The following is a 513,769-nucleotide window of genomic DNA, read 5'->3' as shown; positions in this document are numbered from 1 at the left end:
CACCCAATGCAGGAGCACCCACATACCTAAGAAAACTCCTGGAAGATATCAGGGGAGAGATCGACAACAATACAATCATAGTAGGGGACTTTAATACACCACTGACATCACTGGACAAATCCGCTAGACAAACACTCAGCAAAGAAACAGCAATCCTAAATGACTCACTAGATCAGATGGACTTAATTGACGTCTTCAGAACACTTCACCCCAAAGCCACAAAATATACGTTCTTCTCAAGTGCTCATGGGACATCTTCAAAAATAGACCACATATTGGGTCACAAACAAAGTCTCCCCAAATTCAAGAAGATTGAAATCATACCAAGCATCTTCTCAGACCACAAGGCCTTAATATTAGAAATAAACTACAACAAAAGCAACTCAAAATACTCAAACACTTGGAAGCTGAATAGCACCTTATTAAATATTGATTGGGTTACCAATGAGATCAAAGAAGAAATTAAAAACATCCTGGAAACTAATGACAATGAAAACACAACAATCCGAAACCTTTGGGACACAATGAAAGCAGTCCTGAGAGGGAAGTTTATAGCTCTACAGGCCTATCTCAACAAACAAGAAAAAATGGTAGTAAATCATCTAAATCTACAGCTCAAAGAATTAGAAAGAGAGCAACAAGAAAAGCCCAGAGTGAGCAGAAGGAAGGAGATAATAAAGATTAGAGCAGAAATAAATGACATAGAGACCAAAAAACCAATACAGAAAATCAATGAAACCAAGAGCTGGTTCTTTGAAAGGATAAACAAGATTGATAAGCCTCTAGCCAGGCTCACCAAGAAGCAAAGAGATAGGACCCAAATCAACAAAATCAGAAATGATAGAGGCGAAATAACAACAGATCCCACAGAAATACAAATGATTGTTAATAAATACTATGGACAGCTCTACTCCAACAAACTAGACAACCTGGAGGAAATGGACATATTCCTAGAAAAATACAACATTCCAACACTCAATCAGGAAGAATCTAAAAATCTCAATAGGCCAATAACGATGGAAGAAATTGAAGCAGTCATCAAAAAGCTTCCATTAAACAAAAGCCCAGGACCAGACAGCTTCACAGGGGAGTTTTACCAAACATTCAAGGAAGAACTAAAACCTATCCTCCTCAGACTATTACAAAAAATCCAAGAGGAAGGAACACTTCCAAGCTCATTCTATGAAGCCAGCATCACCCTAATACCAAAACCAGGTAAAGACAACACAATGAAAGAGAATTACAGGCCAATATCCCTCATGAACATAGATGCCAAAATCTTCAACAAAATCTTAGCAAATCGGATCCAGCAATACATCAGAAAGATCATACACCACGACCAAGTAGGATTTATCCCAGGGATGCAAGGATGGTACAATATCCGCAAATCAATAAACGTGATACATCACATAAACAAATTGAAAGAAAAAAGCCACATAATCATATCAATTGATGCAGAAAAAGCATTTGACAAAATTCAACACCCATTTTTGATAAAAACTCTCAGCAAGGTGGGAATTGAAGGATCATACCTCAACATAATAAAAGCCATATATGACAAACCCACAGCCAACATCATACTCAATGGACAAAAACTAACACCATTTCCCCTAAGAACAGGAACAAGACAGGGATGCCCCCTCTCACCACTCCTGTTCAACATAGTACTGGAAGTGTTAGCCATTGCAATTTGGCAAGAAGAAGAAATAAAAGGCATCCAAATTGGAAAAGAAGAAGTAAAACTGTCATTATTTGCAGATGACATGATATTATACTTAAAAAACCCTAAAGACTCCATCAATAAACTATTAGACTTAATAAAAGAATTCGGCAATGTAGCAGGATACAAAATTAACGCCAAGAAATCTATGGCGTTTCTATACACCAATAGTGAATGTGCAGAAAGAGAGACTAAAAAAGCAATCCCATTTACCATCACACCAAAAAAATTAAGCTACCTAGGAATAAACTTAACTAAAGAGGTAAAAGACCTCTTCTCAGAAAACTACAGGACGTTGAAAAAAGAGATAGAGGAAGACATAAAGAGATGGAAGAACATACCATGTTCTTGGATTGGTAGAATCAACATCATTAAAATGTCCATACTGCCCAAAGCAATCTATAAATTCAACGCACTTCCCATTAAAATACCAATGGCATATTTCACAGACCTAGAACATACTCTCCAAAAATTCATCTGGAATAAAAAACGACCCCGAATAGCTGCAGCGATCCTGAGAAAGAACAAAGTAGGTGGGATCTCAATACCAGATATCAAGCTGTATTACAAAACCACTGTTCTCAAAACTGCCTGGTACTGGCACAAGAACAGACATATAGATCAATGGAATAAAATAGAGAGCCCAGAAATCAGCCCCAACCAATACGCTCAATTAATATTTGACAAAGGAGGCAAGAGCATACAATGGAGTCAAGATAGTCTCTTCAATAAATGGTGTTGGGAAAATTGGACAGATACATGCAAGAAAATGAAACTAGACCACCAACTTACACCATACACAAAAATAAACTCAAAATGGATAAAGGACTTAAATATACGACGGGAAACCATACAAATACTAGAAAAATCCAAAGGCAACAAAATCTCAGACATATGCCGAAGCAATTTCTTCACCGATACAGCTCCTAGGGCATTGGAAACTAAAGAGAAAATAAACAAATGGGACTACATCAAAATAAAAAGCTTCTGCACAGCTAAAGAAACCATCAACAAAACAACAAGAAAACCCACTGTGTGGGAAAACATATTTGCCAATGTCATATCTGATAAGGGCCTAATCTCCAAAATTTATAGGGAACTCATACAACTTAACAAAAGGAAGATAAACAATCCAATCAAAAATTGGGCAAAGGATCTAAATAGACACCTTTCAAAAGAGGACATTCAGAAAGCCAAGAGACATATGAAAACATGCTCAAAGTCACTAATCATCCGAGAGATGCAAATCAAAACAACAATGAGGTACCATCTCACACCTGTCAGACTGGCTATCATCAACAAATCAACAAACGACAAGTGCTGGAGAGGATGTGGAGAAAAAGGAACACTTGTGCACTGCTGGTGGGAATGCAGACTGGTGCAGCCACTATGGAAGACAGTATGGAGTGTCCTCAAAAAACTACAAATGGAACTCCCATTTGACCCTGTGATCCCACTCCTAGGAATATATCCCAGGAAACCAGAAACACCAATCAGAAAGGATATATGCACCCCTATGTTCATAGCAGCACAATTCACCATAGCTAAGATCTGGAAACAGCCTAAGTGCCCATCAGTAGATGAATGGATTAGAAAACTGTGGTACATCTACATGATGGAATACTATGCTGCTATAAAAAAGAAGGAACTCTTACCATTTGCAACAGCATGGATGGAACTGGAGAGCATTATGCTAAGTGAAATAAGCCAGTCAATGAAGGAAAAATACCACATGATGTCACTCATTTCTGGATAATAAAGACCATTATAAACTTATGAACAAAAATAGATACAGAGGCAGAGCTGCCTCGAACAGACTGTCAAACTACAGCAGGAAGGCCGGGGAGGGTGGGAGGGCAGGAGGGGGGTGGGTAAGAGAACAAGCAAAGGACTTGTATGCATGCATATAAGCATAACCAATGGACATAAGACACTGGGGGGGTAGGGGAGGCCAGGGGATTGTCAAGGGCGGGGGGGGGGGGGAAGGAGACATATGTAATACTTTTTGTAATACTTTAAGAATAAAAAAAAAATTGAAAAAAATAATAAGAATAATAATAAAAAAATAAAATAAAAAGGACTTGGTAATAAATTCAGAACAAAAAAAATAAAGTTAAAAATTTAAAAAAAAATAAAAGTTGAGTTAATTAAGCTTATTTATATCTTGCTCTGTTCTAAAAGATATTTGAGGTGGCTTCTAAAACAATAGTACAAAAGGATGAAGACATAAAGAGGACAAAACAAAGAATGTAATAGTAACATTAAACTGGGTAAAGTAATACGGAACATCATAGTGGTTAAAACTGGTTGTAAATTTGACTCATTAAAGACTTGGCTTAGAAATGGTAATTGGACAGGAATCATGGATTTTTTTCTGTGGCACAGGTCACGGACATTTGAGTCTTGCATAGGAACCCAGAAAACCTATTTGGTTTAACGATAAAATTGTGAAATGGCTCTTCTAGAAAAACTTGCTTTGTATTAGGAAATTCCCTGTTGGTGTAAGATGCACACAGAGATGACAGTCATGGCTACCAGCCTCTGCTTTATTATATCCAGGTCATTTCCAAGGTGATTCAAACTTGGATATTTTTGAAAGTCTGCTGACAAAGATACCAACTAGCACATTAATTACTCCAGTTTCTCTGACTTTAATCATGAGGTAGTATGAGATTCCAATTGCCGTAGCTTCCTTCCTTTTGAGGCAGATGATTGATGACTTAGAAATGGGTTTTTCATTTTGCAATATATACATCTATCAAATCATAATGTTCTAAACCTTAAACTAATACGAGGTTATATGTCAATTGTATTTCAATAAAACTGATTTTAATACAATCAACAACTGAATTGGGGTGGAGAGCTGGGTGTAAAGCCGGTGGATCTTTCACCAATATAGCAGCCAAAATCAGAGCTACAGTGTGTGTATGTGAAGTTAAGTGGGGCATTATATGGTATGTGAGTCTATGTCTTTCTCTTTATGGAATATATACTTTTCTCATTCCATTTTGTCTTTTTTCTTTCTTTCTTTCCTTTTTTCCATTTAAACTGAGTCTGAGAAACGTGGAGACACCTGCAGGCCAGACATAAACAGGGCATGGCTGCAGAGCTTTCAGGAACCTGCAGTACTTCATTAAACAACCGGGAATTTTGAGTGACAAGATAAGCATATTTAGCTAAATGGTATTCTGCTGGCAAAATGTGCTCTTATTTGACTTTCTCTTTTCTTTCTTTCTCTTTTTAACCTTCTCCTTTCTATCTTTGACCTAAAGAGAAACATTACTTTTTGAAACCAAATCTTCTGTCCTGCCCCATTTTTCAAGGTTGAAAAGGGGGAACTAAGCCAACATTAGACTTTTAGAGAAATAATGGAAATATGTGTTTTTTTAAAATCATTTATGTTCTATACATTTAAAAGAAAAAATGTGAGGAGACATAATAAGAACACCACAGAACCATTAAAATGGACAATTCTCATAAAAGGCAAGGCAAGTAATTTTACCAAAAGCATTATGAATACCATGTTGCTGATAAAATGAACATATTGGGTATGTTTAATCTATAAATATACATTCTTCTAAATAATTTAAAATGTGTTAGTTGAATGTACTTTACATATTTACTGGAACTTTATGTTCATTTTTAGAAAAATCAAGCATCTCGTCAGTGTGGTGTTTGATGAGTACTAGTGGAAAACCTGAGAACAGACAGAACTATCAGTGTAAAAATAATGCAAACATCATCATATCTTTTAGCATAAGTGGTGCAGAAGCAGAAAGATCTTCTTTTCAGAAAAAGTGGTGAAGAGGCAGAAAGAAAATATCTCCCAGCGTCTTTGCTGACACAAATTTTGCTACAGTGAGGACAAAAAAATATGCCCAGGATTTTAACTCACTGTTTCCCAACTGTGTTAGTCAGAATGCTAACAACAGCTAAAAAAGACTCTTAAACCAAAAGCGTTCTGAATTAAGTTTGGAAAATGTTGCATTCTTTTTTGGAAATTTATAATGCACTTTTCAAACTTAAGTGTTGCCAGAACACTTTTGCTCATAAAATCTTAGTAGCCCTTGGAATAGGATATCAGAAAATGTTCTAGATTTAAAAATATATTTTAAGACATATACATACATATATATGTGTATAATAATATATTCTACAATAGTATTTGATATACTCTGAAACTAAGTAAGTAAGTCCTAATTATCAATAAAATTTTCATCCAAAGTAGAATATAGATATTAAAATATTAAATGAATATAGTTATTAAAATATTAAAATTATTCTAAAACTAGAGGCTGGGTGCACAAATTCATGCACCAGGAGGATCTCTCGGCCTGGGCTGCAGGATCAGGCAGAAACCAGATCTCCAACATCCCCTGAGGGGTCTCAGATTGCAAGAGGGTGCAGGCCAGGCCAAGGGACCCCACTGGTGCACAATTGGGGCCGGGGAGGGACATGGGAGGTTGGCCAACCAGGGAGGGACTGCGGGAGGGCTCCAGGGTGTGTCCGGCCCGTCCTACTCAGTCCCAACCGGCCAGAACCCAGCAGCAAGCTAACCTACGGGTTGGAGCATCTCCCCCCTGGTGGTCAGTGCAGGTCATAGCAACTGGTCAACCAATCAACTGTCTGCCCCCTGGTAGTCAGTGCACATCATAGCAAGTGGTTGAGTGGCCTTAACATATCACTAGTATATTACGCTTTGATTGGTTGAAAAGATGATGGATGACTGGGTACTTAGCATATTACTCTTTTATTATATGGGACTAGAGGCCCAATGGACAAAATTTGTGCAAGAGTAGGCCTTCCTTCCCCCAGCTACTGGCACAGGCTTCCCTCTGGCACCCGGGACCCAAGCTTCCCTCCAGCTGCCGGCAGGCACCCGGGGCCTGGGCTTCCCTCATAGCCCTGGCTTCGTCCAGAAAGATGTCCAGTCTAATTAGTATATTATGCTTTTATTATTATAGGTTGGTACATATGTACTAAATGGATTGTGTGGTCATTAAATAATTTATGCAATGTTGGTATAGATAATTACTATCTTTTCCTGGAAGCACTTCCTTTACTTAGCCTCCAGTACATGACACCCTTTGGGCTTACCTCCTACTTCTCTGACTATTCCTTCTACCTAGACTCATTTCTCTTGAAGATCTCATCTGGTCTCAAGGATTTAATACCATCTTTACTTGAAAATTTTTATCTCCAGCTTGAGCTCTCCTCTGCACTTCAAAACTGCCAATTTAACGTTTCCATTTGTATGCTTAATATTCATCTCAAACTTAACATGTTAAAATTGAACTTTAATATTCCCTCTCATCAAATTTTTTTTTTTAGTTTTTTCCTCAGTAACAGACAATTCCATCCATCCTGTTTCTCAACCCTGGAGTTAGCCTTGACTGCTTTCTTTCTCTCATATCTGCAATCATATCCTTTAGAAAGTCCTATTGTCTCTGCCCTAAAAATATAACCAGGACCCAATCACCTCTACTAGTACCCCTTACACTTGCCTCCTAATTTATCTTCTTGCTTTTACCCTTTCCCCTTTCAATCTATTAACATAGTAGCCACAGTGACCCAGTTAAAACAGAAGGCACATCGCATCACTCTGCTTAAAACTGCGAAAGCTTCCTACCTCAAGAATGAAAACCCTTTACCTCTCCTACTTCTCTTCCCCAGATGCTCTTGCTTCAAGTCTCTGTGTGTAGGAACTTTGCTGGTGCTGTTCCCTGTGCTTGGAATGCTCTAGGTACCATGTGGCACTTTCCTTCGCCTCTTTCAGGACTTGACTCAGAGGTCACCTCCTCAGTGAGGTCTAACTGCCAACCCCCTACTCCCTTTCATCACACACACTTCTTAATCTCTTTTTCTTGCTTTCTTTTTCTCTTTAACACTTCTTAGTAAGTAACATTCTCCATATTTCCCTTATTTATCTTATTTCTCTCTTGCAATACTAGAATGTAAGCTGCATGAGAGCAGGGTGAATTGTTTCATCTTTTTTTGTTTGGTTGTTCTCTGTTATAACCCTAGTGTCTAGAACAGGGGTGGGCAAACTTTTTGACTCGAGGGCCACAATGGGTTCTTAAACTGGACCGGAGGGCCAGAACAAAAGCATGGATGGAGTGTTTGTGTGAACTAATATAAATTCAAAATAAACATCATTACATAAAAGGGTACGGTCTTCTTTTTTTTAAGTTTTATTCATTTAAAATGGGCCAGATCCGGCCCACAGGCCGTAGTTTGCCCACAGCTGGTCTAGAACAAGGCCTGGTTCATAGAAGGTACTAAATAAATATTTGTGGAATGAACTAATGAATCAATCATTTGTGGAATTGCCTAATAGTTTTAATTCAGTGACTATAATATTGTTTAGTTTCCTTAACGTGACTGAATATAAAATAAAGGTTGCATCTATACATAAATCAAAGCAGTTTTGAGATAATGGGGAAAATCCCATTTAAATTGATAATTTCTCAGAATGTCAGTATACATTTACACTCATTCAAATACCATTTATTCAACACTTGCTGTTTTCAGATATGCTTTCAATATGCAATTAGAAATAATACTTTCAACAAGTTAGAATTCAGTAAATTGCTCCTAACTGAATAGGTAAACATAGTATAGTGGTAGTATCTTTTTCTGAACTTGCCATAGTATGTAAAAATTGATGTGCAGAATATGGCACCCAATTTAACTGGAGTAAATAAAAGAGTACATATAAATAGAAAAAAACAACAACAAAAGAAGGCACAAGAGAATACTGACTTCCAATCCTATCTAATAAAAGACAAAAAGGGTAATTAACCATACCTCCGCTATGCTTCCCATTGGCTAATCAGTGAGATATGGAAATTAACTGCCAACAAAGATGGCGGCCAGCAGCCACGCAGCTGAAGCGAGCAGGAGGTTTGCTTGCTCCAGTGATGCAGGAAGCCAAGGTTCCCCGCCTGCCGTGGCCCGGCTCTGAGCTCCGAAATGGACAGCTCCAAAAGCAACAAAGTTTCAATTATAGAAGCCAAACAATATACCTGCTTTCAGCCAGCTGTGGCCTCAGAGCTGGAGCAAGCAGGATGGCAACAAAGTTTCAATTATAGAAGGTAAATAAATCCCAGAATAAAATAGAAAAAAGAAAAATAGGAGAGGCTGGGAGCTTCAGTTGCTGGCCAGCCTGAAAATGGCCCTCAACCCCTCACCCAGACTGGCCAGGCACCCCAGTGGGGACCTCCACCCTGAAGGGGGTGTGGCCAGCCTGAAAACAGCCATCAGCCCCTCATCCAGGCTGGCCAGGCACCCAAGCGGAACCCCCACCCTGATCTGGGACACCCTTCAGGGCAAACCAGCCGGCCCCCACCTGTGCACCAGGCCTCTATCCTATATAGTAAAAGGGTAATATGCAAACTGACCCTAACAGCAGAACAACTGGGAATGACTGGTCACTATGGCACACACTGACCACCAGGGGGCAGATGCTCAATGCAGGAGCTGCCCCCTGGTGGTTAGTACGCTCCCACAGGGGGAGCTCTGCTCAGCCACAAGCCAGGCTGATGGCTGCCAGTACAGCGGTGGTGGTGGGAGCCTCTCCTGTCTCCTTAGCAGCACTAAGGATGTCCAACTGCAGCTTAGGTCTGCTCCCTGCTGGCAAGTGGACATCCCCCGAGGGCTGCCGGGCTGCCAGAGGGATGTCTAATTGCCAGCTTAGGCCCAATCCCCCAGGGAGCAGGCCTAAGGCCAGCAGGTGGTCATCCCCTGAGGGGTCCCAGACTGCGAGAGGGCACAGGCTGGGCTGAGGGACCCCCCCCCCCCGAGTGCACAAATTTTTGCACACCGGGCCTCTAGTCTATAATAATAAAAGCATAATATGCTAATTAGACCAGACGTCCTCCCAGACAAGGGCCGGAGGGAAGCCAGGATCTGGCGCTGGCTGCGGGTGTGAGTGGCACCAGCAGTGGGTGTGAACGGCGTCTCCAGTAGCAGGTGCAAGTGGGGCTGTCGCCAGCAGTGGGTACGAGAGGCGGCTGCTGGCCCCAATTGCCCCTCAGGAGCAGGGGGAAGTGGAGAAGCCCTGAGGGGCAATCGGGGCCAGCAGCCACCACTCATACGCACTGACAGCACTGAGCGATCAGGGCCAGCGCCAGATGCCGGCAGCAGGTGTGAGCAGCGGCTCTGGCACCAGCAGCGGGTGCGAGCAGGGCCGGTGCAAGCACCTGGTAGGACTGTGGCATGCAGGAGCAAAGAATTTTCAGTAACCACCAGAGGCTCACCCCGATGACAGCGACCAGTGCCCCGCTGTGGTCTGGCACCCCCGCTCACCTGCTCCACCATACTGCCGCAGCTGATGCCTGCCATGTTCCGTGCTCTGCCACCTGTTGCCGAAGCCCATCATGTTCCCCTGCGCCCCCTGGTGGTCATCGCACATCATAGGTGGTCAGTGCACATCATAACGACCGGTTGTTCGGTTATTCAGTTGTTCCGCTGTTTGGTCTATTTGCATATTAGGGTTTTATGTATATAAATAGTATATATATTGCAGATTCATATATAGATTGAAGATAAAAATGGAAACAAATACCAAGATAAAGGAGATTTATGAAATCATACAAGATTTTAATGATAAGCATGGAATATTAAAAGGTGGTAACATTTTTTAGATACAAACTTGTGCCAAAATTAAAAGCATTAATAAACAGCAAATAAATGAAACAATGTGATTTCTAGATGTGGTTTTAGATTTAAAAACATTTGTAGTTACATGTGAAAATTAAATAAACTCTCAAATCTAAAAAACTTCACATTAAATTTTGGGGAGGGAATTTTGCTTCTGTTAAGGATGTTGAAAGTTGCAAGAGAATATTTCTCCTACCCTAACACTGAGAAAAAGCCTGATAATTCACAAAGCCAACTTTTATTGAGTCCATTAGAGTTGAGATCACAAGGCAACCAAATGAACTAAAATTCCAAAGAGAAACAAGCCCTTCTGAGGAGGGATGGGACACAGGAACTGTTTTTACCTTTGGCAGAACATGGGAGGAAGAGGCAGCCACCATAAAAATGGATAAGAAGAGAGCAGCTAAAATTTTAATGAACTCTTGAAGTCTGGGTATGGGCGAGAGTAACTGTTTAAAATAACCAGGAGCCCAAGACATGAGGGGAGTCTGCATTCATATTAAGCTCTTTTCTATGGGATCCTTGTATTAGTTCCTTAGGGCTGCCATAACCTAAGTACTACAAAATGAGAATGACTTAAAATATCAGAAATTTATTCTATCACAGCTCTGGATGCTAGAAGTCCAAAATTAAAGAGTCAGGCCCTAGCCAGTTTGGCTCAGTGGATAGAGTGTTGGCCTGCAGACTGAAGGGTCCTGGGTTCCATTCCAGTCAAGGGCATGTTCTTTGGTTGCAGACTTATTCCTCTGCCCTGGTCAGGGCGCATGTGGGAGGCAACCAATCAATGTGTCTCTCTCACGCAGATGTTTCTCTGTGTGTGTGTGTCACTCTCTCCTTTCCACTCTCTAAAAATCAATGGGAAGATATCCTTGGATAAGGAGTAACAAAAAGAAAAAAAGAAGAGTTGGTAGGCCATGCTGTCTTCTCCAAAGGATCGAGGGAAGAATCTGCTTCATGCCTTTCTCTTAGCTTCTGGTGTTGACAGGCAATCCTTGGCATTCCTTGCTTTGTGACAGCATAATTCTAACCTCCGTTTTTATAATGAAAGAGTCTTAAATTTTGTCAAATGCTTTTTCTTCATCATATGGTTTTTGTTGTTTATTCTGTTAATGTGGTGTATTACATTGATTGATTTTTGTGTGTTGAACTCTCCGTGCATTCCATAAATAAGTCCCTCTTGGTTATGGTGTAACTGTATAATCCTTTTAATGTATTGTTGAATATGGTTTCCCAAATTTTGTTGAGGATTTTTACATCAACATTCATCAAAGATATTGGTATGTAGTTTACTTATAGTATTTTTGTAGTCTCATTTTAGGATCAGGGAAATGCTGGCCTCATAAAATAACTTAACTTTGGAAGTGTCCCCTCCTCTTTGTTGTTTTGGAATAGTTTGAGAAGTTGTGGTGTTAATACTTCTGTAAATGTTTGAATTCTTTAATGAAGCCATCTGGTCCTGGACTTTCCTCTGTGGGAAGTTTATGAGTACTGATTCACTGTTCTTGCCAGATAAAAGTTTCTTCAGATTTTCTATTTCTTTATGGTTTACCCTTGGTTGCCGGGAGCCAGTCCATCCTTGCTGTTTCAAGGGACCTGGCATATATGGCATATTGTTCTTAATATGTTTGCTCACCTTCTTGGCACTATGTGTTTTAACCAAGGTCTCTGAGAAAGGTTGTTTCCCCAGGTAGGGATTTTTCCCCTGAAGTTAGGGAGGGAATAAAACCTCTTAACTAAGTGCCAGGTGGGTAATTAATCACTTTAACTATGAACAATCATGCTTAAGCTACATAATCTTATCTCCCTGGAATGGACATAAGAAACGCCCTAACCTTTGGAATAGAGATTGATAGGATTGGAATCAACTGGTATAAATACAGATGTAAGAAGACAGTACTCAGAAGACAGGACTAAGAACACAGAACCTACTCAGAACCTAGAGACAGAAGAACTTCGCTGGAGAGAACATGGCAAAAGATCCTGGACTGAACCTGACTACAGAAATTGGCAAGAGAACCTGACTAGAACCTGGTGACTGAACCTGGCTGGAGAACCTGGACAGAACCTGGCTGGAGAACCTAGCGAGGGAACATGGCTACAGAACCTGGCTGGAGAACCTAGCAAGAGAACATGGACACAGAACCTGGCTGGAGATCCAGACCAGAACTTGGCTGGAGATCCTGGCTAGAGATCCTGGCTAGGCTGCTGATCAACTGAACGCTGTCCCTGTGTCATTCCTTCTTCGCCGACTCCGTCCACACCTTTGGGGACCCCTGGACCTGCTGGGGTTGGACCCCGGCACTTGGTAGTTTGTATGTTTCTAGAAATTTATCAGTTTCTTCTAGATTATCCAATTTGTTGGAATATAATTGCTTATAGTAGATGCTTCTGATCCTTTTATTTTTGTGGTATCAGTTATAATGTCTCCTCTTTCATTTCAGATGTTTGTCATTTGAGTCTTCTGTAGTCTAGCTAAGAATGGTCATTTTTGTTGATCTTTTTAAAAAACCAGCTCTTAGTTTCATTGATTTTTTTTCTGTTCTCTATTTTGTTTATTATTACACTAATCTTTATTATTTCCTTTTTTTTGCTAATTGGGTTTAGTTTTTTTCTTTTCTAGTTCTTTGAGATAGAAAGTTAGGTTGTTGATTTGACATATTTCTTCTTTTTTAATGTAGGCTTTACCACTACAAACTCCTCTCTTCATACTGCTTTTGCTGGATCCCATAAGCTTTAGTATGGTGTGTTTTCATTTTCATTTGTCTCAAGGTAATTTTCTAATTTCCCATGTGATTTCTCCTTTGACTCACGGTTTGCAAGGGTGTGTTTTTTAATTTCCATATATTTGTGAATTTTTACCATTTGTATTTTTCAGCTTCAGAATTGGTTGTTCTTTTTATACTTTCTTTGTTGATATTCTCATTTTATTGATGCATCATTTTTCTGCTTTTCTCTAGTTGTCTATTTGTGTTCTCTTATAGCACATTGAGCATCTTTAAGAAATTTTTTGCATTCTTTGTCAATTCATAGACCTTTCTTTCTCTCTTTTTTTCTTTCTTTCTTTCCTATTAATCCTCACCAGAAAATATTTTTCCCATTGATTATTTTAGACAGAGTGGAAGAGAGGCAGGGAGGGGAAGAGCGAGAGAGAAACATCAATAAGTTGCCTCCTACAAGCACCCCTGGGGATTGAACCTGCAGCCCAGATATGTGCCCTTGACCGGGAATCAAACCTGGCACCTTTCAGTTTGTGGGCTGACACTCTAACCACTGAGAAACACCAGCCAGGACCTGGACCTCCATTTCTTTAGGGTCAGTTTGAGAGATTCATTTTGTTTATTTGATTGGGTCATGTTTTCCTGTCTCCTCAGATGCTTCACTATTTTTTGCTGGGATTTATACCTTTGAAAAAAACAGTCACCTATCCCAGTTCTATGGGCTGGTTTCATATGGGGGAATACCTTCATCGTCAGCCCTACTATAGGTTCTGGGCGCCTCCCAAATCTTACGTGGAGATGCGTCTTCCCTGGGCTTGCTACGTGCCTCCCAATGAGAGAGGTTCACCAGTTTATTTTTCAGGAGTTTGTAGTCTCTTGCTCCCTCTGGTGTCGGTCTGTGGTACTGCAGGTTGTCTGGCGCAGCAGCTAGCCTCCGTGCTCTCCCCTGCTCTGGAGATCCAGAGTGTGCCAATTAGCTCAGGTGAGACTGCCGGGAGCCGGTCCATGCTTGCTGTTTCAAGGGACCTGGCATATATGGCATACTGTTCTTAATATGTTTGCTCACCTTCTTGGCACTATGTGTTTTAACCAAGGTCTCTGAGAAAGGTTGTTTCCCCAGGTAGGGATTTTCCCCTGAAGTTAGGGAGGGAATAAAACCTCTTAACTAAGTGCCAGGCGGGTAATTAATCACTTTAACTACGAACAATCATGCTTAAGCTACATAATCTTTACTCCCTGGAATGGACATAAGAAACGCCCTAACCTTTGGAATAGAGATTGATAGGATTGGAATCAACTGGTATAAATACAGATGTAAGAAGACAGAACGAAGAGAGACAGAACCTAGGCACAGACCCTACACAGAACGTTCTCTAGAGACAGAAGAACTTCGCTGGAGAGAACATGGCAAAAGTTCCTGGACAGAAACTGGCCTCAGAACCTAGAGACAGAACCTAGCGAGAGAACATGGCAAAAGATCCTGGACTGAACCTGACTACAGAAATTGGCAAGAGAACCTGACTAGAACCTGGTAACTGAACCTGGCTGGAGAACCTGGACAGAACCTGGCTGGAGAACCTAGCGAGGGAACTTGGCTACAGAACCTGGCTGGAGAACCTGGAGAACCTGGCTGGAGAACCTAGCAAGACAACATGGATACAGAACCTGGCTGGAGATCCTAGCAAGACAACATGGATACAGAACCTGGCTGGAGATCCTAAGCAGAACTTCGCTGGAGATCCAGACCAGAACTTGGCTGGAGATCCTGGCTAGAGATCCTGGCTAGGCTGCTGATCAACTGAACGCTGTCTCTGTGTCATTCCTTCTTCGCCGACTCCATCCACACCTTTGGGGACCCCTGGACCTGCTGGGGTTGGACCCCGGCATGAGACAGAAACCAGTCTGTCTCTGAGGCAGTCACCCAAAAAGCTGGAACTTTACACATGCGTTCTACTCTTCTCTTTCCCTCCTGACGGGGAAGTTGTGAGTTGGGTGTTTGTTTACTCTGATCAGGATGAACTTTGCCAGCTTGGGGGAAGGGCTATAACTGGTGAAATGAAATGTTTTTCTTACCCATGTCAATGTGGCTCTTCTTGGCTTGAAGCTTTCCTGGGATACTATGACTTCTTAACTGGTTTCTGGAGACCACATAAAGGCTTTTTAGATCATATATTGTTAAGTTACTGTATCTGCGGGGGCTAGATCTGGGACTTCCTATTCTGCCGTCTTGCTGACCCTCTGTTGGGCAGTGAGGTTTGGGGGCTCCTACACCACCCTGTTTTCTCTATTTACTAGGACTCCAGCCATGTTGGGTTAGGGCCTACCCTATTCCAGTATGACCTCATTTCAACTTGGTTACACCTGCAAAGAGCCTGCTTTCAAATCAAATCACACTCGCAGATACCAGGGGTTAGGGCTTCAACTTACCTTTTGAGGGGACACAATTACACTTACAGCAGCTTTTATGGTGCTCATAAAAGATTGAGGGCAAAACAGAAGATTGGAGAAAGCAACGTTTTAGGACACAGTTACAAAACTCTGCCACTTTACCAATCATTCTCTTACATGAAGCAAAAATCTTAATGCACTGGGGAAGGGACAGGAAACCTTTCTGTTTTCAGAGTACAGGCAAAAGTTCACAGGAGGTAGGTTAAAATCAAAGGCTTTCTGCCCTATGGATGTGCAGGAACTTCTCCACCAGTAGCTGCTGCTGCCTTGTGGTTAATGTGGTGCTAGAGAGTTTTTTGCAGTGTTCCCTCACAGATTAAAGTAGCGTTTCACTGCCATAGGGTTGGGGATGCAGAAAGTCTCATTGCCAAGACCTGCTTAACATTGAGGTTGGACCAAGAGAACCAGGTATGATGATGGAACTATCAAATAGGGACTTTAATTATGACAGAAATGTTAAAGAATCTAGTAGGAAAGGTGGAGCATATGCATGAAGACATGAGGAATTTTAGCAGAGAAATATAAACTAAAGAGTCAGATTGACATCCTATATAATAAAAGGCTAATATGCAAATCGACCAAACAGCTGAATGACCAGCCGCTATGACATGCACTGACCACCACGGGCTAGACGCTCAATACAGGAGCTGCCCCCTGGTGGTGAGTGCACTCCCACAGGGGAGCACCGTTCAGCCAGAAGCCGGGCTCACGGCTGGTGAGCACAGTGGGGGTGGCAGAAGCCTCTCCCATCTCCGCGGCAGCACTAAGGAAGTCTTACTGCTGGCTTAGTCCCGCTCCTCATGGTAGTGGGCCTAAGCCATCAGTCGGACATCCCCCAACGGCTCCTGGACTGTGAAAGGGCTCAGGTCAGCTGAGGGACACACACCCCCTTCCCCAACTGCACAAATTTTGTGCACCAGGCCTCTAGTATTTTTTTTTAATATATTTTTTATTGATTAAGATATTACATATGTGTCCTTGTCCCCACGTTACCCTCTACCCCCACCCACCCCACCCCCGCTCATGCCCTCACCCCCCCGTTGTCCATGTCCATTGGTTAGGCCTATATGCTTGCATATAAGTCCTTTGGTTGATCTTTCCCCCTTACCCCCACCCTCCCCTACCTTCCCTCCAAGTCCCGACAGTCCAATCAATGCCTCTCCGTCTCTGGATCAGTCCTTGTTCATCAGCTTATGTTGTTCATTATATTCCACAAATGAGTGAGATCCTGTGGTATTTATCCGCTCTCAAGTTCCATCCATGCTGTGGCAAATGGTAAGAGTTCCTTTTTCTTCTTCCTCTTCTTAAAGAATACCTTTCAGCATTTCATATAATGCTGGTTTGGTGGTGATGAACTCCTTTAGCTTTTTCTTATCCGTGAAGCTCTTTATCTGACCTTCTATTCTGAATGATAGCTTTGCTGGATAAAGTAATCTTGGTTGCAGGTTCTTGCTATTCATCACTTTGAATATTTCTTGCCAGTCTCTTCTGGCCTGCATGGTTTCTGTTGAGAAATCAGCTGACAGTCGTATGGGTACTCCCTTGTAGGTAACTGACTGTCTTTCTCTTGCTGCTTTTAAGATTCTCTCTTTATCTTTTGCTCTTGGTATTTTAATTATGATGTGTCTTGGTGTGGTCCTCCTTGGATTCCTTTTGTTTGGGGTTCTCTGCGCTTCCTGGACTTGTAAGTCCATTTCTTTCACCAGGTAGGGGAAGTTTTCTGTCATTATTTCTTCAAAAAGGTTTTCAATATCTTGCCCTCTCTCTCCTTCTGGTACCCCTATAATTCTGATGTTGGTACGCTTGAAGTTGTCCCAGAGGTTCCTTACACTATCTTCATATTTTTGGAATCTCTTTTCTTTTTTCTTTTTCGGTTGGGTATTTTTTGTTTCTTTGTATTTCAAATCTTTGACTTGATTCTTGGGATCCTCTTTTCTGCTGCTGGATCTCTGTAAATTATTCTTTATTTCAGTCAGTGTATGCTTAATTTCTAGTTGGTCCTTTTTCATGTCCTCCATGGTCTCCCTATACTTATTGAGGGATTCATTAAATTTATCGGCGGTTTCCATAAAATTCTTGAAAAACCTTATAACCGTGGCCTTAAACTCTATATCCAATCGTTTGCTTTCCTCCATTTCTGCCATTTGTGACCTGTTTCTTTGTCTCCGCATTTTGGCAGCTTCCCTGTGTTGATAGAGTGGCCCTGTGCGCCAGGTGTCCTGTAGGGCCCAGTAGCTCAGCCTCCCCAGTTACCTGGGGTGGACACTCTTGGTGCACTCTTGGTGCCTTGGTTGTTGTAGAATCACTGGGAGGAATTGACCTCCAGGCCAATTGGCTGTGAGAATCAGCTGTGTCTAAAGTGGGAGAACTTCTGTGCTGAAGACACCCTTCTGGGGCAAGACTTGCTTCAGTGGGGCTTTGGTGCTCACTGAGTCTGCTCCCTGAGTGCGTCCCTTATGGATCTGAGGAGTTGAAGTCTGGATGGACCCCCTCTGACCACTGGGTACAGTGGCTCCTGGATCTAAGGAGGTGCTAATTCAGCCTCTGCCTGAGGCCACACAGCAGGAGCCACGAAGAGGCTCAGCTGTGAAGCAATGCAAGCCGCTGCGGGGCCTTGGGCCTTCTCTTGGAAGTTCCAGGTCTGCCTGGTTCGGCTGCAGTTAGGTACATTCACATGCAAAAGCCTCTGCCGCAGCCTGGGTGGGGCGGGGTCTCAGGGAGTCAGAGGGCGGAGAAAGCGGCCATGGCCGATTCTCCGCCCGGAGTTGCGTGTCTCAGTGTCCCGGTAACGGCTGCAAGCACCTCTGAGGGAAAGCCGCCCTCAAGTTCGCTCGCTGCCGGACAGACCAGCTTCTCCCCGTGTGAGACCTGGGTCCCCAGAGACTTCCCGGAACCGGAGTTCAGAGCCGTCGGGAGTTTGTGATTCAAAAAGACAGCCGCGTCCTCAGGCGCCACCCCCTTTCCTCGCGCACTTCACCTCCGCAGCGCCTCTGGCTCTCAGCGTGCTTTTCTTTCCTTCTAGGTGTGGACTTTACACTCAGCCAGCCTTCCTGTTGTTCTGGATGATGTTTGCTCAGTCCTTTGGGGTAATTTTCAATTGTTGTGTGAGGCAATAATTTCCCGGTGTTTACCTATGCCGCCATCTTAGTTGCTCGATAGTTTTTTCATTCCAGGCCTCTAGTATTAAAATAAAAAATATGATATCCAAAGTGAAGAATGTGTCTGGCAGGCTATCATCAGACTGGACCCTGCTGAGGGATGAATACGTGAGCTTGAAAATAGGTCAATAGAAATTGTTCAAACTGAAGCACAGAAGGAAAGAAAGAGTCATGTGAAAAGAAAAAGAAATGAAAATAATATGGTATAACTTTTTAAGTATCTAGTTATTCCTATTGATGGACAGAGGAAGGCAGCACCTGCCACTATGCTACCATTGCCATTTCTCTTCCTTCATTTTTGTGTTTCTCAATGCTTCTCTGTTCTAGCTGCTTTCTGCTTCTGACATTTATGGTGGTAAGTGAAAGCCACACCGAACTTCCCAGAAGAAAGCCGGGCTCTTTTGTGGAACTTAAAGACAACCTCCTAGTTCAGACAGAAGGCACTTTGAAGTAACCAGTGTCTCCAAATTATGTGTCTCTAAAGAGCTCCAACCAGTGGTACCTTGATACAACTGGCACCTTATTTTTCTTCTATTTTAGAATGAGTTTCCTAGGAATGTCCCTACTCCAAATAGCAGTACCCCTTGCTTCCTTCCTCTTTTGATAATGTCGGTCTTGCTGTCATCCCCAGAGACTTCTTTACTCATTTTCTCGGCAGCCCAGGAAGGTCTGATGTTCCACAGAAAATTCCAGCCAGTTATAAAACAGTGTAGAGATATTCCAGGAAACATATTTAAAAAGTGTCCTCCCTCTACTTTTTCTCCATTCACTCATCTCAATTTCTGAAACACAAGTACATTCTGTAGAAGCTCAGATTGTGAATTGATTAATTTTTGTCTGTCCTGAAACAGCTTTTGAGAGCAAGATGGATGACTAGGCTAAAATTCTAGGGCAACACTTACTATGCTTTCATCTTCTGAAAATGAGAGAGAGAAATGCCAAGAGTGAAACTAGAGGTGTGGCCTAGATTGGGGAAATATTTGGTTTCTATTCTAAATCATCCCGACTGTTGCTTATGACTGTATTGATTTTCAGCGGTTTAGGGTTAGCTTCACAACCAACTCCCACTGGAAAAGACCGGTTTTCCGTAAGTCTTTTCACAGTAAGTCCAAAATAGCTTATTCTGGATGAAAATGGCTATTTTAGAAATACCAAAATAAAGTAAAACCAAAAAAATGCATTATATCATCTAGATTTTACGGTAGTTTTAGAAATATAATGGATTAATTATGGACCCAGATTCCCACTTCAGCATGTTTAGTGTTTGACATGCTTAAAAATTATCCTGCCTTTGTTAGCTTAAAGCTGTATCAAGGGTAAATTTCTTGAATTGGGTAAATAAGTGAAATTTTTCTGTGTATAATTGATCCTATGAATACATAATATTATACATATTTAAATGTGATCCTTTCTTAAATGGCCTAAGGGGGAAAAGCCTTTCATTTTGTATAAAGTTTATTGATTCATCTGTGATATCCAGGTTCAAGGTACAGACTGCTATCACTTGGCATACCATTCTAATGTATCATGTGAGAGTCGTTTCTGTTTGAAACTTCCAAACAGATACTCCAGAACTGCGGGGAATTCCAGCAAGGTCACTCACCCATTGAAACTTGAAAGGAAAAAAAAAAAAGAGGGGAAAATAACCTCTGTGTAAACATTAACTATGCTTTTTAGTGGCTTTTTAATATTAAAGGGAGCACTCCAGCTGGATTCCTTTTATATTTTACATCAAAAATAGTAAATTTAAGTAATTTGGAGGGTAAGTTTACATATCTCTTCTGGATTGGCAGAATATCTAATGCTTAGAAAAATGGCTTTCCATAGTTTAGTCCTTAAACCACAAGGAGACAGAGTATACTAGGCATGAATTCCTAAAAAGGATTTCATTGTTTTTCTTGGTAGTTATGTCAGTTGAGACAGACCCAGTTCTTGCTCTTGAAGCTTTATAAGCCTGTCCTTAACTGACAGTGAAAAACAGGCATTGGACGAGGCAAATGCCTCGTGGATGTATGCGATGAACTGAAGTATTGTCGTTCTGTAAATGTCTGTTGTATGATCTAAATACACCATGAAATGTTGACTGTTTAGACAACAGCAAGAGGAGTCACTCATCCATAGGCTGGCAGTCTATTCAGTCCTGGTTCTTTAAGTCCATATTTTATTTCATGTTAAAATCTGCATCTATGGTACTTCATAAAATGACAGCATATTGAATTTAGTTTTAATTTTCATTATTGTATAACTTTCAAGTCTTTTGTTGGTGCAGCTGCTTCTGAGTTGGTAGGGCCTTTGCGAAAGGCTCAGTGTCTGACCTGCAGGGGCCGTATAAGTTGGTGCTCTCTGTCCCTCCTGCTCCATGTACCTCCCAGTGTTGCAGTAGTGGCAGATGCAGTCACTGTCTACCTGTGGACAAAGCAGGGCTTTTATAAGAGAAGTTTATTAAATATTGAGTAGATACAAAATATTTATAAAGTATCCGTAAGGCTTATTGGAATAACTATATAGGGAACATATGTGTACCTCCAGCTCAGTGTAAAAAGAGTAGTATTACCATTGTCTCTAGAATCTCCTTTGTACTTCTCTCTGATCCCAAGCTTTTCTTGCTCCCTCAGAGGAAACCAAAGTTTTGAATTTTGTGTTAATAATTTGTTGCTTCTTTCAATGCTTTTATCACATCTGTGTATTCCTAAACAGTTTGTTGATTAATTTTACATGTTTTTGAACTTTACAAAAATGGAATCATATTATATATATTTTTCTGGAACTTACTGGGTCTTTGCTCAACAGTATAGCCTTAGATTTGTTCATGTCAATGCATATGGCTATTGCTCATTAGTCTTCACCGCTGTACAGTATTACATTGTGTGAGTATTTCAGAACTTATTAGCAGATGAATTGATTGATGGACATTTGGAATATTCCAGTTTTTAGTTATTACAAACATTGCTCCTATATATACATATATCTTTGTGTATATACTTGCCATACATTTGCAAGGACTTGACTAGAGGGCGGAGGAGATCCATGTGGGCACACCTAGAGCCAGTCACTGCGTGCTCAGGGGTCATGGCACAGCTGTTGGGGAGCTCTGCGAGGGGGTGTGCCTGGGAGTTGAATTGCTGGTTTTATGAACATGCTTCTTCAACTTCTCTTGGTAATATCAAATTGCAGAATTCTACCAGTCTCATGATTATAGAGATCAAGTAGGAAAAATATAATTTTTTATGCTCTAGGATATCAACTGAGATTTGCTTTCTCAAAACACAGTAATATCTAAATTCCTTTAAAATGTGACAGCAGAGATGAACAAGGCATTAGACGATGTTAAGAAGTGACAACATGCCCCATAGTTGTTATTCATTGTGAAAGCCGACACCCTAGGCTGGATGCAATGCTTGCAAGAGCTGTAATTCTGTCTTCCAGGTTTAGTGTTGCATTAATGTTTTGTTTTTTAGCCCCCGGGTGGTACTTTCAGACAGTGTATACAAGACGGAGTAAAGAGAGCTAGTGGTGTAAAACTTTTAGTTTAGAAACCTAAGCATTTAGAAAAGGAGCTGGTTTGTTTTAACCATCTGTAAAATTGGTTTTCTTTAAACAGTAAAAATCTTTATCAGAATTAACACCGGGGTCATAAATGATGATGATATTACTGTCCCGACTCAGATGACATCAGACTAGACAATTGATTTTTTTAAATGTACTAACCCTACATATTTTTCCCAAGACATTTTCAAGAGGCTCCTGTGTATTACTTACGGTTACTTGGCTCCACACAAAAGATATAAAATAAATCTTTACTTGGTGGAAGCATTGCTCTGTGGCTTGTAGACCAAGGCTGTTTAAAATTAGATGGAAAATATCAGAGCAGAGCTTTCAGATTTATGTTTAGCCTGGTTTATGAAGACCTAATGCCAAAGTAGTATTTTATTTTATTTTTTCTAACAATATGGAATGCTTCACAAAGTTGTGTTTTATCCTTGCACAGGGGCCATATTAATCTTCTCTGTATCATTCCAATTTTAGTATATGTGCTGCCAAAGCAAGTCCAAAACTAGTATTTTAATTGAGTTGGCAGAAAATTACATATAAAAACTGTACTCCCATTTTACTGGTCTATGGTGCCCTACACATCAGTCAAGGTTTCAGTTGTTTCTATATAATTAAAATTTGAAGCACAGTCACCAGTTTTTGTATTAACACTTACATTTACAGTCTGTGTGCCCATATGCATACATATACAGTAGTCTCCCCCATCTTTGGATGTTTGAAATTGCAGGTGGTACTGAACCCTGTATACAGCAAGTCCTCACTTAATGTCATTGATAGGTTCTGCAACTTTAAGCAAAACGATGTATAATAAAATTAATTTTACCATAGGCTAACTGATATGAACAAGAGTTAAGTTCCTATGGCTTCTCATCAAAATTATAATGAAACAATATCGAACAAAACGATGTTATTCAAGCACCTGCTAAATTCTATTTTTCCTATACATGCATACCTATGATAAAGTTTAACTTACAAATTAGGCCCAGTAGGAGGTTAACAACATAACTAATAATAAAATAGAACAATTATAACAATATACTGTTATAAAAGTTATGTGAATGTAGTCTCTCAAAATATCTTATTGTGCTGTACTCAGCTTTTCACTTAAAGGAAACACTTTATGACTTCTCTTTGTCGTATGCCAATTGCCAGCATCACTGCTCTTGCGCTTTGGGGCCATTATTAAGTAAAATAAGTGTTACTTGAACACAAGCACTGCGATACTGAGATAGTTGATCTGATAACCCGAATGGCTTCTAATCAACTAACAGGCAGGTAGCTGTACAGGGTGGATATACTGGACGAAGGGGTGATCCATGGCCTGGGCAGGACAGAGTGGGATGGTGCAGTACTTAAAACTTTTAAATTGTTTATTTGTGGAATTTTCCATGTAACATTTTTGGATCACAGTTGACTGAAACTGAAAAAAACAAAATTACAGATATAAGCAGACACACCATACATATATGTATATATATTATATATGTGTGTATATGTATGTATGTATGTATATAGTATTGGTAGTACTTAGTATATATATGCATCATTCTCAAATATCATTGATTAAGCATCTGAGTATATGACACTGACTTCCCTCTACATGTGTAGCTAAGCTCTAGCTACAGGCATAAAGGATAAATAATAATATATGGTTACTATAAATAGCAATAGAAAATACTGGTAAATATAAATTCAAGATTTTGTCCATTATTTTTCTTGTTTGAATATGGAATGCTTGTTGTAATTTTCCATATGAGGCCATAGTTCATAAAGTTATTTTTAAATTTTAGGCATCCTGAGTTTTAATAGCAAGCACACATTTCAACATAGCTGGCCATTATGATTTGTACCCAAGTGCCCCTTATAAAAGTGGAGAGTGAATTTGTAGCCCTAGAAATAGGAAGGTGACCTCCTATAAAGACATTCTATGCTTGCATTTCAGAATTCATTGTAAATTCTGCATTCTTCTCTCTGTTTCAATACATTTATCCCCAAATAAAGCTGATGCTGCATAAAGACATCCCGTGGCTTCCAATACTCCAGTTTGAGAAGCATGATAATAAATGGAATCCCATTTCCCAAAGGCCTTTAAGTCTGAAATGCTTTCTTTCTTTTTTTTTTTAATAATATATTTTATTGATTTTTTACAGAGAGGAAGGGAGAGAGATAGAGAGTTAGAAACATCGATGAGAGAGAAACATCGATCAGCTGCCTCCTGCACATCTCCCACTGGGGATATGCCCGCAACCCAGGTACATGCCCTTGACCGGAATCGAACCTGGGACCTTTCAGTCCGCAGGCTGACGCTCTATCCACTGAGCCAAACCGGTTTCGGCTGAAATGCTTTCTTATAAGGAAGTTTCGACTTCATAGTCTGGGTTCCATGTAGGCCTTACTGAAAGTGTAACGGGTTCTCCTGAGTCGCCTTCTCTGTATCAGGGGTCTCTCTCCATCTTTTGAACCGCCTGTCTTGTTGTCTTTGTGTGTCATTTCTTGGACAGTGCTTTTGATGAAACCCTTCTTCTTTGATCTTTGTTTTATCTTGGTTTCCCTATCCTGTTTCTTTTCAAAGCTCTTAGGCCATTTCTTCCTGTCTTTGTTATTCCTCTCTCCCCCTAATTGTGATTCTGTTCCCAGTTAAGTTTTAGCTTCTCCTTCCTCACTTGATATCACTTTTCTCAGCTATTTCAGTTCTGTCCTCTCACTTAGAATATCCAGGTGCCTTTTGGACAATCCAACTAGGAAATTTTAAGGTCACTTCATATTTGACATTTATAAACTCACTCTCACATCCCCAGTGCCTTGCATAGAGCCTGGCACAGTAGGTACCAACAAATACTGAATGAATGAATGAATTAAATGAATCTCATTTCCCTTCAGACCAGATTCCTCCTCTAATTTTCACCTTTTGTCATGGTATCACTGTTCTTACCTCTGCTCTCTGCTATTGCAAGTATTTCGTTGATTTTTTTCTTTTGAAATATATCATATATGTATTAGTTATTTTCATGACTTTAACCCTATGGAGGTCCTTGGCAACTCATGCCAACATTACTCCTACGGTTTCCCATCTGGCCTATTCGGTTCTAATCTCTTTTCTCTCCAAGCTATTTCCACCACAGCTACTCTAATAACTTTTTAAATGTTTACTTCTTTCTTGTTTTAATATGCTGTTTATTTTTGGAATAATTTTAGGTTTATATAGAAATTGCAAAAATAGTACCTTTGCCCAGTTTCTTCTGATGTTAAATTAACATTTTACGTAAGCATGGCTCATTTGCCAAAATTAAGAAATTAGCATTGGGCCCTGGCTGGTGTGGCTCACAGTTGGTTAGAGCATTGTCCTGTACACCGAAAGGCAGCAAGTTTGATTTCCAGTCAGGGCACATACCCAGGTTTTGAGTTCGATCCCTGGTTAAGGTACGTGCCAGAGGCAACCGATTCGTGTTTCTCTCGCACATGATATCTGGATAATCTCCCCGTCTCAAAATCCTTAACCTCAAAGAAATTCTCTCTCTCTCTCTCTCTCTCTCTCTCTCTCTCTCTCTCGCCCCATCTCCCTCCCTTCCTCGCTCTAAAAAATTGTTTTAAAAAATTAACATTGCACATAACTATTAACTAAAACCCAGACTTTATTCAGTTTTCACTAGATTTTCCACTGCTGTACTTTTGCCACATTACATTTAGCATATCATCAGACCTCATTTGGAGTATTCTATTCAGTTCTAGGTATTATATTTCAAAGGGGCATTTTTGAAATTAAAGTACCTGCATTATTTTTCTGTTGCTTCCAAAAACAATTTATCACAAATTTAGTGGCATAAAACAATGTAAATTTATTATCTTACAATCTGTAGGTCCAAAATCCAGCATGAATCTCACTGGGCTAAAACCAAGCTACCTCAAGGCTGATTCCTGGCCTTTTCCAACTTCAAGTAGCTCCCTTCCCCCATCTTCAGAGCCAGCAAGAGCAAGTCCAGTCCTCACTTTGCCTCTCTCTGACCTCAGCTGGGAAAGGTTCACCACTTCCAGAGGACTCCTGTGATTACTTTGGACCCATCTGGATAATCTCCCCGTCTCAAAATCCTTAACCTCAAAGAAATTGTGTTTTAAAAAATTAACATTGGCTCATAACTATTAACTAAAATGCAGACTTTATTCAGTTTTCACTAGGTTTTCCACTGCTGTATTTTCTCGATGCAAGGTGACATATTCACAGGTTCTAGTGATTAGGGCATGCACATCCCCGGTGGGGGGCAGGGGGGGGGGAACGGGCCATTATTCTGCCTACTCAGTGCTTGTTACAGAGGACCACCAGGAAGAGTGAAGGAGTTAAATTGGATACAGAGGATCAGGCAAAGAAGAATTGGATCCTAAAATTTCATGCCTAGGAAAGAAGAGATAATGTTTATAAAATGATTAGTGTAGTAAATACATAATATATGGTTTTTGCTTTGAAGACTAACTCAGAAATTTCAGGCATATAGTAGTTCAGAAGGGAAAGAAGCTTAGGGATGGGAAAGGGGATGAAACAGAATTTGGGATCCAAGTTATCACTTTACATTGGATCAGCAGGTGGTTTCAATGTCCAAAAGCACTAAATTTAACAAGAACTGTATTATTTTCCTACCTAGTGAGAGTTGAGGAAAATGGGGGAGATGGGAGATTGCAGTAGAGAAGCAACTTTCCATGTGCGTGTGTGTTGCCATGATTAAACAGTGGATAGGTCCTAAGGAGTTGGGGAAACTTTTATCAAAGGAAGAAAGCAAGATTTTTAAAGCTCATAGGACTATTGTGTGTCTCTCCCCCCCTCCCCCCACCAGAAACATATGGAAACAAAGTCCCCTATGAACCCAAAGCCCAGCCATCAGAGACTATTGAGAGTTCTCAGACTTTCCCTATAATCTTCCTTACATTTTTCTCTTTAAACACATTGAAATCAACCTTTAAGAAGTTGCTGATAAGTGGTTATCAAGCAGGAGTTAAATTCACAAGCTCTCCCCCCTCCCCCCTGGGGTGGCAGCTTCCAAGGCTGCAGTGAAAGTGTATCAGTGTGAACCTGATCCAGAACCTGATCCCAGCCAGCGAGGGAGCAAAGTGTAGTCTGTGAACAAATAGGTGGCTGACTGGCAGTCTCGTGCTGTCTGTCCAGACGTCAGCTTGCTGTGGTGTAAGTAGTTTTGATTTTAAAAATTATGATATTGGAATATAAAAAGGATTGTAGGAATAATTTCCATCTAAGATTACATTAAGGTTCTGCTTGGCCCTCAAGCTTGTGTGCTAGACCTACCTGAAAGAAAGGTTTGGCATTTCACAAGTAGTTTTATGTTAAACAACGAAAAGGAAAAAGCAATGAAGCTTTTCAGCAAGTGATCTACTAACACAGGCCCTGCTCGCATATGGTTTTTAATGTCTTGTCTTTGGATGAGTGAGGTTGTTTACAGTCAGAAAATGAAAGTGAGTGAATAGATGCTGGTGCCCAGAGATGGATTATTTCTAAGAAGAGCTTAAATTTCTCCCTGATCTTTCCAGTTGCTCTTCCTTTAGTTTAGGTCCATGTTACAAGTTTACGTCAGCAGATATTTAGTGATCTCTCAGGTAATGAAACTGAAGGTGTTGATGTTCAAATAAGTTAAATGATAATAAAGTAGAACTTTAATACTATATAATCGGATGTTGGGGTCCTAGATTTAAGAGCGGCAGAATTTATTTTCAAAGAGGAGGAATTTTGTGAAATGGATGCAAATGGCAAGCAGCCTTAGAAATTTCATGCAACTTTGGAGAAATATGGTTTTAAGATTTTGACATATGTACTAATTTTCCAGTACTATAGTGTGTAAAATGAATTTCATATATGGAATTAGAATTGCTTTATTTCAGCTGTTGTATTTGTATGTTGAGGTTAGGATTCCAGGAACTACACACTATTATAAGCATTGACTTTATGGAGTGCTGCTCTGAGAATGTTAAGGTTGCATTTAGTGTTGGAGAGGTTGATATTTTCTATTTCCCTTTTGCTACAATGTATTGAAAAAAAAAAACCCACAAAAAACAACTGCTGGTAGTTCACAATTTTATGACTTTGAATATAGAAAAAAAGTTTGATGTGGTTAATATATAAAAGTTATAAAGGCCAGTAGCCTTTCAAATCAATGCAGGAAGTGCTAAGAAGACCGATTGTAGAAATGCACTGGATTTCCCCTTTCCTCTGTCTTCATCTCAGACCTCAGGAACATTCAGTCTGCTTCTCGAGCCTCTATCTCTTATTCCTGCTGGACTGAGCAGGAGCCCAGACAATGGCATGGGACCCCAACAGACCCTTGGAAGCTCAAGACACACTGTCCTCAGCAGGCTCTAGGACTGTAATGACGTGAAACCTTTACTCATCCTTTAGATCAGGGGTCCTCAAACTTTTTAAACAGGGGGCCAGTTCACTGTCCCTCAGACCGTTGGAGGGCCAGACTATAGTTTAAAAAAAAAAAACTATGAACAAATTCCTATGCACACTGCACATATCTTATTTTGAAGTAAAAAAACAAAACGGGAACAAATACAATATTTGTATTTGCATGTGGCCCGCGGGCCGTAGTTTGAAGATCCCTGCTTTAGATTGATGAATTTCAATGGTTTTAGGTTCCTGAGCTGGTTAAATTCCCCAACTCAATAGCCTCTGCTGGGCTAGGTTACTTATTTAGCTGCTGGTTCGTGGGCGGGACATTGGGGGTTGGGGGTTCCTGGGGAAGGAGCCAGCATGGCAGGTGCGACTGCTGCTATGGAAGCAATTTCCTAAGGATTCGAAATATTTCATTGTTTTAACAACCTGGATGGACATACAGGTGTGTATTGGTTGAATCTTTTTTTTAATATTTTTTTTATTACTGGATGAATCTTAACCAAGACCCTTTCAGATGTTTTTTCTTAAATCTCCAATAGTTTTGCTCGTGCCCTACAAAGCCCACGTGGTCTACCTTCTGACCATACGCTTACCATCATTGCCTAGCATTGTTCTCCTCACGCAGGTTGCTGCAAGTACACAGGTGTTTTTGCTGTTTCTAGAAGACATCAAGCTTGTTTCTGCCTCAAGTCCTTGGCTGCTTGGAAAGCTCTTTGTTTCTTCCTTCCTTTCATTTAAATCGCCACTCAAATGCCTCTTCCTGGGAGACACCACTACCCCACTTCTACAGTATTTCTCCTTTCGTTATTTACCCTGATACACCTTTTTTTTTTTTTTTTTTTAAGAAAAATAGCTACCTGGTATTATTTATTTTATAGTTTTTCTCACTAGAACATAAGTTCTATGACGGCAAGAATTTCTTTGACCAAAATAAAAAGTACAATGTATACACCATGATCATGGATTATTAAACTCCAAATTGTTAAGATTCCAATTCTCCCTAAATTAATCTACGTATCCAATGCAATCCTATCAAAATTCATACGGGACTTTTGAAGAAACTGTCAAGTGATCCTAGAACTTATCTGGAAATGCAACTGACATAGAATAACTAAAACAATCTTGAAAAGGAACAACAAAGGGGTGATTTATAAAATGTGATTTCAAGACTTGTCTGTAAAGCTACAATTATCAAATGTTGCCCTAAGGATAGACAAACATCAACGGAAGAGAATAGTTCATTCAGAAATCAACTCACACATACAAAGGTTGATTGATTCCTTTTTTAAAAAATATATTTTTATTGATTTTAGAGAGGGAGGGAGAGGAAGAGAGAGATAGAAACATCAGTGATGAGAGAGAATCATTGATAGGCCAATTCACTGGGCATCTAGCCCGCATCCCAGGCATGTGCCCTGACTAGGAATCAAACCTTGACCTCCTGGTTCATAGGTCGATGCTCAACCACTGAACCATGCCTGCCAGGCAGGTTGATGGATTCTTGATCAAGGTGCTGAGTCAATTCAATGGGAAAAGAATAGTCTTTTTAAACATATTGCTGGAAAAAATGGATTTTCTTATGGAAAAAATATACATCTTTCTCACTTAGTTCACAACATGAAGTAGACAGTTTTAGATCTAAATATAAAACAGGACCAGAAAGTTAAAAAAAAAAAAAAAAACTACCACAAAAACACGAAGGAAAACATCTTTGTAATCTTGAGGTATGTAAAGATTTCTTGAGCAGGACACTAAAGCACTAACCATAAAAGTAAATCAAATCAAATCAAATGAGCTCATGTACTTACTGTAAGACGTCTCGGGACTTTTGATATGTTACTGTTTCTAACAGGAGGGTCAGGCAGCATTTCCCAGAGTGTGTGGCACCGAGTCCCGTTTCAGCTCAATGTGGAGTGGGCATTCCATACTTGGAGAAGGGCTGCTTTGGTTCGCTCCTCAAAACAGACTATGCTTAAGAGCTGTAATACGCTAATGATCAGTTTCTCCCTTTTGGCGTGAATTGATGTTATTGCATCCATTTCAACAGCCAGAGTAAACAAAACCAACCCTTCTTCCAAAATAACTGTGGTCACTCCCCAGGCCATCTTGAGCGGTCAGCCAGACAACTGTTGCAGGTACTTCTACTGGTAGGATCACATTAGATTGGAATTCGCCATCGTGAGAGGAATAAAGAGGGACTAAAGGGAAAGCACTTTGCATTTTCCCCGCTGCTGGTGCTGGTTCCAGAAACTCCTTGTTAGGCCTGCTCTGTCCTGCTCCTTCCCTGCCTGTCAAACTCTGAATTGTTAACCTTTTGCTCTCAGATTGCTCATCTCGCAGTTCTTCCAGTTCCTAATTGCTCAAAGGCATTTTTTTCTGTGGCATTCCTCGTCTCTGATTCATAGTTCACTGTCCAGATCTGATTGCTCTACCTGCTGTTGCTGCCCATGAACTGACTGACTTTTATGGAACACAAGTTGTCACATCATAATAATAAAAGGCCAAGAGGCGCCACAACCAAATGACCTGTCACCAGGAGGTGCATGGAGCACCTCTCGTGGGGCGCCTCCTCGCAGCTGTGGGAGGCGGGAGGTGGGGCACCTCCTCATGCAATTTCACACTCTGGGCCCCTAGTAAGAAATAGTAGAGGGACCAGAAAAGAAAGTGGAAGGAAGCCAAAGCCAAACTTAACCTAAACCAGAATTTGGCCCACGGCTTTTCCTGTTCCCAGAAAGAGGTCTTGGGAAGAAGTCAAAATGGTATAATGACAGTAGAAATTTATAAAGGAAAGAAAGCTTAAGGAAGTGTCCCTATATTATCTCTGAATTTTATTTTTAAAAATGGAACTACTATAATACACATTAGTTTGTCATGAATGTGAAAAGCTAATAACCAGATATGGAAATGTCATCTGTGCCATCTGAATAGAACTTACTAAAAAGACCATACATGACTAGAAGTCAAAAAGCTTTAATTTTAGATCTTTCACTAATTTGCTTTGTAATCATAAGTAAATATATTCTTTTAAAGAGAAAAAATTACTGCTCTGCCCCTCATGGCAAAGAAAAATTACATGTGCATGTACATGTATGTCTTCGTAGGTGTATAGGTACACATACACATACATGCACACCAGGCCGTCACAGGTACTTTCTCATGTGCTATCTCATTTAATCATTTCTGTCCATGTCTCACTTTCCTCATCTGGAAAATGAGATAATGTCTCACTCTGCCTTCCTCACAGACAATAATTGTAATCATAACCAGATAATATTCAACATTACTCTAAAATTTAAGGAATAAATCATGAATGCCATGTTGAGAGATCCATCCTAGTGTTTCCATAGCAAAATGGTGTGATGGATCCTGGTAAAATTTATTTCAAAATACATTTGCAATACAAACTTATCAGAAACAATTTACACAGGATGTTGTACAGACATCAAAGACAATTACTGAGCACCTGGGCAGAATAGAACAACCTTTTTTCTACTCTTCAATAAATGTAACAAAGTAAACACACACTTACAGTACTTTATGACACACCTCATCAAAGAAAAATAGACAAGAGAGATACAAATAAAAGGGGCAGCATAACGACATAGATGACAAAAATAATTTTACATTAGAAATTGAAAGCCAGTTTTTAGCCTGTGTTAAGATAGGATAAACAAGGATGAGAAGTTCCACAGAAGGCACTTGGATGCTCTAGGAATGTCCCTTGTGTGGGTTATGTAGACCCTCCTGTTGTAATTGGGTCTGGATTGCTCTTGGCCCGTTCCTGGGTGGGATCGACCCTCAGGTTGGCTGGCTGTGAGCTCAACCCTGACCACAGTGTGCAAGCTGCTATACAGGTTCTGGTATTACAAATGAAACAGAAGAGTAAGAATAAGAAAAGAAAAAAGAATAAAAAAGAGAAATTAAGAAAAGAAAAAGAAAAAAACAGAATAAAAAAAGAATAAACGGGAAAAAACAATATGAAACTAAAAAAAAAAAGAATAAGAAAAGAAAAATGGGAAAAATAGAATAAGGAAAGGAGAAAGGAAAAAAGAACATAATAGAAAAAAGAAAGAAAAGAAATAGAAAATAATAAAAAATAAAAAAGCTGAGTTTGTCTCAGCAGAGTTTAGTGCCTGCTGTGACCTCCCTTTGGATATACTGTCAGTCAAGCTTGTTGGATCCTTCTCTGATGTCTGGAGCTGGCCACTTGGTGTGTTGGTTCTGGGCCTCTTGGGAGGGACTCTGGTGCAAGCCAATGTCAAACAGTATCTATGCCTGGCCCTTGGCAAAGTGTTTGAAGCTACAGGTGATCCACAATTCATGGCTACCTCTGCTGGGCTTGGCTGTGCATGGGAAGGACCAAGCTGCACTCCAAGGCCAGCTTTTACCAGCACCAGGCCCAGGGGTAGGTCAGCAAAAGTCCCAAGTCACCCCGGGATCCACCCATACCTGCAGCTGCCTGTCAGGCATAGTCACTGAAAAGGCTCAGTCACTGAAATAAATAGCCTCTGGCAGAATCAGGAGGATGGGGCTATTGGATCTCTTGTGAGGGAAGGTGCCGTTCAGACTTCAGGGAAGATGATGGGTATGAACCCTCACCCCAGAGCCATGTGTCTGACTCTGTCCCGGACTTTTCCCTGACCTTGGCAGGGCAGAGCCTCTAGTAGTCAGGCTGGGGCCTCTTGAGTCCAGAGGTTGGGTCTGCTGGAAGCCGGAGTTAAGAGAGTATTTCTATCAGATCTCCCATGAGAGGAAGCACCACTCAGGTTCACAGGAAAGTGGGGGAATGGCCCCTCCCCAAAGCCATTCACAGACACCCCCTGAGTCTGTCTAGCTTTCTATACCCAGCCTATGCCACTTACTCCTCAGCAGGTCTTAAGATCCTCAGGGTGGGGCAAGAAGGATTCCTGAGGGTGGGATAACTGCTTTTCCCCAGGCTGATTGCTGGGAGGGGATTGCCTGCCCAAGAAAGATGGTCCTGTGTTATCAGAGGATGCTCAGTACAGGGATCCTGGTGGCTGTTCCCTCATGTTCTCCCCAAAGCCACAGACCACAGACTCTCCTCAGGCCATTCCAGTCTGCACTGCCCTCCTTCCGCTAGAGCCCAGGGTGAGTGGCTGTGAATGAAATTTTGCCCATTGGCCCTTTAAGAGTTTGCCTTTGTCTCCAGGCTCAGCCTTTCTTTGATGGAGAGAAACCCCACTGCTTTTCACAGCCAGATGCTTTGTGGGCACTTCTTCCCAGCTCTGGAGCTCTGGACTGGGGAGCTAGCCTGGGGTTTAGGCTTCACACCTCTCCAGGGGAACCTCCACAGCTGATATCCCTCCGTAACCTTGGCAGCCACCTGTGGCAGCCCCTTTTGCATCCTTGCCCTTCCTACCAGTCTTAAGGTGGCTTCTTCTGCCAATCTTTGGTTATAGGACTTCTCTTCAGATAGTCTTTAGTTGGTAATTCAAGGGGATTGTTCTCTAAATTAGTTGTATTTACAGTTTGGTTCTAGGAGGAGGTGAGCGCAAGATCTGCCTTCTCTGTTGCCATCTTGAAAAGAAAAAGTGTATCACATCTTTATTCACCCATTGATGAACACTTCACTTGTTTCTATGTCATGTCTATTGTAAATAATGTTGTGGTGAACATGGAGCTACATATATCTTTTTGAGTTAGTATTTTAGTTTTCTCTAGATAAATACCCAGAAGTGGAATTGCTGGATCATATGGTTGTTCAATTTTTAATTTTTTGAAGAACCTTCATACTGTTTTCTATAGTGGCTGCACAGATTTACATTCCCACCAATAGTGTACAAGGATTCTCTTTCTCCACATCCTTTCAACACTTGTTATGTATTGTCTTTTTTATAATAGCGATTCTAACAGGTATGAGGTGATAGTTCATTGTGGTGTGGTTTGCATTTGCCTGGTAATTAGTGATGTTGAGCATCTTTTCATGTACCTGTTGGCCTTTTGTATGTCTTCTTTGGAAAAATGTTTATTCAAATAATGTGCCCATTTTTAAAATCAAATTGTTTGGGTTTTTTTGCTATTGAGTTGTATGAGAGATTTTTATTATGAATTTGATTCATTGTGAATTATTTACCAGTCATGAAGACACTTTTTTCTAATTCTTTTTAAGTCATTTGTATTTTTCAAGATCTGTCCATATTATCTAAGTTGTTGCACATATTTGCGTAGCATTCATAATATCTCTGTTTTATTCTTAGTGTCTTCAATATCTGATGTGGTATCTTCTTTCATTCCTAATAATGGCAATTTTTTAGAATAATAGACCTTATTAATTTTGAAAGCAGTTTTAAATTTATATAAAAATGAGTAGAGTGTACAATGGGCCCTAACCGGTTTGGCTCAGTGGATAGAGCATCAGCCTGCGGACTCAAGGGTCCCAGGTTCGATTCCAGTCAAGGGCATGTACCTTGGTTGCAGGTACATACCCAGTAGGGGGTGTGCAGGAGGCAGCTGATCAATGGTTCTTGCTCATCGATGTTTCTAACTCTCTATCCCTCTCCCCTCCTCTCTGTAAAAAATCAGTAAAATATATTTTTTTAAAAAGAAAGTACAATGGGTTCCCATATTTCTGCTTGCCCCACCCAGTTTTCTCTATTTTAATATCTTGCAGTAGTGTGGAACATTTTTCAGGATTGATGAGCAAATATTGAAAACATTATTATTAACTAAGATTCATAGTTTACTTCCATTCTGGAATTCTTAGTTTGTAAGTATTCTGCAGTTAAGTGCAGTGTTCTAAGAGTGTTAATTAGGTCAAGATGATTGATAAGCATTGTTTACGTCTATCTAATTACTGATTTTATTTTGTCTAGCTCTACTTATTACTAAGGAAGGGGTTTTAAAATCTCTATGAGTATGCTTTATCCTAAGGATTACAAGGAACATCCCTCACACATTTCAGGGCTTAAGAGTATATTCTCTCCTCTTCTTACAAGGACAATAATCATTGGATTTAGGGCCCACCATATTCAGTATGACCTCATATTCACTTAATTACATATACAAAGACCCTACTTAACAAATAAGATCACCTTCTGAGGTTACAGTCAAATATGAATTTTGAGGGGAACATAATTATATGTTGTGGTGGGTGTTCCCCACAAAATTCACTGCAATGGGCTTAACACATAGAAAGCAGAACGGTTTTAAGATAGGTCTACAAATTCTTTTATTCTTCACTTCAAGAGGTAGAGACTAATTCCTCTCCCCTTGAGTGTAGGCTGGACCTAATGACGTACTTCTGATGAATAGACTTTGGAGACCAGGTCAGGGGTTGGCAAACTACTGTCTGCGGGATAGCTGCCTAGTTTCATAAATAAAGTTGTATTGGAGCATACCATGCCCATTTGTTTACACATTGTATGTGGCTGTTTTCACACTAAAACAATGAGGTGAGTACACACAAGCCTATATTGATATGCAGAGCCAATATTTGCTATCTAGCCCTTTAAGTTTGCCGATCCCCGAACTAGGTCATAAAAAGCACTGCAGCTTTTTGCTTGCTCTTAACTTGCTCTGGAGAAACCCAGCTGCCTTGTGACGAGGACACTCACATGGCCCTGATGAAAGGCCACATGGCAAGGAACTGAGGCCTCTTGCAAACAGCTATGTAAGTGAACACTCTTAGAAGTAGTGCCTCAAGCCCCAGTTAAGCTTTCCCTGGTCAACTGCTTAACTGCAACTTCACAAGAGACCCTGAGCCAGAACCATCCACCTAGCTGCTCCAGATTCCTGACCTGCAGAAACTGTGTGAGATAATAAATGTGTGTTGTTTTAAGCTGATAATCTGGGGGCAATCTGTTTTGCCACAATACATAACTAATACCCACATCCTCCCTTCTGCAGTTTTCACTGCAGCCTGCAAGCTGCTCTGTGTGTCTTTTCTATGCCACAGGCTTTTGCTATTTTAGAAACATACTGGGAAATTAGACCTTTATATAATGAAGCTCCTAGATAACAGAAACAAGACTCTTAGGAAACAAAGGATATTGGAAAACAAGGACTGTATCTTCTATATTTTTCATAATTCTCCTTACTATATATGATCATTGCTATTGATTTTTACTATCACTAACAAAATAATTAGGTTTGTAAACCATGCTTACTTGAGTCATCAGGCAGAATGTTCACTCTTACTATCTATGTATATAAAAGGCTAATATGCTAAGTGTCTGACCATCCGACCAGTCACTATGACATGCACTGACCACTAGGGGGCAGATGCTCAATACAGGAACTGCCAAACTGCAGTGACTTGGCAGCGGTGGTTCTCAGTGATGCACCCCAAAACCAGAGAGGAGGGAGCCCGATTCTTCACGGGGCTGCACGATCCACCTTTGGCCGTGGGTTATGTTGTTGCTGGAGCACTGTCGGCCCTGAATCTGGTTTATTGCACACTTGCGTTTGTGTTCCCCACCACGTACAACAGCAACTTTGCAGAGTGCCCTCTTGCACTCCAGGACCCCTTCGTGGGATGTTGGAGAGATGGTTTTGGCCTGATCCTTGCAGGCCAGGCTAAGGGACCCCACCTGCCGAAGGGACCCTGCTCACTCCTCAGACATCACGGAGGTTCCACGGGAGGTTGGCTCCGGGGCATGTTCGGTCCCTCTTGCCCAGTCCCGCCCAGCCAGCCACCTTCTAATTAATTTCCTTTCAATGTGCACGAATCTGTGCACCAGGTCACTAGTTATTTATATAAAAGGAGTATTAGAGTATGCCATTCTAATCTTTACTCAGTGTGCCTTCAGGATTTTAGTTGCTTTCTATAAATGTAAATCAAATTGTCTCTGGCTGGGATGGTGTTAAGTTCTGTGCTTGTTCTATTGCTGCATAACAATAATATCACAAACTTAGTAGCTTAAGACAACACATTTATTAACTCAGTTTCTGAGGGTCAGGAATCTGAACATGAGCTAGCTGAGCCTTCTATTTAGGGTCTCTCAAGGCACCAACCAAGGTACTGGCCAGAGCTAGATTCTCATCTGGAAGCTCCACTGAGGAGCTCAAGTGGTTGTTGACAGCATCTAGTTCCTTGTGGTTGTAGGACTGAGAGCCTCCGTTTATTGTTGTTGTTTTGTTGTTATTGCCTGTTGACCAGAGGCTGCCCTCAGCTCATAGAGGCAACCCAAGATTCCTTGCCATGTGGGATTCCTCAACATGGCCACTTGCTTCCCCAGAGCTAGCAAGGGAGAAACTCCAGCAAGACAGGCACTAGGGTTTTATACAGCATCATCATATAATTATATGCATGTAATCACATGCATCCCAGCCCCTTTACTGTATTCTGTTGTTTAGAAGCAAGCCTCACTCACACTCAAGGGGAGGAACACACAACATTAGGAGGTGGGGTTCATGAGAGCCACCCTAAGAGTGCATCTGGCCCTGGCTGGTGTGGCTCAATTGGTTGAGCGTTGTCATCGTGTGCTCCCAAAGGTTGCTGGTTGGTTTCCTGGTCAGGGCATATGCCCAAGTTGCAGGCTTGATCCTTGGTAAGGGCCATGCAGGAGGCAGCCAATTGATGTTGCCCTCTCAATTCAATGTTCCTCTCTCTCTTCCTCTCCCTTCTTCTCTCTCTAAAAATCAATAAACTATTCTTAAAAAAAAAAAAGAGTGTGTCTGCCATAGTAGACTTGGAGATCATGCGACTCCTCTGTGCAAGATAGAATTAGTACTTTACCAAAGGTTTCTGTACCTAAAGAGGGAGTGTGCTGTGTTGTTTTGGGTTTTTGTATGTGTGTTTTTCCCTCCTCCGTGTTGCAAATGGACAACCCCCAGGGGAGAGTTGAATAGAAGGTAAGTGTTTAGAAATAGGATAATAAAAACAGGTAAGGCAAACAATATACCTAATCCCCAAACATACCTCCAGGCTGGAAAATATTGTAGTTGGAAACAGTTGGCATGCAAGTAGCTAGATTGGCCCTAAGCAAAGGTTTCCTGCATATGAGGAACCTAAGGTGCTGTTGCCAGTAGCATAAAGGGAGCCTGTTTCTACAAGGTTACAGATATAGGGTAAAAGGTTCTATCATTTGGTGCCTTTTGATCATCCTACATACATTGTATTCAGGTTTTAGTAAGACCTTAGGATAAGAAAGGCAACAGTAGATGTGATGAGTCCCACATCTATCTTGATATGTGAATGTATGCATTCATTTATTTAGCAAGTTGCTATTGAATGCTTACCATGTACAAGGCCCTTTGCTAGACAATATTCAGTTTCACATATGTTTATGGGTGTGTCAGTGGGAAAGAGCACCATAATATATTGGCTATACCTGCAATTGGCTATACCTGTGGGATTTTGTGCCAGCCCTGTTGTATAACAGTGTTCTTTCAAGAAGTTTAGTGGTAATGAAGAGGAAACTGAGTAGAAAAGTCTAAGGGAAATTTTATAAAGGAGAGACAAAGGAGAAGCCCCGCCAATAAGAAAAGGCAGAAGATGATGTATTTATCTGTGCCAAATGAATGCTACATAGTAGGTGCTCAGTGATATTTGTTGTCTTATCCTTCTCCTTACAGTCTCTCCTCACTTTTTCCCCTTAAAAATATATTACACTGCTCTACTGTGTGTCATACATGGCAGTAGATACTATAGTAACCAAAGTGGATATATCCCTGACCCCTTTTCCTTTGTGTCCCATCCAGCTTGGAAATATCATTAGCCATTGCAACAATCACTTTCTCCAAGTCTTACTTTCTCCACCCTAGACAACCTCAGGCCCTTCCTCCTTTGATTGTCCCCAACCCACAGTACCTCCCTGATCATTTTTTCTGCCACCCTATTGATAGTTTTTCCTCCTCAGTTGGGTCCTCGCTGCTGATTAGTGGCATTTGATTCATATTTATTTGCATTTCCGACAATAGCTATCCAAACCTTTTCTGTTCCTTATGATCCCAACTCTATTGTCTTTTCACCAGTTGACTGTTCCTCCTATAATGTGGTTTCTCAACTTCCTTTGTACTCATCTCATAATCTTTTATTGCCATCCTCACTTTTATATTTTCTTGCAAAACTAAGTAAATGCACATACACACACAAACACACACATACACAGAGAGAGAGAGAGAGAGAGAGAGAGAGAGAGAGACCTACCATCTAGTCAAGACTTAGTCCTAAACCCTCCCACCTCCCCAAAGCTTATCCCAGCCATGAGCATCCCTCACTCCAGTGAAAAGATAAATTAACCACTACAGCATAGTATATTATTGAATCATTTCCACACCACCTCTGCCTCAAAATTTGATATATCCCTTAACATTAGGGAGAAAAAAACTATAACAAGTTTTCTTAAGTTAAAATAGTTTAAATAAGCTAAAATAACAATTAGTATTTATTAAATAAATTATCAACTTAAAAAAATATTTTTCCCAGAAGTAAGTACCACATTTGTACTTCATAAATAATTTAGAAATTTAGATGAAAATTCAAAGAGAAGAAAATAAAATTACCATTATCTCTGTATCCAGAGATAACTATAGTTAATATTATATATATATTCTTCCATATGTGTGTATGTATTAGATCATGTTACCTAGTATCATGTTACTTGCCATTTTTCATACTTTGTCATGAATATTTTACCTGTTCTTATGTATTTTGGTACATAATTTATAAAGGCTATAAATAGTCTATTGTGCAGTTTTACCATAATTTATTTAACAAATACTCCCTTTATGAGTAGTATAATGTTCCCATTTATTCTTTAAAATAAATATGTGATGAAATCTTTATAGCTAGATCCTTTTTTCAAATTTCTGATTATTTGTTTACAATAATTCCCTGAAGTTGAATTTTGGATCAAAGTTTGTTTACATTAAGCCTACTGATACCCTTTGCCAAATAATTGTACTTCAAAAAAGTTGCAATCATTATTTAACCATCAGCAGTATATAAGAGTGTCTGTTTTCCCAAATCCTTTCCAAATATTACTATGTAAAAAAGCAATCTTAGCCACTTTTACAAGGAGAAACTGGTATCTCGTTGTGTTTATTTGTTTTGTTTATTTGTTTACATGAAAGTTCTTTATAAATATGGAACATTCGTCAAATGAAAGGAAATGTGATAATCATTGGTTTAGAGATTGATTTCATTGTGTTTTAATTTGAATTTCTTTGATACTGAAGTTAAACATTTTTCATATTGGCCTTTTTTTATTTTACTTATTTGTTTGATTGTTTGTTTCAGAGAGGAAGGGAGAGGGAGAGAGAGAGAGAAACATCAATGGTGAGAGAGACTCATTGATCAGCTGCCTCCTGCACACCCCACACTAGGGATGGAGCCTGCAACCTGGGCATGTGCCCTGACCAGGAATTGAACCTGAACTGTGACCTCCTGGTACATAGGTCAACGCTCAGCCACTGAGCCACACCGGCTGGGCCTTTACATCTCTTTTTATGTGAATTGATTTTTCTCAAATCTTTTCTTCTCTCCCCCCAATTCCCTTCCCCCTGATATTTGTATGTTTATCTCCCTTGATATTTTCTGAATTCATAGTTGTTCAAATTAGTAAAATTGTATTTTGTACTTCATTTTTCTGGTAGTTCTGCATTAGGTTTTTCTCAACACAAAGAATAGGCTGGTTTTTGCCTATGAGATAGACTAGAGAAAAATGACATGTTATATGATATATATGATATGATGATATGATGCATGAAATGATTAGTGATATATGATTATAATGATGTCAAGCTGTAGCTAGGCAAAGCCATTTCGAACTGTCCTGTGTAGCTTATTTACTCTCTTTATGCAACATTACCTTATTGGTCATCATTAAAGGTTCTGAAATAATTGGTAGCTTGATTAAAAGTACAGACCATGGACATCGATCTGTCTACTTCTCTGACATAAATTATTCTTCAGTTAGAGTATTATATTACATTTTCTCTTTTACGTTTTAAGCATACTTTTCAAGTTTTCAGTAGGTGGCAGCAGCAGAAAGCATTCTTTCATTTGGTTCAGATATAATCAGGCATTTATGGGGCAGCATAAAGCAACATGCCCTAAATGTGAAGAGCTTTATGATGGAGGCTCCTCCAGAAATGTAAATTCAGCAAGAAGTTTGTGCGTATGGTTTAGCCCAGCTAAGATGTAAGCTCCAACATATACTCTTTGTGGGAAAAATGCATTTTATTTTTCAAATGTTGCATTATTTACTAATTATAGTATGTCTTACTACTTTTCTGGAATCTTACTCGCCCCCCTCCCCTTACCTCTTTTTATATTTATAGTGAAAACTACTTCAGGACGCCAGCCTCTTTTCCAGAGAAGTGGCCTTTGGAATGATGACCATTTAACACAGAGCCTTTAGTAACAGACTAAAAATACAAGTGAAGAAAATATAGCCTTTTGAGGCCACAGTTTCCATTATGGGTGGTCTTCAATAGGACTTTATTTTGCTAATTTTCTTTTCTTTTTAATTTTAGTTTAGTTTAGTTTTGTGTTGTGTTTTTTTTGTTGTTGTTTTTTTTTTTGAGGGAGGGAGGGAGGGAGGGAGGGAAGAAGAGAGAGAGGGAGGGAGAGAGAGATGAGAGATACCTATCGGTTGCCTCCTGAAGGCACCTGACCAGGGATCAAACTTGTAACCTAGGTCTGTGCCCTGACCTGGAATCAAACCTGTGATCCTCAGGTGCACGGGGTGATGCTCCAACCAACTGACCCACACCAGCCAGGGGATCATTTTGCTAATTTTAAAATTCAGGGCCAATACATGCCTCAGGAGTATTTGCAATAATTGTCTTTAGATCATAATATTCCCCCTAAAGTTGGATAAGCATGGTCTGTAGTCCATTCTCAGCAGGGTCAAGCCACACCACCACAGGGGATCTGGGAGCACACCTACTTTTGTTTGCAAACTATAATGACTGGTGGATGGTATGTAACATAGGCCAGAGGAGTCTATAAGATAGGCCAAGGGGTTGTGGGTTTTGAGGAGAAAGAGGAACACTTGGTACTCAGACCAATTGAAAGCTAATGGTGGTTTTGATGGCAGAAAGCCCAGATTGTTCTGAACTAAGAGCAACCAGAGGCTGTAGGGAAACGCGGAATTGCTTCTTAGAATGACCTCAGAATGAAAAAGAGCAGATTAGGATTCAGGAACAAAGTGAAGGTGGTCTGGAGTGATTTTTCCTAGTCCAAAGATTAAGGTTTTGGCGGGCGGGAGGAAGTTAAAACATTCTTTCACCCTTAATTCCATCCCAGCTAAACTCTATGTGTGAACATGTATTCAGAAAGGAAAGTTTCCAGTTCTAGACTATATGGTTCTTCAAGGCAGGGTCCATGTATTTATTCCCAGATCTCAGCTCACGTCCAGCACACACTGAGTGCCCAGCAAGTTTTTATTGATGAACAAATGAAGTGACCCTCTCCTCTCATTCCTTCCTTTCATATCGCCCCCAAGCTGCCCCTTTCTTCACATACCCTATAGCAGGCTGTGCGCTTACAATGAGGTATGCATTACCTCTTCCTCTCAGCAAGAGTACAGCTTAGAAGAGAGGCTTCTGCTAAAGAACGGCTATTGTGGACTAGCCAGTACGGAAGAGATCTCAAGGCTTTTTGGGGTGTTTTTATTTGTTTGTTTTGTTTTGTTTTGTCTTGTTTTTTAAAGATAAAAGCATTCGCATTTTCCAGGCTAAAGAAAAAGAAGGAACTTTGTGAGAATTGAATATATATTCTCAGGCTCCGGCACGTTGAAGTAGGTTTTAAGAGAACCCTGAAAAATGGATTCAAGCATTCTCGAACCATACTTTCTGCGTCTCCAAAGCACTTTTTATCAGGAAGCGAATGGCCCCTGTAATACTTTTATGACCATTTCCACTTAAGGGCTATTGGACCTCTAATTGCTTGGGGCAGTTCTTGTTTGGTTGTCCTCAGTTTAATAGCACCACATAGTTGTGCTAGTATCTTCTCTGTGGTAGATTGCAGATACCTTTGAGACAAAACACGAGCTTTTAAAAATTCTTGTTGGCTTTCATTTAGAACTCAGGCCAATATCCTATGCCCCGGGAGTACCAATCAAGTCTTGCCTGTGTCAGGAAAAGAAAGGGCAGCACCAGTGCTCACTGTTATCCCACAGATAGACAGGATGATGGCATCCAAAACACTGAGGAGGCCTGGGATCAGTTCCTGGTTCCAGCACAAGTTCCAAGACTATGGACAAGTCTCTGAACCCCAGTTTCTTCATATGTCAACAATGGAGACAGAGTAGATTTGAATTTTAAGGTTTCTCCCAGTTCGTTGATTCTGAGTTAGTATTTCTTCTCAGGATGTCAGGAACAATATTGCTCATTTAGGAAACAACCATATACCACCCACTAGCAGGACATATTAGTTGGGATACAGACTAAGCAGCAGGAACAGAGTGTCAAAAAATGTGGTGGCTCAAAAAAGGAAGAATGTTATTACAGCCTTCAGCAACAAGCCTAAAGTAGGCAGGTACTCCAGGACAGATGGACAACTCTGGTTTACTAAAATAGTCAAAGCCCAAGGCTCGTGTTTTGTTTCTCTGCCATTGTGTGGGGTAGGCCATCACCTGCATGGTAGAAGCTGCCTCAGTGTGGGGGAGTGGGGGAAGAAAGAGAATCCAGGACAAGCAACTTCCTTTCCCAGAAGACCTGGGAGTTCCAGGCATCGCTCCATTCACATCCCATTGTCTACAACTTAGTCACGTGTCCCATCTACAGCCAGGAGAATAGAAAAGTCTTTAGCAGCATGGCATGTACCCCAAAACTTTAAGAGTGGTGTGGGGGTAAGGATTCTATAACTAAAAGGAAAGAGAGGAGATTGGATACTGGGGCACAGTCTTCACCACTATGCCTTCTGTTATGATTTTAAGTCACTGTAACAGTTTTTATTTTATTGTGTATTGTGTTTATCTTATCTAATGAAATTGACTGAGATCAGGATCTGTGATTTATGCCTATATGTGTACCCCACAGAACATGTCAAGGTATTTTGAACATAGATGTCATTCAATAAAATATGTATGTTTAATTTATATATTGATTTTTCAGGGCATCTAAGTTAGTACTACATCCAGCACACTCCCTCTTATACCCTGCTCTGTCTACATATTACTTACTCTGTGATTGTTAGATGTAAAACTTTTATTCTCAACCAAGTTGAGGAGACTAGATCAGAAACTATGCGGTAGTAAAATTATATATATATATATATACTAGAGGCCCAGTGCACAAAAATTTATTCACTGGCGGGGGGGGGGGGGTGTCCCTCAGCCCCACTTGTGCCCTCTCACAGTCTGGGACCCCTCGGGAGATAATGACCAGCTGGCTTAGGCCCACTCCCGGGTGGCAGAGGGCAAGCCCAATCCCTAGGTGCAGCCCCTGGTCGGGCTCAGAGCAGGGCCGATTGGGGAGTTGGGGCATTGCCCCCTGTCATGCACAGAGCAGGGCGGATCAGGAGGTTGCGATGCCACTCTCAGTCACGCTCAGGGTAGGGCCGATTGGGGGGTTGGGGCGCTGCCCCCTGTCACGCACAGAGCAGGGCCCATCAGGGGGGTTGGGGCTCCGCACCCTGTCACGCACAGAGCAGGGCCGATCAGGGGGTTGGGGAGCTCCCCCCTATCATGCACAGAGCAGGGCCCATCAGGAGGTTGTGATGCCACCCTCAGTCACACTCAGTGTAGGGCCAATTGGGGGGTTGGGGCACCGCCCCCTGTCACACTCAAGGCATGGTTGATGGGGAGGTTGGGGCGCTGCCCCGTCACCCACAGAGCAGGGCCGATCAGGAGGTTGGGGCACTCCCCCCTGTCACACTCAGGGCAGGGCCGATGGGGAGGTTTCTGCTCCACCCTGTCACACACAGAGCAGGGCTGATCAGGGGGTTGGGGCGCCGCACCCTGTCACACACAGAGCCGCAGGGTGATCAGGGGGTTGGGGAGCTCCCCCCTATCAGGCACAGAGCAGGGCCGATCAGGGGGTTGGGGCGCCTTCCCCTGTCACAAACAGAGCAGGGCGGATAGGGAGGTTGTGCACCCACCCCCTGTCACACACAGAGCCGCAGGGCGATCAGGGGGTTTGGGTGCTGCCCCCTGTCACGCTGATCCCGGTGCCGGGAGGCCTCGAGGCTCCGCTGATCCCGGTGTCGGGAGGCCTCGCGGCTCCACTGATCCCGGTGCTGGGAGGCATATTACCCTTTTACTATATAGGATAGAGGCCTGGTGCAAGGGTGGGGCTGGCTGGTTTGCCATGAAGGGTGTCCTGGATCAGGGTGGGGGTCCCGCTTGGCTGCCTGGCCAGCCTGGATGAGACGATGATGGCTGTTTGCATCTGGTCACACCCCCTTCAGGGTGGGGGTCCCCACTGGGGTGCCTGGCCAGTCTGGGTGAGGGGCTGAGGGCCGTTTTCAGGCTGGTGGGTGACTGAAGCTCCCAATCGCTCCTTTTTTCCTTTTTTTTTTTTTTTTATTCTTGGATTTATGGTTGTCACTGGAACTGAGAGCCGGCTTTAGCTGTGAGACCTTGCTACTGAAAGCAGGTTTCTGGCTTTGTTTACTTTCTGTATTTGAAACTCTGTTTCGACTCCAGCTCTGAGATCCCGGCTGACTGAAAACAGGTTTCTGAGGTTTTGTTTAGCTTCTATATTTGTAACAATGTTTCTTAGCAGCTCAGAGCCCAGCAGTGGCAGGCGGGGAATGTTGGAGTCCTCCATCATTGAAGCAAGCAAGCCTCCTGTTCGTGTCAGTAGCCTGGCTGCCGGCCGCCATCTTGGCTGGCAGTTAATTTGCATATCGCCCTGATTAGCCAATGGGAAGGGTAGTGGATGTACGACTAATTACCATGTTTCTCTTTTATTTGATAGGATATATATATTAAACCAATTGATTAATTTGGAGCAGGTTGCTACTAATAGCAACTACTGACTTTTACTACCAGTAGTAAAAGTCTTTAGCAGAAGGGCATGTACCCTAAAACTTTAAGAGTGGTGTGGGGGTAAGGATTCTATAATTAAAAGGAAAGAAAAGAGATTGGATACCGGGGCACAGTCTTCACCACTATGCCTTCTGTTATGATTTTGGGGCAGCATGACTACATGTAATGGAAAACCAAGCACTTTCCAGTGTGGTGTTGTCATTTGGTCTTAAGTGTACTCCCTAGACTTATAATTAATTATATTTATGAGTAAACTTTGAAACATACTCTCCTGAGAGATTTTTGGTTTCTGTCTCTCTGTTTCCTTTTTGGCGTTAATAGAGAGTCGATGTAGTGCCAAGTGTGAGTTTATATAGCATGAGCCTATTTATGAATAGTCGTGGGGCTCATTTTGAAAACAGGCCACAGTTTACTGACTCGGTTTTAACATCTTATCCATTCTGGATTGCAGGTCTTTATCTGCCACACATGTGCACTATAATCCTGTACTGGAAGGGAAAGTACTGTATGTGCCTTACAGTTTCACATCTGCTATAGATGACCTCAGAGAATTGTCCTTGTTCTCTCATATCCAGTCCCCTTCAAGGCCCAGTTCAGTTTACCTCTATTTATTTATTTATTTATTTATTTATTTATTTATTTATTATTTGTTAATCCTCACCTGAGGATATTTTTTTCTATTGCTTTTCAGAGAGAGTGAAAAGGAGAGAAGGAGAAGGAGAGAGAGAAACATTGATGTGAGAGAGACACATTGATTGGTCACCTCCTGCACACATCTCAACCCAGGGTGGGGATCGAACCTGTAATCCAGGTACGTGCCTTTGACCAGGAATCAAACCCTCCAACTTCAGGTGTGCAGGCCGACACTCTATACACTGAGCCAGGCCGGCCAAGACCAGTTCATCGCCTTTTATAACTGATTATAATCACTTAGCCCCAAATGATCATTCTATCAGAAAAAGACTTAACTCAAGCCCTGGAAAGAACCAAAGCATAAAAGCAGGGTGTGTTTGCATAAGGAGAAGCCTTTATTCCCTTTACAAATATGCCAACTTGCCAAAGACAAGCAAACAGCAAGTACTGGCCATTTATAGTCTGAACCAGGAAGAGTGGCTTCCAGTCTGTATTCAGCCTTACCCCACATCCCCAGAGCTCTTGCTTAGCCTCAATGCCAGGCATCTTTGTTCTTGGTACATTTTTCTCCAAGAAACATATTTTTCCCTAAGGGACAAGACACGTTTTTCTATTAAGGGCTTGATCTTACCTCTCTATATCAATAGAGGGCAGCAGAGAGCACCACTCTATAGCGTAACCTCAAACTACAGCCTGCGGCCCGCTGAAAACATTTATCCAGTCCACCGGGTGTTTTTGCCCGCTGCTGCCTGTTGCTTAGCAGCCAGCTCATCCCGGGCAGCAGTGCGCATGTGTGGAATGTGCGCTGCACTCTCCGACTCCCCTCCTTCTCTCTGTCTCTGGACTCCTCCTCTCAGTCTTGGGTGTGATCGGACGAGTCACGAGCTTGCCTGTGCAGATCCTGCTGCTGCCTGAGGACCGAGGTAAGAACAAGTTAGGATTTTTTTTTTTTTTTTGAAGTTGGGAGGTCTATTTTTTTTTTTTTTTTTTTTTTTTGCAGTTAGTAGGGCCTTTTTTTTTTTTTTTTAAGTTAGGAGAGTCTTTTTCCAGAATGAAACATCTGAAATCTCTAACCAGATCTAGACTAACTGATGCACACTTGCATCACTTGTTACAACTAGCAGTGACAAATATGGACCGGACATTGATCATCTCATTAGCCAAAAGCAGGCCCATAGTTCCCATTGAAATACTGGTAAGTTTGTTGATTTAACTTTACTTGTTCTTCATTTTAAATATTGTATTTGTTTCCGTTTTGTTTTTTTACTTCAAAATAAGATATGTGCAATGTGCATAGGAATTTGTTCATAGTTTTTTTTTTAAACTATAGTCCGGCCCTCCAACGGTCTGAGGGACAGTGAACTGGCCCCCTGTTTAAAAAGTTTGAGAACCCCTGGCATAACCTCTAGGTCTCAAACTGGGGCAGTCCCAATCCCCTAGTGCAGGGGTGGGCAACCTTTTTGTGAGTGCATGACAAAACCAGCAAAATCTCTGACTCAAAATTCTTCTGCGTGCCAACCCTAATTTTTTGAGAACATGTTACGCCTACTTGATATCTCTTAAGGTGTACGTATGTGAAGAACTTTGAAGAAATAATAAAATTCATTAGAGCGACAAAAACACAGTATATGATGATGAAAATACATTTATTTTTTCATGTATACATGTACACTGATAGTCGGACAGAAAACTCTATGACTCCATTTGATATTATCAGTGGGGCTTTTGATGCTGCATCACTGATGACAGAGATTTTCCATCAGGTTTATATTTCGTGACCTTCAGAGATATGCACGAGCTACTACTTTCATCCATCAGGCTACTCCTATTATGAGACTTATCAAAATTCATCACTGAGAACAAAGATTCACAATTGTAAATGGAAGATTATAAGAGAGGGTTTCGCATGCCAGCAAAAGTTACTGGTGCGCCATGTTTGGCACGCATGCCAGGGGTTGCCCACCCCTGCCCTAGTGCCTAAGACAAATGCCTGGGAGACTGTTATTTTATTTTTTTATTTTATTTTATTTTTTATTTTATTTTATTTTATTTTATTTTATTTTGCAGGCATGAGGAGTACTAAATGTTTTGCATTATGTAGAAAAGTCCAATGCAAGGAAGCATATTCTCACCCCAGATGTTAATTAACTTCCTTCTAGTATTGCTCTCCAATCTCAAGTAGGACATTCCTGGCTACAACACTAATTTAGCACTTTCACCACTTTGTGTAGTAACTCATCTCACCAAAGCTCCTTGTTACCAAAAACTTGCTTTTTATCTTTGCATTGTCACTTTTGAAATTCACTTTTAATTATAGTCATTGGATGATCGAAGACAGGTCTTTCTTTAACTGGGGGAGGGTCATGGAGTAATGGATAGAATTTAAAAGGACAGTAGTCGCCCTTTATCCACAGTTTCCCTTTCTGTGGTTTCAATTACCCGCAGTTAACTGTGTTCTGAAAATATTAAATGGAAAATTTCAGAAGTAAACAATTTATACGTTTTAAATTGTGCACCATTCTGAGTAGTGTGATGAGATCTCCTGCTGTCCAGCTCTGTCCTGCCCTGGGCACGAACCATCCCTTTGTCTAGCGTCTTCACCATGGATATGCTTCCTGCCCATCAGTCACTTAGCAGGGGTCTGGGTTAACAGATTGGTTGTCACGGTATTGCAGTACTTGTGATCAAGTAACCATTACTTTACTTAATAATGGCCCTAACGTGCAGGAGTGTGATGCTGGCAATTCAGATATGCCAAAGAAAAGCCATAAAGTGCTTCCTTTAAGTGAAAATGTACGTATGTTTAGGGAAAAAAACATGGTATATATGTCTCCCTGAGCATAAATTACATATAAAATACTGCTAACATCTATGCTTCTTTAAACTACTTTGTAAATTGTGAAGTAAGTACAAAATTGTTTACGAAGTATTCTAGGACCAGATTTGTTCCCAATTATTATTTCTGGAACTTAAATAGCTAAAACTCCAAAGAGCACAATTATATAAAGAAGATATTTTAGCACAACAGGCATGGGTTATAATGTGGGACATAAAAAATAACAAGAAACAGCCCTAGCCCATTGGCTCAGTGAATAGAGTGTTGGCCTCAGACTGAAGAGTACCAGATTCAATTCCAGGCAAGGGTACTTTGGTTGCAGGTTCGATCCCCGGTTGGGGTGTGAGCAGGAGGCAACCAATCGATGTGATTACATCGATGTTTTTCTGTGTGTCTCTTCCCCTCCCTTCTATTCGCTCTAAAAAAAAAAAAAGATTCAATGGAAAAATATCCTTGGGTGAGGATTAACAATAACAAAAAAATAACAAGAAACAGATATGTGTTAAATGTATTTATTGTAGAAGTTTTAAACTTTTGTACCACAACCCACAGTAAGAAATACAATTTTCATAGTGTCTCATTATATACCCACATATAGCAAGTTTCCTGAAACAATATATTTAAGTTCACCACATGGGACATACTGTTTTCTATTCTGTTCTATTTTATCTCATTTATTAAATCATGGTCATGACCCACTAAATCAATTTCACGGTCCATTAATGGGTTGCAACTGCAATTTGAAAAATATTTTCTTAAAAACCCTTTTATGTCATTAGAGTCTATTAAAGACTGCATTTTCTATCATCCTTTTGAATCTATCAAATGTTTGTTTACCTTAAAATGGAAAAAGCATATTACACAATATAGGAATGGGAACACATTTGTTTTGCTTCTTAGTTCACACACTGAATGCCATTATTTTTAATGCTTACTCTTTATCTTAAAAATATCAGAAAGCATCATGCAATAATTTTAAAAGTACATAATTTTTTTTGGCTGTGTTTGTGTCTTCTTTAAATAATTTTCTTAACAGCTTTATTGGGGGTAAAATTGACATACCATTTTAAATTGCATGTATTTAAAGTATACAATTGGGTATGTTTTGACATAAGTGTACCCCCATAAACTCATCACAGAAATCAAGATAATGAACATATGGAGCACCCCAAAAGCTTCTTCGGGTCCTTTGTTTTTCCTCTCTGCCTCCATCCCCTTTACCTGGCAACCATTGTATGTTTTCTGTCACAGTGCATTAGTTTTTATTTCCTAGTATTTTATATATATGGAGTCATAGAACATACACTCTTTTATCCAGCTTTTTTTCGCTCAATGTAATTACTTTGAGATTCATCAATGATGCAGCGCGTATCAACAGTACATTCCTTCTTATTGCTGAGGAGTATTCCCAGTGTACGGATTTACCACTGTTTATCCATTCACTTGTTGAGGGACATGTGTGTGTGTTTCATTTTGGGGCTATGACAAATCAAGCTGCTATGAGCATGTGTGTACAAGTCTTCGTTTGGATGTATGCTTTCATTCCCTCTGGGTAAATGACCTAGGAGTGAAATGCCTATATCACCTGGTAGGTGTGTGTTTAACATCTTAAGAATCGCTGGCTATGTTTAATAGCTCCTGTTGAAGGAGATGCTACAACAAGAGTTCTTTTGAAAAGACTTACCAAGGTAGTCGTCTTCTCAGTGCCATACTTCTAGTTCCGCTTGCTCCATCAGATGGTGCATCTGGAGTACCCCCTGCTTAGGAGACAATGACCTTTGTTCTGAAAATGTATGACATTATTATGTATTAAAACCCAAAGACTGACTTAAGAACTCTATGGCCCCAAACACTGAAAAAAATTCTCTCACCCAAATAGTCAAAATTATTAAAACAATGCTGATTTTATAATATATAATGATGTTTGTTAAATTATTTTCCCCACAATAACAACTTCAATTTTTTAAAACAAATCTCTAGCTTTATCAACAATAAATATTCCAGGTGTTTCTTTTTTCTTGGAGCTCTAAGCACCTGGGTAGTTCTGAATAATTCACTTTATAAAATAGGTTCTAACAGGTTGTTTTTTCATTTGACTATTACTATTTTTACCACTATCTTAGGTCACCCTGCCAGGCCTGTGGAATATTCAGAGCATGAATCGTACCTTTAAATGGACTTCTTTAATACTTACCGTAGTGTAACTTTTTAAACAATGACTATACATATCTCTCTAAAAATCAATATGATTGTTTTAATGTTTTTTGTGTAAGACTCCCAGTTAAATTGTCTTTTTTTCTTACAAACAGACCAGCATAATAAGAGCATAGGTTCTAGAGACTGCTGCCTGTTTTTTTAATTGGTTTTGTAACTTCTAATCATTTAAGCCTTTTTGTACTTCACATTCCTCATCTTAAAATGGGGCTTAAAAATACCTACCTCAGATCATTGTGTGAGTTAAATGAGATATATAGAGAGAGAGCTCTTGGCCCAATGCTTGCCATATAGTAGAAACAGGGAAACATCACTGACTCTAAAATATCAAAGCTGCCTTAACCGGTTTGACTCAGTGGATAGAGCGTCAGCCTGCCGACTCAAGGGTCCCAGGTTCAATTCCGGTCAAGGGCATGTACCTTGGTTGCGGGCACATACCCAGTAGGGAGTGTGCAAGAGGCAGCTGATCGATGTTTCTCTCTCATCGATGTTTCTAACTCTCTATCTCTCTCCCTTCATCTCTGTAAAAAATCAATAAAATATATATATTTTAAAATAAATAAATAAATAAATAAATAAAATATCAAAGCTAGAGCTTGCTATTGAAAGATACTGGTCTTAAGAATATTTGAAGATGACAAAGACAATAATGAAATACAAACACTATCTGAGAGTTAGAAAACAGATTTTGAAAGTTAAATCTACCAATGTATTGAAATTATTAATGTCAGAAAAGGAGCTCTCATAGTAAAAACATTGGATAGTAATTGAGGTGTCTTGAGTATGACAGAAGAGAATCAGTTAATGACATTGTGCTAATAATAGGACTCTTGACTGAATGTTAATATGATTCTATATCAATCTGGCTTAAGCCCCAAAAATGAGAGTCACAGGGAAAGGATTGATTGGTTTATGTAGTTGGGAGCTCCAGCGGAATAAGTAGCTTCAGACATCAGTGAAATTAGGTTCTCAGTTGCTGTTGTCAGAAATCCGTCTTCTTTTCTTTATCTCTTGGGTCTGTTTTCCTATATCCTATGTCCTACCTATGGACAAAGTTGTCAGCTCTCTGCTTACATTATGCAGAGTATCCTGATTAAACAAATGTACTCCCCCACCCCCACCTCCAATAGGTGTAGCAAACATCCTGGGGATGACTTGGCTAACTCTCATTGATTGGCTTGGGTGTCTGTCATTTCACTAATCATATGACCGAGGAGGTGAATTGGCCAGCCTGGTGCCATAGTCACTCTTGCAGCCCAAGATTCAACTGGGACTGCACCATCTTAACTGCTTGGACTGAAAATTGGGGAGAGACAATTTCCCAAATGGAAAAGATACAGGGGCAGGCTAAAAAAAAAAAGGTAGATGTCCACTATTCCCATGTTTTGATCTTCCAATTATGTTGCCTGCACTCTGAGGCTAAAGTGGAAATGCCAAGTTATATCTAGCTAAAAAGAAGGGAAATTAAAACAGGATCAGAAGAATAGAAGTTAGATGGCTAAGTTTTCATTTTCTATGACCTTTCAGAAAGTAGGACAAATTCTATGTGAATGAGTAAAATAATGTATAAAGTTTCCTTTTATTCTTTCAATATGTAAGGGCCTTTATAAACTCAAGATTTTCATTTTAGTCTCCCAAAGGTTTGGTTTATGGTATCTTGACAGAATTTGTATATTATGGAATGGTGTGTGTCAGGGATGTTAAATATTTTATTAATTGAGAAATCCATTTGCTTTTGATTTGTTTCAGTGCATTTTCATTATCGATCAGAGAAGAATTCTTGTGGCACTCATTTTTAGTCATCCTTTTGACAGGGATAATACATTAAAATGTCATTAAGTTATTAAGATTTATTCTGAAAAAGCATATAAAATCTCAAAGCAATTGCTTTTCTCCAGCTGACTGTCTGTTTTATTATCCTTTGATAAAAATATTGAAGACTTCAAATCCACTTAACTCATGATATCCTTCAAAGTTTGCCATAATTGTGCTACCTTTAGAGTTTTATTTTATCATGAAGATAAATGTAGTATTTATCAACATAAGACTTGTATCTTTTTAAAAGCTAATGGATATATATTTAGCATACATTTTTATTTATAGTCTACCTTTTCAAAAAGGATTTGAAGTGCTTACCATGAAGTATATATGCAATAAGGTTAACAAAAAGTAAATCAAACCCAAAGCAAGAATAAAAAGCAAAAATACTAAATACACCACAAAAGCTAAAATATAGTATGTATAGATATAATTAGATAGACTGACTTGAGCATAATGCTCTAAGTTTCCCAGAAGCAGGGACAAAACAGTGGCAAATCAGTTGATTACACTATTGTCATTTAAAAGGTGGATGCCTAATAATCCTTCAAGAACAAAAGTCTTTTCTAAAGTGAATTCTTCCTATGATTTCCATATATATGAGACATCATGCAGAATAATGGACAACACAGAAGCAATATGACTGCTCCTTACAATTATTCTTGGTAAAAGCAAACTATAACATTAAAATGTAACTCAATGATAGTGATTCTGCTAAGGGGGTCTCTAGGCTAATGATATTTAGGTAGCATGTAGCTTTCTGATGATATATCTTTCTGATACAAGGATAGATTTTAGTGATGCTTATAAGAATGTTTTTCCTTAGATGTTTCTTAAAAATCACTTTCTCAGATAGGCATTTGGGAGCTGGGCAGCAACAACAACAGAAGATTGAATTAATAGTCTGCTGAGGTCTTTGAGTGTTGAAATTTGAAGATTGAAATCATTGACTAAAGGTATGCTTTGAAAACAAGGAAAGTTGGGGTTAATATTCTCATATGGAAGTAGAAAATTCTCTGACTAGCGTTCCCACCTTGTAGACAGATTGTTTTCCATATTAGTTAATATCATTATATACATACTACATCTTTACATAAAAAATTATCTTTCTTTTTATTTATTTTGTTTTTATAAAGAGAGTTTTTAGTCATATAGTTTAACTTCCTGAGGATTTTTCCTCTCCTCTGCTTTAGAGCCTCATAGAGTATTCCCCAAACTCCCAAAGGAAAATGATTTGAATAAGCTTTTGGGGGAAAGATGTGTCACTAATATATATTTTAAAAATTTCCTGCAAAGATATGGTCAGGCTATATTACAAGCAAAATAAAGATTTGTATTCTTTTCTGTGTTTTTTATTCTTGGATCTGTACAGTTGAAATATCTCTTGTTGAGAGAGTAGAAAGACCCATGGTATTTGAATAATAGCAATAAAATAAAAACTGCTACCAGTATCATTTACTGAGCATCTTCTATATGCAAGTATTGTACTAGACTCTTTACATGTGTTATTTTATTTAACTTCCACACAGTAGGCAGAGCCTATTATTATCCTCATTTTAATAATGAAAACATGAAACCCAGGTTTCTCTGACTTACATAACTAACTGATAAGTGGTAGCATCAGGATTTGAACCCAAATCTTTACTGGCTTTTCACTACTACACAGTGTTGCTTGTGAAGGAAATCTGAATCTTTATGCATTGGCATTTGAGGTCATTATATTATTTCTTTATCCTGGTATTTCTGACAAAATTTGTCACAGGGTCATAATACTTTGGACTTCTCTTAGACTCTGACTTAAATGTTATTATTCTTAAAAAAAAAAAAAAAAAACTAAATTTTCTAAAATAAAAATCTAACCTAGACTAGCTCATATTTTTATAGCAGAAAAATTGTACTTTGACTTCTATTCTTAGGGTCTTTTTTGAATAATGAGTCTTTAATATCCTGTTGGGAATGAGACCAGAATCATCTTCCAGTCATTATTAAAAGTTGAACCAAATCCTTTGGATCTTAAAAGAACTACTCACCTTGATAGTGACTTTATAGTCTTCACACTTAGCCTGCCCAATGCTGAAATACAAAATTACTTGTGATGATGGGACTTGGCTTCATATCTCTCGAATTGCTGTGTCCCCAGTAGCCACCAGCCACATGGACTATTTTTAAATTTAACTTAATTCAAATTAAATATAATTTAAAACTCAGTTCCTAAACACATTTCAAATGCTAAGTAGCCACATGTGGCTACTGTGTTTGACAGTGCAAATTATAGAACATTTACATCATCGCACGAAGTTTCCCAGCAGTGTTGCTCTCCAATGTACATTTCTCATGGCCCCCTCTCCCTGCCTTCCTTCTGTCCCTAAAACAACAATGGCTTCCTCCAACAATCTCTACAGATTTTGTCATTTGGAGAGACAACTTATCTTCTCAATGATTTCCCATGATATTTGACACGGAGAAAGTTTTGTTGGCCCAGTTGATATGTCTGTGGTACAGGGAAGCGTGCTAACCAGACTGAGTTCAGCTTATTAAAATGGCAAGTCCATAGAGCCAGCTAGTTTTTATTTGCCAGGTTACATAGTGAGCCAACATCTTAGGTGGCAGGTATTAGAAGCATTTATAGACTGTTTTGTTGAGTTGCTTCAGAGACTACCCTGACTCCTGGTGGACTTATTCCTAATGATGTTGCCATCAAACCTTACAGCAACTGTAAGTCTCTATAACAGACTGGCCATTTTATTAACATGTTCCACAAAGTGGCTGCTGCCTTCTATGAGTTAGTCTGTATTATTTTGAAAGAAAACATTTTTTTGTAAATCTGATTCTTTTAGCGTATTCTGGTTGGTTTTGGTTTCTGTTAAAAAAAAAAAAAAAAGGAGAGATGTATTTTCTTATCTTTTCATTTGTGTGTTCTAAAATAATCTGGGGACATGGACATGTTGACATAGTCCAATGTGGTGCACTCAGCCTATGAAGAATATATCAGTACTGTATTGGTCTTGAGCACTCCCACATTACCTGGGTAAATTTCTTTGGTCTATTTTTTCCCTAGTGATATTTCACAATAAGCTCCTGTGGAAATTTGGTGAATATGTTACTTACTGATAATATTCTGTTGCTTTAGTATATAGAACAGTAAACTGAACATCTTTGTGTGCAAAAGAATCCTGGAAGTTTTCTTTTTCCAAATGAGCTAAGCAGTGCAGTATTTACTTGTGTCAGGTTTGAACTCACCATAAGAAAAAGGCAAATGCTTTTCTTCTCTCAGCTGTTCAAATAATCTGACTGGGAGAACAGATCTCTGTTCAGAACGTTCCTGATCACTGGACACTTCATAACTGAGACCTTATATTAACCACTATGGTTCCAGATTCAAGGACTTAAGGCCATTTCCCAAGTTCAAAGAAGTTGGGATCAATATTAGTAAAGTATTGGCAGTTGTGAAGCAAAGTGATGGGATACAGGGGCAGTAAATTATATTAATCTCCACTTTGTGTAACTTTGAACCTTTTTAAAGAGTAGAGAAATGCCACAAGTTATTTGTGTTTGTACTGTTGAGTTGTATGAGCTCCTTATATATTTCGGAAATTAACCCCTTATCAGATACATGGTTTGAAAATATTTTATCCCATTTTGTATTGCTCTTTTCATTCTGTTGATTATTTACTTTGCTGTGCAGAAGCTCTTTACTTTGACGTAGTCCCACTTGTATATTTTTGTTTTTGTTGATGTGCTTTTGGTGTCATATCCAGGCAATCATTGCTAAGTCCAGTGTGAAAGGTGGGCAAAGAACTTAAATTGATGTTTCTCCAAAGAAGACATACAGATGGCCAACACGTATATGAGAAAATGCCCAACATCATTAATTATCAGGAAAATACAAATCAAAACTATGAGATATCACCGCATACTTCTTAGGTTGGCTATTATTAAAAGATAAAATATAAGTAAGTGTCAGCAAAGTTGTGGAGAAATTGGAACCCTTGTACACCCTTGCTGGCAAGGTTGGTGGGAATACAAATGGTGCAGCAGCTATGGAAAACAGTATAGAGGTTCCTCATAAAATTGAGAATAGAACTGCCATATGACCCAGCTATCTCACTTCTGGGAATATGTTCAAAAGAATTGAATTCAGTATCTTGAAGAGATCTCTATACTCCTATGTTCATTGCAGCATTATACAATAAGTAAGACATGGAAATAACCCAAATGTAAATGACAGATGAATGGAAAAAGAAAATGTGGGATATACATACAAAGGAGTATTATTCAGCCTTAAAAAAGAAGGAAATCCTGCCATTTATGACAACATGGATGAACCTAGAAGATATTATGTTAAGTGAAATAAGCCAGTCACAAAAAAGACAAATACTGCATGATTCCACTTATATGAGCAATCCTGCAGCCAAACTAATAGAAACCGAGAATACAATAGTGGTTGCCAGGGGCTGAGGGAAGAGGAAATAGGGAGTTGTTATTTAATGGGTGTTGAGTTTCAGTTATGCTAGATGAATAAGTTCTAGAGATATGCTGTAAACATAGTGCCTGTAGTTAAGAATGCAATATTATATTGTGTACTTCAAAATTTGCTAAGAGGGCAGAGCTCATGTTAACTGTTCTTATCACAAACACCAAAACCAAAAACAACCAAAAAACCCACGGAACACACGGAAACTCTTAGAGATATTGGACATGTGTACTACGCTGACTATGGTAATAGTATCACAGATGTTTGTATATCTCCAAACTCATCAAATTGTACACATTAAATATGTACAGTTCTTTGTATATCAATTATACTTTAATAAAAGTGTTAAAGTTTATTTTAATTTTTTAAAATGTTGTGAGCTCTTTGTGTAAATTTAATACAGTTGTTTTTGCTGTTCATAATAAGGCATCTTACTAAAATTAACATTTGCTCTAAGATTCATTAGGAGCTCTTTGGGAGGAATGTCAGAAGTTTAACAAACCAATGAGGAAATTTTCTACTTTATTTAAAGGTAGTTACTCTTTCACACCCACTTTTGATGCATCGCAAGGTCAGCAAGATGATACTGTTCTACAAAACAATTACATTTATGTAATATCATCTTACATATTTTTATTTCCTTAATCACTAGGTTATTTCCCTATTATTTTGCTTTGGCAAGTCTTGGTGTGTGGGGCAAGCATGTCCCTTGGTTATCAGTTTTAGAAACTATTTCCTTGACTTTTATTATTATTTTTAAAATCACATCACATCATACACATTGCTGAACAGCAAGAAAAGCGTTAAAGAAAATTGCTCTAATAAAAGACTGTCTTTCTCTAGATGCTTTTTTGGTAGCATTGATTCCACTGAAATTCTATTTTGATCCCCTCATTCAATAGCAATAATAATGTTTTCTTGAAACACACACCTAACACACATATACACACACACACCACACACACACACACACACCACACACCACACACACACACCACACACACACACACCACACACCACACACACACACACCACACACACACACACCACACACACACAACCACACACCACACACACACACCACACACACACACCACACACCACACACACACCACACACCACACACACACACACCACACACACACACACACCACACACCACACACACACACACACACCCCACACACACCCCACACACACCACACACACACACCACACACACACCACACACCACACATACACCACACACCACACACACCACACACCACACACACACCACACACACACACACCACACACCACACACACACACCACACACACACACCACACACCACACACACACACCACACACACATACACCATACACACACCACACACCACACACCACACACACACACATACCACACACACACCACACACACACCACACACATACACCATACACACACCACACACACACACCACACACACACACACACCACACACACACCACACACACACCACACACACACACACCACACACACACCACACACACACACCACACACACACACACACCACACACACCACACACACACCACACACACACACACACACACACACACACCACACACACACCACACCACACACACACCACACACACACACACACACCACACACACACACACACACCACACACACACACACCACACACACACACACCACACACACACACACACACCCACACACACACACACCACACACACACACCACACACACACACCACACACCACACACACACACACCACACACACACACACACACCACACACCACACACCACACACACACCACACACACACACCACACACACACACACACACACACACACACACACCACACACACACACACACACACCACACACACACACCACACACACACCACACACACACACCACACACCACACCACACACACCACACACACACACACACACACCACACACACACACCACACACACACCACACACACACACACACACCACACACACACACACACACACACACACACACCACACACACCACACACACCACACACACACACACACACACACACACACCACACACACACCACACACACACACACCACACACACACCACACACACACCACACACACACACACCACACACACACACACACCACACACACACACCACACCACACACACCACACACACACACACCACACACACACACACACACACACACACACACACACACACACACACCACACACACACACACACCACACACACCACACACACACACACACCACACACACACACACCACACCACACACCACACACACACACACACACACACACACACACCACACACACACACCACACACACACACACCACACACACACCACACACACCACACACCACACACACACACACACCACACACAACCACCACACACACCACACACACCACACCACACACACACACACACACACACACACACCACACACACAACAACACACACACACACACACACCACACACACACACACAAACCACACACACACCACACACACAACCCACACACACACACACCACACACACACCACACAACCACACACACCACACACACACACACACCACACACACACACACACCACACACACACCACACCACACACCCACACACACACACACACACACCACACACACACACACACACAACACACACCACACACCACACAACACCACACACACACACACACCACACACACACACACACACACACACCACACACACACACACACCACACCACACACACACACACCCACACACACACACACACACACCACACACACACACACACACACCACACCACACCACACACAACACACACACCCACACCACACACCACACACACACACCACACACACACACACACACACCACACACACCACAACACACACACAATACCACACCACACACACACACACACACACACACACACACACACACACACACACACACACACACCACACACCACAAGGCACACACACAGGCACCCACACAAGGCACACTCACACGCGCACGCACACACACTCACACACACTCACGCGCGCGCACTCACACAACACACACACCACACACACACCACACACACACACCACACACACACCACACACACCCACACACACACACCACCACACACCACACACACACACATATACCACACACACCACCACACACACACACACACACACCACACACACACACACACGCCACACACACACACACACACACACACACCACACACACACACATATACCACACAACACCACACACACACACACACACACACACACCACACACACACACACACACACACACACACACACACACACACACACACACACACACACACACACTCCTCCTTAAGCTGCCAGTCTGTCTGGAGGCCGTGGCAGACGCCTGATTGGCGGGCTCTGTTTATTCTGTGACCAGATTCCTTCTAAGAGGAGGCACGCCATGCCCGCCCGAAGCCCATTGGCCGGCACTGCTCTGGACCCGCCCTCTCTTTTTCAAGGCACACACCACAGCGGAGTCCGTGCGGAATCCTAAACCAGCCCAATTTACATCCATTCATGAATCTGTGACGTCAGCAAGCCTGCGGGCTCCTGTGCGGTGGGCTGCTGGATTGTGTGGGCGGAATTCCCCTCCCCCTCATTGCTCTAATCCTGCAAGGCTTTTTAAATTAACCTTTCATCTTTTCGATGCAAGAAAATGGAACGACATGTGTAGGAATTCTTCATTGTTGTGAGTATCGCCCTCTCTTTTTCTGTTTCCTCGGCATATATTATTCAAGGACAGATGGAGACTGTATTTGTGATTTGAGGTGATTAGGAAGCTGATATTATTGAGGGAGACAAGGTGAGAGAGACAGACCGACGGAGACAGAGAGAAACCCGAAACCCCGTTACAGCCAGCGGCGTCTGAAACTGACAGCTGGCTCTCCTGGGCTTGTCTGCCTGCGAGACGTGGACATTTTTCATTTACGGTTCTGCACGTTACCTCTGGATGCTGGCCTGGCTTTCCTTTAAGAGAGATTCATGTCTCGGAGAGATGATGTGGATTGTTTTGGAGGAAAAGCCCGGAACCGATACCAGAAAGGTGCTGGGGAAAGCCTGGCCAGCTAGAAGGAGCAGGATCCAGCCTGCTGAGCACTTGTCTTCCTTCCTGCTGTCCTCTCTGTTGTTTCTCACCCTTCACCTTGCCTTTGTTTCATAATTCTGTGACAACCAATATCCTGGGATTGCAATTTGGGGAAGATGAATACTTGTCCAACCATTTTTTCTTAAAAGCTTTTATTAAGGGAGCTGGAGTGGTGTATTTATACGTATTTGTAGCTCTTCCTGTCACTCTGTACATTTTATTTATATTTTCAAAAACCTAAAAGCCTGCACCAGAGGCAAAAGGGGAATTACCCTTAAATTCTGACTTTTTACTATCCTTTCGTGAAAACTAAGAAATCTTTTCTTAATATGTTCCATAATTATATTGTGTAGAAATGCACGTGACTATTTTTCCAAGATACTGAAAATAGTTTGTTCCATGGTGTTTGGGAAACATGGACAAGTTCTGATGTGTTCAGTGCATGAAGTTGGTTTGATAGTTTGCTCAGAGTGTTAACAAAAAGTTAGTGTTTGTGATTGAATTTGTTTTCCAAAGCTCTGGTTTATTCTGGTGAAAATTGTGATAGTAAAGAAGAGAGAGGTGACATTGTGACATGTTCTGCCTTTGGGCATCTCCTCAGCCCGATTAATCTAATAGCCTTTTCCAACTGCCTCACTTTGAGCAATTTATGTTCTAGTCTGTGGCAGGGATCTCACTGTCCTTTCCAGTGAGAGAGGAAGCAGAATGTCTTATCATTGAGCCTCGTCATATTTACCTTGTATAATCAATATTTAGTTTTGAGAATTTCATATTCCAATCTTTTCTCATGAAACAAGGCTTCTAAATTATGGCTCTAATGATATCTTTTGAATTTTCTTATTGGGGAATCTCCCAACTGTAAACTCATTTCATTTCAAAATTACCTGAGGATTTAGAATTCTCTTTTGCTTCCCATCTTGGCATTGCCCTCACTCATTTTGTTTTTCTGAGTGCAATTAAATTCACTAGAGTTATAGAAGGGAGAACTTCTGCCTGATTCTGAACCAGATCTTTGTCCTATATTCAGACAAGTATGGTTTCCTATTTTGCTATTTTTTATGGGCTGGGTTAAACAAATGACATTGTTTCCTATACTTGTAAACATCTAGATTTATTTCAATTTTTTATGTGTACCTCCAGAGACTTTGTTGAAAGAAGCAATTTTAAAGTTATTTTAAATTATTGAAATCTATTAGCTCACTGCCAAATCAAAAGACTGAATTCTTAGAATTTAAAAATAATGTGTTTAATAATCAAACTCATCTTAAGAAATGTTATCAGACTCTGTTTCTTATATACATTTTGCCAAGAGAGAGTTTTATTTTGTGCAAGAAATGCAGTCTGCACTATGGATTTGGTAAAGTAAAACTATCTCTTTAAGATTGAGAGTGGCTATAGAATCTCCCTCTCTTCCACTCCTAGTGTCTGTATTCTAGTTTATATTTATTTTCATGTATAGTGTACTTGTAGGGGAAAAAACAATAACTCTTAATTGTTTAATATCAAACAATAAAATCCTGTGTATCAGTGACTATCAATAGATGGCTTTCTGTTTAAAAATTGAAGCTGCTCCAGAAGTAGGAATTAATTTATTTAGTAAACAAAGTCAGTCAAACCAGAGCCATGTCCTGGGGAACTGTCAAAAGAATGGTTCCTAAGGGCTGGAGGCCACATCCACTGGTATATGAAGCAACCAATCTCTGGGTGGCAGAACCGGTCAGTTGGGTTTACACTGTCTGCCTACCCTCCTCTATGGGCTGCAGCTGAATTAATTACTTGGGGGGTTGAAATGAATCGAGATAGCCAACATGACCAATTCTGCCAGGTGACAGCTTGACTCTAGCAATTTTAATTAAAATCAACAACATTCTCCCAAGAACACTCTTTTACTTAAAAAAATTTAAAGATATCACATTTTTGCTCTGTGTTGGGTATTATTCCTTAAGGACATTGGGGAAAGATTTAGAAGATGCCATCTTTACCCCTAAGGACTCTAGAAGGTAAGTTACTACACGAGATGTAGTGTTAAAGTGTTGCAGTTCAGAAACTGGCCTCTGCAAACAGACTTTACCTGGGAGAGATGCTCACTTGCTCTCTTCCCTCCTCTCTCCTCTCCTCTCCTCTCCTCTCCTCTCCTCTCCTCTCCTCTCCTCTCCTCTCCTCTCCTCTCCTCTCCTCTCCTCTCCTCTCCTCTCCTCTCCCTCCCTCCCCTCCCCTCCCCTCCCCTCCCTCCCCTCCCCTCCCCTCCCCTCCCCTCCCCTCCCTCCCCTCCCCTCCCCTCCCCTCCCCCTCCCCTCCCCTCCCCCTCCCCTCCCCTCCCCTCCCCTCCCCCTCCCCTCCCCTCCCCCCCTCCCCCTCCCCTCCCCTCCCCTCCCCTCCCTCCCCCTCCCTCCTCCCCTCCTCCTCCTCTCCTCCTCTCCTCCTCCTCCTCCTCTCTCCTCTTCTTCTTCTCTCCTTCCTCCTCTCTTCTTCTTCTTCTTCTTCTTCTCTCTCTCTCTCTCTCTCTCTCTCTCTCTCTCTCTCTCTCTCTCTCTCTCTCTCTCTCTCTCTCTCGCCCCTCGCCCTCTCTTCTCTTAAGTTGTTTTTAGTATGTTCAGAGAGTTGTTCAACACTTACCACAATCATTTTAGAACATTTTCATCATTGCAGAAGGAAGCCCATACACATTAGCAGTCACTCCTCATTTCCCCTCAGCACCCCAGCACTAGGCAACCACTAATCTGCTTTCTCTATACATAGATTTGCCTATTCTAATCATTTCATATAAACAAAATTATACAAGATATGTGTTTTTATGACTGGCTTCTTTTGCTTAGTATGAGGTTTTAAAAGTTCCATCTTATAGAATATATCAGTGCTTCATTCCTTTCTATTACTGAATAATATTCATTTACAAATATACCACATTTTTATTTATCCGTTCAATTGATGGACATTTGACTTGTTTCCACTTTTTGCCTGTTATGAATAATGCTGCTGTGTAAATTTGTGAACAAGTTTTTGTGTGAAGGTACATTTTTACTTCTCTTGGTTATATACCTAGAAGTAGAATTGCTGGGTCATATAAATATACATTTTCAGGAAATGTGCTTATTGGCCATCTGTATTTCTTCTTTGGAGAAATGTTGATTTACATCTTTTACCCATTTACAAAATTAGTTTATTAATCTTATTATTAAGTTTAAGTATTCTTTCTATATGCTAGGTACAAGTTCTTTATCAAATATATAGCTTGCAAATATCTTATTTTAGTCTGTGATTTGTCTTTTTACTTTCTTGATATTGTTTGTAGCACAGAAATTTAAATTTATCTATTTTTTCTTTGTTGCTTGTGCTTTTGATGTCGTATCTAAGAAAGCTTTGCCTAACCCAAAGTTATGAAGATTTACTCTTATGTTTTTTTCTTTTTTTTCTTTTTTTTCCACTAATGTTAATCTTTTTTTTTTAAATTAAATCTTTATTGTTCAGATTATTACATTTGTTCCTCTTTTTTCCCCCCCATAACTCCCCTCCTCCCAGTTCCCGCCCTACCCTCCGCCCTCACTCCCCACCCACTGTCCTCATCCACAAGTGCACGATTTTTGTCCAGTCTCTTCCCGCATCTCCCACACCCCTTTCCCCCCCAAGAATAGTCAGTCCATTCCCTTTCTATGTCCCTGATTCTATTATAATCACCAGTTCATTCTGTTCATCAGATTATTTATTCACTCGATTCTTAGATTCACTTGTTGAAAGATGCATATTTGTTGTTCATAATTTGTATCTTTACCTTTTTCTTCCTCTTCCTCTTCTTAAAGGATACCTTTCAGCATTTCATATAATCCTGGTTTGGTGGTGATGAACTCCTTTAGCTTTTCCTTATCTGTGAAGCTCTTTATCTGACCTTCAATTCTGAATGATAGCTTTGCTGGATAAAGTAATCTTGGTTGTAGGTTCTTGGTATTCATCACTTTGAATATTTCTTGCCACTCCCTTCTGGCCTGCAAAGTTTCTGTTGAGAAATCAGCTGACAGTCGTATGGGTATTCCCTTGTAGGTAACTGAGTTTCTTTCTCTTGCTGTTTTTCAGATTCTCTCTTTATCTTTTGCTCTTGGCATTTTAATTATGATGTGTCTTGGTGTGGTCCTCTTTGGATTCCTTTTGTTTGGGGTTCTCCGCGCTTCTTGGACCTGTAAGTCCATTTCTTTTACCAGGTGGGGGAAGTTTTCTGTCATTATTTCTTCAAATAGGTTTTCAATATCTTGCTCTCTCTCATCTTCTGGCACCCCTATAATTCTGATGTTGGTACGCTTGAAGCTGTCCCAGAGGCTCCTTACACTATCCTCACATTTTTGGATTCTTTTTTCATTCTGCCCCTCCGGTTGGGTGTTTTTTGCTTCCTCGCATTTCAAATCATTGACTTAATTCTTGCGCTCCTCTGGTCTGCTGTCGGGAGTCTGTATAATATTCGTTATTTCGGTCCGTGTATGCTTAATTTCTAGTTGGTTCCCCATCATAACATCGAGGGTCTCATTAGTTATCTTGTAGATCTCATTAAGTTTATCGGCGGCTTCTAAACAGTTCTTGAGAGACCTTAAAAGTGTGGTTCTGAACTCTATATCTTCCATTGACAATTTTGTCCTGTTTCTTTGTCTCCGCATTTTGTTATGCTTCCTTGGTGCACCCCCTAGTGGTCTTTGTTCGCAGTCTTATAGTTAAATCTTGATTGTTGTAGCTAATTCCAGGGAGGGTTTGACCTCCAGACCAAGTGGCTTCTTATGTTTTTTTTCTAAGAGTTTTAGCTTTTACATTTAAGTCTATGATCCATTTTGAGTTCACTTTTATGCATGGATTCAATTTCATTCTTTTGAAGGAGGATATCCATCCATTTCCAGCAATAATTATTTTTAAAAAAACTGTTCTTCCCCCACCTCCACCCCCAACCCCTATTGAATTGTCTTGTCACCCTACCAGGGAACTTAAAAAAAATACCAATGCCAAGCTCCCACCTCCAGAGATTCATGTTAATTGGTCTGTGATGGACCCAGACACCTGCAGTTTTAAAAAGCTCCCCAGATGATTCTGATGTGCAGCCATGGTTGAAAACTATTGGCATGGACAAAGGGCTAGTCTTAGAAAAGAATAGGAGAAAGGATATCTGAAGACATAGAATTCTGATATGGAAATGAGAGGAGAGAGGAAAATTAAGAAGGTTCATACTAGAAAGCATGGATTTTCTTGCTAAGTAGGAATTAGTCATTTTCAAAGAGTGAGGGCATCACTGAAGGTTAGTAAAATATGTTAAATTGAAGGAAGAGTAGCAGCTAACATTTATTAAGCACCTTCTACATGCTATAAATCTGCTAAGAGCTTTCACATACATTATTTCATTTAAAATATAACACTCATGAATATGAAGTAGGTACTATTACCCCCATTTCACAGAGAAGAAAATAGGTTCAGAATGGGTCTGACTCAGCCAAAGATACCAGGTAGTGCACATCATGCCCCATTTTCAAATTCAGCTCTAATTTTTAATCCCATTCCTTTTCTTCTGTGTATCATGGATTTTGAGCATTATTGAGTCCTAACCAAGAATTGTTATTGCTCCAGTCATTAGCATGAATCTTAGATTTTCTCTAGAAATGCTCTGGACTGAACAAAGAGCAAGATAAGTTTCATTGTGGGGATAATATAGGGATAAGTGTTGCCACAGTAGGTATAGTGGGAGATAAGAGAGTGGGGGCAAAAGAAGTATATCATGTGATACTTCATCATGGATCCTAGGCTGGCTATACTCTGCCTAGGTGCAGCTGGCAGGAAGAATTCTAAGAGGATGGAAGGCCAATATACTAGGCATGTAAGAATGACTGAAGGGGCCCTAGCTGGTTTGGCTCAGTGGATAGAGCGTCGGACTGTGGACCGAAGGGTCCCGGGTTCGATTCCAGTCAAGGGCACATGCCTGGGTTGTGGGCTCGATCCCCAGTTGGGGGTGTGCAGGAGGCAGCCAATCAATGATTCTCTTTCATCATTGATGTTTCTTTCTCTCTCTCCCTCTCCCTTCCTCTCTGAAATCAATAAAAATATATAGTAAAACAAAAAAGAATGACTGATGGGAATGGCTTGGAGACCATGATGGAAAAGAGGATAGATCAAATAGAATTTGCAGGTGTGGAGGTGTTGGCATTCATTTAATCAACACATATTTATTGAGCAATTACTATGTGTTCTAAGTACCGGGTACACAGCAGTGGAAAAAACAGACAAAAATTATTGCCCTCTTAAGCTTTTTTTTTATTGACAAAGACAAACAATGAATAAATAAATTATGTTTAGACAGTGATAAATGTTAAGGAGAAAAATAAAAGTGGGAGGGAATAAAGAGTGCTGGAGATGCAGTAAAGTAAAAAGGGGACTTTTTTCCTTGTATAGTCTTTGTATAGTCAAAGAAATTAAGGAACCGACTAACCCTGGGGCTGGTGGCTGACCAAGTCAGGCATTTTGGATATATAGTGTCTTTTAAGTACTGAAACTCAAGGTTAATATTTAGTATTAACTTTTTGTTCACCACTTTATACCCCAAGTCCGGCAGGGTAGACACTCTGAAACATTGGTTTATTGTGTGACGCCATTTTGGGGGATTAGTGCATTTTCCATTGGTGGAGGCCAGGGCTAGGGTGGTATTTGGGAGACGTTTTGAAACTCTGCTTGCTGCCCTATTAGTAGATCCTTCTCAGTATGTCTGTGGATGTGTGTGTGTCTGTGGGGGTGTCCTTCATAATGTCACCACTGAGAATCACTGCATCGTGAGTGATAGTCAATGAGGGGCATGTGTCTAGTTCCCACATGAATTGGGCAGAGAACCACCAGAGTAGACAATATAGAAGACACTTAAATTTCTTTTGCTTTTTACACTTTAGCAGGAGATTCACATGCGCCATCTTTAACAAAGAGTAAATTGCATAATAAAGTTTTAAATAATGAAGTTCCATTATGCAACCACTTACCTGCCTTTTTTCTTTATCTAGAGGATGACTTATGTTAATAATAGATAAATTCAGCATGAAGTCTATTTACTTTCTGTAAGGCACATGATGCAATGAGGAAAGAATTGGACTAAGACTATAAGGGCCCATGGAGTAGTCTCAGGACACCCTTGGCAGGACAATTCTCTTTCCTCAGCTTTGGTTTTAATATATGAGATAAAGTAATTGTTTTTGCTGATCTCCAATGTCCTTTCTAACTCTAACATGGTAGGGTTGTTGGAATCTGGTTATTACCAAGGTCAGTAGGCAAGTGACAATTTCTAAAAGAATTTGGTTAAAATCTATCTTTACTCCAATTTTTTCATAGTATCCTTGTAGTTCCACCCCCACGGATGCTGCTATAGTTGAAGAGGCGGAGAAAGTGCCAGAAGGTCAGGTGATATCTGGATGAGATATAAAAAGCTTAAATCACTTTCAGAAGTGCCTAGGGACTTCCTCATAAGCAGGAAATAGAGTCCTGATGAGATCTGACCTTGTCGTCTTAGACATGCCCATTATAAATGTCATCTGTCTTTGCCGTTGTTCTTTGTAGTCAAGAGAGAGCTTTCATTCGATGAGTGATTTGGGAGTCTGGACTACTATGGGATGTGGCAACAGAAAATCTATCTAATAACCTCAGTTTGGTTATCTGTTGTAGACTTTTCCTTGACCTGACTTTTATTAGTGCTACTAAAAAACAAAATTCACCATATTGGCTCTTTCTATTTATCTCTCACTTCTTCCTACCATTCTCTAATTCAGGCTGGAGTGTGATGAAGGAGGGAAGACTGCAGTAAATAAGAAAATGAAGACCCATTAAATCCATAAATGTGTATAACCAGTCTTTGAAAAATTAAGATTTTGTTATTTTGCATGAGAGTTACTAGCTTTCAAAAAAATTATTCTTTTCAGAATTCTCCAAATAACAAGTTGGTTGATGGATTGGTGTTTTGAGTTTGCAGATTTTGTCCAAGAAAAAAGATAAGTTATATTTACTAGTATATGTGTGGCAGTATGATGAAAACATCTTGCAAAAAGCTGTATATATTACAGGGCAATCTAAGAGAATGTGTAGTAACTGTGCAATTTTAATTGTTTAAAAATTTTAAGGAAAAACAATGTAGGACTTCCCACTGGCAGATGGCAGTTTTCCATGTGCTTATTTGTACTCTGAATTCCTGGGCTGAGGGTAATAGTAGGATTGAACAGTACTAGGAGGATATGTTAGTGGAATTCTAGATTCCAAGGGTAAAAGGCTTAGGAAATAGCCAAAGACAAAGCACTGGAGAAAGGTGATGGATAAAAGGGAGGCAGAGCTCAGGGAGACTGTGGCTGAGCTGATGGCTCATGGGTTCAGGCAGGTGGCAGCCAGGACAGCAGTTTCCACCTTCAATCAAAGAAAGTGGATCTGGCACCCAGACTGAAAAAGACTCTGTTAGAGTCCTGAGGAGGGTTGTCACAGCTGCTATTACAAAAAAAGGCTCAATTTGCAAAATAAGCCCACTGAGGCTTCTTATTACCCCCGAGGCACTGTGCCTGCATTTCTAGTTGTGAGCAGGCCTGCCTTCAATGGGACACATTAGGCTGTCTACAGGCGTGGATAATTGAGACTCGTGAGATCAAGCGCACCGAAATACAAAGCCATGATTGCTTTTTTTCAGGGAAAATAATATTTTGATGAAACTGAGATTAAGCATTTTACTCATTACTACCAATTATTTCCTCTCATAATAAATACACCAAGAACAAACAGATACAACATACCTTTGTATATTTCTAGTCACTACTTCTAGATCTAAATTACAGACTAATTTAAAACCTTTGCTAAGCACAGAAACTCCTGGGAAATACCCACCTGATATTGCAGCTGCTAGGGTCAAAAGCCAATTTGAAAAGAAATTGTACTGCTTTGCTAGGTTCTCCCTCCCCTTTCCTTAACCCCCCCATTTCTGGCCATTTTATAACAGAATTCCTTCCATCTGTTTATCTAATAAAAAATAACTGAACATTTGCTTCATTCTGCTTGTGTCAATTATTAAAGCGAGGCCCTAATCTCTTCCTTTAATATTCTCAGAGACCTGAAGACCTGTGTAGATTTTTTTGAGAAAGTAAAACAATCACATGATCCTTTATGTTTTGTGTAATGATCTTGTCTCCAATCAGGGCTCCTGCCATAACACAGTGAAACAGCACCTGCTCTCCTTTGATCAAAGGTTATCTACATTGATAAGGATTTCCTTTAACTGAAATTTATGCCTTTGATACTGGCATTTGTAAGAGCCAAACTTCCTTTGCCGCAAATTGCTTTATAAATAGCCTTTCTCTTTTTCCTGCTAACTATTTGAGAAGCCATGGAGTAGTTTTAAAAACAAAGAACAGCTAGCCAACCAGCTTCTAAAAGCTTTGGACCAAGTCTGGAAAAGAAGGCGAAATGACCAAGAGAACCTCATTATTAATGCAAAGCCAAAGGACCTCTAGGGTAAGGAAAGGGGGGAGGGAGGTGTCACTCCAAAGGAGTACCTATTCAGGTAAAAAAGAAAATAATGCCTTATTATTATGAAAATAGTTTGCCAAACTCATGACCGGTATGAACTGTAATTGTGGTTTACCTGAAATGCATGTGACTTGTACTCAGAAATGTCTTTACTCTGGAGGATAGCCAGGCATTGGAAGTGACTGTGTACTGGACATGAAGGTTTGGGGTAAGGAAATTGAGTCTCGAGGCTTCCATCTTCTAAGCGAAATCTCCTCCAGCTTATTCCTGGGTGATCGCAGCCAAGGAGTTGCCAAAAACCAGGAAACTAAGCTTTGAGGCCTTGTTTTGAGACCTATTCTTTCATTGCTGCATCTTATCACAGGAAACTGAAAAACAACAAAAAAAAATGTTTCTTTGCCATTTTTACCAAGCAGATTCTTAACATTATCTTATTTTTGTATGTAATTCATAAAATATAACATGTTTATGAAAAACTACTCAATAATAATTTTTTCAGATACTATAATGATATTTAATAGAGTATTCCTAAATAACAAGGGGAGGAAACAATTTTTTTTACTATATTTTTATTTCTCAGTTGGCCCATCCATATTGGTCTCTCTCCACCAGCCATGACTTAGATCTAACCATTCTGGCTAGCTCACCCATCTCCACAAAATCTGGCCCTTTTCAGTGAAGATTTCTTTGGATGAGCTATAAATTGATTTTTTTCCTCCCTTTTACCAAGAAAAAGATGCATTAGCAGTTTAAAAACATTAATCCTGTGAGGGACTTACCCACAGACCAGCTTATTCAGTGGTCCCCAGACCAGGAACATCAGCATCAGCGGGAGACTTTCAGAAATGCAGAGTCTCAGGCCACTCCACAGGAATTCAGGGGGTGGGGCCCAGGCATCTGTTTTAACAAACTGACGAGGTGATGCTGATGTGTAGTAAAGTTTGAGAATGCTTGATTGATAGAAGAGCTCCTCAGACTTTTAATGTGCATAGGAATCACTTGAGGATTTTGTTAAAAACCAGACTGTGATTCAGTTAGTCTGGGGTAATTTTGTCAGCATCTAATTCGCTCCTAGGTGACTCTGATGCTACTGGTCCTCGGACCACACTTTGCAAGTAGCAAGAATCTGAAGGATTGACACAAGACACTCCAAGAACTACTGCAGTATGTAGGCTGTATCAAAATTACAGCTATCCCAGTAGTTCATAAGGAAATACTCCTAAAGGAGGAAGATGTTTTGTGCATAAAAATATTAACCATGGCATTATTTTAATAGAAAGAAAAAGAAATAAACTAACTCTTCAATATTAGGGAAATACAGTTGATATCCATTACGTACAGACTTAGTATTTGTGAACTCACCTACTCACTAAAATTTCTTTTTAACCCCCAAATCAATACTTGCAGCACTTTTATAGTCATTCATAGACATGCACAGATATTGTGGAGAAAAAGGAACCCTCGTTCACTGACGATGGGAATGTAAACTGGTACAGCCAGTAGGGAAAACAGTCACACTGTGAATATCCAAGAGGAATCCAGATTACAAACATCTGGCAAAGGTAAACTAGGTACTTACTTGGTAGATACTACTGGAACCATGCTTGTAATTAATTTGTCTTGCCTAATCATAGCTTCTCTCATTTCTACATTTTCCCAACCTTTTGACATGGTTAACAACTTGGCTTCTAAAATCAGGCAGATGGCAGCTGAATCCTGGCATTTCCATTTACTAACTGTGCCTTGTGTAAGTTATTTAATGTCTCTAAGTTTCCCACTTATATATCATAGGGATAATTCTAGAACCTAGTGAGGTTTAAATGAAAGGCTAGCATAGTACATAACATATACTAGTCCCTGAATAAATGGTAGTTGCTACTATATTTTACTTCAATCCCTTTTTTGATTGTCCACCAGGTGAAAAAGGCTATCAGTTGATGACTGAGAAATTAAAAAAAGAAAAATAGTATTTCTGTCCACAAACATTCCCAGTCAACTTAGAGGGATTGGTACATATACTATATTGCAATAAAACTGTGGTTCTCAAACTTTCTGGGCTCAGGACCAAAAAATTATGTGTATTCCAAAGGACTTTTGTTTATGTGAGTTGTATCTTCTATATTTACTATAGTTGGAATTAAAACTGAGAAAAAAATTAAATTTTCTTTACTGAAAACATTTCTTTGTCTTTTTTTTCCCTTCAAGATGATTTTTTAATTACATTTATTAGGGTGTCATTGGTTAATAAGATTATATAGGTTTCAAGTATACATCTCCATGATACATAACTTGTATATTGCATTGTGTGCCCACCACCCAAAGTCAAATCATCTTTCTTCACCATATATTTGGCCCCTTTTATCAGGGGGTGGGGCCAAGGCATCTGTTTTAACAAGCTGACGAGGTGATGCTGATGTGTAGTAAAGTTTGAGAATGCTTGATTGATAGAAGTGCTCCTCAGACTTTTAATGTGCATAGGAATCACTTGAGGAATTTGTTAAAAACCAAAATTCCTCAATTTACCTTTACTATCCCCCTTCCCTCTGGTAACCACCATACTGTTTTCTGTGTTTATGAGTTTCAGTATTATATCCCACATATGAGTGAAATCATATGGTTCTTTGTTTTTTCTGATTTACTTCACTTAGCATGATATTTTCAGGGTCCACCCATGTTGTTACAAATGGTGGTACTTCATCTTTTCATGTGGCTGTGTAGTATTCCATTGTATATACTAGTATATTCCACATCTCCTTCATCCAATCATCTAGTGAAGGACACTTCGGTTGTTTCCATGTCTTGGCCACTGTGAATAGTGCTGCAATGAATAGAGGTGTGCATGTATCTTTGTAAATAAGTGTTTTTAAATTTTTCAGGTAATACCCAGAATAGAGGTTGCTTGGTCATATGATAACGCTAATCTTAATTTCTTGAGGAACCTCCAAACTGTTTTCCTTAGTGGCTGTACCAGTTTACATTCCCATCATCAGTGAATGAGGGTTCCTTTTTCTCCATAACATCTTATTATGAAAATAGTTCTGACATCACAGACCCCCTGAAAGGTCTCCAGGAACCCCAGGAGAGCCAGAGCACATGATGAGCACCACTGCATTGGTTGTGAGTGTGAAGAAGAAACGAGAATTATAGCTAACATCTGTGCTTATAGATAACATCTGTTACTATGCCAGACACTGTCCGTAGTGATTTACATACTTAAACCTCCCAAAAACCCTATGAGGAAGGTGCTATTATTATTTTTCCTAATTTCCAGATGACACCAAAGCACAAAAAGGTAAATTCCATCAAGTGGAGCCAGCATTTAGTTTCAGATCATCTGGTTCCAGGGTCCAGACTCTTTTCTATGCCACTGTCCTGCTCCCCTACATGGGAATTGAGTAATATTTCATAGAGAAGACACCATTTTTCTTAAGGGATATGCAAGAATAGGGGTTCTCACAGACAATCTTGGGAGAACACTTCATTGTCACTAAATTCAGAGCTCGATCTTATTCTTGGGTATGTTTTCAGCCCTCAGCTTTAACTAATAAGTTTCTTCTGAATCACTTTACATTCAGATTTTCCCCCTTTCTCCCAATTGTATCAACAGCACTGTCCTGCATACTTCAGTCTGTCCAGTATTCCAAACAGCAGCTGCCAGTTAATACAGTTTCAAGGCTAATAAATAGAATTTTCTCCAATTTTACATAACATAAAATATACATAAAATTTACAATTTTAACCATTTTTAAGTGTACACTTCAGTGGCATTACATACATTGTTTATATTGTTGCTTAATCATCACCATCATCCATCTCCAGAACTTTTTCATTTTCCCAAACTGAACTGCTGTACGCATTAAAGATTGACTCCCCAACCCCTCCCCTCCCCCTCGTCACTGTCAACATTCTACTTTCTGTCTCTATGAACTTGAATACTCTAGGCACCTCATGTTAGTGAACTCTTTCAATATTTGTCCTTTGTGACTGGCTTATTTCACTGAGCATGATGTCCTCCAGGTTCATCCATGTCATGTATCAGAATCTCCTTCCTGTTTAAGGCTGAATACCAAAGTTAGGGCTTTGCTCGTTAAGAATAATTCATAAACATAGGACCCAAAGAAATACCAGTTAATAAAAAAGAAAAAGAATGTAAAATGCTACAGAATTTAAAGAAAGTAACATAAACCTATAATGTACTGCGTCTATGCCTTAATACAAAGCTACTATTTTCAACATTTATCCTAAATGTCAGAATGTTCTTTGGATAGGAAGAATTCAAGTAGGAGATAGATAGAAGGGAAGGAAGGAAGGAAGGAAGGAAGGAAGGAAGGAAGGAAGGAAGGAAGGAAGGAAGGAAGGAAGGAAGGAAGGAAGGAAAGGGAAGGGGAGAAGAAAAGGAAAAGAAAAGAAGAGAAAGAGGAGAGGAGAGGAGAGGAGAGGAGAGGAGAGGAGAGGAGAGGAGAGGAGAGGAGAGGAGAGGAGAGGAGAGGAAGAGAAAAGAAGAAAGAAAAGAAAAGAAGAGAAAAGAGGAAAGAAAAAAGCCCTAACTGGTTTGGCTCAGTGGATAGAGTGTCGGCCTACGGACTGAAAAGTCTCAGGTTCTATTCCGGTCAAGGGCATGTACCTGGGTTGCAGGCACATCCCCAGTAGGAGGTATGCAGGAGGCTGCTGATCGATGTTTCTCTCCCATTGATGTTTCTAACTATCCCTCTCCCTTCCTCTCTGTAAAAAAATCAATAAAATCTATTTTTGAAAAGAAAAGAGAGGAAGGGAGGAAGAAAGGAAAGAAGAAAGAGAGCCTGGGCAGTAGCTAGAATCCATTGTGTATGCTGTAGCCATTTCTCATGATTCTGGCCTTCTTTTCCCTTTCTTGTGCTTTTTTCTGCTCCCATTCCCTTTTCCCCATCACAGAAAACGTAAAAAACAAAGCCCTCTTTCTAAGAATAGCCATTTTATGGAACTGTTCACAATTTGAAAAGCAGATGAGTTGAATATTTTACTCTGACTCTATAAAATAAAAGCCTAAAGAAACTGAAGTACATTCGATTTGAGCATTTCTATAGACAAAAATCAGTTGCATTACTAGTGTGCTACATTTTCAGAGTTTTAAATATCTCAAAAACAAAGAAAGCCTCATGTAAACTGGGAATGGTGCAGTAGGCAAGGATACTCAGCAATCTTTTTGCCTATTTTAGTCATTGGCAATTTTCCCTGACAATAAAATATCCACAGGATCTTGTTGATTCGATGGATGTGGTGATGGTGAGCAGGGGAGAAAAGGGAGAGAAAAGTCAACTGTGACCATTTGTTCAAGGAGGTTGAGGGGAGCATTCAGTCAAGATTTTGAAGAAACAGAAAGGTACAATGAGAGAGTTTTGGAGGGGAGGACAATGAGGTCGGGGAAGAGGATGCACAGAGAAGTACAGGGTCAAGACTATAAACGGGTGCTTACATCGTGGGTAGAGGAGAACAGGCATGTGATGCAAGGTGGGATTAGCTGACTACAAAGTTTGAAGAATTATTCCCAGTAGCCTTCTGATCTATGGTGTCAGTGTTAGAACTCCTCATTTGTCCTGTCCTGCTGTGCACTTGTCCCTAACACCTGCTTGCTTGGAGCAAAAAACCTAAAGAAGGATGTTAAGATGTGCAGGAGGCAGCTAGATGAATGATTCTCTCTCATCATTGATGTTTTTCTCTCTCTCCCTCTCCCTTCCTCTCTGAAATCAATAAAAATAATGTATTTTAAACAAGAATGTAGAAGGTGATTTTGATTTAACTAAATTGATTTAATGAAAATACACTCTGAGGATGGAGACTCATGTCTTGTGTATCTTTCTATCCCTTGGATACCTAGCATGACATCCAGTAATTATATTTCATAATGAAAGACTAACATATTGGATTATGGCCTAAAAGAGTTCATGGGCTTACCCGAGATCATATGCTGCTTAAGTAAGGGTTCTAGGATTCATACTCAGTTCTTTTGATGCTAAAGCTCATGTCACTAGGATGAGTGAGTTACATTACAACATCTCATGGAATTTTCAGCCTAGCAATTATTAGGAAAGATGAAAGGTATCTTTTTAATTTCTCATGTTTCCAATAACTAAATATAACTGCAAATTTTAGATATCCTTTTTCTAAGGAGAGGTAACTTGCTAAATAAAAGTACCTACTTTTAAATCAGATGGACCTGACAAGCCATCTATTAACTATGTGAACTTGGACAAGTGTTTTAACCTCTCTGACCCTCAGTTTTCTCATCTATAAAATGATGATAATATTGATCTCTCTGAAAGTATGATGATTAATTGAGATAAAGTATATTAAAAGTATAAGCATAATTGATGCTTTAACAGCTACTGGCTTTTTTTTTTGTTCTAAGGCTTAAAGCTTTTGCATACTTACTGTATACCAACATCTGCCTTTATTTGAACATGGCTGCATTTAGCACTTAGCTCCTCTGCTTAATTCTTCATCAATCTAAATTTAGTTCTTTCGATGTAAATTCTGTAGAAAGATCTTTATTTCTTGATATGTTTATCACTTGTTTCAAGTATGTTGCTCCCTTCCTAGTGCACTGACTTTGTCTTTCCAGTATGCTGAGCTTTACCATTACATACTTCCAGAATCACATTGCTGGATTGCCACTTAAATTGGTTTTGGTTTGTCCTAGATTTTCAGGTTCCATTGTTTATTATTTCTCAGATGCAGCAGGCATTTCTAATTCAGCATCACTTTCTAATCCAGCTTTTCAAAATGCCATTATAATTCAAGATTTCTATTATTGATTTTCTTTTTAAAGGGTATTTTCTAAAAGTCTATAACTATATCGTATACCTCTTACATTTCCTGAATATATGCAAATATACTGAAATCATAAATGGACAGATACAACCTGTTAGACAAACCTCTTGTGAAGAAAGCATTAAAAGAGTTCAAAGTGATATAATAAGGATTTGATCAATTAAAGGGAATGTTACTCAGCCATAGTAAACCTAAATTTTCCTCCGAGAAGGGTCAATAATACCTGCTCAGCCAACCTCACGTGGCTATTATGAGGTTCAAATGAGGTTTAAATATATGGAATTAGAGAGAAACCAAGATGGCAGCATAGGTAAACACCAGAAATTGCTGCCTCGCACAACCACTTCAAAAATACAACTAAAAGACAAAACGGACATCGTCCAAAACCACAGGAATGCTGGCTGAGTGGAAATTCTACAACCAGAAGGAAAGAGAAAAACATACTGAGACTCAAAGGAGGTGCGGAAGTAAAGTGCAGAGGTATGGAGGCGCACGTGGAAAGGGCTGGCAACTGAGGACGCAGTTGTTTTTTTCAATCGGGAAGGAGACACAAGCTCCAGACTGCCCTGAACTCCAGTTCCGGGCGAGTCTCTGGGGACCCAGACTCATACAGGGAGAAACTGGACTGTCTGGCATCGGTCAGAACTCAAGGGTGGCTTTCTCTCAGAGGTGCTTGCAGCAATTACCATGGGACACTGAGACGCGGGGCCTCTTACGGCAGGGCTGAGGATCAGCCATAGCTCTTTGCTCTGCCCTGTTGATTCCCTGAGACCCCACCCCACCCAAGCTGTGCAAAGAGCCTTTTGCATATGAATGGCCTGGCCCTTTGCAATCTGAAATTACCTAACAAACTGCAGCTGGGTCAGAGAGACCCAGAACATCCAAAAGAAGGTCCAAGGCCCCATAGCAGCTTGCATTGCTTCACAGCTGGGCCTCATCTGGGCACCTCCAAACCCCAAACAAAGAAGAGGAATCTTCAGATCTCTCCATAGCTCCTGCTGGGTAGCCTCAGGCAGAGGCTAAATTAGCACCTCCTTAGAGATTCAAGAGCCAGTATACCCAGTGGTCAGAGGGGGACCATCCAGATTACAACTCCTCAGATCCATAAGGGACACACTCAGGGGGCAGAGTCAATGAGCACCAAAGCCCCACTGAAGCAAGTCTTGCCCCATAAGGGTGCCTCCAGCACAGAAGTTCTCCCACCATAACCACAGCTGATTCTCACAGCCAATTGGCCTGGAGGTCAATTCCTCCCAGTGATACCTACAACAATCAAGGTTTAACTACAACAAGACTGTGCACAAAGCACACAAAGGGGTGCACCAAGAGTGTCCACCTCAGGTAATTGGGGAGGCTGAGCCACTGGGACCTATAGGACACCTAGCACACAAAGCCACTCTACCAACACAGGGAAGCATAAAAAATGCGGAGACAAAGAAACAGGTCACAAATGACAGAAATGGAGGAAAGCAAACTACTGGATACAGAGTTCAAAACTACGGTTATGCTCTGACTGGTTTGGCTCAGTGGATAGAGCATTGGCCTGCAGACTCAAGGGTCCTGGGTTTGATTCTGGTCAAGGGCATGTACTTTGGTTGCGGGCACATCCCCAGTGGGGAGTGTGCAGGAGGCAGCTGATCAATGTTTCTCTCTCATCGATGTTTCTGGCTCTCTATCCCTCTCCCTTCCTCTCTGTGCAATAAAATATATTTAAAGAAAAAAAAACTACGCTTATAAGGTTTTTCTAGAAACCACTGATAAATTTAGTGAGGCTCTCAATAAATGTAGTGAGACCCTTGAGGTTATGAAAAAGGACCAACTAGAAATTAAGCATACACTGACTGAAATAAAGAATATTATACAGAGTTCCAACAGCAGACTAGAGGATCGCAAGAATCAAGTCAAAGATTTGAAATATGAAGAAGCAAAAACACTCAACCGGAAAAACAAAAAGAAAAAAGAATCCCAAAATATGAAGATAGTGTAAGGAGCCTCTGGGACAACTTCAAGCGAACCAACATCCGAATTATAGGGGTGCCAGAAGAAGAGAGAGAGCAAGATATGGAAAACCTATTTGAAGAAATAATGACAGAAAACTTCCCCTACCTGGTGAAAGAAATAGACTTACAAGTCCAGGAAGCCCAGAGAACCCCAAGCAAAAGGAATCCAAAGAGGACCACACCAAGACACATCATAATTAAAATGCCAAGAGCAAAAGACAAAGAGAGAATCTTAAAAGCAGCAAGAGAAAAAAATTCAGTTACCTACAAGGGAGTACCCATACGACTGTCAGCTGATTTCTCAACAGAAACTATGCAGGCCAGAAGGGAGTGGCAAGAAATATTCAAAGTGATGAATAGCAAGAACCTACAACCAAGATTACTTTACCCAGCAAAGCTATCATTCAGAATTGAAGGTCAGATAAAGACCTTCACAGATAAGAAAAAGCTAAAGGAGTTCATCACCACTAAACCAGTATTATATGAAATGCTGAAAGGTATCCTTTAAGAAGAGGAAGAAGAAGAAAAAGGTGAAGATACAAATTATGAACAACAAATACACATCTATCAACAAGTGAATCTAAAAATCAAGTGAATAATAAAAAAGTAAGAAAATGGGAGAAACTAAGATGGCGGCATAGGTAAACACCGGGAAATTGCCGCCTCTCACAACAATTGAAAATTACCGCAAAGGACAGAGCAAACATCATCCAGAACAACAGGAAGGCTGGCTGAGCGTAAATTCTACAACTAGAAGGAAAGAAAAGCACGCTGAGAGCCAGAGGAGCTGCAGAGGTGAAGTACAGAGGTACAAGTGCAGAGGTACGGCCGGCTCGCGCGCGCGCTCGAGTAAAGGGGGTGGCACCTGAGGACGCGGCTGTCTTTTTAAATCACAAGCTCCCGACTGCTCTGAACTCCGGTTCGGGGAAGTCTCTGGGGACCCAGGACTCATACGGGGAGAAGCTGGTCTGTCCGGCAGCGGGCGAACTTGAAGGCGGCTTTCCCTCAGAGGTGCTTGCAGCAATTAGCGGGTCACTGAGACCCGCGACTCCGGGCGGAGAATCAGCCATAGCTCCTTGATCCGCCCTTTGATTCCCTGAGACCCCGCCCCACCCAGGCTGCGGCAGAGGCTTTTGCATGTGAATGTACCTAACTGTAGCCGAGCCAGGAAGACCCAGAACTTCCAAGAGAAGGCCCAAGGCCCCGCAGCGGCTTGCATTGCTTCACAGCTGAGCCTCTTCGTGGCTCCTGCTGTGTGGCCTCAGGCAGAGGCTGAATTAGCACCTTCTTAGATCCAGGAGCCACTGTACCCAGTGGTCAGAGGGGGACCATCCAGATTGCAACTCCTCAGATCCATAAGGGACACACTCAGGGGGCAGACTCAGTGAGCACCAAAGCCCCACTGAAGCAAGTCTTGCCCCAGAAGGGTGTCTTCAGCACAGAAGTTCTCCCACTTTAGACACAGCTGATTCTCACAGCCAATTGGCCTGGAGGTCAATTCCTCCCAGTGATCCTACACCAACCAAGGCACCAAGAGTGCACCAAGAGTGTCCACCCCAGGTAACTGGGGAGGCTGAGCTACTGGGCCCTACAGGACACCTGGCGCGCAGGGCCACTCTATCAACACAGGGAAGCTGCCAAAATGCGGAGACAAAGAAACAGGTCACAAATGGCAGAAATGGAGGAAAGCAAACGATTGGATATAGAGTTCAAGGCCACGTTTATAAGGTTTTTCAAGAATTTTATGGAAACCGCCGATAAATTTAATGAATCCCTCAATAAGTATAGTGAGACCATGGAGGACATGAAAAAGGACCAACTAGAAATTAAGCATGCACTGACTGAAATAAAGAATAATTTACAGAGATCCAGCAGCAGACAAGAGGATCCCAAGAATCAAGTCAAAGATTTGAAATACAAAGAAACAAAAAATACCCAACCGAAAAAGAAAAAAGAAAAGAGATTCCAAAAATATGAAGATAGTGTAAGGAACCTCTGAGACAACTTCAAGCGTACCAACATCAGAATTATAGGGGTACCAGAAGGAGAGAGAGGGCAAGATATTGAAAACCTTTTTGAAGAAATAATGACAGAAAACTTCCCCTACCTGGTGAAAGAAATGGACTTACAAGTCCAGGAAGCGCAGAGAACCCCAAACAAAAGGAATCCAAAGAGGACCACACCAAGACACATCATAATTAAAATGCCAAGAGCAAAAGATAAAGAGAGAATCTTAAAAGCAGCAAGAGAAAGACAGTCAGTTACCTACAAGGGAGTACCCATACGACTGTCAGCTGATTTCTCAACAGAAACCATGCAGGCCAGAAGAGACTGGCAAGAAATATTCAAAGTGATGAATAGCAAGAACCTGCAACCAAGATTACTTTATCCAGCAAAGCTATCATTCAGAATAGAAGGTCAGATAAAGAGCTTCACGGATAAGAAAAAACTAAAGGAGTTCATCACCACCAAACCAGCATTATATGAAATGCTGAAAGGTATTCTTTAAGAAGAGGAAGAAGAAAAAGGAACTCTTACCATTTGCCACAGCATGGATGGAACCGGAGAGCGGATAAATACCACATGATCTCACTCATTTGTGGAATATAATGAACAACATAAACTGATGAACAAGGACTGATCCAGAGACGGAGAGGCATTGATTGGACTGTCGGGACTTGGAGGGAAGGTAGGGGAGGGTGGGGGTAAGGGGGAAAGATCAACCAAAGGACTTATATGCAAGCATATAGGCCTAATCAATGGACATGGACAACGGGGGGGGGGGGGGGTGAGGGCATGAGCGGGGGGGGTGGGGGGTAGAGGGTAACGTGGGGACAAGGACACATATGTAATATCTTAATCAATAAAAAATATATTAAAAAAAATTAAAAAAAAAAAGTAAGAAAATGTCTGTGAGCCATGGTAGTCTCTAAAGGTGTCCCTAAGGTGGGCAAAACTCATGGTCATAGACCAGCCGTGAGCAAACTATGGCCCGCGGGCCGGATCTGGCCCGTTTGAAATGAATACAACTATTGGAAAAAAATAAAATAAAATAAAAATCAAGTGAATAAAAAATCTGATGAACAGAGTAAACTGGTGAGTATAATAGAATCAGGGGCATAGAAAGGGAGTGGACTGACTATTCTCGGGAGGAGAAAGGGATGTGGGGGGTGCGGAAAGAGACTGGACAAAAATCGTGCACCTATGGATGAGGACAGTGGGGGGTGGGGGGCGGTAAGGGCAGAGGGTGGGGTGGGAACCAGGTGGACGGGAGCTAGGGGGGGGGAAAAAGAGGAACAACTGTAATAATCTGAACAATAAAGATTTAATTTTAAAAAAATAAATATATGGACTTACTTTGGAAACCCAATATGTAAATGTAAGATAACACAGTGATTACTGTTATTCTTTGCACTCTCTTCTGATACGTCCCTAAGAGCACAGGACAGTGGAGCACACCACTATAGGAAGTGTGTGTATGCCCCCAAACCCAGGAGAGCCCATTGTGCTAGTCTTCCCTCCTCTTACTTTCCAACTGGCAATCAGAAGACTTTATGTGATGAAACCCTATGTGCTCACTTTGGAGTGACTGAAGGCATGTAGACCTTTTCATTGCTGGGTGTTGTGTTTGCACAGTTATTTACACCACCTAGCAACGTGGCCCAAGACAAACAGTCCGTATTAGCTACACAGTGACTTGCCATACCTGTGATTGCTCTGTTAATGTAACAGCAAACATTTACTATATGTAGAAGATGGCATACACCTCTCTCCCCCTTTTACTGTTTAATTAATTTCTTTCTCTACTTGCTTTATGGTCTCTAGAACTAATCTGTAAAACGAGAGAATCTTACAATTGAAAGACATAGAAGAGGTCATTTGGTTCAATCATCTTTACCAAAGCAGGAGTCTTATCATTTCTCTGATAGATTGGGCATTTCCAGCAGTGGGAGAGCTAATCAGTTTTGAGAGATCCTTTTCCTTTGTTAGATGGTTCTGATTCCTTATATTCACATAATTTTTTTTAACCATTAAAAGGGATATTAGAGACCATTCGTCCAGTTCCTTCCATTTTCAGATGAGGAAATTGAGGCCCACAGAGGTTAGGTGACTTGCCCAAGGCCAAACAACTAATTTATGGCACAGCTGGGATTCCTGACTCTCGGTAGCTTATTTCCAAATCATTAAGCTGCAAAATTACTAAAGTCAGAAAAATTGAATGGTATTAAATGCTATTATGCAGTTATGTAAAGGCTTTAGTGTGCGGCATACTTTAGCATAGCAAATATTTATGTTGTGTTATAGATAAACTTATTTTTACTTTGATGGAGAAAATTCAAATCTTTCCTTTTAATATGTACAAGCATTTCCTTAAAGCTTCATGAGAAATACCCTCCTTTCAAAAGGCTTTTTTCCTTTACTTTCCTTTTTTGAGGGGGAGGGGAAGAAGAATTCATCAATCTGATTCCTTCTTTTTTAATTTAAATTCTTTATTGTTGGAAGTATTACATATGTCTGCTTTTTCCCCCATTGACCTCTCCCTGGCCACACCCACCCCCCAGCACATGCCGCCGCCCCTCTGGTGTCTGTGTCCATTGGTTATGCTTATCTGCACGCATATAAGTCCTTTGGTTGATCACTTACTGCCCCCACTCCCACCCTCCCCTGCGTCAGTTTGATTCTTATATCTAAGAAGTCATATGACCAAAACAGACACAAAAACACATTTTTCTGCCAGACATGAGTGCCATGGAGTGGACTGGAGCCAGAGGCTTTTTAATATTCCTGTCAGGCTTTGGTCCCAGGCCTGTCAGTGGCAATGTGGATGAGATAGGGGTAGAGCCTGTCCATATGCCATGGGGAATTTGAAAGGTCGCCTGGCTTCTGCCTTCCTTCTGGAAGGACTGCGCTTAAAGGGAATCCGTAACCTTTTGTCTTGTGAAATCGCTGGCTGGAAGCTGTGGGGTCACCCCTTACTCTGTGTATGTGTGTGTGGGGGCGGGGGCGGGGGCGGGGACAGGGGACAGTGAAGAGGAGGACAGAACACTGGCTATGATGGGAGAATCTGAGAGGGATTTGAGGTATGTGGAAAGACGGGTGGGGGGGGGGCGGCGGCGAGGGGAGGGCAGGCATTGGAACTGGTGTGATAGAGAGAGCTGACAAGCAATGCTGTCTCTTCTGAGAAACAAACAAGAGCTTTAGAAAGAGGGCCAGGCAGCAGCTTTGAGTCCGTGATCCAATGGGCTACCCTTAATACCTTTTCAGCTAGAGACATAAAAATATTTATCTCAGGCTTAGCAGATACACCAGCAAGAAAGACATTTTCTCTCTAAATTTCAGACTTTTAGCCTCATATCCTTGTAAAGACAGATGACCAGACTTGTTCCCCAAAAGCAGGAAGCTTCATCAATTGTTATAATCTATTTATTAATCTGTGCGCCTCCATTATACGCACACGCCATGGCCTGTCTTCATTTGTGTTTGTGGCTATCTCCCCCTTAGACTTGTGTTCTAAGCAACAGGGACTTTTTAAAAAAAAAAAAATTATCAAATATGTAAGGTATATCAAAAGATAAAGAGGATACCATCCTTACACCTTCATATTCAGTGTGGCTTCTAAGAAGCACTGTACAGCACCTAGCGTGCAGCAGGCAGCAGGAAAGGTTGTTGAGTTGCAGCACTAACTCCTTCTTACACTTGTGCAATCATCCTTTCTATCCCTTGCTGATTACGTGGAATCAGAATCATTTTCTCTGGGGGCTAAGTATATGCCAATATACTCTGATAATCATGGAAATAGTAACTGTTCTGCAAGGCCTTTGGGGACAGTGATGCCCACAGTAGACAGTTCTCATTGTTGATGGTGTTAGAGCTCTGAAGTAGTGAAGTGTTCTATTCAGCAGACTTAAATTTTAAATAAAGGAATGAAATAAAACAGAGGTCTACTAGTAAATAGCTAATGGGAATATGGATATGGCTTTAAATGGTAGAATTAGTTTGCTATCTGTGTTCTCTGTTGCATCCTTTAGCCATTACTGATTTTTTTTTAGGAGAATCAAAACTTAGTTCATGGAAGACAGAGGGTTTTGAAGAAAAAGGAACACTGTTGGGTTGAAGAAAGGGTAGGAGGAGATTATTCATGTGTGTATGGGTGTGGTGCCAGGGAGGGTAAGGAGCTTGGTGGTAGATTCAGGAGGGTTGTGAACGAGACAAAAATGAGAAAATAACCCTTAAGAAAAGAATAATACTCATCACCAACCTAAGAATAAAGTGAGTCCATAAAATGTATAACTCTCCTGATGTGAATATAATAATTATGTGAAACTTCCCCCTTATATTCGTCTCCTCAACAATAAGTAGTCCTTTTCCCAGTTTCAGTTTAGCTACTTCCTTATTCAGTTTCAAACAGCCTTGCCTCATGAAGGGTATGCGAAACTATACGCCCTAACTGGCTACCTCTTCTCTGCAGTCCCCTAGCCGGTGCCTCTTCTGCTTTGATTAGTGGCAGCATCTCGTCATCCCCTCTGGAAAATCCTCCCTCACCATCATGTCCAGTCTATCAGTTCTGTCTTCTAAACATCTCTCAGATTCTTTCCATTCTCTCTGTAGCAGCTTTTTCCCACCCTCCATCCATCTATCGTCTACGGAATCATCTTTCAAATCTAACATGTCACTTCCCTTCACCTCTCCACACTTCCCTGCCCATAGGGGAAAAGAAAGCCCTAATCTACCCTTCTAGCCCCATCTTGTACCTCCCTTATCACCTCCTACCAGCGCTGCTGACATGTTTCCCTCTTCCCAGGCAACCACGTGATTTCTCTCACACCCGTTTGCATTTGTGCAGGGCCTTCCTCTTCCTTATCCCCTTTCCTGTTCATCCCAGACAGCGTTTTCCCCTTTTGTGGACTTCAAAAACGTATGCCCATCTATCTCCCCTAGAGAGCTTCTGGTTCTGCATGGTAGTTTTTTATGTGTGTGTTTCTCCTCTTACAGGCTGTGAGCTCCTCCAGAGCAGGGGTCCATTGTCTTGTTCATCTCTGCATTGTCCTTATTGCTTAACACAGAGCCAGCACCCCAGGAGAGGAGCGAAGCAGTAGTTGAATCAGTGGATGAGCTGAATAGAAAATATCTGAGAAGCGACCACCTTCCTCACTAAAATGGGAGTTTGTAGGTGTAGTTTTGTAATTTCGGTGGCACATCTGATAGGTGCCTTTTTCAGATGGCTGTGATGAGAACTGACATGAGAATGTTTATAAAAGTATTTGAATATCTAAGACGATCTGTCAGGCCTAAGGTTTAGGTATTTAGGCAGCATACCAAATCAATCAATCAAACAGTTGTTTAAGCTTTTCTAATTTGTATTTCCTAAGAATAATCCCGGGTACCCATTGAGGCTTAATGTAAGACCTCAAAAAGTATCCTAACTAAATTTTTCTTTCAACTTGTAATTTTCTGATTATTTTTATACACGTGATTTTCTGCACTGTTTTCCTTCTTATTAGGATCATTCTTTTTTTTTTCTTTTTTTTAATTAAATCTTTATTGTTCAGATTATTACATTTGTTCCTCTTTTTTTCCCCCTTAACTCCCCTCCTCCCAGTTCCCACCCCACCCTCCGCCCTCACTCCCCACCCACTGTCCTCATCCATAGGTGCACGATTTTTGTCCAGTCTCTTCCTGCATCTCCCACACCCCTTTCCCCGCCAAGAATAGTCAGTCCATTCCCTTTCTATGTCCCTGATTCTATTATAATCACCAGTTCATTCTGTTCATCAGATTATTTATTCACTTGATTCTTAGATTGACTTGTTGATAGATGCATATTTGTTGTTCATAATTTGTATCTTTACCTTTTTCTTCCTCTTCCTCTTCTTAAAGGATACCTTTCAGCATTTCATATAATCCTGGTTTGGTGGTGATGAACTCCTTTAGCTTTTCCTTATCTGTGAAGCTCTTTATCTGACCTTCAATTCTGAATGATAGCTTTGCTGGATAAAGTAATCTTGGTTGTAGGTTCTTGGTATTCATCACTTTGAATATTTCTTGCCACTCCCTTCTGGCCTGCAAAGTTTCTGTTGAGAAATCAGCTGACAGTCGTATGGGTATTCCCTTGTAGGTAACTGAGTTTCTTTCTCTTGCTGTTTTTCAGATTCTCTCTTTATCTTTTGCTTTTGGCATTTTAATTATGATGTGTCTTGGTGTGGTCCTCTTTGGATTCCTTTTGCTTGGGGTTCTCCGCGCTTCTTGGACCTGTAAGTCCATTTCTTTCACCAGGTGGGGGAAGTTTTCTGTCATTATTTCTTCAAATAGGTTTTCAATATCTTGCTCTCTCTCATCTTCTGGCACCCCTATAATTCTGATGTTGGTACGCTTGAAGCTGTCCCAGAGGCTCCTTACACTATCCTCGCATTTTTGGATTCTTTTTTCATTCTGCCCCTCCGGTTGGGTGTTTTTTGCTTCCTCGCATTTCAAATCATTGACTTAATTCTTGCGCTCCTCTGGTCTGCTGTTGGGAGTCTGTATAGTATTCTTTATTTCAGTCGGTGTATGCTTAATTTCTAGTTGGTTCCCCAATATAACATCGAGGGTCTCATTAGTTTTCTTGTAGATCTCATTAAGTTTATCGGCAGCTTCTAAACAGTTCTTGAGAGACCTTAAAAGTGTGGTTCTGAACTCTATATCTTCCATTGACAATTTTGTCCTGTTTCTTTGTCTCCGCATTTTGTTATGCTTTCTTGGTGCACCCCCTAGTGGTCTTTGTGCGCAGTCTTGTAGTTAAGCCTTGATTGTTGTAGCTAATACCAGGGAGGGTTTGACCTCCAGGCCAAGTGGCTGTGAGAATCAGCTGTGTCTGCAGTGAGAGAACTTCTGTCCTCTAGGGAGGTGCTAATCTAGCCTTTGCCTGAGGCTATCCGGCAAATGCCTCAATGCAGGGCTTGGGCGGGGCGGGTCACACAGGATCAACAGGGTGGGCCGGAGAGAGCAGTTATGGCGGCTCTCAGTCCTGTCCCCAGGGGCTCTGCCTCTCTGAGTCCCATCGACCGCTGCAAACCTCGGAGAGAAAGCTGCACTCGCTCTGACCGAAGCCAGACAGTCCCGCTTCTCCCGTTTGAGTCTGGGTCCCTAAAGACTCGCCCGTATCTGGAGCTCAGAGTCTGCGACTCCCTCCCGATTGAAAACGCCAACCGCGCCCTCCGCCGCCAGCCGGCTCCGCGCACTCCGCACCTCAGAATTTGACTTCAGCACTGCGCCTCCTCTGAGTGTCCGTATGCGTTTCTCTTTCCTCCTTGTTGTAGGACTTCCACTCAGCCAGCATTCCTGTGGTTCTGGGTGATGTCCGTTCCGTCTTTTAGTTTCACTTTTGAAGTAGTTGTTCAAGGCAGCAAACTCCGGCGTTAACCTATGCCGCCATCTTGGTTCTCCCCCCATCCTTATTAGGATCATTCTTGTCTCCTGTCTTCTTTCTACCTGGCTGTGCCATCTTTGCAATGATCATATTTGGAGGAAGTAGTCCAAAGCAGCTAAGCCCTTAGCTGGCAGTGAGAGGCGGAGGAGAGTCATCGGCCTCCGGGGCACTGTTTGGGTCTGTGCAATTTCATACAAGCACATGCACACCCAATCACATAGCTTCCTGCTAAGTCACCTTCTCTTCTCAGTTTTCATGCTATGGTAAATAATGTCACCTTTCACCACTTTTCAAAACATTAAAAATAGATGAACCAGCTTTGAATCTATAGTTTTTTTATTTTTTTTGTGTTATTTTTGCCCAGAGCTTCCCAAATCATAAAGTCCCCTCCAATTGCCAATATTTAAAGTGTGAGAATTTTCCCTAAAACTTCCTGAATTCAGAAATTCAGCAAGGTTTTTAGACGGGGGTGGAGTTAGGAGGTTGCCTGAGAGCTCCCTTTGAAAATCTGGCAGCAGAGTCCTTGTCTGGGCTCGGAGCTGCCCTGCTCTGCAGTCCCCTCTATGGCCGGCTGCACTGATAGATGGGTTCTCCTAGGGGAGCTTCATGGATCGGCCCTCCACCCATTACCAGGCAGCAGGATTCTAATTTACAGCCCAGATGGTGACTAACTACCCCACCACTCCCTATTTACTTTAGTCAAGTGGCGGAGGTATTAACTATTAAATTGCTTCTTTCTTTTTAAAATAATTGATGCTATTTGCAAAGGGCTTTGTATAAAAACACTTTCACTGAAAAAAAAGTTGTTTCATCAGAATGTGAAGAACATGATGCACTATAATAAAAAATAAACAACCACAAAGTCAGGCTTATTTTTCTTGGCCTGCCTTTGTGTGGAAATGAGGTTTTGAGGTACAAATTCTGGAAAGATTACTGAATTTTCAAAGGAGAATTTTCACAGGAGGGTGTCAGCTCTTTCTTCTTCTTGGTTGATTGCTAAAGCTTATGGATCGACCTCTTACATGAAAACCCACAATATTTGTACACCAGGTTCCTGCCAATAGAACTTATCATTCTTAGCTACTCAATTTTTTTTTTTTGAAAGCTTGAATGTGATAAATAATGGTCAAGGAAGATTTCCCAAAGGCGATGTAGTCCATGCCCTTCTGGACAAATCATACTTGCGAAGAACTATATTTTACTTAGAACCTCTTACTATAAGTGTTGCTTTTCTGGAATATTTGGGAATCTGACCCTGTGTGGAGAGGTACTCTAAAAACTCTCCTGGGAAAGACGCTACTGTATTTGCTATGAGGGTATTGTTGAGCTATTTTACCATTCTGTACGAATCAGTGGAAGGCTTGGGCCTCTCAGGCTTCAGTACAAACTGCTTCTTCTGGACAATCGGCATGTTTTCATATATTGTGAATAATTAATTGGGTTTTTATCGACACAAAGTTCTGGTCCAAATTTGCAGACCATCTTTAATAGTCATTAGCATACAATAGGATTGCCTTTGTCTGCTGGTTTTTACCTTGGGTTTTTCTGTTTCGTTTTTGGCATTTTATTCTTATTTTCCCTTCTCCTATTTACCTATTATACTGTGTGCATTTTTTGTCAACAGCCTTGAGTCATTTTTAGGACAAAGTCCAGGTGTCTGTCTCCTAATATGTATTTGTTTATCGAAATACATTTAAGACATTGAGTTTAATGATAGTCAGTCTCAAATAAAACCATGATATTACTTTTGAATTTTAGTAGGTAGCTGTGTTTCTGAACTCGTAAGGTCTTTAACAGTTCCCCAATGTGAACCCTGGACAGCATTCATTAGACAGGATGTGGAGGCCAGATGACGCCGAGAGTCTTACTGTGTAATTTAATCCTGGGTGCTGTGTTGTTTGGCTTCACTGGACACTGAGTGTGCATATATAATTATGTGCGCATGTGTAAAAAGCCCAACCCTGATAGGAGAGAGAGGGAGAAACATCATTAGCAGAGATTAGCTGTGTCTCTCCAGCTGGGCAGCGTGCCTCTGAATTCCAAGGGCTTTCCCCAGTGTAAATTATGAGACTGACTCAGCTGCTGTTCAGTTCCCCTCTGGCTGAACTGCGTTTGCTAATGCGGTTAAGCTGTGGCTCGAGAGGCACAGTGTCTTGAGGTTCTAGAGATGTCTTCCTGTAAAAAGAAAAACTTCCCTCCTTCTCACATTCCCAGGACAGTGGCACATAGTCTTCTCTAAAAAGGCAAAAGGGGGAAAAACACAAACCGTGTGCCAAACTTCAGCTACATGTGCAGTACTTTGAAAATTGTTAGCAGTCTGGATTGATTCCTGTTCAGCTAAGGGGGTGGTTCTCAACCTTGGCTGCACATTAGAATCACCTGGGAATCTTTTTAAGCTCTCTTTAAAATCATCGGAGGATGAGGCCCAGAAATCAGGATTTTAAAAATATTCCCAGGTGATCCTAAAGTGCAGCTCAGCTGAGAGTCTGACTGGATCTGCTGCTGCTGCTCTGAAATTGGTGACGTCTGAGCAAATTAACCCCACTTTGCACTTTGAACCCAATCCTAGTTCAAGGCCACAAGAAGGTCTTGTCTGAAGTTCTTTATCAACGACAGCTGATATGAAAACGTACATCTTTGTAATACAGCATGAAGCGCGAGGCTTAGCATACTACACATATCAATCGGTTGAGTAGAGTTCACAGCTTTCCATTTTTTAATTATGTATGTTGTTGTACTAATCATCCATTCAAAAGGCATGGTGTCTTCTCTCTATGATTTTATTGACTAAGATAGCCAACTTATTGATATAGATGAGCCCAACAGTCAATTTATCGATAGAAGGTCAGGGGAGATGAATTAAATACATAGATAAGATAGGAACTGTGATTAAGTGATTGCTTTAAATCTTTTTTTTAAAAAGTCATTACCAGTTTTTTCTTACCAATCCTATTAACAAGTAATAAAATTGTCCGACCCAAGTGGGATTTTATCCCCCCTCCTTCGTTTGCTATTCCTTTGGGGAAAATGTAAATAGGTTAAGGAACAGGGCTAAAATATACAGAACAAGGAAATCAGATAGTAATGGGTCATCCACTGACCAATTTTCAGGACTGTAAAATGCCCAGCACAGTACCTGGGCACTCAGTCACCATCAATATTAGCAGCAGCCATAGTAGCTATACTTACACTCAGCATAAATAGCAGCCCAAATAATGCATCAATTTAAGATTAAATACTGGATGTGGATGAGAAAATATTACCTTACCTCCTAACGTGAAGCCTTTATGAAGAGGGAAGATTTTAAATACAAAAGATTAAGGAGAGGGAGGCTGAACTTTCAGTGGCAGAACAGCATTGTATGAACAGGTGAAGGATTTAGCACTTCCCTAAACAGCAGTTCTTAACCTGTGGGTCGGGACCCCTTTGGGGATCGCCTAAGACCATTGGAAAACACATATATAATTACATATTGTTTTTGTGATTAATCACTATGCTTTAATTATGTTCGATTTGTAACAATGAAATTGTGGGGGGTCACCACAACATGAGGAGCTGTATTAAAGGGCCATGGCATCAGGAAGGTTGAGAACCACTGCCTACGAAGGACTCTCTTCTAGTTACCATTGCTAGCAAGGCCGAGAGGAAGCACACCGGTGGGATGGGATAAATTCTGGGGGTAGATTGGTGCCAAAATTCACACTTGCATGTGAGAACTGATTTATACGTATCAGGCTGTAGAAACCGGGGGACTTGCCATTAAAAGTTAGAGCTGGGCCCTAGCCGGTCTGGTTCAGTGAATAGAGCGTTGTCCCGAAGATTGAAGGATCCTGGGTTCAATTCTGGTCAAGGGCACATACCTCAGTTGCAGGTTCCCCGGCCCTGGTTGGGGTGTATGCAGGAGGCAACCAATCGATGTGTCTCTCTCACATCGATGTTTCTCTCTGTCTCTCCCTCTCCTTCCCACTCTCTCTAAAAATCAATGGAAGAATATCTTCAGGTGAGGATTAACAACAATAACAAAAAGTCAGAGCTGGCAATCAAGCCAGTTTAGAGGGTGTAACCTGTGCCACTGCAAGGGTCCTGTGCTCGGTTTAATGCTCTGCTGTCTCTACCTTAAAATTCTTAATTGCTCTTGAACATGGGGTCTTGCGTTTTTATTTTGTGCCAGCTTTGCAAATTTTGGAGCCAGTCCTATTGACAATATACAAATTGTCATAAGCCCTTAGACCAGCGGTTCTCAACCTGTGGGTCGCGACCCCTTTGGGGGTCGAACGACCCTTTCACAGGGGTCGCCTAAGACCATCGGAAAGCACATATATAATTACGTATTGTTTTTGTGATTAATCACTATGCTTTAATTTGTTCAATTTGTAACAATGAAATTGGGGGTCACCACAACATGAGGAACTGTATTAAAGGGCCGCGGCATTAGGAAGGTTGAGAACCACTGCCTTAGACGGTGTTCTCACTGGCACGTAGCTCAGTATGTTGACTGTTTCCTGGGGCATGCACCCTTTTGGTAAAGGCCAGCATGTTTATTCCTTCCTGGATACTGTTAGGCTTCTAGAATTGTTATTGAAGAATGTGATTGTGCTGGTTAATGGCTTAAGGGAAACTCTGCCTCAATTTTATGTCCCAGACAATGCTATTTTGCTAATAAGGTCTATATGCATTATTTAATGTAACATCATGATTTCAGAAACTGCATATTCTGCTCATTCCAATTACTGTGGTCTTGAATAAGTTTCCTGATCATTGCATAAGTAATGAGTAATAGTTTTTATGAAGTCAGATCCTTCTGCTCAAAGAAGAGACTTGTTAGCCCAGCATTCAAAACCTTTCATGATGTGACACCGCCCTATACTTAGAGCTGTGCTTATCACTGCCCTCCACGCACCTGATGTTCCAACTATTCCAGGCTGCTTACTATTTCCGGAAAACGCCATCTTTGTCTCGCTCTCCGTTCTTTTCTTTTAACTTCTTTTTTATAAAAATGAATGCCCTCTTCTAAATACCATGCTTGTCACCCCCGTCTTCCACCCTTTCTCGACTGCTGTGACTTTCGCTCTTCCTTCAAGTCCCACTTTGTTGCTCGAATGTCTCTTCCTCTATGAAGTTTTCTCCTGATAGTCTCCATTATAGTTAGTTACTGCCCTCTCTGCTGTGCCATGGCTCGTGACACTCTTAAAGGCTTACTTAATTCTACATTTCATTATAGTCACTGTTTTGTTGACTATCTGTTGTGTGCTCCTTGAGCTTAGGACTGTCTATTTCTCTATTCCATCATCCACGGCATCATTACGCGATGTGTGGCACATGCTCAGTGCATGTTTACTGAGGGAGTGTCTTTGTCCATTCGGGCTGCAATAACAAAATACCACAGACAGGGTAGCTTATAAACAACAGAAATTTATTGCTCACAGTTCTGGAAGCTGGAAGTCTGAGATGAGGGTGCCAGGTGATTGGATGAGGCCCTCTTCTAGGTCACAGGCTTCTCATTGTACACAGTGGAAGGGCAAGGGCTCTCTCCAGAGCCTCTTTTATAGGGCACTAATCCCATTTATGGGGGCTCCATCCTCATGACCCAAGTACCTCTCATAGGCCCCACATACTAATAACTTTGGGCGTTAGGATTTCAACCTATGATTTTGGAGGAGACACAAACATTTAGACCATAACAGTAAGGGAATTGGAAGGACTACTCTAGTTATCTGGTACATTTAAACCATTTGGTTGTAATTCTCTAAAATGAAATAACCAGTTACCATCAGTTGATCTTACTGGAAATCGTTTTGACTTTGAGAATTATTTGTGGAAGAGAGAGGTAATAAAAGCAAAGTTGTTCCTAGGAATGAGGCCCCCTAGAGTTGTATAATGTTTGATCCTGGGTGAAAGAGCAGTGGAAAAGTTAAAAAAGACTGGAGGGCCCCAGATTAGTCAGGGAGCAATACCCAGAACATTTTGAAGTCAGAAAAACAGGAAGCTTAGGATACCACTTGACTCTCAATTTAGCCATCCCTAGCCAGCAATTTAGTTCTCAACTTTTCTTTTTTGTAGCACCTTCCCTTAATTAAAGTATAATGCCATGTCAAGAAAAGGTTTGAAATAAAGCCAGTAACATGGTAGGAGTATGCTAAATACATTTTTTATTCTAACATTTTGACTCTGAAACTAAATGCCAGCTATTGAGAAATTTTAGTCTTTTCTTTTTATTCTGCCTAGGCTGTGTGAGTAAGGAGACAGTGAAAAAAGAGAATAAACCAGAATCTGAATCTACTGGGGTCAAGAAGCAGACTTTTCTTGAGCTTCTCTGTGACCATAGCCAATCATGCCTTTAATTTTGTCCCATGGGATTAGCTGTATTAGGCCAAAGGAAAAAGCCACTAATTCCAAAACCTGGATTGTCAAAGGTTAATTTCTAAGTCACTGGTACAATTGGTGGACCATCCTAGTCCTATTGCCACTTCAGTGAGTATGAGAAGAAGACCATTTAGTAGACTAGGTAGGACTCTGTGATTCCTCATAGGTATGTAATGATTTATTTTCATATTTTAAATTTTAGTGCTCAACTCATGTCAGATTAGTGAGGTTGGATGGATGCCCCATTTCAAAACCCATTCTCACTAGTGAATCTACTTGTTTTTATGGGGGGCAAGTAAAAAAGGGGCTCTGTGGAAAAATCTATCATGTGAATTTTGGAAATTATAGAGTGTGGTGGATCATCCCAAAAGAGATGTGTTCCCACAAATTTGTACCCAGTAAAATAAAGGTAAAAAATTAATATTGAAAGCATGCCTGAAAAGGAAAAGAAAATCATAAAAGGATAATAGAAACACTACAGAGTTTATGAGAAGGACACTCTGATTTGCGTCAATAAGCGTGGGAAAGAATTCATGAGCCAATTATGTGTTTATTTGTGAATCCTCGGGATATAACTAATGTCTCTTTCCTTAACCATTTTCCACCAGCAGACCCTGGATCTCTATCTCAGCCTTTAACTCAACACTTGGTTCTGGGGTGGGAAACTCTAGGGATAGCATTTAGATTCTCAGGCACATGTAATCTTGATTGTCATAAACTCTTACCCATTTTATTCTCTAGACTTGTGTTTATTATCCTCCATTTAAACATACCCAGAGGTAGCTCTGATTCAAAAGGTGTTAAGGTTCTAAATACAAAGCTAATTCTAATATATACATAAATGAAAAGTTTTAACTGTATAGTAGTTTTAACAATGCTTGCCACAACTTACCCAACTAAGTGAGCTTCGTCTTTATCAAGGACATCCTGGTAAAAGTGTCAGGAAAAGTATCAGTGTCCTGGGAACCCTGTTAGCATTGAAGGAGCCTGTTCTGGCCATTCTACCGTTGCTTGGGGACTTTACCTTCCAAATGTCAATTTGCAGACCTCAGTATTGGACATGGGGGTGGGGAGAGAAAAGCTGTCAGTTCCCTCTCCCCCCACTTGCCCCTGTCAACTATTGTACTATTTCCTGTCCTCGTGGTTTTGTTGTTTCTATAAATGGATTTCATGTATTTGGCTTTTTTCTCTTAGCATTGTGCTTTTGAGATTCATTCATATTGCTATACAGTGGGGCCTTGACTTAGGAGTTTAATTCCTTCTGAGACCAAGCTCGTTAAGGAGCTTGTTAAGGAACTCGTTAACTCAAATTACTCTGTCAACGCAATGCAAAAAATCGGCCGAGAGACAGTTGGTATCTCAAAAAACTCATTAGTCGGGACACTTGTAAGTCAAGGACCCACTGTATCTTTTTTTCTCATTTGCTTGCTTTCATCTTAGTGGAATTTGGTTGGGGGGAGAGGGGAAACAGAGATAAAATGTCTATGTTCAATCTACCATGTTTAACTAGAAATCTTATTTAACAGTTTTAGAAAATAAATCAGAAAATGCGAGTATAGAGTGAAATTTCCAATTTTGCAGTTGAAATCAAACTTATTTCAGATGTCAAGGAAACCAAGAGAAACCATTTGAAGATTTCCGGTCTTATTTATAGTAAACACTCAATAAAATGCCTGTTTGATTTGAATCTACAACAACCCCCAAAAGGGAGTTTTATTATATTATCTCCAGTGTACAAATGTATTTATGTAACTTGTTGAAGACTTCACAGCTGGTAAGTTGCAGAGCCAGGATTCAATGAGGTCTTTCTGACTTGAAACCCCAGATTCTTTCCTGTTACAACACATCATAAGCATAATGTAATCAACATGGGGAAACAACTGTTTACACTATCTTGGCCTTCATTACGGTCTGGTTCATTACGATTCTGGGAGGAAATTTGACATAATGGTGGGTTATTCACTGATGACATTTGCTCAGTGTGCTGTGTGTGGCCAACTCACTGTATTGGGCATCATCAGAAGGGGTCTAGCACTGAAATAGGAAAGTTTCCTCTCTTTAATCCACCACCAGGGAACAGTGACATTCAGAGCAAAATTCTGGGAAAGGTGAAGTGAAGTTGGAGATGGATCAGCAAGAACAATTGAAATTATTCAAGGGATGTGTGCTCTGCCTTAGGAATGCAGCCTGGAGCTTTGAAGACCCATCAGTGTTAAAGAAAAAAGTTGATATTTATAAAATCATTGTGTACAAACTCTGGAATTCTAGACTTCAAGAACATCAGATACTTTTAAATTTTGAAAAGGCATTTTTTTTACCTCAGTTTATTAATTCATAGGACCTTTATTAATGTCAGGTTCCACGCTAGGTATTAAGAAAAACAGTACTAAGATAGTTCCTACCTTCAGCAAGCTTCTCTTCTAGTGAGAGAAACACATGTGTTGTAGAGATCATCTACAATATTAAATGTTAGTGATAACATACAGGCATTAAGGTTTAATATAAAAATAAGTTCAGCACATGAATTAGATTCTTTAATGGATTGTGAAGAGAAGCAAGTGATGTTTATGGTGTATCCATTCCTTTTGGAAGCAGAAGTTACAAAAGAACAATGACATCCCCTCCAAGGCTATTGTCAGAGGCAGCGAGCCAGGCTAAATGGACCACTGTCATTTCATAGGTTCTTCAGGTAGAGTTGTCTCTTCTTAGCCTCACTTTACAGAGTGTTGTGACTATAACTCATGCTATGCTTTTAAAAACAGCTAGACATACTTTATGTAAATTTATAGTTATTTAGAACCAGACTATGAGGGGAAGAAATATTCTCACACTGTCGTAGACCATGTACCAACCCTCACAGTTCACTCATAGGAGGAGTCTTCAAGCCTTTGTACAAAACCTTTGAACAAGCTTGGTTATCTGGTTTCCGGGTCCAGAACAAATTATAAGGACACATTAATTACTCAAGCAGATTTACTAACAGCTATGAGAAGTGATGGCTAGTGAGTTGACTAGTGGCTTTATATTGAGACAGAAGAAAATTCAAATTAAAGTACAATAATAAAAACTCATTAGCATTTACAAGGATTTTGCAAACAGATTTGTCAGTGTTACTTCAAATAGTAACTTCTACTGGAAATTTTAAAATGTTGACTTTTTAAAAAAATAGGATTTATATGCAAATTTTTAGGAACATATGTACTAAAAATATGTGTGCATATAGTGAGTTAAAATTGTAATTTCTGGCACAGCTAGTGTTACTCAGTGGTTGAGCATTGATCCATGAACCTGGAGGTCATGGTTTGATTCCAGGTCAGGGCACATACTTGGGTTGAGGGCTTGATCCCCAGTAGGGGGTGTGCAGGAGGCAGCTGATCAATGATACTCTCTCATAATTGTGGTTTCTCTCTCTCTCCCTCTCCTTTCTCTCTCTGAAATAAATTAAAATAAATATAATTTCTGAAGGGAGGCAGCTAAATATGTCTTTAAATTCCATCCTCTGTAATATTAATCTTTTTATTGAGGCACTACATACTGTTTTCTATCACAAACAGTTTGTTATACTACATTTATTTTTTCCATTAGAATTGTCTTGTATATTTATAATTTTTTAACACTTAGAATAAATATTTAATATTAATTGATGTTCTTCCTAGTCATCCTCATCTTAGACAGATGGGACTTATCAAGGTTCCTTTAGTAGTCTGCAAATTTCAGCTATATATTGAGAGTATAAATGGAAAATATACCAATGAATAATTAAATAATGGGTTTGGATTACTCTCTAGCACAAAGTCAAATTCACATTCCAAAACAGTGACAAGAGACAGGTGAAAAATGTTGGTCTTTGCCAATTTCCTTTTGGTAAAGCTCAAAATGTTCATCACACATTTTTAAGGATATCATCTTGTTTGAATCATTACCTTAAAAAAATTAAAACTGAGGACTGCTTCTGTGAGCAAAAACAATGTTAAGGAGAAATGTAAAAGTCTAAAGCAATGGGCTCTTTCACTAATATGGTTTTAATTACTTCACTATTAAAACTGGGCATTGAATCCAGAGTCTATAGATCCTTGTTCCTCCTGGATTTTTTATCCTGGTTATCTGTAATACAGTCTTCTCTGGGAAGTAATAAGAGCTATTGCTGATTTGATAGATATTTCTGTTTATTTATTCTTCCCTCCATTAGCCTTCCCTAGTTTTTTGCCTTTCATCTACACTAGTACTGTGATTAGGAACTTCAAGGAAGGGTAATTATGAGAATAGCAATAATCCAATTGCAATTTTAAAATTTTCCACAGATGACTGTTGAAACTACTTAGGTATTTGAAAATAATTCCTTGGCTCTTCTGATGGTTTTAGATACCTGGCTATGGCCCCTTGAAAATCCTATTTTAAAAATCTCTGCTTTGCCCAGCTGGTGTTGCTCAGTGGTTGAGCATCAAGCTATGAACCAGGATGTCACAGTTCGATTCCCAGTCAGGGCACATACCTGGGTTTCGGGCTTGGTTCCCAGTAGGAGGTGTGCAGGAGGCAGCCAATCAATAATTCTCTCTCATCATTGATGTTTTATCTTTCTCTTCCTCTCCCTTCCTCTCTGAAATCAATAAAATATATATATTTTAAAATCTCTGCTTTAATTTGGTTCTGACAAACCATGTTTAGAATAAGCTATACTTTAGTCATTTCATCTGCAGATATTCCTAAAATTTGGTAACAGACCTGTTATTTTAAAGGAAGTAATAGAGTTCTATACATTTAGCAAATCCCCATATACAAAGGGAAGCCACAGTTTTTATGAATCCTCACAACAACAAAAATCTGTTAATATGAATAAAGTATGCAGAGCACCATTGTCCTATAGAACTCTCTGTACTGATAGAAAGGTTGTATTTTTGCACTGTCCAATATGGTTGCCACTAGCCACACAGGGCTACTGAGCACTTGAAACAGACTAGTGCAACTGAGGACCTGACTTTTTTACTTAATTTAACTTTAAGTTAAATAGCCACCTATGGCTAGAAGCTACCATATTGGACAGTGCAGATATAGGGGCTTAATGTTAAAACAGAACAAAGTAAACCCCACAGAAAGTGGCATATTTTAGAATTCTCCGCTTATTTTTATTTGTTGCTAGGAATTTTTACTTTTCATCCTAAATATAGAACCAAAGTTCAAGGTAAGATGTGAGTCTAGTCCATATTTTTCTGCCTTAGGCCTTTCTTAATTAAGTGGAAGCCCTTTATAATATTGACACTGGGGTCTTGTGACTAAGGGTGCTGGCTCGGACTTGTGCTCAGGCTTAGGCTCTGGAACTGAAGTGGAGCTGGGTCCGACCCCTGCCTTTACCACTTAGTAGTTGTAGATCAGTTATTTAAACTTTGTGCCCCAATTTCTTTATCAATCATTATCAGGATTGATATGATTAGAGAAGTTAATACAAGAAAAGTGTTTAGAGCAGTGAGTGGCAATAATCCCAGTAAATGTTAGCTATTGTTATTAATATATTACTTATTCCATTGCTCTGTGTGTGTGTGGGTGGGTGGGTGGGTGCATGCATGCCTGTAAAGTTCTCCCATCTAAAAAGTACATTGCATCATATTATATCAGGTCCTGTACTAGGTGCTGAGGCCAGATAGTAAGAAAAAGAAGAGGAACAAGATACAGAGATACGAAATACTTGGATTCTACTTCCAGTAAATTTATAAACTAATGAAAATTAGTTTAATTCTCTTGAAAAATAGAAGGTATGAAGCTAACAAGTACTAAGGAGTCACTGTGTATTGTATAAGTATGTTATATATGCTTTATCTCATGTAATTATCAAATCTATTCTATGAGGTGGATTCTGTTATTATTGCCCAATTACAGATAATGAAATTGAGACTTAGAGAGAGAGTAAGGTCAAGTTAATGACTAATATTTGAATCCAGGTCTATCTTCCTCCAGTGCTTCGCCTCTCAGACCCTCACAATATTGTTCTCTATATGATGAAGTGTATAGAAATTTCTGAATTGACGGACTGGGAAACAATATTAAAGTTTGTGTTATAGCCCAGATTTTTAAACATAGTTTTAATTTTAAATAATTTCAATTGTCATTTTAATCGTTCTCCTGAACTGTATGTCTTAAGGAGAGTCATAGATTTCCAAAAAGAGAGGGAAAAGGCACAAAGTAACAGGAAAGGAAAAGAAGAAAGGGACTAGCATTTTCAGAGTGCTCACTATATACTTGATACTTGTATTAGGGGCCCACTCAAGTTCCTAGTTCTATATAGTTTATAATCCTCCCTTTACAAAAAAAAAAAAATTAGGGTATGTCTCTATCTTCTCCTTTTTTTTATGAATAGATGGCACAATTCCTAAAGATAATTCTTTACCAAAGGTTGTTTTTTGTGATTCTAAATGCAAGTTTTTTAGTGTCTTAGCATGTACTACATCTGGACCTTAGAACTTGGAAATAATCAAAACACTTAGCTATGCCCTGTCTCTTCATCTGTCTTGAGTTTGTTCTCTTAGTCACAATTATTCTACCTTTTCCCACTTGAATACAAATTTTACTAGTAGAAAAGGTAAAAACAAAACAGGAGTTGTCAACTTTTGTTTCCTCATTGTCATCTGTTTTTTATTCATGTTCTTTTCACCTTGAATTTATAATTATTATTCAATCTGTTTGCAAGCTGCAGCACATACTGACAAGTAGGTTTCCTAACAATGCCCTTAACATCTCATATCATTTGTCATATATGCAAATGTAGGTAAATTGGCTCATTAGTCTATGTGTTTAAAGCAATAAAGATTTGGTTTGAAAATTTCTGATTAAACAAGTAATGCATGCTATTAATAAAAATTTAGGAAAATGGAGACAATTTAAAAGAACAACAGTAATAACCACTGTTGACCATTGAAACCAATTTTTCTGTTTTCTTGTAATGCTTAAATAATTATTTTTACACTCATTAATATTTGTATGTTTAAAGGCAATAGGTCTGTATCTTATTTTTAAGACACTTTAAGTGAATTTAGTTACTGATTTTCTTCTTCATATGGCAAGTCAAAGATAGGTCAGGAAATGTTGATTCTATTCTGGAATATTAACACTAAAAATAGTGTACAAGATGGGGCAAAAGTAGGTTTACAGTTGTTTGTATGGAAAATAATATAATACTTAACAAATAATAATGCAAACATAAAATCTGTTTTGTATATTTACAGTTTAAACCTACTTTTTCCCCATGCTGTTTATTATTTATTGTAGATTTATAGAGGTTATAGAGAAATCATTTCTTTGGTCAAGAAATACGTTTAGCCTTTGACTTAAGTTATATATGAAATCTCACAAATTTCTACTTCTTGATAAGTTTATTATTATGACTATGAAAATGAAGTATCTTCATTCATTTTAAAGCCTACATTTTAAACATATCTTAACTTCAATCATGGTTGTATTTATAAGTATTAGTATGCAGAAGGTGATCCATCAACATGGAGGATTTGCCTTTTGGTAATTTTTATTTTTTGCTGGCTCCAGCATACTTCAGTATTAATAAACATTCAGAATCTTAACCAAAAATATAGGTATATGGTAAGTACTGAATCAGTATTTTTTGAGTGCATGGTTTTTGAGTGAAATGTTATAAAGATGAGATGAGGTAGGTGAGTGGGTTTTGTTGATGGGAGGTTATAATTATCCTCTCAAATAGAACTTTTAGTAGATGGTTCATAGTTATAAGAGCAGGTGAGAGATAAAAGCATGATCGTTGGCCACTCTTTTGATCTGATTTTAAATAACTTAGAATTTTAATTCCATTAAAAAGCTATCTAATGTTTTTCAAAATTCCAAGCAAGATCTTGGTGATAGACCTCTATCCTGGGAAGATCACTTTATGTTATTACTGCGAACAAGTAACTTAATCCCAATTTTAAGATGGAAATGATGCCCTAATAGCAGAAGTCTCTCATGCTTGAAATACTACTATGTGTATTTTAAAGAAATGACCAAGAGGTTAGGGTAGCAGGACTGTGTTTAATTTAAGGCAAGAAAATCCCAAATAAAGAGAAGACAGCTTGGGAAATTTTCACCATCAATCAAGAAATCTCAGCAATAATGCTTAAATTAAAATGTTATTCAATTTTAGTCACACTGAAAATTTTATCTAAGGGGAAAATTTTTCTAAATTCTTTGATTTACTCATGTTTATAATATAAAACTCAGAATATGATCTATTATAAAATTATCCTCTATTAGCAACATGGGAAAATTTGTGTTATATAATAAACACAAGAATTTGAAGGCCATATGGTCACGTTGCCTCTTCCATTCCTCGTTTTCTCTGTGCTGGATGCGTCTTGGCACAAAGCCAAGGTAATTTCCAGAATTTGGCAGGGCCCTGGCAAATGCACAGCTGCTGCTGTCTCCAGCTCTTGCCTACTCATTTTGCACAAACCGCTCCCCCCTCTCGGTGCTGAGAAACTCACCGAGTAAGGAGTGTGCCTGGAGGGCAGACGCAGAAGGCCCTCTTGTGCTCCTGGCAGGTTCAGGAGCCCTTGTGAGGTGGCAGCCATATCACCATGCCTGCAGCCCTGCCCACCTCGCCCCTTCACTCTTCTGCTCTTCCTTATCTTTTTCCATCTGACTCTCAATGCTTAAAAATATCATCTCCTTTCCTTTCTATCCCCTTCTAATAAAAACTAACTTTGACTTCTCACGAATTAAAATAACCAGTCATGCCCAGCCAGTGTGACTCACCAGTTGAGCACCAACCTATGAACCAGGAAGTCATGGTTGGATTCCTGGTTGGGGGCACATGCCTGGGTGGGTTACAGGCTTGATCCCCAGTAGGGGGTGTGCAGGAACAGTTGACTGATAAGTCTCATCATTGATGTTTCTAGCTCTTCCTCTCCCTCTCTGAAATCAATTAAAAAAAAAACTTTTTAAAGAAGATCCAGTCAATTCCCATGAAGATACCTGAGCAAAATCTGGTCAGGGAGAGTGGGATTGAGAGGACAAAGACAGAGGCAGAGATAGTGGGCTGCTTGCATTCCCTCCGTTTCCACTTACCAGCTTCTGAACTGTGCAGTGGCCGTTTGTAGGTGTGCACACAAACACAGGTAAAATTTAGATATTTTTATCCTACACTCTCCTTAAATGTAGAGTCAGCTCTGATCATATTGGAATATAGTCATGGCAATGGTTTCCTTCCCTTTGTTCTATGTCTCTCCATTTCTCTGCCTTTGTTTGCTGACACTGGACTTGGTACAAGCTTCTTTGACCACACTTCTTGGGATGAGGAAGAGGTCACATCCTAGCTCTGCCACCAATTGGTTGTGTCGAGCAAGTCAGCAGTTTCTCTGAGATTTGCTTCTTATATGTAAAACCAGTGTGTTGGACTATATTCCTTGAAGGTCCTGTTATTCCTTGATCTCTTAAATATCAAATTGCAGGTGATGCCCATGCTGAAGTTCTCTTCTGTACTCATTCCCAGTGCCAGTGGCAACAGGTCTGCTTCATGTGCACCCTTAACCTCTTGGAAAAGGGAAGAGATTACAAAACAAACACATGTTTTTCTAACTTTTTGTGTGTGAGCTCATTCCAATATGATGTCATCAGGGAGAAACTCAGGATAAAAATCAACAGAATAGAAATTTACTAAGAATTAATATAAAGTCCCATAGTTTGATTCAAAGAACAAATTGCACAAATAGGTGTTTGGCTGAAAATCGCATATACAGTATGCAATGTCCTCAAGTCTAATGGGAGCCGATAGCATAACGGACACCCTGTGCTGTGTAGGATAACCACAAGTCCCAGCGGCAAAGGCAGACTGGAAGGAACGGCTGAGGCAGCGGCCAGGTCAGAGAATCTGAAGTCAGCAGTCTTCAAAGAGATCAGGCAGAACAAGGTTGGAGAGACCAAAGGCAAGAGACAGCCAAGGTTGTAGCAGGAGATTAGCAAGAACGCAAAATGAGGGAATCGGTAATGTCAAAACATAGAGATGAGCACAAAGGGAACAAAGTAGGGAGGATGGGGTGAGGGCAATGGGGGTCCATTCAGCCAGCAGCTATTGCTATAACACATAAATCCAGCTTTTCTTTGTCTTTCTCTTTTTCCCCCAACCTTATATTACCAGGCAGTTGCCCAGCCCTAAAATTTCTATATGCCCTAAAATTTAAGTTATCAACCCCTTCCATACCCTGGTCTTTTCTTCCTCCCTGCCTTCCTTTCTTCTGTCTGTTCTAAACACATCTTCCTTTCAAAGGTTCATCTCAAGTCCTACCTCTCTCCTGCAGCCCAACTTCACTACTCCTACCCCCATTATTGTTTTTCTTCTCACAGCTCATTTATCATGGGTGGGGAACAGTCAGGAGGTGATTCCCTTGATGTAATTATTAACTCCTTGACTAGTTTGTTAGCTCTGAAAGGAAGGAACTGTGTCTTACATCTTACAGAGACTGTATGGTACAGGAGGGAGTTTGGGGATAAGGAAAATTAACCTGGTATTCAATCCTGCTCTCTAACCTTTAGCACACACCTGTCTCTAAGCCTTCGTGTCCTTCTTTGAAAAACAGGGACAATGATCCCATGTTTTCTCTTCCTTACACAGGGGACAAACGTTTAGATCAAGATCAGAGGCAACAGTATTTTTTAACCATGAAGCACTCTTAAGAAAGTAAGGGCCATCGTGTTATTAAAAAGGCAAGGGGATTTAGGAATCTGAATTTTGAGTTAGATTTTAATTCCTGCTCTACCTCTTACTCCACATATGACCTTAGGAAAGTTTCTTACTTCTCTGTAAAATGACAAGACATGCTTACCAGGGCTATTAGTGCTGGAGATGGCTTATACATCAATTTGTAAGAGCCAGTTGTCCAATATTGAGTAACTTTGCAAGCAGGTTGTTAACGTGTTATTAGATTAAAATCTGCCATGATGGAAGTATTTATCCCAGGGAAATTACACACCCTACAAATTGGATTATTGGGTTTTTTTCCCCCCTGGAGAACTGGTTTACCAGCACATGGCTAAATTATGTAAACAGGGCTCTATCAACTATAAAGCTCTTTGTCTTAATCAGCATTAAAAGTAGTAATGGCAATAAGTAATGTTCTGTATCCGCAGAACCTAGCCCATTGCAACACAGCTCTTAGCACATATTTAATAAATACACCTTTAACTTAACTTTGGTTCACCCTTGTATTATTTTGATACTTCTGCCCCTGAGCTAAAGGAGCACCCATCGTTACCTCTCTTCAAATCCTTTCCTACAAAGTGTCTTTTTAAAATCAGATAACAAAAATAAAAGCCTGGTTCAGTACATGACAATACACAGTAGGCCTTAAAACCTCTATGTCTGTAACTGAGCTAATTATTTTCTTTCTAAATCTCCTTTTTTTGGTGTTTCCTAACTCAGTTAATGACATGCCCATCTATCCATTATCCCATATAAGTTATCTGAAAGTTATTCCTCTCCCTTTTCCTTACCCACCCCTATGTTTAATCCGTCGCTTGATCTTACTAACTCTGCCTCTTAACCCTTTGAGTGCCAACCAATATCCTAGGAACTATGCTAAAATTGCCAAGGCATTTTTGCTGATTTTACAGCAGTTTAGGGGAAAAAAATTATGAATCGCAAGTAAATGAAGTTACATATTCAAAAACTTAAGGAAATCTTTACTACATTGACATATTTAGCAATATCATCATCACTAATAAAAGCAGACTTAGAACTGGACGCCATTTCGAAGCTTTGATAGTGCTCCTGGCACTTTTGGCGAAAGACAGGAGGAGCGCTATCGCGCTCCCTGGCACTCTAGGGGTTAAATCTACCCCCTCATCTTCATTGCCTGTTTCCTGGTTCATAGCCAGCCATCTCCTCACTGTGTCCTCACAGGGCAGAAAAGACAGGGGATACTCTTCCGGGTCTCTTTTATAAGGTCACTAATCCCATTCCTGAGGACTTCACCCTCATGACCCCACCACCAAACATCAACACAATGGGGATTGGGTTTCAATATATGAATTTGGGAGGGACACAAACATTGGATCTATAGCAACATACTGTATTAATGCAGAATGCTTGGAATATCTCAAAAAACAAGACAATATAACCACCACCACCCCCTCAATCTAACTACCTGGAATTAACTATTGTTAATTCTTTGGATTTATCCTTTCAGTCTTTTTTCTTGTATAAGTATTTATGTATCCTTTTAAATACATTTAAAAACAGTTTATGTAGAATATATTGTTCTAATGTGTTTTTATATTAATATGTCATGAATTTTCTCATGTGAGTAAATGCTCTTCTTCAGCATGATTTTTAATTGCTGCACAATATTCCATCATGTGGATATGCACCACTGTTTAACTAACCTCATTGTTTCAGTGTTTTTATTATTATAAACAGAAGTGTAGTGCGGATGACTGAGGAAAGGGTGATCTCATGTCCTCCTCCTGTTCCCCCAGGTTTTGGAGCCCTCTCTTACATCAGAACTCTATTCAGATAATCCTCTGAGTGTCATCTCAGGGCCTCGGGCACACTCATGGCACGATGGCCGACCCTCAGGAGCACCTGAGCTGCTCCTCCTCCCCACACTTACCCTTGAGTGAAAACAAAACCTTCAATGGACTGCAAGATGAACTCCCGCCCATGGGGAGCCACCCTTCACCCAAGCTCCTTCAGGACCAGCAGGACAAGGGGGTGGTGCAAACCGAGCTAACGGAGGGCATGCACAGCCCCATCACCACAACAGTGTTGACAAGTGTGAGCGAGGATTCCAGGGACCAGTTTGAGAACAGCGTTCTTCAGCTAAGGGAACAAGATGAATCGGAAATGGCCGTGTCTCAGGGGAACAGCAACACTGTAGATGGAGAGAGCATGAGCGGAACAGAAGACATCAAGATTCAGTTCAGCAGGTCAGGCGGCAGCAGTGGTGGGTTTCTTGAAGGACTGTTTGGATGCTTAAGGCCTGTATGGAATATCATTGGGAAGGCGTATTCCACTGATTACAAATTACAGCAGCAAGGTAAGCTATCATATAGACCTGGGAGGTATTTCTTGTGTAAAGACACCATCATCATTACTGCATAACCTTTGGCCTGTGGGTAAATTAAAGAACTAGTGCCTAGTGAATACCCATATCAGTTTCCCATAGACCTTCTGAATGGGACAGATTCACATTCGGGTGGATTTTTTTGGTCGAAGCCCATCTTTTGTGGTTGTCCAATCCAATGGTGTCCAAAGTAGATTACAGATAAGACAATCATGGTGTTATAAGGAAGAAAATGTTAGAGTTTCTGTTCCTTTCATCTCATCATTTTAACTTTCTATTTTCACATGTGTTTTTATATAGTTTTGGTATTTTAATAAAGTGCAGATATCTAATTTATAAATAAATCACATAATATTTGCATATTTAAAAATTTTTTATTGAAAATTTATACAATCAAAAAGTCTGATGGCCACTGGACTGATCCCAAACCAGATGGAAGCCACATGATACTACCCCTGATGATTGCAAGCCTGCCTGAGGGTGTCATAAAAGGAATTTATTTCTTTCAGTCAAGATACAGGAAGCCCACAGTTTGAGAAAAGATAAAATATCTAACTATTCTTGAGATGCATCATTATTTCTAGATCCCCCTGCTTTTTTTTTTTTAACTGCCATCACTGTGTAGCACGTATATTCATGTATTCTAATTCCAGCATGATGGTTCTGAGGTAAAGAGAACACATGGCCCTAGTGTTCTTTATAACTTCACTTACGTCCTTTAAAAGAACATTTTATTTCTAATAGCAAAATATATGTAGAAAATTTGGGACATACAGTTTCCCCCACACACTCCCCTCCCCCCAAAAAAGTTAAAATAATCTGTGATCCCAGTATCCTAAGAATAACCACCATTAATGTTTTTGGTATATATTACATTAGTCCTTTTGTGTGTGTATGTGTGCCTTAAAAGCAAATAGAGTCATACTGTTTTTCACTTCATACGGTGAACTTTTTCCATATCATCAAATATACTTTGTCAATGTCATTTTTAGTGGCTGCATAATATTAAATCATGTGAACATGCCAATATTTATTTAAGCAACCCTCTATTACTTGGCAATTCGTTTGCTATTTTTGGTGATTATAAGTCACACTGCAATGAACATTTGTCTATTTCTTAATTTTTGCACATATCTTTGATTACTCCTTAGGATAAATTCCTAGAAGAGGAATGGTTGGGTTCAAAGGGTTTGTTGCTTTTAAGGCCTTTGATACACATCATTGTAGCCTTCTGAAAAAGATTCAGTTGTTATGAGATCTCTCATTTAAAATTTTAGAAGGGAAAAAATATGGAGCAGAAATAAGATTCTGTTTTATTTCTTTTATAATGAATATTGGACTCTGTGGCCCTCCCTTAAAGATATATTCTTCTCTTTTGTCAGGACTGTTGACAGCTTTTCCACAACAGCCAGTCAACATTAATCGCCATTAACCACTTTTCTCACGCATTCTGTTTCTCCTATTTGTGAAATACTCTTCCTAAACCATACCAACCTCTCCCTCTATACTTCTTCCCTATAAGTATATTGGAATCTACTGGTAGATCTGTCAATTCCCGGGGTACTTTTCAGGATTTGTCAGCCTCCATTCGAGCTCCATGGAGAAATTCTTTGTCAGTACCTGGATTTTGTCTGTTTGTCTTTGTGTCTGTCTGTATCTCTCTCTTTTTCATACATATTCCCATACTCTGCACATTCCACTACCCCCCCCCCCCATGGTCTTAAGTTTTCAAGGAAATGAAAAAAGCATTCCTTGTCACACAAAAGCTGGGAACTCCTATGTTAAACAGTCTTTTTTTTTTTTTTAATTGGTAATAAAGATAAGCACAAAGAGGAAAATAAAAATGACCTGTCATCCCAAAATCTAGAGATAACAACCCTTAAGTTATTATTTTTTTTAAAGTTCCCTCTTTGAATAGACACGAAACCTACAAATATCTGCTTATGCTATAAACTATATTTGGTTTTTAGGGTCTTAACTTGCCCAGTCTCATAATTATTTTGGTGGTAAGTTGAAGGTCTTAGGGCCCAAATGCAGTATTGAGGTTTAGACATATAAAAGGTATAAAAGACACATTTTGTGTTTGTGAAAAGGAGTCCAATTGATTATGTGACTTTCAGAAAGGATTATTGCAGGAATAAATAAGAAACAGGCCTGGTCAGTTTAAGCTCACAAGGACACAGCAGCTGCCTAACTTTTCAGCAGATGATAAGATATCCTATTGTGGGCTGGTGTTGCCGTGGGTTGAGAGAGAGATTTGCTAGCCAGAAACTAAGTGTTTCTTCCTTGTCAGCCTGGGATCAGGGAGATTATCTTTAATCCTGGATTACAGTCAACCAAGGGACAGCTCGTGTAACAGATGTGTCCCTGCGGTTGGTACTTATGAGGAAATTTCACTAGATTTTAAAAAAATTTTAATGATGTCCTCATCTGCCATTTAGCTTGTTGGTGGTGAAGTCCAAGTAAGGTAGCACTATGTGTAATTGAAATCTTTTATTTCCAAATAATTCCCATTCTCAAAGCAAGTATTGTCATAGGCATGTCTGAATAAACAAAGGAGAATTTATGCATTAAAGTGGGTGGGCATGTGGCTTTTTCTCAGTCTTAAGAATCCTGGTGGATATTGGAACTAAGATAGTAGTCATAGTGATGAATCAGAGAGAAGATGAAAGCTGGGAAGAGTACCAGGGACAGATGTAAAAGCAGCAGAAAGTCTGGGGCTAACCCTGGAGGAAACACAACCAATTTCCATTATTATGAGGATAGTGATCTCATTCATCAATGATCTAGGCCCCCAATTTTTCACATTCTTATTGCTGTTTGTTTTTTTCCTGCCATTCTTCTGTCCTTTGCCTCCTTACTAGATATTGAAGGGACTTTGGGACAGGACAAGAAGGCTAAATCACATCCATCATTTTACTTTTGGTAATCAGTTCTAGTAAAAAGATTGATACGAAGGTAGTTAAAATACTATTTTATTTTACACTCTGTGTTCTTGAATACCAATGCTATCTCCTTTATTTTTTTCATATTAATTGATACTTGGCTGAATAACATAGGCATGAGCTATTGTTGGTAGAGGAATACTTTAGTCCTTATTATAATATCCTCAACTTTTGGTATTTGAATGCCAATTTATTTATTTCTCATTTTATAAAAATACTTAATAATACACCCTGGCCAAGTGGCTCAGTTGACTGAGTTGCACCATTCAATTCCTGGTCAGGACACATACCTAGTTGTGAGTTTGATCTTCAGTTGGGGCACATATGGGAGGCAACTGATAGATGTTTCTCACATCGATGTTTCTCTCTCTCTCTCTCTCTCTCTCTCTCTCTCTCTCTCTCTCTCCATCCTTCTCTCCCCCCCCCCTTCCTCTGTCTCTAAAATCAATAAAAACATCCTTGTGTGAGGATTTTTTTAAAAAGAAAAGAAAAAATAATTAATAATAGGCATTATTTCTTTAAAATATAATAAATTACAATGTAAACATTATAAAATGATATAAAAAGAAAGAGTTACTTAAGATATTGTTTTAGAATTCCTAAATAACAATATGGAAAAAATTTAATTTAAACCAGTCCTCCCATCATACACCTAAATAAATTCCAGATGGATGTAAAGGTTAAAGTTTTTAAAGATCAACTCTTAGAGGATAGAATAGCCAGTAGAAGACATTACAAGGAAAATTTCAGGCAACCACAAAAATATGTTGTTCAAAAAATAATAAAATTAAAAGGAAAAGGCTTTTGTAAATATATATATATATATATATATATATATATATATATATATATATATATTCTCTTCATGTTTTCAAAGAAATAGAGAGGAAGTTCTTTCAAATTTATGAGAACTACAAGACCCTACTAGATAAATAGACAAAGGATAAATTTGATAATTCCTACAAAATAGATATGCATAGTAAGCAAATGTAAAGGAAATATTCCACATTGCTGACAATTAAAGCAATACAAACATAAAATAGTATTTTATACCTAATTAAGTTAGCACCAAAAAATAATTGGCAATATTCGTTGCTGGCAAAGTTGTTATAAAAGGAACATACATTGCTGCTGTCAGCAAAAATGAGCTAAATCCTTTTGGGTAGCAATTTGGAATGTATACCAAGAGCCAAGAAACTGTGCTCTTTAATCTAAGAATTGAGTTTGAGGAAGGAAATATGAAGAAAGAAAAAAGTGTTTTAATTTCAAATTTAAATTAGCAAACAAAAAGATTGAAATATTTAAGTACCAAATAAAAAGATGAGTATACAGTAAACAACTATTAAAGCTTAAAATAAAAATTATATAAGTACATGGGGAATACATAATACATGAAAAAAAATTATACATATATACAACTTTTACATAGCTGTATACATGGGAACAAAGACTAAAAGAGAAGATGAAAACTGAGTATGGGGTGGGATATCAGATAAAATAGGGGTTTTTCTGGTATTTTCTAATGTTTCTAGTATTTAACAGTAAATAAGGATTGAGTAGATAGGGGAAAAAGACACCCCAAAGATTGTCCAATTTTAATAGCTATTGTATTAAAAATTAGGGTAACTTGGGCTTTTATAAAGTTATTCAGAGAAATATTATCCAATTATGCTCTTGCCCCATATCCTATAATCATACCTTATTCCACCCTCAGGATGGTCACAATGACACTGTGTTTAGTTCTTCACTGACCCTAATAGTAAAACTGTCTTAGAGTATGCATCAATATCTGCGCCTGTGTGTGCTGCACGAACAAGCCCATGGGGATGAAAGTGAGACTGCTCGAGCCACTTAATACTTATCAGTCATTAGAAACCATAAAGATATTGAAAGCAGTCAAGTCTATAACTTATTGCTTTCTCCCTAATCACATTTGATATTATTTGTTCCTTAGGTGATTTCTTATTTCTGAGTTATTTGTATTTTAGAAATTTGCTTTGATATAGCATATAGTTCCTTTCAATAGCATAGAATCATTTAATACTGCTGATATAAACCACCCTCACTGTAATATTTTCTGCTCTACGTAGTTACATTTTGAAGGTCATGTTTTAACCATTGTGATGAGAAGCCACGTTTTATTAAGAGCCTACAGAATTTCTTTTCTCCTAAAGTGGAGAAATTAGAGACGAGGGGAATGTAGTTCCCTTCTGGATACTGATGAACTCTTTCTGCTCTTGCTTCACATGGCAAATGGTAAGTTGATTTGCTTTCAAGACCAGAATATCTTCAAAGCCACCTCAACTCTACCTTGTTCAGTGTTCTCTAAATAGCAGCCTTTTAGTGATCAGTGATCCAACAAGAATTTCTCATAACCTTTAACGTTGTCATCATCCTCCCCTCACTCCTAGGGCTCCTGGCTCTTTGATGTTCATTTCTTACCAGTGCAGTGATGACGCACTGGCAAAAGGGGGACGAGGAGAAGGATCAATGGATTACATTCTTCCTTTTAAGTTTCACAAGATTAAAGCACATATTGATTGGGTTTTTGAAGTGCTTTATCTCAAATAGCATTTAATTCATTATAAAAGTAATATACACTTACAGTTAAGCATGTTTAACGCAGAAAAGGATAAAGAACCATATGAATCACTAATAATACCACCACTTAGAAATAACCCCTGGTACAATTTTTGGTACCAAAAATAAAAATAAAACTCTAAAAAAGAGAGAAACATGAAAATATGAGAACTACAAGAATAAATATCTATATGAGGAAATACTAGAGGCCTGGTGCATGGATTTGTGCACTGGTGGGGTCCCTCAGCGTAGCCTGCAAGGATCTGGCAGAAACTGGCAGTCCAACATCACCTGCTGCTCCCGCTCATCCCAGCCCTGCTGCACCCAGTCAGTTCCGATCAGGAGAGGCTCGCGCTGCTGCAGCAGCGCCAACCAACCACGGGCCCTGCCTCTGGTCAGCTGAGTGGCGCTCCTGCTGTGGGAGTGCACTGACCACCAGGGGGCAGCTCCTGCATTGAACATCTGCCCCCTGGTGGTCAGTGCACACCATAGCGACTGGTCAACTGGTCATTTGGTTGTTTGGTCTCTTAGGCTTTTATATAGAGAGATATCATGACTAATGACACTCTTAGTTACTGCATGAGAGGCAATGGGGTATAGTAGAGAAGCACTGTCCCTGGAATCAGCCAATTCTAGAGTTCTAGGCCCAGTTCTGCCACTTACCATCCCTACCCCTAACGAGTTTTCTCATCTTTAAATAACCATAATAAGGCTGAACTTGTAGGATTGTTGTAAGGATTAAACACATGAGACATGTAAAACAGTATGCTAGTGTCTGGCATATAGTAACTACTAAATAAAAGGTAAATACTAATACAGGTATTATGCATAATTATATTCTTAGGTGAGATTCATTGAAAATTCATTCAGCAAGGATTAATTGAGCACCTGACTAGAAATTCGAAGAGGAATAAAACAACACTTATAATGGGTGATGGGGTAGGGATAGTGGTGTAGAGACAGGGGAATCGACTGAACATGCAAGCTTGAAGCGCAGAGAAGGCAGTGTCAGTATGCAGGGTGTGCCCAAAAATTGTATACACACTTTAACAGCTGATAGCTCAGTTTTGAAAATGAAATGTATTTTAATAAACACTGCCTTTATAATTATTCAAAGTGTGTGTATACATTTTTTGGGACACCCTGTATGTTTTGTTTGGAGGAGAATATATTGGAGATCTCTGATCTGCTTGATTTCACTGGTTAAAAACTGATACAGACTAACTCATGGGAATATCTAACCTATAGTCTCAAGGCACACAGAAAGGTTCTAACTTTTGGTGAGTTACCAGGTGGGGGACAAAGTGTAGAGTCATTTTGGGGCATGGTAAAGTTGGTACCTTTGGAGTGGCCTTGTAGAATAGTCCCTAAGCAAATTCCAAGATCTTTTTAAGCCTGTTCCTCTTTTGTGTGCCTAGATACTTGGGAAGTGCCATTTGAGGAGATCTCAGAGCTGCAGTGGCTGGGTAGCGGAGCCCAAGGAGCTGTTTTTCTGGGCAAGTTCCGAGCGGAGGAGGTGGCCATCAAGAAAGTGAGAGAACAGAATGAGACGGATATCAAGCATTTGAGGAAGTTGAAGCATCCTAACATCATCGCTTTCAAGTAGGTCAAGGCTTTTTTTTTTTTTTTTTTTAAGAAATAGATTTTCTTTCCCCCAATATATACATATAAATTCCTGCTTTGAAAGACATGTTAAGACCATGCTATAGACTGAGCACTGTGCTAGGTGCTTGGTAGGGTATCAAAGAACTATTAAATTAGAGTCATGTCTTTAAGGAGTTTATAATATAGAAGTTCTTTTTGCCAAAGGATGCCCTGCTTGGATGGGATGCAGATGGGGCAGAGAGAAAGAAAGTGGATTCTTGCCAAGCAGTCAGATCTGCTCATCAACCTCATTTATCAATAGGATGACAGATAGCCTGGACATCCTAAAATTCGGTTAAGAAAACAAAGCTAACATCTAAGTAACCAGAGAACAATTAGTACCTGTGTAATAGATATGCTTTTTATTAGTTTCTATTAGCATCTCTTATTAAATATTAACTTGTAATAACAGATACCTTCAGGGTATTTCTCCCTGCCTCATTGCTTGCTAGGTGGCTTTTTAAGGAATGCCAAATACTCAGCTTTCTAAATGTAATGATACAGAGTTATTGGTGATAGCAAGGATGTGCTATTTTCATTTCACAAAGTAGTTGTTTTCAAGATCTTTATAGTTTAGACCATTATTTTCAGAATATTGGCAGGAATCCCTAGCAAGAGGGGGAGACCCAAAGGCAAATTTGTGGAAATCACCAAATTTAGCAGTGCTGAGTTCTAAATATGTGCAATTCCTTCTGCCTTGAGTTCCATCTCTTACCAGCCTTTAAAGTTTGCCTTAGGTTTGAACAAATGAATGGCGAGTGGCTTCAGAGTAGGCAAGGTAAAGAATAGGAAAGGTAGCTTTTAGGTGGGCTGAAAGTATAGAAAGTAGAACTTCTTTATATGTATATATGAAAATTATATGACCAATGAGGCTACAGTTACAAGTGGAATAACTTACAAATCCCCCTTCCCTAAACTAGAAGGAACTCCTCCCAGCCCCCAAGAGGGAGCCTCTCTTGACAAAATTCTCATTATAAAGCTGAACATGTGATGTGGTAATTTTTTGTTGGAACCACATCCCCAAAGTAAGAAATAGAAATCTTAGGTATAGGTTTTATACAATGAGTTTAAATGAGTATTAAGGCTGTTTTGATTCAAGACCCCTTATGGAACGGGAAATGGATGTAAAAAGAAGAGAAGCATTGCCTTGGCCAACATTTCTCAGTGGTTAGAGCATTGGCCTGCACACCAAAGGGTCACAGGTTCGATTCCCAGTCATGGGCGTGTACCTGGGTTGGGGTTCAATCCCCAACCCAGTCAGGACAAGTGCGGGTTGGGGCACATGCAGGTGGCAACCAATCCATGTGTCTTATCTCTCCCACATCGATGTTTCTCTCTCCCCCTTCTCTCTCCCTTCCACTCTCTCTAGTGATTCTATTACTGGTAGCCCTAGTTGCATGTGAGACTAAAACAAAATGTTCTAGAGACCAATTCTAATCTTTCCAAAGATGATCATTTCAAAAGACAATAAGAGGATTTTATTTTTTTAATCCTCACCCGAGGATATTTTTTTCATTGATCTTTAGAGAGAGAATGGAAGGGCGAGAAGGGAGGGAGGGAGGGAGGGAGAGGGAGAGGGAGAGAGAGAGAGAGAGAGAAAGAGAGAGAGAGAGAGAGAAACATCAATGTGAGAGAGACACATTGACTGGTTGCCTCTGCATGAGCCCAGGGCCAGGGATAGAACCTGCAATTGAGGTGCATGCCCCTCACTGGGAAATGAACCCTCAACCCTTCGGTCTGCAGGCCGATGCTCTAACCACTGAGAAAACTGGCCAGGGCAAGAGAATTATTTTTAAGCAGCTACCAGAAACTCACTTCTTTCTTTCATTTTACTTCACTGAGAGGATCTTCACTCCCACTATGCTACATCATTCTAAATGGAAGGTAGAAGGGGAGGCCGGGGGAAGGTCAATGGGGAAAAAAAAAAAAAAAACAGAAGAAGACATGTGCACTGCTATTTGTAATACTTTAAACAATAAAATAAAATTTAAATAAATAAATAAATAAATGGAAGGTAGAGCTTCCATTTAACTAAACCTTGAAGCTTAGGTTTGAGACAGAGATCAGCAAGCCTTTTGGCCTCCTAAAATGAAACAGGCTGTATCTTCCAGGTAAGAGGGCTTTCCATGTAGAATTTGTCCTAAGAGGATGGGTATGAGAAGCTTTATTCCTTTTTCTTCTCAGTCTTTCCTCCCACCTCACTCTCTGACCCGCCCAAATACTTTTCAGCATTTGGGACAAATATTGCCATGCTGGTGCCCAACTCTTTAGGCTGAAGATGCCTGAATAGTCTTTACCTCTACATGGAAACAATAGCAAGACTGTGTCCCTGGCCCATTACACCATGCTCTTGAGGCATTGTGCAGTGTTATGTTTGCAGCTCTCTGTGCCATGTGTTGCTTGGCCAATGAATCATTCAGGACCATCTGGAAGACATGAAGGCAAGATTAGATTTTAGTACGTCTCTCCGGATACTGATTTCTGTGCTTACAGCTTCTTTTGAAATAAGAACCATGTTCAGAAGGGAAAGAGCAAGGAAAAAATACTATATTCTTTTTCCTTCCAATTTCTTAAAGCGGTCTTTTAAGAAAACCCAGTCTGACTGTTCCTAATGGAATTGAGTGCCAAGGGGAAGAAAAGGTAGCAATTAGAAGTGATTATAGAGCTGTTATTTATAGCTAGTAAGGGCCTTGTCATAGTATAGGGCTGATGGAATGATTGCTTCTCATTCGTCAGTCGGGAAAGATGAAAAACGCATACATATCACTGTTAGGCCCTTTCTGTCTACATTTGTGACAAGTTAAAACATAGTTGAACAGGATACTGACTAGATTCAAACAAATATGTATTTTGATATCCTCAAGCATATTACATTATTCCTGCCTTACTTATTATTTCTCTGTGATGAAAATTAAAGTCTGTTTGTAGTTGCCGTACATTCCTGCTCCACTGAGGTTTCCGTACAAGTCAAGTAACAAAAACTTGAAAAAAATGTTTCCACTGAAAATCAAGATGAAAATTTTGGGTAGCTTAGAAAATGCTGGGGAGCAATAGAAATAGCTTTGTGGCATTTGACAGGCACAGCAAAGCAGGGACAATGAAGACTAATTCTTTAATTTCTTTATAACCTGTTATTGTTGTAAGACTTTCACATGATTACAAGCCATCATGGCCTCTATTTTTAATATATATTTTTATTGATTTCAGAGAGGAAGGAAGAGGGACCGAGATAGAAACATCAATGCAATCATTGATTGGCTACTTCTTGCACACCCCACACTGGGAATCAAGCCCTCAACCCAGGCCTGAGCCCTGACCTGGAAGTGACCGTGACCTCCTGGTTCATATGTTGACACTCAACCACTGAGCCATGCCAGTCGGGCCCATCATAGCCTCTAAAGTCCTTCATAACTTATAGCAGCCTAAGAAATAGGACATGAATTGAGAGCTGGCTAAGGACTTTAGCTGGGTGCCTTGTAGGTAGACTGCTCTCAATAACTACTCTGGAAAGGTTTAAAGGAAGGCATACATACATACCATTAAGGATGGGGCGCAGAGAATTGCAGCGGTGATATTTTTTTTCTCTTTTCTCATCCTCAGAACCAAACTGTGAATTAGAATTAATCTGACTATTCCAACTTCTATAAGTTAACAATATTAATATAGGAATCCCCAATATGTTTGTCTATCCTGCAGTGAAGGAGGATAACAGAGGCAGTGTGGTGTACGAGTGGAAAGAGCATGGCATTGAAGTTAAACAGGCAGATTTGAATCCCACTGTCACTTGTTAGTTGTCTGATCTAAGACAAGTTACTGTCCCTCTCTGAACATTACTTATAAAAAAATGGAAAAGGTAATACCTATCTTACAGTGGTTTGGAGCAGACTAAATAAAACAATTAAATAAACATGTAAACACACCTGACAAATAGAAGATGTTCTTTCATGTTAGTGCCCCTCCTCCTATCCCAGGCCTCTGCATGTGTTCATGTGAAGGTTTGATCATCAAAGAAAGTTAAGGTAAAGTGAAGAACTATCTATCAAGGGCTTGCTGTGAATGTCTAGGCCTTGTGGTAGACAGATGAGAACTTGAAAACCTTTCCCTTCAATGAGCCTGTAATCTATATCAGATCGCATCTGAAAACTAATGGCTGCTATGTAGCATTGGAATTGAGAGAAGAGAAAGATCTTTGGGCTGGAATGATCAGGAAAGGCTTCATGGGAGATGTAAGAATTGATGGAAATACAGGCTGCATGGATATATAATACTTGAGTTGTGTAATGCTATTTTTATTCTAAACAGAAATGTTTTTCAAAGGCTATATAATACAGAAATTTTTAAAAGTTTTCTAACTTCTTTTTAAATTTATTTAAATAACTCTTTATATTTTAATTATCGTTGACATACAATATTATATTAGTTTCAGGTATACACATCACTAGAGACATATAAAATAGAAAATTGAGCCCAGCTATGTTGCTCAGTGGTTGAGTGTCAACCCATGAACCAGGAGGTCACAGTTCAATTCCCAGGCAGGGTATGTGCCCAGGTTTCTGGCTTGATCCCCAGTAGGGGGTGTGCAGGAGGCAGCCAACCAATGATTCTCTCTCATCAATGTTTCTATCCCTTTCTCCCTCTCCCTTACTCTCTCTGAAATCAATAAAAACATATTTTTAAAAGAAAATTGATTCTTTTTTTTCTCATCCTCAATCTAGCTAGTCTTAAATTTGAGTGACTTAAAATTCAACAAAATAATAGCAAAAATAGCAATATTTTATTCGAATTATATTTCTGCACACTATGTATGAAACCCTCTATGTAATTCTAAAAGGAAGCTATTTAAATTATTCTTAATCAGAACAACACAATATCTAGCCCACACAAAGCCTCAGGAAAGGGTGCTCTTTGACCCAGAATAGAATGTCCCCACAGAAAAAGCACCAGATATAGCATAGCATGTAGATACCCAGAGTGAACAAAACAAAACTAAAATTGTCGCTATGCATAGTAGAGAAAATCTGTAGACTAAAGGGTTTTAATGTTAATTTAAGAATCAGGAATGATTATCTATATGCATGTAAAAAATAACTTGGATAGAGAATTGGCCTTAGTGATTAAATTTATGAAATGCTCCTAAGATATAAATAAGTATGCATGTATGTTTGTTTCTATGTGTGTATTATATCCATGCTTGTGTTTTCTTGAAAGGGGTGTTTGTACTCAGGCCCCATGTTATTGTATCATCATGGAATACTGTGCCCATGGACAACTCTACGAGGTTTTGCGAGCGGGCAGGAAGATTACGCCTCGATTGCTAGTAGACTGGTCCACAGGAATCGCAAGTGGAATGAATTATTTGCATCTTCACAAAATTATTCATCGTGATCTCAAATCACCTAAGTGAGTACTGGAGCTAATTTTTCAGCCATTTTGTTTTATTGCTTTGAAATAAGGAATTCCATCAACCTTAATGGAAGTTTTCAGACATGACACTTTTGGTTCAGCTAGGTCAGCACAGTGGGCAATGCTATTTGTGTATCTTTTGGATTATTATTGACCTACTTACCTATGTAGATGGCAGATATGTTCAGGCACCTAACACTAGTCTTCCCTTTTTGTTGCGGTGTAATTGTACAATTATGAAACAATTGATTATCTGAGTAATTAATCATTTTGAATAATTAATGCCAAACTTCCTCACTTGGAGGCTTGACTTGTTGTTTCTCTGTGTGTTTCCAGAAAAACACTTTTTAAAAGTGAATTTCAGAAATGCACTTAATACAGTCAGGTGAAAGTGAATGAATAAGAAACAGAGGCAAAGAGTAAATAAAAATGTTAGAACTAAAGCTTGTTCACAAAATGTATACCATAGGGTTCTCTACCGCTGTGGTATAGAGGTGGACTCCATATTTGGTGCTGAGTTTCCTAAAGTCTAAGCAAAGAAAGAAAGAAATAGTTATAAGATTCACAGTGTCCATAAGAAAAATACAAACTGATTATTTAAGAGAAGCAAAGCTGTTTCTAGTAACCTCTGTTTTCAAAACGATTCCTTGGCTACTAATAACCACTTTAAGAGGAGTGTTTATCAGTTCCTCAAATTGCATAAAAGAATTGATAAAATGGTATATTTCAGTGTTGCTCCTATTTTTTAAACATTTTTATCACTTCTCATCACATTTTGGTTTGGAGAAGAAGAAAAGGATTAATCTTTTTTGCATGTGCTTTTATGGTTTACAACATATTTTTATATCCATGATCGCATCTGCTTTGATCTTGGCAAAAACTGTGTGGGATAGATGTGACAAGTATCATTATTTTTATTTTATATAAGAGAAACTAGGGCTCAGAGCCCGAAGTCATGGAGCTAGGACTTGAACCCAGAACTTTTCGACCAAAGACCACTGCTTCCTAAGTCATCGTGTGAAGGTGAGGGATTCACAAGGAATCCTGCCTCTTCTCCATGGAAGATATAAATCAGTCTTGATTATAAACTTCAAAGACCAGCCACATTTATCACCATAGTTCTCAATAATGTTTATTACCATTGTTAGCTCACTGAACAACCTTCTTCTTGATTTACTTGCAAATAACTTTATTATATAGTGTTCATTCCTTCTGTCTATATGGATGCTTTTGTCACCCACTACATACACATAAAATACTTGCCAAAGGCCTCTTTGAATGGTCTGCTTTTGAATCACCTTGTTCTCCTTGAGAATTAATTGTAGAAAAGGAAGCAGGAATATGTAGAATACATAACAATCACACACTGCTCTCTTTAACTGCTATCACTTAAAGATTAGAGTAAGTTGGTTACCCAGTAAGCATTCCCTCTGTTATCAGTACCACCCTGAACCCCTGCAGCCTTGGCCTCTTTGGGTTCCAAGGCAATTTTGAAAAAACAAAGATCAGTCTGGCTTGCTGTAAAGAGAGATTTTGTTACCCACATTAAGTCTTTAGTCTGTATGACCTTTGTCTCAGAGATTTCACAAAAGTTTCAAAATCATATCTTCTCTTGTCCCCTCCCATGTCCATTCCCTCTCATCATCTATCTATATAAAACCTTAATATGCAAATCGACCAACAACCAGTCGCTATGACATACACTGACCACCAGGGGGCAGACGCTCAATGCAGGAGCTGCCCCAGCCCGCAGGCCCCAACTGGCGGGGCAGTTACTCAGCTGGTCACCCTACAGGTCGGCCCTCATTGCCAGCCAGGCCTAGGGACCCTACCTGTGCAGGAATTTCATGCACCAGACCTCTAGTGTCCTATAATGAGCAACACATAAGAGGCAGAAAGGGAAGTTTCTGGTGTTTTTTCCTCTAGGGGTTTATTGCCTTTTCTGACTCTCATGGTTTATGATACCATCAATTCTCCAATTATCGCAAATAGCCCATGATACTTTCACCTTTATGCATTTCCACCAACACTAGCACCATTAAATCAAAATTCCTAAATTATGTGAATTTTACATAGCAGGTGAAAAACCAGGGCATGGATGTGGATGAAGGTATTCTAAAGCAATTGTAAGCACTGAGCTATTTGGTAAATAGCTATTTCACATTGGCAGGGACGGGGCAAATGTGAAGTCCTGGTTCAAGCAAAGAAGGGAGGAGATAGACTAAGAAGTTTCCTATTTTCTCACCTCCTTGATTCTGATACTGCTGGAGTATTAAGCCTTTTTATTGTTAAAAATAGGTCTCTAGATCATTAAGCCTCTGAAACCCTAACTCATTGACATTCTTAAGTTCTAAACAGGCTGTTTCAAGTGAACTCCGTCTAGTGCGTGAGGATGTTACTATGTTGTATTAGTCCCAGGTTATATTCATCTTTAAAGCTGGCAAAAGCAGTTTGCCCAGGTCACATTTCAGATAACTATTATGAAAACTAAAACATGAGTTGTCTGAATCTACTTAAGCTTAGATTTATTCCTGCTTTTCCTCATTGTTAGTGGAATCCCAGGATACGACTTCCTAGTACCATGGTCCCAGGCATGATTTTAGTTGGCCATCATTTCAACAGTGTTTTGAAAGAAGTGTTTTCTTAGTGGGTTGTCTGAGACTGGCAGAGTAGAAACCAATATTTATTGAGCATGTGTGCTTTACTTATCTCATTTAATTCAAACAAAATTTCATGAGGCATTATTACAGGCCCATATTCCTTATCCAAAACTCTGGGAGTCAGGTGATTTCAGGAACAGTGCATTCATTACCTTACATCCCCAGCAAAGACTGGGTCAGCACCCTATAATCAGCCACATTCATATATCTGTAGCGAAACATATGGTAGGCACACAAAGTGGGGTAAACAAAGTGTGTTTGCTTTATGCATATGAAAAAAATATTTATACACTGTTTTTAGATCTTTTTGCATTTTTAAATTGTGGATAAGATATTGTGAACTGGATTGTCTCCATCTCATAGATGAGAAAAATGGCATGGAAGAATTACATAAATTGGCAAAGCTCACACAATGGTGAAGGCAGGATAAAACCAGATGTAAAAGCCCACTATGGCCCTGGCCAGTGATGCTCAATTGGTTGAGCATATCCCCTTGCACCAGAAGGTCACTGGTTCGATTTCAGTCAGGGCATAGGCCTGGGTTGTAGGTTCGGTCCCCAGGTGGGGTGTATAAAGGAGGCAACCAATCAATGTTTCTCTCTCACATCGATGTTTCTCTTTCTCTTCCTTTTCCTTCCACTCTTTCTAAAAAACATCAATATAAATATATATATTTAAAGCCCTCTATGCTATGCTGCCTCACAAGTATGAATGGTGCTGTTTCTAGTGTATCGCTAATGTCCTAGTAATATTGAAGCTGGTAAGCTGAATTCTGCAATGTAGGGGGCAGCGAAGTCTTCAGTTGCCAATTTGAGTCATGTTTTTTATTAGTACTAATGATCTGGATGTTCTCTTATTTCTTTTCAAAGTGTTTTAGTGACTCACACAGATGCAGTAAAAATTTCAGATTTTGGGACCTCTAAGGAACTCAGCGATAAAAGTACCAAGATGTCCTTTGCTGGCACAGTCGCATGGATGGCGCCAGAAGTGATACGAAATGAGCCTGTCTCTGAAAAAGTCGATATATGGTGAGCAGCACCGTCTGTACCAACTGGAAAACCTTTCCCCACTCTCACCCTGTCAGCATGTTCCTCCATCCACACTTCTACTTTCCTCAGGTAGTCTTCAGTGTTACTCTCTTCTGGTTGGTTGCAGTCCCATATTACCCAATACGATGGTAAGAAGGGTTGGGATAGAATTAAGATGATTCAGTAAAGCATCAGTTTTAAGGACCTTCAAAGAATATGCTAAACTTTCTGGAAAATGGAACGTTTACTTTAAATAACCATTTAGTACAAAAGTCTTCCTGGACTTTACATTACATAATTCTCACCTTCTTAAATGAAATACTTCGAACAAAGTTTACCTGTTTTGGTGACTCAGATCATCATGTATATCTGTGACCTACTGATGTGAATAGTTAGACATATTTGAGTTGTATAGTGCTATTTACCCTTTTATAAACACCTCTATGGGCTATGCTTTTTTGTTGGTGGTGACCTTTTTAGAATCTTTATCACTTTTTCCTCCAAATCTTTGCTATTAACAGTGTATTTCCCTGTAGTTGCTTTTATCCATTCGTAAAACAGACTATTAATAACTTTTAGGCTAAAATAATAGCATATATTAAAATTGCATGTAACATCAAAGTAAGAAAAAGAAGAAATGTAGAGTGACTGGTAATTTGGGTAATTATTATGAATGTGTCCTCCTTAGGAATTATGCCAATTTATGTTCCCAACAGAAATGTGTAAGAGTGTTTGCTCAGCCTCACCAACAAAGTTAAACTTTTGGATGTTTGCCAACCATGTAGGTTTTTTAAAAAAAGTATATTTGGAGCAATTTTAATTTGTATTCCTCTTCTTATAAGTAAGGTTGTGCATTTTTTCATGTTTACAAACCATTTGTAATTTCTTATTTGTGAACTATTTTTATTCTTTGCTAAGCTTTCTGGTCTTCATTCTTATCAATTTATGAATATTTTATATATTAAGAAGATTAGCCTTTTGTGTATAAGAATTATAACAACTTTTCACATTTTGTTATTTTGCTTAGAGTTTTTTTCCATGCCAGATTTTTTTTTTAATGCAGTTTAGCTTATCATTCTCTCCTTTTATGGCTTCTGGATTTCATAATCAGAAAATCCTTCACCACTTTAAGGTTTTTTTTAATTCCCATGTATTTTTTCAGGAAATCTAGTTTCACTGTTATAACTAAAACTTTGATTCAATAGGAATTCATCTTTATGTAAGATAACATATAAATTTCATTTTCTCCCTAGTTGTCCAAACAGCATCTATTAAATAATCAATTTCCCCCACTGTTTGGAGATGTCACTTTTATCATATATGCAATCCCTCTATGTAGTTGGTCTATTTCTAGATTTCTCTTCCATTTCATTAGTGTAGCTGTCTGTTCATGCACCAGAGTCAATCACTGAAGCCTTATAAAACGTCTTAATATCGGTAGCGCTGGTTACCTCTCAGTGACTTTCTTTCTTAGAGTTTTCCTGGCTGTTTCCATTTTTCTTGTAGCAGTATTAGAATTTTAAAACTGGGTGCACATTCAATTAAAAATGAATAAAGAGCCGAAACCGGTTTGGCTCAGTGGATAGAGTGTCGGCCTGCAGACTGAAAGGTCCCAGGTTTGATTCCGGTCAAGGGCGTGTACCTTGATTGCGGGCACATCCCCAGTAGGGGGTGTGTAGGAGACAGCTGATTGATGTTTCTCTCTTATCGATGTTTCTGACTCTCTATCTCTCTCCCTTCCTCTCTGTAAAAAATCAATAAAATATATTTTTTAAAAAATGAATAAAGAGCCCTGGCTAGTTTGGCTCAGTGGATGGAGCATCAGCCTGCGGACCAAAGGGTCCCAGGTTCGATTCCAGTCAAGTGTACATGCCCGGGGTTGCGGGCTCGATCCCCAGTGGGGGGTGTGCAGGAGGCAGCCAATCAATGATTCTCTCTCATCATTGATGTTTCTATCTCTCTCTCCCTCTCCCTTCCTCTCTGAAATCAATAAAAATATGTTTTTTTAAAAAATGAATAAAGAACTAAAATACAAGCCAGCCTTTCTGAAACGTCTTCTGTGCATGTTCTTGGTACTACTGCAGGTCCTTTGGTGTGGTGCTTTGGGAATTGCTGACAGGAGAGATCCCTTATAAAGATGTAGACTCTTCGGCCATTATCTGGGGTGTTGGAAGCAATAGCCTACATCTTCCAGTTCCTTCCACTTGCCCTGATGGATTCAAAATCCTTATGAAACAGACATGGTAAGGAATATATTTCTCCCAATATTCTATTTTACCTCCCTCCTCAAAACCATACTTAAAACTTCTTCAGAACTGCAGGGAAGTCTCTAATGTGTATTGGGAGTGAATCGCCTGGTAGGATAAAAACCTGGAACCTTGGAACAATTGATAAGTAAAGAGTTTAGCACATGTTGAAATAGTAGGCCTTAGTAAATAATAGCTATTATTACTTTACCAGTCCTAAGGGATTATTATCAAACAGGTCACTGATGTTCATTTCATCAACACTGAGATACAGCCATGCATAGAGTCAAAATGGCTTTCATTTTTATTAGAGTAGAATAAAATCTTTATCCTCCTGGACATACCTTCTGAAATGCACAAGCTGCCTTTTTCTACATTTAGGCAAAGTAAACCTCGCAACCGACCTTCTTTCCGGCAGACACTCATGCATTTGGACATCGCGTCTGCAGATGTTCTTGCCACCCCACAAGAAACTTACTTCAAGTCTCAGGTAAGTTTGGAAACTTTCTACCAGGTACTATTACTGAACAAACAGACAAGGAGCTCTCAGTGAGAAAAAGTAATTCTTAGAAGAGAGCCATTCTGATTCTTATAGCAATTATATAACTCCATTCATTGTGAAACAGTAACTGTGATGCTCATGCATGTGACCTTTTGGAGTTTCTTGAGCACATATAGTATTCTCTCATTTGAAAAGAATGTATATCAGGATCTGGTCTTCATAATGGGTTCTGGTGAAACTGTTGAGGAGAAAAGAGGAAAAGAAGATATGAAAAGTGTAATGTACATATATGCAAATTAGAATTACTACTGAACTTCATGAACGCATTATTGTCTTTGAAGAAGAAAAAATACAGTACAGAGGAGGGAAGTTAAATACCAGAAAGAGCCCATGGTAGAATCAGGCCCAGAGAGAACCTTTTCTCCAACTTTATATGCCACTTAGTAGCACCAAATAAAATATCATTTAATGTGTCTGTTAGCTTTTACTGCATTACAAGCCATTCTAAAGCTTATGGCTTAAAACAGTAAGCTTTTGTTTAGCTCACTATTTTGTGGGTCAGGAATTTGGGCTAGGCAGTTCTTCTGCCGGCTTTGGACTCACTCACATGTCTGCCGTCCGTTGCAAGGTCGGCTGGGAGGCTGGCAGGTTCCTGACGGCCTCATTCTCAAGTCTGACGACTGGTTGGCTATTCGCTAGAGACCTCAGTTCTCCACGTGGCCTCTTACCCTGCGGCAGGCTAGCTTGGGCCTGTTCACACGGTGTTCTCGGGGTGACAAAGGCAGCAAGGGGCAAGCCCAGTGCACAAGTGAGTTTGAAGCCTGTGTGTGTATCATGCGTGCTAATGCCTCCTTGGCTAAGCAAGTCACAGGCCAACCCAGATGGAGAAATAGACATCACCTCTTGATAGGTGCAGAGAGGGGAAGAATTTGTCACTGTTAAATGAAAATGCTACAGATGTCCTAAGGATTGGTGGTCCAACCTCTATCAACATGGTTAGGGAGTGGACGGAGATAAGTGTACATGAGGTCCTCATCCCAGACCCGGGTAATAGCAAAAGGAGTAAAATAGGGTGAAACTATGGATTTTGAAATAAGTGTGATGATCCTAAGTTGTAACTTTATGCCTGTAGGATTTCACAACAGTATTACCTAATTTCTTATCATATAGCTTTGTCTCACTCATGATACTGTGCTTCTAAGTGAATTTTTGTAAGATGAATTCCATCTCCACATTATTTTCCAGTATCATTTCAAAGATTCATTCTCGCCCTAACCGGTTTGGCTCAGTGGATAGAGCGTTGGCCTGCGGACTGAAGGGTCCCAGGTTCGATTCCGGGCAAGGGCAGGTACCTTGGTTGCGGGCACATCCCCAGTAGGAGATGTGCAGGAGGCAGCCGATCGATGTTTCTCACTCATCGATGTTTCTAACTCTCTATCCCTCTCCCTTCCTCTCTGTAAAAAATCAATAAAAAAAAAATTCATCCTCAGAGAAGACATCTTATTACCAATCGGTGTTTCAATCTATTCCTCATCGCCCCCCATCTGCAGTGGGGGATGCATTTACCTACCAGGAAAGTCTGTGTTAGAAAGAATACTGGACTGGGAGGGGCATCATCCTGGAGGTTAAACAAGTCCTCCAATATGTTTTACTACCCGCCCCTACCCAAGGCTCAGAGTATGTGCTTCTCAGGTATCTGACAGACATAGAGATACTCTGCCCACCAGACATTGCGAATTTCTTAATAAAGTCACAGGGCTTCTGGCAGTTCCCACGAAAAGATAAGCCAGAGACTCTTATCCTGCCCAAAGTTCCAACATACTTTCTATGGAGCCACAAACTTAGCCCTTCCCACAACTGTGTCTTTAAATATTTAATCAGGCTTGCCCCTATAGTTTTTTAGTGTTTCTAAGGAATTACTATGGAAGAAAAGTGTTTGATCTTAGAGCAGCGGTTCTCAACCTGTGGGTCGCGACCCCTTTGGGGTCGAACAACCCTTTCACAGGGGTCACCTAAGACCATCGGAAAATGCATATCTAATTACATATTGTTTTTGTGATTAATCACTATGCTTTAATTATGTTCAATTTGTAACGATGAAATTGGGGGTCACCACAACATGAGGAACTGTATTAAAGGGTCGCGGCATTAGGAAGGTTGAGAGCCACTGTCTTAGAGAAAATAAGAGGATGTAAGAGATTGACTTCATACCATTTCCTCTGTTCTTTTTTTTTTTTTTTTTTTAATTTTTACAGAGAGGAAGGGAGAGGGATAGAGAGTTAGAAACATCAATGAGCGAGAAACATCGATCAGCTGCCTCCTGCACATCTCCCACTGGGGATGTGCCCGCAACCCAGGTACATGCCCTTGACCGGAATCGAACCTGGGACCTTTCAGTCCGCAGGCCGATGCTCTATCCACTGAGCCAAACCGGTTTCGGCCTCTGTTCTTTTATACGCATTCCAGTAAACTCCCTTAAAACGATTACAACTATTGCCTATCCAATTACGTGTAGGTGTGGGGCATGGGTAAGAAATCTGTCAAATAGCTGTTAGTGCTCAGAAAAAAATCTTAGGGCCTTTTGTGAAATGAAAGGGAACAATAGTGAGCACTTTAGAAAATCTTTCCAGCGTAGGGTATGGTTGCAACCCCAGCTTTGCTTCCTTTACTACACAGTGACTATAAAACTATGCATACCACAATTTTGAAAAGCAGTTTTTGCGAGCATGCTAAGTCACAAGCTGTTGAGACAGTATAACTGTATATACTTGGAAAACTTTAATTTCTAAGCAGATTTTACTTGAGTGCTCCCAGAATATCACTTCTTAGCCAGTGCAACATGTTTTAAGCCTCCAACATGTGCCAAGCACAGTATGGTGCAACCCAGCACCCACAGTCGGTGTCCTCACTTGTACAGACTCACTTTTATCAGCACATGCAGTGCTAAATGTGTGAAGATGCAGCATATATAGCACAGATGAGATCAGAAAAGAAAAGGTTCTTTTGGAGCAAGAATATGAAAGGAAGAAGAAAGGGAGGGAAAGGGAAGGAAGAGAGAAGAAAAACTTGTTACATTGGATATCTTTTAATATTCATTAATTCTTCCACATTTTTCTCCCAACATAAAATTGTACTTCTCCTTAAAGAGCCCCGAAATCTGCTATCCTTGCTAGTTTCTAGAATTAGGCCCTGAGTCTAAAACCCTGTCCTATGATCCTGGATAACTCGCTACATTCTCTAGACATCAGCTTACTCATCTAAACAATAAAGATAATCATATCTTCCCGTCCTGGTGGAGTTTTGTTGAGGACCAAGTGAGACAATAAAAGTGCAAATGATTTGTAAACTGTAGAGAACCTCCCACAAAGCTACAGAAATTAAGCCTCCTTTGGGCTGTTACATTCTGGGTACTTTTTCTGATGACCTCCTGAGATGGATAAGATGGCAGTAGGGAATATTCATTGTACGTTGACATTATGCCACCCTCGTGGAGAAGAGCTGGTTATTTGCACATGGTTTTGCTTTGCTGTAGCAGGCTTGCACCTGAGGCCTCACCTCCTCCTGCCTGCTGACAAAATCTTATCCGCATCAGTTGTTAATCAATGGTTGTTGGCCATCGTTTCCACCTCCCACCAAAACTGTCAGTCCAGAGCACTGCCCCAGCCTAAGAGAAAATGCTTCATTCATCTGTTTCGCATCAGTGGCACATGTGTGAAGACGCAGCATATATAGCACAAACGAACAAAGCAACCAATTTCAGTATAATATTAGATTCTGCCACAGCTATTGCTTCATTCTTAAGCAATAACCCATTTCTCCAAGTAGACACTTATTGCTCCTGGTATTCAATTACATTTTATATCGGTCTTTAGAAACCATTTTAGCCTGGTCCCAAATCCCAGCTGCCAGATGGACCATGTGCCCTGCTTCTAAGCTGTCCACCACCCTCTGCCTTTGCATCATTCTAATTTCCTTTTGAGTGCCACTACGACCACCATTAATTCAGGGGAGCTGCAGAGGCACTAAATTCACTGTAAAACTGTGCTGCCTCAAGAGTAGTCTTGTCATTCCCTAGCCGTTTAACTCAGTGGATAGAGCATCAGCCTGTGGACTAAAGGATCCTGGGTTCAATTCCGGTCAAGGTCCTGTACCTTGGTTGCAGGTTCCCTGGCCTTGGCTGGGGTGCATGCAGGAGGCAGCCAATCGATGTTTCTCTCTATCTCTCCCTCTCCTTTCCACTCTCTAAAAATCAACGGAAAAATATCCTTGGGTGAGGATTAACAAACAAACAAAAAAGTAGTCTCGTCCTGAGCAAGTAGGTGCTTAGGCTGGAAGTGGGCCCTTACGTGGGAGGCAGGAAACAGGACTCTGTGCCAATCAAGAGCTGGGCTTACCACATCTAAGTCTTTACTGACTCAGAATCTATGATTTCCTGCTACTTAGCCCCCTGAAATCCTGCTTCTATATTCCTCAAGAGAGGCTGGAACTCATTCTTTTTTTTACTTTGAGGTAAAATATCCTATATAATAAAGAGGTAATATGCAAATTAACTCTCATGCCATCACAAGCTGGCTGCCTATGACCAGGCTGGCAGGGGGTTATTGAGGGATGACCAAATGACTGAACAGCAGGCTGTGTGGGGTGACCAGGCCGGCGGGGAGAGGAGTTGGGGGCAACCAGGCTGGCAGGGGGGGGGGGGGTAGTAAGAGGTGACCAGGCTGGAGGGGGAGGGAGTTAGGGGTGACCAGGCCAGCGGGTGGGTTGCAGTTGGGGGCAACCAGGCTGGCAGAGGGGGCAGTTGGGGGCGATTAGGCTGGCAGGGGGGGCAGTGAGGGGCAACTAGGCCAGCAGGAAGGGGGCAGATGGGGGCAACCAGGATGGCAGAGGAGGGCAGTTGGGGGCAACCAGGCTGGCAGGGGGGGCAGTAAGAGGTGACCAGGCCAGTAGGGGGGGTTAGTTAGGAGTGACTAGGCCAGCAGGAAGGGGGCAGTTAGGGGCAACCAGGCAGGTAGGCAGGTGAGTGATTAGGAGCCAGCAGTCCAGGATTGTGAGAGGGATGCCCGACTGCCAGTTTAGGCCCGATCCCCGAGATCAGACCTAAATCGGCAGTCAGCCATCTACCAAGGGGTCCCAGATTGGAACCCCCCCCCCACCCTGTGCACAAATTTCGTGTGCTGGGCCTCTAGTATATAATATAAAATTTTCCATTTTAACCATACAATTCAGGAGCATTAATTACATTCACAATGTTGTGAAACTATTGATCTGTTTCCAAAATTTTTCATCACCTCATTAAGCAATAATTTCTCATTCCCTCCTCTCCACAGCCCCTGCTAATCTCTGTTCTACTTTCTGCTTGATGAATTTACCTATTCTAGATCCTTCATTTAACTTTGTTTCACTTAGAATGTTTTTAAGATTCATCTATGTTGTAGCATGTGTCAGAACTTCATTCCTTTATATGACTGAATAATGTTCTGTTGAATGGATATACCCACATGTTGTTGATCCATTCTCCTGTTGACTCAACTTCATTTTGACACCTATATTATGGGAGAGAAAAGAAGCAAGGCTTGGGTGCAAGAACTTCAATGCTATTGACTGAATAAGTGGAAGGCTGGAGAAGTCAAAAACCTAAATGTCCTCTTTATGTCCCAAGCCTGATCTGGGACATAAAGAGGATCCCATTAATGGTGATAACCTAGGTTTTACTGGATTTTTCTCTTATCTGTTCACAGGGGATGTAAGTATCTTGAGGCACCCCCTACTCCCTCCTTCCATTCTCCACATGCATTTGGGAGAAATCCCCTTAAAGAGTAGGGTGTCAGCCTCAAATGAACAGCATCTGCTCTGCTTTCCACTGGCTCTGGCTGGACACAGCAGTCCCCGCCTAGCATCTGCCAGGTGTTGCTTTATTGGATAGCACTGCTTTCTTCTAAAGGACTGTGGTCCCCGGCTGGCATCCACCAGGTGCCCCCGTATCCTTAGGGCACCACCACCACCCATGGGAGTTGTTATTTCCTGCTGTAACTGAAGCTCTGGACTTTACAAGATTCCAAAGCTGCACATTGTCCTGTTTACACAACGAACTCTTCCTTTCCCTGTTGGCTTACACTTTGTTAAAAGCAGTGGGGCAGTGCTGGTTATGGCAACATCTTACAGGTATTTTAGTGAAACAGTGGAAAGTGCCGCTCCTCCCCAGTGATGGTGGCTTTTTTATAGGTCAAGTTAAAGCAGGAATCCTTCCTGCATGACTGTTTTCTCTCAGAGGCTCCTCGGTCTCTGTCAGATTGGCTTCACATATGCCCACACATGTCTGAGATGCAGATTAAGTGCCAGTTGGAACTTCTATTACATAAAGATCCTAAGTGTACGTGATGGAACTCCAAAATTAACATCTACCAGTCACATGATACCTTTGGGGAAAGCATGATTAATCAGTACCTGCTGTCTTCCCACACGTCCTGTTCCCTCTTCACAAGAGGGAACTTCTTTTTGGAAATTCACTTTCTTAATAGGTTTCAATCTTCAGGATGTTCTCTTTAAGTTTCCCTAACCCATATACCCATAAGCTAAATATCAAGAGGTTTATTTTCTCTAGAATTAAAAAATAAATAGGAGGGAAAAAGGGGGCATATGTAATACTTTCAACAATAAGGATTTATTTTTAAGAAATAATAAATAAATAGGTCTGCCATATCATATCTCATTCCTCACCACCAGATGGAGGTATTCCCTTTCCTGGTTCCTTTAAGTACTGTGCTGGAATCACTGGCAGGTTTTTGAATGAAGAGGACACTTTAAGGCCTAAGTTTATTCTCCCCCTTATTCTTTTTTGGTCTAACAACTCTTGATTGTCAATCTTTGGCATCTTAAAGCTCAATACTCTTTCTACCTCATGATTTTGATCTGATGATTAAAAGAACAGCATTACCTGGGGCTCAACCAAACCTGCATTTATAGCTTAGACTAGAGGCCTGGTGCACAAAATTCATGCATGGGTAGGGTCCCTAGGCCTGGCTGGCGATCAGGGCTGATCTGTGGGGTGATGGGTGGGGCGATCGGGGGGCCCCCACTGGCACCTGCCTTGGCTGGCCTGGGGCCTGCGGGCTGGGGGCAGCTCCTGTGTTGAGCATCTTCCCCCTGATGGTAAGTGTGTGTCATAGTGACCGGTTGTTCCACCATTCAGTTGATTTGCATATTAGGCTTTTATTATATAGGATACTGTCAAAGACTGCTATCAAATAATGGACAGCACGTTCTAGACCTTGGCTTTCTGATAGCATTGTTTGGCAGGTTCAGTACACAAAAGTTAATTTTTGTCAGTCAGAGTCAACATATATATGAAGATCTAGCACAGGGGTCCTCAATCTTTTTAAACAGGGGGCCAGTTCACTGTCCCTCAGACCGTTAGAGGGCCGGACTATAGTTTAAAAAAAAACTATGAACAAATTCCTTTGCACACTGCACATATCTTATTTTGAAGTAAAAAAACAAACTGGGAACAAATACAATGTTTGTATTTGCATGTGGCCCATGGGCCGTAGTTTGAGGACCCCTGATCTAGCATATTATAAATGGATAGTCAGGATAATCACTTTCTAAATAATCTATAATAATAAAAGCATAATATGCTAATTAGACCAGACAGCCAAATGACCTTCGAGACAAGCTTCCAGACGAAGCTGGGGCTGCGAGAGCCAAGCCCCTTGCATGAATTTTGTGCATCAAGGCCTCTAGTTATAATATAACTTTCTCTATAAAAGTAAATGATAAATGGCATATTTGGGGAGAAACCTGTAATTTCACAATCATTAAAGTGTAAATTCTTCATGGTCTAGAGCAGGGGTGGGCAAACTTTTTGACTCGAGGGCCACAATGGGTTCTTAAACTGGACCGGAAGGCCAGAACAAAAGCATGGTTGGAGTGTTTGTGTGAACTAATATAAATTCAAAGTAAACATCATTACATAAAAGGGTACAGTCTTTTTTTTTTTAGTTTTATTCATTTCAAACGGGCCGGATCCGGCCCGCGGGCCGTAGTTTGCCCACGGCTGGTCTAGAGGGATCACTATTAACATGAATCTGAAGGTAATAGAATAGCTCTAGAGCAGGGGTCCTCAAACTTTTTAAACAGGAGGCCAGTTAACTGTCCCTCAGACCGTTGGAGGGCCGGACTATAGTTTAAAAAAAAACTATGAACAAATTCCTATGCACACTGCACATATATTATTTTGAAGTAAAAAAACAAAATGGGAACAAATACAATATTTGTATTTGCATGTGGCCCATGGGCCATAGTTTGAGGACCCCTGCTCTAGAGGAAGATTATGCAATTGGAAACATTTAGTGATGTGTCTAGCCTTCACTGGAAGTTAGGTTAACCTCATTAGCTGCCAGGGATGGTAGTCTATACATATTTGAGGAAATATATCTTTAGATGTTTTTTGAGAAACTGCCTATGTAGACTATATTCCAACAGAGGTTTCCCTGCCCCCTAAAATTTAGATAAAATTGGCTTGAAATTACACACCCTATGGAAAGTCCAATGTCCTAACACTCCTGTGAATTCCTGGAGATTTAAAATTTCACTAGAGGCTCGGTGCACAAAAATTTGTGCATGGGGGGGGGGGGGTCCCTCAGACTGTGCCCTCTTGCAGTCTGGGACCCCTCAGGGGATAACCACCTGCTGGCTTAGGCCCGCTCCCTGGGGGATTGGGCCTAAGCTGGCAGTCAGACATCCCTCTGGCAGCCCGGGAGCCCTTGGGGGATGCCCACTTGCCAGCGGGGAGCAGGCCTAAGCTGCAGTTAGACATCCTTAGCGCTGCTGAGGAGGTGGGAGAGGGTCCCACCACCACCGCTGTACTGGCAGCCGTCAGCCTGGTTTGTGACTGAGCAGAGCTCCCCCTGTAGGAGCGCACTGACCACCAGGGGCAGCTCTTGCATTGAGCATCTGCCCCCTGATGGTCAGTGTGTGTCATAGTGACCAGTCATTCCCAGTCGTTCTGCTATTAGGGTCAATTTGCATATTACCCTTTTATTATATAGGATAGAGGCCTGGTGCATGGGTGGAGGCCAGCTGGTTTGCCCTGAAGGGTGTCCCAGATCAGGGTGGGGGTCCCGCTGGGGTGCCTGGCCAGCCTGGGTGAGTGGCTGATGGCTGTTTGCAGGCTGGCCACAGCCCCTCCAGGGTGGTGGTCCCCCCTGGGGTGCCTGGCCAGCCTGGATGAGTGGCTGATGACTGTTTGCAGGCTGGCCACAGCCCCTTCAGGGTGGGGGTCCCTGCTGGGGTGCCTAGCCAGCCTGGGTGAGGGGCTAATGGCTGTTTGCAGGCTGGCCATGGCCCCAAGCCACCCAAGCTCCCAGTGAAGGCTGGCTGGAAGCAGGTATCTGGGGTTTATTTATCTTCTATAATTGAAAGTTTGTTGCCTTTAGTGGAGGCCACAGCTGGCCAGGGCAGGCAGTAAGCTTGGCTTCCTCCATCACTGGGGCAACCACGCCTCCTGCTTGCTCCAGCTCTGTGGCTGCTGGCTGCCAACTTGGTTGGGTTAGTTTGCATATAGTCACTCTGATTGGCTTGTGGGCATGGCTTGGGGCATAGCGAAGGTATAGTCAATTTGCATGTTTCTCTTTTATTAGATTAGATAGCCACTCTGGCTCTGCCTTTCTAAAATTCTTGGCCCCCACACCTGCCATGAAGTTCAGCACCTTCCTTTCTTTGATTTCTAAGAAAACAAAAACACATATGCAAAGTCAGGGTGAATGTCAAGAGACTTTACTAAAGATTTGGGACATTGGAAAAGGCTTACATTTTGAACAATTTAAATCACATATTAGACATCCTTTCTGTCTTAAGTATTTTGTCAGCCTACTAAATTCCTCACGAATTTAAGTAGGCTCACTCCCAAATTCCTGTATAATTCTCTGTATTTTTATTCCCATCACCTGCTGTTTATGCCCCTTGGGTCTTCTCCTCCAAACATTTTTTCAAGTTTTTCATACACAGAACCTAAGAGGAATGCTGGTGCCAGTTGTAAAGATGATCATGTTCTCACTGACATGCACTTGTACCATACTAGAGGCCCGGTGCACGGATTCATGCACCAGTGGGGTCCCTCGGCCTGGCCTGTGCCCTCTCACAATCCGCGACCCCTTGGGGGATGTCAGATAGCTGGTTTTGGCCCAATCCCCACATGCCCAATCCCTGCTGGCCCAATTCAGACAGGAGGGAGCCCAGTCCTGTGTGTTGAGCATCTGTCCCCTGTTGGTCAGTGCACATCATAGTGACCGGTGGACTGGTTGTTGGGTCATTCGGTCGCTTAGGTTTTTATATATATAGATGGTTATCACAGCCATCCTTTCTAGCCAGGCTTTCTCTGCTGCTCTCTTGACTCGAAGAGGTGATAGCTGGTATGCTAACTGTGATGGTTCTGGTGGCCCAGGAAACTGGAAAAGAGATGGCATTGCATGTTGGACTCACTACAGAAAATGGGGTGGGATATGGTGTGCAGGTACATTTTCATGAGATATTTTGCTGTTGACTAATATTAATTGAACATCTATTCTATAAAGTTCTTCAAGAGAAGCTTACAGAAAAAAAAATCTTGTACATGAGCCTATGGCTGTATCAGAGTTTGAAACTCCTAGAATATTAACAAAGTCTAATTTATCCTCACCCAGGCTGAATGGAGAGAAGAAGTGAAAAAACACTTTGAGAAGATCAAAAGTGAAGGGACTTGTATACACCGCTTGGATGAAGAGCTGATTAGAAGGCGGCGAGAAGAGCTCAGGTCAGCTGCTTTCTCCTCCACCTCTTCGCATCCCCAGGTCTCCAGATGTCAGCAGGAACTCTCTTTGTGAATCACCACTTCACTTTCTACACACCTTTCCCTGTGCTGTTTATTGTTAATTCTCTTTCCGATTTGCTCGCCTTTATATCACTGGCTTATCCTCCCCTCCTTGGCCCGTGCCACTCTGTTATCCTCTTTCATTGTATCTCTGCAATGAAGATTCCCAGAGCAATGCTATTTGTTCACTCAGCCCCTGTCCTAAGTGACACGGAAGGCCAGAAACTTATAAGATGTAGTCCCTGGTCTCAAGATGGTTATAATCTTTTAAGGGATGCAAGATATGTTCATAGATAACCACTATAATGAGGCAGGATCTGTGCCACAGATAAGTATAAATGAGTGATCATGGTATCAGCTCCCAACTGCATATTTCCATTAACAATGAGCTATACTGTATTCTTATTATGATATTGTCAATACTACACAAAGGCTACAAATTATGCACAAATCCCATTCACACTTTATCTGTGACCTCCTGGCTATTCTGTATGGCTAGATATGGCCCCTAAGGATAAACCAAATAGAAAGCTTAGATTTTCCATCTCCCACTCCATCTTGGCTGAGTCATTGCATTGGACAAGGGAGCTTTTAATCTAGGGCAGTGGTCGGCAAACTGCAGCCCCTTGAGCAGTGATGGCGAACCTATGACACGCGTGTCAGAGGTGGCACGCGAACTCATTTTTTTGGTTGATTTTTCTTTGTTAAATGGCATTTAAATATATGAAATAAATATCAAAAATATAAGTCTTTGTTTTACTATGGTTGCAAATATCAAAAAATTTCTATATGTGACACAGCACCAGAGTTAAGTTAGGGTTTTTCAAAATGCTGACACGCTGAGTTCAAAAGGTTCGCCATCACTGCCCTTGAGTGTGGCTCTTCCACAAAATACCATGTGCGGGTACGCACATATAGTGCAATTGAAACTTCGTGGCCACACTCAAGGGGCCAAAGATCCGCACGTGGCTCGCGAGCCGCAGTTTGCCGACCACTGACCTAGGGGGCCCTTAGGCAAATGCTTTTGAGATCAACCATTCTGGTTCTTACTTCATGAGAGCTGACTTTTGGCCTCCCCCGAGTTGGTTAATTTCACTGATCCTGTGTTTTCTTTGGTAGGCATGCTTTGGATATTCGTGAACACTACGAGAGAAAACTTGAGCGGGCTAATAATTTATACATGGAGCTGAGTGCCATCATGCTGCAGCTGGAAATGCGGGAGAAGGAGCTCATTAAGTATGCATCCAGACCACTGTCTGCCCTTGTTGATGTGGTCTATCCATCAGCAGAAATGTACTGCTCTTCCATGTTGCTGCTACTCAGAACTGGCAGCTGTCTAAGTCATTCATCCAACATTCCTTGGGGGGTGTGCATAGTCCCTGCCCCTGGGGAGGTTTCCCATTGAGTGGAGTTGCCGCAGAGCTGGTTCTAGGGGAGCATGCACTGACAGCTATTTGCCACTTCACCCTGCTGAATGGCTCAAGAAGGGGTGCCGCCCTAACCGGTTTGGCTCAGTGGATAGAGCATCAGCCTGAGGACTCAGGGGTCCCAGGTTCGATTCCGGTCGGGGGCATGTGCCTTGGGTGCGGGCACATCCCCAGTGGGGAGTGTGCAGGAGGCAGCTGATTGATGTTTCTCTCTCATCCATGTTTCTAACTCTCTATCGCTCTCCCTTCCTCTCTGTAAAAAAATCAATAAAATATATTTTAAAAAAAGAAGGGGTGCCATTTCATGGAGAGCTAGATGTTGTTGAGTGGGGGCTTATTGCCCCCTGGGGAAGTGAGGTGGCTTCTGCAAGTGGTTTAGGATATTCCTGAGAATGGCAAGAAAATCCTGGGGTCCTGACCAACACAGCAGCTACTGAAATCAGTAGGACTTCTACCATTGCATTGTGTCTCTCATGAGGTGTACTGTGGAGGGGAAGGTTAGTCTCCAAGTTCATCTATGAGCTGAAGGGAAAAATGAAATCAGATTAGGTTGAATTTAGTATCTTTTTTGTCCCCTTTTTACCCAAATAGCAACCTTGTTATTCAAATGGCCTGCACCTGGTAAGGTGGCCTGACTCTGTGGGTGGAATTAGCCTGTGCAACATTCTGCCCATCTTTTCTGTCTGGGGTGGCTGAGATAGGCCTTTTCTCTTTTTTTGCAGGCGTGAGCAAGCCGTGGAAAAGAAGTATCCTGGGACCTACAAGCGACACCCTGTCCGTCCAATAATCCACCCCAATGCCATGGAGAAGCTCATGAAAAGGAAGGGCGTGCCTCATAAACCTGGGGTGCAGACCAAACGGTGAGACGCTTGTGCTGACCTGGTATTCAGAGAAATGGGGAACTATCTCCCTAAAAATACATTATCAGATGATGGTGGGTGTGGCCACCCTACCTCATCATTAGCACACATGCCTCTAGATAAAACAGAGTGGAAAGCTGAGAGAAAGTGTGTCATGGACCCTAGGGATCCATGCTTTACTATATGAGGCATAGATATTTATTCTCTTAGCATAGAATAGTAAAAAGAGAAATAAACGGGGGGCGGGGGGCGGGGGGCAGACAGACCTGGGTTAGAATACTGGCTACACCCATTATGAGCTGTGTGATTTGGGCCATGTCAGTTGCCCTCTTTCAGCCCCATGGTAAAATGGCATAACTATAGCACATGAGATTTCTTCTTTGTCCCCCAATGCACAGAATTGGGTTAATTATAATTCTCAATTTAGGCAACATTGGTCCACACATGACCCACTTTTATTTATTCATTTAGTTAGTTATTTTAATAATGTAATAAGTGCTCATAAATCCACCACAAAAAAATGAAGGCAGGGACTTCGTGTTTTGTGGGGGTTTTTTTTTCCACTTCACAAATTTTGTGGGTCATCTTTGCACGGGACCATGCTAATCTTCTCTGTATCGCCCAATTTTCGTATATGTGCTACCAAAGCGGCTTTGATAATTACCTCTATCTGCCCATATGGTTCCCCTCATTCCACTCTTGCAGGGGACTTTTGTGAAGTTTAAATAAGACAATATGTGAGGTCACCTAATAAATCACAGGTACTCAAAAAGTGGATTTTTTTTAATAGTTTTTTTTTTAAAGATTGCCCTTTTTCCTAATTATAACACATTTTCCTGATATATTGGCCCTTGAACAATGTGGAGATTAGGAGTGCCAACCACCTGCTTAGTGGGAAATCCACATATAACCTGACTCAGCCCACTACAAACTCGGACCCTAACCACAGATCTAAAATACTGAATTAGTTTAACCTTAAAATGCTCTTCCAGTCAGTGTTTCTTACCAAGTTCTGCAAGAGCCGCATTCCTCCCAAATAGTGGAGAGTTGGTTTTGTCCTAGCTAAATTAATGGAAAGGAAAGAAATGTCCCTAAACCTGGGAGGTGGGCCCAACAGTGAGACGTGAGCGAAATGCAGTAAGAATAAAAGTAATGAAAAATGCAAACCAAGAATCTACTCTAAGCCTTTCAGAAAGGTGGCCCGAGACCATGACTAATGTAAATCTGAACTACTAGTGAGCAATTCCATGGATTAACTCCAGTTTCGTTTTTACTTACCACTCCTATCGCCTGCTCAAGTTCTGAGAAATTGTTTTCAGATAGTACCTGGTAAGACCCTCCTGGAAGCCCAACACCTCTTTCTTTGGGTGACCTAAATAGGGACCAAATTTGCCTGCTGGTCCTCCCTGCATTCTGCCTATAGTTAAAACTAAGAGCATTGGAGTGGGGGGTGGGGGGACAATAGTACCTTTTTTTTCAATATATGAGCTCATGTTTACTTTTACAGAATATGAGCTCATGTGCTGTGGGAAATGTGTTTGAAGGAGTTTGACACCATCAGCAGATGCTTAGTCTACAAGCCAACTGAACTGGTCCAGGAAGTAACCTGGATGGGTACTAGAGCTGTGAAGAGTATTTTCAGCTGTGTTCCCCTTAATGGAGTTAAGTTTCAGATTATTTGGACGGTTCAATGATTATCAAACCAGAAGGCCAGTGACCTTTGAGGGAAGCAGAGAGGAGAAACCACCCACCATCCGTTAGCCTAGCCTTCAGGGTGTGTTTGGTCAAGGACTAGAACGAAGAGAGCCAGAGTTCCATTATGGATCCACTGAGCCTGTCACAAGTGAGGCTAGGCCAATAAGATCGTCTAAATGCCTTGGAATAAGCAGAAGCTTGGAACGGGGAAAGAACTGGTCCTCGGAGTCAAAAGACCTGGGGTCAGTTGTTGAGTTCTGCCATTTACTTGCTTTGTGATGGACACAACTGACCACCCTGATCCCTCAGTGTCTTTCTCTGTAAAACGGACATTGTAATAGTAGGAAACAAGTGGTTTATATAATGCAAAGTGCTTTGTCAACTGTGAAGTTCTGTGTCAATGTTATCCTGTGATGTTTGCGCTGCCAGCTTCAGTGAAAGCAGCCTTCACCTGACGTAGGACACTTTCTCCTCAGCTCTCTTAGTTGCCACCATAGCCAGCCTCTGTGTAAGTAGATGCCCCTGACTGAGCCTTGAGGGCCTTCTTGCCTCAACAAAAGCCCCAGGGCCTCCTCCATCCAGATACCATCTGAGGCACAAGCTGGTCAACTGACCATAGAACTGAATCTGAGACAGGAAGCTGCTGAGAGCAGCACAGTATCTTATCGTAAACCAGCCTTATCGTAAGCCAGTAACTCCTGGAACTTCTGTGCTAAGGCAAGCCTTTTACTGTACTTCTCCTGCAAGAAAGGGAAACCCACCTCCTACTGCCTGGTGCCGGCTAATTTCCTCTAAGCCCTCGCTCTTCAAAGTGTAGGCCCTCAGCTCAGCATCATCCGAGAGCAGGTTAGAAATGCAGACCCTCAGGCCCCATCCCAGACCTACTCAGTCATTTTAACGAACTCTCAAGTAACATGTACGAACCTGCAAACTAGACTGTATCTAATAAGCCAGAGACTTCTGGTCTGCATCCTGCCAGGAACGAGCTATGGGACCAGGAGCCACTTTGGCTGGGCTCTGGGTTCCTCATCACGCAGGGTGGGGGCAGGACTGTATCTGTGTTCCCAAGCAAGGTCTGGGGTACCCTAGGGCCTGCATAGAGAGGACCGCAGGTCCTATTGCAGGGTGGAGAGAACGAGGAGCCCTGCAGGAGGGGCCTCTCCAGCTGTCCCACTAGATCTGCTTCAGATACTGGGCTTCTCCTAATGATTAATTTGAGTAAAGGATTCTGTTGTTAAGAAAACTAGGGGGTGGCCTCCAGCCCTGAAAGGTCCTGCCAGTTTGTATCTGTCTGGCCCCAGAGGAGATGAGGCTAGACTATTTGGACAGTTCAATGGCAGTTCCTTGGTGGGGAGGAGGTAGCAATACTCCCTGGAGTCCTAGAATCTCTGCCTGCATCGCTTCATCGGTTCAGAAAGCACTTACTGCTGACCTACTAGTACGCGCCTTGGAGTCAGTGTGCACAGCGTTCACCTCCGGAGCCGGCTTCCTCCTGGACACGGGCTGCATGGCTGGCCCGGGGGGCGCGTGACAGCGGGGCTGGGAGAGGACTCCTCCCTGTCGGAGCACAGTGCAGTGCCGGGGCCACTCCTCAGGAGCCTTCTCTCGCTGCCTCTGCTCAACCTCCCGGGCTGTCTACCGTTTCCTGTCTTCGGGCTCCACCCCCAAGTCCCCTCTTCCTGAAACATTACTGCGTCCCTACTGTGATCTAGACTCCCTGTTAGTGTCCTTCACAGACAAACATGAATATGGCATAGCCCAGCCCTCAAGAAGACCTGTCTGCACCTGACTCTCTGAACGTAGCCTCTTGCCTCATTATCCCAGGGTGTCCGTCCCTGGTACCAGAACTCTCTCCTCTTTGATCCCCTGTAGGATCTATCCCCATCCATCACTGGACAGATTTCTGGTCGTGGGCAATCGGCCATGCCTGTGTGTTGGCATGTTGGCACCAAGCTGATGACTGATACTATAAGGAGGAGATCCAGAAACCAGTCGGGCAGAGTTAGAGTTTAAAGGGACTGAGCGCCTTGGCAGTGAGGCCCAGAATGAAACCCAGGAGGCATAAGGGGAATCCCCCGTAAGCGGACATCTAGGTAGTTTCCACATTTCTGCTATTTTAAGCAATACATTAACGCAGTGCCTTCAAACACACGTCTTTGCGGACACCCATTTCCTCCGCTGGGTAAATCCCGGGGTGTGGCTGCTGATTCAAACGGTGTGTTTTAAGGCATGGGATAGAGTTCCCCAAACCTGAATATGTGTTTTCATGTGTTTAAAACTAAACCTGCTCTGTTCTTCCAGGCCAGATCTGCTGCGGTCAGAAGGCATCCCCAGTGTGGAGGTGGCTCCCGCTGCGTCCCCCTTGTCCGGAAGCCCCAAAATGTCCACCTCAGGCGGCAAGAGCCGGTACCGGAGCAAACCACGCCACCGCCGGGGGAATAGCCGAGGCAGCCATAGTGACTTTGCAGCAATCTTGAAAAACCAGCCAGCCCCCGAAAACTCACCCCACCCCACGTATCTACACCAGGCTCAACCCCAGCACCCTTCTCTGCAGCAGCAGTACCAGCAGCCCCCTCCCGCCACGTCTCAGCGTCACCATCCCAGGCTCAATGTGCACGGCCAGGACATTGCCACCTGCGCCAACAACCTGAGGTACTTTGGCCCCGCGGCTGCCCTGCGGAGCCCACTCAGCAACCACGCTCAGAGACAGATGCCTGGCTCCAGCCCTGACCTCATCTCCACAGCCGTGGCAGCAGATGGCTGGAGAAGTTCTGAGCCTGCCCAGGGCCAGGCCGGCCCCTGGGGCTGCTGCCAGGCTGACCCCTACGACCCCTGCGTCCAGTGCAGGCCGGAGCAGTGCGGGCCCCTAGACAGTCCCTTTGCTGAGCCGGTGGGGAGGAGCCCCGACCTTTTCAAGTCACCAGCACACAATCTCCTCTCAGAAAATGCCCAAGGTTCTGAGAAAATGGAAGAAAACGAAGAATTCAGTGGCTGTAGGTCTGCCTCGTCCCTTGGCGTCCCTCATCACAACACCCCACCAGCGCTACCTCGAAAAACAAGGCCCCTTCAAAAGGTAAGGACAGCGGTGGGCGTCACTGCCTTTGTGGATGCCAGAGCCCGTCGTGGTACGTGCATTGTAAAACATACACAAGTGCACATTTTGTAAAAGGATGAGCTAACGAGAATAAACAGGAGCTTCTTTATTTTAAATATTTTCTCTTCACACTGCTTAAGTGACGGACTTAGAAATACATTTTGAGAACTATTGAACCAGTGGACTGATTGAAATGTACCTCATTTATAAATAGACAACCATATATTAGGGATATGAAATCAAAATCGCTTGGAAACCACTACTTTAGCCCAGCCCTGAAGGATGTTGCAAGAGGAAAGATCCGATTATAAAATAGGTTTGGTTAACATTGTATTCTCTGTCCCCTCTGGGAAATTCCTCGTGTACATTAGCAAGTCCTAGACTTTGAGAAATCATGCAGAAACCTAGTATAATCCAGCCTTTCCCTCACCTACTGGAACATCCTGCCTTTTATGAGTCTGCCGGCCATGGAGCACACACCTTATACATTTGGTCTTACTAGAACCACACTCCCAGAGAGCAGTTCGACTTCTCTCTACTGACATATACTCCCATGTGTACCTCTGGGGTAAAGGGCTCATCTTAGCAGTCAGGTACCTCCATCCCTGTCTTTCCTACTCAGAAAGCATCGGAATGCAAGTAGGTAAGAGTGACGTTAGAACTGACTTTCAAAGCACATTATCCTCGATCTTTGGTACAATTATTTGGACCCAATTACCCGCCTCACAGGGATTGTAGTAATGTGGTACGTAGTGTCGCTGTAGTTAAGGATGGTTGGTGTGAGTGTGGCTACTCCTGTGCACTTGAGGAGAAATGGAAGCTTCCCTGTGAGGGAAGATCATTTACTCAGACAGAACACCTACCCAGCCTTTCAGATCAACCACAGAACCCCGCAACCATGAGGCCTCCGATGGCCCTTGTCCGGCCAACATGCTGACTCAATAACGTAATGTACTAAGCACCTGCTCTATATGCAGCATTGTATTAATGGTGGAGTGAGGGGTACAGTACAACAAGATATGGTCTGACTCTCAAATGATGTATGTCTTAGTAGTGGAGATGATACACATAATGACTATCATGTCAGTGAAAGGGGGCTGGTATGTGAAAGGGGGAAAAGTAGTTGTTGGGCTTTGAACAATTGAAAGATCACTTCTTGGTGAGGTCTCTATGACAAAGCCTGGAACCACTAGTGACAATGATTGCATGAGCCTGCCCCCACTCCAAGACCTCTTCTCCAGTTTCCCCTCTCTGTCACTCACCTCTGGACATGCTCACGGAGCCTTCACCTCCCTGAGGGCAAAGATATGTTTTATTCAGTTCTGTATATCTTCCAGCATCTAGTGCAAGGCCTGTCACCATGGACACCCAGGAAAAGTTGCTAAAACAGTGAGTGAAGATATGTATGTTTAAAGATGACACTCAGAAAGCTACTACTGTATGCCTTTTGATGACTAACTCTTTGCAAGGACCGTGTGTGTGTGTGTGTGTGTGTGTGTGTGTGTGTGTGTGTGTGAGAGAGAGAGAGAGAGAGAGAGAGAGAGAGAGAGAGAGAGAGAGAAATAAAATTCTTTTCTCTTGGTTTTCTTTAGAGTGGAGATGAGTCCTCAGAAGAGGAAGAAGGGGAAGTAGATAGTGAAGTTGAATTTCCACGAAGACAGAGGTAAAATCGTCAAACACATGTGATTGGTTTCAGTGTAATCGGGGAAACCCTGAGGTTGCCACTTCCTGTTCAATTGCATATCACTTTCTAACAACCACCTTGTAAGGAAACTTGAACTCACTGTGTATATGGTCTCCTGTTCCCACATTTTGGCAACTGGCTATGCACAGCCAGTCCCAGATTATCAGAATTCTTTTCATGGGAACTTCAAGACGAGCATAAATACAGATTCAAGGTTACAACTAAGAATATAGTGGGCAGTTTATGAGAAAAGGCCATGTGTTCTATGGATAATTTTACTGGTTTCTAGTGTACCTCCTTGAATTAGTTTCCTTGGGCTGCCATAACGAAATGCCATAGACTAGGTAGCTGAAACAATGGAATTTTATTTCTCACATTTCTGGACGCTGGGAAGTCCAAGCTCAAAGTTCCTGGTGAGAACTCTCTTCCTGGTTTGCAAATAACAGCTTTCTCACTGTGTCCTCACATGTTTGGAGGTGGTGGGGGTGGAGGGTGGGGTGGGGTTGGGGGATGGGGGATGGGGGCTTTGAGGAGGAGAAGAGAGAGAGAGAGAGAGAGAGAGAGAGAGAGAGAGATCTTCCTCTTTTTGTAAGGCCACATCCTATAGGATTAGGGCCCTACCCTTTGGCCTCATTTAACCTTAATTACCTCCTAAAGACTGTGAAGATTCAGTTACATTGGAGGTTAAGGATTCAACATCTAAATCGGGAGGGGGGGGAGGAGAGAGGGAGATACACAGTTCAGTCCACAGCACTTTCCATGTCCTGAGATATTATCCTATATAATAAAGAGGTAATATGCAAATTGACCATCACTCCAACACAAGATGGACACCTCCATGTGGTCAAAGATGGCCACCACAAGATGGCCAGCAGGGAGGGCAGTTGTGGGTGACCAGGCCAGCAGGGGAGGACAGTTGGGAGTGACCAGGCTGGCAGGGGAGGGCAGTTGGGGGTGACCAGACCTGCAGGGGAGGGCAGTTGGGGGCGACCAGACAAGCAGGGGAGGGCAGTTGGGGTGACCAGGCCTGCAGGGGAGGGAAGTTGGGGATGACCAGGCCAGCAGGGGAGGGCAATTAGGGGCAACCAGGCCAGCAGGGGAGGGCAGTTAGGGGTGACCGGGCTGGCAGAGGAGGGCAGCTGGGGGGACCAGCCCAGCAAAAGAGGGCAGTTGGGGGCAACCAGGCTGGCAGGGGAGGGCAGTTAGGGGCAATCAGGCTGGCAGGGGAGCAGTTAGGCATCGATAAGGCTGGCAGGGGAGTGGTTAGGGGGTGACCAAGCTGGCAGGCAGAAGGGGTTAGGGGCAATCAGGCAGGCAGGCAGGCAAGCAGTTGGGAGCCAGCAGTCCTGGATTGTGAGAGGGGTCCCAGATTGGAGAGGGTGCAGGCTGGACTGAGGGACACTCCCCCGCCTCAGTGCACGAATTTCATGCACCAAGACTCTAGTATAATTAATTATAATCCTGGATAATAAAAGCCCAGCGACCATAATGGCAGAACAACCACTCAACCAGTCACTATGTGGTGCACCGACCACCTCTCAGTCCCTTTCCCCGGCCAGTAGGCTCCGACTGCCAATGGCAAACTGGGAACCAGGGTAGGTGGCAGCAGGGTCCTAGACTGGTGAGCAGGTAGAATGGGCTGACCTCTTGGTCCCTCCCCCTGGCCCACAGGTTCTGATTGCTGATGGCAAACAGGGAACCAGAGTGGGTGGCGGGGGATGTGGGCGGTGCCAGGCCAAGGCCCCTGCCTCGCCAGTCACCCCACACACAAAGGGCAACCCGCAGCAGGGGTGGGGCTGGCAAGCGGGTGGGAACAGCTGACCTCTCGGTCCCTCCCCCCCGGCCAGCAGGCTCCCATTGCCTTATGTTGAACAGGGAACCGGGGTGGGTGGCAGTGGAGGGTGTGGGGCCAGCTGCCGGCAGCCGGGGAAGATAGCCCTGATCGTAGGCTAGGCCTAGGGACCATACCTGTGCACGATTTCGTGCACCGGGCCTCTAGTTAGATTATAATTGGATTAGATGAGCTGAGTCCTCCTTCAACCCAGCCTTAGAAAGAGCTTCCTGCTTAGCCAGCGATAATAATTTTTCTTGTAGGATTAAAGAAGGACCACACACTCCTCTACGTCTAGAACAGGGCTGCTCCTATGCAGGAGTAGGAAAGGTCGTTTTCCTCCCAGGAGGCCTTTTCTGCTAATAGGCATTTTGTTCTTTAAAAGTGAAGCTCTAAGGATCCCCGGAAGGTTTGTGTACCTGCCCAGAAACAGGAATTTCCTGCAAACGAAGGCTCTCCTAATCCTTTGGTAAATTGTATTCTGGGTCCCCATGCTCTACACAAAACTGAAATATGTTCTCATCTCTGAGCTATACCTGTCGTGAACAGTAGTTTCCTCCTATGCAACCAGATTGCGCCTGAGTAAAACGAAATCACTCGCTAGCATCACAATGATGTTACCTCCAGCTTTTGTTCCTGTGACACACCATGAACTCAGCCCGCCTAATGGCTTCCCACCTTTTCTTGCTATGATGCAAATTATATTTTTACCACATGGTTTTGCTTTTTATAACGTTCTTCTCCCTGTCTCCCTTCTGGATTACCAGCCTTGAGAAGTTGCGTGACTCTTACCTTCACTTCCATTTCCCACAGTGGCTCTTCATGTGACCTTGATCCCCCACCCACGACCTGGCCTGGTCATCAGCCAGGCTCAGATCATCTGCCATCAAAATGACTTTGTACTAAGAAATACAGACAGATCAGACAATGCCAGAGGGAAAAGGCAGTCTTCTTTTGTTATTTTTTCTGTTTTGTTTCTAAACCAGTATACACTAACAGCATTCTTATTTACTAAACTACTTGTAAACCATGGGAAAGAAGTGAGGAACTTTTGCAAATTCTCCTCCTTACGCCCTCCCCACCCCCCGAAACTTTGCCTTTATCAGAATGAAACCCCAGTGCTAACTGGAATGAGCCACTGGCTGGCTGGGCAGTGTCCCCAGCTGCAAGGTGAATGTTGCTTCCAAGCTCTTTTATGTTGGAGTTAGTTTGACAGAGTGGTGAAGGCTGCCATGCCCAGCGGCTGAAGCAGCTGAATGGGCGATGCAATGGGGTGGAGTGAGGTAGAGAAGGACACTGAGCAGAGTGTGCAGAGACCCACCCACGCCACAGCTCTGCCTTGGCGAATGGTGTGACCTTGCACAAGTCACTTTCCTTCTCTGCCTCTAGTTTTCTGATCTGGGAAATGAGTTAGACCAGAGAATCTTCCAAGTCTCTTTCACCTGCGAGAACCTGGGATTCTGTAAGAAACATAATTTCCATGCATAGGTATACACAGCATGATTAGATCAGCTGATATTTTTCAAGACCAATAGTAACCCTCAGCTTTGGACATTAGCCACATCAGCATGTAAATGTCCTTCTTGGTTGCTTTCAAATTAAATTATTTCAGTCTATCTGGATTTGAATCTCCCTGAAGGGCATGGAAAAAAACTAGGTGACCCCCTCCCTGGGACTGTGATGGACGGACAAGGTAAGCAAGGTGGTGGTTCCTGGGATGAAATTCTTCTGGTCCTTTGTGGTTCTAGGCCCCATCGCTGCATCAGAAGCTGCCAGTCGTATTCAACCTTTAGCTCTGAGAATTTCTCTGTGTCCGATGGCGAGGAGGGAAATACCAGTGATCACTCAAACAGTCCTGATGAGTTTGCTGATAAACTTGAAGACCGCCTGGCAGAGAGGCTCGATGACCTGCTGTCCCAGACGCCGGAGATTCCCATCGAGATCTCCTCGCATTCAGATGGGCTCTCTGACAAGGAGTGTGCCGTGCGCCGCGTGAAGACGCAGATGTCTCTGGGCAAGCTGTGTGTAGAGCAGCGTGGCTACGAGGTGCGGGCCCCTCCTTTCTCCTCCTCTCGGCACTGTTCCCTTCCTGTAGCTCTTTTGAGTTATGACAGGCCGAGTCCTGAGGTCCTGTACAATTGTCATTGAGTATATGAGGTACTACAGCTGCCTCCAAGAAGTAAGTAAAAGTACACTGAGCAACAGCGCTCCTAAAAATGGGGGTAGAGCTCCCAAATGAGGCACAAACATTGAATGGCTCAGGAACCCTCCCTTCCAATATTGAACTCCAACATCACCTCCTCCTGGCCTCATCGCCCAGTCTGGTGAAGGGTATGAACGTCCCTCTTCCCTGTCCCCACTGTCCCCTAATGAGGCTATCATAGCACAGGTACCACTTTAGTTCATGGTCAGTACTGCCTTTCGAGAGGCAGGATAGCACAGGGGTTGAAATTGTGTCTCCTGGAATCTGACTGCCCAGATCAAACCCCAGCCTTTCCACTTACTTACTGTGTGCTGTTGGGCAAGTCACTTAAATTCTCCATGGGTCAGTTTTCTTATCTGTAAAATGGGTACGGTAACAGCATCTATCTCATGGGGCTGTTGTAAGGATTAAATGGATTAATAATGGGCTCTCTGACAAGGAGTGTGCCGTGCCTGGAACATAGTAGACGCTGTACAGTGTGGTTGTGATGGTACTGTTATCATTGTCATAATCGTTGTCATGAACATCATCTTTACATGTCTTCTTTTTCTGTAAGCCCCACCAGGACAGGACCTAGTCTCATTTTTGTAGCCCAAAGCCTGTCATGTGGGAGGTGTTCCATATATGTTTACTGAGTGGCTGCAAACATGAACTAAGGTTTTATTTTGTCTTGACTTTGCAGAATCCTATGCAGTTTGAAGAATCGGACTGTGACTCTTCAGATGGGGAGTGTTCTGATGCCACAGTGAGGACCAATAAATACTACAGCTCTGCTACTTGGTAATGAGAGGACACCCATCCTGAAGATGACGTGACAATACTGATGTTTCAGATCCACCCCACCCCGATTCCTCCCGCTCTCCCCCTGCCTTTTTGTCTGGGAAGAGAGCTGCCCCATCTTTCTTACCCCTAGAAATAAGCTGCAATAACAGGAACATGAGACTTCGCAAATCTCTGGAAAAAAAAATATCCAAATGAAACTAAGTCTCACTGAACATTTCAATCAAGAATGGCAGGGATCTATTTTATTGAATATTCTAGCTACTGTAACATTGATATTTATTTTTGTTTGACATTTTAACACTTTGTACTGTAAAGATTGAACTATATATGATAGAGAGAGAGACAATAATTTCTTGGGGGGAAAAAGAGAGAGAGAGAAAGGAAGAAAGAAGTGAAATTTAGAAGCAACATTCTTGGTAATTTGTGGGGCCAAGAGGTATTATTGCTACTTGAACAGGGGACCAGTTCTTTTGACCATAAGTGACTGAAGAAGAGCCAGAGCAAGACATGTTGAGCATTTTAGAAAACAAAGAACAGCAAAAGAAAAGCAATTCCGGGTAACTTGTGAACAGACCACATTTAAGTTCAACCAGCTTATCCTTTGGGTGATGAAAATTATCTAGAAAAGTTTGGTAACCAGATACTTGCACCCAAGGTCTTTGAGGGCATGTGCTTCCTCTAGGAGGAAAAAAAAAACTGTATATGTGAAAACTGGTTTCATTTTTATTTATTTTAAGCAGCATTTAGTTGTGAAACTTATGGATAGAGTCGAATCTTCCTTGACAAACATTTACCTTTTAAATGCTGTCATTGCCATTACCTTGACAAATGTGTGACCTTGACCAATGTGCCATTTCCTCATAGCCATTTCCTTTCCACCTGGTGACCGCTTCCTTTAGGAAAAAGGGGAGGGCTGAGAAGAAGAGAAGGACAAGAGAAAAAGGAAACTGACGACAGTGTTAGAAAAGCAAACGTGGAATTTGTAAAAGTACGTTGTCAGAACCTCTCAGTTCCGCTCGTCCAGAAGGTGGAGCTAGCCCTCTGTGGAACCAGGTCGCTTGTCTACTAGAGTCATATTGATTCAAACAGGAGAACAGACTTTGAAGGCAGCTAGGGTGTGTGTGAGTCTGTCCAATGTCCAATCACAAACCATTCCCTTGTTTTTACTTATTAACTCATTCTATCCTGTAAGCTTTAGTGACTGGCTTCCACTATCAGAATAAGGGCAAAATAAGCAAGTTGCAAAAGACACCCCCACCACAGTATCCCAGCACAATAGCATTTTTGTTCAAAGCTGTTTGTGAAAGGTCTTTTACTTTTCTTCGGATGAACGCAGTTTTAAATCACTGGATTTGGGAATTTGTGCAAAGAATAACTGATGCTGAGCAGCAATTGGGAAGATTTTGCCTTTTCCAAAGCATGAGGTCCTTCCTATCCAGGGTCATGGGCTCTGAAAAGCATGCCAAGGTACATCATGGTACCTCAGCTGTAAGCCAATTTTTATGTAGAATTTTATATAAAAACAGATGTCAGCCTCGTTCCTGTCTCTGTCTCCAAGATAGATTACTGTCAAACAATGTCTCTAGGCTCAGAATCTGAAGGCGATGGCTAGAGTCTTGGACACGGCATCGTGTTGGACATTAGGAGAGACTTACACATATTGGCATTAAACCATTCCAGTGCAGGTGGAAACGTCGCCCTCCGCTGGGTTTCACTGATTGCATCAGCCAAAAAGGAGTCAGGAGGGAATTGAGAGCAGTTCCTTTTGCTTGTCTGATCCCTCATTTGTTTACAATTTATGTTGAGATATTAATTTAAAATTTACTGTCTTTTAATTTATAGCTCTTAAGTAAGATGAAGGAAAATGTCTAACTTATACAGAGAACAGTATTGTTTGCATTAAATTATTCCATTTTGTATACATTCTGTAGCTGGACTACATGAAAGATCTTAAGTTATGGCATTATTATCATTGTTATTTTATTTTATAATAATTATTGTCATTCTCATTTTCTGTGGATCAGAAGGAGTGGTTTACAGTGTAGCACAATGATTGTGTTTATCGCTAACCATGAATTACCGTGAATTGTTATGATTTTTATGAAGGAATGAAAATGAGACTGCCACTCGGGAGCTCTCCAGTATTCATCTTAGGTGCATTCCCTCATTTTCTGTGTGCAACAATCATCTGAGGATGTGTGCTCTGCCCTGGAGCCCAGTGGGCACATGGTGACTTTGACTTGATTGTGGAAGCTCCTGGGTGGGCAGATGACTGAATGGATGGACAAATAGTTCAAAGGCTGTAATATTTCTCAAGTTTCTTAAGAAATAAAATCATGAGACTACACTAGAAGCAAAAAGAGAATTATTTAAAGCATGAGGTCCTTCCTATCCAGGGTCATGGGCTCTGAAAAGCATGCCAAGGTACATCATGGTACCTCAGCTGTAAGCCAATTTTTATGTAGAATTTTATATAAAAACAGATGTCAGCCTCGTTCCTGTCTCTGTCTCCAAGATAGATTACTGTCAAACAATGTCTCTAGGCTCAGAATCTGAAGGCGATGGCTAGAGTCTTGGACACGGCATCGTGTTGGACATTTGGAAAGACTTACACATATTGGCATTAAACCATTTGGAGGGACAGACATAGAGAATTTCTGCATGGGGCCCATGGGTTAGAGAGTTCCAAGAACTGGTAGCATAGTTTGTCATCTTGTTCCTGCCAGATCCCACAAAACCAACCTGCTTTTTCGTAGTTGGGAGTAGCAGAAAAACTTTATATATATATATATATATATATATATATATATATATATATATATATAGTCATGACATAAAATGCCTAGCTGTGATGTCATCCTGTAACAAGACTAAAGAAATTCTAGGAAGGCTTGGTCACTCAGCGGCTCTTAGGGCTGAAAAAGTACTCCCTTGAAGAGCCCTATTTTGCATCCTCTTTCTTCAGACCACATTATACTATGACTATCTCTGGATCATTACTTCTGGGAAAAGATAAACTACAACTCTGTGTCCGCTTTCTGCCCAACATAAAACACTGACACTTCAGCTGGTCTGGTTCTTGCCCACCCGTGGTGGCAAAAAACAAACATGACGGTCAATGTCTGTCTTATATCTCCCAGTCACGATCTTCCTAGGAAACCCCCACCTGACACCTCATATTATTAATAAATGTCCTGATTTCCCATCTTGACTGTCTGTCATGACAGTGCCATATACCTACCTGGGATAACTGTATGAGCATGTTAGGGTCATATACAGCATTGACTCTTCAGTCATTCATTGCATGGTCAGGAGTTTAATAAAGTTCCACATTAAACATTGTGTTTATTTTTCAGTAGAAGTGACTAGGGGCTTCATAGAAGAACAGTGTCTTTAGGTCAAAAAGAGAACTGCCTTCTCTATCCCAGCCTTGCCCTTTATTGCTGGCCAGAGGCCCCAGGACAATTTTGAGTTGGTGTGTTTGAGAACTCTTCTGAAGAGCATTGAATCAAGAACTCAGGAAATTTAAAAACGAATTCTTCAGTCCTGATGACTATGAACCTCACAGGACTGTGATTTTTAAGCTTCATTGTTGATCGAAAGTTTAACCCCCTTGGGATGAATGTCCACATTCATTTAGCATCTGTTTTTGACAGACTGCAAGATGATGCGTTTTAATTTGGATTGCAGATGGGCATTTGTTTCTGATTTCCATCTATTTCTAGATCATGTCTTCTGAATAACAATTCCTCTTCAAATTGCTTAGCAGATGTTGAGGTATTTTGGTTAAAAACAAGGCTGATGGAGTGCTGGCTGCATAGGGCAAAGGGTGCATTTGGGGGTGTGGCACCAGGTACTGCAGGTTCCAGGCTCCACAGAACCTGAGGCTCAGCTGGAAAGGGGCCCATGGCAGAAGGTGAGCCCTCTTGTCATGCATATTTGTTTCTTACAAACTAAGGTTCACAGTCTACTCAGCTCTAGAACAGAAACGTATAGGGTAAGCCGTCCTAGTCCCACTAGCATTTTGCAGCTACACATGTAAAGCTCTAGGAAGCTTTTCTCACGTTCCAGAAGGGGCAGGGATTGGTAGCGGTATTAACCTTTAGCCTCCTTAGTGCCCTCTCACAGGAGGACACTGCCTAAGGCAGGTGCTAGGAGTGGAGCTAGGGAAAGATCATCTTATTGTCTTCAGGGAACCCCACTCCCCACCATTTCTCTTTTCTCAATGCAGGTAAAAGGTGTACTTTCAAGGCTGCCCAGCCACACTTTGCTCCATCCCCCGCATGTTGAACCTTTGCACATTGACAGGCTTGTGGAAGTAGAGGCTAGTGCATAGCAGCGAGTGTCAGGGAAGATGTGCTTGGTTCAATTACCTGAATGGCACTAATGAAGCTCTTTACAAGGCCTGGGAGTCCCAGGCTACCTGTTCAATGTTTTGTGCTTTGTCAGACCTTTCAAGCAAGCCCCTTTGTCAGGGTGGGTCAGATGTCCTTGAGCTGGACCACACCTGAAGAATTCTTGTCCTCACTGGCTGGTGGGCAGGACTCCTGAGAATGGTTTTCGTCCTGTAGAATCAGGAGTAGCCAGATGATGTTGAGTTGATGTCATTGCTGCAAACTTCTCTCTCTTCCTGAAAAACTAAGAATGTGGAGTTTAGGGGGGGGGGGGGAGAATTTTTTTTAATAAACCTGGTCAAAGAGTTTAAATAAATAAATAAATAAATAAATAAATAAATAAATAAGTTGCTTAGCAGAGAAACTGAGAAGCCTGCATCCTCTTTGAAATTATAATAGGCTTTAAAGTTTAGATCTATTTGGAGGATGTGGGGAGCACCTACTCGGAAAAGTGAAGACGCTAGCTCTGTTGTAAGATGACCTGGAATGGCCTACTTGAAGTTCAGGTATTTTAAAAGTTCAGTATCAACAACTCTATTCTTCAAGGATTAAGGATATTTTTAGTACTAGACATCCATTTCAGGGATTCTTTGTGCTAAATGTCCCTCTTGTCCTAAATAATGGATTTGATGGTTTGGGGTTTTCCTGGTACCAACCAATTTTAAAAGCCCGCCCACTGTGGAGCACTGACATCCTTTCAGTGTAAGTGCATTCTTATTGATCAAGTAATTTACTCTTGTTCCCCCATCCCCTTATGTCTCATTTGTTTCCCCTTAAAATGTTCCTGCTTGAAGTTCCTGGAACTGAATTCTCCAAAATAGGACATAACACTTGGAAACCTAGGAATTCCCGCTCTGCTCTGCAGTAGTGCGCTGTTATTTTGTTTTGCCACTAAGCCAGAAACCAAAATACCACCACCTACAATCTACACTCTAAACACCCAAGACCAACATTATTCACTGCTCACCACGTTCAGAGCCTCTTACAACACAGCACAGGGAGCAACAACTACCACTTGTTAGAACGGCTGTGCAGGGAGAGATGTTTACCATCCCAGCTCTAAGCTCATAATTAGTTTCCTAACAGTGGTTTGAGATCTGGAGTTAGCCCCGACGGGAAAATGACAGGTCACACCAGTGTTCTCCTTATGGACCCCACCCTATGGCTCTCAGGGGGCAGCACCATCGGCAGGAAAAGGCCACCTGCCTCCACCCCTGCCCTTTGGGACTACAATTCCAATTGAATCATCTCCAATTGCTGACCAATTGAATTCCAAAATGTGTCTCTTCACTCACTTTATTTCATTGTGTTAAATAAGCATGTTCCTCCCTCACCTTCTATATACACTTAATATGTTAAATCCCAGTTACTAATGTGTCAAAACAATGTGGCATTCTTTTTAAGACCTTGACTTGTACTGTCAGTATGAATGTAGTGCCTCTCCGGGTTGCAAGATTTTCCTTCCTTGCAGATTTCATAGAATAAATGTCCTAGTATATTCACACCACCAATGTTACCAACAGACTAGCACACAAGAATCACATGAGTCTGCTTGTTTGCATGTTACAGCCAATAGTGCAAGCACCTTTTCAAACTGAATGAACTAGACTGCTGAGTAGAGGACCCCTGTGGAAACTGGAACACTTCTCTGGGACAGGTGGCAGAAGAGGGGAGCTCTGCAATCACTTCTCTGAGAAGGAGGGTTACCTCAAAGAAGTTAGGGCTTTGACTAACTGTCACATGACCAGAGCATGATGGCAGGATTTCACGTGATGGCAAGGCCACTGTAAGGAAACTCCTGGCAGAATCACAGACCTACTCTCCAGCCACTTCACAGCACCAGGGAATGCTGGCTCCTGGCTGCTGCCCAGTGGCCAGGCAGGCAGGGTCCTCCAATGGTTGCCTAGAGGAGGGAACCCCAATCAGGGTCCCTTACTGACTATGTCACCCAGAGGGCTCTTCTGACTCCGGAAGTGGGAAGACTGACTTCGATTCTTTATTGCAATAATCTGAGTTCCCTATCAGTTTGGAGCAAATTAACTTCTTTTTTGTGGTCAGGTCTCAAAACGAACCCCCTCATCTGTTTCCCTGTGGTTGCAGTCCTGTTAGTTCCTCTACACCTTGTTGGTTTGATGCCAGCTCGCTTTGCACCAAACAACTGTACAGCAATGGGAACAAGAGCGACTACCAAAGCAAACAAATGCGCGGGATTAAACAAAAAGTGTACTTCGCTGTGTTTGGTCGTCTTTTCCTAAAGGTACTGGTTGTCTCCTGAGAGCCGCCTTCACAAATCTCAGCATGTCAGAACTTGGGGAAAGGAGGACGTCACACGACTGGGTTTCCTGCAGCCAGGAAAAGCAACTGATGGCAAAGCCGGTCTCTGTGGCTCTTGTTGGACACATCACAGAAGGAAGAGAGCACCGCTGTTTTGTTATAGTCTCTTCTTGGTTATTCTGTCATAGCCTAGACCTACTTCATCCCTCTGGTTTCCCTCCTGCCCACCTTATAGTTAGTAAGTGTTACTAGTTACCCCACTATCAAGTGAGCAGAGAGAGGGGAACGGTGAAAATGAGAATGTGGCTTCTAAAAAACAATGTTGGTAAAAGGCCCGAGAGTGGAGAGCTGGAACACCGTTTTGGACTGTCTGATTCTGAGCCAGTCCTGACTCCCACTGGCGAAGGAAATTGAAAGTAAGCAACATGTACAAACACATACCCCAGAGCATTTATAGCCTTTATTTGGGAGCTTGCTTTGCCTGTAAACTCACAGCCGATAAGGCACATTGTTGCAGATCATGGGGGATGAGGGAGAGAGGGTCCTGGTAAAGGACAAAGTGGGACAGCGTCCTGGTCCTCCCTCCCTCCCCGGCTCCAGGAGCAAAAAGCCACAGGTTTCCAAGTCCAGGTGGCATCCTCTTCACCCCCACCCTTGTTATCAAGCTTCTTTTAAAGCAACACATCTTCAAAAATTAAGTTCTTCTGTTTTTGTTTTGTGTATTTTCTTTATCATACGAGTCCAAAAAACAATGCTTGGGAATTCATTCTCTAGAATTCATGTAGAACAGGTGGCCTAGATTAAAGCCCTGGCAAGATTCTTGGTCAACCCAAATCCAAAACCCAGCAGTCCGTGCACAAGCGAACCATTCTGGTGAGAAATGATGAGTTACTCCTGTCAGATACAGGGTCCCAGAGCTGGTCAGTTTAGGAGCCAAGCTCCTTCTGTCCTTGGAAGAATGAAACCAGGGCTGTGCCAATGCAGTACTGCTGCGCTAGGAAGCAACGACAGCTGCAGACAATCCAAACACACACAAGAAGCCCCAAACCAAGTTTTCCTCTTAGAATTAAAAGATAAAATATCATTATTCCTCAGTTATTCTTGGCAAATGACAAATTGAGAAACATTCAGAGGGCAATATCTGCGGGTACTGCACCCATTCTCCGAGCAGGAGGGAGAAGGGGTTCCCACACAGAAAGCACAGATTAGAACATGTACTGATGGTCATTTGGTTCAGGGGAGTCAAGGGCCCTGCGCTGTCCGGAGGGATGCGAGTTTCTCCAGCACGTATCCATGGCATACAGAGTGTGCTCAATTCATATTGAATCATCTGTCTGCAACCAGCTTACTTGTCAGGCCACGCAACCAAGAGGAAACCTGACATACATGGCAAGCTCAGGGTGCCTGAGCACAAAGCGCATCGCACTGTGCACTTGAACTGTACACAGACGCCCTAAGCAGCTTCTTTCCCTTGGTTTATGGAAGAGGTAGGTCATCCGCAAAAAAAGAACAGAAGGAACAGCTGTCACTACAGCCTATCACTTTGCAAAAGAGGCCCTCTGGACAAGGACAGTCGGCATCCTCTCCCGAGGCAGCTCTGGGCTTGGCAAGAGGCAAATAAATACAACAGACTACCCTGAGCTCCCTGTTACTCGATAAAATATAAACAGGGTTTTCTGAGCAGCTGTCCAGTTCACAGAGTGTCCTGCTGAACCAGGGCTGCTTTGAGAACCTGCTGTAACTCACCTTCTACAGCACAGTGTCCTTCATGACGAGACACTGCACCTGGATGAATACTGTCCAAGCCACCCGTTGAGGGTAATTAAAAAACAAGGAGGGGCTGTACAGGACCACGCCCATGACACACAGAAGCAGTAGAGTCCAGGGACACACAACCAAAACAATCCAGGTCACATGGCCTTCCTGCTGTTTAGATGATTGGCATTGCTTGTTTCGTTCAAGTGCAGGTCTTTCTGACTGAACTTCTTTATGAGGGTTCCAGGAACTAAGGCCACCAGAGCGATGGCCAGCAGCTTAAAGACAGTTTCCCAGGAGAAAAGAGCATCCAGAGAGGTAAGAGTTGACAGGATGGAGCCTGTCTGCACACAGATGAAGTTGTAGGGGATCAAACCTGGAAGAAGAAAAGGAAAAAGAAGAACATTAACCGTTCAGAAATGTCACCACGAATTCACAGCTCTTAACTCCTAAACATATTACTCTCTCCCTTCTTTTCCACTTCCTCCCTCCTTTCTTCACTTCCCACACATACCTGCCTTATTTAACAAAAGGACTTGAGATGGTTTACAAAAATACATACACTACAATAAGATTAAACAGATGTTAACAGGAAAAACACAATGAGTGATGAATAAAATAAGGGAGTAGAGTTAGGACAAAAATGCATAAGGATCACCCACTTACTAGAGGTGGGCCCCAAATCTGGTTCTGAGCAGCGAAGAGCCAAGTAAGGAGAAGCACCAGCATGATGAGACCTACAGTACACATCACATAAAAACCACCGCGTTCTCTTCATGGTCTACACTGTTCCTAAGGGGTCATCAAGTTCATTGGACCCCAAAAGTCTGGGTGGCGGCTAGATAGACTGGTGACAACAATCTCCTGGAGAAGTGAACAAAAACATATCCTAGGGCTCCACCCCAGAGATTTGGGTGACCTAGGTCTAAGAGAGCATCAGGAACCTGCAGGTTAAAAGCCTCTCCACTCTGATTGGCTTGGGACCCCCTGATGATCCAGCCCGCTCCCACAGCTGATCACAGACCTCAAGATCACAGACCACTCAAGGTTGCACAGTTTGTCAGAGGGGAGACTGGAGCTCTGGTCTCCAGAGTCCTTCTGACCTTTGTGCCACCTGGGTAATTACAGGCTGCTAACCGAGGCACTGAGGCACTTTGTCTGAAAGCTGATATGACCAGAATTAACTGTGGTTGATTTGGCTTCATTTTAAGACCTCAATTTCTCTCAAGAATCCCCTATTAATAGCAGCTGCTCAACCACAGATTTGTTTTGTTTGACCTAGAAGCCCTGAGTATTCTTCACATCCACACTCTAAAGAAGGTTTAAGCGAGGCAATCCTTGCCTTAGGCTTAAAGAAAATGGTTTATTTCCAGGAGAAAATAAGTCACTGACTTAATAGGGTGTTAGCACTTTAGCATTCTGATAAAGGTGGTCCACGGCCTACACATTGAGAAACACTGCTCTCGCCCCTCACCTGGCCACGGGGCCCAAGGAGGCGAAGCAGCCTGCTGAAGGTCACACAACTGTCAGGAGGCAGGAAGGAACTCCAGTGGTACCTGCTCTTCCTAAGGCACATCTTAATTAAACAGGAGGCAAAGCCAAAGCCAGACAGGAAGTCCGCTGCTCTTGTTCCTTTTTTCTGCCCACATACCTTCCTTCCAACCCTGCTTCTCCTGCTAGTATTTCCTGAGCACCTAGCATGGGCCAAGTCATGTGCTTTATACATTATCCTCTAACCCAATGTCTTGCACAGTGCTTGGCACACCATAGGCACTAAATACAGTTGTAGGATGAACAGTCCAATTTTTTCTGAAAGTGTTTTTCTGAGGTTTCTTGTTCAAGCCTGAGTAGATTTGAAATGAGGATTTTAGTGAACACCTGAAGATGCTCTTCATGGGCCTCAGATGCAGGTGCAGGCACAACTCTGAAGACTCACTCACTCCAAAAGCTTCTTACCGATAAGCACAGAGAAGAAGAACTGCCCAATGGGGATGTTCAGAATCGGGGCCGAGAGGTTCAAGAACCAGTTTGGTGTCATGGGGAAAAGTCTCAAAAACAGTAAGAAAAAAAACAAGCTGTTTCTGTTCTCCTCCACCTGTAGCCAAAGAAGACAAGGCCATTAGGAAGCAGAAAGCATTTCCAGATGTTGAAAATCTGTTGGTGCCAGGCACTGTTCTAGATACTTTATATATTCTGTCCCCAAACCTCCCAACAACCCCCTGAGTAGAGACTGTTTTCCTTGTTTTTAAAACAGAGGTACCTGAGGCTCAGAGAAGTCAGGAATTTGCCTCAAGTCCCAGAGCTGCTAATGATGGAGCTGGGATTTGATCCCAGGTCCGTGCCTCTTGGAGACACCAAAAGAACCCCTAGGACTCCCAGAAGCAGGCAGAGGAACACGGCGGGAAATCCCTGTCCCTCACCCCCGCCCTCCAGGTCCCTGAGGTGACTATGGGAGCCCAGCACTCAGACGTACCCCTGCCCCTTACCTTGCCCTGCAGCAGGGCCACTTTATCAGGAAAGTAGGAGACCACCAGTTGTTTGCCAAACATACTGGAAAGCAGGTAGCAGCACGTGGCACCCACCGAAGTCAACACACAGCACAGCAGAAGCCCCAGCCATGGCCCAAACAAAGCACCGGCTAAAACGTTCTGCAAAGAAAACAAATCCTCAGCCACCAGCACATCTGGCAGCTACCAGTCCTGGAGGTCGAGTCGTGAATTCCCTCCACCCTTCTGGCCCAAACCCAACTCCCATTTTAAAGAAGTGAGTGAAAAGTGATGAAAGAGCTGAGAACTACAACCCTGGCTTTGTGCTCTTCACCTTTAAACCAGGGATGAGGATTAAGACCTCAGAGGGCAGGAAGAATTAAAGGACAAAACAGGAGTATACAGCACCCAGCCTGCCGTGTACATCCTGCAAACACGGATGCTCCGAGAGGGCAGAAGTGAAACTCACAAGTTATTTTTACCCCTTTATATGAACACAAATAATGGATTTTTCCTCAGTAAGACCACACAAGCTATATAAAATGTCTTGTTTCTATGTGGTATGCTAATACTTGACGGAAGAGGGGTGGGGGTGGGGGGGGCAGTTCATGTTGACCAGAGATCTAGGTGACACTCAAAAAAGTCTTAGATTAACAAAAATGATAAAGTGAGCTGATACTTCCTAAATGTAATTTGGCTGGTTAACATCATCCTGCCAAATGTGGGGTACAAGACAGAAAGTAAAAGGGGCCTGGCTGGCATAGCTCAGTGATTGAGCATTGACCTGTGAACCAGGAGATCAGGGTTCTATTCTCAATCAGGGCACAGGCCCAGGTGGCTCGATCTCCAGTCGGGGGCATGCAAGAGGCAGCCAATTGACGATTCTCTCATCATTGATGTTTCTATCTCTCTCCCTCTCCCTTCCTCTCTGAAATCAATAAAAATATATATTTTTTAAAAAATAAAAGGGGAATGTGGAAGTGAGGAGGTGAGGGTCTACTGAGCACGTACATGTGTTAAGTGCTTGACTACATGTCTTATTTAATCCTCACTATGACCCTGGGTCATATGCTATCCTTACCCCATTCTATGGGTGAGAGATTAAGTATCGTGCCCAAGATCACACTAGGCACAGACGAGATCCAGGTGGCAGCTGGCTCTTTGCCCTAATGAGGGATCAGCTCAAGTGGGAAGGCAGGTACCCAAACTCCACATACCTCCCCCACCTCTCTTGGCACGGACACATTTGCTTTTCTTCCAGTTTCCAACGAAGAAACTGCTTAAGCAGACCCAGCCTAAGCCTGTAGTAGCAAAAAGAGGCTGGGGCAGGAGAGAGAGAAGCAGGCTATCCGGCTCCATCACTCAATCATTCAACAAGTGCTTGAGTGCCACTGCGTGCCAGGCCCCATCACCATGCCAGCCACTCTACCCCTACTCTTCCCACACAACAACCCTAGGGGTTACATAGAGTATCCTGTTTTATAGACAAGGACACAGGGCAGGGGAGGTTAAATGGCTTGCCCAAGGCTGCATAGCTGGGATTCAAACCAACCCCATGCCTATATATATAAAATGCTGCTGGGAGGAGAGCACAGAGTCTTCTGTATAAACTGAGATGGCAACTGATGAGAAGCATCCAATAGCTGGAGAATGAGCTCAGGTCTAAGACTGTGGCTGGAAAATCAGAATGACTTGTTCTCTCCACATCAGAGAAACTTCCCGATCCTCCATAGCCTAACATCACCACAAACAACTTGCATTTGTTCATTAAACACTTATGAAGACACCTCCCTATGTCAGGCAAAGGAATACAAGTGCTGAGAATAAGAAACAGGTCCGATCCTCAAGGAACTCAGGAACTCACAGACAAAAAAACAGATTGGGGGGGAGGGGGAGGGCGTGGCCTCAATCAGAGGGATTTGGGCCCCCCGAAAACAGATTGTTTTTTGAAAAGTCAAAAGCAGTGCCAAAATGCAGAACATCCTGGGGGCTGTGAGGAGGAAGAGTTGACCCAGCCCAGGGTACATCTGTATGTCTCCCAAGGACGGTGCGCCATGGCTCTTGATGCCTTCGAAACAAAGGCAGCAAACCTGAGAGGAAAGGCAGGCCCTGGAGCTGAGCAGAAGCAGGTGCAGCTCCCAGCCCTACCCCCTCCTCGCCTTGTCCCCTTGGACAGTAACTTAGCTTCTCCCCACATGATGAGGCTGTTGGGAGCATTAAATAAGGTCATGCAGGTAAAACAACTAGGACAGTGCCCGCCACAGGAGAAGCTGTCCAAACAGGGGAGTCACGGTAGTCTGTCCTCTGAACTGTGTGATCTGCAGCCTAAGGACCCCCCTACAGAGACAGGAGGAGGCTTCCTGACAGGCACAGAAGGAGGACGGGGCACTGACCAGGAAGCTGGAGCCCGGGATGGCAAAGCACTGTTTGTAGAGGTAGGCACTGCAGAAGAGCAGGAACACGTAGGCCTGGTGCTCCCTCCGGTAGTCTCGAAGCACCTCGGAGAGCTCCCGCAGCTCAGCCAAGTCGGAGGGGAACCACAGGGACCTGGGGATTTGGAAAAGCAGATGGAAACGTGAGTCCAGATCAGCCCAGTACCTATGAAAGTTACTCAATGGGTCGTCTTATAAATGTGCTCATCGTCTGGTCTGCTGAGAATATACACATGCTGGGAGCTCCAGATGGTGGGTGACCTGATTCAACACAGCAGAGCAGACAGAGGAGCCCTGGTGTGGAAGCAAGGGAGATGGGGTGGCACCTGAACGCTGCTACTGCCCGGCTGTGTGATCTTGGGCTAGTCCCTGGGCTGTTTCTTTATCTGGAAAGGAGGCTCAGTGTTGGATAATCACTAAGTTCCCTTTCACCTCTCAAGTTTTACCGTCTATTCTCAAGACGTAAATGGATAAATTTCCAGGCAAAGACTAAACGTCCTAAAATGCCTTCCTTTCAAGGAGCACCCCCTCCCCCACAAACTTTAGGCCAAGGACAAGTCAATCTTCCCACTGCTCCTGAGTTACTAGTTAAAAGGACTGTTTTATCAGACAGTAACACGCCAACTAAAGATTCCCTGGGAACGTCTATTTGTCCGGCACCATAAACATAACCTTCTTGATGATACGTCAGTCAGCCTGGAAACCAATCCTTTCAAAGAGCCTGCCTTTTCACCCCGATCTTTATCTGGTCCTGGTGCACTCTGAGTCCTGTACAAGGGTTACAGAGTAAAGGCTACTTTGCGGCTGCCACCTGAGCAACCCTTGAATCCACCCGTGATCAATTATTAGCAAACCCTCCTCGTCCTCAGCAAAATGTTTCTCTTAGCACATCTGACACCCACAGCAAAGCCCTCTCAGCTAGAGCATAAGGGTGCAGTAACTGAAAACAACTGTCCTAATATTCAAATATCAGGAACATCCTACACGCAAGGCTGTGCCAGGCGTACGCCCGTGAAATTAACAAACAGCAGCTCTTCCCGCAAACCAGCCCCGGCCGGTATCACACCGCCTCCTGCCTCGTCCGGGCGGCAATGAGACACGAAAAGGTAGAGACAGTCAGGAAGAGGGCGGACCCGATCATCAATCCCTGAATAACTTAAAGTCCACGTTTCGGCTGAAGGCCGAATGCCTTCCAGTCCCCAGGGTGGACCTAAGTGAGGTGGGAGGCTGAGAGCAGTCGTGAAGGGGCTGCGGGTGCAAACGGGTGAGGGTCGGCTGCGCACGGGGGTGAGGGCTGAGCCTGGGAACGCGAACGGCAGGCGAGGCCACGGCGTGAACAGAGGCGCGAGCGGGCTCCGCCGGGGAAAGCGCCGCGTTTCTCTCCGCAAGTCACCAGCCCGCGGCACCGGCGCGGCCCGCAGCGCGCAGGTCCCAGCCGCCGGCCTGCCCGAGACCAGACCCCTATCGCCTGTGCTGGAACCCCAAATCCCGGCCCCGTCGCCCCCGACCGGAGAACCCGAGTCTCAGATTCCCAGACCCCATCCCCGAAACTGTCTCGCTTCCTCTGACCCTAACCCCGGACCCCGCCACGCACCTGCCTTCGGCGTCCTCGGCGGAGCCCCGTGTCGGCGCGCGGGGCAGCTGTGTCGACAGCAAGTACAAGGCGAAGGTGCAGCCGACGAACACCAGGAGCAGGCGGAGCAGGGGGCGCATCTCGGCGCCCGCACCCGGACCCGCCGGCTGCGAGGAGCCTGGAGGCAGCGCCTGCACCGTGCCGCGCGCAGCCGGAGCCCGGGGACCGCGTTCGCCGACGGACCAAGGCCGGGCCCGCGCCAAGCCCCGCCCTCAGGCCGAGGGCCCGCCCCCAGGCTGAGGCCCCCGCCCAAGCCCCGCCCCCAGACCCAGACTCCGCCCCCAGGCTGAGGCCCCGCCATAGGCCCCGCCCCAGCCCAGGCTCCGCCCCTGGCCCTGGGCCGAGATTCCAGCGCAAGCCTAGCTTCTAATCTAGCCCCTCTCCGCTCGTCTGCCCCTCTTTCCTCTCTTTACACGTTTATCTCTGTCTCTGTCTCCGCTTATTTGTAGGCTCTCTGCCAGGGCTGGGGGGTCCAGAGGCGAATCACGAGCCCTGCCCACAGCGAGCTTGCAGTCTAGGGGTCAAGACAGAATTGTCCACAATTAGCGGTAACACAAGCTAATGCAGCCAGGTGGAAGCAGGGGCTCCGGTGCGAAGGTCACAGTGACCACGGAAATGATCAGAATTACCTTTTATTGATGCCTGCTATCCTCCTCTCAACAAGGTTGGTATTTCTGTCTTTATTTAACAGATGAAAACTGAATCTCAGGAGGATTGGCATCCCCCCGCCCCCCAAAGGAAGTCAGGATTAGAATCCAAGTCAATGTGGGTCCTAAACTAGCCCTATGCTGCGTGGATGAGGAGGTGGGGCTTCAATGTACCTTGAAAGTTGAGCAAATTTCCACATCAGACAAAGAGAGAGAGAGAGGTGGGGGCACAAGTAAGGCACCAGGGTCCGGGTTCAGTGAAGTCTAAGGTGTATGAAAAATAAGGGAGAAGTTAGGGACAAACTGGAAAGCATTGAAAGGCAGGCAGGCTAAGAAATTGTGTTGTTGTTTTTTTAATATTGTACATGGTGAGGCACCAGCAGAAGTGGTTCAGCAAGAGGATGATTCCGTCCCTGTGTTAGGATTCAAATACACTGAGGTGATAGTTGCAGCTGTCCTGATGATAAAGGATGCAGGCCTGAGCCAGGACCTCAGCAGTGGGGATGAAGGAAGGAAGGGAGATGGACAGGCTGGGAGTTGAGTTGGTAGAGCATATGACTGATTAAATGAAGCAGGGGCAGAGAGGATTCCAGAATGTCTCAAGCCTGAACAGAAAAAAATATCCTTGTCTTATCACCCAAAGCACCTTTTAGGCCAAATAGGGAGCACCTGTCAGAATTCAAAATGTACGAAGTCCTTGCAATTCTGCATCCAGGAATTTAACCTGTAGATATTCCCCTCAATAGACAAACATGTATGTTCACAGGTATTCTTCTCAGCTTTGCTTTGATATGAAGAGATTGGGAACAACCTAAATGTCCCTCAGTTGGGGACCAGCTAGGTTAACTGTGGTATATTCACAAATGCAACACTAGGTAGCTTGCTAAAAGAGGGAAGCGACTCTATATATCCTGACACAGTTCAGGTGCCAGATAAGGAAGTTGCAGTGTTAGAGCATATTATGACTCATTTGTGAGAAGAAAATACAAGGATACACTTTATCTTTTCAAAATACTAAAGCATGTATGAATGAAATGATTTAATGTCTTGGATTTGCATCAAAATAATGGAATGGGCCTTTTGGCTAGAACCACCATCTTCCAATAATTTCCAAAATGACCAATACAAAGGGAAAGAGGAGAGGCACTAGACGTTCTCTAGGCCTTTTAGAAAACATGGAGTTGTTTCTTTGGCCACATACATCTGAATCTACAAGAAACGTGATATTGTAGACTTCAAGGGATGTCTACAAATGTTCCCTTGGCAAAACTGGGTGAGTCTACAATGTTACCCAGCATGCGGTGGGCATTGTTGTAAACAAACAAGGGCAAGATTCTTGCCAAGAGAATTGATGTATGTGTTGAGCATATTAAGCACCCTAACAGCTGATACTTTCTTGAAACGTGTGAAGGTAAATGATCAGAAAAAGAAGGAAGCCAGAGAGAAAGGTACTTGGGTTCAACTGAAGGGCCAGCCTGCTCCACCCAGAGGAGCTCACTGTGGAGAACCAGAGGAAAGGAGCCCGAGCCGCTGGCCCCCATCCCTGTGAATCCACGGCACGATTTTATATCTGTGTATACACCGAGGGGCCGGATTATTGTGACCACCCCCTCAGTACTTCACTGACACTTCCAAAAATAATGACTATTGAACACTTCCTAAGCAAATACTCTCAAGGTTTTATTATTATTATTATTTGCATAACTAATTCACTTCATTGTACTGATGGGGTGGTCATAATAATCTGGCCGGTCATAATAATCTGGCCACTCAGTATATATATATATATATATATATATATATATATATATATATACACTCTGTACTGTTAAAAAAAAAAAATGATGCTTCTCTTAATTGAGAAGTGTTGTGTCCCCTTCCCAAAAGAAATATTTAAAGAAAACTTTGTGTCCTAAAAAAACAATGGGATGGGAGTTCAGTGGGTAGGGAAATAAATAAACAAGACTGTCCACTGAATTGATAATTGTGGAAGCTGGATGATCAGCACGTGGAGGTGGATTTTATACCATTTTCTCTATATCTGTATGTTTGTGAAATCTTCCATTTTAAAAAATGGGGCAAATGGTCTCAGCCCTCCATTCTCATTTGTCCCTTTAAAACCTCCATTCCAGCTGAGCACGCACCATGTTAGTTCATGCCTCTGACAATACCCTTCCTTCAATCTGGCAGTCTTCTCTGCCTGGAAAATTCCTACTCTCATCAACAGCCAGGGCAATTGTCACTTCCACTGGAAGCCTCCTCCACTCCTACAGTCAGGAATGATTGTCCCTTCTCGATGCTTGGGGCTCTTCTCTGTGAAGGGTCTCTATTTCTATTATTGCAAATACTATGCTCCAGTGTCATTATTCATCTCCCCGGCAGACAGTAAACATTTCCACAAATGAGACAATAACTCATCAATCTTTTGTCTGATCGGGCCCTTAGCCCTCTGCTTGGCTTAGAACTGGCACTTAATAAATATTTGTTCAATTAAGAGGTAGGGTCTAGCAAGGAAATGACTAGTTGTTTGATTTGGTATATGTTGATTTTGAGAAGTCTGAGGAATATAGGAGAGAAAGTGAATGAGAAACTAGTGTTATTGAGCCTCTGTCAGAAGTATGCTGGGGCAAGGAACAGAGTAGGGAACAGAAGGCAAGGCTCCTACTCTTAAGGACTTTACTTTCCTTTGGTTGGGGGAGAGCATGGAGAAAGATGTAATTATAGAACACTAGAGACCCAGTGCATAAAATTCGTACACAGGTAGGGTCCCTAGCAGCTGCTGGCTGCTGGCCGGGGCGCTCCCTTACCCCGGCTGCCTGCAGCTGCTAGCCGTTCCCCTGGTCGAACTCCTGCTCAAACTCCTGCTCAAACTCCTGGTCGAGGGGACAATTTGCATATTAGACTTTTATTATATAGGATGGTAAGTGCCATGGAGGAAATAGACATGGCAAAGCTTATTCCACTCCAGAGAAGTATCATGAGCCCACTTACGGATAAGTAGATGAGCAGGTGTTCCAATGAAGTCACTTTGCAAAGTCCACAGCTGTGAGTGCTGAACAGGACTCACACCCTGGGATGCCCCCTCCAAAGCCCATGCACTTTCCTCTGCCCTGTGCTGCCTCTCAGCAAGCAGGTGAAAATTCGGCGCTCAGACTGAACATTCAAATTTGATGCCATCTGTCTCTAGAGGAGAGTTTAAATGGGGGGGGGGGGGGGAGTAAGGGCAGTTGACATTCATTGAGTACCTAATACACTCACGGCCTCACAGTAAGCATTTTACACACAAGAATGTATTTATTCCATATAACAACTCTCATGAAGCAGGACTCTTAACAGCCCCCACTTTACAGTCCAGGAAATGGAAGCTTAGGAAGTTGACAGTGATCACACACCAGCAAACACAGAGTCTAGTCTCTTACCCTCCATTATTTTGTGAGAAAGAAGACTGAGATTAGAAGCCAGGTTAGGAAATAGTGGAACCAGTGAAAGAACCAGACAGTTCATTCAAGGATGTTGGATGAGAAATGGAGGTGGGGAGGAGACATGTCCTGAGAGCCCAAGAAAGACTGTTAGAAAAGGGACCTGTGCTCAGTGTCAGAGCCCATGGAAAAATCCAGCAAGGAGACCTGAAGGTTGTGGGATTCAGCCAACATGAGGTGGTAAAGAACCTTTGACAGAGCTATTTTGGGAAATGCAAACCTAACTCCCTACAGGGTCACTACCCAAGCCTCTGCTTGCCTTCCCTTATGCACCCCGCCCCACAAAGACTCCTGTCCGTATTCTTCCTACTCAACTTCTCGATTTGGGGAAGCCCTGGACTGTGCTCCCCATTCCCAATCCACCTCCACTCTGATCTCAGTCTCCCCATTTCTCCTGGCCCCAACCCAGCCGTGGGCAAACTACGGCCCGCGGGCCGGATCCGGCCCGTTTGAAATGAATAAAACTAAAAATAAAAAAAAAGACCATACCCTTTTATGTAATGATGTTTACTCTGAATTTATATTAGTTCACACAAACACTCCATCCATGCTTTTGTTCCGGCCCTCCGGTCCAGTTTAAGAACCCATTGTGGCCCTCGAGTCAAAAAGTTTGCCCACCCCTGCCTCAACCCAACCCCTACAGAGCCAACCCTTACCAGCCAGTGTACCACCTGTAGGCTGTACCAGCCTCCATCAAGGCCATTCACTCATAGCACATGCCCAGGCTTCCTGGCAAAGGACAGCTGTATCCCACACCAGGGACAGGTGCTGGACTGGGAAGCAGGTGGGTACCTAATACTTCCCTAATGGCTCAGGGAAGTGGGAGGGAAGAAAAGGCAAGAGGCTCCAGTGAGAGTGAATTCGCCAGTCACTTACCATGGCTCTTTGTCAATACCACTCAACCTTGGCTTCATCAGCTCTGCACCAAACACTTGAAAGAAGCAGCTCTGACGACCACATGATTTTGCTTCCCCACCCACTTCAACCATAACTGATTGGAACAGGATGGTCACCTTCTCCAAGAGAATCCTGAACTTGGAATCAGGACCCCTAATGAGTGGCTGAAGACCCAGTGGTCAAGGACCCCGGTGGTCTAACTGCCCTGTGGAGACAGCTGAACTGAGGCAGTGAGACTCCTGGCTGAGCACTAGGGTTAATAAAGTCCTGTGAACAGGCTGCCCCCATCCCTGCCCTTGCTGTGGTCTGATGGTTCAGCTCTTCCTGGGTTTCTACAAGCTATCTCTTTAATAAAACCTGTGTTGTATCAGTGGGTTTCTGTTGCTGGCATCCCTAATCTCCTTGGCCAAAATAGATTTTTGTAGGACTGAGAGCACAGGGCAGGAGTCCGAAGGTGGGAGGGTCTGAGTTTAGGGTTTCGTAAATAACAGTTACGTGTGTCGATGTCTAAGTCAGAGTGGAGGTGACCTCCTTCAAGTCCTTGGGTTGAGTCCACTCCATTCTGTTCAACACACATTTCATGAGCACCTGCCTTGTGCCTGACGTGGTGCTAGCTAGAGGCTAGGGCGGCCAAGACAAACAAGCAGCGGCTGCTCTTGTGATGCTCACAGTCTCGGAGTGGGCACAGACATGGAAACATGCTGCAATACGACATAATGAAAGCAGCAATGGAAGCACATGCAAAGTCGGTGGCAAGTGGGGTGGTGGAACGGCATCATGGAAAAACAAGCAAGGGGGTCTTTGAACCACGGTTTGGAGTCATCCAGGAAGGCTGAAGAGTCCTGGAGGGTTTTAGCCAAGGCACTAAAATGGGGGAGAGCAAAACTCCCAGGCTTCAGGATAGGTGGGCATGCTGAAGAATGGTGTTGGGGGCACTTGGAAGGTTCAAAGAGGAGGAGGGGGGAGAAGCCAACCTCTCTTTTTTCCCAGGGAGCCTGGGAAGTGAGCTATGGGCCTCCAGAGATAATGGAGACAATAACAACAAATTGTGTGTTGCAGAGGGGGGGGGGGGGGGGGCGGGGGGGGGGAGAAGTCAATGGAAACGAAGGGTGGGTGCCTCCAGGGAAATGGACTCTGGCTGGGGGAGGGGAGGCCTTTACTTATAACTAAACATGGTTCCAGAAAGCTCACAAGATAGTGGAGAGTGTTCATTTAATAAATAGTGTATTTCCTGAGTGCAGGCACCACGCTATGTACACAGCTCCTGCCCTGCAGAGCAGTCTAGTGGAGAAAATAGATATTAAATAGTCATACAAATAAATGTACAAAAATACAACTTAAAAAGGTGCTATGAAGGAGAAGTTCAGTGAGCTGTATGGGAAACAAGGTCCGAGAAGACTCCCCCTGAAGACGTGACAGTTTAGTTAAGGCCCACACACTAAGTGGAAGATAATGGGTGATGATGGCCAGGAAGAGGATAGACTATCTTGGATGTGGGATTCAGACAGATACACTGACAAAGAGAAGGGAGGAGAGGCCAGGATAGCAAGAGATCTTTGGGGCCTTGGGAGAAAGGTTCTGAGAAGAGAGTGGTCACACCTGTCACTGCCTTCATTTCTCCTGGTCACTGTTAAATGAAATTCACTGAAATTCATTTCCACTCCAGTGAACAGATGTCCTTCCTTCCTTTGCTCGCTGACCGGTTCATTCATCCCTCCAACCAGTCCACAGTGAGCAAGGTACTGAGCTAGGAGGCACCAGGAGAAGAAGCTGAGGGACACCCACTGGCCTGGGGAGTTTATAATAAATGACAGAAATGCTATTCTGGCACTTCCTTTCTATTGTTTTGACCCGCTGCCTACCAGGCAACGGAAGGAGGATGAAGAAGTGACTGCGCTAATCAGAATGCAGAACATAGGAAACTAATAAAATCAGGGCCTATAGCACACTGACCTCTCATCCCCAGTGGCTGAGGGAATGTGGGAGGAGGGGCAAGGGTGATAAAATGTCCAGGGGGGAGGACCGTCGCTGAGACTTTTCTCTCAGAGTTCAGTCATTCACTGCAGGTATCCCTCACTGAAGTGAAAAGCTCTGTACTGCATGTATAAAAATGTGCCACACGGGAACATACTTACAGAACCCTCTAATTTATGAAATAGAGAGTCCATTTCTTTCAAATAAGGGCTGTTCTCACAGAAAGCAGTAGGAGAATCACTTGGGTGAGGAAGTCACCGGGCCTGTGACACTTGGGAATCACAGAATTTCCCACAGCGGCCACAGCTGTGGGAAGCGTGGTGCTCACCCCTTTGGCTCTATCCCCACACTGGGCATCTGGCCCCATGGATGGTCCTTGGTTCTGGCCTCTCTGGCCTTGGCCCTCTTGGCCTTGGCTTGGCTGCTGCAGTCATTCCAGATTCCTGGGTCACACATAGCCCTGGGGAAGCCTAAGAATCCCTCAAGCTGGAGGCTGCCCGTGCTCCAGGAGCAAACCGGTTTATGCTTGGAACTCCTATGTTAGCAACACAAGTTACTTAGCATTATTCCAAAAGGTTAACATTAATTCCCTCTAACAGGTGGAATTGTGCATAGCATATGTTCATTTTGCATCTATGCATTGTCTAAATTTCCTTCAATAATCATGGATTACAGTAGTAATAAGGAAAAATAAACATTTTCCCCAAAGTAGAGGAGATGGGAAGCCAGGGTATGGCTTTCTTACCTTCCCAGAGCAGCCCAAGAGAGAAGCTGGTGTTGATAAGAAATAGCTCTCTTATTGCATGTTAGATAAGCCTTATAAAATTAAATAAAAGCAATTCACATTTATCATCCCACTCACGGATGTGGAAGTGCACCCATGGGATTTTGAAGAACCCTTCACAGACTTGCCTCCAAGACCCACTCGACAGCCCTGTCAGGTAGTTCCGTCTGGTTCCCTTCTATATGCGGGGACCTGGAGGAATTTGGCACAGGGAATGTGGAGTCAAGTCCAAAGTGAGGTCTCCAGCCAGTCCTTCCCTTTAAGGTGCTTGTCCCGCTAAACTGCCTGAGTGACAGGCGGCAGAATCACAGGACAGAACAAAGGAGGCCCCAGGACGCGCTGGCTGCCTGGGGCCTGGCTATTTCAGACTTGCCCTACTTAAGTCCTGCCTTCTCAGGACAGTTCTATAATCCAAAGTCGTCTGACATTTTGCAATGTGACATCCATGGGACACGACTGGAAAAACCCGGGTTATTCCGTACTTTTTGTGCCTGGAGGAGACGGTGAGGAAGGCGAAGCTCTCAGAAAGCCGGCCATAGCTTTCTTGATGTTCCTTGGTGCTCATGTGTCCTGACAACAGTTACAATTGCAACTTTGGGCAAAGAATAGGTTGGAAGACGGTTTCAATGTTTTCCATCAGAACAAGGTCATACCTACACAACTGGGGCCTGCAAAAATAAGATGAAATAGTCTTGTCAACGAAATAATAAATATGCCCTATTCTAGTCAAATAACTTGTATTATATCCTTAGGATATGAAATGATTTAGCAATTATTTCTAATGTTATAGGGAAATGCTTATGGTAAATAAGCAAAGTAACAGCAGCAACAACAATAAAAAAGGGTGTAAAATTTATTTGACACAGAAAGTCAACTAGGTCTAAGAACAGTAATAGAGCCCGACCAGTGTGGCTCAGCAGTTGAGGTCGACCCAGGAACCAAGAGGTCACCGGTTTGATTCCTGATCAGGGCACATGCCCGGGTTCTGGGCTCAATTCCCAGTAGGGTTCATGCAGGAGGCAGTCAATCAATGTTTCTCTCTCATCGATGTTTCTATCTCTCTATCCCATTCCCTTCCTCTCTCAAAATCAATGAAAACATATTATTTTTAAAATAACAGTAATAGAAAGCAGATTAGAAAGAAATAACCAAAAATGTTAACAGTGGTTGCCTTTGAATAATGACATTATGGGTGATGTTTCTCTACTTCCTAACACTTTCTGCACTTTCCAAAATTTTTAAATGAACATGTATCCCTTTGGTAATCAGGAAAAAAGGTATTAAAAGAAACTTGTATTATTAAATGTTTTGGTGTACCCTAAACCTTAGAAGAAACTTGTATTATTAAATGTTTTAGGGTACCCTAACCCTTCAGGAAAAGGGAATTTATAAAGTACTAGCTGTTCACATCACTTCCTGCCTCCCTTGTGCCTGACGTTGGATGCTAGAACTATATGTGGCATTAGTCACGAAACATACCTACCATCTCAGCTTTTTCTTCTCTCCTTTGTCTCTATCACTACACAAACACACACACATACACACGCAAACACACTCGTGGTTTACTTTTTTTTTGAACCAATTGAGAATAGGTCATTTACCACATAATTCTTCAGTGTGTATTTCCTAAGAACAAGGACATTTTCAGTGCAGTTATCAAATTTCACTTTCATATTGTACCAATGGAATAAAATATGCTAATTGTTCTATACCATTTTTTATACTAGGACCTGTTCTATCAGTTTGCTGAATTGCATGAGACTTTCTTTTCTACAACAAATTAGCAACTTGCAAAGCAATGTGGGTAGAGCGGTTAGGGAGGAATTGTATAACTCTATACATATAAGGACAGTTATTTCTTTGGACTATTGGGCCATGTATCTTTAAGTGCATACCAGTAAAATTTCCTTGGATTGCTGGGCTACTTGTTTTTAACAAGTCTATTTTTGGAAAACTCTTCACTTCCTTCATTGTGATTGATGAAGGCCAATTATAGCATTAGACCAAGCGGACTGGACAAGAACCAACGGCATCTTTGGAAAACGGGCTTGCCAAACCTTGCCTATGTATGGCTCACCTCTCCGGATGGGCAAGTGACCTTAACTTCATTCGGAGAATCCTGAGCTTGTACCTCGGGCCTACTACAGATCCTGTAGAGAACACCAGGGAAATGGCTGCCACTTTATCCAGGTCTCGACTGAACCTCGCAAGCAGACTCACTTGGTGGTATTTCTGGAATGTTGCAGGTTCACTAGAAGGAAGAAATACTATTTTTATTTTTATTTTTTAATAATTCTTTATTGTTGAAAGTATTACATATGTCCCCTCCCCCCCTCCTCCCTAACCATTGACTCTTTCTAGCCTGCCCCTGCCCCCGACCCCAGGCCTTCAGAAATACTATTTTTGAATGGCTATTGATTGCTAATGAAAGAAAAGAGTTTTGAAACTTATAAATCAGTAAGCAGGCAGCCATTTGACTCCATAGCCTGCAATAGCTGACTTTCATGGGCAAAGTCCACTGGCTTCCCAAGCACTGCTGACCCCATGACCAAGGAAATGCTATGACTTTAGAGGGGTATGTGCTGCCTACAATAGCCAGGCAGCATTCTCAACTCTTGACACATGTCTCCAACTTCCTGAAAATTACTGCAAGGTGAGTATTAGTATCTTCGTTTCACAGACAAGGAAACAGGTGCTTTTAAAGGATGTCTGTTATAGGATGTGAATTATATTTCAATTTCTTAAAAGGTTAAAAACAAGAAATACATGTAAAACATGGATATAGAAAGAGTCATCAGGCAGATAATAACCTTGAATGTGACTCCATTTGCACCCATAGTCTGGTAAGACTGGATAAACTCAAAGTACATACTGTAATATCATTTTCTTTACCTTAAATTGTAAAAATAATACTAAAATGTCAAAGTTTACCTTGCAAAAAAAGTAGCCATTATTTTCCACATAATAAAACAAGTATTTCCTTTTATTCCCATATATTCTCTGATTGGTGATGACTTTTTCACAAACATGACTAAAATAAGAATGATTAAACATGACTAATATGAAGATGTTAAGGTCTCTATCGTTATCAAGATTTAAAATCCCTCCAAATTTAGGAGTCCCTACTTGGAAGAAATTAACTATGTAAAATTAAAACTCCTACGACAGGTACTAGTAAATACGTAAGCAGTTATTGACATGAATACTCACGTTTTGCTAAGTGAACACTCTCCATTATATAACTGCATGATCTCCCCTGCTATTTCCTAGAATCTCCAGATGAGGTCTCTGCCTCGCTGCCTCACTGAAGGTCACAGCTCAGAAACTACCTGAGGCTGATTCTTCAAGATGTGCTACACAGAGGGTGCCCTCCCTGAAAATGCTGCCCCACTGTGGGTATGAGAACACTGACACCATAGTGCGTCATTGAAATAGATCAATGAAGATCCCCAAAAAACCCACTACTCACAAATCCTAACAATGGTGGGGTGGAGGGAGCAATACAGCTTAGTGGGATGAATATAATATAGTGATTAAAGCTATGGGCTTTGGGGTTGAACAGATCTGTCTCTGCTTTCACCCCATTCACCCTGATCAGCCAGCTGTGTGATACTGGCCAAATCACTTTCCTCATATGTACAATAGAGACGGTAATACTACCTCACAGGGTTTTAGTGAGAATTGCATTAACTAATGTGTGTAATGCACTTACTTCAATAAGCAAAGGCTATTATCATTATTATCCAAGGATGCAATTAAAAAAAAAAAGTCACCTCACCCTAGCTAGCTTGGCTCAGTGGATAGAGCGTCGGCCTGCAGACCAAAGGGTCCCAGGTTCGATTCTGGCCAGGGGCACATGCTCAGGTTGCAGGCTTGATCCCCAGTGTGGGGTGTGCAGGAGGCAGCCAGTCAATGATTCTCTCTCATCATTGATGTTTCTATCTCTCTTTCCCTCTTCCTTCCTCTCTGAAATCAATAAAGAAATATATATTAAAAAAAAAAAAAAAAGTCACATCGCCTGGCCGGTGTTGCTCAGTGGCTGAGCATGGACCTATAAACCAGGAAGTCACAGTTCAATTCCCAGTCATAGGTTGCGGACTCAATCCCCAGTAGGGGGCGTGCAAGAGGCAGACGATCAATGATTCTCAGCATTGATGTTTCTACATACCTCTCCCTCTTCCTTCCTCTCTGAAATCAATAAAAATATATTTGACAAGTCACCTCTAAACCACCCATCCACACTGTCTCTATCTACACAGTGAATCCATAAGGCAATTGCCAGTTTCAGATGACATTCTTCTTGGTCCTCTATGGGTAAGGCCAAGAAACAACCCAAATACCTACTAGACAACAGGAACCAAGAAACATTTCCTGAGAAAATGAATAAAATAAGCCTCAAGTGTTTTTGCTTAAAGAGTTTTGGTTTCTTTGTTCTTTTTCTCAATTGTAAAAGTAATAGATGAAACAAGTATTAATTAACAATTTTAAACAATATATAAATATACATATATAATACATATATACACTATATAGAAAATTGAAAAAATAAAGAGAAACTGAAAGAAAGCACTCATATTTCCACAACTCAAGGGGCAATCTAATATTTTGCCATGCTTCTATTTCATTTTTTATTAAGTTAAGCTAAAAATTTATACATAGATAATACATGTTGAATTTTATACTTGGCATAATTTGACATCCTGAAGTTTTTCACTTAGTATACTATAAACATCTCATTTAATATGTTTTATAAATAATCCCAATGCATGAATGGTATTCTATTATATGGGAACATTTAAATCAACCATTTCCTCACTGTGCGGGTTTTAGGGTATTTCCAATTTTCAATTTTCTGAGTTTCAAGAACATATACATATGTTTACATATATATGTGTGTTTATATATGTAAGTATGTTTATGTATAGTATGAGCTCATAAGAGAATAGAAACATGTGTGCATGGGGGTGGATGCCTGTGGGGGTGGGATTGTTGGGATGGACCAAGAATTTGCACTTTTATTTTACATACTCCTTAACTGTCTAAGTCCTTTACAGCAACCAAAGATGAGTTTTGTAATTAAATGCTTAAACAAAGGAATGAAGGAGAAGAGGGAGAAAAGAAAGGGAGGGTGAAGGGTGAAGTAGGAAAGGGAAAGAAGGGAGGGAAGGAGGAAGAGAGGAGGAGACAGGGGTAATAAATCCTTGTACCAATTATATTTGTGAAGATCCTGGGAGATCAAGAACCACAGGAAGCAACTAAACAATATGTCCCCTTAGATCTTTTGTAAAACAAAGGAAAGTACAGACATGTAAATAAGAAAATGGGTATATTTGGAATTCAATTTCTCTGAGCAAAAAAGGAAAATAGCAAACTGTAAATGACCCCAACCCAACTTACTGATCAATTTTGGATTCTGTGGTATTTCCAGCTTTGTCTTTCAATTTGATTGTAATGGACCCTCTTCTTATGTTCTTGTTCCAAGTTATAATATCCACAAAGTAATGATATACTGCAACACCAGGAGAAAACATGGTAAGAGAGAGATACTCCCAACTGTTCTCCTAAAGGGCCAGTTTTTAAAAACCCAAACCTCCCTAATAACTGAGTCTCTTTTTAAATTCTTCTCTAGTTTCTCTGCCAACAACAGGGCAGAATTTTCTAAAATGTCTTTCTATTCCCTTTGGTAAAGATGGCTTGAGTGACAGCAGAACCCAATGGTATCCAGTCGCCATGTTTAGGCATCACCGTTGAGACAGTGTTCCCACCTATTGAATGAGGTCTCATGGCCTACTGCTGAGTGACAGGTTCATTTCAATCCCCGCCCATTGTAGAAGAAACCAACCAGGTGGCCATGTAGAGACCCTCCACAGCTGTCCAGGTCTTCCCCAGGCTGGGCCACATCCACCAGCGTATCCAGCCTCCCTCTTAGCTTCTTCGGTCATGCCACACCACCTGCACTGCCAAGCTCCCTCTAGCTCCCGAGCCTTCCCCTCACTTGGACACTCCTTTGCCACCTTTGTCAACTCATCCATCAGGTTTCAGCTTAATGTCACTTTGTCCAGGAGGCCTTCATTGACCCTCAGATTAAGTCAGATCTACCTCTTGGAATTCTTATCATGCTCTGGGATTCTCCCAGTATTAGTCAGCACACTTTACTGTGTTTTTAAAATGCAAGAAAAAATGATAATAAAAACGTGGTAAATGAATGGGTACATTCTATATATTAGTAAATATTGCCTGAATAGTGTCTTATGAGGTTACAAAAAAGTGATAAAACTAAAATATACTACAACAATAAGTGGTAAGGAATAAAGGGAAGATTATTCCTCTTTATAATCTCAGCAATAACACCTTATAGACACCCATTAAATTCCTACTCAATAAATGAGCGTGCCTGATGTGTTTGGAGAATTCTTCTTCCTCCTCACTCTTTTTGTTTTTTTAATATATTTCTTTATTGATTTCAGAGAGGAAGGAAGAGGTAGAGAGAGATAGAAACATCAATGATGAGAGAGAATCATTGATCTGCTGCCTCCTGCATGCCCCCCACTGGGGATCGAGCCCACAACCCGGGCATGTGCCCTTGACCAGAATCGAACCTGGGACCCTTCAGTCCACAGGCCAACGCTCTATCCACTGAGCCAAACTGGCTAGGGCTTCCTCCTCACTCTTTGCTCCCCAAGGTCAAGGATGCTTTGGGAAGATGGGATCCCACGATGATATTCAAATTTGCTCTCTCTTGGTCAGACTTGTAGAGAAGGCGAAAGAGGCTCAGGAAGATGGCTGTCCCACAAAGGAGTAAGGTAAGCCCTGGAGTTGCCATTTTATGACCCATTATTGCTCAAGGGCCTGCTCCATTTGGACCTGGCAGACACAAAACCCTTGGCTGCCATATGTGGCTCTAAAGAAGGAGGGAAACCCAGTGATCTGCAGCCTCTTTTACAAGTGTTCCTCCCAAGAAAAGTGAAAAGGGAGACAAGATTACAAGACATACATCTGCCGGGGAAAATTCCTTGCTTCTCAGGCCATCTTATCTATTACCCCCATTTAGCTCCTAGTTGGAATACCCAATCTCTCAACGTCTTTTAAAGGTCATCATAGTTGCTTTCGAGGTGGAGCTGATCCACCCATAGATGTGGCTGACACCGATTTTTCCTAGAGCCAATCTTATGTCTCTGGGGGACCAAGCAATTTTCTGGAAGATGTTAGCGATTACAATGGCCATCCAATGAAGCTAACAACTTTGTTGATATTTTAATCCTTATTACCCAGAAGATAGACATTCTTATCCCCATTCGACCTAGCAGGACATTGAGACTCAGAGAGGTCAAATGTCTTGACTAAGGTCGCACAGCTATGATGTAGAGTCAAGATTCGACCTAGGTCTTTCCAGCTCCAAAGTCCACACTGCACCATGGCCTGCATTTACTAAGAAGTAGCTGGGAAGCTGAGACTCAGCCATTCCAAAAGTAAAGGGGTTGGGCAAAAGCAACAACCACATTCACTCACTGCAGAACGGTTTCTCCTCAGCTGTGTCAAAGTACGCTTTAGTCATAGGAGGGTCTTTCTCCGTTAGATAGTCTTTCCAATTATCAGCATAATAGCCTACAAAACAAGTTGGAAAAGTGTAACGTTAACATGTTTTACACAAACGTAAAAGCAGTTGGGGAGGCGGCAAGAACAGCGAGTTTGGCTTCCATCACCACTGAGGTAATTTCCCTCACGCCCACCCTCATGGTGAGGACCCAAAGGGCCACCAGGGCAGTGCCTGCCCAGCACCCACCACACTCTACTCACTACCCAAACCCTAAGACCTGGGACATGTAAAAGGGCCCTACCGTGGTTTTCCCTCCTTTCCACTGACATTACATCACCCAGCCTGGTTCTCAGTAGCATAGGTGGAGAAGTGGAGCAGACTGAAAATAGTGCTGATATTTTTCAGTAATACATTCACTTTATAACTTAAACAGATTCAGGGACCTAGAACAGCATCACTCTTGCAAAGCAATGTGCTTTCTTGAACTGCAGTGGAGCCCCTAAGCTGCACAGAACCTGGGTTTGCCATGTGGTTATGTCATCAAGCAGATGAATGTCCTCCTTCATGCGTGTGACTTCAGGAAGGAGACTGAGTCCCCTCAGTACATCAGTGTGGCCTCGCTCTATCTCCTCTGTCCTCACTCCTATATTACTGCCTCTGCCTTCTGACTTGAACTGGGGTGGGACCCGGGCAACAGTATTTTTTAAAAGCTCTCTAGGTGATTCCAATGCATAATCAGGGTTGAGAATCCCTTGTCTACAGAACGCCCTGACGTTAACGTGGGTTTTTCCTTTGGGAGCAATTAGAAAATTCTCATAACTCTCTGGTTCCAAGGTCCTCACCACCTGAAATGTTTCTATTAACCCTTAGCAAATATCCCCGCAGCCTCCACAGTATCCATCACCCCATCCCACCCCCGTACAGTGCACACGAGAGTCAGTACGATATGAAGGCACTTACAGGCACAACTTGTCAGAAGGAGTAATTCTGCAAGGCTCATGTGACCGAAGGGAGCAAAGAGGTTGTGTGCAAGGAGAGGGCATTCCTGTCCCAAAGGGAGCAGGATACATAAGGGGATTGTGCCCTGGGTGGGCTTAGAAACTTTTCTGGAACCTTCTTTTTCATGCTAGAATAAAGTGTCCAGAGAGGTTGCACTGCCTCCTGGATGAAATCCTATACAGCAGCGGTTCTCAACCTGTGGGTCGCGACCCCTTTGGGGGTCAAATGACCCTTTCACAGGGGTCGCTTAAGACTATTGGAAAACACATATATAATTACATATTGTTTTTGTGATTAATCACTATGCTTTAATTATGTTCAATTTGTAACAATGAAAATACATCCTGTATATCAGATATTTACATTACGATTCATAACAGTAGCAAAATTACAGTTATGAAGTAGCAACGAAAATAATTTATGGTTGGGGGTCACCACAACATGAGGAACTGTATTAAAGGGTCGCGGAATTAGGAAGGTTGAGAACCACTGCTATACAGGTTGCTTTTCTAACATTGATTAGAAGACCCCAGAGTACTTCACAGAACACACTGGCTAGAAAAAGCTGACCATATAAATTTTCCAAAAGCACACAATTTCCAGGCTTATTTTTAGATAGTAAAATGGTGCTGGGATTCCTAACAAAAATTTGCTCTTTGTTAATCAGAAGAAAAACTGCTTGTTGGGCTTACCCAGAAGTGGACAGGACTCCTTTTGTGGTGTGCCACAGCTGACACACTTGCCGTTCCTATAATCCCGGTAGGAGTCGCAGGGATACGCAGTGACAGTGCAGTTCTCTGTCAGGGAAGAGAGGTACAGGTACACGGACTTCTGGTGGTCACATTTAAAGTACTGCATTCCTGGATTGTGAAAGGAATGGTTAAAGGGTAGAGCAGTTGTAGCATTTAATAATATTATATGACAGACGGCATGTACACACACACACACACACACACACACACACACACACATACAAACACAATTTGTCATGTCTCCTATATACCAGGCACTGTACTAACAGCTTCAGTATATTCTATTCCATTTAATCCTTATAAAAACCCATAGATCAGAATTCATGCTAACAAGTGACAGGAGAAAAGATGACAGGCATGATTGTCCCAGTTTTATCTAGCAGGACTTTGAGACTCAGAGAGGTTAAATGACTTGACCAAGGTCACACAGTTATTATGTGGTAGAATCAAAACTCGACCTATGTCCTTCCTTTGTCAGTGAAATGGAGAAGAAAAGTTCAATGGTAGTCAGAGATTCCCCAGAGGTTTTCAGCAGAAGACAAGTACGCAAGTACATTTAAACTATTCAAGATATCAAAAAAAGAAGCCATGGGGGGAGAGGGAGGGAAATGGTAGAGGAAGATCCCCAAGATGGGAAAGAAGAAGAGATAGCTTTGGGAAAGGATGATGGATGACTCCACCCTGGGTCCAGATGAAGTCACTCAGAAAAGGTCCCAAAGATGGGTAATCAATGGAGGTAAGAGGTAAGGATCTGAATGGGAATCAAATCCCATGAAAAGAGGAGCTATGTCTGTGAGCTAGTGGTTTGTAGAGGCACTGAATGCTGGAGTCAGATCAACAGTTATCCTCTTATGCCCACTAGGAAGCCAATATTTATTTATTATTCCTAGATCTCCCACTTGCAAAAACAATGAAGCTAATAACAATACAGAGGATGTCCTTTACAAGCGGAGCACGTTATCTTTGTCTGCTCCTGGATGTAGTTACACTATATCAGTGGTCGGCAAACTCATTAGTCAACAGAGCCAAATATCAACAGTACAACGATTGAAATTTCTTTTGAGAGCCAAATTTTTTAAACTTAAACTATATAGGTAGGTACATTGTTATTAACTTAATTAGGGTACTCCTAAGCTGGCCTTTGCTAAAAACGTCCTCAATCTGATTGAGGTACGTTCGCTGAGGTCGACCCCTTCCAACTCTCCCATCTACACTCATCCTGTATACTTGTTTCAGATAGAGGAGTGTGGATGGGAGAGTTGTGCCGGGAGCCGGTCCATGCTTGCTGTTTCAAGGGACCTGGCATATATGGCATACTGTTCTTAATATGTTTGCTCACCTTCTTGGCACTATGTGTTTTAACCAAGGTCTCCTCTCTGAGAAAGGTTGTTTCCCCAGGTAGGGATTTTCCCCTGAAGTTAGGGAGGGAATAAAACCCCTTAACTAAGTGCCAGGCGGGTAATTAATCACTTTAACTACGAACAATCATGCTTAAGCTACATAATCTTTACTCCCTGGAATGGAGATAAGAAACGCCCTAACCTTTGTAATAGAGATTGATAGGATTGGAATCAACTGGTATAAATACAGATGTAACAAGACAGCGAGAGACAGAACCTAGGCACAGAACCTACACAGAACGTTCTCTAGAGACAGAAGAACTTCGCTGGAGAGAATATGGCAAAAGATCCTGGACAGAAACTGGCCTCAGAAACTAGAGACAGAACCTAGCGAGAGAACATGGCAAACGATCCTGGACTGAACCTGACTACAGAAATTGGCAAGAGAACCTGACTAGAACCTGGTGACTGAACCTGGCTGGAGAACCTGGACAGAACCTGGCTGGAGAACCTAGCGAGGGAACTTGGCTACAGAACCTGGCTGGAGAACCTGGAGAACCTGGAGAACCTAGCAAGAGAACATGGACACAGAAGCTGGCTGGAGATCCTAAGCAGAACTTCGCTGGAGATCCAGACCAGAACTTGGCTGGAGATCCTGGCTAGAGATCCTGGCTAGGCTGCTGATCAACTGAACACTGTCTCCATGTCCTTCCTTCTTCGCCGACTCCATCTACGCCTTTGGGAACCCCTGGACCCGCTGGGGTTGGACCCCGGCAGAGTTGGAAGGGGTCGACCTTAGAGAATGTTCCTCAAAACAATGTACCTCCCCCACGCTGTGTATCCCGAGGCCCGCCTGCGCCGCATCTCCTGTCCCGGGACCGACCGACACCCCCCACTTCTCCTAACGCCACTTCTTCAAAATAGACTCGCCCAGGCAGAAAACAGACTTCTGCGCATGGGCCACGAAGTTTCAATCGCACTGTACGTGCACGCCCGCACATGGTATTTTGTGGAAGAGCCACACTCAAGGGGCCAAAGAGCCGCATGTAACTCGCGAGCCGCAGTTTGCCGACCACTGCACTATATCACACAGGACAGGACTGCTTACCATTTATGGTACCATATGGTTGGCCCTATTATGCCATTTCATCTGGATCATTTTCAAAAACTACATCATTCCCATGGGGCCATAGATAGCTACCATTTTGTAACAAGATCATCTTTTTCTAGAATTATTTCCAGGATGTTTAACTTTCTATAGCAATGGTGAAATAAACATTTAGAACACTGAGGGATAGGTTTTTCATTCGGTCCCACACCCACTTTTATGTTGTCCTCCAACTACCCATTTTTGTTTTGTGAGGTTTTTCCCATTATAAAAGTAATATATGCTCACTTAGAAAATAGTAAATAATGATGTGAAAATCTCATAGAAGTCTAATGTCTAGAGATCACCCTAATTATTGTTTGGATCATTTAAATTTAGTCTTCTTTTCTATACTTACACCTGTACACATCCTACATAATAAAAGCCTAATATGCAAATCAACCGTATGGCAGAACAACCAGCAGAATGACAGGTTGCTGTGATGCACACTGACCACCAGGGGGCAGACACTCAACACAGGAGCTGCCCCCAGCCCGTAGGCCCCAGACCAGCCAAGGCAGGTGCCAGTGGAGAACCCCTCCCCGATCACCCCACCGGTCACCCCACAGATCAGCCCTGATTGCTGGCCAGGCCTAGGGACCCTACCTGTGCAAGAATTTCAAGCACAAGGCCTCTAGTCCTATATAATAAAAGTCTAATATGCTAAGTCATCCATTCAACCAATCACAGCATAATATGCTAATGATATGCTAAGGCCACTCAACCACTCACTATGATGTGCACTGACCACCAGGGGGCAGAGAGTCAACCAACCAGTTGCTATGATGTGCACTGACCACAAGGGTCCGGCTGACAGGACTGAGCAAGAGGGTCTAGGCTCGCCCTGGAGCCCTTCCATGGCCCCTCCCCAGCTGGCCAACCTCCTGATTATGCACCAGTGGAGTACCTCGGCCTGGCCTGCGCCTTCTCACAATCTGGGACCCCTTGGGGGATGTCAGAGAGCTGATTTCAGCCTGATCCTGCAGACCAGGCTGAGGCACCCCACTGGTGCATGAATTAATGCACCGGGCCTCTAGCTTAAAAACAAGTTAGGATCATACTGAAGAGTTTGTATCTTTTTCATTTAACATCATACTATAAGCATTTTCATTAATCTCTGAAATATGACTTTTAACAATTATATTCCTTTGTGTGGGTGTACCATATTCATTTAATAATTTTCTTATGTTGGACATTTAGATTAATTTCTAAAAATTTAACCATTATAAATAACACTGTGTTGAATACCTTTGCACTTTAATTTTTTCTACATTTCCTATTATTTCTCTAAAAGAGATTTCTAGGTCAAAGATACACCTTTTCAAGAGGGACAGATAATTCATAATAGCTTTTAATCATTTGGTTATGGTTATTACACAAATGTATATTTGAGTAATAATTATAATTTATAACTTATATTTATACCACCTCTACTTTCTCAGGAATATTTTTTATTAACAACTGCCCCACATAGGGTATCAGATTTTTAAAATATGCTTTTTAAAAACCGCTATTTTACAAAATATAAAGTATCTGAACTTACCTCCAAATATTGTTTTGGGACAACCAGGTTGATCCAATCCTCCATTTGGATAGAAGTCTATGTTTCCTAATGGTTCCTTGTAGCCTAGTGCTAAAAGAGAATATACTGTGCTTTACACTGCTTTGAACTTTGCACATCTCATAGCTCATTTGCCTGCAGGATATGGGCAAGGGCTGTATTATTGTTGTTGTTGTTGTTATTGTTATTATTATTATTATACCTACTTAAATATTTTGCCCAAAGTTACCTAGCTAGTTAAAGAGCATCATTGCTGTACACACACACACACACACACACACACACACTCTAATAGGAGACTATGAAGATAGTGATGGAATTTATTTCTGATATTTGTAAAGACATAAGACAGCTTGGTCACTCATTCATGGCAAGGCTGATAAAAGAACCCCATGAAATGAAGAGCTATGTCTGTAAGCTAGTGGTTTGGAGAGGTACTGAATGCTGGAGTCAGGTCAACATCTCTCTCTCTCTTTTTCTTTTTTTTTGTTAATCCTCACCCTTACCCTAGGATATTCTTTCCATTGATTCTTAGAGAGAGTGGGAGGGAGGGAGAGAGGGAGAAAAACATTGATATGGATTGATTGCTTCCCACACACACCCCAACTGGGGCCAGGGATCAAACCTGCAACCCAGGAACCCACCCTTGATGGGGAATCAAACCCTTGAGCCTTTGGTGTGCAGGTCAATGTTTCAGCCACTAAGCAACACCAGCCAGAGCAATACTTTTCTTCTTTACATTTGTCTGGAACCCTCTATTTCCTGAGCCTCTACTTACATTTGTGTAAATTTTTAATGAATAAGAAACAGGGAAAAATGAACTTTTACTTAGTAGAAAAAAAAATCTTTAAAAATTTGGGATCTAGGATGACAGAGATTGGAAACTCTTCCAGAAAACAGGGACCTAAAAAATTATCTATATATATAAAAGCCTAAGCGACCATTACGAGTGGTCAACCGAACAACTGGTCAACTGGTCGCTATGATGCGCACTAACCACCAGGGGGCAGATGCTCAATGCAGGAGCTGACCCTTGGTGGTCAGTGCACTCCCAGAGCCAACCTCCTGTGGCCCAGCCAACCTCCCATTGTCCCTCCCCCCAGCTGGCAGGCCCCAATAGCCAGCCAGGCCGAGGGACCCCATCTGTGCACAAATTTATGCACCAGGCCTCTAGTAGATTTAATAACTGCTTATTCTCTTTAACCTTGAGACCCCAAATAATCAGTAAAATGTTTGATTAAAAAGATTATTTATATTTGTATATAAATAATGTTTACATCATTGCAATAATAAAGTTATTATCTATTGAGAACCTGTATGTGTTTGTAGGCATGATATGGGGTGTTTTACACACCTTCTAATTTCACAGTGTCTGCAAAGTAGCTATTGGTAAGTTCAGATGAAGTAACTTACAGATGAAGAGAATGAGGCTCAGAGGACTTCAGGGACAAACACAGCCCACTAGAAAGAACAAAATCTGGGATTTGAGTCCATCTCTCCCGACCACAAAGTTTATACGCTTTCCTTCAAAATTCACTTTCTCGACAAAAATAAAAGATGAATTGCTCCATCCCATCAAGCATTAAGATAGCAGTGAGGTACTTCACTTAAGGTAATACTCTGCAACTACACAGCAAGAATACAGCTGTTTCACAGATATATTTATTCTAAGGCAAACAATTGCTGAATACCACACCAAGAAAGGTGGTCAAGGTTATTTTTTAAGGTGGTTGTATCACAAAAAGGGTGTACAATGAAATGATTACTATGCTCTGTCCTCTCAGCCCTCCCCAAGTTCCTACTCCACCTCTTCTCTCAGACATCTGGATATAAAGACCTATCCTTAACATCACCCAAACTCCATGATGCACAACCAATCCCAGACAGGAAATCAGCACCATAAAAGCTAAAAATGGCCAGGAAGATCCATAGAGAGCTGGTAGTTCAGAATAAATCACTCTGTGTAGAGCTATAAAACACAGGACCATGTATTTCAGCTTAGGGGAATAATGAGAAAGAACCAACAAAAAAACAGGAAATCATGCATGGAGATCCAGTTGTACATATGGAAACATTTGTCCACATGCTGTGCAAAGCAGCCAGTCCTTGATTGGTCAAGATGATCACTTTAAAAATAAGAAGAAGCCCAGCGGCGGTGGCTCAGTGGTTGAGCATCAGCCTATGAACCAGGAGGTCACAGTTCGATTCCTGGTCAGGGCACATGCCCGGGTTGTGGGCTCGATCCCCAGTGTGGGGTGTGCAGGAGGAAGCGATCAATGATTCTTTCTCATCATTGATGTTTCTCTCTCTCTCTCTCTCTCTCTCTCTCTCTCTCTCTCTCTCTCTCTCTCTCTCTCCCTTCCTCTCTGAAATCAATAAAAAAAAAATTTTTAAATAAAAATAATAGGAAGAGATGACGGGAAAAGCACCTCTACTCCAGCAAGCGATCCTGGGTGCCTGCATCAAGATCCACAGAAATCTTCCCTTCAAGATGTCTGTGGATTTGGAACTCTGCCCCACAGGAAAAGGGAATCTGGAGGAACTTGATCTGCCCCTGAATGACAATCCCCCCAGGAGAAGACTCCACGGGAGCCTGGGTGAGGGGGTCCCTGAGTCACAAGCAGGGGAATGTTACCATCAATGTCGGAATGGATGACGTCAACGAACTGTGCATCGCTGGGATCTAATCTGTCCTCGGGCGGTTTCCCGTTGAATAAAGGGCCAGCAGGGTCGAGGCCTGGAAGGAAAACAGAGCTGGTCTGGCAGCCCCACGCAATGAGTCACCTGCAGCTTTTGATGCCTCTCCTTGAAGAAGGCTCGCAGGCTGCAGGGCACCCCGGAGTGGGCAAGCGCCCACATTCCCATCCTGCTCCGTCAGGCTGCTTTCCACAACCCTAGCATTTTCCCACAGTAGAGGTGGCTACCCTGGCAGGGCCCCGAGGACGGCATCCAGATTCCACCAGGAGGTCTAGCTTATGCACAGCTCAGCAGCAGCGAGTACACAGACATATGGGGGACAGGGGAACCTAAACTGGTTCCTCAGGAAAAAGCACCGAAGGGTGCATATAAAAAGCAAACACTATACTTATCTTCATCCCGTTTCAAATGATCCAGAAACTTCACTAAACCTTTTCTTCTTTACAGTTTCCATTTGTATTCATATATACCAGCTCATAAGCTCCACATCACAAGCTTGTGAGGGAGGCAGGGTAGCTATTATCTTTCTCATTTTACATATGAATGACCTGAGGTTCAGGGAGATCTTAACCAGAGCTGTAGACTCACAATGCAATCACCTCTCTCTGTGGAGCTCTGGGTTTTATTGCGCTGAGTCTGGCAAGCTCGGTAGGAAAGAGTGAAACTCTCCTGTCAGAGAAGGTATCAGACCGGGTATCGAGGAGGGAAACAACGTGGGTGTCAATTCCTATAGAACTGACCCATCCCATAAATGCCTGAACTGATTTCTTGCCCTTGGTCAATGTTAGCTGGGCGTTCCTCACCATCATTATGAAACAGCTGTAAAAACAAGACAGCAGCTCCCATGATGCTGTAACCACAAAATAAAAACTTTAAACTAAAAAACAAATAAAAACAAACACCAGAGGTTCCAACAGGTCCCACTTACTAGAAGCCTGGAGTGAGGAAAGTTTCACGGGACTTATGGAGGGTTTTATCTATGAATGTCATTTTAAATGACATCTCCCCATTCCCTGGTGTTCCATATAAAATCCAAGAGATAGCGTATTTGCCTCCACTTTCCTGGGTCTAGCCTCAATTTCTTCATTTCTACCCTCTCAACACTCTTGCTTCCTTGAGGCTTATCTTTATCTGCTTTGTTTCCTTAGCTCCTTCTCCACTCTCACCCCCAACTTTTCTTATTTTTCTATCTGCTCCCAATGAAACTGAAGAGGGAGGAGATGGATGAATACCCAGGCACCCAAGTCCACAGATATTCTCAACAAAAAAAGGAGAAATGCATAGCCTTGCACAGAGTTTGCTGGGGAATCCTGCTCTGCACAGAAGACAGCACCACTTGAGGTGTAAGCAGATGAACAGTGAGACAGTGAGAACCCAGTACAGCAGCCTCCAGATCCATGGCCAATATATCTGTTCACTATATAAAGTTCAATGGGGGCAATTTTAAGAGTCATGAAGGTGCTGTTAATAATTATATCAGGACCCAAGACACAAATGGGGACTGTCACAATAAACTTGGACATAATGATCTCCTTAGATAAGCCATAGCAAATGAAGAGTTTACAATGTCAGCCACAAATCACAGGTAAGCTGTACTTGGTGTGGGCAGAGACCACTGGAGTCAGGTAGATGTAACATGGAGCCCCCAAACTAATGCCAACCAGCTGTGTGACCTCGGGCAGGTTACTTTACCTCTCTGAACCTCAGTTTCCTTATCTGCAAAATGGAGGTAGAATTAATAGCTACTTTAGAAGACTTATAAAAGGACTCCTAGATCTGAATTCAGACCATGTTGAGATTATTGTAGAATAGAAACAAAATGAACTATATTGGATAGCCCAGTACACTCTTGGACCCCAACCACAGAGATTCCAATTCAGTAAGCTGACATTGTGTCAGCACTCCAAGGTGATTTTTACACACACTTAAGATTGAGAATTAGCCCTGGTCAGTGTTGTTCAGTTGGTTGGAGCATCATCCCATTAACTAAGAGGTTGTGGGTTCAATTCTAGTCAGGGCACATACCTAGGTTTCAAGTTCATTGCCAGTCAGGGCGCTTACAGGAGGCAGCCAATCGATGTTTCTCTCCTCTCTCTCTTTCTCTTTCCCATCCTCTCTCTCTAAAATAAATAAACATATCCTTGCCCAGCCGGTATGGCTCAGTGGTTGAACATGGACCTATGAACCAGGAGGTCATGGTTCGATGCCTGGTCAGGGGACATGTCCGGGTTGTGGGCTCGATCCCCAGTGGAGGACTTGCAGGAGGCAGCCAATCAATGAGTCTCTCTCATCATTGATGTTTCTATCTGTCTCTCCCTCTCCCTTCCTCTCTGAAATCAATAAAAATGTATATTAAGATAAATAAGTAAATAAATAAGTAAATAAATAAATAAACATATCCTCTGGTGAGGATTAAAAAAAATTTTTTTTCATTGAAAATTTAATGTATTATCAAGTGATGGGGGCACTTGAAATATTTTAAAATCTATTCATGCTCTGCTATCTTGTGTTGAAGAAATTAATGAGAAGTAAATGCAAGAGCTGTGCCTGGACAGGAAAAGCAAAAGGAAGGGCAGAAGAAAGAAAGGGACAGGGAAGAGATTTGGCAGCCATTCCGGCCTAGATAATTAACAAGCAGAACCATCCAATACTTGGGAGGTGGGAGTGCACTGTGTCCTTGGGTAGCAGGCCAGATTCCTACTCCATAATCCAGGGACACCCATTCAGGCAGGACAGTGGGAGATGAGTGGAAAAGGGAAATAAATGCTTAACCCCTGAAACTGCTCTCAGGGACAGCTGAGATTGATCCTGGGGCTCAGAGAGGATGAGGAATCAGAAGAATTTGGGGGAGTCAGTGGAGAAAGAAAACTGAGCTGCCAATGGCTGAGTCCCAGTCACAGAGCAGGGCCATGTGGACGAGAGTGGAAGGAAGGCGGGCTGGGGAAATTTCCATGGTCAGAGGCCAGGTCACATTGCATTCACATTCGAAGTAGTTGTGGAACAGGTTTGCTGGGAGGCTGAAGAGCGAAACTGGGGGTTAAGTAGAATAAGCCAATGGTGGTCTGGGACTAGTACTGGGGAGTAAATTTTGCTCATTTCTCCTGGAACTTTGTGTCTGTGATGTCAGGTTGGTAGCTTGAATTCAGATGGGCGTATGTATACCACGGAAATCAGTAAAGGAGCACAAGCAAATTCAAGTCATCTGTTCTTTGTACCCATAGGGGAAAAGGAAATATTTTTTTAGGTTAGAACATGTTGTTTTCTAAAACATAGTAATAGTTGTGAAAAGTAAAAAGAGCTCTGCTTCCCTAAGAAAGCAGGTAAATAAGAAAAATAAGGGCAACCTGGTTCAGGGTAAAAGTAAAGTAAAAAGAATGTGACCTCAAGTACCAGCAAATGGAGAGAGAGAGAGAGAATGAGAATTACTTGCCCAGGGCTACCTGTCAAGTTAAGTAGCACATTCAGACTTGTGACCCTAAAAGTTTACCTCCTAATCTTTTAGGGCTAAATTGCATCTTTTACCTCTCCCCTCCCTCCTCATTTACCTTCCAGACTAGACTCCCTATAATTAAAATAGCTATCTCCATGTGAGCATGAATTCTGGGAAAAGTATAAATGGGAGAGTCTTAAGTTTCTGAAAGGGAAAGCCTCCTTCAGCCCTCCATTTGTAGCCCAGGGGAGTTACTAGCATATTAGACATGAGAACCCAACGCAGGTTCGTTTGGGATTTGACCTGTTGTGTTGCTGAGTTTTAGCTTGAAAGCTAATATTCAGAGAGTAAACCTGAGCCATCAAAATTCCAATCTCATTTTCCTATTGTGAAACTCCTGCTGTGCCTGGGGACAGAAATTTATTAGGTATGTAGTTCAAGCTATTCTGGATTAAATGAAAGGAAGAAGGATATCTGCTTGAGGCACAGAGATCAAATACCCAAGAGACATAGCTGTTTTTCTAGCCATAACAGAAATAAAGTCACCACCAATCTTTTCTACGGCATATGTAATTTGCAAAGTGCTTTGCATATATCTTATTAAATAATAACCTGAGGTCAACATTGGTCTTCCTTTTGCACAAGAGGACGTTAAATAATTGGAAGAAGATCTGGCTTTCAAGCCAAGGACTTGGATTGCCTACATCATGCTCCCCTGCCCAGGCTCACCACCCCATGTCCATTCACAGGAAGCCTTACCTGTAATTCTCCCCAGCTTCCCATTGTACTCCTCTCCAACAAACCCAGATATGTGGGCTCCTAGACTTACTCCAATCATGTAAATGTCGTCAAGAGATGCTCCTTTTATCTGGAATTTCAAGAGATCCATCATTATAAATTGTGGGGGCCAAGGAGTTGACAACATTTGGAGAAATGTCCTATCTGTTGATTTTGGAGAAACACATCTGAACACCTTATATCCATTATCTCCCTTAAGTGTCACTACACCCTTGCAAAGCAAATACTATTCATTTGATTACACAAATGAGAAAACTGAGGCCTGGAGTAAAAGTGACCTGCCCACGGCCAGGCAGTGGGGAGGGGTCAGAGTAGCATTCACACCAGACTGTCCAACTCCAATCCTGTGCCTAACCCTTTAGGCCATGGTGTCTCCGTTCATGTTTCTTCTAGAAACCAAGCCAAAACATCTGTAAAACCTTCTCCGTTGGGGAGAAGGGCAACGATACATTTCGATGAACTTTTATTTATCTTCATGTTTGCTCAGTTAAATAAATTTACCATGGAGAGGGAAGGAAAGTAGGGTAGGAGGGGATCACATTGACCGTAGTCTGTGGGGACAGCCTGTCATGAGTCGTTTGAATATTTACTTTTCCAGGGCTATGGCTTAGGTGGGGAACTCTTATAAAACGTATGCCACTGTTAGACACAGTGACTCACTCTAAAAGAGTCCTGATACGAGTCACTTTTTTCATAAAAGGGGCAATTCATGAGTTATTTAGTCGCCCTAGCCATTTGGCTCAGCGGACTGAGTCACAGTTTCGATTCAGGTTGAGGGCACATGCCTGGGTTGTAGGCTTAATCCCCTGTGGGGGTGTGTGCAGGAGGCAGCCAGTCAATGATTCTCTCTCATCATTGATGTTTCTCTCTCTCTCCCTCTCCCTTCCTCTCTGAAATCAATAAAAAATATTTTTTTAAAAAGAGTTATTTAGTAAGTCTTCTAAAGACATAAATCATACATACTCAGAAATCTCTCATCAGACCATGTGTATCAGTTTTGGTTTTGGACAATCTAGTCACTAAACTTTTGACATTTCTAGGAAGAGGAACAGCTATAGAAGTTAAGGAAGATCTAATCATTGAAGCCAAGAAACTCCTAGACCAGTGATGGCGAACCTATGACACGTGTGTCAGAGGTGACACGCAAACTCATTTTTTTGGTTGATTTTTCTTTGTTAAATGGCATTTAAATATATAAAATAAATATCAAAAATATAAGTCTTTGTTTTACTATGGTTGCAAATATCAAAAAATTTCTATATGTGACACGGCACCAGAGTTAAGTTAGGGTTTTTCAAAATGCTGACACGCCGAGCTCAAAAGGTTCGCCATCACTGGCCTAGACAGAACCTGTCCTCCCCACAGGACACCATTATGTGAGTTAGAAAAATATGCCCTTTCCTAAGGATACTTTGCTGCCATTCGCTGGAAAATTATTTTAACAAACATATGAATCTATAATGGCAATGATGCTCCCTTAAGTGGGCGCCTTGTGCAGTAAACAACCTGCACAGCCATCCTTATGGGCTTTCCCTCTCCCTCCCCTGGGGCTTATGTGGATCTGCAAAACAGTTCCCCTGTTCACTGCCGATACTCCTTGGCTTTCACTCTTCAGATAATGGGCCAGTTTCAATTTAGCCCCGAATCATCTAAGAGAATGCTCCCTTACCAACAGGTGATCGATAAATTTCTTCAAGACTGTTGCTACTTTTCTGGTCTTATCAGCAGCACTGTTGTATAATATCGTTGTAGCTCCTCGATTCCAATCAACAACAACCACGTTCATGTCCTCTACGGAGAGCAAACCCTCTACTAAGTCCCCTATCCAAACGGGAGGGGAGCCTGTTGGCCTGAATCCATGGATAATGAAGGTGGTTCTCTTGGTCACATTCAAGTTCCCCAAAGCTGTGGAGTTGATGACTTGTGCGCAGGTCGGGTCTCTCCTTGTGTAGAGCATCAACTTTACCTGGAGTCCCGTACCAACCACTGCACTGTGGAAGCTCAGTCGGGTGAATGAAGGACATGTTTCATCTGTGTCTGAAAATAAAAATTAGATGGCATCGTGATGGTTCTTTACTTAGTGGGGCATCCAGTCCTATACTTGTTGGAGTTCTATGTGCCTTACGGCACCTAGCTATCAAAAGGCTAGATCTAGTTGCATGATGTTGCAAAGTCATACCTGATTGAGAATTCATACATAGTGACTTTTTCACCAGGAAAACCATCTTTCCAAATTCTACCTTCTTCAAGGTCTAATCCCAAAGTCACCTTAATGAAGCCTTCTCAAACTCTCCCAGCTATAACTACTGTCCCTCATCCTGGAGCTCCCCAAACCCCTTAATGGACCTCATTGACAGCACAAGGAAAATACTTTCAGGGGTGTATTATGGGTACTTATGTACATGTGTGTCTATCCTGCTAGTCCGCAATCTCCTTGGCATGGTGTCTTATAATCTTGTGTATCCCTCACTGATCCCAGCACACAGTAGAGGAGTCAATAACTGAAGCTGCATGGTCCAAGCTACTCTTTCCTTGTCTGGAGCACCTGCCTAAGACGACAGCAGAGAAGGTGATGTGGCTTGCCATGAGCCCAGTGACATCTAAAACTGTTGACCACAGTGGTGTTGTTAGACCCTCTCCTTTGCTCCTGAAAGCACCACCTTTAAGCATTCATCTTGCTAAGTAGACTGTAAGGATGGCCTTAGAGGAAAAGTTAGGGATGGGGAGGGGAACAGTATAGATGGACCTGGAGCATTTGTCATGGCAGAAAGTAAGGAAATGTTTAAAAACAAGTCACAAGGATACAGGAGCCAACTTGAAGGGGCTTCCACTCACCAGATCTGGGATAATTTGAGCACAGAATAATTAAGGACATTAATGAAATATAGGCCTTTGGAAAAAATAGGAATCCATGATTCCATGCAAATAAACAAACAAATAAATGGAGGCGAAAAGAGGACTCTTACTTCCAGTATAAGGCTGAATGCCGACTGGTAGATGTGGAGTGAATGCTGGAGCTGCTACCAATCATTTTGCAATCGTCAAAACAAGGACTGGTTAGGCAAGAATCATCAATGGGTGCTGAGCTGAGTGGCGGTGGGTTCTGAGGAGGCGCATGTATGTGTTCTCTTAAAATGTCTCCCACAGATTGCTTATGAGTGATTAGGGACAAAGTAGTAATATATGGTGGAAAAACGGAACAACACCTTGACTAGATTGTCCAAATGAACACTACCAGTGAGGGGTAGATGGACAGCATGTGCCTCTAGCTAAAATGCACTGAGAAGGACACAACATCACCTATGCAGTATTTTGGTGGGGAATGCGTAACCCGAAACTAACCATGAGGAAAAATCAGACAAACACAAAATGAGGAATATTCTATTTCTTTAAAAAGGTCAATGTCATAAATCTCAAAGGCTGGAAAAATGTTCTAAATTGAAGGAACCTAAGGAGAAAGGATAAATAAATGCAGTATCTGGTCTTGTTTGCATCCTATAATAGAAGGACAAATACTATAAAAGAAGTTATTAGGCATTGACTAAATTGGGATATGAACACTAAGTTAGATAAAAGTTTGGTATCAATGTTAAATTAATTGAGATTCAATAGGGAGTTAGAAATAAACTAAATTCCAAGTTGCAAGGTAAGAGGGGTGGTGGGAAGGAAGATGGGCTTTGGGGTCCTTGGGTATTGAGACAGAGTATTAGTTTTGCAACATTATATAAGGTCTTGGCCAAGAACCACGATCAATTAATACTTAAAAGCAAACCTCTGCTCAACATTGGTATCCAGACACAATAATACAATTGGGAAGACTATTGTATTTTAGCTATAAGAATTAGTTAAAACCTTGTTTGACCCACTTTCCCACAGGCTGCTTGGCTGAGAGAGAACAGCCGAGTAGGAGGTGAAGGGGAGCAACAAACAATCCCCAGCTGCAAGTTGAAGATGGTCTGTTAGTATATTCAGGTGAGTCCCAGCCAGTTTGGCTCAGTGGGTAGAGCGTCGACCTGCAGACTGAAAGGTCCCAGATTTGATTCCGGTCAAGGGCAAGTATTTCGGTTGCAGGCTCCTCCCCGGCCCGGACCCTGTTCTGGGCATGTGCAGGAGGCAACCAATCTATGTATCTCTTTCTGTCTTTCCCTCTCTCTTCCACTCTCTCTAAAAATCGGGTGAGGATTTTAAAAAAAGAAAAGAAATAATATTGCCCTAGCTGGGTTGGCCCAGTGGATAGAGCGTCGGCCTGCAGACTGAAGGGCCCTGGGTTCATTTCCGGTCAAGGGTATATGCCCGGGTTGTTGGCTCAATCCCCAGAAGAGGGCATGCAGGAGGCAGCTGTTCAATATTCTCTCTCATCATTGATGTTTCTATCTCTCTCTCCCTCTCCCTTCCTCTCTGAAGTCAATAAAAATATATATTTTTTAAAAAGAATATTCAGGAAAGGGGGGGCCACACCCTGTGATGGCCATTCTTGAGGGGGATGGAGCAGAAGGGGAAGACTGCTGACCTGCAATTGGCCAACAGAAGACAAGAGGGACTTGGGAAACATCTGTTCTGACTTCCTCCAATAGGAATTTAGAAACCATTTGCCCTGGGCCCCTAGCCTCAGGGAATCTACACGTGCACACCCAGAAACTGCTGCTCCCGGAGTCTGAGCCTCAGAGTAATCTTCTTCCTGGGTCTATAACCTGAGTCCATTCATGTAGGCTTTTATTTGAAACTTCTTGCACGGGCTCTTGGTACTCAGGAGTGAAGTTCCAAAATAGAATGAGTGAAAGCTCAAATAGAAGGTTAAAAATTAAGAAGGCTTTGAAATACCTCACCCTGGAAAATAGTGAGCCCCAAACTCACACACTCCTGCTTTTACTCTTCACTGACAAGTCGCACGTGCAGAGGCATGTTCACAATATACTATCTTTGTTTTTCCTCTCCCCGCCCCCCAGCTTTATTGATAAATAACATCGTATAAGTTTAGGGTGTATAATGTGATGATTTGACATATGTGTATATTGAGATATGATGATCACAATCAGGTTATTTGTTGACACAACCTTCACTTCACATAGTTACCTTCGTCTGTGTGTGTGGCGATAAGCTTTAAGATCTCTCTTAGCAAATTTTAAGTATACAATACAGTAATGTTAACTATAGACACTACTCTGTGCGTTAGATGTCAGAACTTAGTCATCTACGTAAACATGTTCTCCACCTGTTGGCCCCTTTCATTCATCTCTTCCTGTGGATTGCATGCTCCTGGAACACATGGACTGAAACTTGTCTGGTGCTTGTAGAGCAAGTCCCAGAGTAAATAATTGTTTAGTCACTTTATGGAACAGGTGTCGCAGGGGAAGTAGGGCTGGGCCTCTCGGTTTTGTTCCTGGCTGTGCGACTGACTCACCAAGTAGCCTGGGGAAATCATGTCGTCTTTCACTTGTCATCTACCTGCCCAAGAGAGGAATGCCGTGGAGATAGTTATGAATGAGTTCGCACTGGGGAGCGTGGTGGTGGGGGAGACAGAGATCCCTTCCCAAGGAGGGAACTGCTTGTTATGTACGTTTGTTTTGACCCAAATGAGTAATGTTAAGCCAGGGTGTCAAAAGTCACATATCTGAGTCCTTGGAAGGCTCAGAGAAGATTCATGACGTTTGTGCCGGAGTTGTTTTTCAGTAGCAACTGCCACCTTTCATGGCTATGGAATGGCTCAACCAACCTCCTTGACCTGCTGAGTCTCTAGTAGAAGTCTTTAAAATTGGAAAGTTAGTGAAAAGCAAAAAGAGCAGTACAAATGGATTTTTATTTTTCATTTCCTAGAACCACTCTGACTTCATATACTTTTAAATGTCATAGTTATTTTTATATTGGCATTGTGATCTGGAAAAGTCCATTCCAAGTACTGAGTGAAGAACAGATTTCCTAATTCCTCTCTTCAGTACTAAATACTACAACAGCTTTACATATATTATCTCCCATCTTCAGAGGAAATGTACAGTTCATTCAACAAGAGTCTGCTCTAGCCCAGCTTCTGTGTCAGGTGGCATTTCCCAGGGAGAGTCAGGCATTAATGAAATTAATGTTTCAGGAATTATATCCTTTTTCATTTTGTGATTTGTTTGCCTTGCATGTATGACAGTGAAGCCATAACTTGTTTTTTTCTTTTCATTAACATTTGCCTGGTATGTGTTAATCCTTTAAAAACCTTTGAAACCCTAAGGGATCTTATATATAGCATCTATTTAGATTTTATTTTATAACCCAATCTGAGAGTCTTTATTTTATTAAGTATATTTTTATTGGTTTCTGAGAGGAAGGGAGAGGGAGAGAGAGAAACATCAATGATGACAGAAAATCATCGATCGGCTGCATCCTGCACGCCCCACACTAGGGATTGAGCCAGAAAGTCACGGGCATGTGCCCTGACTGGGAATCAATCCGTAACCTCCTGGTTCATAGGTCAATGCTCAACCACTGAGCCACACCAGCTGGGCTAGGAGCCTCTTTTTTTTTTTTTTTTTTTAGGTAGGTGAGTTGCAATTTATTGGCATAACGGATATAATTGGTGTGAAGGCCACAGAAGTGCCTTACTCAGATCTGCCTTCAAGAGAACCTTCTTCAGGGAGTTAAGTTGACAGTGCCTCCAGCCACCCCACATTCACACTGAAGCCATTGCTCACCGAGGCTGCTCTCAGCCAGTAACCAACCACTGTGGGGTGCTGGAGCCAGGCCCGGCAGGCTATTCCTGCCTTGTGTAGGATTCAAGTAAGAGACAACTTTGGCTCAGGAACTCTGCATCAGCCTGGCTGTAATATTCTCAGACCTGTGCTGAAGCTCATCCTACCGATCCTTCCTTTCCCCCCACCTTTCCCAGGTACCAGATCTGCATCATGGTGGGAAGGCTCTCTCTGCCTACTCCTTACTTCACCTCCTCTATCCTCCACACACATTTCCTGTAGTAGATCCTTTGCATGTCCAATTCCATCTTGGTATCTTCTTCCTGGAGGTCCCAAACTGACACAACTGGATTTAACGCTGTAATGCCACATTTTCTGATTCCAATGCTTTCTTGGTTTCTATAACTATTGTTTGCTACATGGATTGCCCTGTCTCTCTCTGTTGTTCTCATTTATGTATTCTTTCTCATACTTGGAAGTTTATAGCCTGCTTTAATTCTTTTGGTGTTAACCTTTATAACTGTATATGAAATAATTACATCTCAATTTCATGGGATGTAAGTGTGTGGACTATAGGCCACAAGTAGACTACATGCAGAATTACTCCAGACTTAGGTATATGTATTCAGACTTAATTATCCACTGATGTGAACTCCTAACAAGGATTTTGGGGGCATCAGGAAACTGTACCTCAGACTGCTGTGGAGTCTATTGCTGACGTATGCCATGTAGCCTGCTGCTGACCTTTGTCAAAACAGTTTATTTCCTTACTCGGCTCCAGTCCTTGCTTTAATAACTTGAGACAATATCTAGTGACCCTCTTTCACACATGAGACATCTAGTGATCCTCTGTTACACATGATGAGGGCTTTAGCACGCTCAATACTTCTCCCACTCACCTGACTTCTACCTCCTGATTTTTATAAGTTACAAAATTATTTTTAGTTCATCTGGTGATTCCTCTTATAGTTTAAAAATAAATATTTAAGCCTTGGTATTGGTGTATCAATCACAGAGAGTTCCTGTTCTATTTACTGCTTCTGTTCTATCTCCTCATTTCCTACCAAGACAGATGAGAAAATTAGGGCACTTACATTGCCTCTCTTCCTCTCCTTGACTCCTTCCTCAGCCATAAACACATACAAACATACACTTTTTGTTCCCATTGTCAAAATAATCACTCCTTGTTATTTGTGGATTCACCTACTCACTAAAATTTATTTGTAACCCCCAAAGTCAATACTCAAAGTGCTTTTGTGGTTATTCACAGACATGTGCAGAATGACAAAAAAATGGAGTGGGCCCACACATCCACTTTCAGCTGAAATCAACACCATAACACTCTGCCTTCTCACTTCACCTCTCATAAAAAGTATCTTTTCACTGTCTATTTACTGCCACGTTTGTTTGTTTGTTTGTTTTGCTTCTTGTGCTTTGTTGGACGAATTTTTCTGTTTAGAATGGCCTCAAAGTATAGTCCTTACATACTGTCTGGTGTTCTTAAATTTAATATGCCTTACAGAGAAATATATGGGTTAGTTAAGCTTTATGCAGGCATGACTTATAGTAGTGCTATTGGGCATGAGGATCACTGCTAATAAATAAAAATACATATTAAATTAGGTGTCTTTAAACAGAAATATACACAAAATAAGATTATGTATTGAACAGTCAACAAAAATGTAACCAGAGGCTCTTGGGAACCTAACCCTCTATTTCCCCTGGGAATTATGGCCCAGTATTTACTAATCAAGTGTTTGCAGTGACTTTATAGAAGATAACTACCATGAATAATGAGAATGAGCAGCGTATAACAATTACCTTCGGGAACCACAGTCCCCCGGTTCTGCAGTTGTACTTCTGCAATGTACACAGCCATTGCTTACAGTGAGTCCCTTTCTTAGGCTTCTCCACTCACCCCTGGGTGAAAAGCTCTTGCTGTCTTTCCGAGAAGGGCTAATAATGAATAATATGTTTCCTACATTCATGCATATCTGTAAATGAATTCCTTGGCCTAAATGATGACCTGACTTTGAACAATATTCTTGTATTGAATTCCAATTCAGAGTCTGTTTCACCTTAAATGTTACTGGCTTTTCTCTTATCACCTACCTGAAGCATTCTTTCCTTATTCTGAAATAACTTCCCCCCTCTAGCGTAGAAGCTCCAAGATAACAGATCTATTTGTCTGTTTATCTACTGTTGTATTCCCAGTGCCAAGAACAGGGCCTGGCTCAGAGTTGGCATCAATGAATGTTTCTTAAATAAATAAATATCAACCTATTAACACATTATTCAGCCATTCAGAGTGATCATATGCATACTACAAAGACAGTATGATATAATGTTTATAAAATAAATGGAGTATGAAATGGCACATGCATTATGAAAAACTATGTAAAATATCTGCAAAAATACATATATAGCTGCAGATGAGAAGGCCTCAAAAATAATGTGCAAACAAAAATGGGTCAGGCATCCCATTTCTGATGTTTTTAGTTTAATTGCCTAAGAAAATTAACCTTTTCCTCTCAGAATTAATAACATTTTAAGGAAACATTAAATTTACCTTACTTTGGACCATGTGGATACTGTTGTAATTAGCTAATCTTATATAATAAAAGCCTAATATGCAAATCAACTGAATGGCGGAACAACCCGTGGAACAACCGGATGATATGAAGTTCACTGACCACCAGGGGGCAGACACTCAACACAGGAGCTGCCCCTAGCCCACAGGCCCCAGGCCAGCCAAGTCAGGTGCCAGCAGGGGCCCCCTGATTGCCCCACCAGTCGCCCCACAAATTGGCCCTGATCACCAGCCAGGCCTAGGGATCCTATCCATGCACTACTTTCATGCACTGGACCTCCAGTCCTATCTAATAAAAGACAAAAAGGGTAATTGACCGTACCTTTGCTACACTTCCCATTGGCTAATCAGGGCGATATGCAAATTAACTGCCAACTAAGATGGCGGCCGGCAGCCACGCAGTTGAAGTGAGCAGGAGGCTTGCTTGCTCCAGTGATGGAGGAAGCCAAGGTTCCCAGCCTGCCGCGGCCCGGCTCTGAGCTCCAAAAGCAACAAAGTTTCAATTATAGAAGCTAAACAAACCCCAGATATCTGCTTTCAGCAGGCCGTGGCCTCAGAGCTGGAGCGAGAGGAGCTGGCTCTCAGCTCCAGTGACGGCAACAAAGTTACAATTATAGAAGGTAAATAAATCGCAGAATTAAAAAAAAGAAAAAGCCGAAACCGGTTTGGCTCAGTGGATAGAGCGTCGGCCTGAGGACTGAAGGGTCCCAGGTTCGATTCCGGTCAAGGGCATGTACCTGGGTTGCGGGCACATCCCCAGTGGGAGATGTGTGGGAGGCGGCTGATCGATGTTTCTCTCTCATCGATGTTTCTAGCTCTCTGTCTCTCTCCCTTCCTCTCTGTAAAAAATCAATAAAATATATTAAAAAAAAAAAAAAGAAAGAAAAAAAGGAGAGGCTGGACGCTTCAGTCGCCGGCCAGCCAGAAAACGGCCCTCAGCCCCTCACCCAGACTGGCCAGACACCCCAATGGGGACCCCCACCCTGAAGGGGGTGTGACCAGCTTCAAACAGCCATCAGCCCCTCACCCAGGCTGGCCAGGCACCCCAGCGGGACCCCTACACTGATCCGGGACACCCTTCAGGGCAAACCAGCCGGCCCCCACCCGTGCACCAGGTCTCTATCCTATATAGTAAAAGGGTAATATGCAAACTGACCCTAACAGCAGAAAGACTGGGAATGACTGGTCACTATGACACACATTGACCACCAGGGGGCAGACGCTCAATGCAGGAGCTGCCCTCTGGTGGTCGGTGCGCTCCCACATGGGGGAGCTCTGCTCAGCCACAAGCCAGGCTGATGGCTACCAGTACAACAGTGGTGGTGGGAGCCTCTCCTGCCTCCTCAGCAGCGCTAAGGGATGTCCAACTGCAGCTTAGGTCTGCTCCCCGCTTGCAAGTGGACATCCTCTGAGGGCTGCCGGGCTGCCAGAGGGATATCTGATTGCCAGCTTAGGCCCAATCCCCCGGGGAGCAGGCCTAAGCCAGCAGGTGGTCATCCCCCGAGGGGTCCCAGACTGCGAGAGGGCACAGGCCGGGCTGAGGGCCCCCTCCCCCCCAGTGCACAAATTTTTGTGCACCAGGCCTCTAGTTATTAATAATAGGAAAGGAGCAAAGGAAAGGCCAGACAGTATAGGCATGCTCTCTGCAAAACAATGGGAGAGGGGATTAGACAAAGATAAGATAGATGCACGCCTGGTAAAGTTGGGGAAACTTGCAAAGGTGCTTGTTATCAATCACACCCAAGAACAAAGGTCATTGGCCAGAATGGGTGTGGGTGGCCACTGCAAGTGTGCAGAAATTTGGTGTATTAAACAAAGGAATTCAATGTTTTGGGAATCCTTGGGACTCTTGTTGCTTGGGGCTCACTCTCCTGTATTCTCCCGTGAGGCCCAAGGCCAAGCAGATCCCACAGGAAGTGGTCTAATGGGCTGTCACTAGCCTGATACTGAACTGGACTCAGCTCCAATATGGAAAGGAAACTCTGGACACTGGCTTTGCTTCCAGCTTTACTGAAACCTCAGCTACACTTCTATGACTAGATTAAGGGAAATGAGACTTTAGAAACCCAGGAATGTAATTCTATGAAAGTAAAGCTTTCTACCATATCTCATCCTTCCGTGGGGCTCTCTGGAAATGCTTATTCCAGTGGTACCCTATGAACCCCACTTCCACCAATAACAATTTTATAAATTAGTTTAAGCTCCTAGAGGGCAGTTACTATGCTACTTTTTCCCCCCAGTATTACCAGTACCTCCCATAGGAACTTGTCTTGTTGGATCCCAAATTCTCATGCAATTTGGAGAGCATGCAAACACTAGATACTTGCAAATAGCAAATTTGTTAAATTGCTTCACCCGCATAAACACAGTTTTTAAGTTCTACTTTATGTTGGTGTTACTAACATGATAAATTATTTGTATGCCTTCAGAAAGCAAACCTCTTTTTGGTTACTTTTTTTTTATATTGTTACAAAGTCAAGTTTGTTCAGGAGTAGCATTAAGAGCCAAAGTAACCACAGAACATGTTAAACTGGTTTCTACACCTTAACCTCTTCTATTAGAGTTTATGCAAAACAGATGAAACTTTGCCTTTCCTTTGCAGACTATTTTGAAATTCAATTCCTGAAATGCCATTGCCTGTTGACAAGTGGAAAACTACAATGAGATGGGTGATGTCTCCCATCCAATGAGGAATTCAGACTCCTATGTAGAATTGATTATCATTTATTGCCTTCCCTTCTGGTTATATTAAAAGAAGAATATCCAAATAGGATATTAGGGAAATCTGGCCATAACATCTTCAAAGATAACATATTTGTGCCTGAAATACTTTGTTATAATCAAATGCATGGTCACCCCTGGGCCAAATCCAGACATGCCCATATATGTATAACCTATGACTGCTTCCTTACCATAAGGCAGAGTTGAGGGACCAATGGACAAAAAGCTGAAAACATTTACTATCTGCCTCTTTAGAGAAAAATGGTCTAATGTCAAACAAAAATACATGATTTTAGAAAGAGCATGGATTTTGAAGTCCAACTCCATGGCCTTCTAGCTATGTGACCTCTGGTGTTTAAATGACCTGACCTCTCTGGGCTTCAGTTTCCCACTATAAAGTTATTATAATAATGGCAATCTGTTAGGCCAGTGGTCGGCAAACTCATTAGTCAACAGAGCCAAATATCAACAGTACAACAATTGAAATTTCTTTTGAGAGCCAAATTTTTTAAACTTAAACTATATAGGTAGGTACATTGTTATTAACTTAATTAGGGTACTCCTAAGCTGGCCTTTGCTAAAAATGTCCTCAATCTGATTGAGGTACATTCTCTGAGGTCGACCCCTTCCAACTCTCCCATCCACACTCGTCTTGTATACTTGTTTCAGATAGAGGAGTGTGGATGGGAGAGTTGGAAGGGGTCGACCTCAGAGAACGTACCTCAAAACAATGTACCTCCCCCGTACTGTGTACCCCGCGGCCCGCCTGCGCTGCGTCTCCCGTCGCCTGATGGGCCAGCACCCCCCACTTCTTCTAATGCCACTTCTTCAAAATAGACTCGCCCAGGCCGAAAACCGACTTCTGCGCATGGGCCACGGGCCATGAAGTTTCACACTGTACATGTGCACCAGCACATGGTATTTTGTGGAAGAACCACACTCAAGGGGCCAAAGAGCCGCATGTGGCTCGCAAGCCGCGGTTTGCCGACCACTGTGTTAGAGGGTGCTTCCAGAGCCAAATGGAGTCTAAAGTAAAAGAAAAACACTACATGGGTAGTGTTTTCAACCAAGTGTGAAAAGTTCATAAAAGCTCTACAATAAAAAACAAACAAGCAAACAAACAAACATGACTACAGATATAATCCTCCCCACTATTCAATCTGTTCACACACTACTGTCAACCCCCATAAACCATCCATCAAAGAAATGAAAGCGGCATGGGCCCAAGAAGCTGCTTGATCAGAAATGGCTTTTCTTTTTTTTAAATATATTTTATTGATTTTTTACAGAGAGGAAGGGAGAGGGATAGAGAGTTAGAAACATCGATGAGAGAGAAACATCAATCAGCTGCCTCCTGCACACTCCCCACTGGGGATGTGCCCGCAACCAAGGTACATGCCCCCTACCGGAATTGAACCTGGGACCCCTGAGTCCGCAGGCTGACGCTCTATCCACTGAGCCAAACCGGTTAGGGCAGCAATGGCTTTTCTTAAAAGACTGAATACAAGATTAAAAAAAGAAAAAGATGCCTGTTCTTATTGTCAATAACACAGAGTGGTAAACCAAACAAAAGTCTATCTTTAATTAATACTCTTTTTCTTCTTAATCCTTACCCAAAGATATGTTTATTGATTTTAGAGAGAGGAACGGTCCCTAACTGGGACCAAACCTGCAGTCTAGATATGTGCCCTGTCCAGGACCTTATGGTGGATGATGCTCCAACCAACTGAGCCACACTGGCAAGGCTAGTCTATCTTTATTTAAAATGTTGATATTTTGTTCACCGTGGACTTCTTTGCATTTATTTTCATATTTTAAAAACATTGCGTTAGAATATTATTCATGCATATAACTTAGGTGTTGTTAGAATAATGCATTTTAATATGCCTTATTAATGGTATGCATATGATCATTTATATTAAAATATAAAATGATATTAAAGCATAATTTAAATATTGTTTTAAATATCATGAAAAATAAAATGTCATTTTTGTTGTATTAAAAACCATAAATAGGGGAGAACCAAGATGGCGGCATAGGTTAACGCCGGAGTTTGCTGCTCTGAACAACTACTTCAAAAGTGAAACCAAAAAACGGAAGGGACATCACCCAGAACCACAGGAACGCTGGCTGAGTGGAAGTCCTACAACTGGGAGGAAAGAGAAATGCATACGGACACTCAGAGGAGGCGCAGTGCTGAAGTCAAATTCTGAGGTGTGGAGTGCGCGGAGCGGGCTGGCGGCGGAGGGCGCGGTTGGCGTTTTCAATCGGGAGGGAGTCGCAGACTCTGAGCTCCAGAAACAAGCGAGTCTTTAGGGACCCAGACTCAAACGGGAGAAGCGGGACTGTCTGGCTTCGGTCAGAGCGAGTGCAGCTTTCTCTCTGAGCTTTGCAGCGGGTGCTGGGACTCAGAGAGGCAGAGCCCCTGGGGACAGGACTGAGAGCCGCCATAACTGCTCTCTCCGGCCCACCCTGTTGATCCTGTGCGACCCGCCCCGCCCAAGCCCTGCACACAGGCATTTGCCAGATAGCCTCAGGCAAACGCCAGATTAGCACCTCCCTAGAGGACAGAAGTTCTCTCACTGCAGACACAGCTGATTCTCATAGCCACTTGGCCTGGAGGTCAAACCCGCCCTGGAATTAGCTACAACAATCAAGATTTAACTATAAGACTGCGAACAAAGACCACTAGGGGGTGCACCAAGGAAGCATAACAAAATGCGGAGACAAAGAAACAGGACAAAATTGTCAATGGAAGATATAGAGTTCAGAACCACACTTTTAAGGTCTCTCAAGAACTGTTTAGAAGCCGCCGATAAACTTAATGAGATCTACAAGAAAACTAATAAGACCCTCGATCTTATATTGGGGAACCAACTAGAAATTAAGCATACACGGACTGAAATAACGAATATTATACAGACTCCCGACAGCAGACCAGAGGAGCACAAGAATCAAGTCAATGATTTGAAATGCGAGGAAGCAAAAAACACCCAACCGGAAAAGCAAAATGAAAAAAGAATCCAAAAATGCGAGGATAGTGTAAGGAGTCTCTGGGACAGCTTCAAGCGTACCAACATCAGAATTATAGGGGTGCCAGAAGATGAGAGAGAGCAAGATATTGAAAACCTATTTGAAGAAATAATGACAGAAAACTTCCCCCACCTGGTGAAAGAAATGGACTTACAGGTCCAAGAAGCGCGGAGAACCCCAAACAAAAGGAATCCAAAGAGGACCACACCAAGACACATCATAATTAAAATGCCAAGAGCAAAAGATAAAGAGAGAATCTTAAAAACAGCAAGAGAAAGAAACTCAGTTACCTACAAGGGAATACCCATACGACTGTCAGCTGATTTCTCAACAGAAACTTTGCAGGCCAGAAGGGAGTGGCAAGAAATATTCAAAGTGATGAATACCAAGAACCTACAACCAAGATTACTTTATCCAGCAAAGCTATCATTCAGAATTGAAGGTCAGATAAAGAGCTTCACAGATAAGGAAAAGCTAAAGGAGTTCATCACCACCAAACCAGGATTATATGAAATGCTGAAAGGTATCCTTTAAGAAGAGGAAGAGGAAGAAAAAGGTAAAGATACAAATTATGAACAACAAATATGCATCTATCAACAAGTGAATCTAAGAATCAAGTGAATAAATAATCTGATGAACAGAATGAACTGGTGATTATAATAGAATCAGGGACATAGAAAGGGAATGGACTGACTATTCCTGGGGGGGAAAGGGGTGTGGGAGATGCGGGAAGAGACTGGACAAAAATCGTGCACCTATGGATGAGGACAGTGGGTGGGGAGTGAGGGCGGAGGGTGGGGCGGGAACTGGGAGGAGGGGAGTTATGGGGGGGAAAAAAAGAGGAACAAATGTAATAATCTGAACAATAAAGATTTAATTTAAAAAAAATAAAAAAAAAAACAAAAACAAAAACAAACAAACAAAAAAAAACAAACCATAAATATAATTTATCTTGGTGGTCCTTCCTCCTTTACATTTTGTGCCTTGTGAGGGTCTCACTGGACTCACCCTAACCCAGTGGTTCTCAAGCTTGGCTGCACATTAGCCAAGGTTGAGAACCACTGCCCTAACCCCAGCCCTCCTGTCAGGACTGTTGTGAGAATTAGAGATAATGTCTATGAAGTATCTAAAGCATTACCTGGCACATAGTAAATGCTAGAAAATTAGTCATTGTTGGTGATGTTAACGATAAGTTGGGCTAATAGTATTGCTCTCATAGGGTTGTTATGAAGACTAAATAAAATAATACAAGTAAAATCGCTTAGCATGAGATTTGATACAAAGCACTAATTCCTTTCCTTCCATCATTTTGGAAAGATTTTGGGAAAAGGGAAATTTTATTGACCAGTATACAAGTGGCAGTGCTTTATTCTGGCCATAGAGCTTGATTTGGTTCTGGCTCTGTCATTAACAAGGTAAAACAAACTAGTTAGGGCATCAGTTTTCTCATGTTAAAGTCATTCCTTAGAGGGTAAGCTAGTCTCTAGCATTCCTTTTGGACACAAAATTCTAAGATCTGCAAGCCAGCTGATTTGAAAAGACAAGAGGCATCTATTCAGGAAAACAAATTACCAGGGCAGTCTTATAACCAAAAACTGCCCAAATCTGAAAAAAAAAAAATATAGAAAGAAATAAAAATTTATTTTAATTTCAGTAAAAACAAACAAAAAAAGAACACCTGAAAATAACCATACTTTGTCTTGTAATTAGAATGTTGACCAGAGAGATATTTTGCCACCTTTATTTCAAACAGAAATTTTTTTTTGCTAATTAAATACTCTTGAGTTAACAAACATGGTTCCATATGCTACAATAAAGATAAATCTTGAAAACATTTTGATAAGTGAAAGAAGCCAGTCACACATACACACACAAATCCACATATTATGTGATTCCATTCATAAGAAATGTTTAGAATAGTTTAATCTATAGAGACAAGAAACAAACAAGTGGTTGCGGTATGAGGAAAGGTAGAGAGATTGGGGTGCAGTAGCTAAAGGGTACTGGGTTGCTTTCTGAGGTTATAAAAATGTTAGGCTCTGACCGGGTAGCTCAGTTGGTAGAGCATTGTTCTGATACCCTAAGGCAGTGGTTCTCAACCTTCCTAATGCCTTGACCCTTTAATACAGTTTCTCATGTTGTGGTGACCCCCAACCATAAAATTATTTTCGTTGCTACTTCATAATTGTAATTTTGCTACTGTTATGAATCGTAATGTAAATATCTGATATGCAGGATGTACTTTCATTGTTACAAATTGAACATAATTAAAGCATAGTGATTAATCACAAAAACAATATGTAATTATATATGTGTTTTCCGATGGTCTTAGGAGACCCCTGTGAAAGGGTCATTTGACCCCCAAAGGGGTCACGACCCACAGCTTGAGAACCGCTGCCCTAAGGTTTCAGGTTTGATCCTGGATCAGGGCACCTACAAATATCAACCAATGAATGCATAAATAAGTGGAACAGCCCTAACCAGTTTGGCTCAGTGGATAGAGCGTTGGTCTGCGGACTGAAGGGTCCCAGGTTCAATTCTGGTCAAGGGCATGTACCTTGGTTGCGGGCACATCCCCAGTAGGGGGTGTGCAAGAGGCAGCTGATTGATGTTTCTCTCTCATCAATGTTTCTAACTATCTCTCTCCCTTCCTCTCTGTAAAAAATCAATAAAATATATTTATAAAAAAAAAATAAGTGGAACAGCAAATTGATGTTTCTTTCTTTCTCCCACTTCCTGTCTCTCGTTAAAAGCAATAAATAATAATAAAGTTTTTGATTTCTAAAAGTGACTGGTGATAGTTGCACATATCTGTGAATATACCAAAAAACAAACAAACAGTGAATTGTACACTTTACCTTTTTTTAAGATTTTAATATAGATTTTGAGAGAGAAAGGAAGGGAGAGACATATCGGTCAATCATTAATTGATCGACTGCCTCCTGCATGCCCCCCACTGGGGGTCAAGCCTGAAACCTGGGCATGTGCCCTAACTAGGAATCTAACCAGCAAACCTTTAGTGCACGGGATGATGCCTAACCAACTAAGCCACACTGACCAGAGCAAATTAAACACTTTAAATGGGTGAATTGCATGGCATGTGAATTATATCTCAATAAAACCCAAACCAAAAAAAATGGTTTCTATAATTTCATACTTTTGTGGAAAGTCAAGGGTGAAACGATGAAAAGTCTTTTAAAGGTGACTGGGCAGAAGTTTCACTTTTTCTGTCCAAATCAAAACAGGCTTTCAGTTTTCCAGTTTTCTTTCCTCTCAGAGGGTGAGGTTGATGGACCTTCATCTGTATCACTGAAGGTTAAATAAAGCCCCCCACCATGGTCACTGTGTTGGCAGGGGGAGGGTTTGAACCTAATAATGTGCAAAATAAACTACTACTCTTATTCTCAGGCTTAGGAACTAACTATAACCGTTACTTTGTCTCTCTTTGCCAGAGAAAATTGGGTTGGATAGACAAAATGCCCTCCTGATTGGGAGGACATTGCTGCTTTCAACCACCAGCTGTATTTCTCTGGAAGACAGCCCAGAAAAGAGACATCTGTATCCCTAGACTGACTTATTTCACGAGTCTCCGTTGGATAGTCCCTGGGGTAACACTGAGCATTGACAATCCTGGATGAACCTTTCAAAGGGTCCTTTGCTATGCCTTCATAAGACACACTGCCCCACGACTAAGCAACGCTGCCCATGCTGCCTCCGTGTCACACTCAGTTCTGGCTGTTTAGTTCCCACCTGCTTTTGCAGAAACTGATAACATCCCCCACATTTCTCATTGGGGGGAAAACTTCTACAGAAAGAGGAAACACCTCCTTCATATCCAAAAAGATGACTGAGTCGTGGACAGAAATAACCCACAATGAAGCAGTAACTGTGAGTGTGCGGGAGAAGGAAGTTCTGATGTTCTGTGAGAGTCAATAAGCAAAGGTAGGTTCATATTATACTGCTCAATATGGCTGAGTCAGGCTATTAAAACTGAAAGTATCAATTTCTCTCAGATCTACTGCTGGTCACATTTACTCCAGTAACTCCTAAACCCAGATGACAGCTGTGAAATTCCACCTAATTTAACCTTGATGCCTGGTATCCAGATAGGAAGTAAAGCAGGCATGGCCCTGACTCACACTTCTTTTATTTCAAATTTTGGGTTCCAAGGCGTGCTCAAGCTAGCTATCATTTCCCCCACCCCAAACATGACGCAGATGTGTGTTAATAACTTCTTTAGAACAGAGACCAAGGTCAGGTATACCGGCTCAATGCTGCCAGAAATTATTTACTGAGATTCACACCAAGGTTAAAAGATGCTTTGCCTAGTATTCTGCATGCCGGGCAGTGAATGCTAGTCAGGATCTGGGACACATCTCACCACATGTTACTTGATGGAGCCGGGATGTTTCCAGGAACCCACACTGACCACACTCTTATGCTTGCCTGAACACACTTTTCTGAAGGAATTTCCAAAAGTCCCAGAAATAAAAATCTCTTTAGGCAAGAAAGCTTGCCTTGGAAACATTAAAAAATGAGTTGAACTCTTTTTTTTAAGAGAAATTAGAAGGGGGAGGTGACATGTCTCTGCCATGAAATTTGACTTAATTTTTTAAATATGAAAAAGCAATTCAGTGTATATTTTATGCAGAGGGCCACCTGAATTTGGCATTAACCAGTTAACTGCCACGCGTCCAAAACGGAAAACATCCCCACACGCCACGATATTTTGAATTTAATTTAAAAAATCAATTTGCAATGAATATTATAAAAATAAATACATCACTCATAATTCGGGCATTCTTGAATATTTTCAGCTGAAAGTTCTCACGAAAAATGATTTTAAAGTTGGTCAGGGCTGCCACTTAGGCCCGCTGCTTGCGTCTACAGACGCTTATGGCATACAATGGGTTAAAACCCTGTCCCCGAGCCAGATAGTCAAGCTGAGAATATCTTTTGCTTCTCCTTCTGTCCTCTTCCACCCAAGGAAGAGACAAGCAAGAAGCATATGGGCAAAATGCCCTCTTGGCTGAAAGAGATCTCTGCTTTTAACCCCAGGCTTTTATTTCTTTAGGATACAGCTTAGAAAACAAATCAGATGCCAGGTTTCTTCGCTCTCATCTCTTAATCATGAGCAAGGTATGTGCATTCACACCCCACTTCCTCACTCACCTTTGCCTTTGAGTTAGAAGAGGATGAGTCACACACACACAATTATAAATCATTTGGAGAGGCCTTCCAACATCCTAGGAAAATCTCTGTGTTTGGCAGTAAGCTATTTTCTCTAGGAAAATATCTACCTAGTTTTACACAACTTACCATAGGCCAAAATATTGATAATAGAATAACTTTTAAAAATACTTATGACAACAGCCTTAATTTAAAACAATACTTATCAGTCTGTGTTCCTTGAGGGTTTATTAAAAATGCATATTCCAGGATCTCACACCAGACCCCTGAGTCTGGATCTCTGGGGACAGAGTTTTCACGTTTTGTGCGTGTGTGTGTGTGTGTGTGTGTGTGTGTGTGTGTGTGTGTTGTTGTTGTTGTTGTTGTTGTTGTTGTTTTAATCCTTACCCAAGGATATTTTTCCATTGATTTTTAGAGAGAGTGGAAAAGAGAGGGAAAGACAGAGAAAAATATCAATGTAAGAGAAACACAGTGGTTGGTTGCCTCCTGCACGAGCCCTGACCAGGGCCCGGGCTGGGGAGGAGCCTGCAACCAATCGAACCTGGGACCCTCTGGTCTGCAGGTCGAAACTCTATCCACTGAACCAAACTGGCTAGGGCAGAGTCTCCACATTTTTAACAAATTTCCCAGGTGATTCTGGTATGCACTAGAGTTTGCCTTGTACACCGGTAAGATTACGGCAAACATTTTCATCATGATATCACAGAGGTTACAACAAAACAAAAATCTCCGAAAATGAGTGACTTGTATCCTTGGGATTTCTGAATCACATCCTAACACTTGCTAATTTTTGGACAGCAAGGAAAACAAGGCAAAAGCAGAGAGTGATTAATAATTTCTGCTTTCAGATGCATGTTATTCAAAACCCTCCCCCATGAAAGTTCCAAGTTCATGGTTTTGCAGATACTGAGAAGTCTAGATCTAGCTTACAGCCATAATTATAGTGGGTTTTTTTTCCTTCTAGCTACAGAAGTCTATTGTGGTGTGTCTCTGTCTGCTTAGAGTCTATCATGCAGCAGTGAGTCTTCTAGAATCAATTTAAAACAAGACTTTACTAATGAGGTAACAGTAAGTAAAAAGGCAGGTCACAAAAAAATTAAGTTCCTGCTTTGTAAATAGAGATATATCCTTCCTCCCTTGGACCTCACTGGGTGAGACCTCCTCAAGGTTGAGCCTACCCTTGCTTCCTCCAGGGTCCTCCTTCCCGAGTATAGATATAAACGTGCCTCAATCTGGAGGTCCAAGATGGCAGTGGCACAGGAAGACGCTGAACTCACCGGAAGAAGTAACCACAAATCACCATCAGGTTTTCGTGTTATGGTTAGCTCCCTCTCTCCTTAAGCTACCCCTAAGCTGATGTTCATTTTTAAAATAAATAAATGATAAACACACTTTAAAATGTTGACTTTTCAGTGAAAATATCATCACTAGTAAAATCTTAACTTACTATTAAATCAAAAGCACAAAGTAAGCCCTGGCCTGTTGCTCGGTTGGTTAGAGCAAGTTCCCAGTATGCCATGGTTGCGGATTCGATCCCGGTCAGGGCACATACAGGAATCAACCAACAAAGGCATGAGAGTGGAACAACAAATCGATGCTTTCTCTCTCCCTTCCTCTCTCTAAAATCAGTTTCAGAATTAAATTTTTTTAAAAAGCACAAAGTAAGAAAAATTTATTTTTTGACCCAGTGATTTCACTTCTAGTAATACATCTGAAGAAACCTGAAACACTAATTTGAAAGAATAAATACACACCTAAATTTCAGAATTATTTTAAAGGCTACTTTTTTAAAAAAAGTATATGTACTTGATCCATTCCTGTATATAGCTACACTTCTGCTGTATCTAGTTTCAAGTTTTAGTAAATAACAGAATCATCTTCTATATAAGTTCTTTTTCTTTTAAAAGTTATTTCTCTAGAATAAATTACCAGCAATGGTTTTGCTACTTCGAATGGCATGAACATTTTATGGGTCCATATATATAACATATTTTCCTTCAAAAAAAATTGTACCACATTACCATAACCTATGTGAAAAAGAGCTGGATTCCTAAAAAGACTGAGAGGTGTTGAAAGCTTTTCACTTCATTTTTGTTACTGTTTTAATTTTTATTTCTTAATTATGATTAATAATTTTTAAGCTATCAATATGCCAAGCACCATTTTAAGGGGTTTACATATATAAAATTATGTTTTTCTGTAAGAACAATTTAAAATAAACCCTTAATGCATAAAAGCTATAAAATCTACCCTTTATATTTTAGCTCTTCTAATATAATAAAATTTTAAATTTCCAGAAAAGAAATAATCTTATTTCATAGAGGTAGGAATGGCACAGAAAAAATGTAACTATGAAGAAAAGAACATTATTCTAGATTTTTCCACATATTTAATTTTTGGACCATAGAACAAGTCAACCCAAAGGAATAAGAGTTTCTTTTATTACTGAGAAAACTATGTATAATTTATTTTCAAAATTAGAAAATTTATTTAATCCTTATCTTCTTTCTTAAACATGATTGGATGAAACTTAAAAAGTCCAGTAAGAAAGTGGGATGATAAAAGGCAAAATGACATTAACACTAGCAATATTTTTTAAATAATTAAGAAAATGATTCAATAAATGACCTACCTGATCTCACCAAGCACATCAAGCTGATGAAGAAGCATAATCTCAGCATATGGGGACTGGAGAGAGTGCGTCACAGTCACAAGAATGATTTCCTTCCCAGAGCCTTAGAGTTTCAACTGAGGGCTTTGCTCAGAGCTCAGATAACTAATCCAGAGGTGTGGTGACAGCAGGAAGTTCCCAGGGACTGCAGGCAGGCCCCACCCCTTTCAAGATACTTGACTCCTCCTCTTTTCAAAAAAGGTCGGATATGTTTCCATCTTACACAATTTTATGCATATCTTAATATTTTAATACATATTTGCAGAATGACGAGTTCAAAATAGTTTCATTCTTTGTGGGCGGTTTATTAGTTGTTTGGCTTGGTGTGTTGAAATCAAGAGTGATTTGAAATATTTTCCTCTCGTGTTCTTGTGAATGAAACACATCCAGTTAGTGTTCGGTTGGCCTGTGTATACAAAACTACTTGTTATGTTAATTCACACACTCATTTCTCATAGGACAGTCTTTAGATTTTATTAAGAACATTTCATTAAGTCCAATTGTATACCTACATGTGCCAAAATATGCTTCAGAATAAAAGAAACTTTTTTATGGTATTATATATCTTTATTTTTATTTCTTCTATCCAGATTTCCCATCCTCCCTCTTCTCTTCCTCCTCTGCCTCCTCCTCCTCCTTCTGTTCTGCCTTCTTTTAAAGAAAAACAAATGCAAAGACTTTAGAGAACTATGCCAGAATCCATCCACCTCAGTCTTGGAAGTAACTAAACGTGTGCTTTATAGCTACAAGGTAATTTAATTCTCTTTCTGGGAGAGTGCTTGTAATGCTTAGACTTTTGGTGGTATGATGAGCATAAAAATAAAGACACAAGCAATTTAAGAATATATTTTCATCCAAAGCATTAGGCAAAAACCACTAGTCACTTAGCTTTGTCTATCTGAAGTATGTGTTTATGAAGTACGAGCATCTCTGATCTAAGTTTATCAGTTCTCAGCACCTTAATTTGCAGGGGATTCCTTACAGGAAGTAGTTTCTAGCAATGCTTCCCAAGGAATCAGTACATTAGAATTATGGGGGGAGGGGGGGCCGTTAAAAAATATTATATATATATATCTGTGTCACACCTCAGACCTAATGGATGCCAAGATTTCTGGCTCTGGTCAAATGACCTGGTTGCAAATCCCACCACTTCCAGTCACTAAGTGTGTGGCCTTAAGGGAACTATTTAAGTTCTCTAAGTCTTAGTTTTCTCAACTGTAAAATCCTATATAATAAAGAGGTAATATGCAAATTGACCCTCATGCCCTCACAAAGATGGCTGCCTACAACCAAACGACTGAAAAAGCAGCCCGCGTGGGGCGACCAGGCCAGCGGGCGGGGGCACTTAGGGGCCACCAGGCTGATGGGGGGGTAGTTAGGGGTTATCAGGCCGGTACGCAGAGGCAGTGAGGGGCGATCAGGCTGGCAGCGGGGGCAGTTAGGGGCAACCAGGCAGGCAGGCAGGTGAGCAATTCGGAGCCAGTGGTCCAGGATTGTGAGAGGGATGTCCGACTGCCGGTTTAGGGGATCGGGCCTAAACTGGCAGTCAGACATCCCCTGAGGGGTCCTGGATTGGAGAGGGTGCAGGCTGGGCTGAGGGGACCCCCCCTCTCCGTGCATGAATTTCATGCACCGGGTCTCTAGTGGAGATAATAAAATCACACACCTCACAGGGTTATTATATGGATTAAATGAAAGTTCTTAGCACTTTGCCCACTACCAAGGTAAGTGCACTCACTACTTGGTAACTATTGTTATTACCTAACTGGTCACACAATCCGCACCTTTCCTCCCTGCAACTCCTACCCCTTAAAAGGTGGGCTGCGCAATGCTGAGCAGAAGGATCTGGTGGAGAATCGCTGGGGTTTTAGGAACGGAGAGCAGTTTACAGCAGTGATGTTTCGGGCTAATAGCTTTAGTCAGCAGTTTAGTCTATTTTTGTGTTTTGTCTGCTGCTTGGAGAAGTAAATTAGGGATAAGGAAATAGGAAAACCTAATAGGCGACCTGCTAGCTATTTTACCTTTCCATTTCCAAAAAGCTCTACTAATTTGAAAACAACTGCCCTCGGGAACAAATGGAGCATTGTTTCACCTTCTCCTAGGAACCGGTTGTGGAACACATGGCTCCCTGTTGGATCAGTGTACTTGCCTGATAAATATTTGTTGAGTGCCTATCAGTTTTAGTACCATGCCAAGTGTTTATCTACACAGAGCCAATGTATATTTTCCTGGAAACTAGCCAAGTATAGGAACAAAAATCATTTCCGTGGAGAGGCTTTGTGTTACTTTTAACATTTTTGTGTTACTATTAATGATTATCCCACCAGTGGGCACAGAGGGTTCCCCTAAGTCAGTGATGGTGAACCTTTTGAGCTCAGCGTGTCAGCATTTTGAAAAACCCTAACTTAACTCTGGTTCCATGTCACATATAGAAATTTTTTGATATTTGCAACCATAGTAAAACAAAGATTTATATATTTGATATTTATTTTATATATTTAAATGCCATTTAACAAAGAAAAATCAACCAAAAAAATGAGTTCGCGTGTCACCTCTGACACACGTGTCATAGGTTCGCCATCACTGCCCTAAGTCCTAGTCTTATGGCCCTTTCTACTTGCAGCATTCAAAACAGCACAAGAATCAGTGGTAAACCCATCCTCTCTTTTTCAGGGTAGTGAGAAATATCAAATATATATATTTAAAAACATTTCAAAGGATGGGAGAGGGGAGATGTAGGGAAGACCTGAGAATGGGTTTGACTATAAAGAGGGAGCACAAGGAATGTTTGAGAATCTCTTGATTGTAGTGGTGGTTACAGGAATCTACACGTGTGATGAGATCACACACACACACACACACACACACACCACAAATACAAGTGCATGTAAAACTGGTAAAATCTAAATAGATTCTGTGGATTGTACCAATGTCAATTTTTTGGTTTTGATAGTCCATTCTAGTTATGTAAGATGTTAAAACTGGGGAAAACTGTGTTAGGATACATGGGACATCTCTGAACTATTTTTGCAACTTCCTGTGAGCCAATATTTATTTCCAAAGAAAAGTTTTTTAAAAAATTCCAAAAGATGGGCCAGCTCATAACCATTTGAACATTAACATTTAGTCAAAGGTATCCTGAAGAAAACCATTTCCTCATTTCTCATCAAATAGTCAAGAGCGAATAATGCAGGCCCTGGCTGGGTGTTTAGCTGGCTAGAGTGTTGTCCTGCTACGCCAAGGTTGCAGGTTTGATCTCTGGGCACATACAAGAAGCAATCAATGAATGCATAAATAAGTGGAACAACAAGTCAATGTTTCTCTCTTTCCCACTTTCTCTTTCTCTCTCTCTCTCTCTCTAAAATCAATCAATAAAAATCATTTGAAAAAGAGTGAATAATGGTCAATGTTCTCAATATATGACTCTGATAAATGATCACAACTCAAGAATATTACAATTTTCCTCATCTTTAATCAATTATTATATACTGGCTTTTTAAAAAAACGATTTTTTATTGACTATTTTTAGAGAGACAGGAAGGGAGAGGGAGAGAGAGAAACATCAATCGATTGGCTGCTTCCTGCATGCCCCCTACTAGGGATTGAGCCTGAAATCCAGGCATGTGCCCTGACCAGGAATCAAACCGGCAACCTTTTGGTGTATGGGATGACACCCAACCAACTGAGCAACACCAGCCAGTGTTGGCTAAAGAAAAACTGAAACTAAAACAAAAAAACACACCTAAAAATCACTTGCTACAGAGAGCAGGGTAGAAAGAAGCAGGCAAGTTTCCAAGAACAGGAAAAACAGGTATGGAAGTGTGATGGATCTGAGGGGAGGTGGTTTTATAACTCTCATTGGCTTCAACAGTCAGGAAAGGTGACCTATGTCCCCTCTTGCCCTGGTCTAGGGTTCCAAGCTGGTAAATGATTCACTATAACATCTTACTTACGTCTTCTCATTCTCATGAATGATCCTGCCAGCTTTCAGTTGTGGTCCAAGTTTGGAAAGATAAGTCCGTTTTCTTGATGCATATTCAGCAAGATCAGGATAACTTTCCCCAAATCAATATACTTATTTTGTTGTGCCCAGATTTCAAGATCCCCAAGAAAACCACACCAGGGAGCCAGCCAGTCCGATGCAAAAGCAGAGGGTCCTTTATTGAGCTAGCTCAGCTCCCCCTCCCGGCCGATGCAGCGACCGGAAGCAGAGTCCCACCACCGTGAGAGAAACAGGGTTTTAATAGGGGTGGAGTGAGGGGAGGGGAGCTGACTGTGGGCCCTGCCAATTGGCCAGGCGCCAGTCGGGTCTTCTTACACAGGATGTGGTCATCTCTATGGCGCGCACGTCCCTTGATTGTCATTGGTTAGTTTAAAGAAATTCCGGGCGTGGCCAGCAGGGGCTTGGGCTTCCGGGAAGAAGGTACTCTCCTGAGCACATGGCGGCTGCCCCAACATGGAGGGTACGGGGCAAGATGGAGGGCATAGCCCTCGCCCTTTCAATTTCATTCATCATTTCATCATTTATTGAAACATTTCTTGAACTTCTATTTTAAAAAACAATAAGGAAAAAATAAGAGATGGATCCTTCCCCCAAGCACACAGACACATTAATGATAATACTAACATAGAGGTATGGATACATATTCCATAGGAGAACTGAGGTGGAAGTGGTAAGATGCTGAGTATCCCAGGGGAAGGAGCCACTGGAAAAGCTTCACATAGGAGGTGAATTTTGAGCTGGGTTTCAGAGATTAGGTAGGAGTTTGCAGGGTGAAGAAGGTGGAGAAAGAGCATTCCAGGCAGAAGGAAAAGACTCGGAGGCATACACGAAGCGTGGATTGAGAGTTTGGAATGTATAAATAGGGAAATGGTAAAGTTATTTGAAGACAGGCTGTAAAGAACTTTGTAGGTCATGTATAGGATATTGGTTTTTATCTTCAAGGTAGTAGGAACCTAATTTTTTTCTTGTTCACTTAGTTATATTACTACTAGAGGCCCGGTGAATGAATTCGTGCACGGGTGGGGTCCGGCCAGCTCACCCCGATCAGGCCAATTGGGCTGGGCAGGCTGGAGGGGGAAGGGCTGCGGGTGGTTGGCCGGCCGGCCCCACCTGCTGGTCAAACTCCCGGACGAACTCTGGGTCGAGGCGACAATTTGCATATTAGCCTTTTTTTAAAAAATATATTTTATTGATTTTTTACAGAGAGGAAGGGAGAGGGATAGAGAGTTAGAAACATCGATAAGAAAGAACCATCGATCAGCTGCCTCCTGCACACTCCCTACTGGGGATGTGCCCGCAACCAAGGTACATGCCCTTGACCGGAATCGAACCTGGGACCCTTGAGTCCGCAGGCTGAGCTCTATCCACTGAGCCAAACCGGTTAGGGCTAGCTTTTTATTATATAGGATAATTATACTAACTATAAGTTAGTATGTTACTATTATGTAATAATACAAATAAATCTAATAAATAATACAGTGGGGCCTTGACTTCGAGTTTAATTCATTCCGTGAGAGAGCTCGTAACTCAAATTACTCGTATGTCAAATCTTAAAGTGAATGAGTGAGATACGTGATGCTGGGTTGATGTTGTGGCATTCACTGTGACATTCGCTGTGCCAACTAGCAGTGGGGTATCTGAAGCTGGCTCGTAACCCAAATATTAGCTCGCAACTCAAAGCAAAAAATCGGCTGAGAGACGGCTCGTATCTCGAAAAACTCGTTAGTTGGGACACTCGTAAGTCAAGGCCCCACTGTATATAACATAATACTATGTAATAAATAACATCTATATATACAAAAGGCTAATATGCAAAGTGTCCCCTTGGGAGTTCCACCTAGAGTTCAATCACCCTCTATGACGTGCACTGACCACCAGGGGGCTGTGCGGAAAGAAGGAAGGCCCTGGCTGGCAGCCGGCAGCTGGGGAAACGAGGCCCCGGTCGGCAGCTGGAAGGCCCCGATCAGCCCTGATCGCTGGCCAGGCCTAGGGACCCTACCTGTGCACGAATTTTCATGTACCGGGGCCCTAGTCTATATATATATATAAAGCTAATATGCTAAGTGTCCCTCTGCCCATCCAACTGGTTGCTATGATGTGCACTGACCACCAGGGTGGCAGACACTAAATGCGGGAGCTGCCGAGCTGCAGTGACTTGGCAGTGGTGGTTCTTGGGTGATGCACCCCGAAACCAGAGAGGAAGGAGCCCAATTCCTCACAGGGCCATGCGATTCCACCTTCAGCTCTGGGTTATGTTGTTGCTGAGGCACTGTCATCTCTGAATCTAGTTTACTGCACACTTGTGTTTGCATTCCACACCCTGTACAACTTTGCAGAGTGCCCTCTCACACTCCAGGACCCCCGGTTTCAGTCCGATCCCCGCAGGCCAGGCCAAGGGAACCTACCTGCCAGAGGGACCCCGCTCAATCCACTGACACTGGGGAGGGACCACGGGAGGTTGGCTCCAGAGCAAGTCCAGCCCATCTCGCCCAGTCCCACCCCATTGGCCATCTTCTAATTAATTTTCTTTCAATATGCACAAATCTGTGCACCTGGTCACTAGTAAGTATATAAGATAATATACTTATGTTAACTTGACATTATCATGTGAATAATTTGGGGGAGAGTTTATTACAAGACAAGAAGGAAAATGTTTGCATACTACTTTCGGGGCCTAAGAAGTATTTTTCATGGAATAGAATTACTATGACTTCCTTACAAACATTGTATCAAACAAAGTCAGTGCTTTCAGTAACTGCTGTGTTCAAAGTGCTGCACATTTCAAGGAGAGACTGCTTTAAGAAGGTCAGTTTGCACACTGGCAAGACAAAGGCAAAATTCTCTTACTTACTAAAAGTTCTAAAAAAAAAAAAATTTTCCCTGGTCGGTATGGCTCAGTTGGTTGAAGCACACTGAAAGGTCCCGGGTCTGATTCCCAGTCAGGGCACATTGAACGAGGTTACAGGTTCAATCCCCAGTTGGGGTGTGCACTGGATGTAACCGATGGATGTTTCTCTCTCACATCAATGTTTCTCTCTCTGTCTTTCCCTGTCCCTTCCTCTCTCTCTAGAATCATAAAAACTTATCCTCAGGAGAGGATTTAAAAAAAAAAATGTTGTGAGCAAAGGAACATCCCCAAAAGGAGTCACTCACACACATTTGTGTCTTTCTATAATGCCAGGTTTATTAGGGGAGACCAGCTCAATAAGCTAATAGAGTCACACGCAGGTTGCACACAGAGAGGGAGCTTACCTGATAGAAGAGAGCAGAGTGAGTGTCAGGTGTGAAGCCCTGGCCATTGGTGGCGTCTGTGAGTAGACAGATGGGTGTTGGTCTCAAGCCAGGTGGCTACAGTGGCAGCACATGTTGGTGGAGGGAGTGGGAGTCCGCAGAGCTCCGGGCGTGACCCATGGTGATGAGGAAAATAGACATTTTTTTTTGGGGGGGGGGGTGACGGGGAGGGGCCTAGGAGCCTGACTCTGTACCTAGTTAATCAATATCCTTAATGCACATTCTTGTTAGTCTATAATCAAGTCACTGCCCCTTCCTTAATTATCTGGTCTTGCAAGACCTATTTACCTAAATACAGGCAGTTCTCGGGTTACGTCGGGCTCCACGTACATTGTTTCATAGTTACATCGCCATCTCCCATTTACAGTATTTATTTTATTTTATTTTATTTTTTTGATTTTTTAAAAATATATTTCTTTATTGATTTCAGAGAGGAAGGGAGAAAGAGAGATAGAAACATCAATGATGAGAGAGGATCATTGATTGGCTGCCTCCTGCACACCCCCCACTGGGGTTGGAGCCCGCAACCCAGGCATGCGCCCTTGGCCAGAATCGAACCTGGGACCCTTCAGTCCACAGGCCAATGCTCTATCCACTGAGCCAAGCCGGTTAGGTCTACAGTATTTATTTTTAAAAAAAAGTTCTGTCATTTCAACATATGTACACATGTACTTTATGTTTTTTATTATTTATTTACCACAAGTAAAGGTCAGGAATTGTTATCTTTCTTTTAAATTTTTTTACTGTTTCACTGCTGTGTATGTGCTCCATGTGAGTGACGTAGGCGCTTATGTAGGTGGGTTCTGACTTATGGTGAAATCGCGTTACATCATGCTGTAGGAACAGATCTCCGACATAATCTGAGGACCTACTGTACTCATATTTTACAGAGGCCATAAATCATGAACAATACACAACCCCCAGAGGGGGTTATCAGCGCTGGTGCCAGGCCAGGCCTTTAGGTGTGGTCTCACGTCCCCCATCCCAACACTTGGGGCTTTTTGCAAAGCCCGAGAAAGGTCCGGAAGTCTGATCCATATTTGGGGGCCAAAGAAACCAAAGAGTATAAAGAGAAAGCTTCCTCCATATTGGTTTGCTCAGGATTTGGAAACAGGCTCCCCTGAGTCACGGTACTAGTACATCTAGAAATAAATGGGTTTTTCCTGTATTTCCTGGTATTCCTGTGTATTTTTTGGTCACCTGGTAAATTCTGTAACAGTGGTACAGCCAAGCCTGAGCCCTGGATGGTCAGAACTCTGAGTTCTTATCCCCCACAAGGTGTGAAGGTCCCACTCATATGTGTGTGCAGATGGAGTTTTTATCCAAGCGTCCAGACTTGTGGCTTAGGGCATTTCAAACCCCCACCAAGGATGTTCCTTTTACACCCCAGTACCTCAGTCTTGACATAGCACTTGCCATAACTCATGGCTGGCAGTGACTCCATATTGGGTTGTCAAAGGTATCCAAAAAATTCTCTCTACTCTTGCGCTATACAAAAATCAACAAAAATTTTGCCTGTCCTGCACCCTCTCCCAATCCGGGCCCCCTCCGGGGATGTCCAACTGCTAGTTTAGGCCCAATCCCGCAGCGGGATGTCCCCCTCGCAATCTGGGACCGCTGGCTCCTAACTGCTCTCCTGCCTGCCTGCCTGATCGTCCCTAACCACACTGCCTGCCTGCCTGATCACCCCTAACCCCTCTGCCTGATCACCCCTAACTGCTCGCCTGCCTGCCTGATCGCCCCTAACCAATCGTCCCTTACCGCCTCTGCCTCGGCCCCCACCACTGCGGCTTTGTCAGGATGGATGTCCAGAAGGTCGTTTGGCTGTCCGGTCTAATTAGCATATTACATTTTTATTATTATAGATAATAATTATTCCTTGGAGCATGCACACAGGGCTTTTCCCACCGTGTCATTGGGAAGGTCTGTCCTTGTGATTTCTTCTTTGGGCCCCCATCTGGAACCATCGTGAACCATTTGAGGGTGAGACCAAGAGTTTTGCCTTTTGGGGTCATTGAATTTTAGGCTGGTTATTAAGAAAAAGCTCAGAAAGAATCTTTCACATTCCCATCTTTCCTACCTAAGAGATTCAGAGGGACTTACTCTAGAAAGGAAATCTTAGGATGTTTGCCTTAGCAGCCTAATTTGAATTAGCACGGTGGGTGGGAGTGCATCAAACGGGCTTATTTACTAGATTACCCCATCAAGTTGATTCTGGGTTGCCTAGCAAAAATTTACCTCTCTTGAACTTATGTTCAACTTTTCCTCAACTACCTGTGAATCTCCCATTCTCACTTTTGAAATCTCAGACCCCTAGCCCTCATTTACATACTTTGTCCAAAATGATACATACACACAATTTTACCTTGCTGTCTTTGGAATTTTAGTGTGCATGTGAATCCCCCGTGTGTATATTAAAATTTTGATTTTTGCCTGGCTGGCATGGCTCAGTGGTTGAGCGTCGACCTATGAACCAGGAGGTCACAGTTCAATTCCTGGTCAGGGTGCATGCCCGGGTTGTGGGCTTGATCCCCAGTGGGGGACGTGCAGGAGGCAGCCAGCCAATGATTCATCAATGATTCTCTCACCATTGATGTTTCTTTTTAAAAAAAAAAAAATATTTTTTTTTTATTTCAGAGAGGAAGGGAGAGGGAGAGAGATAGAAACATTAATGATGAGAATCATTAATCGGCTGCCTCCTGCACACCCCCACAGGGGATTGAGCCTGCAACCCAGGCATGTGGCCCTGACCGGAATCAAACCTGTGACTCATCAGTCTGCAGGCCGACACTCTATCCAGTGACCCAAACTGGCTAGGGTACACCATTGATGTTTTATCTCTCTCTCTCTCTCCCTCTCCTTTCCTCTCTGAAATCAATTAAAAAAATATTTTTTAAAAATTGATTCTCTGCTGTTAATCTGTCTCTGATAATTCGGTTATTAGCACAGCTAGAAGAACTTAGAAGGAGGGAAAGTATTATTATTATTTTTTTAGTCTCTACAAGGAGTTCCTGCTGTCTAACTCAGCAGGGTCTTTCTCACCTAGTGGCATCCTCTTCTGGCTGAACCTCAGTTTCAGCTGCTCCCGAGACCTTGTCTCTCTTTTGAAGTTCCCCCTAGAGCTGTCCAAAGGAAAATGTAGGGTTGCCCATATTTAAGTCAGACCACTGTTGCCAGGCCTCCAATATTTTTCCTTGAGGCTACCTGCATGCACGCACTGGCTCAAAGATATACACGAGAAGGAGTTTGCAGTATAGAAAAAAAAATAGTTTAATATCGAATTGGCCAATATGGAGATGGGAGGCTAGAGCTCTAAAGACCTGACTCCCCGAAAGCGTGTGGGTTACAAATTATACCGGGCAAAATCGCAAAACACTGTGGGTTTGGGGGGCTTGAGCGAGTGCTGGGAGCTGAGTGGTTGGAGGTGAGGGAAGGGTAATAAATCATTTCTTCAGGTCTTGAAGAGGGCTCTGAGGTCTATTCAGGTATCCCTCTGTCTGGCCTCATGAGAAAGTAGCCAGGAGGAATTGAAACATAACGTAGGTTCAAATGTTGTGGTCTCTTTAGCTAGCCAGGTGCCCAGACCTTGTAATCATTACTCAGGTCCTCGATACTGTGTTCTGTTGCCTTGGGGGGTTGCTGATTATCGAGGGAAAGGCTAGGTCTTTGAGGGGCATGGAGAGAGACAGGGATATGAATTCTAGAGCTAAAATTAAAACTAAATTTAATCAAAGTCATAAGGACCCTCAGTTTCACCACTCCAAATAAACCTCCGGAATTTGGTGAAAATCAACCCAGCCAATTTTAGTGATTCAGTAATAACAAAAAACCAGAAATCTAATTTATAAATTTACTGTCCTTACTAAATAAGAACACCAACAACATTAATTTATCTTCCTTAACAACAACTAAAGGCAACAAAACAACCACAAAAAAGACAAAGAGAGATCACCTTGAAAATAGCACAGAAGAGGGACAGGGTAGAAAAGGAGCTGGCTATTGAAGTTGATACAGGAATTTTGGCCTGAAACACGTGGTGTTCCCCTGGGCAGGCTGGTTCCCGAGCTCTTTGTCCATCAGAGTGGAAGAATGAATCCACGGACGGAAGATGGTATAGCAACGGTGGAAATTTATTGAAGAACAAGTACAGGCTCCCAGACGGGGAAGGGGAAAGAACCTTATAGCTCAGACTCCCACATGGGGAGGGGGAAAGAGTTCCTTTTTCCCCAGTTTATAAAGGCTGTAGTTCTTGTGCCTCAATATCCCCTTGGATTGGCCACTATTCCCCCTTTGATTTGGTCACTATAGCAACACTTGAGCTCAAAGGTTAAACCTCAGGTGGGACTTGTGGGGCCCTCCTTCTTTATTTTGTAAATATGGACCTTTGGCTACTCCCAGTTCCCTTTCTTATGGAAGTATAATTTCTGCTGGTTCCCTGCTTCCTTGTCTTATGGAAATGTAACCTTTATGGCTCTGTAGGCCTGTTTCTTCCATGGACCCCCCATTAATTAAAAAAATTCCCTAAACCTGCCTTTTTCACCCCTAAAAATTCCTATTTCACAGTGGTGTGAGAAATGATCAGTTCCTGAATGACTGTAGCTCTTTGGGTTTGGAGAGGGGAAGGGGCAGGCCTGAGGAAAATGTAAGATGTTCAGCTGGCAAGGTAAATGACTTATTAGATATGAGAAGGGAGGAGAGGTAAGGAAACACATTTAACCAGCCCACAGATCTGAAAAGCAGGTTTGGTTAAGCTTAGGTAGGGCCTGCTGCTAGCTATTATTTCTCCACATGAGGCAGGCCTAGTCTTTAGTGGTCAATGTAAGCAAATGAAACCTAGGACAAGAAAGAACTGTATTTGCTTTTGGATAATAAGGCCAAGGGTATTATTAAAACAGATTAAGGTCAAAGACACATTATAAAAAGGACACATTCTCAGAAGAAAATGAATCTTCAGGGTGGTGAATTATGTTAGATTTTAGGTACATTAGGATTAAACCAACATCTAAACTATGGCCTCCTTCCCCATTCTATCAAATGGCCCACAACTCCATTTGCACAAGGGTCAGCAAAAACAGAGTTGAAAGGAAATCTTTTAACAGTCTGGGAATGATGACAAAGGAAAAATTTGCAAGACTGGATTGGAGAGCTGGGCCTACATTGTTCTGTGGAGGGGAGGTGGGGTTTGAGGAAGATGGGGGCTGGGGCATGGAAAGGCTTGAAGAAGAGGAACTCAGCCAAAGGACGATGACCATCTTTTTGGAAAACTGTAGTAACTGTTTAGTATGCCCAATGAAAACTTAAGCAATGAGGTTGTCTCCTTCTGGCAGTTTAAGAGTGAAAATTAGCCAAGCCAAAGGCAGAAATCTCACTGTCCTTGTTACTCCATATGGCGTTGGGATTCTTCTCTGCTCCCCCCTTCCTCCTCCCCTCCCCTATTTCCCACTCCCCCAAGAGTTTCTGGGTTTGGGAATGGCTGTAGCAGTGGGGTTAGGGTTAAGAATAATCTCATTCCTTGACCAATGGATGCACAGTGGCTTGGTTGTGGCAGAACGCATGGGAGAACGATCAGCCAGCACTCTGCGGGAGGAAAGTTTAACCTTTATTTCTCAGATCTGCTAGTCCAGGGGAATTCCAGATCCAAAGTCTGAACTGAACTCATGGGGAGGCTCTGACCTATATATATCTCCTCCTGTGGCGGGCCCCTGAGGGCCCCCCCAGCTCCGCCCAAGTCAGCGGGGCCTTGGGGTCATGCTCCACAGCTCCGCAGCTCTGCCCTAGTCAGCTGTGGCAGGGCCCTGGGGTTAGGTTCTGCAGTTCCACCCAAGTCAGTCAGAGTTGGGAAGTAAGACTACAGTTTTAACCAGATACTGAACTAGGTTGCAAGCCCCCCCATTTTCCTTTTCAGCTTATGGCCCTAATATGGACAACAGGACATTGTGAAGGCATCAATTGGCAGACAAGTCCCAGGTGGGAGCTATGGTAAGGCGGAATCCCCTCCTTTTCTCTGTTTCTGAGACCAGCTAGAGACATTAAGAGGACACAAAGGGGATGTTTCTGAGGTGGGAGGGGGTGAGGGCTGCCATACTCAGGAGTCATTGTTTGCTGATGAGTCTCAGAGATTCAGACTGAGGTTTCCACTTTTCAGGGTGGGTAACTGTCTATATTTCAACACTGGGTATGTGCAGGTGCTATTGATGAGGCAGAAAAAGAAAAAAATGGGTTGTGTTGTGCTAGAGTGCTCTGAGGCTTGATACTCAGATTTCTTAAATTTTGGTGGCCAGAACCTGGGAGAAGCTGCTATTCTAAAGCAGGTTGTACTTTTCTGATTTTAAAAATCCTAATCTGAGGATATATTTTTTAAAAATTGATTTTCAGGGAGAGGAAGGAGGAGAAAGAAAGAGAAACATCAACTGAAGCTCAATCTGAGTGTTCCCTGTAAGTAAAGTTCCAGCAAAATAGATCTGAAAGAGTCTATATAATCTATTACTATTCTTGTATTCATGCAGATAATCAGACCAAGTTAAAACTAAACTTGATAAAATACTCTTTGATAAAAATGAGGGTAATTTTAGGAGGGAGAATGTGTTTCAATAGATTCCACATACATAGTTGTAAATGTTAGACTCTAGTTCAGTTCATTATCTTCAAAGTTCTATTTTTCACCCATTAGCTAAACTAAACTAGATCCTGATTCTTAAATATTTTACTACAACCCTCTAAATTAATGTTTCATTTTTCTCTCATCCTTTGAGTTGAAATTATTTAACAACTGGAACTTTTTTCCTTTTATTGGACTATCTGTCATAATTCTTGTCATTCTAGCTTTTGCCCCAATAATATTAACATTTATAAAACAGTTTGTATCCACCAGGTTACAAGGCCTACTTGTACTCAGGAAATACCACCCCTAGACACCATCACAACCTCCTTTAGTGCCAGGCCTCATCATCCCTCTGACAGAGAGCAAGGATCTTTTGCTTTGAAGTAAAAGGTTACCCCCTTTCAGCAGGTAGCAGCTATAGAAGAGACCCTATGCCCCTTTTCCCTGAAAGAATTCAGTGACAAAAAAATCCTTGAAGGCGGGGTGGGGGGGGAGGAGTGGTGGAGAGAGGAGGGGTTTTTAGACCCTCAGAGCAAGGACGATGGCCAGGTACAGAAACCCACCATGGCAGAAAGCTCCAGATGCCTACCAAGGGGCAAAACTGAGAAAACAAGAACCTTGCCCCCAGAGCAACCTATCCTCCCCCTAGCATATCACTGGTCATACAGTTTGGACCTTGGATCTTTCATATCACTGGTCAGATGGTTTAGACCCCTTAACCTTTTCCTCCCTAAAGATAACATTTAGGCCTCAGTTGCATATCAGCACCAGAACCAGAAAAGCAGCAAAACCAGACAAGTGACACCATGGCTGCCTCAGAACCAGCTACATTGACTAATGACCCCCTGCCCTGGTACAGACCAATCAGCGGCGATCATGACCTTGAAAGAGCACACCTGGAGAGCTGATGACTTCTATTAAGATCCTCCCCTGAGAACTTCCCTAAGATTTCCACCTGCAAGAAAAAGACGAATGCACTCAGGACAAAGGATCCAGTGCATGCGGAGAGATCTCCCTCCTGTCCCATTCCCCACCAGGAATATATCCCCTAACCTCTAAGCCAAGGGACCCCATGAGACTTGCAACCAGGGGAGCAATGGATAGTGGCTGCTCATCCTGGGCTAATCCCCTGCACCTGTCTCCAAGGCCCCTTTTTCTCTGTGTAGCCCTTCCTGTTGGATATCCCCACCTTCCATCCCATTTTCCTTAAATAAATCCACTTTTCTTTAATCATTGCCTGAGATGGCTATTTAGCCTGCCAGAGTACCACAATGTTAATCTTTCAGTTGCCTCCTGTACGCACCCAACCAGGGATCAAACCTGCAACCTAGTATGTGTCCTGACCAGGAATCAAACCCACAACCTTTTGGTGTACAGGCAACACGCCAACCAACTGAGCCTTCTGATCCGGGTTCTGATTTATTTTTTGAATGAAGACTGCTCTTTTGTTTTGAGGAATCTCTTCTCAATACTTGCATGGTGTTCTTAGTTTGGCAAAAGCAAAGACCAACTCTTCAAGTGGAATGGACAGCTGGGACACTGCTAAACTGCTCTGCAAAAAAAAAGCCAGCATTAGTCTTAAATTATGAAATGGGTTGGGTTGCAGGTGGGAGGGAAATTCTTCTCTGTTGTTGACTTGTAAGAGATGTTGAGAAGAGTGGAGAGATGATCATGGGGGAAGGAGAGTCCTTTGGGGAGGCAATGGGCTGTAGATGCTGTGCTTGCAATAGCCACTTCTAAATCTTCTAGGCCAGTGGTTCTCAACCTTCCTAATGCCGCGACCCTTTAATACAGTTCCTCATGTTGTGGTGACCCCCAACCATAAAATTATTTTCGTTGCTACTTCATAACTGTAATTTTGCTACTGTTATGAATCGTAATGTAAATATCTGATATGCAGGATGTGTTTTCATTGTTACAAATTGAACATAATTAAAGCATAGTGATTAATCACAAAAACAATATGTGTTTTCCGATGGTCTTAGGCGACCCCTGTGAAAGGGTCGTTCGACCCCCAAAGGGGTCGCGACCCACAGGTTGAGAACCGCTGTCCTAGGCGTTGTAATTCTGCTATTACTGTATTCTCAAACTTTCAGTGACATCCTAGTGTTAGCTGTGTACAGGAACTGCCTCTGCCCCCAAGCCAGAGTGGAGGTAGCCAAAGGTGGGTAGCTAGTGGTTCTGAAGCTCTAGGGGAGTGGCTTGCGGCAGAATTTCAGAATATTATTTATTGAACAAATGATGAATAAAGCCAATTGTCTTGTAACTTGTAATCTCGTCTCTCCCAGAAGACTTCTAGGGTGGGTGATTGGTGCTGGTTCTCAGACCCGGGTTCAACTTCCAGCTTGCTTTATAACCTTAGGCACATGACTTAATCGCTCTGTGCCTCGATTTCCTTATTTATTAAAAAAGGGGGGGGGGCACAAGATTCTCCATTGCCTGTGGTTGCTGGGAGAAACGAAGGTGACAGTGCCTGTCAAGTACAAGGTAGAAGCAAAATGAAGGGCTCCTTCCACGGTAAATACTTGTTAATTCATCTGACCTACCTTTCTCTTGGGCACTCAAACACGTACTGAGCGCCTCCTGTAGTCCAGGCCCTCGGAGCGCCCCCTCCCTGGTGTAGAAGCCTCACGTGCAGCCTGTGGGCCTTGTCCCGCGGGCCGCCTCAGGATTGGCTCCGCCGAAGGGAAGAGCCCCACCCACATCCCTTTCGATCTCACCCCTGATTGGGCCGCGGCCAGCCCTTAGGGTGCGCGTGCGCAGATCGAGGGCGAAGATGCCTTCCGGTCGGGAGGGAGGAGGTGACGTTGAGCGCGGCGGCAGGCGGGGTCCTCCCGTAGCCCTGGGGACGTTGTATGTGTGGGCCTGCCGCTCGCGTCACCAGTCGGCGACTGAGCCTTGGCTGTGGTGGCTGAGGCGGCGAAGGCGGCAGCGGCGGCGACAGCTCTGGGGTTTGCGTCTCCGGGTGTGTCGGCCGCCGCTGCTGCTTCGGCTTGGTATGTACAAATGGCTGGTTAGGATTCTCGGCACCATTTTCCGCTTCTGCGACCGGTCGGTGCCCCCTGCCCGGGCCCTGCTGAAGCGACGGCGCTCGAACAGGTGAGCGGAGAGGGGCTGCGCGCTGGCCCGTGAGTCCCCTCCCCTCTCCCGGGTCCGGCGGCGAGCGCCGATCCCGCCCGGCGGGCCCCGGCGGAGGAGCGCAGCCCCGACGCGCCGCTGGGCCGCGGCGGTGGAGGTGCGGGTCGCGGGTGCCTTGGTGACGTAGCTGCTTCCTCCGCCCTGGGCTGATGCGGCTCCTGGTGACGGAAGATGCTGGTCGTCTTCGGAGTGGCAGGTGATGGTTCGGACATCGGCTGTTCTTGTCCGAGTCCACGCCGCTCCCTGTCCACAAACGGGGCTTTACCAGACTTTGCTGCTCTCGGGTGGAACACGAGCGATTTGTTTTGGCTCTCTGTTTACAAAGCACACTCCCAGGTGTCATCTGCGGGCAGTAAGTGCAGTTAAGGGAAGTGAGGTTGATAGCTTGCCCAGAGCCGTTTTGACTGCAAATGCTGTTCTCTCAGCACCGAAACAGCAGCTGTCTTGTTCTGAAACAGTTGTCAGACTGTGTGTGTGTGTGTGTGTGTGTGTGTGTGTGTGTGTGTGTGTACACGCGCCCTTGGGCAGAGAGGTAGGGAGAGTGATTCTTAGCTTCAGCATTAGTGTATGAGGGGCGGGGGGTAGGTTGGTACTTCATTCCTTTAAAAAGATCACTAGTCTGTACTCGTAAGTTAAAATTTTGGGGAGAAAGTAAAGGCTGTTTTTACTTAGCATTTTACCCCTTGGTTTATACCTTCACAGTGTGCGCGCGCCCCTTTACCTAAGACTTAATCTTCTAGAGAATAAAATACCATAACAGTTCTTTACACCCCTCCCCCCAGTGATCAAATGTTGCGTTCACTTTTATTTATTATTATTATTATTAAGCCTCAAGATCATTGAAAGTTGGTTTCTTGGAGTGTGAGAGAACAAGAGAATTAATACAGGAATCTGAGAATGCAGGTCATTGATGAGATAGATTGTTAGCTAAATTCCATTATGTGTTCAGAGAGGGTAGGGTTTCAACTTATTATTCCTTTCTACCTTTCTGTAGGGTTGATATCAGGCTCATTTGAGAACATTTTGTAAAGTGCCTAGCATGATGCTTAGTATATATGAGTAGCATTTGTTTATTCTACCCAGAGGGCCTTGTGCGGAGGTTGGTGCACGATAGGCAGTTGGTATATATTTATTAAATAAGGGAATATTAATTTGCTCTCCCCGTCCTCTCTCTTTTTGCTATGAATTCCTGCTAGTCAGGGGAACAGTGGTTTGGAGATGGAAATACTATTGTTTACTGCCCATCCTTAATCTAAAACAACTCTTCTCAATGTAAGCCATTTTTCAGTCAAAATGAAGCCAGGAGGTCTTGGGATGTTTAAAGTAATAAACTAAATTGTATTATCCTGGTATTTATTCTGTTCATTTTTTGGAAATGTGATCAGTCACAATTATCTTTAGATGATTAGTAGTGTATCATGAAGCTTTAACATTGTTGAGGTAAAGGTTCGATAACTTTTCTGAATTTTCAAATACTTTATTATCACTGTAATTTAGTTTCCATGAAAAAAAAATGCAGTTAAATATTACAGTTTTTCTGGCTACGAACTGTCTTTCAAGGCTTCTTATATTGTCTACTTCTGAGATAGAAAATAACTGGGGTGCTGGTTTTTTAAGTCATTTCTGGAGAGAAGAAGGCAGTCCTAGGCTCTTAACCTATGTTCATTTACTAGCTAAGTGATTTCTGACCAGCTTCAACTTTGGACTTTAGCCAGATTACAGATACTACATGAGAGGGAGTTTGGGTCTCTTTCTAATAGTTGGAACCATGGTATTAAGTCCTACTATGGAGTGACATTCTCTTTTTTGTACTTTTTTATTTTTTGTTTTATAATTGATTTTAGAGAGAGAGGAAGGGACAGGGAGAGAGAACAGAACATCGATTGGCTGCCTCCTGCACAACCCCTACTGGGGCTTGAGCCCGAAACCCAGGTAGGTGCCTTGACCGGGAATTGAACCCACGACCTCTTGGTGCATGGGACGATACTCAACCAACTGAGCCACAACTACCAGGGCGAGTAACATTCTCTTTTAAAACATCAGTTTGATCTCATTTTATGACAAAGTGGATAGGGGGAGGTGTGTTATATAAACGCTAAGTTTACTTATAGAAATGGTTATGTGTGTATATATAAGTACATATGTATATATATATTTCTTTTCTTTTGTTTCAGCACTCTGTTTTCTACAGTGGACACTGATGAAATACCAGCCAAAAGACCAAGATTAGGTATTGATTATTAATTTTAAAAATTAGTGTTTTAATAGGAAAACTATATGTATGTAACAGAATTCAAAAGCTAAAAAGTATATATAGTGAAAAGTAAGTTTCTTTCGCATGCCTTTTCTACTCAGTTATCTTTCCTGGAGGTAACTGGGGAACTAAATGTCTTTCTAGATAGATAAGCCTATAGATTGAATATACATTTTTTAAAGTTTTTTTTTTAATATACATTTTAAAATTCGAAATCTTTCTATAAGGAAAAGTTGCTTTGCCCTAGCCAGTTTGGCTCAGTAGATAGAGCGTTGGCCTGTGGACTGAAGGGTCCTGGATTCGATTCCCGTCAAGGGCATGTACCTCAGTTACAGGCTCCATCCCTGGCCCTAGTCAGGGCATATGTGGGAGGCAACCAATCGATGTTTTGCTCTCTGTCTCTTCCCCTCCCTTCCACTCTCTCTGAAAATCAATAGAAAAATATTCTCGGGTAAGGATTAATAAGAAGAAGAAAAAAAAAGAAAGAAAGAACAGTTGCCTTTTTTTTTTTTTTAAAGAAAAGTTGCTTTTTAAATTTGTGGAAAAAACATTATAAAAACTACTTCAAACTGAGACATCTGGTTCAGATAGCTGAGTGAATCAATCTAATGTGTTGCCTCAAATTGTTTACTTCCCTACAATCTAAAGGACTAGACATCATTTCATAGAAGAGAATAAAGTTAGAGTAAAAGGAAAAGGTACAATGGATTACTATAATAATATTTTCTTATTTCTAAAAAATGCATATGAATGTGGATCTACCTCCAGATGTGGTGGTTAAGAGTAGACACATATGTGTTAAGATTTCATTTTAATCTCTTGAGTACTTTCTGAGCATGTCTTACTGCTAAGTAGTGTCTGAGGTTCTGCAGGAAATACAAAAATGAGTAAGACAAGATCTCTATTTTTAAAAATCTTAAAGTTGTAAGGGTATATGATTATATAGTAGGGGATATAAGCCAAGCACATAAATAATAACAGTGTCAATGAGAACATAATAAATGAAATAAGAAAGGTAGTAACAAAATACTGTCCAATTATTAGCTGGTTAAGAGTCTCAGTGGATAGTTGGGGAAGGAGCTAGTATGTGAGATGGGTCCTGAAGGATGGATAGGATATCAGCAGGGAGCAATAGTAAGGAAAAGCTTTCTAGGTAGAGGGAATTGTATTGGAAAGTTGTGCAGTTCAGGAACTAGTGGGTAAAACTTAGGGGAAAAAGTTGGCAAGCGAGAGATAGGTCAACTTATGGAGGCCTTTGAATGCTAGGAATATCCAGATTCATTAGAATGGTATTTCCCAAAGCACAGGATAGATATCAGTCAAGAAATGATTTTAGGAAGTACAGTGTTCATAATATTAAGTAATATTTGAATTATGTTATGTACTTAAAAAGTTGTATCCTTTTCAGTTATTTTAAATTTCTGGTTATTTTAAGCAGAAAATCTTGAGTGAATGCTTAGTATGTCTTCAATACTTGTCTAAAACAGTTGACCTTTAAAACAACATGGGGGTTAGGGTAATCAATTCCCTCATAAAGTCGAAAATGTATGTATAACTTTTGACTCCCCTAGAATTTAACTAATAGTCTTCTTTTGACTGGAAGCCTTACCAATAAATAGTTGATTACACACACACACACACACACACACACACACACACACACACACTGCATTCTCACAATAAAGTAAGCTAGGAAAAATGTTAAGAAAATCATAAGGAAGTGAAAGTACATTTACAGTATTGAAAAAAATCTGTGCATACATGGACCTGCACAGTTCAAACCTGTTATTCAAGGGTCAGTAGTACATGCTAATCTCTCCTTATTTAATAGGCTCAGCTAGAACTTAATATTGTTGTGTTTTCATTTCTTTATAAGGCAAATAATGTTGCTTTACATTCACACAAGTAATATAAAATTACCTTTCAACATCCAAAGAAACCCAAAACATTAATTCAAAGGAATATATGCACCTCCATGTTCATTGCAGCATTGTTTAACCATAGCCAAGATATGGAAGCAACCCAATATGTCCATCAATTGACAGTGGAAAAAAAAAAGCTGTGAGCCCCGGCTGGTGTGGCTCAGTTGATTGAGCATCACCCCATGCACCGAAACTTTGTTAGTTTGATTCCTAGACAGACCACATACCCAGGTTGCAGGTTCAATCCCCAGTTGGGGTGCATGTGGGAGGTAACTGATTGATGTTTCACTCTCACATCGATGTATCCCTCTATTCCTCTCTCTCTAAAAAAGTCAATAAAAACATTTTTTAAAAACAACAACAAAAAGCTGTGGTATATAATACACAGTGGAATACTACTCAGCCATAAAAAAGAATGAAAATTTACCATTTGTGACAGCATGGATGGACCTGGAGAGTATTATGCTAAGTGAAGTAAGTCAGATGGAAAAAGACAATAGCAATATGATTTCACTTATATGAACAAAATAAACAGTAGAAACAGATTCATAGGTACAGATAACAGACTGATGTTTGACAGGGGAGGAAGGTTGGGGGACTGGGTGAAAAAGGCGAAGGAATTAAGAAGTATAAATTAAGAAATATAAATCGGCCCAGCTGGCATGGCTCAATGGTTGAGTGTTGACCTATGAACCAGGAGGTCGAGGTTTGATTCCCCGTCAGGGCACATGCCTGAATTGAGGGATTGATCCCCAGTGTGGGGCATGCAGGAGGCAGCTGATCAATGACTCTCTCATCATTGATGTTTCTCTCGCCCTCTCCCTTCTTCTCTGAAATCAATAAAAATATATTAAAAGAAGTATAAATAGGTAGTTACAGAATAGTTACAGAGATGTAAATTTCAGCATAGGGAATATATATCATAATAGTTATGTATGGGACCAAGTGGGTACTTGAAATATTGGAGAGCTGTATAAAGTACATGATTTTATAACCACTTTGCTGTACACCTGAAACGAATACAGAATAATATTGAATGTAAACCGAAATTGAAAATAAAAAATTACCTTTCAGTCCTGGCCAGGTAGCTCAGTTGGTTAGAGCGTCATCTGCATACACCAAGCTTGCAGGTTCAATTCCTGGTCAGGGCACATACAAGAAGCAACCAATGAATGTATAATGAGTGGGACAACAAAATTGATGTTTCTCCCTCTCTCCCTCTCTCTCTTTCTCTCTAAAACCAATCAATAAGTAAAAATATTTTTAAAAATTACCTTTCAAATACATTTGTTTACCAAAAGAGTCAATTTTAAAGAAAAATATAAATAACTATATGTGGTAAACAAATAACATACACAGTGAAATTATAGACGTTTCCAGAAATAATTCTGGCAGTCATCCATCTTATGGACTTCTATGTTAAGGATCTCTTCCTCCACGCTTTCCATGAAATATGTGTTATGATTTTCTGAATGGGAACTATAGAAGGAAACCTAAGGCAAGGGGGAAGCAGTGAGTAGCAGAGAGGTAATACTAGCAGAGTTTGTAAAGGTTTATAGTAATGTTCATAGAACTATCTGCCACAATGGCTATTGAGCACTTGAAATGGGGTAAGTGCAACTGAGGAACTGAATTTATAATTTTAATTAAATTGAAACTTGGGTAACTTACATGTAGCTAGTGGCTACTATATTGGCAGTACAGCTCTATTGGTTGCTTTTCAGAGAAAAAAAAGGAAGGCTTAAAGAAAAGGAGGACCTTAGAATTCAGATTCATGACTTATAGAAGAAAAGGATTTTAAGAGATTTTAGGTTAGTCTCAGGAAAATAAAGTGGTCTAACTCCATTTTATAGATGAGGCAGGCCTTTTTTTTTTTTTTTTTTTTTTTTTTTAAGTCTATGTGAACTTTTGATATAATCTTAGGTATACTCAGATTTTGACAAAATTTGTAAGAAAATAAATATTATGTTACTTTTTAGTGTCCATTATTTAACTAAGTTGTTAAGAGCACCTCTTTTTTAAAAATATGTTTTTATTGGTTTTTTAGAGAGAGGAAGGGGGAGGGATAGAGAAATAGAAACATCCCTACTGGGGTATCGAGCCTGCAACCTGGGTATATGCCCTGACTGGGAATCGAACTGGTGACATCTTGGTTCATGGGTCACTGCTCAACCACTGAGCAACAGGCCGGGTAAGAGTACCTCTTGTCCTCTGAGCTTGGATGACTGTAGGTTAATCACCAATCCCTAAAGCTGTTTTCTCCCACATGAAGTTCACATTATTAGAGGGATAACCTGGAATTCTTTCTAATTCCTAAAAATGAGAAACAGGATATTTGTAAACTTTGTTTCTTTTAACTATGAAGCAGGTCATTTGCAAACTGGTTCTTTGAACTAGTCTCTAGTTTCAAATGACTTCAGATTGGATTCTGCTTTACCCAGTTATCACATCCTCCCTGCTGTTTAAGTTATTTCACTATCTTTCTGGAAAGTATTATATATCTTATCTGTTCTGGAGTGCTTGTTGCTTAAAAGCCACCATTTCAATTTCAGGCTGTTTTTCTCTAAAGCAGAATGTGGCTAAGGTGATGAACTCTTTCTTTCAAACCAGTGCTTTAGAATACTCTTAATTAGGAAATAGAAAGTAAATTGTAGAAAATAAGTCATCAGTGTAGGAAGTAAGAAAAGGGTAGTGATAAAAGGAGGAAGTTAAGAAAACACAAATTTACCCCTCCCCCTTGTTTATTTACTTGCTTATTTTGTAATCTTTGTTTGGTGGCAGGGAGGGTGAGTCCGACACATTTTCTCCAGTAGAGGGATAGCCTTGTTTTATCATAGATGTTTAAGAATTGCATATCTAATACTTCAGTAATTTCTACCTTGGCGTAGTCAAGATACTGTAGGCACTTAGTAAGTAGCTGTTTAGGACAACTATAATGTTACCTGCCCAGGAAATAAGGACAAACCTATGAGTAAATGATGTGTTTCCTGTAGGATTCTGCCATACCTAGTGTCTATAAACTCCAGGTTGTTAAGTTATGCCCCTGACCCTTTGGTATAGATTTCCTTTCTTTTATATATATACTAGGGCCCCGGTGCACAAAAATTTGGGGGGGGAGGGGAAGCTCAGCCCGGCCTGCGCCCTTTCGCAGTCTGGGACCCCTCGGGGGATGTCCACCTGCTGGCTTAGGCCCGCTCCCTGGGGGATTGGGCCTAAACTGGCAGTCAGACATTCCTCTGGCAGCCCGGGAGCCCTTGGGGGATGTCCACTTGCCAGCAGGGAGCAGGCCTAAGCTGCAGTCAGACATCCTTAACGCTGCACTGAGCGCCTGCCCCCTGGTGGTCAGTGTGTGTCAGTGACCAGTCATTCCCAGTCATTCTGCTGTTAGGGTCAATTTGCATATTACCCTTTTATTATATAGGATATATTTTATTGATTTCAGAGAGGAAGGGAGAGATAGAAACACCAAAGATGAGAGAGAATCATTGGTCAGCTGCCTCCTGCACGCCCCTCACTGGGGTTCGAGCCTACAACCCCAACATATGCCCTTGACCAGAATCAAACCCAGGACCCTTCAGTCTGCAGGTCGATGCTCAATCCACTGAGCCAAATCAGCTGGGGCTCTTTTTGTTTCATATATTTGGGAAAAATCATTGCTTGAAAGCTGTCCTTTCAGGACTTTTGTGTGTGAAATCTGTGTGATAGTTTAATATCTTTGTAGCATCCCAGATATCTTACTAAAAATACAAAAAACACAGTGCTGGAATTTCAGTTATTCAAGTAGGAGAAAAGTCTTTTTACAGGTAACTTTTTATCTCAATGATTGAAAATAGGACTTCTAATAAAAATTGAGAGGCCTTTTTTAGATACAATCTTATTACTTTTTAAAAATACTAGAGGCCTGGTGCACGAAATTCATGCACTTGGGGGGAGGGGGTCCCTCAGCCTGGCCTGCACCCTCTTGCAGTCTGGGAGCTAGCAGTTGGACATCCTTAGCACTGCCAGGGGGGCAGGAGAGTCTCCCACTACCACCGCTGTGCTCACCTGCTGTGAGCTTGGCTTCTGGCTGAGCAGTTTCCCCCCTGTGAGAGTGCACTAACCACCAGGGGCAGCTCCAGCATTGAGCATCTTTCCCCTGGTGGGTGAGTGCGCGTCATAGTGACTGGTCATTTTGCATGTTAGCCCTTTATTATATAGGATGTTTTTACTGATTTCAGAGAAGCAACAGGGAGAAGAGGAGAGAGATAGAAATATCAATGATGAGAGAGAATCATTGATCTGCCTCCTGCATGTCCCCTTCTGGGGGCCAGCCCACAGCCCGGGCATGTGCCCTGACCAGGAATTGAACCGTGACCTCCTGGTTCCTGGGGCGACACTCAACCTCTGAGCCACACCGCTGGGCTGCAATCTGATTTTTTTTTTTGCCAGAAGTTTGTTACTCTAGGTTTATATGTATATGTAATCTGTATTATACTTTCTAGATTGCTTTATTCACCAAGTGAAAAACAGTCTCTACAATGCTGCCAGCTTGTTTGGATTCCCATTCCAGCTGACCACAAAGCCCATGGTAGCTTCTGTAGCTTCTGCTTGTAATGGAACACGGAATGCGGCTCCTTCAGGAGAGGTCAGTGGGGATAGGACTCCTTTGGCACTACTGATTTTGGTACTTAATCATTGAAACTAAATTTTGGAAATATTCTCATTTTGGGCATTAATGTGTAGAATGACTTCTATCCAGAAATATGCATGTCTTTATTAGCCTTGATATATAGGCCAAAAACTTAAAAGTTTAAGAAATTACACTTTATAAAAGAAATTACATATTTAAGAAATATTTATAAAGAGCTCAATTACTGAATAATAAGTATATTTGGAGACCTTGGAATTGCTAATTTTCTTTACATCATTTTGTGAGTCTTCACAAATTAAATATCTGGTTTTATTGATGATATCTCTTCTGTGAGCTAGCACCAATAGAGTGATTTGTATTTTTTCATATTAGAAACTTACCTAAATTCTAAAATTATATACTACAGAGGTTATTTTATTTGATTTTAAGGTATTTTCGAACTCTTCATCTTGTGAACTGACAGGTTCCGGATCCTGGAACAACATGCTGAAACTGGGTGAGGTGGACAAAAATATTTCTGTTTCCCCCTTCCTCCTCCTGACTCTTTTTTCTGAGTTTTGAGACTATGAAAGGAGAACACTGCTTTGATATGAAAACACAGACATTCTCTCTGTCATTCTAAAAGGCAAATAGTTTTCCTTTCCAATTGTCTTTGAATTTACTGTTGTGTTTTCTGTTTGGATTATCAGTGTCCATAATGTGACTTAGATCAAATTTCATTCCCAAAAAACTACACACAAACATTTCCTGAGCACTTCCTCTGTGCTAGGCACTATGCTAAGTTATTCAGAATAATAAAATAATAAAATACTTAACAAAATAATGAAACCTTTAATAATAAAACAAATAGCAATAATAACAAAAATAGTAAAACTCTGCCTTAGAAGGACTTTTTTTATGTGTGAATCTGATTGGGGAGCAACCTTAGGTCTCCAGTTCTCATAGTTTTATGGATTAGGAACCTCTATATCATCCAGACCCCAAAATTGAATTGTTAATTTTGTAATATACTGTGCACAGTGCTATGGGGAGGGGCGGGGGAGGGGGAGCGGGGCAATAGGGAGAAACCAGAGTCCTGAAAATGGTGTGATCTCTGCCAGGCAGGTAGGTATGTAAAGTTTGAGAGGAAGGGGAAAAAGAGCTTTTAGAGAAGTTGTGGGTTTAGAAGTCAAAAGTTCAAGAAGCTAAGGAAATGATAAAAACAGAATAGTGCTTCTCAAACAAACTTTTTAAGTCAAGTACCTCTAGTGACAGATGAAAGGAAAATAAATGTGTACCCCCAAGTCTGAGAATCTAGTTCCAAGGGACCTGGGGACAAAGATTATACTTCTTTGAAGCCTTTCATTTTATTTAAAAGTAAATACAAATTAGATTTCATAATCTATTTATATTGTTTGACTATATAAATGTTTAAAATTATTTACCATTAAAATTGACATGGAAAGGCTAGTAGATTTATCCTGCCCGAGGCATCAGCAGTATATTTCTGTGGGTTTGTGTAGTCTAGTCAGAGAAGCACAGGTATTCCTGGGGCAGGTTTCTAATATAATCAAGTCCAGTCTCTAATCTGAAGCCCTTAGAAACGTGTTTGGGGATTCTGAATTTATTCTATTTTAGATATTTTGTGTTTATTGAATATTATTGTAAAAACCCATTGGATTTGAACATTGGTTCAAGTCAGGTTTTGCAAGCAAATGAATTCAGGTCAGTTTAGGTTTTGCTGCTACAATTGCATTTTGGAGTCCTCAGGCACTCCAAGCCCCTGTAATAGCTCCAAAGAAAATGTGGCAGATGAAAATTTGGTTACCATTTTTTGAAGTATAGTAACCACTTCACAAGTGTTAGAAGCTTCCAGTGAAATGTAGTAACATGTGGTAGGTTTTCACTTAAAAATACTTCTGTTTTCTTGGGAGGAAAAAACAACTTGAAAAATTCTCTTAATTTGATTAGGTTGTAGGGAGTTTTATAATCATTAAGTTCTTCATGTCTCTTATTGATCCCAGCAAGCAAAACTAGGAAAGCTTGCCCATGAATTGTTATTGCTTATCTGAGATCAAAGACAACCTAAGCACTATTGCTTTTCCTTTAACCTTACAAAGGTTGTTCTAATCTCTGCTGTATAGTAATAGAATTTGAAAAAATAACATATATGGTTCTACAGTGTAGACTGATCATACAGTTTCTTTTCTAATGCAGTGTTCACAGATGTTTTTTAATTAATTAATTTATTTATTTATTTATTATTTACAATTACAAATGCATTTTTAAAATAGGTAATAAATCTCCTAATGGAATAAGTGATTATCCAAAAATCAGAGTGACAGTAACTCGAGATCAGCCTCGCAGAGTCCTGCCTTCCTTTGGGTAAGTGTTAAATTCTGTCTTTCTTTACATGGAAACTTAGCACATATTAGGTGCTCACTCTTGCTAGGCATTCACACTTTTTTCTATTATGTAATTTTGTTAAGTAAGTACTTGAGCTTACCGAATATTATGCAGCTAATGAGAAACTTGAACTCAGGTATGTGTTACTTTTTCTGCCATATTATATGCCCATAGCATCTGATTTTGAAAACCTTTTGAAAAAGAATTACCATTCGCTTATAAACTTTTTAAAAAGTATAATATGCACGCAGAAAAGTACGGAAATAATGTGTCTAGTCTAGCCTGATGAATTTTCATACCCTGAACTGTTTTTTCATTACGGTAATTTTCTTTTTTTTGTGTTCCTACTTTCTAGGATTTCTACTACTTGGATATTAAACTACTTGGATTTTAAAAAATGTATTTGACCTTTTGCATTGATCTAATTTTCCTATAAATTCTCTTTTGTTATCCTTGCCCTTTAAAAAGAAATCTTTTACTGATTTCTTTGTGAAGGGGCTTCATAGTTTTGTGTTTGTTTGTTTTTATATATTCTTTGATTTTTTTACAGAGAGGAAGGGAGAGAGATAGAGAGTTAGAAACATCAATGAGAGAGAAACATTGACCAGCTGCCTCCTGCACACCCCCTACTGGGGATATGGCTGCAACCAAGGTATATGCCCTTGACCGGAATCGAACCTGGGACCCTTCAGTCCTTAGGCCGAAGATCTATCCACTGAGCCGGTTAGGGTACTTCATAGTTTTTAAGGTGTAACCATCCTCCCTTTCCCTACTCCCCATGGTTTTTCTTTCTCCAAGCCTCTTGTTCTTATTGTAAGGATGTAATATCTTATTTCTCTAAAGCTCTTAATTATTTTAAAATTTCTTCTCCCTGCTTTTCTGCTTCCTCTAAATTCCTTGCCTCCTTTGGTTTATTTTTGATCTTATGTTTCATATTAGAGTCTATTCAAAGACTTGTAATCCTTGGCTTTCCACTCATATCCTATATAATAAAAGCCTAATATGCTAAGTGTCCAGTCGTCTGTTCAACCAATCACAGCATAATATGCTAATGATATGCTAAGGCTGCTCAACTGCTCGCTATGACATGCACTGACCATCAGGGGACAGAGAGTCGATCGGTCAACCAGTCACTATGATGTGCACTGACCACCAGGGGGCAGATGCTCTGACTGGTAGGTTAGCTTGCTGCTGAGGTCTGGCCGATCAGCACTGAGTAAATGGGCCGGACACATCCTGGAGCCCTCCTGTGGTCCCTCCTCGGCCCTGTTAGTGCACCGGTGGGGTCCCTTGGCCTGGCCTGCGCCCTCTCGCAATCTGGGACCCCTTGGGGGATGTTGGAGAGCCAGCCGGTTTTGGCCCAATCCCACAGGCCAGGCCAAGGGACCCCATTGGTGCATGAATTCGTGCACCAGGCCTCTAGTTTAAGAATGAGACACTAACTAAAAACTGAGTTTTCTGGAGTTGGATGGTTGATTGTAGAGCTAGGAAAGAAAGTACAAAATGAATTTGCAATGTCTTGTGCCAGAAATAAAAGGAGTGTTCAGAAACTGGGGACATGTCAACGTGACACAGGAAGAAACTTAAAGGGGCTTTCACTGGCCAAATTGGGAACAATTTAAACATCAAAATGAATAAAGACAGGATATAGGTGTTATAATTAAATATATATTGTGGGAGAGAAAGATCTTTATAGTAGGATGCCAATAAGTAAGTGTACAGGGAATGATTGAATTAGAAAATGACCATTTTGTAACTATTATAGTAATTGATACATATAGGAATCAATTGAGCTGAACCTAGTAAGTAAAAGTTTGATGAGGTATGGGGTACTTATATATACTCAAAATATCTCCCCACAAATTACTTATTAATTACAACGGAAAAATAATAACTTTAGGGTAAAGAAAACTGCTTGATGACTCCATCTTAAGGAAAGGAACAAAGTTAAAGCCATTCACAGTGAGACAAAGACACATTGTGGCCTCCAGATATATTGTGCTGAAGACATCGGTTAATTCATATTCCTGCAAAAATCAATCTGAGTCTAAGAATGAGAAACCTGGTTAAGGCCTGTACTCTTCATTATAAAGATGAAGAGAGGCTAAAAGACTTTCAGTTTAAAGGAGATTAAAGATACATGACAACTAAATGCTATGTGAGCTTCTGCATTGGATTCAAGATAGTAAAAATATTGTCGTGAAGGATACTTTTAATGTCTTTGGGGAAATTTAAATGTGGCTACATATTACATATTGTGTCATTGCTGAAGTTCCTGGGTTTTGATGACTGTATTATGGTTATGTAAAAGATGTCCTTGTTCTTGGGAGATACATACTTGAATATTTAGAAGTGAACTTATTTTCTAAGCATTTAATGCTATAATTATCTCTATAAGCATTGCTTCAGCTGCAGCCCACACATTTTGAAAAATTGGTTTTAATTTTTATTCAATTTAAAAATATTTTCTAATTTCTGTTGTACTTTCTCTTTAACCAGTGATTATTTTGAAGTGTAGAATTCTGTTGTTTAATATCCAAATATTTGGGACTTCCCAGATATCTTTCAGTTATTTAGTTTAATTCCATTGTGATCAGAGAATATACTTAGTATGATTTCAATTCTTTTAAATTTTAGCATTTGTTTTATAGACTAGAATATGGTCTATAGGGATGATGTCCAATGTGCACTTGAAAAGAATGTGTATTTTGCTATTGTTGGGTGGAGTTTTCTATAAATGTTAGCTCAAGTTGTTGATGTTTTACAGGCCTTACTGGTTTCTGTCTACTTTTTTTATTGATTGATGAACAAGGAGTATTGATGTTTCCTGCTGTAATTGTAGGCTTGTTTATTTCTTCATCCAGTTATGACCGTTTTTGTGTATTTTGTCTTCATTTGACACAGATTCACCAGTTATCATTTTGCCAATTTCTTTATCATTTTCTGTCATATATACATAATATTTTTTCTGAACCATTTGAGAGTCTTAGACTCATGTCCTTCTAATCATAGTACTTCAGTGCTTTATTTCGTAAGAATGAGGACATTTACTTACGTAATCATAGATTACAAAAATTAGAAAATTTAATATAATACTATTTGTCTTGTTTAAATTTATCCATAATAGAGTATTTTTTCTGGTCCACATTCAGTGCAGGATCATGCATTAGGTTTAATTTTCAGTCTTGTTGATTTCCTTTAATCTGGAACAACTCCTCAGACTTCCTTTAATAGCATGGATATTTTTAAAGAGTACAGGGTGGGACATCTATTATTTTGGATGGAAAATAATACAGTAATTAATAAATAATAATAAACTCTGTTTTACATCCTCACAACAGTAAACCTACTTTCACCCCACCCAACAGAACATTTCTTTTGTAGAATGTCCTTTAATTTTGTTGGACACTTATTCATGATTTGTTTTAGATTATGCAGCTTTTTTGTTTTTTTGGTAAAAGTCTCATACACGTAGTGTTTTTAAAACATTACATCAGGAAGATATGATGTCAGTTTGTCCCATTATTGGTGATGGTAGGAGAGGCAGGCTCTTCCACCAGCAACAATGACTAGGGGCTTCATGGCTTTCATTTCTTTAGCAGTTATTAATTTACAATCATTAATTTAGCATCCAGCAAATATTGAGTGCCTTTTGGCTTAGATCCTGTTCTAAGATCCAGTGATGAAATGATGTAATCTTTGTCTTCATGGAATTTAAAGTTTGGTGTGGGATATTGACATTAAACAATCACACAATAATTAATTCCAGCGATGCCAAGTGAGTAAAGGAAAAGGGCAGCACAAGGGGAGGGTATGTGTAGTAGGGGAGCTAATTCCAGAGTTGGGGTTGGAAAGTGGGGCTTGAGGAAGAAGGCAGAGGCTCTCATGTGGCAGCCCTGGTGACTGGAAATAGATGTTCCATAGTGGAATTCTACCTCTACTCTAGAGATAGATGTAACTTTTGTGAATGCTAGTTGTCTGATTTGCCAGGAGCAAGCTTAATCTGGGAAGCCTAATCACAGAATGGTCTGAAGCTTAGATTCCAGCAATTTAAGCAGTTTGGTGACACACGTTTCTTTTTTTTTTTTTTCCCTGTCTCTCAGGTTTACTTTGAACTCAGACGGCTATAATAGAAGACCAAGTGGCCGCCGCCATAGCAAAGGCAATCCAGAGAGTTCCTTAATGTGGAAACCTCAGGAACAGGTTGTAACAGAGATGATTATTGAAGAGGGTGGCAAGGGTCTGAGGCGTCCCCATTGTACTGTGGAGGAGGTAAGCCCTACCAGTCTGATCTCTTTTAAAAACTATTTTATGAATTTGGGGTGGGGGGGATAAGTAATATATGTACTATAGCATAAAATTCAAAAGGTATAAAAGGGTGTACAGTGACTATAAACGTCCCTGTCTCACTTCCGTACCTGGCCCTTCCACCCTGTTTGACTCTGATACTTCTAGAGATATTCTATATGTATGTAATTTAGTCAATTTCCAGATTATTTTCACTATAAGAAAGAAAAAGGAGTCATGTTAGGAAAAGAATGGGTTCTTTTTGGGTGCCTGGATTGTTCTAACTTGTTTCTTTTAGAAGCTGTATGTAATAACTGTGACTAAGTAAGAGAAGTTAAGTGGTGTATATGTCTACTCTTTCCTTCCCTTTTCAGGGCACTTAGCATGATATCTTCATCAACAAGATTCTCTTCACTTCCCTTTTCAAGTCTTCACTTATTCCAGGAGCATTTAGAATTATTTCTGTATCTGGCATTCCCTAGGACCATCACCTATTGCTACATGGTTTTCTGAGCCAGTTAGTTTTGCTCATCTTAGAAATACTTGTTTGGGTGCCCAATGTCAGTAATTAGAACTGAATAAAACATGGTCCCTGACCTCTGGGACCTTATTCATAAATAGTTGTATTGAACAAACAGAAGTAGGCAGAGAGAGGAAATGGACTGCAGCTCTGGAGGGGGTTTTAAGGAGAGGTATTATAAAGTAGCCTACAATACCTGTTAGATGAGAAGTCAGAAACGAAACTGAGCACATATGGGGTATACATAGGATATATTCTAGAAATATTAGAAGGTAATATTAGCAAGGACATGTTCATTGGTTAGGAGTGACACAAAGTTAGCAGGAAGAGCCTGAGTCCCAGATTTCTGTCTTGATAAATATGTGCCACTAACCAAGATACCCTAGGTGGTTAGGGGGAATTTAATGACTTCAGTTTTAGACATTGTTTAAAGTGCCTGTGGAACATGCAAAGTGACCTGGCTCAGAGTTTTGAGAAGAAGGCAGAATATTCTGAATATTCTGAGTATTGGTGTTTTATAAATTAAGGGAGCTGAGACATTGTTCAGGGAGAAAATGTAGTGTGAGAAGAGATACTGGGCAGGACCTTTGGCATTTTGGACAGGCAGAAGAAGAAATAATCTGCAATGGAGACTGAGAAGATACGAAGAAATCAGGAGAGTATATTGTCCAGGAGGGCAAGGCGAGGTCATCAGGGTGAGATGCTGAAGAGAGGGGTTAATATAAGGCTGAAAAAGTATCTGTTGGATCGGACCATACATCGTCATTGGTGACTATGTTGAGACCAGTTCCATTTGGAAGCTGAATGTTCTGAATATGCAAGTGGTTTATTCTGCTGAATTTGTGGTCAACCTAGTTCTGCTGTCAAAAACTCAGAAGCCATCCAGGTCTAGGAGATGATGTAAATGAGTGAAGTGGGCTAGAGTGAATGGGCCATCTAAAAGGAATAGCCCTACGTAGCTCCAGATTGTTGATTTGGTTTTTCAAAAGAAGATAAATTTTTGGATATCTCTTTTCAATTTATAAAGTTGGTAATTAATTTAAAGAAATTTTGGCCCTGGCTGAGTATCTTGGTTGGAGCATCTTCCTGAAATGCCAAGGTCTTGGATTTGATCCCCAGTCAGGGCACATACAAGAATCAACCAACCAATGAATGAATGCATAAATAAGTGGAGGACAAATTGGTGTCGTTCCCCCCCCCCCCCCATTAAAAAAATAAATTTAAAGAGCCCTGTGCTGACCAATAAAACACATCTATGACCTGTTAAGTCTTTGCTTAAGATTTACTTATATGTTTAATGTACTAGAAGTTATCCATCATGCTTTCTTCTATTTAGGGTGTTCAAAAAGAAGAAAGAGAGAAGTACCGAAGGCTATTGGAGCGACTGAAAGAAGGTGTTCATGGAAACTCTGTTCCTCCTGTAACTTCAACTCATCATAGGTAAAGATGAGCTAACAAGATCAATGCTTTGCCAGACATCTTTTTTCCTTATTTTTCGAGAGGGAATTGGTAGGAAGGGTTTTATGGGGGGAAAAAAGAGATTAACATGGAGAGAACTAGCCTGTAATTTGTCATCTAGTAATGGTTATATAGAATAGTTCTTTTATAAAATATAGTTTTCTGTTAGCTTTAGAATCCTTGTTCAAGTGTACTCTGATTTAAAACTCTGATTAAAAAAGTGGAATCACTGGTTGAAATCAGGAAGCAGAGAGATTTTTCAACTCCCAGTGTACACATTCCCCACAATCTCTGTCTCTGTGTCTCTGTCTGCCTCTTTCCCCCTACTCCTTTCCTGCATGTCCCTCACTTCTTTCCCCCTCCCCCCCACTCCCTTGCACCTACCTCCCTATCTCCCTATCTCCCTATCTCCCTATGTACACAGTTCCTGAGGCATCTTAGTGGATGCATCTTAGCACAATTGGAAACCCTCCACTTTAGATGATTAAAGTCACACAGGTCATAAGAAGTTTTTCTTATAAGACTCTTTGTTAATACTCTAATGATTTGAGCAAATAGATGAGAATGGCAGGAGGAGTTGATATTTGGCCTTATAAAAAGGGGACAAAAAATATGTGAGCTTAGAATTTAGGTACATTTGATAATTTTAACAAGTGCAAATACACAGAGAGCTGTCCCAGAAATTATGTAACAGCAAGTTGAAGGTGAAACTGTCACAAGATTAGCTGGTTGAGTGCCGAAATAACAAAGAAATATCTGTCTGGAAATTTTAATTTTGATTGTGAATTTTTAAAATTTTAATTCTCTTAGTGTAGTAAGTCAGAATGTTAATATTTTCTCCATTTTGTCTAGCCACTGTTGAAAACAGCAGTATGCTTCGTGAACTATTGGTTTTGTCACGTCGGCAAAATCCTCAACCTATTTTGCTTTTCACATTCCTGCCTTTAATATGTTATTTTAGGATCCATTTTAGTGTATTATGTAAAATTTTCCATCTTTTGACCTGAGTTTTATCACATGAGATTTTTCAGTTAGGGTGATGCTGGGGCTTGAGAGCATGCAATTTTACAAATAGAACAACTGGAGGTTAGTAGTAACTTGACAGAAATATTAGAATCAGGATTAGACTCCTTTTATCCTAGTCCCAGATGGTGCTGTGTTGCATGCTCTCTCTTGTAAGTTGATGATTCAGGGTAATCAATAACTCCTGTTTGGAGAAGCTTGTCAGACAGAGATAATGAGTATTTATGGTAGATTTTCCTTTTGTATCTGAACGTCTTTGCTTTTTGTGTTTCTAAGTTCTCAAAGATGTCACATGGATACATTAAAGACCAAAGGCTGGGGGGAAGAGCAAAGTCATGGAGTCAGAACAACTCAGTTTGTTCCAAAACAATGTGAGTTCCCAGATTTAGCTCTATCTTAATATACTGAACGTAGTCCATGTGCATATAAAATTGACAAATGGCGTACTTATGAAAGATGGTGTGACCTTAAAACTTTATTAGACCCAGGGTGTTGACTGGTTTACCCAGTACTAGTAATTTAGTAAAAAGGTTATTTCAAGATGAAACAGATTTATAAAATACCTCTTGATTATAATTCCTAGCTTTTATATATAGTAGTATATATTTTGTGAGCCTAAATTTAATTTCTTTATTTTTATTATATTAATTTTCTTGACACTAAATGATAGCTTTCCAAATGAGCAGACATCAATTTACACTAAAGATTATATTTAAAGAAGAAAGCGATTTATGCATTTTTAAGCAATTTGATTTGTAAGGAGGCTAGTGTCTTTGGAATTTATTCTAACATTTCAATGTAAGTCAGTGTCTTAATACTTTGGAGACTATGTAAGTTGAAATTCTAGCTATATATTGATTAATAAAGAAGACACTTTATTTTTTCTTTACCATCCTCACAGATAGAGCTGCTGAAACAAGGGGACCTCTATGTCCAATGAGGAGTGAAAAGAGGTACCTGGTTCAGTTCATTCTAAGTTTTCTTTTGACATTATTTTCTTACTTATGAGTTATATTTATGAGTTACCATGTCTGAAGAATTGTGAACTCTCCTCACCTCTGGTTAGCTGGTCAGCATATATGGGTATCTACATAGCTTTTGTGTCAGATTTCCACCCTAACTTGGGAGTGGGCCTTTGTCTCCTAGACATTAGGGTTTGGGAGGTGCAGGTGCCACTTAGAAAAGAGTATGGTAATGGTGGGCATCTCTAGTATGTGACCAGTGAAGGCAGTTCTACGTGCTTTAGGATTTGGATGATAGTTTAAGGCAATTTTTGTTTGTAAATGATTCTGTTTTATTTCTAAAACTAGTCTTACACGTACCAGGTTAAAATAATCCAATCTGTAATCTCTATATTTTTCCCCTCAGGTGTTCAAAGGGGAGAATTTCAGATATAGAGAAGACAGTTGGAATTAGACTTGAAAATGAAGGTGTAAGTAGAAACCCTAGTTAAAATTTCTATATTTTTTCTCTTTCACCTAACTTACTATTAATGTTTTGGTGCCCATGAAAAAAAGAAAGATGATATATGTTAATTTGATTGCTAACTCTGTTGTTTTCTTTGAGAAATCAACAGACATTGAAGATATACAACTTCAAGGAAGATAGCTTCCTTCTGAGTTGCTGGAATTTTATTGCTGTGTGACAGCCACCTTGTTTGTAAGAGAGACTAATTTGCCTCCATCTCAGCCCTATGGGTGTTGCCTGGCTTCTTTTAGAGAATTTTTAAAAACCATACATCTCTAGGAGAGATATATACTCAGGACTTTATTTTCAGAGTCAAGATTTTAGATTTACTTGAAAATAGTATCAATCTCATACTTAATTAGATTTTTTCTATATAAGTTATCAGAATAATGTGTTCCAGTGATCTCCATAGCAATACCAATATTTTTATAATAATGGCAAACATTCCATATAAAAAAAACACACATTCCTAAATTAAGTGCAAACTTGAAGTTTTAGATTATTTCACATCTTAAATATATACAAATACCAAAGTCTAGGGGACTACAAGAATTTGTCTTACGACTAAGTCATACTCTTTTTTAAAAAAAAAAAAAAATGTATTTTTTTTTTTTTATTTCAGAGTGGAAGGGAGAGGAAGAGAGAGACAGAAACATCAATGATGAGAGAGAATCATTGATTGGCTGCCTCTTACATGCCCCCTACTGGGGATCAAGCCTGCAACCCAGGCGTATGCCCTGACTGGGAATTGAACCATGACCTAGTAAGTTCATGGGTCAATGCTCAACCACTGAACCACACCAGTGGGGCCTAAGTTATAGTTGTATTTTTTTTTTTGGTTTTTGTTTTGTGTTTTTTTTTTTTAAAAAAATATATATTTTATTGATTTTTTACAGAGAGGAAGGGAGAGGGATAGAGAGTTAGAAACATCCATCAGCTGCCTCCTGCACACTCCCTACTGGGTATGTACCCGCAACCAATGTACATGCCCTTGACCGTAATCAAACCTGGGACCCTTGAGTCCCCAGGCTGATGCTCTATCCACTGAGCCAAACTGGTTAGGGCCTAAGTTATAGTTTTAAGCCATGGTCTTAAGTCATAAATCTTAGAACATTACCTTCTCTGATTTCCCCATTTCTGGTGATTCCGAGTGAAGCCCTTTGTGTGTAATTACCATTTACCACCCATGAGACAAAAACTATGCAGAAAGCCTGAGAGAAGATGGATGGGGTAGTGGTGGTTGTGGTGGTAATAATTTGAAGACCACATCCGGCTTCTACCCCTGCTGAACTTGAAGGCTTTGCTGTCTGTGACCAGGGGAAGAGCCAGCAGCTACTGGTTTCCCAGGACTGGTATGCCTGGCAGTTAGCTAGAGTGAAGAGTACTGGCTAGGTGTGTTGAGAATGTGGTTCTAGTCCAAAACTTTATTTCTAAATAAATTTCCAAATTTTAAAAATAGTTTGAATACAGATTAAATTCAGTATTAAGGGTTACATAGGGTCATGATAAGGAAGGGTCTTACTAGAGTTTCTGGAATGCTGGCAGGATGCTACTTGTTGACCTGAACGGTGGTTACATTGCTGTTGATTTTGTAAAAATTAAGTGATACATTAATGTTTTGCACATTTTTTTTATAATTTATAGTTTTTAGAAGTTTACTTAATACTTGGATTGCAGTGGTTTATTCTAGGTGATGGGATTATGGGTTGTATGTTTTGCTGTTTAATACTTTCAAATATATTTTTAAACTAAATTATTTTTAATTTGGATAAGAGAACTGAAAAATACTTTCCTTGTTTACCTTCAGGGAAAATGATGAGTGGTGTTCTGTTTCATGGTTTTGTAATGGAGGTGTCCTGTGAGCCTTATATCTTGAACATTGTTTGGTTCCTCTTGCAGGAACAGATATGCTAAAGCTACTCATATGATGATTTGTTAATTCTCTATTCCTTCAAGATAATGTCACTGTTTTATATTTCATGTGTTATGTATGCTTACATATACAAGTATTAAACAAGTCAATAGAATATAGTAACTTTTTTAATCAGAGGAGGGGACACCAGCTGGAACCTGATCTGTCTGAAGAAGTGTCAGCCCGACTCCGCCTGGGCAGTGGGAGCAATGGCTTATTCAGGAGGAAAATGTCAACACTTGAGACAAAAGAAAAAAATTGCTCAGGCAAAGAGAGAGATAAAAGAACAGATGATCTTCTTGAACTTACAGAGGTATTGTTTCATGTGTTGCTCAGAATAAGAGACATGGTTTTGAATAACCCAAGTTATTCAAGACTTGAGTGACTGTTTTGAAGAGTTTCTTCGGGCTATGGATAAATTTATGAAAGAAATCCGTCTTACAGGCTATTCAGTCACTGACTACATGGATTATTGGTGATCTGTGAAGGTCGCCTAAGGGATCAGTTTAATGTTTAACAAATGTGGGTAGACATAATTGTTACATATCTTGGAATATAATGGATTCTTTGTATAGTCTCTAACCGTAAAATATTTTGGGTTACATAGAATGGTTTTGGCATGAGAAATGAGTTCGTTACAGTTTTAAGTGACTATGGTTTACTAAAATTCTTTTGTTGATCATTGCATTTGAAAATAGTAAAAACTTATAGAAAACAAGGAAATGAAGATAGTTAAAAATTTTAAAGGTGAGCTCATATCTTGGCTCCCCACCCACCCCCAACCCCTTACTTTTATTTCTAAAACTCAATCCTCAATTTGTTAAAGGTACAAACTTTAAAGTCTAGGTCTTCCTTAAACTTTTAAGTTCAATTTAGATATATTATTACCCTTTATTGGCTCCTCCTTCATTGTCATCTTAGTAGGTGGTAGTCAGTCCTATTCAGTGATTACCTCTTGAGCACTTACTATATATTGGGCATGCAGGTGGCGAGAGAGCCATAAAATTACCAAATTTTGTGCAGTGGGGACAAGCAATATTAACAATATTGATCTGAAATAATTTCTGTTGGGTTTATAGATTCGGTCTTGTAGCTTAAATATGTATTTATCTGTATAATTTTTTAGATGAAGCCATCTATTCACTAAGGACTCAGGGTTAGACTGCTGCCTAGTTTCCCAGTTTTTGCCTGTTTGCTTACTCTCCTCATATCCAAGATGAATAGTGTGATCTCTTAGGTGTCCTAATTTTATTACTTTGATATAGTTAAATAACAGGTTAGGAGGGAAATAAAGAAAGTATGAAGATACTCTTAATAAAATATTTTGAAAGGAGCAAAGGCTAGTAAGCCACTCCTGGGTTCAAATCGTGGCTCTGCCTGTTAATAATCCATGAGTTCGAGCACGTAACCTAAATTCTGTGAGCGTTGCCTTTTCCATAAAATGTATTTTCCCCAGAAGCAGGGATCAATGATGTGCTTCAAGCATCTGGTACCATGTTTGGCCCATAGTGCTCAATAAATGGCAGTGGGATACTTGAGACTACCTTAAATGTAAATAATATTAACAAATTATTTTCAGAAGCTAATAATTCAACTATTATTTTTTATAACCATTAGTAAGACTTTTGTAGTCTAAGTTTAAATCTTTTCATACGTTAATTTAGTAGGTCTTTGAGGGTATATTTTCTCAAGGGTCAGGTGTTAACAGAGGTGAAATTGGCTTTTTCAGTCTCAGACTTTTCAGTCTCTGATAGCGGCTTTATATTAAAGTAGCAACCTCTGGTCTTCCTAATTTAGGACATGGAAAAGGAAATCAGTAACGCCCTGGGCCATGGCCCACAGGATGAGATCCTAAGTAGTGCTTTCAAATTGCGCATCACTCGAGGGGACATCCAGACCCTGAGGAACTTTCACTGGCTCAATGATGAAGTAAGTTATGCTTGACCAGTTACTATCCATAACTACAGTGGTATCTACCCAATTATAAGGGGTTGGTAAAGCAACTTTCAGTTTAATCTACAACAAAAGCATCTTGGACTTTAGAGAGATGGTTCATTCTGATTGTTTGCTGCCTTTAATTGGCATTATTTCCCTGTTCTGCATCTGTGCTTCACTTCATCCACCAGTTCATTCACTAGTCTTCAATGGTGTTTTTATAAACCCTGGGTGCAGCTGATGAATGGAAGAAAGCAGCAAGTGATACTTTATTTTAGATGAATTTTATAGGAGCTGTTTTAATTTTTAAAATAAAGGGATATATTGATCACTATCTGTACACTATATGTCTTTTTCTTTATTTCATTTGAGTGATAACTGCAAAAATTCACCTAATTGTCATCTTGTGTCCTTACATATTTAGCTAAAGCTAGCTTTTAATTCTTGCCAATTTTCCAGTTGGTCCTTTACTGAACTGCTCAGTCCCTACATTTTCTTTCTTTGCCTTCCTTCCTGCCCGCCCTCTCATGACTACTGACTATATATAAACAAATTCTTGTAATACTAGTGTGTTTTATTTCACATGATAAGTTTAACATGTTTATTACATAAAATTTAGAAAATACAGGAAAAGTGAAAGAAGTGCCACCACTAAAAAATTAATAAAACATTAATGTTTTGATATATTTCCTTTGAGTTAATATTTTAAAATTGAGATGTAGTTTATATATAGCAAAATTTACTTCCATTTAATATTTCTGCATATTTTTTTGTGATACGGTTACATACACCTTTTCATTATTGCAGACTTCCTCCTTGAGTTCCTTCTCTTGACTTTCTTACTAATATGTCTCAAAACTATAATTTCATTCCTTTTTAGTTCCTCCCATTTTATACTGATTATTTTTATATTTCATCTTCTGCCATGGGGAGTTCTTTTATCCCCTTCTCTGGTACCTGCCCTTCAATAGGCTTCTTACCGTCTAATGAATCTGAATTCAGTTAGGTTAGAAACTTAGTTTTGATAATATACTTGCCGTGTTCCAATGTTTACTCTTGGTATTACAGGTCATTAATTTTTACATGAATCTTCTCGTGGAAAGAAATAAAAAACAAGGCTATCCAGTACTTCATGCATTCAGTACTTTCTTCTATCCCAAATTAAAGTCTGGGGGTTACCAAGCAGTGAAAAGGTGGACCAAAGGGGTCAATCTCTTTGAACAGGAACTAATTCTGGTGCCTATTCATCGGAAGGTACATTGGAGCCTGGTGGTGAGTCGAGAGGGTTAATTGTTGGAGTTTGGATAATGACCGTTTTCTTAAATAATGAAGGCTGCCCTTTTCTGTCCAGTGAAAAGTTCAGACTATATGTTAAAGGCATACTCTGCAGAATCCCTTCTTGGTTCTTGAGTTGAACATCTTAGAAAGATAGAAGAGAGTTGCTTTCGTTGAGTAGCTTTCATTTTTAATAGGCAAGAGTTTTAGTACACATGGGTCATTTATTAGTTTTGTTTACAAGATGGTACAGGTTAGTTGTAGAAAGTAAAGGTATAAAGAAAAAAGCAAAAAAGAAATCTCATTACTCTGAAAGGACCACTAGTGTTTTGGGGATTGAGTTTCTAAGCCTTTCTGTAGGAATAGAAGAGTCAAGTTTTATATAAATGAAGCTTATCTGTGATGTTTATTAAAAATGTGTCTTAGAGATCCATTCATGTTGGTACATGTATTGACTTTTTTAAAAGATGCTTTTCTTTTTTAGAAATAAAATTCTCACTCCTGTTATGATTGTTTCTGTATGTTGCATTTTTCCATTATAGGTGATAGACCTAAGAAAAAGGTGTCTTAAATATCTGGATTCTATGGGACAGAAGGGCAACAGGATCTGTGAAATTCTCCTGTAAGTAAAGGCTAAAAAACTTCACTGTTATCTCATTATGCCCTTGTTAGGTGATCTGTCTTCAGTTTAATCCTGTAGTCTAATGTATAGTCAAGGCTATCTTCCCAGTTGTTCAGGACTTAACTTGAACCCACTCTTTTGTTTAAAAATAACCTAATATCTGATCTTAACTGAGAAGTCTTGTTTAGTAGCATCATTGAAAGCAAGTTTGTCTTGTGTTATAATGTAAAATGTATCTTACTAGAATCCTGGGATTTGAATTAGATTTATTTGGGATTGATAACATTATTCTGAATGATGCCCAGCCAGTGTGGCTCAGTGTTTGAGCATTGACCTATGAACCAGGAGGTCACAGTTTGATTCTGTCAGTGCACATGCCCGGGTTTCAGGTTCAATCCCCAGTGGGGGGCATGCAGGAGGCAGCTGGTAAATGATTCTCATCATTGATGTTTCTCTCTTGCTCTCCCTTCCTCTCTGAAATCAATAAAAACGTATTTTTTAATGTAGTATGTGGTCTATGTTCTGATTTTGTTTCCTTATCCAGGAAACCAGTCAGGGTTCATGCATGTATTTTATGTCTTTAGTTGCCTTTAATTTAGAATAGTCTTCCTGCCTTTTTTTTGTTTTTCATTGGAATTGGCTTTGTATCTTTTTTTTAAAAGTCAAAGCCAATTGTTTTGTTTTATATCTGTCCTTAAGTGAGAAAAAAGGTTGTAAAATGAAGTTCATTTTTTAATAGAATAAAATGTATGTTATTGTTTTTGATGAGAGAGAGAGAGAGAGAGAGAAAGAGAGAGAAACATAGGGGTTGGTTGGGAGAGAGAGGAAGAGAGAGAAACATTCGTGTAAGAGAGAAACATCGATGGGTAGCTTCCCAGATGCGCCCCAACCGGGGATCAAACCTAAAACCTTTTTGGTGTGTAGGACAAATGTTCCAACCAACTGAGCAACCAGACTGGGACTAAGATGTATGTTTGAATTGTGTGTATGGGGTGGAGTAGAGGAATACACAGCAAACTTTGTTTGTTAACCCTCACATGAGGATGTTTTCCATTGCTTTTCAGAGAGAAGTATAAAGTAGGGCGGGGGGAGAGAGAGAGAGACACACTGATGAGACATCCGACTGGTTTCCTCCTGCACGGTGGGGAGCAAACTCAGGTACATGCCCTTGACCAGGAATTGAACCCGAAACCCTTTGGTGTGCAGGCCGATGCTCTAATCATTTAGCAACACTAGCCAGGACGTGCATGATTTTTTAAAAAGTTTTTTAAAACTTTTAAAGAGAGAGGAAGGGAGAGGGAAAGGGAGAAACGCCTATGAGAGAGAAACATCAACATTGATTGGATACCTCCTGCACACCCTGCACTGGGGATTGAGTCCACAGCCTGGACTTGTACCTTAACCAGGAATCGAAACCCATGACCTACCTCTTCATGCATGGTTGGATGCTCAACCACTGAGCTACACCAGCCAGCCACAGCAAACTATTAATAATAATTCTGAAGTGGTTATTATGGGTCTTTTGCATTTTACATTTATATGTCTTAACTTTTAGAAAATAAGCATGTACAATTTTTGTAAGCAGAAAAGAATCCCAAAATTAAAATTTAAGACCAAAAGCTAATGGAGATGGGATTGAGAATGGCATATCTGTTAAACATCACAAAGTCCTTTGTAATTATAATGTTGTCTTTAAGGGATTTGTCAATACATTGTTTCTTGTTTTTTAGTCAGTATTTGCAGGATGAAAGTAAGACCAAAAGAAATGTTGATCTGAATCTTTTAGAGTGGACGCACTACAGCATGAAGCCACATGTAAGTGCTGAGCATCTGTATTTCAAGTACTTCATTGCACTTACTGTCAGAGGCATATTACTTCTGCTTGACCTCCTCCCTCCCTCCCCTCACACTCACCCTTAGGCATACATTCTCCTGAAGTGTGTATACATCTTATGAATGATCTACTTCTGAATCTTTTTAACCAAGATGTTTGCTTCTTAGCCTTTATCTTCTTGCTTAACTTATAAATGTTATCTACATGCTCATATGTCTCAAAAAATTGAAGAAAAAGCAGAAAAGAAAAACCTCAATAAATTCAGGTCAGCTACTTGTCTTGGTAGGCCCTAATGAAAATTTGAAGTTCTTGTTCAAAACTTATCTGGACATTTTGTATATTTAGTTCTATGTTGTTTGTGAATGTGTTTGGGTCTTGCCAGGTTTGAATCTCATTCAGGGTTAAAAAAAGTGTACATCTTTGAGTCCTAATGGCTTCTTTTTAAAGCAAGGTACATTAATTCAGTTTTAGCCCTAGCCTGTGTCTACCTGGCCAAAAGCATTTTCGTTTCTAAGTTGAATAATTAGGAAGGTAAGCTTTAAATTTTCCTGAGGAGAGCACAGATACAAGAAGTCTGTTAGGATGAAAACCGTGTACTGGGAAATGTAACAAAGAAAACAAGTTGTCTTTATTTGTATATTGGCAATTATAGTTCTTTCCAGTCTGTAGGAGATGCTGGGCTTGGGAGGAAAGTTAGAAGTACCTACCATCTGTATGGGTGGTGTGCATGTTTAAACAATTTTTCCACAATAATCATCTGTATTTCTTTGACTAAAAATTGAGCTGTTTTCATTTAGTATGTTTTCCAGCAGTGGAATCAGACTCTCTTATGCTCTTATTACCTTGTGTTCATTATAACAGAGCCAAAGTGTGTGAGGGGCTGGCCCAGATTAGTGCAGCGGGGCTGGGGAATGTGTGAATTTATTATGTCACTTGGGCTTATGATACCCTATTGCTTCGGCACAGAACTGAGCAGCAAGGCAAGGTTTCCTAATTAGTTAGAGCCTACAAGAGGTTTTTTTGTTTTGTTTTGTTTTGTTTTTTAAATTTCTTTATTAAGATGTTACATATGTGTCCTTATCCCCACAGTACCCCCATCCCCCCCTCTCATGCCCTCACCCCCCTGTTGTCTGTGTCCATTGGTTAGGCCTATATGCTTGCATATAAGTCCTTTGGTTGATCTCTCCCACTAACCCCCACCCTCCCCTACCTTCCCTCTGAGGTGTGATGGTCTGATCGATGCTTCTCTGTCTCTGGATCTGTTTTTGTTAATCAGTTTATGTTGTTTCGAGAGGGGTTTTTTTGTTTTTGTTTTTTTAATCCTCCCCTGCTTGCCAGAGCAGTTTTATTCTCCTCTAGGGAGGAGAAGCTTAACTCTGCAATATTGAAGTAGGTTAGCTGTCTTGTAGACATATTCCTGATTGAGCCACACTTAGCCCTTTTCAGAATTTATAAATTTCTGAAATAATTCTGACTAGAATTCCTTTTCTTGGTAATAAACATTCTTTCAATTTGGTTTCTTATAAAGTTTCTTCATGGAACACTCACTTTTCTATTTCCTTCTGAAAAACATTTTCTATGGGGTCACATACTCCATGTCATGGTTGGGATTTTAATGCCACATAAAGACTGTGTGTGTGTGTGAGTGTCTGTCTGTGTGTGTGTGTGTGTGTGTGTGTGTGTGTGTGTGTGTGTCTATTGTGTATATGTTTAATATTTACCTTTATAATATTGTTTATCCACAGTAACATTTAGAAAAAGCCAAAGGAGTTTGTATTTAATGAAATTTTACCTCTTCTTCCCTTCCTTTTTTTGTAATTTTAGGAGATTCCTCAACAGTTGAATGGGAGTGATTGTGGAATGTTTACTTGTAAATATGCAGATTATATGTCTAGGGACAAACCTATCACATTTACTCAGGTGAGTGACGACTTTTCCCCATCCACTTGTTACTAAACAAGATAAACTTAGAGCATGTTAGCAGCGCCTGGCACACATTAAGATCTTAATAATGGTAGCTGTGCTGCTGTCATTGCTGTAAACTTGGCTGTAGCCCTACTCTTGCTAATATGAGGGTTTGTCACTGCATCTGCTCTCAGGTTTTTCCTAGTCTTCATGATCATTGGGTCGGTATGCTGTCTTTCACCTCCAGTGTTCACCAGTTTCTGAATATGACTGATATTTTTAGCTGAAGGAGGCAGGTCAGAATAGGTAACTGCAAGGGGAAATCAGGCCTTGTAAGCCACAGGTCTAAGCTGTAATTATGAATTCTGCTTTTCCCTTCTATTCTAGTTATTATTGGTTCCCAAAGCTCTGTATTTGAGTGAAAATTAAAATATGTTGGAAACGAGAATTTGTGTTTGTAATAGTGGATTCTCAACCTTTTTACAACTGAAGAAAACCCCCTTTAAAAATATTTTTCTTAACCACACCTCATTTTGATAGATGTTGTCTACCAAACTGTACTTATTGACTAGCAGGACTGATAACCCCATTCCAAGTTTTGGGGCAACATGAAAGAACCAGGGCTCTGATGTGGAATTAATACTGTTCCAGTCTTAAATAAAGGCACTTATTATGAGCTTCAGCACTTTTACTAAGAATAAATGTACAGTTTTTTACTACATGTTTTGAGCTATTTAAAATATACAAATCCAGAAAGAAAAAAGAAAACACAAATTCATGACTTAAGACTTTTTAGGTCTCTCCAGGTGGGAAATCACTAGTAAAGGGGTATATCCAGCTATTTATTTTTATTATTATTTTTTTTAATATATTTTATTGATTTTTTTACAGAGAGGAAGGGAGAGGGATAGAGAGTTAGAAACATCGATCAGCTGCCTCCTGCACACCCCCCACTGGGGATGTGCCTGCACATGCCCTTGACCAGACTCGAACCTGAGACCCTTCAGTCCACAGGCTGACGCTCTATCCACTGAGCCAAACCGGTCAGGGCTATCCAGCTATTTATAACGAGACACCAGGAATACCTCAAGGGTGTAACTTCAGATTTCATAAAAAGAGGACTAGTTGAGTTACAGATGATTTTGGATTTACCTTGTATGTTGCTGCTTTGAAAATTGCCCCATGTAGTGATTATCAGTTAAAGCAAAATAACATTAAGCAGAGAATCTCATTTTTTGATGCTTTTAAATAACAAGTGGTTATTTGTTCTGAGCCTAATGACATGAGATTTGAGGGGGAGAAGTTGCTGTTTGAATAGTATTGGCAATGCACAACATTTGGTAGAACATAAAGAAATCTGTTGAGTTGTTTTTTCTTTACTTAGAGTTCATGTTTTTCTCAGAGAGCAGAATATATTAATTTTAGAATGTTTTGAAAAAAAGATATAAGTAGAAAAAGTTATTTATTGTGCCACTTCTTGGATATTCCCATTTTTGGTACACATTTTTGTTATGAGGTTGTTGGACTTTACTGTATAATTCTGCAAATTTTCCTTAACATGTAAAAATACTAATGATACATCCTAATATATAAAAACCCAGGGTCCGTAACATCCAAAACGACCAAAGGCCCGACCAACAGGAAGTCAGTCACTGCCACCGCTGTGGGCGCCCTGACCCAGCACTGACTGCTGAGGGGGCTGCAGATCAGGCCCAAAGAGAGGCCTGGAGAGAGAAGCAGGATCTAATCCATAGCCTCCGTGGCAGCAGTTGATGAACACTTGCCTCTCTCTCTTGCTCTGGGCCTGGCCAGCAGCCGCGACTCTCTTTCCCTTGGGCCTCCACTGGGGCTGTTGATCAGCCCCACCTCTCTGATCAGGCCCATTGATAGGCCTGAAGACACTGACTGGCATAGAAACCGACCATTCGGAACCAAATCTGGGTAAAGTGTGAGGAGCCAGTGGTTGCCTAGGAGGCGGAGCTTTTGATCCTGACTGGCATAGAAACCGACCAATCAGAACCTAATCTGGGTGAACTGTGAAGGCACAACCTAAGGTGGGGGGCTGATGAGGGGTTTTAAGGGCAACAGCTGTTTGGTGTAAGGTGTAAGAAAGCGGTTCAATTTTTTAATAACCGGTTTGGCAGTATAGTGCATACGACTGGTTATCAGTCCAGACATAGGGGTTATGTATTTTTGTCTGCCAAAAGCATCTCCTCCTGATGAAAAATGCCCTCCCCCCCATTTAAGCAATCCTATCCTATATAATGTAGCTATACTACTAAAAGGGTAATATGCTAATTAGATGGGGTTGACCGGCCATCTTTTGGACGTCCAACTTCCTTCTGGACAAAGTCATGGTGGTGGGGGCCAAGGCAGAGGCCATTAGGGGCGATTGGGCCTACAGGGGAGGGCAGTTGGGGCGAGATCAGGCCAGCAGGGGGGGGGGCAGTTGGGGGCAACCAGGCCAGCAGGGGAGAGCAGTTAGGGGTGATCAAGTAGGCAGAGGCATTTAGGGGCGATCGGGCCAGCAAGGAGAGCAGTTAGGGGCGAGATCAGGCCAGCAGGTGAGGGCCATTGGGGGCCGAGATCAGGCCGGCAGGGGAGGGCTGTTGGGGGTGAGATCAAGCCAGCAGGGGAGGGCAGTTGGGGGCAACCAGGCCAGCAGGGGAGGGCAGTTAGGGGCGATCAGGAAGGCAGGCAGTGAGGTTAAGGGTGATCAGGCATGCGGGCAGAGGGGTTAGGGGCAATCAAGCAGGCAGGCAGAGGCAATTAGGGGCAGTCAGGCAGACAGGCAGGTGAGTGGTTAGGAGTCAGCATCCCAGATTACAAGAGGGAAGTCCAACCTCCGGTTTAGGCCCATCCAGGGATCAGGCCTAAACCAGCGGTAGGACTTCCCCCAAGGGGTCCCCGACTGGAGAGGGTGCAGGCCGGGATGAGGGAACACACCTCCCCCCCACCCCCTGCACAAATTTAGTTACCGGGCCGCTAGTATAATAAACATTATAAACCTCCTTTTTCATGGCTTCATAAGTCTGCACCAGGATGTAAACAAAGTTAAGGCATACCTAATGGACATGGCATCTTACTTTATTTGCATGATTCACCTGAAAGTTGTTGATGCTGTGCAAGTGAGTTAATGTATATGTTGTTGGTGGATTCTTTGCAGCACCAGATGCCTCTCTTCCGGAAGAAGATGGTGTGGGAAATCCTTCATCAGCAGTTGCTGTGAGAATGCCTGGCCCAGTCCCTTAGCTGCTGGTGGTTCTTTCACGGACAAACGTTTTCATATACCTCATGCATTGTGGGTTTAAAAGTCCCTGCATCGCCAGTTCTCTCACAGGTACTGAGCTGTCAGACATGCATGAAGGCCCTGCACCCTAGTGTCCTGACTTGGTATGCGGAGGGCTGCTTGCAACCTGTTTGTAAGACTGTGCCTGCTCAGAGCCTGGACTATTCAACCCACATAGGAACAAACGCTAATTAATACTTTTTTTAAAAAGATTTTTTCCCCCCCGTGAATGTGGAAAATGCAGGATTTATTCTATGAGCTGTTGTTTTCTCTGTTTGTTCACATGTATTCATTCACGCACTCATTTGCATACATAATGGGCAGTGGCTGTTTTCTGCTGCTCTTTTACAGTTAACTTTGAATTGTTTGAACTATTTATTTCTGAAAAGACTGTTAATCAAGCTGCCATTCCCTGCTGAAGATGTAGCGGGAAAGCAGTGGGGGTGGGAGGAAGGAAGTGTTAGTTGACTTCTCTGACGTTGGAGCAGTAACTGCCAACTTGAAGCGGGAGGTCTTTTTTTTTTTTTTTTTTTTTTTGAGGTTTGAAAATGCCAGGAGAAGCACTGGGGTGTAGGGCTCTGATTGCCTTTCAGGGAAGGCAGAGACTCCGGCACCAGCATGGTGTCGGGAAAGTGGGACTGTGGCCAAGGGATTCTGGCTGCCCAGGCATCTTCCGAAGACTGTAATGGTCTAGAGCAGTGGTTCTCAACCTTCTGGCCCTTTAAATACAGTTCCTCATGTTGTGACCCAACCATAAAATTATTTTCGTTGCTACTTCATAACTGTAATGTTGCTACTGTTATGAAACGTAATGTAAATATCTGATATGCGGATGGTCTTAGGCGACCCTATGAAAGGGTCGTTCAACCGCCAAAGGGGTTGCGACCCACAGGTTGAGAACCGCTGGTCTAGAGAGACTATAGAGACTTTTCTTTCTGGAAATGAGGTGACCGCTGCTCTTGAAACTGGATTTGAAGTAACTAAACCCTAAATCTTCATTTTTGCCCCAGATCTGGTTGAGGGTAAACCTCAGAATTGTAAGGGCTGGCCTGAGCTGTTTATTTCAAAAGGGTCTATTCAGCTTAAAGCTATTTTTCCTCAAAGTTTTTTTTTTCTTCTATATAGAAAGCTGAAATTAAGTTTTGTATTCATTAGGATTTACATTCCTCCCACCCCCCACCCCCCATTCCACCCTAAGGAAAATTGTGGAAGAAAATTTAGTACTTGGCTCTGAGGTTAGAATAATCTATTTTGCATATGAAAGTTTGTATTTAACTTTTTTGTTCATTAAAAACTTTACAGTGGTTATGCATTTTTAATTTCAGAAAGTTTAGAATTGGTCAAAACATATTTTGCAAGATCTAGTGCCTAGTGTTGCTTTTTCAATGTAATAAAAGGTTGCCTGGCAGAACCTGAAAAGTATATGCTGAAATGATTTCTGACCCTTTACCTACTAAACTCCCAAACTTTTCCTGGTACACAAAAGCAAGAGGTAAAACCAGAAAATGCGGGCATGTGTTAGCTATGAATGAACATGTCTGCCCCTGGAGGGCCCGGGCTGCTGCTGAGAGGTGTGCGAATGCAGCCAGTTTCCCTGAGGCATGTGCACGTCTAGGTGTGGGACCTGGGGCTTGTGATGTGGATTAAACTGCATCTACTTGATGGGCAAACCAGAGGACGTGTGCTTAGGTGGTGATTAAAGAATGAGCCAGCTGTGCCACATCTCCCTCAAGCTCAGGCTGCACAGAACCCTTCCTGCAGCTTCGGTTCCTTCCCCCGGGGCTGCTGGAGTGGGGCCAGTGAGCACTGGGATCGAGCAGCTGGCACAGCCGAAAAAGAGATTGACTGGGTAGCATTATACTGAAAACCTGGTTCCTAGTTAGCACTAGAATGTTAGTACCTTGGAGAATGTTTGTTCCATGTGGGGTAAATCCTGTCAGGAATGGCAGTCTGTGTTCTGCCCATATAAGTGAGGCTGGGGGTTAATGTATTTGTATTACATTCTAAGCATCTTACTGAGGGGCTTCATAGAGCAGCTGTTTCCCAGGACAGAAGAGCAGAGTCAGAGAATGGCGTTCTACATAACCCAGACTTCCGGAAGTTAATTTGAGATACTCATGCTTCTCTAGGCACTGACCATGTCTGTCTTGATGCAGAGAAATTTGTTGGTAACAGAATTTTTTTTATCTTAAGTTTATGATAAAAGCAATCAGGTGATAAAAAGTTAATGATTTTATCAACATATATCAATAGTGAAATTATCAATATTAAAGTCAGTGAGATGATATATATTTTTTATTAGAGCAGTTTGAGGGTCTGAAAAAAGGTAGAGTGAATCCTTTTTAGTAGACAATCTCCAAAAAATTGATTAAAATAGAAAAAATAAACCACTGTTGATAAGCAGGTCTTTGTCATGTTTGACCTTGTACCAGAGTTGGGATGCAGATGAGGGGAAAGACTTGGGGCGTGTGGAAGATGTCTGGAGGGCCCCATATTCTACCTCAGTTCCCTAGGCTGCTAGACTTCCTGTCTTTTCCTCCTCCGAACTGTGAAGCACAGCTTGCCCTGCCCAATGGTCATCGTTTGCCTGCATGTTGAGGAGTTGCTTGGTGCTGGGACCAAGGTGTGGGTGTGGGGAGAATGTGTCCTTGGAGATATGTTGAACTTCTGATACAATAAATAAACAAGGTAATTTAATAACATTAGTACTGTAGTGCAGCTACATTGTTTAAATTGGCTTTTGTGAACTAATTGAGAATCTAAATTCTTTATGGTAGTTTGAGAAAAACTTTAAGGAACCAGTATTTAAACTTTTGGTACTTGTTTTTAAGTTAGAGATCTAGCTTACTATATTCCTTTGATAATTTTTTAATTTAAATTTACCAAATATATACAAGGGTTTGGGTGTTTGAAATAGGTGTTCATTTTATCTATTCCCCAATAAATTAATCTCTTTAATTCGTTGGCTTTCACTTTTTTTATTGCAACTCAGTAATAAATGTATTTCATATTGTGTGTCATGAGTATATGTGGACACAAGTTTTACAAAAACATGACTTATTCTTACTACCCTCTGAATTTTATCTTGATATTTTAAAAATGTGCATTGTGACCACCAAGTTGATTCCTAAACCCACTAGTAGATGGAAATCCACAGTTTGAAAAACATTGCTCTAAATGAATTGGCAGCAAGATGCAAAGTATATTTAAAACTATAAAACTTGAGACTGCAAAGATGAGATAAATATGAGGCTGTTTTGAGATGAATCTATCTGAGAAAACAGGCCAGAAGCTCAGCAGAAATGTGGGGTATAAATAGTCCTTGTTCTTTAGGGTTTCACAGTGATATTTCCTAAAATATGTTAAGTAACAGTCCTAATCTATGTAGGATGCAGATCAAAGGATTCTATGGCTCAATGAATGTGTGCCAAGTGATGCATAGTCAACAGAATGAATTACTGTCTTAATCGACCATTTCTGAAAACTTGAGACCCTTGGCTCTTCCTGTGACACCCGTGGAACCTGTATGGATACACTGTGGAAAGTGTCAGGAGAGGCAACACAGTTCTTGGAAGCAAGTGTTGCTTCCTACCCCAAGCACACATATTGCCTCCTGAAGGTCATATGGTGATCCTAAAGTCTGTGGTTCTCACTTATATTTCAATTGTATCTGTACGAAGTGTTCATAGCAGGAAAAAAAATACTGCTCAAAGGTAAAGAATAAGAATTTTGCAAACTCACCATCCAGAGTTAATAACATTGTGTTAACATTTTGGTATAAATCGTGGTCTTTGGCATATACTCCTTCATATGTGTAATTGTGTGTTGTGTATGCTTGTGCATGTATATATTTTTGTTATTAACAAATATGGACTGATATATGGCTATATAACCCCTCTCCATTTAATTTATTTTGACCATATTTTCATGTCAATAAATATTGACATTTTAATAGCAGCATACTGTTCCAGTGTATGGCTATAACGTAATTCATTTAATCCAGTATTGTTGCACACACCACACTGCACAATATTTGGGTTATGCTCTTAGGAGAAATTCTTAGAAATAAAATTTCTGACAAGTTATGTATAGCAATAAAATCAGGGGAAAATCACTCATTGATACTTGGACTTACTCTGGCACAAGAGATTATAGTCATTGACTTACATTTTATAAGATACACAATCATTACCCTCCAGCAGTTAGTAAATGGCTCATCTTTTTTTTTTTTTTTTAATGTTTTTTATTGATTTCAGACAGAGGAAGGGAGAAGCGAGGAGAGAGAGAAACATCAATGATGAGAATCATTGATCAGCTACTTCCGGGGGATCAAGCCTGCAACCCAGGCATGTGCCTGACCGGGAATTGAATGGTGAACTCCTGGTTCGTGGGTCAGAGCTCAACCACTGAGCCACACCATCCGGGCAAATGTGGCTCATCTTGACTCACCTTTTATTCAGAGGGGACGAGATAAAATACTTAAGAATGTCTCCCTAACTTTAAAAAAGCCCATGTTATTTTTACCATCTAACAAAATTAATAATTGGTGATATCATCTAATACTCAGTCCATATTCAAATTTCTCTGTTTAAAAAATACTTTATTATAGTCTTCTAACCTGGATATATACAGTGGGCTGAATGGTGGCCTCTGAGAACATAAGTCCACATCAATCCCTGGAATCTGTGAATATTACTTTATTTTTCCGTCACCATTTTTCCCCCCACCCCCTTTTCTACCGCCCCGCGCCCGCCCCCCCCCCCCCCCCCCCCACCCCGGCAATCACCACACTGCTTGAGGAATTTACCCTGGACTATTGGGTAGGCCCTAAGTGCATTTACATGCCGAATAAGAGAAAAGCAGAGGGAGTTTTGAGACAGAAGAGGAGGCAATAAGATGGGCCTAGGCACTTGATATTTTATACCCATTTTTTGTGGGGGGAAATCTGTTTATGCACCTAAAACAAAATCTGGAGAAAGACACCCAGTGTTATAGTAACGGTGGTCTGGGAAGGCTCTGTTACTTTATAAACGAGTTTGGAGGTTGTTTTGTTTGTTTTTAACGGAAAGAGGAGGCAATGAGACTGGAGTATTCCTTCCACAAGCCAAGGAAGCCTGGAGCCACCCAAGTTGGCAGAGCCTTCAGGGGGGAACATGGCCCAGCTGACACCTTGATTTTGGACTTGGGGCTCCAGGACTGTAAGAAGATAAATTTCTGTTGTTTTAATCCATCAAATTTGTGGTGGCACAGCAATCTCAAGAAACTAATACCGGCTCCAAATAAAATATGTAAATTGCCTTTGGTTGTCCTGATCACTGAAGGTTACTGGAGGCAAATGGGAAGGTTCTTGTCAGCCACATCTGAGATTAGAGGCAGTGCCCCCAGTCACTCATGGGAACAAACCGCCTTGCATCTGGGCATCTTGCTTTCACAAGAGAATACAAGGAGCATTGAGGTTAAGCTGGAGTATAATTCTGTTCTCTGAGGTTTTCTCTTCATACCAGCTATTCCTGAGAGAGCTATTAACACTCCTGGCTTCTAGAAAGACAGCACCTGGATGCGGCTGATGTGAGCTAGAATAGAAAATTAGCCCATATGCAGGATGGCTTAAATTTTAATTCACCAGTACGCACCTTCAAGGGAATGTTGAGGAAAGAAAAGGCAGCAGCAAAAATTGACAGTAAACGGGAATTTGCTAGTCATGTTATTTGACATTAGTGGTAGCAAGCCAAAGCAATCTCCATCAGGCTGTAGACTGAGAGATTTGGATGCATATACAATTCAGGCTAATCTCTCAATACCTACGGTGTGGGCTTTTCATAATTGTTACCATGGGGATGCTTCTCTTGCCTACTTCCTTCCCCAGGGATGTAGGAATGACTATGCCAAGAGCTTGTCATACTCCAGTCCTTATCGCCTGTCTACTCAGTCACTGCGTCACTTCCATCCCAAATGGAAGCCAGGTTATCTATCCGTTTTCCCTGCTTCCCTTAGAAGTCCAGTGTTTTTCCCCACCTTTGCCCATCCTGTCAAGGTGCCTTCTATCTATGGTTACTCATTTCCTTTGGTTCTTGGTTGAAACCCCCCTAAACCTCTATCGAGTCTCTCTTTTCTCAAGTTTGTAAGCTCTCCTCTGCTGGAACCCTCTTCCACTCTGCAGCCAGCCTGCCACCCTTCCCGTCCAGAGCTCCTTGTTGGAGGAGTCATCTCGAGGCAGAGCTGGGGGGAGGGGGAGGTAACTAGGACAGAAGGGATGTTCAGGCCTCCTTACCATTCCTAGTGAGATGTTAGCACACGCAAAACCAGTGTGGGTCTCGGGTTTTCAAGGAGGTCAATCCAAAAGACCAGGGAGGGGTTTTTTGAGTCTCGGAGGGTAATGAATATCAAAACCTCTGGTATTGACCTAAGTCTCCATTTAACAACTGCCATTTTATTTTTTTCATAAAATCATGCTCAATTAGGACTTTCTGGGATGTCAGAATGTCTTGTCAAGACAAAAAGTCTGGGATTTATAGAAGAAATGCCATTTGTCTGAGTCCACATGTGGGGACGAGGCACACACAGGCAGCTGCTCTTCTGTAGGTAAGACGGGGTAGGCCCTGTCCTGTAAAGGGTGGTCCTGCTTGCGCTGCCCTGGGGAAGCTCAGGAGTGCCTGCATCAAGTGCCAAACCACCGAGCACCCGGGCTCTCAGAAAACGGGCCGCGAGAACACCCTGGCTAGGAACAAGCCTGCTGGCCTCATTCCTGCCGTCTGCCTCTCCGTGTGGCTCCCCTCCATTGCTGCAACCTTGGGACCACTTCTGGGTGCTTTGTCCCATGGCAAGTAGGGCGTCTGTTAGCACCTCCTCACTTGTCTTTCATATGTTCAGACACATATTTTGGAAACGGGCAGCTTAGGAGCTGGAGTTAAACCTCCAATTTTGCCACCTGAATAAAGGCCAAGGAAGAAAATCTGAGCAGCAGAGCCAAGAGGGGTCCTGCGTTATGCCTCCTCTCCCGCTGATTCCTCCGCATCCTGACAGATCCATCACCAAGCCCTCAGGCCTACGTTTAAGGCCCTTCTTTTAAGGGTGTGCCGTTTTTCTGGCTGTTCATCTGACATGCACATCTCAACCAGGGGAAAGGTTTTCAGAAATAACCCCGATTGTCAGGAGTCTTGGCTTCTCTCAGGCCAGCAGACTATGTTCCATTTCCTCTTTTGAGGGCAGTGGGCTTGAGGCCTGAGGGGGGGGAGGGGAATGAAGCCCAGATACTTGGGTTTCTAATGGCCACATGAGGGGATAGCTCGTTTCTGCCCATGTCCATGCCAACCACAGCAGTGAGAGGAACCGCTGGCTTCTACACAAAAAACTTTAAAATCAGCATCACAGATATTGAAAATAAAAGGGAAATCAGGAGTGTGGATGGGACATAGGCAAAGAACACATTTTAAGTGAGTTGGGAGCCCTCAGTTTGTTAGAAGGGGGATGTGGCCACTGTGGAACCCATCAGTTCACCTCCGCCTGTCCCTGCTGGGCTTTGAGTGGTCACCCCAGAAAGCTTGACTGACCACCCCCTGGCAGTCAAGTACCAACTCTTCATTCTTGAGTTGCTTGGGCTTTTAGCAGCCAGCAACCTCTGGCAGAGCCTACAGCTCTATGAACATGGGCTCATAAAGGGAACAGGACCGCTCTCATCCGCCTGTTCAGATCTCCTGGAACACTTCCAGTGTGGTTTCTGGGGAGCTGGGAAGTACCTCTTCCCTTGAATTGTCAGGCCCATTATCCTCCCTCGATAAACTCCTTCCCTGGCCAGGCATCAAGTTCATTAAAGACAGGGCTGGTCTTACCTTGCTTGAGACACAGCCCATCCCTCTGGTTCTGTGGTTCTCAAATTTGAGCACCAATGGGAGTCACCTGGAGAGCCTGCTGAAACGGACTGTGGGGCCCCACCTCCAGAATTTGATTCAAGGTGGACCCCAAGAACCTGCATTTCTAAAAAGTTCCCCGAAGCTAATGCTGCTGCTGGTCTGGTGACTGCACTTAGCTTCTCCCAGCCCCCTCCTGGGAGGAGCTGGCCAGTCCTCAAGGTCCGTGCCACCTGCTTCCCAAGTCCCCTCGGAGCTGGAACGCGGCTGACCCCTGGGGACAGGCGATGCTTCTCGAAATAAGAGACCAAGACACCAGGATCTTGTTAGCTGGATATATTTCTCTTTTTTTGTTTGTTTTGTTTTTGTCACAGAACACTGTTTGCAGTAGAGGAAACTGGCATTGCAGTCTGATGGTAAAATGGCTTGTTCACAGAAACCAGTACATGTCCATCCTTTAGAGCAAAAGCCCTACTGGCACGTACCCTAGTGAGATTCAGGACATCTCCAACATCTTCTCTGTGTCCCTTGGTCATCTTTCTTTTTTAATAAACGTTTTCAAGGTTTGTCCAAAAGAAGGCCGCGTGGGCTCCTGGCTGGCGGAAGGCGACGCCCAGCGGGTGGTGCACACTTGGACTGTCACCTTCTCCGGGCTGGCAGCTGATATTGTATTTTTTTTTTCCAACTCATTTTTATTAAAAAAATAAAAAAATGCTCCTATCAGTTTTACAAAATCTCTAAGGGAAACACAAGAGCAAGGTGCTGAGGTAAAAAACACCTGAGGTAGCTTTTTTTGTGTGTTTTTCTCTTTTAAAAAAAATCTGTAAATTTAACGCCCTGGGCCAACGACCTCATGTAAATTGCTATTTTCTTCCACATTTTTTTTTCAAAAGAAAGAAATCATTTTGCTGAAAATGGATGGCTTATACACCAAAATATAAAAAAGACAAAATATACTCTTTCTTTGCGGGGGTTTTTCTTTGTTTTGGTTGGTTCGATGGGTTCCTGTTTCCTCTTCCGAAAAGCTAGGACAAGTACCATTGACTCTTGTTCTGTTCAAGTGTCAGTTGAGGCTGGTTTGTGTGTTTGCTTTTGCTCCTTCTGTGTGATGTGATACTCAGAGCACTGCTTTGCCTGGGGGTGCATAGAGAGTGGGACTGAGGCAGAGGGGTGTGGGGGCTAAAAGGATGGGTGTGGAGGAGGACGGGAGGGAGATGGACGGGAGAGATAAACAGAGACAGACTTATAGAGCGGTATGCAAAAACCAGTTTAAAACCCGTGAAGCAAAGAGAAATGGGTGTGAGCTCGACAGGGATGAAGACGGTATCCCTTCTGTTGACATACACAGGTGACCCGGAGCTGCCGCGAGTGTCCTGACCAGATTTCCCTCTGGGTGGATTTGTGTGGGTGGCCTTGAAGCTCCTTACTAAACCATTAGACCTCCCAAAGAATGACTTGATTCTTTAACGTCTAGAAAAGCCTGATTTCTCTTTAAAAAGAAAAAAAATTAATACTTGATTAAGAATTGTAGTTAGTTGAGTTATTTGATATATTATTTCTAAAATATATTAACGCCGCAGGCACCCTGTGTAACCCACAGGCCACATATCTTAACATCTTTCCCCTTCTAATATGTACACACATGTACAGAGACAATTTTCCACAAAAGGAAAGTGAATTTTGCTTTGCTTTGAACACCTTCACCTATGTTAGTTCAACTAAAAGGGATAGCGTGGTGGGGTTACGGAGAGATCCGAGTGGGCGGTGAAGTGGATAGCTGGGCAGCCTGCAGAGGCCCGGGGAGGCAGGAGGCTGGGCCGTGAGCCGCCGGCCCCCCCCCCCCCGCCTCCTCTCCTGGCCACCAGGTCCTCAGGGCCTCTGCAGAGCCCTCGTGCCTCCGCAGACTTCTCATTCCTCAGGATGGTCTTTGGTTTGCTCCCGATCTGGCTGGCTGTGTTTGGTCTCGTGGTGTCAGGTGTTGGAAGGGCTACATTCATCCGTTGTTTTGCTGGTGCCTGTGGGAGCCTCACTTGCTGCGCTGTGAGGCGACTCCCTGAGGGTATTTCTGCTCCTGCTGCTTCACCTGTTGTACGATTTCCCTGATCTTGCGCTGTGCGGTCTGCAGCGGGAGAGGGGGTGAGCGGAGAAAAGGAACCCAGTTCTCAGGGTGAGCGGTGGGGTTGGGCTGAGCCTTGGGGAGAGGAGGTGCTAAGCTGGGCAAAGTGTCACCCACCCACTAAAGCCCTTACTACGGGTCCTTTTCTGCCTGGAAGTAAAGTGGCAGAGTCCCCCCCAACCACCACTCAACCTCAAGGCTGCTGGGTCACGGGTGAGGGGGTAGAACACCAAAAGCTTCCAGCTAATTGCTGGACAAACAGGCCAGGAAGCAGAAACCAGTGACCAGGGGACCTTGCGGAGGTCAGAGAGCACCCCCTCCCAACTACATACACGGCTCCCAGTGCTGCCCACCCACTGCAGGAACCTGTGGCTCAGACACTGGGGGCGCTGGGGTGGGGCAGCCGAAGTGGCAGTTGATCTCCAGGGACAGTCAGCTCTCTAGGCAAAGGCACAGCCCTGGCTGGTTTTGCTCAGTGGACAGAGTGTCAGCCTGTGGACTGAAGGGTCCCATGTTCGATTCTGGTCAAAGGCATATGCCTGGGTTATGGGCTCGATCCCCAGTAGGGGGCTTGCAGAAAGCAGCCGTTCAATGATTCCCTCTCATCACTGATGTTTCTCTCTCTCCCTATCTGAAATCAATCTATATATATATATATATATATATATATATGGTTTTATTTTATTTATTTTTTTTTAAACGGCACAGCCTTGGGAAAGCAGGCTTGGATGTCAGCTTAGCTTCGACTGCCTTCATGGGCTTAAGACAAGGACCGAGATTTCTCGATCCCAAAACCCAACCAACAAAAAGCATCAAAAAGAGCTGGCCCTTCTGCATAAAAGAGAAGCAGCTGTATGGAGGCCCTGTGTCCTGAGGGGGGTGGTAGTGACTTAGAAAAGTAGAGGTAAGAGATAGGAGAGTCTGCTGTAATGAGCATTGAATGGTGAGATTTTGGCACCCAGGTTGGTTCTCAGGGTGCAGTCGGGAACCCTAAGGGTGGGCCCTTCTGGGTATGTCTCCCAGCAGAGGAAGGCTGTCAGGCCTGAGCAGGAAGACGAGGGGAGCAGGAGGGCGAGGGGAGCTGAGTTCTCACACTTGAGCATTTCAGGGCTTGAAATGTGCTTGGCTTGACTACAAAGTCCTACCCTCAGCGTCCTGTGGCATGCCGGGGGAAAGGGGTGGTGAGCAGGTGCTGAACAGCCGCCCTGCCCTGCGGTGGTGCCTGAAGGGCCAGGGAGAGGTTCCATCTTGGGGGCGGGGTTGGGGCGATGGGTATGTACAGGGGTGGTGGCCACCTGATGGGCCACCACTAGCTTAGTCAGAGTTGAAAAGAGACTGGCAAGAAAGACCAGACCCTCACAGCACAGTACCTGGCTCGCAAAGAAGTGCCCAATAATTCTGACGATCACTTCCTCGTTTTCATCCGGCGTTTGGTCACGAGGCACGATGACTTCTGCGCTGGTTAGGTTCTGCAGTTCATTCACCTGGGAAGGGAGAAAGGTGGGCTCAGGGGGCAGCGGGGAGTGGAGAGCAAGGAGGTGGAGGTGCCCACCTTTCCTTCAGTCTGCACGCTCCTGGGCCTTCCCCGCCCTGGTCACCCGGGGCCCTGCTGGTTTGGACTCCGGGAGGCTCCAGGACAGGGAGAGGGAGTCCATTCCCTGAGTCCATGGAGCTGCTCCATGGGGCTGAATTTTTATTCTGCAGTTCTCACCAGTGTGGTGCCCACCCACGCTCCCTGGGGCCCCAGGATCCCAATAACCCAGGGATGAAATTACTGCTGGACAGCTAAGGACCCTTCATTCTCATTCTTGCCTCTTGCTCATGCTGTTCCTACCCCAGGTGACTGCCACTTGGCCAGGCCCACCTCCTGCCTTATCTCAACCCCCTCACCTGCCGCAGTAGCACCACACTCCCGAGGGTTTGCGCCATGGCCTCGGCCCTATCCCAGAGCTGAGCACACACACGAAGGATGGACAGTTGACAGTGGGGGAGAGGGGTGCACACAGAATTCAGCGACTGGTTCTAAAATGACCAAATAGGACCTTGAAGGACGCAGGATTCTACGCCCTTGTGGTCTTATCTCAGTGGTTCTCAACCTTCTGGCCCTTTAAATACAGTTCCTCATGTTGTGACCCAACCATAAAATTATTTTCGTTGCTACTTCATAACTGTAATGTTGCTACTGTTATGAATCATAATGTAAATATCTGATATGCAGGATGGTCTTAGGCGACCCCTGTGAAAGGGTCGTTCGACCGCCAAAGGGGTCGCGACCCACAGGTTGAGAACCACTCTTATCTGCTTCCTTTTGCCCACTGCACGCCAACTTGCATAGTTGGATGTGGGGAGCAACACGCATGCCACACAGATTCACTCTTTTGCCTAAAGGTAAATCATTCTATCTGTGATTCCTTGAAGAGTTTTTATATAAAGAAAACAGCCCGTGCACACGCACACACACACACACTCACACACTCACTCAGGCCCACAGCAACCTCCCGAATCCCTGCCACCTAGAACAGTGATGGCGAACCTATGACACGCGTGTCAGAGGTGACACGAACTCATTTTTTTGGTTGATTTTTCTTTGTTAAATGGCATTTAAATATATAAAATAAATATCAAAAATGTAAGTCTTTGTTTTACTACGGTTGCAAATATCAAAAAATTTCTTTATGTGACACGGCACCAGAGTTAAGTTAGGGTTTTTCAAAATGCTGACACGCCAAGCTCAAAAGGTTCGCCATCACTGAACTAGGACGACACCCGGCCAGCCAGCACAGGCTGGGAACATCCCATGGGCCGTGTCCCCTCCAGGCGGGTAGCCTGCGCTCTAGAACACACCTGGGGCTGGCGACCGGCTCATGTCTAAAGGCTGCAGAGTTCATTCTCTGTTGCTTTTCAAATTGCATTTGTGGTATTGCCACCTTCAGGCTAAAACAGGGGTGGGCAAACTTTCTGACTCGAGGGCCACAATGGGTTCTTAAACTGGACCGGAGGGCCGGAACAAAAGCATGGATGGAGTGTTTGTGTGAACTAATATAAATTCAAAGTAAACATCATTACATAAAAGGGTACGGTCTTTTTTTTTTTTAGTTTTATTCATTTCAAAGGAGCCGGATCCGGCCGTAGTTTGCCCACGGCTGGGCTAAAACCTTGAATGTTTTATTACAAAACGATTTCCTTCTCACCCACCGCCCTGCTGCTAAACTACTCCGGGTTTGGGAAATAACCGGAAGACCGAATATGCAGGAGGGAGAGTCAGGGCCTCTGGGCATCTGTGGGGAGAGTTTAAAGAGGAGAGAGTGTAGGACACTCAAGGCCGCGGGCCTGGAGCGTGAAATTCAGTGGAGACGGTGGTCTGTCCAAGGGGTGTGCGCGGGTGGGGCTCTCCTCCCTGTCAGTTTCCTGTCCATTTCCTGCTGCCCGTGCGGATATAGAGCGGCAGGAGGCAGCCTCCGGTGCCAGGGGGTGGAGACCCTCCCGGCAGGTCCCGAGGCCGTGCTCCTGGGCGCACACCCTGGGCTCTAGCAGCGCCATGGATCGGGCCCTCGGCTCAGAGTGCTGCTCATTACATTTGGTTCTTGCGGAGCCAATGGGGTCTGAGGGGAGTGAGGCCGGGCGGAGAGTCAGCCCCGAGATGGAGCCAGATCTGGGCACACTCACGGTTTTGCCGCCCTTGCCGATCACCCGGCCAGCAGTGGAAGAGGGCACTCTGATGTGGGCTTCCAGCTTCACCTCCTCTTTGGGGTTAAAGAAGTTTTCTTCTTTCAGTTTCCCAAAGATCCGCCCCTGAGCCTGAGAGAGCGAGACATGACGGACGGTCGCACAGCTGCCAGTCCCTGGCTTCCGCAGTGTGGCTGCGGGAATGGGGAGCCAGCAGCTGCACACCCAGCCCCAGGGAAGCCGCGCACAGGCGTGGGTCGCTGCTCCCACCGCCTCCCAAGACCGCACTGACCTTGAACTGGGCTTCTGGTGGTCCGGTGATGATGACCATCCTTTCGCTGACGTCGGGGCCTTCCGCTGGGGCAATCTGCAGGTCACAAGGAAAGGGCCACGCTGCGCTCAGCTGCACCCCCAGCCCCGCTCGTCTCAGTGGACGGCACGCACACCAGCAAGAGAGTTCAGGGCTCCCACCTTCGTTTCGTCTTACCCCTGCCTCCACGCTGGGACACAGGACGTCACTGGGTGTTTGGCTGCCCAGGGAGAGTTGGCAGCAGGCCAGTAGTCATTGCCTGTCCCTGCCCCAAGCACCAGTGAGCCTGGCCTCCTGTCACTAAGGGAGTCAAAAGCTCTAGAAAAAGGGAGGGACAGACGGTGCCAACTGACCCAGAGCCTAGAGGGGAGGAGGGACTGGCCCACAGAGGCCTCCACGTGCAGCCAGCTTGCAGGAAAGTAACCGTGGTGCTAAGTCTCAGCGCCCAGAGGCAGCCGCCGCGACAGCCCACCTAGAGGAGGTGCGGCCCTGAGATGGCTGAAGGGCTAATTCACGAAGCCCGTTGACCAAATCAGGTCTGCCGGCCTGTTCACTTCCTAGTGGCCCGTGCCTGCCTTGCTCAGATTCTGCGAGAAACTCCCACCCCTCAATCGCCTGGCATTCACCAGCCCGGACCTGAGGTTTCAGGATGGCGTTCTACAGGCCCCTCTGGAGGGCCAGGCATAAAGGCCTCATTTTATGACTGAAGCAAATGGGACCCAGACAAGTGAGGTGACTGCCAAGGTCACAGGGTGAGCTGGGGCTGCAGCAAGACCAGGGTCTGGGTGTCCCCACTGGCACTGCCGACCGGGTTTTGTGTGGCATCTGAAGCCTGCAGACCCGGTGCTATGCAGGGAGGCAGTGGGAGCTCAGTTCTTGCCTGCATGTAACCAGAGCAGTCTCGGGGTGCACCTCCCCCACCTCAGCTCCACCCATCCTTTCCAAGTACTGGTTAGTGGAAAGCTCTCCCAACGTGCCCTGGTGTGGACTCTGGGTACTGGCGAGGCGAGGAACGGGCTCCTCTGGTGTGAGTCTTGCTTCAGAGACAGATGCTTTCAGAAACTTGGGATAAAGGGGATCCAGCAAAGACCAGGTTGATTTGAAAAAGGGGGCAATTTCTCTCACATAGACTTCGCTTCCCTGGTTTTCTCTCCTCTTCCCTGCGCTGGAAAGAGGCAGGGCTAGGGGAGGAGCAGGGTGTTGGCCCAGCATAAGGAGCATCCACATGCTGCCAGGCTGCAGAGCCCGTCCTGTCCCCGGGCAGCCCTGCTTCTGCCCCTCACAGAGGCCATCCTCCGTGATGCGCCATCCCTCAGCCCTTCTGGGTGTGGAGAGGCTGTGGGGATGCTGTGGGGTGAAGCCCAAGGGACTGAGCGCTCTCTCATTTTCAGGAAGGACTGTTGGGAGTGATTCTGCTCTAGCACTCAGATGGACATATGGAAAACACTGGACCAGAAAAATAACGTAACCTGGTAAAATCTTGGCATTTACATTACTTTTTTTTTTAAATATATTTTTTATTGATTTCAGAGGGGAAGGGAGAGGGAAACATCAATGATGAGAGAATCATTGATCAGCTGCCTCCTGAGCGCCCACTACTGGGGATCGAGCCTGCAACCCGGGCATGTGCCCTTGACCAGAATTGAACGCAGGACGCTGCAGTCCTCAGGCCGACGCTCTATCCACTGAGTGAAACAGGCTAGGGCGGCACTCACATTCTTCAGCTTTGCAGCCATCATTAATATCTGGGTCCCAGTTTCTAACTTCTGTAATTGGCCCTGTAAGTGCTCAAAATTTACACCTAAGAGCCAGTCCTCTCCCTGCCGGCCTTGGCTGCCTCTACCTCCAACTCTCCCTTAGGGGAAAAAAGGGAGGATTTGATGAGATGACCCCCCCCCCAAGTCCTTTTTAGTTGAAATCCTCCCATTTTCTCCTCCATGGGATGTCAGACCACAGGACTGAACACTGGGAAGGGCCTGGTGGTGCAGCCAGCCCTGTGATCTTCACACCTACTCAGAGGGCGGGGCCAGCACAGCCTGGACCAGGGCTCCCTGCAACGCACCTGCTGGGTGCAAAGCCTCCCCTCCATGTGATCCACCACTGTCTCCCCCCGACCCCCACCCCCAGGGCTCGCATCCTGTCTGCTTCACAGGTGGGGTAAACGAGGCCTGGGAGGGGAAAGGATTTCCCTAAAACAAATTCCTTAATGCCCTCATTGCAATGCTTGTTCTGCCCGACTCGGCGGTTGTGCCTGGGTTTTTCTCTGCAGCACACTTGCTGTGGGAGAGACCCAGCTCTTCTCGGGGAGAGAGTGCAGGCATTCTCTCCCCAGTCATGAGACCTGTGGTGTGGAATTCCGGGTTGTCGCATGGCAGCACATTATTTTAGGTAACAATGGAACCTCTGTTTCCGAAAGTGTTTCATGAGGCTCAGGACGTGCTCAGCATGCTGCCTGTGAGTCCGAGCTGATAGCTGGGCTTGGAGCAGGACTAGGGCCAAAGAATCCTTCACTTTCAGCTTCCCTGACGAATCTGCACCTTGTGCTCCAGGAGGCAGGATGTGGGTGTGTAGCTGCAGCGACGCCTGCACTCGGGCCCCTCCCAGCGGTCAAGGGCCTTCCTTCCTGTGCTCTCTGCAGTCCCAGGGCTTCCTGTCAGGTCATGCCAGCGGCTTCTTGTTTATCGCCCGCTGCTTTTCAAAGAGTTTTTCATTCCAACTACTTTCTCCAAGTTCGAGGGTTTGTGAAGCGGAGACTAAGTTAAAGCCTCAACGCGCTGACCTGCTAGGCATGAACGGCTGCTCCACTAAGTTCACTCCCTTAGTTCGGAAAAGTCCTCAGCCTTTCAGGGCAGGACACTGGTCACCCAGAGAGCTGGGTGGCTCCTCTGCTATGAATGTCGTTTCTAATGCAGTTGTTAGTTGGACAGAAAAGGAAGGAGAGAGATAAAGATGAGAGCGGGCGGGAAAGTTCTGTGGGCAACTTGTCCCGGTCCCGTGGGACTCTGTCCCTGGATGGTGCAGAAGCTCCCATCTGGGGACCGACAGCAGGAACATGGTGGTGGTGGAGGAAGTGGGTGGGGCACAGGCGCTGTGGAGAGAGGTGTTACCTTGATGGAGGCGCCCGCAAACCGAGCCAGCTGCTTGATGTGCGCGCCCTTCTTCCCAATGATGGCCCCCACGGCCTGGGTCGGGATGAAGAGATTCACAATCTCCTGCTCCGGGTACTGGAAGGGCAAAACAAGACAGAGGCCTTCCCAGGGGGTGGCTCCTGCAGGAACATACCCGCCACCCACCATGGGCCACCAAGAAGATGGCCCCAGTGGCACCCGGATTCTTTGGGGGCCTAGAGCTCTGCGGGTGTGACGCCTGCAGAAGGAACCTGAATGCAAGCAAGCACCACACGACAGTCAAAAGGCAAAGTCCTCCTGGGCATCTATCACCCCGTCTGCTGGACACAGGAAGCGTCCATTCACAGGTTTTCTGCCACAGACAAATGGGATTATGTGGTTTGCCCGTCTCCAGCCAAGAAATCCATGAAATGGACTGGTCTGGCACGGGGCTGGGAGGCTGTGTTGGCGGGAACAAGAAGCTGCCCGGCCGCCTTGCAGCCGTAACGGCATTTCCACTAGACCAGTGGTCGGCAAACCACAGCTCGCAAGCCACATGCGGCTCTTTGGCCCCTTGAGTGTGGCTCTTCCACAAAATACCACGTGCAGGCGCACATGTACAGTGCAAAGTTGACTTAAAACTTTAAAGTTTATTAAGTTAATTTTAGGGAACGTTGTGGAGTGAAAGATGTAGTGTCGCGGATTGAGAAAGGTATGTTGAGATGGTTTGGACATATAGAGAGGACGAACGAAAGGAGACAGACGAAACAAGTATACGAGTGTGGATGGGAGAGCTGGAAGGGGTCGACCTCAGCGAACGTACCTCAATCAGATAGAGGACGTTTTTAGCAAAGGCCAGCTTAGGAGCACCCTAATTAAGTTAATAACAATGTACCTACCTATATAGTTTGTTTTAAAAACTTGGCTCTCAAAAGAAATTTCAATCGTTGTACTGTTGATATTTGGCTCTGTTGACTAATGAGTTTGCCGACCACTGCACTAGATGGTGCCTGGCCAGCCGCCTGGTGACAGCCCAGAGACGTGGGCGAGGCCACAGGGGTCTGTGCCACGGGGTTCACAGAAATAAAAGGACCCCGTTCGCCAGACCTTGTTCAAAGATCTCTGAAAACTCTGGTCTTTAGCCCAACACAGCCTCCTGGTTTGACCCGCTGACGACTCATTCGCGCCACTTTCCGCACCGGCCCCCACAGGCCTGTGAGCATTCCGGGCGGTTGAGCGGGACAGCACCAGCGCACTGAAGAGCCTTTGCGCATTAGAGCGCAGGCCGGGTGCGCGGACCCTGTGGCGGGCCATTCCCGGGCGACCTGGAGCACACGCCTGGCAGGCGCCGGGCACACCGCGGACATTCACTGCTCAGTCCGCCAGGACGACGTGGTGCCAGCCAGAGGGGAGGGGCGGTGGGCTGAAGCGAGGGGCACTTACGGAGTGATGATGCGGGAACGGGCTGAACTGGTGAGGGGGGTACAGGCTGGAGAAGTATCCGGAGTGGCTCTGCAGCAGGAGAGAAAGGGCCAGTCAGCCGTGCCCTCGGGACACTCACCAAACTCGGGGGAGCAAGGTTACCCCCGGCAACACAGGCTCACGGTCCCACCGCACACCTTCCGGCGGCACTGGGATCCCTGCACCGCCTTTCCCCTCAGAGCGCTGGGCCGGCCGAGGGTTTAGCATTTTTAGCTGAGATGTTTCTGACTCCTAGGAACTTACCACGGGAGCGAGTACACGCGGGCGCACGCCCCCTCCCCCACACGCACACCCCCCACACACACACCCACACGATGCAAGGGGTCACACAGAACAAGCAGAGATGCTCCTGGGAAATCAGATCAGTGAGCTCATCACAGCGTTTCAGAAGGAATGGGGAGGCTGAGAAAAGAGAAACTTAAAAACAGACTGAAGGAGGAAGAGAATGAATAAATACATGTGTGTGAGCGTGGGGAAGGGGAGGCAGGGGACAGGAGGGCAGATGTGGATAGAAGAAAACGGGCTTTAGGAGAATTACATTTCAAAGGAGCTGCTTTTTTTATTGAAAACCTACTTGCACTAGGCACTCTGACAGATACTTTACATCTACTCTGAAACACTTTTAATCCTCACAATAGTCCTGGAAACAGATATATGTCTGATTTTATGTATATACTAGAGGCCCGGTGCACAAAATTCGTACGGGGGGGGGGGGGTGTTCCCCTCAGCCCAGCCTGCACCCTCTCCAATCTGGGACCGCTGGCTCCTAACTGCTCACCTGCCTGCCTGCCCCTAACTGCCTCTGCCTGCCTGACCGCCCCTAACTGCACCACCCACCCCCAACCTGGTCACCCCCAACTGCCCCCCAACCAGCCTGGTCGCCCCTAACTGCCCCCAACCCCCCCCCCCCGGCCGCCAGCCTGGTTGCCCCTTACTGCCCCTCCTGCTGGCCTGGTTGCCCCACACAGCCTGCTGCTCAGTCATTTGGTTGTCCCTCACTAACCCTCCTGTCGGCCTTGTCACCCGACTCAACCTGTTCAGTTGTTTCGGATGTGACTGCCCCTGGCTCTTTATATATATATATATAGTTAATCCTCACCCAAGGATATTTTTCTATTTTTTTTTTTAAGAAAGAGAGTGGAAAGGAGGAAGAAGGAGGGGGGGTGGGAGAGAGAAACATCTATGTGAGAGAGACTTTAATTGGCTGCCTCTCACATGCACCCCAATCGGGGCTGGGGATCAAACTTGCAACCAAGGTATGTGCCCTTGACCAGGAATCCAACCTGTGACCCTCTGGTCCACAGGCGGCCACTCTAATCGACCAGGGCTTATTTTGCATATTCTTTTAGGCAGGACATTGGCCAGAGTTACCAAAGTCAGGTTAAATGTGCTTTACACACAGCCATGGAAACGCCGACATGCCCATCAGAGGAAAGCTGGGCTCTGGCCACCAATCCCTCACGCCTGCCCGTGAGAAACCTCCCAGGAAACCCATTCCAACAGTGGTCAGACACGGGGAGTAAGGGTCCCAGCTTTCACTTGAGGGCCCTTGAGCAAATCTGGTTTCCTCGTCTCCTGAATCTCCAGCCGGATTCTGAGCTCCGTATCACAACTTTGCCTATGGCACATTAGGGACAAAATGAAACTGTTCCCCGTTTGAGCTTGGAAAGCAGACTGGCCTCAGAGAAAGAGAGGTGCAATCTCTGTGGGGAGTGCCTCCCAAAGGTGTTCTAGGTGCCCAGAGCACCTGTGGGGCTTACAGAAGCGACCCATCACTGTAGTTGTACAAGCCTTTGCTTTCGTGACTTAGAAAGAGGCTGCAGTGACACCTAATACCCACAAGAGGGGGCTAGGAGACCGCCGTTCTCTTGCACACCTCCAATGGTTTGGCTCACTTGGTCCTGCTTTTCTTGGAGCATCAGCTCCAGACCCCTGTCTGTGCAGGACCCTGTTCTGGGGGCTGCCCTGGGCCATAGCAGGTGGGGGCAGAATTGCTGCAGGTTTTCTGCTCAAAGCTCTAGCTTGGGGTAAGGACACTTCTGTCCTCTTCCCACCTGGACAGCCCTCACAGCAGAAGTAATTCTTTTCAATTGCAATTTGCCTTTTCCAGAAACTCATGTGAGGTCAAGAACACACAGGCTGCACAGTGTGGCTGCTATTCCGGGTTCAAATTCTCTCAAACATGAACACTGCTAAATGTAGACCTACCACTTGGGTTAGGGGAGAGAATGAGCTTTAAAAGGATAAAGAGAACAGATTCCCCGCTCCCGTGTTATTCGTGAGCTACCACAGCTTAGAAGACTGTGCGGGAAGAGCCCCGGACTCTGCAATCAGGAGCCGGTCTTCCCGGAGGCTCTGCCGCTGGCCTGTGTGTACAAAAGGGGGCTTTTGGAGTCAGAAGGCCCCAGGCTGAACCACTAGCTCTTTACAAGTTGTAGGAATTTATTCAGCTTTTCCGATCCTCACGCACAGATGGACTAAAATAGGACATGTAGGTCTTATCACACTGGCGAGGGGCCAATCACCCATTCATGCAAAAGAGATTTGAGCACCTCCTATGTGTGAAGCACTGTTCTAGGTGCTGGGACACAGCTATTCAGACAGAGAAGGTCACACTGCTGCCATGGGTCTTACGTTCTACTGGGGAGGCAGTTACTGTGAAGAAAATGAATAGGGCGGTGTGAGGAAGGGGAGCTGCGGGATGAGGGATGGGATGGTGATTTAGCTAGAGGGGTCCGGGAAGACCCCTGGAGGGGTAGCCTCCGAGTTGGGAGGGGATGGAGCCTTGGGAAAGGCATGGGGAAGGGAACATTCGAAGCTCGATTCTCAGAGGTCCAGAGCTAGAAAAGGGGTTGGCCTGTTTGAAGAACAGAAAGGAGGCCAGTAGCGCAAAAGCGAATAAAAGCGCAGCAGGGTATGATGGGGAGGCAGGCAGGCGGGATCACGCAGGGCCCTGTCGGCCCAGGTGTGGACATGGATTGGCCCCAAGTATAACGGGTACCCCTGGAGGATGTTACGTGGCATTCCATAAGGTTGCAGGAGGAAGAATCTGTCACCAGGCATTGCATGGCCAAATGCAGGGGTATTGAATGAGCACTTACTCGTGATAAAACGTGTGGCTTATCCGAGCATACTTTCTATTTCCCATCGGCCCAAGCTTACATGGCATCGATCATCTCAAGTGGGAAAGGACTTTCAAAACGTGCTTAGTCATAACGATCAGAAAAGTAACCTGTTGACGACCTAAATACATGTTTCCCTTAGTGGGAAAGCAGGTTGTAGCCATCTGATGGACCGAGGCCCCCGGGAGCAGGGAGGTCAGAGTGCAGCCCCAACCCCAATATGGCAGCTGGGCTCACTGTCTCAGTTGGAGGGTCCTGAGCTATTTTATGATGGAGAATCTACTCTATTTTTTAGTGTTTCAAAAGCATTATGACCCTGGGGACGGGAGAGGTGTGATGGGGAAGGTGCCACTGCTAGGGGTGCCCCACCGCCTGCCATGGTCATTATTATCCATGGTTCATGTCAAGTTCTGAGTCAGAGGGGACCTGGTGTCTGCTTCTATGCTTGACTATGCTGGGGCGGCAGGTAGAGAGTATATACCAAACACACTTTTGAACCTTAAAAAGGGAAATTTAAACAGTTGGGCCTACTTTTCCTGGAAGAGCTATAGGGTTCTTCATTCCAAGCTGTTTCCTGGGACCATCTGACACATGATGTAGGTGACACTCTGCAGCATGAAGAAATCAGTGTGGAGAGGGAGGTGGGAGAGAGGGTGAGTGGAGAGGGCAACGGTCCGGCATACAAATTATGTTCAAAAATCTGAACAGTTTTCAGTATGATGACAGCGTGATGCCACGTGGCAGAGGGATATGGACACGGGCCTGGGAAGGGCAGTAGACTTGGACAAACGGGTTAGGGTCCTGAACAGAGCTCTCCAAGACTCTGAAGGTGCACCGTTCTACCCAGCTTGTTAAAGCACCTCCTAATTCCTTCTGTGAGCTCACCTAGGACAACCTCTGGAGCTGACAGGGACCGGGTAAGATAGCGTGAGGCAGAGCCAAGATCTGAGCACAGATCTGTCTCGTTCTGCAGCCTGGGACCTTGAGCACTGCACCCAGCACTGCTCTCCCGGAACATTCCGAATTCACTGGGTCGGGAGGCCCAGGGTGCAAGTTTTGAAAAAGCTCTAATATATTTAGATGTTAGAGTCTGTTGAGTTTATTGAATACATGAATGAAAAATGAAAACTCATCAGATGTATGTAGAGAATCAGCAGCATGAAAGAGGGAGCGAGGCAAGCAAATGACCCCAGTGAATTAATTCAGAAAGGGGGGAGAATTTTTTTTTTAAGAGTCACCTGCATTCCTAGTGAGATTGAAGAGGACAGTGCTTGAGTAGACTGCTATGAGGGAAGACCAATCAGAGAAGTAGATTGATCTTGGAAATTAAAAACATGACTAGAGAAGTAAAAACTCAATAAAAGCCATATATATATTCATATGGAAAAGTGCTTTCCCACTTGAGATGATTGATGCCATGTAAGCTTGGGCCGATGGGAAATAGAAAGTATGCTTGGATAAGCCACTCGTTTTATCACAAGTAAGTGCTCATATGTGCAGAACAGACATTCCTGAAAAGCCAACTGGTGCATTAGTAGGTTAACCCCTTCACAACAAAAAGGGAATTAGAGGCAAGAATGGTAGAATGAGAGGATCCACTATCCATAAATTGGAAACTCCAGAAGCAGAAAACAGAGTGGAATTAGGAGAAGCAATGCTGGAATTAGTAAGAGAAGCAAAAGACTTTCCTGAACAAAGAAAAACTTGAATCTTCAGATCAAAGTGCTCAGATTCAGATTTCTGAATTCCAGGGGTAAAGGCAAAATAATACAAAGGCAGAGCACCCTCAGACAGAAGGGCAAAAGTTCCCTACAAAAGAGAGAATCAGGGGAGTAGCACACTTAAAATGAGATGCTAAATGTTTTCAAAATGCTAGAGGAACTATGGCCCTAGAACTTCCAAATATCCAGCTGGACTTCCATTCCTGTGTGAGGGAATCAGAAAGGAATTTTCAGACACAGAAAGGTTTAGAAAGTATACTACTTATGTATTACTAGAGGCCCGGTGCGCAAAAATTTGTGCACTTGGGGTGGGGGTGGGGGGCCCCTCAGCCCGGCCTGTGCCCTCTCGCAGTCTGGGACCCCTCGGGAGATAACGACCTGCTGGCTTAGGCCCGCTCCCGGGTGGCAGAGGGCAGGCCCAATCCCAGGTGCAGCCCCTGGTCGGGCTCAGAGCAGGGCCGATTGGGGAGTTGGGGCGCTGCCCCCTATCACACACAGAGCAGGGTCGATCAGGGGGTTGGGGAGCTCCCCCCTGTCACGCACAGAGCAGGGTTGATCAGGGGGTTGAGGAGCTCCCCCCTGTCACTCACAGAGTAGGGCCGATAGGGGAGTTGGGGCACCGCCCCGTCACACACAGAGCAGGGTGGATCAGGGGGTTGGGGCGCCGCCACTGTCACACTCAGGCAGGGCCGATGGGGAGGTTATGGCTCTACCCCGCCACATACAGAGCAGGGCCCGTGGTGGTGGGGGGGGGGGGGATTGAGGCGCCGCACCTTGTCACACACAGAGCCGCAGGGCGATCAGGGGGTTTGGGCGCTGCCCCCTGTCACGCTGATCCCGGTTCCAGGAGGCCTCGCTGCTCCGCTGATCCCGGTGCTGTGAGGCATATTACCCTTTTACTATATAGGATAGAGGCCTGGTGCATGGGTGGGGGCTGGCTGGTTTGCCCTGAAGGGTGTCCTGGATCAGGGTGGGGGTCCCCACTGGGGTGCCTGGCCAGCCTGGGTGAGGGGCTGAGGGCCGTTTTCAGGCTTACGGGTGACTGAAGCTCCCAACCTGTCCTTTTTTCCTTTTTTTTTCATTCTGGGCCAGCTTTAGCTCTGAGGCTCGGCTCCAGCTATGAGACTTCCACTCCTGAAAGCAGGTTTCTGGCCTTTGTTTACCCTTCTGTATTTGAAACAATGTTGCGGTCCTGCTGGCTGAAGCCTGGGGTTTTGTTTAGCTTCTATTTTTGTAACATAGTTGCTTAGAGTGCAGCTGAGAGGCCGGCAAGGCAGGCGGGGAAGCTTTGGCTTCCTCCATCACTGAAGTAAGCAAGCCTCATGTTAGTTTCCAGCTGCCTGGCTGCCGGCCGCCATCTTGGCTGTCAGTTAATTTGCATATCTCCCTGATTAGCCAATGGGAAGGGTAGCGGTCGTACGCCAATTACCATGTTTCTGTTTTATTAGATAGGATTCCTGAAAAGAATTGTTTGAGGCAGTACTCCAAACAAACAAACGAACAACTCAAAAAAAAAAAAAATTAGAGAATATGGAATGTAAGAACTGTCTACAGTGAGCAAAGAAACCAATAAAGGTATAGTTAATTCTTTTTCTTTTAATCCTTATCCAAGGGTATATTTTCATTGCTTTCAGGGAGAGAGGAAGGGGGGAGAGAGAGAGAGGGAGAAACACTGATGTGAAAGAGAAGCATCAATCGGTTGCCTCCTGTACCTGCTCTAAACTAGGACCGAGCCCACAATCCAGGCAAGTGCCCTGACTGGGAAATGGACCATGACCTCCTGCTTCATAGGTCGAAGCTCAACCACTGAGCCAAGCTGGCTGGGCTGGAATGAATACTTTTAAGAAAAAGATAAATCAACAAAACCATGCCAGCAACTTAGAGAAATCATATAGCTTACGAGTGCTAGAGGCTGAGGTGTTTCACAGATAGGTCTTATCAAATCTTCAAGAAACAGAAAATACCTACATATGCGTTAATTTCCCAAGTGTAGTAAAAGTTAGTCATCTCTCCCATTCATTCTTAGAGAAGAAGCCTGCTGTTAAAACTGTCCAGAGAATATAAGGCTATAGTAATCACAGTGTAAAAACAAAATGAGTAATGGGACAGAGTCCAGGAATGACTAAGTGGGAGTTCAGTGCATGGCAAAGCTGACATTTCAAGTTGAGTGATAAAAGGGTACATTATTCAATAAATGATTTTGGGGGAAATTGGCTATCCATTTGGGGAAAAACAAAACAAAAACAAAGCCAGGTTCCTATCTCAAAGTATAAGTCAAAATAAATTCCCTAGTAGTTACAGATGTAAATATAAGCAACAATTCCCCCAAACCAGCAACTAAAAATTACTATAAGTAAACACAGGGATGGGAAAAGGTTCCTTCCTTAGCATGACATCAGAGGCAAGGAATCCATAAAGGGAACATCACTGATTTAGCTACCTTCATTCTTAACATTTTCACACGAATTCTGTTGACAGGAAATCTGTGAGAATTTAAATTGCACCTCCCCTTTGATGTAGTAACTGTAATCTTAGAGAATTTTCATATTCACATACTTGTGCAAAGGCTTTTGTATACAGATATTCATTTCTACACGCTCTGTAGCAAAGAAAACCTGGAAACAATCCAAATGTCTAAAAACCATGTGATCAGAAAAACTGTAATAAATTCATCCAATGGAATACTATGTAACCAGTAAGGAGAATTAGGTCCAGCTATGGAAAGATGCTGATAAAACATAAAAAATAACTTCTAATTCACTCCATTTGTATTTTTCAATAATATGATTGTATATATGCTGAGGAAATATTTTAAATATATGTAAACATAGTAGTGTTATATTTCTGGAGAATGGTTGGTGGGTAAAATTTGGGTAAGAGAAGGAAGGCTGAAGGGAAACATTTACATTTTACTTCATGCAATAGTTTGTTCACAATATATTTATTTTAAATTATTATGGCACAGGACACCACAAATAAAGCGAAGAGAAATGATAAACTGTTGAAAAAAAAATTTACCATATGACAAATGGTTAAGAGCCTTAATATGTGAACAGTTGTTACAAATCATTAAGAAAAAGATGGCCCTAACCGGTTTGGCTCAGTGGATAGAGCATCAGCCTGTGGACTGAAGGGTCCCGGGTTCGATTCCGGTCAGGGGCATGTGCCTTGGTTGCGGGCACATCCCCAGTGGGGGCGTGCAGGAGGCAGCTGATCGGTGTTTCTCTCTCATCGATGTTTCTAGCTCTCTATCCCTCTCCCTTCCCCTCTGTAAAAAAACCAATAAAATATATATTTTTTAAAAAGTAAACAAAAAAGAAAAAGATGAAAAATACAGAGGATGACTCCCATTTTAGATGATCGATTTTAGAAGTGGTTTGTTTTATTATATCTCCCCCCACCCCCATTTAAGTATTTAGGTTGAGAGGGTAGCCTGGCCTTACGTTACCTTCTGTAGGCAGTATATACAGTCTTTCTCCTAAGAAATGAGGTGTGTCTCAATGCCACTGACTTGTGCCAAACTCATTCATTCTCAAATCTCATAGCAAAGATATGAGGAAGTGCCCCTCTTGTAGCCATTTTGCTCCTGGGAACATCAACAATCCCTCCTGTCTCATCTCCAGCTTTTGTTCCTTCTCTTCTCTCTCTTCTCTCTTTTCTCTCTCTCTCTCTCTCTCTCTCTCTCTCTCTCTCTCTCTCTCTCTCACACACACACACACACACACACACACACACACACACACACACGGCTTAATATTGGGCCCTATCCTTTAGTTTAAGGGAAAATGGATATCATTTTAAATAAATGGTATAGAGATTTAGAAATGCCTCAGATCTGTGTATAAACAGATTGCAGAAATGTGTAAGTTCTTGTGACTAAGGACATGGCTGCCACTCATGTCGGTATTTTGTTGGTAAAACAGCAGAGCAGGTTTATCCCGTCTCTCTACAGATAACCCAAAGCACTAGAAAGAAAGGAGTGGCTAAGGTTATGTTCACCAACTGGATTCTTCCCATTAAACAGTATTAATGTTGGGGGAGAGAAAGTTTGCTTTAAGAATAGCTGTATGTGTAGAGTTCAGAATAAAAAATCAGCTGGTAGCCCAGCCGGTGTGGCTCAGTGGACCTGTGAACCAGGAGGTCATGGTTCGATTCCTGGTCAGAGCACATGTTCGGGTTGTGGGCTCGATCCCCGGTGGGGGGCGTGCAGGAGGCAGCCAATTGATGATTCTCTCTCATCATTGATGTTTCTCTCTCTCTCTCCCTCTCCCTTCCTCTCTGAAATCAATAAAAATATATTAAAAAACAAAAAACCAGCTGGCAAGTATCCTGCCCCCCTCCCCCACTTTGGTGATGCCCTGATTCTGAACAAGGCTCGTGAGTGGGAGCAGCAAGCAGGCAACAAGCAGAAAACTCGTAACTTCCCATTTCTTCTTCTTTTATTAAATGTGATTCAAACAAGTTACTGAGAGCCCACTAAGCGCCAGGCATTGTTCTAAGTATTTTGAAACACTGTGTATTATTTTCTTTTAAAATCTGCCTAGTATTAAAATAGAATGCATTTGAGTTGCAGACATAGGTGGGAAAGAGAGATCCAGGTAGCCTAGCATTTTATTTATTTTTAAAGACATATTTTTATTGATTTCAGAGAGGAAGGGAGAGGAAAAGATAGAAACATCAATGGTGAGAGAAATCATTGATGGGCTGCCTCCTGCACGCCCCACACTGGGGATGGAGCCTGCAACCCAGGCATGTGCCCTCGGCCGAAACCGAACCGGGGACCCTTCAGTCCAAAGGCCGACGCTCTACCCACTGAGCCAAACCGGCTAGGGCTAGCCTAGCATTTTAATGAATGAACAGCACTCAGAAGAGTCTTATTTGAACAAACAAATCCTTTTTTTACAATCAACAGGCTTCTAGTGAATGTCTTTGCTAATGGATTCTTTCTTTCCTATTATATTTAATAGTACATGTTTAGAGGAAGGTGGAATAATATCAATCTGTCCATTAGGAAGAAGTCTAAAACAGGCTGGATTCCTCCTACGGTCACTTATGAGCAAGGCCTCCACGTTCAAGCTTTAGCTCTGAGCAACACAGCAGAGCCATGCTGCTGCCTGGAGGTGCCCAGAGCGCGAGCAACCCTCTGAAGCTGACTACTTACAGCGAACGGGTGGTAGGGAGGAGGAGGGGGAGGTCCTCGGGGCCCCGCGGGTGGAGGCAGCACAGATAATCCTGTTGAAAAGATGCCAAGTGCGCTGAGGTTCAACCCCGGGATCAGGTTGGCTTGTTGCTGGGAACAGAAATGGAGAACAAGATGAGGGGAGGCGAGCAGAGTCCCGGCTTGCCAGGGTCAACCTCCATCTCCTGCCACCGTGGCACCAGGGACTCCTCACGAGCTCTGCCCCAGCCCTGCACCCTCTTCCCCACCCTGCTGCTGGGGTGGGCTCTCCAAACCTCAACGTGACTACGATGTTCCTCCAAAGTTTCTCTGCCACCCTTGAGAGTATCTACACATCTCAGCAGCAAATGAGGCTCTTCCTGGGGGCCCAGGCCACACCACCAGCCTCTCTGCTGCCAACCCCTCCTCCCCAACCTGCCAATCCTGTGCTTCCCACCTCTGGGCCCCAGTACACTTTGTCCACCCTGCAAGGAACGTGCTTCTCTCACTCCTCACCTGGCTGAGTCCTACTCATCACGTGGGTTTCACCTGAGCGTAGGTGTCCCCTCATCGGGGAAGCCTTCTCTCACCCCGAAGGCCTCATCCACATGCCCTTTCTGTGCTTACATTCCTACATTTCCTTAGAGAGCACTCCCCACATGGTATGTGGATCACCTGCGTAGGTACCTCTTCCCCTTTCAGACATAATTTACTTGTGCATGGAGACTGTCTTGTGGTGTGGGCTCAGTGCCTGGTACACAGTAAGTATTCGATAAATACTTGTTGAATGGATATGTTTAACACATACTGGATTAACAGTTGTTTCCTAACTCTATCTAAGACACCACCTATGGAATCTCTGTGTCCAGGTGCAGAATGGTTCACAACTTTGGCCTTCTCACCATTTGGTTACCAGCTTCGTGATCATCTCACTTGCTTGTTTATTTCACATTCAAACATGGGGACGCTCCCATAGGCTAGAGTTGAGGCGTTCCCGCCCCATCACCCATTTTAATAGTTTTTCATGAAAGTTGCATACAAGATTACTTTATTTCTGCATCTTCTCAATTGTTCTTCTTGGTATTTGCCCCTTTCCTTTCTTACTTGGCCAGATTTGGCTTTACGTTCAAGGATTGTTTCGTGGTCTCTGTCCAGCTTTAGTCTAGTGATAACCACCTTGCTGGGGTGAATGCCCCCATGAGCAGTTGTACCGCTCGCTTTCTCCCATTGCACTCGTTCAACGTAGATGGCACATCCTTCCTGTAAACCTGGACAACTTTGCCAATTTGCTGCTCTTTGTAGTGTCCTTAAACCTGAACTTCATCATCCTTTAGGACGGGCGTGGATGGAACACTGTACTAATGTCTCAGCTCTTTGGGAAGAGAAGATAATCTCCCTGTGAATTTGGGAAGGTGCTTTGAAATGCCTTTTATGGTTCCTCCTCTGGTCAGAAGTCAAAAGGGTCTGAACTCATCGGCCGCTGGCACTTCAGCGGTGGCCGCAAAAGGGATAGAGTCGAACTTTAACTACACAGCCCATCAAAGGCAGACAGAGGTAGTCACTCACCCTGGCCTGTGTCCAACCTTCTCCTGCCTTTGTCTCCTCAAACCCTAAGCAGATCTCTAACATCTTCCTTCTTTTCTGCGGCCAGGGTCGCTTACCAGCTTGCCTTCTTTTAGAATGTTTGGAACAGGAGGGCTGGGGTCCTTAACCTTTACCCAACTGGATATGTAAGATCTAGTAGTTTTGCTATTGACTTTGGTACAGACATGAATGAATCTACGTGGCGGGCTCAGGTGATGACGAGTGGAGCACCCAGACCCTTTCGTAGCTTTTCTGGGTGTTCACAGAAAGAGATGTTTCCTGTAAGATGTCAGGATCCCGAAAGAAGATAATGAGATCACTGGATGCTAATGACACTTCTACAGACAAACACACACAAATGGGGAGAGAAGGTCACACTTCTCGTCATGTCTCCCAAGTGCCACGTGATGTGGCTGCTCAGGTGGGAGAGCAAGCACTGACCTGAGGAAGGGGGTAGGTGCTGTGGGATGTGCTGCAGGGAGGGAACTGCGTTGAACCTACACAGCTCTTTGTCAGCTTTACTCCTCTGAAATGTTACCAGGCCTAGGATTTGCTGCAAGGACATCCAAAGAGGGGGGAAGGTGCAGTGGATGATGATGGTTTAGATGAAACAAAACAGGCCATGAGTTGATAACCGTGGAAGCTGGATTATGGGATTAGGAGGACGCATTACAGCATCCTTTCCTCTTCAATATATGTTAGAAAATCATTATTATAGAAAATAAAAACATTTACTGAGTTGAGTTTTGGCAATGGACAAATACTTTTAAAATTTCTTATGCCAGACTGGTGTCTTCCTATTATAAAATGGGAACTACATAGCAATAATAGGAAAGATAAACCCAAATCAGTCTGTCAGGAATATTAAAGCTGAGGTGGTTGACAGTATTTACTAGGTAATCTAAAAGAGCAGATCATTAAGCAAGAGATGAAAATCAGAAGTTCATTTTAAAGTATTTACTTTTACAATTGGAAACTGGGGAAAAAAACCCACCTTCCTAATATAAAAGCTATTTTTATATGTAGCCTTCCGTCATTTTGATACATATTATTTTACATAATTATAACTCCAATTTTATACACTTTTATATACTTTTCTTTACTAACATTATATCATAGACGATTCCTTATTTTAAAATTTTCAGTTATGATTTTAACAGTTTCACACTATTTTGTCCAGTGCATTTATCATAATGGTCTCGTGATTAGTTCAATGCCCTTGCTCCAAGAAGGCAGCAATAACTCTGCATACCTATTAAAAGATGTTTATTCTCTATCTGAAGGACAACTATTATTAGAGAGGCTTGAATTCTACCGAAAAACATGTGAAAACCAGGAGAAGAAAGCATTAGGCACTTACATTTACAGCCAGCATGTCATTTTCAAAGGCCTCACGTAGCTTCTTCATAATCTCCATCTCAGCACTGGCACAGGCCTCGACTGTTCCCTTCACAGTGATGGTTCTTTCAGGGTTGTATATGCTCAAATCCTGCAAGCTGGCCACCAGGGGAAAAAAACAGGAATTTGCTTTTATCATAAGGAGAAATAAATCCCAGAGGATAACAAACAAGTCTTGGTGGAGACGGTGGGGAGAAGACCGAATTTCCTCACCACACACTGAAGTACAGAACACTTACCGCCTTATCTCAAATCTTGCTAGTGACAGATCACATCTATAGTAAAATGTCTGACTGGTGACTATTTATGTATTTGTCTTTATAGTTTTGGAGATAACTATGTGACTTCTGATTATACTCCCATTTTATAGAAAAGCAGATGAATGAACTGGGCATTGCAAGATGACCAAATTCTCCATTACTGGGCACAATGAATCTGAATAGGTGGCTTACGATGAAATTGTTATCTTGGTCCCAGTTTCATGTTCAATTTTCTTCAAATTTCTGCCTTCTTTTCCAATAAGTCTTCCAACCAAGCCATTGTGGGCCAAGATTTTCAGAGGAATCTCTTCAGTTCTAAAAAAGACAACCAACAAGTTAACATTTAAGGTGGAAAAGGTGATTGCTTCCCCAAAGGCTATTACCTTCTTTTGTTTTTCTTACAAATAGAAGCTGTTTTGTTCAGGTACCAAGTGGTAATGAGTTTTAGGAGAGGAGTCCCTTACTAATCCCAGTGCATGAATTCTCATTAACATAAGACAAGCCATGATGATTATACTCCCCTGCTGTGCCTGATTGGGAGTAAGTCCAAGAGGTAGATATGGCCAATGGGATATAAGGAGAAATCCGTTAGGTGACTTTAGGAAGGCTTTCCTTGCTCTTAAAAAGGTACAAGGGTTGCCCTGGCAAGTTTGACTCAGTGGATAGAGTGTCGGCCTGCAGACTAAGGGGTCCCAGGTTTGGTTCCGGTCAAGGGCATGTACCTCAGTTGCGGACACATCCCCAGTAGGGGGTGTGCAAGAGGCGGTTGATTGATGTTTCTCTCTCATCGATGTTTCTAACTCTCTATCCCTCTCCCTTCCTCTCTGTAAAAAAATCAATAAAATATATATTTTTAAAAAAGGTACAAGGGTTAATGACATTAGTCAGATGACAAACCAGAAAGCTTCACGTCCTCCTACCCTCCCCGCCCCGCCCCCCCTCCCCCCAGAGATACCAAGTTAACAACAGACTAATACCTCTGTGAGAACCCTAGAGATCAACTGAGAGCTATAGCACCCAGGCTATTATAAAACCAAGAAGAAATTCCAGCAAAAGGGGAAGGAAAATTGTGGTATCTGGCATGCCTGCTCATGTTCCTTCCCCTACACAGCATAGTCAGGAGCAACTAAGAAGCAATCCTTCATACCAGGGTTCCTCCCTTTAAAACAAAAACAAAAGAACGGAGTATGAGTCCAACATTCTGGATTGTCTGGGGGCTACCCAAGACATTGGTTCCTGTCTCTCCTGACTTGGAGGGCTGACGAGACTGGCACCAGAGTGTGGAAGGTGGTGAAAACAGACGTAACCAGTATGTTAGAGCTGCAGTTACACAGTCAGAAGCCAGGGGGAGAAAGAGATCAAAAAGGTTTGAGAGATCTAGAACCTGCAGCCAGACTCATTAGCGAAGTTCTTCCCCTGAATGAAGTCAGGAGGCAAAGACTGAGAGGTGGTTGTCAATTCCAGCAAAAACACTACAAGACATACAAAGAGACAGGGAAACAATGACTAACCAAAGGATCAAAATGAAACTCCAGAAACGGATCCTAAAGAGATGCAGGCCTATGAACTACCTGACAAAGAATGTGAAAAACTGTCATAAAGCTACTCAATGGCCTAAAAAAGACCAGACGACTAAATGAAATCAGAAAAATGATGTATGTACAAAATAAGAATCAATAAAGAGACAGAAACTATAAAAAACCAACCTAACAAATAATAAAGCTAAAGATTACAAAACTAAACTGAAATTTTTATTTAAAAGGTTCAATAGCAGACATAAACAGGCACAAGAAAAATATCAGCACACTTGAAGACTGATCATTTGAAATCAAGAGGAGAAAAAAGAATACAGGAAGGCAAAGAGAGGCTAAAGGACACTATAGTGATAATATACACATCATGGGAATCCACAAGGAGAAGAAAGAGAAGGGGCAAAGAGCTTATTAAAAAAAAATGATGATAATGATGGAAACCTGTCCAAATCTGAGGAAAGAAATGGACATATAGATTCAAGATGCTCTTTCAACTAGGATAAATCCAAAGAGAACTACACTGAGACATATTGTAACCCACGTGTCTAAAGCCAAAGACAAAAGACAAAGCACAATCTTTTTTCTTTTCTTTTTTTTAATCCTCACCCAAGGACATTTTCCCCCACATTGATTTTTGGAGAGTGGAAGGGAGGAGGAGGAGGAGGAGGAGGAGAAGGAGGAGGAGGAGGAGGAGGAGGAGGAGGAGGAGGAGGAGGAGGAGGAGGAGGAGGAGGAGGAGGAGGAGGAGGAGGAGGAGGAGGAGGAGAGAGAGAGAGAGAGAGAGAGAGAGAGAGAGAGAGAGAGAGAGGTGGAGGGGGGAAGGAGAGGGGGAGGGAGGGAGGGAGGGAGGGAGGGAGAGAGAGAGAGAGAGAGAGAGAGACTAACATCGACGTGAGAGAGACACATTGATTGGTTGTTTCCTACATGCACCCTACTGGGGCTAGGGATTGAGCCTGCAACCGAAGTACATGCCCTTGCCTGGAATTGAACCTGTGATCTTTCAGTCTGTGGGCCAACGCTCTAACTACTGAACCAAACTGGCTAGGGTGACGAAGGACAATTTTGATAGCAGCAAGATAAAAGTATTAGTCACATACCTAGGAGTTTCCATGTTATCGGTGGATTTCTCGGCAGAAATTTTGCAGGCCAGGAGGGAGTGGGATGATATATTCAAACTGCTGAAAGAAAAAACTGTCAACCAGGAATACCATATCTGGCAAATTGTCCTTCAAAAATGAAGGAGAAATAAGACTTTTCCAGGAAAACAAAAGCTTAGAGAGTTCATTCCTATTAGAATTGCTCTACAAGAAACTTTAAGTTGAAATGAAAGTACAGTAGATAGCAACACAAAGTCATAAAAATATAAGATTCTTTTTAAAAAATACACAAATACAATAACCTACACTATAGTAACTTTGATGCATAAAATTTAAATGATAAAAACAAAAACGGTAAATCTATGTTAATGGGTATATAATACATAAATAATAATTTGTGACATCAATAACAAAGTAGAGGTACAAGAATGTATGGGGGGGGAATGGTGATGGAAGGAGACTTGACTTGGGGTGGTGAACACACAATATAATATATTCATGATGTATTATAGAATTGTACACCTGAAAACTACGTAATTTTATTAACCAATGTCACCCCAATATATTCAATAAAAATTATAGATGGTCAAGGCTCATATGGGAGGCAACTGATGGATGTTTCTCTTATATTAATGTTTCTCTCTCTCCTTTCCTTTCTCTCTAAAGTCAATAATAATAATAATAAAACATATCCTCATGTAAGGATTAAAAAAAGATAAGGGAAATTTGAACAGACCAATAATAAGTAAGGAAATTGAATGAATAACCCAAAACCTTCCAACACAGAAATGCCCTAGGACCTGACAGCTTCCCTGAAGAAGTCTACCAAACATTTAAAGAAGACTTAATTAATAGGAATCCTTCTCCATCTCTTCCAAAAGACTGAAGAGGAGTGGACACTTCCAAGCTCATTCTATTCGGTCAGCTTTACTCTAATACTAAAGCCAAACAAGACACCTCAAAAAAGCCAAAACCAACTAACCAAACAAAACTACTGACCAGTATTCCTGATTTTTGAATGTTGATGCAAAAATCCTTTTTAAAATTACCAGAAAACTGAATTTGAAAGCATGTAAGGACTATATACTATGACCAAGTGGGATGTATTCCTGGAATGCAAGGATAGTTCAACATATAAAAATCAATTAATGTAATATACCACATTAACAAAGTGAGAAACAAAACCCACAGGATCACCTTGATACAGAAAAAGCATTTGACAAAATTTAATATATTTTCGTGATAAAAACACACAACAATCTAGGAATAGAAGAAAACTACCTCAACATAATAAATCCCATTTGTGAAAAGCCCCCAGTGAACATCATATTCAACAGTGAAAGACTGGCATCTTTTACTCTAAGATCAGCAACAAGACAAGGAAGCTTGCTCTTACCACTTCCATTCAACATAGGAGTGGAAGTCCCAGCCAGAGCAAGTAGTTAAGGAAAAGAAATAAAATGTGTCTAAATTGGAAAGGAAGGAATACAATTATCTCTCTTTGCTAATGACATTACCTTATATGTTAAAAACTCTAAAGATTCCACAAAAAACTGTTACAATAAACTAATACAGCAACATCATGGGATACACAATTTACACACACAAATCAGTTGTGTTTCTATCTACTAAAAAATAAACAATCTGAAAATGAAATTAAGCAATTCCATTTACAATAGCATCATAGAATAAAATATTTAGGAATAAACGTAACCAAGGAAGTAAAAGACTTATACAATGAAACTATAAAACACTGCTGAAAAAATAAAAGACAACAGAAATCAATGGAAGGATATCCTGCATTCATGGACTGGAAGACTTAATATTGTTTCAATGTTCATACTACCTAAGTAATCTACAGATGCAATGCAACTCCTATCAAAACCCCAACGACAATTTTTGCAGAAATAAAAAAAATTCATTCTAAAATTTGTATGGAATATCAAAAGACCTTGCACAATCAAAACAACTTTGAAAAATAACGAAGTGGGAGGACTCGCATGTCCTCATTTCAAAAACATATTACGAAGCCACAGTAATCAAAACAGTGTGGCACTGGCATCAGGAGACAAATAAACCAATGGGATAGAACAGAGATCCTAGAAACAAACCCGCAAGTATATGGTCGTATGATCTTTGGCAAGGGTGCCAAGGATACATAAAGGGAAAAGACAGTCTCTTCAACAGTGCTGGGAAAACTAGGTATGCATAAGCAAGAGAATGAGGCTGGACCCTTATCTTATTCCATATACAAAAATTAACTCAAAATGTACTAAAGACCTAAATGTAAAACTTAAAAAACACAGAGTAAAAGTTCCATGATATTGGACTTTTGCAATGATTTCTTGGCTATGACACCAAAGCACAGGCATTAAAAAAAAAGAAAAAAAATAAACAAATGGAACTACATCAAGCTTAAAATTTTTTCTGTATCAAAGAACACAATCAAAAGTGAAAAGACAGTCTATGGCAGTGATGGCGAACCTTTTGAGCTCTGCGTGTCAGCATTTTGAAAAATCCTAACTTAACTCTGGTGCCGTGTCACATATAGAAATTTTTTGATATTTGCAACCATAGTAAAACAAAGACTTATATTTTTGATATTTATTTTATATATTTAAATGCCATTTAACAAAGAAAAATCAACCCAAAAAATGAGTTCAGTGGTGACACGCGTCATAGGTTCGCCATCACTGGTCTATGGAGTGGAAGAAAATATTTGCAAATTATGCATCTGATAAGGGACTGATATCCAGAACATATAAATAACTCCTACAACCCAACAATTAAAAAAAAATCAAATAACCTGTTTAAAAATTGTGCAAAGAACTTGACAGACATTTCTCTAAAAATGACATACAACTGCCAACAAGCATAAAAAAGACCCTTGGCATCACTGATCATCACAGACATGCAAATACAAATGACAACGAGGTACTGTGAATACAAAATACTACCTCACACCCAATTATATATCTACTACAAAATAACAGAAAACAACAAGTGTTGGTGAAAATCTGGAGAGATTGGAGCCCTTATGCAGTGGTGGTGCAACTGCTATGGAAAACAGTGGGGAGGCTTCACAAAACAATTCAGAGAGAACTGCCAGATAGTCCAGCAACCTCACTTCTGGGTCTATATCCAAAAGGGTTAGAAGCAGGGCCTCAGAGAGATATTTGCACACGTGTGTTAATGACAGCACTATTTACAATAGCTAAAACACGAAATCCTGTCACATGCTGCAACACAGATGCATCTTGAGGATATTACGTTACGTGAAATAAGCGAGTCACAGAAAGACAAGTACTGTATGATTCCACTTTCTTTCATAGAAAGAAAAAGTAGAATGGTAGTTACCAGAGGTTGGAGGGAGAGGGAAAAGGGGAGTTGTTGTTTATGGGTAACGAGTTTCGGTTTTGCAGGATGAGAAAGTGCTAGAGGCAGGCCCGTTTCACAATGTGAATACACTGAACAGTACTGAACTGTATACTGAAAAATGGTTAAGATGGTAACTTTTATGTTATGTGGTTTTATTGCCACAATAAAAAAAGAAAAGAGCAAGGCAAAGATGCCTTCTCTTTCAGCTTCTGAATCCTGTGTCCTGTGGGGACACAGGTCTGAAATCACCACAGCCATCGTGTCATCACCAGGAAGCTATCGGACACCTTGAAGATGGTGAAGTAGAAAGAAAAGTCATGGGTCTTTGAATCCATGCGCCAAATGAACTTGGAGTTTTCTGACCTTAGGACTTCCTACTATGTGGCATCATAATTGCTCCCTATTGATTAAGCCACTTACGTTTTCTGTTATTGAAATCAAGAGCATCTAACAGATGCATATTACTGCCTCAAAATACATGGATGCTTGAAGAAGCTCCACTAGAGTGTAACTTTGGGAGGGCAGGGCATATTTATTTATTTATTTATTTAGGTTAGTTGTGTTCACTGGCATATAGAGCAGTGCCTGGCACATAGTAGGCACTCAATCAATATTTGGTAAATGAATAAAATGAAAGTTTAGGATCCCTCTTCCCCTACAACCTCTACCTCCTACTCATCCCCCTCAGGGCTCACAGAGAGGCTGTCTCTGAAATCCCCAATCTCCTCCGATCTCCCCTGAAGCCTTGGTTAGGGCTTCCAGTAATAAAGTCATTTCCCACCATCACCACTTTTCATAGCTGTGCTTCACTACATGCTGGTGCGATTACTTGTTTAGTGACCATCTCTCCCACTGGATTGTAGGCTCCATGAAAGCAGGCCTGGGTCTTGTTCATGACTGTAGCCTCAAGCCCCACACAGTGCTTAACACAGTGGGCCACCCAAACATTTATTTCAAAGATATTCAAACTCTATCTTGACTCTACACAAAAACTTAAATATCTAATTTATAAATCAGTCTTGTTAATTATTTAGAATATTGAAAGTTGCTTGGTACCTAGGTTGAAGGACCAAAGAGTGTGTTAAGTTTTCAATAACTTGGATGAGGGAGGAGCTTCTTCAAATTAAACCATGGCATTTGGGGCGGGGGGCGTTAAAAGCCTGCAATACAGTAAATAAAAGAAATTAACTGTTCATAAGTGAAAGGTTAGAGTCCCTTATGAAATCTAAGAATAGATTTGTAATGTGTTTTTGTTTGTTTGTTTGCTTTTAGGACTACTTTCCTCTTTTTGGCTTTGGAGCACTCTTATTTGACATTATTTGCTAAATTAATTTTATATTCAATTCATTTCTCTGAAAGTGCCACCAATGCCCATAAGTGAATTTTGCCAAACTGCATAGAACCCTTATTAAATTATCTATTCAATTACCACTAATTTGTTTGTAATAAAAATGCAATTGCACCCTAACCGGTTTGGCTCAGTGGATAGAGCACTGGCCTGCGGACTCAAGGGTCCCAGGTTCGATTCTGGTCAAGGGCATGTGCCTTGGTTGCGGGCACATACCCAGTAGGGGGTGTGCAGGAGGCAGCTGATCGATGTTTCTCTCTCATCGATGTTTCTAACTCTCTATCCCTCTCCCTTCCTCTCTGTAAAAAATCAATGAAATATATTTTTTTAAAAAATGCAATTGCTTTAGTAAGAACTGTATTTGCCCTTCAAATGGATACAACACTCAGGAGTCCTAAGCAGTATTTTGTAAAAGAAAAGGAGGAGACAGAAGAAAACAGAAAGGAAGAAGAATAAAGTAGCTACCCACACTACCAGTGTCTACTACTAAAGGAAATGTAATTCAATTTTAAAAGCGTGCAAGTGGTGTAGGGGCAGATGACAAAAACCTTTCCCAGGCCCTAACCGGTTTGGCTCAGTGGATAGAGCGTCGGCCTACAGACTGAAGGGTCTCAGGTTCGATTCCGGTCAAGGGCATGTATGTACCTTGGTTGCGGACACATCCCCAGTAGGAGGTGTGCAGGAGGCAGCTGATCGATGTTCCTCTCTCATCGATGTTTCTGATTCTCTATCCCTCTCCCTTCCTCTCTGTGAAAAATCAGTAAAACATATTTTAAAAACCCCACAAAAAACACCTTTCCCAGAATAGTAAGTGATGGTTTTGATGACAGTGCACCTTCTATACCTGCACTGTACAACACGACAGTCATTAGCCATACATATAATGATTCAAATCTGAATAAATTAAAAGATTCAGTTCCCCCATTGCACTAGTCACATTTCCAGCACTCAATAGCAACATGTAGCAAATCACCATCTTATTGAACAGGGCAGAGAGAGAACATTCCCATCACTGCATGACACTGGACAGCACTGGTCTATGTGTTCCTACCAATAATTATTACCAGTGAGTGATGAAAGCATTAGGATCATCAGGAGAAACATACAAATGGGAAAACCGCCATATTTTAAATGCACAAGATCTGTTTTCCACTGTATTCTCTTTGGAAACAAATTCCTTAAAAATAATCCTTCCCTGCTCCTTTCACTTAGTAAGAGTTACAGCTTTAAAAAAAAAGTACTGTGTTCCATGAATGAGAACCTACTCTTAATCTCTGCTGAGTGACATGGACATGGCACGCAAACTTACATTTTGGTCTCATCGGCCTCCTTATGCATGATTTCAAGAATCATGCGGCACGCTTCCGAGGTGCCCTCTGGGGTGGCGTGGATGGTGACGGGCTTCTCCGCGGCCCCAGAGTTCTCCTTCCTGTGGATGTCTACCCTGTGGGAAAAGAATCAGGAGCCATAGCACATCGTCATCGGGGACAGGATCCTAGTTCGTCCCAAGATGGGGCCACATCAGCCAACGTACAGCAAGGACACAGACAGACAAGGCGTGTTCATCAGCATGTTTGCAACCAGTGCCATTCCCCACGGCGGCAAGCAGTGCAGGGGGTCTTGTGCCAAACTCGAATTCTTTGCGGCTCCATTTAGCAGGGCGTATTTCTGACGGCGTGCTGTGAGACAAGGGCCCCTGACCAACTTGGTCAATGAAGCCAGTTGGGTAAATGAAGTATTTTGCGCCCTCTTTCAGATGACTGTAGAAGTGAGGAGTAAGTGAGCAGGGTTAATACTGCACGTCGGCACAGTGCCACTCTCTGAACTGACGGCAGCTTTTTAAAGCCATGTGTTAATCCAAACCCAAACACAAATTCAGGCGAGCTTTAGATATCTGAGTGTGGAGGGAAAGCAGAGGCATCCCTCGCTCTGCCTAAGTTTTGGTTTCCTTGCCACTGGCAGCCTGCCTTCCTCCAGCTCTTAAAGCTCATGCCTCAGCGACCTGATGACTGTATCAGGCTTCTCAAGGCAGTCATGGCCCGACTTGTTTTTGTTAATTTTTCAAAATCACATAATTGATTGCATCCCCTTTTACTCTGTTAGAAAGCCCAGATCCAAGTCTTCAGCCTACTTCCAAAAAAACGGGCACACACACTGAGACTAACCTTGCTTCTATTTAAACGGGTGGCACTTTTAAAGCCACTTTAAACCATTTTTTTTTGAACGAAAAAGACATATAAGTAAAAATCACTTTACAGTGAAGAAAGCTTAGAGGGGACAAAAAGGGCTGATTTTAAAATACAAGGATCACCCTTTTATTTTTAAAAGGGTATTTCCCCTCTCTGCTGTCCCTTTATTTCACCCCCATGATAATGAACTCTGGGATGCAAAATAAATTTCCATTATTTGGGAGTAACTCAGATGCTTTAAGAAAAATTGTGTTTTCTCTTTCATGTCACAAGACACTCTATCCATGGCCTGAATAAAATGCACGAGGCATGTAAGTAATTGTCAGTAATCTGCTGCTTTGCAATTTAAGTGCTTTCATCATAATTACAGTAGGTCCTCGGGTTACGTCGGAGATCCGTTCCTACGGCGCGACGTATTTCCCCGTGAGTCGGAACCCACCTACATAAGCACCTACGTCACTCACATGGAGCACACACACAGCAGCAATGAAGTGAAACAGTAAAAAAAAAAAAAAATTTAAAGAAAGATAACAATTCCTGACCTTTACTTGTGGTAAATAAATAATAAAAAACATAAAGCACATATGTACATACATTGAAATGACGGAACTATTTTTTTTTAATAAATAAATGGGAGATGGCGACGCAACCCGAGGACTGTCTGTACTACATTCAATCTGCCTGACTGTCCTAATTTTCACAATAATCTTTGCTTACAGAAGAAGCAACTGATGCTCAGAGAGGTGAACATTTTTTCCAGATCATAAAGCCATTACGTGGTAAAACTTGAACAAGGGTCTTTGCTTTGAAGTCCTGTGCTTTCTTGGTTACATCTTGCTGTGGTCATATGAACACAGAAAAATCAACAACCCCACAAGTCTTTTTACTCACTACAACTCCTACCACCGGTCCAGTCTCCTTAGACAGAAAACTAAATGTAAGGCTAACATACTTTATTTCTTGCTCAATATAGCAGCGACCCATCCGCTCCCCGATGTAGCTTTTCTGAGCCTATCTAGGCGGGTCTCAGGGAATGATGACCGCCCAGCGCTCTGCCTCAGGAGAGGCGGTCAGGGCTCAGATAAGTGGGTTCAAGGATCCCACAAAGTTCTGCTCCATACCTCTGCTGTTTTAGAAACAGATGCAATCACAAGCATTAGTTAGCTTATAAGAACAATCCTGGGCTGTGAGGTCATTAGTGCCTTCTTTATGAACCTTTGCTGTTTCAGGGTTTAACATTCCGGCAACTGGCATGAAAGCTCATTAAAGCCCGGCTTTCTGTTAGTCTGTTAACAGTTCTGTTTAAAGAAGCCACCGTCCCATACAGCACAGCCCCCCCCCCCCCCCCGCCCCCCACTGACGCAAGCAAGAGCCACTGGAGGATGGCTGGGCCCCCAGCACTCAGGGGACCCCTCAGAAGGAAGCAAAGGAAGCCCCGGAGGCACGTACCGGGACTGGGTCTGCTTAGTGATGTTCTTTATGGTCAAGCCCTCCTTTCCGATGATGGCACCAACAAACTGGGTGGGGACCAGGATCCGAAGCGGGAAATCAATCTGTCTGGCCTGAGAAGAGCCCCCAGGGGCGTGGCCTTGCTCCCTGGAAGAGTGGTCCCCACGCTGGGCTCGCTGAGGGGGCGGAGGGGAGCTCACCTCTTCATCCGGGATGTAGGAGATCTTGAAGGAATAGTTCTCAAACTGATGCCCGCTCAGCTTCTCGATGGCTCTGAAACGCAGCAGAAGCAGGCGAGCTCCGTTAGAGAGCAGCGGCCAGAAGACCCTCGGGGCCGGAGGACTGGTGCTCGCTCTCACTCATTCTCGCCTGTGGGAGTGCCCTTCGCCCTCGCTGAGGGCCAGCGCGGGCGCCGCAGACACCCGCCTGCCCCCTCGGAGCTTGTGGCCGACAGTTAACACCAGTCACAGTCCACAGGCCTGGTCGCACTCGCTATGCAATCACGCATTCCGCTTTTTATCACCGACCAAGGCTGTCTCCCCCTTAGCAAAGACTCTTTGTTAATATCAGTATAAAATTATGACTCTTTATCACAGTATGCATGTATCACTGAAAATTCAGAGACAGATAACCACAAATAAGAAAAAGTCCTAACAGCGATATCTATCTTATTTTTCTTAAACAGAAATATATTTACAAAAATAAACTGATATCATACATACTTTTCTCTAACCTTTAAAAAAACATTAATATTCTACACATTCTCCAAGTCATTAAGTATTCTCCAATTTAATTTTTACTGGCTAGTTAACATTCTATTGATTTATCATAGTTTTTGCAAATGATCCTCCATTGTTTTTATTTATATATATATATATATATATATATATATATATATATACACACACACACACACACACACACACACACACACACACACACTAGTGGCCCGGTGCACGAAATTCATGCACATCAAAAGGGAATTAATTAGAGGAAGTATTTTAATATTGCTATTTGCCCTTTCTCTATAATAGAAGTGTCAGAGATGAAAGAAAATTAGTAAAATGTATACGAAAATCTCCCTCCTGTCAGAGTCTGGGGCGTGCTGCAGGACCCAGAGTCAAGTCCTCGCCCACCTGCATGCACCTCGAAATTGTGCAAGACCCAGACCTGGCCGGCCCCACCCCCATCAAGTCCTACAGGGCGGGGGGGGGGGGGGGGGGGGGGGCGCGCAGCCTCAGATCCCCCAGCCCTGGTGCAAGGGCACCAGGGCGTGACAACCATTTGCCTATTAGCTCTTGATTATATAGGATGAAGTCCAGTCTTTTACTAGTATATACAATGTTGCCATGGGCATCTTTGCAACTACAACTGTGCACACAGGATAAATTCCTAGTGGAGTTGCAGAATTCTAACATTAGCATGACCCCGTGTCCATTTGGATAGGTGTCAACATTTACTATCCTATAGCAGTTAAAAGAGCATTTGTTTCCTTGAGTCCTCAAAAGCACAAAATATTATTATCTAAAAATACTTATTCATTTATTCATTTGAGAGGGAATAAATAATAGCCCACTATTGCATTCTAAAAATTATACATGACGTGGAACATATTTTTTTTACATGTTTTCGGCAGCCTGTGAAAATAATAACCCTACTGAACTAGCTTAATGTGTAGGGTTTGTGAATTTATTACAAAGCAGCACCTTTTGAATTCAATGAAAGCAGCAAAGTAATGTGTAGAAAGGTCCTACCAAAGTGGCAGCTGGACAAGAACTGCAAAGGTGAGTTATTGGTATAGATGTGTGCAAAAGTCAGCAGCAAATGAGTTACTGCCTTTTCCAATACAAAATTAACTTTTTAAAAACCACTGGTATGAAAATTATATAGATACATGTGTGTGTGTGTGTGTGTGTGTGTGTGTGTGTGTGTGTGTGTGTGTTGGAATATATATATTCCAACCTTTTACTATTATATACAGTCTTCATGTGTGTTGAAACCTTGAAAAAGAAATAAATCTGTATTCCTGGGATATATAACCAAGCATGACCCTATTCTAGTTACAGTGACCTTCAAGAACTTCCTACAAAAAGGAACTTATTTTTGTTGTATTTCTGAAAACCTCAATCCCACATCCGTTAATAGTCAAGCTCAAAAGTAACCTCCACTGAAGCAGTTTAGTCACGAATGGGGACTAGGGAGTGAATGGGGGTAGGAAAAAGAACCCAAGCCAGATGCTCCTTGATTCATATCCTCCAGACACCTCTCCCTGCTGCTGATGTCACTGAGGTGGATCCCCCCTTCAACAGAGGAAAAATGGATGTTTGAGTGTCCATTCAATTAGTGTGGATAAAAAATAAGGTTTGGCCCGGCCGGCGTGGCTCAGTGGTCGAGCGTCGACCTGTGAACCAGGAGGTCCTGGGTTCGATTCCCGGTCAAGGGCACATGCCCGGGTTGTGGGCTCCATGCCCAGGATGGGGTGTGCAGGAGGTAGCTGATCCGTGATTCTCTCTCATCATCCATGTTTCTATCTCTCTCTCCCTCTTCCTCTTTCTCTCTAAAAATCAATAAAAACAAGTTAAAAAAAAATTTAAGGTTTGTGCTGCTTCATCCGGTGCCTGGAGGAAGCTCCAGGTGGAAGTGGCTCCCGTAGCGAAGCAGAGTCCAGGCCACAGCATCACAGCCGGTGCTCTATTCCTGACCAGGCCAAGAACACTCCTACTCAGTTTTGATGCCACAGCTCAGTATTTCTCAAGATAAAGTCTCTGTGCAATCAACAAAGAGACATCCTGGTATAAATGCTCGGGAATTCCAGTGACACGTCAAAGGTTTGCATCTTTTCAAAATGGTTTATAAACACAGGACTCAATGGAATTCAAAGACAACCATTCAGAAACTTTAAGGAAGCCCAAATGCACTTACGTTTTTGCTTCTTCTCTTGTTGAATATGTGACGTTGACAACGGCAGTTTCTGTGTCTGTGTTGACTGGGGAAGAAGCAAAAACTACATTGTCATAGAGAAAAAAGCTGTCGCCCTCTGGCTCAATGTAAATAGGCTTACTTTAGAGAAAAATGCACAAAATAATTCACTGCCCTAACTCTAGAGTTACTTGAATCTCTGTATTTATTTATATTCATAATGATTTGTAACCAATTGTATATACATATTTGTAATCAATTTATATATAACTCAAACCTATATTTTCACTTATTTTTAAAACACTTTTGCATGGTTACTTGTACATTTTCTTGTATTTTTTTAATGCCTACATAAAATTGCAATAACTGTGCCATGATTTTTTTTTTCAATCCCCACCTGAAGATAGTTTTCCACGGATTTTAGAGAAAGGGGAAGAAAGAGGAAAAGAGAGAGAGAAATATCGATGTGAGAGAAACACATCGATTGGTTGCCTCCTGCACGAGGACCGGAATCAAACCCGGGACCCTTTGGTCCGCAGGCCGACGCTATATCCACTAAGCCAAACTGGCTAGGGCAACTGTGTCATGATTTTTGCCTGACCATCCCTCAAATGTTGACAAGTGGATTGTTTTCAGAATTTGCTATTCTGAAAAAAAGTGTTGCTGAAAACCATATTTGTTGCAAACATCATTAATTTTAGGCCTTTTGAATTACTTTTTTAAGCCAATCACAGAAGAAAAAATAAATGGGTAAAAGAACATAATGCTTTTAATGTATAATTTCAAATTACTTTCCTAAAAGTTTGTATCAATTTATTATACCACTATCAAGGTATAAATTTTATTTGTTATAATTTGCATTTAGTTTTAAATAATTGGATATATATGAAAAATAAGAAAGTATTTTTATTTTTCTTTCATTGATAAGGTTGAATTACTCCTTTTGTTTCCCTTTGACTGAACTCCTTGACTGTGGGAGTTAAACTTAGTAACTGCGTACAATAATGAAAGAAAACTGACAATCCCGACTCACTTGGCTAAAGGAGAGAACACATAAACTAAAGATGGCTAATAAGAAATCATTTTGTGAGTTGGCTTATCGTCTTTCATTTGCTTCTACATCCAAAGTCAGCAGTTGAAAATAAATTCAAAAGGAAAGATAAAATTTGTTCAATTCAAGCTAGTAAACTTAAAGCAAAAATATTGATCCCCCCCGCCCCCCCCCCCCAAAAAAAACACCACAAACAAACAAGCAGACATGACTAAATCAAACCCTCCCTTCAAATGTTTTAAGCTACTGGGGGACCTGGAGTTAACGACAACATGAAGTTAAGGCTAATAATTCAAGAAAACCACAATAAAGCTCCTTTTCAAAGTAATAATAAGACCCTATAGTGTAGTGATTCTTACTCTTGGAACTATACTAGAGCTTTAGGAATTCTACGGCCTGACTCTTCCTACCCCACCCAAAGATTCAAATTTGTGGATATATGAATTTTCCTGGTTTATAATTTCCATCAGATTCTCAAAAAGGTTAAAGACCACTGCTAAAAATATAGTTTATCCCATAACCTCAAAGTAGCCACAGCCTTTATGGGAGGGAACGTGTAAGCCTTAGGGTGGAACTGCCACTGAGATTTACACGTCATAAACGTGAGCCCAGCCCTGGCCTTTGCCCAGGGAGTGTTCCAATTGCTCTCTAACCCACACCATGTTTTAGAAGGTAAAAGTAAAAATAAGGGAGGCAGAAGAGTACGCATTTCGTGGGCATTTATTACGCTGTTCCCAAGACAGTGGCTCTCTAAGTTGAGTACCTACAAAAATCACGTGGGAGTACGTTTAAAATACAGATGCATGAACTCTTGCCCCAGAAGGTCTTGTTTGTATGTCTAGGGGGAGCCCGAGGAATAGGCATTTTTACGACCACTCCAGAGGATGCTGGCGTAGGAGTCCTACTTCTTGAGAAACACTCAGTACAAGATTGTTATTTTTAGCCAGGAAGAAGGAAGTTGTTATAATAGTGTAAATCCAATTACTTCCAAGTGAATTATGCGTATCCCAGCCTGACAGTGTTTGTCCAATGCTTGAGCCCATTACAGAGTATTAAAAAATAGCCTGAAAATCATAGTCCTTGAAAAAACAAATTATATAGATATGGGTAGATAGGTTATATATAGACATCTCTCACACACAGATACACAAACATATACTCTAAGAAGCTTGTTTGTTTCAAAGGAGTTTGAACTTAGTATTTTTCCCAGGAGTTGACCCAACCTACAAGAAATAATAGATAACATCCCTCTCCAAATTCAGTGGGCTAATTTCCTCACTTATTACCTTGTTCGACATTCTCCACTGTCCCATACTGAGCCAAAAGTCCATCCAAGACCTGAAAGAGAAAGCTTCAATGTCAGGATGGGAACACAAGATTGTACACACAGAAACAGTACAGTGCTCTCTCCAAGCAAATGAACCATAGCAAAACAAGGACGGTGACAGGACTAACACAATTAAATTGATATTTCAAGTCTTCCATAAAAACTGTTGGACCTGAATAAATATGTGGGACTTTCATGTGCTTCCTGGGTTCCAAGTAATCTGTCCCCTGACATGACACCAGCATTTCAGTGTCAGTAACTGTCAATCACGTTCATTCTGACGGTTGGGACCTATTTACTGCTCTTGAAATGAGAGCAGAATCAAGGACAAGGCTCACTTTTTCTTGGAAGCTTTAACCATTTCTTCCTTTGGTTTTCTCTAGGAATCTCCTTATTTTACAGAACAGGAGGATGTGTGTTTGACATTTTCCATAATAAAAAGTTTTTTTACAGTAATGAAAATATTGCCTCGCTGGTGTGGCCCAGAGGTTGAGTGTCGACCCAAGCACCAAGAGGTCACAGGTTCGATTTCCGGTCAGGACACGCCTCCAGTGGAGGGTGTGCAGGAGACAGCTGACTGCTATTTCTTTCTCATCAACGTTTCTCTCACTCCCTCTCCCTTTCTCTCTATAATCAATAAAAACACATTTTTTAAAAAAGTTTTGAAGTAATGAATATATTAGAACACTGTCTTTCCTTTATAGCTATTTGTATTTCATTTGGGTTGGGGAATAAACTATCAGGCATATTGTTTTTATTTTATTTATTTGTCCTTTTTTTCCCCCGTACTAGATGTTTCCTGCATGGTTTATCTCCTCAGTCATCGTCCACAGGACTCTGAGAAGTTGTAGGAATATGCAGGCGCAGACTCAAGGCCTGGCTTTCGCTCCAACGTTGTGGAGAGGGACTGTACATCACGGGGCAGGCATATTGTTTTTAAATAATGCAATAATGCCACTCCTCATATTCTATCTTATTTACTTATTATTAATTTTTAAAAACTCTTCACCTGAGGATATGTTTTCCATTGATTTTTTTTTACAGAAAGTGGGACAGAGGGAGAGGAGGGGGACAGAGAGAGAGATATATTGACGTAAGAGAGACACAGTGATTGGTTGCCTCCCACTTGCACCATGACCGGGGCCAGGAATCGAACCTGCAGCCCTTCGATCCTCAGGCCAACACTCTAACCACTGGGAAAAACCGGCCAGGGCATTAAATTTCTTTATTGTTGACACTATTACAGATGTCCTCCATTTGCCCCCCTTTGCCCACCTCCATCCAGTTCCCGCCACCCCTCCTCTGGCCTTCACCACTGCTATGTGTCCAAGGGCTATGCATGTATGTTCTTTGGCTGCTCTTTTCACCTTCATTTATCAGTCTCCCACCCCTCTCCCCCCCGACCTCTGTCAGTCTGTTCATATGTCCATTTATTTGAAGGTAGCAATCTTATAAGAAGTTTTACAATTTAGAAAATATATCTTAACTGTTATTCATAGCAGTTAATTCAAAATAAACAAAAAACTTGCTCAGACTAACAAAACTATTGGTTTTCCATGGATTCCCCCCCCCCTCAAAATCATAATTTAGAAAGGTAAAAATTGTTTACAAAATCATGAGATAAAAATCACAAACCATGCTTGGCCGGTGTGGCTCAGTGGTTGAGCGTCCACCCATGAACCAGGAGGTCACGGTTCAGTTCCCGGTCCAGGCACATGCCCAGGTTGTGGGCTCGATCCCCAGGAGGGGTGTGCAGGAGGCGGCCAATCAATGCTTCTCTCTCATCACTGATGTTTCTATACCTCTCTATTTCTCTCCTTTCCTCTCTCTCTGAAATCAATTTTAAGACACATATTTTTAAAAAATCACAAACCAGGTATACATTTTGTTTTACAGTTTGTTGGTGCTTGAGAATGCAGAACCTGAGAGATCAAAGCGCACATTCTGCAAGATGAGAGGGTCAGACACCACCCCAAACTCATGGCAGATCGTGCACATTAGGGCACTGGGAAAGGTGGGACAAGTCTGAGGACCTCCAGTTCCTAACTGTGAAAGGGAACTAAAAGAGGAAGGAAAGCGAGAGGACAGTAAAAACAGAAGTGACACTGGCTTACCTCCCACTGCAGGTGAGGAGGGATGTTTCTAATCTGAATTTTTCTGCTCCTGTAAAAATAAAAGCACAGACTATACAACACTTTCTCCAGGATGCAAACTTAAATAAAAACAGGCTAAGACCATAATTTGAGTTCACTTTCCCACTGTGTTCACTGAGGCATCAGCAAGAGATTTCCACTGTGAATCATGACTATCATGTTTTAAGGTTTTCAATTACTTGGGGGAGGGAGGGGTTTTTCTAAAAAAATCCAATAAGTCAGAACAAGCTAAACAGTTTAAGTGCAGATTTGCCTTTCTAATTTCCTACCAAAGTGGTTAGAACTTAAATTGCCACTCAGGTTCTAATTCTAGGATTATCACCTTCCTCCTCAAAATATATGGTCCTGCAAATGACCCTATCCCAGCGGTTCTCAACCTGTGGGTCGCGACCCCTTTGGGGGTCGAAAGACCCTTTCACAGGGGTCGCCTAAGACCATCGGAAAACACATATATAATTACATATTGTTTTTGTGATTAATCACTATGCTTTAATTATGTTCAATTTGTAACAATGAAATTGGGGGTCACCACAACATGAAGAACTGTATTAAAGGGTCTCGGCATTAGGAAGGTTGAGAACCACTTCCCTATCCCAAAGGGCACATCGGCTAAAACTTGATGGCTGAAATCACATATGTAATATGCTTAAACAAGATCAGGTTTCATTTATCCCTTACCTAACAGTGTACATCTTCTCTTTAAAAAAATTATTTTCATTTTTGAATAGATAATACAGTCATAATTCAAGAATTAGAATACTATACAAAGGTATAATAAAGTCTAACTCCCACTCACCCTCTGCCTCATCTTTTACAGAAATAAACATTTTTACTTGTGGCTTGTGTATCCTTCAGTTTCTTTATGCAGATAACAGTAAATACAAAATTAATTCGTATTTTCCCTTTTCTTACAGAAATATTTGCATGTTCTATACATTTGCTGCACCACCCCCCCTTCCCTTCCCACCCCGCCGCCGCCCTCTCACCTAACAGTAATATATTGGAGATTTTTCTATGTTGGTTGATAGAGAGTGTTCTCATTCTATTTTATAACCTGAACACACTGACGTGTATTTAACCCACCCTACTGGTGAACGTCTGGGCCTTCTCCTGCTTTTTTATTCAGAGGATTGTGTTCTTTTTCCAGGATATCCTGCTGGTCTGATAACTGAGTCATGTAGATGATTTCTGGATTTTGTTAAGCATTAAAATTAGGCAGAAAAAAAAAGAATAGGAATATGAGAATAAGAATTTCTCTATCTTTTTAAAAATTATATTTTTTTATTGATTTCAGAGAGGGAAAGAGAGATAGAAACATCAATGGTAAGAGAGAATCATTGATCAGCTGCCTCCGGCAGGCCCCCTACTGGGGATTGAGCCCACAACCCAGGCATGTGTCCTGCCCGGGAATTGAACCCGTGACCTCCCGGTTCATAGGTCGACGCTCATCCCCTGAGCCATACTAGTTTGGCTCTCCTGTCGTTTTTTGAATGACTCTGTCACCACGCCCAAATTCCCTTTCATGACCCTGTTACTGCCCCCTTCTCTGTCTCTTCATTGTTAAACAATTTAGCTGGGGAAATAAAATCATAGTTAATTGTTGAGAAATCTATGATTTGCAGAACCATTTCACATGTATTTTTAAAAAGGTAAAATGCCAGATTGCATGTGGGGAAGATAATGCCATAGTTTTCGGGCATCTGTTCAATTAGCCAGGAGTCTGATGAGCCACCTTGGGAACTCTAACTTGTTATCTATCTAACTCAGACACTGTTATCCCTCCTGCTGGGGACCTGAGAGAACAAAGTTAACATAAAATGTAGGAACTCAGCTCACAGAATCTCAAGTTGCATTTAAAAATTAGGCCAGCTAAGGCTTGTGGGACCCCCAGGTAAACTGCAACAGAAGAAGTAAGGAGATTCCTGTGAGAGAGTGGGATTCAATGAGATTCTCCCCAGCGAGGGCCTATCTGTTTCCAGAGCAATTCTGAGCTCCATCAGATGACACAGGGAGGGAAACGGCATGGATTGCGCATGATCTGTAAGAGGGGCAAGTGTGCTATCCTACTCCAAGGACTGTGGGAGCTGAAACCACCGGAGCTCTGGCCACACCCCTCCTCCCCTCCATGCTACAGTCAGATTCCACTGCCTCCCATGCCCTCATTAGTATGTGTCTGAGGCACGTTATCAGTTACCCATTCCTCATTAGTTCTCCAAGTTCCCCTTAAAGCGTCTGCACATTCTGTACAAGAGTCATTCTGTGCTAAATTGAACCAGGACCTAGGGCTCCTCAGGGAAGCAAATGAATAACTGGTGATAGCCAAAGCCAATCTCTCTCTCTCACACACACAGAGGCAGGGCACAGGAAATGATTAAGAGTCAATAAAACAAATTGTTTAGTCACTTCGTTACAAAATTATTAGGAACAATTGCCTCCGCCTCTATGGAATCTAAAATAAATGTAGTCTAATAGTTGTTAGAAAACTAAATGCTTTCAGCACAAAAACTGTTGAGAAGTAAACAAAGAGGGGTTTGGTTTGGTTTGGTTTGGTTTGGTTTTTGGGGGGGGAGGGGGACATGATCAGAGTGAGGTCCTTGTGGGTATGAGCAGTGTCACAGGCCAAACCATGAAAGGATGAAATCAGACATTGCGGTGGCCCACTGTAAAGAGTTTTTTCTTTTTAATTATGGAACGCTTCACGAATGTGCGTGTCATCCTTGTGCAGGGGCCATGCTAGTCTTCTCTGTATCGTTCCAATTTTAGTATATGTGCTGCCGCAGCGAGCACAAGAGTTTTGAGCCAGGAGGGCTGCAGTTATGAACCCAGGAACTTCCCAATATAAACTCACGTCCACAAAATCATAAACCCCCGAGTGGCTCTAACAAACACACTCATGCTTTATGAGCATTCAGGGACAGGAACTATGGAAAGTCCAGTGCTTGAATGACCAGAAATCACAGAAACAATAAGCAGGTGTCTGAGATGTGGTACCTCATTTACCTCCTATCCCCTCTCAAAGAGTTGACCAGCTCTTCAAAAGGCCCTGACCTTTTAAGAGGTTGCTAATACATCCCAGAATTCCCTTCCACAGAAAACATCAGCCCTAACTGGTTTGGCTCAGTGGATAGAGCGTCAGCCTGCAGACTCAAGGGTCCCAGGTCCGATTTTGGTCAAGGGCATGTACCTTGGTTGCAGGCACATCCCCAGTAGGGAGTGTGCAGGAGGCAGCTGATCGATGTTTCTCTCTCATCGATGTTTCTAACTCTCTATCCCTCTCCTTTCCTCTCTGTAAAAAATCGATAAAATATATTTTTTAAAAAAGAAAACATCAGCAATTCTTAATTATTGTTGAATGAGGTGGGAGGGGATAAGAGAAAAACCAACTAGATGATGGTTTAGGTAATGATGAGGTGATCCTGAGAAGTCAGGTCAGAGGAGGTGATGAAGGGCTTAACTAGTGAACACCTCCACAGAGTCAGGCCCCTGGCTGACAGTCCATGGCTGGAGGCTGAGTGTACCTGCAAGCCTAATAAACCTTTGCTACCATCACTGGCCCCAACCAGGTCTGTGCCGAACTTCCTGCAGCAAGACGAAGTTTGAGAACCCTCCCAAAACATGGACTGTTGAGTGGAGAAGGGTGGAGTGAAGTACAGACAGGTAGACAGAGGCCTCAGAAGGCTAGGACATTCAGGTGTGCCTGAGTATGAGCAGGCATTTAGATTTGGAAAGGTGAGAGGTAGAGAGGTAAGGCTGAGTCTTGGCATGCCAGCTTCTAGCTTTCCAACACCAAACCGAGTAAGAACTGGAAGCATTTTATGTAATGCTTGTATTCTGCTGTGATGAAGATTCCAGGTAGCAAAACCGAAAGGTGCTTCTACAGAGGTGGTTAATTACCCTTAGAAGGGCTTCAACCCATTATCCGTAATTAACACTAACTAGGGTAAGCACAAATATTTTCACATCATAACTTGTGCATAAACACGATGTACTACAGTTATAATCTGAGTATATAAATGCCTGCCTTGTATGGCACATGGTAAATACAGAATCAGCTCTGCAAAGGCGAAGGGAGCCCCGTGCCCCATGGCCAACAACTGTGCCATCCTTTCAGCATTTCTTCATTTTCAAATAATTGTTTCCTTTAGTTCTCCCAACAGCATCAAACCCCTCCTTCCCTCCCTCCCTCCCTCCCGTCTTTTTCACTTTTTTTCCTCCTTAGCCCAAGTAGCATCTAAAACAGCAGGTGCCCAGCAATCAGCAAATTCTCCAGGAGCAGTTGTTGCTGACAGCTGGCTTCTTTTTCCTGGCCCACTCCATCCCCTACTCTTGTCTTCCAACTATAAGAACATGTGCTCATCGAAGACACTGACTCATCCCCAACCAAGCCAGCTCCTTTCACTCCAGCTTATGCACATCAGCTCAGCACAACAGGCTGCTGCTGACTGGAAACCACTGGGGGAGACATTTCCTGACACAGTGGGCACCACATTCACTTCCTGTGATGGGATTAGACACAATGACTCATGTGGAGGTGGTGGGTTTTTCCCCCTGAAGACAAGAAGTACAATGGCATGCACTGACTAACTGAAGAAATTATTTCACAATTAAAAACTCAAGCCAGAAGCGGTGAGTCCTCAATGTTTGGGAACAAGTGATAAACAACAGCCTTGTACCTCTGAAAAGAAGGCACCATTTCCAGCTGTTGTAAGACTTTGATCTGATTTGTCATAGTCAGGATGATGATCAAGAAAAATTAAATTCATCTCTAATACAGCCCTAAATCCCAGAGAAAGGCAGGAGCGAGCCAGCTAAGCCACACCCCTCACACAGGAACTCCTCCCCCATGCCCAGGTAAACCAGCCAGCGCTCACCTACCCTGAGGACTGGGGTGGGGGTGAGGGGACAATCCAAACCTCCCCGCACCCAAATGTTCTGATTGGAAGTTAAATACTGGACATTTTATTTGATTTTGGAGAACAGAATGATTTCTAAGGTTAAACTAAAAGCTTTTCCAAATTCATTTATCAAATGCTCACTAAATATTCTCCTACATAATAAAAGCATAATATGCAAATCAACCGAACAGCAGAACGACCAGTCGGCAGGGGGTGGGGCTGGCAGGTGGCACCAGGTCAGCCAAGGCACGTGCCAGCAGGCAGAGGGAGGGGACGACGATGGGGGGAGGAAGGGAGGGTGCCCTGGCAGCGACCAGCAGTGGCAGAGGGGATGGGGGGGTGGGGCCACGCTGACTGGTGCCATCCCCTGATTGGCCACCTGGTTGCCTCTCGCAGACCAGGCAGCGGTGGGATGATGAGGGCAGTGCCTTCCCCTGATCGGTCCAGTCACCTCCTGCAGAGGGAGGCCACTGGCAGCGGTGGCAGCAGTGGGGTGATGAGGGCAGTGCTGTCCCCTGATCACCTGCACGGTTGCTTCATGCAGAGGGAGGCCTGACTGCGGCTTAAGCCATCAGTAGGACATCCCCTGAGGGCACCCGGACTGTGAGAGGGTGCAGGCCAGGCTGAGGGACACCCCCCCTCCCCCCGTGCATGAATTTTCATGCACTGGGCCTCTAGTCCTATATATTAAAAGCCTAATATGCTAAGGGTCTGGTCATCAGGTCAGCCATTCAACCAATCAAAGCATAATATGCTAATGATGTTAAGGCCAGTCATCTGCTCGCTATGACATGCACTGACCACCAGGAGGCAGACGCTCTGACCAGTAGGTTAGCTTGCTGCTGGGGTCCGGCTGATTGGGACTGAACAAGACGGGCCGGACATGCCCTGAAGCCCTCCTTTGGTCCCTCCCTGACTGACCAACCTCCTGTGTCCCTCCCCCGCCCCGATCATGCACGGGTGGGGTCCCTCAGCCTGGCCTGGGTCTTCTCACAATCCAGGCTGAGGAACGCCCCCGCCCCCCAGTGTGCGAATTTCATGCACTGGGCCTCTGTCTATATACATAAAAGCCTAATATGCAAATTGCCCCAGCAGGTGGTCAACCAGGAGTTTGATCACTATGACATGCGCTGACCACCATGGGGCACGCGCAGAACATGACGGGCATCAGCAGCAGGCAGAAGAGCACAGAACATGGCAGGCGGCAGCCACGGCAGGATGGTGGAGCAGGTGAGCGGGGGCACCAGACCAAGATGGGGCACCAGTCACTGTCATTGGGGCAAGCCTCTGGCAGTTACTGAAAATTCTTTGCACCTGTGCACTGCAGTCCTGCCCCTCAGGAGCAGGGGGAGGTAGAGAAGCCCTGAGGGGCAATCAGGACCAGCAGCTGCCACTCACACCCGCTGACGGCACCAAGCGATTGGGGCCAGTGCTGTCAGCGTGTGGGAGCAGCAGGAGCAGGGCTGCAGGTAGACAGGGGACCAGGGGCTGTGGCAGGAGGGGCTGGGCAGGAGTGTGGAGGATAGGCTGAGACCTGCCCCTGTGTCCACCACAGCCTCACGGCCCACAGTTGCCTTTCAAGGTGCACAAATTCGTGCACCAGGCCCTTAATCTTACCTAATCGACAAACATGTAAACTGACTGTACCTTCACTACGCTAACCAGCTAATCAGGAGATGGCAGTTTCCAAGCAGCGGAGCAAAGACTGAAGGCGAGCCGGAGCAGCGAAGACAGAAGACTGAAGGCGGCTCCGGCCAGAGCAGTGAAGACGGAAGGTGGCTCCAGCCGGAGCGAAGGCCTGGGTCCCGGAGGCTGGAGGAAAACCAGTGCCGACAGCCAGGAGAAGGGAAGGCCTATTGCACGAATCTCTTCATGCAACAGGCCTCTAGTATATAATAAAAGAACAGCGACTGCATGGCAGAATGACAAGAATGGTCAACCAGTTGCTATGATGCAAACTGACCACCAGGGGGCAGACACTCAATGCAGGAGCTGCTCCCTGGTGGTCAGTCTGCTACTACAGTGGAAGCGCTGCTCAGCTGACCGGGATGAGTGGCTGCGAATCCCAGGCCAATGGGCAGGAACCTGGGCTGCGATCATTACCTCCTCACCCCAGACTCCTCCTCGCTCCCTGCCGCCTCCTCCGGATGCCCACAGACCGTGCAGCATTGCCACCAGGCTCGCAGACCTGACCCCGGAGGCTGGGAGGCAGGTTCATGGCCACTGCAGGACTGAGGCCTAGTCCGCCGCCTCTCAGTGCTACTGTCCCTGGGCCCACCCCCAACCAGGTCCCCCGCTACTCAGAGGGCAGGTCCACAGCCGCTCAGCTGACTGGGATGACCTGCACTCCCACGGCGGGCAAATCCCCACAAGCCACGCCCCCCACCAGTGCCCGAATCCCGTGCACCAGGCCTCTAGTCTATTATATGCCAAGCACTTAGGTTCTGGGGTATAGTAGTGAACAAAATATTAATGTCCTCACATTGCTTACAGTCTAGGATTAAAGAACAGTAACAACAACTATTAACACTCACATAAGAGAATACTGACCTCAGCAACCCTTAGATCTCTCTACTTAATTTCAGTAATAATGAAAAGAAGAATATACTTTAGAGTTGGTCCCTTGGTCTAATGAAATCTTTTTTTTATTTTTTTATTTTTTTAATATATTTTTTATTGATTAAGATATTACATATGTGTCCTTGTCCCCACGTTACCCTCTACCCCCCCCCCCACTCATGCCCTCACCCCCCCGTTGTCCGTGTCCATTGGTTAGGCCTATATGCTTGCATATAAGTCCTTTGGTTGATCTTTCCCCCTTACCCCTACCCTCCCCTACCTTCCCTCCAAGGCCCGACAGTCCAATCAATGCCTCTCCGTCTCTGGATCAGTCCTTGTTCATCAGTTTATGTTGTTCATTATATTCCACAAATGAGTGAGATCCTGTGGTATTTATCCGCTCTCCAGTTCCATCCATGCTGTGGCAAATGGTAAGAGTTCCTTTTTCTTCTTCCTCTTCTTAAAGAATACCTTTCAGCATTTCATATAATGCTGGTTTGGTGGTGATGAACTCCTTTAGCTTTTTCTTATCCGTGAAGCTCTTTATCTGACCTTCTATTCTGAATGATAGCTTTGCTGGATAAAGTAATCTTGGTTGCAGGTTCTTGCTATTCATCACTTTGAATATTTCCTGCCACTCCCTTCTGGCCTGCATGGTTTCTGTTGAGAAATCAGCTGACAGTCGTATGGGTACTCCCTTGTAGGTAACTGACTGTCTTTCTCTTGCTGCTTTTAAGATTCTCTCTTTATCTTTTGCTCTTGGCATTTTAATTATGATGTGTCTTGGTGTGGTCCTCCTTGGATTCCTTTTGTTTGGGGTTCTCTGCGCTTCCTGGACTTGTAAGTCCATTTCTTTCACCAGGTAGGGGAAGTTTTCTGTCATTATTTCTTCAAAAAGGTTTTCAATATCTTGCCCTCTCTCTCCTTCTGGTACCCCTATAATTCTGATGTTGGTACGCTTGAAGTTGTCCCAGAGGTTCCTTACACTATCTTCATATTTTTGGAATCTCTTTTCTTTTTTCTTTTTCAGTTGGGTATTTTTTGTTTCTTTGTATTTCAAATCTTTGACTTGATTCTTGGGATCCTCTTGTCTGCTGCTGGATCTCTGTAAATTATTCTTTATTTCAGTCAGTGTATGCTTAATTTCTAGTTGGTCCTTTTTCATGTCCTCCATGGTCTCACTATACTTATTGAGGGAGTCATTAAATTTATCGGCGGTTTCCATAAAATTCTTGAAAAACCTTATAAACGTGGCCTTGAACTCTATATCCAGTCGTTTGCTTTCCTCCATTTCTGCCATTTGTGACCTGTTTCTTTGTCTCCGCATTTTGGCAGCTTCCCTGTGTTGATAGAGTGGCCCTGCGCTCCAGGTGTCCTGTAGGGCCCAGTGGCTCAGCCTCCCCAGTTACCTGAGGTGGACACTCTTGGTGCACTCTTGGTGCCTTGGTTGTTGTAGGATCACTGGGAGGAATTGACCTCCAGGCCAGTTGGCTGTGAGAATCAGCTGTGTCTGAAGTGGGAGAACTTCTGTGCTGGAGACACCCTTCTGGGGCAAGACTTGCTTCAGTGGGGCTTTGGTGCTCACTGAGTCTGCTCCGAGTGTGTCCCTTATGGATCTGAGGAGTTGCAGTCTGGATGGTCCCCCTCTGACCACTGGGTACAGTGGCTCCTGGATCTAAGGAGGTGCTAATTCAGCCTCTGCCTGAGATCACACAGCAGGAGCCACGAAGAGGCTCAGCTGTGAAGCAATGCAAGCCGCTGTGGGGCCTTGGGCCTTCTCTTGAAAGTTCCGGGTCTGCCTGGCTTGGCTGCAGTTAGGTACATTCACATGCAAAAGCCTCTGCCGCAGCCTGGGTGGGGCGGGGTCTCAGGGAGTCAAAGGGCGGAGAAAGCAGCTATGGCTGATTCTCCTAAGGAGTCGCGCATCTCAGTGACCCGATAATTGCTGCAACCACCTCTGAGGGAAAGCCGCACTCAAGTTCGCCCGCTGCCCGACAGTCCAGCTTCTCCCCGTATGAGTCCTGGGTCCCCAGAGACTTCCCGGAACCGGAGTTCAGAGCAGTCGGGAGCTTGTGATTCAAAAAAAACAGCCACGTCCTCAGGTGCCACCCCCTTTCCGCGCGCGCGAGCCGCCGTACCTCTGCACTTCACCTCCGCAGCACCTCTGGCTCTCAGTGCACTTTTCTTTCCTTCTAGTTGTAGAATTTACACTCAGCCAGGCTTCCTGTTGTTCTGGAAGATGTCTGCTCTGTCCTTTGCGGTATTTTTCAATTGTTGTGGGAGGCGGCAATTTCCCGGTGTTTATCTATGCCGCCATCTTAGTTTCTCCCTGGTCTAATGAAATCTTCAACAAAAAGGCGATTCCTGCTGTTTCCTAGCTCATATTTTTAGGTTTTAACTAGAAATGGGCAAAATATCTTTTCACACCTATTTCTGCTCAGTAACCTTATAATGTAATTGCAGCTAGTAAATAGCAACACTCAATCCCTTATTTCCAATCGTATGGGAGTTAAAGCTGGGACAGGTATTTCTGTCTAACAGCAGCAAGACATCTGCCTTCTCACAAGGGGTGTTGCTAAAGCTTTCCTTGTCACCCAGGGTCTGCCCCTGGCACTTAACCCCCTGAGGTTTCCGCTGCTACCTGATGGCGTGCTCTGGAGAAAATAAAAAAGGTTATAACAAGAGTTATTTTTCAAAATTGGGAGAGGAGTCATACATACAATACCAATCTCTCTATATAAAAGCCTAAGTGACCGTTACAACCTAGCAATCGGAAGGACCGGTCGACTGGGCGCTATGACGCGCACTGCCTGCTCAGCTAGAAGCCCGGCTCACGGCTGGCGAGCGCAGGTGCAGTGGCAGCAGCGCTACCAAGTGGTGGTGGCGGCAGGCACAGCGCCTCCAGGATGAGCAGCAGCAGAGTTGTGCCGGCCCCAGCTGGGGCTCCTCTCTGGCTGTCTGCCGCTTTAGCACTGCTACACCCCTCGGGGGATGTCGGACTGCCGGGTTTTGGCCAGGCCTGTGGGGATTGGGCCGAAACCCGGCAGTCCGACATCCCCTGAGTGGGCCCCGATTGCAAGAGGGTGCAGGTCAGGCTAAGAGACCCCATCTGTGCACCGGGCCTCTAGTAAAAAATAAAAGTACTTCACACGACACACACAAAAAATCAGTGCCCATCTTTAATACCTCATAAGGTGTTGATGAGTAAAAAAGAAAATTATCAGCTCTTTAAGCTAAGTTACATGATTTGACTGCAATGAAATTCACTTTGCAAACTCTTGGAAATAGACAACTTTAAAAACAGAGGAATGAACTGGGGGAAATGGCATATAAATTATTCTTATTTGAAAAAGGATCCCGTCATCTGAATGAGGCTTCATCTTGAGATTCCTTTACATCGATTTTGAAATGAGGCAAATTAGTAGGGACCAAATACACAACTGTGATTTATAACCAATTTTGGGAGATCAGCCTTCCACAGAGGAAACGCTAGATTCCTGAGCTGTGCCCTTCCTGAGCGATGCCCATCCTCTCCCTGCCCCTGCGCATCCCATTCTAACCTGGTGCCAGGCACCCAGGAGTCGCTCGGGACGCTGGATGAATGAACACGTGCATGTGACAGGGTTAACCTCCGGCGCTTAGGCACAGAATTCCTTCCAGCTGCTGATTCACTCTCTCTTCTGAGTTCCCTGTCTTACAAAGATAGGATGCAGAGCATCTGTCTCAGTTGGTTTCAGACTTTTCATCACTTCCTCTCAAGCCAGCACCAACAGCTGGGCAGGCACCAGCAGTACCCATCCATGGGAAGTGGCATATGGGTGTCAATGCCTGACTTGCACAAAGGTGAACAATCTACCTGGCTCAGCAGGTGACCACAGGAGGTCATGCGACCACGGCTTCAGATTCCATCTCTTCCCTCTTCCTTTGCTGGATGCAGCCCAGGGCAGCCTCCTGCTTCAGGGACCTGTTCCTTTCACTGTATGGAGCCAGGTCCTCAGCAGCATAATTGAGGCAGGAAGAGAGCGGAGCAGGTGCCCGCCCCACAGCGGTTCACAGAGTCCCAGCCTCCTGGGTATTGTGGTGAGCTTCTGTCCTCTCCTCTCATTGGTCCCTCATCAAACCCAGGGAATTATGAAAAGTGCATCCTACAGACGAGGGCACCGTGGTTACTTTGACAGAAGCACGACGCTCTCACATTCCCCTGGCATCGCTCATTCCCAGCTCTGGTACCGCTGTGCTCAGGGGAGCTGGTACCTCCGTTTTTCCTAGGAAATGTGAATGAATCTGACTTCACCTGATGAGTCACCAGAGGGCACTGTATGGAGCCAGCCCTGACCCAGGAGAGAAGCTACTGCTGTTATACCAAAGCATGTGTGGATTCAGGCTAAAGACCTCTTTCAGGATAATTTCAGAAGCTGAGAAGTACAACTGGCAAACCAAGGGACTAAATACTTCTTCATTTAAGAGCACCTTGATTATTGTGCTTAATTCAGAATACTTTTTTGCTCTTTGGTCGCAGGGGGGTTGGGGGGAGATACAAAATTTTTAATATTCAAGCAAGATACTTGTGGAAATACAAACACCTTTATTTACTAATATTTATAAGCAAAAGCAGAGGCCTTCACTTAGAGAACAATGACTTAAAAACATATATAAATGTATTCCCTGGATTTTCTAACAAGATAATTCTTCCTCACCCCTAATAGAACACTTTATGCTACCCAAGGCTACCATTATCTCAGCACGACAGAGAAACAGAGGGGGAGGAACGCTGAACGGGGAACGGGGATCAGCCCTTGAACACAGCACTACCTCAGAGAAGCTGTCATACTGATGTTGGGCCAGTCATTTAACCTCTCTGGTTAATACCTCAGGCATGAGGTATTTGAGACAATATGACAGGCAGTTAGACAAGATTCTTTCCAAATCTAAGATTCACTTTATTTTGGCAGCAAAACAACTGTCACAGAGAGAAGGTAAGGAGCAGCAAGAAGTAACTCCACGGATCTTAGGCTACAAATAGAGACTGAATTAAAAAAAAAAAAAAATCATATCAACAAATCTTTCATTTTCTTCGGGTCACAATTTTTAATAACCTAATAAGTCAGTTAGATGGCAAAGGCCATAGTATTTTATAATGGGACTAGAGGCCTGGTACACAAAATTTGTGCACGGGTAGGGTCCCTAGGCCTGGCTGGTGAGCAGGGCTGATTGGGGCCTTCCAACTGCCAGCCGGGGCCTCCCTTCCCCAGCTGCTGGCCAGGCCTTCCTTTGTTCCACGCCGCCCCCCCGCCCCGGGTCAGAGCACATCATAGCGATCGATGGAACTCCTGGTCTCCTAGTCGAACTCCCGCGGGGACACTTTGCATATTAGCTTTTTATATATAGAGAGAGATGGCTTACAATCCAAAAATAGTTTGTGACTTCACCTGTATCACAACCCACCTCTACGGCCACCCTTGTCCCATTTCTGTCCCTTTCTATCTTATAGCAGAAAGCTTTATGTTTACACTTTCCCTACTGCCAAGGTTACTAAAGTATCTAGGTTTTGAAGGTACAATGTTATTTCATGAAATTTACTATGAAGGGGGGCGGGGGGGATGGCACAGCTAAGTAGGAGCGTGTCCATTTCGTATAGGTATGTATAGGTCTTGGTGTGTAACCGAATGAGGAGACTATAATGCCTCCAAGGAATTCCACTGATGTCGTAACTCAGAGGATAAGAGCTTATGTTTCCCCTACAGAGACACAGAGCTCTGGCCCATAAGTCACATGTTGGTTAATTAGTATTGTAGTGACACTCTACTTGCTACTGCAACTCTGATCTAAATAGCTCTGTAAAGACGGCATTCATGTTTTTAAAGCTAACACGCTGTAGCAGCAGGCGAGAGAAACGGAAGGCATGGTGTTGGGAGCCATTAAAGATATTGGCTTAGACAAAGCCATCTTAAGAACTATAAGTTTCTGGTTCCTCCAGAAACTCCTAATTACCAGAAACCACCTGTGTCTTGCAATTTGGCCAGCAGTTAAAAGATAAACTACTCTCACACAGCCGCTAAATCACATATCTCCACTGATAAGCACACAGCCATCCAGAGCCTGCTAAATCACACATCTCCGCTAATAAGCACAGCCATCCGGAGCCTGATAAATCACTAGTAATAGGTTACTGCCCATAGACCCCTTTACCCACCCCCCTTCCCCAAAACAGTATATATCCTGCCGCTGTGAGAATAAAGTTTGAGGCTTGATCAGAACTTGTCTTGCCTCCATTCTTTCGTGTCCCCTGTTTGTTTCATTCTCCTAAGGTGTCTCTTCGTTCCCCTGTTGTTGTCCCGTGGGTCGGGACAGCATGGCACATGTACTGGAAGAGCAGCAGTGTTCAGCTCTCAGGAAAACACCACTAGATAAGTGTCTGAGCCCTTTGCAACTCCAATGGTCTATTCCAGCAGTCGCCAACCAGTGGTCTGTGGACCACAGGTGGTCCGTGAGGTCTGAAAGTTCAGCGACCGCTGGTCTAGGTAACCATGAGTAAGACTTCAAAGGCAGGGGGATGGTGTGTGTGTGTTGGGGGGGGGGGGTAGATATCAGGATGAAAAGTGTTTCTATTACATGGAATTCTTCTTCGTGATTTTTACAGAGTGATTCTGCAGATCTCAGCAAATCTGGACACGTATCTACCACTCGACTGGTTACTTTAAAACAAATTATTTTAGAAACTAGTAGCCCTATGCATGAAGATTCATGCAAGAATGGGCCTTCCTTCCCCTGGCTGGCAGGACCACCTTCGCTCCGGGCTGGAGCTGCCTTTCTGCCTTCGCTCCAGGTTAGTGCCGCCTTTTCACCTTCGTTCTGGCCCCAAGCTGCCTTTTCGTCTTCCCACGCTGCCCAGAGGCCCAGAGTGGCTGGGGCTGTGTGGAATGCCTGCGTCGTTGCCATGGCACCTGTGTATGCAACTCAACCCGCCAGCTTTGTTGGGTTAATTTGCATACTCATTCCTGATTGGCTGTTGGGTGTCATGAAGGTCAATTTGCATCTTTCTCTTTTATTAGTGTAGATAAGTACTACATATTCGTTGAACAACATTCAAAAGGTACCAAAAGAGAAAAATAAATAGTAGGAAAATTCACCCTTCTGTACCTATTCTTCAGCCCTCCAATTCTTGATACCAGGTTTTTATCATTCCTGAGTATTCTATACAAAACATGTAAACATTTCCCTCCCTGCAAATATAATTGTTAATGCTCCATATATGCTTTTTACTTGAAGATGGTTTCATACGCATACACAAAGAGCTGTACTGTTCTTTTTGACAGCTGTATAATAGTTTTATAAATAAGCCATAATTAACCTAACTGGTCTCTTACTGATGGGCATAGGATGTTTCTAATCTTTAGCTACTGCCAGAAAACCAACACTGTGGTAATGAATGTCTGTCTATCTACCTATTTTTGCACATGTGTATGTATATCTTGGACAATAAGCTCTTAGAAGTGGAATCACTGGGTCAGAGGACTCTACATTTGTAATGTCAACACACAAATATAGTGTTGTTTTGCCACACATCTGAAAACCCAGTTATCAAATTTTGATTTCTGCCTGTTCATAGGTGAAAAATACTGTCTTACTTGCATTTTAATTATGAATGAGGTTGATGATTTTTCTTATGTCAAAGAACCTCAACCACCCTGGACATCTCCACAGAATTCTTCCCTGCTTTTACTCAGTGTCCCCGCAGCTGACTCCCGGTTTGATGAACTGTCTTCATTTCATGTATCTGACAAACCCTTACTGAGCATTCACGATGCCGGACACCAGAGAGACGGGTGGAAAGTGCATTCCCCACCATGAGGAGCTCACATTCTGAACCCCGCCAAGCAAGCAGCCAGTGCCCCACCCCCCATGCCACACGACTCTGACACAGGCCTGTGCCCTGCAGGACCGTAGCCGGGAGGCTACACAGACAGAAGGGAACCTGGCCGGGCCCCCAGGGAAGGCGATGCCTCAGCTGAGTCCCAAGCAGCAGGCTGCAGAGTGGGCCCGGGACACAAAGGTAAGGGTTGCAAGTTTAGAGGGAGGGGCCCAGAGGGTCCTTCTGCGTCAGGGGAGGAGGTGCACAAAGGCAGGGAGGCCAGGGCATCAGGTCTGAAGAGAGCAGGCGGTAGAGGCTGGCGGGGCCGAGGATAGGAAAGGCTTCCTGTCCGCTCAGCTGAACCGTGAAGGTGAGAACCTTTCCCAGACCCAGAAAGGAATCATAAAGCCCAGAGAACACCGGGCGAAACACTGGAAATCACACAACACAGCCCCAGCACTAACTTCCTTTTCCAAAGCCGTTGTCCTCTACTGACTTCCCTCCTCAGAGAAGAGAGCCTTGTGGCTCTGAAAATGCGGGTGCAAGCATAGTTCTACCCATTCCTGTGGCCGTGTGCACCCCACCACCGGGGCAGTCTACGACAATTCCTCACCTTCCTCTGGCATGGGGCTGCCAGGCGCACTTAACCACCAAATTAAGTGCCTCTTGATCCTAAAATGAAACCATCTCATCAGCTACCATTACAATACTCTTCTGTTCCCCAGACTGCAACAGTGTTTCAGGTTAGTGGACGATGACTGAATGACGATGAGTCATTGTTTAAAACCATTACAGTAAAACCTGGATAATGCCTCCATCAAAGTAATGCCCTATTTACTTACTGCAATAATGATTCCTCTGCCCAATGTATTTTTGGAATCCTTTTATTGGTATTTTCTGCCACGTCTACCCAAAAACACAGATGTAACTGCTCTGCCTTTGTCTGTCGTATAATCTTACGAATATGCCCTGTGCAGCCAAAGAAGATGCCTCTTTTCCTTCCTCTTCCTCTTCCTCTATTCAACAGAAACCACACCAACCCTGGAGGCCTCGCCTCTGCCTCTGCTAACAGCGAAGAGCGCTGCTCTCTGGGGAGGCAGCTGCCTTATTCGGCTCCTTACAGGCCAGGGCGGCTGGGCTGGCACAACGCCCATGCCACCAACCTCTTGTCATAAAGAGTCACCCCACTTTCCCTCGGGGAGGTTTAAGAGGTGCAGTCCCAGGGAGGCTAATACCCTTGGCTGTCTCGAGCCCCCTGTTCTGGTCAGGAGAGGGTATTTCCTCAGGGCCATGCTGGGGCATGGGGAGGCCAATCACATCGGTGATCACCCAAATGGGTCGGGGGCACTCTTCGTTTCCAGTCGTGTCTGGTCAATGTCAGTTGCCAGGATCAAAATTTCACGTTAACTGGGGGAAGGCTGCCTGGCGTGGCAGGGTCAGTGCTCTCACAGCCCCTAGCTAGTGCCGTGTTTGTTGCATCACAAACCTCTGTTTACATCTCTGCTGCCCAGCCAGGCTCTGCAACCCTGGGATTTGTTCATCCCACCATCTAGCACTGCATGGTCAAGGGATGACTATACACAAGTACACAGACTGCACGTGTGGCTGCCTTTTAAGCCCATGTAATCAGGCCAGGTTATCTGAAGTCAACCCACTGTGATCAGGCCAGGTTATCTGAATGAAAAGGGACCACTCTCTCTGAGCAGGCTCCTTGCAGCCCTTTGATGGCTGGAGAGCTCTGAGAGAAAGCTCATTTCTCCAGGTTGGAATAATAACACCCAGCCGACTGGGAGGTCATGGGGAGAAAGTTAGACTAGGCATCAGAACTGTTGGCGTGGGGCCCGAGTGGGGCGACCACTCGGATATGTGATTGTGGCAGGTGACCTCATTTCTCTGGGCCAGATGGTGTCTTTCTACAATCCTCCTCGGGGTCAAGAATTCTCCAGTCCTGCTGGCTACCTTCCCTCAAGGACAGAACAGATGCCTCTTCCTCCTACAGAAATGTGTACAAGCTCTAGCCGGTTTGGCTCAGTGGATAGAGGTTTGGCCTGTGACTGAAGGGTCCCGAGTTCGATTCCAGTCAAGGGCACATGCCCAGATTGAGGGCTCGATGTTCAGTGTGGGGTGTGCAGGAGGCAACCGATCAATGATTCTCTCTCATCATTGATGTTTCTCCCTCTCCCTCTCCCTTCCTCTCTGAAACCAATAAAAATTTTAAAAAAGAAAAAAATGTGTACAAGAACTAAGTTGTCCAGGCAGAGGAAACCTCTGAAGAAAGACTTTCGGTGCTGTGAGTGGTTTCTTCTGAGAATAGAATCAGAGAAGTTTTAGAAATCTTCTTTCAATGGCATTGATAGACAGACAGACTTTAATCTGTGAGCCAAGAAAAATGGTTTGTAAAGGCTAGAAGAAAAGAACCCTGTGGCTAAGAATCACAGGAGGTGGAGCCAGAGCTTCGAAACTTTTGAGACAGCAGAGAATTAACCAGCTAAAGGGCAAATAGTGCAGAATGTGACTACAGGAGGTGACACGTGACCCCAAGCAGCACCTGGAGTCACCAGAGGACAAAGAGACCCATTTATGCCCCAGGCCTGTACCAATGGGGACAGCCTAGTGCTTTCCCGATGGGAAGCAGGGACCACCAAGATTCATTAGACTTTATAAGGGAACAAGCCCTGCTCTTGGGCGGCAGAGAGGGAGAAAAGAAGTGAGAACGAACAGGAGGGACATTTGCCATTCCCTTCACGGACAGTTCTGCACAAGCTGCGAACGCAAAGGGGTGATATGGCTAGAAGCCCATCGCCACAGTCTGCCTCCCAGGACCTCAGTCCAGACCGTCAGGGAGACAGGACACAAAATCCCACCACCCAAGGTACTGCCAACCATAAACTAGTGCAGACTTTACTATTCAAAAGCACTTCACACACTTCATTGCACTGATTCTCACACGGGTCAAACGCCAGAAGAGCATTTAAGTAACTTGCCCCAGGTCTTTCTGCCGTGAGGCGATTACAGAACTTCATAGACCAACGACAGAAGTTTCATGGATGCTATTGTAAAAGACACCGTGACTCTGCAGGATTCCAAGGACAACAGTGCCCACGCAAGGGATAGGCACTGTGCTGAGTGCTTTACCAGCACCAATTCCGCTGCCTAAAACCGCCCCACACCGGCATCCAGGCTGGCCCAGACACTCAATACCGGGCTCCGACTCGCTGCATGAGCGAAGGGGTTAAGTATTAAGTTCCCACTTTGCAGTTGGGGAATCTAAGGTGAAGCCAGGAATATGAACACGGATCTGTCTCACGCGCAAATCGCTAGCCCTTTCATTCTGGTGGCGTTTTTAGGTGGGACATGAGACAGCATTCCACGTAACGACTGCAGGAAGGTAGCAAATACAGCAATTTTAAAAAAAGAAAGCACCGCATTTATTTTCTAATATGACTTTTTATACCAAGAAATGGATCGGTTTGAGACCCGACAGTCTTCAATAACCTCTGCAATCCCAGTCTTCCTCCCTCTTTTAAAGAAAAGGTGTTAGGCTTGGAGCCTTCCAAGTAGCAACAGTAACTAGAATTTAATAACACTTTGTTTGCAGGATGTTTTATTTTTATGATTGCTTTCTATTTTTTGCAAATGGTACTGGTTTTCCATTTATATAAACGATATACAGTTTCCTTTTAAAGTACTGGTTAAGGTTTTTAAAGGGGGATCATTTTTAAAAGGAGAATATGAAGAAGCTAACAGTGGCAGCAGTAGAGACATGACAGAAAACATGACAGCAGGACACCGAGGGCTGCACAGCAGGAATGCTGCTCTGTGACACAGACCTTCAGAACACAATGCTCCTGCCTGGTTTTGAGTTGTGCTCCTCGATGGGTAGAGCAAATGGGACAAATAATGTCTTCGGGGACCCTCACATCTGAGGTTGCAAGGTTCCCAAGTGGGCATGTCCCCAGCATGAGCTCCTGCCTGGGCCACACTGATGGACATCACATAGTCAGGCTGACCGTCAGGCACGTGAGCAGTCGCCAGGTGTAGATATTAGCAGGTGTTTGACTCGGGTGGGTTCAGCAAACTGTGGCCCATGGGCTACATCCAGCCCAAGGCCTGTTTTTGCAAATAAAGTTTTATTGAAACACGCATTTGTTTACATATTGTCATAGCCGCTTTCCCACTACAATGGGACAGAGTCGTTGTGACAGAGGCCATAGCGGCCACAAAGCCTAATATAGTTACTAACTGACCCTTAACAAACCAAAATGCTGACGCTTGCACCAAGGAGGACAGGCCTTGAATTGAGAAGTTCAGGGCCAAGGGAGGGTAGGGTGTGAGTATAGTTCAAGGGCCAGAGCAATAACTTTGCCAGAAATTATGTCAGACACTCCCTCCTCTGTCCATTCTGGCAGATGGACAGAAAAAAGTCTGGGTGGAAAGCTGGCAAGTAGGAGCAAAACCGTGACCAAAACCTGAGAAGCAAGGAAGATGAACAAGGAGTGGGGGGGACACCAGAGACACTGGTCTTGCATCTTTTGAGTCAGGAGCTACCCCTTTGGTCGGCTAATCTGGGTCTCCAGGGCCTGCCCAAGGAGCTGCCCTTTGCAGCTTAAAGGAGTCACGTCCTTGAGAAGTCAGGGATCCCAGTCATGGCTCCGGGTGGTATTCAGTGGAGACCATGACAGGATTATGATGGTCAGAGATGAGCTTGGGCTGGGAGAAGAGAGAACAGACTGTGTTTGGGCAAAGGCAAACAGGACATATCTCTTGGGGAGACAGATGAATGCTAACTCTAGAGGACTGTAGCGGCTTCATTATTTAACTCCACCGTGAGGAGTGTGCACTACGCAGTAGGCTATCGGAGATCTTTGCAGGCATCTGGGCAGGGCAGTCACTGGTCATTCCAGGTATCTGTGGGGCAAAGAGCGTGGGCTGCGACAGAACTGTAAGACACTACCCATTGTTGACTAACAACAGTATTTAAGACCAAAGAGGGCTGTCGCTAGCAGCGAGAGGATCTGCTGCAGCCACAGGCTCAAAACCAAAGGCTCTTCTTTCACACGCTTCCTTGTGTCTGCATGGACATCTCTATGAGCTAAATAAGCAGAAAGAAGGCCGTGATGACCTTGAAGTGGCTAGGCGTGTTGAGTGGGGAGTGAAGGTTGGAGCACAAAGGAATGAGCCTTGATAGAGACAAACTCAAATCAGAGAAGCCAGCTGTCCTGGATCCAAGGACCAACAATACACCCTTACACTTCGGGCGGGGGTGGGGAGGGGGTGATCTGTGGTTTTTGCCAAGTTCCATGGTGTGAATGCTGTCACCATAGCTAAGTTAAAGCGACTAATGCGATGTCACCCAGCAGAAGTTGGGGAGCGATGCCCACAGTTGGCCCTGGTGAGGAGCTAGCCTCCCCCAGCAAACCCCTGGGAGTCCAGCACGCTGCTCCCAGCAGCTCTCACCAGCTGAGGTGACAGGACACCGACAGGTCGCTCAGGAGTCGTGCTGCTGCGGCCACTCCAGCCACACAGTTATGCAGAGACGAGCTCTGACGGCTGGCGTTCTCAAAGGCTTTGAAGAACCGGTTTCAGATCGCAGAGGAACTTCATTCTGCAGAGGTCAGGACACGGAGGCCCGGAGCTTCCGAAATGCTCACCTGGGGCGACCTGGCCAGGCTGGAACTGTTATGCTCTGCGTGGTCAGAGACAAACTCTGAAACAAAGCAAGTAGTGACTGCACAAGTACTAGTGAGTAGCCAAGTCCACAAATGGCTGAGCCACATCGAAGGTCACTCCAAGGGGAGCTTCTAGGCCCCAGGGACACCTAGCTCTGTGTGCATGTGGACTTGTGTGTGAATTTCACCAGTTAATGTCATAAGGGAAAGGAGAAGCTCATACTCTCTTCTCCCTGCAAGTGGGTTTTTTTTCTCTTAATTTCGTGTCTATGGTTAGAACTGTAAACTCTGCTACGTCCTCACCTCAGCCAATGAATTTCAGATTTTATCAGAAATCAGTTCTTTCTTTAAACACTGTAGTTTCATGCTGGTTTCCTCCAGGCATCTAGACCTCACGCAGGTCTCTCACATACCTGTCTTCCTCTCCCTTTCTGCCCACTCCTCCCCTTTCACCTTCATCCGAAAGGACATGAACACCATCTAGTGGGTCCCCTCTGTCATCAGGACCAGCAGACCCTGGGGGAAATTCGCCCATGTCAGCATTCTTCCTGACTCTTCTGCTTACAGAGAACGCTCCTCTGGCAAGTCAGGGCAGCCTTTTGGCCTGCTTGTGGGGTGCCTTTCTTCTGGGTGGCGGACAGATCATTCCTCCCGTTTACCCAACTAACCAGCTTGCTTGGTGGCCCTCAGAAACTTCCAGGCGCAGTGTTTGTTGATGCCCATTTTGCAGGGGATGAAACTGAGGCGCAAGACGAAGAGATCGCCGTCAGGACACGCCACAGGAGTGAGATGTGAAGAGTGATGCAGCTTCCTGGGTTATTTTAAAAAACCAAAGGAGAGACTGCAACAAGAACTGCATCGTAGTCAACAGAGCACTGCCTCCCTTCCCCAGCCAACTGTGAAATGAACTGTGAAATGAGGGGCAACACTGACAGGTTTAAGTTTTCCACATTATGTCGCTCTGCTTTCTGGAGGAGGCAGAGCGAGCTTGGAAGTAGGTGACACAGTGGGAGGTGAAAATAGGGAAGTAAAGTGAGAGGCCTGTGTGATCCACCCTGGGATCATCAAACTAAGAATAAACAGACTGATCGAGGCCACACAGACTCCAGGAAATGACCCTCCACTCTGCTCACACACAGCGCACTGGAGGACTGCGAGGACAGCTCTACATCAGGGCTGGCGGGCACTGAACTGAGGCCTGATAAGGCCTGATGCTGTTACGTGTGTAAATATAGGTAAAGGTGTACACCAGGGGTGGGCAAACTTTTTGACTCAAGGGCCACAATGGGTTCTTAAACTGGACCGGAGGGCTGGAACAAAAGCATGGATGGAGTGTTTGTGTGAACTAATATAAATTCAAAGTAAACATCATTACATAAAAGGGTATGGTCTTTTTTTTTTTAGTTTTATTCATTTCAAACGGGCCGGATCCGGCCCGTGGGTCGTAGTTTGCCCACGGCTGGTGTACACACATATACACACAGATATATACACAGACTTTACACAGAAACATACGCAGTAGATACTAGCACCCATGAGTTTCAGTTACCCATGGTCAACTGTGATCTGAAAACATTAAATGGAAAATTTCAGAAATAAACTTTCTCTAAATAAGAAGTAAGTTTTAAATTGTGTGCCGTTCTGAGTAGTGTGATGAGATCGCATGCCATCCTGCTGTCCCGTCCAGTGCGTGAATCATCCTCTGTCCAGCACATCCACGCTACCTACCCTCAGTCACTCAGCAGCCATCTCGGTTATCAGATCGACTCTCGTGGTACCGCAGTGCTTGTGTTCAGGAACCCTTAGTTTACTTACTAATCGCCCCAAAGCACAGGGTAATGATGCCAGCAATTCAGATACACCAAAGAAAAGCCATCAAGGTGAGTACAGTATGGTAAGATTTTGAGGAGAGACCATCTATATATATAAAAGCCTAAGCAACTGGCCGACCAGCCGACCAATAGCTGTGACGTGCACTGACCACCAGGGGGGGCAGATGCTCAACGCAGGAGCAGAAACCACAGGCCTGGAAACATGGAACAAACTGATGAATCTCAGAGGGAAGAGGGGTGGGGGTGGGGGGGTAGGGCGGGAAGAGATTTAACCAAAGCTCTTATATGCATACTAGAGGCCTGGTGCATGGATTTGTGCACCAGTGGGGTCCCTCGGCCTGGCCTGCACCCTCTTGCAATCCGGGACCCCTTGGGGGATGTCGGAGAGCCAGTTTCGGCCAGATCCCCACAGTCCACGCCGAGGGACCCCACTGATTGGCCTGGACCGTGGGGATCTGGCCGAAACTGGCTCTCCGACATCCCCCAAGGGGTCCTGGATTGCAAGAGGGTGCAGGCCAAGCGAGGGACCCCACCAATGCATGAATCCGTGCACCAGGCCCCTAGTATTCACATAAGTTTTATTATAGCATATTGTTATAATTGTCCTATCTTATTAGTTATTGTAGTTAATCTCTTACTGTGCCTAATTTATAAATTAAACTTTACCATAGGTGTGTGTATATATAGGGAAAAAACCATAGCATATACTGTATATGGTTTGGTATTATCTATGGTTTCAGGAATCTTAGAACATATTCCCTATGGATAAGGAGGGACTACTATACATTTATAGACAAATTATTATATATAATGATATCATCGTGAGTTATAAGAATCTACTATGTTAGGGTGTTTTCAAGACCAAACTATTATTATAAAGGAAAACTGTTAGCCATAAAAACATTGTTTACTCCTGTCCCCAAAGGGATATGTCCTTTGTTTTGCTTTTGCTATTGAAGAGTTAAACATTGTTTAAATGTTTCTTGTTGGCTAAACTGAAGAGAAGACAATAAAATCAACAGATATTTACAAGTCTTGAGAACCAGGATCCATTGAGGTTTATGTGGCAAGGGAAAAGGGTTTGTAGACATGTCTATGATTCCATCCAATCTAGACAACCACAGCCCCCAGGTGCCTCATCTAAACCCTCCGAATTGTTAGGTGAGAATGCATAAAGTCTTTTTTTTATGTAGACACGCATTAACAGCTGATAGCTGTAGATTCTATTATATTTTGAAAATAAAATGTATTTTAATAAACACTGCCTTCAAAGTGTGTACATATTTGGGGGGAATACTCTGTATATTTTTATTGATTCTTCTGAGAGAGAGAGAGAGAGAGAGAGAGAGAGAGAGAGAGAGAGAGAGAGAGAAAGAGAGAGAAAGAGGAAGGAACATCAATATGAGAGAGAAACATTGATCAGCTGCCTCCCATACACACCCCAACTGGGGACCAAACTCCCAGCCTGGGCATGTGCCCTGACTGAGAATCGACCCAGCAACCTTTTGGTTCACAGGACAACACTCAACCAACTGAGCCACACCTGCCAGGGCTAGAAAGTCTTTTAACACAGTGCCTGGAAAAGCATTCTGTGATAGGTACTCTTGAGTTCCATTTAAAAGGTAAGAACCCGGCCACCACGCTGTGAGGAAGCACAAGCAACCACAGGGAGACACCACTGTTGCCTTGATAGCTCCAGCTGAGGGCTCAGACAACACAGCAACATCGCTAAAGATGTGAGCAAGTGAGCCCTCAGATGTCAAGCTGCCCCAGCCTTTGAATCGTCCCCGGGAGGCTGCAGATGTCGTAGAGCAGGGACAAGCTGACACACTGTGCCTTCCAAGTTCCCAACCCAGAGGATTGGGAGTCCAGAACCTGGTGGTACTGTTATGTCACACAGTTTGGGTTTGTTGCACAGCAATAGATAATCACTACAATTGATGTAAAGCAATAGAGGGCACGGAGAAGCTGGAGAGTGGGAGAAAGCAAGGTCAAGGCTTCCAGACAGAAGGCTCACCTGACTGCAGTCGGCGGAGCCTGTGGCAGAGGGACCCAGCAGGAAAGCCCTGATGTAACAGGGCAGCTCTGTGAGATACAAACCTGAATGTGGGTTTACTCTTAGATCAGCCGTGGGCAAACTACGGCCCGCGGGCCGGATCCGGCCCGTTTGAAATAAATAAAACTAATAAAAAAAAGACCGTACCCTTTTATGTAATGATGTTTACTTTGAATTTATATTAGTTCACACAAACACTCCATCCATGCTTTTGTTCCGGCCCTCCGGCCCAGTTTAAGAACCCATTGTGGCCCTCGAGTCAAAAAGTTTGCCTACCCCTGCCTTAGATGCAGGTGTTGAGGGAAAGAGAGGTCAAGTGACTCCAAGGTTTGAACTAACGGTGGAGCCCCTGACGAAATTCAGTTCATCCCAAAGGGGACTAATTTGTTTTTTCAGGTGGGTAGTTGAGGGAGAGGAGAGAAAGTAAATTCCACTCTAAATACGTGAAATCTGCAAGATGTCAGGACACTCTAGGAAGACATACCAAGCAAGAAGTTAGAAATGCAGCCGGTGTGGCTCAGTGGTTGAGCGTGGACCCATGTACCAGGAGGTCAAGGTTCGATACCTGGTCAGGGCACATACTCGGGTTGTGAGCTCGATCCCCAGTAGGGGGCGTGCAGGAGGCAGCCAGTCAATGATACTCTCTCATCATTGATGTTTCCATCTCTCTCCCCCTCTCCCTTCCTCTCAGAAATCAATAAAAACATTTAAAAAAAAGAAGTTAGAAATTCAGAACTAGAAGTTGACCACTGGTTTTGGTTCAAATCTTTAAAATGGATGTGATTCCCTCTGAGATTACACTGAGAAAAGGTCTCCACCTCAGCCTGCATTTAGGGGAACCAGTTTTGGTCAGTCCCAGAGGCAGAATTCTGGGAGTATTAACATCACACCCAAGCTTTGGGAAGGTGTGGTCATTATTAGCGTCAAATGCTGCAGAGATCAAAGAAACAGAACATCGAGAAAAAGGACCGAAACCAAAAAGGGCACCAGGAAGGGACTCAGGTCCCAGGAAGGCATCTCTCCCCTTCAGACCAAAAGTGGAATCAGACACATGAACCAAAGGATTGCAATGACACAAAGCCTGCTTTGTACACCAGTCGTTAGCCTCCACTCAGATAGACGGCTTCCTGTGTATCTGGAAAGGGGAAGTGGATAGAAACTGTGAACATGAGACGGTAAAATGCACATTTCTAGGGTCTAAAGTGGGCATAGGATCACCTGCCACTTATCTACCTCACAGAGAGAACGTGCAGGTCAGATTGCCACAAAGGGCTCCGAGTTCCCTGACACCGCAGCAGATCCGATCCCTATCGTTCAGCGTTCAAGAGGAACTGTTCCGAGCAGTTGTTGAACTCCACAACATTCCTGTGAGGTAGATATTATCACTGGAGGAGGAAACGAAGGCCACACAGCAAGTCAAAAGCCAAGGCGAGATTAGCACAGGGCCCGCCTTCCGTGTGGGGAGGGCCAGTTGGCTGGATTCCTCATGTGTCAGTGGTAGGTTCTTTGATCTGCAACATGGAAGAGGCTTGCTTCTGGGGAGGTTGTGAAAATAGACTCATTAATGAGCATAAGGTTCTCTGAAACTTACTGAGGGGGATATGGATGAAAGGTGCAGCCACCCAGATTCTAGAAACAATAAAACAAATTCCAGGAACAGTGGGATTCTGTGAACAGCAGGGAGATTAGGGCACTGGGGAAACCAGTCTGGGTGGCAACCAGGAGGGAGCAGGCGTCTGGGCAAGGACCTTGGGAGAGGTGGCCGTGAGCCAGCTGTGCCACACACGCTTCCTGCTGCCGCTTCGCTTTGGGCAGACACAGCACGCAAGGGGCAAAGACCGAGCAGTAACTGGGTTCCTCCCAGACTGCGCTGATGAACCAGAGAGCAGTACCATGGAGCAGAGGGGATCGGGATGGGGGCGCAGAAACAGTGAAGAGGATGGGTGACGGTAAAATGTTACTTGAAATCCTGAAGCAGCAGCATCACGATTCCTCAGTTCTACATCTACCTTTTTCTAAAAACTCCATTTCTCAATGAAAGTCTAAAAGTAACAATGACTTTGTTTGAATTGTAGGTAGGCCCCTTATTATAAGTTAACAGTGATGGAGTTTAAGATAAATGAAGCTGGCATGGAAAGGTAACAGGCATTTATTGAGTGCCTACCATCGGCTACCTCATTTAATATTTATGAGCCCCTCGTGAGGCAGTGGCAGCCCCATCTACACTAATAAAAGACAAACAAGCAAATTGACCGTACTGTCGCTATGCCATAAGCCACGCCCACCAGCCAATCAGAGCAACTATATGCAAATTAACCCAACCAAGAGAGCAGCCGGCAGCCAAGGAGCTGGAGCAAGCAGGAGGCTTGGTTGCCCCAATGATGGAGGAAGCCAAGCTTCCCGCTTGCCACAGCAGCTGAGCTCCACTCAAAGCAACAAAATTTCAATTATAGAAGGTAAATAAACCCAGATACCTGCTTTCAGCTGGCCGTGGCCATGGAGCTGGAGCGCAGAAGGCTTCCCTCCCACCCACCCAGGCCGGCTCTGAGCTCCTCTCAAGGCTACAAAGTTTCAATTATAGAAGGTAAATAAATCCCAGAATAATAATTTTAAAAAAAAAAGAACAAAAGGAGGGGCTGGGAGCTTCTGTCGCCTGGGGGGGCTTGGCCAGCCTGGAAACAGCCCTCAGCCCCTCACCCAGACTAGCCAGGCACCCCAGTGGGGACCCCCCACCCTAAAGGGGGTGTGGCCAGCCTGCAAATAGCCATCAGCCCCTCACCCAGGCTGGCCAAACCTCCTTGGGGTGAGGGTCCCCACTTGGGGGGGGGAGGGCTTGACCAGCCTGCAAACAGCCATCATTCCCTCACCCAGACTGGCCAGGCACCCCAGTGGGGACCCCCACCCTGAAGGGGGTGTGACCAGCTGCAAACACCCATCAGCCCCTCACCCAGGCTGGCCAGGCACCCCAGCGGGACCCCCACCTTGATCCAGGACACCCTTCAGGGCAAACCAGCCGGCCCCCACCCATGCACCAGGCCTCTATCCTATATAATAAAAGGGTAATATGCAAACTGACCCTAACAGCAGAACGACTGGGAATGACTGGTCACTATGACACACACTGACCACAAGGGGGCAGACGCTCAATGCAGGAGCTGCCCCCTGGTGGTCAGTGCGCTCCCACAGGGGGAGCTCTGCTCAGCTACAAGCCAGTCTGATGGCTGCCAGTACAGCGGTGGTGGTGGGAGCCTCTCCCGCCTTCTCAGCAGTGCTAAGGATGTCCAACTACAGCTTAGGCCTGCTCCCCGCTGGCAAGTGGACATCCCCCGAGGGCTGCCGGGCTGCCAGAGGGATGTCTGACTGCCAGCTTGGGCCCAATCCCCCAGGGAGCAGGCCTAAGCCAGAAGGTGGACATCCTCCAAGGGCACAGGCTGGGCTGAGGGACCCCACATCCCCAGTGCACAAATTTTTGTGCACCGGGCCTCTAGTTTTATATAAACAAAGGAGAGGCCCAAGGCCATGCAGCCAGTGTGTAGGAGAGCAGGGTTCCAGCTCTGACACCCTCACTGCAGAGCTGCTCTTTTCTGTGCATTGCACTGCCTACTTCCCAAGTCACCAGTTCAACATTAGTGAGGTTTAAACTAACGAGATTTACTGTACCGCCCCAGAGACCACTGCACTGTAGAACTGGAGAGTGTGTAGGGAAGGGCACTTACATTACGGGGGCCTGAAGGGTGTTTACAATTCACACAGATAAAGTGACCAGGACCAATCCCAATGTCTGAGGCAAAGTCACTGTCACTCCTTCCCTGCCCAGAGAGTCTGCACTTGGCACTCTCTCACTGTACTCTCACTGTCCACATCTTCAGAAAAAAATCACTTCTACTGTCGTGGTAAACAACCTGCTTCCCTATTTATAATGGTCTGGCCCTCTAGCAACTTCAGCGCGAAATTAAAGATAATTTGCCTACAAACATCAGGTGGTCATAATAATCTGGCGTGTGTGTGTGTGTGTGTGTGTTTGTGTGTATATATATGTGTGTGTGTGTGTGTGTGTGTGTGTATATATATATATGTATATACACACACACACACATATATATGCGCCTAAGCAACCATACACACACACACACATATATATGCACCTAAGCAACCAAACGACTGGAACAAGCGGTCGCTATGATGCGCACTGACCACCAGGGGACAGACGCTCAATGCAGGAGTGCCGCTCAGCTGAAACCTGTCTCAGAGGCCCACCAGCCCGCCGGACAGCCACTCACTCCCTCAGTAGTCCTGCAGGTCCAATCTCCGGGGAACGGGCCAGGCACTGATGGACCAGCGCCGCCAGCACAATCCCAACAGCTCCACTGGCCTCCTGGAAGTTGGCCTCGGGCACCACAGCCACTTCCCTTCCCTAGATGCTCCACAACAACCAGCGCGAATGTGATCAGCAGGACAGATCCAGATCCCAGGCCGGCAAGGGTGTCTCACCGCCAGCCCAGAGAGCTGATCGCATCCCGTCCCCTCCCCACCTAGGGATTCCACCCATGCACAAATTTGTGCACCGGGCCTCTAGTATTTTATAAAATGTTATTTACATTAACATGTAATTGTTTTACTATTGTTATCAATTCAATTAAATACTTCCAAACTTTCTTAGATTTATCTTCAGATATGGTAACTATCAAAAGCTCTTTGGAGTCCTCATTAATGCCTTAGAGCATAAAGGGGTCCAGAGACCAAAAGTGTGAAAAGCACTGCTGGACAGCACGAAATTGAGAAGAGCCGAGAGGACAAGCTGTGCTTCAGTGTCACCTTCCAGGTGAGAGGGAGGGGCCATGAGTAACCACCATGAACTTCTCAGCAAGTCAGTCAATGGCCCAATTTCTCATTAGGCTTCATGGCTTAATGACAATAAGTAATAAAGATCATAGGAGGTGCCTACCTCTTCTCTCTGCCTCAAGCACCTGTATATCCCTCTTCTAAAGCACAAAGCACATGGCTCTGACACTTGCTTACATGGCTCAGCTGAGAATTTGAGGCCTGGAAAGCCAGAAGTTTATCTTAATTCTAGCACTTTGCTCAGTACCTGGCACACAGTAAAAATAAAAAATGATCTGTTCAGCCCAGCCGGTGTCGCTCAGTGATTGAGCACTGATTTATGAACCAGGAGGTCACGGTTCGATTTCCAATCAGAGCACTTGCCCAGGTTACGGGCTTGCTCCCCAGTGTGGGGTATGAAGGAGGCAGCCAATCAATGATTCTCTCTCATCATTGATGTTTCTATCTCTTTCCCTCTCCTTCCCTCTCTAAAATCAATAAAAATATATTTTAGCTCTAGCTGGTTTGGCTTAGTGGATAGAGCATCGGCCTGCAGACTGAAGGGTCCTGGGTTCAATTCTGGTCAAGGGCACATGCTAGGGTTGTGGGCTCGATCCCCAGTAGAAGGCATGTAGGAGGCAGCCAATCAATGATTTCCTCTCATCATTGATGTTTCTATCTCTCTTTCCCTCTCCATTCCTCTCTGAAATCAATAAAAATATATTAAAATACTAGAGGCCCAGTGCATAAAATATGCATGAAATATGAAATTCATACACGGGGGGGGGGGGGGGAAGGGGAGAACGGGGACGGATGTGTGGGTTCCCTCAGCCCAGCCTGCACCCTCTCCAATCCAGGACCCCTCAGGGGATGTCCAACTGCCAGTTTAGGCCCAATCCCAGCAGTCAGACATCCCTCTCACAATCCGGGACCGCTGGCTCCTAATTGCTCCCCTGCCGGCCTGATCACCCCTAACTGCCCTCCCCTGCCAGCCTGATCACCCCCTAACTGCTCCCCCTTGCCGGCCTGATTGCCCCCTAACTGCTCCCCCTTGCCGGCCTGATTGCCTCCTAACTGCTCCCCACTGCTGGCCCGATCACTCCCTAACCGCCTCTGCCTCGGCCCCTGCCACTGTGGCTTTGTCCGGAAGGATATCCGGAAGATGTCCGGTCTAATTAGCATATTACCCTTTTATTAGTATAGATCGATACATATATGTGTGCAAATGTGTGTGTGTGTGTGTGTGTGTGTATACATATACATACATTTTTTTAAAAAAAAAAAGATCTGTCCATCTGTTACATGGATTAAGCCAATCTGAGAAAGACAAATATCATATGATCTCACTTATTTGTGGAATCTAATGAACAAAATGAATTGACTAACAAAATAAGACCTGAAGCTTGGAGGCATGGAACAGACTGACATACCTCAATGTGGGGCTGGGGGGACAAGAAGAGATCAACCAAAGAACTTATATACTTACTAGAGGCCCAGTGCACGAAATTCATGCATTGTGGGGGGGGGGGGTGGGGGTGAGGGGCAGGGGAGGGCGCAGGACCCTCAGCCCGGCCTGCGCCCTCCCACAGTCCAGGACCCCTCAGGGGATGTCCGAATGCCGGCCTAGATCCGATCCCCGGATTAGGCCTAAGCTGGCAATCGGACATCCCTCTCACAGTACGAGACCACTCAGGGGATGTAGCAGTGTTTCAAGCGGCAGGCAGCCAGGGAGGAGCCCAAATCGGGGCCAAGCGCCTTGCCGCTCGCACTCATCCCAGCCCGCTGCACCTGCTGCCACGGAGTTGGGAGAGGATCCTGCCGTGGCAGCTGTGCTCGCCAGCCATGAGCTCAGCTTCTGGCTGAGCGATGCTCCCCCTGTGGGAGCGCACTGACCACCAGAGGGCAGCTCCTGCATTGAGCGTCTTCCCCCTGGTGGTCAGTGCACATCATAGTGACCAGTTGTTCTGGTCGTTCTGCCGTTAATGGTCACTTAGGCTTCTATTATGTAGATATTCATAGCCCATGGACATGGGCAATAGGGCAGTGAAGACCTGCGGGGGGGTGGGGGGGGCGCGCGCGGGGAGAATAGGGACTGAGAGGAAGGGGATAGGAGTGGGGGCGGGGAGAATGGGAGATACTTGTAATACTATCAACAATAAAAATATATTTTTTTAAAAAAGATCTGTTCAGTTCATGAAATGGAATAACTGCTTACTAAGCACTAATAACAACCTGACTTCTCCAAGTGAAGACTGCTAGCCAACCTAAAGGTTAATTTAGTGTTTCTCAGTGAATTATTCAACTGGCATTTTGACTTGCTGTTAAGTCCCTTGTTGGTTAATTTGGTGTGAATCTTGATGTTATAACAGTAGGAGCCAATCAAGACAAGCTCTCCCTGCACCCTCCCCACACTGCAAGGGCCCTCCGCATGCAGACACTGGCCTCCCTCTGTGATGCCAGTGGCACAGACTCTCTAAAGCCAACAAAATGCTTCTAAGTAGCCAAGCTGGAAGAAAAATTTTTAATAAAATGCAGAACATATAAAGCCAACTGCTACATGATCAGGGACTTCATAACTCAATTAGGGAAAAGGCTTTTTCTCCAAATGTAAGCAATGTGTGGGAATAAAGGATGTTGAGTCAGCTAATCCCCTGTGAGCATCACAGACAATGCAATGTGTATAAATTATGAAAAGTTTTCACATTGCTCAGGATGTTACAGCTTCTTTCTGGAATGCTGCTACTGTCCTGTTAATCCCCCTCCACCGCCTCCCCCCATGTCCTCTTATCCTGTTGTTCATCCTGTCTCTTCCCTGCCACCTGCCTTTCCTTGTTCTGCTGCTCCCCCTCTATTCACGGAGGAACTGAGGAAGGATTAATAAAGCTGATGGGCATAAGACATTCACAGCCTCCTTAGCGCTGCCCAAGAATGTGATCTTCTTTCTCCCTTCTCTCTACAGAGTATGGAAGTCACCTAGTCTCACCCCCTCGTTTCACTAGAGACGAAATGGGAAAAAATGATATTGTGACTGAAATGCCATACTTCCTCAATTTATTTGTTTCAGAAAAACTGATGCCAAGGAAAAGCGGGTGGGCATAGTAAATAGGAAAGAAACAGAGGAATGGTAAGAAGGGTGTCAGCATCCACTCAACACGTACTGAGCATGGAGTAGTATATCCTGGGTGCCAGAGGCCCTTTGTTGGCACAGGCAAACAAAGCCCCAACTATGTATTAAAAACTTAACAGATACTAAATCAGAGCAAAAAAAAGTAGCAGAAAGAAATGAAAACAGCACAAAGGAAAGCACAATCAATACAGGAGTCTAGGCAAATTTAAAAACCTAGCAAGTCTCTCTGAATGGAACAGAAAATAAATGGAGGAAAACATAATACACGTATTCTGATTAAAGAAAAAACTAAGTGTAATATCTCACTGCAAGCAAAACTGGGTAAAGTGTAAGCAATTTATATAAATAAAAACCCAGCGACTGGAACGGCGGAACAACCAGGACGACCGGTGGCTATGACAGTGCTGTGGCAGCCAACCAGCCTGATCTGCCTCCCCCCAATCGTCCCCACCCCCACCCCTCGCCAGCCAACCGCCCATGGCCCCTCCCCTGCACCAGCCCGGCCCAATGGGCCCCCATCGGGGCAGGCTGGCCGGACCCCAGTTTATTCATATTGCAATTTAAGGATTTATTTAGAAAGAGTGTGTACATTCATTACTGGGAAAGGATTTCTGGTGACAATTAAAAAACCCACAATAACAACAGTCAAGTATTTTTCAGAAAACTCTCTTAACCCCCTCACTTCGCCACAAGAGGGTGCACAATTCCTTATTATTACAGTAAGCAAGGGAAACCTTAGATTCCTACAAGCTGCTGCCCACCTCTGCTAAAAGGCACCTCTCCTCCCCACCCCCTACCCCGGGCCTCGGGTAATGTGCACCTGCAGAGTCAGGCACGCTAATCTCCATTCACATACATTATCTCACGTAATTCTAGTAACAGCTCTGTGAAGGTGGGTAGGGCCAATAGTATCAACCCCATTTTAAAGGTGATGGTAATGTTAGAGCCCAAAGTGAAACTAATAATGTCTTCTGATTCCCAAATCCCACATACATTTCCCTTATTTCCTGATAAGAGCAAAATAAAAACCCATACTGCAATTATTCAGTGCCTGCATCTCCCCACCTTATTTCTGAGCAGAGTCATATGCAGGGCAGATATGGAGCTTCTGCCATATGAGAGTTCTCTTTTAAAAAAGTCTGTGTTAACACCTGGCAATTATTTTTATGGGTTTCCAATGAGGTGTGAAGTATGCTGACACTTGTCTACAGTATTCCATGGCAGCATTAACATGGCCTAGAATATCATTTTAAGTGTTGCTTACAACAGGGAAATTAACTGTGTAAACTCATATTTCTTTGGACAGATCTTAAGAGATTCAGGCTAAAACATAACTCCAAAGGCCTTCTCTTATGAGAGACAGTATTGTACAGTGGTTAAAGATTCAAACTTGGCAGCCAGACTAAGTGAGTTTGAATCCAGGTTTTGTCATTTACTGTGAGATCTTTGCTAATTCCTCAACTCCCATGACTCTGTCTCCCTCTGAAGAATGGAAAGAGCAGTGCCCACCCCCCAGTGTAATAGTGAAGATACAGTCATTACACAAAAAAGCACACACAGAGTAAGCTCTCAAGTTACACCTCTCCAAAATTATTAAAGTGATTAACAACGAAAATAATTTTATGTGCTTTATGTCACAGTAGAACTGTATTTTATGACAAGATGTACCCTTGAAAATACATTTGAATCCCTTAAGAATCTATGTGCACAGCAAATTATACCTCAAAGCAGTGGTCGGCAAACTCATTAGTCAACAGAGCCAAATATCAACAGTACAACGATTGAAATTTCTTTTGAGAGCCAAATTTTTTAAACTTAAACTATATAGGTAGGTACACTGTTATTAACTTAATTAGGGTACTCCTAAGCTGGCCTCAGTGAACGTACCTCCACTTCTTCTAACGCCACTTCTTCAAAATAGACTCGCCCAGGCTGAAAACCGACTTCTGCGCATGGGCCACGAAGTTTCAATTGCACTGTATGTATGCCTGCACGTGGTATTTTGTGGAAGAGCCACATTCAAGGGGCCAAAGAGCCGCATGTGGCTCGTGAGCTGTGGTTTGCTGACCACTGCCTCAAAGAATTTAGAGCATCCTATATAATAAAAGGCTAATATGCAAATAGACTGAAGAGCGGAACAACCGGTACAACGGAACAACTGTTTTCTATGACATGCGCTGAACACCAGGGGGCGTACACAGAACATGGCGGGCATTGGCTGCGATGGGATGGTGGAGCAGGTGAGTGGGGGGCTCCAGACCAAGGTGGGGCGCCTCTGGTGGTTACTGAAAATTCTTCGTCCCACACACTGTGGTCCCGCCTGGCGCTCGCACCCACTGATGGCGCCGGCCCCAATTGCTCCGCGTCGTCAGTGCATGAGAGTGGCAGCAGAGGGAGCATGGCCGCCTGTAGACAGGGGACCTGGAGCCGCGGCAGGAGGGGCTGGGCAGGGGCACGGAGGATGGGCTGCCCCTGTGCCTACTGCAGCCAGCCCCATGGCCCACAGTTCCTTTCAAGGTGCATGAATTCGTGAATTGGGCCCCTAGGAAAATATAAATTACTAAGGAGTACACAGTTCTCCTATCTTTGCTTTTTATGACATTGTTTGCCATATCTACAGTAAATCCAATGCCAAGTCCTGGGTCAGGAAAGAAAAGGTAAATTACAGAGCCCCTCTGGGAGGAGGTGTGCTTTACACAGTAGGAGGAACCTGAAGACCTAGGGTGTAGTCCCAGCTCTGCCGCGAATCCCACATCCATAGCTCCGGAATATCTCTGGACATTCACTCTTCTTTTTCATTCCTACCACCATGGTCGCAACTCAGATCCTTATCACCATGGACTCCTAACTGCCACAAAAGTAGGGCTCATTCCATTTTTTTGAATGAGTGAATAAATGGGGCTGGGAACAGTGACATCGAAGGAGAAGGCAGCAAAGATACAACGGGAGTGGGAAGGTGATACTAGTTTACAAACTATATACACACACTTGTTCACCGAAGCGCTAGCTTAGCTCTGACTCGGTAGCATGCTAGGTCCCCGCGCTTATTTGATCTGTATCTTCCCTCTCGCTCTCAGGTTTTCCTAGTGGCCACGTCAACGGCTCCACAGGGGACCCTGGATCACCTTTTTCAGTGCCATACAGTTTACCAGATCAAATTCTCGAGATCATGAAGGCTGGCTGCTCCTGCACCTGATGGAAGCCTCTAAGTCTAAGATGGCACTGGGCTTGCCTCACTAGAGGTCATGTGGGCTCAGAGGTGGGGTGGCCCACACATTCACAGGTCTGAGTGCCTTCCAGCTCCTTCCTAGAGCCCCAACAGACCTCTGATTTCTTCCCATTCCAAACATCACACTCCTTTTAAGACTGCCCTCTAAATTCTTGTTTAGTCTGGACATCTCCCTTACCTGACCCCTGTACGGTAGAGATAATTCCGTGGCTACATCCCAGTGAAAGGTGGATACCTTTTACAGCTTGACCTCAGATTTCATTTGATGTCCCCACGGGCTCTGGTGCCCCTTCTGGGGATATAACTTCACACACGCCTGTGCAAGATCATTCCCTACCCACACGACTGCAATATCAAACTGTGTGCAAAGGATGAAGGACTGCTTTGCCTCCTGGGTGCCTTCAGGAACGCTGCCACCTGCTTACCCAAGGGGATTATTAATTCTATAGTAAATGAGGCTCCTCTGTATCATGCTGACAACCAGAAATTCCCATCAGGGGGCACTGTGGAGAGAGGAAACAGTCACCTGATGGCAGAGTTAATCAGCTAAACTCTTAGGGTTTCAATTTAGGTTTCACCGACAGCCTGCAAGGTTGGACTGCAGGCCGCTGGGGACTGCCTGAGGTTGGCTTCTAAAAGATTGTAACAAGACTCTTCCCTTTGACCCAGACATGCACAACTGTGCACTCAGAACTGGGTGGCAAATCCATGTTAGGAAGGACCATGATCTCAGCCATCAAAATTAGAACTAGAAAAGCACTCCCCAAATGCAGGCAGGACAGCTCAGTCGTCAATACTTCCTACGTAAGCTTTTGATACTTCTCTTGGGATTACAATTCATAAACGAACAAGTCTTTCCATGAAATAGCTTTTCTTCATGTTTAGCATTCATTTTTACTTCTTTTTACATACTGCTTTGATTGGTTCTAACTCCATTTTCTCTTTCCATGATGTTTACATCCTTCACATTCTTAGGGACTGATATCATATCCCCTTTAATCATCCTTTGGCCAAACTATACATATTTAGCTCCTTTCATCTATCCTATGTCCTTCCTTCCAGCAGTGCTCCCCTTTAAATTCTTTCTAATCTGCCCACATCTTTCTGGAATATTTGCAGACCCTCCCTTAATAAACAGGACTCCCTGTTTCCTAAGAGTCCTCAAAAGACTCCCATAGTAAAACGAATACTGGACCAGGAATCAGAAGTGTTAGCTTTAGTCCTGGCTCTGCTCCAAGCCTCAGATGTCCCTTCTATAAAATGGGAGTGATGTCTCTTCTGATTTGACCAAGAGAACATAACATATAAAATAATTTTGCAGATTATAAAGTACTGTGCATGAAGAATATGTGCATATATTACTCATATCATTTTAAAAGCATAAACAAATTAAGACTAGAAACAAGTATGTCAAATAATAAGTTGTTAAACTTGGTAGTGGCATTAGGAGTAATGGTTATTCTGTGTACTTGGTGCTTTTTGTTTCAATTTAAGGAATTATTTATTCATTCACTCACTAAAAATATATACTGGACCTCTACTATATGTGAGACAATGGGGTGGATGATATAGGAGAACATCAAACGAGGACTTCAAGAAACTGTATTTATCATTCCAAGTTCTTAGGAACTCACTGTTTGGTTTGAATTGTATAATATCAGAAAGCTGATGCTGCTGTGTCTTTAAAAATATTTTTATTATGGTATAATTGACATGTAATTTCTATATCTTGGATTATGCTTTATGTTGTAACACTGGGGTGATTTTTAATTATTTGATAATAGATAATAGAATTACTAGGTCAAAGGGTATGCCCATATTTGAACCTCAAATTTTCAAATAGTGTCCCAGAAAGGGTGTGCCAATTTATACCCGCATCACCAACGTATGAGTCTCTTACTCTACCACTGCCAACACTGGGTATTACCTTTTGTCCCTCCACTAATGAATTGTTTTTAGAAATCATAAACAAAAGAGATTCTAAAATAAATTTATTTCTACCAACACTTGCTATCTATTTTGGTATCACCTATGGTAGTTAAGTGTTCAACAGAATCTGAGTGTTTATTACTTTCCAGGCAATCTACTGGGGGTTAGACCATAAAGATGAAACAGACCCAAAGGGCTTCAAAGGGCTCATAATCCAGCGCAAAAGATAAACACCGATATTTATAGAACCAGGTGGGGAATGCTTCTTCCTCGAAGAGTGCATGTGAAGCACAAAAACAACACAGGAAAGGAAGCCAAGAGAGCAGTCAGGGAGCCTTGAAGAAAGTGGTGACAACTGAGTAGGGTTCTGAAGGATGAACAGGTCTTGACCACAGAAGGGAGAACAAAGAGGTGTAATACAGACATAGGAACCAGTTGTTGCTCTTTGCAGCCACTATAATCCTCTCCCAGAAAATGTTTTATATAGTCTTATCACTCCAGATTTAAGCCTTGGGGTAGTTTAATTATTTTCATCTCTTTATCATTTGCAGTTGCATTTCTGTCCATGAAAAAGGCAATCAACAAATCTTCCCGCTACTTCATCCAACAACTCAGGATGCAAGATGACGCCTGCTTCCTTTGCAGAAGACGTTCTTTCACAAAAGTGGGAAGGAAGCCATTTCTTAATACAAACTTTAAAAATCAGACTGTCAAGATTTAAGAGGATCTTTAATTCTTAAAGATCCTTAAATAGTTTCTCAAGCATTTCAGAAGACGGGAGGGTATATAAAGTAGATGCATAACTTTCCTTCCCACTCTTAGAAAAATAAATCAATTGGATTTACACAAAACCTAGTTTAAAAACAGAACAAGAATATATTAATGGCATCAAATCATTTTCAACTAATAAAAATACCCCAAAAGCTGCCCTTTTATGTGCTTTCATGTCATTAGTGGCAGAAATAAATACTTGTGTCTGGAATTTAATTGTTCTAAAAAAAAAAATACTCTTGTGTATATGGTTTTCAGTAGCACACTTCAAAAAAAAGGGAGGGGGCAACTGTGAGTATACTAGATTAAAACTCTCTAACTTACCCCAGAATTTTCAAAGCCAAAAACACCTCTCCAGGGCACACACATCTAATCCTCTCCTGTTTAAATTGCAAAGGATTTAAATAGAACTGGCAGAAAACCACATACAAAGGGTCTCTGGTCTTTTATAAATTAGAAAATGGCTTTTGAATTACTTTGTCAATTATTTTCTTTCAAATTTAAGCCCTTCAAACTGTGCCCTATGGCTCAAATGTCTTCATAAACTAAAGGCTTTGTTATCAAAAGGCAAACAGATCATCCCCCAAATCTAAAAGCCTGGCTTTCTCCTGGCTCCCCAGGAATCACCACCACCTGCTGAAAGCAGTTGAGCTTGGCCGGGAGCAGACATTGCACCCATCATGGGGACAGCTTCTCTGGCCTAGGAGCTCTAGGGGAAAGCTTAGGACCCCAGAGCCCAGATAAGCAGCCACACGTGGCTATGGTTTCTGCCCAGCTCCAAAATGCAGCCCAGATCATGGCTGTAGCTCCAGGCCATCTGCATCCAGGCCCATGATTTACAGGTCAGGCAAGTGTTCAGATACAGAAAAGAATCAGTTATTCCATCTTTATGAAAAATTAGAGGCCTGGTGCATGAAAATTCATGCACTGGGCGGTCCCTCAGCCCAGTCCTGGAACCCTCAGGGGATGTCCTACTGATGGCTTAGGCCCGCTCCCTGCAGGGAGGCGACCAGGCCAATCAGGGAAAGGCACCACCCCCATCACCCCGCTGCTGCTGCTGCTGCTGCTGCTGCTGCTGCGGCTGCCAGCCCTCCCCGGCCCTCGCAGCCACTGCGGCTTAGTCCGGAAGAACATCCAGAAGACATCTGGTCTAATTAGCATATTACCCTTTTATTAGTATAAAGATACCACCCTGGCCAGTCTGACTCAGTGGATAGAGCGTCCACCAGTGGACTGAAGTCCAGGGTTCGATTCCAGTCAAAGGCATGTACCTCAGTAGCAAGCTCAATCCCTGGCCCTGGTTGGGGCTCGCAGGAGGCAAACAATCGATGTCTCTCCCTCACATCTATATTTCTCTCTCTGTCTCTCCCCCTCCCTTCCACTCTCTCTAAAATTCAATGGAGTCCTAATTAGTTTGGCTCAGTGGATAGAGCATTGGCCTGTGGACTGAAGGGTCCCAGGTTCGATTCTGGTCAAGGGCACATGCCTGGGTTACAGGATCAATCCCCAGTAGGGGTGTGCAAGAGAAGGCTGATCAATGATTCTCTCTCATCGTTGGTGCTTCTAACTCTCCCTCTCCCTTTCTCTCTGAAATCAATAAAACTATATTTAAAAATTAATGAAAAAATATCCTCAGTTAAGGACTACATATATATAAGTGTAGGCTCTTTTTAATTTAAAGATACTGCCAGGCTTTATCAGTTTGGTTTTTTCCTATCTTTTTTTTTATTTTCAATTGTCAAAAAGCAAATTGGGCCCTATGAGACACACAAAATCATATATGCCCACACAATTTTTACTGACTTAAAAAATAAATCTCTTGACTTCGTTGTAAATTTATAAAAGGATAGATGTCACATGAGGTGAAAAATAAAATATTTGCCTATTCATTCCTTCAACATTTAATCAACAAGTCCCTACTATGTGCTAGATATTGTGCTGGGCTAAGGATGCTGAAATAAATGGCGTACAGTTCCTATTGTCAAAACACAGACCAAGACCATTTTCTCCTCTGTATTCAATTCCTATCTGCTGGGTTTCTGGCAGAACTAGACTAGACTATTATTAATCCAATAACATGTTCATTATCAGATTTATTCACTTACCAACCTTACAAGCACAATCACTTGAAGTCTTTTCTTTCAGTTTTATACTAATAAGATAATAGTTAAAATTAAATGCCCATTTCTGTGTCAAACATCAAACTAACCCATTTTCTGTATATTATCAAGCATAACCCTTTGAGTTAGCTACTTTTTCATTGCCTCTTCACAGGTGAGGAAACCAAGTTCAGAACCATAGGTGACTTGCCTCAAGTCTTACACCTATTCAGAGGTACAGCTAGGATGTAAAACTTGGTTCTGCCAGAACAGAACTTATGCTCTTGACTACCAAGATTTGTGGTCTCCCTTCCTCAAGGGGACTGTCAAGATTAGTTGCAAATGTGAAGAATTTTAGGATATTTTCTGAGGACTGACTTGTTGTAGTAAGGGCAGAGGGGCAAAATACTCCACTGGCCACTCAGAGACAGGTTCAGAAAGTTATTGGTTTGCAAACATCTTACCAGCCCACAGATGATTTTATAAACCCAACAGTAACACATGGAGAATATCCTGCTGCCAGCAAAAGTACAATTTTGAAGCTACTGATTATAAATTTTGATTTTTATCAAACTTCTTAAATCCCAAGACTCAGTTTCATTTCTTTTTTTTTTTTTTAAAAAAAAAAAAATGTTATTGATTTTAGAGAGAAAAGAAGTGAGAGAGAGAGAGAAACAAAGATTGGCTGCCGCCTGCACGTCCCCTACTGGAGACCAAGCCCGCAAGCCGGACATGTGCCCTGACTAGAAATAGAACCAAAGACCTCTCAGTGCTGGGCGTGAGGCTGAACTAACTGAACCACACCGGCTAGGACTCAGTTTCGTTTCTTTCTTTTCAGGATCCATGGGCAAATGTGTCTGACTGATAAACGCACAATGAAAGAAAAAGTGGGTTAACAATAGCGAGTGGCACCTGACTATTTGTCACTGTCAGAAAGCTTGGATTCACCCTGAACAGAATCCTGGGCCTCATGGAATTACAGATAAGGTGGACTCATAAGCCAAAATAGAAAACCATGGGGAGGGTAACAACAAGAACTGGTCATTAGGATGACAAAAATAACAATAGTCAGGACCAGCTTCGTGGGCACGGTGACCTATACCGTCACACAGGGCCCTGCACTTGGTTATTAAGGAATTCTTAATAATTTTGACTTCACATGAGAATTTTGTAACTAAAGTCCAGTGCAATAATAAAGCATGTGTGCGAGGAGACAGGTACACGGTGCATATTGCTATTCCTTGTTCCCCTATTTGCATAGAGCATCCATGATGCCCTAAAAGCCCAAAATTTACCCAACGTATGTAGGATTTCAGCAAGACTCAGAGCAAGTACAAGGTAAGCGTGTGATGTCTACAACTGAATAAATAAAGGTGCAGCCCAAGAAGGCATGCTTTGCACTGGAACCAGAACTTGCTTTGAGTGTTGAAAGGAGTCGAGGGCATTCTAAGAAACTTGAGCAACCAAGGGACCCTGTAATATGCTTTCTTACCCATGTTACTTTCCCATGTTAGCCAACCACTTACACTGAAAACGATGACATAAAAGGAAAAGATAGCTCCTCTTACATTAATCCTTACTCTCAGTAAGCTGAAGGCTGAATGTTGGTGGAACGTGCACATACTGAGTGAAATGAAGACGACTGAGTTAGTTTAGTGCAGCATTTCTACTGTCTGGTAAGAACCATGTGTGAGCTACAAAATACAAGCTGTGCAATTTTTGTGATCTTTCATGTGAGCTAAATGCTCTTATATCTGCATTTTAAACTAGCATTGAACAATATAAAGGTGAAGAGTAAAATCCTTAAGAATTAAAATTTTAAAAATTTTTTTTTACGTAGAATGACATGAAATAGCAAATGAAAACACACAATGACAAGTCAGGATAGAGAACACGAAAGAAGTAAAAAAGCTTGCTATTTTAGTAACTATTACAACACTTTTACCCCTGGTTTCTTTTTTTTAAACAAATGACCCCACATTTTTATTCTGCAGTAGGTCCCACAAATTAGGTAGAGGCCTTGACAACAGTAACAGATGAAAAAAGGATTAAACTAGGATTAGTTCCTTGCCTGCTTCCAGTCAAACTTCAAATCAAAAGGTGAAAGGCTAACTAATTCCATAACAAAGCAGAAAAATATTACTCCTTGGAATCCCAACTCTCGTGAAATCAACTAATCAGCACATACAACCTTCATTCCCCAGGTGCTACAACCAAGGAAATCCCAGAAAACGAAGGAAATTCAGCCTGAGACGCAGAAAAGGTGTTTTCATATCAAGTCAGGCACAGTCCTTCTCCCAGTGTCCACACTGAGCCTCAGGCTTCCCTGCGGGGGAAGAGCACGCAGCCAGGACAACTGGTTTAAATGATGCATTTTCAGAGCGAATCTCTGTGTGACACAACGGCCCTCAGACTTCAGCAGTGACTTCGCGCTTACGTGCACCTGTCAGATTTGGCACTTTAGAGGAAGAGATAACTCCTTAGCTTTGGTAGACATTTTAAGATTTAATAAGGACAACACTTCCATATACAGTCTTATTTTCTTCCTACCATAACCATGGGAAGGGTTCTGGCAAAACAATTTTAATAAAACATTTATTGTCAGTATTCCAATGATAAAAGTAATGTTGCTTTTGCCCTGCCGGTGTGGCTCAGTGGTTGACCATTGACCTAGGAACCAGGAGGTCACGGTTTGATTCCCAGTCAGGGCACATGCCCGGGTTGCCAAGTTGATCCCCAGTGTGGGGCCTGAAGGAGGCAGCCAATCAAGGATTCTCTCTCATTGTTGACGTTTGTCTCTCTCCCTTTCTCTCTGAAATCAATAAAAATATATTTAAAAAATAATAAAACGTTTAAAATAAATCAATAAATGTGATGTTGCTTTTAACATTTTTGAACTGGCTCCTATCCACTTTAGATTCATTCATTAAATTTCATATATGTGTTTTATGTACTTTTGAGTATGATATAGTCTGCAAAAAAACAACAAAAAAAGGTAATAAATGTTCACTGCAGGAAATTACAAAAGAAGGTTAAAATCTCCCATAATCACATCAAAGGAAATCATTAACAACTCGATGCTGTCCCTTCTTTGTTCTCATAGGACTGGAACCATGCTTTCTGCACTGTTTAGTCCCTTTTGCTTCAAGATACCACGTTCTCATACAGCATTAAAAATTCAACCTAGTATTTCTTAACAAAGACAAGCCTAACCAATTCCCTATTGTTGGATACTTAGGTTGTTTCTAGTTTATTTCTAAAATCGCCAGAGAAGGAGCAGCTAGAAGTGCCGCCCTGACCTGCCCGCCCATACAGAGCCAGGAGAGGCTGAGGCTGGTGGAGGTGCTGCCCTGACCCGCCCGTGCAGAACTGGGAGAGGCTGAGGCTGGCTCCCTGCTCATGGAGGCTCCCCACTTCCTCTAATCACAAGGGTTTAACTCGACAAATCAAAGGGGAGAACAGTGAAAGGCAACCACCCCTAACCCTTTCCCATGAACTCTCTCTCCTCCGAGGAAGGGTCACAACCCACCAAGTTCAGGGTTAAGATCAGGAAGGATGTGTCTCTGTGGTGCCCGTGGGAGAGGAAGGGCACCACCGCCATCCTTCGGGGGTGCACTGATGGGTAGCTACTTGGGAGGCTGGGGAGGGAGAACAAACTTTTCAAAGGTACAAAGGTTGCAGGGTTCGAGGTTACGAGGGAGGTTCTATAAATATTTACTGAACAAAACTCTGCCTGTTAACTGGTGACAGAGCAAGGTGTGGTTTTCCTTCCCGCCCCGGGAGACGGCTGGGAAAGCTGGTCTGACAAACTAGTGGGAAACGCTGCCCAGCCAAGATGGGACCAAGAGACACAGGAATGCCTAATATTCAGGAAATGAGTCCAACCGTCGTCTTCTGTCCTCTCCCTCGAGCCGCACAACTCCCACCCCTAGTCACTGAGGCCGGAAACCACAGAGGAGAGGACACTCATAAACAAAACACTGGCCACAAAAATGAGAGCCTGGAGTTGCTGGCCAAACAAACAGTTCTGGACGCAGTACACAGTTTAGCTGTTTCCCAACAGGTTGAAATATCACTGGCATCATTTAACACTGCAAAAGCCACTGGGTGGCAATAAGAATCATGAGCTGTGGGGAGGCTGTCCTGGCCTACCTTTGGGTTGGTGGGTGGTCTGAGAGTTCTCTCTGGCAAAGGCCGCCTCCCTTCCTTCCTACCGCCCCTCCCACTCCCTGCTTTGCTAACTGAAGCAGCCAGAACCTAGGGGTGGGAAGTCGACCTTCCTCCAGGTAGAACCACAACTAAATCACTGCAGACTTAAGAGAATCAATCCATCATTTTAGGACTCCAGAAATAGTGATTCCAAACCTACTGGTAAACACAAAAATGTTTACAGTTTACTGGGAAGCCTACCCTCTGCTCCAGTCCATTCTAATCTAACCCCTGATCCTAAAAAACAAGCCCATTTTTCATATAACTTTACATATAGTCTATGTGGCATGACAAATTTTTGCTTGGGGACATCCTGCATCAGTGTGTGTGTGTGTGTGTGTGTGTGTGTGTGTGTGTGTGTGTATTGGGAGGTGGGGTATTCAAAGAGATAGAAAGTCATCTTCCAGCCCAGCCGGTGTGGCTCAGAGGTTGAGCGCTGACCTATGAACCAGGAGGTCACGGTTCAATGCCCAGTCAGGGCACCCATGCCTGGGTTACGGGCTTGATCACCAGTCATCTGCAGGGGCAGCCAACCAATGGCTCTCTCTCATCACTGATGTTTCGATCTCTCTCTCCCTTTCCCTTCTCATCTGAAATCAATAAAAATATATTTTTTTAAAAAGAAGGAAAAAAAGAGAAAGTCCTCTTCCAGAGCTGCTGAAACCACAGTGCACCTGACTGCTCACAGCAACTGTGGGCGTAAAGCGCCTGCTAGTTCCAAACATCGATCTCAAGGGCCGGTGCTCCGCACGGCAGGCACTGCTCTGCCATGGAGCTGCTTCTCACTCGGGCAACTCCACGTCCTCCCAGTAACAGCAGGAATGATCTACTGAATGGCGAGTCCTTGCTTTTCTGAGCAACACTGGGGAGATCAGCTACGGCAGTGGCCGGCAAACTGCGGCTCGGCAAACTGCGGCTCCCGAGCCACATGCGGCTCTTTGGCCCCATTGAGTGTGGCTCTTCCACAAAATACTGGCTCTTCCACAAAATACCGACTTCTGGGCATGGGCCACGAAGTTTCAATCGCACTGTACGTGCGCACCCGCACGTGGTATTTTGTGGAAGAGCCACACTCAAGGGGCCAAAGAGCCACATGTGGCTCGCGAGCCACAGTTTGCCGACCACGGAGCTAGGGTATCATAACTCAGAAGGACTAGCCTTTCTAGCCCTGGAGGCCTAGCTCCCAGTGAACGTCTCTTCCTTCTGGACCAGAAAAGCCAGCTCTCACAAACCTGGGTCTGAGGCACAATCTGATTCACGAGCTTTGTGGGCCACTGGAAGGAAGCGCAGAAGTAGAGACAGAGGCAACAAGAAGCATGTATCATATTATACTGGTGAGATACCTACTTATAACTTTAAAACTTTCATTTAAATGACAGATTCTTGAAGCTAGGGATTCCTGTAGAAATTACCTGAAACATTTTATAGAAACTACTGTTATGCTTGGAAGCAGGACCAGAAAACGCTCACTCTGATGTTTTAAGTTGAAAAGTTACATCTGGCCCTGCTAAATTTAAGTGTAGGCTCTTTTTCATTTCCTGGGCTGCCTTCTTTTGGAAGTGTGATTAGAGAGAAAAGCAAAATCGAAAACAAACAAAAACGAAAAATAGGTAAAATGAAGAAATAAGTCAGAGACCTAGAAAAGAGCAAAAGGAACTATTTTTAAATCACTAAGAATTGAGGATAATTATCTAATTATCTTATATAATAAAAGGCTAATAATATTCAAACTGATCGAACGGCAGAACGACTGGTCGCTATGATGTGCATGGACCACCAGCGGGCAGACGCTCAACACAGGAGCTGCCCCCTGGTAGTCAGTGCTCTCCCACAGGGGGAGCGCCGCTCAGCCAGAAGCCGGGCTCACAGCTGGCAAGCACAGCACCAGTGACAAGAACCTCTTCCGCCTCCAAAGCAGCACTAAGGATGACCGACTGACAGCTTAGGCTCGCTTCCCATGGGCCTAAACCATCAGTAAGACATCCCCCAAGGGCTCCCGGACTGCAAGAGGGTGCAGGCTGGGCTGAGGGACCCCCCACGAGTGCACAAATTTCGTGCACCGGGCCTCTAGTGTATTAATAACATTACTATATTTTAACTTTCAGGGATCCTCATTCTTCCAAAATTAATTACCCACTTACTTATAACTTCTAAATTTTTACCAACCAATTTCTAACAATTTATAAATAGGTACTCTTTTAACTTTGAAGATATTTAAATTTTAAGGTGTTAACATGTTTAAAAACTATGGTAACTAGTAATACACTGACATTACTTCTCACTATCCTTATGTTTTACACTAACTCTGGGCTTGGAGGTCTTTGGTATTTATGGTGTAGGTGCTCTGTTCTTACAGGGTTTTTAAAAAATATATGGACATGCCGAACCGGTTTGGCTCAGTGGATAGAGCGTCGGCCTGCGGACTCAAGGGTCCCAGGTTCGGTTCCGGTCAGGGGCATGTGCCTTGGTTGCGGGCACATCCTCAGTGGGAGGTGTGCAGGAGGCAGCTGGTCGATGTTTCTCTCTCATCGATGTTTCTGACTCTCTATTCCTCTCCCTTCTTCTCTGTAAAAAACCAATAAAAAATATTTAAAATATATATATAGACAATGACTAGTTTCTTTAGTAGGCTCAGATGTCCCAGAGGTGGTCATATCACTTTTTTTAAGGGATCCCATGCAGCCTGTCCTTGGCTGCAGAACAAAGCAGAGGAGGGAATAATGGGTTGGCATGATAGACACACCGTTAGGTATATGATGTCCTGCTTACCTGTGTTCAGTGTGACAGTGAACAAGTACTATTTTTTTTAGATCCTCACAGGGGGATATTTTCTATTGATTTTAGAAAAAGAGGAAGAGAGAAAGGGAGGGAGGAAGGGGGGAAAGAGAAGAAGGAAGGGAGGGAGATCTCACATATTGATGTGTGAGAGAAACATGGATCAGTTGCCTCCCATACACACCTACACACCCCAACTGGGGATCAAACCCACAAACTGGATATGTGCCCTGACTTTTTTGGTATGTGGGATGACATTCAACCAACTGAACCACCTGGCTGGGCTAAACAAGTACTACTGTGCCCTAATGACAGAAGCAGCAACTGGCCAATAGAAAAATATGCCACAAAGCCTGCTGCTGTTACTACTGTGGGAAGTCAAACAGCAGCTTTTTCAAATTTGCTTTCCCTGTAATAATAGGTTCTATAGAAGCTCTCCTTCAAGTTATAAAATTTGCTTTATTTCTAGAAACTCCCAACCAGCAAATTCTAGTAGGAACTAGTAGGCATAATATGTGACAATCATTAGAAGCTCAGCTGCCCAACTCTAGATTTGGAATATACCAACTGCCCCGCCCCTCTCCTGCCCCACCCCCCCCCCCCCCGCCCCAGCTGAGGAGAAGAAAGTGGAAGCAAAGAAAGAAGAATCTGAGGAGTCTGCTGATGACATGGGCTTTTGGTCATTTTCACTAAACCTCTTTTGTAATACATCCAATAAAAAGCTGAACTCTTGAAAAAAAAAAATAGTAACTATCACCCTCACCCCAACCTCCCTACATAGCCCGCACTGTGGCAACCCTGTTCCAGAAGGTCTGGCTGTCCGCACACCATTGAAGAATCAGCCTGATTAGTCTCATTTTGTGAAAACTGTTCCCCAAGTTCTTGACACAAAGAACGCCAATGTCATTGGTAACCTCAGAAATGACATAAGATCCTCTTACCTCTCTCCAGCCAGTAAAGTCACTTTAAAATATGTATAGTAATTTAAGAACTTCTCCTGTTTCCTACTTGGTGGTATTGAAAATGGTGATGTAACCTAAACGTGTACATGCCAAGATCATGTTGTAAATGGATCATTACCTGTTAGTTTATTTATTAGACTCTGGGTCTTAAAAATAAAGGCCAGAAAGGGGGAAAAAAAAACAAAAAAACAAGAAGTTGGGGTCATCCAGGAGAAATCCAATTCACCTAGCATTATTAAAATGCATAATCGATTACTGATTAGACACTAATGATTGCAATGAATGCTGGGGTCTATAGTTCCTACAAGCAATTAGGGTTGATAGAAGAAGTGTAAACAATTAGTGAATGGCTTGCTTGCTCTTCTCAATGGAGACTGGTCCCTGTTCCTCAGAGGCTGGGATGGGCTGGAATCTCCGTGGTAACCCTGTGTCACTCACTGCCTACCAGGTGCATATTGAAAAGCTCTAAAAACTAGCAATACTCTAAATACAGGTTCACCTCTTTTGACCGTCACTTCTTCTTCTGGGTAATTTTGAGAAAAAACTTCAAATTGTTTTACTAACCAGTTTGAAAAGGACTTATAATCGGGCTTGTAATTAGCCAGGATACAATCTCTCCTTGAAAGACAAAGGCACTACACTACAATGAGCAAAGTTGCAGTGTGTTAAAAAGGTCCCTGATACCAAGCCAAGAACATGAATTAGCTTGGCTCAGATAGGAAAGAGCCTGTTCCTGAGATAAATCAGGCAAGCACACATCTTTAACAAAATTAAAAGCACACCAAATACAACAATGGGCTCTAAAATCAGGAGGAAAACCAAGATGGCGGCATAGGTTAACGCCGGAGTTTGCTGCCTTGAACAACTACTTCAAAAGTGAAACTAAAAAATGGAAGGGACATCACCCAGAACCACAGGAACGCTGGCTGAGTGGAAGTCCCACAACTAGGAGGAAAGAGAAACGCATACGGACACTCAGAGGAGGCGCAGTGCTGAAGTCAAATTCTGAGGTGCGGAGTGCGCGGAGCGGGCTGGCGGCGGAGGGCGCGGTTGGCGTTTTCAATCGGGAGGGAGTCGCAGACTCTGAGCTCCAGATACAGGCGAGTCTTTAGGGACCCAGACTCAAACGGGAGAAGCGGGACTGTCTGGCTTCGGTCAGAGCGAGTGCAGCTTTCTCTCCGAGATTTGCAGCGGGTGCTGGGACTCAGAGAGGCAGAGCCCCTGGGGACAGGACTGAGAGCCGCCATAACTGCTCTCTCCGGCTCACCCTGTTGATCCCATGCGACCCGCCCCGCCCAAGCCCTGCACAGAGGCATTTGCCCGATAGCCTCAGGCAAAGGCTAGATTAGCACCTCCCTAGAGGAAAGAAGTTCTCTCACTGCAGACACAGCTGATTCTCACAGCCACTTGGCCTGGAGGTCAAACCCTCCCGGGTACTAGCTACAACAATCAAGGCTTACCTACAAGACTGCGCACAAAGACCACTAGGGGGTGCACCAAGGAAGCATAACAAAATGCGGAGACAAAGAAACAGGACAAAATTGTCAATGGAAGATATAGAGTTCAGAACCACACTCTTAAGGTCTCTCAAGAACTGTTTAGAAGCCACCGATAAACTTAATGAGATCTACAAGAAAACTAATGAGACCCTCGATGTTATATTGGGGAACCAACTAGAAATTAAGCATACACGGACTGAAATAACGAATATTATACAGACTCCCGACAGCAGACCAGAGGAGCGCAAGAATCAAGTCAATGATTTGAAATGCGAGGAAGCAAAAAACACCCAACCGGAAAAGCAAAATGAAAAAAGAATCCAAAAATGCGAGGATAGTGTAAGGAGCCTCTGGGACAGCTTCAAGCATACCAACATCAGAATTACAGGGGTGCCAGAAGATGAGAGAGAGCAAGATATTGAAAAACTATTTGAAGAAATAATGACAGAAAACTTCCCCCACCTGGTGAAAGAAATGGACTTACAGGTCCAAGAAGCACGGAGAACCCCAAACAAAAGGAATCCAAAGAGGACCACACCAAGACACATCATAATTAAAATGCCAAGAGCAAAAGATAGAGAATCTTAAAAACAGCAAGAGAAAGAAACTCAGTTACCTACAAGGGAATACCCATACGACTGTCAGCTGATTTCTCAACAGAAACTTTGCAGGCCAGAAGGGAGTGGCAAGAAATATTCAAAGTGATGAATACCAAGAACCTACAACCAAGATTACTTTATCCAGCAAAGCTATCATTCAGAATTGAAGGTCAGATAAAGAGCTTCACAGATAAGGAAAAGCTAAAGGAGTTCATCACCACCAAACCAGGATTATATGAAATGCTGAAAGGTATCCTTTAAGAAGAGGAAGAGGAAGAAAAAGGTAAAGATACAAATTATGAACAACAAATATGCATCTATCAACAAGTGAATCTAAGAATCAAGTGAATAAATAATCTGATGAACAGAATGAACTGGTGATTATAATAGAATCAGGGACATAGAAAGGGAATGGACTGACTATTCCTGGGGGGGAAAGGGGTGTGGGAGATGCGGGAAGAGACTGGACAAAAATCGTGCACCTATGGATGAGGGCAGTGGGTGGGGAGTGAGGGCGGAGGGTGGGGCGGGAACTGGAAGGAGGGGAGTTATGGGGGGGAGAAAAGAGGAACAAATGTAATAATCTGAACAATAAAGATGTAATTTAAAAAAATAAAATAAAATCAATAAAAGCAAAAAAAAAAAATACAACAATGGCATCTTGGCTTTTATTCCTTTTGCAGATTTAATATATGATTATAAGCTCTTTAAAAGTAAGGATGATATCCTTGCTCAGTTGTTTCAAACTTTAGCCCCCATCAGAGTCCCCTGCAGGACTTAACACATGGGTAGCAGGACCCACTTCCAGAGTTTCGGATACAACAGATCTGGGGTGAGGCCTGAGAATTTGCATTTCTAACAAAGTCCCCAGTTGATGGTAAGGGGATCACACTTCTCTTTGCCTTTGACATTGGGAATTATCTGTTGGCCTTTAAACAGATATTATAAACCTCTTTGGACTTTAGAGACCTTCCAAAAAACTCCTCTAGCCTAGAAGCATGTAAGCTATTCCCCTAAGTGGTCAGCAAACTCATTAGTCAACAGAGCCAAATATCAACAGTACAACGACTGAAATTTCTTTTGAGAGCCAAGTTTTTTAAACTTAAACTATATAGGTAGGTACATTGTTATTAACTTAATTAGGGTACTCCTAAGGGTTAGGAAGAGCCGCACTCAAGGGGCCAAAGAGCCACATGTGGCTCGCGAGCCGCAGTTTGCTGACCACGGCCCTAGAGGGACAAGTTCTAGGGTAAGACACACCTGAGTTCAAGTCTTGGCTCTTTCACTTATTAAACTGTGACTCCTCAAGCAAGTAAATCTCTAAGATGCTGTTTTCTCATCTGTAAAATGGGAATCAAAGTAACAATACCTACAAGTCAGTGTGGTTGTGAGAATTCAATGAAACAATACATCTAAAGCTCTTAGCCCAAAGTCTAACTCATAGAAAACTCAGTAAATGCTATCATGTCTAGTCTTTTCTAAGGATTTCTAGAAGTTTCTATCCGATCTCTTATAATCCAGGAACTCTTTCTTCACCGGTAACTCCCACTTACCCAGACTTTTAAACAAGATGTCAAGACAGGAGAGGGAACATTATCCTGGGAAAACATCGTTCAGAGTTCTCTTGGATCTCCTGGTCCTCCTGCCATCCTCACATCTCTGCTCTCACCCAGACCCTCCGCACACACTGGTGGATGAAGTTCACGGTGTACTTTCAATTTAAGTCCTCCAGGCACTCCGAATTCTTTCATCACTGTTCAAAATCAGTCTTTTTGAATAAAGAGAAGAAAGGTCCACTGATCGCGAACCTATGACACGCGTGTCAGAGGTGACACGCGAACTCATTTTTTTGGCTGATTTTTCTTTGTTAAATGGCATTTAAATATGTAAAATAAATATCAAAAATATAAGTCTTTGTTTTACTATGGTTGCAAATATCAAAAAATTTCTACATGTGACACGACACCAAAGTTAGGGTTTTTCAAAATGCTGACATGCCGAGCTCAAAAGGTTCCATCATTAATCCAGCCAACCAAAAGATAAGCAAACCATTACACCACCTGAACGCCTGCTTTTCCTTTGAATTTCAGGTAATTCAGTGCACATTCTTCCCCTGTTAAATTTTTGTTTCATTTTTTAAAAACCTTTTTGTCATAAAATAAATATAGGAAAGAAATTAGAAAATTAAGACCACTAGTAATTTTATCACAAGAAAACCATTATTAATATTTGATGCTATTACAGTTGTGTACACATATCTTACCTCCTCAAACTCACCTCCCTCTTCTGATTTCCATATTATACTTAATAAAACAACAGCACCACCCTTTTCTCTACAGTTCAGGATCACTGGGCCATCTTTGATTCTTCTTCTTCCTACCAGACTTGCATATCCAGCCACTAACTTACCAGGTCCTATTTCTCCTCTCTTCACAATCTCTTCCATCTGTATGCCTCTTTCAGCTTCCTCAGCCAGTATCCTAGTCCTCATTACCGAAACATCTGCGGTCCCCTAACTGGCCTTCCCCACCCATCACTCCTTTTGATCCATGGCTACCTGTTTTGATCATTCCTCTCTGCTGATCAGAAACTCAGGTGGCTACAGATTAAAACCTAATGTCTTCGTCCAGCACTCATGATGCTCCATGGTTCCAGCCATATCTCTGGCCTAGCAGAACAGGTCTATTCTATTCCTGGGGCACACTTACATACACACTCACGTATTTCCAAACTACTGGCATTTGGAATGTCCTTCCCAGTTTCCCACTCTCCTCCTCGTCCTTGACTTTTATTCAGACTTAAGTGTCTAGTTCAAATCCACCTACTTCTAGGAGGCCATCAAAAAAGCTACTAATTTCTCTTCTCTACGCTGTCAGCCTTCCAAAAATTATTTATCAGGTTCTAATGAAGTGCCAGGCACTAACCTGAGTGCTGAGTATAAGGAGATAAAACAAACAAACAAAACACAGACATGGCTCCTGTTGTCATGTTTTTCTTTCTCCATGAGTCCTACCTTCACCAATTAGGTGTGATCCTTTTAGAAGCTGTATCTCACACATTAAAAAAAAAATCCTTCAGCACTCCTAGCATAGCGTCAGGCACACAGCAAATGCTCAGTAAACGTTTGATGATTAATGTTTGATTAGTGCTTATAAGCACCCTTGTCCTGCCTGTGACAGCAGCTATTTATGCATCCAACCTAACTGGCCCTTTTCGAAGAGGCTAACCTTTATTAACACTATGATCCAAAACCAACTGGGCTAACTGACCAAGAACAGTATTTTCTTTCCAATAGAGAAAGTGAACTGTTTCCGTAAGCACTGAGAGTACTTTTGCGAAAGCCTGATGATGCAAAAGGCACACTCCTGAATGGCAACAGGAGATGGCCCAGGTGGTCTCTGCCTTCAGATGTCTAGGCAACAAAACATGAGTTTGTTCAAAAATTCCCACTCATATAATGCCTTTCATATTCCTTATAGATTTGTAACCATTTTATTCACAGAAATTTAGAAGATATGTAAAGATCTATCAAGCATCCAAACTATGCATCAAGTCAGCAGATATTTACCAAACACCAAGAAGAGGCAGCAGACTTTACTAGAAGACGCATGGGCTTTGGAAATAAGAAAACCTGGGTTTGATTCTTAGATTTACCGCTAACTAATTGTGTGGAAAGACATCTGACCTTACTCAGCTTGGGTTTCCTTCTCTGTAAAACAACAGGGCAACCTACCTCACAGGGCTGCTTTGAGGATTAAATGAGATAATGCATACAAAGTACCTGGCACAGGTAGCTGTTAGTAGGTGGTGGTATTGCTATGGTTGAAGGAGATGAGCAGGCAGCAGCATGCGCAGCTCAAGGGACCCCAACTTAGTGAGAGAACTAAGATGCATACACAGGGTGGAGCAAAAGTAGGTTTACAGTTGTTTTTATGGAAAAATAATACAATAATTAGTAAATAATAATAGTACAAGAATAAACTCTGTGTTTCATGCACTCACAACTGTACACCTACCTACTTTTGCCCCACCCTGTATATAAAACTGTCTCATCTCCTGGAACTGTGGAGATTCGGTTGTTTTCTTGACATCCTCAGCAACATTATCTTAAAGCGTTTATGAAGCAAAACATTTATCGCCGACTACTCTCATGTCATAGTCACTTGGTGCGTTCGACAATTCAAACTGCTTTGGGGACAGAAGACATTGGTAAAACATTTGACTGCACTTCAAAGTACTTTTACCTATTTGACCTTGAGCTGAATAGCTTGTAACCACCTAGTAAGCCACGACTGTTCCAAAATTCAAAGTTGGGTCTTTTGGGAAGATAATGCAGGGAACCCAAAACTAGTGTAACAATTCAAATTGCTCCCATGCAGGCCGCTGTAAAGATAACACACCTACCAAATAGGAGACACACAAATGTTTGCTGAACATAGAATGAGTTTCCATTACAATGAACCTGTACATCCAGTGTAATACAGCACCTGGGATATCAATGTAATAAATGTTTCTATGAATAAGAGTTCCAGTCTTCAGACTCAGAGAAGGAAATACAAATGCCCACTTTCCATCTCTCCTGACAGCAACCAGTGCCTGGAAAAGGTACTGAAAGAGAAGCTGGTACTCACTCACACACGTTCCGACTGTTCACGTTACTCCTTTTTCTCCAGTCTTGGGGGGGGGGGGGGGTGTGTGTGTGTATTATAGTTGTGTGGGTTTCAAGTTCATGTAGGAAGTCAAGGATAAATGCTATTATTTAGCAATTTGCTAAAAAAAAAAAATTTGCTCCCCTCCCAAGAAGATATTAAAATTTAAGTACTTTAGCACTCAAATCCTACTGTAGAGACTTAGGAGACAAATGTATAGGGCAAATTACTCTTAAAAGAGAAAAGAATGTTCTCCTCCACCTTTCTGAAGAGTGTCAACTATTCCTTCTATAACTCCATGCAGCAGCATCTGAGCAGCCCAGGGAAGGCTGAAAAAGCTGTGTTTGACCCTCCTAGGATTTCATGCTTACTTATACACGTGACTTAGACCCAATACCCAGGCTTCCAACCTCTCAGAAGTCACCCACAAATCAGCAAATGAGACAAGTGCTGCAATACCATTTCTCACGATCAAGAACTCTAGCGATGTTGCTAGATTTTTTTGTAGTTAACAGAGAAAGACAAACTCTGTTTTAACATTTTATCATGAAAATTTCAAACGTACACAAAAGTAGAGAGAGTGTGTGATGAACCCAGCTTTAACAGTTATCAACATATGGCCAATCTTGTTTCACTTATACTCTATCCACTGTATTATCGTCAAGCGAAACCCAGAGATCATAGCATTTTACTTAGGAATATTTCAGGCATGTATTTCTAAAAGATAAAAACTTTTTAAAAATCATCACAATGAAAAGTAAATTCTTTATCTTATTAATATGTTGTCAGTGTTCATATATGCCCCAATTGCCTCATACTACATCTTTTTTTTTAAGAGAGTATTTTTTTAAAATATATTTTTACTAATTTAAGAGAGGAAGGAAGAGGAAGAGAGAAACATCGATGATGAGAGAGAATCATTGATTGGCTGCCTCCTGCACGCCCCCCACTGGGGAATGAGCCCGCAACCCAGGCATGTGCCCTTGACCAGAATCGAACCTGGGACCCTTTAGTCCAGCGGTCACCAACCTTTTGGACCACCAGTTGGTGACCGTTGCTTTAGTTCACAGGTTGATGCTCTATCAACTGAGCCAAACCAGCTAGGGCTCCTCATCTTTTTATAGTTGGTCAAAAGTGAATGTTCACAATGGAGAGAAACATAGAGATTACAAAGTACAATTTCTACCCAGTATGACTGAATCCCTTTAAAGCAGCACCTTGTGGGAGATGTGAATCTTAGACTCATGAGCTGATTTTTCCCAACATGTTATTTTACCATCTTTTATCATGGCAATTTTTAAATTTTTTAACATAAAATTTTTATTGAGATACTAGAGGCCCAGTGCATGAAATTCATGCACTCAGGGGGAGGGTTGGGGGGGGGGTCCCTCAGCCTGGCTTGAGCCCTCTCGCAGTCCGGGACCCCTCACTCCTTACTGCCTGCCTGCTCGCTGCTCCTTACCACTGGGCTCACTGCTCCTTAGCTCTGCCATGGAGGCAGGAGAGGCTCCCGCCACCACCACTGCACTCACCAGCCATGAGCCCGGCTTCTGGCTGAGCTGCGCTCTCTCTGTGGGAGCACATTGACCACCCGGGGCAGCTTCTGCATTGAGTGTCTGCCCTCTGGTGGTCAGTACATATCATAGTGACTGGTCGTTCTGCCAATCTTTCCACCGTTTGGTTGATTTGCATATTAGGGTTTTATTATATAGGACAATTCACATACCCTAAAATCCACCCATTTTAAGTGTACAATTCAATGCTTTTAAGTATATTCACAAGGTTATGCAACCATTATCGCTATCTAACAAGAACACTTCTCCCCACCCCCCCAAAAAAGAAACCTATACCCATTAGCAGTCACTCCCCATCTTCCCTTCTCCAGCCCCTGGAAACTACCAGTCTGCTTACTACCATCTCTGTAGATTTTGCCTTTTCTGGACATTCTTACTCCGCTCTCATGCTGTTTTAAAATTGTTTGGGGGTCTGCTCCCAGCCCCCCCAACCAAGACAGAAATTGTCCTGGGAGGTACCTGACACTCAGAACAAGATTCCCCAGCAGGGGTCTCCCCCTTTCCCCCCTAATTTGGTAGCAGAAGAATCAGCTGTTTCTTTGCCTTCAGAGTTGAATTTATGACCCGACTTTTATAATGTGTAACATACTTTCCATCTGTCCTGTTTGATATTCTATCTTAATTTTCCTTTTGGTTGTGCATTTTACCCCTTATACTTCAATAATTTTTGTACTTTACCTCAAGTACTTTTTTGTAACAGGGTAAGATTTACATGCATCACATTTCTCCCCAGACATGCTGGTACTACCCTATCATGTCTTAAAAGCCTAGGAAACCCTCTCCCATTTGGCTATGGTTATTTTCTTTTTGATGACAATGCTTAATCTGGTATCCCCAAAAGTATGGTCCCGGGACTCCTACTAAAGGATACGAACGCAGAAAAGGTGACCTGACTGAGGATATGTACACACACAAACAAGGTGTACGCATGGGAGCAGAATCTGTGAAGAAAAAGCTGGTCATTCAACCCAACATAACAGAGGTGGTGGACAGGGGAAACCGAGAGAAAGAAGAAAAGAGACATGACAGGTACACTCTGAGATCACAGGCTGGTGTCTCAGTAACATGTTACTGCATTCACTGGGAGGAGTGTATACATGCGTGTGCATGTGTGTGCATGCATGTGCATGTGTGATATCAGAGAAGAAGAACTGAAGCTTTACTGCTGGAAGTGCGACATGCTCTCCTCATGCCAAGTGCTGGCTATTTAGCACATTTTACTTGGTGGTATTGGCTGTTTTGCTCTTGCCAAAAGAAAAATATCCTGTACCAAGGAACATTAAAACCCAGGCTTTCCCAAGGACCTCACAGGCAGAGGACATTAATCCTTCACTTGATGGAGTTCAACAAAATTCTCCCTGCACCCAGGAATGCAATGATTAATCAACTAATTTCAACCCCGGTTTTGTTTACATGTTTTAGCCATAAACATTAATTGAAATAGTTCCACTGCAACAAAATCACTTTGGTTTGTATTTAAACACTACTGTACAACAACATGCAGGCATGTTTCAGAACATGAAAGCACAACTTAGCAAAATAACATTTCCTGTACTAGATGTAAGGGGCAAACAGTGGAAAGTGTGTTCTTCCAAGGTACATGGCTACTTGAGAGCTAGAGCTAGGGCTGGGGTTTCCTTTTCCATAAGATAAACTGCAGCACATATCCACCCCGCTCTGTGGTACAAAAGCTTGCGAAGAAAGTTTCGCTTGTTGTCTGGGGGAGGGTGCTGGGTTTGAACATGTAAAAAGAGACACCAAGGTGGGAAATACCATGTCTGAGAGTAAACATGTTTTTCACAGTATTTGAATAGGGGTCAAATCCCTGAGAAAGGCTTCGATATAATAAGAGAAATGAACATGACAATCTAACTTGTACGGGCTGTATTCTATTTCAGTTAGTGCTCTAGGAGGCAGCAGCCGTCGGGAGGGGGTGTGGGGAAGGATGGGCAATTTGAGATGCACAAAGCTATTTTTTAAATAAAAGCTATGAGATGAATTTCATCCAGGCCCTTTAAAGTACACAGAACACAGTTCTTCTCACCACCGCCAGAACTCTCCCCTCTTCAAAATGACAACCTCCTGGTATCTCCAACAATGCCATGGCAAGACATGTACCTTTTTTTTTTTAAAAGAAAGATTTCTCTTCGCAGATGTGGTTTTCAGTCTTGGATGCACAGAGATTCACCTGAACAGCTTTTACAAACAGCTAGGCCCCCTCCACCCTCCCCCGAGATCTCATTTAACTGGGCTGAGATGAGACAGGTAGAAATGACAACACAAGTTAGAATATGAAATCAGTAACACACACTCAGGATGATGCGCTGGCCGCGCTCAACTCAAAAGTATTTCTGGAAGACCTATATCAAAATGCTAACAGAGGTTCTCTCTAGGAAGTGGGATTAACGGTGGGACTGAGGAATTTGCTATTTGTGTTTTTCTATGTTTTTTCCAAGTCTTTTCCAAAAGGAGCATGTGATGAAAAATACTCTCTGAAAAAGGTAAAGTCAGTTTGAAGAATGGAAAACTGGGAGGCAGAGAGGGTCATAAGCAAGGACAAAGCAGCAAATGTATCTGGTAACGTGAGTAGCTCTGTTTTGCTTTAACTTGGAGAGCAGGACAGAGAGAAGGAGGTGAGATTGCAGCAATATTGCAAAGGCCTTGAATGTCACGCTGGGGGAGGGATTATAATCAGCAACTGGGAGCCGCTGACAGTTTGTAAATGTTATTTTTTATCATTATAAAAGTAACATTTTTCTCAAAAAATAGTATTATATATTATATATTGTAAAATAATAATAATAATAATAATTGGAAAAGACTAAAAACCACAAAGTAGATCAACATTATCACCAGGAAACAGCTCATCAGAAGGAGAAAACCACTGCTAATATTTTGGCACATTTCCTTTCGATATCTTCTCTATGCACGTGGTTACGGGAGACTTTTTAGCAGGGCTGTGATGTCATCAGGGCTGTGATGTCATCAGGGCTATGCTTCGGGAAGGCTGGGTGACAAGAAGGCCGGGGTACAAAGTGGGGTATCTGGGAATGAAGCAATACGCCGAGGCTTCCTCACACTCATTCACAGCTTCTCCCGCTTACGTGTCTGCACCTGCACGAGTCAGAAGAGAGCCTGGCTATGGAGGCTGACCCGCAGACACGTCCTGAGGGGCACGGGGCACCCGACATAGAAGGCCGCAGCCGAGGGTCAGCATTCCTAATAACATTCAGTAAAGCCGAGAGACCGCGGTGGCAGTGGAGACGCTGATCTGCAGGCACCAGCAGGTTTCCCGGAAGGGAAGCCTTATCTCAGGAAGGGGGGCTGTTTCCTAGGACTGGAGAAAGCTTTCCTGGAGAGGGTCCTCAGCATGCACAATTCCCAGTAGGGAAATACCTAAAAATAGGCAATTACCGCATCGCGTCTGTGATAATTACATTACGATAAAACAGCCCATGCTACGACAGCTACTGCCTATTAGTCAGAAATCATGTTGACTCTGAGATCACAGCCTCCAGAAGAGGCTGACCTGTGTCAGGCTCTACTTGCCAAGTCAGTTCCCACAGCACAGCACTCTGCTTTGCCCCCTCCTTGGAGACAATGGGGCTCTGTGCAGGAGCAGAGGCCAAAAACTGGAAGGAAATTTGCATGTCTCTTCAACCCCGCCCCCAACCCCTCCCCCGAGGTGTTTATTATTTTGCTTCCAAATAGGCTGAGTCCAATGGTTGACTCCTCCCTCTTCTTCCCTTTGTTAATTTTAACTCAATTTCAAATTAATATTTTTCAAGAGATAAGTTACTTAATCCCCTGTCCCTCCTACCCGTTTGTGACTTAGGAATGAACATAAGCACAAAACATCTTGTGATGGCCTCAAAATAGAAAACAGGTTTAAAGTTTTATTTTTCTGTCCCAAAGCTGCCAAAGCTCTGGTGTGTTTTAACTTCTGCTACACACACTGTTTTCTCCTCTCTCCCTCCCTCCCTCCCTCCCTCCCACCCAGCTATATTTAGTAAAGCCAAAATAAAAGGGATACAGGCAAAGCAAAATTAAATATAGCGTCTTTGGTTCAGTAAACCCCGGAGTTAGTCTATATAGTATGGCAGCAGTCAACAAAGAGAAGCTCATATGAACACACTCATGAGATGCACTGCCCTTGTCCAAAGGCGACCTGCAGCCGCGTCTGGTTCACCCAGTGGCAGGTGCACCCGGGAGGGAAAACACACCGTCTCCCCTTCCTCAGTCTCTGATCACTCCTCTCCCTTCTTGCTCCCGCGCCTCCTCACATACACCCACCTCCCTGCTCTCCATTTCTAGATGTCAATGTTCAGAAGCAAGGCAGTATAATCGCTGTCCCGGGTGTTTTACTTATTGATTTATTTAAAACTGGTCTCAGGCTTTTGTCAACTGAGGAGATTCTATGGGACTTGAGGACAAGGGAAACACTGTGGTGAAAGTTCTGGTTTTCCAACCGGGATAATGAGCCTACAATGGCAATAAGATTTTTTGAGAAAAACTTGTTTGCAAGGCAGCAAAGCTCTAAACCTAAAATCAGAACATTCCAAAGAGGGAATTGGGTGGGTTTGAGGAGCATGAATTGTGGACAGGGAAGGGGAATGGCATCAAATGCAACATCAGCTTTTCCCATAAAAGAAATACCTGAATGTCCCATCCCTTTCCTAAAACCAAAGGCACAGAATGAACTTACGCACAAAACATTGGAAAGAGGTTCTCAGAACCTACTGGTTGGATAGCAAAGTCATCCTTCACAGAGTATTCTCACCTACACATGGACCCATACATGGCCACTAAACTAACTTAATCCGACCATCAACGTGGAAGGTACTACAAAGATAGTACATGTTCTATTTACACAATATAATCAGAAAAAAAACCCCACAAATTTATTTGCTACCACATTAAGGCAAAACGACTCTACATTTTAAGATATTTTAAGTGCAATGTTCTAGAACAGGAGGTAGCAAATTATGGCCCATAGGCCAAATCTAGCCTGCCACTTTTTTTTTTTTTGTACATTCTGCAAGCTAAGAATGTTTTCCGTTTTTTAAATGGTTGAAAAAAATCAGAATACTATTCCATGACATGTAAAAATTATATAAAATTCAAATTTCAGTGTCCATAAGTAACACTTTGTTGGAATACAGCCAAGCCCAATCATTTACATATTGCCTATAGCTGCTTCTGCAGAGAGTTAAAGTAGGAATGAAAGCGACTATATGGCCTACAAAAACATATAGTCTATCTGGCCTTTTACATAAAAATTTTGCCAGCCCCTGGTCTAGAGACATAAATGGGGTGTGAAAAATAGAATTCACTTATTTCATACTTTACAGTTTTTCCAGCAACATTCACACTCAGAAATTCTATCTTGACTCCAATCCTCTGCCTGGATAAGCAGGAATTACTATTCCCTCTTTAGAGAAGAGGACACAAAAGTTTGGAAATGGATTTGCCCAAGGTCACGTTGCTGCTAATGGCCAGGCCACGGTTAGACTCCAACTTTCTGAGCTACATCCAGAGGTGTTCACATCACACAACTCTGTCCTTTTGGAGGTCTGCCAACTGTGGCTACTCAGATCTTTTAAACATTCCCTCCACTCACCATAGTGTAAAGTTCCTCTTCCCTAAAACAGGAACCAAAACACTACACTACCTGCTAGGGGAGAGGCCCATGAGTGGACACAATGGTTTCCCATCTTGGCAGAAGCTACCTGATGATGGCAGAGGCAGCAGCTCACTTGGTCAACCAGTTCTATGTCACTCCTGGAAGCTCAACCTGGAGTCCGTGTCTTCAGCCCAGGGAACCATTCTGTGCTCTCTATACATACCTCAAGACATTCTTTTCTGCTTAATCAAGCCATGGTGGGTTCTCTTTTCCAGAACTAAGATCACAAACCAATGGAATTTAAGTTCAGATGGAATCCTTATAACACTGTGGTGGTCCCTAAAATTTTCTGGAAAAACTTACTACCACCTTCACCATCTTCCAAAATATACAATCCGATTTCCATAAGATATTACCAGCTATCTTAAAAAACAAACAAACAAAAAAAACAGGACTCTGTAATTAAATAAGTAAAATTGGGAAACATGGAATTAAACTTTTTTTTTTTTCTTTAACTGCAGGACTTCTCAGAGCCTTAATATGCATGTGTGCTTCATAAATCTCCAAGAAAAGCACAAGTATGCAACATTTGAAAAAATTTATTGGGCCACTGAACCACTTTCTAGTGTAATATCTCACCAGGTGACATTTTAGGAAACACTGATCAGCATATTCTCTACCTAGAAAAAAAATAGTTATAGTTCTAAAGATTGAAAAAAAACACCAAGTTTTTCAAAAGGAGGAATCCAATTCTGGAGTGTATTACAGTGAAAAAAAATACTTTTATACACTGCTGGACCTGGTATATATTAGTACAATCTTTTTGGAAAGCAACTTGGCAATAATTAGCAAGTGTCCCAATATTTATACTCTTTGAGACTCAGTAATTCCACGTCTAGGAATTTATCCTTAAAAAAGTAATCTGAAACACAGACAAATGCCAGATCCTAAGTTCTTATGTACCCCTTGGTCATTTATGAAAAAGAGAAACAATATGCTTTGACTTGAGAAAAACACATAATGGGGCTATTTCACCTTCAAACTCAGGTGACAGAGAAAGGATTTCCTTATGGTCGAGGGTAAAGAAAGTCGCTTTTATGTTCTTAGTGGCATCATGACACTATATAAACATTTATTTAGCTCTTTACCTTCTGTAGAAAAAGGAAGAAGGAAAATTGAAAAGGTTCCCAACAATATCTCTACTGTTAATTAAAACATCCTTGGCTGGACACACGGCATCCCCATAAATAAAGCAGGGAGAAGAAACCTGGGTGACACAGACAAGTAGCTGAGGCAACCTACAGGCTGATGACAAACTACAAACCTTTGGGACAGATTTTTTTTTTCTCCAGGATTCAGGTTAACTTGATAAATACCAAGACAATGATAATAACAGTATGCTAAATATATATTTTTTAAGTTAATTTAAATACTTTTAAAAACATCACTTAATCTCACTTAAATAGTCATTTATTGTGTTTGTATTCTCCCATATATTTAATATAAAGAAATAAATTATAAGTGGAAGATTGAAGAGAGCTTCAAATTTGCAATTTGTAGGTTCAGATCATGTGACTAGGGTAGCACTGCCCCCTCGTGGTGGAGCATCACACTTTCACTTTGAGGCTTTAGCTAGATCAATAAACCTCTTTAAAAGATTGAATCTGCCTTGTCCAGTTGGTTGAGTGCCATCCCATACACCAAAAGGTCACTGGGTAGATTCCCGATCAGGGCACATGCCCAGGTTTTAGGCTCGATCCCCAGTAGGGGCTGCACAGGAGGCAGACAATAGATGTTTTTCTGTCTCCCTCTCCCTGCCTCTCTCTCTAAAATCGATAAAACATATTTTTTATAAAGGCTGAATCCACAAAAATAAAATTTGCTGTCAAGAGACAGCAAACATTTCTCAAGAGCCAGTATCTCTTAAATGTGAAGGCCATGACCAAAAAAAGGGTTTCAGCTTTATGGCCGTTCCTTGATTTGCTCTCAAGTCCATTTTACTGATGGAGCAACCACGGTCTCAAAAGATTTGAAATTGCCCTGGCCAGGGTAGCTCAGTTGGTTGAGCATCTTCCCATGCATAAACAGGTCACTGTTTCAATTCTGGTCAGGGCACATACTCAGGTTACGGGCTCAATCCCCGATAGGGGGTGTGCAGGAGGCAGCTGATCAATATTTCTCTCTCCCTCTCCCTTCCTCTCTAAAATCAATAAAAACATTTTTTTTAAAAAAAGATTTGAAATTATTTCATCAAATGAACCCAGAGGGCTATTTCTCTGCCATGCTTACTGCCTATTAGGCAAAAAACACAAACTAAGAATGAATGAGCAACCAGTTCATATTTTATCTCTAACAAAGTGCAACTGCCTATAGCAGCAGCCACAACATTCTTTTCCCCCAGAGTTCAGCCCCTGTGGACTCGGGGCCCACACAAACTGTGTAAGGTCCAGCTACGCCCAGAAGGGAAATGACTCTCTCCTCCACGTCCCTCAGTGAGTAGAATAGGGAGACTGTCTCTCTCTAGGGCTCAAATGCCAAGAGAATCGGTGTCTCATAAGAAGGGATGTGGTAGTGGGTGTATAATTAACATCCGAGAATGAAGCTTGTATCTTTGTTCTGCAGGAGCTCACCCACCCACAGAGTTAGGATTCGGGACTGGTCAAGTAGGACCGGCCAACCCCAGGGAAGATATCTAGTGATTTACAGGAAACACTCGCGTTCTCTCAGGGAAAATGGGATGTGGTGAGAGAGGCAAAACCAGAGAACAGAGACCATCATGTAGATGTGGGCAGCAGTAGTGGTTTATATTTGCAAAGTATTTTCACAAATACTTCATTGCTCCTTTGGATATGACCCTATAGAAAAGGACCTTTATTCCAAGGTTACAGATTAAGAAGAAGACTCTGTCCCTGGCCAGTTTAGAGCGTCAGCCCAATCCCAGGTTCGATTCCAGTCAAGGGCACCTACCTCGATTGCAGGCTGGATTGAGGTGCATGTGGGAAGCAACCGATGATGTTTCTCTCTGTCCCCTCCTCCTCCCCACTCTCTCTAAAAGAAAAAAAAATCCTCAGGTGAGAATTAACCAAAAGAAGGAAAAAAAAGAGCCCTAACTGGTTTCACTCAGTGGATAAAGCATTGGCCTGTGGACTAAAGGGTCCCAGGTACAATTCTGGTCAAGGGCATGTACCTTGGTTGCGGGCACATCCCCAGTAGGAGGTTCCAGGAGGCCGGTGATGGACGTTTCTCTCTCATCGATGTTTCTAACTCTCTATCCCTCTCCCTTCCTCTCTGTAAAAAATCAATAAAATATACTTTAATAAATAAATAAATAAATAAAAGGAAAGAAAAGAAGACTCTGAGAAATTAAGTGGCTTGTTTGTATTACCTGGCAAGTTAAAAGACTCAAGTCTCACCCTGAGATCTACTGTCTTCCCATAGCATCTGTGACACCCAAATGGCAGGTGGCTTAATTAGCAGCAAATACAAATTATGAGAGGAAGAGTAGCTCCTACAGGCAGTCACAGTCAGAGCACCAGAGAGTGACTGGTAACAGATGACACTGTGGAAAGGCTTTTCAAAATCCAAGAAACATCACGGAAATGAAAAAGCCAGGACGCCTGAGACCATTTCGAATAGGGACAAATAGGCCTACAAAACCAGAAAAGAGCCTAAGACTGGTCGGCAAACTGTGGCTGGAGAGCCACATGCGGCTCTTTGGCCCCTTGAGTGTGGCTCTTCCTAAGCCTTAGGAGTACCCTAATTAAGTTAATAACAATGTACCTACCGATATAGTTTAAGTTTAAAAAATTTGGCTCTCAAAAGAAATTTCAATCGTTGTACTGTTGATATTTGGCTCTGTTGACTAATGAGTTTGCCGACCACTGGCTAAGACAGGGGTGGGCAAACTTTTTGACTCGAGGGCCACAATGGGTTCTTAAACTGGACCGAGGGCCGGAACAAAAGCATGGATGGAGTGTTTGTGTGAACTAATATAAATTCAAAGTAAACATCATTACATAAAAGGGTACGGTCTTTTTTTTTTTTTTTTTTTTAGTTTTATTCATTTCAAACGGGCTGAATCCGGCCCGTGGGCCGTAGTTTGCCCACGGCTGGGCTAAGAGGATCACTGTACCACAATTAAATACACTGTACTCAGTTTTAAGAAGCAGGGAAGTGAGAAATCCATTTTAGAAACACTGATACCTAGAAGTGCTAAAACATGTACTTAAGGAGGAAAAGTTTCCCCTTTCCAAAAGCCTTCTGGGTAACCAAGGGTCTGGCTAGAGTCTCTTCTCAACAATTGCCATCAATTATTCAATCTTTTTCTTTTCTTCCTGTGCTCTCATTTTTCCTTCTATTTACTTACAGTCTGAATAAGTGGTCTTCTATTTGGAGTTTTTAAGATGGTACATTTCAAACCCTATGACCTTATTTGCATTGCAAAACTCATTCTTGGTAATGAAAAAACAAACAATGGAGCAGGAAAAACAGCCTACAAGAGACCTATTTTTGAGACTCTCAGCAGCTCACACTGCACCCACACCTTCAGGAACTGCCTCTTCATCCCAGGGTTGGTCTGGGAGGAACGTCCCTATGGCCATAACTGGTTGATCAGGAATAGGCATCTGTCCCAAAGAGAGCCAAGCAGAAACTTCCCCACAGCAATTCCTTTTGCTTAAGCTAACTCGATTCTACTTCTATTACTTGGAGCCAAAAGGTTCTTATGTATTTAAATACACCTTATGTATTTATTTTCTGCTTCCCTACACTAAATTGTTTGCTCTATGAGGGCAGAGATTTTTGTCTATTTTGTTCACTGTCACATCCCAAGGGCCTACAACAATGCCTGGCCCATAGTGGATACTCAAAAATGTTTGCTGAATAACAAATATTGTGAATTTTTCCACATATTAAGCTTTATTCAGTGTACACATTCTATTTCGGTGGTTCTCAACCTGTGGGTCACGACCCCTCTGGGGGTCGAACGACCCTTTCACAGGGGTCGCCTAAGACCGTCGGAAAACACATATATAATTACATGTTGTTTTTGTGATTAATCACTATGCTTTAATTATGTTCAATTTGTAACAATGAAATTGGGGGTCACCACAACATGAGGAACTGTATTAAAGGGTCGCGGCATTAGGAAGGTTGAGAACCACTGTTCTACTTGCTTAAGAGAGAAGGCTCAATCCTGGCTGGTTAGAGCGTTGACCCACAGGCCAAAGGGTCATGGGTTTGATTCATGGTCAAGGGCATGTACCTGGGTTGAAGGTTCAATCCCCAGCCCCAGGTACATGTGTTTCTTTCACATCGATCTCTCTCTCTCTCTCCCTCCCTCCTTCCCTCACTTCCACTCTCTCTAAAAAAACAATGGGAAAAATATCCTCAAGTGAGGATTGAAAGAGAGAGAGAGAGAGAGAGAGAGAGAGAGAGAGAGAGAGAGAGAGAGAGAGAGAGAAGAGGGCTCAGCCCTGCAGTTTGGTCTTTTGCATGTTTTCATGCAGTAACTGGAAGATTTTTCAAATTCATCCTTTCCCAAATATCTATTCCCCATGCTTCTGACTCTGAAAGATTCTTATCTTCCCCTTACATTAGCACTTAAGTACTACTATTTATTGATGAGAGAGAGAGAGAGAGAAATTTATTGTTCCACCTATTTATGTATTTATTGGTTGCTTCTGCCCTGACTAGGGATCAAACCCGCAACCTTGGCATATCGGGACGATGCTCTAACCAACTGAGCTATCTGGTCAGGGCCTTGTTCCCTTCTCTTTTATTCTTCTAAATGTCTGCTCTCAAAAATGTCACTGGCCAAGCCACCTATTAAACAAATGGGCATAAGACCTAGCTCCTGCATCAGAAGCTCCAGGATTTAAATGATACCGTGAGAGACTAAAGAGACCCGATGGTTCCATCACGGTACCAGTCAGGCTCCCAAGAGCAGCAAAACTCGTGACTGCTACCCAGGAGGCCAGACAATGTCAACACAACTCCGAATCTCTTCACTGGGAACCAGGGGAGCACACAAACTACAAAAAGACAGCTGGCCAAATCGTCATACCTCTCATGCTGTTCCAGCTCCCATAACGGAGCCATTTAACTGCTCTGTGTGTTGACTAGCAAGATATATCACCATTTCTCTATATTGTTAAGGGAGAGCAATCACTATTATAGCACTGCGACTATAGAACTTGGGTGTCTGGCTAAGATAAAATAAAATGATCTACTCTATTTTTAAGTAACCTAAAAAGCAGAAGTGTGAATAAATATAAATTGTTGCTACATAAAGTGCAAGTCCAGATTACACATTCGAATGGAGACCATGTTAAAGATAATTTTTTAAAGTAGAAAATCTCCCCAAATATATGGCTTTCAAAGTCAATGTTCATATCTCAAATCACTTAGTTAAAACAAAATAAAACAGACTTAAGGTAAGTTCAAGTTCCCACCATAAAAACCAAGTCAGACCAAGGAGGGACTTGTTTATAAAGTAGAAAGAAATATCACAAATGAGCGAATGAGCAACTCGCCTTATCCCTACAGTTTCTCACAACTTTTTTTCACCCCATTTTCTCCTGTTGCATTCTCTTTCTTATTTTAATTTTTTTTTTTTTTTTTTTTTTTTTTTTTTTTTTTTAGTGTAACTCCTTAGGCTAAAATATTTACTTCTTTTTTTTCATATTGTGGTCACTCATTAGCTTGATCTTACTTTCTTGCCCTCTGAGTATTCTAAAAACAAGTGTTCTAAAAGCCCCTTTGTCATGCTTTTAACGCGCTGAGCACACGCCTGTCAGAGATCAGACAAAGGCGAATCCTTTTCCAGCTCCATTCACCATCTCGGAATTCTTCTCACTTTGGCCCTCCCCTTCCAGGAAGTCCTGACTGTGCTGATTAAGGACAAAAACAAGTCTCTTTTGATACGCTGGGGTGAGAGCTGCCTGCCACTCTCGATCTCTTCTTCATACAGTTTTGTGGAGGACTTCCAGAATGTGAGCCTTCTAGAAGAGCAAGCAAAGAATTGTGGCAGCGTCCTTGCTCCAGTGCACACAGCTGAGGACAGTAAAGAGACCGGGGCAGGCCCTAGCTGGTTTGGTTCAGTGGATAGAGCATTGGCTTGTGGACTCAAGGGTCCCAGGTTCGATTCCAGTCAAGGGCACATGCCCGGGTTGTGGGCTCGATCCCAAGTGTGGGGCGTGCCCGAGGCGGCCAATCAATGATTCTCTCTCATCATTGATGTTTCTATCTCTCCCTCTCCCTTCCTCTCTGAAATCAATAAAAATAATTAAAAAAAAAAAAAAAGAGCCCGGGGGGGCAGGAGGGAGCGAGGCAGGGAGCCTGCAACATACATCTTACATGATATCAACGCATTCGCCAGGTTTCAAATGTCCCCTTGTTTCCTCACACTGCAGAATCACAGACTGAGAAAATAAAAGTGACTTCAAAGAATAACTACTGGGCAAAGTCCTGCCTTCCCACAGGTAGACACATTAAGTCTCACATACAGAATATGTGATGGTTAAGAGGGAGTGTGGGTTCAAATCTTGGTTCTACTACTTATCATCTGGGCAAATTCTAACAAGTTACTAAAGTGCTGTGCCGAAGTTTCTTCATCTGTAAAATAAGGGTGATTGCAGTACTGACCACAGAGGATCGTGCCGTTTATGAGATAAACATGTAAAGCATTTAGAACAGTATCGGAGCATGTAGGAGCTCAATTCATGATGGCAGTAACAGCTGCTGTGACTACTAATACCACTGTTGTTTTCTAAAGAAGTTCTAAGAGTTGCAATGCCTTCATTCAACAAACACTGCAAGGTGCACTTACCATGTGGGTCATGAGTATGGTGCTTAACACTGGAAATAGACACAATCTGGGCCCTCAAACAGCATCTAATAAAATGGGATAATATATCACTGAGTGGTAAGCTCTATAACAGAGAGGTGTACAGGCTCTTGAGAAGCAAGAAACCTGGAGAGGTTGAGAAAGAGACAATGAGCTAAGTCTTCAAAGGCAGACTGGAGTGCACCAAGGCAGACACAGGGACAGTTGCTCCGGGCAAGGTTGGGAAATAGCTACTAGTAAACACAAGACTAACACGCTTAGCAAAGGCAAGCGTACGAAAGGCCTAACTCAGTGGTCGGCAAACTGCGGCTCACGAGCCACATGCGGCTCTTTGGCCCCTTGAGTGTGGCTCTTCCACAAAATACCGACTTCTGCGCATGGGCCACGAAGTTTCAATCGCACTGTACGTGCGCGTCTGCACGTGGTATTTTGTGGAAGAGCCACACTCAAGGGGCCAAAGAGCCACATATGGCTCGCGAGCCACAGTTTGCCGACCACTGCCTAACTGATCTAAACTTCAGCCTGGAGACAAACGCAGACCTTGACTTTAGGGCAAAGTATGGGCTGGAGTGAGGGAAGAAAAGGCGGAAGAGGCTGACTGGCGATTACTGCAATAATGAAAAGCCCAAAGTGGGCAAGGATAGCTTAAAAACCCCAGAGAGTCTTTCAGAAAGGATGGAGTAGAGAGAACAGACCCCAAGATATTGAGATGTTAAAGTGACAGGTCTTTGTTACTGATTAGATACGGAGGATTAACGATGGAAAAAGTAAAGTGAGCTCCACGGAGTGGAGCAGCAGAGCGGATGGTGGTGCAAACGGGGGTGCCATGCCGGAGAGGAGGTCTGGGGAGAGGGCGCTGTCTGTGCTGTTTTGAACGTGTTGAGTTGAGGTAACTGTCCAACGTTCAGGTGGAGCCATCTGATAAGAGAGAAGTCAGAAACATGGCGACGCACCTGTGAGTTTGGATGAGGCTGGAGATAGAGACGGAGCCATCACTGCTCAGAGTGCAGTCACAGCCACAAGAGAGAGGGTGGAGGGGATGAAGACGGACTGGTCAGGGAGGCAGGTCAGGGAGACAGGAGGACCAGGGAGAAAAAGAAAGCAGCCATCGCAGCCACCAACATTTTCTCAGAACTATGACACTGATTTTCATTCCTCATCAGTCTTGTCCACACCTTTTTCAAAATTCCAATGTTCTTTATTTATATACCATCTGTTTCATAAATATTTTGATGCGGCTTACGGTAAAAACAGACAATAAAACAGAAAAATAAAATGAAACGAGTAAACCAGAGCAAGAAAACACGGAATTAGATTAGGAGGTAAAGACAGCAGGTGGGGGGAAGTGGAATTAGAATACAGTTATGCAAGCCAAAGGGACTGCCGAGTTGCTACAGTAGAGCAGCTAGCTGGGTTCTGAGCTTCCTAGTAGCCAAAACACTAAAAATAGAGATAGCCAGTTACCTCCATAAAAAGAAACTATACTCTTCATCACGATTATCTGTGTCCGTGATGCATATATGCATGCAAGGTCCTTAGTTGATTACCTCCCACCCACCCTTCTCTAACCCTCCCTAACGCTCCCTCTGAGATTCTGCACTACGTTCCATGCTTCCATGTCTCTGGATCCACTCTGTGCATCAATTTATTTTGTTACTTAAGATTCCACATATGAGTGAGATCATGTGATACTTGTCTTTCTCTGACGGACTTATTTCATGCAGCACGATGCTCTCCACATCCCTCCATGCTATCTCAAAGGTAAGAGATTCTTCTTTTTTACGTGCGGTTATTTTTAAATGTCTGAAAATATGTGGATAGCCCTGGCCAGGTGGCTCAGTTGGTTAGAGCATCAATCCATACACCAAAAGATTGAGGGTTCAATTCCCAGTCAGGGCACATACCTAGGTTGTGGGTTTGATCCCTGGTTGGGGTGCACTGGGGAGGCAACTAATCAATGTTCCTCTCTCACATCCATGTCTCTCTCTCATATCCATGTTTCTCTCTTTCTCCCTTCCTCTCTCTAAAATCAATAAAAACATATCCTTGGGCAAGGATTAAAACAAAGAAACAAACAAAAACACATGGATATATTAACATTAAAACTCACACAAATCGAAATACACTTCTGATTAAAATAAAATACTTCCAGCCGAAACCAGTTTGGTTCAGTGGATAGAGCGTCGGCCTGCAGACTGAAGGGTCCCAGGTTCGATTCCGGTCAAGGGCATGTACCTGGGTTGCGGGCATGCCCCCAGTAGGGGATGTGCAGGAGGCAGCTTGTCGATGTTTCTCTCTCATCGATGTTTCTAACTCTTTATCTCTCTCCCTTCCTCTCTGTAAAAAATCAATAAAATATATTTTAAAAAAATATAAATAAATAAATAAATAAATAAATAAAATAAAAATAATAAAATAAAATACTTCCAAATGATCTATCAGAGGAAACCCAGGAAAGGCATAGCAGCATGTACCAAACTGAAAATTGTTAGAAGCAACTTAAATTTCAAAGGATCTTTCTTTTGTTTTAAAACTAGAGGCCCAGTGCATGAAATTCCTGCAGGGGTAGGATCCCTACGCCTGGCCGGCAATCAGTACCCATCAGGGCCTTCTGGCTGCTGGCTGGGGCCTTCCTTCACTCCGCACCGCCCCCTAGTGGTCAGAGCATATCATAGCAGGCAATCAAACTCCCAGTCTCCCGGTCGAACTCCCAAGGGGACACTTTGCATATTAGCCTTTTTATATATATATATATATATATATATATATATATATATATATATATATATATATATATATATATACAAAGTTTTGTATATGAGCGTTTCTACAAAAGTAGAGAGACTAGTACTACGAACCTACATGTACCCATCACCCAGTTTCAACAGCCATCAACATTTTGCCATTTATGTTCACAGGCCAGAACTTTAAAGGTCGTGACTTCTAGGGCTAGAGCTCAAACACGTATGGCAAAATGTAGCTTCCTCTGAAAACACACCCCTGTACATGAGTTAATGCGTGGACACACACACCCATACAAACAGTAACTTCCAAGCCACATGCAGAAACCAACTGGAGTGAGATCTCTCCATCAGATTCCTGCTCCTCAAAGGGTGGTCCCTGCTCAGCAGTGTCAGGAGCTTGTCAGTGATGCAAAACTTCAGGGCCCATTTTCAAACTTCCTGAGTCATAATCTGCGGTTTAACAAAATCCCCAGGTAATTGGTCTACACGTTAAGATTTAAGAAGCATTGATCTGCTCTAGACAACCATACCTCCCCTCTGCAAAGCTATGCTTAATTAACTGGTTCTGAGGAGCTGGGCAAGAAACTTAAGTGTGAACAATAGTGTCATTTTACCTTTAAGTTTGCCATTAACTAGTCAAACTTAAAGGCATGCAATTTGTGACCGAGTAATCCCACTTTTCAATACCTACATTAGGGAAATAGTCACATATATGCTTAAGTAGAATTTCTGTAGTTGTTGTTAATCCTCACCTGAGGATATTTTTCCATTAACTTTTAGAGAGAGTGGAAGGGAGGGGAAGAGAGAGAAATATTGATGTGAGAAAGACACATAGATTGGCTGCCTCCTGTACACACCCCAAACAGGCCCCAGGATTGAGCTTGCAACCAAGGTACATGCCCTTGACCGGAATGAAACCTGGAACACTTCAGTCCGAGGGCCAACACCCTACCCACTGAGCAACACTGGGACCTAAGGCGGATTTTACAAAGATGTCTACCACAGCACTGTTTGGAACTGAGAACAACCTAACTGTCCATCAACAGGAGAATGGTGAAACAAACCCACACAGAACAGCAAGCGGAGCTTAATGTGGATGAGCTAGATCACGGAAAGTTCTCCTACACAAGTTGATGCTCAAAAAGCAAGCTGCAGAACGTTCCACTTAGTATAACCTTCGTTTAAAACAAAAGGAAAACAAATGCAACAGTGCGTATTTTCTCTAGATACATATAGGCATAGGCAGAGGAAGGGAAAGCGAACCCAAGTACCCGGAAGGACAGGTGCCAAAAGGCAGCGTGATTACATCTGGGGCTGGATGAAGGGGACTGGGATTAGGAGTGGGAAGTAAAAGGTGGATTATAATGTTTTATCTCTTCCCTTATTTATGGAAAGGAGAGTGAATTTTTGTATCACTTGTGAGACAATTTTTTTTTTTTAAGTAGCTACACAGTTTCTTATACCAGATGAATTTATGTAGAGAAAATATGGTCAGGGCAAGACTACAGAAAAATGGATAAAAAGTTTAAAGACCTTTGACAGTCTGTATGGACCGTGTGTGTGTGTGTGTGTTTCTGTTTTCAACACATGCATTCAGCTGGTACTATATTTTGCACTATTTAAAAATGTCTTCAAAAGTGGTATGCTGTGCTTCTGTTATTTTTGTATTCCCTTCTTTTGTCTATGAGCTAAGTGAGAACAAGTTATATATGTGATTGTTTCTATTGCTACATATTTCAGGTTCCTAGTTCAACAGATAATGATGCACACTAGCTAAGTGAGCAAGTCGCCAACCTATCTATATATATAAAAGCCTAAGCAGCCGAACGACCAGTCACTATGACACGCACTGACCACCAGGGGGCAGCTGCTTAATACAGGAGCTGCCCCCTGGTGGTCAGTTCGCTCCCACAGTGGGAGCGCAGCTCAGCTGACCGAACCATTCCAGGGGCACACCAGTCCCCAGCAGCCACTCACTCCCTCAGTAGGCCTGCAGGTCCAATCTCTGGAGAATGGGCCAGGCACCAATGGACCAGCGCTGCTGGCACAATCCTGCCGGCGCCGCAGGCTTCCTGGAAGTCGCCCTCGAGCACCACCATGGCCACTTCTCCCTCCCTAGAAACTCCGCAAGGAAGAAACAACATAAAAGCGGCCGCCAGGTGGCTCCCAACAACTGGGGTGAATGTCCGCGGGATGAATCCGGATCTCGGGCCAGCAAGGGCATCCCACTCACTACCCAGAGGGCCGATTGCGTCCCGACCCCCCCACCCCTCAGGACCCTACCTGTGCACGAATTCGTGCACCAGGCCTCTAGTGTAAAGTAATAGCAAAAAAAAAAATCCCTAAGAGGTAGGCAGAGCATGTATTGTCCTCATTATAGTAGCTAAAGAAACGGGCTCATAAGGCTGGATAATGTGCCCAAGGATTCTTTACCTAGTAAGTGGCAAAACCAGATCTTGGCTCCCACAAGTCCTCTACTCTTTTGGTTATACTGTATCTGCCATGCTGCCATACTTACATATGACACTTACCTACACATTTAGACAGTTTTTTAGATAGGTGCAGACTGAAAACTCTCAAGAGAAACCTTAAAATTCAAAAAATATGTGTATTTTGGGGATCTCATATCTATTTATTTTGAGTTTCTTTTCTTTTCCCATACATTGCCTTGAACAGTCTAAGGAGATGAGACTGAAAAAACACATTATACCACCACCCTATCCCAAACACAAAGTAGAAAAAGAGGGAACTCTAACTGTTCTGTTTTTTTTTTAATGTGGCTGTTATAGTTTATATGAAAGATAAAATAAAACACACCCTGGCCAGTGTGGCTCAGTGGCTGAGCCTCATCCTGTGCACTGAGAGGTTGCAGGTTCGATTCCCAGTCAGGGTACATAACCAGGTTGCAGGCTCAATTCCCAGTAGGGGGTGTGCAGGAAGCAACTGATCAATGTTTTGCTCTCACATCGATGTCTCTCTCTCTCTCTCTCTCTCTCTGAAAATCAATTAAAAAAAAAACAACAATATAAAAGTAGATGGAACCTGGAAAACATTATGCTAAGTGAAATAAGCCAGCCAGAGAAAGACAAGTATCATTTGATCTTACTCATATGTGGAATTTAATGAACAAGCTGAACTAACAAGCAAAGCAGAGACAGACTCAGAGAGAGAGAGCAGGCAGACAGCTCAGGGATGGGGTGGAGGGTTGAACAAAAAAGAGAAAAAGAGAAAGAACTCATGGACACGACAATAGTGTGGGGATTGTGGGTGAAGGGGGAGGTGAAAAAGGGTATGGGGGGGATAAATGGTGACAAAAAAAAATAGGAAAAAAAAAGTAGATAAATACTACGTACTCATCACCCAGCTATAACAATGATCACAGCCCATTAGAAAAATCCTAGTGGTAATGTAAACAGTGTTAGGGGGTAGGGGTGAAAGGGAGAATCTAGACAAGACACCTGGAAGCTTTTCTATTTATTTATTTATTTATTTATTTATTTATTTAATGTATTTTTCTTTATTTCACAGAGGAAGGGAGAGGGAGAGAGACAGAAACATCAATGATGAGAGAGTTATTGATTGGCTACCTCCTGGACACCCCCTACTGGGGATCGAGCCTGCAACCCGGGCGTATGCCCTTGACGGGAATTGAACCTGGGATCCTTCAGTCCGCAGGCCGACGCTGTGTCCCCTGAGCCAAACCAGCTAGGGCACCTAGAAGCTTTGCATGTGAAATATTCTCAATCTGACTTAATAGGTTTGTAAAGTTAATTTGTTTTTAAGTTTGGAGTTAATGAGGTTAAAAGCTCACAGTAGTCTTTAGCTATCAAGATAATACAACTGACTTCTCGATCCTCTTAAGCACTGTGACTAGAGAGAAACTACTCTGGACCCACTTGCATGCCTCTATTTATAGCAGCAAGCACCAAGTCTTATGGGAAAAGATCCTAAACCATTTAAAAATCAAACTATTTTAGGCATCTCACAACTTTCTAAGAATTTTGTTTGTTTGTTTTAACATTGTTCCCAAAAGTTGGGTCATAAATCGTGTGTGTGTGTGCACGCACACATGGGTGCCTGTTTTGGGGAAACGTGTAAAATGAGGTTAGTGGGTTTGAAGCGTTATAGGCTCTATGAAGAGCTCTAACCAGGGCTGCATTTATAGGGTAAGGTGCTGGGAGTTCAAAGTATGACTAAGAAATGAATTAGCTGCCTAAAAAAAAAAAAAAAAAAAACCAACTTTTTTTTTTTAGAATTGGGCAGAATATATATATTGTTAAAAAATATGAATCAAGTACAGCTCATTTCAAATATTAGACATAGTTCCCATAACCACTGAAAACATATATGTACTAACTGGGATTTTGCTAAATTTAAACCCTGACTCAGTAGAGTAAGACAAGTCCTTCTTCTTCTTCAGGGGAGGGAAGAGTGGAAGAGTTGCCCCGATAGACAGGACTGCTAACAACACCCGCTGTGTGCCAGGAACTTCATGTGCCAGGAACTTTTTAATGATGTAGAGAATTATTAGTCCTTCCCCTTTCTTTTCAATGAGTAAAAGCCAGTTGAAGATTTTCAAAATCTGTTTAAGGCCACACAGCTAATTTCCAGCGCCAGTGTTTGACTTCAAAACCTACCTCTTGTCTTCTTTACCACACTGACACTCAACTAGGCCAGCACCCTATGTTTGCTTCAGATAGTCTTGAAATAAGTTTTACTGACCATCTCTGCTTGGACTTAACCTCTGGGCATGGCTTTCTATAATGTGCTATGTAACGTTCACATCCATTTATATAGAAAGTTATACTAATACCCACTAATTTTGAGAAAGAAGCCTCCCCTACACAGTGGCACTTACAAGGTGGTCATGAAAAAATGGTTATTCCTAGTAATTTTATTCCAGCACCAGAAGCTCAGAATGTAAATTAATGGGCACAGCTACCGGTCTTGTCCGAAAATAGCTTCATGACTGACTGTGTCCACACAGTGACGAGAATATGGTAAAGCACAAGACTTGTGGGTTGCAGGGCGGCCTCCATGCAAGTTGACTGGGATCATAGGTTGAGGGCTGGAAAGTGGAAGTCACTGGCTTTCCAGCTTGGTCACCAAACAGCACCCACTTGAGATTTTTACCAAAGTCATGCTGTTGTGGCTATTGCTTTAAATCCTTTCTTAAGGAACATATATGAAGAAGTTATGCGGTAGGGATTAACCACCTGTCAGCTCTGTGCCTTGTGTGATCAAGTTACAGGCTTGACACAATTAGCAATTGTAATTAATTACATAATTTTCGGTTCAAGTTTAATTCCACTAAAATGTCATGGTGAAACTAGGCCATTTAGGAAGGTTTACAGACCAAAGGATAATGATAAGCTTCAAGGCTGCCATATGCTTGATTCAGATTTGAGACACTCGAGATGCTTGTAAACCAAGAGAGGACCTTCTTGCTCCACGAACAGCAATAAAAGTAAACATGCCTCGCCCTGATCGGTTTGGCTCAGTGGATAGAGCGTCAGCCTGCGGACTGAAGGGTCCCAGGTTCAATTCCAGTCAAGGGCATGTACCTTGGTTGCGGGCACATCCCCAGCAGGGAGTGTGCAGGAAGCAGCTGAATCGACGTTTCTAACTCTCTATCCCTCTCCTTCTCCCTTCCTCTCTGTAAAAAGTCAATAAAATATATTAAAAAATAATAATAATAAACATGCCTCTCATATATGTTGGTTTCTGAACATTTGGACTCTTACTGCAAACAGATCGATGCCTCTGCTAGGAAATGGCCATGGAAGGCCTAATTTCGCTCTGGGTCTCTCTATGGCTGCACAGAGCTCTGCAGAGGTGGAGGACTTAAAGTGGGGGAGAGGGGCCCAGGGCCACTGTGATTGCCTGGTCAGCAAATGGAGTTCTCATCCGTGAGGGCAGGGCCAAGAGTTCCCAGAAATTCAACACAGCAGTTGATGACAAACTCAAGGACATAGGTCAGCTAGATTCGAACCTGGATATCACTGTGTCACTCTACATGCCACTGCATCTGCACCTGGTTCTTGGTTTTTACCACTTTATGTAAAAACACCTCAACTTTCAAGATCTGATTGACCAAAGTGGCTAACATCTGTTTGTGCCCAACCAATAGCCTAGAGCAGTGGTCGGCAAACTCATTAGTCAACAGAGCCAAATATCAACAGTACTTCAAAATAGACTCGCCCAGGCCAAAAACCGACTTCTGCGCATGGGCCACGGAGTTTCAATCACACTGTATGCACACCCGCACGTGGTATTTTGTGGAAGAGCCACACTCAAGGGGCCAAAGAGCCGCATATGGCTTGAGAGCCGCAGTTTGCCAACCACAGGCCTAGAGACGTACTATATCTCTTTTTACATGTTGTGGCTCTTTGAAAGGCTCCAAATCATTATAATTTCTAAGATATCTCACCGCCCCCCAAATTTCAATCCTTTAGGGGCAACATGGCCCCATGGAGAATTTCATGGTCTAGGGTAGATGTTCATATAAGTCCCATAAGATATCTGGAAAGGTATGTACAAACAAACACACACACACACACACACACACACACACACACACACATTTTAAAATCAAATTCTTAAAGGACCCCATAGTAAATATTTTCGGTTTTGTGGGCTACCTACTGTCTCTATGGCATATTCTTCTTCCTTATTTTGTTTTGTTTTTATAGCCCTTTAGAAATATAAAAAACTCTCTTACTTCAAAGACACCCTACATCAAAACAGGCTACTGGCCAAAGCTGGCCTGTGGGCTAGAGTTTGCTGACTCCTGATTTAGAGGGATAACAGCTAACATTTTTTGAGATCTTACCATTTACAAAAAAAGTAACTGTCAAATGGTGACTGCCAGGGTCTGGGTGCAGAGGGGAATGGGGAGTTATTGTTTAACGGGTATAGAGTTTTAGTTTTGCAAGATGAAAAGAGTTCTGGAGATGGGTGAGCACAATAATATGAATGTACTTAACATCACTGAACTGTACACTTAAAAATGTTAAGATGGTAAATTTTATATTACGTGTATTTGTTATTAAAAATTAACTGCTTGCCCTAGCCCGTTTGGCTCAGTGGATGGAGCAGGGATGGGCAAACTTTTTGACTCGAGGGGCACAATGGGTTCTTAAATTGGACCGGAGGGCCGGAACAAAAGCATGGATGGAGTGTTTGTGTGAACTAATATAAATTCAAAGTAAACATCATTACATAAAAGGGTACGGTCTTTTTTTTTTTTTTTTAATTTTATTCATTTCAAGCGGGCCAGGCCGTAGTTTGCCCACGGCTGGGATAGAGTGTTGGCCTGCAGACTGAAGGTTCCCAGGTTTGATTCCGGTCAAAGGCACATTGCCCAGGTTGAGGGCTCAATCACTAGTTGAGGGCATGCAGGAGGCAGCTGATCAATGGTTCTCTCTCATCATTGATGTTTCTCTCTCTCCCTCTCCCTTCCACTCTGAAATCAATACAAATATATTTTTTTTAATTAACTGCTTAACTTTCATATAATACCAAAAAAACCACATAAAGTAGATAAAGACATTTTATAGCTGAGGAATGGGAGTCTATAAGAGCTTTCACCACTTGCCCATCTATAAGGCTAGCAACTGGAGTGCTGAGATTTGAATGCTAGTCTTTGGTTCTAAAAGATTGAGCTCTTCCTCATTCTCTCACCACCAAGAACTCCTTTTATTTATTTTTTCCAACAGATGCCATCTTGCCAAAGATTTTTATCTGCTAAACAAGCATCACTTACTAATACTTTGCTTTGCATCTTAAACAATCACTCACAGATACTGACAAACAGAGCTTCAGATCCCTTCACGGGTCAGCCCCTTCTTAAAAGATAACCTCTAAACTGACATGATTTCAGCCAAAAATCAAATTTGGATTCTAGTTAAGATTTTCCTTTAAATAAATGTAAGGTCTGATGACCTTTCTTATCTGTCTGCTTCACTCCACTACCCAGTTCCCAGAACAAGGCCCAATATTTGGGAATATAAAGAACTACTCGCCCTCCTTTATTTCTTGGCCCTTTGTGTTTAGGAAACCTCAGAATATCAGTGAAACTATTGAAGGCAAATAGAATCCAGAACCTCTTTCATCGCTCAAGTTTTATGATTTCATAGTTATGCCCGTGGTATTCCTTCAGTCAGTCAACCATAATTCTCTAGATCATACGGCAGCACAGGATGCTAGTGTGTGTTCTTGCGAAAACACAGAGCAAAATGAAAGAGGAAACTAAAGTGTAGTGGGGTATAAAGTCCATAACTTGGCAAAAACAACAAAAAAAAGACCTTGAAAGATTTTTAATGAGTTCGGAAAAGGATCTTAACTAGTTGTTGAAACGGAGTCCCCATGGACTAAAGAAAGCAAAAAACTGCTGGGCTGCCTGTTTATAGCAGTTCCCTCAAAGGCAACGGTCTGTGACCTCCCTGGGCTTATGACACACGCTGAGCCTAGGGTACCTCATCCCCTTGTCTGTATCCACTGTCACAGCCACATGACCTAGGCCAGGCCAATCAGAAGTCTTCCCTGGGATTTTCAAACTGAAACTAGGAGGAAAGGATCCTATTTTGTTCCAGGCCACAGTCAGTAAAGATGGCTATAGACTGGCACTGACCATGGATGGTATTACAGAGAAAGTCCATGTTTAGTAAGAGAAAAATGAAGCTATCACTCAAAGATAAAGACAAAAGTTGGAGAAAAAGAGTGGAGAAGCCAAGCAGATACACAGCTGTGTTCAAGCCCCTGGTTTTCCTGATCGTCCTTAAAGCCCACTCCATCCAGCCCACCCACCCTGCAGCTTGGTTAAATGAAAAAAAAATTGCTTAAGCTAGATGGAGTGAGTTTCTGTAACTTGTGACCAAAAATCTTAATGCAGGGCTGAGGCTGTTGACTGACCTGGAAGGATGAAATGCGTCATTCCAGAGAAAGTAGGCTAAAGGTAACCAGCTCCTCAACTCATCCTGGACTGGCTCCTCCTTCCTCTACCTCGAGTTCTCATCTGAGAAACTAGGTTAAACCTCTTTGCTTCCAGGTGTGTTCCAATCGCTTAAAAAGGCAGGTTTGATACAATGTACTGTTTAAGCATTTTGATTTTTAGACAGAAGTGAGCTCCCCAGAAACCCCCAAGTAGGATTATTTTTATCTTGAAAGCCCCTTGATATTTTATAGAGCATCCAGAAACAAGTGTGAAAAAGTGACAGGACTTCAGGCTATACATAATAAAGAGCTTTAAGGGAACTGTTAAGAATGTAATCCCTTTAAACAGCTCATGTAAATCATACTAATCTAGTGAAATAAATCTTGCACCACAAAGAGAATTATCCAGAAAAAAATTTCACTTTCTTCCAACCCAGCCACCAGCCCTTTGTTACTTATTTTGTGTCATCATTTTCTTACCTTTCCTTCCTATGATTTTTTTTATTTGTTATTGGATTTATTGAGGTGACATTGGTTAATAAAATTACATAGGTTCCAGGTGTATCATCATTCTATAATACATCATCTGTATATTGTATGGTATGTTCACTACCCCAAGGCAAGTCTCCTTCCATCACTGTTTACTCACCCTCTTTTTCCTTCCCCCATCTTCCTTTCCCAATGGCAACCACCATAAGTTTGTCTATGTCTATGAGGTTTTGCTGGTGTGTTTTTTTGCTTAATCCCTTCGCCTTTTTCACTCTGCCCCCATCCAACTCCCCTCTGACAGCTGTCAAGTGTGTTATCTGTATCTATGAGAGTCTATTTCTATTTTGTTTGCTATTTTTCTTTTGTCCATTAGATTCCACATAGAAGTGAAGTCATATGGTATTTGTCTTTCTCTAACTGGCTTATTTCACTTAGCATGATACTCTGCCGGTCCATCCATGCTGTAGCGAAAGGTAAGATTTCCTTCTTTTTCACAGCTGAGTCGTATTCCATTGTGTAAATGTACCACAGCCTTTGTATCCACTCATCTACTGATGGGCACTTGGGCTGCTTCCAAATCTTGGCCGTTGTAATAACGCTGCAATAAACATAGGGGTGCATACATTCTTTTGAATTACTGCTCTGGATATATTCCCAAAAGTGGTATCACTGGGTTATAAGGCAGTTCCTGATTTTAATATTTTGATGTAACTCTACACTGCTTTCCACAGTGGCTACACTAATCTTCACAGTGCACGAGGGTTCCCTTTTCCTCATCTTCATCAGCACTTGCCATTTGTGGATTTCTTGATGACAGCCATTCTGACAGGTGTGAGGTGTTATCTCACTGTGGTTTCAATTGCACTTTCCTGATGACCAGTGATGTTGAGCATCTTTTCATATGTCCACTGGCCATCTGTATGTCCTCCTTGGAGACGTGTCTACTCGGGTCCTTTGCCCATTATTTAATTGGATTGTTTGGTTTTTTGGTGTTGAGTTTTATAAGTACTTTTTAAATTTTGGGTATTAACCGCTTATCAGATGTATGGTGAATATGTTCTCCCATTCAATGGGTTGTCTTTTCATTTTGTTGTTTCCTTGCTGTGCAAAAATCTCGCTCTGTGGAATGGTGGAGAGATGGAGGCCCTGAGTCTTCTCTTCTTGATGTTCCTAGTTGTCTAGACAGGCATACTTTAGAAATACTGTGGGTTTCGTTCCAGACCCTCTTCCTATGATTTTAATTATTTTTTTCCATATGAAACTAGCTGAAGCTATTCACCATTAAATCTGCTCTATTTTACCTAAGATTGGGGAGCTATGAATAGAAATAATATGCAACGAAATTAGTCACCAGGCACAAGGAAAACGGATAGTTTGCCTTAATAGAAAACTCATAAAATTAATAATTTGCAATAAAATATCTGAAAAGGTTATTTTTCAAATATCTAAAATTATTATTTCAGACTTCATTTAAAAAGAAGGTAAAGAAGAATTACTCTCTAATCCAAGACTATGTAAAAGCAAAGTGCCCACATAATGTTTTTCATTATTTTATTTTTAAGGACAATTCTGAATAATTGTAAGTCACTTTTTCATCATTAATAGTTAAGGCAAGAGAAGAGATTTTTCCAGGAGACAGTAGTTAATGCACCTTCTCATACTGAAAGTCATCCTACACATTGCTAAAACTGCAGAAGTTTCTAGAGAACAGTTCCACCCCAGACTTGGTAAGTGCTCTCCTTCTGACAAGGGTCCTACCAGCCTATAAGCTCCAGGAGAGCAGGCGATGGAACTGTGCTGGCCCACTGCTATGCGTTCAGTGCTGGCACATCATAGGTGACCAATAAATGTTTTGTATATGTAAGTAAAGAGATCAGTAAATAAATCCAACTGCATGTCCACTGCCAGTGCTGATGAGGAGTTTGATATAAGAAAGTTTTTGAGAAACTGACAAGGATGAAAATAGAGAATGTAAAAGTTCCTATTTCTTTTTCTTAAATTCAAATGAATTCAGCAAGTATTGGGAGTTGGGGGAAACATGTCCTCTGTGGCAGGCACTGGACTAGTAGCTGCTGTCACACAGATAAAGACGACAGAGCCCCTTCCCCTAAGGTGTGCATCTGAGTGAGCTGCTGTCACCTGGAGGCCCAACTCTCACAGGGCCTATCCATTCACCAGGACGTTCATCTTTAGTAGGATCGTAAAAGTAGGAAAAAGGGAGAGGAGGAGGCCATGGAAAACTGAGTTTTAAGTGCACTTAAGTATCCTAACCAGGCATTAAAAGCTTAGAGTATCACCAGAGGCCCAATGCACAAAATTTGTGCAAGGGGCTCGGCCTTCGCAGCCCCGGCCTCGTCCAGAAGGTCATTCAGCTGTCCGGTCTAATTAGCACATTACACTTTCATTATTATAGATATAACCTATTACTCCATAACAACGTTTCTACAGGAATCCTAACAAGGATACTATAGTTCCAGAAACAAGCTTCCACGTCCCTAATTCCCCTTCTCTCTCTCTCTCTCTCTCTCTCTCTCTCTCTCTCTCTCTCTCTCTCTCTCAGGCAGAGGTGGAGGGAAAGAGACGGAATAAAGAGCAACTTTTTCAATGGGGGCTCCCCTAGAATGGGAAACTATGAGAAGGGAAGAAGGGAACGGTGTGATATTCCTGCATGGATGGATCATTTGAGTACTTGAAGATGGGAGTGTGGCTGCATCTTTCATTTTGAACCTCATTAAGCCCTGATGCACCTTCTCATACTGAATTCCACCTTACTGAAGATATTGCTATTACTGCCATCTGCTTGAATATATGAACATAGACAAATCACTCATCAAACTATAGCCAAATCTGTTAAAAAGCAGATCACTACTTTATTTGGTTTCAGATAACATCAAATTATAACCCCTCCAAACACAGCAGGTATAAAGAATAAAAGTCTAACAATTTTGGAATTGAGCATCTGAATACTCAATTTTGAATTCTCCCCAATACCAAAAGTAAGAGAGAGAGAGAGAGAGAGAGAGAGAGAGAGATTGCATATGTATTCTTTTAACACAGCTGTTATCAAAGATATCAATGAAAGTTCTCTAAAAACTGCAAGCTCTTTCATCTCTCCATCCAGTCACACACGAAACACCAATTATGTGTCAGATACCACATTAGCCTCAGGAAAATGGGGAGATATAGCCACACAAAGAGGACACACCCTCAATTAGTAATACCAAGTATTATTCTTTCTATTTCTTATCTGGACTTGTTAAAGTCTAACTGAATGACTAATGAGTGGAATGAGAGTGCATGATAAACTCCAAGTCCTATCCCATAATAAATTAGAGTAGAAGCTAAAAATAGATTAAGAGCGACTAGCACTTAGAAATCCACAGAGACAAACACAACAAGGAGAGTATCTGGTCACACCATAAGCATTCCTGAAAGGCACCATAAGCAGACCTATGAAGAACTAGTGGCCTTGCACTGCAATTGATGGCTCCTGAAGCCCCTAAGGCCCTCTCCTAAGTAGGCCACAGCTCTTCCTCCTCTATCCCAGCTAGAATATTCTATTGTCCAACACACAAGAGCAAAGAGGTTTGACTCTTAAGTCATGGATATCATAAACATGGCTCAACAGTCGCAAAACTGTTCAGATCTCAGCATGGGGGGGAGGGTGCTGGATTACAAATCAGGTTGGATAAGAATCGCTTCTTGAATCAGAGATAATCTTTCAGTTCTAAATTATCAAATAGCATGGCTACAAGTCTCCTTACATTAAGAAATGTGGTATAGCAGAAAGACAAACGGCTTTGTAGTCAAGGCAGATGAAAGGTTTGTTGCCTTTCTCACTGGTGGCCTTAGGAGAGTGGAAACCTCCCTGAACTTCAGTCTCCTCTTCTGAGGATTGAAGTTGCCACCACTTGCCTCACAGGGCTATTGGGAGATGGGCAATAATCCATATAAAGCAACCAGCCCAGTCAACAGCCTCTGTTTTTCACGCCAGGCTGTCTATACCTCCTCTCACCCAATGTATCGCACACTGCCCACACATGGCACTCGGAGTGTGTTAAAGGTAAGCTCAGCCTGTCAATCAGTCTGTGTGCTTAGTAAAAAGCAAAACTCTTACACGCGGGCCTACTTGTGAAACCTAAGGGGAAGGAATAGCTATCTGCTCCAAAGCCAAAAAAGGAACAACTTTTACATATAGCTCAGGTAAGACAGAACCTTTTCCGTGGATTACTGAAAACAAAAACAACTTGGAAGGAAGTCTTATCCTTGCAACAGTGATAAAGAAACTGATTTCTGATGCCACAACTGTTCGGTCAAAGGCACTATAAGAAATAGCCCCTGCCAGGGCTGGTGTGGCTCAGTGGTTGAGCGTAGACCCATGAATCGAAAGGTGACGGGTTTGATTCCTGGTCAGGGCACATGCCCCAGTTTCGGGATCCCCAGTAGAGGGCATGCAGGAAGCAGATGATCAATGTTTCTCTCTCCCACTGATGTTTCTATCTCTCCATCCCTCTCCCTTTCTCTCTAAAATCAATATAAACATTTAATTTAAAAAAATTTTTTTTTAATAAGAAATAACCCGTCTCTGGGCCTGATGTCAAAACAGGTTCAGGACCCTAAAATACAGCTCTGGAATCTGACAGCTCTGAGGAGCTCTGGTCCAGCATGGAGAGCAGCGAGCTGAGATGGACAGATTAAGATGCTTACTTCTTTTCTTTTTTTCTCGGTACAAAAGGTTATTTAACAAAAGTTCAATGTGAAAATGTGCACAACCCAATTTTTATATTGTAGTAAAACAGGAGCTGCGGAGAGGGGGCATGTGGAAGCAGCTGATGTCGCTGGTGGACACAGCCATTCTTTACACTTGCTTCAAGGCTTCAAACATGATGGTAGTTTCCTCGTGTTGCCATCATTCTGATACTATTCTGTTGTCCACTAATTGCCATCTCCACACATTCATCTACCACAAGATTCATAAAGGGATCAAATCCCCACAATATTCCTTGGATGTGTCTGCCACCATTTAATTTCAATGATAACTTCTTGTCCCTAAATTTTTTTAACTCAGGAAGGTGAGCTTTGCTCATGGTGTCTACTCGGCGAGCTCAGAGATACCCTTTATTTTCAAACATGCCCCAGCCAAGGGTTGGCCAGAACAGGTTTTGGAGAGCTGGTCTGCCCTCAAATTGCAGGCATGCCTGGCTCATCTTACACAGGCAGTTGTTCCTAAACAAGTACTTCTTTGCTAAGGACTTGTAGACTCAGAATTCTAGAGCAGCCAGAAGAGTGGCGATGAATCAGCCAACATCCTCTTTACTGATGCGAAAACTAATGGCCAAATTGTGTGGGTCACAGAGCTAGTTGTCAGGACCAGAATTAGAACCCTGACTTCACCGTCTCATTCACATCAGTGAACAGCCAACGTTCTCTTCCTATTAGTGTTTTGTTGTGTGTGTGTGTGTGTGTTTTTAATTTTTTTTTTTTATTGATTTCAGAGAGGAAGGAAGAGGGAGAGAGAGAGAAACATCAATGATGAGAGAGCATCATCGATCAGCTGCCTCCTGCACGCCTCACAGTGGGATCAAGCTCGCAACCCAGGCATGTGCCCTGACTGGGAATTGAACCATGACCTCCTGGTTCATAGGTCTACGCTCAACCACTGAGCCATGCCAGCCAGGCTGTTGTGTGTTTTGTAAGTTTGGCTTTATTTGGCGGTCACCTCTTTTTTCCCCTCCTAACTTCTTTATAAAATTTACCATTTTTAAGTGTATAGCTCAGCAGTATTAAGTAAAGTTACACTGTTAAGCATTCATTACCACCATCCATCTCTAGAACTTTTCATCTTCCCAAACTGAAACTCTGTACCTGTTAAATACTAATTCCCCAGTTCCGGGCAACTACCATTTTACGGTGTGCCTCTACGAATTTGACTAATGTAGGCGCCTCAAATTGGAATCATACAGTATTTGGCTTATTTCACTTCGCATAGTCTTCAAGGTTCATCCATATTGTAGCACGTTTCAGAATATCCTTCCTATTCAAGGCTGAATACTATTCCATTGTATGAATATACCACATTTTGTTTATCCATTCCCATAGACACCTGAGTTGCTTCCAACTTTTGACTACTGTGAATACTATTGCTATAAACATAAGTGTACAAATATCTGTTCGAGTCCCTACTTTCAATTATTTTGGGCCTAGCACCCAGCACTGAAAATGCTAGATCATATGTTATCAGTGCTATTTTGATATGTGTCTCGAAGTAAACAAAAAAATGAATCATGCTGATTGGTAAATTCTTTTAAAAAAAAATGAAAATTATTGAAATGTTTTGTTCCTGTACTTAGCTCTACTTAAAAACAAATTTTATGAGAAATCTTTTCGAGGCTGTGAGAGGTAGAGGGAAAAGCATAGCAATGACAGTGAGGAGGATGACTTTGTACTAACGCCCAGTGTGACACCTGACAAGCTTTCTGAGCTCTCAGCATGAATTTCCACAGGGCAGAGAGTGGTCTAGATGAGCGGTCGTCAACTGGTGGTCCGTGAGGTCCAAAAGGTTGGCAACCGCTGGTCTAGAAAACTCCAAGTCTCTGGCTTCTGCGAGTTCTATAAATCTATGGAAAAACTTACTGAATCATTTTTCTTAATCATTTTTATTTTCTTTTACTTATGTTTGAATTACTAAGCATACTAGAGTTTAAAGAGCTGTTTCTAGTTAAAGAACTTAGAATATTTTTTTTGAGACAAGAGTTCCAGGGGCAATGAGAAGAATTCCTAGCTAGGAAAAAAATCAGCAATGATTTTTCTCTTAGTAGTACATTCATTTGCTAATCGCCTTAGAAATTCTCGGGTGCAGTACCTGTATAATCGGAGTCACTGTGAACTTGTGGTTGTTTTATAGCAGTTGATATAAAACTATTATATGCACACTGATCTCGGTATCAGCAGGACATACTTGCCAAGAAGAGTTTGCTACAATAGTTTGCTCCAAACAATACTTCAGTTACTGAGCAACATACCAAGATCCCTAACTGAAAATGCATTCTGAGTCATAATGCAGGCCTGGCTACAGGTAAGACACCAACAACACTCTCTCAAGCCCAGCCATTCTTGGGCCCTTCCTAACCACCCAGACTGCAGACATCACTCTTTCCCAGGAAGGATTTGCAGGATGAGCAACGCGCCCATCTCCCCCAGGCTTCCCAGAACTCCATCTGCTTTGGTGTCCACCAGGAAGCAGGCTTTCTACTCCTGGGGCCAGAAGGGCAAGATACTGATAAAATTCCTCATGTCTGTTTCACCAATCAATAGTTCAACTATTTAAAGTAACTTCTGCGGAAAAGCTTCCTATGCTGGGTACAATGATCTATATTAACCTATTCAATCCGTAGAATCCTGGGAGGTAGGTATGTTCATGCTCATGTTAGGAAAGGAGATGGGAGCCCAGAGAGTGCCCTGTCGGGAGGCACACTGGAGGGAAAGAGCACAGTCAGGTGGGACCCTTCCACTAAACCATTTGCCTCTACTCTCCCAAGTCTATGGCCACCTGGCCACCCACAAGAGAACATCTGAGGTTCCTCTCTTTAAAAGCAGGCTCTAATGATTTAACAACGAATCCATGGCTTTTAGGTCAGGTGTGAAGTGTACAGATCGCACATTCTCTTACCTTTATTTCTACTGATAGGCAGGATTTTGGAGAAACCAAGAGGAGAAACCTTAAATCAGCCCTTTCATTAAGAGACTAGACCAGGGGTGGGCAAACTTTTTGACTCGAAGGCCACAATGGGTTCTTAAACTGGACCGGAGGGCCGGAACAAAAGCATGGATGGAGTGTTTGTATGAACTAATATAAATTCAAAGTAAACATCATTACATAAAAGGGTACGGTCTTTTTTTTCAATAGTTTTATTCATTTCAAACGGGCCGGATCCGGCCCGCGGGCCATAGTTTGCCCACAGCTGGACTAGACGAATTCGTGCATGGGTGGGATCCCTCAGAGTGGCCTCACAGCCCCGCCTGGCATGCCGCTGTGGCCTGGCACTGGCCCTTCAACTGCTCCACCATCCCACCTGTGGGGCGATTGCCACCCCCTCTCCCCCCACCTCACACCCGCTTGGCCTGGTTCCACCCCCTCACCTGCTTCACCTTCCCACCACAGTCCCACCCTCATCAGGGCCCATCGAGGCGGCAACCATGTTCTGTGCTGCCCCCTCGTGGTCATCGCAGGTAGTGGTGACGGTTGAATGGATCGCCCGAGGGGACAATTTGCATATTAGGTTTTTATTATATAGGATAGGATGATTTTTTTACAACGGGAACACCCATTTTACCACCACCTCCAACACCTGCAGATAATGACTGGGTCCCAGTGTTTCCATCCTCCTGTAGGCTCCTGGGAAGTCTACTGGGGGAAAAGACATCCATCAAGTCTTCCTTAGACAGTTTAAAAGACTATCCAAATCTTTCCTCTCCAAGTTCTAAGAGTGCAAACAGTGTTAATTCTTACTACATAATAGATTCAGGAAACTGTTCCCTATGACACATGCATTTTTCTATAGCACCGAGACATCTTGGGGAGGTATTAGGTTGTACACTATATTTATGATGATTTTATTGGACCTGGAGCATAATTTTATTATTTTGAATGACTGTAGAGCTTTCTAGTTACTGCTATCGTTGATTTTATGGCGCAGTATTGGTTCCATCTATGATTTATTTGATGCCAACACCTTGATCAGGAAGTCAACACCCAAAAACAACATTGTGTCTATGGGAAATACCACTGACTTTAAAACACCTACTTTCATGGGAAAGTTTTTATTAACGCAATGCCATGAAAGGCGGGAACTGCCCAGTCAAGAGGACCCTCATTAAGCAAAATATAAGGGTAAATTTTTCTTGATCTCCTAACTTTTAGGAGAAAGAAGCATTATTTGGGATTAATTTTTTTAAGCAAGCTTCATAGAATAATGTAGAGTATGTCCCAAGTTCTGTTCTCCCCCCTACATCAGTGGTTCTCAACTCGGGCTGCATATCAGTACCCAATGAGGGCATTTAAAAAATAACTATGTTAGGCCCCACCCCAGACCGACTGAATCAGAGTTTCTGGGGGTACACTCGGGCTCTGTATTTTTTTTAAAGCTCCTCAAGTAATTATAATGGGCATCCAGGATTCAGAACAGTTGCCCTACACCAGTAGCTCTTAAACTTGAAAGAATATCAGAATCATCTACCTAAAAGGTATTGTGAAAACACAGATTGTTGGGTCCCAGCTGGGAATTTCTGATTCAATAGGTTTGAGGTAGAACTTTGAAATCTGCATTTCTGCTCAGCCGGCATGGCTCAGTGGGTGAGCGCTGACCTATGAACCAGGAGTTCACGGTTCGATTCCCAGTCAGGGCCCATACCCGGGTTGCAGGCTCGATCCCCAGTGTGGGGCGTGCAGGAGACAGCCAATCAATGATTCTCTCATTATTCATGTTTCTCTCTCTCTCCCTCTCCCTTCCTCTCTGAAATCAATATAATTATGTATTTTTTTAAATCTGCATTTCTAACAACATACTGATGGCCCAAGGGCCGCACTGAGAATCGCTGCCACTTTTCTAGTTGACTATTAAGTTATTCTAAGTTAATTTTATGATAAATATACTAGAGGCCCGATGCACAAAATTCGTGCAAGAGTAGGCCTTCCTTCCCCCAGCTTCCAGCACCAGCTTCCCTCTGGCACCCAGGACCTGGGCTTCCCTCCGGCCACCGGCAGGCACCCGGGACCCGGGATTCCATCGCAGCTCCAGCTTCGTCTGGAAGGTTGTCCAGAAGGATGTCCAGTCTAATCAGCAGTGGTTTTCAACAGTGTGAGCCAAAGAAAAGGATTTTCTGCCCGACTGGCGTGGCTCGGTGGTTGAGTCTTTACCTATGAACCGGGAGGTCGTGGTTTGATTCCTGGTCAGGGCACATACCTGGGTTGCAGGCTTGATTCCCAATGTGGTGCGTGCAGGAGGCAGCCAATCAATGATTCTCTCTCATCGTTGATGTTTCTCTTCCTCTCCCTCTCCCTTCCTCTCTGAAATCAATAAAAATATATTTTAAAGAAAAAGAAAAAAGAAAAGGATTTTCTGCGTAATCATCAATTTAAACAGGTAACTAAGCTTGCCAGAAAGCACCACTGCCTGAGAATTGCAGTTACTAAAGCTCAACCAGAATGAAATCAGGAACAAAACAATTCAACCATTAGTAAGCACCTCCCATACCATGCTGGGCACACACCATGAGTAAGTCATTCTTTCCTTCCTAGTGACAGACAGACAATCAGACAGGGCCTGCTGTGCACACAGTAGCTATGGAGTCAGACCATGACAGTGGAGGTAACTGTGAAAACTTAGGTGGGGGAGCGGACGTTCAGAAGGACTTAGGGGAGCTTTACAGAAGGATCTCCAAGGGGACTACCCAGCTGCCATTTGCCTACTGTCCACACAAATTTTACCATACCAGGCAGCAGATTCCCTGCCCCGAGGGGGTGCACTGGACCTTGTCCCCAGGCATTATGGGAGTCCAGACAAATATAACTTTTAGGCCGAGGGCAGATTCTGTGGTTTATCTACCTTTGAACTTTTTACAGCAATTAACCAACGCCTCACACACATAGGCGTTGCTGAATACCTGGGAATAAGTGATCAAAAAACGTAATCTGGAAGGTAAACCTAATGCACCCAGAGGGAGAGGGAGGTCAGGTTCAGGTTACCAGTTTTTTGCTCTCTAAGTAGTAACCCCATTCCAGGCCTAAGACACCATAGGCATTTAAGAAGTGAGCTTAGGTAACCAGAATATGGTAACACGCGAAGCTGGTATTGGGATAAGGGTGAAAAGCAGCAGTTTTCCTGTGGCTTGTTTCTATAGATTTGGAAAAAGTAAGAGGAGACTCCCCAGAGATTAGCTCCTTCATGCAGGGGCTCCACTGTACCCTACCCTGGGGCAGACACATAGTAGGTGCTGAAGTAATGCTCTTTCGAATTGAAATAACTTGAGTTCCTTACTGAGTCTCAAAAACATTTCTTAAGTGATAGGACTGTATCTGACATTCAGCAGCTGAGGAAGTTCATTGAGAGCAGGCAAGAAGTAATTTCAACATGCAAATGCACCATCACCAACTAGGACAGAATCCCTCTCACACATCCCACCAACCAGACTGAAGCACCTTCAACAGCACTCAGGGCCCTAAAGCCCCTGGACCAGGGGTCCTCAAACTTTTTAAACAGGGGGCCAGTTAGTTCACTGTCCCTCAGACCGTTGGAGGGCCGGACTATAGTTTAAAAAAAAAAACTATGGCCGAAACCGGTTTGGCTCAGTGGATAGAGCGTCGGCCTGCAGACTGAAGGGTCCCAGGTTCGATTCCGGTCAGGGGCATGTACCTGGGTTGCGGGCACATCCCCAGGGGGTGTGCAGGAGGCAGCTGATCGATGTTTCTCTCTCATTGATGTTTCTAACTCTCTATCTCTCTCCCTTCCTCTCTGTAAGAAATCAATAGAATATATTTTTAAAAAAAACTATGAACAAATTCCTATGCACACTGCACATATCTTATTTTGAAGTAAAAAAACAAAACAGGAACAAATACAATATTTGTATTTGCATGTGGCCCGCGGGCCACAGTTTGAGGACCCCTGCCCTGGACAGAGAAACTTTATAGAAAGTCAAAGCTTTTCTCAAGATGAGAACACCTGCAAACACTATGTTGTTGTCAGAAGAACTGAAATCGGTATAGAAAGTGAACTGCTGAAAGCACCCTTTGGAGTGCAATGTCGCTTCAGGCTTTGTGCCTCCCACTAGAACACAGCTCCCAGGCAGCCTCTCCTACTTAACAGCTGGATATTGGAAGTTGTCATCTTATTTTTGACAAAGGTAGCTTTAGTTTGCTAGGCTCAATCTTAGAAGTTATCCACAATTATTTGTCTTACAATTAAACTGTAATTGCCGAAACCGGTTTGGCTCAGTGGATAGAGCGTCGGCCTGTGGACTGAAGGGTCCCAGGTTCGATTCCGGTCAAGGGCATGTACCTGGGTTGCAGGCATATCCCCAGTGGGGGATGGCAGGAGGCAGCTGATCGATGTTTCTCTCTCATCGATGTTTCTAACTATCTCTCTCCCTTCCTCTCTGTAAAAAGTCAATAAAATATATTTTTTTAAAAAAACTGTAATTAAATTTTACCTTTAAAGAGCAGTACAGAATCAAGTGTCAAATGATCAAAAATTAAAATTATTAGATTCTTTTTGGTGAATATATTCCCAATAAAAGTATTGAAAAAAGAAGTAACTCCGTGTTATTATGCTGTGATTAATCTGATCAAAACTGTCCCCATTTTCTGTCTATGACATAATCCTGGACTGCCATGATTTAAATTGAACGCTCTCCTTTGAATGGGTGAATTTGTAACCACTTCCTGTCACGGGAAAGTTATAAAGGCATCATCTTAAATTCTTCCATAGTAGGATGATACCCAGATATTAGCAGTTTGCATCTCAAGAGCACTGTAAACCTAAAAATGAATCAAGGTAATAGTTCACTGAATGGTGAAATACCACTAATTCTAACAGAACAGAACTAGAATTTACTACCTTTTCTTTAAGGGGGCGGGGGGAGGTGGTACTTAACAAAGGAACCAATATAAACAAGATCATAAGAGGTACATTTAAACTACTTAAGGGAGTGAAATAGAAACATTTGACTGTTTTGTGAAAAAAAAATACATAAAAAATTTTAACTATGGAGAGGTCAACAATCTACTCTGAGCGTTCAAGAAAGGAGGGGGGTGAGAGCAGGATGATGCAGGATACACTCTGCTTGAACAGAATATATAAACTGTGTAGAAAATTTAATACTATATTTACCCCAATGTTTTCTAAACAATATAAAAAGCATGCATCTTTCTTAAAGTGCAGGCACTCTTAACAAGAATCTGACATTCTTGCCCTAGCCGGTTTGGCTCAGTGGATAGAGCACTGGCCTGCGGACTGAAAGGTCCTGGGTTCGATTCTGGCCAAGGGCACATGCCTGGGTTGCAGGCTCGATTCCCAGTAGGGGCATGCAGGAGGCAGCTGATCAATGATTCTCTCTCATCATTGATGTTTCTCTCTCTCTCTCGCTCTCGCTCTCCTTTCCTCTCTGAAATCAATAAAAAAATATATATTTTTTAAAGAGTCTAACATTCTATAAGCCTCGTCTATACATAGTCAAAAAAGAAACGTTTCACTTCACATATCAAGTCAACAGGACCTTTAAGAGAAAAGGCTAAATGGGTTATGGGAATGTGTAATGCAAGTAAAGTAAGCACTGAGATTCAATTAAAAGGTAAAGACGCAACTATTAAAATACTATTATTTGACTGGAGTCAAAGTAATTTAGGACATTCTATGGCAAAGTTGGTAGGTTTGCTTGAGTTTGGCAAAATGCTCGTACAGAATGATTCATTCAACATCGAATCGACACGGATATGCCTAACATCAAACACAGTACGAAATGTTACCAATTTCTTCAATAAACAAACACATAATAAAGCGAGGCACCAAAGGTCTGAGGGCCTAATGTTTTTGCATTTTTAATAGGGGGAAATATTGACCTTGTCTTATATCAAAGTGACCGCTGCATTTGCCTGAGAAAGATGTACTATAGTAAATAGCATATTTCTTAGAAAACCAGTGATTTTAAAGAAGAGTAAATATATTTTCCTCTTGTAGACCATGGCTAACCACAGTATGGCACAATTCTGGAGAAATCAGACCTCACCCAGTTACAAAAATAGCAAAAAGGACTCTTGTTGCTGGCAGATAAGTGACAAGCATCTGTACTGATACAAGAACCATCTTCTAAACTTTTTGATTAGGCATGAAAAAACCCCAGCTCTTTCAGATAAGGCTGAAAGGTAAAAATTTAAGTGTGTTTTATAAAAAGGAGAGTCACTAAAATCACTCTTCAGGGGAAAAAACAAACAGAAAGAGATGAAAAAGAAAAAGAAAAAAACAACTTCGGTTAAATGCCAAACACGTGGCCCCATCTGAGGACTTGGAACAACTGGGCCTCGATTCCCTAATCTGTGAAGTGAGGACAGTGGCATCTGCCTCCCTCACTATACAAGGTATTATGAAAATTAAATAAGGATTATAAAAGGATTCAGTAATCCATAATTGTTATTATTGTTGTTTTATAAGGAATTCCAGGTTTGCTCCAAAAGGGCTGATTATAAATACTAATATAAGGGAATTACTTTGCACCTGAGCCCCAAACCAACCAAGTCTTTGATTTGCTGACTTTTCCTGATTGGCTTAATTAAACGCTAGATGGCTGGTGATGTTCCCCATCCTCTGGTAGTCACCTTTTGACTAATCCCTTCCCACTGAATGTCTCATGTCTAAGGAACAAAATAAGGCACAGTGACTATATGTAACTCAGTGACTAGGTGGTAAAAGGCAGTGTGGTGTCTCATTCACTGGGATTACTCATTCCGGGACGCCTACTGTCATGTTGTGAGCAGACCTATGCAGAAGCCCAGGTGTGAGGAACTGAGACAACAGCCAGAGAGAAACTGAGGCCTGCCAACAATCACGTGCATGGTTGTAGATCTTCTAGACTAGCTAAGCCTTCAAATGACTGCAGTCCCAATTGGCAACTTAACTGCAATTTCATAAAAGGTGCTGAACTACAACAACCCAGCTAAACTGCTGCCACAGTCCTGATCCTCAGGAAATGGGTGAAATAACCCTGGCCAGGTGGCTCAGCTGGTTGGAGCGTTGTCCCATGCACCAGAAGGTGGCAGGTTCTATTCCCGGTCAGGGCACATACCTAGGTTGCGGGTTCAATCTGGTGAGGGCATACAGGAGGCAGTCCAGGAGGCAGTCCATCAATGTCTCTCTCTCACATCAATCCCTGGTGAGGGCATACGGGAAGGCAGTCGATCACTGTCTCTCTCTCTCACATCGCTATTTCTTTCTTTCTCTCTCTCTCTCAATTAACATTTAAGATCAGTCGCACTTTCCTGGTTATAAATGATCTTATTCATTGGTAAATCCTGTCATTTTTTACACTTGCCTTGTTTTTAACAGTAACTTCCAATGCTGTCTCCTTAAACTGATCATATTTATTATGTAAAAACACACCTTGAGTTTGATTCTTGTAATCTACCTATTGTCTTACAGTAAGAGGATAGCTGGTATGTTTTTTTTCAAGTAGGTTTTTCTTTAATGTAATTTTGGTTACAGAGAGAAATAGCTGCAGTGAAAATTATATTGTCATGTAATCATACTGAATCTAATAATGCTAAGATTAACCTACACTGTAAAAAAAACAAAACCTATTCTGATTCCACCAAATTTGAATCTCTGCTTTCCAAACTTATTTTGCAGCCCTGTGCAGTGGCTCTTTGCCGCTCACCTCGTGTTTTAAAGAGCCTTCATACCTAACATGCCCATGAAGGTTTTATTCCACTTAGGGTTTGAAAAAACCCAGTCACAAAAGAGCAAAATCTTTGAACTAGTAGTCCCCTCACCCCCCAACCCCATTTGAAAATAAAGAAGAAAGGAGAAAAAGAGGGAAAGAAATAAAAGTAAATTATTAATGATATCTTATTATGGCTTTAATTTTAATTCATCCAAAAATATTTAATGAGAAGTTATGTCTACGATTCAAGGCATTCAAGTCCAAATAATAGAGCTGGCTGTTTCTGTGGAACTGAAACTTAGATCCATCACAAACGAGAGGAGCCAAGGGAAAACCTGATGCCTCCACTAAGGATGCGTCTCTATTATGCCGTACCAGGGAAGACTTGCTAACTTACGTTCTGCAGACGTGCTTATAAGAGGCTACTAATGAGCTATTTCGTTCTGCATGTAAGTTACAGGACAAAGAGATACACTTTGAAAATGCTAATTCCAACTGTCAGAGTAGTTTTGTGAGGGTTTTTTTAGTTATTTTTTTTTTTTAAAGATCTCATAGGCAACTGGCAGTTTTCTTTTAGTTTGGCCTTAAGGAGCATTTACTGAACCCGAGGCCAAGAAGTGAAATCCATATGGCCTTCAATTTCCTCAACTTAAATACAAGGAAGTGCAACAGTAACCAAAACACTTTTCAAACATATTTTTAAAAGCAGTTTTTCACCACGGGATTTTCCCACCAACTACATTCTATGCTTTTCAAACTACCTGCCTTGTATCAGATGTTGATTTATAGGCAGAACTCAAGTTCTTATTTTTAAAAATGTTTGCTGGACATATGAGAACAACATTTTCTTAGAAAATGGTTTAAAACAATACCTATATTTGTTGGCCCGGTGTTTAATTGGGGAAGGTGTAATTAGACTGATGTGGAAACACGCTTCTCCACTTCTATGAAAACAGAGGCTTACTTTTTGCTCGTGAACATAATAATGAAACACTACACACATAAACGCGTAAGATTATCGCATATTCAGCATATGTACATTCCATATTTACAGAAGGACTTCAGATGGCTTAATGTAACAAAAACACAATAAGATCGTTCCATAAAGATAAAACTATAGGGTCTTTATATTGAAGAAAATGATGATTCCAGAAAACTAGACTAAGGGTGGTTGCTGCAACTGAGACCTAATTTTAATTTTGAGCTTCCAAACAGCTATCATCATTAGATAAGAGACATACTAGTTTATCTAGTTTATCAGGAGGACTATTACCTCACTCACAGATAAGCCTTAAGCATAAGAGATACTTAACATAACGGAGAGTGTCTTCAATAATATTTTGTAGAAATGTAGGGTTTCATGTGGCAAAGGCAGTAAACGGGCAACCCATGGGCCAGATTCAACCCATAGGCTATCCTCTTTGACCCTCACAGTGTCCCTCAAATATTTTTAATTGTTGTCAATACTTAACATAAGAACTGAGTTTTGGCTTCTCTTGAAAAATCAGATTTGGGCCTATTGACCCTACATTTCCACCGGCAACAGTTGGCTGGAGCTAACTATCTAAACCAGTGGTTCTCAACCTCCTGGCCCTTTAAATACAGTTCCTCATGTTGTGACCCAACCATAAAATTATTTTCGTTGCTACTTCGTAACTGTAATGTTACTACTGTTATGAATCGTAATGTAAATATCTGATATGCAGGATAGTCTTAGGCGACCCCTGTGAAAGGGTCGTTCGACCGCCAAAGGGGTCGTGACCCACAGGTTGAGAACCGCTGATCTAAACTGTGGTCTCTCTTAACAGTCTTAGTACAAAATGTGGATGCGTAATATGAAATCATCAGTCTCCGAAGGCCAGTCTGCAGGAAGCTAGAGTGATGGAGTGAACAGGATCATGGAGCAAAGCAAAGAGGGGAGCCCCCTACCCCCACCCCACACATTAGAACCCCCCAGGAGGCTCTTTAAACAACACAGAAACCGAAGTCCAAGGGCTTTAAGGACTCGCCCCAAGAGTCCTTGGTCACAGGTTAAGAAATCACTGAGAGACTGATACATATGTTTGGAAGTAATACCCTGTTTCTGAACAAGAATCATGCATGCGGGACAGACACTGAAGAAGTGTGTGTTAGAGAACAATGGCTTGCGTCCCTGCTGATGTGCTGGCCGTCCATAATAACCAGTTGAAAATATTTTGAAGATCACCCCTGTGAAACCCCAACACAGGGCCCATGTCACCAGACCCCTCAGTCTTCAAAGGCAGTCGGCCCCAATGGCTCTGCCAAGAGCTGGAGGACAGTCATTGGCCGAGGAGTTCCCGGGAAAGTTCCTGAGGGGCATTCTGTGCCGATGATGTAGAAAAATCCATAGATTTAGTCGTCTGGCATGTAGTTGGCAAAGCAAACATCTGTTACTAAAGCGAAGGTGACAGGAGATGGAAGTCCAACCCAAAGGAAGGAGATACAGGAAGGAACAGAGGCAGGGTCTCAACTCCCCTCAAGAAAGAGCTTTGGATCTGCTCAACTGCCTGACCAGGGGATGGACTCAAGGCCTAGGAGCAATACTTTCAAACTGTTTTTTAAAGCAGCAAACCTCAAATTCTAGATCAAACTTCAATACATAAAACAGCAATGAAGGCAGCTGCCTTCTGATTGAAAGGTGGGTAAGAGGCCGAATCCCCCATGTACAGACATCCACGCTCTCTTCCCATAAATGTACCACCTCCCCAGAATCCTAAGGCTCTGTGAAATATGCTGTTTAAAGCACTGCCATGGGAAATAAAAGACAGAATTTTGGGCTGGAGATTTTTAAGGCAGATAGCAACACCTTGACCATAATTGTTATATATGAACTAAAGCCATAAATCATTTTCAGTATCAAAATTATTGTTTTGAAATCACTGTTGAAATACACACCATTAATACAAACCATTAATACAAAAATCAATTAACCAAAGTGCTAACTCTTCCCTGGTAAGTCTCATAAAATGTATAAAGAATTCTACTAGAATCAACCACCTGTCCCCAGTCTTGAATAACCCTTAAGACAAAGTCCACTTCAAACTTACCTACTTTATAAGCCTAAGTCCCTGTGGTCATTTAAAATAACTGAGCTACCAGAACCTTTGTCATCTCAAACCTTTGTGAAGGATAAAATAAATAAAGTGTGAATTTAAAAAGATATATATCAACTGAAAAGTTGAAAGAATATTAATCAGCCAGTAGTTTGTTCTTTTATTCCTTAAAAGGAAGACTAAGTCCTACATTTTTCAATACCTGAGCTTAAAACTTGGTTTCTCAAGGTCTTCAATGTCATCTTTAAGGGCGACACAACTCAGAGCGTTTTACAAAGCTCAGGTTATGAACTCCACGTCCATGATTTGAAGGCATCGCTATCAGTATGAAGGAAAGGAGGAAAAAGAGTACAGCTGGCTCCAGGAGAAAGAGGCCAGCTTATGTACGCATTCACAATATTTTCTCTATCCTCCAATGATTCAAAATAAAAAAAGATGTGTTTTCCCTTCACAGAGAATAAATACAAATTGCACTGCGGGGGGTCGGAGGGGATGGGAGTGGGGAAGCTTTCAGCCCTGGGAAAATCCTTCCCAAGTTTTCAGCCCTCACAAAAGCCCACAAGGACGTCTGACCCCCCACAACCATTGAGGAGCGCATGTCTGCTTCACTTGCCGAGTAAGTATACGCCACAGAACCCATACATTCCAGCACATTGAGCAAGCACACACAGGCCTCCCGGCTTCCCCAAACTCAGCCCGCGAGGGGCACAGGGTGGAGGCGGGCCCGCACACCAGGCACCGTCCAGCCCTGCCCCACCATCCAAACACAAAGGAGAAGTGGCCAGTGTGGGGCCTCATCGAAAGAAATGTAAAACCTTCTGTGGGGCAGGCCAGCCCCGTACTCCTAGAGTTTTTAAACATCAAAGAAAAGAACAAGTTGTGGGGAGACTTCCAGTCCTGTGCCACCACTGGGATCACTTACTGTTTTCTACACACCGTCGGTGAGCGCCAGTCTCTCCCACGTGCTCTGCAGAGAGCGCACGAGCAACCTGACAAAGTTCAGTCACCTAAGCTTGTATGGCTGCCTGCCTCCTTCCCTCTCTCCCTCTCTTTTTCCTTTCCCTTTCTCTTCCCTCTCTGCTTCCTTTCCTCCTTCCCTTCCTCCTTTCTTCTTTCTTCCTTACAACTGAAGAGGCTAAACTGCATTTTTTCAGTGTTACACTGTTTCATCATCTACCTCTGACTCAAAGATACATAAACATTTTACTCCAAAACCTTATCCATACAATGATCATGAAAAACACCTTTTTCCCCCCCTCCAAATAGCCATTGTTAAAAATCACAAAGATCAGGAGGGACTAAAGTAAAAGGGCTCCTTGATATACAAAAAAACTAAACAGCCTATCCTCAAATGAGCTTTTCAAATTAGCTTCTATTTCATGAATTGGTTTGAGGTTAACCTGTCCACAGGATCAACACTCAATTACATACTTTTCACTTTGTTTTTTGAAGAGAAAGAATGGAGAAGATATAACGTGGTAATAAGGATGCTTTTCTGATAATATTTTAAGCTCTATTAGAAGTTCTTGACTGAGAAAACTCATTATTTTAACCTCATAATAAATTTCATAAAATCATATTCTTATCAAATAAGCACCTCTATACTTAGAAGCAAAACTCTTATATATCTCATTTCATTGGCAATATCATTCCATCTTAATTCCTATTTACTAAAAAAAAGTCAAAAAAATGCATTGTAAGTTTATGTATTATATCCAAAAACACATATATATCTTTTCTACTTCCTTTGCTATCACTGACATTTTCATGGGTCAAAAAAGTTTAAAACTTTCTAATGTTAATAAGATGAACCACTTTATAAAAGGTAATTTGGAAGAATCCCTTATTTTCCTTCTCCAAACCCTAGACATATTCAAAAACACAGATAAAAATGAAAGCATATCAAACTTCGTGCAACACTCTAGGTCCTGAACAAAAAAGCTTGAGTTTTTTTGTGTGTGTGTGTTTTTTTTTCAGGATTAAAATATATATATCAATCAGACCCTCCCCCCATACTGCATACATATGTTTTTCACACTTAATTTTTAGCCACAATGATATTTTTAAAACATCTTTTTAACTTTATATAATTACCAATGCTTCTACTATAGGATACTTCAAGAAAGCTTCTTCAAATTATGACTAACACTTTTAGTTTTCTTTCCCTTGCACTATATTAAAAATATACTAAACTTCAGTGTCATTTCCTCTGCCTATCAGTAGCATACATGTAAATTTTATCTCTTATTCTGAGTTAGGAAAAAATATGCAAAGTTACTCTATAACCTATGTACACATTAGCAAACGTCCTACTTTATTGTTGGGGTGCTGCTACTATATTCAAATGAGATGGACCACGAGGGTAACAGGGCCACTGCTTCTAGGAAGCAGGTGGTCAGGCGGAAGGAGGGGCTTTGGCGCCTGAAGCTTGCAGTCCTGCTGTAAAAGGGATGACATACAGCTCTCTCCAGGCTGTGGTCAGGATGAAATACGTAGAAGGCCTAGTCCAGTGCCCAGCACATCAGTCACCGTTCTTCCTTCTCTCATCTCCTGAATCAGAATTCCACAGAACATGCGATACCCACTCTGAACTGCACGAACTTAAAGAATGAAACACTTAGGGAGTTGAAAATAATCTTCTTTCACCTATTCTTTTTCTTGATAATTCCTTCCTCCCTCCCCCCACCACTATCATAAACAGGAGTGTACACAAAAGTTAAAGGAAATGAGGATAAATGCCAAAGTTTACAATTGAGGAAAAATGGACTGTACTGCACATGCTTAGTTACTGACTATGTTTTTGAGGGATTATATCATTAATGAAGAACGCTGAGAAAGCTTTATGGATGCTATCCTGTTAATACTCATTCCATCCCCATGGGAGAGGTCAAAGGCTATATTCAACACGGAGAGGGAGGCAGAGAGAGGCACCAAATCTGGGGCAAGACCTGGCAGCCGCCAGGAAAACACTTAAACCAAAACACAGATCTGCCCTCCAGCAATGTTTTGGCTGAAACCTGTGAAGAACCCATCCTAGACTTTCATTTACCACGGCTACCTGTGCGATCTGTATGGCTCAGGTGCTGAAAGAAATATCTTTCCTGGCAATGTCCTATTTCATAACACAAAGAAGGCAACCCTGAAAAAGGCAATGTAAAAACAAAATCCAACCTGCTTAGTTAGGCACCCCCCCCCCCCAACACACACACACACACACACACACTTCTGTCTAAGAGCAAGCATGAGGATGGGAGGAGGTAACGCTGCTGGTAATCTTTAGATTACCTCTGTTTCTAATTATTTTCTCTAGAAAACTGTAACAAAGTATAGATCATGCAGACTGATGTAAGAATAAGACTGTTGCAATGGGTCATTCACAAACAAACCCATTTTCATCATAACTCTTGAATGGCACCCTTTGCATCTTACAACACTTTCAGGTGACTTCTTTAATTTAAACTATGTAAATGTAGGTGAAGCACACTGGATTGAAGCTCAGAAGACCTGAGTTCCAGCTCTAATGGCCATGAGGCTTTAGGGCAAATTATTAAGTTTCTCTGAGACTGAATTTCCTCGTCTGTAAAAAGGGGGATATTAATTGTCCAATATTCTTCATTTGAAATGAATGAAATGTGTGAAAGAGGCTGTGACATCATCAGCACTATATAAATGTAAGATGTGGCAGGTGCTTAAAAATACATTAATCTCCCTGAGATAAGGCTACTTTTTACCCATCAACCCATGGAATCATGAAACAACCTTTCTGGTCACATTTAAAACAAATTAAAAAATCCAAACTTCCCCTACGGCAAACTGTCACACATTTGTACACATTATTTATATGCTAGTAAGAAAAACTGAAAATACCATTCTTATTGCAATGATCCCATAACATGTACTTCCTTGGTCATTAGATACAATGTTTCTTATAATCTGGATAAGTATTAGAAAGTCTAAAACATGTATCAGACCTCTTAATTTTCATTTATTGGACTCATTAAAATACCTATTTTATGAAATGTTCTTGGTAGTAAACAGAATGGGAAAATTCTAACTAAACATTCATATTTTAAGAAATAACATGTAAAACAGATAAATAACCAGGAAATCCAGGAATAAGCAAATAAAATGTACCTCAAAACTGTAAGCCTATTATTTAGAGAGAACCAGAGGCTTGAGGAGACATATTATCTATTAAATGATGGACATATGCTGAGCTTTTGGACTTCACTGTCTGCTAGTAATGCAATAGCATTCATTTTCTCTGGTCTACTTACTCTACACCTCAGTATGTCATTAGCGTCTAAACCAAACTAAAGAAACAGTTATTATAGTCCCCATCCTCTTTGTAAGCCAAATCAACAGGATCTGAATTTTTTTGCAGAAGAAAATAATTTTTCTTCACTATTTTATGGAAAGACCAGACTAAAGTCCATCATCAACACAGGAAAAGTAAAACCTTAAAAATAATGCTTTGAGCGCTCTGCAATTTTGCTTCCCAAAATAGAACCCATACAGTCCATGCCACCAAATGAAAATTACAAGTTTGTAAGCATGAAGTCAAATTATAAAGTAAAAGATTTTTGTAAAATTTAATGGTGATAATCAGAGGAAACACTGTTAACTGGTAGGTGTTTCTTATTTATTTGCTATTTATTATGTTTCCTTCAATGACAGTGCTTTGAATAACTACCCAAAGATTTAAGTATAAAAAGAATTAAACTTTGACTAATAAATTTGGACATGTTTTATTAAACAGATTTGTTTCACCCTTCAAATTAAGACGTTAATCATAACTTTTGAGAGATTATGTTTTTACGCAAAGTTTTAGAAAATTGGTTTAGCCAATTTCCACCACTCTCTTCTTTAAGAACAGAGAGCCCTGCCGAAAAGAACACTGAAGACACTTTAGTGATATTTAAATAGAATTTTTAAAAATACTTTTTGAAATATCTAATTTAACATCCTCCAAAGAAACCAGTTTAATCCCATGTTTCTTCTAACGAAATTGATTTTCTCACAGTACATTTGTTTTGCAAAATAATGCATTGCCTTGCCCAGTAGAGAATTTCTAAAGAAATATGCATATGCAAATCTTGAATTTTCTAACACTTAAAAATGGCTTACAGATCATCAAAGCCTTCACAGTCACTTGTTAACTGTATTAGTGAGAAGGGACATCCAAGCAAAAAGGAAGGAGAGTAAAGTTTGCATTGGATAGTCCTTCCAGTGGCATGCTCACTGAAGAAGCCACTAAGGTGCCAGTGCCTGGCTTCCACAAGGTCAACCTCCTACGAGTTATGCATCACTCAAGGCAAATATCACTGGATTTCATTCCCTTTGTCACAAGGTTCAAACGTCTATTGATTTTCATTTGCCTGTTCATAACTGAAATCCAGAGTAACTGTTGCTCAATTAAAGATTTCCTTCTCTTCCCTCTAGATACCATCTGTTTGAAACTACTGTCCCCAACAAAACACACACACACACACACACACACACACACACACACACACCCATGTGCACACACCCCACTGAATCAGAGATGACACACTTAAGTTTAAATAATATCCTCTAACAACTCTGACCAATTGCTCATCTACTTTTGAGGATTTCATTAGCAGACTTGGAAGAGTGATTCAGCAGTCGACAGCAAATATTTATAAAGTTGAAAAGTATCAAATATGTATAAATAGTTCCTGTAGAAATCTGTCTTTCATAGTTTTGACTTTTAATAAATATACCCAAGTACTTTTCTTTTACACACATTTTAACATTATTTACATCCCCAGTTTAAAAAACAGAGCTACTTCCATAAAATTAAACAATAGTGAAATGTTAATTTTAACCTGCAATTAGTTATAACTTTTCTAATGTCCTTTAAAATTTTTTCTTGAAAAATATATTATACTTTACATCTTTATGTATAAAAGGTGTTATACAACTATTACTAATCTCCTCTCATTTTCTCTAGATAAATTATAATCTCAAGTTAACATAAAAAAAAAACTCTGAGACCATAATTTACTGGTCATACTAAGGCATAATTACAAAAAATTTATTATTTTTGAAAACACAATTTGGCAAATGTATTACATACCACCCAATCACCTTTTAGAATATTTAGGTGTTTAATGATTTAATACTTTTACAAGTTGCTATAATACAAATTAAAATTGATATGAATTTGGAAAATTGAAAAATCAAGCAGTATATAAAATCTATTTTGATTTATAGATTTCAATGTTTTTTAATATTTAACTAAATGTAAAAACATCAAATGACCAGTCATTTAAAAACAAAGTAGAATTTTAAACCTATGTTATTACATAAATTATCAAGTAATTTTTTTCTTTATTGCTTCCATTTTAATTTTAATAAATTATCTCCTAAAGGTCACAAAAATGTGATTCTCTATGACATTAACTAGAACCACATAAAAAAAAATTATTAGTCTTTTTTAAAATGGGAAACTAAACATTCAACTTAAAGTCAAATCAAAAGTAACCTGACAGTTTGATATAAAAATTTTACCTTAATATGTAGTATATCCACATATGGAACCTATATAATTAAATCCAGACATTAATTTCCAATTCAACAAATTCTTGATAGAAGAGGCTACCATATGATTTTAACCTCTTAAAATCTTTTCTGTTGCTACAGAATTAAAAATTGATGTGGTAAAAGCCTTTGTTGTAGGGAAGGCTAGAAGTTGGGTGTTTTTTTCTTTTTGGTATTTAATTCAACTATACACAATGTAGTACATACAAGCAAAATACAATTGAGATACTGTTTTCTTTAACATTCCTATAGGAGACCAAATTCATTTGCATTGGAGAGAACACAATTACTGATTTTTAAGTCATGAAAGACAAATTCATAGCTTTTTCCTACACTACCTCATAGTATTCACACCATCTCAGTGAAAGCATGTCTAGTACCAATTAGTTACTTCCTAGAAGTGGGCAGAAATTGCATTTTTCAAAGTTTTGTTTCTTACAGAATCATTCAACTTCAGTTACAAAGCACATTCAAGTTAGCATATGTCTTAGTTCAAAACAATTTATGCAGTGTCTATACACACACACACACACACACACACACACACACACACACACACACAACTAAACACTCATCAACATCAAAAATGAAATTTCTATCAAGGAAACTTCCACAGCTTTCAAGAGAACTTTAAAGCTCTTACCAGTTTGTTCCTCATTGAGAAATCTTTGTTTCACATATACTACCAAGAAATATGAATACGTAGAGAAAAAAAGATTCAAAGATTTTTATTCAACGGAGCCTGAACCCAACTTAGAAAGAGAAATAGATGGTTTGTATATGGTTTACATTACAATAATTTGCATCTAATAAAAATGAAATACATGTGGCAAAAAGAGGAAAAAGAGTTTTCTATTTCTGAGTGACCTTAGAAAATAATGGTATCTAGTCTGTCTAATGTAACAGCACATATAAACTGATGTACCAAAGACCCAATTGGTAAGCAAATGGCATGCCAATAATTGCATAACTTAAGATAAAAACATCTCCTCCCAAAGTATCATTGGCTTAAAAAAGATCTATTCAGAATGTATACATTAAAACTGATTCTTGAGAACACAAAGAAATCAGAACAATATAAAGAGTATGAGCACTCAATTATTGAATGATTATTTAAGTAAGCAAGCAAGATGAATTGTTTTCTTCACATTTTCACTTCAACTAACACAAAAACCACATATAGAACTGACTTAACTCTGACAAATTTACTCCTAATGTGTTAATTTTCATAGAAATGCAACAAAAGAACACTAAAATAGTCACCATATAATATAAAAGCTTTGGTTTCAAATGTCACAGTACCCTGCTTTTTGAAAGCCACCACTGTGGTAGTGCCCTGTACATGAGAACACACAGCTGCTCCATCCCAGGAGTCTGAGCTCAGTACATACCACTCATTAGCTATCGCTCCCTTAGCCTGCGCTACAAGTAACTAATTTCTGCATTTTAAACTAATAAAGGGAAAAAAAGATTAAAACCATCCAATCAGAAATGATGTAACCCTCTACAGCAACAGCTTATGCATACATTTGGTATGTCAGACATCTTCAGTGTAGTGAATCATACACAGCACATTTTAATCTGCCTCCTAGGTATTTCCTATCGCCCACATGTTCAAAGAAACCATGCACTAATAGGGCTGTATAAGCCCTAGATTGCTCTTTATTTAATTAATACTAAAAATCTAGGATATGCTTTTACTTCTGAACTCTTATATAAACACCACAAAATTATTTAAATAACACTCCATCTACCAGCAAATTACCTCTGCCTTTTGAACAACAAAGAAAATAGTATGTTTGTGAGAAGTTTTAAGAGATACTAATAACTTTAGATAAACTGCTTTTCACTTATATTGCAACATGAAATGAGACACCAAAGTTAAAAATAGCACTGAGTTTTACAAATTATAACCTAAAAAAAGGACTCAAAACAGCTATATTGCCAATACAGGTAGGCATTTGTAGAAACATAGCCAATTAAGTATTTTAGGTGATTCTTTCAAACTTTGTTCAATATATTCAAATTTTCAAGTGTTGTAAGATTAATAATTTAAACTTACAACAAATAATATATCAGAAAGCTACAACTTGGATTTCTCAAGCAAAAAAATAAAGTATACAAATTTAGAATACCTCTTTTCCTAGAGAGAACTAGCTTAATATTACACACAAAACTGCAAATCACAACTTTTACCTTTTTTAAAAAAAGTATTAAGTAGTTTTCTGATATGCCACAGAATCATTTGCAAACAAAAGATATTCTTGTTGCTTAGTTAAGATAAAACATATCTGTAAATGTGCACACAATTTTTAAAAATCCTTTAACAAAATATCTAAGCATTCATTAAATTTGGATAGTTTGTTTTAAAGTCTATTCAATCCTGGCAAAAATCAAGTAAATGATTACATTATTGAGTATCAGAGATTTTAAAGATAGTAAATCAAAGACTTAGAGTCTCTCCAATTCAGCTACTTAATGACTAATGGTGAAGAAATGTATGTGAATGGGATACAAACTAAGTTACAACACATTGGAGGGAAAAGAATCTAGAATAAGTAATAAAGGGCCTAAATTTAAAGTCCACAATGAACTTCAAAACAAAGATGTTGTTCATTCTCTCCTCATGGACAGACATTTCTCATGTAAGCAAATCACAGGAGAACTCCAATCTCCACAAACCTTTTTACTCCTTCATTAACAACAGTGCAGTTAAATATAACTATAGATTTCATAGTGATATTAGGTTAGCCTCAAACATATCTTAAAAGCAACAGCAACAACAAAGCGCTCAGAAGCAATATTCAGCAGTCACAGTGACTCCAAAAGTCTGGCTTTTAACTGCTATCCAATCCAAACAACCCACTTCTTTATAGTACTATGCAAAATATTGACCCCTAACTAAATTATTTTATTATTCAACATTAAGCTATCTAAAAAAGAAAACTAATTAATTGCTAAGTTTGGTTAAGCAATGTAGCTGACACAGTAAATATTTACTCTTAACATCTCACAGGAAGTCTTGACAAGCATTTGTTACCATTGTGCTGGGGGTAGGGATGGGAGGCAAGTTTTGACAAACAAGTTAAACAATCCCTTCAAATTTTAACATAGCTAGTGCTCGATACACACACATACTACTCCCAATAAGGCACCAGATATTTTCCAAGACCAGTAAACACCTTACAGAATGAAAATAAATAATGTAACTTTCTAAACTATCTTATATCCAATAACAAAACAAATGCCTTTTTACAAAATTACAAAAGCACGTTTTAAAAAAAGGAGTGCATTTTTTACTTATACGTAAGCCCAATCACAAAATAACCAAGCAAAACATATTTACCTGAGCTTTTTAGAGACTGAGTAATCAACTTCCATGATTTTCCCATGCAATTCCACTTTACCTTTAAAACAGAAATTAAAGCACTCAGAACCTTCCTTGTATGAACCCGGCGGGGGTCTAGGAGGGGCACGCACAGAACTCCACGCTTGGGCTCCGCCTTCGGGCGCCCTCAAGGGGTCTCCTCCCGGCTCCAGCTGGGCAAACTTGGTTCCCAGTGGGAAGAAAGATGGGCGCCCCGGCTCTGGGGACGACAAGGGAAGGGTGTGAGCCAGGATCCGACCCCAGGTATAGCTGTGGGTGGCATTACCGGAAAAACAAATTTACTAAAGAGCGGCGCCAATTTGAAAGGATGAGCTCATTTGAAACTCAAGCTGCAGGGCTGGCGCGGCCCCGTTCCCCTCGGCCCCCACCTCTTCATTACGCTGCCCGGGGTCCCGAAGCCTCCGCTGCGCTCCCCTCCCAGCCTAGTCCTCCCCTTGGCCCCCCAAAAGACGCGCAGAAGCCCCCTGGGGTCCACTCCTGCAAGAGGCTAGTCCTCGCGGGCTTCTGGGTGTCACCTTGGCCTCGCCGCCGCCCCGCCCCCACTCCGCGCGCTGGTGGGGAAGGGGCTCCGGCCTGTCCCCGGGTTCGTGGGGCGCAGGCTCGTGGTCTGGGGGCGAGCGCAGCTCCAGGCGGTGCGTGTGCGAGAGGGAGAGTTGGGGAGTGCGCGCGCGCGCGCGGGTGTGTGTCGCTCTCCGTCTCCCGTCTGGGCTCCAGCGCGCTCGCGGGGCCCCCCGGTCTCCTCTTTCCCGGTTCTCAGCCCGGGCCCCCACCGAGTTGAGACAGGGCACCTCGTAAAAAGGTGCTTCTGGCCGAGCGGGAGGCGGGGGGGCAGGCGGCGGAAAGCCCCCCGCCTCGAGTTCTTCTCAATAAAATCGGACAAAAAATTCAGAGAAAAATAGGAGCGCTTGAGAGACGAGCGAGAGGCAACTGAGGTTCGGGAGAGGATCGAGAGAGATGTGCCGTCGTACAGGAGCTGGGGCTGGGGGAGCCTCAAAACTTCAGAGAGGGCCATCAGGGTGGCGCCGAGGGGGTGCCGAAAGTGGGGGACTGCGGGGCTAGGTGGGGAGGGGGCTCGAAAGGAGAGTGCGGCTCAGGGACGCCAGAAGGCAGGAGGTCCTGGGCACGAGGCACGGGAAGGGATAAGGTCCGATCAAGCGAGGAGATGCAGGATTTGGGGGGGGTCCCTGACAAAGGGGGTGGACGGGAAGGTCAGTGAAGTGGGGGGACGGGGACTCTCTAAGGATGGGGGTGGGGGAACTCTGGAGAGCAGCTCGGAGAGCCAGGGAAACGAGGGTGCCCTCCAGAGAGCGAGCAAGCATCGGGGACCCTCGGAGCCGCACAGGGGTCGCCCCAGGGCTGCTGCTTGGAGGGCAAGGAGTGAGTCCAAGCTGTGGGGGAGGGGAGCGGCGGTCAGAGCTGAGGGTCCGTTGCGAGGAAGGGAGCGTGCAGGCACGGAAGCCCCCGCCGGGCGCCGCCCGCCGGGCTCGGCCTCTCTTCGGGCGCCGTCCGGGCTGGAGCTGGGAGAGGCAGGGGGAGGGGGACAGCGCCGAGTGCTCACCCGAGAGGGTCTCGATGGCGCGGATGGCCCAGTTCTGGTCCGGGTAGTCCACGAAGGCGTAGCCGGACTTCAGCAGGACCTGTCCCGCCAGGGGCAGCTTCCTGTCCCCGAAGAGCTGCCGGAGGTCGTCGGCGGTGACGGCGGGGCTCAGGTTCCCGATGTAAAGCTTGTTCATCATCCGTGTCTTCCCCGAGAGCCCGCGGCTCCCCCGGCCCGGTACCCGGCACTCCTCGCCTCCTCCGCTACCCTCGTCTCTCCTCCTCCTCCTCCACCACCGCCCCCCCTCCCCGCCCTCCGCCCGCCCGCCACCCACCCCCACCCTCAGCCTGGCTCCCCCCACCGCGGCCGCCCGGCCCGCCCGGGGGCAGAGGCAGAGGCGGAGGCGGGGACTCAGCGCGGCTCCCTCCTCGGGGCAGAGTCCCGGGCCGGGCGGCGGCGCGCGGACAAAGCGCTCTCTCTGCCTCCCTCTCTCCCTCTCGAGGCGGCGGCGGGAGGAGGAGCAGCGGCGGGCGGCGGCGGCAGCGCACCCCGCTAGTGTCTGTGAGAGAGTTTGTCCCGGCGTGTGCGCAGCCGAGAGTGAGCGAGCGCGCGCCCCCCTCCCCGCCCAGCGCCGTGCGCCCCTCGCCTCGCCTCGCCTCGCCTCGGAGCGCTCCGCGCGCCTCCCCGGATTTCTGCCCCGCGCCTGGCGGGCGGAAGCGGGTCGCGGCCCAGGAGTGGGGCTCCCGGGCGCCAGAACCCCGGCGGGCGCGGCGCAGAGACCCGGCGAGCGGCGGGGCGGGGAAGGCGCGCCCCGGGGCGGGTGGGAGTGCGCAAGGGGGCGCGGGGGAGCGGCTGGGAGCCGCAAGCGTGGGAGGGAGAGGGGCCGTAAGAGCGCGTGGAAAGGGGTGTGCGCAAGGTGGACCGGATGTGCGAGCGCGGGTGCCAGGGCCAGCGGGAAGGTGTGTCTCAGAGGTGAGAGGCGAGTGCAGGCTGGGAGACAACAACTTTCTCGCGGCGAGTTGGTCGAGCCTGGCGCCCTGCGCGTTCCCGGGCGGAGCGCTCGCTCCGAGACCCGCTCCCCGCCCAGCTCTCCAGCGGCGCGTGTGGCCGAGGGATCGCGGACAGGAGTCGGGACGACTGGGACTCTGGACCGGTCGGCCCTCACGTTCTCTGCACCCCCTGGAAGTTCCCCTGGCCTTGGGCCTCAGTTTCCCGGCCCGGGTGGGGAGACGGAAGGCCAGAGCGGAGTCACATCCCCTCCGCCCGCACCCGGTGCGCCGGGAACCCCGCAGCGGGCGGCAGCCTGACGTTAGCAGCTGCTCTCTATTCTGGGAAGTGCCGATGGCTCCCGGGGCTGCCGGGGCGAAGCCAGGTGGCGAGAGGGGAGGGGACAGGGGCTGCGGCCAGGAGGACGAAGCTCGCTGCGAGGCAGGGTTCAGTCCCAGAGCCGGAGCGGAGGCGCGCAGGCTGTGTAGGAGTTCCCCGAACATGGGAAGGGCCGGGAGAGGATAGAGGTCCTTGCAAGCGGAGGAACAAACGTGACCGACGGAAGAGGCAGGATTGGGATGAGAGCTGACCGAGCCCAGGGGCTTGGGAAGGAGCCAGGCCGACTGGAGACCGCTGCGAGTTCAGAGGCCCGGCTGGAAGTCTGCTGGTTAGAGCCCATTCCCAGCCAGGAAATGAAATATTACAAGAAAGAAAAAAATTGGCAGGATTCAGGGGTGAAGGGACAGAAGGAGATTCCAAGATCTGGACTTGGGGGGCGGGGGAGGGGGCTTAGGAGAGATGGTTTGACAGAAGAAATATGATTGTTTTTTAAGGGGTCTCTTGGTGGAGAAGACGCAAATGTAGGGATGTAATGGGTTCGAATCTCCTGGCTGGGCTGTGAGGTACTGTCTTTCCCAAGCTTTCCTGTTGATGAGGGGTGGAGGAAGCATGGTTCTTAAAAAAAAAAAAAAAAAAAGAAAAGAAAAAGAAAAAAAAAGAAAAAACACGTTCCTTGGACCCTAAAGACTGACTCTGTGACCCTGGATTTTGTATTTTCCACAAGTACTGCCACGTGATTCTTGTCCGGAAAACACTGTCAGGTGCAAGGCCTATCTGCTTAGGGCTCAGATCTTCCTCCTCTCTGCCCCCAGCTGTGTATCCTGGAATGTTCCAGCATTTTTGAGCCTAGCTTTCTTCCTCTATAAAAAGAGGATAGAACAACCAACCCTTGGCAGGATTGTTGTAAGATTTCATGTATGAAGGATAACTGAGTAGTGTGTTGAGTCACAGTGGACAAGCACTTGGTGCTTTTTTTTCTTTCCCCCAGAAACTTGTGACTTTAAAATACTTTCTTTTGGGGAAGGAGACTCCTTAAGTAATTATGTATCCAGAGGAGGAAACAATGTATTTATTCTCACTTACATATTTGCAGTTGCTTTGGTTTCAAATATTAACATATTTCCTCTCTCTGGAAAAGGAATTGGATTTTACTGCTCCAGAAGCTGGGAGTGGCCATTATTCCCCAAACTAATAGATGAGCTGGGTATGGATACTTCCCTACTAAAATGTAGCGGAGAATCACAAATGAAAACTGCTGTGTGTGCATAAATTTCAGCAGACTGGGGGAGGGAGTAACTATCATCAGATTTGTAACACAGATGCCCTCAGTGGTTCTCAACCTTCTGGCTCTTTAAATACAGTTCCTCATGTTGTGACCCAACCATAAAATTATTTTCGTTGCTACTTCGTAACTGTAATGTTGCTACTGTTATGAATCGTAATGTAAATATCTGATATGCAGGATGATCTTAGGCGACCCCTGTGAAAGGGTCGTTCAACCGCCAAAGGGGTTGCCACCCACAGGTTGAGAACTGATGCCCTAACTGGTATGGTCACCTTGATGTTTGCACGTTTTCTATCCAGTAATTCAGTTCTAAAAGAGAGACGAGAGAGCGGCAGGGATCATTGATCTCATTCTTCTCTGAAAGGTTAGTAAAACTTTTTTGTTGTAGAATATTTTCAGATATGTCAACTCCTTGGTTCTGCAAAACCACAAACATTTTAGCATGGGTTCTCTAGTGGGCAGCAAACATCTAAGGATTCTTGGCAGAGGTGGCTTCTGGTGAACTCTTCTGCCCTGTTTCACCAGGTCACTTTCAAACGTTTTTCCTGAGAAATAACTGCTCTTTGCTATAATTTGTGTATTTCACCCTGCTGGTGGTTTGTAAACAGTGGTGCTGCAGAAGGGTTTGGATGGTGAGGATGATGGGGGACATGTCCCACCACACCTCTGAGTTGTAGCATCCACACAGTCTCTTCTCCTAGGAGAGAGAGGAGGGTAGGGGACAACAAGAGGACAGCCGCCAAATGCAAAACCAGAAATCCAGAGGTCATTTCCCCTGCCTGACAAAACTTTATTTTCTTTCTGTTTCCTCCTGAGTTCCCTTAACTCTTACCTCCATTCCAGAGATGAAATGGAAATTGATCTGGACTAAATTTAAACCTATTAAACCAAGATTTTATAAATGTTCAACTGAGGTCCGATTTTTGGGGACATTCTTGTAGTAGGCATATTACTTTTTAAAGCATGTATTAACTGACCTTTTCCTCAAGAGTTTCAGAGGTAGTACAGATCCTCCTGCTTTCCCAATGATTCTTCTGGGCAGAATGGTGGTAAGGTAGCTGGGGCAAGATCTAGTAATATCACTTTGCAGGTAGGAAAACTGAGTGGTAGGAAAGTAGAACCATTTCTTCATGGTCATACAGAGGACTTGAAACCTGCCGGGCAAGCACATTTTAGCTTACCATGAGCCAATGAAATATTACGGCTTTGTCTCGGACTTTCATGACCAAAACGTTGTTGTCTGTGGACAGAGCTCCTTCTGATAGCGTAACCTTCTGAATCTGCTAAACTGTGGCGGGAATGTTTTTGTTCAACTAACGATGGTGGTCATTATGGCCAATGTTTCTGGGTAATATAAGGAGTGTTCAGGAAAATGAAGCTCATTTGCTGTACTGTTTGAGAAGAAAATAATATCGGGTGGTGTCAGCCCCTGCTTGCTCATTGGGAACGATTCAGTGGTAGGGTGATCTCTTTTAGGTACCTTCGCTTGAATCGGCAAAAGAGAAATTGGCTGACCTCAGTTGAGTTCGTTCATCTCTCTGAGCTTCAGATTCCTCACTTGTAAAATAGCCCAGCCTACTTCCTCCCTGTAAACTTTGTCTCTCCTGCACTTTTCTTGTTTTCCATATATTGGACCATCTCAGAGCTCTGCTGCTCCCTTCCCCTGGAATGCATTTATTCCCCTGCCTCCTCCTCTGATTTGACTCCCCAAGATACACACAGAACTTCACTTATTTTATTTATTTATTTATTTTAAAATATATTTTTATCAATGTCAGAGAGGAAGGGACAGGGAGAGATAGATACATCAATGATGAGAGAGAATCATTGATTGGCTTCCTCCTGCATGCTCCCTACTGGGGATGGAGCCCACAACCCAGGCATGTGCCCTTGAGTGAAATCGAACCCAGGACCCACTGAGCCAAACCAGCTAGGGCCAGAACTTTGTTTATACAGATAAAAAATATCTTGTCTGGTGGTGATGGTTGCATGACTTTGGGAATATACTAAAAACCACTGAAGTATACATTTTAAGTGGGTGAATTTGATGTTATGTGAATTAAATGTCAATTTTTTAAGAATTGTATAAGGGGGGGGGGTTAATTGGGGGGAAAGAAGACATATGTAAAACTGTAGACAATAGAAAAAATAAAAAGAATTGTATAAGAAAAGAAAGTCTTCTCTTCCCTACCCGATGGCAAATTTCTAGAGAAATGAGGTCTTGTCTTTTTTATCCTTTGGCCAGTACAAACCTGGCATATAATAGGGGCTCAGGCAGTATTTGTTGATTAAGCAATGACCATCGGAGGTTTACTCTAAGGATTAAATGAACATGTATGCAATGGTACCTGTTTTGCACAATGCTTGACATGTAGCAGGAGGAAATGTTCACTTTTCTTGCCTTGTTGAATTCATTCATTTTTTCATGGCATTACATAATGTTAGGCACGGAGGTTACAGAAGTGGGTAAACATCAGCCTGCTCTCCCAGAGTTTGTGATCAGTGGAGGAGGAAGATGAATAAACAGATTATAGTGCAGCATTCGAGGTGCCACCGTAGACTGTGAGCATAAAAGAGAGGCACAGCTCATTCAGTCTGAGGTCAGGGAGGGGATCATGGAAGAACAGATGTTGGAAATGGGTTTGGAAGGATAAGCAGCGGTTTGCTAAGATAGAAGGCATAGCAGAAGAAACGCTTCCTAGGCAGAAGGAACAGTATATGCAACGACACGGAGGCATGAAATAGCATCTGCTCCACACTTGAGAAATAAGTTTGAGAAAGAGAGAACTAAGAAAGTAATGGGAGGAGTAGGGGGTGGTGGTGGTGGTGGTTCAGAATTAAAGAAGTGCATCTCAGATTGAAGGGGTTCACTGAAGGCCCAGAACCAAAGATCCAGAGCAAAAGCGTATCCTGGTGAAATGTAGAACTCAATCGAGTCATAAAAGCATCTGGGAGAAAATAGAGGCCCCATAAAAAGGATTTGGAAGGAGAATGGGAATGTATTTTTTCTAAAACATAAAGGTACCTGGGAAGCAGTAAAGCAATGCCTTCAAAATTGAATGGAAATGATTTTCAATCTAGAATTCTAAACCAAGTTAGACCATCAACTAAAAAGACATGAAGGACCCTGCGCCCACGGAATAGCCTTCTCCTCCTGCTCTCTGTTATTCTTTTAAGTCATTGAAACTAAAGGTTCCCAAGCGAGGGTTTGTGGATCCCTGGGTAGGTCACAGGCCTCTGCTGTCCGATGCCTTTTGCACCATTTCCTGCTCTCTACCATACAGCCAATGTCGAACCTCCAGTCCTTTTCCTTCCCTCACTCCCATTATTCACAATACGTTTGTTTATCTGCTCAATCCTTGATTACATGTATTTTTTAAAAAGCTAACCCAGGCCTCTGTAAAAAGCAAATATACTGGAAAATAAAAATAAAAGATATGAAGGATTTAAACATGTCTCCATTTGGGGAAGCTACTGGAGGATGAAATGCCAGCAAAACTATGGAAGAGGAAGGCATGGGATTTGAGAAATACGGAATCCAACCCAGGACACTGTGATGAGAAGATCCAGAATGCCAGGAATGCAGCCATCCAGAGAGCAGCCACACAGATTAGAACAAAAGAATAGATGGCTTGGAAAGTGAAGACTTCAAGGAACAAAAAAAAACAAAACAAAAATGGGACTCAGATATAAATGCATAGTAATTATTTCTGATAGGATGGCAGGCATCTTGGAAATTAGGGGGCGGGAGGATAACAGGTATAGGAAAAACTAGGCACATGGAAAAACAAGGAAATCATTAACTAGGAAAAACACATGGTCATACGAGAAAGGAGCAATGGTCATAGGCACAACAGTGAAAATATTTGTACAGTCATAATGTAAACAGTGATGTATTATCCAAATGGCATAAAGAGAACTTACAAATCAATCAGAAAAAGGCAACCATTAGAAAAATGGGGAAAAATTAACGGGCTCATTCACAGGTGAACCTCAAAAGGACAGTAAGCTTAACTCGTGAGTAATTGGACAAATTAAACTAAAATTATTCACAAATTGACAAAAATTTTAAAATTCTGTTGAGAAAAGGAATTGGTGAAAGTGTGGAGCTTCAGAAGTATCCATCCACTGCTGGCAAGAGTTGACAAATTGCTCTGGGGAGCAATTTGTCAATATCTAGTAAAAATGAAGGTAGAGGCCCCCTGGCAAGCATTCTCCCTTCTCATTGATGGCCTTTTCTTACCATCTCATCTGTCTTCACACCCTCCTATTGCTCTTCATCTATGCTAGGTGTCAGTTGATAACCTTGCTTTGTATTTCATTGAGAAAATAGAAGCACTCAGAAGAGCCCTTTAACAAACTTCAACTATATCTGCATCTGTGCCCATAGACTGCCTTCTCTTCTGTTACTACTAGAGGCACGGTGCACAGATTTGTGCACCGGTGGGGTCCCTTGCCCTGGCCTGCGGGGTTGGGCTGAAACTGGCAGTCCTACATCCCCTGACGGATGTAATAGTACACAAAGCAGCAGGTGGCCAGGAAGGAGCCCGAGCCACTCCCGCTCATCCTGGCCCTGCTGTACCTGCCACCACCACTGCTTGATAGGTTTGCTGCCACGCCAGTCTCCATGTGCCCATCCTAGGGCTATACTTGCACCCAGTCAGTCCCGATGCCAGTCCAAGTCCCGGTCCAGATGGGGAGTGGGGCACGCAGAGGGAGTGTGCTTGGAAGAAGCTCCCACCACTGCAGCTGCGCTCCCCAGCCATGAGCCTGGCATCTGGCACCCATTGGACAACTGAGTGGCGCTCCCGCTATGGGAGTGCACTGACCACCAGGGGGCAGCTCCTGTGTTGAGCATCTGCCCCCTGGTGATCAGTGCATGTCATAGCGACTGGTCAAACCGTCACTTAGGCTTTTTTATATATATAGACCAGAGGCCCAGTGCACGAAATTTGTTCACTGGTAGGTTCCCTAGTGGCTGCTGGCTGCCAGCCGGGTACTCCCTCCCTTCCCCTGGCCACCTGCCCCCTGCTGCTGCCGCTGGTCGCCACCTGCGGGGCCCAATCGCCCTGCTGCCCCAATCCGCCCCAGCTGGTCATCACCTGCGGGGACCCAATCGCCCCACCGATCACACCACTGCCCCCCACCGCCACTGCCCAGCTCCCAGGCACTGAGGGAGCCTGATGGCAGCCCCACCCTCCACCACTGCCACTGGTCTCCGCCTGCGGGGGCCCAATCGCCCCACCAATTGCCCCACTGCCACTGGTCACCCTGTGATCGGATCGGTAGGGTATTGGACCCCCACCAGACAACCAGTGACTCACAACCACCTTGGCCTGACCCCGCCCACTCACCTGCTCCATCATCCCGTCCTAGTCCCGCTCTCATCGGGGTCTGCAGCACCTCCACTGCTGCCAGCACAGCATTGCCAACGCCCGTCATGTTCTGCACTGCCCCCTGGTGGTCAGCGCACATCATAGCAAGTAGTCGAACTCCTGGTTGAGGGGACAATTTGCATATTGGGCTTTTATTATATAGGACTAGAGGCCCGGTGCACAAAAAGTTGTGCACTCGGGGGGAAGGGGGGCCCCTCAGCCCAGCCTGTGCCCTCTCGCAGTCTGGGACCCCTCGGGAGATAATGACCTGCTGGCTTAGGCCTGCTCCCGGGTGGCAGAGGGCAGGCCCAATCCCTAGGTGCAGCCCCTGGTCGGGCTCAGAGCAGGGCCGACTGGGGAGTTGGGGGCGCCGCCCCCTGTCATGCACAGAGCAGGGCGGATTGGGAGGTTGCGATGCCACCCTCAGTCACGCTCAGGGTAGGGCCGATTGGGGGGTTGGGGCACTGCCCCCTGTCACACTCAAGGCAGGGTCGATGGGGAGGTTGCAGTGCCACCCCCTGTCACGCACAGAGCAGGGCCAATCCGGGGGTTGGGGCACTGCCCCCTGTCACGCACAGAGCAGGGCCGATCAGGGGGTTGGGGCGCTGCCACTCTCACACTCAGGGAAGGGCCAGTGGGGAGGTTATGGCTCTACCCCGTCACACACAGAGCAGGGCCCGTGGGGGGCAGGGGGGTTGGGGCTCCGCACCCTGTCACACACAGAGCAGGGCCGATCAGGGGGTTGAGGCGCCGCACCCTGTCACACACAGAGCCGCAGGGCGATCAAGGGGTTGGGGAGCTCCCCCCTATCAGGCACAGAGCAGGGCTGATCAGGGGGTTGGGGCGCCTTCCCCTGTCACGAACAGAGCAAGGCAGATAGGGAGGTTGTGGCCCCGCCCCCTTCACACACAGAGCCCCAGGGCGATCAGGGGGTTTGGGCGCTGCCCCCTGTCACGCTGATCCTGGTGCCTGGAGGCCTCGTGGCTCCGCTGATCCCGGTTCTGGGAGGCATATTACCCTTTTACTATATAGGATAGAGGCCTGGTGCATGGGTGGGGCTGGCTGGTTTGCCCTGAAGGGTGTCCTGGATCAGGGTTGGGGTCCCCACTGGGGTGCCTGGCCAGCCTGGATGAGGGGATGATGGCTGTTTGCAGCTGGTCACATACCCTTCAGGGTGGGGGTCCCCACTGGGGTGCCTGGCCAGTCTGGGTGAGGGGCTGAGGGCTGTTTTCAGGCCGACTGACGCTCCCAACTGCTCCTTTTTTTCTTTTTCTCTTTTATCCTGGGCCAGCTTTAGCTCTGGCTCCAGCTCTGAGGCCTCTGCTGCTGAAAGCAGGTATCTGGTTTGTTTGGGTTCTATAATCGAAACAGTGTATAACTCCAGCTCTGAGATCCCGGGCTCGCTGAAAGCAGGTTTCTGGGGTTTTGTTTAGCTTCTATATTTGTTACAATGTTTCTTAAACTGCAAGCTCAGAGGCCAGCAAGGTAGGCGGGGAACATTGGAGTCCTCCGTCACTGAAGCAAGCAAGCCTCATGTTAGTTTCAAGCTGCCTGGCTGCTGGCCGCCATCTTGGCTGGCAGTTAATTTGCATATCTTGCTGATTAGCCAATGGGAAGGGTAGCGGTCGTACACCAATTACCATGTTTCTCTTTTATTAGATAGGATAGGATGGCTGGCTGTGTGTGGTCCAGTAGAGGAACAAACTGACAACTTCAGAGAAAGTGAAGAAACACACACACACTTTGACTTGGCAATTTCTCCTCTAAAGCAGTTCTACATATGTGCAAGGAAACATACAAGGTTCATGGTAGCACTAGGGTAATGAGAAGTGGAACCTAAATGTCCATCAGCAAGAAAATGGATAAAAATTAATAAATTGTGGAATAGTAAAAAACTTAATGTATATCAGGTCAGTATGCACATTTATTTGTGTTCTCTAGAATCACAAGTGTTTCCCTTCCTGATAAAATAAATGAAATAGGCTTCATGTATCAACATTAAATCAGACATCATGCTGAATGAAAAGTTACATTGTAGAAGGATATGTTACAATACCACTTAAGTAAGGTCTGAAAACATGCAAAACAAGAATACTGCTGATATGGACACATTTGCATGGTATCCTATATAATAAAAGCCCAGCGAATGAAACGGCGGAACCATCAGAATGACCAGGGATCAGAACCACCACGGCCCTTTGCCCAGGCCTGCCCCACCCCCCAGCAGGGACCCCCACCCTAATCAGGGGCGTGGCTAGCCTGCAGACCCTTGGCGGCCCCTCGCCCCAGCCGGCCCTGCCACCCAGTGGGGACCCCCACCCCAATCTGGGGCCCCCATCAGGGCAGACCAGCTGACCCCCACCTGTGCACAAGACCTCTATCCTATATAATAAAAGGGTAATATTCAAATTGACCCTAATGGTGGAACAACCAGAACGACCGCTAGACCAGTCACTAAGAGGTACACTGACGACCTCTCGGTCCCTTCCCCTGACCATCAGGCACTGATCACCCGATGGCAAATGGGGAACCGGGGGTGGGGGGGGCAGTGGGGGGGCAGTGGGGCCAGCTGCGGGCAGCCAGGGAAGATGGACCTGATCACAGGCCAGGCCTAGGGACCATACTTTTGCAGGAATTACATGTGCCGGGCTTCTAGTAAATGTATCAAAATGTGCATGGGAGCCCTAACCGGTTTGGCTCAGTGAATAGAGCGTCAGCCTGCGGACTCAAGGGTCCCAGGTTCGATTCTGGTCAAGGGCATGTACCTTGGTTGCAGGCACATCCCCAGTAGGGAGTGTGCAGGAGGCAGCTGATCAATGTTTCTCTTTTATTGATGTTTCTAACTCTCTATCCCTCTCCCTTCTTCTCTGTAAAAAAATCAATAAAATATATTTTTAAAAATGTGCATGGGAATCACAAACTTCAAATTTGAGATAATTATCACCATTTCACATTTTTGGGAAAGCTCCAAATTTCCAATAATGATTATGTCTGGGAGTGGAGAAAAGGGAATAGGAGTTGGAGGGGCACACATGGAATTTCCATTTAACTATTTGTTTTTGCTTTTAAAGCTGAGTAATAGGTAAATAACTGTTAGCTATCTTTTTTTTTTTTTTTTTAACCTCCTCAATAACAATACTTTTATTACTCTATCTGGCAGGGGATGATTCTCAAACCAGATTAAGCATCATAATCACCAGGAGAAATTTAAAAAATACAGATTTCTGAAGGCCAACCACTAGGACTCCTGAACCCAAAATTTTAGAGCTAGGGCCCAGGAATATGAATTTAAAAAAACCAACTGTTTGTTTTAGTTTATACATATATTTATATATATAAATTTTATATGAACATATGCTATACATAATATATATTTTATATAGAACATATAGCAAGAATAGTACAAAGAGATCCTTTATAATGTTTGCACAGATTCCCAAAATGTTAACATTTTACCACATTTGTTTTATCCTTTTCACTATATCTTTGAATAGTTTGAAAGTAAACTGAAGATAGGATGTCTCTTTATGCCTAAGTACTTCACTTAATATCTATTTTTTTTAAAAAGAACTTTCTGTAACCCCAATATAATGATCAAAACTAGGAAGTAAACATAAATACTATTATCTAATCTTCAAACCTATTCATATTTAACCAATTGTGTCAACATCATAGCAAAAGGAAGTCCCAAATCAGTTGTTGGCATTTGGTGGTTTTGTCTCTACTCTCCTTTAATCTGGACAGTTCCACAGTCAGTCTTTGTTTTTCATGATATTAACATTGCTGATAAAACCAGGCTACTTACTTGGTAGAGTTCCCCTAATTTGGATTTGTCTGATGTTTCCTCAGGATTAGATTTAGGTGGTAGATTTTCTTGCAGGAATACCCCAGAAGTGATATTGTGCATTCAGGTAGGAGGCACGCAATGCTGATTTGTCCCATTACTGACTTTGGTGATGTTAACTTTGCTCATTTACTGAAGGTGGTATGTGCCAGGTTTCTCTATTATAAAGTTACTAAGTATCTCTCAGAGAGCTACTTTGAAATTACGTAAACACTGTTACTCCTCAAAACGTTAATCATTAGTTTTAGTATCTACTGTTGGTTCTTGCATAGATTAATTATTATTATTACTAGAGGCCCGATGCACAAAATTCATGCAAGAGTAGGCCTTCCTCCCCTGGCTGTCAGCACCGGCTTCCCTCTGGCACCCAGGACCCGGGCTTTCCTCCCCAGGCTTCCCCCCTCACAGACCTGGCTTCATCTGGAAGGTCGTTCAGAAGGACGTCCAGTCTAATTAGCATATTACACTTTTATTATTATAGATAGTTGCCAAATGATGGTTCTGATTTTATCATGCCTTTTATATCAGTTTGCTTTCTATGTAAGGAAGGGCTTTCCCTTCTCCCTCTTTTATTATATCAACTAGAGGCCCAATGCACGAAATTCATGCGAGGGGCTCAGCCCTCACAGCCCCAGCTGCCTCGGCCCTCGCAGCCCGCTGCCTCGTGGCACCACGGCACTGCCCACTGGTCGTTCTGGAAGGTTGTTCCTCCATCCAGTCTATTAGCATATTCTTTATTATATAGGGTGTGGATTAATGAATTGTTTATGTGATTCAAAATATTATAAACTTTTATAATCATTAAGAGCTAGAAAATAGATTATGTATGTAAATACACACACATGAAGATCTATACCTGTATATATTTATCTATCTATTACTATATTTAAAATCACAAATTCACTGATGATACCCCTGATTCCAATGAAATACTGCAGGGTTCATTCTCTCCTTCCCACTTTTCGTATTTGTAGCTTTCCTTCAGCAGTGAGAAACCTGGCCTCCATTTTCCTCAATATATTTATTTATTTGCTCAATCCTAGAATACACAGAATTGCTAACCCATGCGTCTGCAAAAACAGAAGACTGTTCACCAGGTTTCTAACTATTATCTAATACTAGAGGCCCGGTGCACAAAAATTTGTGCACTCGTGGGGGCGGGGAGTCCCTCAGCCTGGCCTGTGCCCATTTGCAGTCCAGGACCCCTTGGGGGATGTCCACCTGTCAACTTAGGCCCACTCCCCGGAGGATCAGGCCTAAGCTTGCAGTCAGACATCCTTCTGGCAGCCAGGGAGCCCTCGAGGGATGTCCGACTAAAGGCTGAGGCCCCCAAGGGATTGGGTCTAAATCGTTAGTTGGACATTCTTAGTGCTGCCATGGAGGTGGGAGAGGCTCCTGCCACCACCTCTGCTCTGGCCAGCCATGAGCCAGCTTCTGGCTGAGTGGCACTCCCCATATGGAAGTGCACTGACCTCCAGGGGGTAGCTCCTGCATTGAGCGTCTGCCCCCTGGTGGCCAGTGTGCATCATAGCAACCGGTCATTCTGCTGTTAGTCAATTTGGATATTAGCCTTTTATTATTATTATTACTAGAGTCCCGGTGCACAAAAATTTGTGCACTCGGGGGAATCCCTAAGCCCGGCCTGTGCCCTGTCACAATCTGGGACCCCTCAGGGGATGACCACCTGCTGGCTTAGGCCCACTCTCCGGGGGATTGGGCCTAAGCTGGCACTCAGAAATCCCTCTGGCAGCCTGGGAGACCTCAGGGGATATCCACTTGCCAGCGGGGAGCAGGCCTAAGCTTCAGTTGGACACCCTTAGTGCTGCTGAGGAGGCAGGAGAGGCTCCTGCCACCACCACTGTTCTGGCAGCCAGCAGCCTGGCTTGTGGCTGAACAGAGCTCCCCCTGTGGGAGCGCACTGACCACCAGGGGGCAGCTCCTGCATTGAGAGTCTGCCCCCTGGTGGTCAGTGTGTGCCATAGTGACCAGTCATTCCCAGTCATTCTGCTGTTAGGGTCAATTTGCATATTACCCTTTTATTATATAGGATATAGGATGTCCCTATTTCCCCTCCTTTCCCCCCTCTACCCAGCTCTTGCCCCCCACTTCTCTCTGGCCATCACCATACTGTTGTCTGTGTCCATGGGTTGTGCATATATTTTCTTTGGCTAATCCCTTCTTTAAATTCCCTTCTTTAAATTTGTATTTTCAGATAAGTGCTTATAACTGCACTATTATATATTTTCTATTATATCATTTAGAATTAAGATATGTTTTAATTGAACCCTTGTAAATTTTAGCACAATTTAATAAATTATGCTAGAAGCAATTAGGAGATTTTTCATGTAATGCAGATACATTTCAATTAATATTTTATTAATTTTTAATTTTTTAATTTGAAATAATCTCATACATGTAAAAAAAAAACCTATAAAATACTACAGCATATTATATGTACCCTTCACCCAATTTCTTAGGTGTTAATAATTTAAACATAGCCATTATACAACTAACAAAATTTGGAATATATTTTTCTTATAATCTCTTTAATGTTACTTAATCCATTTACTTTGTTTTTGTTAATCCTCACCCAAGGATATTTTTTCCATTGAATTTTAGAGAGAGTGAAGGGAAAGGGAGAGACACATTGATTGGTTGCCTCCTGCACATGCTCTGATAGGGACTGGGGATCAAGCCAGCAACTGAGGTACATGCCCTTGGCTGGAATCGAACCTGAGACCCTTCAGTCCACGGGCTAATGCTCTATCCACTGAGCAAAAACAGGTTGCAGCTTAATTCATTTACTTTTAATCTATATGTGTCTTTATATTTAAAGTGGGTTTTGTTTTTGATTCACTCTCATAATCTGTCTTTTAATTGGTGCATTTATGCCACTGACTTTCAGAGTGCTTACTGATAAAGTTACTGCCATATCAGGTGACTTCTGGGGCTTCCAGGGCCGGCCAGCGGCCCGGGATCGGATCCGATCACGGGCGGCAGGCAGGCGGCTTCTGTGGTCGCACACGGGGGCCTGAATGGTGGCGCACTGGCGGCTCGCGCTGTCCGGACCTGCCTGCAGTATGCAAATTAGCCGCCATCTTTGTTGGTGGTTAATTTGCATATCACACTGATTAGCCCATGGGAGGCATAGCGAAGGTACCGTCAATTACCATGTTTGTCTATTATTAGATAGGATTAGTTTAGAGTTCTTTCATGTTTAGCCTTAGGGCATATGCTCCAAATACAGTGGTTAAAAGTTACTTGAGTTTTATTTCCCACTTCATTGTTGGTTATCTTATTTGAAATTTGGTTAGTTCATACGTTTGTTTTTTATATTAACGTTTTTCCCTCATCTTTGTTGATTTTATTTATTTTTCTCTCTTTGCTGTTGTTGAGTGTGTAAAACTTAAAAACACAAAAGGTATAGCCAGATGACTTCCATCCCTCCCCTATTCCTGCAATTCTCTCCAGCTCATTCCCAACAAACCCCTGAGGGTAACCAATCCTATTAACCTCTGGTTTATCTTTCCTGTGTTTCTTTTTGTATAAATAATTATGTACATGTATGTTTTTTATTTTTCTACCAAAAAATAAAAGGCAGCCTACTGCAGATACCCTTTTGCACTTTGATATTATGTCACTTAATATGTCCTGGAAATCATTCCATATCTCATAGAAATCTAATTTTTTTAACAACTCATATATATTTGTGCATGTCAGTGGCTTCCAATATTTTTTACTTTAAAAAACAATGGTGCTATAAATAACCTTTATGTATATATTTTTGTATTGTTGAAATTTACCTTCAGGGTAAATTCTTAGGAATGGGATTCCTAGGTCAAAAGATTGTATATGTGTACATGTGTGTGTTAAGTATAGGTTGTGAAAATCTCCTTCATTAGGATTATAATAATTTGTATTCCACAGAAATGCCTATTTCCCTACAGCCTGCCAACAAGGTGTGTGATTTCATTTTTTACTTTCTTGCTAATCTAACAGGTGAGAAATGGCATCTCAATGTAATGAGAAGGAAATTCTTTTCATATGTTTAAGGGTTATATTTATTTCATTTTGGGGGTACATTTTCTGTTCATATCTTTCATCCATTCTTCTATTTTGTTTTGATCTATTTTTCTCCTCAATTTTCAATATTAGGGATATAAGCCCTTTATCTGTAAACATGTTGCAAATATTTTCTCCCAAGTTTTGCCTTTTGACTTTGTTTTTTTTATTTTCTATGCAAAAGGTTTTTTGGTGTGTGTGTGTGTGTGTGTGTGTTTGTGTGTGTGTGTGTGTGTTTTAATGTAGTCAAGGTTATCAATCTTTTCTTTCGTTCCATTTGATTTTGAGTTATAGTTAGAAAACTTTCCTCTATGCTCAGGTTAGAGAGAAATGCATTCATTTTTTTCAAACAGAACTTGTGTGGTTTCATGTTTATATTTAGATCCCTGTTCCATTTGGAATTTATTTGTGAGTGTGGTTATGAAGTATGGATCTAATTTTACCTTTATGTTCAAATAGCTAACTAGTTGTTCCAGTACTATTTATTAAAAATCCTTTTGGTCCAGATATTTTGAGATGCCACCTTTATCATTTACTAAAATTTCATATGTACTTGGTTCTATTTCTGGACTTATTTTTCTCCTGGTCTGTCCACCTATTCATGTGCCCATATCCCACTGTTTAATTATAAAGGCTTTATAGTATGTTTTCATGTCTGATATGTCTAGTCTCCATTGTATTTTTTTATTGCGGGGTCAGGGGTACTGGCTATTCTTGCAAGTTTGTTTTTCCATATGAAGTTTAATACCAACTTATCTAGCTCCATAAAAAGTTGTTGGTATTTTATTGAGATCACATTATATTATAAATTAACTTAGGGATAGCAGACATCTTTATGATGTGAATCATCCTATCTAAGCACAAAGGCTGTCATTCCATTCACCAATCTCATTTAATAAAAAACATTTGCATCTAACTATGTCAGAAAAAGGGAGATGTGGAAGAAACAAATATCATTGGCCTCAATGGAAAGCCAATAGATTGTGACTAAAATTTATAAATCAAAGAATAGGATAAGCAGATTAGTTAGAAATCTATATATACACTGAGTGGCCAGATTATTTTGACCACCTGACGTTTGTAGGCAAATTAGCTGTACACTGCATCGTATGAGATATGGAAGCTGAAGGCCTGTTCGAACACATTTGCTGTCTGCAGTTACCAAGAAAAAACGTCTCCAATTCGCACAGGAACACAAGGATTGGACGGTCGAGCATTGGAAAAAAGTCATGTGGTCTGATGAATCCCATTTCCAGTTGCATCATGCAGATGGCAAAGTGAGAATTGGGCGGAAACAGCACGAAAGCATGCACCCCACATGCATGAGTACAACCCTTCAAGCTGGTGGGGGCAGTGTTATGGTTTGGGGCATGTTTTCCTGGCATGATTTGGGCCCTTTAATTCGTGTGGAACAACGTCTGAATAGCACAACATACCTAAGTATCGTTGCTGATCAAGTTCATCCTATCATGTTGATGGCGTATCCCAATGGAGATGGCTTCTTCCAACAAGACAATGCACCATGCCATGGCGCTTGTATTGTGCAGGAGTGGTTTCAAGAACACGAGGGAGACTTTACCTTGCTTAGGTGGCCCCCACAATCACCAGATCTCAATCCAATTGAGCATTTGTGGGACGAAGTTAAAAGAGCCATCAGGCAGCTGGTTCCACAACCATCAAATCTCACAGAACTGGGCAGTGCTGTTCGTGACGCGCACCAACCACCGGGGGCAGATGCTCAACACAGGAGCTGCAGTGACTTAGCAGCTGCGGTTCTAGGGTGACACACCTGGAACCAGAGAGGAAGGAGCCCTATTCCAGGGTGCATCACCCAAGAACTGCCCTCTTGCAATCTGGAACCCCCCGGGGGATGTTGAAGAGCCGATTTTGGCCTGATCCCTGCAGGCCAGGCTGAGGGACCCCACCGGTGCCGGGCCTCTAGTACATAAATAAATACCATGGGAAGGAATGAGCTTCAAAAGTGAGAGGACTTTTTTTTAATGAGGCTTTTAGCACATATATTAGTCAGGATCCTGGTAGGAAACAGATGGCACACGCAATTCAAGTGATTGAGAATCTAATAGAAATACTATGTAGAGATGTGAGTGCATTTAAAGAACGTCAACAAGGACTGGGATGCCCCTTGCCACTAGCAGCAACAGGTGGCCATTACCACTGCTTGGCCTGAAGAGTGATGGGCGGGACAATGTAAAGGAACAAGAGAGCTGTAGGGAGGACTTCCCAATAGAAACCTTGGACTTGGATGAAACTCAGTCACTGTTCATTGCAGCATGACAGATTGGGAGCTGATGGAATAAATGCCATCTCACTCTCCTCCCACTCCCGCCAGTGCCTTCTAATGGCTGAACCAAAGCAGAAGGCAGGGGACAGACTGTGCCATTTGTAATGACCAGCCGCCAGCACACAACAGGGCAGAATACACAGAATTACTTACGCACACACTTAAGTAAATGTACAGCATATAGTAAAACAATAAAATACCAATAAAAACCAACTTCCGTCAGTGAATCTATGGTCTAAGAGGGAACATGGGTCATATAATTATAATGAAGGTTGAAACGTGGTAAATGCCTGAAGAGCGATTGGGGACGTTCCCAGGGAGGGAATCCGGACAGATTCGCTGGAGGGGCTGCAGACATTCAGTCTAAAATAGTCGTGTCTGCAGAAACACTGGGAGCCTCTTGTTTTTTCAATTAAGTGTCCATTATTGGTACACTGGCCTCAGTAAGTAAACACCCCCTCCCTGCCCACAGGCCATGAGGCTTTAGTCTTAGTTCGTGGTTTCTAATTTATACTGCGTTTGGATTCCTTGATGTTCTGCCCTTTCCCTATGTTCTTTGCCTCCTCCCATTGTACACTGCTCCTCTGAGACAGGAAAGCATTGTGGGAAGTGCTGTATGTTAGCCAATAAGCCTAGAATTGAATTCCCTAACTTCCAGTTACTAGCTGTGTGACCTTAATAAAGTTACCTAGCCTCTCTGAGCCTCAATTCCATTTTGTGGGAGGAGAATAACACCTAACTCATGGAATTGCTGTAACTTAAAAAATGCTACATGTCAAGAACCTGGCATGAGGCCTGGCACTCAGTAGTTGGCAGGTGAGGACGTTACTGCCCTAGTGCAGGCTGTGGGCTTTCCCTCTGCCTGCTGAGGTTCTTGACTTGGAGCGCGTTCGTGTCACTATAGTATTGCTCTTCGGACAACTACCTGGCGCAGGAAAAATTTCTAGACATAGTTGGAAAGGACCTTAGCAATAATCTCATCCACCTTCCGGGTGGATGCAGGAGGCTCTGCCACAGGCCTCCTTACGGGTGGTTACCCCAACGCTGCCCATGCCGACGGAGAGCTCACCGCCTCTGAAAGAAGGTTATCAGAAGACTGAAAGAAAGCTTTTCCTTGAGTTGAGCAGAAATCAATTTTCCCACTAATGAGAGACTCAAAACCATTTAGTGCTAAAAGAAATCTTCAAGCCCACCAACTTATTTTATGAATGTTAGAGAAATCTGAGGCTCAGAGAGGGAAGGGAAGGCACTATTCTTAATGGCAATGCTGTATGGAGCTACTGGAACAGTCTCCTTCCCTGCCATACTAGCCGTCAGCATGGCCTCTAGTTCTTTCAGAGCCCCCCATTCCCTCAAATGTGCCACGCCCCCCACCCCCACCTCCATGAATGAAGGTCTACTCTTCACCGCTCTGATCACTCACCTTTGCAAATGCAAGTTTGTGATGTCCAGAATTAAACCTGCTGTTTATTACAGCCCTGGCCCCAGCAGAGTGAAACAAGACTATCTGTGAGTGAGATCCAGGGCAAAGGTATATGGCTACTAATCTCAGAAAGGCCAAGAACTTGAGCTAGACAAAACCAGCAAATTATTTTTAGAAATGGGGCTAGTTGTGGTTGTACACTTCTATGCAGGCCCTCTTCCCTGGACACTTAAAATTTGTCTCATATACCTTTAAAACATCAGTGCCAGGTCCAGAAAAGGCGCTCAGTAATACTAATATAGATTTCATTTTACCCCCTAATAAACACTAAAAAGGAACAAGGATTAGAGATAGGGGAGTGTATCAAAGGAAGAAATGGACCTCTTCTCAAAATTAGAGTTCTTAATTAGCAGTTCGCCCAGTAAAGTCTTGGACTTATCACGTGACTTCAAAATAAACCTAAGCAAAAGTTCTAGAAGTCCAGCGTTGTTGGAGTTTTCTGATCATGTTGATAAGGCACTAAAGAACGGCCTGGAATAAGATGCAATAAACCTGGTGAGTCCTTTTGTTCAAAGCCAGAAAATTATTTCTGGTCTCACAACATTTCTGAGAAGAGGGAAGAGAAGGCATGGCTGAAAATATTACTCTATTACTCAAGTGAATAAGCCTCAGAGAAGTTACATGTCTTTATGAAATTGCTGTAATTACCAACATTTTTAACAAGATGCCATTTGCCTCCGTAATTTGTTTTAAGATCAGTACCACATCTGGTCATTGGTTTCTGAGAGTCTCTTTTCTAAATCTTAAAAACCAGTGAACATTGATATTAGAATGAGTGGACTAAATTCTAGTTTTAATGAAAGACGTCTATTTTTATATCCCAGATACCGCTATTTGCTTTCATTTATCTATGCAATTTTTTTTCCATTTTAGACAAACTGGACATATGCCCTCCTGGATAATGTTTCTAAAAAGATCACCCTCCTTTATATGAAAGACATTTTTAGCAATCATTCCAGAAAGGGTCACCAGAAGCAGCTGATCGGATTAGTTAATTACTGTCAAAAAGAGCAGCTAAATTAGTACCATTCCCAAACAAAAATTGTTGTTTTTGTCAGAAATTTGCCATTATTCAGATGGACAATTTTTAAATAATACACATGCAGCTGCTTGTAGGCAATTTTTTTATTGTTGCTATTTTAGGGGATTTTTTTTTCCTGTGGGGTGTGTGTGTGTGTTCTTTGTTCTTTTCCTAGTTGTTGCTATTTTAAAAAGAATAACTAGACATAGACCTATTAGCAGTATTCACCAGGTCAATGAAATACGCTAACAGCTAACTCTTGCCACATTCTCTAGGGGAATTTGTCCTGAGCTCAAGCTAGACTGAAAGACTAAATGTGAAGAAGGCAGGCAGGGCACCCGTGAGCACATTTTCACTGTGCTCCAGTCTGAGGAGGGTTTTGGTTCAGTAGAGTAAGTGCATGTTGTGGCTTTGAATTATTTTTTAAAAGACTATAAAACCTTATCACCATCTTAAATATATTTTATCTTATAGGCAAAACATTTTTCTCTGTGATAAGCCATCTTCAAATTAATAATGGAAGTCAGTGGGAACTGTGATTCCATTCTTAAAACGAATGTTATAACCATTTCCGAGCTTTTCATCTGGCCTGTCTTTTCTGGGAGAAAAGGAGGTGAGAGAGAGGTAGGTAGTTACTGTTGCTACAAGGTCTATAATATTATTCAATTTAGAAGTTGTCTTTTTTTTTTTAATCCAGCAGTAAAGAATTTTGAATGGTCCCACTCAGTTACTCCTAAACCCTGTTGCCAAAAACAAAAGGAATAGATAATGTTGACAAAGATGCTGCTTTCGATGAGACACGAAAGCAGGCTTTCTCGAGTAAGTTATTAACTCATATCAGAAACAAAAGACTGTGGCTCCCATCCCGTGGTGAATGTCAGTTTGACAAGGAACGGGCACAGCTTTGGAAACAGAAAGCCTGAGTCTAGTCTTCACCACCTCTTTACTCTTATGAACATGATTCACTTAATTTCCGAGCCTCAGTTCCCAGCTGGAGGCAGAGTGCTGGATCTGATCACTTTTGGGGGTGTCTTTCAGGGATAAAATCTATTAACAGAATTCTTCTTGGGGAAGTAGCCGTCTCTGTTTCAGGAAATACCACGATATGCCCTTAGGGCGTAAGGGCTGACTAGGGCTCGGGCAACCAAAAACTGCCAAAAGGCTGTACTGTACTTGCAGAAGCAGGAAATTAATTTTTCTTGGAGGCCAGGATGGGGAAAAGGTGCTCTCTATAGGATGGGGGAGTGAGGAGAGGATAGGGGAGGGCTAGGGAATTTTTGGAGGAAGGGCCCTGCATGGGGTAAAGTCAGTGAGAAACCTCCAGTAGGGAATGATCAAAGGACATTTATGAGCAGAAAGCTTAAAAAGTAATTTTAAGTGCTTTATGCTATAAAGGGTAATGTGACCCTTTCCCCAGACCCCTACATCTGAGTGAACTTGAACATAGTTATGTTCTGTATTATGAGTCAGGGTTTGGTGAAAGAGGAGCAAGGAGCCATATGGACATTTTGGAGAACAGAGATATTCTCAGAAAAGCTGGAGCTGGGAGGCATACAGACCTCTGAAAGGCATGCCTTCCATAATCAGCAGAAGGCGGGGGAGGGCTATGGACCTTGGCTGGCCACAATGGGGCTCAAACATGAAGGGATCAGCAGAGCCCAGCTGACATTTAGGTGACCCTGAGATGCAGTCTAAGGTGTTTTGTCTTTTCAAGCCTCAGGGCTTCAGAATCCATGTTTTTACTAAGATTCCCCTGTGATTCTGATGTGGGCACAGCCTGAGACTCCTTCTCTTACCCCTGGTCCCCCTCCCTCACCAACCACCACCACATTGACAAGGGCCTGAACATTGACAAGAATTGGGGAAGGGAGAAGAAAAAAGAAAATTTTCTTTAAAAATTTTTTTTTTACTATCTCTAGGGAAATGTTATTTAGAATTTAGAATTTAAAAAAAAACCAACCCCATATTGTGTTATTCTGAATTTATAGGGGAAATTAATATATGCTATAAAAAATACCAAAATATTTACAGGATTTAAATCTGTAATGGAGCCCTAGCCAGTTTGGTTCAATGGATAGAGTGTTGGCCTGTGGACTGAAGGGTCCTGGGTTCGATTCTGGTCAAGGGCACATGCCCCGGTTGTGGGCTCAATCCCCAATGTAGGACGTGCAAGAGGCAGCCAATCAATGATTCCCTCTCATCATTGATGTTTCTAGCTCTCTCTCCCTCTCCCTTCCTCTCTGAAATCAATACAAATATACTTAAAAAAAAAAAAAAAAGATGACAGTGTAGGTAAACTTGGGACTTGACACCTCCCACAGCAACATCAAAATTACAACCAAAATACAGAATAACCATCATTCAGCTGAAATCTAGCTGAATGGAGGTTCTACAACTAGGGAATTAAAGAAATACATTAAGACTGGTAGGAGGGGTGGAGATGCAGGGCAGCATCAGCTGGTCCTACACTCAGGGGGGTAGTTTAAAACTGGGAGGGATATCTTAGCTGCGGAGATTTCCCTGAGGAGTGAGGGGGTCCCAGCCCCACACCAGGCCCCCGAGCCCAGGGTTCTGGTATCAGGAAGAGAAGTCTGCACAACTCTGGCTGTAAAAACTAGTGGGGATTGTGGATGAGTGATACAGATGCTGCTGGCCCCTCTTAAAGGGCCCACGCTCAATTACTCTGACTCACTCCCTCTGAGCTCCAGCACTGGGGCAGCAGCTTGAAAGAAACCTGGGACATTTGGGGAAGAACTAACTTGCCTGGAATCAGGGCGAGAACTGGAGGGAAGCTTCCTCCCAGAGGGAAGTGCTGGCATAAGCCATTGTTTCTTTGCTAAGCCCTCCCCACCACAGAGCCAACAGGTGGGGCACCATATCTGAATCTCCATCAACCTGGTTCACATGTTTTTCTCCACCCTGGTAATTCCCTGACACTCCCTACTTGCAGGCTCATCCAAGCCATTTCCAATGGCTTTTCCATACAACTGGCCTTCCTTGCCTCATACTTCAGACTTTCCTAAAATCTCTCAAACAAGCAGCAGTTGGCATCAGCATGACCTGTAGCTCTCAAGTGGCCCCAGGCCCAGCACTAGCAGCAGCCCACTTTGGTTCATAGGTTGGCCTCTTCTGGGTACATCCAAGCCTAACACAAGTAGCAGCCATATGCAGATTGCTTTGTAGCTCATGCTGCATGGCCCCCAGCAGAGCACAGGCAGTGATTGACTTTGTACCTCCTGGGAAGCTCCAGAGCCAGTACACCAAGTTGTCAGCTTTGCCACACCGGATTACAACCCTACTACCTACACAAGCGACACACTAAAGGAATGGATTTGGTGAGCACCAAAGCCCTACTGAAGCAAGTCCTGCTCCATAGGGCCAGCTCCCGGACAGCAGTTCTTTAGCTGTAGTCTTAGCTGATCCTCACAACTGATTGGCCTGGGGCCAATCCCTCCTAGTGACACCAATGTCAACCAAGGCTCAACTACAATAGAATAGTGCACACAGCTCACATGGGTGCACCTGGAGTCCCCAGCTCAGGTGACTGGGGAGGCTGAGCCTCTTGGCCCTACAGGACACCTACTACAGAAGGCTATTATACTAAGTCTGGAATGCATAGCAGCTCTACCTAATACATAGAAATAAACACAGGGAAACAGCCGAACTTCAGAGACAAACATGTTACAAATGAAAGAACAGGAGAAATCTCCAGAAAAAAAGTTAAATGAATGGAAGCAAGAAAACTACCAGATACAGAGTTCAAAACAATGGTTAAACAGATGCTCAAGAAACTACTGAGAATTTAAATGAACTTAGTGAGATTCTCAAGGAAATTAGTAAGAATGTCAACAACATAAAAAAGGACCAGTCAGAAATGAAGGATACACTAACTGAAATAAAGAATAATTTACAGTGAATCAACAGTAGAATAGGAGATGCCAAGAATCAAGTCAAGAATTTGGAATATAAGGAAGCAAAAAGCACCCAATCAAAACTGCAAAAATAATTAAAAAATATGAAGATAGTGTAAGGGGCCTCTGGGACAACTTCAAGCATACTGACATTCGTGTCATGGGGCTGCCAGAGGAAAAGAGAGGGAGCAAGACATTGAAAACCTATTTGAAAAAATAATGACAGAAAACTTCCCTTACCTGGTAAAAGAAATAGACATACAAGTTCAGGAAGCACAGAGAGTCCCAAGCACAGATGAACCCAAAGAGGCTTACCCCAAGACATATTATAATTAAAATGCCAAATATTAAAGACAAAGAGAGAATCTTCTTTTTTTAATGTATTTTATTGTTTTTTTACATTGAGGAAGGGAGATGGAGAGGGATAGAGAGTTAGAAACATCAGTGGGGAAAAACCAAGATGGCGGCATAGGTAAACACCGGATGGCGGCTGCTTCGCACAACCACTTCAAAAATACAACTAAAAGACGGAATGGACATCACCCAGAACCACAGGAAGGCTGGCTGAGTGGAAATTCTACAACTAGAAGGAAAGAGAAAAGCATACCAAGACTCAGAGGAGGTGCGGTGCGGAAGTAAAATACTAAGGTGCGGAGGTGCATGCGGAGCAGGCTGGTGATTGAGGGCGTGGTTGTTGTTTTCAATCAGGAGGGAGTCTCAGGCTCTGAGCTCCAGCTCCAGGCGAGTCTCTGGGGACCCAGACTCAAATGGGAGAAGTGGGACTGTCTGGCATCGGTTGGAACTCGAGGGCAGCTTTCTCTCTGAGGTACTTGCAGCAATTGCTGGGACACTGAGAAGCAGAGCCTCTGAGGGCAAGACTGAGAGCAGCCATAACTGCTCGCTCTGCCCGCCCTGTTGATCCCCTGGGACCTGCCCTGCCCAAGCCTTGCACGGAGGCATTTGCTGGATAGCCTTAGGCAGAGGCTAGATTAGCACCTCCCTAGAGATCAGGACAGAAGTACTCCCACTGCAGACAGAGCTGATTCTCACAGCCAATTGGCCTGGAGGTCAAATCCCCCCCAGTGTTACCTACAACAATCAAGGCTTAACTACAACAAGACTGTGCACAAAACCCACAGGGGGTGCACCAAGAAAGCATAAAAAATGCGGAGAAAAAGAAACAGGACACAAATGACAGAAATAGAGGAAAGAAAACTGCTGGATATAGAGTTCAAAACCACACTTTTAAGGTGTTTCAAGAACTGTCTAGAAGCTGCCGATAAATTTAGTAAGGCCCTTGAAAAGACTGGTGAGACCGCCAATAAATGTAGTGAGAACCTCAAGAAATCTAGTGAGACCCTCGATGTTGTGATAAAGGACCGACTAGAAAATAAGCATACACTGACTGAAATAAAGAATATTATACTGACTCCCAACAGCAGACCAGAGGATTGCAAGAATCAAGTCAAAGATTTGAAATACGAAGAAGCAAAAAACACCCAACCGGAAAAGCAAAATGAAAAAAGAATCCAAAAATACGAAGATAGTGTAAGGAGCCTCTGGGACAGCTTCAAGCGTACCAACATCCGAATTATAGGGGTGCCAGAAGATGAGAGAGAGCAAGATATTGAAAACCTATTTGAAGAAATAATGACAGAAAACTTCCCTTACGTGGTGAAAGAGATAGACTTCCAAGTCCAGGAAGCACAGAGAACCCCAAACAAAAGGAATCCAAAGAGGACCACACCAAGACACATCATAATTAAAATGCCAAGAGCAAAAGACAAAGAGAGACTCTTAAAAGCAGCAAGAGAAAGAAACTCAGTTACATACAAGGGCGTACCCACACGACTGTCAGCTGATTTCTCAACAGAAACTTTGCAGGCCAGAAGGGAGTGGCAAGAAATATTCAAAGTGATGAATGCCAAGAACTTACAACCAAGATTACTTTATCCAGCAAAGCTATCATTCAGAATTGAAGGTCAGATAAAGAGCTTCACAGATAAGAAAAAGCTAAAGGAGTTCATCACCACCAAACCAGGATTATATGAAATGCTGAAAGGTGTCCTTTAAGAAGAGGAAGAAGAAGAAAAAGGTAAAGATACAAATTATGAACAACAAATACACATCTATCAACAAGTGAATCTAAAAATCAAGGGAATACATAATCTGATGAACAGAATGAACTGGTGACTATAATAGAATCAGGAGCATAGAAAGGGAGTGGACTGAATATTCTTGGGGGGGAAAGGGATGTGGGGGATGCAGGAAGAGACTGGACAAAAATCGTGCACCTATGAATGAGGACAGTGGGTGGGGAGTAAGGGTGGGAACTGGGTGGAAGGGAGTTGTGGGGGGGGGGAAGAGGAACAAATGTAATAATCTGAACAATAAAGATTTAATTAAAAAAAAAAGAGAAACATCAGTGAGAGAGAAACAACAATCAGCTGCCTCCTGCACACCCCCTACTGGGGATGTGCCTGCAACCAAGGTACATGCCCTTGACCGGAATCGAACCTGGGACCCTTCAGTCCGCAGGCTGATGCTCTATCCACTGAACCAAACTGGTTAGGGCCAAAGAGAGAATCTTAAAAGCAGCAAGAGAAAAGCAGTTAGTTACCTACAAGAGAGTGCCCATATTATTGTCAGCTGATTTCCCAACAGAAACTTTACAGGCCAGAAAGCAGTGGCAAGAAATATTTAAAGTGTATATGGAAATGCCATTTGACCCAGTGATCCCACTTCTAGGAATATATCCTAAGAAATCTGAAGCACCAGTTAGAAAGAATGTATGCATCCCTTTATTCATAACAGCACAATTTATAATAGCTAAGATCTGGAAAAAGCCCAAGTGCCCATCAGTAGGTGAGTGGATAAAAATGATATGGTACATTTATACCATGGAATACTATGCAGCCATAAAAAAGAAGAATCTCTTACCCTTCAAGACAGCATGGAGGGACCTGGAGAGTATCAAGCTAAGTGAAATAAGTCAGTCAGAGAAAGACAAGTATTGCACTCTTATGTGAAATCTAAGTAACAAAATAAACTGATGAATGGAGTGGATCCAGAGACATGGAAGCATGGAACAGAGAATGGAATCTCAGAGGGAAGGTGGGAGAGGGTGGGTGGGTGGAAAGTAATCAACCAAAGACCTAGTATACATTTATACATAACCCATGGATACAGACAGTAGGGTGCTGAAGACCTGGGGTGGGGAGGCAGACTGGAGGGGGTCAATTGGGGTGGGGGGGGGAGGGGACCATATGTAATACTTTCAACAATAAGAATTATTTTTTTAAAAAAAGAAAAATATTTTAAGTGATAAAAAGCAAGAACCTACAACCAAGATTACTCACCCAACAAACTATCATTTAGAATTGAAGGTCAAATAAAGAGCTTCCCAGACAAGAAAAAGCTAAAGGAGTTCACCACCACCAAATTGGTATTACATGAAATGTTAAAGGGTTTTCTTTAACAAGAAGAAGAAGAAGAAAAAGAAATCAAGAATAGAAACAAGCCGAAACCGTTGGTGGATAGAGGGTCGGCCTGTGGACTGAAGGGTCCCGGGTTCGATTCTGGTCAAAGGCATGTACCTGGGTTGCGGGCACATCCCCAGTGGGAGATGTGCAGGAGGCAGCTGATTGATGTTTCTCTCTCATCAGTGTTTCTGGCTCTCTATCTCTCTCCCTTCCTCTCTGTAAAAAATCAATAAAATATATATATATATATATATATATATATATATATATATATATATATATATATATATAAACACACAAAAAAATCCCGCCATTTTTCTTAAAAAAAAAAAAAAAGAATAGAAACAAGAAAATGGCAATGAACAATGAATACATGTCTATCAACAATTGAATCTAAAAATCAAAATAAATAAAAATCAAAATAAATGAACAAGCAGAACAGATACAGACTCAAAGATACAAAGAACATCTTGACAGCTGCCAGATGGGAGTGGGGTTGGGAGATTGGGTGAAAAAACGTGAAGGGATTTAGAAGTACAGATTGGTCATAGCCCATGGACACAGACAATAGATAGGTGAAGGCATGGAATGGGGTAGGAGTTGGTTGGAAGGGGGCAACTGCCATTCATCATTGGTTAACAGAGAAGCTCCTGGGGGCATTAACTTCCTGACATTTGCAGACTGCTCAAGCAAGTGTTGATCACATTTCTGTGTCTAGAGAAAGCCCTCAGGCAGAGAGGCACAGGTGCTTTCAGTGAGAAGCTATTGGTTATATGGGAACACTGAGTCCTGAAGGCACATGGTAGGACACTGATAACGTCTGTAATGTTTAATATTATTGAACAGCTACTGTGATTCAGGCACTTAGAGAACATTTTCTGTAATCCCCACAATTTTACACAGTGTTATTAGTTCTATGTTTCAGGTGAAGAAACTAAAGCTCAGGATTTCCAGTCAAGATGGCAGCATAGGTAAACATGGTACTTGCTGCCTCCCACAATCACTTCAAAAATACAACTACACTACAGAGCAACCATCATTCAGAACCACTTGAAATCCAAGTAAATGTAAGTCCTACAACTAGGGATTTAAAGAAGAAGCCACATCAAGACTAGTAGGAGGGGCAGAGATGCAGACTGGGCTGGTCTCACAACCCATGTCGGACAGATAAAAATGGGAGGGCTATCTTGATGCAGAGGTCTGCCCTGAGGAGTAAAGGATCCAAGCGCCACTCACATCCCCCAGCCCAGAGTTCCAGTGCCCTGTAGCTTTGGGCTACAAAAGCCAGTGGGGATTGAAGCTGAGGGTCACGGAGGCTGTTGGAGTCCCAGGAAGTTCCTCTTAAAGGCCCCATGGACGGATTTACTTGGACTCACTTCCTCTGAGCTCCAGTGCTGGGGCAGAAGCTTGAAAGGAACCAGCAACATATGGGGAGGAACTGGATTTTCTGGCATCAGGGCAAGAACTAGGGGTGGGGTGGGGGGGCGAGGGGCAGCTTTCTGTCAGACAGAAGTGCTGACAGAAGCCATTGTTTCTTTTCTGAGACCACCCCAACAGTGCCGACAGGCAGGTGCCATATCTGAGTCTCCATCAACCTGGCTCACACAGTTTGTCCCACCCTGGTGATTCCCTGAGATACCCCACCCCTCAAATTCTGGGCCCATCCTAGCCATTTTTAATGGCTTTTCCATACAATTGGCCTCTCATGCTTCATGCTCTGGGCTTTCCTAATATCACTCAAATAAGCAGCTCCTAGCCTTTGCATACCCCCTACCTCTTAGTAAGTGGCCCCAGGCCCGTTACTAATAGCAGTCTGCCTTGGCTCTCAGCTTGGCCTTTCCAGGGCACCTCCAAGCCCAACATAAGTAGCAGTCATCTCTTTAGCAAGTCTCTATAGCAAGGCACAGGCAGTGGCTAACTTGAGACTTCCCAGGAGGCCCCAGAGCCAGTGTACCCAGTGGATAGCTTCAGTCCATGCTAGATTACAACCCTACCACCTCCACAAGCGACATACTCAAGGAGAGGACTCAGTGAACACCAAAGCCCCACTGAAGCAAGTCCTGCTCTGTAGGGTCAACTCCTGCACAGCAGCTTATCTACTATAGTCACATTGCGGGAAGCCACCACTTGCTAATACTGTCAGGAGAGTGCACCAAGGAACATGGAGGGCCGATGGACCTTGGATGTTAGCAGGGCTGATGTTAAGCACCTGGTCTGTTGAGATAGTGGTGGCTCAAGGCAATTCCCTAACCTGATAATCCTTTTACTGTTTACCAAACTTTACCTTTGATATGCCTGTATGCATTGCTAAAGGGCAAATGTGTATTCAAGTAAATAAATAGCCGACCAGGCCAGAAGTCAGTGTGTCTCTTCAAGAAAGAGGCTCCACCTGGCCCAAATGCCTTCTAAATTCATATTTCTTATATAGCATTTTCATTTGTGCATCGGCCCCTCCTTCAGATCATGAACCACGCCATGAAGGTCACGGCACATAATCAGTCCTTGAAGCTGATTGGCCTGGGTGTCAATCTGTCCCAGTGATGACAACAGCAATCAAGGCTCAACTATAATAGGACAGTGCACACAGTCCACACAGGGGCTCCACCAAATTCCAGGCACTTTTTTATTTATGTTAGTAGCATGACCATCCTCAGGAGGAAAAAGTGGACAAGGAACTATATAATTTATCAAGTAAGGTTCCAACTAGTAAGTGATGAAGCTGCAATTCTACGTGCAATTTGCCTGACATCAGACTGTGAATTTGTTCACTAAAGTGCATTTCCTGCCTGAAATGGAAGCTGTGTTCAAGCTCTGTATTCATGTGGTTAGCATAGTGCCTGAAACAAACATGCCTATAATATTTTGGGGTTGAATAAATGAGCCAAATTCATCAAGAAGAATAATCTACTTATATAAAAACCATGGGTGGTGTTCATCACGACCTGAACCACCGCGACCAAGCAGAAGGAAGTCAGTCCTGCAGGGGTTGTCTTGGCAATGGCTGCGCCCTCCCCCAAGCTGTTTCCCGGAGCTGTTTCCAGTGAGGGCAGGGTTTGAGGCAGGAACCCACCCTCTGAGCGTGGACCCACTGAATCCTGGGTCGTTTTGCCAAGGGCTGTGCCCTCCCCAGCTATTTCCCGTGTGGCCTGAGGGAAGAACTCACCCTCAGAGCACCAGGAGTGCCCAGCAGTAGTCAGTCCTGGGTTGCTGAGGCAGAGGCCACAGCGTGGTAGAATTCTGGGTCTGGCCCAACAGGGGGCATGGCCGACCTTCAAACCAGACCCTGACAGTAGAAAGGAGGGAGTCCCATTCCTCACAGAATCAGCTGTTGGATAGCTTGCTTGTCAGTAGCCTGCCAGCCAGGAACCCCATTCTCCTGCACCCCGAACCCTGATAGGAGGAAGGAGGGCGCCCCTTTCCTCATGGAATCAGCTCCTTTTGTTACTGTTTATTTATTAATAAATTTATATATTATTTTCATATACATTTTACTAATTTCCTTTCATCTCTCACAATTCTATTATAGAGAAAGGGCAAATAGCAATATTAAAATATCTCTGCTAATTAATTCCCTTTTTTAAAAAATACACATTTTATTGATTTTTTTACAGAGAGGAAGGGTGAGGGATAGAAAGTTAGAAACATCGCTGAGAGAGAAACATCGATTCAGCTGCCTTCTGCACACTCACTACTGGGGATGTGCCCGCAACCAAGGTACATGCCCTTGACTGGAATCAAACCTGGGACCCTTGAGTCCACAGGCTGATGCTCTATCCACTGAGCCAAACCGGTTAGGGCAATTAATTCCCTTTTAATGTGCACGAATTTTGTGCACCGGGCTATTAGTAAAAATATGAATGAGTGTCACTGAGCAAATAATTGAGAAGAAACACTAACCCAGAAAGCTAAATCTCAGAATATTTATACAAAAAGATTTAAAAAAATGCAAGAAAAACTAAAAGACTTAGAACATAGATTAGAAAGAGCCAAGTGAAAACAATAGTGCACCTATGGGCACTAGAGAAGGCTAACAATATGGAAATTATCAGGGAAATTGGGGGGGGGGGGAGTGTAGAAAGTTGCTGAATAGAGAAGTATTATAGAATTCTTTATGTGATTATTTGTTTACTACCTCTCTCTCATTTGAAACAGCTCCATGAGGGTAGAAATTGTATCTCTCTTGTTTCTCATAAGTGCTAACACAGTGCCTGACATAAGGTTGGGGCTCAGTCAATGGTTTGCTTAATGAACTAAAGAAACCTGAGCATGGATAATGAAAAAGCATTCAATAGTAAATCCCATTTTTAAAAATCTCTGATGACAGACACCTGAGGTGGTCTGAAACACTGCCCCACAAGACAGAGTTTATGCTCTTGAATCTGTGAGTTCTTCAGCAACAAAAGTGATGCTATGTAATTTCGAAAGCTTCCAAAGGTGACTAATAAGTTTTATTGCTTTTTTTTAAAGGATCATTATGAACTTATGAATATATTTCAGTTATTTCAAATAATGACATTATTCTTATGAACATTTTTAGGCAATTGGGCAGATGTCCTATTTTTGGGCATTGGATGTCTCTTCAAATTGGTTCTTGGGCTATTGTAACACACCCTCAGTAGCTTTTAATGGCTTTCTTATTTTATGACATGTTTCAGGCTCAATTTACATATTTCCTGCCCCAGATATGGAATCAATCACCTCTCTGAAGAACTCTGGTTTCTTTAAATATGAAATGAATTTTGGACACCACAGTCTGGGTAGGGTGCTCACTGGTATTTGATTGGCCTTGTTTCTAGGCCTTTCCAATAAATATAGCTAGGAAGTACTCTTTTATTAAATGATAAAATACATCATGAGTTTATAGTGATATTTCCAATTCAAGTTTTGGATTACAAGATTTTTACTTAACCTCATCTATGTTAGTCTGTTTCTATTTTTTTCTCAACACTGAAAAACCAATATAATCACTCTTTTGCTTTATCCCACAAGGCACACACCACAATATTAGAATAACAGTACTGACACTAACACAAACATTATAATTACTGAAAACAGTTTAAGATTTTGTTTCAGTTTTTTTTTTTTTTTGGTCCTGAGGGTATATCCCACTAAGAATATACAGTCAAATTACAGCATTTTAAACTCATTTGAAACAATTCATATTTGTATGGTTATGCCAACCAACTCAATATACAGTTAGGTTTATTTATTTCATTTTGCTTTTGATTTTTAGGGATTGCTTTTTTAAATTACATGTTTTATGATTATATAAAATGTTTACATGACCCCACAGTCAAATGGATCAAACAAGATATATTGAGACAGTTTTAGCTTCTGTCCATGTTTCTAGCTTTTCTTTCCTCCTAGTACACCATACACACTTTTTGGCTGCTTTTTTTCATTTGCTAATATGTCTGGGATATCACTCTATAGCAATATATAAATGTAGTCCTCATTTTCTTTTACATTTCACTGTATTCCATTGTATGTATATACAGTTAATCCTACCAGTTCCCTCTTGATGGATATTCTATTGAGTTAAATCTACATTGAATTATTTCTAGTCCTTTGTTATAAATAATTAAATATCTGACCTCTTAAAATGGTTGGTTCAAGTATTGGAACTATCTATAACCAAGTTTGTTGGTTGTCTTCAAGGAAAGTAATAAGCAGGTCTTATGGATCTAGAAATGATATTCACATTTTCCAAGTCCCAAACTTTCCCAATTCTTTTGTATTATTTATTTGGAATTTCTCTATATTGTATTTAAGTATTAATAGTATTTAATACAAACTTTATTAGACTTTTTCTCTCTCATGCATTGTGAGAATACATAGTCTTTTGTGAAATCTTTGTTTCTTATATATATTTTATTAGGTCACAATGTAAAATGTATTTCTTATTGTGAGTCATAGTCAAAAGGCACGTCATCAAAAGAGGATGGAATATCTATAAGTACTGATGATTAAAGTGGTTTTTGATTTTATATATATTTTTTTCTATTAAGGTAGTTTTAAAAAAAAATCCCTCAACCCTAACTTTTCTGAAGATAGAGGCAACAACCTTCCCACTCTCTAGCTACCCTTCTACCTCCATCAGCCACATACAAGGTGCTAAGAGTTAAAGAGGAACACTTTGTCCTCTGACCCCCAAACCATCCCTTCTGGACCAGGAGTCCTGGTTGATCCCCCAAATTATACCTGATTCTTCTCCCTGTCAGGTTCTCTTTTTGTGTTGTGGGGGTGGTGTTCCTGAATACCAAAAATTATACCAAGAGAGAAGTAAAGGAGAGCACAAATAAAATGGATTTCATAGTGAAAGTTAGTTATTTAAAAGAACTGCTTATATTTTTAAAAATTTGGAAGGATAAGTCATAACATTTTTTGAAAGGCTATCTGTAGGAGGAGGGGGAAATAGAGTAGAGGAGAGAAATAGAAGCTAGACTTGTTTGCAGATTTGACTTGCAACTATGTAAATATTTTATGTAATTATAAAACAAAATTAAGATTTAAAAACAATCTCTTAAAATTGAAAGTAAAATAAAGCAAATGAACCTAACTGTGAATCAAGTTAGTGGCAAACACACACAGAGGAGACCTATTTCAAGTGAATTTAAAACAGTAATTTGAGTGCTTATCCCAATGGGATATACCCCAAAGACAAAAAGAATGGCTTAACATTTTTAAACTGTTTATGGCAATCATGTTTTTGGTAGTCGTGTTGGTATTGTTTCAGAGACTGTTGAATGTGTACTGTGGGGTGAAGACAATGAACTAATGATGTGATATTCTAGTATCAGCCGCAGCGCCACCGAGAACTGGGGTTTTTAGCATGGGAAAAAGAAAATACAGATGTAAGATAGAAGTTAAGTATAAACCCTCAATTTGGATTGGAAGTATCAGTATAAACTCATGATGAATTTATCTTAGAAAAAAGAATTTTCTAGTTCTGTCCATTTTGAAGGCCTAACCATAATGACCAATAAGTAAAAATGAACATGCTAGTGCCCAGATTGTGATCTTAAAGTACTATTTCCCACTAAAAGGAACTAGGATTCTTTTTGAAATTTTTTTTAACCTTAACCCAAGGATATGTATTTATTGATTTTTAGAGAGAGGGGGGAGGAGAGAGAGAGAGAGAAACATTGAATGGTTGCCTCCCGAATGCACTCCGACTGGGGATCAAACCGCAACCTAGGTATGTACCCTGATCAGGGATCAAACCTCCAACCAACAGAGCCACCCAGGCAGAGCGGAACCAAGATTCTTTGGAGAAATGGCTGATTCCATGCCTGGGCAGCCTGCAACACTAAATAGAAAGAGAGTTATCAAAGCCCAATGCCAATGGGCTTAGAAGCCAACTTTCAGAGTCTCCCCCTGGCCAAAAATGGGGTAATTTGTTTACACAAATATGTGTAAGCTAATACCAGTTCACAATAATACTAAAAATTAACTGGTCCCTGCTGGAAGATGTAAGTGAATAATTCATTATTTTTAAAAATATCCTTGTTTTCCTTTATAAACTGTAAAATTGGGTAGCTAAATAGATAAGAGGGTTTCTTTATTTAAAAAGTAAAAAAAAAAAAAAAAAAGTATTCCAGCTAATAAATGAAAAGACATCTGATGAACATATATAGATGTTGAATATCACCATTTGGAAGTCCTAATGAATTAATGGGTCTAGTTCAGTGGTTCTCAACCTTCTGACCCTTTAAATACAGTTCCTCATGTTGTGACCCAACCATAAAATTATTTTCGTTGTTACTTCATAACTGTAATGTTGCTACTGTTATGAATCATAATGTAAATATCTGATATGCAGGATGGTCTTAGGCGACCCCTGTGAAAGGGTCGTTCGACTGCCAAAGGGGTTGCGGCCCACAGGTTGAGAACCGCTGGTCTATTAATGTTCAATAGCTCCTTACATCACCAATAGAGACAATTAGACATAGTGTGCTTCCTAATGGAAGATCACAATACCACCCATAAAGTTGTTGTGTCAAAAAAATTTAAGACTGAACATGACCAGGTCTCTACATCCAATTACCAATTTACAAAGGGGTGGGGGGAAAATCAGAAGATAGAAAAACATGTTAAATGGCACCATGGAAATGCAGTCTTCAACTTACAGATTGTGGTAAACTCTTCAGGACAAATGAGCCATTTTCTTAAAATCCAAGGGAAAAAGAGAGGCGGAGGAGGAAACTGGAGTGAAAGAGAATTAAGAGACAGACCAACAAATCACAATATAGAGATCTATTTTTTTATCATGATTCAAGCAAATTGTAAAGCCATACTCATACTCTCAAATATAACACCTGAGACAATTGCAAACTGAACTCCAATTGAATACGTGATGGTATCAAGAAATTATTGATCATGTTACTAGATATTGTGTTTTTTACTTTGAAAAAACTTAGCATTTTTAATTTAAGAAAAAAGTTCTCAAAATTTACTAGTTATAAATAAAATATTTTGGATTTTCTTTAAAATAATATGGGAAGGGAGAAAGTTGCTGGAAAAAGAGATGACATAAGCATAGCTATGTGTTGATTATTGTTCAAGATGGTAATGAACACTTGGAAGTTCATTATACTATTGTGTCTTCATTGTATATAGATTTAAAATTTCTGATAATAAAAAGTTAAAGAAAAAAAAGAATTGTCAAATTTGTAATATTCCACAGAGAGGTCAATAAGATGTAAGCTAAGAAGATTTCATTTATTTTGGTAATTAAGGTGTCATTGGTGGCTTTTTCAGAGTAGTGTCAATAGAATAGTGAAGACAGAGACAATTTGCAGTAGGTTAAAAAATGATCATACCTTTATGCCTTCGAGTTAAGAGAGGGTTTTCCACTTCCTTTCTCTTTCTACATTTACAATTAGGAAAAATTCCAAACCAAGAATAAAGTAAAGTGAGGATAGAATAATGAACCTCCATGTACCTATTATCCAGCTACAATAATTGTCAATATTTTGCCAATGTTGTTTCATCTGCGCTCCTCCACCATTTTTTGATGGACCAATTCAGAGGAAATGTCAGATGTCATTTAATTTCACTTGTAAATAATTCAGTATTCATTTCTAATTGATACGGACCTTTTTCTAACTAACATAAAAACATTAGCACACTTAACAAAATTAAAAATAATTTTAAAAGGATATCTTAAGATATAAAAGCACTGCCCTAACCGGTTTGGCTCAGCGGATAGAGCGTTGGCCTGTGGACTCAAGGGTCCCAGGTTCGATTCCGGTCAAGGGCATGTACCTTAGTTGCAGGCACATCCCCAGTAGGGGGCGTGCAGGAGGCAGCTGATCGATGATTCTTTCTCATTGATGTTTCTAACTCTCCCCTCCTCTCTGTAAAAATTCAATAAAATATATTTTTTTAAAAAGAGATGAAAGCATAAATCACAAAAAAAGTGTATATATATTTACTAGAGGCACAGTACACAGATTCGTGCACTGGTGGAGTCCCTTGACCTGGCCTGCAGGGATTGGGCCTAAACTGGCTCTCCAACATCCCCCGAAGGGTCCCAGATTGCGAGGGGGTGCAGGCCAGGCTGAGGGATCCCACTGGTGCATGATCTCACGATTTGGGCCAGGACCAGGGAGGGATTGAGGAAGGGCTCCAGGGCATGTCTGGTCCATCTCACCCAGTCCTGATCGGCTGGACTCCAGCAGCAAGCTAACCAACTGGTGGTCAGTAAGCTAGCCCCCTGGTGATCAGTACACATCATAGCGACTGGTCGAACAGTTGAATGACCAGTCGGACACTTAGCATGTTAGGCTTTTATTATATAGGATTATGATTTAAGATTTAAAAATTCTGTTTGACAAAGATTATCACAAAAATGGAAAAGAGACTGAAAAAGATAAAAAGCATATGACAAAGATTAAAGTGCCACAACAAATCAATAAGAGAAAGGCAAACAAGCCCTGGCTAGTTTGGTTCAGTGGATAGAGTGTTGGCCTGCAGACTGAAGGATCCAGGCTTCGATTTTGGTCGGGTTGTGGGCTCGATCTCCAGTAGGGGGTGTGCAGAAGGCAACCAATCAATGAATCTCTCTCATCGTTGATGTTTCTATCTCTCTCTCTCTCCATTCCTTTCTGAAATCAATAAAAATATATTAAAAAGAAAAAGAAAGGCAAACAATCCAATAGAATATTAGTCAAAGAATAAAGGATAACTTACAGAGGAGAAAATTTAAGCATGCAATAAACATGAAAAATGCTCACTTCCCTAGTAATCAGGAAGAGGTAAAGTAAAGCTACAATGAGGTACCATTTTATATTTTTTATATGAACAAAATTTAATCTGATAGGATCATATATTGGCAAAAATGTAGACAAATGGGAATTCTCAGGTACCACTAGTGGGAGTATAAACTGAATAGTTGTTGAAGAGAAATTTGGAAATATCTACCAAATCTGAAAAAGAGTATATACCCTATGTCCCAGCAATTCCCCTACTAGATGTAGAGCCTATAGAAACCTTGCATATTTGTATAAGAAACAAGTACAAGACTGTTTATTACAGTATTATTTGCAATAGAAAAAAATGGAACAACCTAAATGTCCAACAGTAGGAGGATAGATAAATTGTGCTTTATTCATATGATGGAACACTAAATAGAAGTTAAAATATGTGTCAACCTCAAAAAACATGTTGCATAAAGAACACAAAATATAAAAAAATTATAAAGTACCACATCATTTATGTACAGTTTGTAAATTGTAAAATAATTGTATACATTGTTCATGAAATCATCAATATATATAAAAGGCTAATATGCAAAGTGCCCCCACAGGAGTTTAACCGGGAGACCGGGAGTTCTATTGCTTGCTATGCTGTGCACTGACCACCAGGGTGTGGCACGGAATGAAGGAAGTTCCCGGAAGGCAACTGGAAGGCCCTGATGGCCCTGATCGCCAGCCAGGCCTAGGGACCCTACCTGTGCACAAATTTCATGTACCAGGCCTCTAGTATATACATAAAATAATGGTATGTAAATATGTGTGGGAATGATGGATGTGAAAAAAGAAGTTAACATAAGTGGCTTCAACTGCATCTGTAATATATGTTTTTTTTTTTGTTGTTTTTTTTTTGTTTTTTTTTTTTTTTTTCCGATGCAAAAGCAAAGAGTCATTCATTTCAAACCTAGGTTTGGCTCCCCTGCCACACTCACCGATGCAACGGTAAGCTCCAGTGGCCGAGAGAGAGAAAACTCTGTGTGGAGAGAGGTTTTATAGGGGTTTGGGGTAAGGGGAGGTGAAAGGACTGTGGGCCCTGCCGATTGGCCAGGCGCGAGTCGGTGTCTCATTACATAGGATGTGGTCATAGTGATGGCGTGCACTTCCCTTGACTATCTTCCGGGAAGAAGCTTGCTGAGCACATGGCCAAGTTAAGATGGAGGGCATAGCCCTTACCCTGGGGCAAGGTGGAGGGCGTAGTCCTCGCCCTTTCATTCCCCCCTTGTCTTGGAACTTCCGGCTCAATCATGAGACGGACTGCATTTCTATTCCACTGTTGCTAGAGGCCCATACTGGGCACACAGAACTATCAACTGAACTATCCCTATAAGCTTAACAAATGGCCCGGTGGAAGGGAAAGAACAACTTCTATTGAAACAGGATTTTTCTTCTTAAAATTCCTCCATGGCTATCAAAATGCCAAATCAAGTTTCCTGATGTTTGCATAAACACAACAAGAATGGTAACTGACTACCTTTGCTGGAATTTCATGGTTGAACCTTAATGTGCCCCATAGGGCCAGGAAGCCAAGCCATCCAGCTGCCATCAGGCCTGCCTGCAGTATCTGCTGAGTTAGGTGAATCCCTCACCTGTAGCAACTCCACCTGAGCCCACGCTCCAGGCTTTAAGGCCCATCTCAGTAGCCCTCCTACTTGTTGCGGCCCAGAGTGTGTGGGGGTTCCGCAGGGATGCAGAGGCATCTTTACTGCTCCCCTTCTACTCTTACCAACCGCCAGTGATGGTAGGGCATGGGCCTGATGCTCCAGCGCCAGCCATCTTCAGGGCTCCCAAGCAGGATACCAGGCTTTCTTCATGGCATTCTTAGTGGCTTCAAGTCTTTAGAGTTCAGACAGGGCTCTTTAAAACATGATACTCCAGTCAAAGTTTTCCGTTAATAAAACCACTATTAGGAATCAGTCTCATTGGATCTATGCAAAGAAACGTACTTATTTAGCATTGCCAGATTTTGGAGGAATTACATAAGGAGAAAAACATACTGATCTACTCTAAGATTTTCTGACTTTCCTTGCTAATTCCTTTTCATGGATTTAAAACAAAACAGTAACTGTTGGCATAAAACCTTCTTTCTATGCATAACCATGCCTCAGACCTTCTATTCTAAACAAGCTTTTTCCAGCTTTACTACCCGACATGGGCATGGTGACTCAGGCCTGCAAGACAGTAGTATTACAGGCTGCCAACTGTTAGCTGTCTCTCAACAGAGACCAAAACCTGATGGGCACCCTTCCCTGCCCAGCTGGGCACCTGCCCTCTTGGCAGCTAGGCACCCTTTACTTTTGGGGGTCACCCCACACAGCTCCCTTCCAGGACAGCCAACATACATTCAAACCTGCAAAAGAATCAAAGGTTAATATAACATATCAATACAATGAAACATAATATTGGCATCATGGCCGCTTCAGGCAGCCAAATCTTCTGCTACTAAACATGTGATCCTATAAATTGTCCTTGTCTCTTTGGATCCATGTCCATGAAGATGCAGGCATTATTACACAGTATTGTGGGGGCTCCTGGTGACAGGAGTGATCCCAAGTCGTGTTACCGGCATCAGGCAGGTCGAGCACGCCGTATCTTGAGCTTGAGCGGGTTGCGTTGATCTCGATCGATGCTCCATTTGGTGATGAAGTCTTTCCGGATGGACCCAGGTCGCGACGCCGTCTACCTTGAGAACGGTGGGGGTCGTCAGCACCACAGTGTAGGGACCCTTCCAACGTGGCTCTAGGATCTCCTGGTGGTGCCTTCTGACGTGGACCCAATCTCCTGGTCTGTGCTGATGAGGAGTTGGGGTTGGGCTTGTCTCGTAGATGGTGCGGAGGCGCGGCCAAATGTCCTCATGCACCCTCTGGAGCCCTCTCAAGGAAAGAGATTGTTAAAGAAAAGCCACCCAGTCCTCGCCAGTCTCCGAGTCAGATTCCTCCTCTCTTGGAGAACTTCAAGGTAACCCTGTTTATCAGCTACAGCGCTCTGCTTTTTTTTTGGCCTTTCTATCAGTTCCCTTTGTGGCAGAGCAGCAACCAGGCCTCTTTCAAGGGAGTGCGTTAGAAGTGGGTATCAGCCCCTCCTTTGCTAGCAGCAACAGGTACCAAACCCTTGCAGTACATTTGACCAGCTTCATTCCTGCCCACCTTTACAGATTCTAAGGCCCATTGTTTTCCTTTAACCAGCAAGCTAAATGACACTGGCCTGTATTATTTAATTCAGCACAGGCAGGGGGAAGGGCCCATGGAATCTCTGCCCTGAGGAACTGTGAGCCCCACCCTTAAATGTCCCAATCAGACTAGAAAAGCCACAAATACCTTTTAAATCTACCCCAGAATTCCAAAATCCCAACCCAGAACTGAATATCACATAGCAAATCAAAGTTCCCAGCAAACAAACAGACAGAGATGTTTACTAGTTAGGCGGGCCTATTCCACCTGACAGAGAGCAAGCGCTCTTGGGGCAAGCGTGTGCCTTTTTTTCCCCACAGACTTCCACACTTACATGAACAAATAATTATACCCAAGTAGACATACAAACATCAAATAAATATTTACACTTACACCCTTTCAGTGAACAAGTACCTTTACAGTCTTGGGATCTTGAGCAGATAACAGGAACACCACCCAAGTCCCCTGATGGGGGCCTGACAGGAACAGATGTGGGGGCCTCCCTTTCCCACATCCCAGGACAGGATTCTTGACCTATGTCTCATCCAGATAGAAACGGTACTCATATTGAACAAGGAAATCAAGACTAAATAGGCACGATAACTAGATACATTCCCCATTAATAACTTCGAGGTACATGCCACATTTATACCACAAAATACCAACAAATCAGTTTCAGTTGTGTCGAGATACAGAACAAGTCCCTAAACAGAGGCAGTAGAAAACTGCTTAGGAATGCTTCTTTTCTACCTTTTTAAAAGATAGGCCAGATTCGAACCCTTAGCCAGTCCGAGCTTTGACTTCCCTCCGGAAGTCCCAGAGACGGTGAATACCATCTAGAAGCCATTCCTCCAGATACAGGACAAGTACCTTAGAGATTCTTGATAATCTACATCAGTAATCCATTCACACAATCCCCCAAAAGTTAAAGAGGAAGGAAAGAACCATTCAATGTCCTTCAAGAGGATTTCGGCGAAACAACAAAATCGACAGATTTAACACATTGGAAAACCAAGGCCAGAAGTACCCTCAGACGTTTCAGGGGTACCAAGGAAGGAGAAGTTAGGCCACGTCCAGCCCTTTTCACAATCCACCATCAGTGACCAGTCCCAGCTCACTGGTCTACCATCCATTTAACATTTCTTTTTCCTCCCATCATACCAAGGCCATGCTTTCCAGGTAGCTAGAACTTTTAAACCACAGTTTCTACCTGAAATAATTGTACTTTACTTTAGAAATTGGGTTACTGCTATCCTGGCATAGCTGCTAAATTTCAAAATGGTCACAATTTTCCTGCTGGGGAATTCAAGAAGCAAACCCATAACTATTAAGGCCAAAACAGTCTCGGGTTTTTATTCTGTACACAGCAAAAGGTCAAGTTCAGCTCAAAACTATGCGCACTCGTTTTTAAACTGGCCTTTTCCTTTACACGTGCACAGAAATCCTGGATGCATTTATGAATTTGTAAAAGCTTTTCAATTCTCTATCTACAAGCCCTTTAAGAAATACAAGCTCTATTGTCGGCCCTTATAAAGCCAACTGCTCAAAACATTGGTCTATCATACCACTAAAATTATATTAAGACCATGATTGCTAATTTAGTATTAAATAAATCTGGGAGGCAGGCACACTTTCTGCCCCATCTGCATTTCCTTAGTAAAACTCCGCCTTAAAACTCCACCCCTGAAATCCCATCCTGCCTCAGTGAGCAGACATTCCTTTTGTGATTGACTAAGTCAGAGAGAGGGGCCTGCTGTTCCAAGATGGCGGCCCCAAGGGGCACGGCATGCCATGAGGCCAACATGGCGGCTTCCAAGTCAGGCAGCTCAACATTGTGGCGCTCTAAACTGTTCTCTGACAGAAAAGATGATTTCCTCATTCTCACAATAAACAAGGGAAGAGCAAACCAAAACCCCTAAAAGATAGATGGCCAACATTATATTGCAGAACTTTTTAAAATCTTAGGTAGCAAATTAAATATGCTAGCCCAAAACCGTATCCAAAAACGGACGGTGCGCACATTAGTTTTAAGCCAGCTTTTCTCCTAACACGTGCACAGAAGTCCCAGATGCATTTACTTGGGGAGGGGGTGACCTGTTTCCACAGACCCTCACTCAGGCGGCTGCCCGACCACCACACAAAGGAGGGGGGAGGGCAATTCCCCTCCCTCCACACTCCCACACTTTCACCAGACATTCATTCAGACTTTAAACAATCCATTCAATTCCTAACAACTTCCCAACTCCTGAGGGAGCTCTAAAGCCTCCCCCAATCTCCTTGAAATGATCAATCACAATACCCAAAGGAGCATTCTGAGTCCATCCCATACCATCTGTCCAGTACAAACACAGAACACTAAACAGGGCCCGAAAATACAGGCTTCCAACTCCATGGAAGCAACTAGACGTTGGCCTTACGCCAAACCGGCAGGAGCGACCTGCCTCGTATCAAATCCGCGAGGGGCATATCCATCCCTCGTGAGGGGCATATCCATCCCTCCTGGGGAGCGGAACGTCTTCCAACTCTCCCCCGCCTGTGGTCGTTCACGGCGCGTCCGCCTAGACCCCTCAGGCAATTACAGATTCCAGAAACGAGCTCACACTGAACAGAACATACAACGACACACACATCCCGCGGTCAGTCAGACTCTTCGGATCGGGGGTCCCTCGATGGTCTTGGGAATCCCGGACGAGCCCCCAAATGTTGTGCCCAGATTTCATGATTCCCAAGAACCCACAGGGAGCCAGCGAGTCCGATGCAAAAGCAAAGAGTCATTCATTTCAAACCTAGGTTTGGCTCCCCTGCCACACTCACCGATGCAACGGTAAGCTCCAGTGGCCGAGAGAGAGTGTAATATATGTTTTAAGATCTAAGATTAAAACCTAAAAATCTGAAAGATTAAGAGCTAACTGGGGTGGGAAATGTAGTTCTCCAAACAACCAGCACGTGACGCGTGCGGAGTAGACCCGAGGAACCATGCCTGCTGAGTCCGGGGAGCAGAGATTGCAGCCCCAACAGGCGGTGGGCGGAATGCCGAACCTCAGTTTGAAGGGGGCCAGGAGCCACAGAGGTTAAAACCAGCGGTTCCCCGGCTTCCCACCTCCCTGAAACGTCCACCGCGCTCGCCATGGGCAGCCGCGATCACCTGTTCAAAGTGCTGGTGGTGGGGGACGCCGCGGTGGGCAAGACATCCCTGGTGCAGAGGTACTCCCAGGACAGCTTCAGCAAACACTACAAGTCCACGGTGGGAGTGGATTTCGCTCTGAAGGTTCTCCAGTGGTCTGACTCCGAGATGGTGAGGCTGCAGCTGTGGGACATTGCAGGGCAGGAGCGCTTCACATCTATGACACAACTGTACTATCGAGATGCCTCTGCCTGCGTTATTATGTTTGATGTTACCAATGCCACTACCTTCACCAACAGCCAGAGATGGAAACAGGACCTGGACAGCAAGCTCACACTGCCCAATGGAGAGCCTGTGCCCTGCCTGCTCTTGGCCAATAAGTGTGATCTGTCCCCTTGGGCAGTGAGCGGAGACCAGGTTGACCGTTTCAGTAAGGAGAACGGTTTCACGGGTTGGACAGAAACATCCGTCAAGGAGAACAAAAATGTTAATGAGGCCATGAGAGTCCTCGTTGAAAAGATGATGAGCAATTCCAAAGAAGATATGTTTTTGTCCACCCAAGGGGACTACATCAACCTACAAGCTAAGCCTTCCTATACTTGGGGCTGCTGCTAGTCATGTTACGCCTGTTTTCCCTCCGGGCTCTAATTCCTCACCTTTGGTTGCCCACCCAGCAGTTTTATTAAGTACATTTGAACTGTCTCCTGCTGACTGTCCAGTAAGGAGGGCCATCATCACTAAGAAAAGACACCTGGGACCCATATGCATTTTTGCATCTCCTGAAATTTAGTTCCCACTTGCTGCTGACTCATGTGGTCCAGTTAGTGCCTTCCCACTCTTCCCCTTCATATTGAATTTATTGGGGTGACACTGGTTATCAAAATTATATAGGTATCATGTGTACAATTCTACAATACATCATCTGTACAGTTAGTGCCTTTTATATAAGAAAAATCATCTCATCACTCAATTTGTGATCTGGGATTTTGTGGGTAGGATTAGAAATCAGTGTCTGGACATATGAAAACATGCTCAAAGGACTAGTCATCCGAGAGATGCAAATCAAAGCCATCTCACATCTGTCAGAATGGCTATCATCAACAAATCAACAAACAACAAGTGCTGGAGAGGATGTGGAGAAAAAGGAACCCTCCTCCTGCTGGTGGAAATGCAGACTGGTGCAGCCACTGTGGAAAACAGGATGGCATTTCCTCAAAAAACTAAAAGTGGAACTGCCATTTGACCCAGTGCCACTTATAGGAATATACCCCAAGAAAACAGAAACACCAATCAGAAAGGATATATGCACCCCTATGCTCATAGCAGCACAATTTACAATAGCTAAGATTTGGAAACAGCCTAAATGCCCATCAGCAGAAGAATGGATTAGAAAACTGTGGTACATCTACACAATGGAATACTACGCTGCTGTAAAAAAGAAGGAATTCTTACCATTTGCAACAGCATGGATGGAACTGGAGAGCATTATGCTAAGTGAAATAAGCCAGTCAGAGAAAGATAAACACCACATGATCTCATTTATGGAATATAAAGAGCATTATAAACTGTTGAACAAAAATAGAGGCAAAGAAGCATTGAACAGACTGCCAAACTACAGGGGGAAGGTAGGGGAGGGTTGGCGGGGGCGGGGGGGGGGGGCGGTAAGAGATCAACCGAAGGACTTGTATGCATGCATATAAGCACAACCAATAGACGCAAGACATTGGGGGGTGGGGGGTGAGGGCAAGTACTGGGGGGTAGGGGAGGCCAGGGGGAGGTCAAGGGGGGGCGAGGAGGCATATGTACTACTATTTGTAATACCTTAAACAATAAATTTATTCATTAAAAAAATTAAAAGCAATTCAAGAGGAAAAAAAAAAAGCTAACTGGGTACATGAATGTTTGTTACATTTTTACTCTATACTTTTCTATAGTTTGAAATATTGCTAAAAAAGCGGGGGGGAAAGGTGAATAGAGAAATGAGGAAATGGAAGCAGTGAGGATTTTGGCTCTGAAGTCTGAGAGTGAGGATAGTAGTTAAAAAGGAAGAAAAGGCAAACTTCTAATGGAGCCATGAGTTTTGAAATGTTAGCAGGTTAAAAGGCCAAGCCATGCCTTTTCATTTTTCATTATCCGCCTCCAGTTTGACAAATAATAGTTGGCAAATAAGTAAGCACTCTATGACTTTTGCTAAATGGATGAATGGAGTTAATAGCCAACTTGCTTCCAAAGAAACAGTTGGCATTGATAAGATATATACGAGTAGTTGAACATTCCTTTTTAACAAGGTGGCTCAGAATTTCCTGAATAGATTCCTTTGGGAACAGTTGTTTCCCTTCCTGAAAATGCCATATCCTCTGACTAAATGGGGGGTTTTGCCACACTTGCCAGCACTTATTACAATTCAGCATTCTTTCTTGATTAAAACCCTAGCATAATTAGATATCTTTTCAAAACAGCTTTATTGAGATATAATTTACAGTCATAAAATTCAGCCATTGTACGGGTAGAGTTCAGTGACTTTTAATAAATGTATAGAGGTGTTCAATTATCACCATACTCCAGTTTTAAAATATTTGTATTATATCAAAAAAGTGATCTCAATCCCATTTGCAGTTAATCTCATGCCCAGGCTGCCACTAGTTTTCTGTTTCTATAAATTTGCCTCTTCTGGGCATACATGGAATCATATACTATGTAGCATCTGTGTCTGGCTTCTTTCGCTTAGTCTTTTTGAGGTTTATCCATATTTAAGTGTGTATTATAATTATAATTACATTCCTTTTTATTGACAAATAGTATTCAATCATATCAATATACCATATTTTGTTTATTTATTCATCAAATGATGAACATTTAAGTCATTTCCGGTTTGGGGCTATATGAAGAATGCTACTATGAACATTTTCATACATGTCTTTTTGTATGGATATATTTTCATTTCTCTTGGGTAGATTCTAGGAGTTGAGTGGCTGGGTTATATGGTAAGTTTTTTGTGTTTTTTTTTTAGCATGTGTATACATTTTTTGAGGGACATCCTATGTGTAAAATCCATCACAGATGGTTTTGTTTTTTTAAAATATATTTTATTGATTTTTTACAGAGAGGAAGGGAGAGGGATAGAGAGTTAGAAACATCGATGAGAGAGAAACATCGATCAGCTGCCTCCTACACACCTCCTACCGGGAGATGTGCCCGCAACCAAGGTACATGCCCTTGATCGGAATCGAACTTGGGACCCCCCAGTCCGCAGGCTGACGCTCTATCCACTGAACCAAACTGGTTATGGCACTATGGTTAAGGAACTATTTAACTATTTTCCAAAGTGGCTGTACCATTTTACATTTCTACTAGCAATGTATGAGGGTTCCAGTTTTTTCACTTCCTCACCAACACTTGTTATTGTCTGTATTTATAATTATAGCCATTCTAGTAGGTGTGAAGTGGTATTTCATTGTGGTTTTAATGTGCATTTCCCTAATAAATAATGTCATTGAGCATATTTTAATGTGTTTATTATATATCAGTGGCCCGGCGTACGTATTCATGCACATTGAAAGGAAATTAATTAGAAAAAATATTTTTAGAACCCACGGCCAAAGTTGGAATCACATGGCCCCACGAGGAATAGGGCTCCCTCCTCTCTGGTTCTGAGGTGCATCACCCAAGAACTGCTGCTGCCAAGTCACCACAGCTCAGCAACTCCTGTGTTGAGTGTCTGACCCTGGTGGTCAGTACATGTAATACGTACCAGCTAGTGGGCTGGTCGGCCGGTCACTTAGCCTTTTATATATATACTAGAGGCCTGGTGCACAAAAATTTGTGCACTGGCCGGGGGGGGGGGGGGGGAGAGTGTCCCTCAGCCCCACTTGTGCCCTCTCACAGTCTGGGACCCCTCAGGAGATAACGACCTACTAGCTTAGTCCTGCTCCCAAGTGGCAGAGGGCAGGCCCAATCCCTAGGTGCCTGCCCTGCAGCCGCTGGTCGGGCTCAGAGCAGGGCCGATTGGGGAGTTGGGGCGCCGCCCCCTGTCATGCACAGAGCAGGGTGGATCGAGAGGTTGCGATGCCACCCCAGTCACGCTCAGGGTAGGGCCGACTGGGGGGTTGGGGTGCCGCCCCCTGTCACACTCAAGGCAGGGTCGATGGGGAGGTTGCGGTGCCACCCCCTATCACGCACAGAGCAGGGCGGATCAGGGGGTTGTGGCGCCACCCCTGTCACATACAGAGCAGGGCCGATCAAGGGGTTGGGGAGCTCCCCCCTGTCACGCACAGAGTAGGGCCGATAGGGGAGTTGGGGCACCACCCCCTGTCACCCACAGAGCAGGGTCGATCAGGGGGTTGGGGCACTCCCCCTGTCACACTCAGGGCAGGGCTGATGGGGAGGTTGCGGCTCCACCCTGTCACACACAGAGCAGGGCCCATCAGGGGGTTGGGGAGCTCCCCCCTATCAGGCACAAAGCAGGGCCAATCAGGGGGTTTGGGCGCTGCCCCCTGTCATGCTGCTCCAGGGGCCAGGAGGCCTCACGGCTACGCTGATCCCAGTGCTGGGAGGCCTTACGGCACCGCTGATCCCGGTGCTGGGAGGCATATTACCCTTTTACTATATAGGATAGAGGCCTGGTGCACGGGTGGGGGCCGGCTGGTTTGCCCTGAAGGGTGTCCTGGATCAGGGTGGGAGGTCCCACTGGGGTGCCTGGCCAGCCTGGATGAGGGGATGATGGCTGTTTGCAGCTGGTCACACCCCCTTCAGGGTGGGGGTCCCCACTGGGGTGCCTGGCCAGTCTGGGTGAGGGGCTGAGGGCCGTTTTCAGGCTGGTGGGTGACTGAAGCTCCCACCCTCTCCTCTTTTTCTTTTTTTTTAAATTCTGGGATTTATTTACCTTCTATGGCTGTCACTGGAGCTGAGAGCCAGCTTTAGCTCTGAGGCTTGGCTCCAGCTCTGAGACCTCTGCTGCTGAAAGCAGGTATCTGGGCTTTGTTTAGCTTCTATAATTGAAACACTGTTGCAACTCCAGCTCTGAGGCCTGGCTGGCTGAAAGCAGGTTTCTGGAGATTGTTTAGCTTCTATAATTGCAACACAGTTGCTTAGAGTGCAGCCCAGAACTGGGTGGCGGCAGGCGGGGAACCTTGGCTTCCTCCATCACTGGAGCAAGCAAGCCTCCTGTTCGCTTCAGCTGCCTGGCTGCCGGCCGCCATCTTGGTTGGCATTTAATTTGCATATCGCCCTGATTAGCCAATGGGAAGCATATTGGAGGTACAGTAAATTACCATGTTTGTCTATTATTAGATAGAACTAGAGGCCTAGTGCATGAAATTTGTGCATGGGGGCGAGGATTGTCCCTTAGCCCAGCCTGCACCCTCTCAAATCTGGGTGCAAATGCAGCCCTTCTGAAAAGAATCCCCCCCTAGACAGGCAGTCAGACATCCCTCTCACAATCCAGGACTGCTGGCTTCCAAACACTTGCCTGCCAGCCTGCCTGCCTGATTACCCATAACTGCTTCTGCCTGCCAGCCTGATCACTCCCTAACCACTCCCCTGCCAGGCTGATTGATGCCTAACTGCTCCCCTGTCCGCTTGGTTGCCCCTAACTGCCCTCCCTGCCGGCATGGTTGCCCCTACTGCCTCCCTGCTGGCCTGGTCGCCCCTAACTGCCCTCCCCTGCTGGCCTCGTTGCCCCCAACTGCCCTTCCCTGCAGGCCTGGTGCCCCCCACCTTCCCTCCCCTGCAGGCCTGGTCCCCCCACCAACTGCTCCCTCCCACCGGCCTGGTCGCCCCTTACTGCCCCTTGCCATCCTGGTTGCCCCCAACTGCCTCCCCCTGCTGGCCTGGGTGCCCCATGCAGTCTGCTGTTCAGTCATTTGGTCATCCCTCACTTACCTCCCTGCTGGCCTAGTCGCCCCAAGCAGCCTGCTATTTGGTCGTTACTGTTACTGTGATGGGGTTCTGGACAATTTGCATATTCCTCTGTTCTTAGTATAGATGAGGTCATCTGGATATCAGATGGACTGAGCCCCTAAATGGTACCCACCCCCAGGGATGGAGAGTCAGAGATTTTAAAGGACTGTAGGCAGGCTTTTTCTGGGAGGAGAATTCTCTGGGCGGTCTGGATCCTGGGAAGGTCTGGAGGGGAGAGATAATGGTCTTAGCAAGTGAAATGTGGTCTAAGTGAAAGGGAATGTCTGTTGTGACGTGGCCTAAAGGTCAGTTCCCAGGGGAGGGGGTATCGATTCAATTATTTGATCAAACCTAACACTTCCCTTCCACTCTATCTAAAAATCAATGGGAAAATATCCTCAGATGAGGATTAAAAAAATAAATAAACTGTAATGAGGAAGCTCCTCAACACCTGCCAGAATGGCTATCATCAATAAAAAATAACAAGTGCCAGTGAGGATGTGAAGAAAAGGGAACTCTAATACACTGCTGGTGGAGCCACTATGGAAAACAGTTTGGGGTTTCCTCAAAAAATGAAAAATGGAACTGCCATTGGACCCAGTGATCCCACTTCTAGAAATATATCCTAAAACGCCTGAAACACTAATCAGAAAGAATATATGCATCCCTACGTTCATAGCAGAGTTATTTATAACAGCTACGATTGGGAAATAGCCCAAATGCCCATCAGCAGATGAGTGGATAAAAAAGCTGTGGTACATCTACACAATGGAATACTATGCAGCTGTAAAAAAAAAAAAAAAAGAAAGAAAGAAAGAAAGAAACTTTTACCCTTTAAAACAAAATGGAGGAACCCAGAGAATATTATGCTAAGCGAAATAAGCCAGTCAAAAAAAGAAATATATCACATGATCCCACTTATCTGTGAAATTTAATGAACAAAATAAATTGGTGAACAAAATAGGTCCAGAGACATGGAAGCATGGAACAGACTGGCAAATCTCAGAGAAAAGAGGAGAGTAGGGTAGGGGTGGGAAGAGATTAACCAAAGAACTTACATACATATATGCATAGCCCAAGGATATAGACAATAGAGTGGTGAAGGCCTGGAGTGGGGCATAAACTGGGTGGATGGAAGTATTGAGGGATAAAATGAGGGACATCTGTAATACTCTCAACAATGAAGGTAACTTTTTTTTAAAGCAAAATGGGCAAATAAATAGTGGTATGTACATAAAATGGAATACTATACAGTAATGAAAATAATGTACTGTACATGCAAAACATAGCAAAATCTCATTAATAAGTTGAGTGAAAGAAGCCAGTTCCAGAATACAAAACAAGAAAACTAGTGATGAGAGTCAGAATAGTGGTAACCTCTGTGTTGACTAGGGAGAATGGGGAGACTTTTGGAGTGCTGGAAATGTCCCACATTGATCTGGGTAGTAATCACATGCATGTATACATAGGCACAAATTCAATGAAGTATACACATTAAAAATAAGGGTACTTTATATTCTTGACACAGAACCTAGACACAGAACCTACACTGAACCTAGAGACAGAAGAACTTCGCTGGAGAGAACATGGCAAAAGATCCTGGACAGAAACTGGCCACAGAACCTAGAGACAGAACCTAGCGAGAGAACATGGCAAAAGATCCTGAACAGAAACTGGCCACAGAACCTAGAGACAGAACCTAGTGAGAGAACATGGCTGAAGAACCTAGAGACAGAACCTGGCTACAGAACCTGGATAGAACATGGCAAGAGAACCTGAATAGAACCTGGTGACTGAACCTGGCTGGAGAACCTGGACAGAACCTGGCTGGAGAACCTAGCGAGGGAACATGGACACAGAACCTGGCTGGAGATCCTAACCAGAACTTCGCTGGAGATCCAGACCAGAACTTGGCTAGAGATCCTGGCTAGGTTGCTGATCAACTGAACGCTGTCTCCGTGTCATTCCTTCTTCGCCGACTCCGTCCACACCTTTGGGGACCCCTGGACCTGCTGGGGTTGGACCCCAGCATCTGGCGCCCAAACAGGGACCCCTAGGTAAGCCCCACTCTCAGGATGGATAGGACTCCACCATAGGAAGAGGGTGGCTAGTCTTCGCCGACTCCGACCACACCTTTGGGAACCCCTGGAACAGGATTCCCCTAGGTAAGCCCCCCCCCCCCATTGAGAACCCCACACTCGGGATGGATAGGACTCCACCAGGGTACTGCAGACCCCCCTATAGAGGATAAGTAGGGTAAGAAGGTGGATAGTACAGAACTTAGATTGAGAAGATGTGCCATACTGAGTCCAAAGAAAGAAGACTCTGTATTGATTCTTAGATTGAGAATATGTGCCATACTGAGTCCAAAGAAAGAAGACGGTATTGATCTTTAGATTAAGAAGATGTGCCATACTGAGTCTAAAGAAATAAGACTCTGTATTGATCTTTTAACACATATGCTTGCTAGCAGAGGAATTAAGGTTACTCCCAGTCAGACAGAACATTTTATACAAGAAGTATGTCCATGCTTTCCTGAGGAAGGAAAGGTAAATGTAAAGGCATGGGAGGAGGTAGGCCCAAGGAGCCTTATCCTTAACCCCACTGCAGCCTTTCCACCCTGGGGTGATAGATCAGGACTCAGGTAATAGCGGAAAGCGCCAATCCTACTCTTAAAATGGATACAAGAGAGCATTTGGGGTTTTTCTTTTTAATGCCTGCTTTTAAAAAATAAAAAAGGGGGAATTTGCCGGGAGCTGGTCCATCCTTGCTGTTTCAAAGGACCTGACATATATGGCATACTGTTCTTAATATGTTTGCTCACCTTCTTGGCACTATGTGTTTTAACCAAGGTCACCTCTCTGAGAAAGGTTGTTTCCCCAGGTAGGGATTTTCCCCTGAAGTTAGGGAGGGAATAAAACCCCTTAACTAAGTGCCAGGCTGGTAATTAATCACTTTAACTACGAACAATCATGCTTAAGCTGCATAATCTTTACTCCCTGGAATGGAGATAAGAAACGCCCTAACCTTTTGAATAGAGATTGATAGGATTGGAATCAACTGGTATAAATACAGATGTAACAAGACAACAGCACACAGAACCTAGACACAGAACCTACACAGAACCTAGAGACAGAAGAACTTCGCTGGAGAGAACATGGCAAAAGATCCTGGACAGAAACTGGCCACAGAACCGAGAGACAGAACCTAGTGAGAGAACATGGCTGAAGAACCTAGAGACAGAACCTGGCTACAGAACCTGGATAGAACATGGCAAGAGAACCTGACTAGAACCTGGTGACTGAACCTGGCAAAAGATCCTGGACAGGACCTGGCTACAGAACTTGGTTGGAGAACCTAGCCAGAACCTGGCTGAAGAATGTGGCTACAGAATCTGGTGACCGAACCTGGCTGGGGAACCTGGCTGGAGAACCTAGCAAGAGAACATGGACACAGAGCCTGGCTGGAGATCCTAACCAGAACTTCGCTGGAGATCCTGAACAGACTTGGCTGGAGATCCTGGCTAGAGATCCTGGCTAGGCTACTGATCAACTGAACGCTGTCTCCGTGTCATTCCTTCTTCGCCGACTCCGTCCACACCTTTGGGGACCCCTGGACCTGCTGGGGTGGGACCCCAGCACTAGGGGAGAGGGCTTGCCGTGAGATCGCAGAACCAAGTAGGGTGAGGGGTCAGGTGGTCTCAAGTTCTCTACTGAGGTTGAAAAAACCCTAAGTAAATGTGGCTTTGAGGCCAATGCCTTCATAGCCTAATCAGACCTTAAAATAAATAAATAAATAAATAAATAAATAAATAAATAAATAAATAAATAAATAAAGATAAGGGTACTTTATATTCTCTACTGTATGTATTTTATATCCCAATTAAAAAACAGCTTTTTATGAAGATGGTGCCGAAAGTGAAGAAGGAAGCCCCTGCCCCATCCAAAGCTGAAGCAAAGCAAAGGCTTTGAAGGCAAAAAAAAAAAAAACCAAACCAGTGCTGAAAGGCATCCACAGCCACAAAAAAAGACTATCCGCATGCCACCGACTTTCTGATGGCCAGAGACACTGAGGCTCCGAAGGCAGCCTAAATATCCTGGGAAGAGTGCACCCAGGAGAAATAAGCTTGACCACTAGCCATCATCAAGTTCCCCTGACTACCAAGTCAGCCATGAAGAAGATAAAAGACAACAATACACTTGTGTTCACTGTGGTGTCAATGCCAACCAACACCAGAGCAAACAGGCTGTGAGGAAGCTCTGTGACATTGAGATGGCCAAGGTCAGCACCCTGATCAGGCCTGATGGAGAGAAGAAGGCATATATTGGACTGGCTCCTGATGATGATGCTCTCGATGTTGCCAACAAAATTGGGATCATATAAACAGCGTCCAGCTGTCTAATTCTAAATATAAAAATTTTACACTGTAAAAAAAATATCAGTAAAAGATTCTAGGCAACCTCCATCCTAGACTAAGTTGGATGTGGGTCCAGTGGATGTCCCTGTGTCTATAATTAAGGTTTAGATTATCTGAAGTGTCCACTTGAGTAATGCCATTGCAGAACCCACCATTGAGGAGAGAACATAGCCAGGTGTTCTGGTGGAATAGGCTACCCTCTCTTGGCACTTTTATGAGCAGGCACCTGGCAGCTCTGGACTTTAGCAGGTATACTTCCATCTAGATGTCTGTCAGTTGCACTTTCTTGGTTGTCCTAGAAGGCTACAGCTGAAGGAGGATGGCTATAAAATACCTGAACAGGAGAATACTTTGGGTAGGTATCTTATGCTGACCATAAGGTATGTCTTCTCTGAGTATGGCAGTATTGATGATATGTGGAGGGTGTGGAAGCAAAGAAGAGGGCCCCTTTAGGCTGCCAATATTAGGTTCCCTGATATTACCTTTCCACACCTGTGAGGCAGCTTTAATAGTCAGCAAGTCCTGTTCCCTCTAAGGGCAAGTTGACTTTAGCTAAACCTGAGAAGAAACACATGAGTGAGGTGTCCAGCTGGAATCCTTTCATTCAGGATGAATGTCAGTGTTGAGAGTATCAGTTTCCCTCAAGGAAGTTTTTTGGGTCAGATAGGGCAAAGATCCAGGTGGAAGTAAATTAATTTTTTGTTTTGTTTTGGGTCCTAAAACACTGTAACTAATGTTAGATATCTTTCCTCTCATGAAAGTTGGTTATGTATAGGTGGTTAGGATAGTAAAATTTTGGCAAAAGCACAATCAGTTGCAAGAATCTTGGGCATACTTTGTTTATGGCTCTGTATCCTGTGTGTCTTTCTTTAACATTATATTGTGAACATTTCCAACATTCTTCAAAAAAATATTTCTGAATGTCTGCACAATCATCTATCATGAATGTGCTAGAATGAAGTTAACTCATTTCTCTGTTTTTAGGTATTTCCACTATTTCAATTTTTTTGCTATTATAAATAACTAGAGGCCCGTTGCACGAAATTCACGCAAGAGTAGGCCTTCCTTCCCCCGGCTGCCGGCACTGGCTTCCCTCTGGCACTTGGGACCCAGGCTTCCCTCGAAGCCCCAGCTTCATCCAGTCTAATTAGCATATTATGCTTTTATTATTATAAATTCTGTAATGAAAATCTGATTTGGTGAAGGCAATCTGCTTGTCTTTAGAATTGATTCCTAAGACTGAAATGACCATATCAAAGGGTATGAGCATTTTAAATATTTTTTTTCTGGTTGCTTATCAAAAATGATGTGCCAACTTGCCCTCTGGGACAAATATTAAACTGTGTACTGGGCATTGGTGTACTTATGTGTGCTTCTGTTGGACTGGAGTCTAGTGGGCATGAGGGGCCATTGACCTCTGCATTGCTCTTACCAGCTGCTTCCCATGGCTCTGACCCCCTTCTGCATACCTCTATCTGCTGCCTCGAGTTTGGTTCCAACCTAGTTAACCTCCTCAACCTAGTTAACCTCCTGTAACCATGGTGCTGCTAGCAGTGGTTCTCAATCTTCTGGCCCTTTAAATACAGTTCCTCATGTTGTGACCCAACCATAAAATTATTTTCATTGCTACTTCATAACTGTAATGTTGTTACTGTTATGAATAGTAATGTAAATATCTGATATGCAGGATGGTCTTAGGCAACCCCTGTGAAAGGGTCGTTCAACCGCCAAAGGGGTCGCGACCCACAGGTTGAGAACCGCTGTTCTACTCTGAGAATCAATTCTCATTGCCAAAACTGCTGCTTCTACACCCAAACACCTTGTATTTGATGGACCAATAATTCCATTTAGCCCACCCTCCTGAATCTAGTGATTTGTGTAGATGACTAACCATGTACAAGCCAAGCTAGCCCTCAGGGTGAGGCTCTCTCTATTAAACCCGGCTTATTTCCACGCCCTAACCGGTTTGGCTCAGTGGATAGAGCATCAGCCTGCAGATTCAAGGGTCCCAGGTTTGATTCCGGCCAAGGGCATGTACCTTGGCTGCGGGCACATCCCCAGTAGGGGGTGTGCAGGAGGCAGCTGATCCATGTTTCTCTCTCATCGGTGTTTCTAACTCTCTATCCCTCTCCCCTCCTCTCTGTAAAAAATCAATAAAATATATTTAAAAAATAAAAATAAAAATAAACCCGGCTTATTTCCAACTGCTTTTTGAGAGCAAAGTTATGGCATCAGATAGATCTCCATTCAAATATCTACTTTTCCAAGTCCTGGATGTGTGTCTTTGACTCTCAGTTTCCTCATTTGTAAACAGAGATAATAAGATTTAGTAATCTTTGTTAGTTTTTTTTTTCTATAACAAGTATGCACAGGTACATATAGGAAACTAAAAAGTATTTTCTGTGTTTTAAAAACTATACCTTTGCCCTAAATATGGCCACAACGGCCAACCAACAAAAGTCAAATCAGCTTGCCCTTTGCCTGTACAGTATCAATTTATTATTTTTTAAAATATATTTTTATTGATTTCAGAGAGGAAGGGAGAGGGAGACAGAGAAAATCATCAATGATGAGAGAGAATAATCATTGATTAGCTGCCTCCTGCACACCCCCAACTGGGGACTGAGCCCATAACCCAGGAATGTACCCTTGACTGCAATGAAACCTGGGATCCTTCAGTCCACCTGCCGACTCTCTATCCACTGAGCCAAACCAGCTAGGGCAGTTTTATTGAACAGTTATAATAGACAGCACAGTGCACAAGCAGACCCTTAATGTTCAATGTGCATGATGTTGGTAAGTTTACATTTGTAGGAAAGGAGTGGACATTTGGGGAGAATTGACATCCTAAGTATAGCTAGCCTTCCAATCCATGAACATAGTATGTTTCTCTATTTAGTTAGGTTTTCTTTGATTTCTTTCAATCGCATTTTACAATAATTCTGTTAATTTTTAATTCCATTATTGTCAGAAAAAATCTTTTGTATGATATTAGTTCTTTTATGGTAGTTAATGTCTTGCTGATTTTCTGTCTACTTGTTCTATTGGTTACTGAGAGAGGAATGTTTTGGGTTTTTCCACATCTCCTTTTTAAGTCTATCAGTTTTTGTTTCTATTATTTTGATGCTCCATTGTTAAATAACACTCATTTAGGAGTGTTATAGCTTCTTGGTAAATTGCCTCTTGTCTGTCTATATAAAAGCCTAAGTGACGGTTACGACCAGTCGACCAGTTGCTATGACGTGCACTGACCACCAGGGGGCAGATGCTCAACGCAGGAACTGCCCCCCCTGGTGGTCAGTGCACTTCCACAGCCAACCTCCCATGGTCAGCCAACCTCCTGTGGTTCCTCCCCCGATGCACTGGGCGAGATGGCCCTGATCGGCCGTATCACCAGCCAGGCCAAGGGACCCCATCGTGCACGAATTTGTGCACCAGGCCTCTAGTCATTACATAACATCCCTTTTTAGTCCCGGTAAGTTTCCTTGCTTTGAAGTCTATTTTGTCTGATATTAATACAGCTACTTCAGTTTTCTTTTGATTGTGTTTGAATGGTACATCTTTTTCTATCCTTTTACTTTTAACCTATCCATATAATTTTTCTTAAAGTAAGTTTCTTGTAGACAGCACATAATTGGATCTTGTTATTGGTAGGTAGCCGAAAGAGGAACACATGAGGCCAGAATGGTGAGGGATTACGAATTTATCTGATCATCCACACACCAGGTGGCTGAGCCTGGATGGCTCTAGCACCCAGTGATGGGAGTCGGCGGCTTTTAAAGGACTTTTGGAGATCTTTTTCTGGGCAGAGAATTCTCTGTGCACACCTGGAGGGGAGATAATAGAATGTGGTCACAGCAAGTGAAACATGATCTCAGCAAAGGGAATGTCCATAGTGAAATAGCCTGAAAAGCCAGTTCCTGGGGAAGGGGTATTGATTCAGTTATTTGATCAGACCTAACATTCCAGCTTTTTTGTTTTATGGGATGGGGCGAAGATCATGTCTTCCGTAGTTTCTTCCTGCTGAGAGGGGACGTCAAGATCATAGGGGGACCTGTCAGAATGGCTATCATCAACAAATCAACAAACAACAAGTGTTGGAGAGGATATGGAGAAAAAAGAACCCTTCTGCACTGCTGGTGGGAATGCAGACTGTGGAGAACAGTATGGAGTTTTCTCAAAAAACTAAAAATGGAACTCCCATTTGACCCAGTGATCCCACTTCTAGGAATATATCCCAAGAGCCAGAAACACCAATCAGAAAGGATATATGCATCCCTATGTTCATAGCAGCACAATTCACCATAGCTAAGATTTGGAAACAGCCTAAGTGTCCATCAGCAGATGAGTGGATTAAAAAACTGTGGTACATCTGCACAATGGAATACTATGCTGCAGTAAAAAAGAAGGAATTCTTGCCATTTGCAACAGCATGGATGGAACTGGAGAGCATTATGCTAAGTGAAATAAGCCAGTCAGAGAAAGATAAATACCACATGATCTCACTCATTTGTGGAATATAGAAAACAACATAGACTGACGAACAGGGACAGATCCAAAGACAGAGAAACAGCAATCAGCCTATCAATCCCCAGAGGGAAAGTAGGGGAGGGTGGGGGTAAGGGGAAGAGTTCAACCAAAGGACTTGTATGCATGCATATAAGCCAAACCAATGGACACGGACAACAGGGGGATGAGAGCATGAGTGGGGGTGGTGAGGTTGGGGGTTAATGGGGGGATGAGGACACATTTGTAATACCTTAACCAATAAAGAAATTTTTAAAAAATCATAGGGGGGTGGACTTTGATAGTAGTCGGCTGGATGAGGGGGTCACAGAGCATGATTTCCCCAAGAGACTGGTTGGTGACGTCTTGAAAACGGTCCTGTTGAGTAGGGAGGTAAAAGCTGGTCCTGAAGCTGCCACAGCATCACTTGTATGGTTTTGCTGCTTTTCTTTGCCTGGAGCTGAAATACAACTGAGGCCTAGATGTTATCTTTAGGGAGGAAAAGATTAGGGGTTGCCTGACTAGTTATTTTCTAGGGGAGGATCAGTTACCCTAGGGGCAAGGTTTTATTTTTCTAGTTTTGCCCCTTTCTATTAAAGGGTTTTTCTTCTGCTTGATTTTTCTGACTTGTTAACAATGTGGGGAAGGGTAGAATCTATTTCCAGCCAAACTTAGTACTTTAAATTTCCTGAGGTTATAATCTCCCATCCACTGGCTTAACTTCTTATTTTTACTACACTTTAATCCTTGCTATTTCTTCTTTTAAACCTTAAATTACTATATTAAAAATGTTTACTTTCTTTCAAACAGAACTACCAACTTTGTTACCTTTCAGAAAAGCAGGTAGGAGAGAGACAAGTAAAAGTAACTTTCTTTTTACTTATGGTGTCTTATTAATGGTGAGATTTAATGCTTGAATAATAACTTTTAATTTATTCTATAAATAGTAGTGGAAGAGATTAAATTTCTTCTCTTTAAGCTTACTAGTAAATTTACTTCTAAACAGCATTCTTTTTGGTTAGTGCTCATTTGCATATATATGCAAATTTTACTTTGGACTTTACTAGAACCAGTTGCTCATAAAATACTGGCTTCTGATATACTAGTAAATGAGTTTATATGAGGCCTTGATTATATTGTGAAAAGCGAACTTATCAAGTAATTAAAGTATGCTCCTTTATTGGAAAAGCAAAGTAAGCACACTTATACATTTGACCCATGAAGTACATACTTCTATGTCCTTCAAAAATGGAAACCATGCCTCAGACCTTTTATTAAGTATTTCTACTCTAGTATTCTTTCTTTCTATCATACCTTCAGCAACTTGTACAGACCATTTCTTTCTTTTTTCTTTAAAATTTGTTAGAATTCTTCACTCTTAGAAACCTTAATTTTTCAATGATAACCAAAACGTAAATAGCCAACATTTCTTAGATTGACATTTATCAACACACTTTAAACACACTCTTACTTTCAAGAAAATATACATCCAACAAAGTACAAGAGAACTTCTGTAATAAAAACTAAGAGCAGGCGAATTAAAACATGTCTAGCAATCAATGTTTCAGTATTTTATGCTATTTTAAAATATTTAGATGTTTATCATTTAACCCAGCCATGCTCCAAACCCTTTAAGTTACCAAAGACTTTGGAAAATTATGTATAGGCATACGAGGCTGGAGAAAAGGCAGGGGGAGGAGGGAGCAGGCCCCACAGCCTGGTCCCAGGCCTCTTAGCTGCTTGGATTCAAAACTTCCATATTTTCCCTTAGAGATAACATGCTAAGGTTTGAGTGATAAGGAGCTCAGCTTCTGTAGGGAGCAACTATAGGGTTAAACCTTGGACTGACCTGTTGGCAAAGCCACAAACAAGTCCCAGCTTAGAGGGCACAGCCCTCTTAGCATAATTAGGCTTGACCTTATGACGCTCCCTAGATCCTTTCTGGGAAGCTAATGGGCTGAGGGAGATGCAGCAAGTACTGCCAAAACAAGTGAAACTCACAAGAACATTGTAACTATGGTGACCACCACCTTGTTTACCTCTGGCTACAAAATAAAGGCTCAGCTTGCTGTCTGGATCTCTCTTTGTGGCCTCAGCCAGGCACAGGAAGATCCACCTAGACCAGTGGTCGGCAAACCGTGGCTCGCGAGCCACATGAGGCTCTTTGGCCCCTTGAGTGTGGCTCTTCCACAAAATACCACGTGCGGACAGGCACGTACAGTGCGATTGAAACTTTGTGGCCCATGTGCAGAAGTCGGTTTTCGGCCTGGGCGCGTCTATTTTGAAGAAGTGGCGTTAGAAGAAGTGGGGGGTGTTGGTCAGTTGGGTGATGGGAGACACAGTGTAGGGGAGGTGCGCGCAATTCATGCACGAGTTGAGTGTGGATGGGAGAGTTGGAAGGGGTCGACCTCAGCGAACGTTCCTCAATCAGATTGAGGACGTTTTTAGCAAAGGCCAGCTTAGGAGTACCCTTATTAAGTTAATAACAATGTACCTACCTATATAGTTTAAGTTTAAAAAATTTGGCTCTCAAAAGAAATTTCAATCGTTGTACTGTTGATATTTGGCTCTGTTGACTAATGAGTTTGCCGACCACTGACCTAGACCCACCTTATTCTCTCTGTCTGTCTTTTCTACATCCTTTGCCGCCCCCCCGTCAGGCTCACTGAACCCTTGGCTGTGCTGGCATGGCACAAGCTTCTGATAATAGCCGTACTGTTAAGTAAACTTTAGTAGTTTTGCAGTAAAGAAAGTTGTTCTTTGGGAAGGGTGGAGTGGGAGGGTGAGAAGGCGCTAAGGTCAGAGCAGTTTTTAGAACATTAAAGGGGTGAGAATGCTGGCCTTGGGATATAAAGGCTCAGTGAGTGGTCCCTTTGCTCAGTGGGAGAAGACTAAAGTTGGGAACCCAGAGGTGAAAGTATCCAGAGAGCCCAAGAAAGGAGACCATTTCTTGTTCAGAGGAGGGGCAGTCATGGAGGAGATAAGGCATTTACAATTCAAGGAATGGCTTGGCCTTGTGGGATGAGAGAGTGAAACTGAGGTAGGTGACTGGGTTTTATGAGGAGATGCATGGTAGCCCTGGCCGGGCACCAAGGTAGCATGAGAAAAGAGTGAATGGGGAAATTTAGTAAGATGCAACGTAGAGGTGAGGTGGCCAATGGCTGTGAGACTAATCCGTCAACCCCCATAATAGAGACTGAGGAGGGGACAAGGGTCCCAGTGAATTCGAAGAGGGCAGAATAAGTGGCCCCAGTGTCAATTAAAAAGGAGATCGGCTTACCTGCCACCACAGTCGTTACCCGAGGCTCTGTCCCGCTGATGTAAGTCTGCGGGGCCCTGTCAGGGCCTGGGCAGCTTCTTCGGTGGCCAGTCCCAAGAGGTCTGGGAGCTCTAAACCAGATCCAGAGGGCGGCCTTGCTGGACTAGCTGAGGTCCGACCCAGAGGGGCCAGACTACAGTCTGATTTACAGTGGCCTTCCCTTCTGCATCTTGGGCGGGGCCCAGGCTCAGTGTCCTTCCTTGATGCATTTGAAACATGGGCTTAGAGAAGGCTTAGCCGCTGACTTACCCTTGGTTGGAGGACCGGCACTTCGTCTGGGGTTCATGAGAATGGTGGCCAGGAGCTGGAAAGCCCCCTTCTGGGCCTCAGCCTTGGCCTGATCTCACCTTTGTTTTTGGATTTGGGTCTCCTCATCTCTATTATTAAAGACCGTAAAGGCCAGGTTAACGAGGTCTTTTTGAGAGGTTTGTGGACCTGTGTCTATTCTTCGAAGTTTGCAGCATATGTCAGGGGCTGGTTAGGATATAAAATGGGTGTTCAGAAGAAGGGCTCCCACTGGGGAGATGGGGTCTAAGGTGGTCAATTTCCATAAGGCCTCTGTGAGACGGGAGAGGAGGAGAGCTGGGTTTTCATCAGGGCCTTGAGTGATTTCATTACGTTTGTCATAACTGATTTCAGTTCCTGCTGCCTCTCTCAGGGGTAGAATGGGCGAGGGAATAGAAGAGGCTGTTGAGGAAGGCAGTCTTTGGGTGGCCTGAGTGTTAGATGGGAAAAGGCTGATTTGGAGCTCATATGCTCAGGATTTGGGCTCTCAGGGACTGGGGGAGAAGGTGATTGCTGGTTAGGAGGGTTTGGGTTTTGGGAATCTATTGCAGGTGAGGGAGGGGAAGTATAAGGGGGTAGAGGTCGGTGGTCTACTGGGTCAAAAGTAGATCCAGAATCAGAAGTGTTAGGGGTAAGATGTTTTGTGTGAAGGAGAAAGATCTGATGGGTAGAGCAGGACTGAGAGAGAGGATTGGGACTGGAGGGTGAAAAAGGCCTGGACGTAGGGAATCTCTGACCATTTTCCATTGCAGTGACAGCAACTATCTAAATTGTGCAATGTGTTAAAATTAAAAGTACCGTTTTCAGGGCATTGAGACTTATTATCTAGTTTATATTGTGGCCAAAAAGTGTTACAAAATAAAATGAGGTGGTTGGACATGATCTCCCCCATGAGTGTGCAGAGGGAGGGTGGAGTGGTCCACAAGAGAGGAAGGGTGAGTGACAGACCACAAATCCAAAGGTGACTGTTTAGGGCAGGCGTCCCTGCTACTAAACAAATCACCATGAGAAATGAAAGGTGACCCTCTGGACTGGGTGTCTTCAATCCAGAAGGACCCAAAGCCAAATGGCTGAGGAGTCTTCTGGCCTAGTGCTAGGACTTTTGAGACGAGAGACTTCCAAGAAGTCAGAGAGAGAGAGTGGGCAGAAGACCCGGGATGAGGGGAATTGTGGAACATCACTCACCTAGAGAGGATTGGCCAGTGTGGGATGGAGGGTCAGCAATGGAGAAGGAGAGATGCCCTGTCCGGCGTCCTCCTTGGCTGGCTGGGTGGTGGTGGTGGGGGGACCCCATAAGGGAGGGAGGCCTGATCGAGGCTGGCAATCCAGTCACCCGAGTAGGATTTGGAGGTAAGCCCAGGACGAACTGCTGCTTCCTACTGCTCTCTGAATAGCAAACTCGGGGTGACCGAAGCCAGGGCGAACCCTCCTGGGTTTCCGGCACCAAATGTTAGGTCGCCAAAGGAGGAACACAGGAGGCCAGAATGGTGAAGGATTATGAATTTATTCACACCAGGTGGCTGAGCCTGTATGGCTCCAGCACCCAGTGGCGGGAGTCAGCGGCTTTTAAAGGACTTTTGGCGGGCTTTTTCTGGGCAGAGAATTCTCTGTGCATACCCGGAGGGGAGATATGGAATGTGATGGCAGCGAGTGAAATGTGATCTCAGCAAAGGGAATGTCCATAGTGAAATGGCCTGAAAAGCCAGTTCCTGAGGGAGGGGTATTGATTCAGTTATTTGATCAGACCTAACAGTTATTTTCTTGACTCTGGCAATCTGTCTTTTAATGCGTGTGCTCAGACCATTTCTATATAGTATAATTATTGATATATTTGGATTTAGGTCTACCACCTTACTACTTATTTTCTGTTTGTGCTCTCTTCTTTTCTGTTTTTCCTTTCATAACTTTTGTTTTTATATATTTGATTTATTTAGGATTCCTTCTTAATTAAATCCATTGGGGTTTCGGCCACATCTCTTTATAGTCTTTTTTCACTAGTTGCTCTAGTGATTACAATATATATAATGCCTGTTATGCAACATCTGAAAACTGTTTATTTCATGTATTTTGTCCATTTTTATAATTGTTTACAGTGGGAGGTCTGGTTAAATATTAGTTTCTGTCATGGCTAAACATAAACCCTTACCTCTCAGGCAATTTAATATTTTTAATATTTGGAGATGATGGAAATAACCTACATTATGATTTTTGTGTTGGTTACATGACTATATACTTGTCACAACTCACTGACACTTTAGTACACAACTATGTAGTAAAAACTGGTAAATTTTAGTGTATATAGATTATATCTCAATAAAGCTTATAAAAAGGCAAAATGGATTCTTTTGAAATAAGGTGATAATATGATTAGTTATTTCAGGCACACAAATAAGTATAGAGAATAATATAGGAAATGGCCTTATCACTCACATTATAAAATAAGACAATATAAATACAACCAGAAGCTCCCTGTGTATCCCTCCCTCCCCTGCAGAGTAAACCACTATCTTGGATTTTCTGTTTATTATCTTTATGCTTGTTTTTATCATCTTACTTCATATGTATGTATCATCTTACTTCATATGTATGTCTCAATAAATATTGTTTTCCCTGCTTTTAAACTTGACATGTTTCACCCATCTAGCTGTTTTTAAGTGATGTGATAATAAATAGGCAAACCCATAAACATAATTAGACTTATATAAGTTCTAGCCTTGGGCCTGTACAGAAATGCACAAAGTTTACCAGACTCTCCACATTTTGAACCAACTACCTCACGAGAGAAAGCCAAGGAAATCACTGTCATTTATTTCTCTGTCCAGGGGGAGAAAATATTAGTGAACATTCACTCTTGGCAAGTGGCATGACAGGCAATTTTTAAGCCTGGCCCTGTTCCATCAGCTGTAGGAAAGACTCATGCACCGAGCGGTGACAAGGGTTTAGCCGTTCCCATTGCCCTGAGTCAGCGGGCCTGCTGGTGCCTGGTGTCAGCAGTTTCCGGTCAGAGAGTGACTTGCTGGACATCCTCCTGCTTTCTGCTGGATAGAAGTGATTGTCTCAGGAAAACTGAGTCCAGCTCTTAGATACAAGCTAGACCATTAACTGCAAATTATTCATCCCTTAATAAGGGTCAGAAATAGCTGTAATCCCTTCCCTATGTGAGTTTTTATGAGGTGCAGCCCACATGTCTGAGCCATCCTCCAGGGCACAGGATGATATGGCATCTCCTTCCTCACACAAGCTCTGGTTCCCCCAATTCAAAATGCTGGCTGCTGCTTTTGGCTCTCATCTGTGCCTCTTTTATCATTTCCTACATGTGCTATATTAATTCAGTACCTGTCTTGTTTCCTCTATTAAAGTCAGGGACCTTCATATGCCAGTTTCTTTTTGTCTCCCTCCACTTGCTCCTGCCTCTTATCATCACCCCCAGTGACTAGTAAAATCTCTAACACAGTAACTTTATTCAATAAATAAATGAATGAGTGGCTTTAACAAATATTAATTACTAGAGGGCCTGGTGCACGAATTCATGCACGGGTGGGGTCCCTTGGCCTGGCCCGTGATCTGGGCTGATTGGGGCTGTCTCGCCCAGGGACCGCGGGAGGTTGGCTGGCCAGCAGTGGGGGATGGGGAGGGATTGCAGGAGGTTGGTGAGGGGGGAAGGCAGCTCCTGCATTGAGTGTCTGCCCTCTGGTGGTCAGTGCGCATCATAGCGACTGGCTGACCGGTCATTCGATCATTCCGTTGTTTGGTTATTTGGTTGCTTAGGCTTTTATAAATATATATTTGTTTCACTTTATTGCACCAAATTTAGAACAACAGAAACACTTTGCTCATGAAATGACTCTGTATAACATTTGTATTCTCTAGTTTAATCTACAATTCCACACCTTTGGTTCATAAAACTACTCAAGAAAAAGCCAATCACTGCCGTCACTAGCAAGACCACAGCTCATAAACACAGCCAGATCCTCCAGAATGAGTTTTATTTTCCCATAACCTTTGCTTATTCTAAGTAGAGTTTCATTTTCTTTTCCATTGTTCTCCTCAGCTATAGCAAGCTCCTCGTCTATCCATTTCTTGATTTCCCAACAGATCAGTTTTGATCACCAGTAGCATGGTTAAATTTTCTGAAATGCCACACAGCTGAATCAAAAGTTCTAAACAGAAACAAGAGGGGCATCAAACAGAAGAGCCTGTTTTCAAAGTTCCCAGACCACACGAAATTCAGAAACAGTAACTAACATCTTTGAAGGGCAAGGAAAATTTAATCAGAAAAAGTGATGAAAAGCATGTCTACATTAGCACACATGCACACACAACTCCCTCCCACACACACTTTTTTGCATATATATATATATTTTTTTTAATATATATTTTATTGATTTTTTACAGGGGGAAGGGAAAGGGATAGAGAGTTAGAAACATCGATGAGAGAGAAACATCGATCAGCTGCCTCCTGCACACCCCCTACTGGGGATGTGCCTGCAACCAAGGTACATGCCCTTGACTGGATTTGAACCTGGGACCTTTGAGTCCCCAGGCCAATGCTCTATCCACTGAGCCAAACTGGCTAGGGCTGCATATATTTTTTTTCTACTTCAGGCCAAGCATAATACATTTCTATATTGTTCAGTGAAATCAGTTCCTTCAGTTGGAATGTGTGGAATTCCCATTAACAAATAATGGAGGAACAGAATTAATTTGCTCATAATTTATTTTATAAAAAAATGTGTTTTTTGTCAAAAAATACTTTTAAAATTATATGAAACTAAAATATATAAATAGAAATAGAGGAGACTCTCCTCTTCTGTTCTCAGTTTTTTCCCCAGCGACAACCACCAACACCTATAGTATCTACTTCTACTTCTAAATATTATTTCTTACTTTCTCAGTTTTAAACATTATTCATTTCTTGTTATGGAAGATGAGATCATAGCACCCTTTACTTAGTCATCTACCTTTTCTTCCCATCCTCTCAATATAGGTATGTCACAATTTTCAGTGTATTAATAATATTCACTGTTTACCTTAATATGACTATGTTGATATTGTTCACTACTGAGGCAAAGTACTGTAATATGTTATGAATAGATTTTTTATTGTCCTTTCTCCCCCTTCCCCAGCTTTACTGAGGTATGGTTGACAAATAAAAATTGTGTATATTTGAGGTATACATGTGATGTTTTCTTTTTTTGCTATTCAAATCCTCTCTATATATCTTTACTTCATTTTAAACATTTTGTTATGTGAAATAAAGTATACATAAGTACTTAAAACATATGTACAATTCAACATAGCAATAACATGAACATTATTATAGTCTTCATGTAGATGAAAAACAACATCACCAGCACGTCAGAGGCCCCTCTCTCCTGTTATTTCCTCATCACAATCCTTTTTATTACTGCCTAAGGTAACTATTCTTCTCACTTAATGAGACCAACTTCCCTGCTTTCCTATGTAGTTTTACCACCCCAGTATGCTTTCCTAATATACATACTTTCAATCTGCCTGTTTTTTGAATTTTATATAAATGGACTCATACTGTGTGCATTTCTAGTGCTTTATTCTTTTTGCTAAACATTGTAATATCTGTTGACTATTACTGTAGTTGATTCTTTTCATTCACGATTTAGAAATGCTTATCTGTTACTCTAGCTTATTGCATTTTTAAGTCTTACCTTTTCAGAAGATATATTTAATCTGTTGCTTGGCCAAAAGTTGATCAACAACAATTATTCTGTATTAACTACAAGATATATTGATTTTTTCTTACTTTCTCAGCTTTAAAAAAAAGTTGTTATACAGCCCTGGCAGGTTTGGCTCAGTGGATAAAGCGTCGGCCTGCAGACTGAAGGGTCCCAGGTTCAATTCTGTCAAGGGCACGTACCTTTGTTGCAGGCTCCCTCTTCGATCCTTGACCCTGGTTGGGCCCATGTGAGAGGCAACCAATTGATGTGTCTCTCTCACATCAATGATTCTCTCTCTGTGTCTCTCCTTCTCCCTTCCACTCTCTCTAAAATTCAATGGAAAAATATCCTCAGAAGAGGATTTAAAAAAACCCACAAAATTGTTATACATACAATAAATTACACAAACTTTAAGGGTGGAGCTCAATGTATTTTTACAAATGTACATTTGTAAACACAACTAGGACCTACAAAGGCTTCCTCATGCCCTTTCCAGTCAATACCAACATTCTACAAATATCAACTATTCTGATTTCTGTCATTGCAAATTAAATTTCCTTTTGCTGAACTTCATATAAGTGAAATCATATAGTACATTTTCTTTTGTGTCTTTCAATATGTTTTAGGGTTTCATTCATGTGGTATGTCGGACTTGACATATGTCATTTCGTGGTTACATCGCCATCTTCCATCTACACGAATAAAAAACAAACATGCAAATTGACCGTACCTTCGCTATGCCTTAAGCCACTCCCACCAGCCAATCAGAGCAACTATATGCAAATTAACCCAACCAAGATGGCGGCCGGCAGCCACAGAGCTGGAGTAAGCAGGAGGCTTGGTTGCCCCAATTATGGAGGAAGCCAACTTCCTGCCTGCTGCAGCCGGCTCTGAGTTCCACTCAAAGCAACAAAGTTTCAATTATAGAAGGTAAATAAACCCCAGATACCTGCTTTCAGTGGCCATGGCCACGAAGCTGGAGAGAGCAGGAGGCTTTCCCTCCCACCCGCCCTGACCAGCTCTGAGCTCCACTCCAGGCTACAAAGTTTCAATTATAGAAGGTAAATAAATCCCAGAATAAAAAAAAAGAAAAAAAAGGAGAGGCTGGGAGCTTCCATCGCCGGGGGGGGGGGGGGGGGGGGGACTTGGCCAGCCTGAAAACAGCCCTCAGCCCCTCACCCAGACTGGCCAGGCACCCCAGTGGGGACCCCCCACCCTAAAGGGGGTGTGGCCAGCCTGAAAACAGTCATCAGCCCCTCACCCAGGCTGGCCAAACCTCCATGGGGTGAGAATCCCCACTGGCGGGGGGGCTTGACCAGCCTGCAACCAGCCATCAGCCCCTCACCCAGGCTGGTCAGGCACCCCAGTGGGGACCCCCACCCTGAAGGGGGTGTGACCAGCCTGAAAACAGTCATCAGCCCCTCACCCAGGCTGGCCAGGCACCCCAGCGGGACCCCCACCCTGATCCGGGACACCCTTCAGGGCAAACCAGCTGGCCCCCATCCATGCACCAGGCTTCTATCCTATATAATAAAAGGGTAAGATGCAAACTGACCCTATCAGCAGAACGACTGGGAATGACTGGTCACTATGACACACACTGACCACAAGGGGGCAGATGCTCAATGCAGGAGCTGCCCCCTGGTGGTCAGTGCGCTTCCACAGGGGGAGCTCAGCCACAAGCCAGGCTGACGGCTGCCAGTACAGCGGTGGTGGTGGGAGCCTTTCCCGCCTCCTCAGCAGTGCTAAGGATGTCCGACTACAGCTTAGGCCTGCTCCCCGCTGGCAAGTGGACATCCCCCGAGGGCTGCTGGGTTGCCAGAGGGATGTCTGACTGCCAGCTTGGGCCCGATCCCCCAGGGAGCGGGCCTAAGCCAGCAGGTGGACATCCTCCGAGGGGTCCCAGACTGCAAGAGGGCGTAGGCCGGGCTGAGGGACCCCCTGAGTGCACAAATTTTTGTGCACTGGGCCTCTAGTTTATTTATAAAAATAAAAGTTCCATCATTTTGATGTATGTACATATGTGCTTTGTTTTTTATTATTAATTTCCACAAGTAAAGGTCAGGAATTGTTATCTTTCTTTTAAATTTTTTTTACTGTTTCACTTCTGGCATTATGTTGTGCCATAGGAACGGATCTCCAATGTAACCTGAGGACCTACTGTATAGTTTTTATCACATGAATATATCACAATTAGTTTTTCTATTCTGGATTATCCTATATAATAAAAGGCTAATATGCAAATCAACCAAACAGCAGAATGACCAGTCGCTATGATGCACACTGACCACCAGTGGCAGATGCTCAAAGCAGGTGCTGCCCCCTGGTGGTCAGTGCGCTCCCGCAGGGGGAGCGCTGCTCAGCCAGAAGCCCTGGGCTGAGCTCATGGCTGGTGAGCACAGCGGCGCTAGCAGGAGCCTCTCCAGCCTCCGTGGAGGTGCTAAGGATGTCCAACTGCCAGTCAGACATCCCCCAAGAGGGCACAGGCTGGGCTGTGAGACCCCAGCCCCTCAGTGCATGAAATTCATGCACCAGGCCTCTAGTAATAAATAAAACTGCTCTGAACAGTCTTGAGCATGTCTTTTGTGTGTGTGTGTATGTGTGTGTGTGCATGTACATACACACACACACACACACACACACACACACACACACACTCTTGGACATATGCATAGATATGGAATTGCCGAGTAACAAGGCTGCTGTATATTTAACTTTATCAAAGCTGTTTTCCAAGTAGCTTTAGAAAGTGCTTCTACTAGTAACACTTTACACTCCAAATGGCCATGCCTGAGTATTCCAGTTGCTTCATTTTATCAACAGCACAGTGTTGTCAGTCTTTTAAAAAAATTAACCAGGGGTTGGAAAACTTTTTCTGTCACTGACCAAATAGAAAATATATTAGAATTTATGGGCCAAACATTTAACTCTACCATTGTAGTGCAAAAGCAGTCATTGACAATAAGTAAACAAATGGGCATGTTTGTGTTTGCTGATCATTGGTCTAAAATGTCTTTTCCATCACATTTGTATACCAGCCAATGGTAGGAGAGAAAAAAGTGGAAGGTATTCTTCTTTTGTTTAAGAGCATGGCCCATAATTACACCTACCATTTTACCCACATGTTATTGGTCAGTATTTTGTTATATGACCAGTTTGCAAGAAAGAATGGGAAATTATTTAGTCTGGTCTTCTGTAATCACCTAAAAGTCTCAGGAGTTCTACTAGAAAAGGAGAATGGATATTAATAGTGATGTTTTCATATATGTATTAATTATGAAATGGTTATCACAATCAGGCTAATTAACATACCCATCACCTCCTATAGTTAGCATGTGTGTGTACGCGCATGTGCGAACGTGTTGAGAACACTTGTGATCTACTCTCTTAGCAATTTTCAGGTGTATAGAACATTATTAAAACTGTAGTTACTTTGCTGTACTTTAGGTCTCTAGAACATATTCATCTTATAAGTGAAGGTCTGTATCCTTTGACCAACATCTTCCTTTTCCCCCATCTTCAGCCACTGGTAGCCATCATTCTACTCTCTCTTATATATCTTTCCTCCACATTTTCTTTATTCATTCAACTGTTGATGGACACATAGAGCATTTCCATATCTTGGAAATGTGTGAATGTGTGAAGATATCTCTTTGAGACAATGATTTTATGTCCTTTGAATATTTACGTGAAGTAGGATTGCTAGTAATATGGTAGTTCTATTTTTAATTTTTTTTAAGGAATCTCCATGTTGTTTTCTATAGTGGCTGCACCAATTTACTAGTATATCCTACCAACAGTGCACGAGGGTTCCCTTTTCTCCACATCCTCGCCAACACTTTTTATCTTTTTAAAAATGCTTTTATTAATTTTTTTTTGTTTATCCTTACCTGGGGATATTTTTTTCCATTGATTTTTTTAGAGAGAGTGGAAAGGAGGGGAGAGACAGAGAGAGAGATGTGAAAGACACATTAATTGGTTTCCCCCTTCACACGCCCCAACTGGCAAGGGAGATCAAGCCTGCCACCAAGGTACATGCCCTAGAGCAGAATTGAACCCGAGACCCTTCAGTCTGCAGGCCAACGCTCTATCCACTGAGCCAAACCGGCTATGACTTATTTTTATCTTTTTAATAATAGCTATTCTAACATGTATGAAGTGATATCTCACCATGGTTTTGATTTGCATTTTTCTCTGATTAGTGATGTTGAACATGTTTTCATATACATGTTGGTCATTTGTATATCTTCTTTGAAAAAATGTTTATCAGGCCAGTTGTCCATTTTTAATCAGGTTATTTGTTGATGTTTTTTGCTATTGAGTTGTATGAATTCCTTGTATATTTTGGATGTCAACCCTTAATTGGTTATATGGTTTGCAAATATTTTTTCCCATTCCATAAATCACCTTTTCATTTTGTTGATTGTTTGCTGTGTGGTAACTTTTTAGTTTAATGTAGTTCCATTTGTTGATTTTTGCTTTTGTTATCTGGTATCAAATCCAAAAAAGCATTGCCAAGACCAATATTAAGGAGTTTTTTTTTTTTTTTTTTTGTTGTGTGTGTGTGTGTGTGTGTGTTTAATTTATCTTTATTATTGAGAGTATTACAGATGTCCCCCCCCCTTTTGCCCCGAGTTCCCCCTTCCATCTGGTTCCTGCCCCACCCTGGCCTTCACCACCCTATTGTCTGTGTCCATGGGTTATGCATATATGCATATAACTTCTTTGGTTAATCTCATCCCATCCCCACCCCCACCCCGTCCCCCTTCCCTCTGACATCTGTCAGTGTGTTCCATTTTTCCATGCCTCTGGTTCTAATTATTCATCGGTTTATTTTGTTCATTAGATTCCACATATGAATGAGATCATGTGATACTGTCTTTCTCTGACTGGCTTATTTCACTTAGCATAATACTCTCCAGGTCCCTCCATGCTGTTGCAAAGGATAAGAGATCCTTCTTTTACACTGCTGCATAGTACTCCATGGTGTAAATGTATCACAGCTTTTTTATCCACTCATCTGCTAATGGGCCATTTCCAGATCTTAGCTTTTGTAAATTGTGCTGCTATACACATAGGGGTGCACACATTCTTTCTGATTGGTGTTAAGGGTTTCTTAGGATATATTTCTAGAAGTGGGATCACTGGGTCAAATGGCAGTTCCATATTTAACTTTTTGAGGAAACTCCATACTGTTTTCTACAGTGGCTGCACCAGTCTGCATTCCCACCAGCAGTGCACATCCTCACCAGCACTTGTCATTTTTTGATTTGTTGATGGTAGCCATTCTGATACCTCATTGTCGTTTTAACTTGTATCTCTCTAATGATTAATGACATTGAGTATTTTCTCATATGTCTCTTGGCATTCTGTATGTCCACTTTGGAGAAGTGTCTATGTAGGTACTTTGCCCATCATTTAATTGGATTGTTTGTCTTCCTTTTGTTCAGTTGTATGAGTACTCTATTTTTTTTTCAGTTTCAAGAAAAATGATTTTAAATATAATGTTACACGCAACAAACCTTAATATCTCAGGAAAAGACATTTTAAATGATGTTACAAACACAAATGATCTTACATATATTACATGCAATAAACATTAATATTTCAAGAATAAAAGGATTTTAAGTATAATAATATTACCAAAACTGTACTAACAGTATGCTATCACAAAAGTCATCGGAAATATTAAAAATCTGCTAATAACAGAATTACTTCTATTATATTCTAGTATTCTTTTTTCCCCTCTGGCTCTATTTTTGTTCATCAGCTTATGTTGTTCATTATATTCCACAAATGAGAGAGATCATATGATATTTATCTTTCCCCAACTGGCTTATTTCGCTTAGCATGATGCTTTTAAAGTCTATTTTGTTGGGTGTGAGTATTGCTACTCCAGCTCTTTTTTTTTCTTTTCCATTTGCATGGGAAATTTTTTTCCATCCCTTCATCTTGTGTGTATCTTTTGTTTTGAGGTGGGTCTCTTGTAGACAGCATATAGTTGGGTCATGTTTTTGCATCCATTCTGCTACCCTACACCTTTTGATTGGAGCATTTAATCCATTTACATTTAGGGTTATTATGGAGAGGTACTTATTTATAGCCATTTTAATTCCATATGGCTAGATTTCTCTCTCTGTTTCTTCCTTTCAGCAGTCCCTTACAGCAATCCCTTTAGCATTTCTTAAAATGCTGGCTTGGTGGTGATGAACTCCTTTAGCCTTTTTTTTTTTTTTTTTAATCTGGGAAGCTCTTTATTTGACCATCTATTTTGAATGATAGCCTTACTGGATATAGTAATCTTGGTCTCAGATCCTCGCTTTCCATTACCTTGAGTACTTCATGCCATTCCCTTCTGATCTGTAGAGTTTCTGATGGGAAATCAGGTGTCAGCCTTATGGGAGCTCCTTTGTAGGTAAGTTTACTTTTCTCTTGCTGCCTTTAAGATTCTCTCTTTGTCTTTAATTTTTGGCATTTTAATTATGATGTGTCTGGATGTGGGTCTGTTTGGGGTTCTCTGTGCCTCCTGAACTTGTGTGACTTTTTCCTTTACCAGATTAGGGAAATTTTCTACCATTATTTCTTCAAACACCTTCTCTATTCCTTTCTCCCTTTCTGCCTCTTCTAGCACACCTACCATAACATAATATTATGTTTCATATTGTCCCACAGCTCCCTTAAGCTGTCCTCCTGTTTTTTAATTTTTTTTCTTTTTGGTTCTCTAATTGATATTTTCAACTCTGTCTTCTTTTTTTTTTGTTTTTGTTTTTGTTTTGTTTGTTTTTTTATTGCTTAAAGTATTACAAAGGGTATTACATATGTGTCTTTTTTTTCCCCCTCCTGCCCTTGACTATCCCCTGGCCTCCCCCACCACCCAGCGTCCCATGTCCATTGGTTATGCATATATGCATGCATACAAGTCCTTCGGTTGATCTCTTACCTCCCTCCCTCCTGCCCCCCAACTTTCCCCGGCCTTCCCGCTGCATTTTGACAATCTGTTCGAGGCAGCTCTGCCTCTGTATCTATTACTGTTCAAAATTCACTGATTCGATCCTCAGCTTCCCCTAATCTGCTCTGTATTCCTTTCAGTGTGTTCTTTATTTGTGCTATGTCATTCTTTATCTCAGACTGTTCTTTTTTCATAGTTACTATATCTTTTTTTCATACTGTTGAGCATTTTTACCATCATTACTCTGAACTCTATTTCAGATAAATTTATCTCTGCTTCATTTATCTCTTCTTCTGGAGAATTTGCTAGTCCTTTCATTTGGGGGTTGTTTCTTTGTTTCCTCATTTTGTCTGTCTGTTTGGGTTTGTGACTGTGTTTTAGGTAGATCCTCTACACCTCTCAATCTCTAGTGCAGGACAGTGTTAAAGGCTGTTTCTGACTAACTTGATCAGGCAAAGACTCAAAGCCTCCAGACTGCCTCTGCCTACAGACTAATAGGATTCTGACTTGAATTGCCCCCAGGCAATCGTCCTCAGGTGTGGCGAGAGTTTTTTCAACAGGGTGGAGCAGTAGCTTCTGCCTGGAGGCTGTTACTTTTAATCTCTCTCTCTTTTTTTTTTAATATATATTTTATTGATTTTTCATAGAGAGGAAGGGAGAGAGATAGAGAGAGTTAGAAACATCGATGAGAGAGAAACATCGATCAGCTGCCTCCTGCACATCCCCCACGGGGATGTGCCCGCAACCCAGGTACATGCCCTTGACCGGAATCGAACCCGGGACCTCTCAGTCCGCAGGCTGACGCTCTATCCACTGAGCCAAACCGGTTTCGGCTACTTTTAATCTCTTAAGTGGCCTCAGGGCAAGGTGTTTTCTGGTAGGGTGTGTCAACTGTCTTCCCCCCAGGCAAGGCAAATGTCTATGTGGGAAAGATGTCCTCCGCTGTGTGAGAGAATGACAGCCCAGGAAACTTGGGGTGTCTGCCTTCTGAGCTCTATCCCCTGAGTCCCCAGTCCTGGCTTCTGCCCTCACAGTTCCAGTCCACTTCACACACCCTCTGCTGGAGCACAAGGTGAGTGGCTCCACAGGGAATTTTTGTGTGTTGGCCCTTTAAGAGGGTGCCCAAACTTTCAGCTGCCACTCTCTGCAGACAGCACCCCACTGCTTTTCACAGCCAGATGTTAGATGGGTACCCTCCTCAGTTTGGTGCTCTCTGCTGGGGGGCCCAGCTTCAGGATTAGATCCCAGAGGTCTCACTGCCCCTCCTCCCCCCCCCCGCCCGCCCCCACAGCTGACATCTCTCTCCAGGACTTGCGTTGCTGTCTGTGGGAGCCCGGCCAGCTTTTTCGTGCCTCCAGCCCTCCTACCAGTCTCTATGCAGTCTCCACCTTTGGTCCTTGGGTATCAGGGTTCTCTCCTGTGAGTTTCCCATTGATTATTCAGGAAGCCTTTCCGTATTTCAGTTGTAATTCCAGCTTGTTCCTGAGAGCATGTCCGTGCAGCATCCTTTTACTCTGCTGCATTTTAAATCTTCCCTGAAGTTTTTTTCCTATGTTTTCATCTAGGGGTTTTGTGGTTTCAGGTCCTATATTTAAGTCTTTAATCCATTTTGAGTTGAGTTTGGTTTATGGCAGTGGTTCTCAACCTTGGTGGCTGCACATTAGAATCACCTGGGAATCTTTTTAAAATCCTGATTTCTGGGCCTCATCTTCCGGAAATTCTTTGTTGTGGGGTGGGGCCATAACATTAGTAACAAAGAAACAGAATTTCTGGAGGATGAGGCCCAGAAATCAGGATTTTAAAAAGATTCCCAGGTGATTCTAATGTGCAGCCAAGGTTGAGAACCACTGGTTTATGGTATAAAGGTCCAATTTTATTTTTCTGGATGTGGAGATCCACTTTTTCCAACACTATTTTTTGAAGAGACTATCTTTTCTCCATTGTATATTCTTGGCACCATTTTTAGTTGGCTTGGCATTGTGTATTCTTGGCGCAAAGATTAGTTGACTATGTGTGGGTTTATTTTTGGGTTCTTTATTCTGTTCCACTGTTGTATGTTTGTTTTAATACCATAATGTTTTGATTAATGTAGCTTTGTAATATAATTTGAAATGTGATGCCTCTAGTTTTGTTCTTTTCTTTTACAGAGAGGAAGGGAAAGAGAAGAGATAGAAACATCCATGAGAGAGAAATATTGATCAGCTGCCTCCAGCATGCCCCTTACTTGGGATCCAGCTCAAAACCTGGGCATGTGCCCTGACCAGGAATAAAATATTGACCTCCTGGTTCATGAGCTGATGTTCAACCACTGAGTCACGCCGGCCAGTGCTTATTGTTTTAAAGTACCTCCATATTGTTTTCCATAGCAGCTAAACCAACTTACATCCCCACCAACAGTTACAAGCGTTTCCTTTTCTCACTAACACTTTTTTCTTGATGATGTAGAGTTTCTGCTGAGAAATATTATAATCTAATAAAGCTTCTTCATAGGTTACTGTCTTTTCTCCCTAGACGCCTTGAAATTTTTTTGCTTACCATTAATTTTTGAGTTTTAATATGACGTTCTGTTAGCTTCTTGAACGTGAATGTTTAGTTTCTTAGGTTTGGGAAGTTCCCTTCAATTATTTCTTTGAATAGGTTCTCTGTTCCTTTCTCCTTCTCTTCTTCTGGGATACCCATTATCCTTCTGTTGCTTTCTAATGGAATCAAGATAGTTCTCATACAATTCCTGCATTGAAAAAAAAACCTTAGTTCTCTTTTACACCTGAGTCATAAGTAGTATTTTTATCTTAACAGTTCAGCAGGTTGATAGGCTTTTTTGCTTTTCCAGTAGATGGTGCTATAGCACAATTTTTCCCCCAACCTGCACTACTTGTTCTTTGGAGCTACAGTAGTTGTGGTGGTGGGGTGTTGCTGAGGCCCTGGGGATTGCTGCCTAGGTGACCGGGGTGGTAGGTATCCCTCCTGTATCTTGGTTGACTAGATCTCACGGCACCACCCCCTGGTTGAGGATGTAGTGGGTGAGGATGAGGGGAACAGGTAGACAAGCCCTCTGTGCTGCCATCTTGTTTCTTATTAGCTGCTATCGTCTTCACTGCTACTTCTGCACCAGTGGGGGATCAGGGAGCTTGATTCTTGGTGCCTTCAGTAGAAACCCTTACTCTCTGCTGGGTTGTAGTGTGAGGCTGCATCCCAACTATTTCACTGCTACCACCTTATCTGGGGCCTAGGTGGCCAGGGAATTCTGTGGGCACCTTCCCTGTTCTGCTGCCATGTATTCCAGTATGTCCACTTTCAGATATATAAGTATGTGGATCTCTCGTGTTTAGAGAAGAAACTGTTGGATTATAGATGTTGCCCCGGTTGTAAATTTAAGGGGAGATACAAAGGGGTTTTCTAACAACCATAATGCTTATGACCTTTATTTGTACTGTACCTTAATTTTATTCCAAATTCTCCATCTTCTTTTATTATCAATCTCCTGAAATGATCTAATTTTTTACTAGTAGTATCACCAGAATGAGTCTCCACCAACAACTCAATTTAGTTTTTCCCACCCTGAAACTGGTTCTTTAGATTTATGCTTATGGGTTTCTGCTCCAGTAAGTTGTGATTCAATTTTGGTCTCCAATTTAGTGGGTTAGTGGTTTGTCCTGTGACCTCACCTCTCTTACGGATTTAAAAAGAGCTGTTAATTTTTCAGTTTGTTGATAGGATTGGAATGGTGATTTCCAAGTTCCTTACATGCTGAACTGGAAACCAGAAGTCATTCAAGTAACACATTTAGCCTGAGCCAACAAGAATTATAATACACAGTACAAATATAATTTTAAGATAATCCACTTTATATTACCAGGAACTATCTTTTCAGGGAAAAGACAATGTACTTATCCCGTGAATCTGATAACCTTTTTAGCCTTGATAAAATCCCATCCTACATGCTTGAAAACCCCCAATCATGACTATCTCCCATACTAGAATAGTACCTGTCTGTGGATGCCATTAGATTTGAGAGCTATTAGCTTTAATAAGCATGTTTTAAAACCAACTGTTGTAATAACAAAAGCCAAGCAGGCAGTAAGCAACATGAGGAATTGGTCTCAAGTTTCTGTAGAAGCACCCAGTTCCAAGTTGTCTCCATCTTGCCTCTTCCCCATGTGCCTTATTATTGGGAATACTACTCTCCAGGTTATTAAACCCAGGAAGCTTCTGATTCTAGTATTCAAAAGAAAATAAAATTGCAAGATGAGTCTGGGGAGACTTAATGAGGTGAAGGTTAGCTAGACAGTGAAGGGTCTGGCAGGTCACTAAACAATGTTTGGATTTATACCTAAATGCAAGAGGAAGGGACTGGAGGATTTGAAAGCAAAGATGTGATTTACTATTTTAAGACAATTTCAATCCTCAGTGGAGAATGGATTGGAGGGGACATGAATTCAGACTAGAAAGATAGCTACCAATTAGGCATCACAAATATATCAATGAAGATTTTTTTTATTCTCACCTGAGGATACTTTTTCCGTATTTGGGAGAGGGGGAGGGAGAGAGAGAACATCAATGAGACACAACAATTGCCTCCCAAAAGCACCCCGACCAGGGGTGGGGGTCAAACCTGCAACCCAGGTATGTGCCCTTGACCAGGATTCAAACTTGGGACCTATTAGCCAGAGCAACAATGAAGATTATTGATTGTAAATAATAAAAATCAATGCCAGTTGATTTAAGTGTTTTATGTTTTAAGAAGCACATTTAAGGATAGCCAGGTTTGGAAGTTTAATTCCTCTACTATGTGAGGCTTATGTTCACGAGGTTTAGGTTTTTGGTTATATAATCAACACAGACCTTAGCTGGTTGGCCAAAGCAAATTGCTGATGTGTGCACTTCATTGATAAATCCAGTCGCATTCATCCTCAAAAACACATTCTATAAAGTTTTTATGACATAAATAAAATCCTATTTATCCTGGGCAAAACTTTGCCTAATTCAGAATTTCCCAAGCTTTGTGAAGTTTAAATACTGATTAATGGGAATGATTTCATTTTGAGGCGTATTTTCTTTATGTAACAGAATTTACAAACATTTCAGAGGGCTTGGGGTCCTCAAAGGCCTCCCTAAATTATACTGTTGAGACTATTTTCTGATTAGTGTGTTCATGAAGCCCTTTGCAGCATTACAGATTTTCACTCTTTTAATTCAGTAATCTCCAAATCAACTTACATTTGGTTTCATCTTATCCCTGCAGCTATTAGCAATATATTGATAGGATTGGCATATAAAAATCCTGGTTCCTTTGCCTTCAAATATTTCATGACTAATTTATATTATCCCTAAATTATCTGCCATGTTCCTCCTCCCATGATAATCTATGGCAATTACCCAAAGGACCAGTTTAGAGTATGCCAAGTTTCTTCCATGAAACCAGATACCACCACTATAGCACATGGACAACTTCAAACCTTTAATCTATCCCTTATAACCAAACCCCGCTTCCCTTTCTGGATCATTTTACAACTCAACTTGTATAAGCATGTAAGGGATCTATGTATTTATATTAACAGCTATCAGAAGTACAAGAGGCACACACCTGAGACACACTACTGAGTAAAGTTTGACAAATTAAGGCCTGCAAATATTGTCTATGCTTAATTAACTATATTTTTAATCAGATTAGAGGCAGAATGGCATAATTATGAGTACTGTGGACTGAGATTGTCTATGCTCTGATCCTGGCACTGGACCTTTAACAGATGTTTGACTTAAGTACATTATGATTGCTACAGACTAAATGAATATATGTCAAGTGCTTTGTAATGTACATTGGAGATACTAAAAGTATAGGCATACCCTTTTTACTGCCATTTTGCAGAAACTGAGTTTTCAACAAAATCAAAGCAGACCCACCACCAGCAAAAAGACTTGAAGGTTCAGGTGGTTAGCCTTTTTTATAAGCAATGAAGTATTAAGGAATGTACATTTTTAAGAAAATATTTTTATTGATTTTCAGAGAGGAAGGGAGAAATAGAAACATCAATGACGAGAATCATTGACTGGTTGCCTCCTGCACGACCCCTACTGGGGACTGAGACTGAAACCCTAGCATGTGCCCTTAACCAGAATTGAACCCAGAACCTTCAGCCTGCAGACTGATGCTCTATCCACTGAGCCAACCTGGCTAGGGCGGCGTGTA

General features: G+C 42.8%; 6 protein-coding genes, 1 long non-coding RNA gene, 4 other non-coding genes and 1 pseudogene across 29 annotated transcripts; 3 read left to right on the top strand and 9 right to left on the bottom strand.

The window, feature by feature from the left end:
• Positions 1 to 22,647: 22,647 nt before the first annotated feature.
• LOC118677850 lies at positions 22,648 to 22,750 on the bottom strand. Its single transcript, XR_004974574.1, has one exon. It is a non-coding gene; the product is annotated as a U6 spliceosomal RNA (small nuclear RNA).
• A 4,598-nt stretch (positions 22,751 to 27,348) lies between these two features.
• On the top strand, positions 27,349 to 156,047 carry MAP3K13 (mitogen-activated protein kinase kinase kinase 13). Of its 3 annotated transcripts, XR_004974171.1 has the most exons (15): positions 62,120 to 62,333; positions 109,269 to 109,828; positions 116,799 to 116,982; positions 122,233 to 122,424; positions 125,957 to 126,115; positions 128,200 to 128,358; positions 128,743 to 128,851; positions 139,543 to 139,652; positions 140,829 to 140,945; positions 141,859 to 141,996; positions 145,993 to 146,764; positions 148,378 to 148,448; positions 152,049 to 152,346; positions 153,186 to 154,710; positions 155,668 to 156,047. XR_004974171.1 is itself a non-coding variant. In XM_036350839.1 (14 exons), exons 2-14 carry the CDS (start codon positions 109,354 to 109,356, stop codon positions 153,285 to 153,287), a joined length of 2,886 nt encoding a protein of 961 aa, XP_036206732.1. In that variant the 5' UTR covers positions 27,349 to 27,426; positions 109,269 to 109,353; the 3' UTR covers positions 153,288 to 155,621. The 3 variants fall into 3 exon arrangements, 2 of the variants coding, with proteins under 2 accessions (XP_036206732.1, XP_036206731.1); XM_036350839.1 differs by lacking the exons at positions 62,120 to 62,333; positions 155,668 to 156,047 and adding an exon at positions 27,349 to 27,426 and having other exon boundaries at positions 153,186 to 155,621; XM_036350838.1 differs by lacking the exon at positions 155,668 to 156,047 and having other exon boundaries at positions 153,186 to 155,621.
• LOC118677910 lies at positions 142,546 to 142,647 on the bottom strand. The gene has a single exon (XR_004974619.1). It is a non-coding gene; the product is annotated as a U6 spliceosomal RNA (small nuclear RNA).
• Positions 156,048 to 160,392: 4,345 nt separating the features above from the next.
• Positions 160,393 to 168,459, bottom strand: TMEM41A (transmembrane protein 41A). The gene is made up of 5 exons (XM_036350854.1): positions 168,222 to 168,459; positions 166,589 to 166,742; positions 164,196 to 164,357; positions 163,666 to 163,804; positions 160,393 to 162,085 (listed from the first exon to the last, which is right to left on the bottom strand). Exons 1-5 carry the CDS (start codon positions 168,338 to 168,340, stop codon positions 161,865 to 161,867), a joined length of 795 nt encoding a protein of 264 aa, XP_036206747.1. The 5' UTR covers positions 168,341 to 168,459; the 3' UTR covers positions 160,393 to 161,864.
• On the bottom strand, positions 161,946 to 219,293 carry LIPH (lipase H). 12 transcript variants are annotated; one of them, XM_036350849.1, is made up of 12 exons: positions 219,140 to 219,279; positions 214,475 to 214,626; positions 197,972 to 198,339; positions 196,264 to 196,372; positions 192,013 to 192,114; positions 189,360 to 189,449; positions 185,270 to 185,437; positions 183,551 to 183,646; positions 181,439 to 181,550; positions 178,119 to 178,292; positions 176,524 to 176,709; positions 166,603 to 166,742 (listed from the first exon to the last, which is right to left on the bottom strand). In XM_036350849.1, exons 3-11 carry the CDS (start codon positions 198,257 to 198,259, stop codon positions 176,622 to 176,624), a joined length of 1,227 nt encoding a protein of 408 aa, XP_036206742.1. In that variant the 5' UTR covers positions 198,260 to 198,339; positions 214,475 to 214,626; positions 219,140 to 219,279; the 3' UTR covers positions 166,603 to 166,742; positions 176,524 to 176,621. The 12 variants fall into 12 exon arrangements, with proteins under 12 accessions (XP_036206735.1, XP_036206742.1, XP_036206744.1 ...); XM_036350851.1 differs by lacking the exon at positions 214,475 to 214,626 and adding an exon at positions 199,269 to 199,750 and having other exon boundaries at positions 219,140 to 219,270; XM_036350844.1 differs by lacking the exons at positions 166,603 to 166,742; positions 214,475 to 214,626 and adding exons at positions 169,238 to 169,512; positions 171,899 to 172,090 and having other exon boundaries at positions 219,140 to 219,293.
• A 14,600-nt stretch (positions 219,294 to 233,893) lies between these two features.
• On the bottom strand, positions 233,894 to 235,803 carry LOC118675210. Its single transcript, XR_004973831.1, has 3 exons — positions 235,620 to 235,803; positions 234,437 to 234,625; positions 233,894 to 234,028 (listed from the first exon to the last, which is right to left on the bottom strand). It is a non-coding gene; the product is annotated as an uncharacterized LOC118675210 (long non-coding RNA).
• A 129-nt stretch (positions 235,804 to 235,932) lies between these two features.
• Positions 235,933 to 269,284, top strand: SENP2 (SUMO specific peptidase 2). 4 transcript variants are annotated; one of them, XM_036347513.1, is made up of 17 exons: positions 235,934 to 236,172; positions 238,386 to 238,441; positions 244,869 to 245,011; positions 245,447 to 245,513; positions 247,291 to 247,381; positions 251,506 to 251,674; positions 253,546 to 253,649; positions 254,967 to 255,061; positions 255,592 to 255,643; positions 256,059 to 256,122; positions 258,206 to 258,382; positions 259,867 to 259,998; positions 261,073 to 261,276; positions 261,822 to 261,901; positions 263,632 to 263,716; positions 265,560 to 265,655; positions 268,807 to 269,284. In XM_036347513.1, exons 1-17 carry the CDS (start codon positions 236,072 to 236,074, stop codon positions 268,867 to 268,869), a joined length of 1,779 nt encoding a protein of 592 aa, XP_036203406.1. In that variant the 5' UTR covers positions 235,934 to 236,071; the 3' UTR covers positions 268,870 to 269,284. The 4 variants fall into 4 exon arrangements, with proteins under 4 accessions (XP_036203407.1, XP_036203406.1, XP_036203409.1 ...); XM_036347515.1 differs by lacking the exon at positions 235,934 to 236,172 and adding an exon at positions 236,267 to 236,407; XM_036347514.1 differs by lacking the exon at positions 261,073 to 261,276 and having other exon boundaries at positions 235,933 to 236,172.
• A 7,813-nt stretch (positions 269,285 to 277,097) lies between these two features.
• IGF2BP2 (insulin like growth factor 2 mRNA binding protein 2) lies at positions 277,098 to 432,155 on the bottom strand. 3 transcript variants are annotated; one of them, XM_036349431.1, is made up of 17 exons: positions 431,899 to 432,155; positions 430,299 to 430,359; positions 319,105 to 319,153; positions 316,950 to 317,001; positions 314,616 to 314,679; positions 311,694 to 311,966; positions 309,365 to 309,499; positions 303,330 to 303,410; positions 300,893 to 301,015; positions 300,403 to 300,538; positions 297,462 to 297,590; positions 287,419 to 287,487; positions 285,976 to 286,092; positions 282,851 to 282,925; positions 282,559 to 282,690; positions 280,263 to 280,376; positions 277,098 to 278,895 (listed from the first exon to the last, which is right to left on the bottom strand). In XM_036349431.1, exons 1-17 carry the CDS (start codon positions 432,074 to 432,076, stop codon positions 278,803 to 278,805), a joined length of 1,881 nt encoding a protein of 626 aa, XP_036205324.1. In that variant the 5' UTR covers positions 432,077 to 432,155; the 3' UTR covers positions 277,098 to 278,802. The 3 variants fall into 3 exon arrangements, with proteins under 3 accessions (XP_036205324.1, XP_036205325.1, XP_036205326.1); XM_036349432.1 differs by having other exon boundaries at positions 303,330 to 303,407; XM_036349433.1 differs by lacking the exon at positions 297,462 to 297,590.
• LOC118677918 lies at positions 317,781 to 317,981 on the bottom strand. The gene has a single exon (XR_004974625.1). It is a non-coding gene; the product is annotated as a small nucleolar RNA SNORA73 family (small nucleolar RNA).
• Positions 321,824 to 321,930, bottom strand: LOC118677806. Its single transcript, XR_004974532.1, has one exon. It is a non-coding gene; the product is annotated as a U6 spliceosomal RNA (small nuclear RNA).
• Positions 406,474 to 407,092, bottom strand: LOC118676096 (annotated as a pseudogene).
• Positions 432,156 to 476,501: 44,346 nt separating the features above from the next.
• Positions 476,502 to 477,134, top strand: LOC118676621 (ras-related protein Rab-7L1-like). The gene has a single exon (XM_036350806.1). It carries the CDS (start codon positions 476,519 to 476,521, stop codon positions 477,128 to 477,130), a length of 612 nt encoding a protein of 203 aa, XP_036206699.1. The 5' UTR covers positions 476,502 to 476,518; the 3' UTR covers positions 477,131 to 477,134.
• Positions 477,135 to 513,769: the final 36,635 nt, after the last annotated feature.

Source organism: Myotis myotis, unplaced genomic scaffold (genome assembly GCF_014108235.1).
Source record: "Myotis myotis isolate mMyoMyo1 unplaced genomic scaffold, mMyoMyo1.p scaffold_m19_p_2, whole genome shotgun sequence".
In the NCBI taxonomy this organism is placed as follows: domain Eukaryota; kingdom Metazoa; phylum Chordata; class Mammalia; order Chiroptera; family Vespertilionidae; genus Myotis; species Myotis myotis.
The sequence above is the reverse complement of the archived record's forward strand: the minus strand, read 5'-3'. Positions and strand labels throughout refer to the sequence as shown.

Excerpts from the sequence above, each read along its gene's own strand:
- MAP3K13 (XM_036350839.1), top strand. The coding sequence starts at position 109,354 with ATGGCCGACCCTCAGGAGCACCTGAGCTGCTCCTCCTCCCCACACTTA. Across the intron at positions 109,829-116,798 it reads TTACAAATTACAGCAGCAAG|ATACTTGGGAAGTGCCATTT; the intron begins GTAAGCTATCAT and ends TTGTGTGCCTAG. Across the intron at positions 128,359-128,742 it reads ATCCTTATGAAACAGACATG|GCAAAGTAAACCTCGCAACC; the intron begins GTAAGGAATATA and ends TTCTACATTTAG.
- TMEM41A (XM_036350854.1), bottom strand. The coding sequence starts at position 168,340 with ATGCGCCCCCTGCTCCGCCTGCTCCTGGTGTTCGTCGGCTGCACCTTC. Across the intron at positions 164,358-166,588 it reads TCCCGGGCTCCAGCTTCCTG|AACGTTTTAGCCGGTGCTTT; the intron begins GTCAGTGCCCCG and ends TTTTCTTTGCAG. Across the intron at positions 163,805-164,195 it reads TGGCCCTGCTGCAGGGCAAG|GTGGAGGAGAACAGAAACAG; the intron begins GTAAGGGGCAGG and ends CTTTGGCTACAG.
- LIPH (XM_036350842.1), bottom strand. The coding sequence starts at position 219,188 with ATGCTGAGATTATGCTTCTTCATCAGCTTGATGTGCTTGGTGAGATCA. Across the intron at positions 185,438-189,359 it reads TCCCAAAACAATATTTGGAG|GAATGCAGTACTTTAAATGT; the intron begins GTAAGTTCAGAT and ends TTCACAATCCAG. Across the intron at positions 181,551-183,550 it reads TGAGGAGAAACCGTTCTGCA|TATATCATTACTTTGTGGAT; the intron begins GTGAGTGAATGT and ends CTGGTGTTGCAG.
- SENP2 (XM_036347513.1), top strand. The coding sequence starts at position 236,072 with ATGTACAAATGGCTGGTTAGGATTCTCGGCACCATTTTCCGCTTCTGC. Across the intron at positions 255,062-255,591 it reads TCAGTTTGTTCCAAAACAAT|ATAGAGCTGCTGAAACAAGG; the intron begins GTGAGTTCCCAG and ends CCATCCTCACAG. Across the intron at positions 261,277-261,821 it reads AGGTACATTGGAGCCTGGTG|GTGATAGACCTAAGAAAAAG; the intron begins GTGAGTCGAGAG and ends TTTCCATTATAG.
- IGF2BP2 (XM_036349431.1), bottom strand. The coding sequence starts at position 432,076 with ATGATGAACAAGCTTTACATCGGGAACCTGAGCCCCGCCGTCACCGCC. Across the intron at positions 287,488-297,461 it reads CTCCCTACCACCCGTTCGCT|AGCCACTCCGGATACTTCTC; the intron begins GTAAGTAGTCAG and ends CTCCTGCTGCAG. Across the intron at positions 280,377-282,558 it reads TCGGCAAGGGCGGCAAAACC|GTGAATGAACTGCAGAACCT; the intron begins GTGAGTGTGCCC and ends CTCCCTTCCCAG.
- LOC118676621 (XM_036350806.1), top strand. The coding sequence starts at position 476,519 with ATGGGCAGCCGCGATCACCTGTTCAAAGTGCTGGTGGTGGGGGACGCC.